General features: G+C 40.4%; 23 protein-coding genes, 2 long non-coding RNA genes and 1 pseudogene across 55 annotated transcripts; 17 read left to right on the top strand and 9 right to left on the bottom strand.

Annotated features, from left to right (window-relative positions):
- Positions 1-23017: 23017 nt before the first annotated feature.
- Positions 23018-36697, bottom strand: LOC133485018 (uncharacterized). The gene is made up of 7 exons (XM_061788321.1): positions 36433-36697; positions 36112-36269; positions 33185-33444; positions 32919-33006; positions 31485-31597; positions 31017-31160; positions 23018-24458 (listed from the first exon to the last, which is right to left on the bottom strand). The coding sequence occupies exons 1-7, from the start codon at positions 36521-36523 to the stop codon at positions 24413-24415; spliced, it is 900 nt and encodes a 299-aa protein (XP_061644305.1). The 5' UTR covers positions 36524-36697; the 3' UTR covers positions 23018-24412.
- A 721-nt stretch (positions 36698-37418) lies between these two features.
- Positions 37419-41826, bottom strand: LOC133484802 (leptin receptor overlapping transcript-like 1). Its single transcript, XM_061787888.1, has 4 exons — positions 41673-41826; positions 40273-40348; positions 39404-39590; positions 37419-39323 (listed from the first exon to the last, which is right to left on the bottom strand). The coding sequence occupies exons 1-4, from the start codon at positions 41686-41688 to the stop codon at positions 39207-39209; spliced, it is 396 nt and encodes a 131-aa protein (XP_061643872.1). The 5' UTR covers positions 41689-41826; the 3' UTR covers positions 37419-39206.
- Positions 41827-42363: 537 nt separating this feature from the next.
- Positions 42364-53537, top strand: srp72 (signal recognition particle 72). Its single transcript, XM_061787886.1, has 19 exons — positions 42364-42522; positions 43011-43131; positions 43255-43375; positions 45215-45358; positions 46373-46484; positions 47047-47078; positions 47708-47832; positions 47956-48013; positions 48622-48753; positions 48847-48975; positions 49058-49130; positions 50282-50346; positions 50460-50555; positions 50656-50759; positions 50881-50958; positions 51065-51202; positions 52142-52179; positions 52266-52425; positions 53068-53537. Exons 1-19 carry the CDS (start codon positions 42423-42425, stop codon positions 53237-53239), a joined length of 1998 nt encoding a protein of 665 aa, XP_061643870.1. The 5' UTR covers positions 42364-42422; the 3' UTR covers positions 53240-53537.
- Positions 53538-54362: 825 nt separating this feature from the next.
- Positions 54363-56601, top strand: LOC133485249 (snRNA-activating protein complex subunit 1-like). The gene is made up of 2 exons (XM_061788671.1): positions 54363-55191; positions 55837-56601. Exons 1-2 carry the CDS (start codon positions 54496-54498, stop codon positions 56194-56196), a joined length of 1056 nt encoding a protein of 351 aa, XP_061644655.1. The 5' UTR covers positions 54363-54495; the 3' UTR covers positions 56197-56601.
- Positions 56602-57293: 692 nt separating this feature from the next.
- Positions 57294-74514, top strand: arl9 (ADP-ribosylation factor-like 9). Of its 4 annotated transcripts, none has more exons than XM_061787377.1 (6): positions 57294-57722; positions 58557-58737; positions 59650-59825; positions 61548-61713; positions 70929-71107; positions 73596-74514. In XM_061787377.1, exons 1-5 carry the CDS (start codon positions 57456-57458, stop codon positions 70937-70939), a joined length of 801 nt encoding a protein of 266 aa, XP_061643361.1. In that variant the 5' UTR covers positions 57294-57455; the 3' UTR covers positions 70940-71107; positions 73596-74514. The 4 variants fall into 4 exon arrangements, with proteins under 4 accessions (XP_061643361.1, XP_061643360.1, XP_061643359.1 ...); XM_061787376.1 differs by lacking the exon at positions 73596-74514 and adding an exon at positions 71397-71933 and having other exon boundaries at positions 70929-71300; XM_061787375.1 differs by lacking the exon at positions 73596-74514 and adding an exon at positions 71380-71933 and having other exon boundaries at positions 70929-71300.
- hopx (HOP homeobox) lies at positions 67558-73206 on the bottom strand. The gene is made up of 2 exons (XM_061787379.1): positions 72957-73206; positions 67558-67842 (listed from the first exon to the last, which is right to left on the bottom strand). The coding sequence occupies exons 1-2, from the start codon at positions 73086-73088 to the stop codon at positions 67765-67767; spliced, it is 210 nt and encodes a 69-aa protein (XP_061643363.1). The 5' UTR covers positions 73089-73206; the 3' UTR covers positions 67558-67764.
- Positions 74515-82797: 8283 nt separating the features above from the next.
- On the bottom strand, positions 82798-102788 carry sec24b (SEC24 homolog B, COPII coat complex component). Of its 4 annotated transcripts, none has more exons than XM_061787951.1 (24): positions 102355-102783; positions 99577-100176; positions 98467-98589; positions 98206-98331; positions 97714-97785; positions 95645-95808; positions 95365-95549; positions 95172-95274; positions 94004-94130; positions 93819-93928; positions 92687-92799; positions 92478-92596; positions 91632-91687; positions 91340-91546; positions 90652-90775; positions 90409-90567; positions 90168-90341; positions 89192-89302; positions 88924-89099; positions 87188-87325; positions 87008-87112; positions 85693-85785; positions 85213-85316; positions 82798-83420 (listed from the first exon to the last, which is right to left on the bottom strand). In XM_061787951.1, the coding sequence occupies exons 1-24, from the start codon at positions 102425-102427 to the stop codon at positions 83309-83311; spliced, it is 3474 nt and encodes a 1157-aa protein (XP_061643935.1). In that variant the 5' UTR covers positions 102428-102783; the 3' UTR covers positions 82798-83308. The 4 variants fall into 4 exon arrangements, 3 of the variants coding, with proteins under 3 accessions (XP_061643935.1, XP_061643934.1, XP_061643936.1); XM_061787950.1 differs by having other exon boundaries at positions 97702-97785; positions 102355-102782; XM_061787952.1 differs by lacking the exon at positions 102355-102783 and adding an exon at positions 100634-100753 and having other exon boundaries at positions 97702-97785.
- Positions 91752-125698, top strand: LOC133484831 (uncharacterized). Of its 3 annotated transcripts, XR_009790506.1 has the most exons (4): positions 91752-92021; positions 95333-95567; positions 117107-117378; positions 125054-125698. It is a non-coding gene; the product is annotated as an uncharacterized LOC133484831 (long non-coding RNA). The 3 variants fall into 3 exon arrangements; XR_009790508.1 differs by lacking the exon at positions 95333-95567; XR_009790507.1 differs by lacking the exons at positions 91752-92021; positions 95333-95567 and adding an exon at positions 100789-100843.
- Positions 125699-140907: 15209 nt separating this feature from the next.
- slit3 (slit homolog 3 (Drosophila)) lies at positions 140908-376263 on the top strand. Of its 3 annotated transcripts, none has more exons than XM_061787697.1 (38): positions 140908-141217; positions 164702-164773; positions 169059-169130; positions 174957-175028; positions 257512-257583; positions 270139-270210; positions 294188-294259; positions 298196-298359; positions 299752-299896; positions 302912-302983; positions 304333-304404; positions 306898-306969; positions 307918-308061; positions 309469-309632; positions 312466-312616; positions 315817-315891; positions 320093-320236; positions 321388-321531; positions 325312-325475; positions 330553-330685; positions 332988-333056; positions 333164-333235; positions 336176-336247; positions 339528-339599; positions 339675-339757; positions 339833-339913; positions 340774-340898; positions 342263-342360; positions 348488-348627; positions 353214-353307; positions 354967-355104; positions 356119-356359; positions 359240-359370; positions 371680-371834; positions 372036-372187; positions 373678-373835; positions 375115-375320; positions 375723-376263. In XM_061787697.1, the coding sequence occupies exons 4-38, from the start codon at positions 174979-174981 to the stop codon at positions 375974-375976; spliced, it is 4251 nt and encodes a 1416-aa protein (XP_061643681.1). In that variant the 5' UTR covers positions 140908-141217; positions 164702-164773; positions 169059-169130; positions 174957-174978; the 3' UTR covers positions 375977-376263. The 3 variants fall into 3 exon arrangements, with proteins under 3 accessions (XP_061643681.1, XP_061643679.1, XP_061643680.1); XM_061787695.1 differs by lacking the exon at positions 140908-141217 and adding an exon at positions 145719-146392; XM_061787696.1 differs by lacking the exons at positions 140908-141217; positions 270139-270210 and adding an exon at positions 145719-146392.
- Positions 376264-380721: 4458 nt separating this feature from the next.
- Positions 380722-384218, top strand: LOC133484653 (uncharacterized). 3 transcript variants are annotated; one of them, XR_009790456.1, is made up of 6 exons: positions 380722-381128; positions 382028-382360; positions 382739-382861; positions 383189-383252; positions 383777-383835; positions 383912-383988. XR_009790456.1 is itself a non-coding variant. In XM_061787566.1 (5 exons), the coding sequence occupies exons 2-5, from the start codon at positions 382036-382038 to the stop codon at positions 384002-384004; spliced, it is 600 nt and encodes a 199-aa protein (XP_061643550.1). In that variant the 5' UTR covers positions 380730-381224; positions 382028-382035; the 3' UTR covers positions 384005-384218. The 3 variants fall into 3 exon arrangements, 2 of the variants coding, with proteins under 2 accessions (XP_061643550.1, XP_061643549.1); XM_061787566.1 differs by lacking the exon at positions 383189-383252 and having other exon boundaries at positions 380730-381224; positions 383912-384218; XM_061787565.1 differs by lacking the exon at positions 383189-383252 and having other exon boundaries at positions 380731-381128; positions 383912-384218.
- Positions 384219-386599: 2381 nt separating this feature from the next.
- On the top strand, positions 386600-390132 carry LOC133485095 (uncharacterized). Of its 2 annotated transcripts, none has more exons than XR_009790598.1 (6): positions 386600-386735; positions 386824-387174; positions 387527-387865; positions 387979-388104; positions 388174-389401; positions 389478-389582. XR_009790598.1 is itself a non-coding variant. In XM_061788445.1 (6 exons), exons 1-6 carry the CDS (start codon positions 386690-386692, stop codon positions 389598-389600), a joined length of 1029 nt encoding a protein of 342 aa, XP_061644429.1. In that variant the 5' UTR covers positions 386600-386689; the 3' UTR covers positions 389601-390132. The 2 variants fall into 2 exon arrangements, 1 of the variants encoding a protein (XP_061644429.1); XM_061788445.1 differs by having other exon boundaries at positions 389358-389401; positions 389478-390132.
- Positions 390133-392366: 2234 nt separating this feature from the next.
- On the top strand, positions 392367-399565 carry LOC133485141 (uncharacterized). The gene is made up of 6 exons (XM_061788525.1): positions 392367-392556; positions 392645-392995; positions 393382-393720; positions 393836-393961; positions 397837-397880; positions 397958-399565. The coding sequence occupies exons 1-6, from the start codon at positions 392511-392513 to the stop codon at positions 398084-398086; spliced, it is 1035 nt and encodes a 344-aa protein (XP_061644509.1). The 5' UTR covers positions 392367-392510; the 3' UTR covers positions 398087-399565.
- A 4136-nt stretch (positions 399566-403701) lies between these two features.
- LOC133484691 (uncharacterized) lies at positions 403702-407059 on the top strand. The gene is made up of 6 exons (XM_061787646.1): positions 403702-404050; positions 404139-404489; positions 404875-405213; positions 405322-405447; positions 406159-406202; positions 406280-407059. Exons 1-6 carry the CDS (start codon positions 404005-404007, stop codon positions 406406-406408), a joined length of 1035 nt encoding a protein of 344 aa, XP_061643630.1. The 5' UTR covers positions 403702-404004; the 3' UTR covers positions 406409-407059.
- A 1688-nt stretch (positions 407060-408747) lies between these two features.
- On the top strand, positions 408748-411727 carry LOC133485081 (uncharacterized). 2 transcript variants are annotated; one of them, XM_061788428.1, is made up of 4 exons: positions 408748-408871; positions 408956-409132; positions 409747-410082; positions 410942-411727. In XM_061788428.1, exons 1-4 carry the CDS (start codon positions 408829-408831, stop codon positions 411022-411024), a joined length of 639 nt encoding a protein of 212 aa, XP_061644412.1. In that variant the 5' UTR covers positions 408748-408828; the 3' UTR covers positions 411025-411727. The 2 variants fall into 2 exon arrangements, with proteins under 2 accessions (XP_061644412.1, XP_061644411.1); XM_061788427.1 differs by having other exon boundaries at positions 408956-409291.
- A 4956-nt stretch (positions 411728-416683) lies between these two features.
- On the top strand, positions 416684-427147 carry LOC133485226 (integrin alpha-6-like; annotated as a pseudogene).
- Positions 427148-427285: 138 nt separating this feature from the next.
- On the bottom strand, positions 427286-439001 carry gpc2 (glypican 2). The gene is made up of 11 exons (XM_061787391.1): positions 438501-439001; positions 435872-436030; positions 434739-434873; positions 433884-434059; positions 433720-433800; positions 433451-433616; positions 433064-433194; positions 431150-431296; positions 430305-430441; positions 429684-429856; positions 427286-428764 (listed from the first exon to the last, which is right to left on the bottom strand). Exons 1-11 carry the CDS (start codon positions 438694-438696, stop codon positions 428493-428495), a joined length of 1773 nt encoding a protein of 590 aa, XP_061643375.1. The 5' UTR covers positions 438697-439001; the 3' UTR covers positions 427286-428492.
- Positions 438253-453774, top strand: LOC133484580 (seipin-like). Of its 3 annotated transcripts, XM_061787394.1 has the most exons (11): positions 438253-438332; positions 443931-444123; positions 444295-444366; positions 444782-445031; positions 445180-445258; positions 448795-448938; positions 449082-449117; positions 451106-451240; positions 451314-451411; positions 452818-452938; positions 453049-453774. In XM_061787394.1, the coding sequence occupies exons 4-11, from the start codon at positions 444787-444789 to the stop codon at positions 453109-453111; spliced, it is 921 nt and encodes a 306-aa protein (XP_061643378.1). In that variant the 5' UTR covers positions 438253-438332; positions 443931-444123; positions 444295-444366; positions 444782-444786; the 3' UTR covers positions 453112-453774. The 3 variants fall into 3 exon arrangements, with proteins under 3 accessions (XP_061643378.1, XP_061643379.1, XP_061643376.1); XM_061787395.1 differs by lacking the exon at positions 444295-444366 and having other exon boundaries at positions 453052-453774; XM_061787392.1 differs by lacking the exon at positions 444295-444366.
- Positions 453775-453915: 141 nt separating this feature from the next.
- nxf1a (nuclear RNA export factor 1a) lies at positions 453916-466237 on the top strand. 2 transcript variants are annotated; one of them, XM_061787389.1, is made up of 23 exons: positions 453916-454129; positions 454301-454394; positions 454938-454988; positions 456246-456462; positions 456655-456787; positions 456870-456953; positions 457088-457192; positions 457342-457422; positions 458167-458236; positions 458423-458511; positions 458608-458715; positions 458806-458915; positions 461499-461535; positions 462446-462514; positions 462625-462680; positions 462763-462870; positions 463810-463868; positions 463974-464089; positions 464170-464212; positions 464624-464702; positions 465526-465708; positions 465785-465845; positions 465935-466237. In XM_061787389.1, exons 2-23 carry the CDS (start codon positions 454334-454336, stop codon positions 465971-465973), a joined length of 1959 nt encoding a protein of 652 aa, XP_061643373.1. In that variant the 5' UTR covers positions 453916-454129; positions 454301-454333; the 3' UTR covers positions 465974-466237. The 2 variants fall into 2 exon arrangements, with proteins under 2 accessions (XP_061643373.1, XP_061643374.1); XM_061787390.1 differs by lacking the exons at positions 453916-454129; positions 454301-454394; positions 454938-454988 and adding an exon at positions 454620-454871.
- Positions 466238-467521: 1284 nt separating this feature from the next.
- si:dkeyp-115e12.6 (centromere protein F) lies at positions 467522-488351 on the top strand. Of its 2 annotated transcripts, XM_061787919.1 has the most exons (18): positions 467522-467757; positions 469591-469776; positions 470504-470700; positions 470774-470877; positions 473249-473310; positions 473416-473662; positions 474871-475064; positions 475470-475595; positions 476091-476219; positions 478044-478166; positions 478615-478750; positions 479812-481085; positions 481602-482303; positions 482719-482972; positions 483927-483987; positions 484580-485066; positions 485243-485374; positions 487316-488351. In XM_061787919.1, the coding sequence occupies exons 2-17, from the start codon at positions 469615-469617 to the stop codon at positions 485359-485361; spliced, it is 4377 nt and encodes a 1458-aa protein (XP_061643903.1). In that variant the 5' UTR covers positions 467522-467757; positions 469591-469614; the 3' UTR covers positions 485362-485374; positions 487316-488351. The 2 variants fall into 2 exon arrangements, with proteins under 2 accessions (XP_061643903.1, XP_061643904.1); XM_061787920.1 differs by lacking the exons at positions 483927-483987; positions 485243-485374; positions 487316-488351 and having other exon boundaries at positions 484580-484874.
- Positions 488352-489845: 1494 nt separating this feature from the next.
- On the top strand, positions 489846-507008 carry kcnk4a (potassium channel, subfamily K, member 4a). 6 transcript variants are annotated; one of them, XM_061788043.1, is made up of 10 exons: positions 489846-490060; positions 491116-491210; positions 492696-492768; positions 498915-498972; positions 499773-500028; positions 501331-501448; positions 501520-501680; positions 503008-503194; positions 503687-503823; positions 505473-507008. In XM_061788043.1, exons 5-10 carry the CDS (start codon positions 499840-499842, stop codon positions 506406-506408), a joined length of 1728 nt encoding a protein of 575 aa, XP_061644027.1. In that variant the 5' UTR covers positions 489846-490060; positions 491116-491210; positions 492696-492768; positions 498915-498972; positions 499773-499839; the 3' UTR covers positions 506409-507008. The 6 variants fall into 6 exon arrangements, with proteins under 6 accessions (XP_061644027.1, XP_061644024.1, XP_061644025.1 ...); XM_061788040.1 differs by lacking the exon at positions 491116-491210; XM_061788041.1 differs by lacking the exon at positions 498915-498972.
- Positions 507009-512191: 5183 nt separating this feature from the next.
- tgfb5 (transforming growth factor, beta 5) lies at positions 512192-526662 on the bottom strand. The gene is made up of 7 exons (XM_061788045.1): positions 524059-526662; positions 518682-518845; positions 516854-516986; positions 516660-516770; positions 514493-514676; positions 512936-513089; positions 512192-512565 (listed from the first exon to the last, which is right to left on the bottom strand). Exons 1-7 carry the CDS (start codon positions 524423-524425, stop codon positions 512407-512409), a joined length of 1272 nt encoding a protein of 423 aa, XP_061644029.1. The 5' UTR covers positions 524426-526662; the 3' UTR covers positions 512192-512406.
- Positions 526663-526800: 138 nt separating this feature from the next.
- On the bottom strand, positions 526801-530122 carry trmt112 (tRNA methyltransferase activator subunit 11-2). The gene is made up of 4 exons (XM_061788055.1): positions 529937-530122; positions 528522-528623; positions 528354-528446; positions 526801-527901 (listed from the first exon to the last, which is right to left on the bottom strand). The coding sequence occupies exons 1-4, from the start codon at positions 530009-530011 to the stop codon at positions 527800-527802; spliced, it is 372 nt and encodes a 123-aa protein (XP_061644039.1). The 5' UTR covers positions 530012-530122; the 3' UTR covers positions 526801-527799.
- A 401-nt stretch (positions 530123-530523) lies between these two features.
- Positions 530524-556863, bottom strand: atg2a (autophagy related 2A). Of its 2 annotated transcripts, none has more exons than XM_061788037.1 (42): positions 556685-556863; positions 555535-555697; positions 553978-554127; positions 553514-553616; positions 551917-552061; positions 551425-551631; positions 550805-550904; positions 550416-550580; positions 549937-550079; positions 548789-548867; positions 548232-548481; positions 546991-547132; positions 546469-546567; positions 545504-545659; positions 545154-545427; positions 544974-545046; positions 543856-544030; positions 543632-543774; positions 543154-543275; positions 542624-542784; positions 541193-541325; positions 540772-540956; positions 540611-540691; positions 540359-540465; positions 539809-539901; positions 539660-539730; positions 538356-538432; positions 537885-538055; positions 537692-537818; positions 537374-537603; positions 536605-536834; positions 536053-536188; positions 535339-535560; positions 535144-535245; positions 534126-534210; positions 533874-534027; positions 533712-533781; positions 533546-533628; positions 533250-533371; positions 533005-533159; positions 532515-532715; positions 530524-531884 (listed from the first exon to the last, which is right to left on the bottom strand). In XM_061788037.1, exons 1-42 carry the CDS (start codon positions 556853-556855, stop codon positions 531648-531650), a joined length of 6093 nt encoding a protein of 2030 aa, XP_061644021.1. In that variant the 5' UTR covers positions 556856-556863; the 3' UTR covers positions 530524-531647. The 2 variants fall into 2 exon arrangements, with proteins under 2 accessions (XP_061644021.1, XP_061644022.1); XM_061788038.1 differs by having other exon boundaries at positions 532515-532673.
- Positions 554134-556760, top strand: LOC133484889 (uncharacterized). Its single transcript, XR_009790522.1, has 2 exons — positions 554134-555338; positions 555526-556760. It is a non-coding gene; the product is annotated as an uncharacterized LOC133484889 (long non-coding RNA).
- A 331-nt stretch (positions 556864-557194) lies between the features above and the next one.
- Positions 557195-562529, top strand: zgc:162144 (RD3 domain-containing protein). 4 transcript variants are annotated; one of them, XM_061788053.1, is made up of 4 exons: positions 557195-557334; positions 559302-559459; positions 561118-561437; positions 561982-562529. In XM_061788053.1, exons 3-4 carry the CDS (start codon positions 561118-561120, stop codon positions 562358-562360), a joined length of 699 nt encoding a protein of 232 aa, XP_061644037.1. In that variant the 5' UTR covers positions 557195-557334; positions 559302-559459; the 3' UTR covers positions 562361-562529. The 4 variants fall into 4 exon arrangements, with proteins under 4 accessions (XP_061644037.1, XP_061644035.1, XP_061644038.1 ...); XM_061788051.1 differs by having other exon boundaries at positions 557202-557339; XM_061788054.1 differs by having other exon boundaries at positions 557202-557339; positions 561106-561437.
- A 504-nt stretch (positions 562530-563033) lies between these two features.
- stx5a (syntaxin 5A) lies at positions 563034-572352 on the bottom strand. Of its 4 annotated transcripts, none has more exons than XM_061788046.1 (12): positions 572242-572352; positions 571586-571743; positions 569714-569784; positions 569421-569476; positions 569240-569310; positions 569044-569160; positions 568450-568506; positions 568282-568363; positions 565839-565925; positions 565593-565696; positions 565208-565329; positions 563034-564106 (listed from the first exon to the last, which is right to left on the bottom strand). In XM_061788046.1, the coding sequence occupies exons 2-12, from the start codon at positions 571646-571648 to the stop codon at positions 563947-563949; spliced, it is 990 nt and encodes a 329-aa protein (XP_061644030.1). In that variant the 5' UTR covers positions 571649-571743; positions 572242-572352; the 3' UTR covers positions 563034-563946. The 4 variants fall into 4 exon arrangements, with proteins under 4 accessions (XP_061644030.1, XP_061644031.1, XP_061644032.1 ...); XM_061788047.1 differs by lacking the exon at positions 572242-572352 and adding an exon at positions 572047-572209; XM_061788048.1 differs by lacking the exon at positions 572242-572352 and adding an exon at positions 571408-571459 and having other exon boundaries at positions 571586-571715.
- Positions 572353-576716: the final 4364 nt, after the last annotated feature.

Genomic DNA, 576716 nt, shown 5'->3' with positions numbered 1-576716 from the left:
TGTCACACTACAGATGCACTCTCACACACACTACTGGGGCCCAATGATTGTGAATCACTGCTATTGATTCTCACTGAACTGACGTTTAGTGAAAAGTGCGAACGTGAAAAATCTCATCGTGATCATTGTCATACATCACATATCACTTGGAAGTCTTTACCACAGTATCCTCCTGGCATGGAAGGTTTCTGCAAGGCATTAGGAATAACGTATTCTCGGGCCTGATTCGAACCATATTGATCTTTCCTCTTTTGGAAATGAACGCGAGGAACAACAACACGGGTTTCAAGGTTATAAACATGAAGAAGATCCGGTCCAGAGATAATTGCGGCAATTTTCCATGATTCATCCACGCCGGAGCGCCGAGCTCTGATAACGTCCGTGAACTGGGTGACATGATTATGACACGCAGGCTGGAGGGGTGGGAGATTGGGGCGCGGGGGGGGGGGGGGGGGGGGGGGGGGGGTTAATCACATACAGTGCAGCCTTTATACCCGGGGTGGGCAAAGTACGGCCCGTGGGCTCGGTTCTTTCATCCAGCTCACCGAGCATTTATATTATCCAGAGTCGTAAAAAAAAGTTTTTCCCTGAAATCGGTTCATTCAGATGTACACAACTGTTTAAAAGTTTGGGCTCACTTAAAAATGCCCTTCTTTTTGAAAGAATATCACTGTTTTTATTAATGAAGATAACGTTAGATGAATCAAATCTATAGTCCAGATATGTTAAAAAAAACAGCAGTTTTTCTTCAAAAATAAGGACATTTATAAATGACCCCCAAATTTTGAACAGTATGTTTTTGTTTTTTGTTTTTTATCAGTTATCGCATTAAATAATTAATTAATTGATTTATTATAAATCATAAAATTATATTGATAAAAATCTACATGTGCATTTAACAATATGTTATTCCATAGTTAGTTAATTATGGTGAACTGCATCATAAAATGAGCATGAATTATTATTATTCTGTTATGGAAAAAAAAGCTGTTCCATATTTCCATACACGTTTTAACTAAAAAGAAAATAACAATTGAACATATTTTGAATATGCAGTAAAACAAAGAAATAACAAAATCCACACTGAAACACTGCATACTGCTAATCTGATAAAAAGAGTACCAGTGGGCATCATCCCGCAAAACACACACACGCAAAAAAAAGACAAAGAAAAAGCTACATTGGCATCACGAAACAAAACATGAAAACTCAAATACACTTTTTGATTCATTCCTTTGAAAACCATGCCACTGGACAGTGAACTTAGAGAGTAAAGTTGTATTTTTCTCAGATGAAGTCATAATATTATGACACTAAAGTCGAAGTTTAACGAGAGAAGAAAGTCATATTTAATAATAATTTAACTTACAATTATAAAGGATTTTAATCTTAATAGTGTGCCTTTTGTTCTGGAATAAAATTTAAAAAAAAGTTCAAAAAATATTCACGTAGTGTTGTCAGAATGGGCCCAAAGCTAAGGTAGGCAAAAGTAATTGATTTATTATGTTTGTTTTATTGGTGCATTGGTACCCATTTGTCCGTATGCACTTTTTTAAATGATACCACATAATAATTTATTGCAAACAATTTTGCGGACCCTGAAGCAACAGCTCGCATAGCCTTCTTAAACACAAACACCTGACGGGATAAAGCAACCTCAGTATGGATAGTATAGTAAGATTAAGAAAACAGATAAACTTGTTCTCCTGAATGAAGATATTCCCAATACAGCTGCTGTGGAGTTGCATGACAAAAACAAAGAAACAAAAACTGTTATAAAAGAATCAAAACAAAAATTGCAGTCTTCAACTCCAAGACAGTAAGCTTCTGTCAGTTCCATCCACCTTCCATCGACTGCGGCAGTATTGTCATTTATCCACACCGCAATGGCTGCAATCTACTTATTATACAATAAACTATGACGGTGAACCATAAAATAAACACACACAGACACACGCACACACACACACACACACACACATATATATACAGTATTTCAAACAGAGACCACACGGAATGGGATTCTGGGGAACCGCAGGATGTCATCTATAATTAAAGCTATATGGAGACCTAAGAATGAGATAAAGATAAAGATTGCTGCTTCCGTTATATCACAGGAACAAGAAGAAGGCCTAGTATGGAGGTTTGGCTTGGAGAAACATCTTAATTGGAGATGCTTAATTACCTAGGGAACTTTTTTTTTTGTTTTTTACTCTAGCACAAAAAAGCAAAACACATTTACGGAATCAAGCTTTCAAATTAAGAAAAGTGTTTGCCAATTGAACAGGAAAATTTGAGTTGGCTAGATTTCTTAAAACAAATTAACATAGCTATCCTAAAAGAAAACCACACACAGATGTCTTAAAACTAGTGTATTATTTATACTACGTACACCTAAATAATTATGGGCCATTCCACCGAATCGTTGCCATTTGCGTCCCAGGAAAAATAAAATACGATAACAATTGAGTGTGAAATATTTTTGGAGCAAGGTGTCCTGCAAATTGATGTGATTGCATATTAAAACATTGTAATTAAAAAATATGACTGTACTTTAAACTACCTTGAACACTGGAATAATAGCATTTGTATTTGTAACCCTAACCTGTCCCTGCTTGCTAAAATATACCACAAAAAATAATAATTTAAATTCTTTGAAATTCTTTCTTATTTTCTTCATTAAAAAAAAATATTACATTTAAATTGTTTAATATACATTTTTAGATGAATCACTGCAATGTGCTTTGTGTCAACATTTTATTAGCATAAATGCTATGTTGCTATATTTCATGAATTTGCAAATTCTATGCTAAAAACTGACTGATGTTACTTTCATTCATTAAATGAGGAGTTAGTACAAATAAAATGAATGAATAAAATGTGTCATATCAGACTAAAATTGATTCTTCTTTATTTTGAGGGTTACAAGTAAATCACATTGATTGGGCATATGGCCCTTATGGTATTTCTTATTTTAAGCTAAAGTTACTCGTAACTAACAAATCTCAACAAGTTATAATGCTTTCTTATTGTTTTTAAGGGGTAGGTGTGCTTGAAGCAAATGAAATGGTCTTACGCAAAAACTGTCTGGGAAGAAAAATATCTTGGGAGGCAAAAAAATAAAAATAAAAATAAATAAAAACATACTTTGCCTTGATTATAGATATTTCATCTTGGTTACACTATAGTGTTTGCAGTGTATAACAATAACCGTTGTATTTCAGTAAATGTATGCCAAATCTAAAAACAAAGTGTTTAATGCTCTCGAAAGTAAAAACCATTGGAGAATCTATGTAAAATAATTTATGCCTGCCTTACTCGAGGTCGGGGGGTAGAGGGGTCTTAATTCAATTTTCAACTGCCCACATGCCTCATAATGGCAACGTTTCCTTTTTGGATTCAAAAGTCGCCGATGTTGCAGAACATGGATTTCTTGGATGGTGAAGCCAGTTTTTCATCCAAACCTCATGTTTATGTATGTGGAGATCTTGAAAACCGTTGTGCCTTCAATGTGAGTAAGTCATGCCAATGTAGATCGTTTAACGTGACTACTTTGCAAAAAAAAAAAATAATTTGATACAGCTCTCATTTGTACCAATTGAAGTGTTTGGCAAGTGAATCGGCTTTAAAATGCAGCCATGGCCAAAAACATCGGCACCCGTGAGGTGCCAATATTTTTAGCCATTAAACAATCCATTACCATTAAACAAGAACTTAAACAGTGTTTGACACATTTTCTACTGCAGTTCAAGTAACAGCCCTTCTGCTATATACAGCTTGGTCACCTGGGGACAGTATAACACAGACATACAGATACTGTATACCTGTACTGTACATCAAGCCGGTCTCAGCTCCTTCATGAACCGCCATACTATTTGTCATTCTTCACAGAGGATAAAGAATATATGCCTGTGATTGTTGTTATACTGCATTATCTGTGTGTGTTGGTTAAATGGTTATCCGCAGATGACCCAAGTGAGTGTTGCTTGCACGTCCCAAACTTGGCTAATAATCCAGTCCAAGACTTCCTTTGTACCACACACATACAATAGAACTATCTATTTCTTTGCCATGTACTGGAGACAAGATGCTTCCTGCTGGTCACTCTCCAACACTCGCTGTCCAGAAACACTCAACAATAGTCTGGAAAGTTTCTGGAAGCAAAAAAAAAAAAAAAAAAGACCCTATGAATGATCATATCCGAGCGTTATTATTTTTTGTGGCTTAGTTTAAGTCATCTTGACGGCGTGCCAGCAGATTGTTCTTTGATTGCAAAATGTCTGGATGACTTTAAACGCAGCAACAAAGGTTCATTCTCACACACACACACACACACACACACAGTATGGGTCATTAACTTTGCATTAATGGATCCAGTAAGCAATACTGAGACACACACTTGCATCTTGTCAGTGGCATCATTCAATGGAGTCCATGTGTGAATGAGGTCAGAACAATGTGTCAGAAATGGTTGTAATACCATACAGCTTGTCGCTATTGTTTTAATGGAGTAAACACCCACCTAGTCCACGGTTCACAAATCCACTTTTTAGTAGTAGATGGGTAACAATTGGTGTCAAGGAAGTATGTTGAAGTGCTACATCTCTTTGCTGCCATGTCAATATAATCTGCCCAGGGCCTTCAGAATCTGGCCCATGTAGCTTCAACTATATTAGCAATAGGATTGTGTCTTTAACCGATCAGATTACAACAGGTTTATACATTTTCTATGGCTGGCCCACAATAACATTTGCATTTTTCCGCGCTCTGATTGGTTGGTCAGAGCAAGTTCGAGTTCGACTAGGAAAACACATGTGTAGCGAACGTCTTCACACATTCCTGTAATACAGTGGTGGCTTGACATCATATGATGTTATTTGGTGTTCACATTTTTTGAGTGCTGACTAACATAGCTTAGATGCCTGGGACACAACCAATGCTGAAGTCATCCATGGAACTTTATCTCATATGGGACACATTGAGTGGTGGCCGCAGCCCGTCACTCTCTATGTTGAAGTAATTTAAGGAGCATCATTCAGACAATAGTAGTGCTTTGCCACCATCTCGTGGCATCTTGGTGTCAAGGAACCATGTTGAAGTGAATTGGGGCGCTTCTTTTATACTAAATTAGTGTTTTTCCACCATCTCCTGGCATATTGGTGTCCAGGAACTATGTTGAAGTGTGTCAAGGAGTTTTATACAGACAAAAGTATTGCTTTGCCACCCTCTTCAGGCATGTCGAGGCAAATATAAACCTCGCTGAATCGAATGACAACTTTGAAATTTTATTGTACATTGTATATACTGCATGTGTCTACTACTTAAGTGTGTGAATACTGCCACAAGTGGCCGTGGATTGGAGCGAGGAGGTTCGGCCATCAAGACCTCACACAACCCCAGTTGCCAGTCACTCTTCACTGTGTCACTCCCGAGAAGAGGCAGCTGCGTCTCATCTTCTCTGCCACTTATTGGAAATATGCACACTTGCGTCAGAAACCCCACGGCTTAACGTCTCCAATTTTTGCTCAACTGAGGAGAAGTTTGGGAGACTGTTTATTAAGAACCATCCCTTCGCTTCCCATCCTTAGATCATATCCTACAAACTGAGCCAAAAAGACATTAGGCGTAATCACCATAATCCAATCCAAGTGTTGCACGTCAGCAAAATTGGATTCCGAAAAGGAGCTTCCTCGTTTGTCATGATGAGCTGATACTGAACTGTGTCGCTGTTACTTTGACATTTTTATAGTGACGGGAAATAGAGGATCTGGTACTTTTTTTAATTCAAACCTTCCTGTTATGTTGCTTGTCCCCATTAGGGTCCAAAGGTCGATGTAGTAGGGATTTTTCTTACGCCAATAAATATATATATATTTATATATATATATATATATATATATATATATATATATATATTATATATTTTATATATATATTTTATATATATATATATATATATATATTAGATATACATACTTGTATTGTAAAATAAATGTTTAATTTAATTATAAAAATACGTTCATTATAAATACAAATTTAAAATGACAATTATTTATTTTTTACTAAAATAATAATAATAATGACCTGGCCCATCTGTTCCTTTAAAGAAATGGCATAATATGTCTTGTTTAAATGTGGGTCTACAGGGTTGGGGGGCAACGACACTGTTGTTGCTTCTGTAGGTTTCAAGTGGCTGACTGACTTGACCTCACGTGAACCCCGCCCCCCGGAGGGGGTAGGCAAATAGTGAAACCAAAGCTTGGCCCTCCCAATGCGGGAGCGGTGTTAACCTTGGTGACGTGGCGAGCTGCACGCTTCCCAAGAACACGGGCAATGATTTATTTGTTTAGAGCTGAACTGGACCCACTATGTTACTGGAGCCACCACTCAAGATTGCCCGTCTTTCTTGGAGTGGCTGGAGTGTGCTTTCTTGTAGCTGGAGAGCCTTGAAAATCCATTCTAAACATCAACGTTTCGGTACCAGGACCTACAGGGGGGACTTAACCAACTTAAGCCAGCGAATCCATGGTGTCAAGCAACTATGTCGAAGTTAGGTGAAGAGTTTCCTATGGAAAAAATAATATGCTTTGTCGCCATCCCAAGGGATCTTGGTGCCAAGGAAGTATATTCAAATGACTTGAGGAACTTGATTTAGAAAAGAATGGTGCTTTGCTGTCATCTTGTGGAATCTTGGTGCCAAGGAACTATATAGCAGTGACTTTACAAGTTTCATTTAGACTAAAATAGAATAATCAAATTATTTGCTGCAATTTTGTAGCAACTTGGTGCCAAGGAACTTTCTTAAAGGAAATTGAGGCGCTTCATTTCGACAATAATCATACTTTGCCTCCATCTTGTGGAATGTTGGTGTTAAGGAACTATGTTGAAAAGATTTGAGGAGATTCATTTAGATAAAAATAGTGCTTTTTCCTTGCCTTCGGCCACCGCCCAGCTTGCACTGCACCCGACCCCTGTGGCCCCTCCCACAGGTGGTGAGCCCATGGGAAGGAGGACCCACGTTACCCTTTTGGGCTGTGCCCAGTCGGGCCCCATGGCCCGGCCACCAGGCGCTCGCCTTCGAGCCCCACCTCCAGGCCTGGCTCCAGAGGGGGGCCCCGGTGACCTGGGTCCAGGCAAGGGAAAACTGAGTCCATCATTTGTCGTCATCATAAGGGGTCTTTGAGCCCTGCTTTGTCTCGGACGCCTCCCTGGTGAGTTGTTTCAGGCACGTCCCTCCGGGAGGAGACCCCGGGGACAACCCAGGACACGCTGGAGAGACTATGTCTTTCGGCCGGCCTGGGAACGCCTTGCGATCGCCCCGGAAGAGCTGGATGAAGTGGCTGGGGAGAGGGAAGTCTGGGCGTCCCTGCTAAAGCTACTGCCCCCGTGACCCGACCTCGGATAAGCGGTAGAAAATGGATGGATGGATAGTGCTTTGTTACCATTTTGTGGCATCTTGGTGCCAAAGAACGATGTTGAAATGGCCTGAGGAGCTTCATTTAGACATAAATAGTGCTCTGTGACAGCTTTTGTGGCATCTTGGTGTCAAGAGACTATGTTGAAGTTAATTGAGGCGTTTCATTTTAACAGAAATATCTGCTTTTCCACCATCTTGTGGCATTTTGGTGTCAAGGAACTATGTTGAAGTGACTTGATGAATTTTAATTAGCACAGTGGTACTCAAATTTTGTCACCCTGTGACCGCATTTTCCTATAATCACAAAGTCATGACTCACTTTCAATAGAAGTTAAAAACAAAAAAGGTTTTTTTTGTTCACAAATTTGTATAAAATTCTAATAATTGTGAAAAAAAAAAACATTCACAGATAGTACCGGAAGCAGTGCAGCCTGGAGAAATATAATGAAATGAAGAATGAATGACTGCTACACAAAGTGGGCAATAAATAGCCAGGTATAAAGGTATGATCCTTGCAGTATATCTGAAATTATCTACTACATAGGAACGCTTTTGATAAATTATCCGATGTGGAGCTCCTCCATAAACCGCTCGCACTCTAATCTATTTGTAGAAGCAACATTCAAAAGGCGGTTTTGGAGTCAGAATCCCTTTGCCGTAATTTGCCCTGCGGATGATATTATACTTTCAAAAATACACACTGGCAATTGATACATGTGGTTGGCTATTTTTTGACATGTGCCGAGGGAGACTAGCTGGCATTTTTTGCCAAAGCAAAGCGAAAGTGCCCATATAAAAAAATGTAAAAAAAAAGAGAGAGAGAAAAAGAGAATCTAGGGGAGCTAAATGTGTGTTTGGAAGATAATGACCACAACCTGACAAGGGAGCATAAATCATTGCAGCATGAATTCAACCACAGGCAGAGCTAAATGCTTGCTAGTTACAATTTTTTGCTAGCTACTGGTAATTATTAAACTACTAAATTAGATGAAAGGAAAAAAAAAATAATAACAAAATAAAATAAATTTGATGAAAGTAGCCTAGCGTTTTAATATCAACTGAAAATGTTGTAATGTGCATGCCCGTCCAGTAGTTGACAATAATCCATTGCTTCTTCTAATGTCTCTTATCAAAAACCATCGTGAATATCCATTGTCGGAGTAAAATTTCATGTAATAAAATATCTTTCTCCAACATATGCCTCATTAAATGTTTAACAGAACCAGAATGCAATAGTCAATATTTATTAAATAAGTCTGTGGACTAGCGGTTGCTGAACTATTTCAATAAGTTTAAGATTTTTCAACATGCTTGGTATTTTCTCCAAAACTTAGCTAGAAGAGTTTAATATTTAAAAATCTTTAGGCCACAAACTGTAGTAAAGACGCCATGCATGAGGCGCGAGCTCACTTAAGTTAAGTTGGAGCCTAACTAGTAGCTACAAATTTTACACTGTAGGCAATAGCGCGATAATAGTCAACTAGAAAGACAATAATATTGAACTATAAGGACAATATCTTTTTGGTATGTTCGTTTTAGAGTGAATGTCCCAGTATAGCAAAAAGGCAGCTGACTGGTACAAAAACAACATTCCCCATAAGACCTTGCTTCTCCGGCGACTGTCTTTGATCATAAAACGTGCAACGTGCTAACAGTAGCTAGCTAGACATAAGCATACGTATTCTCGAATATTTCAACATTCTTTTCATGGACGACAATCGAGACGACAACTTTATGTTCACAATTTGGACATAATGCAATCATTTAACAAACAAACTGAGCTACCACAACTACCTAGCTAATGCCACATTGTGGACTTAGGGGAAAATCCAAATACAAACCAGTTGAAAAGATGGATTTGGACTTCTTGATGGATAATTTATCTTGGGCCATGGTGAAGGAGTAGCATTTCAATTTGACTTGTTCCTATTCCTTTTTGGACCAGCAGTACGCGGTGTGTCAGTACAGGACAATACTTCTTTTGCACATTTTTTATTTGTTTGTGGTTATTTTATTGTATTGTTCAATCAATAAGTGGTCGTAATTTAAAAGTGTTAGCCTAGAGTCGGTGTAGCGAGTAAACTTGAAACTAATGCTGAAACAGTTTGCTCACCAAATGGCAGAAAAAAACTAAACTCATTCACGACAAATTTCAAAAATATACATACAGTAAGATAATATGATTGCTATATCATGTTAGCTTTGCAAATTAACTCAACTAAACAACTACTGCTGGTTATTTTCGCGATAACAGCTGTCATTGTTAAGTCTTTTCAGTAGCTAGTTAAAAAATAAACGTGACAAATTCTCCGGCGAGCAAAACCTCTCGGGCTTATAAACGCATAAAAACTTCTCGAAGATTGCCTCCTTTGTGTGTTTGAAAAAGACAAGGATCTGTTTTGCGCCGTCACGCCCGTGGCAGGGCCTCTCCGGGTGTTTCGTTTCATAGCGAATCGTCCAAAAAAGCATATTGATCTAATTACCATATTATTAGCGAGCCAACCACATCTTAGATAAACTGCCTTCTAAAAGCTTTTACCCACATTGCCGCTGTTTGTCTTGACTAATCAATTTCCCAGGATTACTCCCAAGGCCGATCCACACCGCCGCGAATAACGTCGGTGATTATTTTGCCTTAACCCTGGTGTATTTAGCTCAGTTTGTTGATCTTGGTCATGGCGCTCTGGGTTTGACTTCCTTCGCCTGAGCCAAGGCTCGGGGACGACGAGACAGGCCCTGAACACAAAAGCTTCAGAGGCATCAAATCTGAATTTGGGAAACTTTCCTTGGGACCTTTCCTCTGCAAAAAGGGAAGAGGAAACATTGCGCCAACCTTTATTTTTCCAGCAACTTCCGATAGAACAGGAGGCATTCCAAAACGCTGATTCACAACCGCAGAGGTCGCTTTAGCTAAACACGTGCAAAGAAAGGGTCAGAAGAATGACTGCCGGTGAATAATTTCTTCAACAGGGGAAAAAAAAAAAAAAAAAAAAAAAAGCTATTCTACGACTCCTATGAATTTTTACTACAGTGGCACCATGACTGAAGCATTTAATTCATTCTGAATTGTATTTACTTGATTATCAAATCAGTAACTCCTTTCAAGTGTTTTCATTTTCTATTTGTGTGTTTGACTGTTTTCTTCCCATTCTATTAACAGCTGAAATTACATCAGCGACTGTGGCTATCCTTGCCTACAGGCGAGGACATTACAGTAGCTTAACTGCTCCATATTTTAGTCACTTGAGTGAAGCCTGTCTGAAGCTTGCTCATAGCTAAAATTGTGGCTTGGAACTCACACCAACAAAAATAATTGACAAAGCAATGGCTTGTAACTCGAAAAACTTCGTCGGGGTCCTCGTAAATCAAGCTAGCATTGTGTTCCACTACTTCCATACATTTCTTTCATACTTCTATGCGGAGCGTGAGATTTTAAGTCTTGCCCATTTGAAATGTCCTCCACTCTAATGACTTTGAGCCAACACACTTCACAGAAAAATCACACAGCACACCAACTAAGAAACATGTCACAAAAAGTATACTGTATATTCAAATAATGATGATGTTGTCTCAATTTACTCACAAATTGACTTACTGGTACTCAGTGTTTGATTTAAACACCAAGCTATTATTCTGTTGCATGAAGGACAACCATCTAGTGGAATAGCATTTACTTGTTCTGCCTGTGACACTATGTCACTGATATAGTTAGGTCGCTGATCAGAGACTAGTACATAAATTAAGAGAAATTAAATTAAGAAAAATTTGTATATTGTGGTAACAATTTATTTGTTAACTTTAAAACAGGTCAATTTGACCCATACCATAACAGAGTGTTCAAAGTAAAGAACAAGCTCACTTGGCTATTTTTAGTGTAGCCTCCGAACTTTATACTTGGACACCCGCTTTGTTGACAGATTTTTAATTGCGTCACCAAAGTAGGCTCATCGTAATTACACACCCACTCTCAAGCGCTTGGCGTAGACAACGTGCGGTTCGTTCCGTGGGAACGTTGTCAGTGGCAGCTCATTTTTCTGCTCGGCGCGAAGCGTCTGGAAAAGTAAGTCACATCATTGTTTCTGCGCCGATTCGGTTTGCCAGCGAGAGAACAATAAAAAAAAAATGTGCTCGCTCTATTTAATTTGCTGCTGGTAAATGCCAACTCCTACAAAACTTGTCATAATAACTTCATACATCAGCTGACAGTAAATTCAAACTCGCTGGGCCTGAGTAGAAATTGTTTTTTTGGCGTTCTTACTCGTAGCGTGTGTGGTGTGGACAGGGTGTCCGAAAACTGATCTCAGCGCCGATTGAGTGACACGTTCTTTATGGAGGTCACATCATATTTTGTGGGATGGCAGCTACCTTTCAACCCGCTCCAACCCGTGTTTCATCCTTGCTTGCACTTCGCCAGCGCACTTGCATTTGATGTTCGCTGGCCTCACCTCAAAAACCATCGCAGCGTACCTCCGAAGATTCGCGGAAGATGAGCTGTTGTATGGAAACAGTTTGTTCCTTGGGTAACTGTGCAAACAAATGTACAGAGGGATCAAAGGGACAGATGTGTCGGAGTTTAGTTAGCAGGGAGTGAGGTTTACAAAAGTGTGCATAGTCCGTAACAAGTTCTGTATTGATTGATTAAATGGCAAGAAATCAGAAAGAAGAAGAAGAAAAAAAGTTAGGGATATTTGGCTTTTGGGGAAAATTTTAGGATGACTTGCTGTTCTCTAACAAGGAGCAATGGCAAAATTAACAACAGGTGTTTGATCGATGACTGGACCAACACATTTCTTGGTTCAGTTAGAGCTGGTATTTAAACGGTCCTCTTCAAAATGCTGTTCACCTTTTGACATCATGACACCAAGAGGACACCTAACAATTGATCAACATTACCTCATAATCAAACAGGAAGTGGCCACTGAGCTCTGTCATTAACAGGTTGCATCAGAAATACTAAGGCTAGAAGAGTCACACAAAGCCATTTAAATGGACGGCCCTTGGAAATTTTCACGGAAATTCCTCCAGTCCACATTGGTGTCAGAAATGGGATCAACACTGTGAGACAAAATCATTTTGGGGAGCACGGAAGCCCCCCAGACTCAGCTGTTTCTTGGAAGAATGCACATTCATGGAGTCAGACAGGTGCGCTTGGGGCATTGGTGTCAGAAGTGGGACTGGCAGGTACGTCAGCACCGCAAGCAATTTGGCCCAAAGTGAAGAAAATATAGAACCTGCAACTAGTCATTGGACACATTGAGTCATTCCTCAAGTCTTATAGGACACATTGGTGTCAGAAGTGGGATTAACACTATGAGAGAAACTTGAGCAAGGCGCAGAGCCCCCACCGGACTCAGCTGCTTATTGTATGAATGCACATACAAGGAGTCAGATAGGGCCGCTTGACACGTTGGCGTCAGAAGTGGGATTGGCTGCTATGTCAACACTGTGAGACAAACTCATTTTTGGGTCTGGGAGGACATTACTTTGGACCAGAGTGCCACACTGGTGTCAGAAGTGATATCAACACTCAGCTCTTTCTCGTAAGAATGCACATTGATGGATTCAAACAGGGTCAGTCACTACATTAGCGTCAGATGTAGGATCAAGGCTTTGAGACAAACTCACTTTTTGGGGCGCGCAAGCCTCCCAGACTGCTCCTTTTTTTTCTTTCCATTTACGGCGTCACACAGGGCCGCTTGCTGCATTGGTGTCAGAGGTGGGGGTAACTGTTATACACTCACGAACCAGCCATTCTATTGTACTTAAGCCAAGTTCTTACAGAGATAGCTACCAACTCCCATATTTTTGTGACTAAATGAACACAATGAACCATGCCTGACACTGCATTCGTCCGTAGAAGTATCCCTTATTAGATAGTAGATACCGTGGAAAAAACACCAAAGTGGCTCTTACGTGTTAAACCCAAAGACTCCAGAACCCACACCCACCCATCCGCCTCCCCACAGGCCTAGTCCTGTCTTTCACAGCCAGACATTCTCCAAAAACCCGTCTGCGGTCCAGGACTCAACCGCAAACCACTGACACCGAGCCATACGGGTTAATTGACACTCAAAGTACCTGAATTTGTCTGTGCGGGGTTGTTTTAAAAAAGGAACTAAAAAGCAATGAAAACACCTTCACATGAATAGATGCTCTTTATTCCACCTGAATACATTGTTTTTTTTTTCAGGGAGCTTGTGGTCTTAAAGTGCTTTGGCTCGATGCCTTTTGGCAATTTATTGCAGAAAAAGGTGGAATATTTTGCTTGTTTTTGGGTACGCTAATCATTGGTCTTCAGTGTAAGGCAGTGGTATTTAACCTGTCTGCCACTGCGACTTACAAGGGCGACGTTCTTGGCCTCGGGCCCCCAGGAACGAGCTCCAAGGCAGCACTTGCCCTGGTAATTTTCTGCAAATCGCCAAGGATCGCTTTTGTAGCCAGGAAACATGGCGGCAGATTTATGATGATTGAAGCTGAACCAGATGCTGACTACTGTATGTTCTTACCCGAGAAAATAAGTTGAAAAAGTATGGTGTTGTTAAATAAAGAAACCCCAAAATGAAAGAGACGCTACAACATAGAATTTGGGCTGACTTGTCCGTACAAATTTATGGTCAGCACTCTACCAGAATAACTCCACTAAAATGAGCATTGTCAAACCTTTTGTTTCACACAATATCAATCCGCTGTAAAGCAAAATCAATAAAAATACTTTCACGGCGAGGCTGGACAAAATTATTGGGAAAAGTACTAAAAATAAAAAGTGTTGCTCTCATTTCTTGCTAATAAATGTCGCAAAAAAAAGACAAATATGAAACAAATTCTCCAAGCAGAATGAATCCTTGATGCGTGACATTTACAGGCATAATTTTCTCAAAAACAGTCAAACATTCTGTATTGTTTGCCGTTCGAGGTTCCACTGCACTGCAAAACTAGCAAATTGTGAAATGTTCCTGACAGTTCTGACATGAAGGTATGAAGAGAACCCTGCTTGAGCCTTGTCTGTGGTCTGACCGGGAATTAGGGGTCGAAATGCGAGCTTTTCCTTGATCAATTGAGTCATTCAGCAGTAAGGAGTGGTAGCTCCAACAAAGGACATTTACATCTGCATCAAGTAACGAAAGGAACACAAAGTAACATCTGACATAACGTAACCCAAAACAATGAGGAAAAAAAAGACCTACAGTAAATTAACAAAACAGTGTGACATAACCTGACATAATGTAACCCAATGTAGCATAATATAGTGGGACATTTCATAGCATATGTAACGTTACATAATGTAACATACCTATACCATAACACAACGTAACATAAAGCAATGCAACTTAAAATAACGCAATGATGTATAATGCAACGTAACATAACGCTATGAACGCAGCGCAACATAACATCATGACACTACGTGACATAAAAGAACGTCACAATGTAAAAGAACATAACGTAGCATAACAACATAAGTATATAAATAACAGAAACTAGCATAATTTACAATAGCATAATGCAACGTACTAACATAACGCAACATAAATACAAAACATAACAACATAACATAACGTAACATAAATACATAATATCATAATGCAATGTAACAAAACATAATGTAACATAACTTCATGAAATATAACGTAAGATAACCTAACATTATGTAACATATCGTACCGTGTAACACACCACAATGTAATATAACGTGACAAGATAATTTAAAGTACATTACATAAGATAATATGGTGTAACATAATATAACACTATGTAACATGAGACAATGAAACAATAAAACGTAACATAACGTAACGTACCATAGCACAACTTAACATAACACAGAATCCCAAAACATAAAGTAACATAATACAATGCAACATAACCTAACGTTACATTACATAATACGGTTGTTATATAGCATAACACAACGTAACATAATATGGTTAACATAACACAACATAACATATTATGGTTACTATAACAACATAGCGTAACAAAACATGAGTTAATATTACATCACCTAACATTACGTAACATAACTGTTTAACCTAATGCAGCGTAATGTAACGTAGCGTAACGTAACATGGCATAATGTAGAGTAACCTTTTATAATGCAACTACCATTGTGCACTTAGTATATTTCAGCTGCTTGCTTTACATTCCAAATGATTCTTTACAGGACAGAGTGGTAACTCAAAGAAAGGTACTGACACGTGCATAGGCTAACACAACCTTGACTTTTCCCCCCGTCTTTTATTGTTTTATATGGCCACACATTGGGAGCATCTCTGAACTTTCTTTTCCATCGGGAGGGAAGCAGCTGGAGCAAGTTACTGGCGGACGCCGGAGTAGCGCAGGGAGATGCAGATGGTTCGGTTCCCGTGTCACCTGCGTCTTCTTGGCCCAGACATCAGCCAGCCAGTGGAGAAGGATTTACTCTTGCACAGAACATGTGTACATATACAAAAGGTACATGCTAATAAGATCTCCTTCATACTAAGTCACGCACGTCACGCGTGGAATGTTTTCGTGCACGTTGTTTGCGTTTGCCGTATGGGCTTTGGCGTCACACGCTCATCCACAGACACAGAGGGCAACAACGTATACGTGAACATAGAAGTCGAAATGACATGACTGTTATGACATTTAGAACCAATCCGTTATCGGCGGAACGTCACATGACCAAACCCGGAAAACGGGATAGCTGACTTCCTGTATATGCTACGCTAACGAGCATGACTATGGTTTCATTACATGATCGTTTGAAGCCGAACTGGCAAAAATGTTGTTTTATATTTTATATATTATTATACATAATTTATTTATACAAATATGTAACATGTATTAAAGATCAAGTTAAAATTACAGTAATCCCTCGTTTAACGCAGGAGTTAGGTTCTGGACCACCTGCAACAGGTGAAATCCACGAAGTCGCGAACACATATTTCGGATTTACCCAAAAATCCAAATTGGCCATCATGTCCTGCAGTGTGAACATAGCCATAGATGACATTTTTAACCAAAAATGTTGTCTTTGCAGTTTGATTTTACGAAATGTGTTTTTAATTGAACTTGATCCTGAAGTTAATTTACTGGCGATAAACAAATTTAAATTTCATTGTTGGTTCCAACTCATCGCCCGTGTTTTCACAGTGGCGCTACCAGGCAACGTGCACAAAGCCCATGACAACATCAGCACAAAACACTGACTCACCCGCGCATTAATATTTCTTTAATTGCAAACATATTCCTCGTTGTAGCGCCTGCCGTGAGTGTGCCACGCACCGTGTTTGAGCTTTATTGAAAGCATACTTTTGGATGAGCTGAGACGGCATGGGAGCAGGATTTGGAAAACCCTGGAAATGACTTTGGAGGCAAAAAAAGAAGGCTGTTGTTTCGCTTGAGGGATTCTGTTTTATTGTGTCATAGTGCCATGCCAAAGTTCCAGGAAAGGTTGAAAAGTTGGACGAACAATATGCCCTCGACCCCCCATCGGGAGACCACTTTGTGTGCGTGTGTGTGTGCGTGCACGTGCGTTGTAGAACATGCAGCTGACAGCTGCAGACAGGTGGAAGACCTTACAACACAGTAGTTTTGGAAATATGGCTGGTTTTGCTTGAGCACTTAAATTAACATAGTTTATGTGCATGTGTGTGTAATTCTGACACGTTAAAAATCACTGAGCAAATATTGGACACAGAAACACAATTTGTATTCGCATGTATGGAGAACTAATTAGATTACGTAGATTAGATTACTGCAGCAATAAATTCTCTTGAGTTTTTAAAAGTTGTGTAGTTTTAATTTATTTCAGTTTTATTATACAGTGAAAGCTGCAAAGAATGGACAGGTTCCTAACACCCAGTTGGAGGTGATAGCACACAGTGAACGCTAAGAGTTGCTGAACAGTGGCGAACAGCACCTAACAATAACAATAAAACTATCAGTAAATGCAAAAGAGGTGGAACATTGATTTCTAAATAAATAGAGAGCACTAATATAATGCTAATGTTAGTATTTTTAGCATTCACATTAGCACTGGCTGGTGATACTTAAATAAATTACGGGTTTCCTTGTTTTTAGTGTTAGTTTTTTTGTTACAGTTAGCTTTTGTTAGCCACTGTTAACATTGGGTAGCCTCATTTTGTTGTGTGCTGCCGTGTTTGCCGCTAGATGCGTGTTAGCAGTAAAATGGCCAATGTTAGCAGTTTTTAACATTGACATTAACAATCTCTACTGTTTTTGTTTTGTTTTGTTTTTTTTACATAACGCGTCCGTCTGCTTTGCTTTTGTAGTTATTGTTAGCCACAATTAGCGTTCATTAGCCCCAGTTTGCTGCGTGCTACCTTGTGTTAGCCTCTAAATGTGCGTTAGCAGTGACTTGGCCAGCGTGTGCACTTTGTTAGCGTTTACATTAGCACTCTGCAGTTTTAGACATAAATTGCCCATCTGTTTTGCTTTTACTGCTAGTTTGTATTGCTTTAAGACAAAAGGATGGAAAGAAAAACAATGTTAAAAAAGAAAAAAAAAAAGCTGCTCTCTATTCAAAGAGTGTGGAAAGAAAGCGTAGCTGTTGTCGTTATCGCCATAGGTTCCTTAGAGTGTGAGATAAAATAAAGCTAAGACGTTTATCTTAAAAACCGGGCTGACATTCCAGTTGAGGCAATGCTGTTGACTGGGCTGCCTGCTAATTGAACACACATTTTGGTCCCAGTGTCTCGCAGCACATGCCAAGGGTTGCGTTGCATAGACAAATAGTGGTGCAAGAGCGACATCGAGTGACAACTTAAGGCATTACTGTTGTTTCTCTGAATTCACTTTTTTTTCTACCTTGTTTAAAAAAAATAAAAGCATTAAAAAATTAAAAACACAGTGTTGAATCTGCGTACTGTTTTTAATGCATTCATATAGCTGCATATACACTATTGTTTAAATATTTTCCATGTTAACTTACTCGTTCATTAGGAACAATATTCAGCAATTTTAGTCAATAAAATGGCGGATTAAAAAAAAAAAAAAAAAAACTCATCCAGTGCAATGAAATCAGTTGGAAAGGGAGTGAGATTTTTTTATTTATTTTTTTTAAACAAATATACCTAATTAATCATTTTTAACATGTTTTGAGTACGGTATAATATATGCAGGACAAATGTACATAATGTGTCGTTTACCAAATGTGCTATTTATTTTTAAAATAATAATAATAATAATAATAATTTCATTTGTGTAGCGCTTTTCATGGTACTCAGACACTAACCGTTTTTAGGGAAGACATTTTAAGACATTACATGAATACTTTTTATTGTTTTAATGTACATTTTATGCAGGGACATTTATTGACGAAAAATATGCATAAATTAAGGTATCATTTACCAATTTCGTTATGATTTAATGATAATAAAATTTCATTTGGGAAAATTGCATAAAGTCGTCATTTACCAAATTTGTTTTAGAAATAACAAATGGATAAACAATAACAACAGCAATAATAATAATGACAACTGTATATGTATAGCACTTATCAGGGGTACTCAAAGACACTGGAACCCTTTTCATGGGACTCCTAAATACATCTTACTGTACTGTATTGTATATGAGTACATATAAATGTACATATACTATATATAATTCAAATGTATATTATATAACTTTTTAAACTTTAATTACAATATTTTTTTAATCATTATGAATATATTTCTAACAATTTTTATTTCTTCATTTTTACCTTTTTATTATTATCACTATGTTTCTTCCCAATGTTGGGTGGGGGGAACCCACATTGTTCTACTTTCTCAGTGTGATGCCTGTGGCTTTTGACTTGATGTTACCAAATATGTCCTTGCCCTCTATATAAAAGAGCTATACTGAGAGCGAGGTAAAACAATGGAGTCTTCAGTGTCACCATTCATCGTGCATTCATCTCACTGCCATCAACGGATGGAGATGAAGCCCATAAGGGAGTCTTCAATGTAAAAAAGGGGGAAGGAATATGGCAAAGAAAACCCAGTCTGCATCTCTACTGATGTCAAATCATAAAAGACCACTCAGGACCCCTCACAAAATGTCCGGTGCCAGAGTGTGGCCGTGTGCGGAGAGAAGCTGCATAAAGAAACGCAAGATGAAGAGCGGGGAGGGAGGAAACAATCGTGCCCTGGCACCCGATAGCCATTTCAGGTCTGACAGAAAATAGATTGCAGATGTTTACACACACACACACACACACACACACACAGAACGCACACATGCACACAAAACAGTGGAGGGAATGTTTACAACCTGGTGCACCTTGTATTCCAATACACATGAAATGAGTTGGCAAGTTCTGCCAGGGAGATGTGAATCATTTAAACCTGTGCGATCAACTCATTATCAAGCGTTTCCTCATTTAAAAGCATCAGAAAACCTTTATAAACTATATAGGCAATGTATTCGTTCAGTCATTCCAACCACTGTGTCATGAGAGATCATCAAGTGTGTCGTGGAAAGTTATCCAATTTCACTTAATTGGTCCAAAATTAATATTTATTTACGACAAACAAAGCATCTTTGTTCATCCACGGTATCTATGCCAGCGACATATAGTGACAGGCAGAACAATTAAATGCTCTTCCACTACATGGCAGAAGGTACAATTAGTGTAACCTATGGTATGCATCCTCCCTGTTGCCATTCACACAACAGAAAAATGGCTTTGCGCTCAACTAAATAGGCCCACAATTCACAATAAGAAAGTAAATTGAGTACATTCAGATGACATCATCATTCTTTCAGTATACTGTATGTACTTTCTCTGACGTTGTTGTTTGTTAGTGTGCCGTGAGATGTTTTTCATGTAAAAGGGTTATGTGCCTTTGCACAAAAACGGCGGAGAAACATTACTTCAACTAACATTCTTAACTGTCATACATACGTTTAAAATGAAGTCAACCAGTGTGAAATGTGAAGACAAAAAATGATGTTCCCCTTAAAGCCGGGGTACGTACTGTACATTACCTACGTACCTCAACTGTCTATTAGTAGCCGTTTGTTAGAATTTACATTAGGTTAGCACTCTGCTGTTTTAGACATAAATTGGCCATCTGTTTTGTTTCCTGTCCACAACCTTCCTCCTCTCTGGTAGCATCACAACGACAAACGACAAATTAGCATCTACAGCCTATTCCCTTCTTGATGTTTTGGTCTTCTAAGACTTAAGTCGCTAGTCTGAATGAATTGTAAAAAGACTCTTAGGAACAACTAGCGAGAATACTAGTCATACATTAACTGGAATACTGCAACACGACTGTCATAAGCGGCCAGTGTTAACAGCCCATAGACGGAAAGCTCCACATGGAACACATCTGTCTTGCAGGCCGGTGGCTGATGTTGGTCTCGATACGACAATAACAGATTTTTCTAGCTTAAAAACTGGAACGACCTCCACGCCGCGCATCACCTGTTCACTGGATGGTCTGAGCACCTGTCTGAATATCCCCGCCGTCACCCTTGGATTGAGCCAGTCAGGGTTCACACACGTCCATGTACACGCCATTGTGCTAAGCCAGATGGCAAGGTCCTTATAGGCCTTCTTGAGTGCATGGAACTACTGTTTTTACCAAAGGCGGGGGATTTGAGTTAGATTTGACTTGACTTGACTTTGACCTGAACTACATGACAAGTCTTGCCTGTTTAGATTCCTACTACATCTAACTTCATCCGTCACTGTAAAATCCACAAGGACATTAACTTCACAGTTTACCTAACCGCTAGCTGGTCAAACATGAACTAAGCTTAATGTTGGTTATGCGTTTAATTAAAGGCGTGGTTAAACCCCCCAATTTTTATTTTATTTTTTTGTAAAAATATGTTGCATCTGCCACCACTAATCAAAACGCGGTACTCTGGTAAATATTGCATTGATTCATCAATATCCAGCAATCTCAGGGCGCCGCCATTTTAGGCAATATCACCTTCTGCTGGTGACCAAAATTAACTTCATAATTACCTTTGTGAACGTTGCATGCGTCACGTGACCAAACCCGGAAAAAAAAGGTTTTGGAGACTCCCTGTGTATGCTGCAGGTTGCTGACATGATAGTTTGAACTCCATTTGAGCAAGTTTGGGTTACTGTCATGTCAGCAACCCGCAGCATACAGAAGGATTTTTTTTTAATTTTTTTTTTACAAATGTAGAGGCGCTAAACAAGAAATAACTTTTGGAGGTACATTGTCAGGCGCAATGCTTAATACTTGAGTTTTTGCCGCATTCAACTGAAGCAAGCCATCCAGCATTTTAAAGAAGTAAAAGTCCTTTAGTTTAAGTGTCTAAAGAACCACTACCAAACTGGTGTCAAGTTTTTTTTTTTTCATCATCATGGTGCACTAAAACAGCCATAAACGCCTTTTAATTACAGTATTTCCAAATTTGTAATCCACAAATGTCACAGTTGTCACATGTGAACAACTACACAGACATAAAGTCAGCTGTTTTCCATTATAACAAGTCTCCTTAGATCCTGGCATTAAATCTCTGTGATGTGTTTTGTCTGGCTGTGTATAAACACTACACTATTCTTCCTGCGTCTTTAACGCTGCTATTAATAACACCTCCACTGTCACATGTGTATTTATTGTGTGCAGAGACTGCCTGTTTCCATTCGCCTCACATTGTTAATCCTGGTGCTCGCACCTCGGCCGTGGTACCATAATTGCTCATGTAAAATATGATCTCGAGTATTGATGTTTACTGTCACGTGACGTCACTACATCCGGGTACTGGTCACCACAGGCGCCATACTTGGATGTTGTAACTTTAGACATTACATACAGTATCATATTGGAATGAAAGTATACCTTTTAACACCCCCGAGGAACCGGTATATGTTTTTATGTATACGCGCTATTGACTTTTGATAGATTTTTTAGGAAAAAAATGACGGTAATCACTGCCGCCCCCCAACTCAAAAAGCAAAAAAATAATATTCATCACATAAGTGGGGGGAAGAAGAAAAAAACCAGAACACTTTTATTTGCAGCTCACTTATCTCATAACTGTGAGCCGTATATGCTAACCACTAGGTCATAGTGCTAGCGCATATGGTTTCATTTGTTTGTATTACTAACATCTCAATAACAGGTGCTACATATTTTGTTTGCCACGTATATTTACTTGGCCACAATGAAAAATAAAGAACCTTGACATTTTAAAAAGAGCATTGAGACATGCGAGAAGCAAAGGTAGTAAAGTATACCTTTTTTTTTTCAGAACTTAAACTTTTCCTGACATGTCACAGCGGTATCCTGGCTATGATGGAATTTGCATTCATTACAAAATGAAAACAAAATCTAAGCTATTCCACCTCTGGAGTTCAGAGATGCTCATCCCAAGAGTACCATTGTGACATGGAAGCTTTTTTTTTTTCAGGGCCAAAATATTTGCATCACCTGAGAGTTGTTTTTGGCTATTTCACTGCATGTCCGTCCGTCCGTCCATCCATCTGTCATCTGGATCGCACATGACCGACGCCGTGACTGAATGCTGCCATCTGGACAACATATTTGCTTTCGGGGATGTGGTGAAGGCAGGACACCCACACGTGCTTCAGAATGACATGAATGATACTTTAAGTTGATCCACAAATCCAAATGAATCCAGTGATTTTTTTATTTTTTATTTTATTTGTTTTACTTACTCGACTCACAGAAAGCGGGGACAAATCCACACACGTTCCACAGTTAGTTAGTTAGTTAGTTAGTTAGTTAGTTAGTTAGTAAGGTAATTAAGTAAGTTAGGTAGGTAGATGCGTAGGAACGTTGATAGCTAGATAGGTAGCTAGCTTGATAGGTAAGTAGCTAGCTTGAAAGGTAGGTAAGTAGGGGGCTAATTAGCAGGTAGCTAGCTATATACAGCAGGTCACTAATTAGGAAGGTAGATAATTGGATAAACAAACTCTAAAGATGACTTTTGAGGCAGTATTTGCCAACCTTTATTGAGCCATGGCATCCGTTTTACACAAGAAAAATCTCACCGCACACCACCAAATAAAAATAATGATGATCGCCTCTCAATTTACCCACAAATTGACTTACTCAGTAAAAATGTGTAGTCTGTGTTTTTGAACACAAAGCTCATACACTCGCAGGAAGTCATGACTTACTGTACGTATTCTGTTGTATGAATGGCAACAGGTGAATATCCAGGTATACTATGCCTTCCGCCACCAAATGGAAAAGCATTTCATTGTTCTGCCTTTCACTCTACGTCACTGGCATAGATAGAGATAGAGACAGCGATATATTTGTAATTAAGAAATAATATTTTTCTCACAAATGAGGTGGAACTGGATAATTTCCCATAGCGCCGCCGATGATCACTGGCTGAAGGGGACAATTTAGTGTCCTGGCGTACAAAAGCTTGCAATGTCAGGCCAACTTGGCAGAAAACCTTAATTAAAGTCAACTTCAAAAGATTCCAGTGGAGAAGGGGAAGCGATAACTGAACGGATGGCATCATCAGTTAAGTCGTAACAAATTCTCAGCAGGGGGAAGGATCATTAGAGGCTCTTTCAGGACCACAACAATTTGTTTATGTCCTTCTCTGTGCACCAGGTGCTGCTACCCGGCATGGATTTTCTTACTCAATAACATTCTCAGGTGTCTTCCTGCTCTTGTTAGCAGAGATGATTACAAGGTCAGAATAGTTTACAGGAGCATGTGACCCATGTGAAGAGGCTCGGGCACACGTGATGGGCATGTGCGACTGTTCATAATTTTGTGTTATTTGTTAATGCAGATTATTGTCTTTAAACTATATGAATAGATGCTGTTATAGATATAAAACATTTTTTTCCCAAAAGAAATAATATAATTCACTAATTCACCCTCATAAAATAGAACTATTCACTGTACAGGTAATGTTAATTCCTGCCAAACAATTGTGCTCGAACTACAAAGTGTAATGTTTTTGTTCTTCTTTGCTGCTTCCACTGTATTCCGCAGTGTGCTTTGCAGAAGAGACGTCCTGGTTGCAGACCTTTTAATCCTCAACGAGGTTTTTGGTATCTGTTGATAGGACTCCCTGCCTGAGGGCAGAATAATAAACTGTGAGCGAGGATGATCAAAAACAATAAACAGAAAATATGCGCGTGACGGGAACTCGGAATAGGAATCATGCGTGCATCAGATATGTGCCAATAAGTGCTGAGAAGATGTGCCGACGCGGCCTCTGCTTGCAAATTTACGTGCTCATAAAAGAAAACAGCTTCCTCATTTAGGATTCCAACAAAACATATTTTTCTTCATGTGCAACTTTTCGATAAATAACCAGGGTGAGGTGGACGGAGAAAGTCAGATGGATGACCGGGTTAGGAAAATAGTGCATTTTTACAACCTGGAATCACTGTTCGATCCCTGTTTCCAAAAGGCTTAGATGAACTTTTGTAACAGCTCCTCAACTTCCCAGTAGCCAAAATCAGTTTAATAACTACTACAGAAACTCCCACTATTCGCGGGGGATAGGGACCGAGGCCTGCCACGAACAATCGGGGGTGGGGGAAGGAGGATGGGGTACCCTAGAAATGCCTATATTGGTAGCCTAAATGGTAAACATACCACAAAATATGATCCCAAAATATTTTAATATCCATCCATCTTTAAAAAATGGCTTACAGCTGTTTTTATTTGGAAAAACTGCTCATGTACATGCGGTGAAATAAATTTTGCTCCTTCTTAAACTATAAAATGTATAATATATAAATGGTAGTATCACAGTCGGCATGTATCACTTCAACATTTCTTTGACACCAATTAATAATTTCCGATTACCCAGGGCTTTGGCGCCATCTTGTGGTAACTTAGAGCATTGTAGAAAGGGCATTAAAAGCTTGAATATGAGTTTTTCAGTGGCTTGATGAAGAAATGTGCCACTGACAAAAACACAAATAGGTGAATAGTGAACACCATAGACAGGCTATTTAAAGTAGTATCGATGTTGCGGTGCTACAACCCTTTTAGTAACTGGTATCTGAATACAAACCGTGCAGCAACACATGTAGACAGACAATATAACAACACGCACAGGCTTATATTCTTTATCTTCGTCGTGTGCATACGTATGTATGTATTATATTGCCCATGGTGGCCAAGGCGTGCACACCAGAAGGAGCTGCACTACGAATGTGTGAAATCATAAGGCACAAACTGTTTAATTCTTGATTGATTTAATTATATTATTAGAGTATCTGTTTAAAGTATAATATAGTAGAGTGCATTTAAAAGATACCCTACTTTTCTTTTGTCAGTGTTTTTGGGGACTGGAACGGATTCTGGAAACACTAAGAGACAGTCTTATCAAAGAAAAATGTCCATTATGTCAGACAAACATAACCCCAAAGAAACCAATAAAACGCTAAGACAATGAATACCCAACCCAGAGGTTATCAGTTACGCACGCTATTCAGTATATAGAGTATCTCTGAGATTTACGAATGCCAGCACTGATGTCAGCGAGGACTTTATTGTGGTGAAAACTTCATAAAGTCTAAATGATAGAACGAGCATAAATCGTCCTCAGGAGTTCATGGTCGGGTCGAGGTTGCATGCAGAAGAGGGGCTACAAATGTTTGGCATGTAAACACCTGAATGCGAGACAGTATTTGTGTCAAAGTCAATTTCCCCGTTTCAGAGTTTGAGGCGGCAGGCAGACGCTGGAAGACGATAAAGTCGGTGGGCGGGGGGGAACACGAGCAAACATCCCCCACAGCCATCAATATGTCATAGGGCTTGTGGAGCTATTTTAATGCTGCCTCACTACAACTATTAGAAATATTATCTAGATGTCGATTTAGAAAAAGAACAAAATCGCTAGCATCCCATGACTATCAACACATTTATGTGTCTCAAATATGACCTCCTTTTCAAAAACGACCACCAGAAAATTTAAAGTAAAATATCTCGGAAAACATGGTCCAAAATTGGAAAAATGAATCAAGAACCATAACAAGATTATGCCTGAAAAAAAAAGTAACTTCAAGGTTTTACGATTTCAAAAGTTCAACCCCTTTAGCACATCTCATTAATAATAATGTATTGTTAGTCTTAAAACTTAATGATAACTTTTATACTTCGGTGACTACCAACTATGCTACGATGTTACTTATTGAAGTAGTGAGACTCATGAAAGGTTAAACTTTCTACACACTTTGTTTTTAAGTCTTACTATTAGTAACCAGGACTTTTAGAATGTATTTTTTTGTGCTTAAAAGACTATTAACAATGCAAAAAATATTCACAACACATTTTTGGGGAGTTAATGAATTAGTGTTACTCAAAAGTAATATTTTTTACACTTAATTATTTTTAAGTTTTAATATTAATAACTGGTACTTGTATACATTATTTTTGTTAAACTATTGATTATGCTAAAATGTGTTATTATGTTGAAATTTAATTTAATAGGTTGAAGACAGTTATGAACTGTACTTTTAATACTAAATTTGTCGATTTTTTTTATATTAATAGTAAATGAAAACAGTCCTATTATGTACTATTGCTTTTTTTGGTACTGTTAAACCCCTACAGTAACTATGCTATACTACAACTATAAAACGTGACTTAAACCAGTGTGTTTCCCAACCTTAATCAAGCCAAGACACAAATTTCACATTTGTAAAGAGTGTGTACTTAACAATGATCTCGTCTCAATTTACTCACAAATGAAAAACACAAAGCAACAAAAAATTCTACTTTATGAATTGCAACAGGTTAATTGCACCTTCTGCCATTGAATTGTTCTGCCTGTCACTATATGTCAATGGCATAGAAAGCTGAACCAAGATACGTTATGTGTCGTAAGTAAGTAATTTTTTTTGCACTAATTGAGTTGAAATTGGATAATTTCCTGCGGCACACCTGATGATGTCTCCCGGCACACTAATGAATTAAACAACCCTCAAATGGATTTATCTATTTCCAATCAAAGGTATAAAAAAAAAAAATCCTACTGGAATGGATTGTGTTAGACTTCTGATGATCTACTCTGAATGGTCTCGGAATCATGTGCGCAAGAAGCTAGAATTTTCTTTCATCCTAACATTTTCCCTCCAGCGGTCCCTGTTCCTCCAGTAAGAGTGTCTTTCTCTCTATCATTTAAAAAAAAAAAAGAAAAAAAAGAGAAAAAAATATCATCTGCACTCAATCTAAATAATTATCCCGAGCAAATGCACAGCAGAGCCAGCGTAAGAGGTGCAGTAGAATGGCGCACAGAGGCGAATGAAAAAAATCAGCAGCCTGTGCTTGTTATTAGTCATCTCTGCTGCCTTGGAAAGATGGTTTGGGATTTGGGCCACGAGAAGCTAATGTGGCTCCATTGCCCAAAATTCAAAGCAAAATCTGATGACTTGCTGTTGCGATGTCTATCAAACGTCTTCTTATTTACATATTTCAAACATTGGCTTAAAAAAAATAAAAAAAAACCCGACATACTTCTTTTTAAGTCACTGTCAGTGTGTGTAAATGCTTGCTAGGAGTTTTCGTGCTGCGTTCAAGAGTTTCAATCAAAAGTCGCCCCACATAAACACAGTAAACTAAAAGACTGATTAGACTCCAGGGCCTCGGCTGCGTGACAAATCCACGTGGGAACTCAGAGCCGTCCTCAGATGAATATCTCCGTGTTTTAAATTTCTACTTCACTCTCGAGAATTGCGTGTCGTCGCGTTCCAGACGTCTCCGAAAAGCCCCTTTATAGTTGAAGGATGGCCGCGAAAAAAGAAAATAATCAAAAAGTCCTCCTAGACTCCTCGTCTTTATTTACGTACCGACCTTTAAAGGAACATGGTGTTGTAATGTGACCTTAAGATAACACTTTCAAAAATCATGTTGTCCTGACTTGTAACAATAAGTCTGATGCGACGGTGACCTCGGATCACCTGCTCTAGCGGTCTCGTGTGTTAGCTTTAGCGTCAGTGCTAACGTCCCAGTTCCTACTTGCGTGCCGTGTGTTCGCTAAAATAATAAGTGAATGTTTATTTCCAGACACGATGATATAGCACAGACGCATTCTATTAGCGTTTGGCTCGGGGGTCTAGCTTCTGACTACGTGTTTGTCGGTGATCAAATGCACATTTATCACTGCTGTCTATTTTGTATGTACCACTAATGGAAGTAAATTGCATGACAGCAGTAGGGTGGGGCTATAGGTAGTAGTGGGAGGTAATTGTGTACAAATACTATGTTACTGTACTTAAGTAGATATTTCAGGTATCTGCACTTATTTTTCTGACAACTTTTTAGCTAAACCGATATCTGCACTTACTACTCCTTAGTTTGTCAAAATAGGCTTATGTTTTTCATCCTCGACAATGTTAAAAAAGGCAACATTCACTGTACACGTCCTTTTTGCAGTTTTTGTAAGTGTATCATTCCCTTGCCCATGACTAGCCAGTTGACATTGAGCAGCGTTGCAAAATTGCCACCTGGCAAGAAGTTTGACTGTCCCTGACTGCAGTTCAGTGCCAGTATGAGAAGCTCTATGGCCGTCACAAAGTTCCAACGTGTAGTACAATCAGTGGCGGTAATTGGCATGTGCGAAGCGTGCGACCGCACAGAGCGGCACTGCGCAGGATCAGGGGTTTTTGATATGGTCCATAGTACCGTCATATAGTACCTTTTCCAACTGAGGACCACGGTCTCAGATTTGGAAGCCCTGATTCTCAACCCGACCGCTTCACACTGGGTTGCGAACCGCTCCAACGAGATTAAAGATCGCAGCTTGATGGGACCAACACAACTACAAAAGCAGAGACGCAAGACTGAGGCCACCGAACTGGATCCCTTCAACAACTCAGCTGCACTTGGCAATTTTGTCCATAAAGTTCATGAACAAAATCGTGACAAAGGGCAGCGTTGGCAGAGTCCAACCCTCACTGGAAATGAATCAGATTTACTGCCAGCAATAGAATAAACTGTCAAATGTTGATGGTCTCACAATTGCTTTGACTAAAGATTGATTGCGTCATGCAGGCATCGCCTGCCTGGTAAAGACAGTTTGGACTTCAGAGAGTTGTTTCTTCACTAATATACGCAGCCGTCAGATAAAATAAAATAAAAAACGTCTTGAGTGTTTCTATGCAGCAACAGATGAACTTTTTCCCTCCATATTGTCAACCCACTTTCCCTCTCTGGGTCGGCCCTTGTAAAACCGCGAATATGATGTCCATGTGCTTATACATAAGACTGGGAAAAGTAGTACTGATTTGACTCCTTTACTTAAGTAAAAGTTTAAAAAAACTAAAGATTGAAATGTACTTAAGCTGTTGTTGTCATTGTTTCAACTTTTTTTTTTAATATATAATATATATATATATATATATATCTTTTTTTATATACCATCAGCTAGCTAGCGTTGTCTCTGACTTAATACTCAAGTAAAGTACAGACACCTGGAAAATCTACATAAGTACAGTAAATAAGTATTTGTACTTTGTTACTTCCCATAACTGCTGGCCATATGCTAAGCTAAACCTTAATTAGCATAAAAACTGTGAAGACATTCCAGTGCCCGCAAAGCTTCAAAGAACACGTTTAGGTTAGGAAACACTCTGCCTCAGAATATTAGCTCTATTTTTTTTAAGTCTTCTATTTCAATCCCGCAACCAAACCCAGACATTCTCCACCGGTCTGTTGTCCCTGAAGGCTTTTTTTCTTTAAATATTCTGGAACATTTCTCACTTTGGGTCTTCCAACATGTTTTTAAATGTTTTTTTTTTTCCATGTCTAAACGACAGGCTTGTTTAGATTTTCCAAGTAAAAGTCATTTTATGATCGTAAAAGTCTTCCAAAAGACAATCATCTTCCATTGGGCTCGATGCAGCTCAAGTTTTTGGATTAGTTTTTGGTCTTCAGTGTTAATTGTCCAAGAATCGACCAACTAAATACTTTAACATTTTTTTCTTTGGGTACTCCACCATGTTTTTAGAATGCTTTTTTTTTTTCAATGTCTAAAGGACATGCTTATTTGGATTTTCCAAGTAAAAAGTCCTTTTATGATTGTAAAAAGTCTTCCAAAAGTCAATCATCATCCATTGTGGTAAACCCAGCTCAGTTTTATTTATGTTATTTCTTTTTGTACTGGTCTTCAGCGTTGATTGTCCAATTGACCAGCTAAACGACTATGTTTTTATATGCTGTTTGCATTTTCCACGCGCAAGTCCTTTCATGCTCGTCAGATGTCTTCCCAAAGACAATCATCTTCCTGAAGAGTAGACCAGCTAAAATAATTGAACTGAGTTTATTCTGTGACACTGACCGTGTTTTTCTAATGTCAACATTTCCCATAGCAATTAATGTAAAGTGAATTCTTCCATTGCCTGTTGCCATCATGAAAGCTATATTATCTCTTACATTTGTAAATGTTTTATACAAGTATGAGTAGGGCCACACTGATGGACAATTTAGAGTCTTCAATGAACATAAGATGGATGTTTTTTTTTTGTCTGTTATATTTTTGCGCATAACCTGTGTAGAGTATGAAGTGCACTTTGATAGCTCAATGTCATACGAGTGTCTGCCATCATGTCTAAACTCTGAACGATTAAAATAGTGCAAAAAAACAAAAAAAGTGTTGATGGTGCTTTCCGATAAACCTGTTAGAGCAGTCGTAGTCCTGTAGAAGGCAGTGTGATCGGCGCCTGTGATCGTTTGACTTCTTCCATTGTTTGGCCTTTCTTTCCAGCGTGCGGACTTGCTGAAGCAGATTTTCTCTTTCCCCCATAAAGCAGTCTTTGAAGCTGAAAAACCAAATGAATTGCAATCAAACTAACGTTAATTTTCTGCGTGTTTTTATTATAGTTTGACCAATAATCATAGGAATAATAACACAGCATACATATGTTGTAATTCACACTATATGTCAATAAGTAGTGTGACTAACATGGGCCTTTAATGCGTGGATATAATGCAGCTTTTTGCTTAAATTTGATGCCAAACCTCATTTAAATCAAGTTACACTATAACAACATAGTATTTTAATGCTGTAAAACCCAACGCCTGCTGCATGGAAACGTGTCTTAAGCGTGACCATGTGACCTCGGTGCGTTCAGGCAGCTTCCCACCTCTTGACGCACGCCATCCAGTAGCGCTGTTGCTGACACAGCCATTCAAACTGCTCCAGCGTTTCCTGGAGCTTCCTCGCACCGCTGTCATTCTCCCATCGCAGAGCTCTCACCTCAGAAACAACATCATGCATTATTATTATTGTTATAATATGCACTAATAACCAGGATGTAGTCAACCCCCCCAAAAAAGCAGACAAGGTGTGGGACTCTTTCATACTGTTCTTATTACGTTTTTTTTTTTTTAACACAAGCAACTTGTCTTGTGCACTTGCAGTGAAAGGTAATTGTAGATTTTGGAAGGTTTGTGGTTTGATTGACTGGTTTGGAATTGTCCAAGTCAAGTGTAAATTAAAAAAAAACAAAAAGAAGAAAATCTTGACAGATAGGAATGTTTCATGATTTCCCCGACTGCTAATTTAGCGTTTCATCATTTCTGGAGGAACTTGGCTTCACGCTTGACAAAGACAAATAACCCACACTTGCACTTTAAACCTCCATTAGAATCTCTCTATGAAGACAAGGGCGTTAGTGTTGAGCAAATCTGACACCTGCTGGACAAAAGAGGCAATGCAGAGTAGCCTATTGCTGTATAATTGTTATTCAAAATGTTTCCCTTGTCATTTCGGGTTATTCAATGTGATGTAAAAAACGCATGACATTTTTTAATATAGTTTGTAGAGTTGTATTTGTATTTCTGTGATGGGACACAACACGACATTACATGTACACCAGCACAATCCAAAGAAATCCCCAAATTTTGCCTTCACAAAAACTAATACCCATTTTGTTTGTGGTATAATAGGCCCATAATATATTGGAACAAATGCATACTATGTCTCATATTTGTGTTGTTTTTATTATATATGATGGTTAAAAAAATAAATCCCCAAATTCTTCCTTTATAAAGGTAATAACGCTAATAGTGTTGGCTTCTAGGCTAAAATAATAAAATCAAATCCATGCTAAGGTTTTATTTATATGATGGAAACTATTTTCCTTTATAAACATAATTCTCATTTTGACCGTTATATAGGCCTACAATATTAAATTACTTTAAATGCATGACATATATAGTTTATAATGAAAATAATAATAATAATATCATCGACACTACTAAGTACACCACAATTTGACACCCACAATTTTGCCTTTACATAGATAATGGAAATATTAAGATGTTACAGACCAAAAGTATGTTTGGTACACCTGCACAATCTAATATAATCTAATAATATATATATATATATATATATATATATATATATATATATATACCCTGTACACACTGTTCTAAAGTCTGGGGTCACTTGGAAATTCTAAAGAACTGCACAGTACTTTTACAATGAAGATAACATTTTCTTTTCTATTAAAAAAATGACATTTCTGAGTGACTGAGTTATCATTTTTGCATTATTAGTTGTTATTGTTTACCTGTTCTTCGTGTGCAAAGCGCAAATCCATCAGCTCCGCCGCCATCTTCTTGTTGGCGTCTCGAAGCTGATCCAGCTCTGCAGTCTTACTGTTGGCGACATGAGGAACACATCAGTACATATTTTTCACATTTTTTTCTTTTTTTTCTTTTTTTTACTTGAGAGCTGTTCCTAATATTAAGGTTACCACATTAGAGGGACAAAATATTAAAACAACTCTCCGTATGACGCAGTGGAGAAACAACAACCAAAGGAATAATAGTTTACATTTCCAGGTCCGCCTGGAGGCCATCAGTCAGCGCTTCGCCACGGTGGTCCTCGGGGTGCAGCTCCGCCCCGAGGCTCTCGGCCTCCCTGCGCTGCTGTAGCAGGGCCTTGGCGTGCAGCTCCTCCGCCAGGCCCTCCAGCTGCGCCTCAGAGCTCTGAAGGCACAGCAGCTCTGAGCACACTTGACGCAGCAGCTCGGCATCGCGCTCAGTCTCCCCCGCCAGGAAAACCACACGCTGCTGTAGCCACTCCACCAACTCCTATAAAAAAATATACAACTGATAATGTAGTTGCAAAAGTGTGCACACCCTCTCATAACAAGAGATATGGCTGTGTTCAGATTTAACCTGTCAAATTCAAACTCGTGTTAAATGGGAGTCAGCACACATCTGCCACCATTTAAAGTGCTTCTGACTAACCACAAATAAACTTCGGCTGTTGCAGTACTTCAATGAAGCTGAATGAAGTTCTTGAGTTCTTCAACCTGATTGGTTAATTATAAACGCAGTCTCGTCCCCAGTTATAAGAGGCTGTGCACATTCGTGTTTTATTTCTCCTCTTTAAAATATATATATATTTTCAATTAGGTTGTACAGGTTATAGGTCACATTAATGGTGAAAAAAAGTTTAGAAATTAATGATCTTGGTTTCATTACTCTCAAAAACCTTGCATTTGAACAGTCTGTAGATGGGGATGGTCTGTAGATGGATAATGAGTAGAGATTGATGGACGTATAGATAAATAGAAAGATGCAGTACTCAAATAGATGCAACGCTGTAAATTATTTTGTTGAGCGCATAGCTCAAGACAAGCCTAAACCTGATGCGTGAGTGTCTGTCGTGCCAGCCCAAATTCCTGTCAAATTTATGTGTTTATTAAGAATATCTCCGTAGTGGGGGATAAAGTGCTAAACTGGAAATGGGTTTCAAAAACAACTTATTTCCAATTCAGAAAAACACAAAAACGATCTAAATACATAATGCACTAATTAAAATCAAAGAAATGATTCATTTGTATTAATACTCGCTTGGATGTGTGTCAAAAATATCCTAAAAAAATCCTGGACAATTTACTGCAAAACCTCTGCATTTACAAACTGTTAAACTGTTGTACACTCATTGACACGTAATTAAAGCAAATGCAGCATAGGGTGCTAACTGTTACTGCTCTTGGGTACATTTTCTAAACCTTACTTTACGAGAATGTGAGGTTAAATCCAGCACCGGGTTATTTTGAAATTCTATTTGGACCATTTAAACCTCATTGGCCTCTTTTATGTTATATGGTTCATTTGAATTCAGGGGCAGAGTGCAAAAGAGCCTTTTTCTGGAAGCAATAATTTGCTGATTCACCACTAATCCCACTGAACGGTGCCTAGTGTGCACTGTGTTCTTTGCTCAGTTGAAAACATACAACACAAGAATGAGGCTTCAGTGGATGACGGTTCATATTATACAATGGGCATATAAGACATACACTGTCTTTAATCATATACAAATTTATATAAGATGGTCAAAAAGATCCTAGCACAGTTACAAGTTTTAAAAAAACTATTGAGATTTATGTGCTTGCCATTGAAGGTGAGACTCGTCAGAAATGGGATGCCACACGGATCTGTCTTAGGTCCTCTTCTTCATTTAATACTGTATATTTTCATTTGCAATACCTCAAAGGTCTTCCCTACATCCTCTCCTATTTGTATTTGTACTGTACATTCCAAGTGGAGTAACCAAAGGCTCTGCCCTCTGTAACTTGTTTTGTATTTATAAAGTATATTCCATGTGCACTAGTAGTGTACTGGCTCATCTGTCTTTCATGTAGAGGGCGCGGGTTCTATTCCTGGCCAGCAGCAACAACTGTATATTTCATGTGGAATACTACAAGGCTCTGTTCTATGTCCACTTGTAGTTTCATTTTATGTCTTTCTGCTAAACAAAGAACATATTTGATCAGATAATAATTGCAACAAAAAAAATCCCAATGGGGAAATTACAGTGCTCCCCAAAAAATTATTCCATTTCAGTGTCAACTCAGCCTTTGTTCAAAGCTAAACATGAAAGCTGAATGCATTGGCCAGAGTCCTGTTCAAATACTAAAATCATATCAAAACTTTACTTTAGAACTATAGGACACAGGTTCAAGTCCCACTTTGGACAAAAATGTAAAAATAGCAACTAATTGTTGGAGAGATGCTAGTTTATTTACAGACTACTGTCGACCACCCCAGCTCAAGTGTTGCAGCACTCTTCATGCACCTCTTTCACTATGAATCTCACTTTAAATGCCTCTGTGTGAGTAATCTGGTTCTGTGTGTGGTATGCAACACAAAGTATACATCAGAGTGGGAGTTGAACTTCCCATTGAGGGACATTAATCCATCCATCCATCCATTTTCTGAGCCGCTTCTCCTCACTAGGGTCGCGGGGTGTGCTGGAGCCTATCCCAGCTGTCATCGGGCAGGAGGCGGGGTACACCCTGAACTGGTTGCCAGCCAATCGCAGGGCACATAGAAACAAACAACCATTCGCACTCACAGTCATGCCTACAGGCAATTTAGAGTCTCCAATTAATGCATGTTTTTGGGATGTGGGAGGAAACCGGAGTGCCCGGAGAAAACCCACGCAGGCACGGGGAGAACATGCAAACTCCACACAGGCGGGGCCAGGGATTGAATCCGGGTCCTCAGAAATGTGAGGCCGACGCTCTAACCAGTAGGCCACCGTGCCGCCAGGGACATTAATATAATTTAAAAAATATATACAGTGGGGTGAAGAGGCCAAGGAAGATTACATTTCTCAGTGAATAATGCATGAATCTTCTGGGATAAAATTAGCCCTCTGCAGGAGTTTGATATCTATGAAGGGATTCAACGTGGTGCTGATATGAATTAAAGATATTTGGCCTGTTTCATAAAAGCGATCTGCACCTGCTGCTGTTGGATCGTGCCAATAAGCTGGTCCTGTGTCCTCCTGAGCTCCACGTTGCTCTTCTCCAGGTGGAAAAGTTGAGCAGCCACAGCTTGGAAGTCATTCTGCAGCTTCTTCTCTCTTTCCCTAGACAACAGAAACTCCCTGTCTGACACAGCTGCAAACACGAGAAGGTAGGCTCAACCACAGAATCACTTTAACAGCATGAAAGTGTTCCTGGACTACAGATTAAAACACTAAAATCATGTTCCCGTATTCGCACTTAAATGATGGCGCACTTACTGTATAAACTTTTAAAGGTACATAAAGTGTCCGTCTACCTTTGTCTCGAGCCAAATGCGTGCACTTGGCTGTCAGATACTGGATCTGACTGTAGTCTTCATCCCTCTGCACATGGAAAAACCTCCTCATGGTCGGCCTTTTCCATCTACAACTTCTTCTACTTTCCCATGATCCTACAGTGTAAGCACTCGGTCCGCTCCAACACCTACTGGACGTCTCCCAGAGGAGTATTCAAGCAGCACTGGAGCGTGTGGACTGAGGGCACATTGCAACGTTAATCTGAGTGAGTTGGTTTCAAAACAAAGAGGCCAGGTGGCTGGCACGTGTTTAGGTCCATTGCTTTTTTTCTTTTTTAAATACATTTACCTGAGAGGTGACTAATAACACAGGTATGCAGAAAATGTATAAAATGTTGGGACATGTTGTGTCGAGCATGCAGTTTGGCTAATGGATTTACAGCGAGTCAGCACCTTCCCCTTTGTAAAAACATAAAATTAAAATCCATGCCTGAGGGAAATACAGCTGGCAGGTAATAACACCTTCTGTGTTGAATGAAACATAACACTTATGTTCGGAAACAATACCTTTTAGCCGACCTTAAAAGAAGTGATGGTGTTTGTTTTAAATTGGAAAAAAATGCATACAGTATAGTGTCTCCTTTTAAACAAGAAAATGAGCACTGTGTTCAAGGTGCCTGTCATAATATTCACTGCCAGCAGAGGGAGACAAAAGCCATCTTTGACTCTTGTGACTACTACGCCTCTGAAAGTTTGGTGTGGGGGACTTTTCAAAAACATATATTATAAAATATTGAAAGCATATTATATTATGCAATTATGTATTAATAGTCATACTATTTTTATGAATATATATATATTTTTTAATTCCTCCCAAAATTAAAATAAAACATAAGCTTTATCCATGACAGCAGAACAAGATAAATCATTTGTTTGTTCGTAGCAGATGCTCATTTCTCAGTAGTCAACATTGTAAAATCAACTAAAATGACTGAACGGGTCAGAGAGAATGTCCCAAAATTGAATTTATTTAAAAACAATGACTCGCCATGCTGTCTTCAGCCATAGAATAATTGCATCGAACATGAGCTGTTCTATTAAATAAAATAAAATAAATATGACATGACTGCCAGTGTGGGAGCAAAATGCTAATAACAGTAACAGACAGAGAGAGATGACCAAGCTACAGCTACGCACAGTCAGACCATGTCGGAAACATTAGAAATTCTTAGTTTTTTCTTTCACTCTTTTTTTTTTGTTTGTTTGTTTGTTTTTTTTAGATCACCAACAGTGGCTTCGTCTCATATTCAGGGCGTTCCGACCGACGTCAAAGCATTAGTGTAACGGAACAAAACACACAAATTATGTCAGTAGTTTTTCACAGAGCTGCCTTCATTCCAGAGCTTCTTAGTACAATCAATGCCTTCACTGAGGTGATGATGTCAGGGTGACAAAAAAATTTAAGTCATATGACTCGACGGTCGGGAGTTATATTATTGACAATGAATGTTCAGGGCGACACAACAGAAAACAACCTGCAATGATATGGCACGCCATTTTTGATTAAAAGGTTGCAGAGCAGGAGTGGAACAAAATATCGATATTGCGATATATTCTGATCTTTCACAATACAGTTTCGATACACCGGCATCAGATACTGATAATACCTTAAAGGGTACATATTATTAAAATAGATTTTTTTAATTGACTAAATAAATCGTCATCCATTTGCAGTATGGACGCACCTCGGTGAACATTTCTGAAGGGTGTCTCATAGGTTAATGAGTGGAATATTTTGAGCTAAAAGTTGATAATATCAATTCATATCTGCTGAGCTGAAGCTGATTGATGCGTGTAGGTCAAGTACCTAAAAAGCGCCATTAAAATCTGAATTACACCAATTCAAATGTAAAATGTTGGTGCTTTAATGACATGGTTAGACTTTCTAGACATTATTAAAAGCCGATAAACTCACTGTCCAATGAAGACATGTACAATAACTCCAATTTGTTTTTAAATTAACTAAGAGAAAAACAACAACAAATATTAATTTTCGTGTTCAGGTCATATAAAAAAAAAAAAACTGGACGGTGGCTATTGACTCACAGAAGTGCAAGTCTGCGTAAAAATTTTTTTTTTTAAATGAACATACATGTGGGTTTTTAGGAATAATTTACTTCTTGCTCCGGAAAAAAAATTATTGGACATATCAATGTTTCAGATATTGTTTTCCAATACATTGATTACTGTGTAAGCTGCTGTACAGAAAAATATTGCAATATTGTTTTTCAAGATATTCTGCAATTCCAACCCTTGCTTCTTTCTGTCTTGTGCCAATGATTGAACGTGTGTTAGCAGTTGGCAAATCACCAAAGAGGGAATTTACTCCCTGCCACCTAGTGGACTGGAGCAAATGCAATTGAAATAATACAAAAATAAACTGACATTGTCATGTAGGTCTTCTTAGACATTCAGGTAATGTCCTTATTCATAGCTTTCACAGCAGTCGATGGCAGTTTGGCTCCAAACTCTCAAATATCATAACAGAGGTAACGAAAGATGTCGGACAAGAATTCCCAAAAATGAGCCGGGGGGGAAAAAAACCCCCAAAACAACTCATGTCAGTTCAATGTGAAGCAGGCCAGTCTGAAACAAAAAGTATTGCCCGGCTTCGGAGTGACTTTACTAAAAATAATAATAACAAGGACCAAATGATAAAACCATTAATAATGTGCTAATAATAATAATAATATCAACAATAATAAAAACGGTTGAGATCCCCTCCCTCTGCTGGTTTACCACTGCTGCCAGCTAAAGTCGTCGTTGGATCCGAAGACTAGGAAGAAGCCCAGGATGGTCCCGAAGATGACAATGTTGCCCGTCGAAACGAGCGCACACGCCCCCCAAGCAATCTGCAAACATAAGCACCAATTCCGCCTTCACGCCTCTTCGTCTGGTACTTGAAACAGTTCTTACAACTCCGGTGACTTACGACTTCAGCTCGCGCGAAGACGACGGGCAGGCCGAAGGCTGAGATGACGATGCCCGTCGTGAGGAAGATGGCCAGCTCTTTACAGGCGTTGCTGGCCGAGTCGGTGTCATCCACCACCCGCCGTGAGATGCAGTACGGGATGGGCGAGAGGATGTAGAAGAAGAGGAGGAACAGCGGCCAGTACTTACTGCGCACAGAGAGAGAGAGAGAGAGAGAGAGAGATCAGAGGTGCTGATGTGTTGTTACGGTACACAGGGAGGAAAATGCTGTTCAACACACCGTAATTCCTTAAATAAAGGTCCTGTCTCTAAGGTTGGATTTAGAGAGCAGGTCCAATTCCAATTTAATGGCTTGAGATGGGGCCGCACCTATTGAATATTTTTGGAATCAAGTATTCTATTGATTAAGCCATCAATTAATCGAGTAATTGGATAAGAATATTAAACACAATAAGGTGTGAATGTGATGTGCAGGTATCATTTTTGTCCACTTGGTGTCGCCATCCTCAATGAGAGAGAAGAGTTGACTGACTGACTGCGTGTTGAGTGACTCGGTGTCAGTTGTGGCTATCGTCATCACGTGTATAAATGGGCTTATTTCGTGTTTGTTTTCTTACCGTTTGTTCAATAAAGCGATTGAAAGTGCACCGGTGGTTGCGTCTATCCTTGAAATTTTGTAGGGGCATTACACTACCTTCTAACTAGCAATGGTAGACTATATTAAATTAGCTGACACCGTTATGTTACCATGGACTCATCTCATTTCTATATTCACAACTTTGTTTAAACCGCATGCATTAAAGTTCCGGAGAAAAAAGTTGCGGGCTACTGTTCCGAGTTTTACAGTAATAGATACCCGACGGCACTTACTCATAGACGGGGAGGGCGCATCCCAGCATGAGGAACATGAGGCCGATGGCCCCTCCGAAGGACAGCGTGATGAGAGCTAGATGACAGAAAGGACAATTCAATAGGGATACCTACAAGTAGGTCAATACATTTTACCACTTCTCACAGTATGATCAAAATACAGTCTCTCACACAACTCAGGAAAAACCATCAAAACAATCCAGTCTTACTGGAATGTCTGCCTAAACAAATGTTGTTTTTTAACTGCTTTATAAAAATGTCTACAAAAGAGGCAGTTCTTCGCTCAAACAGAAGTGCATTCCACAATTTGGTCTCCAAGTTTCAAACACATTTAGTCTTTGTTGTGTGAGGTCTGGTATGTAAAAATAAATAAATACCTTATTTCACCCCAATTTACAGTAAGTGTTTTAGCCACAGTATGGTATCAAAGCGGAATTTATAAAATGTTACATTAAAAAATACATTTTTGTTAGCCTAATAGCATAATTGCCTGAAGTAATTTTGGAACGTTTGGAACGAAAAAAAGCAAATTCAAGAAATACGTTGAGTCCAGTTGCTTCAATTCAACCTTTTTGGATTACTATGACCCGGATGACTCAGAATCTACACAGACAGAAGATTCAAACACAATTTTTAGCAAGCAGATTTAAGTTTTTTTTTTTAAATTATTATTGCTATCACGACATTAAGATAAAAATGGACTTGATCAATTATGCTATTAGGGTATCCACTTATTAATTTACCAAATGAAATAACATCTTTATGGAAAAAAAACTCTAATATGTGATTCTAGTAGTTGCACTAAATAGTGAACTTTTTTTCTCCTAAATTTAATTTATGGTTCATTCTTTATTTGTAATTTTTGTGTAATACTGTGTCCAGTGAGTGGATAAGCACAGCCCCAAGCTCCATACCGTGTGACGAATCAGCTGATATCACGTTTGATAATATTAAAGGCAAACAACGCTACCAAGGAGTTTTTTTTTTTTTTTTTTTTTATTTACAATTCGCCGATATTTTATTTCAACACACATTGGGTAACACACACCCAACTTAACGATTTGGTTAGCCTCAACCTATTAGCGATTGCTACAACGCTAAAATATTACCAAAAAAAAAAAAAGAGAAAGAAAGAAAAGGCGACAACGTCATATGAGGTCATGCTTTTTAAGAATTACAACACAATAGCCGATTCATTAGTTGTAAACAGACAGACACGGTGGTGGTGTATTTTAATTTTGGCCCTTCGTGGCTATACTTTTGCCTTGGCTAGCTTATTAACACTAAATGCGTGCGTAAGGTTTACACGCATTGCGTCAAGATAAGGCGGTTGGACGCCGTGGTTTTATTTCTAAATTCTATCGTGGTGGGGGGGAACAAACAACATTCAATTGCCGCACCTTTAATCCCAGCCATTTCCCCTGGACAAAAGGGTCGTCACACCACCGCCGGGCCAGATGACAACAGCTCCCCCCCTCGCTCGCATCCGCTGAGGACTGCGTCGGAAGCCAATACTAAGATGCTTTCAAAGACTAGCATGAACGTCGGAATTATTTGGTAGCCATTGGGAAGGCGCTAGAAGAAAATCCGGTTAAGTTTTTGTTGTTGTTGTTATGGTGTCAGACATTTAATTACGGTCTTTCTGGGGATTTTTAAGGTGTTTTGTTAACGTATGGAACTGAGTAAGGACGACTCTTTGTTTTGATTGGAAATTCTTTCTAATAAAGCGCTTTTCACATTTGTACTTGAACATTTCACAGCTGTGGTTTAAACGTTGAACAAGATCTACGGTGGCCGACAAGTATTATAAAAAAATTTGCAAAATCAATTATTATGCCAATAAGCTTAATTAGCATACAGTGTACTACTTATTGATAAAAGATTCCGAAACACACCAACCTGTGTAAAAGTCTTGTTTCGTCGCCACCGTAGTAACGGAACTGCGTCCAAAAATCGAGTTGATTATGTTTCATGTATATTTACTTTCGTCATATAATTATTTCTATAACGCGTTCACAAATATTTCATTTAAAATATAATCACAGTAAAATACCATTTATTTAAAATACAGTTTAAACTATTTTTACGTTAATCCGGATGTACACATTTTCACTACCGGCTTTCGGCTGGTCGTAGTCCACTCATCAAAGATGGCGAGCGGGGCGCTATCCACGGCGGCGCTGTGGACCGAAGTGAACCGCTGCGGACAGAATGGAGACTACACGAGAGCCTTGAAAGCTCTTCCTAAAAGTAGGTATCCGTGCCGCTGGCGAAGCCGGACATGTCGTCTTGTGGGTTGAGGGAGGCTGGCTTGTGGCTCCAGTCAGCGTTGCTCTGTGGCTAAAGCTACGGTTAACTCCCTTGGGCAGCTGTTAGCATGTGGCTAGGCTACGGGCCGTTTGTCATTTTATGTATCTTTTCCCTCGTCTGACTTGATTTTTTTGATTTATTTTTTTTTGTCCTGTAGCGTAATTAATAATACAATAGTGTAGTTGTTAAATAGGCTGCATGTGTATTTTGAGACGTGGCGTTATGTTGCACTGCCTTCTCGTGGTGTGTGACGTGTCTCTAGAATGACAGCTAGTGGGCTTATTTTACACTTTATTTTTTGACATATATAATCCAATGTCAATATAATCCTCTAGAAAATAAACATGTCGCTTGCTTCTCTGATAAATATATTTAATTTTGTTGCACGGTTGTAAGGTTTGTGCTTCTTTCTCCTTCTTTTGTCACAGTTTTGCAAGCAAACAGGGATGATGCGATGGCCCTTCACTGTAAAATAGTGTGCCTTATCCAGAAGGGCACCTTTAAGGAGGCTTTGAATGTCATGAACATCCAGGCCAAGGTCCTTGGCAGGTAAATTATTATCACCTTGGATGACATTTGTCTGCAAGTCTGAGTCCTGATTATAATTTTCATTTGAACCATGCAGTTTAAATCCAGCACTGGTTTGAAACCTCCTTTTTCTTCCTCCTCCAGTGAGCTTGTGTTCGAGAAAGCATACTGCGAGTATCGCTTGAACAGAGTGGAGAGCGCGCTGAAGACCATCGAAGGTGCACCCGAACAGACGGACAAGCTGAAGGAGCTCTACGGCCAAGTGGTAAGGCTTGTTGATTAAAGCTATTAAAAAAGTAAGCTCATTTGAAAATGGAAGCTCATTTGGATACAGGTGGATAATACTCCCACTTACATCGTGGTTGATGTGATGCTGGTAAAACATGTTTTTTTTTTATGATACAAATTATTAAATGTCATGTTAAATGTGTGTATGTGTATAGAGAGATCGATATAACTGAATTTTCAGCAAACATTGGTGGAATTATCACGTCAGAATATAATAATTTCAGCTGTTAATAGTCATACATTTAGTAAAAAAAAAAACACATAAATGCCCAAGAAACTGTTTCAAGGAGGAATAAAAAAATAATCGTAGAGTCGGACCTCTAATGGTGAACATTTCTTAACTGCGCAGGCGCTGTTTTAAGTAGGATTTTTTTGGGCCGATCAGTGAGTTTAAAAAAAACAATCACCGATCCGATCACAAGATAGAGAAATGTGTTTATTTAAATTACCTGTTCATTTACTGTATATACTTGTGTACTTAATTGCTCAAAAAAATGACAATAAATAATGTATCTTTGTTCCTCTATTTATGCCAGTAAGGCATAGTGACAGACTGAACAAATGAATGGTCTTCTATTAGATGGCAGGAAGTAAATATAGTAATTCATGTATCCACATTTTGTGACATTTTTGTTTGTTGGTGTGCCGTGAGATTTTTCAATTGTAAAATATGTTCCTTGACTCCATAAAGGTTGGAAATCACTGCTCTAGTCAGATCGTGTATTCTAATCAGTCAGGTCAAACCAACATTACATGACAGAAATAATGGGTGCTAACTTACTGTTATAAAATTATTTTTAATTAAATTACTTCACCCTCACCAAAACGTTAGAGCATGATTCGACAGAACGGCGGCATGTTTACGTCCAGCTGTTCGTGCTAGCAGTAGCTTGCAAGGCTACATAACGTTTTTATTGCCTGCTTGCGAGCCGTATCGTATTAAAAGTACGGGAACATACCTCAAGCAAGCCTTAAACGAACGTCCTCTCCTGTCCTGAGCACCAGTGACCACCAACGCATGTTTTTCCACATTTTGTCCTTATAATACAGTCGGCATGATCCACTCTTGTTGTCATCGCCACGGTAACGAGTGCATCCGGTCGCATTTGAGTTGACAAGATAAAGGCCAATGATCGTAAAAAACGGGATGCGGTGGTATCAGAATACAATATTTTATTGCAGTAGTCTGACATTACAATCATGAAACAGCAAATTTGTCTTGTCTGATCCGGGCATTACGTGTTGCCTCTGTCCGACGTGTTGTGTGTTCCACACCGCCGACATGTTTTTAAAAATGTGTGTGTGTGTTTTTTTAAATAACTTCTTTGGCCATCAGATATTTACAGTACTACGTCAAAAGACACACGACAAGGCTAAAAAAAACTAGCTTTTAGATTCAAATATACTGTGCACGCGGCGACACGGAGTTAATGTCTTTTGCGGAGCCGATCAATGACGTCATTGGTCGGATCGGCGAATTATGACATTAAAGCCGATCAGCGTAAAATGCTAAATATCGGCAGATACTGATCAGCCCGATCAAATCGGTGTAAAGTCTACTTTTAAGTCACATTTTTAAATTATTTAGGGTCATAGATATGTAACGGTAAGTTAACCACTGTATAATACAGCTAAAATAAAGTAAAACTACTCGCTGATTGAAGACCCCTAGCAGAGAAGCAGTTGGCGTAAGGTGTTTTTCGTATTTAACTACAATGAATCGGTTCGTAATGTGCTGAGCATTCGGCTGCCGTTCTATGCATATCACACTTTTAAACATATACTTTCAAAATAATTTTGGGCTTTATTTCCGCAGTTGTATAGACTGGAGCGCTACGATGAGTGCAAGTCTGTCTACACAGATCTGATCAGGAACTCCCAGGACGAGTACGAAGAGGAGCGCAAGACCAACCTCGCTGCTGTCGTGGCCACTATGAGCCAGTGGGAGAAGACGCCGTTGGTAACTGTCGCTCCAGTTAGCAGAGGCACTCTTGTGTGGGTTAGCGTGTCACAACGTGAACAGTCAACGCTATGGGCCTGACTTACGAAATGTAATTTTGGAGCTTCTGAATGTTTAACGTGCTGACTCAGAGCCAATCACAATAAGTCATGTCTTCTATAAAAAAAAAAAAACAACTCCTTTCAACTCTGCATTTATTGCTTCAGGGGTCATTTCAGTGCACTGTGACAACCGGTGCTGGCCTCCTCCGGAGCAGTTTTTGGGGTTTGCTGTCCCTAGTATTAAATGCAATGTTTCCCAGAATGGTTGGTCTCATTCAATTTGTCAGGAGCTCGGGGAGTGTTAACTTAAACAAAACATGGCTTTCATGCAGTTGCTGGCTTCCCCAAACTACTGAAGGGTTAGATTTATTTTCTGTAACTAGGTAATTATGCTTGTTTCTCTTTCACTAACATTTCTAAATTCCATCATTTCAAAATTCATTTTTTCATGATTTTTGAGTTGTTCAAAGTGACGCTATATGTCAGCAGCAGCAGCCTGTTACAGCGGCTCCGTTAACGTTCTCCTTTGTGTGTATTTGAATGTTGGGAAAATGCTGAGTTCAGGCCGCCACCGCAGGCAGGGCGAGATGAAGTTGGGGTCTCATGCCATCCTCTGCGTCAAAAAACCTGAATCCAGGCTCTTGGGCTTGAGAGAGGTCACAAAGAATTTAATGGGCAAAACACCGACTTATATACATTAAATGTTGTTGTTTGCGACAACCCCTTTTCTCTGATCAGTCAGTCTTGGATGGGCAGATTTCTAATCGTGTCATAACACGCTGACCATCCCATCTACCAAATTTTCCATTGAGAAAGCAATCAGCGCTACCTTAAGCACAAAAAATACGTCCACCACTTTTACACCTGTTGCCAACAGCGCACACAATCTGTTAGTGAGTGAACACGTAATTTAGCGGTTGCGATTTCAGATCTTCGGCCCTCTGTGTATTATTTCTTTTTTTCTCCTTTTCAGGAAGATTTAGGCCTTCCCGAGACGACGTACGAGCTGTGCTACAACACCGCGTGCATGCTGATTGGCCGAGGTCAGCTGACGGCAGCGTACAATAAGCTTCAACAAGCTGAAGGTCAGGCCCAGTCGCATTCCCAGTCCACCTTTTTTTATATTCTAAACCAGTGTTTACCAACCTTTCTTGAGCGAAGGCATATACAGTCATGGAAAAACTTATTAGACCACCCATTTTTCTTTAGTTTTTTGTTCCTATTTAATGCCTGGTACAACTCAAGATACATTTGTTTGGACATATATAATGATGAGAACAAAAATAGCTCATAAGTGGTTAATTTTAGAGCTGATATCTAGCCATTTTACATGGTTTTCTTAATAATAACCAAAATCTCCAGGCATACGATTAAGTTTAAGCATGTCAAACAGGACAGAAAGTATTACGGAATCACCAAGCTATTATTCTCTTGTGTGACTGCTAACAGTTGGATACACAGGTTGATTGTACCTTCTGCCATCTCGTGGAAGAGCATTTAATTGTTCTGCATCTCACTGTACACTGCTGGCAAAGATGAACAAAGTAGATAAATAATTTAAATACAGAATAATTTCCAGAGCAATTAAGTGAGATTGGACCATTTCCCACAGCGCAAACGCAATGTTTTATTTTTTATGTGTTTCAGCGCTTTGCAGGAGGTCACTGGCTGACGATTCGGTAAGTTTGTTCCTCTACCGTAATCTATATCTATAATCATTGTATCTTTGAATTAAAGGTCCTGTATTTTGGCTATTTAAACCTCCATAGAGTGACTCTCTAGCATGGACTTAGTATAAAAGTGTCAATTTCATAAAAAAAACAAAAAAAAACACCTTGGTTTTGTTATACGAGTGTCCAGAAAAGGCCTATCAAACAGCTACTTCTGTTTGGCCCAGTTTTGTATCCGCTTTGTCCATATTTGGCTAAGACCGCCTCCTTCCTTCTGATTGGCTACCTCTGTGTAGAAGACTGTGTTATGAGAGCGCACGTGTTTGTTATGTTGCTAGCGCTGGTTCAGGAGCAAAGTGGTAGGCCGAGAACTTCGTTACTGATGTAGATAAGCTCGAGAAATTCGAATGACCTGATTTCAGTCCTCTCGACAGAAAGCGTCTGAAATTCAGGAATGCGTGGATGATTTTTCTTCATATTTCATATTTTACTGAGACACTACAGAGACAATATTATATCCCAAATACTCGAAAAATTTGGTTTGTCAAAATATGTCCCATTTATGGTAGTCCAATTCATGATATATATTATCTCGAAGGCCTACTTTTTTTCCTTCATAATTGTGTCGTCTCCTGCAGGACATAACCGAGGAGGACATCGAGTCAGAGCTGGCCGTCATCCATTCCCAGATGGCGTACGTGATGCAGTTGCAGGGTCGGACAGACGAGTCGCTCCAGCTTTACAACCAGGTCATCAAGCTCAAGTAAGAGAAATCTTCTTTGATTTACACGCAGAGGCATAAGATTGTGTTTGTGTGCAGTTTGTTCTTGCTTTCATGGTTAATTTTCATCCATAAAATACTGTTGACTGTTTTTGCTTATTTTAGGCCGTCCGACGTGGGCCTGCTGGCTGTGACTGCCAACAACATCATTACAATAAACAAGGTGAGTCGATGGCAAGCCTGTGTATTTTCATTGATGAAGGTCACAGAGACAGGCGCAACAATAAAGCTGGAAGCAATGATGAACATGCACACCACTTTTCATAGTCAATCCTCAAAATCTCTACGCTGCGCTCCCCACAGATTAAATGGCATATGACAAAAAAAGTGATCGCAATCCCCCATTGCCCATCTGTCGTACTGTAGGTATCTACTTTCGATTGGGGTCTATTGGGGAAAATTCCCTATTAGAATTTAATCGAAGTGCGAGCCCTGGAATCCTGCTCAATTTCGGACATGGGACCTTGAGACTTGTATATGCAATTTTGTGTCACCTGTCGAAACTGGTGAGAGGGGCAATTTTTTTCCAACTTTCCAGGCCTCTTTTTCATGTTTTCTAATTTTGTAGCCCCCTTTGTAATGGAACTCGCCCCCAAAATGGTGGCTGATATCCGGTCCAATTTTTTGCATGGGTCCTTGAGGCTTTTTCGTACTTCCTGTTGTGATAGAAACGTCCACCCAAATTCATGTCAATCAGTGACAGTGGGTTCGGCGGCAAAACATTTTTTAAACTTCTCATTCATTGAAATGATAAAGGCAATGATTCCACAGGACCAAAACGTGTTTGACTCCAAGAAGAAGGTAAAGCTGACAAACACGGAAGGGGTCGAATACAAGCTGGCCAAAAAGCAGCTACAGGCCATCGAACTCAACAAAGCCCTGCTGGCCATGTACACTAACCAGGTGAGTTTCGAGCATACCTAATTATTCAGTACATCTGTGTGCTTTGTTTAAATTGAACAGTATTTGTTTGTTTGTTTTTTTGTTTTCCAACAGGCCGACCAGTGCAGAAAGCTGGCTTCTGGCCTTCAGTCGCAGAACCCGGGTCACCCGCGACCCGTTCTGATCCAGGTGGCTCAACTGTGCAGGGAGAAGCAGCACAGCAAAGCAGTCGAGTTGCTCCAGGTAGGGCAGCGCTCTGGTCACGGGATGAGCTGGAGCCTATGACACCTGTGAGCTAAATAATTGTGCTGTTCATCCCCCCCAGCAATTTTCAGAACAACACCCAGAGAGTGCGTCGGCCATCAAACTGACGATGGCACAACTCTATTTAGTTCAAGGTACAAGCATTTGTGCACATCATTTTGTCCTCTGTTTACAACCCTACCAACATTTGGACGCAACGAATGGCGGGCAACAAACTCCCGTAGTTTCTCATGTATAATACGCTCTTAAGTAAAAGGAGTTCCCCCAAAATCAGGAAAACCCTTCTACCTCTGTATAATGCCCACCATCAATTTGCTGCTATCCATATGCCATAACACGGTGGACGACTGGTTAGAGCGTCAGCCTCACAGTTCTGAGGACCCGGGTTCAATCCCCGGCCCCACCTGTGTGGAGTTTGCATGTTCTCCCCGTGCCTGCGTGGGTTTTCTCCGGGCACTCCGGTTTCCTCCCACATCCCAAAAACATGCATTAATTGAAGACTCTAAATTGCCCGTAGGTGTGACTGTGAGTGTGAATGGTTGTTTGTTTGTATGTGCCCTGCGATTGGCTGGCAACCAGTTCAGGGTGTACCCCGCCTCCTGCCCGATGATAGCTGGAATAGGCTCCAGCATGCCCACGACCCTAGTGAGGAGAAGCGGCTCAGAAAATGGATGGATGGATGGATCCATATGCCACAAGCGTTATCTGTACTTAAGTCTGTTTTCAAAGAAATATTCAGCTGTGTCCATGCGCTGGTGTAATTCTGTTTTTTTTTTTTTTTTTTATTCCAGTCCATGCTTCATTTAAAAAAGCTTAGCGTTGCTTAATGTCACAAAATTGTAGCCAATCATCACCAAAATTTGTGGACATCTCTTAATTATGCTCGCTTCCCCGTCTAAAAATATCAGAACAAAATCATTAATATTTGGCATTTTATATCGATCTGGCGGTACCTACAAGGAAGTATAATGCTCTATCGACTTCTGACTATTTTTTTGGGGGGGAAAATGTGAATTATACATGAGAAATTACAGTGGTTTTTGCAGTGGTGTAAGAATACATAGTCATGTGGCACAAGGAGACACACTCAGTTACCACCATAATTACTGTTTTTCATTTGATTGTTCAATATATATACAGCCTAGAAGAGGTTTTCATACACATTTGCTGTATGACAAATTCCTGTGAATATGGACACACAAACTATGATTCCCAAATACTTTAGTGTAATTAACTTTTCTTTTTTAAGACGATAATTTATAACGAACAGATTTTTGGTCATCAGGTCACGTCACAAAAGCCTGCGATGTCCTGAAGTCCATTGAAGAGTTCAAGCACAAAGCGGGCATGGTACGTGTGGGGCAAAACGATTTAATGATGGACAGCATCTTCTCTACCGTTCCAGTGATTGAGCATTTCAACAAGCTGTCAGCCGAAACTAAACGGTGCTATTGGCTCCTCAGGTGTCCGCTCTGGTGTCCATGTATTCGCACGAAGAAGACATAGACGGGGCTATTGATGTTTTTCGACAAACTATTCAGCACTACCAGTCCGAACAGGTTTCTTTTTTGTCATGTTGTTTTCATCCCTCAGCTGCAGCAAAGGATTGTAATTTGTTACGATAATATTTACCCATGTCCTCTTCTTTCTCTTCCACAGCCGGGATCCGCGGCCCACTTGGCTCTGATGCGAGAAGCTGCCAATTTCAAACTGAAGTACGGGCGGAAAAAGGAAGCCATTTGTGATCTGGAGCAGCTGTGGACGTGAGTTTTATTTTATCAGCGTTTTAACACCAAATTGATGCATGCAAATTGCCGGTATTTTTTCTTTGTGTGTGTGTGTCTTTTGTTACATGTATTAATAAAACCTTATTTCTTTAAACAGGCAAAACCCAAAAGACATTCACACGCTGGCGCAACTCATCTCCGCCTACTCTCTGGTGGACACGGACAAAGCCAAATCGTATCCTTGGAAAAACAAATCACGTCTTCTCTTTCACTTTAACTTGAATGTCTTACAACTTCAGAGCGCAAAAAAATGTTGCGTTTTCCTCAGTGTTCCCCTCCAGCCTGAGCAAGCACCTCCCTTCGGCGGACACCATGTCCTTCAAGGTGGACGTGGACGAGCTGGAGAACTCGCACGGAGCCACGTACGTCAGGAAAAAGGCAGCCAAAGTCACCGGAGAAAACCTTCCCAAAGAAGAAGGGTAACAATTTCTTCTCATCACTTTAATTGGGTTTGTTTGATTTATTTCATCATGCTTTTCCAGTGGAAGTTAAATTGGAATTACTGCATGTTACTAACCTCTCTTTTTCCCCCAGTAGTTCGTGCCTGTGCAGCTAAAAAGACAGCAAAACTTTTACTTCTGCTACAATTCTTCTGCTAGAATTAGAGAAATACCTTAGTGGTACTCACAGTTTTTACACCAAGTACTTCCTAATTTAATATTATTGTAACCCACTGTAACAGACACAGTTTGAATATTAACACTGTGCTTAAATATAGGAAAATGAAAAAAAAAAATCACCACTGAAATAATGAATTTGCACATAAAAAGCACAAAAGTTGAATAAAGCTTCCTGAAGACTAAATGCAAATGTGTTAAAGATAAGATAGATACAACTGATTTGTACTCAGGCAGTGATTCTTTCGTGGAACTCTAGAGTGAGCATGTGTATATATTAAAAGTTGAAACTGGAAATATACCACAAACTATAATCCCAGAATATATCATTTCAAACTCATTTTACATTATCCTTAAAAAGAAATGTGTCACTGATGATTTGATTTCAAAAGGAATGCACATTAAAATCATACACTTGCTGCAAAGACTCTCCGGAGCTTCTAACAGCCCAGGCTGAACTTAGCACCTGCCCGACATACAAAGATCTTACAACAGTCACGATGTATCACTTTAAACTACTTCTTTGCTACGTTCCTATTTGCAAGGGATTTGGCACCATTTTGTGGAATCTTAAGGCGTTTCGGAAAGAGATTTTCAGGGAGGAGCTGAGAATAGGTGTCACGAAAAACATGCAAATTTGTGACCCCCCCCTTCTTGAGACACCTTCCATTTTGAATTAGCAATATATAAATGGAATTTAATTGACTCTGTAATTTATGGGTACATCTGTTGTCTTTACAGACAAGGGGATCTGAAGAAGAAGAAGAAAAAGAAGAAAGGTGTGTTTTGCTCACTAATAAATTGAACGTCCTGGCCTGCCTGGAGGTCCTAAGTGCCCACCTCTTCTTCATCTTCCTCCCTCCAGCTAAACTACCGAAGAACTGCGACCCCAAATCCACCCCCGACCCAGAGAGGTGGCTGCCCATGAGGGAGCGCGCCTACTACCGAGGCAAGAAGAAGGGGAAGAAGAAGGATCAGATCGGGAAAGGCACGCAGGGGGCCACGGCGGGAGCCTCCTCAGAGCTGTGAGTAACTTTATATTCAATGAAATAGAGCTGAAACAATTAATCTGACAACCATATTACAAAAAAGTCAAAACAAAATCTCTGCCTTTAAGCATGACTCATTTTTCTACGTGGGCTAATGTTAGTGTAGACTCACTTAGAAGGTGCGATGATGACGAGCCAGGAGGAAAGAGTCCGTAAAAGAATGAATGTCCGAAGTTTGTTATCATTTCACACAATAAAAAGAAGATAACAAAGTGCAATGGTTTTACTACAAAGCAGAACTTTTGTACCGCAACAGGGAATCGGATCTCAGCAAGTTGGAAATGTGGATCACAATCTACACCTCTCGCAAAAAATTAGGGATACAGGCAACGCCGCATATTGGTGAATTCACCTCTTCACTTTTTTTGGGGGGCGCAGGGAACCTTCCCACTGTTACTTTCTTAAAAAAAAAAAAAACTCACCTATAGTAAAGTAACAGTTCAGTAACGTACATAATCGTTTAGACACAAGTGGTGCTTTGCTGCTATCTTGCAAAACTTTATAACCAACCTGTTTTTGGGGGGACGTCAATTACTCGTGATGTTTCGCTATTTGCGGAAAGACTCGAATTTTAATTAATGAACATTCTCGAGTGCTCTTTCTCCCTCTGTGTGGCAGCGATGCCAGCAAGACTGCCAGCAGCCCACCGACGTCCCCTCGACCGGGGTCCGCGTCCTGCTCGGCGCCCACCAACGTGATCCCTCCGCGGCAGCAGAAACCCGCGTCCTCTGGGGCCACGCGCAAGAAGGCACAACAGAAGAAGAAAAAGGGCGGCAAAGGAGGCTGGTAGCCAGGGGAACTAAGGACCATTCAATTTTTATTTCATTCTCGGGTCCTAACTTTTTTTTTTTTTTTTTTTTTAAATTGACAGACAAAACCCTCCAACTCCCCTCTACTTTTTGTCTTATTTTTACCGGACATGAAACGGCACAAAATGAACTCTCCAAGGCGGTTGCGATAAAAAATTAAAATGTCTCTATGAGTGTTTCTTTTATTTTTGTCTTGTGACCTTCTGTTACCACAAGACAAAACTCATGTTAAGTGTTCCAAAAAATGAAACACATTTTAATTAAAAAGTACAAAATGAACCGCATTGGGCTCATTCTTCTAACGATAGTTCATGTTTTGAAGTATGGCTGACTTTCGTCAGGAGGAAAAATGCTCAAATACGGTCCGATTGATGGTATGCGTGTTCTTTCTCATGTCACAAACGCAGAGTTGGTGGCTTGGCCGAACTCTGCTGATGACACGCATAAAGATTTGTGATTGTAAGTATTGCACAGGTTTAACATGTGACTTGTCAGGTGTCCTCGCAGATCGGGGAGGAAAAGTCACTTCAGGATAATTGTTAAAAAACAATCCAAAAAAATACAACCTCACGGCTTCGATCTTAAATTTAGTTTTTATGCTCTAAAAGATGACTTTCTTCATGAAGATATTGTACTTTTCTCTAATTTTGGACTTTATTCTTATCAAATTTATCTAAAAAAATAAATTAATGAAAAATAAACATTCCTGTAATATGACTAATGTTGAATATATACAACGTTTCTCATGTATACAATTTATTTCTTGAAAATATACAACCTTATTGTAAAAATTATGACTTTGATCTTGGCTTTATGATTTCAATCTCAAATATAAACTTTGTGAAAATATTCTACTTTTTCCTCTGAAACCTTTTCCACATAAATCTAAAACTTCAATCTCGAAAATACAAAACTTTATGAAACTTTGCTCAAATATCCGACTTTATTCTTAAATAATAATAATATGTCACATTACCACTTAAATCTTCAAAATAAGTTTTGTTTTTCCTTAATTATGCATCCTTATTCGCTCCAAAATGTACAAACTTTATTTCCCCAAAATACACACAGTTATTCTACTAAAATTACAACGGTAATCTTGAGAGTGTACAGCTATTTTCCTCGTAAAATATACAGCTTCAGTCTCAGCGTTTTTCTGAAGGTGGCCCTAAAAGTGCTTCTTTCATATTTGTAAAAATGTGTAATCATCGGTAAGAATCCGCAGGTGTTTAATTGGATGGCTTTTCCCTTATCGGTCCGCGGCCATTTTCGGAAATTGCTCCAAAGTCATCTTTCCCTTCCCCACGATCGGTCCACGATGCCTCGCGTGCCTTCCATATACGCCGACACCTTCTACGAGCCTCTGACCGACGACGTGGAGGCTCTCCTCGGCCGCTTCCAACACGGCGACTCGATCCGCCTGGAGCGCTTCACGGCCCTGTGGAGGGACGCCGGCTTCTCGGACGTCTTCCTGGGCATCGCCGGCAGGAGCGAGATGAGGAGATTCTGCCGGGTGACCCTGGCCACGGCCGTCAAGTACTTCCTGCCGCCTTACTGCTACCAGGTTCGGGTCGGGGGGCTGTACCTGATGCACGCCTTCTACCACATGCAGCTCGCCGTTCCCCCGGTGCGGATCCGCCTGGCTCTGCGGGACTGGGACGACGTGGAGAAGTTCTTGCGGGACTCGGTCGCCTACGGCCACTTGGACGTGCTTTATGTCTACCGGAAGCTGGTCTCCGGCAAGGCGGTGGACTACACCGCCATGCCGCATTCGCTCGTCTTCCAGCGGCCGAAGAAGGCCAAGGGGCAGCAGGTGTGCGCCGGCATGCTGGCCAGGGCCACCGCGGTCAAGGAGCTGCTCACGGAGGACTACCTGGAGGAGGTCGCCAACGTCCAGAGCCACTACCGCAAGATGAAGAACGACCTGTCGGAGGTCGGTACGGCTGCCGACAAGGATTTTTGATTGCTTCAATCAACAAAATAAAACATCAATAAAATAGATGAAGAAGAAAGTGGCGATAAATTACATAATTTGGCACAGTTTCCATGTTCAAAAGGACTAGGAGGAAGTACAAAAAAAACTAGTCCTGTTATGTATAGATCTATCCAAATAATGAGCCTGTGAATACATGCAAAATATTTCTATTATTCATTTACATTTGAGTCTTGAAAGGGACGGATGAGAAGGGACAGGTAAAAAAAAAAAAATATATATATATATATGAGCCGGTGAATTTTTAAAATTTTTTTTTTTTTTTCCAAAGCCAAATCATTTGTAAACCATTAATTTTCAAGGGTAACACAATGAGTTTGAAATGGTAAAGTTATTTGTGGTAGAGCGCAGTCCCTATCCCCCATCAGTAGCTAAGATTACAAATGACATATTGATAAAATTATAATTCTGTAGTGTGTATGAAATATCTGTCTATGTATAATAGTTATTATTATTATTATTATTATTTTTCCATTCTCATTTGAGTAAAGAAATGCCACTGGTCACTACTTGCACAAATAGGGTCAATCAATTAGCTTTAAAATGGTACATTTTTGTAATTCTGTCACTTTGTGGTCATTGTAGGTCCGCCTCCAGGCCACCATGACCCATGCAGACTTTGCCTCACGCCTTAAAGACACTTTGAGCGAGTTCCTCACATGGCAGCAGAAGACTTTCAACCCAACCAAAGACGGCCGTAAGGATGAGGAGGAGTCCACTGAAGGGGGGGCCTGCCGTAGCCGGGCCACCCTGCTGGCCTCCATCAAGAAGCGGGGCTATGGCCACGAGCAGGGGGGCTCCAAGTCCAAGAGGTGCCGCCAAGAGGCGGCGGCGGATTCGTCCGGCTCGGGGCCCGAGTGGCAGGGTCCCAACAAGACGGCCAGGCCCCTGTCACTGAGGGCCCGCACCTTGAAGACTCTCGGAAAGAACGCAGAGAAGTCATAGCCGCAGACGTGGCTCCTGAGCGCCCCCGACCAGGAGACGGTGGCGTTGAGGCGGAAGAACCAGCAGGGGCGCTACAAGCAGTAGAAGGTCCACGTGTGCACTTATTTGTTATATTGTTAAGAAATCAAATGTTGTCTTATATTTTTGATAATATGCAATCAATTAAAAATATAAGATGTGATCAACTTATCTGACGACCCGGTGAGAACGGCGACGTCACCGTTGGTTTGTACAGTATGTCGACGCCGGTGAAAATTTCCAAGCCCAGCAATATGCAGCCGTCTGCATTTAGCACACCTCTGTTATATGTAACAAAATGTTCCTTTTGTAAAACGAAGAGAAGACAGTGTTTGGAATAATTGAAAATTAAGTTCTCTCACAGGTTGAATAAAGGATTTATCTATCTATCTATCTATCTATCTATCCATCCATCCATCCAATTTAATGGAACAAATATTAGAATTTAGGTTGTTAATGCACATCGGTGCTTCTGTTGGCGTTTAGGCCAGCAAAGAAAGTGTCTTGGTTACTGAACTGAACATCGAGCAAATTCTCTGAATCTCAGGTATTGAATATCCAGCAATTGGGCTGGATCTTTGGTACAGAACACACAGGTAATAGTCTATCCTGGATTATGATTTGCCAGCAGTTATTCTATGCCTTGGCTTCTGAGAATCCAGCAATTAGTCTGTATATATTTACTGAACGACCAGTAATTAGGCTGTACTGAGTAATCACCACACGAGTGGTACACTTTCATCGCTCAATGACTCTCCATACTCGTGTTTTGTATGTCCAAAATGTTGTCATACTAGAGTGGCTCCAACTACCGTAGACAAATTCCTTGTGTGTCTTGTAACATACTTGACCGATAAAGCTGATTCTGATTGATCACCCAGTTATTAGTCGGTGTTCAAACCGAGTCAACACACGGCAGCTATTTTGTTTGTTCCTGTGCATTCATTAGTTGGGATGAATGTTCGTAATAGAAAATCCAGGAGGTAGTCTGTTTTCAGAGTTGTGATTTTTGTTTTCTTTTCTGCCCCCTCTCGGTCAGACTGAACAATTACATCAAGAAAGAGCTCGGGGCCGGAAGTATGCTGGAGAAGTTCCTCTCGCGCTTCCTGTCTATTAATCCACTTGTTGATGAAGAAGGGGAGTGTGACAAGACGGTTCATTTTCAAGTTAAACGGACACGTTTATGAAACAATTAATTCGGTTTATTAAAGCAGCGGCCGGCCGGGTGTTGAGTGAGCGTCATGTTGGGTTGGAGGGAAGCCGGCGTCCTCGGGTTTTCCGTCGCTCTGGCTGGAGGACTGGCCTATGCCGTCTGGAACTACGCGTTCTTCTCCCGGGAGTCCGATGAAAGTCGCGCAGGGGACGACGGTGCGAGCGGCCGGGGGAAGCTAAGCCCCGACGGAGAGAAACTGAAGAAAACGGAAGACGGGGAAGACGCCGAGCTAACGGTCGCCGTTGCCCGAGTTGAGCCGGTTTGCTCAGCCGAGAGGGCGCCGAAAGTATCCGAGGTAGGCGTCACCACCGGCTGCCACGCTTTCATGCCCACCTCGGTGATGTTTCTTCTAAGCACCGGGGAGTCAACAGAACTTTATTAAATCACAATCAAAGTTTGTTAAGACACTTTCCAATGATTTTTGGCCACAGTCGAGAAGGACAAACGGTCAGTGTGAGCGCAGTTACTGGTTTGGTCAGAAAATAGACAAAAATGTTGATCATTGTTTTCCAAAGTAAACGCAGATGTTTGCAATTGTCTCCTTTTGATTCAACACAAAAAGGTCTGCTTTCATGGAGGAGTTGGGGGACTACACAAATCAGAGGATATTTACTGTTGAGAGGTGGAAATTCAGAGGATTTGGACAATTTTAAGTTAAACAAGGTATCCAAATGATAATTGATTATCAAAATAGTTGTTAATTTGATAGTGGATTGGTTGTCCATTCATCAATTTATTGTTGCGCCGCTATATAGCGTTTAATTTACTTTAATTTAGGGTACTGGCTAATGGTGTGGATGCCAGTAGGTAAAAAAACAAAACAACAAAAAAACATTTCAGTGGTATTACTGCAATTACTTGCTACAGCCTCCACTTCTAATTGAACAACAACAACAACAAACTGCATCTCTGCTATTGAACATCTAGCAATTAGTCTATATTTTAGGTACTTTATCCCCCAGGAGTTAGTCTGTGTCTTACATTATGAGCGTCCAGAAAATATTCTGAATCTCGGGTATAAAACATCCTACAGTCAGTTTGACTCATGAGCACTGAACACGCACAGAATAGTCTGTATCTCAACCTCCACTTTTAATCTCTAACTAAGCCTGTGTGTTTGTGTGTGAAGCAATCCATGTTGGTGAAGCCAGAGGGGACCCAAGTGCTGGTTCTGGGCCTGGATGGAGCCGGTAAGTCCAGTTTGCTGTACTGTTTGGCCATCGGCAGCCTGGACGTTGACATGGTGCCGACGCAGGGCTTCAACGCTGTCTCCATTAACAGAGAAGACCTGCACATTGAGTTCCTTGAGAGTAAGTCTACTTAAAAAGTAGTCTTTTGTCTGATTTACTTGATGAATAATTCTTCAATTTTGTGCTATCAAGTGAATACTCAGGAGTTGGTCTATGTTATAGCAACAATACATCCAACAGTTAGACCGAGTCTTCTTTCGAGCAACCAGTGTTTGGACAACCCTGATTTAAACCATGCCCCAGCTTGCCCCCTAAAATAATCGGAATCTAGAATCTATTTGTTAATTTTCCGAGATTGGAAATTAAGTGAAAGGGTTTGGAAAAGTCATGAAAAACTATTGCTAAAAAAGTGTATGAACACTGGCTAGTTTATTCCTAGCAGTTGGTCACTGTCATGTGATAAACAAACATCAAATTGTCTGAATTGTAGCTACTAAAGACACAGTATTTAGTCTGCACGTAGACTGCAAAACAACCAATAGCGTCGAGCAGTTGGTATGTACCTAAGCAAATGAAGGAACAGTAGCTATTCTGTGTCTTAGATATTGAACAAGCAGCAATTAGTCTGTATCTTGGGTACAAACAGCCAGCCAATAGTTTGTGTCTCGGCTTTTGAACGTTCAGCAATTAGTCTGCATTTTGGGAACTGAATACCCAGCAAATAGTCTATTGGTTACTACTAGACTTTACACGATCAGGATTTTTGGGGCTGATCACCTATCAGCGAGTTTAAAAAAAACGATCACAGATCTGATCACATGATAGAGGAATGTGTCTATTTAAATGACCTGTTAATTTACTGTATATTCTTGTGTACTTAATTTCTAAAAAAAAAAAAAAAAAATATTTACAATAAATAATGTATCTTTGTTCATCTATTTATGCCAGTGAGGCATAATAATAATACGCTCAACCCAGCAACTAGTCCGCCTCTCAGTTGCTTCCAGTGCCTTGTCTTGTGTATGTCGTCAGTCGGCGGCAAGGCAGAGCTGAGGCCTTACTGGCCGAGGTACATGTCCAAGGCGCTGCTGTTGGTGTTCGTGGCGGACTCATCGGCGCCGCAACTCTTCCCCGTCGCCAAGGCCCAACTGCACGAGCTGCTGCACTCCAACCCCCGCCTGCCTCTAATGGTACTGGCCAACAAGCAGGTGAGAATGATAGAAACACTCTAGAAAAGCTACAAAAGGCTTATGTTGTCCCTCACCCCAGAGTATACCACAGCAACAGATGCTGTGATTTTAGCAATTGAAAAACTTCAAGAAAGTCTATTCAAAGCACATGGCAGCAGTAAACTCAACCCACTTCACAACAAGCAGCAGTTCGGGATAGTGAGCAGTTTTTCAAATAACAGGCTTCAAGCTATATAATGCCACTCACAGTTAAAGTTTACTGACAAAGTAAATATAAAAAAATGAAAATTAGATTCTCTGTATTTAAAACAACCACATTGCTTTGTCTTGGTAAAATGTAGCTAAATGCGAAGAAACAATGTAAAATGCCATAGGCTAACAAATCGCGTCCATGTCATGGTGTTATAACCCTTTAAGCGACGGACATTTGAAGACACAGTGGAGCAACATGTAAACAGCTAATCTAACAATACTGACAGGCATCTATTCTTTGTCCTCTGAGTAGAACTATTAATAGTACTGCGGCTTACTGAAGAGCTGTGACCGTCTCAATTTATATTGGTATATTTGTATTATAGTGGCTCCAGGCGTCTTAAGGTGCACACACAGAAGGAGCAGCATAGTGTCTATTGAAATTAAGCAGAAAATGCGGAAAATCTTTATTTACATTGTTTAATTATGTCATTACTCATCGTTTTATAAAGTACAATATCTTAGTGTGCTATTATTCTTATTAAACATTACAATTTCTGGGGGGAGGAGAGGCTGGAACGGCGAATAGGTGGGGCAAGCACCGTATTCTGTTCATTGTTATATGTAGGCTTCCCTCGAAAACGATATCGCATATCTCAAGCGATTACCTGTAATAATTAGGCTTTACATGATCAGGATTTTTGTGGCCGATCACCGATCAGCAAGTTTAACAAAAACGATCACCGATCCGATCACAAGATGGAGCAATGTGTCTATTTACATGACTTGTTCATTTATTGTATATACTTGTGTACTGTATCCACCCATCCATCCATTTTCTGTACAGCTTATCCTCACAAGGGTTGCGGGCGTGCTGTTGCCCGTCCGTCCCAGCTCATATTATTCTCTCGCATTTTAGACAAAAGTTAAAACACCAATGACCTCTAGGGGGCATTCAAAGGTTGGCCACTGACATAAATTTAGGTCAAATCAACATTACATGACAGAAATAATGGGTGCTAACTTACTGTAATTAAATTACTTTATTGCAATTAAATTACTTTAATAAATACTGTTAATGACATGCTTACTCTAACTTTCTCACAGTCCAAGCTATATAGACGGGTGTTGTTGCCCACGATGTACTTCAGATGTGTACAGGCTGCAAATAACTTACATGTTGTTTGTCTGAGACACCGCAAAATAGTCCCACAAAGATGATGTGTTTTTTCAACCACAAGATTGAAAAAACTTTATTGGCCGTCAGATGGTTACTTACAGTACTGCGCAACAAGACGCGTGACAAGGCTAAAAATAAACTAGCTCTTGGATTCATACGCGACGAAGACGCCGAGTTAAATGTCTTGTGCGGAGCCGATCGATGACGTCATTTATCGGATCGGCAACTTATGACATGAAAGCCGATCAGCATCAAATGCTAATTATCGGCCGATACCGATAACACCGATCAGATCGCCGTAAAGTCTAGTAATATTAAACAAAATTACATCCTGGAAAAGGCACAACAACACTAATCTTGTCTTCCAGGACCTTCCGGGCGCCTGCAGCATCACCGACCTGCACGACGCTTTGGAACTTTCCAAGGTCGGAGACCGCAAGTTGTTCCTCATCGGCACGTGCGTCAAGAAGGGCGAACCCGAAGTTAGCTCAGGCGTGCGAGACGCCCGAGAGCTCATCATCCAGTTGACCAGCGGCAAGTAAACGTCGCCAGATCCCAAATTGTTTTATTTTTTTATTTTTTGTAATTTTTTTTTCTTTCCCCGCCCCTCTCTCTCGCCTTCACGCCCGCCGGCGATTGTTAATGTTCTCGTGTTCCTATAGCACCTTGTTCACTGGGGTTCACTAAACCAGTCCGACTGAAACAAAGTTGAAAAATAACCCAAAGAGGTTTTCACTGTTTCTGTAGGAGATCAAGAATAATGTTCAGTCCAATTCAGTGAAATTGGATTATTTCCGACAGTGATTGGGAATCACTGAGGAGTTCAGGCGATCGTGTTAACTTTATTGTTAAGCAAATGTCAATGCATGGGAACAAAAGGACAAACTATGAGGGAAAAAAATGAATCTAATGGGACAAAAACTGCATTACTAACAAAGGAGTATTAGTGCCACACTGGAAAGATTTTTTTTGAACAATTATACCATGGGAATCCATTTGAAATAAGTCGGTATTCTCAAAACAACAAATAAAATAAAAGTGCTTATCTTACAAGAATAAACTACAACTTGGACTATTCTTGTATCATAATGATCTTTTCCATGTAATATTCAGACTTTTTTCCACCCTTTCATAATATTACAAAGTCGTTCTGTAAACACCTTCACTTTTTTTCGGGAGAAATAAGATTTTTTTTTCTTCCTCATTGCGACTTTATTCTCGTCAAATTGGTGCTTTTGTTTTCAGTGTGGTCCTGGTAATCGAGTCCCATTACAATTTGGACCATGACACCTTTGAACCACTAGACGTCGCCAAAGTTCAATGAAAGACTTGCAGGAAACAAACCAAAAAGTATTGAAAGTATTTTTTTGTTCTGAAATGAGAGAGACTATACTGCGTGTCAATTGTTATTTGATCATTTATTGACATTAAGTCACGCAAATAAATGTCAATATTGTTTACTTTAAATATCTTAAGGCCGCAGTAGCCTTCCTAGGTTTTGTTTTGGTTGTTCAATAATGTGATTTATTTTTCAACTTGCAAGTGTTGTCTATACTTTCTAAAAGAGTATTAAGGCCACAACTTAAAAACGTACACTGCAATAATATATTTGTAATATTAAAAGAACAATTGTATTTTTGAGTTAAAATGTAATTTTACGAGAATAAAGTTATGTAAATTCTACACTAAAGTAATAGATTATCAAGAAGAAAATAGGTTTTTGAGATATGTTTATATTTTTTTAGATTAAGCTACAAAATCTACATTGATAAAGTTGTAATTTTACAAGAATAAATTGGTGTATTCTAAATTAAAGTAATATATTTTTGACATATTTTTAAAGATTAAAGTTGTAAATTTTAGTGATTAAAGTTGTAATTTTACAAGAATAAATTTGTGTATGTTCGATATTAAAGTAATACATTTTCAAGATAAAAAATGATGAATATTCAAGATAAAAAAACTCATTTTTGATACCAAACTATTTTTTTTTAAAGGTAAAACAACTTTATTCTTGGAAAATTCTCACTTTAATTTTGTAGTGTAATTATTTTTTTTCTGTGTGGCCCTAATACTCCTTTGTCGCACTTTGAAACGGGATTAAAACGAATGTCAAATGTTTAAGGTCTTTTCTAAAAAATAAAAAATAAAAAAGCAAGAAAAAAAGATAAACGACGATGGTTAAAACTGTTTGACCACTCAAAATTAAAAACCGTTGGGTAATTCATTAGCTGGTCTTGTAGTGAGTTTATTTATTTCTTGAATGTATTGACGTCTTTCTGAAGAAGTCAGGTGAGGTATGAAGAGCATGACTCAGGTTTCAAGTGCGTGGTTGCTCGGGTCGCACGTCTCCACGGCAACAAAGAGAGCTCAGAGTGCCACCTCCCCGTCATCTTACAGTTGAAACAAAGTGAAAACTTGAATACGTCACGGGCTTATCTTTAAATATTGTCACTGTCCTACAATTTATTGCAGGGATCAAACTTGTTCGATATTCATACTTGGCAAGTGGACGCCGCTCTAATAGACGCCATGCCCCAATTAATCCCTAGGCGTGTCATCTACGTCAAAAAATAAAAATAAATCTTGTGTTTCATATACTAACAGTTGGTCTCCCCTCTAAATAGACTCCTAGCCCTCTTTGCAGTTGACTATAGACTTCATAACGTTAAATGACATGTTCAGCTCCTTAGCGGTTCCTTCTGTTAGCGTCCTTTTCAGCTTGATCAATGACTCTTAAAGACATTAAGGGAAAGGGCTGAGTTTGTCTTTATCGTGCACAGCCAAAGCTTTCAATTGACATTTTAGCGAAGATTAATAAGTGCAGCGTGCGCGCGGTGGGATGCCAGTGGACCGATGCCAGACTGGCGGCAGAAGACCTCATCAAAGTCTGTGACATTCACTATGCAACCACAACAATAAACAGTGTTGAGTTGAATAATGAAGTAACATCTGTAGGTTTTTGCAACAGATTTTCAAATTTTGAAAAAGTCAACTAAGACCCACAACAGAACAGGATTTAAAAAATGTGTATTATACAAAAAAAAAAAGATTAGAAAAGTGTATTTATTTGTTTTGATTGATTTTTATTTATGCGAAGCACTTTGTTTCAACTGTGTTTTTTTTAAGGTACACCAAATAAAGTTGTTGAATAATAACTACAATTTTTTTTTAAGTCCAGAACAAGAAGTTTGATGCTAATGTATTGATTTTTCTTTGATTTTTCCACTGGATTTGTAAACTTTAAAACAGTCAATTTGAGCCACCATTGTGGACCAAATGAAGGTTCCCTCCCACCTGCACAATAATATCCCTTAAACATATTTATATCAATATTCTACTGTACACACACAAACATGTATATGTGAACTTTGAGTAAACTCCATGTCTGTGCCATCCCCTCCTCTCTCTTGTCAGCATGTCACATTAACAGCACAGAAGCGCGACGGTCTAATCGGATCAAGAGCCCACACAGGAAGCGCTGGGGACCAATCCTTCCTCACTGTAATCAAACGACACATAAGGTCATTTATTAGCATTATAACTGATGGCTACGCTACGATAAGGCATTGTGGCTTCACAACACGCACAGAAATATTCCAGTTACAGTAGACTAAGTAGTACTGCTTTTCTCTGACGAATTGGCGTTCGTAGATAGGGTTAGCGATATTCTGCTGATCTGTTGAAATGGATTGCAGAGGTTTTGATGCCGCAGCAGACATGAGCGCCGCCATCTTCTTTATCCGCTCCAACTGAATGTTCATAGCAAATATAACAAATACAACTAAATCGAATTTGTGTATGAACAAGCACTTATGGCCTCCTAAAAGAAGATACAGTATGAGATTGAGGGGAAGAAGAAGTCAAAGATGAGCAGCTTCCAAGTGACAAATTCCTCACACGTCCGCTCGCTCCTCTTAGCAACAAACAAAAACAAGGCGCCATTTGCATTCCCTTTGCATTTTAGTGCTCCAAAAACATCACAGCACACTCGCACTTTCTCTGGACATTTTGACCACCCCGTAAGCAGCCGATGCCATTTGTGAACTCGTGCTTTGCTGGAAGAGGAAAACCGCCGCTTACGTACTACTGTCGGCCTTTATTTGCTGCCAATACGAAAAACACACAGGATAAGGAGAAAGGAGTGTGATAAGGGAACTTGCATTGATTTTCTTATTAGGTAGAATTAAGTCGTAAGGGCAATAATTTGTCATTTTAAGAAAACGCTTCCATGGAAATCATCCATTTTCAAATTGGATATTTCATGGACGGCAATCTTAATATTTTGTGCTTTCTAGCCTATAAAAGATGCGCATTTAAATATATTCAAGAAAAAGGCAATACTTAGTCCCTAAACAATGTGAAGTACATCACAAGATTATTTTTAAATATAAATATTCAATAAAAATGATCATATTTCGTGCAATCGTATAGCTGTGTATTATATTATTTCAAGGTATTAAAAATAAGATTAATATTATTAACCACCATTTCGCAGTACTGTATACGCCACATAATAATAATAATATATATATAATATAGTAATAAATAATAAACATTGTTATCTTGCTTGTATAGTTGCCAGTCATTTTTTAAGGTTTTTCAGGAAACAAGAAAAAAAACCAACAAATTCCACAAACGAGTCCACTTCCCTAGATTTTCGTGGAATAGCATGACCTGGGTGATTTGCACAGACGAATAACATAACTTTTAGAATTATTGATAAATGTCTGAAATAAAAATGATCATATTTTCCAGATTATTTTTATGATGTCACTGATAGGTTAAAAGAGGTGTGCAAAGTCCATTTGAAACAGTTTAAAATGTGTTAATAATAATAAGTGTTTAATAAAGTGTTAATAGAACCTGACTGAGATGTGTGTGTACAGTGAACATTTTAAACCAAACTTAGAATTATTATTATTATGACTAACATTAATTTGATCCTGTTCAAAATAATGTTTTGCTCAGTCTAAACATAAAAAGACAACTTAATTAGAGGCTGTACACATTGAATGGCAAGATCGATCAGTTTTCAATTTGGGTTTTATCATGTTTTGGAAAAATAACTTTTCCTAATATGCTTGTTTTGAGGGTGTGACGAGACAGCAACACACCCACATGCTGATCAGTCACACGATTTTACACAAAATTTCAAACGAACTCTGTGCATGTTTATGGCTTAAACACAATACTACTTTGAGCATTATACCAGAAGTACCTGTTAGGTGGTTTCAGTCAAGCAGGTTATGCAGGCACTTTCTCACCACATATTCTTTCAGCAGGAAACCACAACCTCCATCTGACCCTTGCCCTCCTTCCTTTACACTCATTTCAGAAACAGATTTTCAGTGCTTAATAGAGCAAGGAACCATATTTGGCAATGTGTATTTTTACTCACTTTATCACCAAGTCATCACATTACACTTGGTAATTAGTGTGCAGATCCATGCATGTGGCACATGCAGCAGACACATCGCAAAACAAAAACCAAAAAAAACAACCAAACTAAATAATACCGTGAGTGTTATTGGGCAGCTTGGCGATGAAGTGCTGCATCCCTGAGTGAAAATACAATTGACGCTTTTTTCTTGTCATTTATGGCTGAATTCTCATTTTTAAAAACACTAATGGCATCAGAACAGGAAAGGCAGCTGCCTAAGACACTCAAGAGTGCTCATTGTTGTACCTTTTATCATTAGCATCAACAGTGCGCCGAGCGAGCGGGCCAAAGCTAGCGCACGACGATGAGCTCACATCCTTTTTGCAGACAATGGAATTAACAACACCTGTCGTTTGTTTGTCCCGTGATGCTGATCGGCGCGTCCGGCTCGTGTTTCTGTCCGTCCCGTGGGCTGCATGCAGCCTTTGAGTCTGGCTCGTCAGGCAACAAATAATACGTCAGAGGAAACTGTTAAAAAAAAATCTCGTGTCAAAAGTACTAACACAGTACCTAAATAAAAGTACAGAATTTAAAAATAATAATAATAATAAAAAAAAAAAAAAAGGTTCTTGGTGAAGTACTGATTCAACTCCTTTACCGAGGTAGAAGTGGAAAAAGTGCAGTCTGAAATGTACAGTACAAATGTAAAACATGTTTTTTGTTCTTATTTAGTACCTTAGCAAAGCATTTGTACTTGGTTACTTCCCACTACTGGAAAAAAAGTGCCGAGCCCATTTTGACAAAGTAGGGGGTATAAAGTACAAATATTGGTTTTCATATGTAAGGAGTAAAAGTAAAAAGTCTTCAGAAAAATAAATACTCAAGTATAGCGACCTGAAAAATCTACTGAAGTACAGGAACAAAGTATTTGTACTTTCTCACTTCCCACCACTGTCAAAAAGCCCCCAAAATATACTACACAAAGCACAGAGAAGCCATTTTAATTCTTAATTTATTAACAATAATCTGTCATTTCATGTAAACACAGCAGTTATATACTCAACAGCACACAAACACCTTCATTTTCCCTAAATTCAAATATCTTCATACACAAAATAAAAAGAGCTAGGAGGCAGGAAGAAGAGGAAGTTCCAGGAAAAAGGTCCAAAAAGGAGTTGGGGGTGGGCGGGTGTGGATGGGTCTCAATCCAACACAGAGCCCAGTTTAGCCGGAAGACCCTCGGCCTGGCGCCACTGGGCCCTACGCAGCTCGAACCAATTCTGGAGAGAACACAGCAGAAGAAGGGATGTGTTAAAACAATTGGGGCTATTTTTATTTATTTTTATTTTTGGAGAGGGGGTGCCCAAAACCACCTGCAGAAACTGAAAGACAAGAAGCAATGATGTAACAGACCTGGGATGAATAGTCCTTATAATAGGTGCACTTGTGATTCCCTTAAGAAGGGTTTCAAACAAAACAGTGGCTTCTGTAAACACGCTAGGTACTCCACGTAGTAAGGCCTGAATCCGTGGGTCCAAAGTCTTTTTTGTTCGTTGAACTTCATTGCTTGTATAAGGACTAAGTGCCGAGTCAGTTGGTCCCAGTCTCAAGTAGCTTCCCTGCCAGTTGCTTGAAGGCTAAACTGGGTCCTGAGTCATTTGTTCCAAGACTAAAGTAGGATCTAAGTCTGTTCATCCAAGTCTTAAGTAGGTTCTAAGGTATTTGGGAGTCTAAAGTAGGATCCAAGTCAATTGGTCTATACTAGCTTTTGTCTGCTGATCTAAGTCTCAACTAGGTTCTGAGTCAGTTGTTCCAAGTCTTAAGTAGGTTCTAAGTCTGAATTGAATTAAGGTTCTAAGTCTTTTGTAGGTTCTAAGTCAATTGTCTAAAGTAGGATCTTGGTCTTTTCATCCAAGTTTAGATTCCAAGGTACTTAGGAATATAAAGTCAGAGCCAAGTCAGTTGTCTGAGATAGCTTCTAAATTTGCTGCTCCAAGTCTTTAAGTCGTTTCCAAGTCTAAAGAAGGATTTAAGTCTGTTCATCCAAGTCTAAAGAACCATCTATACGTCCAAGTTTTAAGTAGGTTCTAAGTCAGATTGTCTGACTCAAGGTGCTAAATCTGCCAGTAAAACTCTTAGTTTGTCATTCAGTTATTTGAAGTCTAAACTGGATTCTATGTCAGTTCTTCCAAGTCTAAAGTAGGTTCTAGCGCTGTTGATCTAAGTCTAGTAAGTTCTGAGTCATTTGGTTCTAATTTAAAGTACAATCAAAGTTTGTTTGCCCAAGTCTAAAGTAGGTTACAGTGGGAGGAACAAGATGTGAACCCTTTGGAATTTCTTAAATTTCTGCACAAACTGGTAAAAAAAAAAAAGGTCTGATCATCTTAATCACAATTAAATGTTTTTGTATTTTTATTGAACATAACCTAAATATTCACTGGACAGGGAGGAAAACGTAAGTGAACCTCAAGGCTACAGATTCTCCAAGAGCTAATCAGAGTCAGGCCTAAACCAACCTGGGGTCCAATCAATGAGACAAGATTGGAGGTGTGGCTTAAAGCTGCTTTGGCCTCGAGAAAACACGCACCAGTTTACAATTGTCTCATATTAAGAAGCCTTGCCTGATGTGTACCATCCCTCGTTACCTATGAATAAGAATTGTTGACTTGCTGGAAAAGGTTACAAATCAATGAAAGTCTTGAAGTTGATAATGTCCCAGTTAGACAAATTGTCTATAAATGGAGAAAGTTCAGCACTCTTGCGCCTTTTCCACAAGGAGGGCCCGCCCTGTCAAGACGATGACAAGAGCACAATGCAGAATGCTCAATAAGGTAAAAAAAATGTAAAAAAAAAGAACCCTAGCATGTCAGCTCAAGACTTGGAAAAATCACTGGCGCATGCCAACATCACTGTTGGCAAATCTACCATATTGGACAACAGAAGTCCAGTTATTGTTCATGTCCATCCGTCGATCCACACATCCATTCTCTGAACTGCTTATCCTCAAACAATAACAATACAAACATGGATTTCTATGAAGCGCAGTAATGGCCAAATACAGTTTTTGTGAAAGAGTATACATTTTTAGTGCATTAAGTTTGCTCATAAAGACAGAAAAAACGTGTTGGCCCAAGGCTATTTTGGAACAGTACTCTATATGTTTAGAAATACCATAGTGAGGAATAAGCAGTAAGGAAAATGGATGGATGGAGGGAAGTAAATGTCCTCGGCACTAATTCAGCAGCAGTTTATTCTCTGTATATTTTTCTCGAGTGTAGTTTTGATTGGCGACTTGTACGTTGTATTATACGTTGCTGGGCCTCTCGCCGTTACATAACCGAGGCGGAGTTGACTCTGTTTTTTCGGCGTCGTCCACGCAAAACAAACAAGGTGCTCAAACGCATGGCGCACGGAGGCTGCGGCACATTGTAGACGCGGTTTATGTGAAACGGGGAGTGGCACGCAGCCCTGTGTGTTACTGTGTGTGTTTGTGGAGTTGAACCGTCTCCAATGAGGGCTTTGTTAACAATCCAAAAACACTTGAGAGGAAATGAAGTCAAGTCTTTTGATCAGGCGCCACATGTGAACCTTGCACCCCGCCCAGACCAGACCGAGCCCCGCCGCACACAATGAATAGAAACACTCGTAAACACCTGACGTGTGTGTGTGTTTACAGTTGTAGCGCACACATGCACATGTCAAAATATGCAGACACACGAAAGGAAGAAGTAGATGGATGGATGGATGGATGGACACAAGGATAGCTATACGGTGGTGCCCCAAGATAAGAGTTGAATTTGTTCTGTGGCCACGCTCGTAACTCAAAATGCTCCTCACTAAAATGAAGGAAAGTGCCATTAATCCACCCCAGCCCCTTCAAAAATGTTTTTTTTTTTTTAAATACGAAAAAAATTACTGTAGCGCTCTATAATATTGTACTTTATAAAAACATACAGTACTGATGTAATGAAACCGAAAGTAAACAAACAGCTTTTGCCACTTTTCTCCTGTTTGAATTCAGTGGACATTGTACTGATCCTTCTGGTGTGCACGCCTTGGCCACCTGGAGGCAGTACAACAGATATACATAGTCTGTCACAGCTCCTTGGTAAACTGCTGTCCTCGCTGAGGACAAAGACTATATGCCTGTCAGTATTGTTATAATATCTGCCTAAATGTGTTGCTCCACCGTTTGTGTTCAAATATCCGGTCCTTAACTGCCGTGTCAAATTTTTGCTCGCAAGTTAAAGCAAAAAATGGGCCAGATAGCTCGTATCTTAAAAAAAACAAATCGTAAGCTGGCTCAAGGCACCACTGTAGACTGCGTATACATTGCTCAGTTGTGTGAAGAAAGCTACAATTTCAGACCGTGCCTGAAGGCAACACCTGACTGACGGGACGCCTCACCAGGGAGGCGTCCTAACGAGATGCCCGAGCCACCTCGTCTGGCTCCTCGCGATGCGGAGGAGCAGCGGCTCGACTCTGAGCCCCTCCCGGATGAACCCGGACACCCTGCGGAGAAAACTCCCTCCTGCCAATCCAGAGGTACCCATCAGTTGCTTCTGAACTCTCAAGTTTCAAGTTTAAAAGGTTGTTTTCACCTCAAAATAATCACATTTCTGTCCTTACTTGACGTCTCCGTAACTTTGTCATTTTTTTTTTTTTAAACTATTGATTGATCTGGAGGTGTCATTATCACGTGGCTGGTTTAAAGGAGAGGTCCCCAAATGGGCCAAAGGTACATTTTGGATTTGAGTCCTCCGCATTTCATGTCATGACAGTTTTTCATCAAGTCTACTGGATGACTATTTGATTAGGTTTATTTCTGCTGCAGATTCACACTGGTGCTATGCTGTCAAAGCTGGACTAACTGGTTTGTTGGCTTAACGTGCAGAAAAAGGGGATGGATGAAAGTGTTTTAAAAACACGACGTGAAAGCAAAGCTTTGTTTATATGTAAACACGGTTATTTACATGTGAGGGAAATAATGGACGTGCCCGCATCACTTTGGTACCTTTACTTAGAGGACACTGCTTTTTTTTCTTCAGGTTTTATTATTCCGACAGTTCTTTTCAATGGGAAAATAGTTTGTTACACTTTAATATTCAAATATTATTTGCTTTTGAGTTTACTTAGTTCAAACGGGTACATTGGTTGCACATGATTAAAATGTGTTAAATTAACATACATTTGTTTATTTTCGAGTAAAAAGCAGGGAGGGGATTGTACTTTTCTTTTCCAGTGTGGGACAATTTCATCCCAGTGCTACTTTTTGATCTATAACATGGACCACGTTCATTCTCAATTCCAAGACGAACCACAAAGGAGTTCAGAGGGGCCAAGTGGTTGCACAATAAAACTTAAAAGTGAATGGAAGTAATGTGCTGAACTATGTTTTAGATTTATTTCGTGACACTGTATCTCGTATATAACAGTGTTTATGTGTATGTTTATAGTGTCACATTGCAAATGTCACTCAGTATGATGCAGTGCACTTTTATACACAGGGGGAGGAGGGGGGGGGGGGGACACATACCGCTTATTTTGGGTATTTTTTTCTGAAACATAACACTGTTTAGGATGCATAATCCCAAAAAAATAAATGAAAATATAAAATAAAATTAAAATATCTTATTTAATCCAAGAGTGTAAAATGTGAATTATATCAAATCATCAATCTACAATATAACCATAAAAAATATCTCAAATAAATCTATATTTGTAAGATGACATTCAAGTGGTAGTCATGATGACGTATGGGAATATTCGTAGTTTATGCCAAAATAAAAATACAATGACATAAAATAATGTACTTAAGTATATAGTGTATTTTATTTGTATTATACTACTTCATTATTACATTAAAGTGTGTAAAATATTAATATACTTATCAAATAAAATACAAAATACTCTAAACTATAAAAATGTTATATTTACTTATATCAATTATTTTTAATAACAAATTCAAGTGTTCGTCATGATTGAACGGGGATAATTGACACTAATACTGAAATAAAATATTGATGAAATGTTATTACAGTAATAGATTGTATTTTTAAAGTGTAAAAAAAAATGCAAAATTTGATATGTTCATGTGTGTAAAATAATCATGTAAAAATCTAAAATATTATAATTATTAAAAAAATCATTGTAGGGTGTTTAAAATGTTTTCATTATATTCAAGTATGTAAAATATTCATCTAATTATAAAAAAAAAAAACTTATAAAATAATCCAAACTAATATAGTGTTGATTAAAGTGTAGCGAAATAGGCCAATAATCGCAGTAAATGCTTCAATAAAAACATATCAAACGACATATGAGTACATTCTTGTAGAATTCTAATGGCGTGATTCCGCACTTGCATCCATCCGTCGTTGGTGGGAGGACTCACCCGCGTCTCAGCCTCAGAGAGTCCGCACTCGGCGGCCACCAGCATCAGCGTCGTCTCGTCGGGATTCCGGTTCGCTTTAAAATTCTCCTCCAAAACTTTCGCCTGGTACTCGGACAGCTTCATGCGCTCCATGTCGTCTTCGTCTGCTCCGGAGGACGACGTTCGGCTGTACGGAGCGCAGGCTCGGCGGCGTGTTCTCGGAGAACTCCGCCGGCGTGTGAGGGGGCTCCGCCGGCGTCCACGGCGTCAAGAGTCCCGGAGGTCGGAGTACTCCTCCGGTGGAGGCGGGGCTCTGACGTCACGGACTCGTGCTAGTGATGTCATGATTTCAGTGGCAGCTTGGAGAGGTCGCAATAAAGTATTAGCTGTAACTGTAACTCGTGTTCATTTAACTCAATACTAATATAAAAAAACAAAATTGCCGCAGATTAAAATATTACAAGTCTGTTTCTAGGAAAAAATAAATAAATGAAGCTGCAATGTATTGATTGCAATGTACATTGGAAATGACTGGTCCCTCAATAACCTGTATTATAGATATATACATTTTTTATATATATATCCCCCAATAGTCTACATGCACATTATAGCATACGTCATCGATTGGTTGCTAACATTCTTCAAATGTCATTGATTTAGAGAATTCCAAGTGACATAAGCAACCAATCAATGATCCTGCGTGTCCGTGGTGCTGATGCTGACGAGAAACAGTATCGCGGTATAGAGGAATACTACATGCAGACTGAGGTAAGGAAATCATGAATTATTAAATTTTTTTAAAAAAAGTTTTTAAGTTAAATATGACATCTATTCACACAGATTTGACTCAAATGTAAAACAAACTGCACACAAAAAATAAATAAAAATTTTTATTTGAAAAAGATAGACTACATGCAAAGTGTATTGAAACGTGACTCATTCAAGCTACGTTTACAGTTTGTAGAGGCACGTTACTATGACGACAGTTTATTTTTATTGACATAACAGGTAAAAGTGTCAACTTCCAGAATTCACTTGAAGTATATATAGAAAAAATAATAAATTGTGAACCACACCCTAGTCAATCATATACTATTGGTCACCATGGCGACACGCTAGAGGTGCTGATAAGCTGCCAGTTTATGACAGACAAACATTGTATACTTCGTAGAATATTGAGGGTGTGATAAGAAAAGGGATATGCTATTATGATGCTTTGAGCAATGAGGACGCACTTTACAGAATTGTTCAACAGGTAATGTTTAAGAAAAAAATACAAAAAACAAAAGTGAAATAAAAGTAAATCAATGAATAAAAATCAAAGTGAAATTCTATTAAAAATGATTAAAATACAAAGAAATTTCTATATAAAGGGAGGAAAACGACAGTATAAAAGTAAATAAAATTTAAAAAATTGAAACTAATAAATGCAATAAAATTGAAATTAAAATAAGTAAAAATGACAAAATTGAAATGAAATACAGAAAGAACTAAATACAATGGATAAAATTTGAGTGAAACAAAATATGAACATAAATATTAATTGATCTAAAATAAGTGAATAAGAATAATTAAAATGAAGTAAAATAAAAAAACAACATTGAAGGAACATAACATCCAACCCTATTAAGTGAAAAATAAAATAATACAATAAATATGAAACCTGATTAAAAAAATAGACCGCTGACAGATTTTACAGTTACTGTTCAGAAAACTGAATTAATGCATCAATTTAGATTAACATCAAAAGCCACTCTTCAGCTAGCACATGATACATAATCTCTCCTGACTAAAAACTCAAATCAAATCATTTATTTTTAGCCTTTGCGTCACACTGGGGGGGGGGGGGGGGGGGGGGGGGGGGGGGGGGGGGGGGGGGGGGGGGGGGGGGGGGGGGGGGGGGGGGGGGGGCAAGTAGACATATAGACAAAGAACCACCAGTCCATGTTGTCGATGTAGACAATGAGCTCGAAATAGCGAAAGCCTACGAAAAGAGCCGGAATGGGAGAGTCCACAATAGATAGTGCACATGACAGGCCTGTCCGAGCAAAAAATACCACCAGCAGGTTGTGACCCTTTACTTCCTGCCCTGTAAACTCACTTCATTTGGGAGTCAGCACAACCCCAGGAGATATCTTGTTTTAGGGGGAAAATTCCTCTCACGGAATGTGGGAAAAGAAACATCCTAATTCATTTTCTACTGGGAAACAAAACCAACTCCAGTTTGTGTACTGTTAATGTCAATACATAATCCTCCACATCTCATTCATTGACTGTTGTAATCACATGACATCAACTCTCTATTTTTAATACAACTAAACCACGACACTGTAACAAAGCACAAAGTTTGAAAACATTGATTCAGATTACATGTATTAGGATGATAAATATTGAATCCCATGAGCGCTCTTGGTCGCTGAATTCTTGGAAATCGTAAATCTTAATAAAAAAAAAAAAAAAAAATTGTACAAATATAGGAACTTTATTACAAATATTTATTTTAATAACGACAACACTTGAAACAAATATTTTAAATAAAACTGAATACAAGTCAAGCATTAAATAAACGTGCCATTTAAAATAAAATACTTGTACAGGGAAAATCCTCAGATAATTAACGGCCATTAGAATTTCTCTCTCTCGCTTTTTTCTTCTTTTTTTTAACCTCCAAAGATTCTTGAATAAGCGGCGATAAACCACCAATAAGTGCTTTCAGTGTTGGCTCCCCCACCAAAACAGAAAAACGAACAACAACAAAATTAGAAAAAAAATACAATAAAAATCCAAAGATGGATGACTCTGCGGGTACCAACCTGCAAGTATTGGGGGGGGGGTTCGTTGTATTTACAAAAAAACAATGCTTTTAGTATGGTGGCCCCAACTAAGCAAAGACTGATGACTGACTATTTCATTTAGAATTCAATAGACATCATTCATGCGGCACGGTGGCCGACTGGTTAGAGCGTCAGCCTCACAGTTCTGAGGACCGGGGTTCAATCCCCGGCCCCGCCTGTGTGGAGTTTGCATGTTCTCACCGTGCCTGCGTGGGTTTTCTCCGGGCACTCCGGTTTCCTCCCACATGCATGAATTGGAGACTCTAAATTGCCCGTAGGCATGACTGTGAGTGCGAATGGTTGTTTGTTTCTATGTGCCCTGCGATTGGCTGGCAACCAGTTCAGGGTGTACCCCGCCTCCTGCCCGATGACAGCTGGGATAGGCTCCAGCACGCCCGCGACCCTAGTGAGGAGAAGCGGCTCAGAAAATGGATGGATGGATGGATAGACGTCATTCAAATAAGTGAAAAAAAAAACAACCTTTAAAACATGAGAATAAACATACTTTATTCAACTAATCCTAATGGTCTGTTTTTTTTCCTTCATATTTTTAGTATAATTGTTTAAGTACTGCACAATTAGTAGAAAAGTGACATTTTGGGGGAATTTCCTTTAAAATGATTTTTCTTTTAAAGAATTTATTAAATGTCCTTAAAAAAAAAGTGTAAAAAAAAAAAAAAAGTCTATTTCACAGATCCCAGTAGGCTTTTAAGAATTTTGAACCAAAAGCACTGGACATGTAGTAGAAAAGTGCCATTTTAATGATCTTTAAAAAAAGTGTCTTTTTGTTATGTTTAAAACTAAGTTTGATTGTTTGGTGTCCTTGTGTAGGACATGCTGTCAAGATAAGACAAGTATATTTAGAGCAGCGGCATCCTCGCTCATTAGCGTGATAGCAGATAAGAAACTGTGTGTATTGACCCCGCTGTGTTCCTGTTATCAGCTGTGTTTCACTCTTGCACGTTTGGGGGGGGGGGGGGAATTCGCAACGCTTTTGCACGGAAATCAAATCTCTGTTGCACGTTGGTCTGAAATCTGGTCGGAATACTATCGGCGTGAAACACTTTTTGTGTGTGATTGCGAAGTGTTATTCTGCACCAAAAGTCTTTTGTCGTTATGTCTCGCTCGTCCACATTTTAAACACACACACACACAAAACACTCAAGAAAAGTTCCTCATACTTCACATTGCAACTTTAAACTCTTAAACGCATTCAGGACATCATCTGAATTACTTTTCACATTCCCAACATTTCACACTTTTTTAATATTTTAAATATTAGATATTTAATATTCAAACTTTGTTAAAGTGTTTACAAATCATTGTATTCTGTTTTTTTTTTTGGTTTCGTTTTGCACATCCCAACTTCATCGGAATTGGGTTTTGTACATTTCGACAACATTTCGGTTCAGCATCAGCATTCACACACAATTTCTACAGAAATTGCATTCTCGAGTTTATCATTTGTTTTCCCAATCGGCAAATACAACAAACTCTGGAGGTGGTCGTCCTGGCGACAGCCTGAGTGAGTCACAATTCGTCGCTGCACCAAGACATCTCAGGCACGGCTTGTTTTCGCGCGTAATTACACGCGGGACAAGTGTCAACTTCCTCCCAGTGATTGCTTTCGCCATGATGTAAACAGATTATTATGCTCCATCAGAAATTTTGGGTATTAATAAAAGGGTTTCTTCATCTTTTTTTTTTTTTTTTTTTCCTCGACTAAGCCTCAGTTATACATGCCTTTTTGCTCTTCTTTGACCAATTTTGTTCGAACAATAATTTAGTAGTATTTTGTACAAAAATAATGACCCATTAGTAGAATACTGACATATTTATGCGTGATTTATTAAAAGTGTATTTTTTTGGGGGGGAATGGATACTTCCGAGACATTAATTATATAACAAAAGCTTTGTAATGACAAAAATTATAGCATTATACTAACTCTAGCCCTTTGAGAAGGTTTTTGCAGCAGTTTGTATATTTTTAGCTGTAATTAAATACATTTATAATTGAACTTCAAAATCAAGAGTTAAATTAAAATACATTAAAAAGACTAACGCTTTCATTTCGATGAGTTAAGACACAAAAAAAAAAAAAAAAACAACGTAAAAACCCATTTAATTGCAATTTTCTTCATCTCCACTCCAGGTGACATGAACTTTATCATTTTTCATACGAACACTGCTACGCGTCCTTCTTACCTCTTAAAGGGCCAAGCACACTGCACAGTATCTGCCAATTTATTTTCAAATATTTTACATGGTAGAAATTTTACTTTGTATTAAACTGTTTTCTACTCACTTTTACTTTGTTATTAAAAAAAAAAGACATTAGCCTGATGGAAAATGAACTGTTTAAATTTTGTTGTCTAAGCTCACATATATGTATGTCTTGTCCACCAATATGTATTTTAATTAGTCGTACTTATTGAGTTTAATATTTGCATGGAAAATGCGATTATTTACAATATCTCCAACTATTATTGTTTTTCCGCCACTAGTTTTTGTTCCTGCTTGAGAACACATAAAATGCACGGCTAATTTGCATACAAGTGGGCTTGGCAAACAGAAGCAAGTGGACCGAGGCTATTACTGCCTACTGCAATCAATTTGTCACGCAAGCACACGCGGCTGTGGAAGAGAAGGAAACAGTTACTAAATCCAAGACAAACAGTGGATGTGCTCATTGAAAAAAGATTTACCCTCATACAGAATCTGATACGTGCGGGTCTGTCTGTGGTTGCTGTGGGAAATGGGGGAAGCCGTAGGGGCAGCACCCCCCCCCACCCCCCCCCACCCCACACGCATCAGTGACTCATTATGTTCCACGAAGGGAGTCCAGCACATGGACATTACATAATCCCCAAATCCCGGTCATCACTGGTCTCCGTTCCAGGTCGCCCACCCCCCCACTCCCTTCTTGCACAAGCAAAAAATAAAAAATACATCTGGGAGCGACGAGGCAGATTCCAGAAAGTTGGATGGACAATGATATCCAGTGGGGCCTTTCGTACACAGTGTAGCGTATGAAGTGCTGCCTCTAAGAGTGAAAAGACTTATTCCCTCGACGCGCACTCAATTTTCATTCCGCGCACTCGATGCTCTGCCCCTTGTCGTCATGGTAACGAAAGCCATCGGTCCAGCTGTATATGGGGCTTTCCAGTTGCTCACTTGCATGAGACCCCCCTAAACAGTCTGCTTTCAGCAAGACAAGAAAAAGGGTGTAAAGTGACTATATATTTTTTTTCATCCTTGGTGTATTTTGATGAAAGCGGACATGTTACTACGACGTAGGAACGGTTTTAAATTGTGAAAAAGCTGCACAAGATGTCTCCGTTGAGCAAGGCAGTGGCCAGAGTATTTTAGCAGTAGTAGAGTAGTGAAGATTTTTGACTTCCTGTTTGCTAATTTATCAGAGAATATGTCTCTCGTTCGGACCACAGGATGTTCACTTGCCCTCTGAGGAAGCTGTAAAGATGTATGGACCAGCCTGAGAAGGAAACGGAAACTTCCTGACCATATAGTTCCAGGTTCCAAAACAAAACAGATGAAGCCTTCACAAAGTTGCTGTACAAAGACCAGAACCACCCGAACTTGGCCGGACTCAAAAATGTTCCACGTCAGAAAATCAAGGGAGGCCCCCCTCGCTTGTTAACTTGCGCAGGCCGAGTCTCAAAGCTTGTTTTGAGTGGCTGGAAATTGTGTGACCACATTATTGTCTCAGCGGACTTCCAGTGGTGGCGCTGTAGCTCATTTAAAAATGACTCCACATTTTTTACTTGCCGATGATTAATGTCGCTTTTACACTTGCAGTGAAGAATGTTAAAATGTTAATGAAAACATGGCCCGTGCAGTTTATAAAGGGTTTATGATGGCTTGGGACAAATGAAAACACTTGACATTATTTCCTATAGGAATATTTTTCTTGAAATGAGAAGAACTTGGAAGTCAAGCAGTGTGTTTGACAGTAACACACAACAGCCTGTTTTTAGTTTGACACGCTTCTGAATTGAGGGCTCCACTGGTGATTTAGTCGGCGTGAAAGCCCAAGCAGATGTGAGGAAAAGAGCGGGACCAGATGAAAACCTCCGCTGGGGGTTCTGAGGTCTCCGCCAGCGGCGCCATGCTCGCATTTGCTCCCTGTGAAGTGGTTCCCGCATGCGGTTGGTGCGAGGAGGAAGGCGCAGCCAAACAAACCCCGGCCGAGCTTCATCGTGACAAGTCAGAAGGGGGCGGGGTCGCTGTCAGGCCGCAGGGAAGCTGAACAAACAGCAGCGATAAGTAGCAGTGACGAAAAACACGGGTGTAATTATGATACCGGGCCACGAGACAATGATGTTGTGGTGAGATCAAGACAAAACAGTGTAGCACATTTAGAAAAGCTAAACGGGGGGCCTCAGGGATATAAACAAGCCCCAGAGCCGCTTATCTTCCCCTAAAAAAAGATGTTTCTTCTCTATTTAGAAAGCTGCTTGTTTGCACTGAAGACCCCCACAATGCTTTTGAGAGTCACCAACAGACAGAAGTGGCAAAAGTACTCACATTTCAGTAGAAGCACAGATACGCCTCAGATTCGTAAGGAAAACAGGGCGATACGGTGAGCTGCTATCTTTAAATGGAATATTTGCACAAGTCTCTGATGAAAACAGACCCCAACCCAACCGCTGGATTACAACACAAATGGCTTCTTGTTTCTCGTGTATTTCCCACAAACACAGCAGTGGCTGACTGTCTTCAGGGTAAACCGGATGAGCAATATGCAGGATTAGCACATCGGTTCCCGCTGTTCCCGATTTAGACTTTCTTGAAGCAACAGGCGCTGTTGCGCAAGCTAAATCCTAAAGAAACAATTGTCGAGCGCCAAACTTAACACCGCTCCGCTTCAATCACATTTTTCTTTTGTTTTGCTTTGTCGTCTGCCATGAATGATATTGTCAAAGCTATTTGCACACGATTGCAAAAATAATTAATGTTAAAATTTATTGGAAATTGTACTTACAAATGTTAAGCTTTAAAAGGCACCACTAATATTATTGGGCTAGCCTGGAGACCTCTACTAGCATCGATGCTAGCGTTACCATTTCGATATGAGCCATGTTGAATGAGATGCAAATAACTGTACGTAAACAGTTCTAAACACCTCTTTTGTTATGCTAGCACTCGTGTCAATGCAAACATTGTTCGGTTTCGTTAGGTGTATTAGCACAGTGCTTAAACGGTTTAAATTTATTGAGGAATGTCTTTAGCAAAAGCTACCACTGTAATATTGTTCCACCGGCCAGGACACTGTGTTTTGTAAGCGCTAGCGTCAATGCTAACATTATCATTAGGTGTATTAGCATGGTGCTTAGTCTCCAATTATTTTGGGTCTGTCTTTTAAAAAAAAAAAAAAAAAAAAAAAAAAAAAAGGTCCATGCTTTTTCCAGACTGAACAGCTATCAGTTTACATTTTTACAGTGTGGTTTCATGTCAATTTACTTCACACGTTTGGGAAGCGAATACAAAAACCTGATTGTTCTTTTAATTTCTTTATTTTAAACATAGCTTTCTGCATTTTCCAAAATGTACTCAGACGCCACGAAAATATGTTAGCATGTTTTTACTTTCTATGTGAATTTAATTAAAAAGTGAGTCAGTTCCTATTATTGTAAAAGGGGAAAAATAAAAAATAAAAAAAAAAAAAAAAAAGGTACCATGTATGAACACTAATTTCCTGAACATGTCAAAAAAGGGTTTTGTAGGAATGAGACGACGGGCAGCAGAGCGTGTGGAGGGTTGGACCAGTCAGTGCTGGAGGTTAAATATATCTGACAGCACCGCAGGCTGGAAACAATAAGAGAACTTTAATAAATCCAATTTTGGGGTGAAAAGCATGCGAAGTCGAGGCCAGGTTTGAGATTTGCAGGAATTTGCCGACACATTTCCAAATGGATTTGCACATCATCTCCCATTTTCCGTCATGTTTTACTATTTCAAAATGGTTGGCAGCTGTTAGAAGCATGAGATGATGCATATTTGAAAACAAAACAAATTTTGTGTCCCTTGAGAACAGCAGCAGTCAGGCCATGGAGGAGGCACACTCAAATGTAGCAAATGGAGCGTGTTTGTGTGTTTACACGCCATTAGCTTCTTAGCATTCCAGTGACGGCATTTTGTTTCTGAGCTACTGGAAATTATTGTGACAATAGGCGTCAACAATTCAAAATGTGCTTTCATGGTCATTTTCATGCTAGTAGTTTGCATTCTACTAACAACTACATATTATTTACTTTAATTTAGCACCTGCTTGGTAAAATTACTTTAATTTGAAATACATTCGTATTGCTTATATTTTACTGAGCAGCCACACCCTTTCCTGTTTTTTCCTTTTTTTTTTGCCATCACTGTTACCCTTCTGTTGTGGTATCACAAATAAACATAAGACAAAGAAAAACACTAGTAAGAGTTATTGTAATCCTTCCGATGCTCACAGATATGAAGTCTCGTAAGATTTGCCAACCCCATGCGTCTTGATGATATTTTGTTCGATTGCAAGGCATATTAATTGTGCGAAAAGGTCAATTAAAAATGTATATTTCCCCAAGCCCAGAAAATCTAAAATTTAGAAATTCTCCTTGAGCGATTATATTACTATAAATATATATTTTTTAATTTAAGCAAAAATAATAACACATCAGTGACATTTGCCACAGTCTCCACTTTGCTGCAGAGGTCTTGCTGCCCTCAGTCTCCTCATTTTCGTTAGCGTCTGGTTTCAGTTTACTGCTGTACTATTTTGACAGAGAAAAACTGAAAGCCGCAAACAGTGTTTGTTTACAAGCGTTTAAAAGAGATTTTCCACACAAAGAGCATTTTTTTTCTCCAAAGTCAAACATTCTATTAAAATGGCTGCAGAAGTGATGAGGTAATGGTAGGTGTGGTGGATGATGCAAGCAGAGTGGAAACTAGGGGAACGGGGCGACCGTTTGTGATGTAATGACAGCTTTTCGTAGACAAAAATGACCGTGATTAAAAATCTGTCAGTGTTGGGTTTGTCATTTTTTATTTAATAAGCTGTTTCATAAATTATCGTCTGTAAAAGATTTTTTTCAGTAGTTACAAAGAGGATAGTACATTTAGCGACTGGGATGAAAGGGGAGGAAAACAAAAAACAAAAACAAAACAGTTTGACAGGGGGAGGTCTCCCCCCCCCCCCCCTCCTCCTTGATGGGTCAATGAGGGTATCCAACATCCAATCGCTATCAGTTCCTCCCGACAGGAAGCTCTTCCAGGGTGCCAGTGAAACGCTTCCCATCGTCATTGTTTTCAGTAGTCAGTAAAATCTTAAAAAAAACAAAAGGACAGCACTACAGCGCTACGACAAAAGTGGCATCTTCTTGGCTCCATTTTCCCTTCTAGTCCCATTTCAAGGAGAAGCTACAGGGCAGCGGGAGAGGTTCCTTTGTGGTTTATCGTCTTGGCCCCCGCCCCCCGCCACCCCCCCTTCCTGTGCGGTCCAATCACACTAGTGTTCCCACTCCGATCATGTGCCTGTGACTAGGATACCTGCTGCTGGATGTACTGCAGGAACTCACAGTAGGAGGAGCCCGACTCTGGGCGATCCTCCACCAGGTGCTGGAAGAAGGTCGCATTGGCCGAGGTGTCGTCCCTTAAGAAGGAGAAAGAAAGTCAGCATTTAATGCCTGGCCATTAAGAGAACTGGATCAGGTTCTAACTTCAATATATTCCAAAATGTCACACTTCCCGGCGTACTATTTTTCTCATTTCAAAACCACCCCAAAAATTCCCCATTCATTCCCAACGAGACATTCAACAAAATGTCCACATCGTTCCCCTTCCACATTCAAAATATTCAGCTCATTCAGAAGTCCTTGAAAACACATTTCCAAAATTCCCACATTACTCAAATTCTATTTGAGTTTTTTTTTTTTCCCTCACCAAAATTGCCTTTCCCACATTAATATGTATTCTTTTCTACTCTATTATTATTACTCGGGATGGTCATCAACAACAGGTTGTTTTTGTTGCCCGGTGTGGTTGGTCAAACGGCCATCCTGCTGCATACTAATCCGTTAGGGCCACTCTTCTCGTTGGATGAAGCGACCTTTGGAGGGAGAGATCTCGTGGTGGCGACGTAGTTTCCCAATCGAAAGGTAAGCGACGATGAGGGGGGTGGGGGCGTTTAGGTTTGGGGGGGGAGAAAGAGGGTCCCCCCAATCTATCCATGTGACCCGGTACCAAATGACCCGCAGACCGGTATGACGGGTATTTGGGGACCACTGCTCTAAATGTAATGTAATATAATGTTCACATCCATTCCAATCCAGATCAGATTCAGATGGCACATTTGACAGCAAAATGGAAATTTAATGTTCCGACACAGATCAGTGTCAAATCTCATATAATGTGATTTGTTATTGGTTGCTGTTGTTAATGTAGTCTTATTACAGTACCTTTGTATTCAGAGGAAATGATGCAACTTGCCAAAGAGACCAAGTTTAACAAGTAGACTTTAAATCTGCATGGCATATGTTTATCAGTCCAAGTGTTGGACAACAACAGTGCTGAGCAAGACAACAATGGTGCTCAGGAAAGAGAGGGGGGCGGCCCAAACAATGCACTCCCTGAGGAAGAAGACGCCCACGTCACGGAGAAGAACTTCCTCTCAAGAAATTGCTGCGACGGTGACAAAAAGCTGACGACAACGTGTCAGGTCCCCTTTGCGTTAAGTAGGGAATTCTGTATAAAGGAAAGTTATGTTACGTAGTGCTAACGCAAAAGTACTCCTAGCCCGATTGGTTTGGTGTCTGGACAGGCCGAAGAAGCAATGTTCTGTAGCCGTGAGGTTTTAATGGTTTTAAACAAATAGAGACTAAATTGGCTTGGTTCCTATCTTGGCTCCCTCCTTCCTGTGTGGAGTTTGCATGTTCTCCGTGTGCCTGCGTGGACTTTCTCTGGGTACTCCGGCTTCCTCCCACATTCTCAAAACATGCATGTTAGGCTCAATGCAGACTAAATCACAGCTTGTCACAATCAAGGTCCAGCAGCCAGATCCGGTTAGCTGCTTCACTTTATGTGGCTCACTAAAACACAAAGTGTGATTACTTCATGTTTCTTGCTAAATGCATTGGTTCTTATCATTTTCCAAATAAAATGTGTACCAACATTTTCCCCTAGAAAATACTATAAAAATCTATAACTACAATGTGGTGTAAATGCTATCTGTGCCCTGTCCAGGGTGTAACTGTCGCTCACCCAAAGTAGGGTGGGACCCTAATGAGGACAAGTGCTAAAGAAAATGAATGGATGGTATTTCCCCCCCCCAGACAATGTGTTTCTGCAGAACAGTGACAAAAAAAGAAAAGGAAAAAAGGTAGAAAATGCCTGCATTTGCAGGCAGCATAAAAGGGGCTAGTGTGACACAGTGTTTTAGCGCTTACTTGATGACGTGCAAGATGCAGCTGAAGGCTCTGTTGTCCTGCAGCCAGTCGAGGAACGCTCGCACCCTCTCCGACAGCAACGTCTCCAGCTCAGGAATGCAACTCTGCCAGAAACAGCATCACCACAAACGGCAATAAAAAAAAATCAACAACAACAAAAACACGCTTTTCACGGCTACAAATGGGATTCAGCCACACAATGCGGCGCACAGAAAAAAAGGCAGTTTGGAATGTTTGGCACGTAGGTGGTTCTGGGAGGCGTCAACCCGCCTTGTGAAAAAGGGAGGTAAACACGCTGACTGCTGCTGTCAGTCCAGTCGGGCGGAATATTCTAGAGGCGAAAAAAGCAGCAACAGCAGATCTGATTTGCTGCACATGCTTTCCCCCCCACAAACACTGAGCACCTTCCAGTGAAACTCATGTACACCGAACCCACGGCTACTCGTTTAATGTAATGTGTAAAAAGGTCTCCTAACTGACCATGTTGGTGGGGATTGAAGCATAGTTGGGGTAGTCCAGAACATCTCGGATGAACATCTCATTGCAGCATTTGCCAACCCACAGGTAAAACACCTGCACAAATGAGAGCAAAAGAACACATCACCAGGGGTAGGAGTACTACTAAGTGGACTTTAGTAGATGTCCACATAAATGTTGGTGCCGATTGATCGCAGTTTTGTGACATTAAGCTTTTTTTTTATACAGTGAGCTATAGAGAGGAAAATGGTTCATGTCCATAAAATCCAAAATATTGGGGCAATCATTCTAATATTTTCAGAGGTTGATGTGGACATTAAGTAGAGTTGTCCATATAAATATTGTTGAGGATTGATTACAGTTTTGTGACATTAAAAATCATTTACTGCCATTGACGGCTTTTGACGTCAAATATCCATGTTAACGGGGAGGGCTGGCAATGAATGAGTTAAGCCACGTTAAGCTTGCTTGCTTTCTATAGTGAGCGTATAGGAGTCTCCAAAAGGGCTCCAGGGCGACTCCTTGGAGACCCAGCTTGTCTCCAGGAGACTCCATGAGACGTTTACGCAACCAGCGGCGACTCGAGTCAACAACAACTAGTCTCCAGGGCAGATAGGGGGTTCAAGGTATTACTAAAATATTATTGTTAATCTAATTTTTCCTCTGCCCACTTTTTGAGAGCTATAAAAAGTGTCAGTCCGCATGTATTACTCCTCTCTGTGTCACTGTTGATGCATCATTGGACGAAATTGACGTCAACCATTACAGCAGCACCACTGATTGTCTAGTATACGCACATGGAAATAAATTTGTAGTTTTTTTTTTGTTTTTTTTTTTTTAAATTAAAATTTTAATAGACAAAATTCATATTTGTCCAAAATACATCCGAAAACCAACTCATAATAGCTTTTGTTTGATTTAATGAACAAGTACAATTGTGTAACAGAAAGCAGGCCTATTAAGATAATTATATGGCAAACGTTTTGGTGCTGTCATCTTTTTAAAGACCACATGCATATTGGTTAAGCAACATTTTAGAATTCTGCAGTTGTTTGAAAGTAAATCAAAAATAATAAACACGCTACAAAGATAGTATTGTAATATCACTGATTACTTTCAAGACAGTAACTTGTAATACACCATATACAGAATCTCAGGTTACACTGCTGATGACAAAATAAAAGCTAGGCTAATCCAGCTTCAGCAGAAAGCAGGGGGATGTAACTAAAAGCAGAACAACATCTTAAATGAACAACCACAGAAGTCTTTGAACAACTCACAGTTGAATTGTAAGTTTAACTTTAAAATGGAGACATACGCTGCCGCAGTCCATGAGGAAAGCTCCATCTCGGCTCAACCTCTCTGCAGACAAGTGTAGTAGTGGAGGCTGTGGGACCAGCCTGTCGTTGAGGTGGAGCGCCCCCTGCAGGTCAACCACATCAATTGCAATCAACTTAATGAAAAAAAAATATATATTTTTTTTGGTTAGCTTACTCACCTGGTCAGACACGTTGTCCAAGCGGTACAGGTCGGGGTGAACCATCCGCATCAGCTGCTGCAGCGGCTGCGTCTTGAACTCGCACATGGCGAAGACGCGCTCGTCCAGGCGTGTGCTCATTCCTGTACGAAACGCTCTCTGAGAAGCAAATTGCATATAGAGCGGCGTGAATCAAAACGCCGAGAGACAACATTAAAAAAAAAAGCTGTGATACAGTAGGGCTGTGGTAGGTGAGCCGCGATATAGGAAAGGAACACTGCACAACCTACACATATTCACTTCCAGAACAATTTGTCTGAATTTCCATGTTTTTAAAATTATGTCAAGAACATTACAGCGGGACAGTTATCACAGTATGTTATGTAATAGGATAAAAATAATTCCGTATACTGTTCAATTGCACAACATACTCATAGTCTATAATCATAATTGCTCTTAAATTATGGCTCCAATATTTGTTATTTTTATGTATTTATTGCATCAACCTTGTAATGGCGGACACAGTTACAGCCTGAATCAAAGTATATGAGCCAAACAATTCTAAGTTAATGATTATTTGCTAAAAACAGTGTTTATCAGTTTGAAGATTAAATATCGTCTTTGTAGTGTATTCAATTAAATATAGGTTGAACATGATTTGCAAATCATTGTATTCTGTTTTTATTTATGTTTAACACAACGTCCTAACTTCATTGGAATTGGGGTTGTACCATCGTCAAAAATATCTGTACCTTTAGTTTAATTAGCCCGTTAAAACGGACCCCGATATAACGAATATCGGATAAAATGGACCACCTGGACTTAACAATGTGTCCAAAAATAGTTTCCAATTGTGACTTAAAATGCCGTTGACCAAGTCTGTTAGTTCCAGAATTGGCTGCTGTTGTTTACTGGCGCTGTGGTGCAATGCAGGCAAAGAATGGGACTGATGTACTTCCGGTTCACAGATATACGTGGTGGCCATGTTGAATGTGGCGCATTGACGTGGCGGCCATGTGATGAGGGTTATATCTATCTAGCTATCTATTACTGCACATAGAGCAGAGAGAGAGCGACATGCGTTAAGTCGGAGGAGTAAAAACACAACTCTCTGGAATATGGAACATGCTATTTTTGGTCTAGTAACTTTTTGTTTTGTCAAGCGGTTCGCCTTTGGCAACAGATTTGGAACTAGGAAGCACACTAATTCCTCACGTCGCATGAAAGGGACCCTCCTACAATAAGGACTGTACGTCAACAATGTCACCATGACCAAGCACACCGGTATGCTAAGTTTGGATAAAATGGGAAACTTTCAAACATTTAAGCTTTCTTTATATTTACAATAACTTTGTATTGTACTGGCCGTTTTAGGCCATGAAAAAAAAAAAACTACAAAACAATTTTGTACTGTACAGTAATATGGGTGCATAAGGCCTCAAAAAAAAAAAAAAGTGCTTTAATGTAACAATAAGCTATAACGGATTACTCTCCGCCCCCATTAGTCTGTTCTATTGAGGTTCCACTCTATAGTGTTTCTTTCATTTAATTCATTTATAAAATTTGTCCTGGCCATTGTATGAAGCTTCTTGGTGTCCTGGGCCATCTGGATTTCTAAAAATATCCCGAACAATCAGTGTTATGGGCAGAATGAGTTAGCAATCAGTGACTTCCCTAACAAAATACAGATTTTGGATGTTCTGTAACATTTGACAGCTCTGACACTGTAATACCATTTGCATAAAAGGCAGCCACACCTGTTTAAGCAGAGAGAGTATGTAAAGTGGTAAAAGGCGCATGGCGGCTGGCACTACGAGGCCGGAGTGCTGCAGGTTGGAGACGTTGCTCTTGTAGGCGCTCACAAAGTCCACTGCTGCGTTCATCAGAGCGTCCCGGGCATCCGACAGGCTGGACGATACGGAGCGGTCGATCGCTTTTACAAAAAACACAAAATGAAGTATTAACACAAAAACATAAGCTCACAAAAGGTGTGCAGAAGCTGAAAGGCAAATACCGGCAACTCACCCATGTTGGCCAGCAGGCATGTAATGGCCTGGACATCAGCGCCGGCGTACACGTCGCTCAGCTGGTTGACCACAGGCAGGCAAAGAGTGTGGACCCGGATACGCCGCTTCCCTGCAGTAATAAACAGACAGGCACCATTGGAAGCTAAAATGCAGTCATTTGACAACCATAAACATCATCTACCCATTTTCCTTAGCGCTTAACCTCTTTAGGGTTGCGGGTGAACTGGAGCCCAACCCAGGTGACTTTGGGCGAGAAATATGTTTATTTGTCCACAATAAAAGCTGGTAAATGCCTAAAATGAATTTAAGTGTGCAGATCAGCACAGCTTTTGAATAGAAGATAAAGATTAGGGAGTGAAACTCGGCCTGTCATGTCGATTATTGGGGAGAGAAATACCGCCAACTTGTGGAAAGGTAGACAAGTTTAGCCATCTCACTTGGAATAGAGAACATGTATTATTGTATGAACGGAGTATGTGTTGGGGTAGGAAGGAGAAAGTTTGTGTCGCGATCGTGAGAATAGAGGACACAGATCATGGAAAGAATCATGCGGCAAGTCAGCATCACTCACGGCGTGTTTCATAGTTGTATATCTGTAAACTATTATTTTGCCATCAAAACCCTCTTCTCAGCCTTGTTTTTGTTGTTTTCTAGTTTGAGGTGTCACAAAAGCAAACATTAGCACCAAAGTGTCATTTCCTTGTACAAATAGCTTGTTTTCCCAGCTTTTTGGTCAGAATCCGGTGTTTTGGGTGAAAACAACCCACTCTACTGCTGATTACTGATTGGAGAGAGAGCTGTTTTTTTTTCCGGGAAAAGTGTACTCTTTATTTTTGTAGGTTTGGTGCTCATATTGTCACAGAAAGAGATTCTGTGCGTCTTGAAAGATCAGTCAAAAGTGCTAAAACAGCTTGCAATATGGGGAACTCTCCTTTGAAAACAGCTGGCAGCAAATGAGTCAAAGATGATCTTACCTTTACTTGAAGTGTAGAGCAGAGCTGCTTGGAAGCAGGCCAGAGAAGAGTCGACCAGCGAGTCGTCGATCGACATCTGGACAGCGAAAGCAGAGTCCGGGTTGACGTTTGCGAGGGACAGCAGGTCGGTGGAGCGCACAAAGAAGTTGCCGTGGAATGTGTGGATGGATAAACCTGAGGGCAAAAATGGTGGTCAGCAATCTTAACCGGCACAGCAGACAAATCTTTTTAAGAGGGTTACCTTTCGTGCATCGTATTCTCATGACTGCCTCGAAGCCCATCTTTCTGCTGAGGTAGCGTTCAAGATCCTTCTGGAACTTCTCCAACTGGGCTGGGTTGTGGATGTGATGAAAGGAGGGGTAGTAGAAGATGCTGCCTGCAGAGTACTTGGATACACATGCTGGACAGTAAAAGGGAGAGACAACAACAGTGAACATGGTTCCTCGTCACGTAGGAAGCCACTGCGGAAAGTTGAGACCCTTACCCAGTGAGGCGAGGTCAGCGTACTGGGAGCTGAGCAGAAAAAGATCAACACCGATCTGTTGTCCTGAGCAATCCAGTGCAAATTTCTTGTAGAAGTCTGTGGCAGGCCCAAGATGTTGCACTGCCTGCAAACATGTTAGAGGGGGAAAAGACTCTTTACAAACCAGTAGAAAGTAGAACAGCAGCATATCCATTCTTAGAGGAGCCGTGGCACGTCTGTACAGTAACGTGAAAAATGTCATGAACATGGGATAGACTCGAGTATGGTCCGTACCTCGATTCTTGGACCATGGTTCAGTACATTTTCGGTACATGTTTTGTGTCTCAAGAGAACAATTTCTTGATTATTTGTATACATGTGAAAATACAGTAGTATAAACTGTGTACAACAAATGAAAACATAACAAAAATGTAAATAAAAAAAACACTTGGTTGCACCCTACTCTGCAGGCAGGACCAATATACTATTCTTCGTGTATACTGGCTCCCTCTTTAAATTGCCCGTAAGTTGGAATGTGAGTGTGAATGGTTGTTTGTATCTATGTGCCCTGTGATGACTGGCGACCAGTTCAGGGTGTTCTCCGCCAGCTCACCCGCAGCCCTAATGACCGCATACGATATATCAAATTTTGGTTTTAAAAAGAACCTTATTCTTTGACCAGGAAACTTCTCTCACTTTCTTGCTTTACCTTGGCACTGGCGCGCTGGCTGGGGTCCTCCCTGGACTGCAGCAAACCCGCGCCCAGCGTGGGCAGCTGCGTCTGGAACACGCTGACGCGTCCGCCAGTGGGCGACATGAGCTTAAAGGCGGCCTGCAGGGCGGGGCCCAGTGCGCTGTGCGTCTCCCTGCTCTGGGTGAACATGGCGGGGAGGGAGGTCAGCAGGTCCTTGATCAGCTGGATGAAGGGGGAGGACAGGAGAGACATCAATATAATTCGCCCTCAAATGCTATGAAAGATTTTAACAAGGGGGACAGTGTACCTCTTTACTCTCCTTCCAGCTCACCATTAGACTATCATGAGATGGTATGAAGACATCTGCAGTTAAAAAAAAAAGAAAAAAAAAAAAGGTTTAAATACAAATACATATTGTGGAGTAATTTTCTTTAATTGTTTGAATAATTGTTTAATTGCTCACATGAAGTGAAATTCGACAAATAATTTGCAAGCTGCCTATTTCTGAAACTGTGCCTTCAGGTGAGCCATTCTGAAACTTGGTGAACTGTGATGTCACGATTGGGCTAATTTAAATAATACCGCCCCCTTCACCAACTTTATCCACCCATGACTTGGAGGTAGCATGGTGAAAGATCCGTCTTTTTCAAGCCACGGTCGGAATACGCTGCCTGAAACGCTACATCCAAGCCAAATGGTAAGCAGAGCTGCAATACATTTTCTTGGATGCACAGTTTAGCGTTAACTTCTGACGAGCAGCACAAACTCAGTCAATTTGTCGACATGGGAGTTGGGGAGTATTTCGCAATGTGCTTGCTTCATGCGCCGCCACGTGCACAGATCTGCACACTAACTGACAAGGGTAATGCTGGTGCTAAATAACTGAAAATGTCTGTTTTTATGGGGACTTGCATAAGCTTCAACTTGCTTTTTCGAGACTCGGGGCTCAATTAGTAGCCACCCTGCTGCCTCCTCAAAACAGGCGAATTTCAGAGGCTTTAAATAGGAGGTGAAAAGTGACGTATATTTCTTGATCATTGTGGTGTTTTGATGAAAGCAAAAACAAACTCTGACAGTAATAAGTTTCCTTAAATTAGTTCTTATGTTATAAATAAAGAGAAATGCTGATTATGAGAACTCAAACTCCCAGTACCATCAATATCAGTCACCACCAACATCTGTGGCTGGGAAAGTCCCTCCTGAAGGTTGTAGAAGTGGACGTTGCTGTCGAACGTGAGGAATCCCACCTTGGTGCGCGAGTCTCCAGGCAACCTGAGGAACAACACACCTGTTTTTAACCCCTGCTGTCGTTTTTTTAGGCAGAACTCCCCACAACCTTTTTTTGACGACTTTGTTACTCACTTATCCAGGTTCTCCATGAGAGACTCGCAGAAGTATTTCAGGTACCCGCTTTCCACGGCATTGTGGGAAACGTCCAGCATGAATAGGTAGACCGCCGGCTGAGGGGGCCGTAGCTGTCGATGCAAGTTTAGGATTAGCATTGCAGTGAAGTTTGCATAGTAATGTAAGAACATTAGGTACACCCGCACACAATCTTTAAGGACAGCCAATACAAGCGCAGTTTAAAAAATTAAATCTCATGGCACAGAGAGCCAATTATTAGAAGTTTGGTCTTTATTAGCGAAAGAGCTCTTTATTTTATGCACATTTTTACAGTTATCTTAATAATATTTTTACTCACAAGTACATTTAAATACATTTACATTTTGTAGAATTGCTATTTATTTTAGTTTTTGGAATTTAATTCACTGAAATAAGAATTTCTCCAATATTTGAATTACATCTCCAATATTTCATAATTATATTGATGTATACTTAATTATATTTACAATTATGGAATTTAATCATGTTACATATGACAATTATATTATTTATTTATTTTTTCTGAATGAAAACACCACCACTATGTTAGTGGCATTTTCCTGAGGGGAGAAAACAGGAAAGAATTTATTTGAGGTGTGGCATTTATTTATTGTGTGTTGTACTTTGGGGCACTGGCAGTTAATTGGTGCACAATATCTATTAAAGCAGCAGCCACTTGAGGAAATAAGAAACAATTTTTTGGTGTGCGTGTGATTTAGAACTGCACTGCATCATACTGAGTTTTCTTTTATTCACTGAGAAAATAAACAAGAAAATATAGCCTAATAGTGGGATTCAACAGTCAAAATTTGTGACCCCACTATTTTCCTTATGATCAACTTCAACACCCCAAAAACCTTATCCTGCCCTTCTGACATTGGCTCACCTTCATCTGGACAGAAGTAGTCTCAAAAGTGATGCCCCCAGAGCTCACAATACAGTGGCCACAATTAATTAAACAATTCTGCTGTGACAGTATCTATCAAACGTGAACTCATTTTGGATTGGCTCTCATTACAGTAGATTGTGCGCTCAATGAAATGAGGCAGCCATCTGGTGGACTAAAGCACTCAAAGAAAGCTAGAAGTCAAAGCAAGAAAGTGTTCCTCACCATGTAATCTGAGGAGGCGATGAACTCTACGGTGGCGTTTTGGACCTCCGGTCGCTTGTGAGGTTCGCCATATGACCTCGTTACTGGGTTGTACATGAACTCATCTGGTACTGAAATGGAAAAGAGAGAGTAAAAAGATCAACATATGACTAAAAGAAGCAGCGCAAAATAAAACAAAGTTGTACCATCGTTGACCCGATAGCAGAGGTTACACTTCCACCGTCGCTGGTCCAGGAAGGTAACAAAGGGGTTGATGTAGGTGCGGCAGTAGCGACAGCGAACTATGGTGTTGGATGTGATAACTGGCAGTTGCTGCAGAGAGACATTTATTAAGACACCAACGGATATTTGGTGAAACATTAGGTAAATCATCCAGTGCCAAAGACGAGTAAACTTGTCAATTAGAATTCAAATGTTCAGTGCCAAAGATGACTTTTTACGTCTACGTTTTTTTTTTCACGGGGAGGGGTGTGTGAAAGACTGATGCTGCTCGAAAGTGATTTTCAGGCTTTGAAACAATGTTAATGAGGCACAACCGCCAGTACATGGCAGCGATGCACTGTTTTACATTTAAGATCAACCTCCAGTTCGTTCCCACCCACACATTACAATGTATGAGGAGGAAATGGCGCCGCTTGCAGGCTGGAAGTCATACAAGTTGAATCATTTTATACATGAACAGCTAATGTATATTAATAGATTTCGCAGAGTATGTATTATGGTAGTTAGCAGAAGTATGTGTGTCATAAATGTGACAAACTACAACAGAGATCTTAGACGTGTGACGAGGACGCCGTTATCCATGTAAACAGCCACTGCACAATACGAAATGTCATGACTGACGTCACAACCGGTGACTTTGCGTCACTCACAGCATGTTATATCGGTAAACATTATTATTTTGCTATCAAAAGCCGGGGGGATTTGGGTTTGGTGATGTGGCAATTTGCCACATACAGACAGTGAATGTATGAACTGCTGAGTAAAAGTGTTTCTATTGTCTTTATGGGCACTCGATTTGTTTTCTCCCCTGACTCAAGGTTCTGCTCCCGCAAGTTGAACCGTAGCTCAACGCGCAGGCTGTGGCAATTGGTTGTTATAGAAATGGAAGCCGGGCTCATCATTGGCCCACGATATATGGGGTGGGGTTTATAGCCGCTCTCGAGCATTGTGCTATAATGCTAAATTTGCGGTATTACGGCAAAAACATTCAGAGACTTGTTAGTAAGATACTGTTTTGCTGCTGACAATGGTTTGAATTCCAAATTGTACAATTTACGGCGTTTTCGACAATGAAGGTTCTGTACGTGTTTCTTTAGCAGTAGCTTATCTACTTTAGAGCTCAGACCACACCTCTAAGTCTCTGAAGGGGTGAAGCAGGAGGCCAAGTGGCAGTCTGGCCTTGCTGAGCAGAGCCTGCGTTTGAGGGATGCTGGTCAGGGTACACCGGAACGTCCTGTTACAGGAGAGAAAAGGGAAGTTGATTTGCATCCTATTTTTTTTTTCCTCTACAGACTTTAGGAAGCGGTCAAAACCTTTTACATACTGAGGGCTGCAGTTGACCTTCTTTAGCTCTGAGCTCAGGTTGGGTTCAGGGGCCTGCAGGGGTCTTGAGGGGAGCAGGTTCCTCTCCTGCAGAAGGTTGACAGGCCTGAGGGCTTCCACCTCTAGCTCTGGGACCCCGCTAAGCCCCCCTAGTGCCGCAGAAAGCTGGGACAAGCTCGGGAAGGGCTGAACACAAACCAGATAGTGAGTATGGCAATTATTCTGCTGTATAATTGATGTACAGGTTAAATAATTCATTTGACTGAAGGCGGGAGGTGAACCTGTGGGTACTGCTGGTAGCCTGACGGTCCAAGCAGGTCTCGAGAAGCCTGCGAGTCCGTGAGTGGGGTTGGTCCTCCTCCATAGGCTGGCTGCATGGTGGGGTAACCATAGCTACCGTAGGGTGATGCTTGATTGGTCATATTGGCTGAAGGTGGCATGGAATCTACATGGGAGTTTGTTGGCCATAAAATGATTAACTATCTTGATACACACCGAATATGTACAGTACATTATATCGGTTGTTTTAGCAATGCTATTATGACCATATACAACCCCAATTCCAATGAAGTTGGGACGTTGTGTTAAACAAATGAAAACAGAGTACAATTACATTTTACAATTCACATGAATAAATATACAGTGACGGTTTGAGATACGATCCGTCGCTCGACCGATTTTTTGCTTTGACTTGCGAGTGCAGACCAGATGCGAGCACTGTTTGGTGGCAGTCAACTGAAAACACAAGGAGCGGCAGTTTGGCAAATAGTAAACAAATAATAATAAATAAATAAAAAGAGGCTTCAAGCTGCTTAATGCCACTCCCAGTTGAAGTTTATTGGGTAACTAAATATAAAACAGAAAATTACACTTTGTGCATTTAAAACAACCACATAGCTTAGCCTTTCAGTCCGCTAGGCATTATTAGGATTCCCACATAGTTTCTAGGCAGGACACGCCCTGCTCCAGTAGGACTGGCTCCAGGACAGGCGCCGCTGCAGTATGATTGACTGTTGTATCCCTGTAGAACACGCCCTACTGCTTCCAGACAGGAAAAGAAGTGTGTGACGTGTGGCGGCGGTAATGTTTCCCCACCAACTTTAACCCATCATGAACTGTCTTAAGACACAACCCTAGCCCTGAACCTAACCATAACAAACTTATTTGTTTTTATTTTGTACAACTGTGATACATGTGTGGGATTGTCATCTCGTTACATCTGCGTAGCCTCCCCTTCCCGCTACGCAGGAGCCAATCCAGTTGGTGGGCACACCGGTAGGAGTAGCATTCAATTGATACAGCTGACTTCTTTTCAATTCAATTTAATTATGTAATAACTGTAACTTTTTTATGAAGTACAATATTACGGCATGCTACCGGAATTTACATCCTCATTACAATACACATATGGAACCAATTAACAGCATTTCTGTGTGGAGTTTGCATATTCGCTCCGTGCCTGCGTGGGTTTTCTCCGGGCACTCCGGTTTCCTCCCACATCCCAAAAACATGCATGGTAGGTTAATTGACTACTCTAAATTGCCCGTAGGTGTGAATGTGAGTGCAAATGGTTGTTTTTTTTTTTATATGTGCCCTGCGATTGGCTGGCAACCAGTTCAGGGTGTACCCCGCCTCCTGCCCGATGATAGCTGAGATAGGCTCCAGCACGCCCGCGACCCTAGTGAGGAGAAGCGGCTCAGAAAATGGATGTATGGATGGATTATAATTCATTCAAATTTTCAATTGTATTTTTTATAATCATTTTACAGTGTAATATTAATGATTTAATACAAAATGTTAAATACAAACTAAAAGTTCAATAGAATGAATTCTCATTTTAATTGTATTATTCATAATTGATTCATTTACAATTAACCATTTATTAAATATACATATACGTGCTTTATAAATGTATATGTGAAATTGCTTAGTTTACTAATATGTATTAGTTTACAATAAATTAAATAACCAATTAAAATTAGCTACATTATGCAAAAAATATTACAGGACTATCGATAATGTAAAATTGTCATTGAGCCGGATTAAAAGACTCAGCGCGCCATAGTTTGTCGATTCGTGCTAGTATGTGTTCCAAGTATAATGTAGTTGAGCAATGTAATGTGTACTCTCTCAAAACCAAATGGAATGGAACACTAATGAAAGTAATGCAATATAATAAAACGTGAACACCCGCATTTGTCCCACTTTTTGACTGTGGAGATGACAACGTGAACAAAAATGTCAATAAAACAACCAAGCTAGTGGTGGTCATAAACTTTTGGACACTGCCGCATGACTCACAAGGGAATAAAGAGCATGTTAGTGACCCCGTACATACCTGGATAATTACCTTCTTCCAGGGAATCATAGCTGTTGGGCACCGGTGATGCACTGCCTGTGGTGGAAGATGACGTGTCGCCGCCTGAAAAAGCATCACGGTGACATGTCACAGAATCAAGGGGGTACGGATGAAATTAAACAAGGAAATGGGGGGGGGCAGGATGTTGTTACTTCTTATCCTGTCAGGCTGTTAGTATTACTATTATACTACTATAACTCCTGGTTGCAGATGTGTGCTTTGGAATCTACAACATAAAAGGAAGAACGAATGCTTGAAAAGAACAGATGGTTCTGTCCCACACCACACCCAAGTGGGATGCAAGAGAGAGTTAATCAGACCAAGACACTACTGGAATATCTGCTCTGGTACACTTAAAACACCAAGATGGCTCAATCGCTTTATAGGAACATGAACAATGAAGGTCAGTGGAATGAAGCGTGACAGAATGACAGCTACATGAGGTACACGTACAAATATTAAAACGCTAAATCGAAAGCAGACCTGCTTCCTCATCCTCTTCCTCCTCATCGTCATCCTCATCATCCTCCGAGCTAGATGATGAGGGGGCTGCGGTCGGACCAGAGGCCGAGATCGTGCCGCTATTAGCGACATAGCCAAACTGCGTGCCTGATGGAAACGGGAGGCGGGGGAAGAAAACGAGCAGAGGTTTTCAGCAATTTCTTCTTTGTTGTAAACATTTAACTTCAGGACATTACAGTTTGGTTTAAATGTATGTGTTGGTTTAAACAATGTATCATTTACCTTGATGGTGGCCTGGTGAGGAATGTACTGACGTTGTGGGAGTTCCCGAGGGTGGTCGTTCTCCGTTCGCAGTGCCGCCGTAGGAGGCCTGATGGTCGTAGTGTTGGTGGGCTGTGCTTGCAACTGTGATGGGAAAGCAGACAAGAGAAAATCTATCCATCCTTTTCCTGAATCACTTATCCTCACGAGGGTCATGGGTGTCCTGGCGCCAATCTCAGCTAACTCTGGGCGAGAGGCGGGGTACACCCTGAGCTGGTCGCCAGCCAATCGCAGGGCACATATAGACAAACAACCATTCACATTTACATTCATACCTATGGACAATTTAGAGTCTTCAGTTAACTTTCCCTGCATGTTTTTGAAATGTGACAGGAAACCAGAAACCCTACGCAGACACGGGGAGAACATGCAAGATATATTTGATCGATAGGTGAAAGGCTTGTCTTCAGCGGACCAAACACAGTCTCGAGGGTGGGCCTTATATTTTTCATGATTTCCGAGGCATAAAAACACAACGATATAATCCTTTATCGTGATAGTTTTTGGTATAGTCTTTTTTTTTTTAAATTATGACAGGCCTATTTGTGTGGTATTTTTAAAGCAGTGTATTCTTGTGATTTAAATGGTCAGACTCCATTTATTGACCAATTTATGCAGAAATGTAAGAAATTCCAAAACGAGTTCACATACTTTTGCCTCCCACTGTATGTGCCCTGCAATTTGATGGCGACCAGTCCAGGGTATACACCTCCTCTAGCCAAAAGTCAGATGGGATAAACTCCAGTTAATCTATGAAAAGCGCTATAAAAAATTGATTGCCGAATAAGCAAAATGCAGTACAATGGGTGTGTCGCAAGGCTCCATCCTGAGACCACTGTTTTTACATACTAAAATGTAGTTATATCCATAGGTGTGAATGGATGATTTTTTTCCTCTGGATCAAAAAAGTTTGAGAACCCCTGGGAAAAAAGTGCTTTTTAAAGTGGGACAAAGTAAGACTTACAAGTCGCTTCTACGTTTACCTTTCTTCTACTAAGGTAGGCTTAACTGTTACTATTCCAAAACATGTCACATTAGAAATAAGAACCAAAAGATCCAACAAGCACATACTTGTGCTTCCTTGACCATTGACGGCTGATGCCATCTGAGTAGAAGGGGCCACATTGTACCCAGGGTGCATTGCTGCTGTTGTTGTAGAGCCTGGCTGGAGGTTGCTGTACTGGATCGTTCTAGGCGTGGTGCCCATCTGGTTGGAGACGAGCGTGCCGTACTGGCTCGTCCCTGGTGCAGATGGGTAGGAAATGATGGGGTAGAGGGGGGCCCCGGGACCACTAGGTGGTGCCGGCAACAAGGTGGGCTGTTGCTGCTGGGACTGAGCTGGGGATGCGTGGTATGCCATCTGTCCATAATAAGCTCTTGGAGTGGCATAGGGTGGATGTTGCTGCTGGAATTGGGCGTAGTGGGCGCTTGGCGGAGGTGCTGAGGAAGGAACGGCAGCAGCGTGTTGCTGGGGAGGGGGCGCTGAGCTTGGGGGTGCTACCTGACAGTGATTCTGGTAGTAGTTATTCACATGGTGGCCACTGTTTGTGACGGGGGCTTTGCTGGACATGCCCATGCAGTGTGACGGGATGGTGGGGTCGTTCCGTTGCTGAGGTGGGGCCCCATAATAACCCATGGCGGGATACGTGGTGGTATATGTCTGAACTGGACCTGAGAAGTAAAAAGGAGAATCCTTTCAGCGTCAAATCTGGTGGTGCAAATACCTGCTTAAATTATCATTACTTGTAGCAGACATATTAGAAGCATTACAAAACTAATCATAGCAGCAGTTCTATTGAGAGGAGTGTCATGTTTCCCAACCTTTATTGAGCCACGACACATTTTTTAATCTCTCGGCACACCACCAAACTAAAATGTCACAAAAGGTATATACAGTGGGTACGGAAAGTATTCAGACCCCCTTAAATTTTTCACTCTTTGTTATATTGCAGCCATTTGCTAAAAACATTTCAGTTCATTTTTTCCCCTCATTAAATGTACACACAGCACCCCATATTGACAGAAAAAAATGGAATTATTGAAATTTTTGGAGTTTTATTAAAAAAAACTGAAATATCACACAGCCATAAGTATTCCGACCTTTTGCTGTGACACTCATTTAACTCACATGCTGTCAATTTCTTCTGATCATCCTTGAGCTGGTTCTACACCTTCATTGGAGTCCAGCTGTGTTTGATTATACTGAGGGCACTTGATTAGGAAAGCCACACACCTGTCTATATAAGACCTTACAGCTCACAGTGCATGTCAGAAAAAATGAGAATCAAGGTCAAAGGAACTGCCTGAAGAGCTCAGACATGTATAGTGGATTTATGAGGTAATTAGAGCCTTAAATAAGTCATAACAACATATGACAGTTATATTTTAACCAGTGCGGCCTTGCAGGTTGGTCATGTTCTGTTTTTGCTTCACAAGTGTCCTTGTCGAGAAAAAAAAAAAAAAAAGGGGGCTGAATGCAGTCTCAGGCATGGCCGCTGGTGTGAAAGTGAGCTCAATAAACTCATGAGCTTTTAGTGAACTTGAAGGCCCTCAAATGAAAGGAGGAGATGCATTTAAACTGACCAATAAGAGCAAAAATTCAAACATCAATAACAAACATTTTTGAATTTGGGCCAGACCCTACTTTGACCCAGGCATGCATGCACACTGCATAAGGTTCATGAAAGATCATCTTTCGACCAATTGAAGTGCTGGATTTCAAATAACATTTTAATTTTCAGAAGAGCTTAGGCCAGAAATGTTGAATTTCACAGGCACGCAGACACAAAATAATACTCATATCTGCACACAAATACTTAGGAAGTATTTTGGGGAAGTAAAACTTATAAGTAACGTAAAAAACACATTTTGTCAGAATGGTCCCGTTGAACCCGCCGCGCACACAAACATCCACCTCATATAACAATCCCAACTCGCCAACATATTTTTTTGTGGCATAAAATGTGTGAAATCGTAGCCGTACGTGAAGTCATCTGCTGGAGGGATGGGCAAGAAATGTTTACAACGGGAGTCAAAGAACCAAAATATTCCAATTTTGAGTCCTGCGTATGGTCAATTAACAGCTCGTACGTCTAAAAAAATTGCATCATGGTGCCATTTTGAAGTTATACATGTTAAAACTCTCCAGCGAACATTTCAGCCCTCTCGTCTTTGTTGTTAAATGCTTTGTCTTAGATGAAAGATGTCAAATTCAACAAAAAATCCATAATTTGTACAGATGATGCATGAGGATGGTAGTCCTGCACCTGCTCCATATGTAACCCTGCCTTTACATTGCACCCATATTGGGCCAATATAGAAACATGACTGACTTGTTAACCAAAGCTAATCGAGCCAAATAAAAAGTCAAAGCATAGGCTAAAAATCTCTGTTTGGTCTTAGATGCAAACAAGAGCGATAAGAAGATCTTGGCTCAACAGCTTGGTGTACTGCTAATACTGAGATGACAGCATTGTATGTGAAACACTTTACTATACACTCCTGGTTATAACAGTATCCAATTGAGGCAAATGAATTAGAAATTGTGAAATAAAGCTGCGCAATGTGTTGCATAGTTAACAGCTGGCTCGCGAGAGGTCTCATCTACGCTAGGCGAATGTTAGCATCCTCCTTTTGAGTTCTTAGCGTCACGTTGGTGCACGTAGGAGTCTTGTATTATCGAAAACGACAACTTATTACAAATGTTACCCACTGTCGTTGTGGTTCTTATTTCCACAGCACGTTTGTGATTACAATCAGGTTGGAAGCGACAGGCACTCAACTATCCCATTAGCATTAGCATGCTAAACCTCAGGAAGCTTGCTAATCGCATCATCCGGGCCGATTTACCATTCTGTCGGGGGGCAGCAGCTCCACCGTTCGGCGCAGGGGTTTGACCGTAGCCGTTCACCGGCGCCGACATCACTCCGGCGGCCTCCCGTCCTCACAGATACGCTGCTGGGTAGTAATAATATATTTTTAAAAATAAAATAAAATAAAATAAATCACAAGAGTCTCATCTGGCGCCGAGCTGTTTGTATATGTCCCGCTGGAGGAGAGGCCGCAGATGGTAAGAGGAGACCCGGGCAGCCCCTGGTCGGAGCTGGGTCAGCGGCCGAGTTGAGTGAGGATTCCGGGGGCAGGATGTTGAAGAGCCTTCACCTTCAGCCGCCGGTCCTTTCGGTGCGTTCCATGGGAATCGGAATTTAAAGTTCCTCTTGGGGAAGAAGCCACTCGAACGCCCTCTGAATTTGCAAATCCGACTGCGAACGCAACATCAATTTCCAAGATATCAACCCTCACCTGTTAAAAGTGAGCGGAAGTTATATTGAGTAACAACGTTTTTTGTGTGTGAGGCTTTGACAAATGAGTCAACATTTATACTACTGGGACACTCTTTACTCATGTCACGGCCCCTGTCAAAAAGCAAGCGAAAAAAAATGACAATTTAACAGTTTTATTAACTTAACATTTGTCAAAACACTCACATATGTAGTACTGGTCAACATGTGTATGTGTGCTTTTCTTTCTGTCTTTCTTTTTTTAATTGAGGAGAACGTCAGTAAAAATTACAAGTGCTATATTATAATCTTACCGACGCCGTGGAAATAGACTTCATGTTCTCATATGGGAGACCTTTTAGGAAGTAAGAATCAATACAAATGTGTGCTGTAGCTTCAGATTATATGATCAAAGTTGTCTGCATTTTGACCAATGGGTCTGAACAGAAGTGAAGTCACATCATTTGAACCACGGTAGTCCGGTTTAAGGGTTGCTATACTGCCATCTACCGCTGACTAACATGCATTACAATCCCTTTCTCCCCTCACCTTTTTAATTTCTCTAAATTCCATGCCAAAATAGTCATGTACAAATTAAAAGAATAGTAAAAACACAGGCTATCAAGCAGTGTGTTGTAAAGAAATTTTATGTATGATGCTAAAGCATAGGGGTGAAATAACATAAATGATATAAGGATATAATGTCCCGCAAGATCTACTCTTTTTTTATACATGGCTACTAATATGCATGAATTTTATTCATACTTAGTTATTGTATAGTATGTTAATGTTTCATAAAGAAGTTTCATGTACAGTAATTAATTATAATGCTCATTAAATTTCAGGAAAAACGTGAACATCTGCTGGTCAATCTCAGCAGTGATTTGAAAAAGTTTAGGGTACTCTACTACTACTACTACTACTACTACTACTACTGGACCATAACACATTTTCCCACATGTGTTTGGGAGATTTTGTTATGGTCCATTGAAACCAAGGTTGAAAACCTTTTGGCCATAAGTCCCAAAAATATGTTTGGCACAAAAGCAGCACTTCTAATCTCCAAAAGAACAGCATACCTACAGTGAAACATGTTGGTGGCAGCATCATGCTATGGACTGTTTTTCTTCAGCTGGAAATTGAGGCTTCATCAAGGTGCAAGGAATTATGAACGGTTACAAATGGTAGTTAAAACCCTCCAGGCTCCTGCAAGAAAGCAAGAACAAATGTCAGGAAAAGCCTACTAGAACATCCATCCATCCATTTTCTACCGCTTATCTGAGGTCGGGTCGCGGTGGCAGTAGCTTTAGCAGGGATGCCAAGACTTCCCTCTCCCCAGCCACTTCATCCAGCTCTTCTGGGGGGATCCCGAGGCGTTCCCAGGCCAGCCGAAAGACGGTCTCTCCAGCGTGTCCTTGATCGTCCCCGGGGTCTCCTGCCGGACATGCCCGGAACACCTCACCGTCAATGTGGAGGAGCAGCGGCTCTACTCTGAGCCCCTCCCGGATGACCGAGCTTCTCACCCTATCTCTAAGGGAGAGCCCGGACACCCTGCGGAGGAAACTCATTTCGGTCGCTTGTATCCGGGATCTTGTTCTTTCGGTCACGACCCACAGCTCGTGAGCATCGGTGAGGGTAGGAACGTAAATCGACCAGTAAATCGAGAGCTTCGCCTTTCGGCTTAGCTCCTTCTTCACCACAACGGACCGATACAAAGTCTGCATCACTGCAGACGCTGCACCGATCCGCCTGTCGATCTCCCGTTCCATTCTTCTCTCACTCGTGAACAAGACCCCAAGATACTTGAACTCCTCCACTTGGGGCAGGATCTAACCTAAGGCGGCTTTTTTCGAACATGTTGCAGCTAAATGCTCCATAATTGACATATAAAAACAAAGAAAGCTGCATGTCATATAAAAAAAACCAAAAAAAAAAACCCTGCAACGCATGGCAGCTCAGGGACCCGCTGCAGGAGTATAAAGGGCATCGTAGTTAACGGCCCTCTCCGCGTGGGGCTTGCGCATGACCTCATCTTATTCAAACACTTTCACGTGTGTGTGAATTATTGCCAAGTAAGTCCTATACAATGTGCTGAAATTCTTTTAGTCCCCGCAGTGCACACATCCCCGCGCCAAGGCCATTGTAAATGTTTAAGACAATCAACAGTGCAGCCTGGCAGTGCATCATCTACCACAAGGCTGCGCTGCTTGAGGCTATCATAAAAGTAAAAAAAAAAAATCGCCTTTACAGTGCAGGAAGAGTGAGGAAAAAGGGGGCGACATGTAAGGTTAGTGTGTAAAACGCAGTGAGCTCATGAACGTAACATTAATGTTAAGTGCTTGTAAAATGTCTCTTTACTCTGCATTACCTCAAAACCAGGGGCCAATGAGAAATGCGGTAAATAACCGTGCTGTTATTTCGAAGGTTTTTAATGATACAGTCCAGAACGCGGTAACCTGAGAGGAACACCGCACCTCCCGCCGATCAATCACAAACACGATAACGACTCGGTGTTCACAATTTAGCCCACATGCAGACTGGCATGCAAATACTTGAACTTCGCGCATATTTCTGGTTCGACATTTTGAAGTGAGTTCAGTAGCTTCATTTTGACAAAAGTAGGCCGTAGTTTACGTAACACGGCCCCTACAACAAATTTCTCCGCCCGTAACTTGGCAGCTCAGCGGGTTGAAGATTTGTCACTTTGAAGCCATGGCAGGTCTACAATCTCTGAAACACAATGTCAAAACGCAAAGGTCAGCAGAGCTGCAATGAGTTTTATTGGATGCGCAGATTAGCGTTAGTTAAAAATGTTAGCTCTTGATAGACAACACATACTTGATTGCTTGGAGTTGTCAAAGCGTCGGGGGTCGACTTGTGTTTGGTGACGTGCCCGCTGCATTGCGCCGCATGTATGGATCGGCACAATGGGGGTGGGGTGGCTGAGGGGGGGATAATACAAATTTACATAATTATGAGTTGGTATCCCGTTGTATTTCTGTCTGATCTATGTGCTTGTACAGCTGCCTCCATTACCCTTTTTTATGTCCGCAGTCTGGGGACGGAATACCTGTCGTTAATTTAATGGCCTCCTTGGCCACTTTAAACTGTGTGTGTGTGTGTGTCTGTGTGTGTGTGTGTGTGTGTGTGTGTGTGTGTGTGTACGGGGGGTTGAACTACCTGGCATCCAGCTGTGAAGTTCCTCTGGTCACCCAGCTATTGCTTCTGTCCAACGTCACAGAACTAACGTTTTTGTTAGTTTTCCGACTAAATACTCCTTAATTTAGTGGGCAATAAATATTTGGCTACTGCAATTAGAAAGGTAACAATTACAGTATCACAAAAAATAGGAGTTATTGCGACTTTAGAAGTAGTAGGATTGCCTAAATACCAGCGGCATAGTAGAACAAAGAGCTGTGGAGAGGGAAGTTGGAGGTAAATAGAGGTGTACATGATGAGAGAAGACTTTTCAAAAAAGTCATAAATCAAAAGAAACCTTTAAAGAGATTTTAAAGGTTTTTTTTTTTTTTTTCCAATTTTAAAATCAGGTGTCTTAAAACATGTTTGTGTCTTGCTTTTGTCAAACCCTTGGGGTTTGTGGATGTTTCTGCACGATATTATCATTATGATCATGTCATAGGCAGAGAAACGCAGTTATTATGTATATTAGCCCCACCGTTACATAAAAGTGGCACAGAATGTCTTCCTCTCGGACATATTTTTAGAACGAGGGAGATTTACTTGGTTTAGTTTCAAACTTGACGGGTGGGCAGGAACTCCACAGACCTAACTGTTTGTATACAAGCTGTTAAAAAAGTTCATCCAGCCATCCATCCATCAACTCCTGTTGGCTTCATAGGACCTCCTCTGTATCTCTATCTGCATTTGCATTAACACACTATGCTGATGACATTTTGCACGCAGGCCAAAAACATATAAAGGAATAATAACAAAAGGGAAAAACAGCAGTTTGGAAAAATAATTTCTGCTTCGATGGGAAGGCCATTAGTCATCCAGACATCAGTGAATGTTAAATCTTTCCCTGGAGAGGCGGGTGGAAGCGGCATCACTCCTAGAAACATTTTCCTCCACAAATGTTATGACAACCATGTCATTTTTCAGCTTGTTTTTAATACCACAAAGTCTTAAATATTTTTTTCTTGGGGAGGGAGGGGGGTCTGTCTGTGTAGCTTTTACCATTCCTCTGCTTTTGTCTCCGATAACTTTCCCTTCCATAAATACCTGCTATTCCTCCCGTTGTCCATTTACACTCCCCACAAACATTAGCAACACCCTCAGACAGTTCAGATGAGGCATTTTTGGAATAGCGTTAAACAAATTTGCTGGTAATTTGAAATCTATCTCAAGTTAGGTTTAAAACAAAATAAAAAGGATTGTGACAGAGAAATGATGGCAGGAACAATCCGTGTAGCTTCTTGGAACATAACACAACGCAACACTGTGGAACGATCACTCTTTATGTCTACACACTTTCATTCATCTGAGAGACTTGTTTTCGTGCCTTGGTAGGTGCTGCCGTTTTTGTAAGCAACAGAGTTCAAAAGTCCATATGAATTGCGTCTATGAATTGAGATAATTACAGTTGCTGTTTTTTTCCTCCTGATGGCAAAAGGAGGAGTTTATTTGTCTTTAAAGAAATGTATGCTTTGTTCCATCCATCCATCCATTTTCTGTCCCGCTTATTCTCACAAGGGTCGTGGCCGTGCTGGAGCCTATCCCAGCTATCTTCGGGCGAGAGGCGGGGTACACCCTGAACTGGTCACCAGCCAATCGCAGCGCACATATAAACAAACAACCATTCGCACTCACATTCACACCTACGGGTAATTTCGAGTCTTCAACCAACATACCACATATGTTTTTGGGATGTGGGAGAAAACCCACGCAGGCACGGAGCGGGGCCGGAATGTGGTAATAATGCTTACTTTGAATTGACTTGTATTAATTTGACAAGTTGATCTGTTTATTTTAGTACAGAATTGTACTGCCTCATACTGAGTACACTTCGCTTATCTGATTGAGCACGGTACTCAAATCCATCTATCAATTTTCAAGTGTTTATCATCCTTGCGATTGTGGCTCACCTAATTTTGACTACATTCTAGTATGTAAAAAAGGTGGTCTGAGAATTGGGCCTTGTGGCACACCCAAATTACTGTATGTTTTATCCACCTATCCATTTTCTGCAGTCCTTGTCACGGGTGAACTAGAGCTCATCCCAGCCTACTTTGGATGAGAGGTGAGATTGGGACCCAGAATCTCAGAGCTGTGAGGCCAATGTGCTAACCACGAGGCCCACCATACTGCCTGGGACACAAATCACAAGATGGAAAAAGAGATGCGTGGGATGAGGAATTAGGGGGAATGAAAGTCAATAAACGGATGTAATATGCTGGCTGCATGAAGATGAAGCTCAATTAGTAAGCACTTACACAAGCAGAAAAATACAAAGGATAAGTTATGAAGGGGAAGAAAAGCGGAAACAACGCTATTCTGCCCCTGTGCCATTTCTCTCGGAAATCCGAACACTCGACTGGGAGCACTCCGTGTGATTGGTGTAACGTTAGCCCAAGCGACCTCCCCGAGCACTTAACAGGGGAAATGACCACCACACTCTGGTTAATTTGCGCCAGTTAGCCGTCATGGCAACCACTGATGTCGTCGTATCGGGTGTTCTTTAATCAGGCTGTGGGCATGCTCTCAGGTAATGCCGGGAAACATGAGGAGGTGTGCGCATGCATGCGGTGTATTGGAAATTACCGTTGGCATTCTTATGATTTATTCTAACATAACCTCACTGAAGCAGAGTGAAAAAGCAGGATTCTGCAGTACATGTAATAATTCACAATAATTAAGTAGAATTTTGTAGAAAAGGTAATGTAATCAGTAGTACATTTCTATATTTTTGTGTGTACTTAAAATATGCTGTCCTAACTGCTTACCGTAATTTCTCATCCATAATGCGTGCCCATGTATAATGCGGACCCCAAAAGTTGACCCTTCTACCTATGTATAATGCCTTTTTTACAATGCATAATTTTGCTTCCACCCATATGATCAAAACATGAAGTATTATCGGTATTTTGATATTTTTTTTTCAAATAATTATTCTAAAGTTAAGCACGTTATATAAACACATTTTTTTTATTTACTTGCTCTTATTTTGAAATTCACAGCCCTACATTTATTTAGTAAATGAGAAAGGACACAGTTGTGCTCATATGTTTGATTACCCAGGCAGAATTTGTAAGATGTGTGCAATTCTTTTAAGAAAACATGAAGGACCAGGTGAAAGACATTTAATTTTAAAGAAATTAATGATGGTTGTTGTTCAGTCATCATTCATATTTAAAAAAAACAAAACAAAACAATATTTCACAAATTCATCCTGGGTATGTAAACTTATGAGCAGAATTGTACATATATGCAGTCATATGTACCCCTGACATATTGGAATGAAAGTGTGGTCTACAGCTTTTTCATAACATCGAGGTGGCATACTAGAATGAAAATGTACAACTTTTTCATAACCTCTAGGGGGCGGTGGCATAGTGGAATGAAAGTGTACAGCTTTTTCATAACCTCTAGATGGCGGCATACATTTATAAAATGTGAAAGTCTTGTTCATTTTCTCCTACACTTATGTATAATGCGCACTATTGACTTTTGACCATTTTTGGTTTATTTTGCATTATACACGAGAAATTACGGTAATTGTGTCCACCGTGTTTGTCGAGTGTGTTGTTCTTTTCCACATAATTTGGTTTTCCAGTTATGAATGTGAAATAGTTTTCCACTATATGTAAAATTTCCCACAGAAATACATAGATTTTTTTTCTCGTGTCCACCTTTGAACGGAAATGTTTTTATAGGCTTCTGATTTCAAAACTGGTTATTCATCAATGTGTTGTGTATACTGTATGTAATTACAGTAAATGAGGTAATCTTTCATTTATATGGGTTCACAGTCATAGCGGCGCTGCGTGGGAAGTCATAACTACGATGTGACAAAATGAGTTTGACTCCCCTGCTTTAGGGGGTGCGGTGAGCTGGGTGGAGTGACCAAGGAAGCGCACCTGGGAGCAATTGGTAAACAGCTCCCAGTCTTAAGCGCAGCATGCACACTACAATGATGTCAGACCTTTCCTCTTGTTATTTTGTTTTTAGCCATTTGTATCCTGTCTCGTCCCAGCAATATTGTGTCAAGTTTACTCTTAGTTTTTGTGGTCCCTTTTCCTATGAGTTTTGGTGTCTTTCTGGCGACTATCCTTGCTCCCTTTTCCCATCACCGTAAGCCCTGTTTTTCTGGTCTTTGCTTTTTGTTTGGGTGCTTTTGTTTGCTTTTGCCTTGCACCACAGTTTTTTCCTAAGTGTTTGGTAGCACCTTTTGCTCCCCAGTTTTAAATCTTTTTGTATTTAACCGTTTTATTTGTTACTTTAGTTTATTAATATTATTTATTTTAATAAACACTTGAATTATACATGCTCTGGTCCACAAAGGGAAAACAAACAAAAACAAGGTCCGGAGATGTTTCATGATGACACAAAGCAAATTGCCTTTTGCAAGACAAAACGCCACACATGAAATACTCACAAATTGTCAGTCTAATTGGCCAAATAAGCTTCCCATTTGTTCCACTGTTTTTCACCCAAATGTTTTTGGAAGCATATGGAGTAAGTCATTTGCTACAGACCATGTAGATTTGTTTAACAATGTTGATTAAAAATGCTAACAGTGGGTCAGTTTCTCTGGAGCCAAGGTTTTTAGAAGATAAATGTTGTTTTTGCATAGTCCTTCTGGATAATTTCCAAGATAAAGGGTTGTGAATGATCCAAAGATATTGAAACACAAAACATTTGAAACAATGTTTGATGCTTCCCAGTGTGTTTAGTTTCTGAATTATACAAGCTTTTGCGCACTGCATTACAATTTTGTTTCACTCTACCAAGGGTGTCCATCTTGTTTTCATTGTTAGCTGCAACATATTTATAACTGGCAGTGAACTCAACTCACTTCACAACAAGCAGTAGTTTAGCAGCGAGTGAACAATTTATTAAAAACAAAACAAACAAAAAAAAACAAACCCCAAAAGTCTTAAATCTGGTTAGTCACTCCCAGTTGAGGTTTACTGTTAAGCTAAACATAAAACGAAGAGTTTAATACTTGCACATATTGGGAAACGCCATAGATGAGCTAATGAATAGCATCTTTGTGGCAGTCTTATAAAGTTTAAAGCAATGTATATTTGAACACAAACTGTGCAGCATCACATGAAGACAGGCAATATAACAATACTCACAGGCATACATTCTTTAGCCTTTGCAGTAGTTGTGAAACTTATTAATTTGTCTTCATTTTAATGTGTAAAGATAATTTGAGATGCAAGTGTTTTTGTGTTACGAGCATGTTCACGGAACAAATTAAACTCCTATCTCAAGGCACCGCTGTACATGTATAATTGGTCAGGGTTTAACTCTACGACAAAATAAATCACAGTTTGGTACATGGTTTTAAGTTTGTGGTTCAGTTCACATCGGGTACAGTAAGGGAACAAAATGAAAAACCACTTATGTTTTGTACAAACAAGTAAAGATTTAATGACAAACTGAAATATCAACAGCTCTTTTCTTATTGAAACAATAGTTTGTCTTCTTTTTAGGAAGCAGACAATTGAAGCTGTAACAGTATGAATTATGCATTAAAAACTAGGAGAGATGCTGTTTATTAAGTTGTGTTTGTACTGCCCTATTTTTTTATATGTGTCTAGTCATCATGTCTTCTCGCCAGAAGCTGAGGTGCATTGTATTTGTTTACGAACTGGGTGTGTAACCGCACCCATCATACTGTATTACATAATTGCCCATGCATTTGATTATCATTTTTCTGACTAATTTTGAACAGAAAGAAAAATACTTTCTCAGGCCACATAAAATGACACGGAGGGACGGATCTGGCCCTTGGGTCACGAGCTTGACACCAGTGCACTTTCCGTCAGTTTGACACTTGTGCGCTTTACGTCAGCTTGCTTAAATCTTTTAGTGTTAATCACTAGCGCAAATGTGTCAGATTTGACAAATGTTATTAACTTTTCCTTTGCACTCAATTGAAGGCGAATCGAGATGCGCCAAAAGTTCCCTCTCGCCCAAAAAGTGTCCGATGGAGATCATAAAAATGCTGTCGCCGCCACTGCCATGGTTCCAAATGAAAACCTCTTGGTGTGGCTTTCTGCTCTTGTCAGAGGCTCACTGCTGGCTCTTGCGAGCTGTCATTATTTTTCAAAAACACATTCGCATGCCACAGGAAGCAACCGCTTTATGGGGAAACATGGTCTCAATTTTGAAAACCCAAATGATACAAGTACCGTGGCACCACTATGGTTCAGTATGTGTGGCCAACTTGAAAACCATTGTTCTGACGCAGTAAAAGCTACCCATGTGGTTTGTACCTGGATGCATGCCGGCGAAAAATCCCCGTCCCCGCAATGGACGTCTGGCTCGGGGAAAGAATGAGTAATGCTCTCACTTCTCTTAGCATTGTTATGATATTAAGACGTACATGTTTACCTCAGCAAATAATCGCACAATCGCCGCTAATTTGACAGCTCGGCTTAATGGGTGTACGCTGGGCTTCGCCTCATGTTGGAGAGAGTGACAGAAAATGGGGAGAAGAGAAGCTGGAAGGTAGCCTGTTTCTGAACCGTGGAACACTTTGGACCTGACTCGTCTGGATCAATGATATTTTTTTCCTCGGAAAGGCTATCCCAACACGACCAAACCGCACATTTACGGGTCGATTAGTGCCTCACTTGTTGCTTGAAGCTTGGAACCAGATGTTGGATTCAGGCAATGGCAAAAACTAATACATTTTAGGAAGTATGTAATTGAGAAAAAGTTTTACATTCGTACTTTTTTTGCTTCGTAGGAATGAGTAAAACCGAACGATTCATACTGTACATAGACCAGATACTAGGAAAATATCACACTTGGGCGATCTTTTATCTATTTTTGTGTCTGGGCTGACTATTTGTCATTCGCTGTGTAAATAATTTGGTTCGTCTCTGTTTTATATCAAGAGGAACCACCCAATTGCAACCCTGTTAACCCGGTCTAGTCTCCACTCTGCTCTATTAATGGTGAGTCACATTAAGTATACCTTGGCCAAATCCCAATTGTCTGGATTTAAGTGGGCCATCATGGACTCGGAACCACCCTCATTCAAAAAAAACCTCCTGCTTAGAATGACCACTTTCAAAAGCGACATGAGAATGCTAACGGTTTGGTTGTATCTCGGCCCAGAGTCAGTACCCAACGGTACTGTTAGAAGCTTGCTAGGAAGTTATTAAGACGCGTTACAATTAAGCCCTTTAGTGTGGTATGGTTGGGCTCAAACCAAGCAACACAAATGGCAAATTCGTCAGAGCGCTGTGTCTAGCTACACGCTAGGCAAGTGAACCGTACTGTACCACTGCAACTGGTGGTCTTGCTTTAGGGTGCCGAAAAGTGGGACGGTTATGGTCGGATATTTTGGGACCTATTTACGATGGAAACAATGGCACACTGAATCCAACTGTACACTGCTTTCACCACACTTTCACCAGGGTTTCTCCCCTTAGCTTGCATTCCAAACTGACAATCCTGACTGGCATGTCACGAGTTGAACACGCGAGTACAGTATGCTGCCATGTTGATTGAACACTTGTAAGGAATGTAGAAATGGGACGGGACGATTCTCTATTTCGAGTCTCTGACGCTGTAGTGGTTCACTCGCGTAACTTCCGTGCCGGCAGATTGGGTTCAGATCCCACTTAGTGACAGTGGGAATGTGAGTATGAATTGTTGTCCCTCTCGAGATGTACGCTGTGATTGACTGGCGACCAGTCCAGGGTGTCGTTTACCATTTTGGCAATAGTCAGCTGGGTTAGGTTCCAGCTCAGTGCAATCCTGAACAGGATAACCGGTATTGAACGAAGCTAAACGTGCTCACATTATGAACTTAAGATACTTGCATTGTGTTGTCATCCATGAAGGCTGAAAACAGTAACCTATGGCAAGTGGATTCAACATTTGATTTCAAAGGTATTTTTTTATTTTTTATTTATTTTTCGTAAATACATTTTCATTCAAGATATCTGTAACAGAATTATGACTCGTCAAAACAACAGATAGGGATGTCTGTAAGTCAGTCTTGCATAGTCAAAAAGAATATTTCAGATATCCACAACTATGGGTACATTTCGCCTCGGACAAGTGACGTCACTTTTGCCATTCATGTGTGGGGTTTCTCATTACAGATGCTGTATCTACAGTTCACCTGCAGATATCCTCCAGTGAATTACGAATATCTGCAACTGAATTGTAGAGTTCTGTAACTCCAGTTGGAGATATACAACCCCATTTTGACTAAGCTGTAATTTGAATTATGACACCTCGTTCGGTTATAATTGAATTTAAAATATCTGAAAAAGGGACATGTAGATATCTTGAATGGAACTGAAATTATGACTAGTCAGAATCAAATGTTAGATATCTTTAAATGGGGTTACAGATATCTATAATTCCGTTGCAGATATCCGTAATTCACATATTAGTTGATATCTGCATTTGCGCGTTGAAACGTAGTTGCGGATATCTGAAATGTTCTTTTTGACTTGGCAAGACTAAATTACAGGTATTCACAAAACATTTCCGGTCTAGCTGTGAAATGTTAAGAGGGCTTGCCATAGTAACCACCCTATTAAGATAAAATACGGAGTAAAACACATAGGTATCTCTTTTCAAATGTAGGGAGTAAAAGTAAAAAGCCATCAGAAAAATAAATTCTTAAGTAAATTACAGATTCCTGAAAAATCTACTTAATTCCAGTAACAAAGTAGGCCTACTACCCACCACTGAGAAAATGTATGGATGGAATTCTGTATTTCAGTTCTCTGGCTATAAAAAAAAGTAAAAGTATAGTCACAATTCACCATGGGGAATCCTGAGGCTCCAGTGATCCTGTTCTGCCCTTACAACCCGTCATGAACTTTTGGGGCTATGTAGATTCCACGGCATTCCAGATATATACTTTACATTAAATATAGATCTGCCCCACAAGGCAAAGAAAACTGTGGGCATTCCATCACCGCCCACAGGATTCTTGACATATCACAGTTTTTAATACAGGCCAGATATGAGAACCGCTGCACATGTATTTCACTGGGTACGATCAAGCTGACACATCCCACTTACTGATATATCGCCGATGATGAATGAATGTGCCTGACTTTATTTTTAAGAACAGAATTGTGGGAAATGCTCGACGTCCACGGATGACGCGAGTACGTCGCCTGACCCACGCCGCATCTGGTGCCGACACGTTTAGATTGATGACAATGTGACCGCATCCTTGATTACGCGCGCAACAAACCGGCATCCTAAAATTGCTCGGTGTAAGTAACCCAGGTCGCTTTACACCACAGCGGAGCTTGTGAGACTGAAAGGGACATGGTTCATCTTGGCGGGGAACAAAGTCAAAACATTTCGCCCGTTGCACTATACAGTATATGGATTTAAATTGAGGATTACACGGAGATAGTCTGTGGAAATTTTAAATTAAAAGGGACAGAGGCCAAGAGTGGGTGATGGTTACAAATTGCTTAAGTTACACAAGGGGATCGCAGTGAGGCATCATGTGATGACCACAGTACGCCAACAAGGCTTATCAGTATTAATGCATTGTATCATATTTGCGTAGTTAAGCGACTCCTCAGTCCAGCTGGCATCTTCCTCCCTCCTGACTACTTCATTGTGTCTGCTGTTCGGCACAATGAGAACATGAGAGCTTTGATGCAGAGCAACACTGCGATCAACTAACTGCTCGGCATCTGCCAAACATTTGAGCAGCGTCTCAAATTCACTCAGGCATAAAGGCTCCCACTCGCAAAGAGTGGAGATGTAACTACTTTCTGGAGAAATTGACCCTTATTTTTTTTTTTTTTTTTTTTTTCTGTAAAAAAATTCCCCTCGAAGTCCACAAGAAAACCAAAATATGTTTTTAAAAAGTGGCTTTCTTCAGTGCAGACACAGTCGCTCCAGTTTTTCTTTCTTTTTATTTTTAAACTGTTTAAATGTCTTTGGGAACAAAATAGAAACCCCACAGCGTTGAGTCAAGATTTACTGAGTGAGAAACTGTCCCGCTGTATTTACTTAATTCATAATTTGGAGTTTAAGCACGCAAAAATATGAAAATCAATTGAACTCTGCATGACAAGGGGCAAGCTAAACTGCCACCCACACTCACTTTGGCACACTTTTCTAACATCGTTAAGTCAAAGTCAGATCCCATCCATCATTAACATGGTGTTTTCTTCCCTTGCACACTTCATTGCTACCACTAATAGCTCCATGACACTCTAATAAAGAATACATAACTGAACACAACACACAAACCCTCAAAGTCTCACTCACAAAGCATATATATTGTAACAATAATTGGATTGAGTGGTGATACAAAAAAAAAGGGAGCTAAGCAGGGTCATGTAACTACCGATGAAGACTCAGCAAGCTAAAGGAAATACAGTATTTCCTCAAATAGTAGATGTAATAGATGCGTTATTTTGCTGTAATCAGAGTGTCTTATCCACTTAATAAAAATGTGCGCCTTACTCCAAATAGAAGCTTCTGTTTTTCCAGGAAGAAAAAGTAAACTGTAATTACCTCAGTTCATAGATGCTGTCCTTCACACGCGGACATTAAAGCTTTAACTGCTGATTTAACAATTGAGCTTTGTTAAAACGGTTCGAATCTCGGCTGCTGCCTTCTTGTACTTGTGTAACCTTTCTCTGGCTACACTGGCTTTCTCCCACATTCCCAAAACATATTTGGTTGGTTCATCGAAAACTCAAATTGTCCATAGGGGTGAAAGTGAGTGAATGGTTTTGTTTATATTTGCTCTGCAATTTGCCCTTTTTTTCCCCCGTGCACTTTCTGTAACGCTCTAAAATGTGACATGGCACTAAAGCAATGGCTAATAGGAAAGAAGTAATTGGTGTCAAGGAAGTATGTTGAAGTGATGCATCTCGACTGAGAGACTGCTGGTTTTGTATGTTGGGTAGGAGCCAAGTTTAGACTGGGTTGTTAGTGGAAGTTACGGAGAAATTTCACCGCATGCACATGCACATTTCTGGTGCATAAAAAAATAAATCTGCAAGCCCTGTACCTCATTCATGTATATTGTAATTTTTCATCCATTTATAATTGAATTCATTTTCCTACATTTGTAACTATCTATCCATCCATTCATCCTCTTCTGCTTATCTGAGGTCGGGTCGCAGGGACGCCCAGACTTCCCTCTCCCTAGCCACCTTTTCTAGCTCTTTCGGGGGGTCCTGAGACGTAGGCTCTCCAGTGTGTCCTTGGTCATCCCCGGAGCCTCCTCCCGTTGGACCGTGTCCGGAACACCTCACCGTGGAGGCGTCCATGGGGCATCCTAACCAGACGAACAAGCCACCTCATCTGGCTCCTTTCAATGCGGAGGAGAAGCGGCTCGACTCTGAGCCCCTCCCGGACGACTGAGCTTCTCATCCTATAATCTGTAAGTCATTTATTTTTAAGAGCAAAGTTCTAATATGAGTTTGATGATATGACAAGATGAAATGTAATGATATTAAAGTGTTTTGGGATTGGCAATTATAAAGATTTTTGGGGTGTGAATTACTCACATTTTTTTGGGGAGGGGGGGTTATTCGCAGAAGGTTTCATTTCCTATCCCCCAGAAATACATAATAATAATTATTAAAATAAGAATAAAATGCAAACATAGGCCTAGAGTGCAAACAATGTTTAATAATTCACGTTGGGCAAGCCACAACATGCTCATTAATTCCAAAACAAATAAATATTCCAGATCAAACGAATAAAGAAAAAGTCCAGATTTTATTTGTGTCAGGTTGGTCTTATATATTCCACTAGATGTCACTGATTCCCATTTACAAGGCCTTGTTGTGTTCAAACCTCAAGCAATACACCCCACCAGCTCAACAATTAGTTTTTCATTTTTCATATTTATTAAAACTGACACTGGAAATAATAGACTTTGACTATTATGTAATCAAACACCGACTCTGATTGACACAGGCCCTGTTTCAAGTGGCGTACCCAAGTCATGGTTTGGACGCTCTTTGCCCAATTCATGTGCTATGTAGGGCACTGGCAGAGCTTATCTCTCTTATTTATCCTGCACTGATCCACTGTAGCTTTGCCTGGAAGCTGTAGCCTAGGCAGGAATTCAGAGTTGTGACAAGGTTTATGTTGGCTCAACCGCCTGAAACTGGAGCCGAGCCCTGCAATGCAGTCAAATAAATCACGTAAAGAGCGGAACGGCGTGTAGAAACACAAACAAATAGCTTTGTGCAAAACAGTCTTTCCAATAATGTGTTATTTCTTGCCAAGAGAAAGGCCGGACACCCAGTTAAAGAGAGCTAGCTCTATGCAACGACACATTCAACGAAGCCTGTGTCCCCCAATTCCAAATACATGTCAGATACATTTAAAGTCAATTTATAGTTTAAAAAAACGCACACCGATTTGAAGACTGTGTTGTTTGGTGTCATTATGCGCTCAAAAAATTTCATTCAAACAATTGAAGCACCGTCATACGAGACGTCCAAGTCCTTCCCTCCAGTGTTTGAACAATAGCTGCTTTTCGAGGGCTAGTATGATGAAGGACGGCAAAATCTAAGACAGACGAGATGGCAGACAGCTGGAAATGTTGATGAAGCTCCATGAAGACTTTGCCAACATTTTTTGCTTGTCTATCACATGTGGCAAGATACAATTGAGGAGGGAGGGTGATGGACATTGTGGCTTAAAAACGTTTGATGGTTTCAGTTTCACTTATGTCAAAGTTGTACAGAAACACTCTACAATACTGGGTATTGGTTATGCTTACGTAAGACAGGCAGCACAGTGACCAAGTGGTAACCACGCCGACCTCACAGTTTGATGTCGTGGGTTAGAATCTGTGTGGAGTTTGCATGTTCTCCCAGTACTAGTGTGGTTTTCTCCGGCTTCCTGTCACCTTCCAAAAACATGCACGTTTGGTGCATTGAAGATTAAAAATTGTCCTTAGGTGTGAATGTGAGTATGAATGGGTGTTTCTCTATATGTGCAACCAGTTTGGGATGAACCCTGTCTCTCGTCCAAAGTCAGCTGGGAGCCTCCAGTTCCTTCAAGACAAGCGCGACAGAAAATTCATGGATGGATAAACCATATACTGCACAATGGGTGTGGAACAAGGCTCAATCTTCAGACCACTATTTTTACATACTAGATAGAATGTTGTCGAAACTATCAGTGATGTCGTTTGTAAGTATGTAATAATGATAATGTAATAATGATACATTCAAACGGGTCCACAGTCATAACAGCCCTCTCAGGGAAACCATAACAACAGTATGGTCTGTGACAAAAATGAATTTGACACCCCTGAGGTAGAATAACATGGTTTATTAGGTGTTAATGTCAGTAAATTCTTGCTTGTCTAAATGTGCCTTACAATTGGCCGGCGATCAGCCCAGGGCGTACCACGTTTCATGCCAAGTCAGCTATGACAGGCTCCAGTTCATCTGTGACAAGCTCTATAGAATGGAATGGATGGATGGATAAACGATACACACTACAATGGGTGTGCCACAAGGCTCAATCCTTAGGCCACTGTTTTTACATACTGGAATGTGATCAAAACTATCATGGATGTAATTTGTGCAATCAGATTTTACATTTACAAACCTCAATTTTTGGAATATACATTTCGGGAGATTCCCATGTTATTCTGACTTTCATACAGTGTAAATTAAGATAAGATGGACTAACATTGTTGATTAGGTGTGAATGTAAATATGAATGGTTCTTCGTCTGGCTGGCGACAGGAGTATATGGACCATGAGCCAGCCCGTAAAATCAAATATAGTAGCGACTTAGGTTTATATACTGTAGCTTTCAAGGGACTAGTCTGTTAAGCAATTACACATTATACAGTATAAAAAGGAAAGACAAAGATTTGTGTTTTTACGCTCCAAAATGTCATACACATTGTATTTTCAGAGGCATAAAACACCATAACGAACACTGGCCAATGTTAATCATTTATAAATGCTGTTGAACCGTATTGAGGACAAATGGAAAATGGATGGACGGATTGACATTTCAAAGAGTTAAAATTTTGCTATTTTTATTGTTAGGGCAAAAAAAACCCATCAATTTCAAGTCAACCTTGTCAATATTCTCATTGGAGACACTCACAAATCAGTCAGTTGGTGTTGAAATATACAAGGCGGTACAGAAAATATGTGAAAATATGTGCTTTTGTGGAATATTTTTGTCCCGCAAGATGGTCGCCACTTGGACGGATTGACATTTCAAAGAGTTCAAATTGAGCTATTTTTATTGTTAGGGCAAAATAACATCAAATTCAAGTCAACCTTGTCCATATTCTCATTGGAGACACTCACAAATCAGTCAGTTGGTGTTGAAATATACAAGGCGGTACAGAAAATATATGAAAATATGTGCTTTTGTGGAATATTTTTGTCCCGCAAGATGGTCGCCACTTCATAGCTGGAATTTTTGGGTTTGGGTTGGGAAGGGCCATTTTTGAGTCCTTACACACATTCTTCATACCCCCACTGCTGTGACACACCAGCCGGCTAGGTCTCATTTTTACCTTCCGACGAATATTCCACCCCCTGAACTTCCAGGGAGACGAATAGGCTGGCGAAGACAAATTCAGTTCTCTCCACTTGACCTGGAAGGTAACTTGCATTCAAGTGGGTGATGCAACCCAGCTGTGATAAACAATGACACCGTTCCGACACAAAGCATAAGGCTGGAACCAGTTATGAGGTCACATCGTTGAAATGCATTCAGAGGAAACAGGTGGTCTGCGGCCACAAGTGTGTCCGCATTCATTAGTATGCACTGTGAAACACTCCCAGGAAGAACCGATTCACATTTTTAGCCAGAATACAACACAGCCTCCTCCTTTGTTTCTCCTCATTTATCTTGACTTTCACCATCAAATTGGCCTCTGTTCTGTCCCGTTCTCCTATGTTTTTATTATTTGCTTCGTCTCCCCTGCTCTTCTGCCCACCTTCTCAACATACCAGCGATTAAGTATGACGAATAAAAAAACAAGCTCAAATTGCATTGTTGATTTTCATGCTGTAAGGACGCAAATAGCAAACTTTTCTTTTGGTTTCAGCATAAAATTCCTTTTTAAAAATAATTCAGAGTCCTACCAAACGTCTTTAAATTTTATGCATTTGCCTCGTTTAACTACCGTCATTTGTGTGTGGCCAATAAAAGTTAATAGAGAGAGTTTAAATGTTTTTTCGCTGTTGTAAACTCCATCCATTATCTGAGCCGTTTATCCTCACAAGGGTCGCTGGAGCGCTGGAGCCTATCCCAGCGATCATCGAGCAGGAGGCGGGGTACACCCTGAACTGGTTGCCAGCCAATCGCAGTGCGACATATAAACAAACAACCATTCACACCTACGGGCAATTTAGAGTCTTCAATTATCCTACCACGCATGTTTTTGGGATGTGGGAGGAAAGTGTGCCGGAGTGCCCGCAGAAAACCCACGCAGGCACGGGGAGAACATGCAAACGCCACATAGGCGGGGCCGGGGATTGAACCCAGGTCCTCAGAACTGTGAGGCAGACGCCCTAACCAGTTGGTCGCCGTGCCGCTGTTGTGAACTCAGTTGTGTAAATGATTTGTAGGCAGTGCTTGGCGTATCAGGATGTACAGTAGGTTTAGTGAGAAGGAAGAATGGAGGCACAATACTAGAGACCGCAGGCATACTATCTGTAATATAAAATTAAACATATAGGTATCAATAAACAAATATTCGTATGTATTGTGGCTTTATTGGTGGTGTTGTTTTATTGAGTTGCATATTAGCTGATCTTCTTAGGCCATGTTAGAATTTTCATTTTATCAGTTTAATTCAAAATAATATATTTTTAAATGATAATACATTATTTAATTAGTAAAATAAACAATTTCCCTTTTCTATTCAACATTATTTACTTTTGATTAATTTTAGCCATGACTGTATAAAAATCAACATAGCGCTCTGACGGTCTGACAAAATCAGATTAAACCTTTCCTGCTTTAGGTCAATTAGGATTACCAAAATTATTTCTATTTGCTAAATGCCAGAATAACGAAAGATGGATTTTTTTTTTTTCTTGATAGGCCCGCGACCCGAGTGAGGATAACCAGTGTAGAAAATGAATGGATGGACATATATATATATAATAGACAATACAGTCACGGCTAAAAACATTGGCACCCCTGGAGTGTTTTCGAGAGGTGGCTGTATTAACCCCAATCTGCAGTATAGCCAATCGGAAGCCTGAAGAAAGTCATTTCTGGAAAAGGGCCGATAACAACACTGGTGAAATCATTTGTGTGGACTAATAGTGAAACATAGTTACCCCCAAACCCCCCCCCCCCCCCCCCCCCCGATCTATGTACCCCATCATAGAGGTATTGTAGATGCTGGAAAGTTTTTTTCTTTCACCCCGGCCAGAGATTTTTTTTTTTAATTATTGAAGCATATATAAATATATTATAGTTTTACAATGAAAAGACGAACCGACAATGATTCTATGAAAAGATGGCAATTGAAATTTTTCTTTTTTATGAGCTTTGCCAAATTGGCTACAAATATTGCAACACTGACTGTGCATAGAGCAGGAGTGAGTCTTACCATGCTTATTGGGATGCTCTGAAACCTTTAAATGAAAATGTTGAGGTATCATAGTGTGTATATCTGTGCTTCTATGAAGTGGTTATTTTGTCATATAATCTCACACAAGCACCGCTAATAGCAACATTTATATTTTTAATCCCTTGAATTCACCTTTACAGAGTCTCCCATTGTGTTTAAATTGTTACCCTGTTATTGTGCACATGTGCTACAGTTACATACTGCACAACAGCGCTCGCTGGAGTCATTAATGGTTTCTGGGCTTCTTATGGGCGAGCAAATCAAAAATTGCATAAGCGAGTCTTTGAATGCAGTTTGTAAGTGGGGGGAGGGGGTGGAATTGAGGCTTAAACAAGAGTCCTGTGGCTTCTGCTGTCATAGACACTAGCGCCGACTTTTTGTTCTCTTCTAGTTCTCGGTTCACGCCATTTCTCTCACTCTAACTCAAACCATTCCCTCATTCGCTGCCGGCTACCAGAAAACATAATGGTGGCCTAGATTGTTGCAACTCACTGTAGAAGCGCACAAATGGACACACACACACACACACACACGTATATGCAGAGCAGAGTCAAAGTTATTGAACTTGTAGGTGTTGGGTATCCAGGAGTGAGAGCAGAAAGAAAGTCTGTAAATTCTTCTCTTGAGAGGGTCTTAAGACTTTTATTAACTTTCATTATGCACAGAAGAGTTCCAGAAGCGTTTGGCGGTTAAACAACTCGTAATTTGTCCTAAAATTAAGTGTGAATATGGTGTAAATTTGCAATACAAAAAAAACGACCCATCAAAAAAACAGGACGAGGCAAAGGCCTCATTTACACCAGGCGATAGGGATTGAAAAAAAAATCAGTCGACTAAGTAGATGTGTCGACTTTATTCCTCAGCGACATTTAAAAGTTTTATCGTTTTATCGATTAATCCCTAATCACGTTTTTTGGGATCTCGTCTTCCAATCGGCCAGTTTACAGAGGACCTTTGACTTGTCCGTCTGCTGTTGATGCCGGACTCGAATCCCTCGCAGGCAAGTGAGAGTGTACACACATAGTTGGCAATGTTACACTTATAAAACCCATCAGGTTATCAAATAGTGTGGCTCCACCAATCACAGCATAGCAGCGTTTAACTCTCACAAGGGAGCCGCGCCAATTAGAGAGGCTGCTAATGAAGTCCGTGTGAAATGTGGGGTTTCTGGGTAAGCCCAGCGGGTGTCGTCTTGATTATGACTTAACACTAACGGGACGCATACCTAATGTGAGATGTGATGCATTTTTCATAGTCTGGAAACAGTAGACTGTGGATATGTTGAACCTTGTGAAACCTTTATTCATTAAAGGAGCAAAGTCAAATGAGACATGTTTAAAAATGTTTTGTATACAAATAGATGGATTTGGACGGCCTGCCCAAGTGTGAAATCAAACAACCAAGTAAATCTTTTGTTTTCTGCCTATTTCTGAAAATGCCTTTGAGCAAGGCGTTTTGCACTTCTGCCCAGCTGTGACTTAATAGGTAGGTTAATTTGCATAATAACCACCAACCACACAGTTTTCTGCGTACAAGATCCAATCAGCTAGCCTGTCGGAAGATCCTGAGCCACTTTTAATTCTTTTACTGCCAGCCATTTTCAAACCAGTGTTCCTCATATTTCCAGCCGGTTTAGAGCATTTCGACTGATCTTTCAAGACCCAGTGACAATATAAGCACTGAACCTATCAAAAGAAAACTTTTTTCACCAGACAAATATTTGTTTCTGGCTTTCTCCGTTCTTCAGTAACAACAGTAGAATATGGCTTGGTTGCACCCAAAAAAAAAAAAAAAAAACAATTTTCTGACCAAAAATCTAAGAAGATTATCTTTTCTTGTGAAAAGCAGAACAGTGACTTTGACGCTAGTATTTTATAATTTTGTGAGGTCTCAAGCTATAAAACAACAAAAATTAGACTGAGAAAGGGCTTCTGATGGGAAAATAATTATTCAGAGACATACAACTAAGAAACACGCAATAAGCGATGCTGACTCTCACCGCTCACAATCTCACTAGTGTACCGTATTGTGCGGGAGTTTGCTCATGACACTGGAAAATAGTCTGAATAATAGCAAATAGCACAAAAAACAGCATTTTATATTCTCACAGGAACATGTTTCCCATTTCTGGCGTTGGGAAAAAAATGCTCAGCTCGGTCTCCACCCATCCCGCAACATTATCTGGAATGTCTATCTTAACATCAAGCAATATGCTACACTCATAACACTTTTCCTTCCCAGTTCTCCTCTGATCTATGTTTGGAATGTGATCTTCAACGTTTTGTAGCAGATGATATCGCCCTCCCAAAAGGCTCAGATAACAACCTGCGGTTACGACGCTCCAAGAAATACAAAAATCAAGCGGAATGTTGACGAATGTTGAGTGTTTGCAGTACTTTATCATGTGAGAAAGTTGTGTCGTACCTTTTCGACTCCAACAATTTTTATTTTTTTTTTTCTTCTTCAACAGCAGCCTGTTGCACATCTTTTTAGAGCCATCAAATGGTCCTAACGAAGACCATGCGACGGTACACCAGGGGGTACATCTCCGTCGCGTGCTGGTGTCATCTGAAGGAGGTTTGCAAAAGTCATCTATCCAGAATGTGAAATCAAACACCCACATCTTATCTCCCCCTGGAGGACCCCCTGCCCCTCTTCTGTTTGATCTGAAGGGAAAGCAACACAACGTCACCTTTGACCTAAGAAGAGCGGACCCATGGATATTGATAGCCTGTCTAGCCCATCTTGATGTTGCGTTGGGTTTATCTTTTTGAAAAACAGATTTATTGGATGATAATTTATCTCACAAATTATCACCAGCTTCTGAAGGCATTGAGCAAGGCCTTCTCTGCTGGCCTAAAAACTGTCAGAAGCACTCACTTACATTTACAACTTAAATTCTAATGTGTTCATTACAATTCCTGAATTATCTGTACTCTGGTGGTGAAAAAAATTAATCACTCCATTTACTGTGGTGCGTTTTAGCTGGATCATATCCCAGCTGACTTTGGGAAAGAGGCACGGGGCATTGAAATCTCATTGTTCAAACAATGTCTTTGTAATTTTGACTACATTGTAGTCTGTAAAAAACAGTGGTCTGAGGATGGAGCCTTGTGGCACACACATTAAACTGTATATGGTTTGTCCATCCGTCCATTTTCTATAGCGCTTGTTACGGATGAACTGTGTACTATTCCAGTTGACTAGGGGGAGAGGGGTATAACCTGGAGTGGTAACCAGCGAATCGCAGAGCTCATACAAACAACCATTCACATTCACACTTATGGACCATTTACTAAGTAATCTAGTCTTCATTTAAGCAAACATGCATGCCTTTTGAAATGTGTGAGGAAGCCAGTGTATCTGGGGAAAAAAAACTACGCACGCACAGGGAGAACATGCACATTATACACGGGAAGACCGGAGAGTCAAACTCAAACCGCAGAACTGTGAGGCAGAGGTGCGAACTACTTCCACTATGCTGCCAGTCCAAGAAAATACTACAACGCAGAAACTCCAAAGTCGCACATCCCAAACGTCAAACCACTGGGAGTTCGACCAAATGTTTCAGGGAGAATATGTCCCAAAATGCATGAACTAACGCATGAACTATTATCATGTGAGACTTCTAAGACTATCAGTAGATCAATGTGGAAATCAACCAGCATCACGGAACATTCATTGGCCAAATTATCTTTAGGGATTTATAGTAAGGAGGTGCTCCATCTTTTCACTTTTCACTTCCATTTAGTAGGTTGAACAAATGAAAGAATGTTACAAATGTGATACACGCTTACTCCTTCACCCTGACCACTTTAAAATGATGTCACAGTATAGAATTTCTGTGGCAAAATTTTACATTCGTATGCCATGTTTGCGAATTGCCGTATGTTGTGGTCGTACACCGTTTTTTCCTAGTTACGTGAATAGTAGTGTTATAAAGTGCTAAACATCCCACAAAAAGACTTAATATCTAAGCTGGTACCAATCGGAATGCCTGTTCAAAGCAAACTGTTGGGCAATGTAAAATACCTTACCGCTAATAATAGTGTACACTAAACCTCTTCTTAAACAGATTGGACCAACAGTGGAGCTTTGAGCTGATCCAGTTAACTGCTGGCTGAATTGAAACTATACTTCACTTTTATTTGTTGGGGGCTAAGTCTGAGGACCCCCTAATGGGTCCCTTGGCTGCTGTTTGACAGTCGCTCCATCTCAGGGATAAAACATGTCCAACAGACGTGGCGGGATAACTCTCCCCTGGCACTCGAAGCCATAAAACAGCGAATCGGAGCACCGTAAACGGGCGCGAGGGCTTGTGTCAGGTTATCAACACATCGAGCGGGGGCGGGCGCTGTTTTTCTCCAGAGAGATCCTGGATTAGACGCTAAGTGGACACAGGTGGGGATCTTGTATGTGCACACACATACCGTATTTCCTCGAATAGTGGCTGCCGTGCCCTGATTAATCCTTAGGTGTGTAGTTCACTTGAGTAAATAAAGGCCTCACCTAAAATACACAATCTTGATGCGCACGTTATCCATATTTGCTCAAATATTGCCCCAAATGCCCTAACCCAATTAATTAACAGATGCATTATCTACTTGGAAAAAATAAATGCGTTGCCTAAATTCGACTGTCTTGATCCACATATAGATTGTATTCCTTCAAATACTGGGCTGCGCTTTAAAAAAGACGTGCGCTAATTAATTGTAGCGTGTCATCCATTTGTTTGAATAAATAAACACATCGGCTAAAAGAGCACACATACTGTATACATAATTTCTTCAAATAATAGTCACCACTCAAAAAGACACAATACCCCAGGTTAAACTTCGGGTGTGTCATCCACTGGAATAAAGAAACACCGCACCTAAAAGACACAATCCTGATGCAAACATTTAACAGTTTTCTTCAAAGGCGGTCTCTGGTCAAATGGAAGCCGTACCCAGATGAATTGGCACATTATTATTATTTCTTCACAAGTAGCCTTACCTTACAATAGAAGCCATACCTCGATGAATTGCCGGGTGTCAAGTCCACTTGAAATTTTTTTTTTTTAAAAAGATCACATCAAAAATACACAATCTGCATGTACACGTGTAACATAGTTCTTTAAAACTGGTCTCCACTCGAATACAAATGACACCTTGATTATTTATCGGGTACCTGGTCTGCTTTTTTGAATGAATAAACGGTGCTTAAAATAGATCTTGATGCACACACATATAATCTAATTCCTCAAATAATTGTCCTCTCTCTAATAGACACCATGCTCCAATTATTGGTTGCGTTGTCACTTGAATAAAGAAAACACTGTGCCTAAAATAGATCTTGTAAAATAGATCTTGACGCACACACATATATTCGACACCGTGCTCCAATTAATCGTCAGGTGTGTCGTCCACTTAAATAAACACTGCAAATAGGATACTCTTATCTTGACGCACACCATGTTTCCTCTAGTAGTTATGAATTAGCAGGTCTACTTGAATAAATAAACGCCACACCTCAAATAGACACCCCTTTTTTCCTTCTCAGGATACATTTTTACCAAGACTGAAACCACCATGTGCTGCAGTCAAAGTCATAGCAACAACCCACAAATATTAATTAATTGTTTGTATTAAAAAAATCTCCTCTTAAAAGAACACCTGGCTCTTAAAGATGGCTGTCGTTGAGTAAATTCAATAAATAACACTGGTATCACAGTATGTCGAAATTCAGGAATAAGGACAACGCAAATGAGATTTCACGGTGATTTTAAGACCATGCATAGACACCTATAGCATTGCTCTTCACTCCACATCTGAAAGTAATTTTAGGTGTGTGTGTGTGTGTACGTGAGGCCTGCTGGATTCCATTGGAGCCCCCCTCAACAACAACAACCAGGAAGCTGGGAGCATGAAGGTAGGTAAGCGTTTTGGGAAACGTGGAAGGAGAGGGGTTCGGCAATTAAAATCCCCTTCCCTCCCCCCCTCTCTCCTTTTGATGGCATTCCCAGCGGAGTTGACTCTTTGCGGGATTAATCATCGGCCCTTGTCCCCCAGAAACCTCCATCGCTCATTCCCTCTTTTCTTTGTGTGCGTCATTTCCTCATTAATATCCTGGGAGAGGAAAAGCCGACAAGGCCTTTATAAACTTCTTTTCTTTTTTTTTTCTTTTTTTTTTTTTTTTTTTTGTCGTGCTCGGCTCTGCGAACATGTTTGGACTATTTGATTTAAATGTTGAGTTTGAAACGTACATGTGACCTCGCTGCAAAAGAGTTATTTTAAACTATGGAGTGTCACTACTCGTTGCCTGAAGAATGCCGTTGTGTCACAGCCGCTAATTGTTATAGTTATAGCAATAGTTGGTCAGAACAAAACTTGCTACAGCCAACTTCGACAAGCAAAACACGTCTGTAGCGATCTGCACATATGAATACAGACTTCAGTACCTCCAGGAGCAGATGGTCAGCTGACCTGGGGAGCAGGACTGTCGGGACGCAGCAACTCAGAGAGTTAAGGCGGGGATGAAATTTGGAAACAAAATAGCAAAATGAACTCGAAAGTACACAGGCAGCCAGTGGAGGTAGGCCAGTGTAGAAATGATATGCTCCCTCTTACATGTTCCAGTTATCTGCTGCAGATGATGTACTGTATGTGGCACAGTTGCGTGCTGTGATAATGTGTTTTTTATATAGCATTATTATAGTATTGTAATATCTCCGTAAGGGCGGGTCTGGTGATTGGTGGTTGTGAAGTCGGCAAAGAAGAAAGAGCAAAGGAACAATGAAACATTTCAGATGAAACTCAGGTTCCTACTGAAGGCTCAGGGACCAAAGGCCCGGCTTGCCGATTGGTAATGAGCCACTTACCAAAACAGCATTCTGCTTCAAATGCTTTTTATTTGGGAACAATTTGTAAGTTATCCCTCTCTATCTGTCTTTCACTTTTTGCGCTAAAAAGCCAACAGAGCAACAAGCTGACGGCGGAAAAGAATTTGGATGTGCGCATGTTCATTTCATCGCCTCCATTAGTTAAGGCGCTGACTCATGGGCTCGCATTGATGTGCGACGCTATCAGTCATCTCCTCTTGGCTACGCCAAGGACAAACTCTCCTGTTCCACAGCTGTAGTTGCCTAATAAGACCACTTCTGTGGGGGGGGGGAAACAATTTTAATTCCGGGAACACGGTGGAGGGTTTCATCTCATATTAATCCTCGTCTTTTTCCCTGCCGCACTGCTTTTTCCCTAAACGTTGACACTTTTTGAAACGCTAAAGCACTTTTAGGTGTCTTGACATGACTAATGGATGTCTTAATGTTTATCGTTAAATACTTACCGATCTGATTTAGATTTATTTTCCGCATTTTCATGCCTTAAAATACATGTTTGGGTTATATAGTGGATGTATTAGGAAAAAAATAGTGGGCCTCGCTTTTTTGGATGCCATAAATCATCGGGAGCCTCGTCCACTTGAATAAAAAAACGCTGCGCCGAAATAGACAATCTTGATGCATGCAAAACATATTTTTGGCCTGCATTCTAATAGATGCAATGACTCAGTTAATCGTTAAATGCTTTAAATGCTCCTTATGCTTCCATTTTAGAGGTAATGACTTGGGTTAGAGTTTCTAAAGCCTGACACATGACTGCGAATGACAACTTTTCTATCTTAAAATGTTGTCAAAGGGTTCCAGAAACACCTTTTAAACCTCCAGTCTTGACTTTGAGTTGAGTTCCCCTCCACTGCTTCCTCCTCACCCTCGCTTCCATCTCCTTCATCCCTTCCCGCCCGACACCTAAAATCCCCTCTTCCTTATTTCCACTCAACGTGCTCAGTGTTTGTACTTTGACTTGGCTTTATCTGATCCCTCCTCGAAAAATATTTGATCCCTTCCTCGCCAAGATTCCGTTCTTACCCCTGGACTTTTCCTAAAATCGCGCTCAATCCCGTTCATCTTCTGGTCTGATCCCGAGGACGTTCCCCACGTCCGGAGGCGGTGTTCCCGCCTCGAGTGCATCCAGTCGAGCGCCAGGTATTCGCAAAGTTTTACTCAGGAGAAGTGCTCGGAATAACAAACGCCACATTCCAATTTGTCCTTTCCTATAATCTCCATGACCAACCAAGAAATCAACTTTTGCCTCATGCGTTCTTGTTTTAATTCATTGGGCCTATTTTTTTTTAGTGGGTATGGTAAGGTACTATGTTTATTTATTTATTTTTCAAAATCAGTGCTTGTTATTATATTTAAAACAAAATATAACAACAAAAAAACAAAAAGCCTTTTGTGTTTTTGATTCAAAAAGTGTTTCCACTACTGGCAGATGTTGTAGTTTTTGTTCACAGCCTGACTGACAATTACAGACAGAGAGTGGTATCGTATTCAACAGGGTCACATCCTTTCTAACCAATTGCAAGTCATGTGCTGGAGACTCAATAGCCTGATGGAAGTCGTTTAAAGGACACGTGAAAATATTTAGCTTTCAAAACTTTTCACTCAGACCAAAACCGCTGGAGAAGTTTTTGACTGCTGGAGACTTGAATGTTTTTGCTGTGACAGAGAGGTCCAAATTTGACATCTAACGTGTCTGAAGTGATGACAGTCAAGAATCATTGCAGTCCAGGCTTAACTGAAGTTTAAGCTCCCGTAATTGTTGCACGCTTGCATATTTGGTTTGCTTCCCAAATCCTCCGTGTTCTTCCCAACAGCGAATGTTAATGTGGAATTTGCGAAAAATACTGACAGGCCAAGTAGATGGATACTAAGAATGGGCCCTAGGATAGACCCCTGGGGAATGCCGGAGGTAATGGGAAATGTGTGGAATTCAAAAGATTGGCTGTTAAATGAGACGATACTGTCACACAATTTAAAACTCTTCAATCCATCCATCAATTTTCTTTCGTACTTATCCTCATCGGGGTCGCAGGTGAGCCGAAGCCTATCACAGCTAACAGTGAAAACATCAATTGTATTTTCACTCATGAAGGCAGCACTTCATCACCAAGCCACTGAGTGTACACTTGTCGATTAGTGAGGCGGATCCATGCATGTGGCACATGCAGCGGATATGTCAACAAACTCCAAATTACAGGGGTGCCTTGACTTACGATTTTAATTCATTCCGTGACCACGCTCCAAACTCAAAACACTTATCTCAAATCATCTTTCCCCATTGAAATGAATGGAAATATCATTAATCCGTTCCAGCCCCACAAAAGATGCTAACAAAATGTTTGTAACATGACAAACGCAACTCTATGTCTACAGTATTTTACTTTACAGAAACGCAGTGTTAATTAAATAGAATGTAAAGAATGAAACAGTTTTTGCATCATGATTATAAAACAGGCATTGATATAATACACTTAAATTTAAAGGTGTTACACAAAGAACAATGTCGAAACTAAACTGCTGTTATATTAGTCTTTTTTTTTTGCAGAGGATAAAGAATAAATGCCTGTAAGTATTGTTGTATTCTACATCCGCATTTGGTGTTGTTGCACCATTGAAATATCCATTGCTAAGAGGGTTATACCGGTAACTACCGCAACGTCGACGCAAGTTTCCTTAGCGCATCCATGGCGTTTTGCATTACGTGTTCACATTAAGCTGACTTTCATAAGGCTTTCCTTTTTCCTTTCTTGACTCCCCCAATTATTTCCCTCCCGAGCAGCCTAAACAAATTAAAACAACCTTCTCCCCACAGCGTCTGCGCCTGACTTTGTGTCTGTTTAGTTCGTCTTGACATCGGTGTAAGTTTTAGCCAAGGGAACATTTCCCATCCAATGTGCGTGCATTTGATACAAAACAGGATACTTGGGAATTTTTGCTTGTGCCACACGGGAAAATAAGAACTTTGCTCTCGAGAGAATTCCTACCATATTTTGAATTAATTCTAATAGATAAAAATGTTTTATACAAACTTCATCCATCATCTTGTTTTTTTAAATGTTTTTCATTGACCTCCTTTTTTTTCCACTTATCCCCTCATCCCCCTTTTCTCTCCTCTCTCCATTTGTACTGTGAACTTTAACCTTCCCTTGTTAGGGAGGAAAGAAAGGAGTTTAACCCCCTCTCACACTCACTCCCACACACACTGTAAGCATTTTTAACATTCTGAAGTCTTGGCAAGGGGTTCCCCTGCTGCACACTTATACTAATCTACAGCTAAATAATTAGCGTTAACTTGAAGTGACCTGCACTCAACTACCAAACAAATGAAGCATCTCTTGGTTGAATTACGTGGGGGTTCATTGGGGAAAATGCATTAAAATGATGACAAATATACAGTACAGTATTCAAAGACACTGCATCAGAGGGACAGCCAAGGTTTGATGTTTTGGAGACAAAGTTAGAGGGAGCAGACTTTGATGGTTTGGACACGTCCAGAGGAGAAATAGTGAGTATATTGGTAGAAGAATGATGAGGATGGAGCTGCCAGGCAAGAGAGCGAGAGGAAGACCAAAGAGAAGGTTGATGGATGTCGTGAGGGAAGACATGAGGGCAGTTGGTGTTCGAGAGGAGGATGCAGGAGATAGGCTCTCATGGAAAAGGATGACGCGCTGTGGCGACCCCTAAAGGGACAAGCCCAAAGGAAAAGAAGAAGAAGAAGATTCTAAGACACTGACCCACTCAGCCCTGATTGGGCAAAGTATGTCAGTGCCCAATTAAAGTGCGGTAATATTTTCTAATGATTTATTTGGTAAATAAATGTGGCTAATACACATCTAAAGCATTTAAAAAGTATATATATTTTTCTCTTGCAGACACTCACGTCAGTGTGAGTGTCTCAAATGTCTTTCGTTTTGTTCCAGTCGATTATTATTCTCTGTTCTGTGGTGCGCATTTTTCCCATAATACGATTGTATTGCACGAATTCTGCCTAGCAACAAGTGGCTGGACAAAAATATATTTCTTGTCAAATTATATAAACTCAATCAATCAATCAATCAATCTACTAAATATATTTTTTTTATGTAATAGTTCTTGGTAGCAATGACATGATCAACAGTCCTGTAATATTTGTTACAATATTTTAACCCTTTTTTGGCTAGTCAAATTATATTTATTTATTTTATTAGTATTCATTTATTGCATTACATGTTTGATTAATTGATTTACTGTAAATAACAAAACTTAAACATGTTTACTTAAATTAATTATACTTCAATAGGGTTGTAATGATACACAAATCTGAGACCGTGGTCCTCAGTCGGAAAAGGGTGGCGTGCCCTCTCCAGGACGGGGATGAGATCCTGCCCAAGTGGAGGAGTTCAAGTATCTTGGGGTCTTGTTCACGAGTGAGGGAAGAATGGAACGGGAGATTGACAGGCGGATCGGTGCATCGTCTGCAGTGATGCGGACTTTGTATCGATCCATTGTGGTAAAGAAGGAGCTAAGCCAAAAGGCGAAGCTCTCGATTTACCGGTCGATCTACGTTCTTACCCTCACCTATGGTCACGAGCTGTGGGTCGTGACCGGAAGAACAAGATCCGGGATACAAGCGGCCAAAATGAGTTTCCTCCACAGGGTGTCCGGGCTCTCCCTTAGAGATAGGGTGAGAAGCTCGGAGTAGAGCCGCTGCTCCTCCACATCGAGAGGAGCCAAATTTTAAAAAGTACAATGTATGTGAATAAATCCATAAACAAGTACAATCTAAAGAGTTGAAAAAATCCACGGAAAATGTTTTATTTATTAATAATTACAATAACTATTCACCTTAGTTTTCCCGATGTAATGTCATTGTGCATGTAAGGAAATAATGTACACCATTTGTTGGAAAGAAATGGAAAGTAAAATGATGACATGGTATATACATTAAAAAACACAGTTATAGATAAAAACCTTCACCCTGAATAAATTAAGCGTAAAAGAAAAACATAGAATGTAGTTTTCCTGGTATGCTTTACTACAGTGGTTGTGACCTCGTCATCAATGTGCCACTGCACACTCTCAACTGTCACACATCATTTGCATTCAACAAGTCAGCATATTAGCCTGTCTTTCCCGTCACTGTAGGCCACAAACTCTTGTTTATTTTCCGTCTCTATGAGTACATTATAATTTCCCTCGTAAGAAAGCGTGTACTTTATGTGTGTGTCTGTGTGTCTTTTTGCGTAGGAGCTGACTGTGCCAACGCGAACAGAAATATTGTTCTTGGATACGTGCCACTCAATGAGCTCTAAATATCACACCGTGGCTGTTTGTCTCACACTTTTTTTCTGTTTTAGTCCATGTGCAACATGAATAGTAATGAGTTGCACTACAAATGTTCATCTTCTTAACCCGCCACACAACGAGCGGGTCGATGCAGATGTGCCATTGCACAATCAGTTGTTGAATCACCGAGAGGTCAGAGTTTAATAAGCACTAATTCCTGAGCATTATGTCATGCAAACATGCGGATCGTCGAACATTAGTCAATGTGGACACATGCGCACAAATAACACAAATATTTCACAGGACTCTTAAGTGCTTGCAGGCCTTCACTGTGAAGGAAAGACGGTGCTGAATTGCACAATACAGTAAAAGTTTGCTATATTAATAGTTTAAACTGCAAATTTCCCACAGACTGTGATCCCAAAACACATCAATATCATTTCCAACTCATCTTGCAACATTATTCTTACAAATGTCTTCCAGTTGATTTGATTTAAAAAACACGCACAAGAAGTGCACATGTACATGCGTTAACCACTAACAACCCTGGCTAAACTTAGCTTTAGGATATTAGTCTCTCAGTCGATATGTATCACTGTCACTATCCTATTAGCCAAGGCTTTGGCACCCTATTGACCCATCTTGCTTCACCATGACAACGGGCCTGCTCACAAAGCCCTGAGCATCTGACACTTCCTGGCCGAGGAGTACATTGCCGTGCAGGAGCAACCTCCCAACTCACACTTAATGTGATTATATTCCCTCTTTCCCAAGCTCATGAGGGTCATCAAGGGGACCCATTTTGAGGAAGCCGACCACATCAAGATGATCGTGACGATGGAGCTGCAGAGGATCCCGGAACAATCCTTTCGGGAGAGAATGAAGGTGTAGAATAATGAGTTGAACTCCAGGGGGATTATTTGGAAGGGGAAACACTTTTTGTAATTTGTAGTTTGGATTTGAAAATAAATCTTTTCTGACACACGGCGTATTTGTTGCCCTAATCTAGCCATTTGTTCCTCCTAAAATTGGTTAGTTAAAATAATGTTACTATTCATTGACATATCTAATTAAATAGTTGATTTATTGTAAAAAAAAAAAAAAAAAAAAAAAAAAAGATAGTGGGAGATTTTATACATCACTAGCCATCCAAAACCATCACTTTTCAAGAAACCAAAAAAACATTAACATTGTACCTTCAAATGGAGAAAGAAAATGTTCAACACTCTTGATTGGTCAATAATTTGTAAAATCGGTACTGACCAATGGTATAGATTTGAGAAAAAATATGAAATTGACATAGGAGTATTCAACCTGACAGTGACGATATACAGTTAAAAATTTTATTAGTGTTTCATTAAATCAATTATAGGTAACTTAATTATGGAAACCTGAATTAAAAATGACCTGGCGCATCTGTCTGTTTTAAAACTCAGATTTGACCCTAAAGTTTACCCACCCATGTTCCACAGTAGTGTTTCTCAACATTTATTGAGCCAAGGCAGTATATCTTACATCATAAAAAGTTCATGGAACACCACTAAACAAAAGCATCCGCAAATGTACTTATATATACTAAAATAATGATGATGTCATCTCAATTATTTTTAAATGTGTGAAATGCGGTTAGTTGAACACGAAGCTATTATTCTGTATAAATGACAACATCGAGTGGAAGAATATTAAGTTGTTCTGGCTGTCACTATACGTCGCTGGCATCGATGAAGAAAAATGGGCGTAGCCATCATTTCAGAAGGGGCGGGGCACATTGTTGAACAAACATCATCAAATCATCAACTACACCCATGAACAAAGATGCATTATTTGTAGTAAATAAAAAATTGTTTTGGTTAGTATAAAGATTTTCAAAGAAGCATATCATCTCTATTCAAATTCCATGATGAAATCGCAAACGAATGAAAAAAATTGAAAAGCAATATTATTAGCTGAGCCTGTTCGCAGACGCGGTTATAATCAGCATGTCGACTTGACGAGTGTGTAATATTCTTCTAAATGAGGCTATTAATCAAACAGTGCACCAGGAAGCGGCGAAGAGAGAAAAATAATATCCTTTTAATAAAACAGCGGCACAGCAGACGCATATGGCATTATTTAACTTGCCCTCCTAACATAAAAGTCTGCATGTGTGTGGTTCTACCAAGTCGACTGGTCAAAATGTTCTACATTACCACAAAAAGAAAAAAATGGACTTGTACAACATGGATTACAAGATGAGCTGTTCTTTGTACCCACACAGATTAGGGATGGGGGAAACATACAGCTAATCATAGCAAATGTCAACATTGATTGCTGCATAAACTACAATGGCAATCAGCTAATAGAGCTCAGAAATCCGCCGAGGCTAAACAATCCCCATCCGGATTAACACCTTCATAAACTGCTAAATAGGCCTGGATTTTATAATTTGGATTGATAAATTAGAAAATGAAATGTCATACAAAAACCAAACAAACAAAAAAAAGACATGAGGATCTGTACACTCTTCAGAGCTGCACTGAAATTCAGGAGTGTTACCTTGAATAGTCACAGTAATTTGAATTTTAATAAATAATATTATTCTTTATTTTAGGTTTAAATTTATGCAAAGTTGCACTTTTAGGATTTGCGCCAAATTTTGTAATTTCTATTATTATTTGGGAACCCAAAAAGGTGGAGTTATTTGTATTTTGTTATATTGATATAATTTCTTTTAATTTTTGATTTACCTATGTTTATTGCTTTGTCGATTATATTTATTTTTTACATTTTTGTCTTTGTTTACATTCACAATTATTGGTCTGATGCCTTTCTTTATATTTAAATTGTATTATTTGTGTCATTGTCTATTTTTTCATTAATAATATATAAAATACATACTGTATATAATGTTATTCAAAAAATGTTTGTATTTTAATTGTATTCAGAAAGCCTAGGTTTTTCCATCCCTACCATACACACTCAAAGTCACAGATACTACACTAGTATGAGAGGATGGCGAGCCAAAGTGGATAAAAATCTTCCGTGCACCTCACATGCACAGTGTGTTTAATCATGCAAAATCTATTTTTGTCCAATTGCTCGATTAATCAATTGCATAATTGGTACAGTACAATACTCGATTCTAAAAATGTTCGATAGCTGCAGCCTTTGTAGGACTAACTTTTGTATAATAATAAAAATATATATATAATATATAATTGATATGCGGTCAGGTGGTTCCTTTTGGTTCTGGGTGACTCTTACTAAAAAGCTCAAAGATGTGGACCCTCTGAAGATACTGATATTTTCGAGACTTAAGGACAACTTTAGTGTAACTTGTCATGACCAACAGGAATCAAAAATGGACTATTTTCAAATGGGACAATGACAGATTCATTGGCTTCCAGACTTTGGAAGCCAAACCCAGCAAATACACCACACCACTCGGGCCGGACGTCATCTCGATGGAAACGCCACCCTCCTTTAGACGTGTCCTCCGGCCCGAGCTTACATTGGACCAACGTCCTGGATGAGACTCCATTTGGACTTGGAGCCAACATTAAGAGAGGACTTGGAAGAAAAACCTCACAAGTGGACGCTACGCTTAACGCATAATTATGTGTGTGTGTGTGTGTGTTTGTGTGTGTGTGCGCAAAGTGACATGTTGTAATGGCCCACTCTAAACGCACACTTAAAAGGCCTACACTCTACTTCAGGGCCAAAAAGTTGTCTCACATACATACATGCAAGGACACACACTTCCAGAAGAACCTCAGGAAAGACACGCACAAAGAAGTGTAGCACATCATCAAGGTGCCATTGGATGCGCAGTCTAAAAGGAAGTGAGAGTTCCACATGATCCAACTTTTCTTCCCAGTTTCCACAGCGAGGGAGTAAAGAAAAAAAATATGTAATAATAGTCCATTAATTGTAACCAAATGTTGGTTTGTAGTGACTTTTTATTTGAAGCAAGAACAGTATTGATTTTGAAAGGTTAGAGACACGAGTAGGGCTGTCACGATCAAATCTTTTTAGAATCCTATAGATATTTCGTCGAGTAATTACTCGAGTAATCGCCGCCCCTTTTTATTTTTGTTTTACTACTAACATGCATGTTATTCTCATTTATGAGGGCTGGAGTTTTATCCTTAAACTGCATATGTTGGTACTGAGTGGATGGTATAAACTGATGCGCAGAATTTGAGACAACAAAGTAAGCCTTTGCTAAACGGTTAGCCTTCGCAATTAGCATTAGCGATTAACATTTTTGGTACAACACAAAATGCCGATTTGTGAGTCATGGACGACGGCCACCAATCAGGGAGAAGCAGTTGGAGAGTCTCAGCAGAGTCCAGCACACACAGATTAAACAAACACAATGGCACTACAGGTTGAGGGCCAGAAATTACTCGGGGCCGTAACACACACTTCAATATCTGTTGAATGAGCGATTTCTTTCCGAATGTTATGAGTGGATTTTGAGTGTGCTGTAATTCTTGATCCTTTGTGTATTTTGACCCGAGACCTGAAGCAATGCTATCTGATCCAAGATACTCGGGGTATTATGTTGGGTTTTTTTCACCGCAAATCAAGTATGTAAGAAGAAGACAGAAGAGGAGGAGTCCAACGTCACAAATGATTGCTTGTGTAATCCGGTGAAGAACTCGACATGTTTTTGGTTTCGGCAGGCCAAAGTGCACATGAGGGGATCGTGAATCAAAAAGTCGTGAGCGAATATTTTACAAAGTTAATGACATGTGTGTTAAAGCCAGCGGTTTCATGCACACATAACACAGCGGTCAGGAGAAAGAATGACGGTTGATGTCCACTTATTTTGGTGATTGTTACTATCGGTTTTAAGCCTTTCATTCCTTGTTTGCTTTCAAAGACTGCTTTTATGTAATATCATCTTTGGCCTCGTGGATGGGAATATTAGCCACAGTTCTTGCCTCCATTTTAATTTATATTTTTCATTTAAAGGTAAATTCCGTGCCTTGAAGGGAGACAAACATTATTATTAAAGGATATTGGTTCAAACCTGATAAATTGCACCACTAACTAAAAGTAACCTTTGAATTTGATTGCATTTTATCATTAATGTTTTTCTCTAAAGGTTCAAATTCATTTTTTTGTTTTTATCTTTTATTGTGCATTATTTTTTATTATTTCATGTACAGAAATATATAGTTTTAGATGTGATATATCTTATAAAGTTAAAATATTACTTAAAACAAAATTATTTGTGACTGGTTAAAGCAATGCTGTAAGATTGCTTGTATTTAATTTTATTTAACTTATGTTTGAACTAATATTTAATAATTACAATTTAATCAAGTTGTATTTATGAATTTCAAATATTTAAGTTAATATTTCTTAATTATTTTTAAAAATAATATTAACTAATCTCGCTGTTTTGTTAAAACTACTCATTTTACTAATTCAAACTAATTTCATTTAGCAGTTGTTAATTATTAATTAATTTCATCTGCCTATTTAAAAAAAAAAACATATTTTTTTGCTAAATTTCAGTGATTCAATTCAATCTTAAAAGGAATAGGAAGGGTAAATTTGCGATATTATCTATTCATGAGAAAAGGGTTGTAATTTTCAAAAAATAATATCACAGTAATACATAGAAAAATACAAGAATAAAGCTGCAGTATTACAAAAAATGTGTTGTCAATTTATGAGAATATATTTACAATATGGGAAAAAGTTTCAATTTTATTTGAATAAAGTTACAATATAATTGGAATAACTATTTAAATTGTAATTATTTTATTTAAATATTACACATTTAACCTGTATTTAAAATATATTTGTATACACTTTATTGTATTTTTTAACTAATTTAAGTAATGTAATTAGTGTTTATTATTATTATTATTATTATTATTTTAACAAATATTATCTAAATTAATGTAACTTTTTTAAATGTTTTACGTATTTTTAATATTTCAATTTAGTGATTCTCATTATTTTTTTAATGTAATATTGAGCTTAAAAATCATCTTTATTTAAATGTATCTTTTTTTTTGGAGGGGGGGGGGGGGGGGGGCTTAACTATCTCCAACTAATTGAATAACTACCTTTGAATGATATTAGCTTTGCGTTGTCACTGATTGGACCTTTTGTGCCGCGCCCCCTTCCAAGACCCAGTCAGCTCTTCGCCCAACTTGTCCAATTCAAATCTTCCACCTGCACGTCATAGCCTCGTTATTAGGAATCCCACACGTGTCCTCGGCACAGGACACGCCCAGCCGATGAGCTCTGATTTCTGACTGTGACTATGTGAATTATACATTATATTAAATAATCATCACTCCCGCTCTTGTTAAGAAAAGCCCGTTGTGTTTATAGAAGAAGCAACTCGGGCTTAATTGGAGTAATTGCAGGTTAAATGAGCTAAATGAAAGCAAAGTGCAGAGTGACTGGCGTTAACAAACATGAGGGGGACTAATTTTTGAGGGATCTTTGAGTATGCGGACCACCATGCAGGCCTGTAAAGTAAGTGGACTTTCATGTTGTGTTAAACCTCATCAGTTGCACAATTCCTCACTGTTACATCCTCCGGCTAGTTTGCCGGGAATGAGCCTGATATGTTTGTTTGTAATAGCACTGACTGATGCCATAGAACTTTCTTTGCAGAGGTGTTTTGCATGTTTTATAAAATTACCAGGGGCAGTTTTGCATTGACCTGTTGGATTTTTGCTTAGTTTCAGGTTGCTTTAGGCCTTAAGGATGATTGGCCTTTTATCTTCATGTTTGAGGGGTATTTTAGTGACGTGACACTCAAACATTGGTGTTAATGCTAAACATGAACATGAAAAATAAAAATCTACAAATTGTATATATTTTGGCCTGGGTCATTTGTTTAAAGTCCCTGTAAAGTGAATATGAATGCTGCTTATGTTCCAAATTTGACTTTTTTTTTTTTTTTTTTTTTTTTGTACCACCAACATTGTTCACTTAAATACTATTTATTAGATAACTCAATTTGGATGACAACAGGATGTTGTCGCATAGAGGTCCTTCTGAGATCCTCCTGCTCGTTCAGTGACACGCTAACGTTTGAATTTTTGACACACTGTTAAAAATCCAAACGTTGACGGCGTATCACAGGCACCGATGCGTGCTGTCGCGCTTATGAAAGAAGCGGTGGGCACGTCATCAGAAATGCGACGACGATTAACTTCTGTATCCGCTACAGAGGTTGATTTCACATTTGGAGTGTGACATGTTTTCAATGGCATTCGCACATCTCAGGAAAACTCCTCATTCTGGGAATTCCACCCTCCCGCAGACTTCAATGTCGCTACGCATTCGCCTGCTAACCGGAAGTTAACACGCAACCGTGCCTCAAACGTGTCAAAATGGTTACATTGTTTAGAAACGATCAGATATCAACGTGTCATTCAGCATATTAACAGGCCGTGCTACATGCTGAGATGCCAAGTTGTGAGATTCGCACACCTTGACAAGCTTTGCCTCTGAACGACTTTAATTTCCCATCATGCCAGAAGTGAACTGCTTCTGCCGTCCCGCTGCTGTGGAGCTCCTACTAAATTTTCACATAAGCCTGAAAGAATAAAAGGGACTGTGGCACAAAGGGCAAATTTTAATAAAATGGTGGCGGGACAACACGGAGTTAAGAAAATAGTAGCATGTTTTGTGGGTAAAAGGGTATGTGTATGATCTTTATCAAGAAAGCGGCCTTTAAGAGCAAAATACTTGTTTTTGATCGACACCGTCAGACAGGTCTTTAAGAATATAGTGGAACACTCAAAAAGAAATTAATTTGAAATTTAACCTTTAACATAAATTTGGAGTTTAATTAGTCATAGTGCATGACATCAACATATCCCTTGAGAGTTTTTTTTTCTTTCTTTTCTTTTGTGATGCCACAATAGAGGGGTACCACAGACTGCAATTATAGTACTTCCTCTGCAAACAAGTTCCTGTTTTGTTACATGTCTTCAAAACGTGAGTAATTTAAAGCTATAATGCGTAAATTCTGTTGTCCCCTTGCCTGGAATTATGGTATTACAGAAACCGTCAATATAATGTAGGGAGCCTTTTGTATGTTTGTATGTGCGATTTTCATTCTGTTTTCAAGAACAGCCAGTGGGGGGGAAAAAAAGATGGATTCTTCAGAAGAGGCAATAGTTGTAAATTCACTATTATTGCTGCGTTTTATGCGTGCATTGCTCGGACATTGCTGAACCTCATTTGTTTTATGTCAGGCACCTTGTCGGGCAGCTAAGGGGTCCTTTTCTGCTACAGAAATGTAAAATGTGTTAAGCAAGCTTTTTATAAAAAAAATTTGTTTTCTTTGCTTGGCAAAATGCGTCATTTCTGTAACGTCATTTCCGCTACGTCGTTCTCGACGCGCCACCAAGTGGACCAGCGCGGGAAATGAATTGGGCATTCACCAAATACTGTATAAAACAATCAAATACTGAAAAATATAGCAAGATGTTGAAGGCGCGAATAGCCTTAATCGACATTGTGTTATCTTCTCGAGTAGTGGATTGGGTGTGGTCCACCTTTTTGTCCCGAGTCAGCTGGGATAGGCTCCAGCTCCCCACGACCCTGAACAGGATAAACATTATAGAAAATACATACAGATTACGGATGGATGGATGGAGTTTGAATTATACAGCAGTTAACGCTCTTTGTACGTGCATAACAAATGTTACTCAAAGGGGGGGCGGGATAGACATACCAATAATGCATTGACAACGAATATTGTGGCCTTGAAATTTTTTATTTTTTTTTAAGAAAAGGCACAGCTTTATAAAAAGTTGTACTTAATCAATTGTGTGTTGTGTAATCTCTTATTGAAGCAATTTAACTAGTAGCGTAACGGGGCAGACTGACTTTGTTCCTTGCGGGCTCGGCTGTAATTATGAACCTTCATTGGACAATTTAGGATTTCCATTTCAACCCGCTTTGAACTGAATCAAACTGTCACAGTGATGTGAATAAGCTGGACATCTTTGAGTGTGCATGTGGAGGATTGGCCAATAGGGGGCAGCAGGATTTTAACAAGCTGAAGAGGGAGACTTTTCACTGTCAAGTCTTTTGATAAAGTGTGTGGCTACAGAGATGGTTTTTTTGGGGGCATTTAATAGAAAATAATGATAGTTTAATACTAGAACCTAGTTTAATATTGCAAACTGACACTTTAAGCCCTTAAAGTTGTCTAGAAGACATCTTTCTAAAGCTTCAGTAGCAATCAACTTGTCGTTAAGACACTTAAAACACTTTTTTTGTAACGCATGTCATTAAATTTTGCTTTCAATGGTAATAAATGCACTTTGTGCTTACTAGCAGTGACACAGTGATTAGCTTTTCCAGAGTTACAGGCCACATTTGTAGCACTTTTTAAAAAAAGAAAATAACCATATTTATGTACAGAAGGATGCCGAAAGTCTCACGATAAGGCAGAAGTCTTAGCCAATCAAGAAAGTTAATTTGAATGAAAAGGTTATGTATAAATATGAGTAAATGTTATTATGGTGTTGCATATATATATTTTAAAATGTTTTTCAATGTAGAATAACTGGCATGACTATTTAATACTTGTAGTGCCCTATAAAGGGCTGACCATTTGCCGAAAGTCGACATTACGAGACATTTTGTTCATAAATCCAAATCTCAGACTGCAGACCTCTGCCACGGCTGAACATTAATGTAAACTACAGTAAAGGTAATTTTTTTTTTTTTAGTGTTGTTCTATTTAGAATGTTTTCAAAAGAATAAGAATGAAGCGAGGAAAAAGTCAGCTCCTGTGGAGTGACATTTTGGTCTATATGTCACACTTGTTTTTTGTTTTTAGGACTATTAGTAACAAAAACTTACCCAGTCAAAAACAATGTTATGTTAAGATTTAAAAGTTTGACATTTGTTCTTGCAGTTTTCTGTTGTTGTGGTATTCTTTGGAGCCTCGTTTACTTTAACCAAGTAAATCTTTTTAAAACTAATTCAGCAGTATAAAATACTAATTATATGTTCACCCCCTAAGGTATAGCTAGATGATCTCGAACAAAAAAATTGAAGAAGTACTGTAGTCTAAATTGAAAGCTTACCATAAAAGCACCACATTAGTTTAGGATGCACCAGTAGCAAAGCACCCTTGGAGAAAATAAGGTGACATTTTGCTGAATCCTTGAACATTTTAGTCCTTGGATTATGTTAAGGCACAACATTCTCCAGCATCTAAGAATTTAACGTTTCAGTCGCTAGGCATTCTTGGGTCAATGAGTGCTACATGGTGGAAAAAGCCAAATATAATGCAGTCTTGATATTTGTGTGGTCCAGTTTTCCTAATGTTTTTTTATTTTATTTTTTTTGTTCGTATTTCTTAGTGTCTGGAACAGATTAATTGGAATTGCATCATTTCCTACGGGAAATATTGCTTTGGTTTTTCTACGATTTTGTTTTAGTCAGAACTTTGGGAATGGATTATCATGAAAACCAAGAGTCTACTAAATTAAAAATGGAACGCGAGTAGTCCAAGCTAAATTGGTAACAAAGGACTGCATCGATTTATTTTTAAGACGCACCTTTAACCAACATCATATCCCTTAAAGTGCGCTTGAAATTCTGCTGCATGCTTTGAATGCGGGAAAAAATGAGCGCTATCTGGTGGACAAAATGGAAAGGAAGTCTTAACATACAGGATCAGCATTAGTTTGGTTGTGATAAATGTGGGATGAAAATTGACACGTTCAATGGTTTTCAATACCAATGTCTCAATTTGTATTGAAATATCCTCCGGTGCATTTGACCTGTAGTCATTCAACACAGCCAAAATTGCTTGGAAAAACAAAAATGAATGGCACAAAATTCCCCTAAGAATCGCATGAGGGCTAGTAAAAGTTTGAATGGTGTTGTGGTGACATTTAGAGAGAGAGAGAGAGAGAGAGAGAGAGAGAGAAGGGGGGAGGAGATGATTTTGGGGGGCAGGAATGAGGAGGAGGGGGCTCTCCTCACTCCAAACCCTCAGAGCGCACCAGTCTGCTCTGCACCACTTCCCTCACAACTTCACTGCTGCATGGTGACGCCTTCTTTTTTTTCTTCTCATTCTTTTATTTTATTTTATTTTTTTTTGTAATGACATCGCTTCTTTTACTGCCCGGCCGTGGATGGGATGCTACTGGTTCTCTTTCCCCCCTCTCCGACTAAATATTTCACTTCCCCCGAAGCAGCAGTTTTGGATGTGCTGACTTACCGGATTGAATGGGGGGAACCACTTTTGGAGACTTTACGCATCGACTTGAGGGATGAATGTTAACTTTTTCTTACTTTTTGCCTCTTTTTTAAATGTGATTTAACTTTTAGGGAGTGTTTGTTCCACACATTTAAATCTTTAGGGAAACTTTTTTTTTTTGTTTGTTTGTTTTTTTTTTTTTAACATTTATTTATTACCCTGGAGATCCAACTTTCAATTGCACCAGCGTGGATTTCTTTCTTTAATTCAATCTCGGTGGATATCATCATGGCTCAGGGGGCCGAACCGAGCAGGTTTTGGGCTCTCTGCTTGGTCCTGGTTCTGTGCACCGTGTCCAGCACGAACGCATGCCCGCACAAGTGCAGCTGCTCCGGATCCCATGTGGACTGTCAGGGTCTGGGGCTCAAGACCGTACCGAAGGGGATCCCACGCGGAGCTGAGCGTCTGTAAGTGTCCACAGAACTATTGCATCTTTTGGTCAATGTTTTATGTGCGCACTCTAAACTGTTTACTTTATTATGCTGTGCAACTGAGAGGACTCCTGGCATTCAACATTTGAGAATTGCCACTTAGGTTCAGTTGAATGTGACTTTTTTCCAACTTTACCTAAAATAATGAACCTAGTATGTGGAAGATGAAGAATTTTCTTGGCAAAACTACAAGTACAAAAGTTCTTAAACAGTGATTTTTAGTATTGAATTTCTTTTTTTAAGAGAGAAAAATAGTAAGGCAGATCACATCATTGTTTAAAATTGAATGATGGTCATATCAAAAGTTCTCAAATTATCTTTTATCAAGATTTTCAGTAAATGAAACGGTCTTAGCTCTTAAGGAATTTTGGCTTTTTTGAAGGAGGGAAAAAATTAAATTTGCCAATTAGAAGTTAAGTTAAAGGCAACTTTATCCACAAAGAACCTAACGTGGAAGATGAGAAATTTTCTCATAAAAAAAAAAAAAAAAAAATCCTTTTGTCGTGATTTAGAGTTAACGAAACAGACCTTAGTTCTTTTTTTTTTTTCTTTAAATGAAAATTTGCAGATTCAAAAGAGGTATTCGCCACTTAGAAGTTAAACTATTCCAACAATAAATTTAACTAGTTGTAGTTTTTTTTTGAAGTTCTCAAAGAATGCTGTAACATCATTTTAAAGTTAATGAAATATTTTTCTGCTTTTTAACTTGGATTTAAAGATTTGCCACTAACAAGTTGAGTTAAATGGAACTTTTTACAATTACAATTGAACTAGTCCTGACTTTTTTTTAAGATGGAGAAAAAAACAAAAAAAAGATACGTTATGTCACAATTTTGTCTTTAAACTTAACTTCAGGGGTCCCCAAACTCAAAACCTAATGGTCACAATCATCAGAATTACATTTTTAATTGAGTTATTCTTGTCACTCTTAATTAGGGGCACAATTTTTGACAGTTTGTGTCAGTAAATGAATGACTATGTAGTTCTTACTACTTGTAATGTTTTGCTGTATTTTCGTCCAATTGGGTTTACGAGTTGAAGAAGTTGGAAGCTTTCCCAACATGTTGAGCACAGTGATGATGATACCACACACACAATGTACACACACAAAACACAACACAAACACACACTCTTATGCTGCAAAGCTATATGGAAGTGATTATGCGTGGTAATGGTGAAGCCCCCCCCCCCACCCCCAAAAAAAGCCCCTCCGGGCGATCCACAACACAGCAGAGCCAGAGACAACAAACGCAATCAGTGCAAAGGTTTAAAGTGGGGCACTGATATGATTTGCATGCTGTGGAGCGGGTGTGATACATGTACAAACACTGGACACTTAATTAGGAACAGCCAATGGCATTCAGTACAAGAGCTGGGTTAAAAAAAATAAGTGCCCTTACAAAGATGATACATCAACAGGTTTGTTATTGAAAGAGCCATTATAAACATCGCAACTTAGACGCTCATTTGGATAAATCCCACAGTAGGAATTGTCAAAAATCGAGTTTTGAAATTCACCCAAAGTGGCTGCTTAAAAAAAATAATAAAATAAATTGCCGACTTCCTGTTCAATTTGGGCCATGGGTCCTTGAGTTATTTTCATGCGTGCTATTACTATCGAAATCCACCCAATTTCGTGTTGTTCGTTGAAATTGGAGTCCAGGGACTAATTTTCTAACTTTCAAGGAATCCACGAAAAGATGATTAAACTTTGACGCCATGTTACGCCCACATTAGATGGATGGATGTATATCGCTGTCTTCGGGCGAAAATCTCAACTCTACAAAGCAATCACTTTTCAGGAAACCAAGAAAAATGCAATCAATGCATGTTTGTTGCGCCATTAACGTTGCATCACCAAAGAGAGCAAGCCATTTTCAACACCTTATATTGGTCAATAATTAGTTAAAAAAAAATAACATACCCACGTGGGCACTGACCAATAGTATCGATTAAAAAAAAAAAAAATGTATACAAAATTTACCAAATTTTGACTTAGCAGGTTTTGGCCCAACGCTAGTGAAATGCAGAATATATATATTTTTTCATAAATTCAGTATACGGCCCTTACATTATGCAGGTGTCCCTAATAAAGTGGCCAGCATTGAACTACACGCACACACTTCTTCCAGCCTGGGGGCCCTCTTCCTTTTTGTTTGGTGACCTTCCGGGACCTGTTGGCTTTTACACAGCAATCCCCTGAAGACATTTACACTCTAAGATAATAAATAATTAGAGCAGGCTGCGATGGAAGGGGGGGATTCGAGGGTTCCCCCCCCCCCCTCCGGGGGCAGAATATTTAGGGGGATACAGCAGCATTGATGGAATGAAACTTTTACACTGCTGTTTTGTCCAAGGGTGCGTTTGTTCCCAACGACTCCCTAGCCACTATATGCAGTAGTAGAGTGCCATATAAAGTGAACCCCTGCATTATTTTCCTGTTTGACATTTGCAAAGTTACCTATTTGCGGAGTTTTTGGAATAACAATATTGTTTTGGCGCCATCTGGTGGCTAAGGAACTGTCAACGTGAGTTGAGGAACTTTATTCAGACAAGTCATTGGATGCTATTAGATGACAACGTTTGTCACATTTGCTCAGGTCCTGGCAGAAAATCCTGCTTAAACACAAGTTCTGTTGTGGTTTTGGTCCCCCAGCAGCTATTTATTTGCGGATAGTGAATGGAAAACAAAGCGAGACGTTGGATCATTGTCACTCGATGCGATTCCAGAAACACTTTTCTAATTTAGTGCATATTTCAATCAATAAATTAATCCATTAGACCCTTTCGTTGCCATATTCAATGAAGTGCGTCATAAGTGCAGCACTCGCATACCGATTTTGAACATCTTAACTGAGTTAAATGGCTTCAATAATAGATTACACAAGACATAATTGATTGGGTACAACTTTCTATGACACAGCAACGTTTCTTGTTGCTTGTAGTGCAGATTTCAAGGACAAAAGGGACAATTGTGAGTCTGCTCATCCAAACCAGATGTCTGTTGTAGTTTGAAGACTGACCTGTGAGAGGCAGTGTGGTGCCAAAGGCCAGAACTGTGCTGACCACACACAAGGATCTGTGATCGAAAATATTGAACAGATTTAACATTTACAATTGTCAGTCCATGACTGTTTTCCGAGTAGATCGTGAAGGAAAAATCTCTCTTAACACATCTCAATCTTTCAGAGATGTTTGATAATCAGGCTATTGATCGCAATGCTTAAAATTTGGCCTGGTATGCGTGTACACCGCCAAACGGCAAGAAGGCAGTTTAAATCGTAAATGTTGAAAAGATTTAACTTTTACGTTTGTTTTCAGAGTAGTGTGAGAGGCAGCGAGCTGCCAGGAGGCATCAAGACTATCTGGATATGTTGATCAGGTTTAACATTTACAATTTTCTGTTCCGACCGTTTTCCGGGAAGATCTGGGAAGAATAATCTCTTAACCCACCCAATACCACAGGATAATCTCCCATAATAATCTTCTCAGAGATCTGTTTTTTTGCTGCCGTTGATCGGAAGGAGTGACTCTGGCTCAAATGAGAACGGATTATCTGTAAATGTGTACCCCGCTCATGGTTGTGTGTGTGTGTCTTTGTGCTGTGTAGTGAAATGAATCTCATTGTACGCCATAGGATAATTGGTCTGGATAATCGTTAGAGACATTTGACAATCGAATATCTTGTAGAAGGTGTAAATGAACTCCACATTGTCACTTCCTGTATACCCATATGTCCCAATACTTATGTCCACATAATGCACTCCCAATTTAATGTTGCAATAGGACATTTGAGGAGGGCTCATTTATCCCCAAGTGTAAAATCTTTTTTGGGGGGCTACTACTACTTTTAATCTCCTTTTTAATGCTCGCTTAAACCATATGTATGCACTTGGAGAATACAAACGTAAAAAAGTCCCAGAAGTGGTTACAAATACAAGACATAGGTTGATGAGGGGAAGGGAAGTGGGAATAAAAGTCAATGGTGGTGAAAATAACCTGCCGTGGAATATTGAAAACTACGGGGGACCGACCACCTCGGCTGCCTGGAGAGGGGGGAGTCCGTCAAAATGAAAAATAGAGGCCCAGAAAATGCCTGAGAATTGAAGTTGCGCTATACCCACACATCTGAAAGGCAGACTAACCAATCACAGCACAGAACACGCCGCGGAACGTGCAATCATGCATATATTTTAGTTTTTCCACTACTCTCAAATTCACCTATTTGCGTTTTTCAGTGTGGAACCTATTTGCTGAAAAATGACTCACAGTAACGCTGGCTAGCTTAGCCAGTTAAGCAAACGAAGCTTGGGACTTGGGAAAGCTTACTTAGCTCTTCTAACAAGACTAGCTATGTGCTGCATTCAGCTTTTGATTTATTGTCACAGCTATTGTAGCCACCGTAGTTCTTTAAAGAACATGCTAATTTTGTGCAACTAACCCATAGGCAACTTAACACTCAGTGCAGGCTAGCTTAGCCAGTTAAGCTAACAATACTAGCGATGGGTTCCTGGCTAGAACGTTTTTATGGGCCTATTGTTTATGAATTATTGTCAGAGTAAACGGAGAGCTGGCCAGCTTTACAGGAACACTTTTGTGTTTTACTTCATTTGCTTTGTGAGCGTTATGTTAGCTTATTAGCGCCATTATTTGTTTTGCATTACTGTATTTCTTTGTGTCTCTTTGCTATGGTGGATGTAAAGTTCAAATTTAAGTTGAGGCGTCATAAGTTTTAAGTCATAACTTTTAAATTTCAAGAAAGTTCCAAGAATCAAGCTAGTCGAGTCCCCCCCCCGCCCCCCTTAAATTTAAAGCAAGTCAAGTCATAATGTAAGAAAGTCATAAGTCCTGCAATCTTGTGCAGTCACATTAGCCACTTTGCACTTGAACTTGGTTTTTAAAGCATCACATTCACTTTGCACCTTTTGCCAGCGGGAGAAAATCTTTTCTTCTTGCCCGTTAATAGAAGAATTGGAAGGTTAACAAGACACCCTCACCTCTTCTTTCTTCCCCATTGAGGCTCACATGAATGTTTTTCCCTCAGGCGCTTCACTTCTCTCAGGTTCACTCCCTGGGAAGCCACTTGAGACCTCATTTGCATCTAATTAAGAGAAGGGAGGATGCGATGGAGGGGTATGGGGCTCAACAGGCTGAGGAAAATGAATCGGAGTGCTCATGGGTCCAATTCACAACTGCTTAAGTGCGAACGCTAACGCACACTCAGGAGTGTTGTTATTATTATTTCATTAGGGATCTGCAAGTTTCACATTATTGCTGTGCTGGTAAAATGAGATATAGTACAAGCAATGGACTACATTTGTTTGATCGATTAATCGACTAATTGTTCTTTTGTTTCAATTTTGAGACAGCAGTGGTACACAATTTGACAGGAAGACCGCTTCAGTCATGCTTTTCATCAAATTGAGAAGATTTTTCTAAGAAATGATATCCTTAATTAGTACAAAATAGCTTTTGTAATACTAGAGTGTAGCTAATAGAAAATACACTCCTGGTCAAAAGTTTGGGGTCACTTAGAAGTGTCCGCATATGTGAAACAAAAGCACTGTTAAAAATGTCCAGACATTATTACTGGTTGTCTTCATTGAACAACCAAGTTCCTTTTCTCCAGAAATAAACCACAATGCATGTTTATTCCTCTTCTTTTTTCCATCCTCACCTTTGCCCCCACTATAACTCCTCCCCCAATAACGCACGCATACATGTGCGCACATACACACTCCCTTCAGTTTGCTACAAGCACCTCTGCTGGAGTTTTCACAGCTCCCATTTCCCCTCGCCTTGCCAACGTCACGCTGTGAACAGCCCAGCAGAATGGTTCTGTTTGTGTGTATGTGTGCACATGCGTGTGTGTGCATTTTTTTTTTTTTTTTTTTGTGTGCGTGCGTGTTTGTGTGTGGGTGTGACAAACTCAGCCTCCTCTCCATCCTCTAATGAAAACTGTCTTCTAATTGGTTGCTAGCCTTTTGAAGCGCCATGCACGCCGTCCGGCGAGCTAGCAAGAGGCAACATTCCACGGTCGCGACCGGAATCTGCGGGAGGCTTGATTAAGCCGAAGAACCAACACGGACTGTTTTGAGTTTTTAGTCATGAGCATCAATCTCATCCAACCGCAATGTGTTCACTTTTTAGTATTGGAAGCTTTTGCGATGTTTTTGTTTGTGCTGCACTTCTGCGTTTTTGCGGGACGCCTCAGCGAGAACGTTTGGTGGAACATGCGAGCAAGATGGTAGTGATGTCATCACAGGGCCTTATTGCTATTGCAGACTTCCCCCCCCCTCTTTTTTTTATTTTTTTTTAGGGTTACTACTACTAAGTACTACGACATAAAAAGCCACAAGCAGCTCGCTGTTCTCACACAGCTTTTTATTATCCCGCTGATCATCCTGCGGTCGCAAACTGTTTGATTCACTTCAGCCAAGTGGCGTGAGGGAGGGAAACCAAAGTTTGGGTTTGTGCTTATAGGTCAGTCGCTGATGCTCCAACTGACCTTCTCTATAACTTGTTGTGCCACTCCGGCCGCCAGTTGGCTAAAGGACGTTTTGTTTTTTCTGGCCTTCTGGGAAACTACGTACACATGCACCCCACCCCCCCACACACACAGGATTTTTTTTTTTTCCACAATTTATTTAATGTATTTTAATCTTTTTTTTTTTTTTTTTTATCTACACTGACGTGGATCACATGTACCACCCTTCCACCAAGTTTTATATTTGGTTGCATTTGCCAAAACAACAATATATCAGTCAGTAGTAGTAAGAGGTATACATTTGATCAATGTTGTTTCATTGGTTAGTTTATCAGGATTATGCAAAAACTAAACAAGTATCCGCAAAACTCGATGAATGGATGGCACATGTACCAAAGTAGAAGCCTGGAAATTTTGACGAGTATCTGGATAAAAGTGCCAATACAAGAATTTTTATGTTTTTTTTCCCCTGCTCTCTAAGTCACTCTGCCATTAATAGAATCGTCCACAGAAGTCAGGAGTCATCCTCCATAACTAACTACTGGACAAATAAACCAACTTTGTTGATCTGTTCTGTAATCCAGAACATGACAAATTGTAATAACAAACCCTTTCTTCCTCAATCGGGCCTGAAAATACTAAAAAAAAATTTCCCTTGTTTTGACCGAAGTGCTGTTTTTAAAGTGCCCTTTTTTTCTGTGACCACATTGTGAGATCACATCCCATCGTTTTGTGTAGGCGTCATTAACAGTGCAAATACTGTATGTAAGAATGGGCCAAAAATATCTCCCACAAGGCACATGCTCTGTATGGACACATATTATCGTGGGTCAAACATGCAATTGTTTGATGGAAAAATTGACATAAAATGCAATTATCCTCTTTGTCTGAATGGTGGAAACGATCAGATGGTGTGTACAGTATTATTCACTAAAATAACCATGTCAATGTTTGGATTCATTTGACATTAACAAGCTGGGCCACTGTTTTGTTAGGGGGCTATCACCAAAGCAACACGTTCTCTTGCCCCCTCTGCTTGTGTGCTTTCATTTTCAACAGCTGACAATCCCTCCGGTATTAATGTTCTGTGTCAGAGCAAGAGATTTTGAAAGATATTTAGGTTAGCTGAGGTTAAGGGTCAGATCCGATCAGGAAATGTTTCTTGTCAACACTCTGTGCAAGGCAGCCTTATTTTGGGGAATAATCTGTTAATTTTAACTTAATTTAGTTTGTGTATTTTTTTTTAATTCATGATGCAGGTAAATGTCCATTTTAAAACCAAACCAGAATCCAGATTGACTTGATTTTATTTTATAAAAGAGGAAAGCAGACGCATTTACATGAAAACTTCATCCATCCATTTTCTACCGCTTATCCGAGGTCGGGTTACGGGGACAGTAGCTTTAGAAGGGACGCCCAGACTTCACTCTCCCCAGCCACTTCATCCAGCTCTTCCGGGGCGGTCCTGAGGCATTCCCAGGCCAGCCGAAGGACGTAGTCTCTCCTGCGTGTCCGGTCTCCTCCCGGTGGGACGCGCCTGGAACACCTCACCGGGGAGGCGTCCGGGAGGCATCAGACTCAGATGCCCCGGCCACCTCATCTGGCTCCTCTCGATGTGGAGGAGCAGTGACTATACTCTGAGATCCTTCCGGATGACCGAGCTTCTCACCCTATCTCTAAGGGAGAGCCCGGACACCCAGAGGGGGAAACTCATTTCGGCCGCTTGTATCCGGGATCTTGTTCTTTCGGCTCGTGACCATCGGTGAGGGTAAGAACATGGATCGACCGGTAAATCGAGAGCTTCGCCTTTCGGCTTAGCTCCTTCTTTACCACAACGGATCGATACCAAGTCCGCATCACTGCAGACGGTGCAGTTCCTCCCAATCACGCCCTTCCAGGTCTCACTGTCATTGCCCACGTGAGCATTGAAATCCCCCAGCAGAACGATGGAGTCCCCAGCCGGAGCGCTCTCCAAAAAGGGTGGTTAGTCTGAACTGCAGTTTGGTGCATTGGCACAAACAACAGTCAGGACCCGTCTCCTACCCGAAGGCGGAGGGAGGCTAACCTCTTGTCCACCAGGGTGAACCCCAATGTACAGGCGCCAATAAGTATACCCACACCTGCTCGGCGCCTCTCACCGTGGGCAACTCCAGAGTGGAAAAGTGTCCAACCCCTCTCGAGAGGACTGGTACCAGATCCCGAGCTGTGTGTAGAGGCTCATCCGACTATATCTAGTCGGAACTTCTCGACCTCACACACCAGCTCGGGCTCCTTCCCTGCCATAGAGGTGACATTCCACGTCCCTAGAGCCAGCTTCTGTAGCCGGGGATCGGATCGCCCAGCCCCCTGCCTTCGGCCACCGCCCAGCTCGCACTGCACCCGATCCTTATGGCCCCTCCCACAGGTGGTGAGCACATGGAAAGACATGAAAACACAAATCTTATATTTACGGCCCCTTTTTACAGTAACTATTTATATTTCACATTTAAATTTCCCTTCTAGCATATCTATTCAACCTTTGTCGCAGACCCCTATCTTAATTAATCATTTTACAATTATTCAATTCACTTGACTAAAACGAAAAGTTTAAAAAAAATAAATACTGTTCACCTAATTCTTTTTTTATTTCATTAGATATAATTTGTATTTTATTACCCATGTACAGTGTCATTGTTTTTTATTTTTTTTAAATCATGAAATTAGAATCCAGATTGAGTGTAAATTTATTAAAATTTTGTATATTTGATTGTCATATCAGACTCCAGACTGACTGCATTTTATTTTATTGAATCAAAAATAGGCTACAGATTGACTTTTAGCTTGATTTTAATATTATTTGTATTTTAACTTTTATTATAATAGCTATATATTTTTTATATTTTATGTAATGTATGCATGTATATATTTATACATTTTCAAATCATAGTCAGACTCCAGACCGACATTATTTCATTCGATGAAACAAGGCATCACTCCAGATTGACTGCTTGCCTATTTTAATTTTCTTTTTTTTTTTTTTAAACACTATAGCTATATTTTTTCGCTTTTATTAGGAAAATCAGTTAATTATTTGTTTATTAAATTTTTTAAATTATGAAATTTATTATTATTATTTTTTTTATTGAATAATAATGACTGTCATCTTAGGGTTTGCCGTCCGCAAACTAGTGAAATGGGAATCAGCTGCGCCTCTGCTCGTTGCAGCAAAGCAGTGAAGTCCATTTTGCCTCAAACGCTTCAATACATCATCAATCGACATTAAGTTTCTCACAATTATATTTATCGATGAATAAATTATGGCCTTCCCAAGTCATCAGTAATCATTGTCTTGCTTGATTCTTGCTGCTGTCATTGTTCTCGTTGAGTGGCCTCCCACCAGTCAAAACACCCCCACCTCAGTGTCTTGCATGAGTAAATCAAGACAGAAACAAGTAGCCCAATAAACCCCTGCGGCGCTAACCAAACACAGTGATGCTTTACGAGCTAGTTTAGCTCGCCACCCTCAAATATAGGGACGCTCACCGGTCCGGCTCTCTTTTCATGTGGTCGAGTCGTTGTTCTTGTCACCAAACAATAACGTTTTTCTTCAGGCTGAGTGGGTTGAGCGTTGGCAAAAGGGACGGCGCTTTGTGGCAAGGACAATAAAAAAATAAATAACTAAATAATACATCGTAAATCACATAAAGCACGCATGTGATCAAGCATAGACGCTGAATTTGCAAGATGCGTTAATGTGACAGACAGGCAAGAAGATGGAAACTAAACACTAACTGGAAATTGGGCAGTGAAGTCGTGTTTCCACCAAGCAGTTCAGTTAAGGATTGATATGGAATACTAAATCCTGGTCAGGCTTCCAGTAAGGAATGTGTAGGCGGGACGGCGATATCGTGACATTGTGTCGTGGTGACACAAGCTGTCAATTCATTTGACAACAATCATGATGACGCAATATTTGTTTGTGACAAGTCAGGTTTTGTGTTCTTCCCATTTCGGTTGCCTTATGGAGATGAACAGTCTCTCTCTAGCTTGCTTTAGGTGCCCTATCATTGCGTTTGGTACCCTGATGGTAGAAAAAAGTTGGTATGGCGTGAAAAGGTTGTCTGTACGCCCCTACCTACCCTTGAGGTCTTGGACGCTGCCAGAACTAATACAAGAGCATGCAAAATCCTCTTTGACACCTCCTCATCCTGGTCACCACCTCTTCCAGCTCCTTCCCTCAGGTCGGCGCTATCGAACAATGCAAACTAAAACTACCAGACATTCCAACAGTTTCTTCCCTCTCGCCATTAACATCTTAAACGGTCTACTTACAATTCCATTGTAACATGCTTCCAATTTTCTCTTGAGATTGTTGTCACATCTCTGTCGGGCCAATTATACATTATTCGTGCACTCACTGTAGTAGTCTCGCCACTCTGCACTATTTGCATATCTGTTATTGACCAATCCTGGGTACTCGTGCTTGAAGTATCTGCACCATTTGCACAATTGACATTGTTCCAGATTATCTCACTGCCAGTCACTTTAAACCGCTAAAATTTCTTGAAGTCTCTACGACATTTGCACAATGGTCATTGTACCAGACTATTGCTCTATTGGTCGTTTCAAACTGCTGTAAATTGCCTCTGTGGCTGGAGGACATCATTTGCAAAAATTGTCCAAAAAAAAAAAAAAAAGTCTCGGCATTGCGACATTACTGGTAACCTTTTATTGCTCAGTGACTCTCTGTACTGTGTTTTTATGTCTCAAAAGTATTTTCTGTCAAATGGCTGTGTGTTGTCATACTAGAGCGGCTCCAACTACCGCAGACAAATTTCTTGTTTTTGACATACAGTACTTTGTAAATAAAGACGATTCTGATGCTGAAGTGATTCGTTTTCTGTCAACAAGAATAACAAGTCCGAGCCCGACTAGCAACACAATCACACTAACGTTTGTTTTAACGAAACCAAGATTGAAGACAGCCCAAAACTGGATTGTACCTTTCAGGAAGTACAACTTAGTGGCCTTCGGACTGCAGTCAAAAAAATGTGACCGACTTCTGACTTCTTTTCTTGTCCCGTCTCCTCTTTCATCTGTTTTTGGACGCAAGGTCAGATTTGGTTTGTGTTAGTTTCCTTTGGCATCATCTGCATTCCGGCCTGTGACAAAGCACCAAGACCGTCCAGCTGAAAGGGTCCATGCCAGACCTCTTCTGGGAAATGTTCAAAGACGACGCGAGGAACAATCTCGCCATCGTGCTGTGACGGCAATAAACCGCGAAGGCCGACCAGATTCCTCTGTGGTGTTTGCAAATGTTTGCTCGCGCTCTGTACATTTTGCCAGGCCAAATGACGGCGGTCGCTCAGCATGTTGAATTATCTGTATGACAAAATCTCTTTGATAAATTAATCTCCATTGGCATACAGGGATGAGTAGGCCATGATCGTGTTTGATGAGAAAGCAACTGAACCTTGCATCAATTTATTTATTATTCTTTAAAGCCACACACGTGTACCTTCGCCCATCATTCAAGTATGAGTCTGTTATCAGAAGCTAACGCTTCAGCTCTGCTTACCTTTTGGCTTTGACATAGTCTTCTTCCCCTACACTAGACTACTCATTCTTGCACAACAGGCTCGCTCCAACATATGCTTAACTTTGGGATTCCTAACCCACGACCCAATTTTCTTATGGATATCTTTGCGGATCAGATAAGCAATCCCACCAGTTGTTCTTCTCTTGTCGGGCTGTTGGACATCGAGTACTTCCAGATCATTGCCGATGGACGTCTCGAACCATTCCATCGGCTTCAAACTTATCTCTGAGGCGGGCACTGGTCCATTTGAAATGATCTTCTATATTGTCTTTGCACATTCATGTTGACGTTTGCAGACTTCCAGTAGCAGTATGTGACTTTTTTTTTTTATTTATTTTTTTTTTCTTAAGGTTTTTTGCACGTTTGCCTTTTTTTTTGGTATATTATTTTATTACATGATGCGATTAACTACAATTAAAATACGAAGTTATTTACGCAAACTACAATACGATACGATTCACTCAGAATACGATGCGATTCATTGCTGTAATGCAATTTTATTTGCTCAAATTATGATACGATTCACTCCGATTAAACATGCAAAGTGATTCACTCTATGCTACGATGTGATTTACTCCAATTACAATATAATCAACTCAAATTCTGTTATTCACTCAAACTATGATTCAATTCATGTTAAGATACAATGTGATTCACTCCAATTAAGCTACAATGTGATTTATTCCATTTACAATAAGATACAATGAACTCAAATGTCAGTGCAATTCACTCCAACTTTGATATTGTGATACAAAATATGATGCGATGTGATTTACTTCTATTACAATGCATTATGATTCACTACAATTGCAATGCAACATGATGCGATCCGCTCCAATTATGATTCGATGCGATTCACTCAAAGTATAGGATGTGATTGACAACAGTTACAATTAGATGATGTTTGCTTCAATTACAATACGATATGATTCACTTTGATTCCAATGTGATTCACTCCAGTAATGGTGTGAGTCACTGAAATTATGATACGATTCAGTTAAGATGCAATGGGATTCACTCCAATTACGATGTGACAATTTGATTCACTCCAGTCAGAATTCTGACGTTTTCGTACCGCTATTAGTGATTTTTAATCTTAAGGTTCTCATTATTTAGGGTTATCTGCACCTGAAACCAAAACAAACAGTCAAAGAGGGAGGAGATGATTTTAGGACACCCTGTATTAAGCTGCTCTCTTCTCCTCAGGCTGCTTTAAAAGATCAGGTTTAGCATAAGCAGCTAACATTATGTCCAGTAACCCGACAGTTGTACTTTTACGCCCCTTTCTTCTCCTTCCTTCGTTGCCGGACACGGCGGAGAACTGGTCAAAGGGATGGTGGGGAAAAAGGAAGCAGGCAATTAGGATTCCTTTCGCGTGGCTGCAAGTTGTACAGGGCGAAATTGAGCATCCCTATCTGGGTGCAAGAAAAGGAGGAACGATTAAAAGTGCTTTGTGGAATAATAAGAGATTAGCGCAGGAAGTCAAGTGCCACTTTTTTTTTTTCTTTTTTGTGCTCCTCAGAAGAGTGAAATAACTGAGAGAGGGGAACCTTGTTCCAGACAGAGAGGAAATAAAAAGAAGCGCAAAGGTCAAGAAAAGGCAAACAAGACGTGTTGTAGATAAGACGGACGAAGAGCCAAAGAGCATTTGAAGTCAGGATTCCCGTTTTGGCTTCATTTCAGTGGGGCCCTTTGACAGAGGTGGCATAAGTATTCTCACGCTGCACTTAAATAAAAGTAGATACTTGTTTAAAAAAAAAAAAAAAAAAAAAAAAAAAAGACTGGAGATAGTAGTTACTGATTCAAGTTTTTTTAAGATAGTCAAAACAAACAAATGTACTATAGAACGTAAAAACACCTTTTTACTGTCAATTATCTACGCAGACTGGTCCCCAGACCTCAGTCTTAAGGGAGGCAATTATTATCATTACCCTACAGACAGTACATACTTTGCTACATATTTTTGAGGATCCTATAGCTACTCTATTTGTGCAGCACTGCATGAAGGCCACATTACCTGCTTTTTTTCCCAGATTAGATGGAGAATTTTTGAACATCAGAAGCTGGCACAAGAAACAACGCATTCGTCACAAATTAGTCTTACAGCTGACAACATCAAACCTCTTAAATAAGGCCATGGACAGGGAATATCTTGCCTCTCTAAATCAGTTTCATCATTGTCGTTTATGCTTCCTGGTTCACTTTTGTCCATGTCACTGCTGTCACTGTTTTTTTTTCAAATCAATCAGTCAAGATCGCAACTGCGGTTGAGATTACTTTTCGATGTTTAGTCACTTTTTTCAACTTCCACAGATGACGACTCGACATAAAAAAAGATGTAGTCTGTTTTGACAAAGTAACAAGTAGAGAGTACAGATATATGTTTTACAATGTAGGGGGTAAAAGTAAAAAATCGTCAGGAAAAATAAATAAAGTATAGATACAGTACCCGGAAAAACTGATTTAAGTGCGCTGGGTCTTTGACTTTGTCAACTGAGCTGTCATTTCTTGAACATTCCTTCTTTCCTAATCATTTTCCATGTTTGCAACACTCAGCTTGTGGTTGGGTCATGAAGTTGGCCATTCCCAAGAACACCTGCTGTTTGACTCCCACTCCTTATGAACTCACACACACACACGAATGTGAACAAGTAGTTGTTAGTGCTGTCAGACTACCAGCTGTTTAATTAAAGTGAGAGTAAAGCTTTACTGCTGGGCGGGGTCACAAACAAAAGCAACCACACTACCAACACATTCGTCGGCTATACTGTACAGTGAAACCTGATTTCTTCTAATTTATAAACTATTTTCCACAAAAGGAAGTAATACAATCGTTTCCAATCGGTTTGGGTCAATCTGTCCCCAGCATAAAGCCTTTATTAATTGTACAGGCAATGTTTAAAGTAGCATTTTATCATTCTTAACTAAGGTAGTCAGCCTTTGTATTAAAAGATAAACAATTTGAATTTTTTCAAATTGTACTGAGCAGCCAGAACAATGAAAGCTCTATGGTTGTCATTTTTATATTCTGTAAATGTTTTTTATATCTTTTTTTTGTGATTCATAAAATCCTTTATATATATGTTTTAAGTTAGTTTTCAAACAATTATTAATAATACATTATGAAATACGGGCAATGTTTTAAGTAGCATTTTAACATTCTTAACTAATATTCTCAAAGATTCAAGGTCAGATACTGGCTTTGCCCTACTCGGCTACTTCTTATGCAGCTGTCCACCTGGTCTTGTGTGTTTGTTTGAATGCAGAGAGGCAGCGGAGCACAAGTTTCCACAGCAAACGACATGGCGATAAGGGATGGAGTGATGTGAAAGAGAGAGAGGGGAGAAAATGTAGCCAACTGTAAAAGGAGTGAGATTGAGATAAAAGAGGAGAGATTAGAAAGAAAGCAAAGCAGATTAGAGGGATCGGAAAAAGCATAAAGTGTATAGTCAACTGAGGAAGAGAGAAAGATAAGGCGAGAGAGAGGTGATACTAAAGGGAGGGAAAAATAAAATCATGGAAGCGGAAATCATATTATTATTATAACACAAGTTCTTCCTGGGGTAAAATGTATGAAGGAAAGAGAAAATGGTGCAATTTTATCTATAGAGCAGAGGTGGGAAATTTATTGTCCCGATGACATTCCTGTGGAGGTATGGAAGCATCTGGGAGGGGTGGCTGTGGAGTTTTTGAACAGCTTGTTCAATAGAATTCTAGCGTGTGAGAAGATGCCTGAGGAATGGAGGAAAAGTGTGCTGGTGCACATTTTTAAGAACAAGGGTGATGTGCAGATCTGTGGGAACTACAGAGGAATAAAGTTGATGACCCACACAATGAAGTTATGGGAAAGAGTAGTGGAGGCTAGACTCAGGACAAAAGTGAGTATTTGCGAGCAACGGTATGGTTTCATGCCTAGAAAGAGTACCACAGATGCATTATTTGCCATGAGGATGTTGATGGAAAAGTACAGAGAAGGACAGACGGAGCTACATTGTGTCTTTGTAGATCTAGAGAAAGTCTATGACAGAGTACCCAGAGAGGAACTGTGGTACTGCATGCGGAAGTCTGGAGTGGCAGAGAAGTATGTTAGAATAATACAGGACATGTACGAGGGCAGCAGAACAGTGGTGGGGTGTGCTGTTGGTGTGACAGACGAATTTAAAGTGGAGGTGGGACTGCATCAGGGATCAGCCCTGAGCCCCTTCCTGTTTGCAGTGGTGATGGATAGGCTGACAGATGAGGTTAGACTGGAATCCCCGTGGACCATGATGTTTGCAGATGACATTGTGATCTGCAGTGAAAGCAGGGACCAGGTGGAGGAACAGTTCGAAAGATGTAGGCATGCACTGGAAAGCATAGGAATGAAGATTAGCCGAAGTAAAACAGAATATATGTGCATGAATGAGAGGGGTGGTGGGGGAAGAGTGAGGCTACACAGTGAAGAGATAGCAAAGGTGGAGGACTTTAAATACTTGTGGTCAACCGTCCAGAGCAATGGTGAGTGTGGTCAGGAAGTGAAGAAACGGGTCCAAGGAGGTTGGAACTGGTGGAGGAAGGTGTGTTATGTGACAGAAGAGTCTCTGCTAGTATGAATGGCAAAGTTTATAAAACAGTGGTGAAGTCAGCCATGAGGTACGGATTAGAGACAGTGGCACTGAAGAGACGACAGGAAGCAGAGCTGGAGGTGGCGGAAATGAAGATGTTGTGGTTCCCTCTCGGAGTGACCAGGTTGGATAAATTAGAAATGAGCTCATCAGAGGGACAGCCGAGGTTTGATATTTTGGAGACAAACTTAGAGCGAGCAGACTTCGATGGTTTGGATATGTCAAGAGGAGAAATAGTGAGTATATTGGTAGAAGGATGATGAGGATGGAGCTGCCAGGCAAGAGAGTGAGAGGAAGACCAAAGAGAAGGTTGATGGATGTCGTGAGGGAAGACATGATGGCAGTTGGTGTTCGAGAGGAGGATGCAGGAGATAAGCCTACATGGAAAAGGATGACGCGCTGTGACGACCCGTAAAGGGACAAGCCCAAAGGAAAAGAAGAGGGTCTGCTGACTTTGATTGCAAATAGAGGGACATTTTCAAATTGGGCCCGATTGTTTGAATGTGTGGACGGTGCTTTATACAGAACAGAAACCTTGGAAAAGAGCCGCATAAATCCCAGTTGAATCAGGCAGTGTGATAGGGGCTTTTGTTATTGCCTTGTAACCAACAGCAAGAACAAACGTTTGGAAGGGGAAAAATCTGTTGAAAGTTGTCATGCTTTCAGCTTTACCGCATTTGACCTTTTTCTGAAGAGTGATGCTCCTTCGGTCTCACCTTCAACCTCCTCCTCCCTTTCTTTCGAATTAATTTGTATCTCAAGGCACCACTGTATCTAGTTTTTGTGATGTTTTTGTTTGGCGTTGTGCTTTTTTTTTTTTTTTTTTTTTTAAATAATGGAAAATATGTGCCTTGGCTCAATACAGGTTGGGAGACCTCTCCTCCACCTCCCATTGCGTTCCGCCTATATCGAGTGGGAACATTTGTGCCGCAAACCCACGGCGGACCCCTCGGACCCCGCTTTGGCCCACGTCTGAGGCTGCAGTATGGCTCCTATTAGCTCCCTTGAAACCTAATACTGGGCTTAAATCAGATGTTATAAATGTTTAGGTGTGTTATGAAAAACACACATGTGGGGGGCTGGATGGGCCAAACCCAAACTGTTTATATGTCGATATATACATGTGTGTGAAACAAGAGGGAAAATTGTTTGTTGTCTGTGTTGTGCCCGAATTCCTTCTGTGCGACGGCGTTTCAATAAACAGTCGGCCGTGGAAAAGGGAACCAGTCAACACACACACACGCACACACTTCATGCTGCACGATGTATACATCGTAACGTGATTGAATGACAGGCAGGAAACATGAGCAGCTTTTAAATTACGCTACGAAGAAGCCTATTTCTTTCTTTCACTTTTGTGTTTAATGCACATTATTTTTTTTTTTGTGTTGGCGCTTGAGTTTGTTTGCACGTGTGATGGTATGCATGTGTGTGGGCGCCACAGCTGCCGGGCATTCTCATGCTCCAGCGTACATTTTTTATTTAAGACTCATACTGTTTGTTGGTGCTCATTGAACCTAATCAACTTTTTTTTCCCCTGAATTTTTAATGTATTTTTGAGGTTTGCTGTTTAATGGCTGTTTTGTTTTTCTTTTTCTTTCTTTGCTGCTCTGCAGGGACCTGAACAGAAACAACATCACACGGATCACCAAAGTGGACTTCTCTGGCATCAAGAACCTCCGAATTCTGTGAGTTTGTTGCGGGGGAAAAGTATAGTATGTGAGAATTTCTGTTGTGAAAAGCTGTTTTTGTTGTAATCAAACCTAAGACAACATTTCAAGTATGTGGGGACAATGCAACAAATTCCCGCAAATTACTTTCTCATGGCCTAGACAACCACTACTTTTATTTATTTATTTTAATGTTTATTTGCAAGCATCCTCATTAAAAAGTCATAATGGAGCAAATCTTGTCTTAGCAGGCCTCTCTATCTAGCTAGCTATTTAGCTATCAGTGTTTTTATATCTCCTTAGGATTCTTTATTTTTTTCCCCCATCCACACATTTAAATATGATTTATAACATAGTATGATCGTGATTCTCAAACTTGGCCATTCATAGTGTCGTTTGATCATGAAAGTTGGTAGTCGTGATCAATAGTCACAGAGAACGCTGTCCACATTTAACAAAATAGCACCACTACCAATACTAAGCTAGCATTAGCGTTGTAAACAAGCTGACGTTAGCCACGGGTGCTACATTGGTGGCATGACTTTTTTGTAATGGATTGTTATGATAACATTAAATGTTAGTTTTATTTTTTAAGAATGTATAATCAATGAAAAATCAAAAAGAGCTGATGAGCGTAGCTGTTAAGACGAAAGCGTTGCTAATTTTGCGTTGCTTCTAAATAGTCTCAACTCGCTGAAGCCCCTTCGCTCTGCTTCTGTTTCCTCATCTTATATTCGGTTATTGAAAAACAAGGGATGGGATTTATTTTTATTTTCCAGAGTTGGATATTACGCCCTAATTTCAGCAAAGCTCCTGAAGCCCAAGTTGACACCTCATCAGTCACGCCCTCGGTCTCTGATTGGTTGCTTTTCTCCGGTGTGGTGGTTTCTTAAAAATCAACATGGATGTACAAGGTGGGGCCAGAGAGGGCAGATTTCACCAATCGTTCCACCTATGTCAGCTTAAACTGACAGTTTTCAAAAATATGTGATGAGTATTTTGTATATTTTTAAATTGAAGAAATACTACATTACTATAATGATCGTTTAGGGTTAAAATTGGTCATATTGAATATTTCAAATTTTTCAATTCGTGCTTCATACAGAGATGGAGACTATACTGTTAAATATATTTTTGTGCGAGTGTACTTGTCGTTCTCTATTCATGTGTCACAACGCTTGCTATCCAACCTTTTTATTTCAAGGACATTTGTTCCGTACGAGGACATATCGCTTGTTCCACCAAAGACAAATGCTTGGACGAACTTCTTTTACTCTATTAGTGTGTGTGTCTCTGTGTGCGCGTGTGTGTGTGTGTGTGTGTGTGGACTCATAATAACTATAATCACACAGGCGCACTACTCAGGGTGGCAGATAAAAATACACCCGCTGAACAAGCTGGGCTGGGAAGTAGAAATAAGTTGATGCATGTGTGTGTTTTCATTTGTAAGCACATTTGTTGACCACTGCGGCTTTTGGCGCTCGCGTCGGCCAATGTGACAACTTGTGTGGGAGCGCGAGCCATTTTTGTGCGCCCCCGTATATCTGCAACGAATGGAGAGACTCGATGCGGACGAGCCTGAGTGTGAGTGAGCGAGGGAGATCGAGAGAGCGAGAGTTTGTTTCATGTGGTTGGTGAGAAACTGCTGTGACATTTCCCCACTGTAAATCTCTGCAAATTGGCCAGGAGATGGTTTGTGGAAGTGAAGATAGTCTGAGAAAAGTACTAGCTGGAAAACACACACACACACTACACACTTAATGTACGCTTTACCATTTGTACGCAATGGAGAGATAAAACCAACGTGGCTTTTGCCCCGAGCCCACTTTGATGTAATCGTTGTGTAATCACTACCATTTATAATGCCTGGTGATGGCAGATATTTTATCCCGTTTCTTCCCTGACTAGAATACCAGAATCCCTGGAGTGCACTACTCCATGTGCACCCCCCCCACCCCCCACCACAAGATTCACTGTATGGCCGTTTGCCCACCTTGCCATTGCTAAAATAATCCCCAATGTCAAAGCCTCAAATTCGTTGCGTCGTATAATTCGCGCGGTACCAGTCGGGCGCTGCTTTCTCGTGCAAATGAACACCTGTTCGCTCCACCTCCATACACTGCGGAGTCGGCTTTTGTTCCAATGACAACCGGGGTGGAGCTCGGGAATTCAGAATAGGCAAGTGGGGCTACTAATTAATGAAGTGATGAATAAATTGATGAAAACAACTGAGCCCTCATAGACAGTAAAAGCACAGATTGTACTGTATTTTCACTCGTGGAGGCGGCACTTCATAGCCAAGCTGTCGATTTACACTGATTGCCCATTAGTGTACTGCGCATAAAGTAGACACATCCAAATAAAAATGCCTGAAGAGTTTTGACAAAACTACAAACATTCCCCCGAATTTTAAGAGACGAAAAAGAAATAAAGGTTCTGTGTCAGGCATGCAGCACTTGGCACCCTCACAGCCAGCAGATTTGCTCCAGATTGTGCTGGAAATGACTAATTCCAAAGCGTGTTCGATGTTTAGGTGAAAACGTGTGCTTCATATTGAACCTATTGAGTGAAACAAGGTGAACGTTCCCTAAAGTATTCGTCAAGTTCTGTCTGGAGCGAAGTGTTTCTGGAGTGTGACATCACTGCATTTTTTTTTTTTTCTTTCAGCGCTGCTCACAGTTGGTTTATGAGATCTTGGAGAATAGTATTTCTTTATTTATTTTTGGAGAAGTCATTTCTTAGGTCCGTGAGCTGTAACTTGGGGGTCCGCAAAACCATGTCGTATCGGCAAAATATTTGCGGCTTGGAATCTGTGGATCTAAAAAGTCTCCACACCCCTGTTTTTATGATATAAACAAATGAGACAAAGCTAAATCATTTCAAAACATTTTACAACTGCAGAATCTCTCCCACTGAAAAATATTTCCAAAGGCATAGTGCCCATTTATATGTTGCAAAAGCAGTGTGACATCTAACCTGTACAACACATTTTTGAAAAGAAATATTTGTCGAAAGGGGAAGAAAAAAAAAAATCAACAACAGAGGTAATGTGATTGCAAAAGTGTACACACTCATTTATAACGGGGGATGTGGCTGTGTTCAGAATGACCCAAACACACTCACTCATGTTAAATGGAAGTCGCACACCTGCCGCTGTTTCAGGTGCCTGCAATTAATCTCAAAGAGCTGTTCTCGTAGGCTTCTAAACGCTCGCTGTAAAGGTTTTCAGGTTTTTGTTTTCTTCAAGTGAGAGTGGTACAGGTTTTGAAAAGGTTTGGAAATGAGTTATCTTCGTCTCATCTTATCTTTTAATATATCACATTAATTTGATCAGGGGTGTGCAGACTTGGGCCGTTTGTCGCCGTCTCAGCTAGCTGTTCAACCGCCAAGTTTTATTTAACTTCTGAGTCTTGTTTTCCACCAAATTCTTCTTGAACTCCAAATTGCACAACTGTACTCCAAATCCAACCTGTATATCTAATCCAAATGAGTCCACAACAGTTCTCATCACACTGAGGGTTTACGATACGTTTTAATTTCGTTCTGCTCGGGTAGAGAGAATCCAGCTGTACGCCTCTTTAAACACACGACGAGTTTATGACGACAGTTTGGTAAATGATGTTGATGAGACGAAATTGGAAACTGATTGGTGTTTGTCCTAGTGTCCTCTGAATGTAAAGTATTTGGGTTTGTCACACAACGTGGGAAAAGAAGTGTGTATCCGTTTCCTTTTCAGGAAAAATGATGGGACTACACGCGAACGGCAATTGGGTTGAAAGATGGATCAAAGATGGGCGTTGGAGGGATAGGATAGAAACAAGGGATGAGTTGATCTTTGCTTGTTTTGGCCAACCGCATCGTGAGATTGAACACGGTCGACCTTTGCGTCATGTCAGATTCATTTTTCAATCACTCCGACACCTTGTTTTTGTTTTTACAAGCATTCTTTGGTAATAAAAGTGCAATCCCCTCCTTGGAAATGTCTCTCTTTCAATCTGGCAAATGGTCGACTTTTCTATTTGTGTTGGCAGGAGGAGGAAAGTCAACCTGTTTCTCTCCTTCTCGGGTCAGCTGAAAACATTTATCAATGAATGAAATCCTTCCAAACTACTAAGTGGGAATAAATTGAATTAATGAGTTGTAATGGAGATGTAAGATTTTTCTTCATTTAATACCTTTTTTTTTTTTTTTTTTTTTTATGTCACGACAGTGTTTACTCGGGCTGTTTTTGTGCGCCAACAACGATAATCTTACCAATTTTTTTATGTCGTTCACTGTGTGTTTGATTTGTGTGTTACTACAGTCACCTGGAGGACAACCAAATCAGTGTCGTCGAGAGAGGAGCCTTCCAAGACCTTCGGCTGCTGGAGAGACTGTAAGGAGCCCGATATCACTCATATAGTCTATACAGTAGACCCCCACTATTAGTGTATAGTTAGTTCGATGGCGGCGACGCTCCTGGGGTGGTCGGTGCTGGTGGGGGAAATGCCATCGATTCGTAGCCCGAGGTTGCGTAGAATCGTTAGCCCTTCGGTGTTTACGGACCTGAAAGTGCTGGTGAAGCGAAAAACGAGTTGGATTTTATTTTGGTCTGTTTAAGGCCAATAGTAACCATTAGTTGCTAATACAGTAGAACATACATACTGTAGACAGTATTTACCCCCAAAAAATAGTGTATATTAGGGGTGGACAATGTATCTCCCTCAGGCCACATACAGCATTATCAAGAGTCTTCTAATATTAGTTGCATTAATTTTTAAGTTTTGTTTCTCGTAAAATTCTCGATAATGGAAATGTATAACAATTTTGTATTTATTTTTTTTTTATTCATTTGTCTCATTAAATATTTGATTTGTTTTTTGAATAGACTAAAATGTTTTAGTAAAATGAAGAATTTTACAAATACAGTACACATGAAATTTGTAATTTATTTGATTAAACAATTGGTTGATTAAGTCCAATTAATTACAAATAATGTGTGTAAAATGTATTTTAGTAAAATTATTCATTTTCATGTTTAACTGCATTTTTTTACCTCATTTACAAAGGATTTTTCTGTTTGTTCGCGTTTTCGCCCGTGTGTGTTTGTGTGCGTGTGTGTGTGTGCGTGCGTGCGTGCGTGCGTGTGTGTGTGTGCGTGTGTGCGTGTTCCTTCACACTGAGCCTCAAGTCAAGTGGGATCATTCCTTCTCCGACCAGCACACACACCTACACCTACTTGTTTGAGTTGACGGAATGGCGATGATTCTGACACTTGTCGCAAGGCAATGACTTTAAAGATTCTGTTACGTGTGCTTGTGATGGATGATTTACGGGTGTTTTGCAAATGGGCTAAGGGAATACAGTTTGCTGTTCCAGCATAAAATGTATTGAAATGTTATTTTTAATTAAACAAATTGTGCCTCATATGCACTTGAACTACCCAGCAAATGTATCCAATTTATAAAAAAAAAAAAAAAAAAAAAAATCTATAATAGCTATAAAGCAATAACAAAATTCACTTTGGTCCACCAAAACTTTCCATTTCGCTACCTTGGTGACCTTATTTTTTTAAGAAAACTACTTACTGCCTTGGAAAAATAACTAATTGCGGCCGGCTCCTTTTTCAGCAATGTTACAAAAACACATGTAATGGGCCAATTGGTTACGTTAGCTCATTGACCCTATTACTCAGGATTGGTTTTAAAATTTGCCTCTGAGTCATAGCAAGTTAAAAATAACCTCCTTGCTGCAGAGTTGGTTAGTTGATTAAGTCACGCAGCTTCTCGCAGATGTTCTGTTCTGAATTGTGCACACCTAAAAACCGCCATCTTGGACCGTATCCCAATGAGGAAATGACAAAGACAATAAGTATAGGATTTGATTGACATCTCCATGGAATCTCCAGCTCTAAAGAGGAGGAAAAAGCGCAGCTACTGCATACCACTTGAGTGGTAGCAACATGTGTACTTCGATGGAGATGGCAGGTCGTGATAGTGTTTATGTGGGGGAGCTGGAAGTGACTCACTTTAAAAGGTTCCCTTAATGTGCTGGGTCACCACGGGGTCGGAGTTCATGGAGAGAAGAGGCCAGGGGGGCAAAGCTCTTGACTTGAAACATAAATATATATATATATATATATTTTTTTTTTTTGTTTGTTTGTTTTAACTTGGAAACAGTTTAGTTTATTGTCCAAAGTCTTGAAACTCTCAACTTATTACTAGAGATGATTTTTGATTTTACAGCAGCAAAGTGTACTATAGCAAAGATGTGGCGACTGTACATGAATAATAAATGGAATTTATATAGTCCGACAAAGTAGCATGAAACCTCAGCTTTGTGTTGATAACTATACATTAATAATATATAAAAAGAATACCGGTACTATATGAAGCATTCGACAGTATATACATGTGTAAGTGGATGTGGAGAGCAGTAAGAGTAGTCAGCGGTGTCATATGTAGCAAAAGCTATAATATCAGCAGTGTATTGACAACCAGACATGAATAATAATTTACACACAGAATGCATACATTACAGATATGAATGAAGGCGTGAAACACTGCAAGAATAGTCATCGGCATTGTATATAGCAAAAAGTCTACAATCAGCTCTATATTGATAATTATACATGAATAATAGTGTATAGCTTACATACACCACGGATACGAGTATATATGACAAAGTGAGCAGAAAATACAAACCCCCCCCAAAAAAAACAAAAAACTGTTTTGGTCGGAACCAACCCTCTTATATGAGAATAAAATGCATGTTGGCAGTAAAATAAATAAATATATATGTATGCATGTAATTTTAATTTTATTTTTACTTTTTGGGGGGGGGGGGGGCGGGGGTGAGTACTCAACGAAATAGCTATAGGATAATGAATTCTAAAAAGAGTAAACCGTGACAGCCCTAATAGCAGCATCGCATCTCGCGAAAAACTATACGTGTCAATGAATAAGCACTTTCAAATGAAATCAGCAATACGAATGAAAAGCAGTCGAATGACAACACCAAGAATAGTCAATCCCTGAGATAAGTCTTTACCGAAAATCCCATGGAAACTGTAATCAAAATACCTCGCTGACAGCCGCTCTGATGTGATGACCAGCGGGGGTGAAAGGTGACCGTCGTGACAAGGATGGGTGATTTATGGGGGGGGGGGGGGGGGGAAAGAATGGTATCTTGTCTTCACCGCGGGTGAGCGCATCCGTCTTTGGCCACACGTGAAAGTAACATAAATCACGCACATCAGAGTCAGCAGCGGCTTAAAAAAGTCACGGTGTGCCTAACAGAGTTGTAACACAGTGCAAGTACTTCCAGATTGTGAGAAGACTGTTGCTTGGGGATATGCAAAATAGTTTGCAGTGAATCATATTATTATTTAAGAGAGTGCAAAGCTACTTGTAGCGCATGCCAATAAAACAAACATAATAAAACAATTACGGCTGAAACGATTAATCGAATAACAGATAAAAGCTGAAATAATAATTGTACCCCAGCAGCACATCTACGATCGTCAACACAAGATTCCAATCTTAGCTAATTTTATATAGCCTACCACCACTCGTTACAACATACTGTAATGCCCCCAACAAGGGGAAAAGGATAGATAGTTGTCGTTGCACTTTCAATTGTTTTATTGGACAAATAAATACACAATTAGCATATTAATTCACAAGCTGCTTTAGCCACAATTGAGGGCCAGGCACTCAACAGTACGCAGAATGGGTAACGGTTAGCCAGTCGCTTACCAGAGTTCACAACACCAACTCTACGTTCTCATTCGCTGACTCCCATGTCAATCACCAAGCCATGCCCCACCTTTTAAATGTAATTATTATTCAATGGTTGCAGCCCTAAATGGTTGCAGTCTGATAACACTGTGACATATCACATAAATATGATACATGTGCATAAGTAGTCATTTTTTGTATTTTATTTGTTTAGTTTTTATTCAGAACAAAAGGTGTATCTTAGGACTTGAAAGTCTTTTTCTGAATAAAAGAAATATTACGAGAATGTAATATATTATCACTTGTTAATACTGAATTACGACCATCTAGGAAAATTCCGACTTTATTCCCTTAAAGATTGCGACTTTTTATCCCGACAAAATATGTTTTTGTAACAAATACGACTTTATTGAAAAAATACAACTTTTTCTCTTTTTCCTTCCATCGTAACATTACGAATTTTCCCCCAAAATAGGCAACTTTTGATCTTACGTAAGAGCGATGCACATGGATAAAGAGAGAGCTACACTGTGTAGTTTGTACATTTAAAAGGCATTACGATTATGAGGGACGTCTTTGGCAAAAAACCCAGTTGGACTGCAACTCTCAACGTGGAGGTGACAGTCAGGGTCTTGTTATGAGGATGACACAGGTTCAAAGGTCTGTGTCTGTGTCTTCTCTAGTGCGGATTCTACTTTGTGACCTTGCGCCCTTTGACATCCTCCTTCATACGCCAAACGCTTTGGTGCCTAAATAACGCTTGCACCGCATCTCCCAGTCGAGAATAATGAGAAGCTGTTGTTGGTAAACAACGGTGGCCTTTGATGTTGACACGGTTAGCAGTTTGAACAGAACACGATAGTTTGGAACATCCTGGGATGCTGAACTTCTCACCTGTGTGCTGTGAGATTTACAAACATGTAAAATATGAGCCAAGTGATATATCGCTGTTCTTCAAATATACTGTCAAATACACTTATTACATTTTCAACTTAATCAATTCAGTCGACCACTTGTTGTGAATGGACCATGCAGCATCATCTACTTTCAATCTAAACAAGATTCAATCAAAGATTTTTAAGCCCCATCAGTGATAACTGCATGCAAAGGGTGAACAGTGATTGATAGATTATTCAGTTTTATGAGGGAAATGTAGTTTTTCACAGAAGTGATATTAACTCTTATACAATTGTTAATACTATAATATATAATCATATAATATAGAAACAACACACAAGGTAAAAACAAATACAAGGAACAACAATGAGGTGGAATTTAAAGAAGTGTCAATCTAAATAATAATAATAAAGAACCTCCCAGAGAAGATTAAAATGGTGCATATTGGTTTGTGGTAAGTAATAAATATAATCTAATTAATGCCAAAGTAATATTTGTGCAACGTGGGAAAGAAAATATTATTGACAGATATATATAGATAGAGAGAGAGAGAGAGAGAGAGAGAGAGAGAGAGACCAATGCGTAGAGTGTTTGAAACTGTTATGCATTGCATGTATGCATAATATTGGAGATTAAAAGTCATATTTGAACAATAAGTACATATTTAGAGGTATGAATTTGTGCTGTCACTATCAAATCTTTTTAGACTCTATTCTCCTTCTGATTATTGATCGAATAATAATGCACCCACCACCATTACATTTTTTTTTACTACTAACATACATTTTATTCTCATTTATGACGTATGGACTTTGATCCTTAAACTGCATACTGTATGTTGGTACTAAGTGTATGGTATAAATTTGGTGTACAGAAATTGAGTCCGCTAAATGCTAAACGGTTAGCAATTGTGATTAGCATTAGCGCTCTAGCGATTACCATTTTAGGTTAAAAAAAAACAAAAACAAAGAAACACAACAACAACAAAACCGCTAACTACCATTCAGTTCAGTCATACATCATATTATATGTACATTACACATCTAACAATGTCTTAAAAATCACTTACAGATGGTCCTCTGTGGTTTCTGGCGATGTTTATTACCAGCCCAACACTGCGTAGGTCTGCAATAAATGTGTGTGAGAAACATGGGTTTGGCGGTGCAAACAAGTTTCTGGGCATAACATTTTTTGGGGGGGGGTTGCAGCGGAACTTCGAGGAAGAAATTTTGCAATGACTTTTTTTTTTTTTTTTACATCGACTTAGCATTAAATCGACTTAGCAGAGTTATTAGATTTCTTTTTTTTTTTTTTAAATGTGATGTTTTTACTTTTATTGTATTTAAAAAAATAAATAAATATTGTTTTTTTCCAGCCCTAGTATGAATATCCGCTGTAAATACTGTGATAACCTACACGCGCACAATAGCCTGTGGGCTAGTTTCACAGAAAACCAGCCAGACTGACCTTTAAACCACAACGAGCAGGTATCCCAATGATTTATTCACATGCTGCTTCCACTGAATTCATTTCTTCATTACCTTGTTTATCCATTATTCATTTGTCCATTTTCTTTCTCTCCACAGCCGTCTAAACAGGAACAGACTCATGCTGCTGCCGGAACTTCTCTTCCAGTCCAATCCCAAACTGGGCCGACTGTGAGTACACCTGTTCAAACTCTGCCGTCTTCTCTTGCGTTCCCGCTGGTTGATGGTTAGAATGTTGGATCGTGTCGTGGAATGTGCTTTTTGTTTGGTTGGAGAATATGGAGTGCCGGGAGTGGACGCTCGGGTCAGACTGTGCCATATCTTCCCTGCACTTCATCCCGTAGGTGCACTTCCTCCCCTCTGCTCTAGATCCATCTTTCCTTCCACTCAGGAATTCTATGTTTGATTCCCCATCCTGGGAATGATGCTGACTTTTTTTTTGGTGCTGCTTTTGATTGTGCGTCTGCAATTCTCTGAGATTACAGGCGTGTGTGCGCGTGCATGAATACATGGTGATATATACTGTCTATATATGCATGTAGGGAGTGGTCGGGAAAGGAAATACCACCACTGGGATGTTGAACTTCTCACCTCGGTTATTTGCTTTGAAATATTTCCAGGAGACAAGATACATTTTATTATACAGGACAACTTCAACTTGACAGTTAGTCATTACATCATTAAAATAAATCTGGAGAAACCTCTGCAGCTGTGACATGTTTGTGGATTTCCATTGTAAAAGCCAATTTGGATATAAAACTCAAAGCTGTACTATGCAGAATGTAATAGTCAACTTCACAAAGGTTGTTGGGGGCAGGAGGAAGTCATTTTTAATGTAATCAAAAACTATATATTTCCATGTGTTTGGGTGCAACTGTATTTTTTTTCAAGTCAATATAATTTATTTCATTTTGTTTTAGTTTTAAAAAATATTTGTTTGTTTAAAAAATATACAGGATATTTCTTCGTTTTTAAACCATATTTTTAAAGAATTTTCAATTTTAAAATATTTTTCAAAGCTTTCTGATTATTTGAAGATATTTTAATTTTTTAATTTTGAAACCACTGTAAAATGTCCATTTGTTTGAAATATGTTTTTAAAGGTCATATTTGGAGATAGTTTTTAAAAACCTTTTAAATATACATGGAAATAATTGAACTTTTTATTTTGGAAAATTGTCACATATTAAAATTTTTTAATATTAAAAATTATATTTTGCAATATTCTCCAAATGTTTAAAAAATATTTCTTGCGTAAAATATTTTTCAAAGATAATTTTTCTCAGAGAAAAGCGGTACAGAAAATGGGTGGGTGGGTGGCTGGGTAAAGTAAAACAAACAGCATAGCTGACGTCATTTTTCTTCAGAAAAAACACATTTAGACTGACTCAGCAGCACCTCCACAGGTCACAGGCAGTAGTGCACCCCATTTAGCCTCAATTGCTCCCAGATACAAATTCCGAACAATAAATTAATCAACTCTCTTTATTCATAGTGTTGGCCATTTTTTAATTATTTTTTTTAAATCTAGTAGAGGTTATTCCAGTCTTATTCAGACTTTCAGGGAAGACTTCTGCTGATTTTGACTGGTAACTGCAGTTTTTCACTTTAAATATGCAGACTTGGTGGACTTTTAGTTTGAGTTCCACCCAAACAAAGTACCATAAGTCTCCTTGAGGAGACTTTTATTCCGAAAATGCTAATTCTCCTACCGTATTTATGATGCCGAGCAGTGCACAAAGCTGTAAATTCAAATTCATGGAAGAACTGCTTTCGTTCAAAGATTTATACCCATCTCTGCGCTTCATCCAAGTAATCCCCGGTGTGTGCAGGAAGGCCCCAGAAAGACGAAAACTCTGGTTTCGCCGATACCGCGTGTCGTAGATTTGCGGTGAGGTGTGATGTATTGCCCGGGGCGGCAAACCTGAGCGTTACAGCGGCGGGAAACTGTCATTTACGTCAATTGTGGCTTCCGCATAAACACACGCTCGCTCACTCTCACTCTCACGTGCACTCGCTGTGTTGACTTTTCGGGCCTTCTTGTTCTTCATGAGTGACAGTCTGATTTTCCCGCGCCGCCTGGCTTAGCGTAAACCCTAAAAGCTTTAATTGAAGTGGAAAGGCCTCCATTTGTCACTGGTCAAACATGGACGCCTGCAAGAGTGGGAAATGGGTAGGGAGAGCACACTTCCAAACTTAACATTACAAATTTTATGTTCTTTATATCCTGACATTGCCATCAGCACAAAGTAAATTACAGTGTCTGGACTGCTTCTACTGCTCTTTATTTTCTTTCTCTCCGCTTTTCTCCATCTTTCTCTGCCATTTGACCGAGCCTTTTATCTGGCCGATGCTGTTTTGTCTTTGAGCCAGAATTTTGCAACTACTGCATAACAGTTGAATTGGAATTGTCTTATGATCTGTGATTAGGGCCCGAGTACCAGGACAGTGCCAAAGTCCTCTTGGAATCCAAAATGATTACAGTGAACCCCCACCTATTTGCGTTTTTGTCTGTAGAACCAATCCTCAAAGACCTGAAAGTAGTAATTGGTGTCAAAGAAGTACAGTGGTGCCTTGACTTATGAAGTTATTTTTTTCCTGTAACTGAAAAATTTTACAGTCAACTTTTTCAGGTTGAAAAGAACGGAAATGTTTTTTTTTCACGAGAAAAATAGCACTCTAATATGCAAACATACAGTCGTGACAAAATTTGGTAGGATGTAAAGATTTAAATAGTTTATGCATCGTGATAATTCAACGGGCATTGTGCTGCTCATTCTGGTGAATACACTGGATAAAGAATATGCCTGTGAGTCAAGCTGTATGCTCCCACTTGTGTTCATATAGAAATTGTTCAACGGTTTACAATTGCCGTCACATTGGCGCTAGTTTGGTAAGCCCGTCCATCGAGTTTTAAGTTGTGTGTTTGCGTTAGGCTAGCAGACATTCATAAGACAAAGTTAATTTGATTTATTACACAACGTGTAATACTCCTCAAATGTTGTCTTATGAACAGACAAATTACATCAAAAGAAATGGTCTTAACTTTTTGTGAATGCTCGTGCAACAGGCTCGCCAGGCAGACATTACATACAAAACCATTTCTCAAGTTCAAAGTGGAGTTATTGTAGGCTGAAATGTAGACATTTCGAAGCAGACACAGATGCTTAGCAGTTGTTTGCGCTGTTGTTTCTTCGTTAGTGTTTACGTTGGATTGGTGGAAGAGAGTCACGTGACGTATTAATTTATTCCAACACTGATTTTGCTGCTTCCAAAATTTCAAGACAAATTTTTAGGCCTTTTCCAGTTTAGGGTTTGGGTTCAAATAACTACAGTATATTTTCCGGTTACAACAATATTGAAGCCATAAATGTGAAAAATGAGGCAGCAATGATAATGAAACACCAAAAATGTAAGTCACTTATTTGCCGTTTCGACATAGTCTAGTGGTCAGGTAATCTCCGCCCTCAGCTATTAGTCAAAATAAATAAGTGATTGTTATGTAATGAAGAAGACGGGTTGAGAGCTTCAACCACAACCACACTTTGTCGCAAAAGAGGAAACATTGTTCGATTTGTGGAAGGTCAGGAAGGTGAAGCAGGAGCCCAGCAGGAGTTTTGGAAGAAGGAGACGAAAAAAGAGGCACACTGGTGGCTTTCTGGTTTGGATGTTAAACGACAGCAGCGTGATGGGATTTACCTCTCAATCCTCCTGTTGAAGCCCTGCGGTCTGAGGTTTGGAGACAGCGGGGAAGGACCAATGGAGGGAAAATTCTGCCTTTGCTCTCCAGCTATCAGGCCAGATTAATACCAGAGTCCGGTCTTGGAGATAAACCAAGCGTTGGGGGATTGATGGAAAGAAGCAAAAAAGTTAGTCATGTCCATTTATAGGACAGCGTGGCTTACTGCGGTGATGATTGATGGTAAAATTCGGGGGAGGTCATCTTTGAATTGGGGTGGGGGCAGTGGGTGATGGCGTGTTGATGGATGGCGAGGGGATCAGATGGCCCGCGAGGTCCTCAGCAGGGGGGTTCGACCTAAGATGGAAATGGTGATAAAGATGAATGGTGGACTGGAGTCTGTGGTTTTGACTGCGTGATTTCACCCAACATTTGCAAAGAGTGGTGGGCTGCTATTATGAAACACACACACACACACACACACTGATGCACTAGAGTCATATGAATTCGTGGATGTTACGGAGGCTCCAATGGGAGCAAAATGGCCGGTACGAGGGTCCATGCTTCACAAAAAAGACTCTCATTGAGCTTGCATCGGCTTTACGCTGTTGTTTAGAAACCGTCGAGCGGGTGTCGACTTTTTATTTTATCTTTTAAATGGATGCTAGGACTTGTTTCATTTTCTATACAATACTTTCAATAATTGCAATGCAATCCTTTTGTACTAAATCATATTCAATTATTTACTTTTGAATGGTATTAACGGAGTCCTGTGGCTCAATGAATGCTCACCTTGGAGGTTGCCAGTCTAAATCCCAGAGCTCAGCATGTTTTTCCACAATTACTCTTGAGCAAGGCACTGACCTGACTTCAGCTGAGCCTCCAGATGTGAACGGGGGGGAACCTAGTGTAAACACAAGAGCTTGGCTTGAGGAAAGAGTCAAGCGGAGAGAGGAGCGAGAGCGTGAGGGAAGCATGTCGGGGTCACTTGAGATGTCTTTTCCTCCTAATTAACTTAATGGGGAAAGACGAGGAGGCTGCCTTTAATCTGGCCGAGATGTCCTTTTAGAGGCCACCGCTGCAGTTTACCTACTGGAATGTTTCGGTTAGTGTTACAGGAAGTGGGTGTAATGTGCTCATCCCGTGATTGGCCGTGACAGATGGAGCCTTCGTAGCGACTGGGTGAGAGGGAATACACCCCCTTAATTCACATTTGCTTACGTTGCTCTCCTTACTTCCCCCTTTTTATGTTCGTATGCACTCTGTTAGAGCCACACAATGACAACAGGAATCTTTTTACGTTGCCATTGTGCGATTGTTTTCTCGTGGCCTCTTGCATTTGTTGTTCACGCCGTGCTCGCCACTCACAGGAAACAAATCAGAGACGCACACACACACACACACGTGACATCACGACACCAAGACGACCTGACAGACTAACAGAAGTGGCCACTGAGCTTGGTGTCACACTGTCTTGCAACGGAGATCCAAGGAGACTGGAAGAGTCACAGAAAGGCATAGAAGTGGGCATTCTTACAAATGTATTGGTCACTTTTTATGAGCTGTTTATAACAAGCATGATATTGTACGACCGTAGCATTGTCATGGAAGGACACCTATAGGACACAACTAGGTCCTCGGCTCAGACGCCGGAGCAGCGTCACAGGGCCCAAACACGCTTTCTGAATTAATTGCGATTCATTGTTGTGGTTTAACGGCTTGCTATGGCACACATAATTATAAACCTCCCCCTCCAAAAACAAAACATTTGGGTCATTTTCATATTGAACATTTTGCATGCATCCCTGAAATTGCTGTCATTATGGGGTAAATGCCCCTTTAAGAAACCCTCTGGTGGTTTCAGTGACATCACGACCAGCATTTTTCTTTCTTAGTTGCACTTTTGTCATTTGCGTCATATGTGTTGTCAAGGTTAACATGTCCACTCTGTCCTAGTGAAATATCAATTGCAAGAAAATCTTTTCAGATATATGAAATGTATTTGTTGAACAGTACACAGTCAGCTTGCTAACACAATCATGTTAAGTGAGAGTCCACAATGTTCATAAAATGCTAACATTAGCCAAAAATGTCCACCCTGTCAGCAAGCGCACGTTTCTGTTTGCGTGTACATTTTCTGCTTGCAGTTAAGTTGACCAAAATGCATTTCTATCAGCAAAATATCTACATACTACAACGGATATGAAGTTGGATGGAAAATTCTTTTCAGGGTGAACCGGGGAAGTCTCATGGGTACCTTGCCTGGTAAAATTGGCTCAAGTGCCGTGTTTGTGTTTGCATTGATAAGAGTGTTTAATGCAATCCTTGCAAGAAGGTCTTCAGGTCCATTGAGCTCAGACTTGGCGATCTTATGTTTGTAAGATGGTGCCAGGCGAATTTAAATGAAATTTGGTAAAGTGGCGGAGCGCGAGCCAAAGGAGAACTTCATCTTTTGGCCAGTCGGCAGCATGTTTGCGAGCTCCAGTGCATCTGCTACTTTTTCCACATTTACAGGCAAAATGTACCTTTGTTTTCCTTCTTCACGCACCTTCTTCCTCTCTCTCGAGAGCCGATCAGTTTTGTGTCCGTGCTTTATTCATTGTTTGCCAATAGCGAGGCATGACGTTTGTTACAAAGTAGCCCCAAGGCCAAAAAGTTAAACGGTATGTGTGTCACTTGTGAATTTGCCTTTTTCCATGCGGGACGTGCGACTAAATCAAGCCGGCTTGTCTCCTCTCGGGGTGACGTTACGCTAGAGAGGGTCTGTACGTTTTTTTTTTTTTTGTTTTTTTTGTTCCCCCCACCTTTCCATTTTAATGTCCAAAACCTTTTGTTTGTTGTGAAATACCGGAGAGGCTGCATGTGGTTGTAATTCAAACGCACACATATAGGGGAGCAGATGGGTTGAGGGAGGTGAGAGGTGGGCATTTTTATTTTTGTATTTTTTGGAATAAAAACTCATTGAGGTTCAAATGAATCTGTTTACCAGCGCGTGTGTGTTCAGTGTGTATTTTTAGGCTATGCACTGATCCTCCATCCATGTACATAATTTGTGTCTGGGCCCGGTCTGTGCACATTTGCTTATATTTGCACGTGTCATGCTGTCATTTCAACACATAATGTATCCTAATGTACATACAGTCCATGTTTTGCTGTGGTTTGTGTGCGCCTGTGTGTGTGTGTCTGTCTGTAACCGAGAGAGGCGAATTTGATACGAGGCCAAACGCACTCACATAGCGTTTGTTTAATCACAATTTAGGTTTACACGAGAAGCTAATCCAAAGCAGACACAGCTGCCTGGAAAAGCAAAGGAAGAGAGAGGGAAGATGAATGGCGAGGGATCGTGTATGAAGGGGAAAAAGACAGGAGGAGGAAGAAAAGGAGACGGAGACGAGGGGAAAGAACACAGCAGAAAACCTTTGATAAAATGTTGCTTAAAAGACTAATGATATGACTTACTGGAGGATGATTGAATATGACCTGAAGGCTCCTAGATGCATACTGATCTTTCAACACAGCAGACAATTTAATAAGAATTTAGTAGGAAATGATACAACATTGGACTGTTATCCAGGAACATGAGCATCATTGGGTCAGGCAAATAACTAGTAGGAAAAAAAAAAAAAAAAATCAAATTAGAAATGTTATAAAATCAAGATAATGTATAATTAAGAAAAAATAAAGATGAAATAAATAAAGATAATATATAAAGAAATAAAATCCAAACAATAACGTTTTATTAAAATAAGTGGATAAAGATGATAGATAAAAACAATAATAATAATATTAAACTAATAAATAGATTGAAGGCCATAAGTGGACATTTTTGGATACAAAAAAATGCTATAGTTTGCCTTAAGAAAATGTTGTTGGACTTGCCCTTGATTTGCATTGCTTTTTTAAAAAAAACATTTTTTATGAATGAAATAAAGGTCACTTTAAACATTTACTGTACAAAATAGACATGCTAGACATTTAATCATAAACACTGAACTTTTTGCACTAAAAATGCTTAAATGCTCCTTTTTTTGGGGGGATCAGCTGGCCCTTGATTTGGCCTTTTTAATGAATAAAATAAATGAATGATAATTACAAAGAAAATGTATATATATTTGTAGGAAATTGTACACAGAGTAAGTGAATATCACTGTGCCACTGCAAGCAAAGAATGAATACAAAATAAATAAAACATAAAAGAAACTTTTCCACAAGTGACTCTGTGTAATTCTCTGCCATTGTGACTTACAGAGAAGGATGCCACTGCACTTGCACATTGCCAGACGGAAGAAAAAGTACTTCCCACCAACCACGTATCATTTACTCTTAATAGGTTAGTTACTTTCCATTGTGTTGCTGTTCATGGTAAATATTACTTCAAATAACTGAAGCAACACAAATATACAGTCGATATTTTGATCAGCGAATCGATTATTACAGCAAAACGATCTGGTATCTGACGTATCGGTATTTCATTATCGATCCGCAGGTCACTAATATCAAGTGTCAGAGCTTAATTTCTAGTGGTCACTACTTGTTTAAAGTCCCACCCAAGTTCTTTCCTGCCTCATTTTTGTTTTTTTTAAATTTGTTTTATTTTAAGTCAACGTTGATTGGCACTGTAAACTGTGTTAGCAATGAAATACGAATTCCAAGAAAGCACCAGGAATTTTCATTTTGCTTGTGTCGTGATGTTTTCAAGGCATTCATGACAAATTTTTATGCGGCGAGACACGTTGCATGAAAATTTTTGCTTTGCCAAGACTGCAATAATAATGTAATGATGACATCGGAGGCTGTCAGACGTTACGCTCCTTTCCTGGAAACTGTCTGCGTGAGTAGAAATTGTCTCTTAAGTGGCTGCAAAAGTGGACGCCGAAACCTCCGTGTCTTGTTTCTCACTTTACTGACTGATGCATTGCGTGTTGTCATTTTGTTATTTTCAGTCAGTCAGGATTGTTTTGGGAGGTCGTCCGGCATGGTTACGGCTGTAGACCATCAATCAGCATTCCACATCCATCCATCCATTACAAATGTATCAAAACAATAATAAAGAGAGGCCAAAATCTCTTTGCTGGGACTTTTCTGACGCATTTTGATTCATTACGTCAACGTGTTTTGTTTTTGACACCCAATGTTGTTATGCATTTGTTTTCACCATTCAAAACATTTCCCAGATGTCTTAATAACACATCTGGGATATGTTTTCATCTAAATACCCCAAGGATCAAGAATTATAGTAGGCTTTACACTCTGTTTTTAGCCTAGTTGAACTCGGCCCGTTTTGATGGGGCGGTCCTGTCTTGAAATGAACCATTGCTCACCCTGACCGGGAGCGAGCGAGCGAGCGCCTATAAACATTTTCACTCATGGAGACAGCACTTCAACACCAAGTGCCACAATCACGACGAAAATTAAAACACAGTAGTGTCGTAGGCCTATGTGTACATCGTCATTTGAAGGGCAGGTTAACTTCACTCATTCTTTAACTACATCGCTGAAGTAAACAAATACATAAAAATACCCAAAATATTTTTTTAAAATAACATATTTATTTATGTGCTAGGTACAAGAAAGCACCCTCATTTATTCCTGTATTTACGGTTTTGAATTGAAATGTTTATCTCTCGCCTAGAAGTGTTTTCCTGACTTTACTTTGTCTTTAGCGTATGTTTGTGATCGACTATGACATGATCCGACTTGCATTCAAATTGAAAGTATTTGTGATACATCTCAGGTCGGATTTGCCTTTCATTTTGAAAATAAAGCAAATTTAAAGGCATGTGTCAGACGCATGATTACGTGTAGCATTTAAACATTTGAAAAATGCCATTGGTGTCATTCAGACAGTTAAAACTCTTACGGTTTGGTTTGCATCCTTAATTTCCTTAAAAAAAAACAAACAAACAAACAAAAATGACAGAATATTGATGTTACAATTTCCTAAAAAGTGTTTAGTGTCAGGATTTTCATATTGGTACATGCAGTTACAGTACAGTACATGCAATATTCACGCTCAGTTTCTAATTAGGTGCTCAGAAAGGCACTTTGACATTTAAGCAATTAATATACTAAAACGGAACTTAAACTTCCACCAAATTTTCTGTTAATGTACTTGTACTTTTTACGCAAGTTTCACGTTCACAAGAATGCCTACTGGTGGGTTGCCAGGTTCACTACCTCAAAATTAACTGATTTCGAAAACAGAATAAATGGCACACGATCAAATGTACGATTTTCAAATGTAATCGGTCAATCTAAGCCAAGTCGAGTCTTTCATATCGCCGCCGTCGGGCAAAACCCCATATGGCCAAATATGATCAATATCACACACATTTCAACATATACACTGATATTCATGTTAACCAATTAAAATTGTTGAAAATAGCTTGATAGCACAGCGGACGAGTCACCAGAATCCCCGAGGCTGTCGTAAACGTCGTATTACATGAATCAAAAAGGCCGTGATGAGCCGTAGGTGGAAGCTATGACATTGAAAGATGGGCAAAAAGCGAACGAGCGAGAGCGAGCCACATGAATGGAGCGAGAAAGCGGCTCTAACCTCTAAATACAGAGCACCGCAAAGCCACTTTAAGACCTGACGAGATGTATTTATACACACGCTGGCAAACACACAGTGGAAGCGTGTACTGCGGACTTCGCCGACACATAAACACGCAGGAGCCCACATTGCCGCAAACACAACTTTGACTTTTTGGAGGATTTTATTTTGTTAGTTATGGGGGCGACTCCACCTGCTCAACCTATCCAAACAGGATGATTTTTTTTTTGTAAACATTTACCGTTTCAAATCGGTCAAAAGTGAAAATAGTTCAATTCAATCGTGTTGTGTTTGAAACTGTTTGTTATAGTTTTAGTTTTTGCACCCAAGCCGAGTAGACGTATACAGTACAAGCATTCCGCGCCAGCCACATCATTTTGTTGAGCTAAAGGTGGAGAGAGATCATTAAAGATGCTAAAAGTTGTCGGTTTGTGTACGTTGTTCAAATCAAGCTTCCAAACACGAGGCTTCAACCTCTTAGGCTTGCAATTTCTTCTCTAAATGAGTCACTGCTCCACATCGTCTCAGGGAAGACTTGAAAGCAGATTAAAGCACAGTAGGGACCCGTTGCTTTTGTTTTGGATGTGATGACTTCTGCAATGTTGATAAATAATGGGTTCGTTTATTTATGTAAAATTTTAACAATTACAAACGTACGTTTATTTTTTCATTTAATCAAAGAATTATGTATTTTACTGTTAAAAAAAATAAGACTCAAATACTGGCAATATATAAATGATTAATTTTATTGTAAATTAAATGAACATTTTCATATTAAATATCGATGCATTTTATTTAATTGTTTAATTTAGTAACCTTTAAATGTGAAAAAATTATTCCTAAAATTAAAAAAGTAACATAAATGTAATCTTTTATAAAATTTATTGAATCGGTTAATTTAGTATAATAATAAAATACATTTTAGTACAAGAAACACTTTTACATAAATATTTAACTTTTTCAAACTTAATTCTATCAAATAATTGGTTAATTTACTGTAAAAGACTGACTAAAATAAGAAATTGACTCTTTTAAACTTATTTATTTTATTAAATTGGTAGATTTATTGAAAGAATTGTAAAGACTAAGATTTGTCTATAATAAACACTTTTACATACCTGTGTGTGTGTGTGTATATATATATATATTTACAAAATAAAATGTATTTACTGTAAAAATATTCATATTCATTTTATTAAATTTGTTAATTTTTATAAATACTGTAATAAAATAAAAATTAAATGGGAAAAATAATACTGCAATTAAATTGAAAATTATTACTCATTTTTACTGCTGTATATTAGAATTATTTATTTTTATTTATTGAATGTTATTATTTTTATTTTAATATATAAGGTAGAAAAAAGTTATACAAATATGTAATTATTTAAAATATACCGTATTACATATTTTAATACACATCTTGCGTATATATTATTTATTCATTTATTTGTATACCTTTTCTACAAATGACCTGGCCCATCTGTCCATTTAAAATATCAAACGCAAGCCCACCTGTGTGTTAAATACTGAAACGTTGAGGAAATAGGAACCCAGTGAGACACTCAGACACTTTGTAAAAAAAACAAAAGCAAGAGAATGCGTAAAATTGTCACCGTCCGAATTGAGACTCTTTTACTAGCATGCGGTGTCACGCTTGTGCACTTTAAAGGCTTCCAGGCTGTGTAAGACAATGGACTCCACTTTTCAGTTTGTCGCTTGGCTGCACACGTCTACTCTCTCCAGTAAAGTCAACGCCATTATCTTGTCGTTCGTGCATACGCCCTCCTCCCAATAAATAAGTCTAAGATGAATATTTTTAGCTCGTGCAGTGGAGAAATGTTTTTTTTTTTTTTTTCGACCACAAAACAGCATTCGCTTGTTTTTTTTGTGGGGGGGTTGGTAGCTAATTACCGCATCTCGTGAGGGCTTATTTGCGCTGTTTGTTTTCATCACGGCGACAAACATCACGATCATGTTCATCACCATTGACGAGTTGAATGTGCCGGAATAAAAAAAAGAGTGAAAAAACACCATCTGGGACGGAGAGTGCTCGTTTGTCAGCTCGAGACCAATTAGCATGTTTGTGGAAGAACCCTCATTGTCTATTTTGAGGGGGCATAAACATAAAAGTCATGTCCAACACTTATTTATTAGAACTAACTATAAAGCATGATGGGTATGATTATTTTTGAAAACATGAATAAAAATTTATTAATTTGGTAGTCATTCTATGCATACAGACATGAATAAATAAAGTAGTAGTTTGACAGATACTAGCGAACAATTTTTCAAAGAGGCTTCAACTTTTTATTGCCACTCCCAGTTGAATTTAATTTCAAAGTGAACTAAACAAAGCGAATTACATGTCGTGCATTTAAAACAACCACGTAACTTTGCCTTAAAAGTCCGCTAGCTTAATGCTAACTCATGGGGAATGCCATCGACGGGCTAACGAATAGCATCAGTGTCGCGGTGTTTTAACACACTAAGCATTGAATGTTTGAACATAAATGGTAGACAGACATATTCTTTATCATCCGCGAAGAATGCCTCTGTCTTAATGTGTATCCACGTGTCTGTATTACTGCCCCAGGTGGCCATGGCGTACACAGCGTACGCAGCAGGAGAATGAACAGTGAATTGAAGCAAGAAGTGTGAAAAAGTTAATTTTATGTAATTGTCATTACTGTATATATTTTTTTATGAAGTACAAGACAGTCCTCATTAAGACGCACTTTTTTTTGGGGGGCGGCTGTGGAACGGATTAACGACATTACCATTCACTTCCATGGGGAAAGATGATTTTAGTTATGGGTCTTGCGTGAATTTCACACCAAGGCACCACGATATGCTCTTTATCCATTTTTTATTTATTTTTTTATAAGAGAAAAAGTTCTTTCAGCTTCAGGAAATGCCACAAACTGCCGTACGCAAGTTGATAGCATTTAATACTCTCTCATTTTGCTTGTTCTTTGGCTTTTCTGTGATTTAATTCTTTATTTAGGTGCTTAGGAACACTTTTAATGAGTTTGGCCTGACTTTTGTGAGGCAAAGACAATGTTGGGGAGGCGGCGGCGGGCGGGAAATGTCCTCTGTGCCAACAGACAACACGTGTGTGCTCTTTACAAGGTGCGGCGCTGGCTTTGGAGGGCGTGTTGGCAGATGAGGACACGGAGACGTCTGAACACACGCACGCACGACGAGATGTATGCATGTAAACGCTTGCGCCACACCTCGGTGACAAGGTGCCGGCTGATGCTGCTGTCGTTGTGCGTGGACGTGTGTGTGTGTGTCTTAATGTGCATGTGTGTTTTTCATTTCAATATGTGTGCCTTTCTCTCAATGTGCATTTGTCTCTTACAATGTGTGTGTGTGTATCTCTCAATGCCCTTTTTTTTTTTTTTTTCTTCCCTCAATGTTTGTTTGTGTATGTGCCAATCTATGTGTGTGTGTGTGTCTCACTGTGTGTCACAGTCTCTCCCCCAATGTATGTGTGGGCATGTTTCAATGTGTGTGTCTCACAATATGTTTGCGTGAGTATACATTTATGCGTCTCTGTGTGTGTCAATGTGTTTTTGTGTCTGTCAGTGTGTATCTCACTGTGTGTGTGTGCGTGCGTGTGTGTGTGAAAGAGAGAGAGTCCCTGTACGTTTGGCTCAATGTGTGTGAGGGTGCGTCTAAATCTATTTTTGTGTGTCACAATGCAGATAAAATGTGTCAGGTTAACTCGTCGGGTTGCACACACACACACACACACACACACAGACGCGGTCATAGTGGCTGTTTCATTTGAACGGATGTTAACTGACTGAGACGCAGATCTGATTATAACGTATGATGATTGCTAGTCAGTGAAATCTGCAGCCTTTCCGAGGCATATTCTCATTTCTCCCATATTTGCCGTGATTGACTCAAGTATGAGAGAGACACAGACATGGGGGGAATAGGATTTTGGAACTGGGAGGATGGGGACAAAGCTTATAAAAAATAATAGACAATATTAAACAAATTACATACAGTATATACACCAAATATAATTGAGTTCTTGCAAAAAAAAAAAAAAAAAAGATTTTGAGCACACAAAACACGTTCTTGTGCGTAGGAGGAAGTTGATGCTGGAATACCCAGCATGCCGAGCAGCATTGTGTAAATAGTTTTTAAGAATGTTTTTATTGTTAATGTTAAATGTCATTACCTAGTCGTAATAGTTGACGTGTTCATCCACCCCTTTATTTGTATTTTTTTTTACTGTTTACTCACTGTTGGTATATTTAACCAGGCACAGTGAGTGATTGTCATGTTGTCACTCAGTTGTATGAATTATTGGGCAGCTACTACTACTTACTACTTTGAAGTAAGGGTATTCTTCGCCACACGTTATGGTGCTCACCATTTGCCCATACACACTCATACTAGAACAGCGCCATTATGAATCTGGGAGGCACGTGTCCCACCCATTTCCACTACAATCTGCGCCCATGCACACAAATATTCAAACACTCACGTGGCTCTAATTAGCTCAGCTGTGGGAATGCGCGACTGAGACATCCTCAGGAATCTGCAGCACATGCGCTTGTTTCGCTTTTCACGAGAGATGACCAGGCAGCTTGATGGGGCAGGCCAGTGTGCTATGTGAGCATGAATAAGCAATAATAATATTAATAATAAGTAATAATATGCTACCATACGCATTTCTATTGTTCATTTAATTTGGTTATAAAATGAAAAACCAAAAACAAACAAAAAAAATGTGGTTATACTGTGTGATTAAGTGATAAAGACAGACATTTCACACTGGAAAAGTTCCGACTTGAGTCTCTAGGAAAAAAAAAAAAACTTTTTAAGTAGTTTTTGGAGAACGTTTAACATTTTATTTTACATGTAAATCTTTCTCATTTTTATAAAATCTGGAAAGGACACCTGGTCACGATTAAGAACAACTATTTGCATGTAAAATGCCAATCATGAGGTAATTGTTGTTTGTTGTACTGACTTTATATAATATTATATAGTATAATGCCTTTTTCCATTAGTCAGCATTGTTGTTGTAGTGCCGTTTCCGCTAATATGACATATTTGTTCCGTAGCATTTACTGCAAATGGATACATTTTTGGGACACAAATATGGATTCAAAAAATGGGGGCTATGGCATTGACAGTCTTTACATGTAGAGTGTCTGTATTCTTTTTGTTTTACTAAATTCATATACAGTGGAGCCTTGACTTTCAAGTTTAATTCATTCTGTGACCACGCTTGTAACTGAATGGAAATGGAATTAATCCGTTCAAACAACCCCAAAACCACTCGCATGTTTTTACTGTAATTTCTTGTGTATAATCCGCACCCCCAAAGTTGACCTCAAAAAGAATTATTCTGAAATTAAGCACGTTATTTGAACAGGTAATACTTTTTTATTTACTCGCTCTTATTTTGAAATTCACAGCCCTACTTTTGAGTACATTAGAAAAAAACACATTTGTTTGATTACCCATGCAGAATATTTAAGATGGGTACAATTATTTAAAGAAAACATAAAGAACCAGGCGAAACACACTTAATTTTATTTTAATGGGATTCAAATGAAACAGTCAAGCATTTCAGAAACAGTCAAGCATTTCAGAAAACAGAAGATAAAAAAATATGCTTGTATTGTGTCTGCATGTGTCGCTAACGCTTGTGTTCATATACAAGTTGTTTCAATGTTTATAATTACCACCACATCAATGATAGCTTTGTTCGCCTTTCTAAAGTGTTTTGCATTGTGTGTTAGGCTTCGTACACTTTCACAAAGCCAAGTTAATGTGCTTTGGTTAAATACATAATGGGTAATTGTCCTTGTTTTCAACTTGAACTGGGAGTGGCTAAAATAAGTCCATAATTAAATCCACATAGTGAACAGAGTATATTGAACATTACACTAATGGGATCCAATTCACAAGTCAAGCAGTTGACTTGTGAAAATTAGAAGTGTTCATTGTTATCTCAAAGAGGATTAGATGATCGCTTAAAGAGGCATCGCTGATGTCACAACACTGCAGACGCAAAGGACCCGTGGGAGGAAAAGTCGCGGGAGGAATCTTGGAACGTGTGTGTGTGTGTGTGTGTGCGTGCGTGTGTGCGTGCGTTTGCTTTGTAACGAGTTTAATCTGACAACGTGTGAGTGTATAAGAAATGCAATAATGTTATGGATGGCTAACACCGCCGCATTCTTCGGCGGCTCTGATTTTAATTAAGACCGTCTTGTTAAGACACACACACACACACACACACATATACACGCTCACACTAATACACAAACTTATTCCTGGCACATTGTGGAACGACCACACGTTTATATGGATCATGTTAGAAATTACGGGAATGATGCTTTTTGTGGACACTGATACACACCTGTCCCAACTTACTTTGAATAATTTTCCAAGTCAGGTGTGTGTGTGTTTGAAAATGTGTTGTGTAGTTTACTGTGTACAAGATTGTGTGGTAAAGGAGTTTGTGTGTGTGTGTTTGTGTTTGCAAGTGTGTGCATGTGAGTGTGTGTGCTGGTTTGTGTAAGCGTCTTTTCAAGTTGGTGTACGTGTATTTAGCGGTGCATGCATTTAAACTGATGTTTGTAAATGTGTGTAGGTCTGTATAGGGTTCCTTTTGTGGTTATAGACTGTATATGTACATACAGTATGTTGGTGTGTTGGTGTGCGCGTGTTGGTGTGTATACCATTAAAGTTATCGTTATAATTCACTTGACCTTCTGCCAGCATTTTAGGATTAAATTAGCATTTTCTAGGTTTTCCTTCTTGGCTTTTTTGGTGACTGATTAACCTATTTTAACAGGTTTGGCAGTTAAAATAGTTAAAATGTTACTTAAAATCATGCCTGCGCAGTTAATAAGGGTTTTAGGTCGGATGGGGAAAAGTTGGTTTGGTTTTCGACCTCAGATACTCCACTGTTCTTCTTTGTCACTCTTCGTTCTCACATTCCAGAAGAGAGCGTGAGTGAGTCTGAAATTGGAAATAATGCGCTCGTAGATATATAGCTGCGGTTTGTCGTGGCCTTTCGCAACGTCTGGCTCGCAGCGAAGTCATGAGGAAGCTTGGAAATGTCCCGGAAGAATGCGAGTGGCGGCCAAGATAAGATGTGTTTGAATGTTTTCATGTGGCCCGTGTCCTCCCAAAATGGCTTTAAAAAAAATAAAATAAAAAAATAAAATAAATGTTGACTGTGTTCTGCCTTTTAGATCAGCCTATGTTTGGTAATAGATCAACACACATGTGCCTTTTTGGTTACTATGAAAGGGGAGCAATATTAGAACCAGCTTTCGGTGTGATGCCGTGGAGTTCTACACAACTGAAAACCACAATAAACATATTGTTACTATAAATGACAATTTGAGGTTAGCTTTGTGTAGGGTTGTGTGAGTGTAGACGTATGGTTGTATTGGTTTTTATGAGTGTGGGAGCGCTTAAGTGTAGGTTTGTGTGACACGTTCTGCGTTCGAATCCCGACTCAGGCCCACCTGTGTGGACTTTGCAGGTTCTCTCTTACGTGGGTTTTTGCCAGGTTTCCTCCCACTTTCCAAAACCGTGCATATGACGTTCATTGAAGCTCTGCGATTGGCTGCCGACCGGTCCAGGTTGTTTGAGATTTACAGTACATACAGCACTGCATCATGCACATATAGGGTGTCCTCACTTTGTGAAGACATTCCCAAATGTCAGTTTTTCAGGAATAGACCCGGGCAATAGCATCTGATTGTTCCATTGTCTTTCCTGTCTCCCACGTGGAGACTTACTGATATATGACACAAACAAGCGTGTTGTCATGCAGCCTGCAGGAGGCTACAATCCTCTCATTTGTCTCCTCTGCAGATTTTTGGAATGACTCGAGTTCCCGCCGGTGCAGTCTTGACAAAAGAGCGCGATATTTGTGGGGGCCTTGTCTCGCCTGCCCCCCACGTTTGGATGCGCAAGCTGGACTTTAACGTCCCAGCATGAGCTCTCGGAACGATACCCTCGCTGGGAGCCGAGTTACAATCACACTGCCGGGTTTGAGCATAAAACTAGTCAGTGACATTGAAATACTCCTGCAGCACGTCTACTGTGTCTTTAAACCAAACTGTCCTTATGTTGACCACCTGCTGTTCCATCAGCAGCCTGTTGGTGGTCTCAAGGTCGATCAGATTGTGGTCAGATTCTGAGTTTAGTTTGAGCTGACTTCTTATTGGACCATAATAGTTTAGTTTTAAACAGCTTTTTTTTAATGATCATTTATTTATGTACTGATTTATTTTTGCCTAAGTCATATCGTGGGCGTAGCATGATGTCAGAGTTCGGGGTAAGTGGAAGGTTCGCCCCCAGTTTCACCGATCAACATGAAATTTGGTGGATGCGTCTATCATAAGACAACGCGCGAAAAAGTTCCAAGGACCCATGCTCCAAATGAAACAGGAAGTTGACCATTTTGGTTCGAAGCAGCCATTTTGGGAGACTTGCATGCGAATTCCCATACTTTGAACTCCTCCAAGGGAATTTGTCCAAATGAGACCAAATTTTAAGTACCGATAGGTATCCTACATACAGTGGGTACGGAAAGTATTCAAACCCCCTTAAATTTGTCACTTTTTTATATTGCACCCATTTGCTAAAATCATTAGTTCTTACCCCCCCCCCCCGACCCTCAAAATTCATGCACACACAGCTCCCCATATTGACAGAAAGAAAATTGACTTGTTGAAATTTTTGCAGATTTATTAAAAAAGAAAACCTGAAATATCACACAGCCATAAGTATTCAGACCCTTTGCTCAATATTTAGTAGAAGCACCCTTTTGAGCTAATACAGCCATGAGACTTTTGCGGAATCATGCAACAAGTTTTTCACACCTGGATTTGGGGATCCTCTGCCATTCCTCCTTGCAGATCCACTCCAGTTCTATCAGGTTGGATGGTGAACATTGGTGGGCAGCCATTTTCAGGTCTTTCCAGAGATGCTCAATTGTGTTTAAGTCAGGGCTCTGTCTGGGCCATTCATAAACAGTCACAGAGTTCTTCTGAAGCCACTCCTTTGGTATTTTAGCTGTGTGCGTAGGGTCATTGTCTTTTTTGAAGCTGAACCTTCGGCCCAGTCTGAGGTTCTGAGCACTCTGGAGTGGTTTTCCTCCAGGATTTCCCTGTACTTGGCCGCATTCATCTTTCCTTCGATTGCAACCAGTCTCCCTGTCCCTGCAGCTGAAAAAGGCACACACAGCATGATGCTGCCACCACTATGCTTCACTGTTGAGACTGTATTGGACAGGTGATGAGTGGTGCCTGGTTTTCTCCACATATGCCACTTAGAATTAAGGCCAATAATTTCGATCTTGGTCTCATCAGACCAGATAATCTTATTTCTCACCATCTTGGAGTCCTTCAGGTGTTTGTTTTTAGCGGGCTTTCATATGTCTTGCACTGAGGAGAGGCTTCCGTCGGGCTACTCTGCCATGAAGCCCCGACTGGTGGAGGGCTGCAGTGATGGTTGACTTTCTAGAACTTTTGCCCATCTCCCGATTGCATCTCTGGAGCTCAGCCGCAGTATCTGTGGGTTCGTCTTTACCTCTCTCGCCGAGCCTCTTCTCCCCCAATTACTCAGTTTGGCCAGACGGCCAGCTCTAGGAAGAGTTCTGATCGTCCCAAACGTCTTCCATTTCAGTATTATTGAGGCCACTGTGCTCTTAGGAACCTTAAGTGCAGCAGAATTATTTTTTTTAAATTTAATTTATTTTTTTTTTTTTTTTTGTAACCTTGGCCAGATCTGTGCCTTGCCACAATTCTCTCTCTGAGCTCTTCAGGCAGTTCCTTTGACCTCACTATTCTCATTTGCTCTGACATGCACTGCGAGCTGTAAGGTCTTATATAGACAGGTGTGTGGCTTTCCTAATCAAGTCCAATCAGTATAATCAAACACAGCTGGACTCCAATGAAGGTGTAGAACCATTTTAAGGATGATGAGAAGAAATGGACAGCACCCGAGTTAAATGAGTATCAGAGCAAAGGGTCTGAATACTTATGGCTGTGTGATATTTCAGTTTTTCTTTTTTAATAAATCAGCAAAAAAAAAAAATTCTGTCTATCAGAATCAGAATCATCTTTATTTGCCAAGTATGTCCAAAAAACACACAAGGAATTTGTTTCCGGTAGTTGGAGCCCCTCCAGTACCACAACAGACAGTCAATTGACAGAGAACACTTTTGCGACATAAAGACATTGACAAAAAAAAAACAGTCACTGAGCAATAAAGGGTGTATTAAAGGGTGTAATAAAGCAATAATGGGGTGCTGTGTGAACATTAATGAGGGGAAAAACTGAACTTAAATGATTTTAACAAATGGCTGCAATATAACAAAGAGTGACAAATTTAAGGGGGTCTGAAAACTTTCCGTACCCACTGTAAATCAGTGGCACTAAATTGGAACGCTTTTTTGAGTATGCCAAGTATTTTTGGCGGAGCATGACGTAAACATACGATAATCATTTTGAGCATTTGCCATAAAAAGGGGGCGGTGAGGGCGGGTAGAAAACCTTTATTTAAAAAATAAATAAATACAAATTTCCCCCGACATGAGTTTTACTGATCGACCCGAAATTTGGTGAATGTGTCAATAATGACAGGACGTGAGAAAAAGTTCCAAGGACCCATGCCCTAAATTGAACAAGAAGTTAGACATTTTGGCTTGAAGCAGCCACTTTGGGCGCATTCCATGTCTCATACTTTGAAGAACTCCAACAAGGGAAGTTTTAACAAGACAAATGGGTGCCGCTGAATTGTGAATATTTTTGCCTATGCTAGCTAATGTAGGCAGAGCATATCGTCAAAATCTGATGATCACTTTGAGGGTTCGTCATGAAAAAGTGGGTGCGAGGGTCCCGTTAATCGCTACTTGTAGTTTTAATTTGTTATTGTGACTTTCTCCTGTCTTCTAATCAGCTAAATTGTCTCAGGATTACGGTTTATCAGGTCAGTCGGTTGCTTTAGCATTCACTTGCCAACCTACAAATCCATTTTGTGGGGGCCACTGGACAAAAGTTATTTTTATTTGTAATGCCGAAAAATTTGTTTAAAAAAAAAAAAAAAAAAAAAGTGTATGACATAGTCTGACCATTGGTGGCCTTGGTGTGGAAAGAATCAGTAAATCAGGATTTGTTGCTTTTAACTCGGCACTTAATGGCTCACTTTGGGATGAGACTTAATGGACTATAAAAAAAAAAAAAGTCTTGCGTCCTTTCCAGTAATCCTCCTTAAGTGTTTCCTCGTCTTTGTACTACTTTAAATCACTTCCGCGGCATATCGGCACTCTATTAATCACTTGTTTAATTCCTGAGGAAGACCTAAGTAATAAGTAGGGGCTTCGCCTGGTAAAGAGCCCCGCTCAGAACGTTCCGGAATAGGAAACAAAAAAAAAAGTCCTTTGAGATGAAAGAGTGCTCGGAGGAGGTGCTTTAATGAAATGTGCTGAGTGAAAGCTGAACTGGTAGGAAAGGTCTAATACCTTCAAACACGCGCACATGGAAGCGGGGCAGACCTGTTTTAATTTAGATATGTATCACGCACGCACGCACGCACGCACATGTTGTGGAGCATTGGACTTGAATGGGTCAATGAACAGCAGCAATGCAAAGACAAATATGGGCTTCCTGTGTGTGTGTGTGTGTGTGTGTGTGCATGCATGTGTGTTAGAAGAACAAGTACGTTTGTAACAGAGCCACTCGTTGTTCCCCATTGCATCCCATAATAAGCCACAGGGGCAAAATCACAACCTCGACTCTGTTGATGCAAACCGCTCACGTGGTAAGACGGTCAATAATTTAGGCCGATCATTCCTGTATTAAGCAATATTATGAGTCATAATAATGACTATTCTATAAAAAGTATATTTGGATAATAAAACGAGTACCATGTTAAAGTCAAGTCAGTTGCTATGGTTACATAAGAATACGTTAATTTACTGTCAACGTTGCATGTTAGGGAGGAGCTAAGTTTAACCTGGGTTGTTAGTGGAAGGGATGGATAGTCTTTGCCACATGTGCATGTCATGTTAAAAAAAAAAAAAAAAATCTGTAAGCTATTTATTTTTAAAGTTCTAAGGTGAGTTTGAAATGCTATTTTAATTTTAGGTTGGTGCCCATTACACATGTTTTTGTTGCTTTTTACAGCAGGGATTGGTCCCCATTAACTGAAGTTCAATGTCATAGCACCGACCTTCACACTCGTCTTTAATTCTTGTGCTTCGAGCTGACGTCATGACAATTGGTTTGTGTGGGGATCAGAGGTCAAGAGCAGGCAGCAGATGCCAGAGAGGTACTAGCGTCTGACTCTCATGATGCTTTGCTTTAAGTGCTGGCGGCATGTGACACGATGTATAGGTGCAGCTCGCATGCCGCGGGATGGGTCAAGGCCGCACTGAGTGCTCCTCCAGACATGTTGGCTTGTTTATCTTTGACGCGGATGTGTGTGAGTGCGAGTGTGTGCGCAAGTACTTGGCACAGCGCCTTGCGCTGATGACGCGCCGCAACGGCTGAGTTGTCCCCCCCCCACGGCACATAACAGGAATCAGTTTCATGGCCTTTGAGGCTGGGGCCACAAAAAAATTATCATCATTTGTGCTCCAGTCACTCATCAGCTGACCTGTCTCGCTTCATGCTTGACAGTGCTGCGTTTGTACATGTTTGTTGAAGACATACCTTCCTGTTCTTCTCCCACCAGAGATCAACTTGTCATTCCTTCAAGTCCTTAACGGCACTTTGCAAGCACGTAAGCACTTTTCACGGTGGCTGACCCGTGCATTAACAGCACCGCAGGAAACCTCTCAACGGGACCCGTCTGCTAAGATCATCCCGGCCGCTATTAGCAATGATGCACACGGCGTATTGAGCGCGAAAGCAGATGCATTTTTGACGGTTAATCGAGGTCAAGATGGGATTTGAAGCGTTTAACCATATGAAGTGTGTTTTCTTTTGAATATAAGAAAACAGGCGATAATTGAGCGAGACAGCGCTCTCGTGGGATTTTTGTTGCATTTTTGGAAAAAAGCAATTCTACAGTTTGTACAGTCTCCCCAGAAAGTAGTCACAGTGCTTGACTTTCTCCACATGGAATTTTTTTGTTTTTACCACACAATTCTTCACACAACACCCGACAACGACAACATGAAAGTAAAAAAAGTTACCAAATGTATTCTAGTCTAGTCTACATGAATGTAGGGCTAAAGCAAGGTATACCTTTTTTTAACATCACATGAACAGGTTTTTAAAACAGGAGACGCTGAGCTAATTGTTAGCTTATGTGATAACCTCTCCACTTTAGGGTTCAGTCTCAGGTTTGTTAAGTGTAGAGTAAGCTTACAGGTTCGGATAAGAGTTCATTTTTAGAAACTTCGGATAATCTGGCCTTTGCGGACATTAACTTTGAAAAATGCTCAAATTATGCCCGATTATTGTTGTGCGGATACCCATTGTGCTTCTTTAGACCTGGAAACGACTCTAGAGAGAATCAACAGCTGTCTGTAGCCAGGTTGTGTGTTTTATTTTGCCTAAATTGCTTCCAAATAAAACTGCTCAAGTCCAGTGTTAGCCTATAGAGCAGAAACATTGGAACTAGGTTAACTGTGAGTGCTTTTGGGCCTTCTTTACACTTGGTTGCTTGGGAACAATCAAACAACCACTACTATAAGACGTCACTTTTCGGCTCATTGCGCTTCACGGTCAGAGACTTTGGGGAAACCCCAAAAAAAAAAAAAAAAAAAAAAAACTGATTAAAAGCATCTCGTGTATTATGCGCGTGCCTGTTTCCCCATGAATACGTATTGCCCTTTTTGCTGCTCCCCTTCCATTGTAACCGCAATTACAGCATTGCTTTGTTTAGTTTTGTTTATTTAGTCCAATTGCCACCGGTGTGTTTTGCAATATGAAACAAATAAAACTGGCTAATGGGTAACGCATGAAACTGGATCCTATTTAAGGACGTTTAATAAGACAATATGGGCGCACTTAAGAGTTGCAGCCACTGCCAGATTGTGTTGACAAATGAAGCCGGGCAAAATGTCAGTGAGTCGACCCTTTTTTTTAATTTTTTTTTAATATAAATATAACCATAAAAGTGGGTGACGCTGGGGGGGGGGGGGGGGTCTGGGTTTCAATTTAAAAGACCCTGTTGTGGCGACGCCGTCAATGCAAGTCTCTTTTCCACTAATGGACTCTTTTGTGGTTGACAGTGTTCCACCCGAGCAGCATTTTATGTCTGTGCTCAAATGCATATCGACGAGTACGTGGTGTGCATGTGTGAGGTATTGTTGTTCACTACTTGGAATGAGACGAGAACATAACAAAAGTAATGACACAGTTTGTGCGTGTGTGTGCATGTGTTGATGCATGCTTACCACCGGGTCACATCTCGCTGGCTCTCTTTAATCATAGTTTTCCTTTAGCTGTAAATAGGCCGGTCAGGAGATACACAAACACACACATGCACACGCACACACCAAAGAAGAGCCGCTCGGTCGTCAGCTTGCCCCTTCGCGAACCCATGGTCAGAACAAGACACATACTCTCAAAACTAAACCGCGTTGAGAGTCCAGCGAGGAGCCGGTCGCCCACAGCTTCCTTTTCTTTTTAGACTGTCTGCTACGCTGAACTTGATCACACTTTAATGCACTCAGAGACACACAGATTTCGACATGCTCAACAATAGCAAATTGAAATAATCCCCAAAAAAAAAAAAAAAAAAACCATGACAGTAAAGGTTTTCTGATTCACATTCTAAGCAAAAAAAAAAAAAAGTATCACTATCACAGAAAAACACCCCAACACACAAAAGGTGCAACCACGAGTATTGCTTGAAGGCAATTCATCAGCAATCACGTGTTTTGACAATTAACTCCACGGACGCCACACTGAAGTCAACAGGTGGTCAGTAGGCGCAGCAAACGAGCAGCGGTGTCTCAAGCATGTGGAAATATTTGACTAAAAATAAGAACGATAGCACGGTCACTTGCAAAATATGCAAGTCTGCCCTCAAATATAACAAAAGTGCTATGAACGCCTATCTGAAAAGCTGACGAATAGCCTAAACTCTCATGTCAGCCGTCAGCGAAGTCACTCAACTGGACGGATGAGGATATTCACCAAAAGCAGTGAAAAGAACAATACACTGCAATGTCTGCTTAGGTGAAAAAACGAAGACAAGCAAGGGTGATGAATAAACCTATTGTGAAAATGAACGGTTAAAGTCGCTCAAGCCTTCGTCCCGGCAGAGATACGGCAAGTTCTTCATCAGGTTTGCTACAATACATTATTGCGGCGCATTCCCTCCTACTGTGATGTTATTTTTAATTATTGCACTATAGCGAGTAGTGTCTTACAGTTGTGTTAAGTGGAATTGTGTTAAGAGTTTTGCAAATTCTGATTGTCTGCATTGCAATGAAGGTATCTGAATGTGGCTGGATGAACGTGGCGTCGGTGCAAACGGGGAGGCGAAAACCCACACAGTGAGCTGATGACTGTAGATGGCTCACTCTAATAAAGAGTTATTGGGGGGGGGAAAAAATGGATTGATGGATGAAACATAGCGAGGGAACCCGTTTATGGCCTCCAATGCAAAATAACCACTTTTCCCTTAAAACCAGCTCTCGTCTTTGTCCTCCCTTAACGAGTTTTGCAATTAAGTGCGCAAAAACAGCACGCCTTTAATCACCTAATGGATGTAGTCTTTCTAAAGTCTTTCTCTTCTCAAACTGACCATTAACATTCCCGCCCCAGTGGTTAATGGCACAGTACCTCCGTTTGACGCGATGCCTTTGACTCCACTTATCGTAATGGCTGGCTGGGCCCCGTTTGGCCCGCCTCGGCTCGGGTCGGCAGCCCGAGATCAAACCTAATAGCGCGTCATCAGGCCAATTGTGCCGCCGCGCTTTCAAGTTAAAACGTCACGCTAATGAAAGTTAGCTGCTTTAGCTGTCGTCTAGCGAGAGGGAGGTGGGGGAAAAGCTCATAAATCTTTATTTGGGGATTTGTGAGTCGGTCTGAGCCCAACACTGACACGTCACGTCAGTTTGTTTAAAAGCTTTTGGCCCGTCAGAGTTCATTTTGTTTGGGCCTGCAGGGCCCCCGCATGTCTGTGGACACAAACGTCTTTTCAGGCCACTTTCTAGACTGCACACCCTTCTTCATCCTCACCTCCTCCTCCTCATTCTTCTGCCTAACTACGATTTCATCCAACATTATGTAGTAAAATTAATTTGAGACATTTTACAAGTTTGTCTGACTTTTAATTGCCACTTGATAGTCTATAGTAATCTGGCCGCCATTGGTCAACTTCAACCCATCTTTGCCTTGTAGCAAAATTGCTTGAATTAGCTTAATGTGGGTTAGAAGGTACAGTAAATGCACTCATTTTTTTTTATCCAGAAAAATAGCACTCAATTGTATTAAAAGATGATAAAGAGAATGTACATAAACAGTTTTTAATAAAGTGTAAATTTATTTGAACCTTTATTTCTCCAGGTAAGGCAATAGAGAACCGATTCTCTTTTGCAATGCCAACCTGGCAACAGACAGTTGAGTAAAGCAAAGCAAAAATAAAAGCAAATGCAAATGCATAGATAACACACTGTACACTGTGATATAGCAATCATGGACAGTATCCCTCCTGACCTTTGGAACAATGATATTGGGGTGAATGAGGTGAGTTTTATTTGCTGCCGAGTGTTCTTGTCGTTTGCGGGAGAAAACTGAAAACATCGTCCAAACGTAGTGCGGATTTGGGGAACGAAGAGGTTAATAAAACTGCTGTAACAGAGAGTGCGGGTGGTGGTGTGCATGGTGAGCAGAGAGCGAAGATCAGGTGGGTTAAGTACTGTATGTACTGTAGTATTTCTGTGCTACGTGTGCGTCTTTAAGGGGCGTGGCCTAGAGAATGCTGTCAGGAGCTGGAGTCGAGTTGGCCGATTGTCTGGATGTGAGCATCTGGGCGTGAGTTGTATGTGACAGCAGGTGTTCTCATTTTGCATGAGAGTGTTTGTCCTAGTCAATAAACGGCTAAAAGTGCATTGCACACTAATTGGCAAGTATATGAAGTTCTGCCTCAATGAGTGAAAATGCCTAGCCCCCCCCCCCCCCCCCCCCCCCCCCCCACACACACACACACTGGGCTCTGCTTCCTCAAATAGAAGCTGCTCGCCTCGTCACAACCCCGTAACTCCGTCCCAGGTCGTCAAAGTAACAAAAGCTGTACTAGACACGAGTGCCCCCTCAAAACGGACTAAATTACGGGAGGCTTAAAAAAAAATAAAAAAAAAGACGTTTAAAGCGTGTTGTCATTCTTGATCTTTGGGGTATTTTGATGAAAGTGTGTCATTAGCCAGAGAACTGTTTTAAGTTGTGAAAATAAATGCAGGATATGTCTCCTTTGAAACAAAACAAGGGACTGAAGTCTAATTATTTTTGTATCTAGATTGCTGTGCTTTAGTGGACCCAATTCTTGGCCCATTGTCTTGATACTACCAGGCATTATTGTTTGTGTATCAAAGCAAGGAGAGACCTATTAATTTTGAATGATACCCAGCAAAAGATGGCTGAGAATTGTCTGCCCATCCTAATTTTCAACAAAGGAGAATATATTCCATGTCGACACAATAACTCTATTGAATCAAGAGGTCACGGTGCTCTAAAGTCCAAATCTATAAGTGTTGCTTTTCAGTGTAGCATAAGGTCAGATCACTATGTTGTCTTAGGGCCAGTCTCAACTTTCAATTTTCAGCACCCTATAGATTTTTCAAGACACTGGATCTATACTATTTGAGGTACTCTAGCTGTGCATCTGTATGTTTTTCCTGTGTTCTCCTGGCTGCAACTTTCAATTGATTTTTTTCTCCACTTTCCCCACTCACTTTCAGTTTTAGAACTTGAGTTTTTAGTATTTTTATGCAAATCCCGTGGGTGTCCAGCCACCCGGCGATGACTGCCCCTCCTCTTTAGTCCGACAACAACCCAAGCGGGAAAAGTCACCGTGTTTATTTTGTGTCACGGCGTCGCTGTTTGGTTTCCCGCCGAAAGAGCACAAGCTGCCACCAGCTCTGTTTGACTTGCTTCAACTTTTAATGAGCAGCCAGGGAGGCCGCATTTTTCTTCTTTTCCCCTTTTAAACTGACCGGATCCACATTCTCACTTTCTTTTTACTGCCTGCCTTTGTCACGTTCTTTCTTCTCATCTTTGACTGCCAGCTGAAAGCCTCGCTGTATTTGCTGTCTTAGCTCCCTAATCCTTGGACAAACTACTATCACTAATGACTTTCTCACTGCATGGAGCTCTGGATGGATGTGTGTGGAATGGGGGATTGGGGGGGGGGGGGGGGGGGGGGGGGTGGCTGGTACACACATACAGGGGAGCGGAGAAGAAATTGAAAGGGAATAAGGCTATGTTTAACTTTTGTAAAAACAAGGTTTCTGTTCACATGGATGTGCAAAAATGACAAACGCCGGACTATACATGCCAGGCCTTAAGTGTGTCATTTGTCCTATGGTTATTATAGCTGTCTGATGTCCAAAAATATTTTGTGATTTGAATGTCACTACAGTATTCCCCTCGTTGTAGTGTCTTTGTGACCAATGAAAACCAGTGACAACCAATGAAAAATGTATTGTTTCGTAGTCTTTGCCTACCATCTAAGTCTTACATTATGCAAAGATATTCTGTTACACCGGAATTATACAGTAAGTAGTAGGGCAAGTTTCTAATACTAGTGTTTACTGTTCAATAATGTCTGGAGATACTCTAATGCGCATGCCAAGCCAATAGCTGGCAGTGTCAATTACCTGTCAAAAATACAATAGGCCAATACAATATCAGATAAGCGAAAGAAAATGGATGGATGGATGGAAGTATATTTACTGAAATAATAATGACCTCATCTCACTGTACTCACAACGTACTTTAGTTGAACAGAAAGCTGTTATTCTGTGGCATGAATTGCAACAGGTGGATATACAGGTTCAGTGAAACTTCTGCCATCTCGTGGAAAATTAATGAATTCTTCTACTTGTCACTATACGTCCCTGGCATAGGTGAACAAAGATAAATTATTCGTAACAAATAATAATACTTTTCAGACTGTTTAAATGTAAGTGGATACAGTATTTTAATCTCATGACACACTTATGTGCACATTGCCTGGGAATGACTGCTGTAATGTAACCTAGATGGTTCTCCATATTTTGCACACTTGCTGTATAGCGATATTATTGTGATTCGTTCTATGACTCCCACCCCTGCTGTTCTCATGTATATGAAGGCCAAAACAACATTTTAACAAGGCCACAAGAAATGATGTTTACATAAGAATAAACGAACACTCACTATATAGGGTGTATTTAATACGCCAGGCAGGTAGAAGATAAAGACTCAGACAGCAACAGGTAGTTGGTGCCCAGTCATGCGTGTGTGTGTGTGTGTGTGTATAAAACATTCCTGCCTGCTGTTCTGTAGGGTTGCACACCTGCAGGGTACCTGAGGTCACGGGGTCACACACACGACATTCTTAGTGGTGCAGACGGGGGAGGGACACACGGAGACAATGAGTTGGTGTGTACAAAGAAAGAAAGACTTTGTTAAACCGGCTCAGTCCATTTGGGTCACATTTGAGCTACTTATTTTCATTTGCTTGTCTTGTGTTTACTAGGACTGCTGGATTTGGTTGGCAGCGTTTTAACACGTATTTGTTTAAAATTTCTAATGCAAAGCACTGGCAATGTTTTAACCTTTTAGAAGGCACTTATTGGTGGAAAAAAAAAAAGTTCCATATAATAATATGCCTCTTAAATTGGCATACTTCAATATACTAAAAGTTACCAAATACGGTTTCTTGCTCTCGAAAGGAAACACAAAGGATGCATGCAATGTTTTCACCCTCCTGCATTGTATTCACGTTCGAAGCTGACGGTCGTCTGCGTACCTGCGAGGTGTCACCGAATGGCGTGCAGGTGCGAGCGCATCACCGCGGCCCCTCGCACATTCCGTCCCGCATGAGCGAGCGCTGAGTCCTGTTTGCTCTGCCATGTTTGGAGGAATGTATTGTATTTTGCCGTGTGCTTCCTGCCTGTATGTTTTTGGACTATAAATCTGTCAGGGGGGACGCAGGCGAGAGGAAACGTGGGAATTTGTGGATTGTGCACATACATGCACGTTTGTCCATTTGTCGTAGCGGGAATTTAATCAGCGCTGTCCAGCCAATACTAAGCAAATTTGCCGCAAAATTGAGTGACTGTGACCAAGATGAGACGACCCACAATCTGATTGGCTGCTTATTACTTTTTTTTCAGAATCCTGACTTTGTATCTCATAGCATTTTATCTTGTCTAGGTTACACATCGTCCTTTTAAAACTGGAGAAAAGATGGAAAAAAAATAAAAAGACAAAACAAAAAAATTTGTACAGCGGATAACATAATACAGTAAGTACGTTGTTAGCTATAGCATAGTTGCCCATATGTTTACTAAATATGCCTGATAAAAAAACATTTTTTTTTGTTTTCCAAAAATGTAAAAATATGACTCAGGCTATTTTCACACTGCTGGTGAATTCAAATATTTTTTTTTTCACAATGTGACATGTATCTGATTTTTGTTTTCCAATGTGAGCAGTACAATTCTTTTAATTTTTATTTATTTATTTATTTATTTTTCTTTTCTCATATCCGACCCAAATCTCTTGTATGTGGATATAAATCAGATAAGGATCCGATCCGAGTGCAGTCTGGGCGCTCGGGTCACGCTCATTCGACCTATAAGTCATCAAAAGGTGACAAACGTCACAATTGTTTGACAAAACAAAGCCGCAGCAAAATCAACGGCAGACGGAGGAGCAGTAGGTAGTGAAAAGATGCTTTATAAATAAATATATGATAAGAAAATGTTGATTCTAGAAAATGCTTCAGGACTGAGATCTACACGCAGGGTCATATTTACTTTTGTAAACACACGGTGCATTCCCATTCACATAATTCACATTTGTTTTTGTAATGCAAATGACTACTTAAAAATCAGATTGAACAAAAAAATCTGAATTGGACATCATGCGCTGCAGTGTGAACGTAGCCTTAGGCAACTATGCTTTTATGCTAACAAAAACCAAAATGAATGTTTTTTTTTCAGGCGGTTACATGCGTCAGGATAATACAAGGAAAATGGAAAAAAATCTGACTTGTAAAAAATAGTTGACTGTGAAATATTTTGCTGTTAATATATTTTGTGCCATGTACCAAAGTTGTCTGTGTTTTAAATGGCTTGGCTCAATATAAAACCATATAACTTACATCTCCCTCCACAAAGCGCTACCACACATCTGAACAATCGCAGCGTGGCGTGCGCTCGTTGTGAGTTTTATCATCACCAAACTAGGTTGGACCCCCTCCAAGCCGGTGTCGGCAAGCAGTGTCCCGACCCATTTAAGCAGTCTGACTGTGTGAACTAATGAACTCTGGTTTCTGAACACTCAGACTGGCAGGCGGGCATGAGGCTCTCACGTGACGGCAATTTGACTCTGACTAATTGACTTTCTTATCCAACCAACAACTGCTTTATAGATCCAAATCATTGCATTGTTTTATGTACACACACTTATACACACATACTGTATATTCACGAAACACACACTCACATACGCACTGTCACTCACACACAAATATATATGCACACTTTACTCACTCTCTCACACACACGCGCACATGCACGCTCTCATGCACGCACACTCCATACTCTCAGAAGTTAAGGGTTTTAATTGATTGAAAACCCCAGGAGCTTTTAATTAAACCAACAATAAATCATTGTCTCAGGTAATGAGAAGTGTCACAGACACACACATGCACACACACTGACCAGTGGCGATGACCCCGGCCGGTCCCGCAGAGCTAGTGAGATTCCGTCGCCGGGCGGATGTCTGGGCCTTTTAATAACAGCCTGCCGTGGCTAATTTATGATTGGTTGATTGGGCAGTTAAAGCTCCAATGGGGCCAAAGCATCGGGTCAGGTATTTGACTCTTTTTAAACGGCCTCTCCTCCATGGGGACATGTTTGTGACTATGACTACTACTACTACTACTACAAGTAGCCTACTTAAGACATAGTGGAAGACATTTTGTTCGGAAATAAATGACATGGTCAGAATAATCATGTCAATTCAAGATGTTAAATTCTAGAATAGTGGAAACTTTAAGTGGGAGAATATGTGGGAAAGGAATTCAGAGTAGCAGGGTGCAAAAGGCCGTTCGTTTCCAGTGAATGACGAACAAGCCCTGCCTTTCCGCAACCATTCCATGAGAACATTTGAGCCAAGCCACTTGAGCGTCATTGTGCCGCACAAGTGGACTCAATCCACGGGCCTGAAAGAAGTCTTAAGCTCACAAAAGCCTCCTTAAATGACTCGTGGAGACACACGCTAACCTGGGACGGACAGACGAGGCCATTCAGACAGAGGAAATGTCACTCAGCGCCAGGATTTACACTTGAACAAAGATTAAGTTCTCTCCTCTTTGTCTTTCCATTGCACTTTTGTCCTTACCGTCGCCAAGGAGGTAACAACTTTTTTTATTGGCGTTATAAGGTTATCCTGCCACCCAAAATATTCAGTATGCAAGACACATGGATAACTCGGCTGTGAACAAGATTAGATGGATCGATTAATTAGCTAGCCAAATAGTCCAAAATTGACTACGACAAATGGACGGATTGACTAATGCGAGCCAATATCGTAGCACGTTGGCTAGATAGAAGATACCTAACTAGAAGCATAGCTAGCTAGCTTAGGAAATGGAAGGTTACAGATAAAGGGTAAAGCTGGCCAATATTGTAGTAAGTTAGCTAAGCGTAATTAGAATGTTAGCTTGCTATTTAAAAAAAAAAAAATGTAGGTAACTTACCAATATAGTAGCACGTTAGCACTAAGACAGCTAGCCAGCCTGCTCGTAAAATGGATAGAGGGGTAGCTAGAAAGCTAGAAAATAGAAAGTTAAAGCTAGCAAAAAAAATAAAAAATAGCTAAGAGTTAGCCCACTAGTAATCAAATGATTGATAGTTGGGTAGCTAGCTGGAGATGAACTAACGAGCCAGCCAAGATAGTAGGAAGTTGTCTAAGATAGAGATGAAAGTTGGCGCTCAAACATTTAAACCTTGACAGAGGTCTGCGATTTAATTTCTTCCTCGTTCCGATCACCATTCTCCATCCTTTTCTGTATTTCCTTTTCCTGTCAAATATTTGTCCACTCCTGGGCTTGCTTCCTGCTCGCTCACTTTCTTTCCTGTCTTTCTCTCGCTGGAGATTTCACTTTTCCTCCTTTTGGGCCCGGCGAGACGTTGTTGATGTTGGCCCCGGCCGGCCGAGTCCTGCTGCCTGTCAACAGATGAGTAATGACTGTGTGTTGCACTGGCGATAGACAGCGAGGAGCATGAGCGTGCTAACTGAGCAGTAGCGTCGCTCCTACAAGGTTCACACAAGGTTTTGTCGGCCAAGGAAATCGCTGTCAACGTTCGTCCGGCCAATCTTGTTTGTTGCCTGTGTAGGTCATCGTCAGTATAAACATGCCTGACATGATTGGTCATATTCATATCCGAGCCGCAGTCAACTTCAACAGTCGGACTGACTTAACAGTTTTTTTTTTTTTGCTCTTGCTTTTTTTCCTTCTTTATCTTAAAGATTCCTTTGCAGTTTCATAACTTAATAATAATTTTTATGCGATCGCTGACTTCTGTCAGTGTGATTTAATCACATTTTCTACTAAAATACATTTTCTCTTCTTGTGAGTCGTAACCAAGATCTTTTTTTGTTTAGCTTGTAAATGTCCAAGGTTTGAAAATCCAATTTATTATTGGCATTGAATATTGTAGTAGTTTGACAGACACCATCTGACTGTGTAACCTCTGCTCTTCATCCCCTCCTCTTTTATATCCCCATGCGTTTTTTTTTGCCCTGTTCATACAAAGATAAAGAGTTTGACCTGAGACCCCTGTGTTGTACTAATATGTCAGCCCTGAGGAAACGACGAGACAGAAGACAGAAAGCAGAGAGAGACGGAGGTGGAGATGACTTCGCTTGATAAAAGCGACACTTTGGGGGAAGAGGGATTCTTCACATTCCTCTGTGCCCCCGTCTCACACACACACACGCTTCTAAAATGACCAGAACAGACGTTCCAACCAGAGCACTTCCCCTCACTCCTGTTGCTTTTGGGCTGTTTTGGCCCTTCTTATTATTCCTTCTGTTACTTCTTTATACACTTATATACTGCCACTTTTATTTTTTTTTAACTAATCCACTTCTGGCGGTGTCAATCAAAAGCATTATCGTACTATTAATACAATTCTTGGAGGGAGTTTATTACACTAGGACAGTGGTTCTCAAACTGGGGTCCCGCAAGCCAAAGCTCATGGGTCGTCGAAAACAAAAATGTAGTTGGCAATAAATCATATTGTGTCATTAAAAAAAAATATGTTAGTGACCTAGCATTAGTGGCCGTGTCTGGTATGTACAACATGTGGGGCTGCACAGGGGTGGCATTTCCCCAAAATGCAATATGAAACGCTTTACTGTTGGCATCATGAATAGTTAAATCATTGCTGTTTGTTTGGGGAATTTGCGCCGACTTGTGGACTCACTGTCGAGACGAGATGCAGGAATAGATGCTGGGTGCGGGGTGCGCCAAAAGAGGGCGTCGCGCAGGACGCCATTCAAGCTAGGGACATCCCGGCATGAATAAAGTTGACAAAAAGCGTTTAGTTTTTTTTTGAGACAAACAAGACGTAATACTACGAGAATAAAGTTGTAATTTGGATGTTAAAATGTATTTCTTCCCTCGTTGAACTTTAATATAATATAACTTTGTCTTGGAAAAATACGATGAAAATCCTGACAAAATACTTCTTCTTGGAATCTTTAAAAAAAGAAAATCAGACTTCATTCGACCGTACAAGATATGAATTTATAATCATATTTAACAATACAACCTTTCCCCCGAAAATAGGAACTTTTTAGTTCCTAAGGCATCTAGGGGTACACGTGGTAATTGTTTAGTTGATGTTAGGATTAGGAGGGAGTCTCCATGAAAATTTCTTCTCCTGTAGCCTAATTCCTGAACCCAGACAGTTGAAGAACCATTGTGCCAGAAATTACACAGTGCCCAATTTCCGCCTGCTAATAGCATCCATCCAGTGTGTTCAGCTAATAATCATTGACGGTGATGGAGAGAGTAATTAAAGAACCTTTTTTTTTTTTTTTTTTTTTTTTTAAATATAGTATTTTTATTTAGAACTTTGGCCATGAGGTTTCAATAGCTGCAGGCTTCTCAATTACTCTCCCTCACATGCAAGACATGGAACAAATAACAAATAAAGGAACTCGTAAGGAAAGTCACACTCTCTATGTTGCTATTTATATACTGCAATATGGGCTTTGTAAAACGGCAAGTATGGCTGCAACACACTCCACAAATATGGCAGAAAAGTGTGCTTAAAATGCTATATTTTCCCACAACATCAGTACAAACTTACAGTACACACATCCTGCTCTAATTGTACGTTATGTGCAGTGAAAAGAATATATTTCTCAAGTACAGTACAGTCGTTATGCTCTCTTACTCTTTTCTCTAACAAATCAATTTCTAACATCTTTGCCAAAAATTGAACTCAAAACAACATTTACATTGATTAAAAATGAATAAATTTTGTTTTACTAAAAAAATATGATTCTGTTAAAATAAACAACCAAGTAAATGCTTTATCTGCCTTTTTCCGAGAAGCCATGATGCCATAATTCGGCTAATTTACATACAATTCCAATGACTTGGCGCTAGGCTGGGTGAATGTCCCCCATTTTCAAGCAATGGCCAGACTACACTTAAACACTATCATGTCAAAGCTACAAGGTAAACAGAGCTGCAAGTGTTCACATTGATCTGATCTTTCAACTAGATAGATAGATAGATAAATAATGCATCATTGGTTTTGTGTTGCCCGTCATGTACATGAAATTCTACCGGTAATTCCTTTAATTCATTCCTATTTAATGTTGGCTCTCTCTCTGTTTCCTATTCATTTGAATGTCTCTCGCACTTATGCTGTACCTGCTTTTTTCCCCCCTTCCAAACACCATGTCAGCTCACATTTTACCAGTTGCTGCTTGTTGACACTTTGTGATCAACACACACACATGCACTGTTGCAATACGGGACGCTTACACGTAGCATATTCACGTGACAAGTAGCTGATTTGTTGCCTGTTGCAGCTTAGTATAGAAATTTACTATGTGCACGCACGAGCATATACAGTAGCCTACTGTATACTCATTTCACTGATTCCCAACTGGTGGGTTGGGATTCAAAAGTGGGTAGTGGACCCTTTTTGCTTGGGTCGCAGACAGCTAGTAAAAACAATTGTATGTACAGTGGAAACTCGATAAAACTGACCCTGATATAACAACAGACCGTCGGGACTGAACAATGTGTCCAAAAATAGTTTCCATTTGTCACTTAAAATGTTGTTGACAAAGTCTGCTAGTTCCAGAATTGGCTGCTGCTGTTTACTGGCACTGTGGCGCAGTGCATGTAGAGAATGAGACTGATGTATTTCCGGGTCACAGCTATACAATATGACTAAAGCCAATTCCGAAAGATGTGCCTATCTGGCAGCCATGTTGAATGTGGGGCATTGACGTGGTGGCCTTGTGATGTTGGTTATATCTATTGTCGATTGTACTTGGAGCGCTCTGTAGAGAGAGCGGCATTGCTGCGGTGTTGTCGGACACACAATGATGGTAAGATCCCGCATAGAAGGATCCAAACGCGACATTGCTATGAATGCTTGACTGCCACAAGACTCTGGGATATCACCAAGGACAAATCAGAGTAAAGCCATTTACCATATTTAAATTAATAACAACGAGCCATTCAGAGCAAAGCTTATTTACATAGCAAATATTCAATGCGAAATCCGTCTCAGTTGCAAGGCGTAAATCACCAACTAGAATAGGTTGAAAAAGGGCATCTTGGGCATTTCCAGCCCAAATTTCCTTGCAAACCCAATAAGCGAACATCCAAAATATAAAAAAAAACTTTAAAACAAAATAACAGCACTTCATACTTCACTTTATAAAAGCATACAGTAATGACGTAATAATTAAATGGAATGGAAAGAATGAAACAGTTTTTGTCACACTTTTTGCTGCAATTCAGTGGTCATTATGCTGCTCCTTATGGTGTGTGTACATTGGCCACCTGGTGGCAGTATAATACAGACACCTGGATATACATGGAGACAGAGGAGATGTCACAACTCAGCAGTAATATTAGAAAGCTACTTGGTTGTTTTAAGTACACAACATGCAATTCCTTTTGTTTTATGTTAAGGTTGACAGTATGAGTAAACTTCAACTGGGAGTGGCAATAAACAGCTTGAAAACATGCAACAAAATGGTCAAATCTTGTTTGGTATTCCCCTCCAAAGTTTTACAGAACATTCTTCTCTTTATTTCTTTTTTTTTTGCCTCTCTTTTGTTCTTCAACATATGGTTTTCATTTTCATGCCCTGTCCTTGGGGCATCCGAGTCCACGGCGGGCTTGTGTGCGGTCTGCTTTTTTTTTTTTTTTTTTTTTTTTTTTTTTTTTTGCACGCTTCTTCGCAAGTGTGACACGTTCTCTCGTTCACAGCCATGCAATGTTAGTCTTTTTTTTTGGCAGCGAATAAAGAATATATGGCTGTGATTATTGTTATCTGTCTACTCGTGTTGCTTCGACTATTGTGTTCTAATTTCTGTTGTTACAGGGTTCTAAATTGGGACTATTGATGGTATGGTATTGTTGTGTTAGCATTAAACTTTCCTAAGGCAAGGTGGTGTGGTAGTTTTAAGTACACAATGTTCAATTTTCTTTGTTTAAATAATTAACTGGAAGCCTCTTTTTAAAGCATTGCTCACTGTCTGTCATCTTGTGAAGTTCACTTCCACCTTATGACATGTTTAAAAAAAAAAGGTTGTAGATCTTTTTTGTTAAGCCAGGGTTGTTAGCAGAAGTTAGGAAGAGTCTCTGCCAGATGTGCATGTTGTTGCTCTGCTGAGTGGCTATGAAGAAGCTCAAGCTAACAAACGATGGAAGTCTCGTCATTGCTTGAAAATGTGTATTTTGACGGGTTGCGAAGGTGAAATCAAATCATATGTAAGCTGTTCATGATGGCACATTTGCAAGGTGCCAGGGGATTTCTTTGTATGCCGTGATGGCGAAACTAGTCCGTTTTTTTCACTAGAGCGGCAGCATCTTTTTAACATTCACACATTTCCAACAGGCTTTTTTTTTTTTTTTAAAGCCCAAGCAAAAACAAGAGGAAATTTGAAAAGAGAGAGCAAATAGCACCCACGCGTGCTGCGTCTGTGTGTGTGTGTTTGTGTGCACGTTCCAGAAGCCAAACGTTTTTAGTGTCTTGCTTTAGAAGTCGGACGGCAGTTTTGACAATCCAGACACCTAGAACATTCTCGGCTCTTTGATGAGGGATTCCTGCCGACCAGCGGGGCAACTATCGCCGGAGGGGGGAAACAACATGCACACACACATGCACGTATACACACATTTAAACAGTAACATACACGCCAGCACACACACGGTGTGCTGGACACAGAGAAATTGATGGCTGTAGGCAGAAAATATACACACGTGCGCGCACACACACGCACGAACAGGACGTGTCGAGGCGAGGAGCAGATGGAAGCTGGCTTTGATTGCTCTGTTGAACTATGACCTCAAGGTGAAAAGGTACCACAGGGTTCAGGGAGACAAAAACACACACGCAGTCACACACAAACTGCATCCATATTTTTTACACCCGCCCTACAGCACTTTGCAGGAAAGTGTAGTTATCTATTGTGTGTATATATATGTGTGTGTGTCAGTGTCGCGTCCCGCTGCATGGAAGGTTAGGATCACTACCAGCTGCATTCACTTTGATCCATGAGCGGTGAAAGGGGCTGGGTGGGTGTGATGGGAATGTGTTTTATTTCTACCTACTTGTTTAGCTTAGTTTCATTTGTCATGGACTGACCGACTTATACCTTTGTAGCTCATTGTTTCCATCTGAAATCTCTGTGGCAGTATGAGAGAAAAAATGAGAGAGTGGGCAAACTCCATTTTTGGCATTTAAGTGCAGAAATGAATAGAGAAAAGGCATATCTTGTGAAGACTGGTCTATAGCAAGGTTGAGTTCCAATTTAGACATATAGGGCGCAGTCCTTTATTGTGTTGAACACTTTCATTGCAGCCATAGCATTTTAAATCATTCTTTAAAAATGACAAAAATGGAGTTACTGCACTCTGGTTCCCGGTGGTTCATTAAGAAAGGAGTAGAATGCCACGGATAGCAAAAATATGCAAGTAATTGACATCTGCCCTAAAAAGGGTTTATAATTTCCTATAGATGCCAAACAATATCAAGTTTTCACAGGCCCACAGTTGACACAGATCGGCGACATTCTCTGATCTATAACCTCCAACATACAAAACATGGTGGCAAAATACTAGTTTTGTCTAAATGAAACTCCTCAACTCACTTCGTTGTTTCTTGGCACCAATATGATGCCAAAGTAATACTTTCATTGCTTTGACCTGAGCACAAAAACAGTCAATGGATGAGATTTGCACTTGTGCTAATGTCCATGTTCATTGTACATACATCATGTAAGATCGTATGTATGTAAATGTTTTTTCAAATTTTGTCATCGACTTAGTGCTTCAAAAGGAGACTGAGGGCTGGACAGTATGGCCTCAAATTCCTATGATTGTATGAATGAAATAAGTTCCTCGTCCTGGCTGACGTAACCGGTAACCAATTCGTTTCTGGTTTTCGGGCTTGTGGGTAGCGTGTAGCTGTTTTATGTTCTCTCTTGATAACTTGTTAATTTCTGTTAAAAGTGTACCGAGGCGAGGATTAATTACTACGAAGAGAGGCACCGCACCGCACCGCGGAAGGCTACTGTTGAGCTATGCCAGCTCGCAAGCACTCTTCATAGCTTGTATCTGTCAACATCATCCTGTTGAATCTTGTTGTACCATTTTGTGTTTTGAAAGTACGAAGACTAGTAGAGTACTGCGTCTTCTTCTTTTCCTTTCGGCGATGTCTAAAATGTCTAAAATGTCTAAATGCTAATGAATGTCTTAATTATATTGTAATTCATTCACCTGACTCACATTCAAAATGCATGTGCGACAGGTTGTGTCTATTTCTTTACGCCCACTCCCAAACTCCCCACTTGTCCACCTGGCAACAGACAGCATACAAATGAAGACGAGTGACTCGAGTAACTTTTGGCCTGACCTTCATTGCCTGAATATCGGGAGCCTTTTCTAGAAGTGAGATGCAAGATTGCAAGATGCATTTTGTCGTTAATTGATGGGGATATCCCTCCATAAATACATTTCCAAAGCACTTTTTTTTTTCTTCACACAAAGTGGAAGCGAATTTGGTCGAAAGTAACAGGATTGAGTTTAGCCCCCTTTTGAGGTTCCATGACAGCTTCTGTGACTAAATGCTGCATGCTAAAATACCCAATACATCACAAGCGCATATTTTAATACAGAAAATAATGCTAAAATAAGAAATGACTGTCCTCTACTTGACTTCTAATGGACTTTCCTCCAGTTGCTTAAGCTCTTTATCTTTACGTGCAACCTGTCTGGAACTGCAAATATCAGACATTACAAGTCATTACTATTCCGTGTGTATGTTTGTGCGCGCATGTGTACCCTACAGCCATGCACGCCTGATGAGGCTTTTTATTTTCTTTCTCCCCTTTGAAATGAAACGCTGTCATTAGTGTCATTTCACTAATGTTTGACCAAAAATATCCGTCCATAGTAGCGCTCCATTAACACACGCACACACACACACACAGCGGGGGCAATGTTTATCATCTTGAAACACAATCCCACACACACACTCGTACGCACCCACACACTGTCGCCCTCTCGCTCACTCTGTGATACTTCCCCTCTTGTTCGCCATCATGTCGCACAGACGTTTTATTCTTAAAACGTCGGCCCGCCCTCGTCTCCTGAGTCCGATTAGCAGATGCTATCGAGCGCCCGCTGAACGCGTCTCTCTCCTCCCTAATGGGTGGCTTATTAGGGATGAAGACATGAGTGTACAGATTATTGCTATGGGAGGAGGATGGGCAGATTTCTTTATGAAAGACTTGCCTGATGCAATCACTGTTCACGTTGCTAGTTGCAAATTCACCTATTGACAATGTTTAGTTCAATTTTCCTGTATGCTCTGTTTGTATGTGTTGCTGCTCTGTGCATGTTAAAGAAATAGTTGTTTGAGGGTTTATGATTACCGAACATTTATGCAAATTTTTATCGCCCATCTATGATATTTCACATATGTTAGCATTATGCTAGCAGAATTGTGTTAAATGAAATTGGTTTGGTTGAACATTTTGGTGTTTACATACAGTTTGATTCTGTCTTGTTGCTGCACCGTGTATGTAAAACTAGCATTTGAAGGTTTTACAGTTAATATAACATCCATGCTATTTTCAGCTAGCCTGTCTATGGCATTTTGCGTTAAATATTAGCATTAAACTAGTGAACTTTTGTCACAATGCAGAAACTGTGCGAACGAGAGAGACATTGTTTGCTGAAAGTGATATTATACTGGAGTCTCCCACTTCTTGAAAGCGAGAGCGTGAGAACAGGCGCTAAGGAATAGTTTAAAAAGTGTGTTTTAATTATTTTTGTTTAAAGTGTGTTGTTAGGTGTCAAAATATTTGCTTTTATATGGTTTGTCTATATCACAGATTTTCACTTGGGTTTGGAATGTTTCCACAATGATAAACGTGGGTTCACCGGAACAAAATATTGACATTTTTAATGTTGGGATTGAAAATAGAACAACTGAGACATTGAAAGTAGACTGAAACAGAGATTTCTGTATTCCGAGTATATGCAGTTGTGCAAAGGTATTGTAGTTTGAAGGACTTGCAATGACACACGGAGCATTGGGGCAGCTGCGCTCCAGATGTCGGCGTCCGACCCAGTCACGTCTGAGTCCCATTTGTTGCCTTCACGGACACCGAGATGTCAGGTTCGGCCTTAACCGAAGAACTCGGCGACCTCGGCGTTCGCTGATCAATCAGCACGTTGACCGTGGACTCACTGGAAACGCGACAGCGGCGGCGAGGTGCCGGCCTCTCATATGGGATGCAGTCATAATTAAAAAAGAAAAACAAAAAAAAACACTGATTTGTCAAACAGCGCCAGCTCTTCATGCAGCCCGCATCGGAATGGCAGCGCGCAGCAATATATCACAGAAGGATCTAGACATTATTGCTTATGGTGTTAGAGAACGCCATCTGCGGTGATACAGGGAGCCATATATTAAAACAGGATGGCACAATAAAAAGAAAGTATAATATCAGACAAATGAGTGTGGTACGAATGACAAGAGGTTACGTATACAGTCATAATCTCGCAGGTATGTTTTAAAAACCCGTTTTTAAAGCGGTCATACCAACCACTGTCATCCGGAAATGATAAATTTCACTAATTGGTTGAAAAATAATTTATTCATGACAAATGATGTATATATATTTTTTTCATCTACTTATAGACCAGCAACGTATAGTGACAGCAGAACAACTGAAGAGTTCCAACGCAAAATTCGACAAGTGCCAGTTAGACAAAAAATAAACCCATGACTACGAGCAGCTCGCATCAACTCCATTAAAGCCAATCACAAACCTGTACGTATTTACAAACATGTCTGCGTCCTTTATTTCTCGTTAACTCTTTGCTAGTATAGCTTCGATTGTGCTTGAAAGTGAGCGTAAACACATTTTCCCTCTCCTCAATTCACCATTGTGATGCCTTTTTCTGAAATGGCTTTCTTCAGGCTTTCGATTGGCTAAAATGGCATAGCGTGTTCTAGCACCACTGGCAGCTTTCGCATGTTCATAATAGTCTTTCGATGCATTTTTATTTGGGCATACTTTTTAAAAGTAAAGGTTCACAGAGAAAACAGCCCTAGTGATGTATTATGGCGCAACTTGCTGCTTTGGCGTATTTAACAGCCTTCTCATTAACACATTCACTGCCATTGACAGCTTTAGATGTCAAATAGCCATGGTAACTGGAAGGCCTGGCAGTGTTTTAAAAAATAAAATAAGTCCTTGGACACCAAAGCAGTCATTGGAAGTTTTCGGCAGATGTTTTCTCAAGTCACTCCAATTTTTCTGTCCACTAGCACACCGGACCACCTGCTAAATCTGTCCGTCTGTCCGTCTTGCCTTCCCTTTCGTGTCTATGTTTGACTGATTGAGCTGTAAGCGTAAGCCGACGCTCTGCTGCCTTGTGTAGTTTGTTAAAAAACAGTATGTTCCAAATGACGCTGCGTCACGCATGTACAATGTACTAAATTGAACCATCACGAATCTTAATTGTCAATATTAAATTAAAGCTAAACAGATGGAACCTTTTGGGAAGATTTTCAATTTGCATTCCTTATGTATACTGTAATGTCATTCAAACTTGCCTTTCTGACTTTCTATGGCTAGTTTTGCACGATAAAGGGAAAATGGGCTTGCTTATAATATCAGTGAGGCACTGATTTTTTTGTCCATGCAACATTCATGAGAACAACTGATTATTATCGTGGCGGAATATTAGCAACAGTAAAACCACTTACTGTTGGTAAGTTCAAGGAAAAAACTGATTTTCTGAATGGATTTTTTTTTTTTTTAAACTTCCAATTTATTCCGATAATTATACAGCATTCGCCCGCATATTTGCAGCAAGCGAATTCACCTATTCTTTCATTAGTTTGGGAACCTATCCTCTATTAATCGCTGAAAAACTCACCTCCCCATTGAGTTGCGCTTCATTTAGACAAAAGTAGTGCATTTCCCCCATCTTGTGGCATCTTGTTGCCAAGGAAATACGGTGAAGTTGAGGTTTCGTTTAGAAAAAAAGTATTGCTGCTTTCTCGGCATCTATAGGAAATCCTATACTTTTGGGGAGTGTGTCAATTGTAGATTTTCACTATTCGAGGCAGGTTACATTTGTGATTGACAGTCAGCAGGAGTGGATGCCTAAAATGGTGATGTCATGATAGTTTTGTCAAACTAGGACTGAACACAGCATCAAAACCAGTCTAATCAATGTGTGCTTAGCTGTAAGCTGTTTACTGAATTTTTAAGGGTGCAGCAATGTTTGCAGATGTTCGTAAGCATGTGAATCGGTTCATTATTGCTTTATTACTCATCCTCACTTTCTGTGGGTCTGCCCCACTAATATGCTTCCTCCCGAGGTCGTGGTTCTGGAAGTGATCACTGTGAAGCTGGTGGCATCAAAACCAGCAGAACTAATGCTCAGCAGAGCGAGCGAGCCTTGTGTTGCCGACAGCACACCCGGGGAAGAGACGCGGAAGCGGGTGGTTCGGCATCCGGCGGTTTACAGGAAGCGGGGAGCCGCAGTAAATATACGGTGACACCCCCGGCAGTAGAGTAGAGAGACCATTTAATTAGGGTTAAATGATGATTGAATTAAAAAAAAAAAAAAAAGCTTAGACTAATTGCAAATGTGTTGGAGACTAAAGTTAAATACAACTGAATAGTTCTGAAGCAGCGATTCTTTCAACACTTTGAGAATCACTGGTTTAGCCTTCCACATGCTTTAATCACAAAACTTATTTAAGCATACTTATTAAACACATTTTAACACAAAAAAATCTGGGATATACAGTAGGATGGGATTACTATAATTAGAAAATTAGTCCGCTCATATCCTGATTGTGTTCTTATTTCCCAGCTGGTTGGCGTCAACTGGGAATGACATCGCGCAGATTGTCGCGTCCTTTCCATGTTCAACCTTCATCTCCTCCTCCATCGCTACCTCCATTTATCAGCAGATTAATAAAACATGCTCCTCTGTTGGTCTTTGGATGCATTGTTTTACCGCCATCTATCATTGGTGCACATCATCTGTCAGTCACTCAACTCGTTGTCGTCCTTCGTCCTGTCTTAGGTCCCCATATCGGCCTTTGGAAAGCTTGAGTATGGCTTTAAAAATGTCTCATAGACCAATATTCATCTGAAAGATGTCTTTCCTCCATTAATTTCTGCACAAAAATGGGGTCGGCCCTCTACATATTGGAGGACGCCCTGTGGGAAGTATTGCGGTCATCTATAGCCATACATTTCTAGTTTTATTATGTTGGAAGCATAGAAACATGATTGAATTACACAGCAATGCAATGCAGATATGAGTGATTTTATTTTTGGTACAATCAATCAAAACATGCTCAGTATCTGAATATTAAAAAATAATAAAATCCTTAAATGTGGACCCACCCTTGCGGTAAATTGAATGGAAATCCACTCATAAGTGTTCGAGATGTCTTGGGGGTGGTAATGATGACATTTAAAAAGAATGCTGACATTAGGAAGAGGAGGAAATGAATTTTTAACACATTTCTGGAGAGAATTGTTTCCTTACAAGATGCTCTTACAGTAATTCATCACATTTTGGCTACTATTGGGTGCGAGTGGTGATGTGACTTTTTTTTATTTATTTATTTTTTTTGTCTTTGACAAGCATAATAAAGGTAGATGGAAGAGACCTGGTATCCGGCTGAACAAATGAAAGAGCGGGTTTACATGACTCATTTCATTCTTTACCGTGTCACATCGCTGTTTCTGCTCATGACTTCTTCTGTTGTTTTGATACGTATATGGTGCATATGTAGTTTGGCGTCTCTTTCCATCTGGGTTTTGTTCTCGACCCGTCAAGACAAGCGCTTGGACAAAAATATTAGCAGGTTTCGCTGATGGTGATTATTAGCATGTGTTGGCTCGGAATACGACACAAAGTACAATGATAGGTGTGATTTATGGGAATGGGACCAATGGATGACCAGAACAATACATTGTCAACCCGAGGAGATAACAAATGCAAGCCCACACGCGCACATCACATATTTTGTTGATTTTTAATGTCAATGGAAAACCCCCAAAGAGAAGATTGGCCTTTTTTTCTTTTTTTTGTGTTCATCTCTGGTTTTTCTCTTTTGTTTCATCGACCATTATGCACTTTGCTGAGGGTGAGACACTGATTTTGTTTCCTGACCAAAAAAAAAGTCTGGAAAATGTGAATTTGCTTTTTACTAAAAAAAAATATATATATAATAATAAAGGTGAGGATTTCCTTGAGATACAATTTCATTTCGTTGCACGGTGAAGCTTGTATCTCAAAACACTATCTCAAATTATTATTCCCCATTGAAATGAATGCAAATGTCATGAATCTGTTACAGCACCCCCCAGAAAGAAAAGAAAATTGGGAAAAATAGCACTGTATTATGTTGTACTTTACAAACACATCCAACAACGATGCAATTAAATGTAAAAAAATAAAATAAAATAAACATTTTTACCACTTTTTTTTTTTTTTGCTTCAATTCAATGAGCGTTCTGCTGCTCCATCTGGTGTATACGCCTTGGCCACCTGGGGGCAGTACAATACAAACATACTGATATTCATGAAGATGGGCACAATTGCTCAGTAAGCCGCAGTAACATTTGTCGTTCTTGACAGAAAACAATATTTGCCAGTGAGTACTGTTTTATTATGTCTACATGTGTTGCTCCACTGTTTGTGTTCAAATAATTATTGCTTAAAGGGATACAACACCGCAACAGTGATGCTATTCCTTAACCCGTCTTTGGCTTCTTACATTGTTTGTTAGCATTAAGCTAAACTGATTTAGCTAAAGCAAAGCTATGTGCAATATGGGCTAAACTTGGCTCCTACCCGACATACGAAGATTTCAGTCTTCCAGTCGAGCTGAATCACTTCAACATACATCCTTGGCACTAATTACTACTATCCTATTAGTCAGGTCTTTGGCACCATCTTGTGACATTTTAGGTCATTATTACAGAGAGCACAAAAAATATGAGAATAGGTGACTTTCAGAAAATAGCAGCGGATAGCGTCCAGAACAGCAAATATTTCGTCAATAACAAATTGAAAATTAGCAGGGGGTTCACTGTATTACTAACACAGATGACTGGTATCTGATTTATTGTACTGTGAGTAATTGTAGTGTTTTGTCAATAATTAAGTTGACCGCGTAGCTTGAACTTTGGCTTCCAAATAGTTTGAGGCCAAATTCCTGGCAACCGCATGTTTATCACTTCCTCAAAGCTTTCTCGCGCTCTGGCCAACGGCGCATATTCCGTCGCCAGCCACCCAGAAAGCACCGCTTGGCTCGCTTCAGCACCAAACAAAGCGCTCGCCTCATTACATGCGCTAATTGTTAACTTTCCACTCGTGTTGTGTAACTTTCTCTCGCCCTCTTCTTTTCTATTCTTCTTTTTTTGCACTTTTTGCTCACTGCAAACACCTCATAATTGAATGTAAAATACAACAAATATGCAAGACATAAGTGTCATTTTAGCTGATGTTTCCTCTTGCTTTCTATGTCCTTCCGGTTTCCCCCCCCCCCCCCCCCCCCCCCCCCCTCAGTGCAGCTACTTCCATTAGGGTAATTGTTTCTGCTTCGCGGGACTTAATTTGAATATAGCGATGTTATTGGGGTGGGGGGAGATGATAAATGGATGTCATTAATGTAGCTTATTAGAATAAGGCAGCCGTGGACGAGGACTTGTTCTGCATATCAGTCTTTAGATAAACCTTGCTTTTTTTTCTTTTCCAAACGAGGGAGCGTGCCCATCGTGCAGACTATGATTTATATAAAAACTTGCAATCTCATTAGAGTGTTTCAAAACACAGACATGCCACGGTACATTTACGTCGCTTTAGCTAAACGGCAGCAATCTTTGGGTCATTGCAGATGTGCAAGAATTAGTATTGTGATGTACTAATGAGATGTTCCGTTTTGGTGGTGGAATGGTGGAAGAAACAAAACAACTTCTCCACACACTAAAAACACAAACATACAGCCACACACAGATTCAGACAGAAAACAAGCCGTCCGATGGTGTTGGCTCACACCAACCAATTTTTCATGACTACTTTATATCGAGGGGAAATGCTCAAATTGGCCCCGGTTTTCACGACCCCGTTTCACAAAGTCCATTAAATATACACAAAAAAAACCCCACAAAAGAACAAATTAAGTCTTCAGATGAGGATGTTTTGAAGCCTTGCGAAAGAGCTCCAGTTAGAAAGTAGCAGCGGGAGAGCAATAACTACAAAAACCGCGGTTAAGCAAAAAAAAAAAAAAAAAAAAAAAAAAACGGCCAAGCGAGGAGTGTGACGTCTCCCGGGAGTAATAAGAACTGACAGCAGTATTTCGGGTAGGCCTGTCGCTTGACGGACTGGAACTCGGCTCAGAGAACTTGTTTTCTTGTCCTCTTTCACTCTCTCGCTCTCTCTCGCTCGCGTGCTCTCATTAGGTTTCAATTCTAATGTTGGAAGACAAACGCTGACTCACACCGCGAAACATGGAACGTAATTGAGCCCATTATGTTCCCGTGAAGTCCTAAAATAACAAGTCTTTACAGTCAGGGAGCCACCTAATGGCTCAGTCAGGGCGTTGAGTCTCTTCTGTACCCTGGACTGCTTACAGATCCATCTCATAAGGATTTAAAGGAGACATTTGATGCACTTTTGTTTTGCCATCATGCTTCTTCCTGGTTTGGTTGGTCACTTTTTCTTTTTATGCTGTAGATAAAGTTAATAGTTTTTTTTAATAGTGTTCGACAGAAATCTGCTGCGGTATTAATGTGGCGGCTAATCTGCGCATCTGACAACAATGCAGCTCTGTTTATCTGTCGGCTTTGACATTATTCCCTGTAGTCTGAACGTCGCTTGTGAGACAATGAAAAACAAAAAGGTTGTCCAAGTAAAATGGGGGGCGGGGGGAAGTCTGTGCGAGGTCTGTATTATGTAATTAGTGTGTTATGTACATGAAATGAACTGTGTACGTAGCCACTGAGGTTTTTTACATCACTATCAACAAAACAAAATGATTTTATATAAAGGAGGCCAATTTTTCTAAGATTTAAAATAGCTCCAAGATGTCTTAGAAAGGTCTTAGACATCCGTTGGCCAAAATAAGAAAAGTATAACAAATCATTTGAATGGTTTTGAGTTACGAAGGAAAGAAATGAAACTTGTATCTCAAGGCCCCGCCGTATACGTTTTATCTCTACGTTTTAGCTGTCTTGAGGCAGAGTGTTGTTTTTTGCATGATGTATTATATGGGAAATACGGCTCCTACTTGACCCAATTTTCATTTAAATTGCAAAGCGTGATAGGATGTAAAACATTGATCCAATGATGATGGGAAGTACTGTTTTTGAAACGTGTTCGTTCCGATGATTATTGTGAGTCTAAATTCACTCTTCATAAATACATCAGCATACGTCTTCCAGTTGGAACAAAAGAGTTGTTTTGTTTTTCTTTTTTCTTTTTCACCATCATGCGATTCAGATGGATTACCGCGGATAACACAGTCACACACAGTTCATCAGGAGTGGGAAAGTCCAGTGGGGAGGATGGAAAAATCCGGAATACGGGTTGGACATATCTGTCCTTGCCAGGCTCGTTGTGGGCTGTCCAACAAACCACCTGTCGTCCCTAAAGCCCCGCCCCCCTCAGGCTGTCAGAAGCTTGCTGTGCACTTCCTGTTTCTGTCATCCAGTGGTGCCTTGAGATACGAGTTTGATTCGTTCTCTGAGCACGCTTGCAACTCAAAACACTCAGCTCTCAAATCATCTTTCCCCAGTGAAAGAAAATGGAAATGCTGTTAAACTGTACCAGCCCCTGCCCCCCCCCCCCCCCCCCCCCCGCTTCAATTCATTGGATACTGTACTGCTCCTTCTGGTGTGTGTGCCTTGGCCACCTGGGGGCAGTATAATACAGACAATGATGGAGACGTCAGCTCCCCAGTAAGCCCGTTATTAGTCGTACATGGAGGAAAAATTCTTCTTCTTCTTCTTCTCCTCCACACACAGATGTCCCTTTCATTCATCACCATGAGCCTTCATGCTCATAGGAGCTTCCTGACGTATGACTCGCTTTGATCGCCTCGCTGCTACTACACACATGCATTCATGTGTGTGATTGTGCGTGGATATGCTGAGAGGAGCCAGTGTCGCCAGTGTGCCCAGTAATGCTTAATTGGTGCAATTAACCTGTTGCCATGATAATTAACCTGGCCAGCAGTCCTGTCAACATTATAATGACAAACAGATGGGAAGAGCTACTGCCAGCCCTGACACCAGGACACGCGCCCGCAGACACACACACACACACACACACAGGTTTGGAAAAAACTGACATCTGAATCTGTTTTGGCAGCAAGGTGAGCGAGTGGTTAGCATGTCTTCCTCACAATTTAGAGGATCACCGTTCAAATCTCAGCTCTAAAGATTGCATGTTCCCTGCTTTCTTGACCAAAGTCAGCTAGATTAGGCGACAAATCACCAGGACACACATTTTTCCCCGATGTTTCTGAACACATCAAATATGTTCAGTTGAGGTTTTGGATTTTTTTCAATGGGTAGGTGTGTCAGATTGTCTCGGCCGGTGAGTTTCGTAGTCGTATATCTGTACATAAGTTATTTTTCCATTAAAAGACCTTTCTCAATCTTTTATAGGCCAAGGTGTGGCAAAAAAAATGGAATCAAAGTCACAGTTCAACCAGAGACTGATGTTTTTGGTGAAATCAAGCAATGTTCTATTGCTGATTATTAAAGAACGGAAAGCATAGAAAAACTTTTTTTTTTTTTCCTGGGGGCTTCCGTGCTTCTATATTGTCCCAGAACACAATCATTTGTAGGTTTTGAAAGATCAGTTAAAAATGTTCTAAAAGAGCTAGCAATATGGAGAATTTGCATGTGCGATGATAATAGCGTTGGTTGAAATTTCCACTTGTTGTGTAAACAAATGTAACAAAATGATGACAGTTTCATCTGTTGGTGTAAATTCCTACATTGTTGAATTTACATAATGCTATCCATGTTGCCATGCCAACACAAAGCTTTCTAATTGGGAACACTATAGGTTAAATGAACCAAAACATAATCAGGAGTCCCTTTACATCCTAGCAATCAAAGCTGATATTTTCCACCTTTTTGGGCTCCCTGTTCCGTGCTGACATTCCCATCTAATTATCTCAATGCGCATAGCCGCAGCGGCTGTATAAATGTCCCAGGTTAGTCAATTCTGTCTGAAATAGGTGAATACAGGTCATGGCTCTGTGCCCATTTATTGGTTAGTGTTACTTCTTCTTTTTAAGAGTTAAACAGAGTTGTTGGTACTGCGGAGGAATGCGTCAGCGTAGATAGTTGAGGGGAGAGGTGGCGACTAAAAAGGGAAATCCTCCAAATAGAGCAAGAGGTTTATCTTGATGAAAAGCAGAAGTGCATTAGTGTCCCACTGTTTTTCTCCCACGCGCTTGTTCAAGTGCGAGTGTGCGATAAGTCCACTGACGGAATAGCTGATAGGGCGTCCCCACTACGGCAGAACCGATCGGATCTGTTCACCCTAACAGAAAGCTGAATTTTCAATATTACACTTAAAAAAATAAAAATAATGAAATACTGTATATGATACGATTTTACTACTTTAACGTGCAACTCTGTCGCTTGAACAGCGGTGCCTTGAGATACAAGTGACTTGACTTTTTACGAGATAAAAGCCGTCGTTTGGACGATTTTCTTGCTTTGACTCTCGAACAAAACATTTTTGATACGACCGCTGTACGGTGGAAGTGAACGCAGCTCGACTTCATAACGAGCAATTTGGCGGGTAGTGAACAATTCTTCAGCGAAAAAAATAAAAAGGCTTCAAGCTGTTTGTTGTCACTCCGAGTTGAAGTCGTGCTTGCCCATGTTTGGAAGTGGTTGCTTAGCGGCCTCATGTCGCGCCCTCTCAGAACAAACGCAATGAATGATTTGCGCCGTGCGCAGTGCAGTGTGAAAAGGCCTTAACACTTGTGCTTTGCTATACATGCGGAAATGTCACACGTCCAACAGGATACATTGTGGCCGTCTACCCATGTTTTCCTAATTCGATGACAATTCTCGAAATGGAACATGAAGAATTTTGATGAGAGGGGTCATGTGTTTGTTTGATAACCCTCATTCTCTCTCTCTCACACACACACACACACACACACACACACACACACGTACGCTCGCACGCCCGAACACACACGCACGCGCACTGGATGAGCTTTGAGGTGGTCGAAAGTGTCAGTCTGGGTCGCCAAGTGTCCCACCGGGACCGCTAGTCAAGATGGGAAACAGACTCTTTTTGAGATAAACATTGTCGGCCCAGTTGTCAAGGTCACGATGAGTGTATTGCTGCTTGTGTGCATGCGCGTGCGCGTATGTTACAGAATCATCATCTGTGCTGTCCTTGGCTTGTTTTTTTTTGGGTTATTTTTTATATATTTAACATCGTCCTTATCTCCAGAAAACGATCAAAGTCTGCTTTAACATTGGAAGTTTGGAAATTCATATCAACATCTTGTCACCATGTAAAAGTTATTTTTTCTTCTCAGTGTTCCAGGAACAGTCAACCCGGAACAACACGGCTCGGTCAACGACGGTAATTCCAAATAAGGCAGAAAGCATTAGTGTGGTTCCGTATTTGCACGAGTGATTTGTGTCCCATCAGTTGGGCTTACAGGAGACAACTTTCCCCCCCCCCCCCCTCCTCATCTTCCTCCAGGATTGTTTATGGTAATCGTGGGGGGTCGGGCATGTGCTTCTTGTTTTTTTCCACTTGGGGGAGCTGAGCTGTAGCGTTGACATGGGCGGACACAGGTGGAGAAAAGATCGACTTGGATGGCATTTACGTAATAGGCTGCTCCTTGGTTTGCCATTTAAAATAATGATGCGCAAGTTTAATAGTGTCATTGTGTTGAATTATAGGCTGTCATTTTCTTTCTTTGCCGATTGGCTGTGAGGCGTCCGGCGTCGACAAAAAATGTAAATTACCAAGTATACAGTATTCATACATACAGAGTACAGAGTACAGTATAAAGGGCTACCCTGGAAAAAAAATAAATACAAGCAATAAATAAATAAATTGTAAAAATTTATTTTAGAAATTATATTTAAATAATGACAAATTTACAAGTATTTCTAAAAATGTCGAATGTTTTTTTCTTTTTTTAATGGAAATTATCTGGAAAAATAAAAAGATAAAACATTAATAACTTACAAAACAATTAAATATTTTAAAATAGCAAAACAAGAATACTGCATGAATATAAAAACTTAACGTTAAAAATCATCATTTTAATTTAACAAAGAATAAATAAGTTATAATAACCAATGAATATCTTATTTAAAGCATTATGAAATAGAAAAACATGAAATAAAATAAAGTTAAGTGTCTAAAAATTAAGTTATAATAACCAATAAATATCTTATTTAAAGCATTATGAAATAGAAAAACATGAAATAAAATAAAGTAAGTTAAGAGTGTCTAAAAATGTACCTCTTTTAGAAATTGTATTAAAATAAAATGAAAAATATAGTTGTCTAAAAACGTCATTGTTAGAAAGCATATATAAATTAAAAAAATGCATTTTTTCTATTATCACATTTTATTACAAGAAAATGAATGCAAATACACAAGTTCCAAAATAATTATAATTACTGCATGAGTATAAATACATAATAGATCATTCTAAATGTCTACATAATTATGAAATAGAAAAACAAGAAATAAAATAATGCATAAGTAAAAAAAAAGGGATTAAATCTTATTTTTAGTAGTACATTAAAAAAAGAATACAAATTTGAATAAAATAGCATGAAAATAATGGAAACTATATTAAAAATATAAATGTATAATATAATCTATAAATTCCACCCACATGCTCCGATGTGGTCATGTGACTTGCTCCCCCCCACCCATAATTTTAATAAATATTTCTTTATACTATTAACATTTAGTAATTGTGCCCAAGTTGTACATAACTAAAAACTGTTTCAATCATAAAATATCTTTGTAAAGGGACCATTTTTGACAGCGCTCTTGTAATTAGCCTGCTGAGGAAATAAAGGGAAAATGTGGAGCAAGAGAAAAGCATCACGAAGAAAAGGAGGAATAAAAAAGAAGACAAAGGAGCGTTTGTTGAGGAGCGGGGGGGGGGGGGGGGGGAATTTCCAGCGTCAATTCTTGCCCTCGACGAGGGATGTGAAGGCAAATAAAAATTATTAGATCAAGGTGACACATAGTCCACTGCAAGACATCACACGCAGTCAGTTTTACAACTTTATGGATCATAATGGCTGGAATGTGTTTTGATTTGAACTTTTTTTTTTTTTTTTCCACTTTCAAAGATGGAAACATACAGTAAGTGTAAGTTATGACCTACATTCCCGATTTGAAATGCGAAAAAAACAGTTCCTGACTTGAAAATCCAAAGCTTTTCTGTTGGTCCAGCTAATCAAAGGGTGGTCAGGGGGTCACTGTGACCTCATAAAAGTAAAACTGATGAAGTGACGATGTTATACATCCAGGGGTGTGCTTTTGGTGTGGACCTACAACCACATGGAAGTCATCCACGCTGCCCACAAGTGGAGAGTTTAATAAAATAGTTGATGAAAAGCAAGTTTCAAAGACAAAACCCATTTTTGCAATTTATTTTTTAATGAGAAAAATAGCGCTCTGTAATATTGTACTTTATTAAAAACGTTCAGTGATGACATAATAAATAGAATGTAAATAGCTTTCGTCGCACTTTTTGGTTCAGTTTAATGGACATTGTGGTGCTCCTTTTGATGTGACCACTTAGGTGCAGTGTAATACATGTAATAAGGACATACACAGACTCCTCATTCCTCAAAAAGTCACACGAATATTAGTTGTTCTTCGCAGAGGATAAATAATACATGCCTGTGAGTATTGTTATATTATCTGTATACAGTATGTGTTGCTTCACCGTTTGTGTTCAAATATCTGTTATTAAAAGCTTATACCACCTCAATGTAGATACTACTGGTTAGCCTGCCCATGGCGCTTCCTATTATGTGTTAGCAATAAGATAGCAGAGGCTACGTAGTTGTTTTAAATATAGAATTTGTAAATCTGGATTTTTAGTTTGACAGTAAGCTTTCATTGGGAGTGCAATTAATTATTTGTAATTTTTTTTGAGTTGTTGACAAATTCTATCTGCCCATCTGCTGATTTTTGTCAAGTGAGAAGTCATTCAGCGCTTGTATCTGAAGTTTTTGCTCGCAAGCCAAAGCAAAAAAATTGGCCGTTTTTTTTTTTTTTTTGCGCATGTCAAAAAACTCATAACTAGTGTCACTTGGACCACTGCATATTGTTTTTGAGAAACAAAGGTTTTTTGTGGCAATGGATATAAGCCTGGTGTACTGTATGTGTGCCTTCTATGTTGTTGTTATATATCTTTTTTTAAACTGAAGCAGACGTGTGAATCAATGTTTCCCGTGCGCGTCACTTTGTAGTTTGTTTCTGCACACGGTCTAGTTCCACTGTGGCGAGTAGGAATGTAAACGTAGTCTAGTGCGGTGCTTTTTCTTCCTGGTACGCACTTCGGGACATATAATTAGGTACAGCGAGATCCAATACAAGAGTTGAATCAAATTTTGGATTGATCCTCTAAAAAGGGCATATACTCCCAAACAGTTGGGGTTATTGGGCTGGATGAACCTCGATGCGTTCCAACCTTTAACAGGTGAACTTAATTTGACCTCTGACTTCAAGCACAATTTTGTTTTTGTCTTGATAGAGAACAAACAGCAAGCCGTATTAAGCTTCTTTCAACCTTTAAGATTGGTGAATTTGTCAAAATAACAGACCCACGTGATGACTGACCAATCGTATTTATTTGGGAAAAAAATATGAAATTGACCAAGTTTACCTGGTTTCCGCCCAACAGCGGCAATATACTTTTACGTGGCAGAATCAGTCCATTGTCTTTTTCATAGTCAACATATGTTTTCCCTGGGAAACATTGTTCAAAGTCAATGGGGCATAAATACAGACCAAAATTACCACAATGGAACAGACGAGACAGCAGGGGTGCAACTAAATAGACAAGGGGAGGCAGTGGGGGACGTCATGCTGTGTGACTGACAAGCGGTCCGTGAGCAATGCGTCTGAAGAACGCTCCGACTTTGATTATTTGTCCTGGCTCAGGTCAAGATGGCGAACGCGGAGACGCCTATTTAAGGAGGCTCTGTGACGTCGTGGCACCACTGTTGGTGGTCGCGAAGATGAAAAAACACACACACGCGCCCCCAAACATCTGAACAAGAAAGCAGTGGCATGGCAGAGAGAGAAATATTTAATGTTCCTTTTCAGCACCTGGTTGACGGGAAAAAGAGACAAAAGGGGGAGAATGAGGGTTGGAAATTGCGCACGCACACACACATGCATGCCAATGGGAGGAGTATGTGTGATCGTGTACTGTATGTATGAATACAGAACACAAGTGTGTGTCCGTTTGCATATTTGTGTGTGTGCTTTTCAAAGGTCTGACGGTCAATTGACAAGTGAGGAAGATTGATGGGATGACCAAAATGGACTGCGGGGGGAGGTTAAGATGGGGTTGCTTGATACTTCTGTAACTGTGCGCGCTGTGGTGTGTGTGTGTGTGTGTGTGTGTGTGTGTGTGTGTGTGTGTGTGTGTAAGAGAGAGAGCATATCAGAGCGTCCGAACATGTTTGGGCGAGCGTGTGTCTGTGTGTGCGTGCGAGTGTGTGTGTCTGGCTAATAGAAATTGGTGTAAAGGAAGTAAATTGAAGCGATGCATCTCGACTGAGAAAACTAACATATCAGTATGTCACGACGGAGCTGATTTTAGCCTGGATTGTTAGTGGAAGTTACGGAGAGTCTCCCCCACGTATGCATGTACTTTTCCAATTCTTTTATTTATTTATTTTTTAAATCCAATAATCTGGAAGCCATTTTTTTTCAGGGGTAATGTTGTAGATTGTGTTTGAAATATTTTTATGTTTTAGGATCAAAGTTTGTTGTAAGGTTTAAACAGTGGCTGTCAAACTCAGGGCCCGGGGGCCACTTTCAGCCCGCCATATCATTTCATGTGGCCCCGTTTTAGTAAATCATGTGCGTCTACTTTGTTTTTCTGGACCAAAATTTCAAATCGTCATCACTTTTAATAGCATTGAAAATTGAAGGCATTGAAAAATAAAGTTAGGGGTGACGCGGGCAGGCGGATGCATTTATAGTTCGGACCATTTTCAACTGTACAAAAACAAAGCAGCTGTTAAAAAACTGTGACAAAATGTCAAAACCCGAATCATACAAAAACTACGGCATATGAAAACCAAGTTTTAACTGTATATGTAATATAATAAGGCGATTATACATTTATATGGTTCCACAGTCAGAACGGACCTCTGATGGAAGCCGTAACTACGTTTCCTGCGATAGAAATGAGTTTGACACCCCTGATTTCAACTATTAACATAGGCAATTATAAATATTTCGATGGGGTGCCTCTTGTGATAAAGCGGGAAGGTGTACCTAATGTTGTGTCCAGCGCCACATGCTGAGCTGGGGTCCACATTCTTTGCGTAACACCATGCGGAATACTCTTAACTTCCTCACCTGACAAAGTCAAATCACACCCACACACACAAACAATTATTCATCATTATTTGTGGAGCTTGTCGACAATTCACGCCTCCCCGCGGCAAGCAGGCGGGTGTCGACAACGTGTCAGCGAGGAGCGGGACGCGGCTAAAATAAAGCAGCCGTGGGGGACTCCACAAATCGCAGTTTGCATGTTGTTACAATTACTTCGGGGAGGCAAACGGAGGCGGCGTTCGCTCGACAGGCCTTCCACTTCTTATTTTCTCATCACCTGTTAGCAGTTCGGCCCATTTACACAAGTCGCAAGGTTATACAGTCGGCGGACGCTTCATTAGGGACACCCGCCGATGATGTGCTGTGGTTGTCGCAATTTTCCACATTGAAATGAATAGCTTGAAAAAGGCCATCCTGGGTAATCCCAGCCTAAATTATCTTGCAAACCCGATTAAATGGAAACAAAGATGATTAAAAAATAAATAAATAAATAAATAATAATAAATAATAGCTGTGGCATGGGACCTTTTAATATATTTTTGTCTGGTTAAGGGGTCGGCATTAGTGGCGGCTTTGTCGTTTACGGCTGGAGACTGCGACGTGTCCGTAACATTCTAATCAATGACAGCAAAATAATTAAATGATTTATATATTTATTTTTTGGGGGACAAATTGATTGAACACGATTTTGGGGTTGTGTTGTTGTTGGTTCGCAATGTTGTATGATAGCAATATAAGATATACTAACTTGAACGATGCGGTGTTTGGAAACTCAAGCAAGCTGGTGCGTTTTTGATTTCATGAAGTTATGATATTGGAGATGCAAAGCTTCTGCCCAATCGCGACAGTATTCACAATCACTGTTTTTAATAGCTCCAAAGCCAGTTTCTGTATTGACAATTATTTTGTCAATTAAAGGCAAAACCGTCACGGAGCTTAGTGAGCGTTTGACCAGCGAGCTGGTTTCGTTAAACTTAGAAGTTTTGTTGAATTTACAGTATCTTAGCTCTCCTTGTGGATTTTATAGTGCCAGCTGCTTAGATGTCGTAGTTGTCTCTGTTTCTCTTTCAGTCGCAAACCTCGTATGTGTCCATTCTCCCCACCCCCCCTCCGATTTTCAAGATTTGTCAAGACTTGTATTTCAAGTCAAAGTCCAGTCTAGTCTTACATAAGCCCAGCAAGTCCCAAATCCTAAAAATTGTTGACTTAAGTCTGACTTGAGTCCCCGACGTCTGGGTTCCCTTGCATTAAATTGGCTTGCTGGTGTTTCTCTCTGTTCCCATTTAATGCAGAGTCATGCACGATGATGTAGCGCAGCGCTCATTTCGATGTTCCTTTCAGCCGAGGGGGGACAGGTGAGAGGTTAATCATTGCTGACGACTTGTATTGGAGCTTTTTGGTAGGCTATGAAAGCCATTTTACTGCAGCTTGAAAGAAATGTAATCCATCATACTGCTGACATTATTTGTCATCTTTATGCTGGGGGCAGCAGGGCGGAAATCCAGGAGAGAGTATTTGTGGTTACCAAAGAAACGGAAAAATGTTCAATATGACCTGTGATGATTCATGTCAACACTGAACATCAAATCTATATAAGCACATGCCCTATAATATTTGATTCTGGGGCAGCTTGTGCCTCAGTAGACGTGCTATCGTGCTAAAGGCTACTAGAACGCTAACATGCTAACAGTCGGTTTGCTAACATGTAGCAAGGTATGTCAACTTAAATGTCATAGTCGGGAGCAAAAAAGGAAAAAAAATGTGCTCGCTCTGTGACATTAATTGACTTTTAATACGAAAACAAGTTAAAAACACAGTTGCTCCATTTAATAACCATCCATATTTAATAACTCTGTGCTGCCGCAAAGATTTTGTTTTTGAAGGCGTCGTGTGGTTATGTTGATGTTTTTGGACGTGGTTTCTGTCTTTTGCTTCTTTGCCTCCACGCCGTTTTGTGATTCTGCAGCCATATGTGTCCCGTAAAGGTGTCAAGAGCAATGCAACTCACTTACAACCACCACCACAAAAAAAGAAAAACAAATGTCTTATTGTTGTTGTTTTAAGAAGGCTCAGATAGTGATTTTGTGAATGGCTTTTCTCTTTTTTTTCACACAACATAAACACAACTCTTACTAGTCCTTAAAGTAGTCCCACTTTTATCTCCCGAATTTTGCTTTTTTTCCTTTCAATCCTCTTAAAAATCCTAACAACGAGGGATTGCATTCAACAAACGCTACATGCAGATTGTCTGTGCTCAAGGATGAAAAAAACCTAAACTGGCAGGATAATAGCAAATGAGAATAAAAAGAGGACACAAAGGGAATTATTTTATTTCATTTTTATTTTTTATTTTTTAAAGATTTTGTATAGATTTTATTTCATCTTTTTTATTGGGTATATTTTTATTGTATTTAAATTCTCATTTTCTAAATGTAAATAGTAAATATCGTATACTTTAAACATGTCTAGTCTTAAAAGCACTGTACAAACTTGATGAAAAAATATGATGTAACAACAAAACCAAATGTTTTTTGTAGACTATTAAGAGAATTTGGGTTTTTTATGAAATCACCGGATCCATCATTAAAAGTAAGGTCTTATGAAAACGCAACTAAGTACATGAAGAACTGGCCTGCGCATATGCTGGATGAAGACAAGCCGCATTTTAAATAAATTCATAAAAAAATGTGGGAGGAGATTGCGGCTATGTTGCATTTTTCCACATTTATTTATCAGCTGTCAAAAAGCCACCCCCGCATTGCAGCCTCCAACTGGAATCGACCCCAAACTGGAACCAGATTTTTTTTTTTTTGGCCAACACAGGCCTGGAGGTGCTCTGTGTTATTGTGGAGGAAAGATTGGATCAAGAAGGGCTGGTTTTAGTGCTTTTTATTTTTTTATTTTATTTTATTTTTTTAATCCCCCTTTTAACTGAAGGCCTTCAGTATGTATGACTGATTGACATGGCGTTCAATGAACTAATGCAGCAAAGAAAATATTTTCCATAAAGGTCCTAAACGTTTATTGGCCAAGTACAATATAACTAACGTCCAGTGGACTTTCCCCCAGCTAAAAGTATATTAGCTTTTAAGTGTACACAATCATTAAAAAGAGCACCAACCATGTGCAGGGTGGAGGGGAAATAGAGCTCGGCTTTTGTACATTTGAAATCACATCAAAACACAAGTTTAACAAATAAAATTTAAATAATAAACCTTCAAGAATAGGACAGTAAGGAAATATATTTCCAACATCCAAGCGATAACACATTTTTTTTTAAGGCAAATAAAATAAAATTCCCAAGCCCAATAATAAAAAGCTGCCCACACGAAAGTCAGGCAAATGAACCATTACACCATCAGTGAGGAAAGTAAAAACAATGTATATAAAAACAAATTCACCAAATAAAAAAAATTACGTAAAAATTAAACATTTACAAAAATAGTAATGTAATATTTCGCAAAAATGTAAAATAGTAAAAACCCATCAAATAATTTAATAATTTGTAAAATAAAATTAAAAATAATAATTACGAATCAAAAGATTCTGGTGAATGAAATATTATTATTACACCAACAGTGACAAAGTAAAAACAATAGCTATAAAATCCAATATACAAAAGAAAATTTCTAAAAGTGAAAGTTAATTTACAAGATAAAAAATTAATTTACAAAAGTAAAACCCCATTTACAATTATTATTATAATTTTTTTGTATGTCAAAACCTGGACAAATGCAATCTATCGATCTATTGTCCGTGTCTCAGATGTCTATCAAGGAAAAGTTATTTTGAGATATGTGTTTTTATCATTCTAATATTGCCCAGCCATAATTAAGACATATTTTAATGGGCAAATTTTTGATGCATCCCTAATAAATATGCTTGTGTGCAGTACATTTAAAAAAATAATTGTTAGTTACTAAATGTCCATGAAAAGTAACCATATTATCACATTCATTACAACAAAATTATGAATTTCTCACTGCTGCAAAGAAAAAAAAAGTAAATGGAAAAAAAAGTGCAGTATCGCTTTAAAAATATGCATCTTTATTATGCAATGTGCTCTTATCCCAACACACATATTTAATTCATTCAATTGTACATCTTCAAATGTATTTTTTTCCGATTAAAGCACATCGGCACACGCACCTAACAGTAGTCTTAATTTAATGGAAATGTTTAAAAAGAAATAAAGTAAAGAAGGTCCGATATTAAAAGTTAATCGTCAGTAATAATAATACAAAAAAAAAGGCCTCTGGAATAAAAGCCAAATAAAATGATTATATTAGCAGAACGCAGACTAAATCACACTGGGACATGTTAATGTGCGAGTGTGTATGTGCGTGTGTGATCATACAGTGTGTGTATGCAAGCTGAGGGTGAGTGAAATGAGCCGTTTTAATGAGTTGTGTGTAAGACTGCATAGCTCAGCACAAACAAGTAATGTAAACACCCACAAGTCACTAGACAATAGAGAAAATGATCATAGTTTATTTCCATCTGCATTCAAGGATTTATTTGCTCTTTATGGGAACGCCTTGAGCACATTCTATTGAGGAGTTGTCTTTTAACGTGAAAATACAAGCAACGGCGGAATGTCCAAAGATGTTAGTGTTCCGTAAAATCGTACACTTTGCGCAGGGTGACGACATTTGAAGACGTAAGATTGGCTTATTTCGGAGCGTTTGGCGGCTTGTTGCCGGGCTCGTGTGGATTTGTCGTGTTTTGAAGGAAAATGTGACCGCGCCATTGGCAAACTGCACATCCAAAAACGCCTTTCGGTTTTCCAAGTGTCGACGTGTGGTTCAACTGGGGAATCCATTAAACACACACAGTGTGGAGTCATAACGTGCATGTTGGACACGACATTAGACACACCTGCATCATGCAATTATGTGATGACATCCAATATCCAACACTGCTTAAGTCACATCAAAACTGACATGAAATGGGCATTTTTCCTGTTAATTCCCCCCCCCCCCCCCCCCCCCCCCCCACAGTTGTGACAGTTATTCGAATGTTAATTAAAACATATTACCGCCATGTATGCTTCATAAAAGTTTAATCATAGACAGTCTAACTCCCATGAAGAAATGTGAGTCAAAAATCTGACACTTGCAATCGCTCAACGTTATTAAAAGTGAAGGCAATTTGCCATTTTGGAACAGATTTTTAGCAAGAAACATCAAGTAGACTCATATGATTTGCTATAGTGGGCCACATAAAATGATGTGGCGGGCCACATCTGGAACCTGGGCCTTGAGTTTGACACCGGTGATCTAGTACCTTCAATATACCCGCAACGTATGGTAATTTGACAAACAGAACAATTAAATGCTCTACCACTAGATGGCGGAAGGTACCACCTGTTGTCATTACAAGAGAGAATTTTATGCTGATAACATTTTTGACTAAATTGAGATCAGGTACAGTAATCAGTTTAATTATTCATACTTTTTGTGACATTTTTGTACCGCTGTGATTTTTATTTATTATTGTATTTTATTGAATTGTTTTCTCTGTCAGATACTATGTTTCTTGGCTCAAAGGTTGGGAAACTCTGCTGCATATTACATATAGTAAAGGAACAGAAAGAAATGTTTTGTTTGTGCCATGTTGAGCTTTCCCACGCTGCTCCAGTGCAGTGCAATGATGTGAAAATGAGGCTGGTAGTTTTTAGAATCCTGCTGACAGAGCGGGTACAACTGCCAAGTCATTGTAGGAAAGAAAAGAAAAAAAAAAAATAACATGCCAAAAGTTCAGGATGGAGTAAGGGCTGCCATGCAAATGTATATCCTTGATGATGCTGTGATGTCATCGGGAATCAGGATATGGGGTCGGCCCGATAGGCGCGTTTGGAAGAATAATAAGAGGTGACCGCGGTGTGTTCACAGCCAGAGCGAACGGCGGGAAATCAAAGCTTCGCCGCAGATTCCCGACAGGACTGTATTTTTTCCGAAGCCGCCGGCCAATGCGCCCCGCAGCTATTTTTACACGCGCCTCAATGGGTAGAGTCGCTGGTTTGAGGCACTGAACGTGAACGTGGTGTTTTTTTAATGGAAATGTTTAAAAAGGTGGGTAGTTTTAGTCTGAATATATGACTTTGTTTTTCTCCAAGTTATCATGTTCCTCTGAAAAAGGTTCGTTTGACCAGAGCTAATAATACAAAATGCATCTGTTTACGATATGAATGGAAGGTATATACAGTGGTGCCTGGACATGAGTTTAAAATACTTGTATCTCAAATCATCTTTCACCAATAAAATGAGTGGAAATGCCATTAATCCTTTCTAGCCCCCCACCCCAAAAAAATAAAATTGAAAAAAAGCAGTCTAAAATATTGTACCTTTTATAAAAACATACAGTAATGACATAATTAAATAGAATGTAGAGAATAAAAAAAAAATTCTGCTTCAGATTAATGGACATTGCTCCTTCTGGTGTACGTGGCTTGGCCTCCTGAGAGTGTTCATCTGTTTGTATTATACTGATAGAAACAAATAAACATAAAACTGCTGCAGTAATAGTCACTTTTCACAAAGGATAAATCGGTTACACCTGTGAGTGCTGTTATATATGTATGTCTTCGTGGCGCTCCTCCATTTGGGCTTTTACATGATAACGCCAATGCTATTCGTTAGGCCGTCTATGGCATTTCCCATGATGTGTTAGCGGTAAGCTAACGGACTTGAGGGCAAAATTGTGTGGTTGTTTCCAGTTTGTTCTCTTTAGTTTGACAGTGAACTTCAACTGGGAGTGGCAATAAAGAGTTTGAAGTTTATTTTTTGAAGAATTATTCACTATCTGGCAAACTACTGATGGTTGTGAAGTGAGTTGAGAACACTGCCACCATGCAGCACTCATATCTTAAAGCAAAAAATGGACCGAACTCGTAAGTTGATTAAAATGCATACTGAAATAGTAACGATCTTGTCCCAATTTACACACAAATGAACTTTGTGTGAAATATAGGCCTGTTTAGTTGAACAAAAAACTGTTATTCTGTTGTATGAAGGGTAACTGGTTAATTGGACCTTCTGCCGTCTAGTGTCACGATACGTCGCTGGCAAAAATAGATGAGCAAAAATACATAATTTGTAGTCAATAATACATTTCAAACAAATTAAGGGAAATTTCCTGCAGCACACCTGATGATCTCTCACAGTACAGTGGGTGGAAATCACTGTTCTATAGTGCTTCTCATCATTACGGTCACTGGTGAGCGTAATCAGACTTCGATGACATAAATCGCTTGTCATTGCGCTCAGCTCCTTCTGGAAGCTCCTCTCGCTGGCGCAATGAATACATGTTTAAGTCTGTCAACCATGAAAATGCAATGCAAAACCCTGCTTTAATGAATTTAATTAACTTAACGGCCATGTTTTTGGAATGTGTAAGCACGGGGAGCACATTCAAGATTCAAACCCTGAACCTTAGAAGTGTGAGGCAGACCTGCTATACACCGCTACACCGTGCCACAATGGTTTTTCAGTAATTTCTTTTAAGTTCTAGAACATTCCATTTTCCCTTTTTTTTTTTTTTTTTTTTTTTTTTTTTCCCCCTGCTGAAATTGACAATCAAACAATTGGAGAACGTCCAGTGGGATACATCTGTATTCTACGACCATGGAATTTTCTTCTTTTGATTATTTTTTTTAATAAAGGCAGAACCTGTAGGTGTTCCTAATGTTGTGGCCTGTGACCGTATAGTATAAGCATATGTTTTCCTTGGTTTCATATATTTCTCTCAAATGCGCACACACACACACACACACACACTCACTCACTCACTCACCACTGGTGGCCTGTTAGCGTGTCGGCTTCAGAGGCTGGCTGAGGCGAGGATAATAATTCACAGATCCTTTCAAGTGTGTGCCAGACGTCTTTGTAGGGGGTTTGGGGATTTGAGAGGGGAAAAAAAAGAAAATTGAAGAGCGACATGATGGACAGACAGACAGACAGGAGGCAGAGAGCATGCTGGGAGAGGACACGTAACAGGTGTGGAAGAGGCCAGACAGCAGACATCCTCCAGACGTCTTTGTCCCAGGGATAATGAAGCGGGGAGAATCGTATCAATGCATTCTCTGTAGTCATATTGTTACAATAATATACCTGTCTGAGAGTGTCAAAATTGAGCATTATTAGATTTTGTTAAAGACATATTGTTGCATTCTTGGATTTCATTTCATTGTGAATGTTTAGCTAATGCCAATGTTCCGCACCAAGAGGTGACCCGGTGAAGCATCACAGCGCCATCTACTGCTTGTGCATCACTTCTGGATGCCATTTGCCATGCAGAGTGTCGCGAGGCAGCCCACCTGCTGGGTGCACTCAGAATGTGCAGCTCTGCCATTTATTTGTCCAACATCTTACATGAGCTCATAAACTCAAGGGCCACAGTTTCAGTCTTATTTGAATGATTGCCCAAATCATAATCCTAATGCCAAATTAGCATTACTACGAATGTGTACACTAAATGCTAGGAGTTACAAAGTGGCCTATTTTCGAAAAAACAATTATTGTAAGAATAAAAAAAATCTTTATAATTTAAGTTTCTTAATCATATCAATGTAGTAGGTGCATTTAGTAAGTACAGTGGTGCCTTGAGATAAACGTTTTATCCGATTTATGAGATTTTCAAGACACGAGCCTTCTTGTTGTGCATTTAAAACAACCACATAACTTTGCCTTATGCTAACACATAATAGCTAGGCTAACAAATATTATTGATGTCGTAGTGTAATAACTCTCCAAGCAACGGTGGTGGACCAACACATGTAGACAGACAATAGAACAATACGAACTGGCATATATTTTGTCTCCTCTGTGAAGAATGACTATCACCACTGTGGCTTACTGAGGAGCCGACGTCATTGTCTGTATTATACTGCCTCCAAGTGGCCAAGACGATCACACCAGGAGCAACACAATGTCAATTGAAATGAAGCAAAAATGAGGCAAAAACTGTTTCATGTCTTTCATTCTATTTATGTCATCACTTTGTTTTTAAGTACAAAATCATAGTGCTCTTTTTCTTATTAAAAACACTATACAAACTTTTTTGGGGGGGGGTCGGGGGGGAGCATTTCAAATAATTTAATAGGGAAAGACAATTTCAGATACAAGTGTTTTGAGTCACGAGCGTGGTCATATTAAACTCGTATCCCAAGGCACCACTGTAGATAATGTTCTGTTGCATTACCTCGTTGATGGCGTCGCTTGGAAAGTGTAAACTGTTCTTGTTGTTTTCAGGACCATGTGGTTTGAACACTTTTTTTGTGGAGGGGACGGGTTCTCTCCACCTTTTCACGGGCCATCTGGATCTCATAGGAGTTTGTCGTAGCGGCCCGAGGTTCGACTTTCAGCCGAAAGACTGTGTTTACAAACTGACGTGATCACATCCATGTCGAGTCATGGGGCCGATTAGCAACAATGCGAGCGAGACACGATGCAATGTGACAAATGTTTCCCGAGGAGTGAGCGGCCCACCCGGCTGCGAGGACGTGAGTTCACCCCAGTCAAGTGGAGGACAATGTGCTTCGAGTTGACGGCCGCGTTGTTGCCGTGAACTCCTCACTAGCTAAATACAGACTTCCCGTGCTAGTCGCGAGGAATAAGGGCAAAGTCCGCAAATAGTTTTATAGTTGCCTATTAGAGTCACGAGGCGGTGGGAAAGCACTACTATACAGTGCTGTGACCAGTATGAATGAAGCTGCTCCCCTTACTACAACATAGTTCCTTGGCACCAAGATGCCACAAGATGGTGCCAGAGCACTACATTTACATCAGACAGGGCTATGGCTTGTGCAAATTAAAATAAATCAACCGAGCAACACCGCGTACCTCTAGAAAGCTGTAAGAGAGGGCAATTGTGAGTCAAGCTGCCATTGGTGATACATTTATTCAACAACAAACTCAATAGTTTTCAGTTGAATATTGTGACCGGAAGTGAGCTGTCCAATGAAACCCACAATCAATATGCTGCTTCCCTTAAAGCCAACAGGTTTTTGGCCAAGACTCTATTTTCTATGATAAAAAGTACATACATGGAGGAAGAGGGTTCGCATTCTTGCACATGGCTCGACTTTGGGTGTGTGTTTGTTTGTTTTTTTTCTGGACATGCAGGTCTCTTTGGGATGCTTGCGACTGGGTTGTCGGGCAAGTGGATGATGTCATCAGATAAAAGTTGGGCTTGTGAAGAAAGAGCAGTGCCGTTTTATGCTGGGAAACATTAACATTTTCCAGCAATTATGTCTCTGTGGCTGACCTTTGTGTGTGACCATGCATATTTATGTATGTTTGCGTGTGCGTGTGTGTGTACGTGATAACAAATGTGCTGATTTTGCGCTTCTGGGCCCCCTGCCAGACATATTCCTCACATTTTCCCTCATCGTATCAGCTTGTCGGTCATTCCAGAATTGGAGGACAATTTGGGCACCAAAATCAACTATTTATTTTAGTTATAAATTTTTGTTAGGTATACAGGAAAACTTGGTAATAAACCATGTTATTTCATCCGTCCAGCGCAACCATTAATAATCACCTGTTACAGACACTGTCACCTACATATATTACGAAAAATATTGATGAATAAATCCTGTAGAATAAAATAAAAAATACAAAAAAAGGTAATGTTATTTGAATACAACTCAATTTTAGTATCACCCTAATTATAGTAACAAGTTTCCAAATAATCAAGTTGTAACTCAATGTTATGTTAGTTTTTACTCAAGAGTACCGGTACATGCTGGCTTGGTTAGCTGCTATGCCAACTGGTCTAGAACAAACTTTTTTAAACTTTATTTATTTATCTTTTTAACCCCTGTTCGGAGCAATTCGCATGATGATGTCATTTCTGCTGAGTCAAGTACAGGTTGCCCACTCAACCCCCCCCCCCACGCTCCCCCCCTCTTCCTCCAGATGGTTAAAAAGATTTTAGTAACCAGTTTGCATGTTGAGATAAATGTTTTAACGATTACAGGTAGGACATATCAATAAAATCATAAAAAAAAAGAAAATCTGATTAGCAATTTATTTAATCTGCCATAGTTGACATTTTTCACACATGCGTCTACAATGCGTACGCTAGGAAAGCCCTTTATACGCTATTATAAATCCTTCACTATTCAAGACGATTTTTACGACTGTTTCATGTGCGTGAAGCCCCGGAGGTGAAATAAAGTGATCGTGATGGCTGCCAACCTGCCTGCTCGTGGAGCAGACGGCTAATTCCACTTTCACTCTTCTTCTCCCTCCACTACTACTACTACTACTACTTCGAGCACGGCCGACAATCATTCTGCTTGAATGAGAGCCGGACGCGAGCGAGGGATGCGGACGGATTTGAAACGGCAGGATGGAGGAAGAGAATGGAATTAAGAGAGGGAGAGAGATAGTATCCGTGTGTGTGTCTGTGACTGTGTGTGTGTGTGCGTACGTGCATGTGCGGTTGCTATGCTGTCTCCAGGTCCTAATCTCTTTAGTGAGCTCCATGATCCAGTTAGGAACACTGAGTGGCTAATGTCAGGGCTAACTGGATGAGAGGGTTTTGTGTGTGTGTGTGTCTATACGTCTGCGTGTGTGTACATCCATATCCTATATTAAAACTTCTGCTATGCTCTGATGAATGGGAGGAAATTTGTGATCTAATTTGGGTGCTCGTGTGTGTAAAGCAGCGGTGGCCGTTAAGGTGGATGGATTAGATTGAGTGCATCCAGATTGCGCACGTGTGTGTGTGTGTGTGTGTGTGTGTGTGTGTGTGTGTGTGTGTGTGTGTGTTTGTGACAGTAGTGTGTGTCACCCCCACCCACCCCAGCCTGCTCTGTTTATTATGTGTGGTCCAAGATAAGCAGACAGGTGCAGGAAACACATCCTTAATTCATTAGACAGGTCGAGTCTGGTTTAACTGGGAGGAGGGAGGGCTGGTGCTGGTTCAGCCTATATGGCGTCACGACAACCTATAACATCGATGGAGAAATACGCTTCGTACCTAAGGTATCACGCGGGGAATAAAATACATTTACCGTTTGATTGTCTTATCATTTACGCAAGATATTGCAAATGAAGCAGTAAATTGTGGGCATGTCTCGACCTAGGCAGTCGTATTATCATTCTCCTCCTACGACTCGTGGACTGCTTATTGTGTGAATTCTGGAATATTGTGAAATTTAACATTTCAGCCCTTTACAACGTGACGATGATAGACCTGCTGTCGTCAAACCTAATCAGTTCCCATTGGAAATAATAGAAAGCTGTCTCTAAAACCCGCTCTGTGGTTACAAGCTGAATTTGTTTTGTGACCCCGTTTGTGCCGGCACTGTGCTCAACTGGTTAGCACGTCTGACTCACAGTTCTGGGGACCGGGGTTCAAATCCCGGCCCCGCCTGTGTGGAGTTTGCATGTTCTCCCCGTGCCTGGGTGGGTTTTCTCCTGGGTACTCCGGTTTCCTCCCACATCCCCAAAACATGCGTGGTAGGTTGATAGACGACTCCAACTTGCCCGTAGGTGTGAATGTGAGTGCGAGTGTTGTTTGTTTGTATGTGCCCTGCGATTGGCTGGCGACCGGTTCAGGGTGCGCCCCGCCTCCTGCCCGAAGATAGCTGGGATAGGCTCCAGCAGCCCGCGACCCTAGTGAGGAGAAGCGGTAAAGAAAATGGATGGATGGATGGATGGACCCCATTTGTAACCTGAAATGTTCATAAACTAAGGTAATGTTTCCCATTGAAATGAATGGAAAAACAATTTATACATTCCAGCCCTCAAACTAAGCCCTACCCTAGTTTTAATCAGCGTGTGGTGTGTGCTAACCAATTTGTTACGTGACTACACATGAAGATTATAATAAGCCCCAAATATGCTTCAATGATAAGGCTAAGTTAATTTAAAAAAAAAAAAAAAAGTCCTAAATATATGTCAGTCCTAAAATATTGGAATTTCATGCAAGATTTAAGCATTACTGACAAAGCATTCCTATAGTACTCACATTCACTACAGGGTAAATGTGCATTCTATCCAGGGAATACTACAAAATTCTGTTTTAGCATTATAGACCTCAGCGTAACTTTTTTTTTTATTTTCTTTTTTTAAATTAATTTATTTGACATTTTGGAGAATCGCGTTTTTAAAGTTACTGGCTTATGATACCTTGTCTTTGTAAGATAAACACAAACTGACATATACACAGTATTGAATGAAAAATACCTGTTTCTCCTCTGATTTATGACAATATGTATACTAATGCATATCTTGGAATGACGAGTAATTCCGCGATGCACGGCCATGAAATATATGACATATGCGGTAACCGCGTGTCAATTTATGTTGGCAAATGTGCTCCAAGCTGTCGCAACGTGATGAAAATGGACTTTGCCATCAGCACTTTTGTCACTGAGGGTAAAAGTACAACAAAACCCCCTTATACCCCCCCCCCCCCCCCCCCCATGCTGTAATAAATGATGAGGCGCTGACACGAGGCGAATGAGGAGTACTCACAAGTAATGGCCCCCAGCTCGTAAGCGTTCATAAACATGAGCGACTCCTGCGTTTGTCTCCTCGACTCATTCACATCCGTCTTTCTCGTGTCCAGGTAAGACATGACAGGAAAATAAATAAGTCCTTCACCAAAGAAGGGGGGACGGGGGTGAGGGACAACAACAACAACAACAACAAAAACACTACACAAATTCTGTTCCAGAACACCTCATCTAGAGCGTCTCCCTCCGATATTGAAATATGAAAATCCTTCACGCCTGAGGCGAGGGTGGGAATAAAAGGATGGATGTGGACGGAATGAAATTGAACCCAATTCTGTCGTCCCATTCAATCACACTAGATCGTGGTGTCTGCTTCTAGGCCTCGACATATAGCACGTGTGTGTGTGTAGCATGTATAGAAGCTTTGTGTTATGGTTAGATGATGTGTGCAGGTTGCGATGATTTAGGAGTAATGGGAGCCAGTAAAAATCAGGGTGCCCAGCGGCATTAGGACAAAATCTAATCTGCTAATGGAGAGAGTGGGGAAGGAGGGAGGGAAGATGAAGTAAAACGGGGAGCAAACGCAAGGATGAAGGGAGGAGAAGAATGATGGAAGGGCGGGTTAAATGGAGAGAGCATTTTGTGGAAACCCCAATATTTATTTATTTATTTTTAGGGGGGCTGAACATCAGTTTTAGGGAAGCTAAGACAATAGGAATTCGGCATTAAAAGATAATACCAAATAATTTAGGGGGGCTTGAAGTTTTTAGGTGGTCTCCAGCCCTCGTAAAATATTCCTAGCGACGTCATTGAGGTAATGTATGTTGAGACGCAATTTTAAATGTACTGTGTCTGTGATAAAAGAAAATATTTAACAATTACAAGGAAAAAATATTGACCAAATCATACCAAAAAAATGTATTTTATCTGTTATTGTTGTTCTGCTATTGTGACAGAAAATGTGCTCCATTTCTGGAATGGCCCTAGTAATTATTCTTTCCCTTCATTTACTGTACGTGTAGATGGAAAGCAAACAGAAACTCTACCGTCTATGTCTAACTTGCATGCAACGCTGGGACAACCTGCACTGTTATATGCGTTTTCTGTGCAATAAAATAAAATAAAATAAAATAAAATAAAGGTTAATTGGCCCACTAGTGAAATGGTCCCCGGTAACCTTGACAACCCGAGACCTGCTGAGAGATGCATCAGAACTCTGATAAACACCGAGTCGGTTTCAAAGGTGAGCGTGGCTGTAGTCAACCTGCAGAACACGTCGTCTAATAAGTATACACCCAACGTGCGCGTTTCATTTGTTTTCACCGCCATGCACAGTGTACAATATATGCTCATAAAGACACACACATAAATATAAGACCCTCCCACCCTTCCTGATGTCTCCTCCTCCTGTGCAATATGCTAATTTGCCCGGGGTTATTTATGGTCGCTGAGGTGCTCCCCAGATGCTTATAAAGCTAAAACACCTCACTCAGCTTCTTTATTCACACACGTGCACACATACACACGCTCTTTAAGCCCCGCTAGCACATCTCAATCACCCCACATCCTGTTGCCCTGTACTCTCACGCCGCTCCTTTGTCCACTGAATTTAATTTTTTACATTTATTTATTTATTTTTCCTACTTCTTCTTTCTCTACAGTGAATCCCTGCTTTTTTTCGGCTCGCTAGTCACAAATTTCGAGTCTGTGAAGCCTTAGCTGTTAGTTAAGAAACTCACAATTTTGCTTTTTTTGGTGCTCTTTCTATAACACTATGATTGCAAAAGCCCTGGCTAATAGGAAAAGTAGTAATCGGTGTCAAGGAAGTACATTGAAGTTTGATCATTTCAAGGTTTAGCCATGAAACACTAGGCCCTGTTAATTGCTGTTTACAGTTTTAATTATTATTTGAAAGAAAGGGGAGGAAAAAAGAGAAATCTGAAAAAAAGTAAAATATGCTCCTAAAACTGACTGTGTCCAATTCCAAATTTTTGTACAGCGGTAACTTGACTTTCAAGAGCTCCAATTTGAGTTTTTCTAGCTTAGAGCTGTCGCTTGGTTGATTTATTTTGCTTGGTGTCACAAGCCTACATTTTAAGTTATGAGCCAGCTTTAGTTACGTTCCCACTCAGATGAAGTGGAAAAATCAAACGGAGCAATTGGAAAAGAGAGCCACAGTCACCGAAAAAAAGTTCAGGACAAACAGTCAAACATGCAAATTACCAAAGGAGAACACTTGCAAGGAGCTGCTGTAAGCCACAGCTCGCGTCCAGATGCTCACACACAGAAAATAAGCTCCTGATGTAACTCATTAAGCCACACCTCTTAAAGGCACACATCCAACACACGAATACAACAGGACATACAGCAATTACACTTTAGAAAAGTAATTTATTTTTTCACATTCTCTTTTTTTGTTTGATTGTTTTTATCCCATAGAGTGCTATTCTTTATTTAAAAATGGCTCTGTTTTTTGGTGGCTAGAAAATATTAATGGAAATTCAATTAATTTCAATGGGGAAAAATGTATGCACCATACATATATGTATTTGTGTGTGGTTAGTTTAAGATGCTTTAGTCAGGTGCTTAAGAACAGACTATTACATTGATTCATGACCTTATTAAGTACATGTTGGCTAACAGGACTATTTTGTTCCAAATGAGACTAATCAAATGTCCCTCAGAGACTACAGTATCATTAAGCTAAAGCACTCCAAGCAAAGGGAGCACGGCAATATCGTTTAGTACCACGGACGACAAAAGTATCGCAACAAAATAGCGTTAGGTACGTCCAAGCGAATTAAGCAATCACGACCGACGGCGTGTGCACCTCTGCTGCCTTAACCCCCGCCAATAATTTTGATTTTTTTTTTTTTTTCGGTCCCGGCTTGTAAGTCATCTACATTTGTTCGGCGTCCCGTTTCGGGCACGGGGCCAGAAAAGCTTTTATATCCATAAAGGCCTATGGATCACAGAGAATTGCATTAAGCTGTCCAATTTAATTACAGCATTGACAGAACATAATAGATACTTACAGCCTTACACAGAGCGAAGGGCCCGGAGACGCGTGCAGGCAAGGGAAAAGTGCAGACAATGTCTATTTAGAATTCTGACATGGGGTGTGTATCAAAGAAATGTGTGTGTGTGTGAGAGATTGTCTATCCAGGAAGGTGTGTGTGTGTGTGTGTGTGTGAGAGCATCTAATGAGGGATTTGCAGGAGCCCAGGAGAGCTTTTGAAAATGCTTAGTTTGATTTAGATGCGACAGCTCCAGGATGATCCATACAACAGCACAAGTTAGGAAAGTGGCCGTCCGGTACCGGCTCGGCCAGCCCGGCCTGTCAGCTTCCATCCGCCGTGATCAATAGAGGGAGCCATATTTTCATTCCTAAAGCTGCCACTTAATTAAATCACTGTGGGCGGGAGTGGTTATGTGTGTGTGTGTGTGTGGGGGGGGGTCGTTACAAGATGAAGCAAGGGCACATGTTCAAGAGATTGATGAAAATTGTGGAGAACTGAAACAAGCAGAAGAAGGCAGGCTATTCAGTGTGTCCTACATAACATAGAGGACAAGCTTTATGGCAAACTGTTACTGACAGGAAGTGATTTTTCTTTTCTTTTTTACTCTAGTGTGGCACAAAGTATTCCAGTGTATTATCTCGTATGTTGCAATATCTACATATGAGCAGCCCATTTCGATATTGACGCCTTCCGATGACAGCTGACCCCGCAAAACCCAAAACGTCTCCAATGTAAAAACTCTGACAAGCGGCGTATGTGTTTTCCGGCAGCTAGCGTCACCTCCATCGAAGCAAATCACGAGCCCGTACGTATTACGTCGTCCGCACTTGTCGCTTGTCACGTACGCCCTCAAACATGTTTGCGTCCATGACTTCTGGTTAACAGGCTACTATTATAGCTTTGATTGTGCTTGAAAGTTAGCGTAAACGATTGCCGTTATCAAGGTGTCCAAAAATTCTACGAATAATTCTTCACCGAAGTTGGTTGGAATCAAGTGGGTCGACACTGGAAAAAAATAATAATAATAAAAATGAGACGTCTGCTTTTGCATTTGAACTCTTCAAATATATTCTTCACAGGCAGAAACCCAAATCTGAAACCGATCGCTGTGCATCCAATCCAGATGTCGATACCTGGAAGTAAAAGATGAAATGTTAATCTCTCGTCTCACATTCACTTTTTTTTATGTCAAGTCCAAATGTTTTCAGTACACAGCAAAAACTGTTCCGATATTTTTGGAGGGGGAGTGCAATTCCTGGAACTAAGAGATTCCTGGGGCCCACTGTGTCTACCTTTTGGCATAGTGCACCCCATGCAAAAATGTCAAATAAAAACAGCAGTGAGTTAGAGAACAGCTTGTCAAACAAAAGTGGCGACTAGTAATCCAATCTGATATGTTCAACGCAGAAGATCCCGCCATAAAAGCTTCTTGGAACTCTCCAGAGTACTGCCCCCCACCATCCCTGAAAGACTTCCCAGGAATTTAATTTAGTTCCCGCAGTCCTTGTTCCTCCAGTAGTTACTAGCCAACAGTGACGTTTGAGTTGTTTCTATAGAAAATTATTGGCAAAGACATTGTAACAGTGGGACTAATTAAGTTGACACTGATGAATATTTGCATTGTGCTGTTTTGCAGTTTTATCACACATCACTAACGCAATAACAAAAGGATCCCACCCTCAGTATATTAGGCTGAGGTGACAGATGACAGAAAGATCAAAATTCAAGATTGTCCTCATATTCTCAACTCAGTGTAGCTGGGTTTGGTTTTGCATCATAATGCGATAGCCGGACTTAAATATGTATTCATCGTTGTCAGCCAGAGGAGCTAGGGGTATTTATTCATTGATGCAGAATCATTTAATTATGTGACAGAGACTTGATTATTGAAAATCGAAATGTCTTTTAATTGGTCTAAAAATTATGTAAGATTGCCATGTGTGCTTTTCTTATTCCAGCATGTATACTGTATCTATTTTATGGTGAACTACAGTAAACAAGCCCAGATTTCTCACTAAATTTGTGAAGACATTTGAGACAAGAGCATCACTATTTCATGATGTATACCTTTTGTGACATTTATGTAGTGAGATTTTTCAAATGTAATTTATGTGCCTTGGCTCAGTAAAGCGTATACACAGCATTTGCGTCGTCGTATGTACCTGCTGCACCACTCTTAGCTTACATCAGACAGCTTCGAAAGTAAGGGCCGCTATGAGCTGGCCAGCAGTCAATATTTATTACTGTCTTTACGGGAGAGTATTAAATGCAGTTACAGCCCCCCAGGGAGGGAAGGAGAGACTGAAGGAAGATGAAGGGAGGACATGACGGGCAAGGCTTGCATTTGAAAGTAGCTCAGGTTTCAGAGGAGACGTTCCCAGAGTTCCCTTGCCTTTCTTCTTCCCTTCTTTGTGACTCCCCCCGGAGTGGAGCCAAGGGTCGCCTCTGTCTTTCCCGTTAAACTCTACTTTAACACACGCACAGTATACACACACAACTTACCTTTCTTGTCATCTCGAGACCTTTGTGATGCCTTTAGATGTATGGAATCAAACAGGTTAATAGGTCCTATGTCAAAAAGCCTGAGGGGGTGTCCACTTTATATCTCAAGCCCACTTTGTGAGTATATGAACACAAATGGACTAATATTGATGCGCCCAGATGCACGCACGCACGGGGTTAAACATGTATAATGTGTGTGTGGGTTTGCGGTTTGTCACTGTCTGCAGGGGGTTAACAATAATATCCGAAGCGGCGAAGGGTCGACCTGCCGGCTGTTATTATTCTCTTCACATGAATAATGGAAGTTAATATGGATGTGTTAGCTGGGAGCTAATACACACACACGCACGCATGCACACGCCAAATCTTTGCACCTGTCTGACACTGATCCTGTAAAAATACCCGAAGAATACGGAAGGTCCAAAATACTAGCTGGACAGCGACAATTGCTTTCAACACAATAGGGAGGGAGTGTCAGTAATGGGAAGTAACAAAGTATAAATGAAGAGTTCAAAACCATAAGCAGACGTCTTCCTTTTTTTGTTAATTTAGTAATTTTTTTGCTTGTTTCCAGGTTAAAGCTCATAATTGTTATTTTCAGTATTCTAAGATGGTATAAATTAAGCAATGAAGAGGCTAATTGTGCAAAAAAAAAAAAAAAAAAAAAGCTGATTGCACCTACACCTTTTTCATAACCTATAGGTGGCAGTGGCATATTGTAATGAAAGTCTACAGCTTTTTCATAACCTCTAGTTAGCGGCATACATTTATAACATGGGAAAGTGTTTTTAATTTTCACCTATACCTATGAATAATCCGCATCTTGACTTTTGACATTTTTTTCGGGGGAAAAATGCGCATTATACACGATAAATTACGGTATATTGGGAGCGGCTTAACGAGAAGACATGGGAGCAGATGTGCGTGGACGTATTGGCCGACTTTGTGATGATGTAATATATATGGGACGGAGCTGACGCTAGCAGCAGTAAATGCAAATGTTACTCGAAAGATGCTGCGATAGTCAGTTGGTAGGACAACGGGTCTGATGCTGCCTCCCACGGCGGAACATTGCTCGGTCGACTTTGGTGTGAGTGCAGAAGAGCAAATTGAAACACTGCAGTAGATTGCAGGTGAAGCCACTTTGTCTTCTTTCTCCACACATACAGTACGCCAAACAATCCCTGTATGTGTGTGTTTGTGTGTCTGTAGTCAATCAGCCGGTGTCCTTTTCAGGGTTCAGGGTTCAGCCTTTTGTTGCAGATGGCCTTCGTTGTGCTCAAAGGTCAGCAGGTATGAGTCACAATGAGATGAGAGGACGCGGTACACATCTAAGTGTTCAAACAGGGCGCTGTTGGCAATATGGGGTAAACACTAGAGCTCCTGAACATGCATATATCTTATATTATACATCTCTTTTAACGTGGACACCAAATGAATCGCTTTTTTGGGAGCCTCATCATGTCCGCAAAATTGACTTTTTTCGTGTATCCTGGTAAAAATGTGTGTATTTTAGGGGGTCAGGAACGTCTCGAACTCGTAGCTACTTGGACTCTGTAATACTACGACACCTGTCATACACTGTGCGGAGAACGACACAAACCTTTAGTTAGTTTAGTTGTTTAGTTTGACACTGTTTGAAGGTTACTATTAAACTAAACACAGAGAATTATACACATTTTGTATTTAACCAAACACACTTTGCTTAACAAGCACATAGCTTCTTCTCTGCTAGCTTAATGCAAACACATCATGCAAAACGCCATAGACGGGCTAATGAATAGGATCAATGTCACAGTATAAACCTTTAAATAATGACTTCAAACACAAATGTCACAGCAAACGTACAGAAATATGTTATAAGAATCCTCACAGGCAGTTATATTAGAGAACCTCAATCGCTACTCTCTTCTTTAGGTCTTTTCATCAAATCTATGTAGGTTATATGCATGTGAGCAACACACTGCCCCCCACAGGCCAAGGGAACCACAACAGAAACAGCAAATGGAATAGGATTATTTAGTGTATAAGAACAGACAAAACTTGACTTTGTTTATAGGGCACAAAAAATAGCCACAGCAGTAACAAAGTACTGTATGTAGTAAAGTTCAAAAGTGAAACATGTCCAATAAAAGTTAGTTTTTTATTATTTTTGTTTGTATTTTATTTTTTATTTTTCATTTTATTAAAATGAAAGACGTTTTCATCAAAATTGCAAGACATAATGGCATTATCAAGTATAGGTACTCTGTATGCATTCAAATGTAATTGTAATCGTTTGGTTTCGGGAAAAAAAGTCAGATCGGTGCATCTCTACTTATTAGTTTGTTGCTGCTGCTGTTGTTTGAAAGTTGCAGTTTGGAAAATGTCTGCGTCCCCAAAAGAGAGTTTTCTAGGCCTCGGCAATCTCGGATCATCCATCATTCAGAATCGATAGGGTACCCGGCACGGTGCCATGCAATCTGAACATTTGAAGGATATTGGGTTGAAAAGGCGTTGCATTCTTCTCTGCAATAACTATATGAGCACATGTTGAAATCAATAGAGTTCTTGGCATTGCACATTGAAATCAAACAGATAGCAGATCAGATAGCAGCGTACTGTAGCGGCTACAGTACCAGGCATCTGCTAACTTTTAAAATTACTTGAGATTTTGGCAGAGCAAAATATACATCCTGAGAGTTTGAAGGTGTGGTATTAGATGTGATTTACACACGAAAACGGTTTTATGAATCTATTAGTAGTAGTCGTAGTGTCGTAGTAGTGGCTGTGGTAGTAGTATGTTATCATTCGATTATTTTGATTGAAGATAAAGTGCCTTCTGTTATTAGTGTCATTAAAAGAACACACCATCTGATCATTATTTCCTTTGACACTTAATCTACTCTTGAAAATACAAAACATGATGGATTAAAAACAAAGCTTTTAATTATTATACGTGGAAATCCTACGAGCAGCAACTGATGCCTGTTTCTTTCTCGTGATTGTATTTTGTTCCACAGAGGGATGCAAATGTCAGAAAAAACAACAACCATGATAGATATGTACGTATAGTTAGCAAAGCAGATAAACAATCCCTGTGACTGATAATAGAAAGCGACAGACCACGGAATGCATGTTTCTCTGTCCAAATGTCAGGCAGAAGAAGAGAGAAAACCGCCTCACTGTAAATCACTCAAGTAAAAAAACAAATAGAATGAATATGAACTGTATATTCAGGCATTAAAACAACACGATTCAATTCCGTCTTGTCAAACCTCATTCATGCCGCCTGCACTCACGCAAACATGCAGCGCAAGCGCGTAGGGACCGACACATTACAGACGTTGATGCACCGCACATTCGTTTCACTCATCAGCCAAGTGGGAAGTGTCAAAAAAAGAAGCAGTCACAGAGGGAAACATCCAAAACCATGAAAAACGAAACAAAAAACTCAATTTGTTGTACCTAATTCTATCCCAGCTCCGCCATTAACATGCAGTAGGCCAGTTGTAGTAATGGAGGAATACACAACTCAAAATTACATAGTTTTAAGAGCACGACCGCAGCTGAAACAAAGTGCTATACATACAGGTACATAAAAATCAAAGACAATTGAGCACAACATGGATTAAAAAATAACAAAATACAGTAAGACAATTAAAACAAAACCAAATAAGTCACTAAAATAAGTCCTCAAGTCTCATGCTGTGAGGCAGCCAGTGGATGGAGGCCAGAATAAGAGTTTGATGCTCCCTCTTATGTGTTCCAGTTAAGAGGCATGCAGTAGCATTTTGAAGAACCTAGAGACGCTTGAGGGAGGACTGGCTGACTCCAAAGTAAAGCAAAGATTTACTTGGTTGTTTCATTTCACACTTGATTGGTGGGCATCCGCTCCAGAGAATGAACTATTTGTATACAAGCCATGAAACAAAATACATGCCATAATGTATCCCCTTTATTTTACATGCATGATTAAAATGGATTTACTCCAAAATTTATTCAATATTTTTTTCCCCACACAAAATTCTAAAAGTCTCTAAAAGTGAAGCACTGTGAATACTTTCCAGACTCACTCAGTGCAGCCGTAAAATAGTCAGTGCTTCAATATTTCCACATTTTCAACCTTATTTCAAAATGGAATTGTTGTTTTCTACACACAACAAAATGACAATTTTTTTAAAAAAGATTTAAAACAAATGTAAATAAAAGATTATTAATACTGACAACATTGACTGCTTTGTGCTCTGCTTCCCTTCTTATGCAATGCACTAGCCCATCGTCAGACTGTACATGTGCAGACTTGATTCAGGAAGAGTATAGTAAATGGAAAAACAAACTTGTTGGGGAAAATACAGCAGACTTATCACAGTGAAGAGGAGAAGGTGAGAGAAAAATGTTTTATTTATTTATTTTTTTTAAAATCAAAACTACCAAAGGTTTCAACCTTCTCCATGGGGAACTGTGAACGTGCGGAACTGACAGCTCTTGCTTGGATTAGTAGTACTACTGTCAGTGTCCGCTTGGTTTGTGCTCTCATATAGACAGGAGTGTGCCTTTCCAAATCATGTCCAATCAATTCATTTTATGTGAACTACAATTAAGTTGTAAAAACATCTCAAGGATAAGCAGTGGAAACGGTACAGTTCCATTTTAACTTCATGGCAAAGGCTGTGAATTTTTTAAGTCAAGTCTTCTAATGTGTTCTAATTATTGTTTAGGGCTAAAAGCGTTGAATTACCAGATTTTTCTATGGGTACCTGAAGTGTTTTTCCAAGATTTAGAGTCCCATCTGAATCATTGGATTGGAATGGAGTTTATGTGAAGTTTGATTTTTATCCCACGTCACATAACGTGCTAGCATACAGTACGTATACATTTCATACAGATCTGCTTTAAAACCAATAGGTGGAAAATGATGACTTGGAGAGCATTTAGAAGGGACATATAGATATATAGTACCTCAAAATCAATACAACAGCAGCAAATAATAGAGTTCAGGCAACAAATACAATAAAAACAATAAAAATCTTATTATGCACAAATTAAAAAATTTTTTTTTAAATGGGCGGAACATAATAATGCACAAATACCGTAATTTATCGTGTATAATGCGATTTCCCCCCCCCCTAAAATTGGCAAAAGTCAATCGTGCACATTATACATAGGTGTAGGAGAAAATGAAAAAGACTTTCACATTTTATAAATGAATGCTGCCATCTAGCGGTTATGCTGTACACTTTCATTCTGGGATGCCAATGCCGCCCTGTGTGGCCGCACGTCGCACATGCCAGGAACAACCACTGGTTCTTACTTTTTATAGGGGAACCAAATATCTGAGACTGTCAAAAATACATTTCCTGAGGTCTGACTACAGTAGTATGCCAATCAGCTCATTTAATGTATTTCTTTTTCCCTTTTTTTTGTCTCACTGGCGTCACCGTGAAGCATTTAACGGCCGCCCGTTGCTTCATGTCGCATATGTTCTGGCTCATATAGTTACACGTCATAAGTCTGACACGTGGAGCCAGAGTCAATGTGGGATATAAAAATCAGTGAGGGCTTGAAAAAATGGCGGTGGAATGTGTGTTGTGTGTGTTTTAAACCAAGAATATCACACACACATACGCCAGGATCAATTCCAATCGATTCTTTGGTCTTTGAGGCTATTTGCATGTAATCATAAATGTCATACCATCCATCTGTTACTTGGTTCTGTTGGCTTTGTGTCGCCAACTGCTTGTGGTTTTGTTCATCATTGGATCTTATACCCTTTATCTCTCTCTTTTTCTCGCCCCCCCCCCCCCCCCACCCCCCCCCCCACCCCCAAGAGACCTGAGCGAGAACCAGATCCAGGCGGTGCCGAGGAAAGCCTTCAGAGGAATCACCAACGTCAAGAACCTGTAAGCGCAAATATTCCCTACACTTCCCGCCATGTCATTTTTATTATTTCACAAAACCCACCAGTGGACGGGCGCGCCAGGACAAACACTGGCGACTTTATAGCTTGATGTATGCTGACATCAAATGTGACATTCTCAGCGTGTGGAAAATGGGTCGAGTGTGTTTTTAATGCAACGCAAATATTTTCACTCCAACTGAATGGTACATTGATTTTGGGGATTAAATATTTCTATATAGCTTCTATAAACAGCTCTTTATGACAAGAACGATGATGTCGAACATCATAAAGGTACAATGAAACATCTGAGGTTCAACATTATCTGTTTTGGCGCATTTGTTGCCCCCTGGAAAATAATGGAAATGCAAATAATCCATTTTACAGTCAAACCTTTACTACGATAAATCCTTTTCTAACTGTTCATGCAATGTTATAAGTAACATTTTTGCAGGCTGTGTGTAAAATACATTAACCACTGATGTTTGTATAACAAAAAAAGCTATCTTTAAACACCATCTTGACTTAAGTACAAATATTTTGACTTCTTACAGATGTAAATCACGCATCTCATTTTTAAAAACATTCTTAATAGTCAAAACTAAACCAATAAATCTGTGCATTCAGCTACCTAACATTTCCCACAATAAATACCGTACAGTATACCGTATACGAATAACAGATTCTGTGCATTCTCCCAATCATCAGGTAACATCCGTGTGTTGCATATGTGAATGCTTTTCAACACATTTTCCAGCTCTGCATTGTTTTTTGTTCATTATCAACAATATTGGCCATCAACTCTTTCTTAATCACCTTTTTGGTATTCTTCTTGTCTCCTCTTGTGTTCCTCATCTCAAGATATTTTGGTCCTTGCGTTAAAAAAAATAAATAAATAAAATAAATTAAAAAAAAAAAAAAAAAACAATAGCCTCTTGTCTTTTATTCATGACAGTCTAATCACCAATAGCCTGATCGATACGCTGCCCGATCCATGCCACAAATCAATAACAACTGATCGATCACACCTAATGCAGAGAGGGGTATTGGAATATGTGCGCGTGTATGTGTGTCCGCCATAAAAAAAAATAAAAACAAATGATTAAAAATACAACTGACCATTACGCTGAATGTAGTTATAATTAGCTGGCGGCTGTGCTTTTTTTCTATTTATCATTACCATCTTGGGGTAATGGGAGACAATGAAACTCGAAGTGTCTTACTTATGTCAAGTCGACTATAATTTTGTCTCAGTCGCCGTCATTGCAGAAAATCCAGCTTCACAAAGATGTGATTTTGGGAATGCAAGCAAAGAATTGTTTGTTCACATTTTATAAATATATACCGTCATCTAGAGGTTATGAAAAAGGTGTACATTTTCATTCCAATAAGACAGGGGTATTCCAGTAAAATTTTAAAAGGTCCAGATCAAGAACATTTCTTGAAGCAAAGGTCTGGAAGATCATCTAATGTCTATTTATCGTCATTTATATTTAAGTAGCCTGCCTAGTCATCTACATCACGTGTATGTGTAATGTAGTGGATAGACTGCACCATTGTTTTGTTGTTGTTTTTATCGGTATGTTAAACAGTGTGACTGTTAAATTGTTTATTGGTATGTACCAAGATTGTACTACGTATTAGCAACAGTAGTATTAATTAAAATGTTATACCATCATTGAGCATTTATAACTTCTGATAATTGATGAAAAAAAAAAAGATAAGCCAGCACATGGACAGAGAGCAGAATAATTATTTAAAAAAATAAAAATAAAAAATACAGATATGGGTAGCAGCAAATCAATGGTGCACATTATACATGGGTAGAAACGTTATCCAGAACTTTGAGGTCAACTTTGGAGGTGCATATTAAACACGAGAAACTATGGTATTTGCGGTTCGGCATTTGCAAATTTGAGAATATTTATTTATTTTTGAGCCTGTCCCCCGTTATACTGTTAAAGTATTGCTTATTTGTGTGTTTTTGATGCAATGCATTCGCTTAGTCACTGAAACTCCCGCTCTGTTTTTTGTTTGTGCCAGGGCGTCAATTATTTACATATTTTCGCTATTCGCAGTCAGGCTCGGTCCCTATGCCCCTCAAATAGTATTCCGTAATTAAATTTTGGTTCCCGTCATTGCAGAATATCCTGCTTCACAAACATTGGATGTTTGATATGAAGGCAAGGTATTCAGCGTTCCCCCCCCCCCCCCCCCCCCCTTTCCTTCTTTTCTTCATTGCTGTATTTGGCACACCACCAAACAAAAATGTCAGAAAATGTACTGAAATAAAAATAATGTGTGGTGGCAATGGAAGAGCATTTCATTGTTATGCCTGTCAATGTACATTGCTGCTGGCATATATAGATAAAGATACATTATTCGCAGTAAATAATAATTTTCGGATAAAATTATAATGATGATCTCTTACGAAACACTGTCACTGGTCTAGAAAGAGAGCGCACTACCAAGTCTATATAGGCGAGTTTAGATCTTTGCGTTGTTTTAATATTGTTCCCAAAATGTGTTTTTACAAATGAAGTCCTCATTTCATTTGCAATTGAATTTATTTCTGCATATGAAAGAGTAGATTGTCATCCAGCTGTACGCAAATGACACGGTTGATGATGCTGTGATCTTACAAGCCCATGCAAGAAATGTGACCTTGGCTTGTGAGGCAATATATATGCATGTATATAAAATACACAGAATATTGATCAATTTAAACAGGATGAAGGGATGTAAATAAGAATGGATGGTAGTATGCTGGTGAATAAATCATCATTGTATTTGTCAGAGCAAAGACGTAAATGTCATTGTGCGCAGTCTTTTTTTTTTTTTTTTTTTTTTTTTACCTGACGTAAGACACGTCCTCATTAGTTTTATTTGTTCAATGTAGAATTCTATCTTGTGGTGTCATCACAAAAGGACGCGAGCGCTGTGTTAGAGTGACGTTCAAACAGAATGTAGGCGTCCATCTGCTTATTATCAGTATCTTAACTGTGTTCAAATGAAGATTTACGATGGCCTATAAAGCATCAGCTCTCTTAGGATTATTAAGATGTATAAAAGCTCCATCGCGACGACATGGAGGAGTTCATGTGCATCCCCGCCGCATGTGCCGTCTTTCCCCAAGACTGCTATAAATTCTTGACTTGGGGGGGGGGGGACTTTTCCAAGTACCCCTAAAAGTCTTCACAGCGTATTACTTCAAATGCAAACTGACTGTAAGACTGCATGTCACCTTTGTATTATTGAACATCCATTTTGCATCTCAGCAATGTAAAGGTGCCAATCAAGTATGTGCATCACCCCTATTGATGCTTTAAGAGTCTCGCTGCCCATTAAAATGACTTGATCTGTAAAAAAAAATCTTATGTCCCTTTTGTACATTTCTTTCTTTTTCTATCATCTTGCATCTCATTCTGCCATCCCTTCACGCCCCTTAAATTCTGCTTCGTTAGGATTCTCCCTCCATCCCGCCATCCCTCGATTAGACAAGGTGACTCCGGCCATAAAAAAGGCTCCAGTCCTCCATTACACCAGCGAATGGGGAGGAGTGGAAGGAGAAAAAAAAACATCCATGACATTCTGTCCCTGGTGGACACTGCATTGATTTTCTCCCGTGTCTCTTTCTCACTTTGTTTCTGGCTGTGGGTTGCGCTGGCCGCCACTTCTTTCCCGTTAATACGTATACTCTCGCTCTCTCTCTCGTTTTGCCTCCATCCTGCTGCCCAATGGCTATGTTCCCATTTGATTCTGTTTACTGCTCTTCGACCCTTTTGACCCGTCTCAAATCGACTGCTTTGTTGTGGAGCTGCCAACGACCTGGCAGATATGTTTGTGAAACTAAGGAGATGTGTGACGTGCAGCAATTTAGATCAAGGGTTTCAAAATAGTATTTTTTTTTTAATCACAATTTTTTAGTCGGTGCTCTAGACGTGGCTAATCTCAAACTGTTTTTTTCATCGGCACTCTAGATGTGACTGATCTCAAACGCTGTTCTATTCGGCGCTCTAAACTTGGCTAATCTCAAACAGTTTTCTATTCATCACTCTTAATGTGACTGATCTCAGGACAAGATTTCACTGATTATCTTCCATCTATCTTTTCAATGCTTTGCCGCCCTCACATTCACACCTACGGGCAATTAAAAGTCTTCAATCAACCTACCACACATGTTTTTGGGATATGGGAGGAAACCGGAGTGCATGGAGAAAACCCACCCAGGCACAGGGAGAACATGGAAACTCCATACAAGTGGGGCCGGGATTTGAACCCCGCTCCCCAGACTGTGAGGTGGATGTGCTAATCAGTCACTCACCGTGCCGGCTTGTTCGGGGCTAATTAACATAATTTGTTACAACTTCAATGTCTTGAATTGAAGCGAAAACGTGCCAAATACTCAGTCATGACTGTATGTTTTTATAAAATACAGTATTATGGTCTGTGGTCTCCCTTATTAAAAAAAATAAATAATTAAAATTACAAACAGTTTTGTTTTTATTTTATTTTTATTTATTTTTTGTGGCGAGGAGTGGGACTGGAACGGATTATTGGCATTTCCATTCATTTCAATGGGGTAAGATGATTTGAGGTAGGGGTGCTTTGCGAACTCGTAACCCAAGACATCTGTGTATTTATGTAAAAATAGCTTGATGATGATGATTTATTATTATTATTATTGAATTTTAGACTAGAATACCGTGTATGATGCTCCTTGTGTAGGTGACCGAGATGAACCAAAGGTATTTGACAACAGCAGCCACTCCAATCGAGAGGCATACAGTCATGGGCACATCGGATAAGCTGCCAGTGTTTCATATACCTCACATTACACATCAGTACACACACACACACACACACACACACACACACACACGCTATCTTGTGCACCATCTTGCTGTCATAGCGTTCCTTGTTTTCCATTTGCCTGCCTCTTCTTCCTGATGTGTAATTTTTTGTTGTTGTTGTCATTGGATCACATTTAATTCATTCCCCCCTGCGCTGTGTTCACCCATGCTCGACATTACAGTACAAGCGCACCATTTGGCTGCATAACCACAACACAATATGGCATTTCTTCAAACAATACAACTGTCGGCTGTTCTTATTTACTTTTCTCCTCCTTCACATTACCGTGGGCTATCTCTTCCTGCACACTTCACGCTCCCCTACCCACAATGCAGTGCAGGACGGCCGTTTGTTTGACTTATGAACACGGCGCCTTAGAGGGGAATGCGCACACAAACGCACAACTTTCTCACCTGGGCTGTTGTATAGTGCTCCTTTTGTTGTTTTTGCAAAATGTCAAGGGGAAAATATGGGATATTTTGTACAAAACAACATAAAATATACATAATTAGCACTAAATTTGAAATCCAATGCCCATGAAATGCCAAGTTTGTCATTTTGAGGAAAAATGCATCCCCAACATTTTTCATGAAGTGCTCCTTTTGTTGTTCAAAAGCAACACTTTACTGTGCTTTCTCCCCCACAAAAATAAGTGAGAATGTTCCAATGTACATGTATGTTCTAGCCACTGCTCTAGACATACTATAGCTAGTCTGAAGCCATTTTCTATTCGGAATTGTGTTCAGTTTTAGGAGTCCCACTGTGCTCGATGGGACGTTTCATTTTGCGAGTTTCCACAACTTCTGTAGTTTGGCGACAATGCCCGAGTGAAACGTGAGTTTGACTGTCTCGCTCCACTGTTCATTCTCTTCGTTTTGAGTTGTAAAAAGATACCGCCATCCAGAATCACTTCACATGTTCCTCGTTGTGTGTAACACTAGAAAAAGCAGTCCCATTATTTGCAAGCCAATAGCTCCTGTGACCGCATTAAAGCCCCAAGCAGTTAAAATCACAGCCCAAAAAAAAAAAAGTCTTATCAAGGCTTATAGCCGTTTGGTCGTGCTTCTTGCAGTGTGGTACTGACGCACTTTGCATTGGCCTCCGCTTTAAACCCATCCGCTGTTCGCGCGGGTGCACAGCGATGATTTTATTGCAGATGAGGCTCGTTTGGCCTGAGAGGCAAGTGCTGACTTAGCAGGTGGCGGGGGAGGGGACCGGCCCGCAGAGCTCCGACGCAACAATGTCTGCATTAGCTGGAAGTTCATGGAGTCTGAAATGTGAAATGAGCGGATGACAATGACATTTTAAATATCACTTTCCTGGAGAAAAGTCTTGTGCATGATTTTAAAAAAATATATGTGAAATGGACAAGCAGACGTCTTTTTAAAAAAAAAATAATAATAATTGAACTTTTATTTAGGGTCTTCTTAGTTAATATAAATTAGGCAATTAAGAGGCTAATTAGGAAAAAAAATCAGTTGATTGGAAAATGTTTTTCAAAGAGGTCATTGATGTCATTTCATTGAAAAACCAGACAACTCAAAGATATTATTTTTATTCAAAAACGGACGTCAACTTTTACGCTTGAACTCGTCACATGGATCTTTCAGTGCACCTTCCCTGCTACTGGATGAGTTATCCACGAACTTTTATGATGGGAAAATTAAAACAATGGAAGCTGATACTGAAGGTTGTTCTGTTTTGGTAAAACTGCTCCAATGTCAACGACATAACTCTTAATTCACCAGATCGTACGATTTATCAGAGATGGGGACGAGTCGACTCCAGCCACCCACCGTTTGGATGACTTGACAAAAAAATAAAAATAAAGAACAAAAAGACTTGAGACTCGGGAGTTAAAGACTCAGGACTTGAGTTGAGGCAAGATGTGTTGCACATACATAAAGGTTAGATGAATATGATTATTTTAGCTAACTGGGCTTCTCTCTTTATGAAGACCAAATACTGCAACTACAGGAAACTGCGTTGTTATTATTATATATGATTTATCACTAGACTGGACTTGAGGTAACCTGTGTCTTGACTTGTGCGAGACAAAATGACTTGGGATTTGCAGAAGACTTGAAAGTTAAGACTTGAGATTTACTTGAGACTCGATCCCATAGCTGGGATTTACACTGAAGAGCTAATCGGATTTTACATTCTTTGAATTACATGTACAGTTTTTTTTATTTTATTTGACCACATATAAATGAGAAAAAGGGCACCCCACATATGAAGTTCTTAAATGATTTTTTTCAGTCTCACCATTTTGAACAAGAACGAGGAATTTCAAACCGAATTCGCTTTTTCATACTGAAAGTTTAACGGTCCCAGCAATTTTGTGTGAACATGTTCTCGATGAGCACATTTCAATGACGTCAGGCTTGCATTGGGTAGGTCGCAACTGTTCACTTTCACTGCAATCCCGTTGGCAGGTATCATATTTCAATTACATTTATATTTCCCCCCCCCCCCCCCCCCCCCCCCCCCCCTCCCATACTCTGGGCTCTGCTCCCACATGAAGAAGCAACTTGCTTGCCTGTTCCGAGGATCAATGGATTAATGCTCTTTCTTTGGCTTTTGTAGCACTTTGGATTTGGACACTCGAACTATCCATGTATCCATTTTCTATACCGCCTCCCCTCATTAGGGTCCCTGGTGAGCCAGCTGATTTTGGGGAACGATCTTCGCAACCCTTCACATTCACACCTACAGTATGGGCAATTCAGTCTTCAATGGACTTAACATGATGTGCAAACCACTCGACCGATGTGCTGCCCAACAATTGAAATCCTGTGATGGAATTTCAGTCTAACGATTGCCAAGTAAACAAAGTCAATTTCCTACTAATTAATAGAATTTAATTAATAGCGTGAATCATAAATCATACTTTATTATAATCAAAGTGGGCTCCCTGAATAACTATAACAACTTCCATTTTTGCTCTGCATTAAAGTTGCTCCCATTTATCATAGATGGGCAATGCAAACAGTCCTAAATCAGTCTGCGGCGGTTGCAGATGGAGTAGCAAGATTCTGCGGACGTGTGTGTGTGTTAGTGTGTGTGTATGCCAGATGGTAGCTAAGGGAAGGACTGAATCAGTCTGCCAATAGCCTTCGTCATAGACATGATTAAAGACACTAATTATATGGAAAGATATTAAATTTTGGTCCCCCGGTCTTTGCTCTGTGACAAACATGCAACACACACACACACACGCACACGCACAGTCCTCCACAAAGAAGCATCTCATTGCGAACTGATAGCAATCATGTCGCTACTAATCAGGGTGCTTGCTGAACAAAGTTGTCAGAGGAATTCAATCATATCGCAGATGATGAAAGCTTTTTCCATCAGTGAGGATGCAGGAGGAGGAACGTGGCCTCTGACGCGAATCTTCAACTTGCTCGTCGTTTCCCGGAGAAAATGCCGACGTGAGGTTTCTGGAGAGCCGTGTGATCCCACGCGTCGGCGACATGAGGAAGACGCTCTGCCGCTGTCCTGATAAGATTTTGTTAGTCCTCCTGTTTCTCCGTAGGTGATCCGCATCTTGAGAGGATCATGAGGAGAGCTTTGTCCTCATCACCCCCAAAACGTAACCCGACTTGCAAGCGCATACTGTAGATACTCTAGATTGGACCAAAAGATCCAGTGGATGAAAAGTACGGGCAGCGCACTCTTCCCTAACTTCTAGTTCAAGTTTTCCCCGTCAACATAATTGCCCTAGAGTAAATCAATGTGACTTCAACTCTCTACAGCCATTAAACTTTTTATCTTATCCATATCCAGGGTTAGGTTGTCAAGCATGGCAGATTGAGCGATGATGAGACCAGACTTGGCAGGGAGAGTTATGACTGGTGATGAGTCACGAATCTTCGGGTACGACCCAAAGACCGAACGCCAGAGCCTTCGGTGGAAGAGTCGGACGTAGCCAAAGCAAGACAATAGAAATCCGAAGTTGAAGTCGTGTCGATCGCATTCTTCGACGTAACACGCATCGTCCAATGCGAGCTCTTGCCACAGGGACATACAATCATCCAGCACGTCGGCAAAGAGTTCCTGCGAGAGTTTTTGCCAGGACAACTCATGGCTGCTTCACCATGACAACGAGCTGCTCACAAAGACCCGCGCATCGGACAATTCCTGGCCGAGAAGAAAATCACTGTGCTGGAGCAACCTCCCTACTCGCCCCATCGGGCTCTATGGGATTTTTTTGCAAGGCACTTTACACATTGAGAGAATCAGCAACCACAGTCATCATACATTTACTGTATGCATGTAAAAAAAAAAATACTGAACAGTACAATGCATTAAATTATACTGTACTAGTAGTCACGTGACGTGCAATAATACACAACACTGTTTTACGTGACACTACCCCACACGATGCATTACACGTACACATTCGGTGCTAACGCTGCAGGGATGCAAATGTTGCAAGTCCAATCTTAGCCTGAAGGCACCAATTTGTATTCTTTTAAGTTTCCATCTGGGTCCAAAGTGAATCGGCAAGTGTTAACCGCCAGCAGCTGGCGAGTGGATGGACGGACTGTATGTGAAAAATGTACTTTGCTGTAAATCAAATCTTTTTATGGCCCTGATGCGCACGCTAAAAGTTGAGCGTGTACCTCCACCAAAGCCATTGAAAACACAATGTTGTTGTTTTTTTTAAATATGTTCAGCAGATGCTTGGCACATGCGGCAAACATTCTTCAAGGTTTGCATTTGTATAATCCTACTAATGGACAACCAAGCCAAGTAGTAGTATTTTTATATCTATATAATGTACAGAGATTAGTTCATTTGATGTGGTGTTTTGCCGTTAGTACAGCTTTAAATTGATTTGCAAAGCATATAACTCTTTGAATTCACATCCCATCTTCACACCAACATGTATATTGTCTTTGTTCAGCTTGCAAATTTTAATGTTCAGTTTTTCATTTTCTACTGTAGTCCTCCCCCAAACTAAAAGAGGGAAAAATATTCTATTGTTTTTGTGTTACAGATAAACTAAAAATGTAAAACTCATAACATCTTAAATGTTTTGTTGGACGGCAACAACAACAAAAATGTACAAACACAAAAGAAATATTTAATAAAAAAGATAGGGTTTCAAAAATTCTAAAGTTCAAAAATAAGTAAATAAAATCTAATGAAAATATCTGAGAAACATATTTGTTGGTGTCATACCAAAGTGCTATAATCCCGGCAAATTTTCCTAGATTATTAAAGACTATTTGGGCCAATCACAAACCTGAAGAAAGTCTTCCACGCAAAAGGCACGAAAACAAATAAAATAAAATAAACACAATCTAGTACATGTGCATAATAGCATGATAGCCTGTTGACCCAATGACACGTGCACAATTTAGACAGTATCACCTCATATGAAAAAAAACAGTTTAATGTTCCATTAAAAACAGTCCATAATTATAAACATGAAACTTTTCAATAGTTGATGTTCTAACTATGAGTCTAACCTTTTTAAAATCTCACACAATCTAACCAATTGCGCCACAAAGTGGCGCTTCAAGGTCATTTTTGGAAAAATGTCATGTTTAAGACCACGGCAAAATGGCACATAACCAGAGAGAGCCAATCAAAAGTATTATTTCAGTGTATGTGTGTGTGTATATATATATATATATATATAATATACTTTTTTGTTGTTGATTGTGACTTTTTTTTTTAATTTGGCACAATAAACGTTGTAAAACATTGATGTAATTTACCCTTTAATAGAAGAAAAACAAACCAAAAATATATTAGCAATCCTACATAAGATGCTCAAAGAAGACCAATCTTCAAAAATTAAATGATAATCCCCAGATGACCGCTTTTGTTAGCCTGACTTGTCCCAAATATCATAAAATACCCTCCATCCTGTGTGAAAAGCCAGTCCACCTGTTGCCCTGACGACCTGCCGATAAGGCGAGAGCTTCTTTTGTCGCACACTTGCTCCAGAGAGTGGGAGGAGGAAAAAGGTGAAGGTGAAGAGCAGGCAAATGGACAAGAAGAGCTGACTAAACTTAAAAAGAGAGTGGATGTGAGTGGTTATTTTAGTATTTTGATTTGTGCCCATCTGCTTGCCACATACAAGCAACTTCAGTTCAAATAGGAAGATAATGCTAAATAGAGTGGTGGGAGGGGAAAATGTACAAATACTTTTAGTGTACTAAAGTATAAGTAAATTGTTCAGGTTATTTTTCTGATTACTTTTACTCCCTATATGTAAAAACTGGTATCTGCAGTTTTTATTTATTTATTTTTTTTTTAGACTCGTTACTTTTTTCAATCTCAGTGAATGACAACACGATGTAAGAAAGGCATAAATAGAAGAGGGGTAAAGTCATCATTTCAATGAAATGCTACTACTTCGACCTTCCACGAGGATTTTTCTTATGCCTCGGCATGACTACATATTCGAGCTGTGGAAATATGTTGGCTTAAAGCCTGCGGTGACTGGAATATATATCCCACCGGGTCCTCGCAGGACTTTTCCACGCCGTGACAACGAGGCGCTCTAAAGCAGCCGCACCAGCAAGTAGCCCTAGTCCACGCTGGTTGTCAAGTTAAACTTTTTTTTTTTTTTTTCCCCCGGCGATTGGCTGGCGACCAGTTGAGGGGGTACCCCGCCTCTCGCCCGAAGACGACCCTAGTGAGGATAAAGCGGAACAGAAAATGGATGGATTTTCTGTACTTCTACATAAGTACACAGTGTGAATGCTTTTACCACCTGTGGTTCAATGGAAGGAGTATAGTGGAGTTTTTGGGGGGTTGTTGGGTTCGTGGATGGAGTGATGGATGCAGAAGGAAAGAAAGCGGGGTTGGGGGCGGTCTGGACCGACAGCGTCTAACACGAGCAAATTAAAATAAAAGCCAAGGATGGATGACAGCGGGCACGCGGGGTGAAGATGGCGTTGTCGGGAGGTGGGAGGGAGTTTAGCCAATGAGGCGTGGACAGGGGCTAGTGGAGCTGTGTTTTTTTTTTGGGGGGGGGGGGGGGGGGGGTTGGGGGAGTCGTGACTGCCGGTTGATTTACGGCGGCTTTGCTTTTAATGAAATTGTTTCAGTGACAGAGCCGGTAAAAGGCCCTTAATGGATTGGCCGGCCTAATGTAATGAAATTACTCCCTCTTTCACTACGCAGAGGAAAGAGAAAGAAAGAGAAAGAATAAAAGATGACATTGTCAGGAGGAGGAGTAAAATGCAATTAATATTTACAGAAGAGACAAGAAGGGAGGGCACTTCCTCTCCTCTCGCTCTTTCTCTCTATGGGCGTCTCCCTCTCTCTCACCCCTCTGGCGGGCGAGTGAGCTGGCAGGTGATAGGCTGCCGCCACGCCGGCCGTTTGGCCACTTCTATTCCTCCTTGCCGGCTCTCCTTTTTCCTCTCCTCCTCTTCCTCGGGGCGGCTCACACATCACAGCGCTGAGGTGAGAGCGGCCATCCCCTCCACCGTGTGTGTGTGTGTGTGTGTGTGTGTGTGTGTGTGTGTGTGTGTAGGGTCTCCTACTTTGGGCTCACTACTGAGGTATCACCTCCCCCGCCTCTCCTCCTCCTCCTCACACACTCATTCACGTCTTTTTTTTTTTTTTTTTTTGTGTAAGTCCCTCCTCCCCCTTCAGCTGATCGGACCTTGACTCTCTCTCGCGCGTGTGTGTGTGTGTGTGTGTGTGTGTGTGTGTGTGTGTGTGTGTGTAGGCAACTGGACAGCAACCACATCAGCTGCATTGAAGATGGAGCTTTCCGAGCCCTACGCGATCTGGAGATTCTGTAAGTGGAGAAGAAAAAAAATTTTTTTAAATCTTCCTCCTCCTTCTCCATCCTTTCATCTAACAGGTCTCATCCTTCATCCTGTCTTCATTTTTTTTTTTTTCATCCCCTCTTCTTCCTCACTTTAATGAGTGTCTCGGTGTACTAGCCGGTAAATGTTGCATGCCAAAGTGTCTTTTTCTTGCAAAATGTGCATGGAAAGGAGAGTGTCCTTGATCCACATCACACACACACACATACACGCAGAAACACACTCTTAAATATTCCTGCATGCTGTTGCTACTACTAAAAATGTGCTCATTAGGCACTCAAGATGCTGGATTATGCGTCTATCTTTTATTGTGTCGCATTTTTATGTTCCTGGTGACATTTTAAGAGAAAGTTGTTGCTCTTGTGTGTGCGTGTTGCACAACTGTGGGCTCATTTGTCTGCAGGGGTTGTTGGCAGTGTGTTGCCGTGTACGAGGAAAAGTTCTAGCGCGAGCGTGCTGCTGCTGATAAAACTTGTAAATTAGAGAAGGCGAGGATGCAGAGGAGGAGAGGATGTCAGGGCATGAGTGGGAGGGGAAAAAACAAAAAACAAAAAAACTCTCCAAATTGGCCACTCTGAAAACACATGGTTGTATTCTAGTGGTTGGTATGAATATCCTCAAGGTCACTATGCCATACTAGTGGATTACTAGTGCACTTTTACAATGAATTCAAGTTGGAAGTAATTGATTTGAATGTTTTCCATCCGGCAGAATCAGGTGCTTTCCACTTCCAGATTTAAATTGCCACAAACCCCAAGAAGACCAATGGCTAATAGGAAAATAGTAATTGGTATCAAGGAAGTATGGTGACATGATACATCTTGACTGTTCTAAAATATTCAGGGCAGAGCTAAGTTTAGCCTGGGTTGTTAATGGAAGTTACAGAGAGTCTTTTGCTGTGGTAAGTAGCTATTAAAAAGCTCAAGCTAACTAACGACAGCAGAGTCTTTATTGCTTGACAATTGCTATTTTTATGAGTTGTAAAGGTGACATGCATTTCCCCCCCCCCCCCCCCCCCCCTAAATCTATCAGCCATTTATTTTTAAGGTTACTGCTGTAAGATGAGTTTTAAATAATAATTGTGATCTTATTTTGTGGTGTATTTATGGTTAAAACTCGCAATGAAGGCAAAATAAAGGCAAAAAATATTCAGGCCAAGTGTCAGTTAAAATCATTTTTTTCCTGCTATTAGTTCGCTGTGTCATTGTTACATTTGAGGTCACATGATTGGAAATAAACATGCTAACATTAGCTGTCCTTGTTGTTTAAGGGTTTTATTCCACAGTCTCCACTTTGCTGCTGCGGTCCATTTTTTGTCTCGCTAGCTCTCAGTCTCCACCCAAATAAAAATTGTCTTTAACTAAATACTGGAATAGCCTTCACTGACTGTTGCGTTAAATGTGACGCATTTTTCATAGTTTCCTGTGCAAAAATAAACTTCCCCAAAATAAGCTGAGACGAGGTGGTACTTTGCAGTGGAAAAGCAGCATTCGTTAAACCGACAATTGGGAATAACTATTGCTGAAGATCCTTGGCTCCCCCTGCAGTCCTGGAATGAAATTGTCTTCCGTGGAAGCAAAATCTAAAGTCAAATGGGCAATTATGCTAATTGTTTTAAGTGGCAAAGACAAGCCCATAGATGGTAAGACCTAACAGAATGTTATAACATCGTCTTGAAATTAAAAGCATTTTTTGGTAGTCTGCCACACATTAGTGCAATTGGCACGTGTGCTGACTCATCCGTCGATATTTTAGACTGCTAAATTTGTTGTCTCGTTGCTATGGTAACGACAGAAATGTTCCACATTGCTGTTTTGCATGAATATGCTGTCCGATTAAAAGCAAATTTTGTGTATTAAAAAAAATGGCACGAATTCATTTAAATATTGTAATTTTTACATAATGCTAAACAATCATTAAATTAAAACAAATGGAGAGGGGGAGAGCGACACAGTGATCCAGTGTTTCGGAAAATTTGAAATATGGAGAGACCATTTCAAAAATATATATTTTGTTTTTATAAGTCAAGCCTTAAAATTCCCTCCCACATGCTCCAAACATATTAAAACACCCTTTTAAAGACATTTTAAAGTAATTTTAATCCAAAAAATTGATAAGAAATCAGTGATATAGCCAGGTTGCCACAGTGAAGATATGTGCTATTTCCCCATGTGTTTGAATTAAATTAAGATGTGACAATTTGTAAGATATTATGTTAATTTCATTCATAAAAATAATTGTTTAATTAATTATAGCTGTAGTTGGACATTAAATCCAATATACTGTAATTAAAAGTTAAATACAATTGAGCTGTACTTGAAAGGTGAAAAGTAAAAAAATGTATAGTAGTGGATTGGAAAAAGAAATTAAAAAGGGTGTATGCAAAGCTTCAAGCTTCATGATAATATGCCTGATTGTGTTTTAATTTTAAATGTATGTTTGATTTGTATTGAATTGGCATACCACTAGAGGGAGGCGACGTACCACAAGTGATACTCATACCACACTTTGTCACAGCTGACTTAAAAAACAAAGTATCTTGACAACATTCAATCTTTCAATTTCAAACACAAAACAATGTTTTTCTCGTGATTGTGTACATTTGTTGCGATGGCTCCACATGAGTTATTTATGCGGCACACGGCGGTGCGTCGTTAATCGGTGTCATCCATCCCTTGCTGCTGTGGCGCTGATGGTGCGGTGTGGCGCTGCCTAATGTGCTCACATGAATGATTCAAGAGAGTCGCGGCTTCCGGTGGAAACGGTTCGATATGTGGGTGCGCGAGAGCCAGATGAGAACTGAGCCACGATGATGTCGAGAAGAAGTAGTCGCGTCCACCTTTTTGGTTCCTGACATTTCCCCCCGGAGGGGAGTGTTGATGGTTGATGCGGGACATTAGCAATTCATAAGAGGGTTGACGTCAGCGATTTACAATGCACTGTAAATACACACCAGACGGCAGGGCACACACTTTATTCACCCCGGTGTGACGTTTTAGTAAAGCCAGGTGCACAAACACACACACACGTGTAGTGTTTGTTCATGCGTCGCCATACTCACACACACACACACACACACACACACACAATCTGTCCAGGCCAAGGGGTCGAATCTGTGAGCATGATACAAAATAATACAAGGTCATGCGATTACACTCTTGGGTTGGCAGCCGTTTTATTTCCTTGGGTGCACTTTTCCAACCACTTGTCATTTTTTTTAGAATAACAGTACACTAATCCCCCCAATATTCATGGGGGCTCGAGACCGAGCCCTGTCGTGAATTGCAAAAAAAAATATACAATTGACGCTGTCCCCATTTTTTGTTTAAGTACTGTATTTGAAATGTTACTTTAAATTTTGATTCATGATTATTTTAGTTATTTTTTTAATTTATTTTTTAAAATGATTTAGTATTTCATTTATAATTATTACTGCATTTTTATTTATTATGGCGCTGCTGCAAAGCCAAGCAACCCATATTAGTATCCTTCATACTTATTCAATTTGTTTTCTTCTTCTTTCTTATTCTGCTGTTTTTATTTACTTATTTTTGTTGTGCCTGAATTTTGCATGTACCATTTAACGTGTCCGCACAAATGAGGTATCAAAAGATGCATGTCGGCCGGACTCTGATTGGAATTATCTGCCATAGCAACAGCTCGAGGCACTCGTATCTCAAGGCTGTATCACTGTATTAATAGTTTAAATTGTAAATACTGTACACCACTGCCTATGATCCCAAAACAATTTCAAACGGATGTTACAATATTACCCTTAAAAATGAATGTCTTACAGAACGGAAGTTCATACACATGTTGCGCAAATCTCTAACTTCCACTAACAACCCAGGCTAAACTTGGCTCCTCCCTGAACATACAAAGCTTGTTTTATTGCTTCAACTTACTTCCTTGACACCCACACACATTCCTTTTGCGATAGATTTAGTTTTTCTGATTATTACTATTACTATTATTACTATTAGGTGAATAGTGAAACGTGTTTTTGTAGCTCATTAGCTCTGCTTTAAAGTCATTTTTACAGTTGTGAAATGTGAACGCCACAATGGACCATGTAAAAAGCCAACTCAAACCCACATTTTTGCTGTTTTGTGTTTGTTTAGCGCCAGGCCTATCAAATTGTCTGTGTTGAATATCATTGGCAATTAGCTGTCCCATGGGAGCTTGAGCTCACAAAATTTAGTAGGATTTTGTACAAAAAGTAAATGGGACGATACCATTTTGAATCCGGCCCACTGAGCATTTTCATTATCAAGATTGCTGTAATATGTGTTGCATTAATTCAGCTATTATATATATTTTTTAACCAATTATTCAATTAAATACATTTCAATAACCAATATTAGGACATATTTTAATTAATTTATTTATTTTATCATGTACAAATCACATTGGCCCAACTTTAAAAAAAATCCAATGTGGCCCTCAAGCCCCACCCTATTATAAAAAGGCTCTCAAAAGACAGTGGGATGATTAATTGGCCAGCAGGATTTCACCGTCGCTGTTAACTAACTTTAAAACTGTTAATTAAAAGCCATGTTAAGCGTTAAAGTAATTTGAGTCATCCGCAGATTGCAAAGCATGAAAAAGACTGACGCTGCCCATCGTCACTGGAAGTCAATGTGACACCTTTGTGGTGTGGAAACAGCCAAGCCCCAAATTGAGTCAGTCAGTCAGACATTTGTTCCGTGAATAATTAATGCGCGCCTGCCTCCTTCCCTGTGATCTTCTACCTCTTCCGTCACCACGCTAACGCTTTTTCTTTCCTTTTTTGATATCCGTTATCACACAGCTTTCTTTTTTGTCATCTTTTGATCCTTCTCTCACTCTCTCATCTTTGAGACCTTTACTCATCTAGCATCTTTTCTTGTTTATTTTTGTATTTATAAAGGTGTTCTCTCATCCAATCACATCGCTACATACTACATTGCATATTCATTTCTCTCTCAAGTCCTCTTTTCAGATAAATAAATGATATCCGGGGAATCTGGCCGCCCTTCTCCTTCCTTCTGCTCCTTTTTACTTGCCGACAACATGCCAAACCCCACCATTTTTTCCCCAAAATGTGTTGAAAAACAATACAGCGTAACAGCAACCATTCAGAGCCTTAATAAATTATAAGCTTGCTTTTAGAAGGACGAGCCTCGCTGCGTTCATCAAAACAGCATGTGAGGAGGAGGAAGAAGAAGAGAAAAGAGAGACATTAAGGGAGATGTCAAAGATGTCGTTATCGATCAATGGAAGCAAAGCTCTTCCATAACCTGGGGCTGCATAAATAGTTTGGATTTATTTAATGGAATTTAATATTAAGCTATATTGGTAATCTTAATCCCCTCCCCCCCCCCCAAAAAAAAAAATCCTTAGTAAGCTTGGAAATGCAAATGTGCACAATTTTAACCCAATGACGAATATTTCGTCTTCTAAGAGTTGATTATACATTTTTTTTAATTTTGAGGAAATTTAACGAATACTTCAAATCTTTAATTTTGTCATTTATATTTACTTCAGTTATTTCAATTAATTTTATTTTATTCATGATATGCAATCCCAGCACTACATATAATGTAACCTACTACATATAATGTAATCTAATACAGTAATTGTAAACAATTATATTTTTGTCATTAGATATTGGCAGAAGTGTGCACAATTTCAACATAATACCAAATATTTGAGCTTTTACACAGTTGGTTATGGATTTCTTTAAAGGAAATTCCAGTTAAAATTTGTATTTTTTGTATTAGTTTTTTTATTACTTTCAGTTTCATTTTATTTTCTTACCAATTTAAATTCATTTTATAATTCCAGCACTACATATTGATACAGTATAATTCATATATCATAAAAATATGTACAAAAAACAAAATACTTTCAATTTTTTAATATTTTTATTTTTTATAATTGTATTTTTTTTATTTTGTATTTTACTTTTTTCTTGTGGTCTGAGCATACAACACAAGAGAGGAAATCCCAACACCACATATTGCTTTGTTTGTTTGTTTTTAATGATTACAATTTGAATTTCCTACTGTCCCCCTGAATTTTAGGATAGGAGGTCTTAATTGTATATTTATATTTGTATGTATTGGTTGGCGGAACTCCCCATTAAATCTTCCTTATTGTGACACCTGCTTTAGTAACCAAGTGCAAATTTAAGACAAAAGAAATTAATTTCCAAACATTTAATATTTCACAAGATTGGATTCCACTTATACTACGCGCTTGCCAATTAAATGGTTAACATCCGAGGCGTGAGGATTTTTAATAACACATATTAATAAAAGTAGCCGAACTATAATTCTTTTTCATGTCCGACAGGACAGCATTAAACTCTGACTCGTGTGCGCGATAAAGGTCTGGTCGGAAAAACAGCGGCTAATTATGATTAAAAAAAAAAAAAAAAAACTTGATTAATTTACGAGGGAGGTTCATTAGCGGCCCACGCCATTATCATGACTCACACAACTGCATGTTGTTATGGATGTGGCTTGACTGATTATTCAAGACGTTTCCATAAAATATAATGCACTGTTACAAACATTTTGTGGAAATGGCCAGAGTGACCTCCTGCTTCCCAAATAGTGAGTTCAAGGTTCATACATCATTTTTTTTAAATGGTTGTTCATAGACTTTTCTTTTAATACTACTTAATAACTTACTTAAGCAGGTTTGTCCCATTGAGATTAAAAAGCTCTTTCTCAAAAGAGACCCGGCCAAGTCAGGCAGCAGAAAAAAACAAACAAAATAACAAGACATAGTACAATTTACAAAGCACAACACTCAAGCCACAATTGCCTCCTGCTTTGCAAATAGTGAGTTTATACGATATCACTCTACAGTAAAAGTACCATGTTGTAGGTTTATACATGATTATTAAAAATGGTCCTTTTTTCCCCCAACACTTAGACTGCTGTAAATCATGAGATAACAGGCAGAGTGACCGACTGCTTGCCAAATAGTGAGCCCCACATTTAGCTTGTACTGCTTTGCCCCTTTTTCTCATTATAAACAGTAGTATCTTCTTAATGTCTTGTGCGTTATAATAAGAACGAGAATATATACACTGTTACGAGCAACAGTAGCCTGCCAAATAGTGAGCCCACACAGTTCATAACCAGTGTATACTGTAGTCATTACTAATTTATGACATTTCTTTTTTTTTTTTTTTTATAAGGAGCACTTGTTGTAAAATATTTTCTGACGGTTTTTCAGGTTATATTGTTTTTTATTTAAATTTTTTACATTTTTTTTATTTCTTTCTTTTTATTTCCAGCCTTCTTCCGTTTCAATCAACAGTCCACCGGAGTTTAAATGTTGGCCTCACTATCAATTCAATTGAGATGCGATTAGTGCATTTGACCCTAGCAGAAGGGTCATCCTTTCCCGGGTGTTCATATCCGCACCGAGCCGCTTTGGTGATGAAGATCGACTCTGATGCTGCCACGGTGAAAAATTACAAGAGGAAATTTGCATGCGGCGATGACTTTTGGTCGCATGCCCGATGATTAAACGGCCCCAGTTTGTGGGCGGCAAAGTCAGTTTATGGAATTAATCGTTGGATTGTTATAGCGTCCGTATCCGTAAAACCTGCCAGCAAGGATGAAGAATTTTGGCTAAAATATGTAATAATTACAAGATGCCAGTTGGGCTCGATTCTATGGTTTGTGATCAAACTTATTTCTTGCGCAGAACATAAATAATCACTCCGCTGGGCTGATGAAAATAGGATCCGATATTCAAGATCAAAATCTTGTGCAGCGAAAAGAAAATGTATTGTTTTCATTACCTAATAGTAAAATTTGGCCAGAAATAACAAAAACTTCAGCACAATGTCTTATAATAAAATTTGAAGTCATTTTTAAGTATTTCATTATAACTTAATCTACTTAAAATGTCTACTTGTCGAAAATCCAAGGCACAATGCTACAAGTAGCTTAGAAGTATGTCAAGTTGCTACTACTTACTAATTTGTACAAAATCCTACATAAATCCCAAGAAAGCAAGCACAATGCTATAAATTTGTTCATATAAAAAATATTTTATGTATATCATTTTAAAGTAGCTGGATTTTAATTACAAAATCCTGGTATAGAAATGAATTAACTACTATTTACTAATTCGTACAAAATTCTACTAAATTCTTAAGCAGACACAATGCTACAAGTTTCCTAGAAATAAATCGGTTTGCTACTACTTACTAAATTTGTTTGAACGCTTACTACTCGTTGCGTCTTATTAAAAGTGGGACAAGTGCCCTGGAATTGTGTCAGGTGGCTACTATTTACCAATTTGTATAGAATTCTACTAAATTCTCATGGAAACTATGGAGTTTTGCATTATTTTGTTAGCAATTGGCTAAATGGACTTGATTAAGGCTAAAGCTGTGAGGTTGTTTTAAATACACAAAGTGTAATTGCCTTTGGTTTGATGTTTAGTTTCGCGGTAAACAGTCCAAGCATCTTTGAAGATTTTTTCACTATGTGCCAAACTGCTGTTTGGTGTGAAAGTAGTTGAGATATCCACTGTCACTCGAATTGTGTTTTTTTTTTTTTTTTTTTTGGGTTTGCTTCGTAAGCCTTGTTTCTTGCTATGACACGTATTTCCATTGTAGCCCTTTTTGTTTAGTTTCAAACACATATATCACTTGACATATGTTGTCATATACCAGTAAGATTGTTGAATAATTCCAAAAATGTGTTAATAGATTCCTCCCCCCATCTGAGCTTGAGTAAATAAACGTCCCTGTCCTCTATTTGGGGCATCGTCGTGCACTAAACACAATATTTGGCGGCAGATGCCTTGTGTTAGTTGAACTTGTTCATCTTTTTGTAGTCGTGTCCGTGCAGATGGAAGTGCTTGATGCGGGACTGTTTGTCTTTCCATGTGTTGCCGTCATTTCACGCTCGATTACGCCCCCGAGCACGCCAACACGGTGGAAACAAGCGTTTACACGCACGCCACGATGAAGCGTTTCCCGTATTCTGTTCACGCTCAAACGCAAAACGGTGACCGGGGATCGCACGCTCCGAGGATCCCCGACTACATCCTGCGTGCTTTGTGACAAGATTTGTCATAGTATGATTTGTACACGTCTGCTTACATTTGGTACCTGCGCCTTCAGTGGGGACTTTGCCAACCTTTAAGTGTAAAAACAGCATTTTATGATATTGCGCTTAAAAATATTCAGTAATGACAGAAATAGAATGGAAAGACAAAACAGTTTTTGCCCCATTATTATTTTTTTTGCTTCATTTCATTTGACATTGTACTACTGCTTCTGGTGTGCACGTCTTGGCCACCCGGGGGCAGTATACTACCGACATGTTGTTATACAGTACATGGAGATGTCAGCTCCTCAGTACAACACAGTAATATTTGTCGTTCGTTGCAGATGATAAAAAATATATGCCTTTGAGTATATTATGTTTGACAGGTAAATAGCACCGTATTGTAAATAATATAATGAAAGAGAATGTAAACAAATGAACTGTTTTTATAAAGTGTAATTCACAAACACACACACACTGTAGTAGTCGTGATCTAAGAGGGCGTGGCCTACTGAGTGACATCAGAAGCTTTGACTTTAGCTCAGCTAGCCAGTGAATGTTTATATTATTTGAAAAGTTTGTTTACAGACCTGACAAAAATGTAAGTGCCGTACATGCCGAGGGTGTATTTGAATAGGGTATTTCTACATCATAGGTTATTTATTGGGGGGACAAAAAACGCAATATATCAGAACGCAACTGTGCAGCTACAATATTTGGAGCAGATCATCAATATTGATCTATTAACAAGACAAAAAAATGTAAATAAAATACATTGTACTTAGCAGAGTATTAATGTGTGCAGATCGCTACAGACATGTTTCGCTCGTTGAAGTTGGCTGCAACAAGTTTTGCCCTGACCAACCAATCAGAGGACAGAAAAATGCTGACATCATGGTAGGTGAATTTGAAATCCGATTGGCTGAAGAAACAGTCCCATTGCTCATGTAGTTGAGCACTGCTGATTGTGAAGCTTCTGGGCAGATTAGATTGACATGGCAACACAATAAAGGCTGACATCTGATTGGACAAAAAATAAAAATCCAATGTCCACATGTGCGTATTGGAAGCAATGCAGCAAAGACACAAAAATGAAGAGAATAGACTGTTGGGAGTAAATTAATACAATTTCTTGGAACAAATAGTGTTATCTTGACATACTCGTGCCTAAACTCACAGGTAACCAGCGTTTGCTTTTTTTTGCAGCGTCATTTTTTTTTTCTTTGTGTTGTGAGCCAAAATTTGAGTTAACACAAACAAGCTTTAGATACACTGCCGCTCGAGCAAATCGGGGGGGGGCAAAAGTCGCCAATACACTTTCAGCCGTTTATTGAAGGGGACAAACAGTCAAAGACACATATAAAATGAAAACACGCTCAAGGAGCATGACACAGACACTAACACTGAACAAACCGCGTGATCCAGAACCTGACGTCGCTCACTTGCCCACGCCCATTATTGGCACACAACAACGGACAAATTTGTGACTTTCAGCTTAACTAAACTTTATTTAACCAGTTTATTTCTTTACATTCTCTTCAAGTATGTTTTTATCTATAGTTTACCATGCAGTGCTATTGGTATTATTCTATTCTGGTGTTTTCTGTGGTTCTGGAACCGATGAATAATATTTCAATACATTTCAATCAGAAATATCAATTTGAAATTCAAGTAAATGGACAAATTTACAAATTAAACGCCACTCTGTACGAGGGCCAAGCAATCATTGCTAATGTCTGCCAATCAACCGCGCGCAATCCACGCTAAAACACGTTAGCCGCCCGCTAACGCCCGATTTGTGATTCTGCCGCGGCACGGCGAGCGCGTTCGAAATGTCCAGCGTTCGGTTAATCCATTTAGCGCTGCCCGTAAGTGATGGCTCCCCGTGTGATGATGAATGGTAATTTAGATTTAACATAACTGGACTAACGAGCGCGCTAATGAGTCCGACGCGAGGCCGGACAGCTCACGCTCGGCGGGCCGGCGCCACGCATGCCAATGAGGCCCCTGGCACACATGAGACATGCAGTGTTTTAATACATGCGCGCACACACTCAAATAGGCACAGTGTGTGGGGGTGTGCGTGTGTTTGTGTGTGCACGTGTGTACCTAATGAGCGGTGGAGAGCAGCCTCATCGTCCTAATATGAAACTGATTAATTAATCATTATTCAAATGTCCTAAGCAGTTGGATTAGATGGTTTTTCCCCTTCATTGATCTTTCAACTTCTTTTTCCATTTCCCCCCCCCCTCTCTGCTGACAACAACGATTAATGGGAGCAGCCGATAATCTTTTCTTCCTAAGTAGATAGTCTCTCATTTTTCATAAGCATCTTTAATTTGTGTGTAAATGCTCTCAGATGAAAGCAGGTGGGACAAATGTTTCATGCAAATGTATAGGTGGTCATTTGTTAATAAGGTGCAAAAGGAAAAAATACTTGTCAGACGTGATTCATCAAATATGCAACTTGTCACTGGTTTATTAATAATAGTTTTCTGAATATATGATTCTTAATTAAGCTCACAGAATTAGTAGGGAAGAATCGTATGGAAAAGTACTGCAGCCACAGTGGAACTTGATCAAATGCGACAAGATTATTATTATTGGTCGTTAGTCATGTTAGTATAACAATTAAGTAAAAGTATTATTAGCACAACATTTTAATTTTATTGAAAGAAAATCAGAATATTAGAACAGTATTCAGTAATATTTTTTCAAGAATAAACTCATCATCATAACAAAAACAATGTTTTACTAAATTAAGTTGTACATTTTCAAGATTAAAATAATAAAACTAACTAAAACAAAAAGGTACATTCTAACCCTAACCCAATTATGAGAATTTACAAGAATAAATTAATTTTTCAAGATTAAAATACAATTGCAAAAAAAATTCTTGACCTACAATGTAACAGTTTTGTGAATAAAACCAATGAGTTTAAAATCATAGTTGTATGAGAATAAATTAGTCTTTTTAAGAAAAAATAAAACTAACCATTTATAGCATTAAAAATGTATACTTGTAAAATAAAGTAGTAATTTTTGGTGACGAAAATCACAATTATATGAGTATAAAAGTTTAATTTTTCAGGAATAAATGACTAATGTACCCTTGTTTATCCACAATCTTTGAACGCCCCCCCCCCCCCTATTTTGGTTACTTTTTTTCCATGTAGCTACTTGACAAGATTAACAAATTGATGCCAAAATCACATAGAACAGCAAAGGATATTGTAGTAATTTTAAATACAGCCACCTTGAGGTCAGACGAAATTATTATTTTTTTCTTCTTCTTCCCTCCCTCAACTTGTCGCCGAATGCGACAGGAACCAGCGATGTGACACGTTGATGGATGGAGGAAGTAGCGACATGACATTTGGCCAAAGTAGCACAAGTACGCACGCATTTTATGAACACTCTCAAAGACTCCACGGAGCCTAAAAAGGGAAAGAGCCACGGCTGCATAATTTATGATCACTTTCCTCCACAAGCACCAGAGAGATGATGTACAGGTCGTGCGTGTCTGTATGTGTGTGTGTTTGTCTTAGCAGAGTAACTTTAGCCAAGCAGCAACTGTCATAATTCATAAGGAGAGAGTTGCACGGTGCACTGTGCAAGGTGACTTTCAGTCAGTTTGTCACACAAACGCACATGCATGCATACACGCGTGCATCAATTTTATGCCCTATTAACTCGAAATCATATCAACCAATGCTTGTCGTTTTTAGACCGTCCTCCTTTGTTGTTCATCCTTTGTAACAATGTTTCCACCAAAAATACAGCAAGTGGGTTGGGTTTATGCTCACATGAGCTTTAAGCCAGCTTTTCTGCTCATGTATGCCCTTTAGATGAAATAAGCTATGTACCATTTGAAGTATAATGTGAATTATTGCATAATATTTGCAAAGAAAGAAATTGTATGAATTGGACATTTCTGCCCCCTTTTTAGCCCACTCTTTTGCTGGGAGGGCAATATATTTAATATACAACGTATGGAGAAGTGATTGTAAATTCAAGAACAGGTTTAATTAAAAACAAAAAAAAGTTATTTTTTAAAATTTTAAAAATAAGTTTCTAGTTTATTTTAAATGGTGAAATTTGACCAATAGGAGTGTTTATCTATCTATCTATCTATCTATCTATCTATCTATCTATCTATCTATCTATCTATCTATCTATCTATCTATCTATCTATCTATCTATCTATCCATCTTACTTTTGAATTATTTTATTTAAAATACATGTAAAATATTTTTATCAGCCTCCATCCATAATGTTGGAATTCTATAGAATTGGAGATTCGGTTGGTGACTGCTTCGCTACATTGTCCTGCACTAGCTAGTTAATATTTAATAACCATATTACACGTTCTGCTTCTATTTTAAACCAGACGTGTGACGTCATCCCGCGAGGAGGTAACATGACGAGAGGAACAGATGCTTGCTAAAATAAGCTGTCCGTGGAGTAATGCTACTAAAATAGGCCATTAGAATGAAGAGTTGGGATGCGAATGTGCTGATTAGCATTACACTTTAATGACGTTACAGGGAAATCAATGCACAATTGCTCCCGAAAGTTGTGATGCGGTTTCCGCCCGCACAGCTGCTCGCTCTACACGGATGTCAAATTTAGTGATGGATGAATACAGGTTGCGTCGCCCAGAAGGAGGCAAATTAAATGAAGTATTACAGAAAATATAATTACAGTAAACCTCTGCCCATTTGCGGTTGGCTGTTCACCAATTCACCTATTCATGTTTTTATTTCTGTGGAATCTATTATATATAATGCATTCATATGTTTATTTTAATTGATGTAAAGTGCTTTGTGTTGCGTTTATCTGTATGAAAAGCACTTACAAGTAAAGATTGATTGATTGAATAGGGTGCCAAAGCCCAATATAAATAAGAAAGTAGGAATTGGTGTCACAAAAGTACTCTGAAGGGAACATCTTGATTGTTCTAAGATCGTTGCAAAGGAGCTAAGTTTAGCCAGGATCGTTGGTGGGAAATTACAGATTTTAAAATGATATTAAACTGTTTTGGTAACGATGTTTGTGCCATATTAATGGTTTAAATTATTAACATTTATCGAAGAATTAATAGGTTGGCAACCAGTCCTGGGTATTCCCCGCTTCTCGCCCAATAGGCTCCAGCTCATCCGACACCCTAATGTGGATACATAAAACACATGAATGGACATTTAATATGACGTTTACTTGGTGACAACATGGTTGATATCCGCTATTAAAAACTATTGTTCCATAAAGGCAGTGTAAATGAAAGGTAGTCAGTCAGATGCTTGATGGTCGTCAATGTCGAAACAATGGCTAGCGGCAGTGCAAAGGAACAAGTAGTTTTTTTTGTGTTTGACCACAAAACGTCAAGCGACCAGTGTGTCCGGTAATGATTTTATCATTTAGTGGTTGCGTGGTGACTCCGACGTGCCTCCAGCTCTTCGGTCTATAGTTATATATTTAAAAGGCTGTGTTTGACTCTCCAGTTCAGTTGTATTGATGGTGTTGTGGTTGAGCGTACGAATCAGTTTAACAGTGAGCAATTGTTTGTCGGGTCAGGGTGGTGCAGATTTCTGGTGTCGAGTCATTTGGGTTCGCCGCCCCGTTTTTGGCTTTTGTGTGAGTCTGAGGGCTCAAGGTCAGTGTAAAGGTTAAGGCTTTGGGGAGTTGGAGGGTGGAAGGGTTGATTGTGATCTAAAGTCACTATGGTGTAGTTTAGGAGCTGTTTTACTTCGGCCGGAACAGGGGCCTTAGTGTTCCAAATGCCAATCAGTGTTGGCAAAAAAAACTTTAGGCTTCTGCTTGGAAGCAACAATAATGTCAGGAAAAGCCTACGTGGACAGCTGAACTTTATTTGTGGTTAGAGACATTACATTTTCAGTTGTGTGCTGACTCTAGGGCTGTCACAATCGAATCGTTTTACAATGGATTATCCTTCCTCTCTTGCTTCCTCACTTCCTTCATCAATCAGTTCCTTCCTTACTACCTCAATTCATGCTTCTGCACCTTTAATTCTTTTCTTTCTTCCTTCCCATGTCTGTGTAGATTGTCTGTCATCCAGGTAATCATGTTAATACACAACAGTTGAATCAAAACAACAGGACTCTTTTGTTGAAGACGTTTCACCTTGAATTCAAAATTCTTCTTCAGTTCTAAATCTTAGGGGTGGAGTCTCCCTTATTTCTGCCTTGTTGGGTGTTGTGCCTTGTCCTGTCGAATGAGGCCATTTTCTTGGGGAGAGACATCCACAGGTGTCAAATTCATTTTTGTCACTGGCCACATTGTAGTTGTGGCTTCCCTCGAAGGGCCGTTACGACTGTGAACCCAAATAAATAATTATCGCTTGGTGATCAAATATACACAATAAATTGACGGATAGCTAGTTTTGAAATCAGAAGCCAATACAAAAATGTTTCTTCAACTATTATTACATTTCTTATAAAAGGGGGATAGGTAACAAAAAATGCTTGCAATATCTCAACGTTGTTACAAGTGAAGGCAATTTGCAGTTTTGGTATTTTCACAAGAAACATGAAGTCGACGCACATGATTTGCTTTCGCGGGCTACATCAAATGATGTGGCGGGCTGAATCTGGCTCCCGGACCACAAGTTTGACACCTGTGTTACAGGCAGGCGATTTGTGATGCCTCATACTTCCTGCTAACGTTTAGAGACGTTTTTTTTTTTTGTAATTTGTTGAACTAGATGCTTTAAGTCAGCTATTAGCAGTTTGGCAAAAATACCACCGCTAAAATCTTCGGAGCGAAGAAGCCTTTTGGATTCAAGGTGAAACGTCTTCAACAAACAAGAAGAGTCCTCCACTTGCCTTCATGAAGCCTTTGCGGTTCTTCCTTCTTTTCTTTTCTTCCTTTCATCTTTCTCCTTTATTTGCTACCTCAATTCATCCTTCTTGAACGTCAACGTCTCAGTTTCCTTCTTCCTTTCCTTGCGTCTGTAGTATTCCTTTGTTCCTTCCTTCCTTTCTGTTTTTAAATGATATTTGATCCCTGCCTTCATTTTAATCCTTTCTCTCCTTCTTTGGGCTCCTCCTTCAACTTTTCCTTTTCTACCTTCCATCCCTCACTTTCTCCATTCCTTTATTTCCTTGTCTTTGTTCATTTTTGCATCCTCCTGTCCTTCCTTCTACCTCAATGTCTTCCTTCTTTGTACCTTTTTTGCTTCCTCCTTTTTGTCTTTCATCTGTCTTACCTCCTTCCCTTCCATACTCCCTCAACTCATACCTTCCTACCTTCAATTTCTCACTTCCATTTTGTCCCTTTGTTCCTTCGTTACCTCCCTATCTTTCTTTCTTCCTCCATTTCTTACTGCTTTAAAGTATCCTCCGCTACCTTGAATTCCTCAAAATCATCCCTTTTGTCCTCCTTCCTTCTTACCTCCTTCCCCTTCGTATTTCCTCTACTCATACGTCCCTACCTTCAGTTCCTCACGTCTCTTCTTTCCTTCGCTATCTTTCTTGCTTCTCTCCCCCGCCCCTCACACTCCATTCTTTTGATCCATCCACCTGCTTTATTTCCTTTCTTCCCTTTTACTCCTTCCTTTCTTCATTTCACTATAATCTGTCCATTCATCCATCCAAATATCTGTGCTGCCATTCCTCTCTACCCTCTTGACTTCGCTCGCCCTCCCTCCCTCCCTCCCTCCCTCCAAACCACACGGGATTGCAAAATGACCACCATCCAGCATCTCCCCCTGTGTACTCCATGTCAGCTAATAAGGAAGCAAATCTCCATGTGGTTTTGAGCGCTAACATTTGTCAGTTGGCCGCGCACACAAACTATCATTTACGCCCCGCGTCAAGCGGGCTCATACTCGGAAATGAGTCGTTCTTCCAAGAACCTTTCATTTGTGGATAACACTTGGTTCTTTAGACCTTGTGTCAGTCTAACCGCTGTTTTTGCTGCAATATTTTCAGAGTAAAAATGGACTCAAAAAGGAAATTCTGCACAGATACGGTTTTACTGAGTTTCCAAACCGACAACTGTTTGCGCGTCTGATGTGAACTTAAAAGCGCGGTAAAGACGCCGCCGTAAATATCTTGGCCGCTAATGATCTTGGCCCCTGGGGTGCTTTTTAGCCTTCAAACATTTGCAGCTTTCCCAGGGGGGTTTCCAATGGCAACCTTTTCGGACCGTCAATTCACTTTATTGAACTTGCATATGCATTAGGTGTGGACGCATCTACACAAATGCTAACGTTTAACAAAAAGGTGGTGGTAAAAAGGTACTAGTAAAGTGGACGTTAAGCCCCGTGGGAACATTCAAATGAAACAAGTTAACCACTAAAAGCACTTAACTCCTCAACCGAAAGGTCCTTAAAGGCTGTTTGTAGACCTTTGTGGACATTTGAATAGCAATAGAAATGTCAATGGGGAAACCAAGTTTCTTGTCAAAAGAGATGAATGGTGAATGAGATTGCTTTTTAACAATTTAAGTAATTTGTGCTTGTCTAGAAGTCAGAAGTATATGGTTTGTTCTGTGTATTGTTTTTAAGACTGAATCGTTGGATTTACTTAGTTTTTAAATATTCTCTATAAGAAACACGTTCTTGAGGGGAAAAAAAGACACAAACCATTCATGTTTTATCAATTAAATCAGAATCAATTAATTTGTAATCTAATTTAAAGAATAAAAATCATAAGCAATGAATAAATGGATAATTGTGATTGTAAAAGAAAATAAATCATTTAGATCAAAATAGTTTCATGAAAGTTTAATTTGCAGTAATAAATACAGTACTTGAAATTACAATTATCCAATTGAGTTACTTGCATGTTAAATTGTCTATTTTTAAATAAAAAAATATTAACTAAAATACTGTATGTGTGACATTCTAAAATGTATTTCAATATATTTGTATTGGACCATACAACCTATTTTAATGTGATCAGCTTTTTTTATATATATTAAAAAGAAAAAAACAATTTAAAAGTGCTTGGAAAGTGCACTAATTTGACTTTGAAAGGTGTGAGAACCCCGCTATCCTTCCCGAACAGCAGTTTTATCGACTGATTCAGCAAGAAAAAGGTCACAAATGTCCAAATGTTATTTGTTTCCTCCTCACAAACAATGCGTATGTAAGCACAAAAGAAACACATTAATATTTATATTTTGTCTGATACCTTCCCACCATGTCGCTCTCTCCTCTCGAGGAGGTTAAGTCATCACGCCATTCACTTGGTGAGCGGAGATGGCGAGTGACACGCGTCAGGAGGTCGCGGAGGGGGTTAAAGCAATGTGGGATGAAAGCAGTCAAGTGTGTGTGCGTGCGTGTGTGTGTGTGTGTGTGCGCGCGTGTGCGCGCGTGTGGGCGTGCCGCCCCACCTTGTCATGCTCCTCATCTTCAGGCTCGAATGCGGGCCAAGATGCTGAGAGCTCTTCATCAAACGGCAAAGAGCTTTTTAAGCTCTTGATAGTCGGAGCCTTTTTCAGCGCTAGTGTGGGAAAACACTTGACAGACATAAATTCCAGTCGGCTTTCCGATCAGCGTCGTTGCGGTTTTATAGTTAAAATTCAATTTTATGATATATCAAATTTATGTCATATATATTTCTTAGTTGTCTCCTGTAGAGCACTGACTAATTGCAGCATGATTAAATCTGAACCCCGAACTCCATGACCTCGGCCAGCTTAGTTTTAAGTAATTTTACAACTGTAATTGAAGTAGAACGGTCTTTCATATTAACACATTCACCGCCATTGATGGCTTTAGCCGTCAAATATCCACGTTAACTGGGAAGGCTGGCAGTGAATGAGTAAATTCATGGTTCATTTGCCTTAGCGCAAGCCTAGCCTATGAGCCCAAACAATTTATGTATAATATGTAAATATGATTTTTTTTGTTAATAGTAATACAGATTCATTTATTGCTTGTTTGTTAAAAAAATCAAATCAAATACATGAGAGAATACCAAATAATCGCATATTAAATTGTAATGGTGAGGGTGGAAAAAAATCGCAGTTAGGATATTTTCCAAAATCATTCCGTCTTACTCTGTTGTTACTAGTGTAGCATCCGTGATGGTCGCGCAACAACAGTTGCTTTTCTATTAATTACATCATCCTTGTGCCTCCTTCTCCAGGCATTAAACAACCATTTATTGGCAATTCCGATGTAGGAGTTTGTGAGGATTTTTTTTTTTTTTTTTTGTGACGTGTTACTTTAAGACGTTCTAAACCTGGGATGCTACGCTAATATTGTCCGAACAATGAATAAAATGTTACTATTTTTGCCACTACACTGTACAGCAGACCGTCATGACGTCGCACAGAACTATGTTGTACACTACACGACCTTATCCTGCATTAAACAAGACACTGCATTCTACTATACTACCTCATACAATGCCATTTTAATTCACCACTGATCTAATGTACAGTAAAACCACTGAACCACATGTTGCGAAAGTATTTAAGCAGTTTATTACGCGGTTATATTGCGGAAGCATCTGCTCACAGATGAGAACTGAACTGAAGTGAGAGTGATCGTATCGAATGCGGAGTCGATGTTGCTCATCAGTGCGATCATAAAGTCACGTTGTTGTATTTGGCCTCTAATTCAGACGCTTGCCGTTTGTATCGACCTGTGTCTGACTAACCTGATTGAGCGTGATAGAGACTAATAGGAAATTGTCTTTATTACACACGCGCACACTCATTTTAATAGACAGCACTCACGTCGTCTGTTTATTGGCAGACCTTGTGGAGCCTGAAATTTAAATGAATTAAAATATCAATAGCACAGAAAGACACATCACAGATAAATGGTGCAATATTTTAAATTATTGAATTCTACTACATATATATTACTTGAGTATGCTGTAACTACAAAAAAAAAAAAAAAAAAAAAGAAAAAAGATTTTTGTTTGTATTCTCAGAGGATGACGTCAGTATGCATCAGGAGGTTTCAGGGAGTTGACAGCGTATTACTGCGGGAGCCCGTTGTTCGATCCCCGTTTCCAGACAAAAAGGCAGACTGCACTCGACAGGCTTCGCAGTGGCTGACCAGAGGTTTTTCCGATGCCATTGCCATCCAACCGCGTTTTGAAACACCCTGTAATAGAGCGTGTGCCTTTGTGTGCGGGAAAGCGGAATTTGACGTGCAAGCCTTCGACCTCCGTGTGTAGGCTGCGGTAAAGAAACACATGATAACATCGCTCTCCTGCACCCGCCCTCCCTTTCTTGTTGAAATACGCACACATATGTGGTTGGTTGCTTCTGAAGAATCTCCTCCATCAATGACTGCAGAGGCAATTTTACTGCGTCGGATGGACCACTACGTAGACGAGATCGTTCAGTGAAGGAACACACACACAGGTCTTTACAACAGCCATTGGCCTTGCACCGCCTTTCAACTTTTAAAAGACATTTACAATTTTAGCTGCACTTTGAGTATTACAAGCGTGTCCCTTTTAAGTCTGGATGATGATGATGATGACGACGCAGTGATAGGCCAATGATAAACTATGCCAAAAACGACAAAGGAGCGTCTGGAAGTGATTTTAAAGACACAGTTGGATGTGTAATGTACATATAACATGATAAGTATGAGTGTGCTGAATGGTAGTTAACTCAAATGTTGTTATTCGATCAATAGGAGAATCGATTGTAAAAAGATTGGATAGTGACAGCTCTAGCTAACAATGATAATAAGTCTTTGTTGATTGTTAGTCAGCCAGGTCAAGTTGGAATCCAGGCAACTGGACTCTTCTTGTTTGTTGAATTGTTTTTTTTTTTTTGGTTTTGTTTTTTAAATTTTTTTTAAATGTTGAAATATTCCAGTTATGCTTTTAGGCTAACAATATGTTTTAATGGTATCTGATCCGAGATGGTTGGGGTCGAGGGGCCTATTGGTGTCGTGTTTCCTAATGCTAATCACATTGGCCCGCACCCTGGAAGTTTGCGGGCAAACTGCAACATGACACAAATATTCAACCTTATTATTATATTTTCAGTTAGTATTGTCAATTTTAAACAAAGCCAGCGGTTCAAATGTGCTCGTGTACACAAAATATGAGCTCCGCTCAGCATTATCCACACAAACAATTCACCAGTAATTTAATTTCCACCACGAAATCTTTGTATTTTTCACCAACCGCACGTACCACTCGCACTCATTGCTTTTTGCGACAACACAAACAGTATGTGAGCCAGTCAGAATAAAGCGTAGGCCGAAGTGAAACTCAATATATAAATGATCTTTGCTGTTTATTTTTGACTAATTCAGACCAGTCACAACTGTATTAAGGCAGAAATGTTTAAGTGTAGTGGTGGCGGGAGAAACTGAGTGGGAGGAAACTTGACAGGGAAATTGTAGTGGGGGGATGATTGTTATTCCACAATTAAATTATATAGACTGGGTGGAATCACCCCTGGCAGGGCCGACCAGTGTGTGTGTGTGTATTTGTGTGCGTGTATTTGGAAGTGACCGAGTGTGAAACTCAATCCCTCCACCAAGGCCAAGGAGGCTACGCCGGCCGAGAGAATGTGGAAACCGAGTCGGAAGGACGGGGGAATTAAAGAGAAAGACAAGTAGTAAGATCAACAGTGCGGCGCGCATGGTGTATTTTGAGGATGAGTGGATGTTAGCATAAACACGGAAACTCCTGCGTAATGAGTCCATTTGGACCACTTGTGACAACATTAGCTTCAAACAAACCATAGCCAGCGCTGACTGTGGTGGGTTTGTGTGTTTGGGTGCTACCTTTGGGCTGCTTTCAATTATTTAAAATTTGTTGATGGTAGAAATTGGATTGTTTTTGTCCTCGTCTCTGTGCCAATATTTGTCACGGAAAATTGTAAATTTTGGGGTAAAACCAATGCATCACTTTTTTTATAAAGTAGCTTATTTTAAGATGAAGTGAACATCCATCTTACATAGATATTTATTCATAGATATGGCTAGATATACAATGCCATTTCATAAATTAACAAGCAGTGTCATTTTATGGTATGTATGCTTTTATTGTAAAATCCTCAATGTGTGAAGACACAGAGGGCTGAAATGTCTTTTTCAGAATCCACAGTCCCAAACAATAAATATAAAACAATAACAGTAATTCAGTCATTTCTTCTCCATTCATGCAGTCTTTGTAGTTTGTAGTTATAGCTGAAGGAGAGATATGAGGTCTCCCTTCACCAATGACCCTGTTTGAACACATGAATCACCCAATCACTGTATAACACATTTCTGGCATAATTACCCTGTTATAATGCAATAATTACACAAATACTTTGTTAAAAGTTTTTACTTATTGACCATTTAATACATTTATCACACATCTGCAATGTTATTACCTTGAGGGGTTCAATGTAACACATTTATTGCATAATTCCCTTTAAAAAATAGTGCCATTAGACTATGACCATTTTGACATTACACTTTATTACACCTATAATCACACATTATCACACAATAACCCTCTTAACTCTCTTAAAACATTTATTACACAATAAGAATACTACAATACATACAATACAATGACCATGTTATAACACATTTAGTACACATTGACCATGTTGTGACACATTTACTACGCAATGTTATAACACATAACAAAGATGCAATACAACATTTATTTTATTATTACACTGACTATGACTGGGATAAATAAAAGTTAAAAACAAAAGCTGGCTATGCCTATTTTGTTACGTACAGTGGTACGAAAAATTTAGTTTTTAATAGAAACAAAAATAACACAGATACTCTTTGGATGGTATGTTCTTGTAGCAGTCGTTAGACAGTATATCTTTGTCCGTTGTGTTTTGCTGCAGTATAATTTTCACGAGCGTGTATACATGAGTTGCTTTTTGGATGCATTTGGCCGTCCCGTGAGTGTAGTATTGTAAAAGGCCGTCGTCGTATGAGCTTTCAAGGGCCTTTTAAAAAAAAAAAAAAAAAAAAAAAAAAAAAAAGCCTTTTGGTCCCCGCTGAGCTGACTTGATGGAGCAGCTTTATGTCTGCATCTTTTCCTCCATAGTCTCTTGTTGTCTGACTTTATTTTCAAGTATAAAAACTCATGAAAATTAATAGTGTTTGTGGAGCTGCTATTGTGTGTACATTACATCTTTGGTCGTGATGACCTGGTGGGGTTATAACAGCTTATAATGAGAAAATATCATAGTGTTTTTATGTATTCATTCGAAGACAGTTGCATATATATTTCTCAAGTTTATATGTTTTGGTTCCATTTGAGCTACTAGTCAGTCAGCTGCTTTTGTGCACAAATGAAAATAGAGACCTAAACTATATGGAAAAAATGGATCAAGTATGCACCGCTCATCAAGAGCTAAAACTGTTAGCTAATGATAATCAAGGAAACACAATGCAGCTGATCGTTTCAGACAGTGTAGTTTGCTTGAAAGTGGCTCTGGATCTATTTTCAAGCTTCAAGCTGACTTCAATGTCATAGTTTTTCTTTTCAGTGCGACCCTCACACGCCACTCTAGACATCTCCATGCATATTAGGAAGAAAAAAAAAGTTTAGATTGATTATTACAACTTACAGTACAATTTGAGCAACAGGATAAACTATAAAGTTTGTACAACTGGCAGCTGTTGTGATATTTGATGAAATTTTGGCCACTAAACTAAAACACTACTGTAATTTCCAGTAATAAAAATATTGCTAGGATTTCACTACAAAGTCAATAATGTTATTGAAATTGCTGGTTTTGTGGGGAAAAATGCAGTACGCTGCAAAGATTTTTATGTTTTCTCTCCATCGGGTCATTGTGGATTGGAGAGACATTTACTGTATTGTGATGTGCGTCAGCGCACGCTTCCTGGAACTGCGCTAATGAATCTTTTTTTCCTCCTCTGTCTCTCGCTCTCTCTTTCTGTGCGTAGCACTCTCAACAACAACAACATCACCCTCATCCCGCTGTCCAGCTTCAACCACATGCCCAAGTTGCGGACGCTGTGAGTACAACGCGCACGCACGCATGCTCATCAGGTGCATGCACTAGTCATGGAAACCTTGGTAAAAATGCAGAAAAATCCTATTTCGTCACTGATTTGAGTTTAGACATGAAGGTGTGTACTTAAACATGGACTGAAAATTGTATTTTTTTTCATCAATTTTAAAAAGATATGACGTGTTTATCTGTTCATAGATTGAATGTTATTAAAAAGACAACACTTTCATCGTAGGTAAACTTAATATTGATTTGTTGAACAACTTTTATGGATGTAGAAACAGTATACCTTGTGGTCGTCTGTGATCGTGCATTTCATTTGCCTAATAGCAGAATTGCTTAAGAAAACAAGAAAAAGAAAAATGACAAAAAATTCAACAAACAAGAAGGCTAGTTGCCTTAACTCAACCTCCTCCGCAACAAAATAATTGTTCAAGGTTGTTGGCTGTGACAGGTTTAAGGCCTGAAGACTGAATAGGCCGCTCTATTGCGTTAATATGCTTCTTCAGCCGCTCCTTTGTTGCCCTGGCATACATTTTACCTCATTTTCGAATCGGAAAAACAATCCATGGCCCACCTTCAGTTTTCCTTCTGAAGAAACGAGGTTTTCGTCCAGGAAGTTACAACAGTATATAACTCTGTCCATTGGGCCCTCAATGTAATAAAGTTGCCCTGTGTGCTTTGCAGAAAAACTGCCCAAGAAAAATGTGCACCAGCCAATATGTGTGTGGCTGAGTTGTACTTCATCAAATACTTACTTGATTCGCTAAAATGCAAAACCTTTTGACAAAAACAGTTACAGAAGTTGATTTTTGTTCCAACATACCTGTTGAGTGTAGCTAAACCCACTGAACACAATATAGAGTCACGAAAGCCACTTCTGTTTTATGACTATTTTTCTCCTCAAATTTGAATGGCAGCTCCCATCTCCCAGCCTATCACTGAAGGCTTGTATGTGTGTGTGTGTGTGCGTGCGCAAGCTCACGCTCATACCGCCACTCCAAATCAGCCGGACAAAATTGGATTTCGGGCGGCGGCAGGGCGACAAGTTGGCGGCAGATTGAGTGCCGAATCGCCAATATCCAATATCATTTCATCAGACGGCCTCGCCTGCTGCCTCTGTTGTCTGTCAAAGCGGACTGAGTGACTGACTGACTGCCTCCCGGCTCACGTTGCTTTGCTTCCTTAGTCAGCGTCTTCTTCTCCCACTGTTTGCATATCAATGCTACTTCACATTGGGTAATGCAAACATGACGCAACACAATATTGTTCAATGCCAAGAGTCTTTCATATCGTTACAATCAACTGACAACATGATTTTGAAGCAATTTTATTGATTTAATTTCTCATGTATAATGTGCATTTTTTCCCCCTAAAAAATTGTCAAGTCAATAGTGCGCATTGTACATGGGTATAGGGGAAATGAAAAAGATGTTCCCATTTTATAAATGTATGCCGCCATCTAGAGGTTATGAAAAAGCTGTACACTTTAATTCCAATATGCCACCGCCCCCTAGAGGTTATGAAAAAATTGTACACTTTCATTCTAATATACCACCGCCACCTAGTGGTTATACAAAATGTGTAGCCTACACTTTAATTCCAATATTACAAGGGTACATATGACTGCATATATGTACAATTGTGCTCATAAGTTTACATACCCAGGCAGAATTTGTGAAATATTGTTTTTTTTTAAATACGACTGATGACTGAAAAACAACCATCATGAATTTATTCATGGTTAGGTTTTGTTTAATGATAATACTTTTCTGAAATGCTTGACAGTTTAATTTGAATCCCATTAAAATAAAATTTAATGTTTCGCCTGGTCCTTATGTTTTCTTTAAAGAATTGTACCCATCTTACAAATTCTGCCTGGGTAATCAAACATCTGAGCACAACTGAGTGTTGTCTCATTTACTAAATAAAAGTAGGGCTGTTAATTTCAAAATAAAAGTAGAGCTGTTAATTTAAAAATAAAAGCAGTTATTTTGAAATTTACGGCCCTTTTTATTTAAGTAAATAGAAGGTATTTTAAATAATAAATTGTTTAAATAAAGTGCTTAACTTCAGAATAATACTTTGAAAAAAACTAACAAAATACAGATAATACTTCCTTTTGACCATATGGGTAGAAGCAAAATCATGCATTGTAAAAATGCATTATACATAGGTTGAAGGGTTTTCCAGAATGTTTAGGTCAACTTTGGGGGTGCGTATTACACATTGGTGAGCATTATACACGAGAATTTACGGTAACGTGCATTTTGAAGAATTTGACTGTTTTATAATGTCTGATTTTGCTGTCGAAGCATTACCCATAACTGAACAGTGGAGTTAGCGCTAGTGGTGTACTGGCTGGTCCAGTATACTGTTATTATCATTGTAGATGGCCAAAGTTGGCAAAAGATATCACTCTCTTTGTTATGACCCGATGACGATTTGAATTTGTAGCTGTGAAGGCTTTAAGTCACATCTTTATCTTTTTGCTGTCACCTCTTGACTTGGCATCTCATTCTATAATTCTAATAAACGACTCTCGCTAAATTTGTATTTAACGGTGATAAAAATGTGCCCCTGTGGCTTGAGGTTGTGCCTGTCACACACGTGCACACGCACACACACACAGACGCACATCTTTGGATGCATTAAGACCTTGGTTACCACAAACACTGAGCACAATAAAGCCAATCAAGTGCACACAAGTCCAGTGGGCACCACACGAGCTCAGCACTCATTGCACACATACACACACATACACTATTGTGCCCCGTGTTTTAATCCTACTTGTCAGTAATTAAGGCTCAAGCCGAGGGTGGGCCGAGACGTGGCAACCTCCAGGCGGGGGTTTGACTATAAACTGGATTTATAATTGGAGAGTGGTATTAAAACCCACGACCCCCGGTGCTAGCATCAATGAGCCCATCTCTGTTCCATAACAGGATTTGTCCTCGGTTTTATTACAAAGGGAGGCCTGTCTTGTGAAAGGCTTGATACTGTATCCCGACCGGCGTATAATACGCTGACAAGACATCCTGCCATTTTTCTGCCCTCCTCCTCCCTCGTGTGACTCTTAAGGTGTCCGCCTCAGAGTCTCTCAGCTTTGTGGGTTAAAAATCCCTTAATGCACCCAACACTGAACATTACCTCACTGGGAGATCGTTTTTCGACAGGATTTAGTGGGTTTGAATGCCTCTTAAATGATAGACACGTGATTGTCTCATAGGAACATTAGTTGCACATGATGTGAAGTGTTAATTAGAAAATTATACATCGCGTTGATTTTTGTCACTGTGTTTAGTCTCATTTATTCCAGTGTTCAGGAGATTCTCCTTTCAAGCGTATGGTTGATTTTAACCAAGAAGTACTTTATTAATTTAACATTATTATTTTTGTTGTGGTTGCTGTAGAACTGCACTGCATTGTAATTACAGCTGTTTGTAGTCTTCTGACCTACTGTGCTGTAGCTATCAGTAACAAAGTTGGGTTTTAACTGATAGGAAAGAAAAAAAAAAAAAATATATATATATATATATATATATATATATCTTCTCATAGGAATGAATGGAGATTGATGATGAAATTAATCTGTTACAGGGCACCAATTTTGCCAATTTTCAAATAACTGTCAATATAAAAATTGGTTTATCACTGTTACTATATTATCTGATTGGGTCACTAGGTCAGCAACAAATTCATCTAAAAAGCCAGAGTAGGGGCCGGGGGGTCGGTAGATAACTGTTTGCTAAAACAGCAGTGGTGCTAGGGATCGCATTTGAAGTCATTGTTAAATCAAGGATTCAGTTTAAGATTACATTCAAACATGAGGGCAAAACATTTCTTGGATGGGCACACAGCTCACAATTGTGTGGTTTAAAAAAATAAAAAATAAAAAAAATAAATAAAAAAATATATTCTTTTAATTCCTCATCCTCAGTCGCCTGCACTCCAACAACCTTCACTGTGACTGTCACCTGTCCTGGCTCTCTGATTGGCTGCGAGCAAGGCGAGGCCTGGCGCCCTTCACCCAATGCATGGCCCCCGCCCACATGAGGGGCCTGAATGTCCCCGACGTACAGAAGAAGGATTTTCTCTGCAGCGGTGAGTTCATATGTGCGGCTTTGTGTGTGACCTATGCTGTCAGCGTTATCACAACGACCATAGCATTAGGAACACCTGCATCCTCTACAAGAGCTCTATAGAAAAAAAATCTATCGTTGTATAGAATGGTGTTGAATATATCTTGGAAGCATTCCTAAAGTATCTTTAAAGCTAATTGTGGCCCAATAATTTTGTATAGTACAAAATACCCCCAAATGCATCATCTTCAGTCAGTTAAATGCAACTCAACTCTGACTTTAATACCGCGTATTAAGACATCCTTGTCTCCTTATTACGAGCCATGTTATCATGCAGAGCTCAGACAGCTCAGCATAAAGGTGTCTATTCTAACGGTGACACCATGCAAAAAAGAGTGTGTTCAGCCAAAAGGCTGACATAAGAGAGGCTTTTCCTATCACTGTTTATAGGCGTCTGATTCAGCTCTCTGCTAATCGACCGTCAGGCGCATTTCTCTTTATTAGCCTTTAGCCTCATCGCTTATACCTACACAGTCCCCATCAGGAGTCCGCATACTGGGTTTGAACCGTTGGACCTATGCTTCCCCCCCCCCCCCCCCCACTTTTTCTTCCCCCTTTGAAATCACATGAATTTTCCTTGCAAGCCAGCTTTTATTTCCTGTCCTTCCTTCATTTGTTTTTTATATTTGCTGACACTAAAGATATTATGGTTGTATCCAAATTGGGCCAGATGGGATACAAACGTTTTCTTTTGCAATTGGATTTTGTTGGTCAGAGATCTATAGCTTGCAACTGCTTTACTTTTTTATCAATTCTATCCCTTAATTCGATTTTATTTATTGAATCCAAACTGGCCGAGCTGGGAGAAAAACATCAGAACTGTATTTTGCAATTTGCTTTGTTAGTCAGTGCGCAACATCTTGCACCTGCCTTACTTCTTATCATTTCCATTCCTTAATGTGATTGTATACTTATGTGTATGTATTCAAATTGGGCCACATGGAAGAAAAATTGCATCTTGCACTTGCATTTTTAATTGGTCATTGCGCTCTATCTTGCAACGGCTTTACTTCTTACCATTTCCATCCCTTAATACAATTGTATCCTATATGTATGTATTTAAATAGGGCAACATGGAAGAAAAACGTCTGAATTGCAACTTGCAATGGCATTTTAATTGGGCATTGCGCTATATCTTGCAATTGCTTTACTTCTTACCATTTCCATCTCTTGATGCAATTGTATGTTTATATCCAAATTGAGCCACATGGGTAAAAAAAAATATCTGAATTGCAGCTTTCAAATGCATTTTATCGGCCAGTACGCAATGTCTTGCATCTGATTTGCTTCGTATCATTTCCATCCCTTCATATCGTTTCCTTCACTTATTGTGATTGTATCTATTTATCCAAAGGCCCCGCCCACGTCGAGTCGAGGACGTGTGCGCCCCTGGTGGCGGTGTGCCCACCCAGCTGCACCTGCAACAACAACATCGTGGACTGTCGCCGCAAAAGCCTGACCGAAATACCCGCCAACCTCCCGGACGGCATCGTAGAGATGTAAGGCTGCTGTTCATTTCAGTAGACATTTACTTAATAGTCATATTTTGACTTCTACACTTCTACACTGTGGGCTTGCGTGCGTGCGTCCGGGTAGTCGACTGGGGGGTGTACTCAACTCGATTTGAACTGTAGTCGTGGGAAAAAAAAATACTTTTAAGTTAAAGTGAAAGTCAGAATTTTAGTTGACTGTATACAGTACACACACTCACATAACATGAAAATGCATACTGTCCTCATGTGTATTGCATCTTTTACAATTCCAAACACCTGCCCAATCCAGCAAAGAGGCTCCTTGAAAAAAATAAAAATAAATGCAATACATAAATATTGCTTTGTTTTGTTAAAAATTCTCTGAGAGCTGTTTTCTACTGTAGAATTTTGCTGATGATCTAGGGCAGTCGTACACCACTGCAAACTACAATAATAAACATTGTGAAATGATAAGCATGAAAGTTCAGCATTGTTTTCTTTATAAAGAAACAATTTTTGATACAGCTCTTTTATTGGATTTCAATTATAAAGTTCCACAATTCTGGGGATTTAAAAAAAACACCAAAAAAACGTGCAATGGAAATTAATGGGGAGGTTTGAGCAAACCAGCTTGCAAGAGAAACAAACAATGAATGTGATTTGTGTTAAGTAATTAATATAAATATTTGGGTTATTGTTGCAAATATCCATGAATTATCAGGAATGGTGAAAATTTCCCCAAATGTATTTATTTTTTCTAAATTGTACAGTGGACTTGAATATACAGTAGTTGGGAAAATATATTCTGTATTGCTGCAGCATCTTGAATAAAACAACTACTGTAAATGTATTGCTAATTCCCATTCAATCAGAGAAAAAATATTTGTTCCAAAATATTTCCCAAATGTGTCATTGAAACTTCCTTTATAAAATCATATATTTCCACGCATTTACTGTATATGCTCAACCACTTTGGAAACCTCATTCATTATGTGTGTACCCAGTATTGTGGCCGGTTAACATGTATCAAATGTCGACAGTGGAATTTGATTAACTTGCATATCTATTCCAATACATCAGTTGGGTCAATGTCAAAATTCTACCTGCTGGTGTTATGGATCGCTGCCAAATGCGGGTGAACCGTAAGTGTGTGTGCACTGTCAAGTCAATGTCCTCCATGTTTCAATCATCATCTAATCGTCACCTCAGCCTTATAGATTTTTTTTTCCTCGTGCCTCTAAAGTGACTTCCCTTTAATGCGTCCTATTGTGTTAAGCCTCTAAGTGCCTTTGTCTCAACCTTGTGTCGTCTCCCGCAAGGAGGATTTAGTTTCATAACTAGCGCTTGTACATTGTCCTTATCGACAGCTGTACTTCTTTCATAATGTCGGCACCCTTGTGTGAATTAGTTGTTGTTGTTGGTTCGCAGTGAAAACTCATGTACGAGGGGAGACGTAGAAAGCAGGACACGAGCCAATAAACAAGTAAGGTTGTGTTTAGGGTTGCAATACGAGCAGGGAATTCTAGAATTTTAAGGTCCTTCAAACTTAAATTCTATAGAATGCAACATTTCTGCCATAAATTAAATCCCTTGTTTGATGGAAACTCAATGCCTGTATATAAAATAGCAAAATCCAGCATACACACACAAAAAACATGATTTTACTTTACATTTCTATGTCATCTGGTTTCATGTTTCATCAACAAGTCTGCACACCCCACTTCAAATGTAGACGGAATTATGAACAGTTCCAAATAGCAGTCAGTATTGGCACAAAACTTCCCAGCTTCTGGAATGGATCGAGGGCATTTCCATTCAGTGGGGAAAAAATGATTTGGGTTACGAGCGTGGTCAATTACCCTCGTATCTCAATGCACCACTGTATTCAACATAAGGAGCATGTAGGCACTTCTAAAACAGGTTCACATCCCAAACGGCTTTTAATCCTGGCCAACATGTCCACATGGATGGATGGATAAATGCGAAAAGCACAGAGGTCAAGAACAGACCACAGTGTGGGTTAAAGAGTAGGAGGATAAGAGGGTCTGGTTAGATCCCATTCATCATCCTGACAGCTGACCCTGGTACTCGCCTTGGCTCCACTCCTCTCACATCCACAGGGTTTTCCTCCTTCATCTTCCATTGTCATGTCCTCCAAACGAGCAAACATTAAGAATACATGAACTGGATGCGACTAGTCAACCGCAGTGCATTTTTCCAAATGAACCAATGCAGTAATGCTGCCAGTGTAATCAGTCTTGTAGCGAGACAGCCCTTGGCTTGCGAAAGTAGCGTGCAAAATGTTTTGTTTTCGCAAAAAAATTATTTGTAAAAAAAAAAGAATATTAGCAGTGCACCGCCGCCAATGACAGATGAATTATCCCGCGTGCCAGCGTTTGCATCATTATGGTTGACTCCAATACACGGGCTCTACAAAGTAATGTGCGCATGATGGTCTGCTTCCTGGGTTTGGATCACTGTGACGACAATAAATGATCCATCCATCCGTCCTCTTCCTCATTAGGGTGGCGCCTGTCCCAGCTGATTTTAGAATGAGATGGCGGTACACCCTGGACTGGACGCCAGCCAATGACGGGGCCCGTATAGACAAACAAGCATTCACATTTTTATCAATGGAAAATTTTGTTTTCAATGAACTTCACATGCATGTTTTGTGAAGCTGGAGAAAACCCACACATGCTCTGTGAAAAGCGGTGGTGAGGCAAGATTCAAACCCAGAACTTCTTAATGCTGAGGCAGATATGTTAACCAGTACTTCACTGTGCTGCCTCACGCGTTTTATTTCATTTCTTCAACATTTACTACAAATTCGGTTACTGAGCAACAAAATACTCTTAGTCATTCAATGGAAAATTTACATTAAATATACAGTAGTTGTAAGTGCACTGTTATAGTCATATCTACAATTTTGCAATTTCAAGTATTCTCTGTAATTCCTTTATATTTCCAGCAGTACACAATAAATGATTTATGATTATCTAACCTTCACTTCATATCTCCCTTCTTTGTGTATCTTTTCAGTCGTTTGGAGCAGAACTTGATCAAAAGTGTCCCGCCAGGAGCCTTTTCTTCCTACAAGAAGCTTAAGAGGATGTAAGTCTGTCCAATCCAGATTGGGAAATCTTTGTCTACAGTCGACATTTCCACACAAATTACAACATGCATGAATACATTCACATTACCATGGATTACATCAATGTAACACACACACGCACTTGATTAAGATGTCATCTAAAAATGCACCAAAAATACTCTTACTGTACTTCAGGAACAAAATTCAAAATCCATTTAAATTCATTTGATCTGATGCCTTATCAACAAATGTTCACTGCAGGTTCCTCAAGCATCTGAGTTCTGTTGAATACTATTGAATATATATATATATATATATATATATATATATATATATATATATATATATATATATAAAATATTGAATAATAATGTGATTGCTTCGAGGCCTTTTAAAAATCCCAAAATTGGAAAAGTTGACTTGATGTAATGTGCTCAAGTCCTCTGTTTAAACACTATAGCATTTTAGTACCAAAAAAAATGGATTTAAGGTAACTAAAACATATGAGTAACTGTACTCATCTAGAACAAAGATTGAAGCGCTTCCATTTATACTTCCTGTCCCAAAACTTTTGTCCACATATGGTCTCCTCCTTCATCGTGCTAATAGGTGCCTGACATCGCGACTTACCCTCGCAAGCAGACACGTGCACAGATTTACCCCTAGTGGTGCTCCAGCACCAGCCCCTTTCCCCTGGATGGAAAAAAAGTGCCCTTTCCGTTGAAGCCCTTTTTTTTTTTTCATTCATCAATTAAAAAATATATATAATTACCCTCTCTGTCATCAATTCCCCCTCAAAGTGTTTTGATATCTGATGGGCATTTAGTTGACCTTGTAAGAATTGTGCACCTCACTGCTCTCTGGTGCACGTATGGTTCCCTTCACCTCCTTTGTTAAAGGTTTTATTAACTTGATTTACTCTGTTGATTGTGTTAAAATACTATCTACAATACATAAGTTAAATATATACTATTGTTTTTACTAATAGTTTGAATAAAAAAAAATGTCTCTGCACGTGCCTGCTCGCAAGGACGTGAGGTCATTGCTCAGCCCCCCAATCATCCCCCATCATCGGGAGTGTTCAATAATAAATCCTGCTTCCTGGATGTGAACGACGCGCACTTAACACGCCTCTCGCTCTTTCTCCTTTTGCCTCCCTCACTCCGCACGTCCGTCGCATTTCATCCAATCTGCCTGTCCATCATCCGCCAGCTCCTTTACTTACACCCACTTCCTCGTTTTCTCCTGACTAGCACGCCTTCCCTTGACCTCTGCTGATGTATGCTGTGGCCGACAGTTCTAGGACATCTGTATCGCTAATGCACTAACTCCCCCCCCCCCCCCCCCCCTCCCTCTTTTCCTCCAACAGAGACTTGAGTAAGAACCAGATTTCCGACATCGCCGCCGATGCCTTCAGTGGCCTCCGCTCGCTCACCTCCCTGTAAGTGTCCCGCACGAGCATGAACACAAGCGGCGAAGTCGAGGCCAAAGCTCTTCTCTGCTGGCCTAAACACTATCAGACGCACTGACCTATATTTACAACCGAAATTCTAATATTTAGGGATAGTGAGGACGACCGCAACCCAGCTTGTCGTGGTGTTTCAAACAAAACATCTTGACAGCTCATTTCCAGTATTTAGAAAAAAAGGTTTTGCGCTTTGTTATTGGAAGAGGCAAACAAAACATATTACTGAGGTACAGAAAATAAATTGTTAAGTCCAATGGTTTAGGGGAAGCCATCAACCATATAAAAGCAATGTTGTTGTTTTTTTGAGTCACTCCGAGTGCGTAAGTGCAAAACCAAAAAAGCGTGCAGAGTGTGCTGAACCCAGCTCTAATCCCTCATCTTTGGTGGACATGATGTGTAGTGTTATCGTTGCCATTTTGAAGTCGCCTATTTGCAGATTTGTTTTTCAGGGGGTTGGAACCTATCCCTTGTTATTCACGGAAACTATTCATCGTCAACGTCATTCACTGTTTCTGTGCTCAGGCCAAAGCCCAATGTAATTTAAAATTATTACATTGGCACCCATTTGTGGCATCTTGGTGCCAAGTAACAATAATGAAGTGAGGGAAGGAGTTTCCTTTAGTCTGGCCATAGCCTTGTCTAATATAGAAAAGTGCTTTGCCAAAATATGGCATCAATAGATGGTTATAAACCTTTTTATAGGGGGCACGTCAATTACTCTTTTTAATCGTTTTTTTTTTTTTTTAATTCAATTTTTACATTGTTGTCATATTATTAGATAAATGTTCATTGTGAACTGCTCCAGATGACGTACGTGGCAAATTTGTGGTGGTATTAAGAGGTAGATTAAGTCGGGAACGTCCCCACCAAAGGCCCAGGTACCAAATGTGTGGCCCATCACTGGGTAAAGTAATTGCATTTCCAGTCATTTAGAAAATCCAAATATTGTGGCTGACACCCAAAGGGGGGAGGGATACACATGCGCGCGCATGCGCGCACACACACACATACCGTACATTGATTTGTGTGGCCCGGTTTGTGTATGTAATCACCCAGCGTGTATGATGTTTGCGTGTCTGTAAGAGGGCCAAGTGCGATAAGAACATGAAGGACAGTTTAATTTGAATCAATCTGGAGCGTGAAAACGAGACGGACAGACGGACAAGAAAGGGCAGGCAAAGTGCATTCTCTGCTGGGTGTTAAGAGTGAGACACACACACGCACACAAACACACACACTTTAAGATGTGGCCTCTGTCAGTGCAGGAGAGCTGAGGCGTGATGAGGCAAAAAATGAAATCACCTGAGTGAAGTGAATAGTCGCGTGTGCGGCAGGAATAGAGCATGGCACATCAACCTCAGATTTGGATACGCCACAGTGAGAAAATATTACACATTTTTAAGTCTAAGTAGGGTTTTTTTTCCTAAAAATGAAAAAAAAAAAAGTATTATTTTACAATTTAGCTCATTATTGTGATTGTAATTTGCGTCATTATGTATTGGAATGCATTCAGACTATGTCTGATAAGTTACATTGTGGTCATTTAACTTTGTGGTTGTACTGCACTATGATAGCGTCAGACCAAGAGCTGCTTCAAATGTTTTGACATTCTTATGTGACGTAATGAGATGGTCTTGACATCAGGAATACATCTCGATGCAAATTGCCCCTACAGTGTTATAACAATCTATGTTAACGATTACCTTTCTACGAGCATCAATCACAACTAAGCTCGTTTGTTGACTCTGTTGTAGAAAAGAATACTTGTTCTGATAGAGAATACCTAAAACAAGCACTTGAAGACAAAGTTAACCGCACAGTTAATTACTTTGCAGATGCAATTCAACATGCAACATCTCGAATTTCTGGCCAAGAGGGGGTCTTAAAGCTAAATCTTTATACATCCCTACATGCAAACGATCCGATCAAAATACATGTTACAAACGGGCACAGCCAGGTGGTCAAAGAAAAAAAGAAACAGCATGTGGCCAAACAGGAAGGTCTCAAAGGAGGGGAGCGGGTGTCTTCCTCTAATTGAAATGCATGCAGTCGGCTCGACACATCCGCCTGTTGCTATTGTTCATGAGGCAGACTGTAATCACTCGTGTATTCTAATGACACCAACTGCTGTGATTCAAAATTGATGGTACAAAAACACACGTAAAATGTTCAATTATAACTCATTACATTGTGCAAGTGTTCCCAATGTTTTGGCTGATTCGTGTTTCCACTGTGTGTACTGTATGTACATGGTGGGTCAACATCAACGAATATATTGTTTCAGAATGGTGGACATAGAAAACATATAACCACAGATGCCAATCATAGCACCGTATCAATTTATACTACAGTATACAGTATGTTGGTTTTCCATGAGGGCACTCAACTGGTCTAATTCCAACAGCAAAATTCGGAATTTATTTACCTTGTGTGCTAAATGATGTCATTGTTGACTGTTCCATGCAGGGTGCTTTATGGCAACAAGATCACAGAGCTACCAAAGGGATTGTTGGACGGCCTGGTGTCCCTGCAGCTACTGTAAGTACTGTACTCTAGTCAATAATATCCTAAAATATAGCCTATGACTTGACCATCGAATACACAACTTATGAGCCAAAACAGATATGTAAAAATATTTTTTTTTATAGGGAAATATAAAAAGGTGGCACGCGTCTGCCTCACAGTTCTGAGGACCTGGGTTCAATCCCCGGCCCCGCCTTTGTGGAGTTTGCATGTTCTCCCCGTGCCTGCGTGGGTTTTCTCCGGGCACTCCGGTTTCCTCCCACATCCCAAAAACATGCATGGTAGGTTAATTGAAGACTCTAAATTGCCCGTAGGTGTGAATGTGAGTGCGGATGGTTGTTTGTTACTATGTGCCCTGCGATTGGCTGGCAACCAGTTCAGGGTGTACCCCGCCTCCTGCCCGAAGATAGCTGGGATAGGCTCCAGCACTCCCGCAACCCTTGTGAGGATAAAGCGGCTCAGAAAATGTATGGATGGATGAAAATGTAAAAAGACTTTAACCTATCCCTTGGATCTGTCCTTCATTGTGTGTGTCACAATGAACAATAATAACGATACAGTCTGATAAAATAACTAAGTGTGTTTATCATAAATTCTTGCCAGATGACATTCAAAACTGTGGCACCGTTACAGGATGTGGTCAAAATAAATAATTCAATGCAAGTGTGACATATGGTCCTTGCAAACATTGCAATCTACCAGCAGAAATTGCTCATGTTCCTGGCTTTTTCCCCTCGTAAAGTGAAGTCAAGCAAAGACAATAAGGATGAGCTAATCCAGCCAGTAAATTTTCTGCACATTTGGATGGATGATTGGGGTAGAGACAAAGGTTATATCCCTCGTTATTCCATCTCCTACCTACTTTTAAGACCCTAACAATGTGTTTATGCCGTTAAAATGTCAACTCTCACCATGTAAGCATACAGGACAATGTGAAAGTTCTTAAATCCTTGCCTGTTTCAGCCTCCTGAACGCCAACAAGATCAATTGTCTTCGGGTCAACACCTTCCAGGACTTGCACAACCTCAACCTGCTGTCGCTGTACGACAACAAGTTACAAACCATCAGCAAAGGACTTTTCACACCACTGCGCTCCATCAAAACTCTGTAAGTACTTACCAAGTCTCTGATTAAAAAATGTATATCGCTGTATCCTTTTTCGTCAGGGGTTGACAATTTACATTAGTTCCCTGAGAACATTTCATCTGGTCGACCCGCCGTGCAATTCTCAAACTACAATAAATCTGCAGAGGAACTTTTATAAAAAGCCTAAAAACGTCTAACCCCCAAATGCTCATCATATACATCGCCAAGGATCTAGTTATCTGACTGTGTGATGCAGCAACAGCTATGTGAACGTGCACTCTGAGGTCTGTTTGAAAGGGACAAGCGAGTAAATCTGTAATTTGATGGGAAGGCAGTGTGAAACCGTCTTGAGACCAATCAGTGGTCCTGCTACTGTACATTGACATGTGAGACAATCTGAGTGTGCGAGCAGTGCTTGAAATACTAGCCAGTCACTGTAAACTCCCGCAATGTAGGAAGGCAGGCTTGGGTTGTTTGGTTGTTTGTTGTTTGGGTGTCCATCCATCCATTCATCCGTCCATCCATTTTCTGAGCCGCTTCTCCTCACTAGGGTCGCGGGCGCGCTGGAGCCTATCCCAGCTGTCATCGGGCAGGAGGCGGGGTACACCCTGAACATACAAACAAACAACCATTCGCACTCACATTCACACCTACGGGCAATTTAGAGTTGTCAATGAACCTACCACGAATGTTTTTGGGAGGTGGGAGGAAACCAGAGTGCCCGGAGAAAACCCACACAGGCACGGGGAGAACATGCAAACTCCACACAGGCGGGGCCGGGGATTGAACCCCGGTCCTCAGAACTGTGAGGCAGACGCTCTAAACAGCCGCCTGTTTGGGTGTCCATTTATTAAAAATATGCAAATAACGATCAGGAATTCCCAGATTCCCAGTTTCACCTATAATCCAAAAGGCTTCTGATTACTGTAGTTTGTTTAATAACGCGTTTGAAAGAGCCACAGCAGCTGTTTCCATCCCTTTATCTATATCACCTGTTGGATTATGGAATACATTCATGTAGAGGAGGGCCCATCGGGAAATCAAATCTCAGACTCAGGAGGAGCAGTGTCCTAAACCTGATTAAGTGTGGGAAAAAAAATGGATGGATAGACGATGGATGGATGGAGTTTTACTTTTATGGAGACATGCAGTTGAGTAACTATATTGTGCTTAATAAAAAACTCGGTGATGCGCTGAACCCGCAATAAGTGGACTGTGATATAGCGAGGGACGACTGTATACTTAATGAAATGTCTAAAATGAAAGTAAATAAAGCCAGACACAAAGTCGTGTTCTACTGCAGTGTTTAGCAGTTTCTCACAAACTGGCTACTGACTACTGTAGTAGTCCTGGAGGTGGCTGAAGCAGTGTCACCGGGCAGCCACATAAAGAAACCACATAGTGACAAATGCACTCTTTCCCTTACAGTCATCTGGCCCAGAATCCCTTTATGTGCGACTGTCACCTGAAGTGGCTGGCCGACTTCCTGTTCGACAACCCCATTGAGACCAGCGGGGCGCGCTGCAGCCACCCCAGAAGACTGGCTAACAAGCGCATCAGCCAAGTCAAAGGCAAGAAGTTCCGCTGCACAGGTAAGGCCACGCTATAATAATATCTACTTTTTAGGAATATTTTCGCTACTGTATTTCAATTTTGGTCATGCTGGTGGTACCTGTAGAGCTAAGAATTTCTTTGGTGGTACTTGGTGTAAAAAAAATTAATAATAATAATCATAAAAACTACTGATTTGATGTAGATGTTGGAGCCCTTTAATCACTCCTCAAACTGGTTCTGGCTGCCCTCTCCTTGCACCTCCTCTTTCTCCTTGGACATTTCTGGACCTTACCGCCATCTTGTCTTCCCACTCTCTGTTTGCCGCCCCCCCCAATTCCTTTGCCTCCTGTGTGGACCTGCCCTCTGATTGGCTCGTGCAGCTGTCTCTTGTGCTTGATCTAACCATGTGGCCCCGCCTGCTGTGGCATCACATGGTTCCGTCAAGCGCCAGGGACCGCCCGGCACACGCTCTCCTGCGTCTACTGGCCAATCACATGACTTGGAGTCTTAACTGATGAACAATGTTGCAATAAAACATACATTTCAGAAATATGAAAGACTGTTACATGAATGCCCTTTTTCCATTGCATGGTACATACTGGGCTCCATACACAGCTCTACTTGCTTTAGATGCTTTTCCATTGGCATAACCAGGTACTACACTGCAAAAACTCAAATCTAACCAAGATTGAATGTCAAATCAAGGCAAGATTTTACCAATCAAGAATTAAGCATTTTTTTACATAAAAATCTTTAAGCCCATGTAAAGTGAATTTAAGATTTCTTTCTAAAAAAAAATGTATACATTTGAAGATGACTGCGGAAAACATACAAATACATTGGGAACTATGTAGTACTCACTTGTGAAGATATCCCATTAAACAGGTTTTCCCCATTTTTTTTTTTGTTTTTTTTTGTTTTTTTTTGTTTTTTTGGGCCATGGCTAAAATGAAAGAACTTGAGCGCCTTCATTCGCATCACTGGTTATCCAGTGCAATCGCAGTTAGCTACTGTATTTAGTAGGGCTCAACAATATATCTTATCGTATCAAGATAAGATCATTCAAGATATTATTATCTCAAAATCAACAATATCAATGGCATACAGTAGATTTTCCCCGCTCGCAACTGCATGGACAGCTCATTTTTACGCTTGTCCATGATTGCAGCGCTAAGGTCAGTGAATTACAAACCTTATTTCATGCTTCCCGTGGATCGCCAGCCAATGACAAACATCTGAGGGCAGGAGCAAGGAGCCAGACACATGTACACAAGCAGGTACTTTCTACACAGAGCGTGGAATTTATAAAGAAGGTTGTTGCGGCTTTAATTAAATTGAGTAATATATTCCAAATTTCATAATTTTTGGAAGTTATTTTTAAGATGTGTTTTTGCAGTGTACAAAGGTACTTTGAGTACTTTGGGTCCAAAGTGTGCTGAGCGAACATAAAGCACTACTGATTCATTTGTCAATCGTTGAAAAACACAAAGATAGACACACGTGGTTACATTAGCTTAACCTGTTGCTATGCTTAAATCTCAGATGTCCTCTCAAATGTGTTCAATTGTGCGTTATTTGTCAGCGCGTCTCGTTTCTGATGCGTTCAGTGTGGTGTGGATTTCGTACTTTCCCACTGTAGGAAATCCAAGAAGTAGAGCCAGTTCAGTACATCTCAATAAATTAGAATACTCTAGGAGAGTACACGGTACTTCAGCTTTGTAATTCCAAAAGTGAAAATCATAAATTATACAGATATATTCAACACAAGAAAATACTTTACAGAAGGCCAATTCCAACCTCATTTCCATATAAAAATCTTATGTAACATTCTAACTTCTCGGAATGTTGGTTTTCATTAGCTGTAAGCTAAAATCATTAAAATAACAAATAAAATGATAATATAGTTTACTTTGTCTAGTGAATTATTTGTTTGAATTGAACTACTGATATGCATGATGTTTTCTGATCCATTTTTAATGAGATGCACCTGTACTGGGCAATGGCAAAGTAGCATAATTCAGTTTCATTGCAATGGGAATTATCAGTATTTTAAAATTAGATTTTTGATCATATCTGTTTGTATGTACTGGAATGAATACATATTTATTGTGTTTAAGGCCAATACGTGAAAATGCTTAAGTTAATTCTGTGTTTTCCTTCCATTTGTGAGTTTGTGGGTCTTTAAATGCCTGCATTGTGTCTTAAATAAAGAAATGGCAAACAAAAATGTAACTAACCTGAGAACCTTGACCCAAGGAATAAACGGATCGATAGTAGGAATAGTATTGCTAAAAGCCACTTTGCGTCTTTAATTATTGCACAACAAGACCGCTGAGATTTGGCATCCCCCTGTCACACCTGCTCCAGCTGCAAAATGGTTGTAAGGCAATACTTCAGTGGCTAGCATGGCTTATCCCAGTGCACCTTTTAAAACCTCCGAACCCCGCATCTTTTGCCACTAAAGTAACAACTAATGAGCTTTCTGTATTCTAAAAATAAAAATACCTCATCTGTTTCTTTACTTTCTCCCTTACAACAACCAGCATGGTTTGCGGCAACCCAGAGACATTATTAAAGAGAAATTATTTGGCTCAAGAGAGGCGCAAACTTTACTACAATGACAGAAACAGTAACATAAAGTTTGGAATTCAGGTTGTTAATTGCAAAGTAGAAATTACATGGGAATATAGACATTCCAAGGAAAGAAATTACTTAACGATGACGCTGGTTAATACCATGCAAATGTGCCCTCTGTAATTAGCATAAGAGTAACATTGGAACAATCTGATCTGATCCTACATTTTTGTTTGTTATATTGAATTCAATTAAAACCTTTCCCTAAGTGACTTTTTGTCGCTCCCTTCACGACAGGTCAAGAGGACTATCGCAGTCGACTGAGCGGCGAATGTTTCCAGGACCTGGTTTGTCCCGAGAAATGTCGCTGCGAGGGCACCGTGGTCGACTGCTCCAACCTGAAACTGACCCGCATTCCCGCACACATCCCAGAACACACTACCGACCTGTAAGTCACACAAAAATATCAGCGAATGTACGAGTATGTTAATGTCTTGCGTGCAGACAATAATGTAGCATATGACCTAATAATGACCTGTAGTTGGCGATGTCAAGAACAAACACAACCGCACATCTCGGCTTTTATCGTAAACCGTCTTTCTTTATCGCAATGAGATGGTCTGTCAACAAATTACAGTACAAACAGACAAAGCATGAATGTGACTCTTGTCCAGTCTATTACAATCTATCTCCTACATACATTAAGGTGTAACAATTTTCAATAATTGGCATCTAACCTTTAGCCGTAATTATCATGAGAATATCCCTATCCCATGAGTACTGTACACTGTTATACTGACAACATGACTAAGCAATTTGATTGTCTTAGCGTACACAATGGCACAAGGACTTGACATCCTGATGGCACTGACATGTTCATTGACACAGATAATTTCTTTGGAGAGATGAACTACGCATTTTGAGCAAGAGACTGGCTTTTGCTGGTAATCCATGGTGTTTGGCTATTTGTGATATGCACTTACTGTTTTGCAAATGCTGTTGATTCAACAAATGTACCAAAGTGACTGAGAAAAACTGTAAGAGCCATGGCAAACCCTCACGAAAAGCACACCTCGCATCTCCCGTAAGAACACGCCAACCTTCCCCCATCTTGCATCGTCGCTATTTCATTATTTTTTTAGCGACCATGTTTAAAATGGAAAAAAAAAAAAGACAAGCTTCTCATTGATATTTTCCATCTCCCTTCAAGACCCCAAAGGAGCCATCATGATATCCAGTCTCTCACACTAGCATACTGAAGAGTCCCTTATATCCTTTTATAGCAGTGACAAATGTGGTTGCACATAGAGAGCAATATGCAACAGGGATATTCTGATTACATTGTGAGCAGGTTTAAAGTATTTTGGCTCTGTGTTCATCTTCTACTGAGGGCTGATAGGGGATTATTATAATAAGAAAGAACCAAGACGGGGACCTGCTCAGTATTCACCGGAGCTCTTAAACACAAAGAATGACATGAAATGTAAGGACGTCGATGCAATGTGTGATGAAGTCGAGTCCTTAGAGGTGCACATAAAGAGAACTGGTTGCCACAAAGCACAGTGATGCAGAGAAAGTAAAATATTCATAAAAATATATATACAGAAAAAGATGTAGGAAATCAGACAAAAGCAAAAACGTTTGAGTGGACCCCATGTTGGTTTAAGAATAAAAATGAATACTAATTCAAAGACCCTTAATGACATATTGCAGTCTCTCTCATTCAGATGCAAGTACCTCTTCACAAATATCGTTATGAATAAATTCCATCCATCCATCCCATCCATTTTCTGAGCCGCTTCTCCTCACTAGGGTCGCGGGCGTGCTGGAGCCTCTCCCAGCTATCATCGGGCAGGAGGCGGGGTACACCCTGAACTGGTTGCCAGCCAATCGCAGGGCACATACAAACAAACAACATTCGCACTCACATTCACACCTACGGGCAATTTAGAGTCCCCAATTAATGCATGTTTTTTGGGATGTGGGAGGAAACCGGAGTGCCCGGAGAAAACCCACGCAGGCACGGGGAGAACATGCAAACTCCACACAGGCGGGGCCGGGGATTGAACCCCGCTCCTCAGAACTGTGAGGCTGACGCTCTAACCAGTCGGCCACCGTGCCGCATGAATAAATTCAAGCAGGGAAATTTTCTGTCATACTGAAAAGGGCAGCACGATGGACGACTGGTTAGCACATCTGCCTCACATTTCTGAGGACCTGGGTTCAAATCTGGCCTCGCCTGTGTGGAGTTTGCATATTCGCTCCGTGCCTGCGTGGTTTTCTACGGCAACTCCAGTTTCCTCCCACATCCCAAAAAACATGCATGGTAGGTTAAGTGGAGACTCTAAATTGCCCGTAGGTGTGAATGTGAGTGCGGATGGTGGTTTGTTTGTATGTGCCCTGCGACTGGCTGTGGACCAGTTCAGGGTGTACCCCACCTCTCGCCCGAAGATAGCTGGGATAGGCTCCAGCACGCCCGTGACCCGAGTGAGGAGAAGCGGTGTGGAAAATGAATGAATGAATACATTTGAAAAGAGGAATTGCCAAACAATGTAAAAGTCATAAATATATGAATAAATAACTGATCTACAAAAAATAGAAGATGAGTAAGAGGAATGCCAAATGGTGGAACAGCGGGGATTCGATGCAAACTGAATGAAATAGCAGAGTTTGGAGGCAAAAACCGTTGTTCAAGCACAGTCGATGCAGAATCCTTACAGCAACAGCCTCATTTCGATCATCGCCGCCTAGCGTCCTCTCCGGGCAGAAGAGGAGTGGGGGGGTGCAGCAGTAAAACAGGTCAAAATCCAGATGTCAGGGGGTAAGACTGGGCAAGAGGCAAGTTGCATACTTGGTGTGGTTTAACTAAATGCAAGTTTAAAAGTGAGTCTTAAGTCGAGATTTAAACAATTTATGCAGTGTTTTTTTCCTTCTCAGCTCTTTTTTTTCTGTGCATGTTTTGAGGTCATTTAATTTTTTATTAACAATATTATGTTGTCTGTTTCAGATAAAGATTAGGAAAGTTAAAGTTTGAAAAATCTTGACTCCTGTTGTCTTTGTATTAAGAAGTATCTGAAACTGATTGTTCATGTGAAGCGTTAATCTTTTAAACATTGTCTTTGTATAACATAACTTTTCATACTTCAAATCAGTCACAAAAAGCAATGGGCTTTATAAGCTGCCTCATTAGAGCATTATTGTCGATTCGTCTTCCCTCCTGCTATAATATAAATTTATTGGTGAGAATATTTTCTCTTTAAATGCACTCTCTGAGATCACATACTTTATAGTGTGATTACGTCTTTTCATACGTATATACAGCAATTTATGAGCTCAATTGTTTTCAACGGAACAGAAAGGCCTACACAAAGTTAATTCTCTTAATAGCCTTTTAGTAAAAATGGCCTCAATAAAACATGTTTTGTGTTTTGCCAGGGCTTTGGGCGTTGTGGATATTGATGACCCCAGAGAAGTGTTTCATTGTTGTCTCTTCTTTTTTCACCCTCTTCTCTAAGTTAGCAACCTCACTTCTCTTGTTAACATTTGAAACATTCATTCGCTAAAGGCTTTTTAACTTTATCTCCGAAAGATCGAGTTTGTGACAGAATTCACCGTTTGACCACCTCAATGTGTCTTTTGGTTGTGCAGGCGGCTGAACGACAACGAGATCGCCTTACTGGAGGGAACCGGGATGTTCAAGAAGCTGCCAAATTTGAGGAAAATGTACGTACGCTTTGTGTCAAATACTGTATTTTAATTTTGGTTTCGTCCGACCACAGCACTTTCTCCCATGGCTTCTCCGAGTCATTTAGATATACACTGACAAGCTTACGGCGGACCTGTACATGTGCCTTCTTTAGCAGGGGGCACTGCAAAATTTCTGTCCAATATGGCGCTGGCCGAGGGCGACCGATGGTTATTTTGTGTGTTTTCTACTTTGGAATAAAGGAGCCAGTAGTTTTGTCTTTTGCTGGTGTTTTTGTAATCCATTCCAGCCTTGTGCAGCTCTACAATCTCTATTACTGAGATCTTTTGACAGCTTTTTTAGTCTTGCCCATGTTGGTTTAGGGGCCTCTTCGGAAAGTCAAATCTCCTAACCTTTATGCAGAAAATGCCATCAAGTCAAAGAGAGGTAAAAATGTGCTTCCTTTTGGACATAGGAAAGGGCAGCACTGGTCAAAATGAATTTGACACCATTTTTCCCAAATCATCATGCGACGCCGAGTATTGCTAATGTAAATTTCTGCCGTGAAACTACTATTTTCCAAAGAACGACTACAAAAAAGAACCTGTCCATGGTTGTTGTATTTATTTCAATCAGTTTGTCGCCAACACTGAAAATCACTTAAGTGGCTAATATTATGTTGATGTGAAAATTAATTGCACTGAGGAGTCTTTCTTAAATGTGAAGTTGGCATTGTATTGGTGTAAAATATATGCTACAAAAATAACTTATGATGTTTTCTACTATTAACACTGAAAGTTATATAAAAGTAAATTACTCAAGATTAGTAGCTTCTTCTCCATAAGTGTTTTCTTTTGGTTCTGTACTCTCCAGAGTCTATTGCTGCCATAAAGGATTATGAAATGTTCGTCAAGCATAAACTATGCTAAAGATGGGTTGGTGGTTGCATTGTGACACCTTTCCTAAGCATTTTTTTTTTTTATTCGATTAACCTTTCCTCCAAGTTGTTTTGAGTCATCTCGCTTCGGATAGAAAAGGAAAGTATCTAAGCAAAAACGAGAATCTGACGAGGTCCAAGAGATTGAAAGGTAAAACGACTGATATTCTGTCTGTTACCATAATCCAAATCAATTATCTACCATCAAAATTTGAAACTGTTCATCTGTCTGTAAGCGAGCAAACTTATACATTCAACAGGGGATCAAATCAGTATTCCCTCCCACTGCAAAGGTCGACTGCTTTTCTTCTCTGGTCCGCTAACGCCTTGACGCACGCAGTGACAGCAGTGTGATAATTCTCGAGGTCCCTACAACACGCACTTTATATGTTTGTTAAGGCAGCTACACACACACGGACCAATGTTATCTGTCTAGTTCAGGGGATGTCTCATTATTATGTAAATTAGGTGGCTGTTCCCTGTCGACCATTTCAGCATTTGTTCCGCCCGTGTTCCTCTATATGGAACTCGCATACGCTGATCTCTTTCAGTGTCTTCTCACAAGAATGTAGTGGGGATTTGTATTGCAATATTGCGCACGGGCAAAACGTAAAACATTATTCACAGCGGCCATACCATTAGGTACTGTCAATATAAACATTCCGTTTTGATTAACACTTTCAGAGATGTATTAATTTAACAATATCCTTGAGATAAAAGTGACCCAACTTATGAGTTTTTCCAGATCCGAGCCATCGTTCGGGCAATATTTTGCAGAGACTTGCGAGCAGATTTTTTGGATACGAGTGCTATATGGTGGCAGTGAACTCAACTGAACATAACAAGCAGCAGTACGGCAAAGAGTGAACAATCCTGCAAAAACGAAGATTCAAGCTGAATTACATGATGTGTATTTAAAACAACCACATACTTTGCCTTAAAGTCTGTTAGATCACATATTGGGAAACGCCATAGACAGGGTAACAAATAAGGCTTCCAGGAACGGATATTTGAACATAAACCATGTGGCAGCACATGAAGAGAGACAGTATAATGATACTCACAGGCATATATTCTTCATCCTCTATGTAAAACGAATAACATAACGGCAGCTTAGTGAGCCCTTTAAAGTAGTTGTGAAACTGTTCTTTTGTGTCTGTATTACTGCCCCCAGGTCGCAAAGTCGCACACACAGAAAAGCTGCAATGAATTAATCATGATGCACAAAGTGTTTACATTCTATTTGATTATATAAATAACTTGTTTTTATAAAGCACAATATTATAGAGTACATTTTCCTTATGTACTTTCCTTAAGAAAAAAAAAAAACACATTATTATTTTTTTGAGAGGCCGAAACAAGTAAATGGGATTTGCATTCATATCAATGCGGAATGATGATGTGAGATACAAGTATTTTTGAGTTACGAGCGTGGACACGGAAATAATTCAACTCGTATCGCAAGGCACCACAGTATATTTATTATTGTGGTTGTAATTTGCTGTGATGTCGACAAAATATTAAAATCTTTGAGGCTATTGTGTATTTTGAATGGAAGTACGACATTTTATCATACTACTTTTAGAATCACACCAAAAAAAAAAAAAACTAACACAATGCATAGTTTTTTGTATAAAATCCTACTAAATTCCCATTTGAACAGGTCCTCTATGTCTGTACATTTGGCGAGTCACTTCAATGTAAATCCTATGCAACCATATGTGGATTTTATTTTTCCTTTGTCTTATGGCGGTGCACTATTACTGTATGCAAATTTTAACATAGAGGCACGTCAATCAGAAATGTATTTTATTCTTTTCTATTTTTTTTTTTAAGAAAAATAATCTGTGCTTTCCGTCACATTAGCCTTGCTCTCCCAAGCGACATATTGGATTTGAACACATATAGAGGCGGTCCTAACTGCTCATTATGTCCGCCAGCCACAAAGACTATATAGCCAATGTGGATTATATTAATTTATGTATAGCCCACCTCGCTGCCTTATTGGGCAGGTTAGCATTGGAATAATTGAACGACAAAATAGATACTCAGGAGAACACATGGGGAGGGAAATGGAGATGGAAAAGCTGGAAGAAAACATGTTGAGGGTGAGGAATTAAAAAAGGGAAATATGTGGGGAAGTCACTAGCGCGAAGTGGACGAGAGGCGTTAAAACAAGCCAGGAAGATATGGAGAGGAGGAAGCCAATATTTAGTGGAAATAGCGGATCGGTCTTCGATTCAGATTTACAGCTGTGCTTTATGTACAACCTGCTCGCGTGTGTGTGTGTGTGTGTGTATGTGTGTGTGATAGAAGCGGGTTGGTGAGGAAAAAAAACACCAACAGTTGATTTATTGGAGAGGAAATTGCTATCCATCTAGCATCGTCACTGACTATATAGATTGGGTGCGCTCTCATTTCCATTTTGCTCCTCTCAATTCCTTCCATCTGTTCTTCATCCTCTCATCGTCTTCCTCTCCCCCGGCGCCAATAAGAGGCGGCACGCACGGCATCCCCCGAGGTTCCGGAGGCCGTGATAGGCATCATCTCGACTTATTGTCTCTGTGGCTTTTCGCTTTTCATATTTTGTGGGGAGATAGATTGTCGTCACTTGTCAGATGAATGTGTGGATGCAACAGGAAATCCTCAGCTTGTCAAGATGCAACGTTAGGTACTCCTGCACAATCTGAGTCAGAATACAAGAACCCCCCACACTCATGGACAAGTGAAATAAGGCAGCTCGAAGTGCTGCCCCCATGAGTGAAAATGCAATCGATGCTGGCAAGAACTCTCTTTTATAGACTCTGCGCCCCTAAAACCTTTGATTGTCACTATACAAAGATTTGCTGCGTGGTGTCTACTCATTGAGCCTACAGTGTATGTTACGTTTTTTTTTTCTTTTTTATCCTTCTTTATTGGAAAACCACACAACTACTGTAAACATGTAAACATGAAGAGACAGGAATTGTATTCAAGGGAAAAAAACTGAAGGACAAAAAGTCACAAATTTTGAATTGGCAAGTATTTTCACGAGTGCCCTATAAAGGGTTAATCGATTAAATTTGGGTACCTTGAGCATTTTTTTAGTTTCGTTTTCATTTGTGTGATATTGTTATTTGAGCGGTCTGGTTCACGTTTGCGCATGGGTGGCAACGTCATAGTGGCTGGAGGAGCGAAGCTTGCGATGAAGTCGATGGAAGATAGATACAGGATTTTAAGCTTGTTCGTCTGTGTGCTTTAATGACATTGACATAATATTTAAAGCAAAAAAAAAAACTGTTTTTGTGACTTTTTTTTTGTAGCAACCTGAGCAACAACAAACTGCGGGACATCCGCGAGGGAACTTTCGATGGAGGGTCTGGGGTTCTGGAGCTTCTCCTGACCGGCAACAAGCTCACAGGACTGCAGGGACGAATGTTCCGAGGCCTCACTGGCTTGAAAACTCTGTAAGTGTTCAGCGTTTCCCCCCCACAGTCGCAGTTTTTTCTTTTTTTTTTTTTTATTTGTTTTTGTTTAAATTCGGTTAGGCCAAAGTAATTATGATTTTTGCGTCATTTTGTGGAATCCTTGGTACTAAAACTTGGTTGACGTATGTGCGCCAATATAGTGGAAGAATGCCCGTAAACAAGATAAACAGCACATCTGAAGAAGGACTGGACATTTTTATGTAGCATTGAGAATTTTGTATTTTTTTTCCTGAATAAACATCAGCACTGGATGTTGTTAAATGTGCGCTAATTGTTGCCTTTTTGATTTGTGTTAGTAACTGATACCGTGGGAGTGTTTATTCAACCACCCTGAAATCAAAGCTAATGATGGCCTCATTTAGCCACCCACGCTAAACTGGCTAGCGTCCAATTAGATGGTTATACGATAGCGTACCAAATCATGAGCCAAGATAATGTCGTCTCTGGATGCGCGGTAATGATGAGCTAAAGATATATATATATATGCTGGCAAATGACTCTAATGGCATCAAGACCGTCTCTGTCTTATGTTAAGCGGCTCCACGCTACAGTAATAGCCATGCTAACTTGGTTAACTTCCCCGCAGTTTGCTAACTAACTCAATTAGCTGCAACCCATGTGACTCGAAGACCACGGCTGATGTCTCGGGACAGACTCTGTTGCGGTTGCCCTTTAGGGAGCGCTCAGATCATATTATGCTATTCAATCCTTTTTATTTTTATTTTTATTTTTATCCACTCAAGTAGACGTTTTGTGTCCAAGACACACATCGCTAAAGCCCAGTTTATAACTTTTGTTTGGTTTTGACTGAGGGGTATAAACATGAGAATGTTTGGCATTAGTTTAGTGTTTGAAAAGGAACACCTGCCACATGCTACATTGATACAAGTATTGTCTGAGTAACCAAAGCCTCCAATTGACAGCTGTTTGTTGCTATAAATTCTTTATAATGAGTCTGTGACGGTAATAATCTTCCAGAGCAAATATTTTCCCAACAAATGAAATTTTTTCAGTGCAAGCCATGTTGTATTTGTAGAGAAGTGTATTTGCATTCTGCTTTCCCTATACAATTGAGAGATGAGTGACAAGGACTTATGATTTATTTGTACGATTTATAACCTGTTTTCCAGAATGCTGCGGAGCAACCAGATCAGCTGCATTGACAACACAACATTTACGGGCCTGAGCTCGGTGCGTCTGTTGTCGCTGTACGACAATCGGATCTCCAGCATCGCTCCGGGAGCCTTTGCCACCCTGCACTCCCTCTCTACCATGTGAGTTGTTTATTTTTTCCTCCCATAGCTTAAGGCAGTGTTTCTCTCTGGTTTCACTTTTTTTGAGCCAAGGCACAAATTCTACATTGGAAAAATCTCACAGCACATCACCAAACAAAATTGTCACAAAAAGTGGATAGACAGGTTAGTTATGTACTTTCTGAACCTCTAACGATTTGTTACGCCTGTCACAATTTGTCACTGGCATAAATAGATGAACAATGATTAACATTAGAATGTTATTTATAGTAAATATTTTTCGGACCAGTAAGTGAAATTGGGTAATTTCTCAGGGCACAGTGGTTGAGAATCAAAAAATAGTGGGGGCCCGGGTAAGCAGTGGTTCGCTTTCATAAAACAAGATTTTGGAGACAGCATATCACAGACGTTTTATGCTTACAAACTGTTTTGCCTCCTTTAATTTGTCCAACTGACATCACATACATTCAATTCTCAAACCGTACATAAGCAAAGGGAAGGGATTCAAGGATATTATTTTTAGCCCTGTACCGAACTGTAAAACAATTGGTTTTGATTTTTTGCAGTGTTTTGTCAAGTACTGGCCTTGCATGCATACTGCATTCTTCTGTTCAGTTGTTTGCAGGTCCGAGTGAACTGAGATTTTTTTACATGATCACCTTTATGAGAGCCTAAAATGTACTGAAATTGATTCCCCCAATTTTTACTAGGTTGTTCTCATGGAAACTTACCCAAAGGCGAGTTGTTTTATCAGCCACATTCCATGTTGCGATTATGAGCAAATGAGATGCCAGCGCTGCTGCTTCAATCGTCTGACCAGCAGAAGTACTTCGAAACGGTATAGGATGTAAATCGATTACTTGAACCAGTGTTTCTCAACTTGCCAAGACACATATTATTACATGAGAAAACCTTCACGGTACACCATCAAACAAAAATGTATATGCAGTATATTGAAATCATGATCATCTTGTCTTATCCTCACAAATTTAATTCTAGGCCTGTTTAGTCGAGCACAAAGCTCTTATTGTGTTGTATTAACGTAAATGGGTGGATATACAGTACAGGTTAATGGGACTTTCTGCCATCTAGTGTAAGCGCATTTAATTGTCGCTATAGGTCGCTAGCATAGATGAATGAGCAAAGATACATAGTTTGTAGTAAATAGTAATTTTCAGACCAATTAAGTGAAATTGGATCATGATTTCTCTCGCCACAGTGGTTTGGAATCACTGACTTAACAGTACAAACCTGTTGCTAACTAAAACAGCAGCACCTACGCACGCACATAACCGTAATTGTGTGTCCAGTCTGTCTTGTTTTGCGTGCTTTCTGTTTCTTTGCATGTCTAAATTGTTTTTGCACTATATTATAATACTGTAAAAAAATGAGCTTGCAGTTGAGTAAATGAACACCCCGCACCACTATTTATGAAAAAGATTTTTTTGTTTTATCCTTGCATCAATCTTTGCAATTACTTTTAATTGGCATACATCGGGCGCCATAAAAGAAACAAGGGTAATTCTTGTAGAAAGCCTGTTTGCTCATTTCCTTATCTGCCTTTTGTTGTTTTTTTTTTTTTAAGCTCCCTTCCCCCCCACCCGCACACCCTTTAACGCCTACCTCTTGTTTCCCAGTAGAGTGTGTGAGTTTAATTAAAAGATTAACACGTGGAAAGGGGGAAGGAAGGGATTTTGCTGAGGTTGGGTCACCACACACCGAGGTCAATTCATCGCGAGGAAATGAGGAAATCACTGGCCTTCCCGAGCTATAGCAGGAACCTTTTAACATTGTGTCACACAATGCGTTATTACGTGTGTTGCTTAATTGCCCTTGAAGAATTGTAAAACCTGTTTGTGGCTTTAGTTATTTGAAATAGTGTTTTTAAACAATACAATGAAATGAATGGAAAAGCTATGAATCTGTTCTTGTCTATTTGTTAGTCCGTCAATGGAATGTTGCATTTTTGTTAGCATTAAGCCAAACAGACTTTATTAAGGCAAGCTATGTGGTTGTTTTAAATACACAACGTGTAATTGTGGGTTTTTTTCTGCCAAACTGCTGCTTGTTGTGAAGTGAGTTCAGCTTAACTGCCACCATACAGCACTCGTATCTCCAGTGTTTGCTTACAAGTCCAAAGCAAAACATCAGCCAAAGGACAGCTCTTATCTCGAAAACGTTTGTCAGCTCACTCGTATCTCAAGTTACAGTATTGATTTTCCGTCTATAGAGGAGTCTGACTTTAGGGCATGACAAAAACGGTCAAACTATATATAATACGAAGCCACTGAAAACATAAATATGCGTCTAAAAGCTGTTGTCAGTAACATTAAAGAGCAAAGACTTGAGGTACAGTAGTTGCGATCGTATTGGAGCAACAGACTTCTATTGGCTGGAGGAGTTAAGGAGCAATGGTAAAAATTGTACTGGCATTACCAGATAACTATTAACCCTTTATTGCTCAGTGACTGTTTTTTGTCAATGTCATTATGTCTCAAAAGTGTTCTCTGTCAATTGACTGTCTGTTGTCGTACTAGAGCGGCTCCAACTACCGGAGACAAATTCCTTGTGTGTTTTTTGGACATACTTGGCAAATAAAGATGATTCTGATTCTGAGAAAGTCAGTGTGTTGTTTATTACTGTAACTATGGCAACAAAGGTCCCCGAAGCCGAATCACAAACGGAGCCAGAGCAAAAACAGTAGCTCTGACCCATCATTCCCTTTTCAAGATGAACTTTTGTCTTGGAAGATTATGCCAGCTGCCAAACACTTCCTCCTCACCCCACCTCAGGTTTAATATGTCTCACCATAAATATCACATGAGCTGTCGGAAAGGCAACAAAACACTATGAGAAGTCACCAAAAAAGAAGAATATGATGAATATGATAACCTTCCTTTCTTTCGTTTGCTTCTTCGACTGTTTGGCTCGCCAGGCCTGCTTATCGCTGCCTCACTGTATCTCATTTAGTTCACAAAATGAATTTTAAAAGAAAAAGAATAACCTTTTTTTTATCCTGGCCTCTTTTATTTTATCTTTGCCCCCCCCCCCCCCCCGCCCCCCACCATGCTCTTCCATCTAAATGTATTTGAATTTATGACCATTAGTGCCTAAGTAGTTTGTAGTGTTGTTAAGTAACCAGCGAAATTCTGCTGTTCTTAGTAACTGGCAAACGCTTGCTCTTTCTTGCTTGTGGATGGTGATCCTTTTGATAGGCTTTATCAGGTCTCGTCATCTTACCAAAGGGTTGTTTTAAATGCAGAAATACTGTATGCATATCGCAGTCACCGACAGTGCGCTGGTTCACCCGCCTAACTTCCGTGCAGGCAGCTAGGGGTCCGTTCCCATTTAGTCAAGTGTGAATGTACGTAAATGGTCGTCAATCTCTCTTTAAGTGCCCTGTGATTGAGTGGAGTCCGTCTTTTGAGCTGATGCTGTCTAATAGGTAGAAGTTAATCTGCAAGATCACTTCACCTTCATGGCTGACGGGCAGTACAACCTTTCCATTTTTAACAGAACAAGCCTAATACAAAGTTTCTGCCCGACAGTGATGCTATGTCGCTTTTGGTGCTTTTCCCATTGGCAAGTAGTACCAGGAACTTGGCAATGAGGGCAGCCTCTTCAGGCCCAGAGTCAGCAGTTGATTTGCATGTCAAAAAGAAGGGACATTCCTTGTAGGACAAAATTGTCTTGACAGAAAGGATAGTGAAGTGGGAAAATAGCATTATTGTGCAAATACTTGCCAAACACAGTCTATGTTCTACTTATGTTCCATTTGTTTTTTGTTTTGTTTTTTTGCAGTAATCTCCTGTCGAACCCGTACATATGTGACTGTCACTTGGCCTGGCTTGGTCAGTGGCTGAAGAAGACCAGGGTGGTGAGTGGAAACCCTCGCTGTCAAAGGCCCGCCTTCCTCAAGGAGATCCCCATCCAAGACGTGGCTAACCCTGACTTTACGTGTGATGGTGAGGCGCCTTGCTCTGAAATGTACATGTTTTGTTTTTGGCCCATTAAAACATAATTCCGAGTCTTCTAGCACAATGGTTCACTGATCGTCTCACATCTTCTCTAATATTCAGGGATTATTGTTTTTGTTCTTTATCAAACCAAGTTAAACCCCAAATCATCGTATCCATTTCAAGCTGCCTAAAAGTAGCGGTGTTCGAAAGTAAGTCATACGGGGTTCAACTGTGGTTCTGCTCTTCCACATCTTGCACGGACGTTTGAGCGGTTGTAGCTATGGATAAATTAAAACAAATACAACAGACGAATGGTACATGAGAAGTTGGCTTTTTCCCAACAAAACGACTTGGAAAAATAGATTGGAATGTCGCTCAAGTCAGAGTTCCTAATGGATTAGATGAAGTAATATGACGTCAAACAACGTTAGTGGCCGCAGAGACATACTAAAAGACGACAGAGAAACTATATCTTCATTTATTTATACTTGATATTTCCATTTTGCACAATCAGTTCTGCTTTGAGATGAGTAAATTAAAATATCACCAGTACATGCAAGTTTTCAGTAATCATTTAAAAAAAATAAGTTAAGGCTGCCACGAAAAAGGAGTGCTGACAGTCAAACTAATTCACAAACAAAACAAATACCATATCGTGGTTGTCACTGTTTACTTTACACTGGAACATTTTGAGGTTGGGCATTGTAATCCCTAAGCAGGATATTTCTGACTTCCCAGCAATGTTGAGTGCATCATAAAAAAGATCATGTTCTCATAAAAAGAAAGGAAATTGAAATGATCAGGATGTAATTGTTCAAATTATGTCATGATGTGCCGATGGGTCTCTGGGTGAGTACTCAACTTGAACAAACTGGGCATCGGTTCAGTGCACATTATGTCAACGTTTAACCAACTGTCCAGATGCTCACGTCCGTCTTTTGAGTCCCGCGTCTTACTCAATCCGCTTTGTCAGTCGAGTTGTAATTTTGGAGACACGGCGGCTCATATTCACGGCCCACATCCTCGAGAGGGTATTGCGAGGACAGCGTGATCGCCTAACCGCTGGCCAGCAGCAGCCTCCAATGACATCATGACATCACTTTGCGGTTCCCGCTCTGACGCTGCTGTTACCACGACAATACCTTGCCATCGCCACCAAGGCTGCTCGCTTTGGTCACCAAGGTTAATGCTATGGTGCTGCAGTTCTCTTCAACCAGAATTACTCTGATTTAATTTTCACTCCTCTGATAATTTCCTGCGCTGCTAACTTTATTGAAGTTCAGCTTGGAAAGTCATTAGCTGGTTTGGCTCCAGTAAAAGGTTAGTGAAATATTTGAATATATATGAAGTCATGTAAACGCTATTGAAGTGGTTTAATACACATTTGAACAGTTGCATTTCAGTCATTGGGTGGACTTGATGTGTAAATCAGACCTGAGAAGTGCAGTTGCTTTTACGGATGGCGTGACTAAATGGGTAGAGGAGGCGTTCAGCAGCTAAAAGTTTGCTGGTTTGAGTCCCGATTCGGCATGGGCCTGTTAAAATTTTCATGGTATACCACGAGGCCCCCACTTCCCAACCCCCGCTGTTGGTGCAAGCAGTCAGTGAGCCCTACGACTTTTCTCTTGTCAAAAAAGTCGGCTCGTTTGCGAATTTTTGTAGCTGAAGGATATGCAATACCTGCTAACTAAGAGTGGCTGTTAGAAGAGGCAATACAGTGGACCCCCGCATATTTGCAGTTAAGCCTTCACGATCACCTACTTGCAATTTGTTTTTTTAGTGGGAGGTAACTATCGCCCAACTATCGGCCATTTTCCAATATATGCATTTTTTCTTACCCAATCTCCAGCTTATACGTGTCATTATGGCCCCAAAGAAGAAAGCTGGGTCTTCTAGCGATTTTATTTTCATGTATTTTAGTTTCTTTATACGAAGTATTTCGACGTAAATTTCGACTTTAACGGTGAAATCGGACTTACGCGGAAATTCAGGTTACGTCGCCAGCGTAGGAACGGAACTCGTTTGTAAATCGAGGACTTCCTGTATTGAACACACATTGTCAATGGGAATGCATCCACTGTGAGACTGCTCTTCCAAAGGAAAAACTACAACAGCCTTCTTAACCTTTTAATGGGGTGAAGCTCTCATTGAATTCAAACATTCAACCATTATCTGAGTAGTTTACAAGATTGTTTTCACTGTATTGGACTCTCATATCTCTGTAAATGGACAATTAGCTTGTGTTCCTAACCCAACAGTCAGTTTCTGTCCAAGGTTTGTGCAAATTAAGGAGGCACGCTGCTTGAATTTCACTCAAAGCTGCAAAATCTTGCCTGGCAGTGACATCACCATACACAAAAAGCATGACCACTAAATATAAACCTATTTCGAGTGTCTCTTACACACATATACAGAAACTGGAGTTGCGTTATTATTGGCTCAGTGGCTCCTCCTCATTATCCTCCATTATGGTTTTAAGTCTGTTGGTTTTCACTCTATTCGAAGCACAGTTCAAGTGTTCCCATAATGCAACAAGCAGCACGACGTGAGCGAATGTGCGATTGTGTGTGTGTGTCATAGGAGGAAATGGAAGCCTCTCTCAGCCAAGAACAGCGCTCGCTTTTTGGCTCTGATCCTTCCTAACTCATGAGTGTTGGAGGCCCGTACTGTCCACCATGTGTTTTTGGTTGCGACCATGTGTTTGTAAGCAAGCTTAGGTTGGGTTTTCATTTGTTACATCTGTGCTAGTTAGCACGCGTCTGAAGTGCTTTTATTTGTGTGCGTGTTGGGTGTGTGATGTGGTGGGTGGGTGTTAGGGAAGTTGAAGACGTCCTTGTCACAATCCTTGTTTGTTGCCCGCAAGTGTTGAGCTATCTTATCAGCTTCTGTTCGTCTGAGATTAGATAATAAGACTTTATTGATCCCACTGTGCGGGATTACCTTGTTGCAGCAGCATGAAGAGAAGGCACAAAGCACATAACAAAATCAGAGACTATAACGACAACAAATGCACAGATGAACTACCGGCGCAACTATAAACCCTCAAATAGCCACTTCCACTCCAATTCAGTGAAGAACAAAACAAGAAACGCAAACATATTTAAATCCTCTCTGTGTATTGTTTACCAGAGTTCCCAAGTAGCACACAGAGCCGGAGGCAATAGTCTTACGGCAAATCAACTCATGAGAACTGGGTTGAAAAAGAAACCATGCATGGTCTTACAGCTGTGCTACAAGTGTAAACCTGAATAGACGTATCAAAATTTACGTCTTATCTGATACCTTACAAAACAAGAAACAAAAACATCTTTAACTCCTCTTCCGCTTTAACCAAGTACAAATCGGCATGGTCTTCCAGCTGTCCAGCAAGTGCAAACCAAGATATACAACACAGTGAAGCTTGTGTCTTCGTCAACCTAATTCCTATTAGGGGTGTAATGATTCATTTTGAACAAAGATTTTATTCGTATCACGAGTCATAGTTGCCGATTCTATTGAAAGACGATATTTGTTCATTTAAAACGATACTATCCGAAGCGATTCATTGAGTTGAAATTGATTCCGTAACTTTTTAGCCCGAACTTCAACCAATTTGACTGTGAAATAAATACCAGACAAATATAATATTACATAAACATGGGGAACAACAGCAACTTGTTGTTGTTTATAATATTTCAGCTCTGATTTTACTGCTTCGTCCATTTTTTTCCTCGACAAAGAGATGTTTAAATAACGTTCGAATTATGAGGAGGTCCTTGGGAATAAGATATCTCAACTGTCAGGGATATCTGAACTCAAAAAGTTTGAGAATCCCTGTTATAACCAGTCACATACTACACATGCATCTGTATTCATAATTTCTCACTCAACACCTTCTCATCGGCCATCCACCAGACAGGCCGGCGCCTTTAATAAAAAATAAATTAAAAAAAAGTGTATAAAAAAATGCGCACACACACACACATACTGTGGTGTCTCGGTCCATCCACTAGGGGCACTTCGGAAAGGAGTGTTTAGATGGTTGGACATAGATGGGATACAACAAAGAAAAAAGACAAACGAAGAATGTAGCATTGGAGAAGAATGTGTGTTGGTGGAAGCTGACTGCGGTGTGCTAACTGAAAGATAAAAGCTAAGTAAAAGGAATTACAAGCGTGTTTCTTGGAAATACGACACATGCACACTTCCATATAAAGTCTGCCTTGTGTAAATCCAATGCGTTTTTATCCTGGTATTTATACAATCGATTGATTAGCTTTTAAAGTGATTTAAATGAATATACAGTATTTTCGTCCAGAAGCCTATCTTGCTGAGCACAAATTGATGCAGTGTCACTGCAAATTTCTGAAATTATTTGACAGGCTCTTCAAGTTGTCCTTATGCAAGCATTTCTATAGGAAAGGCCTCCACTTAAATAGATGCTTCGTTCAGATAAGCACTCGTACGATATATGCAATATGTACATGACGTGTAAAAAGACAAAGCTGTATTGCGCTGGTGAAGGTTTAGTCTAAAGTCTAAAGTAAGGTTTTATAAATATACACTCCACATGGGCTACATGGTCAATACTAATCTTTAAATGGGGAAAAACTCCCCTTCTTTCTTTCAGTGCCTTTAGCCTGTCTAAGATAAGATAATCTTTTATTTATAGTTCATCCTTTTTTTTTAAAGCGCTGGAGTTAAATTATGGCTGCAAGAATTGTCAAGATAATACCAGCTCAAGTAGTCCAAAGAAAGCACTAATGTTGCACATTTATCTACGTGCTAAGGATGCACAATTAGCCTTAAATGCTATCATCCTACCATAGTAGATAAAGTCAGTTTTAGACCAAAATGAGGCAACAGTAGCTAAAACTGATTCTGTTTTTTGGAGGGATTATTGTTTAGCAGTGCACTATATTCCAGAATTGCATGTAGACTGATTCCATGGGAGCTTGAAATAGAACAATGAATTAAAAATGAATGAAAAACAATTGCTTCTCATCTCAGTCCGGGTTTGATTCCGCCATCTCTTTTTCTCTCTCTCTCTCTCTCTCTCTCTCTCTCTCTCTCTGGCCAACGTGTCCCCCGCTCCATCTTTCAGGTGGCGAGGATAACGGCTGTCTTCCTGCATCTGGCTGTCCTGACATCTGCACATGCTCAGACAGCGTGGTGCGATGCAGCAACAGAGGGCTGCACTCGCTGCCCAAGGGCATTCCCAAGGACGCCACGGAACTGTGAGCCTGGTGCACTCCCTCCTGCCGAACACGCATGCACGCAAGCGCGCGCACACACACACACACACACTGTCCAAACACAAAATATACACATCAATACCATTCTTATATTAAATTAAATGGTAAAAAACATAATTTGTGAGTCACTATAAAGCTTACAATTTTTAACTCCCAGCATAGAATAACACTAAATATTGTTTTATGCTTGTTGCTAGGCAGACTCAGTGATACATGCCCCATCTGCCAATGGGAAAACTGCCATATGCCAGTCACACCCACTAGGTCGTTTAAATGGACAGTAGTAAAGGAAAATGAAAAAAAAAACTTTAAAGTGTATTCATACGCATTATTGAATCCAAGCTTTGTGTTCAATATAAACTATAGTGATCCCCTTTCATTGCAGGAGTTTTGTTCCAGAACCACCCAGAAAAAAAAATCCACCATATACCGAAACCATATAACATGATTAAACTTAATATTTGAAAGAATGAACAAAATATATCAAATACACTTCCCACACACTTTAATCATATTTACACCTATCAAAACACAGTTTTAAAACACTTTGTAAACACGATTGAACTCTTAAAAACATTTGCAAGCATAAAATATATAGAAAATAAATAATAATGGAATGAAAATGTCAAGAAATGTTTAATAGGAGGGGTCACCAACATGGGTGAGTCACCTGTGGGGCTTTTCTAAAAATAGGTCACCAGTGATTTCCAAGGAATCTTGTAGAAGTGATCATTTAAAACATTGAGAAACAATTGCAGAGCTTTATAGAGCGTTTCATATTGATATTTACCTACCTTCCAATCATTGCCAATTATTGTGAGAAATCATCAGTGTGATGAGTGTCTTCACATCTATGAATATCCATCCATCCAGTTTCTATATTGCTTATCTTTACCAGCGTTGCGAGCAACATTTAATGTATTAATTAATCAATAATAACATGTCATTAAAGCAAATTTGTTATTTCAGAAGTGTGTATCAAACTGGTAGCCCAAGTTTCCTAAAGGTTTGTGAACCCTGTTTTATAGTTGAAGCCTTAAAATACCCGTTCCACATGCTACAATCACAAAATGTCAACATATTTCAACACACACAAAAAAATGTTTAATAGAAAAATCTGCCCTTGGTGAACCGAGATTGATCTAGTTGGGGGACTGACCCCTACTGATTAAAAGGTTTCCAGATTTGGCAGATAAATTTAAGAGTATATTTAGCATCAGCAAGACAATTATTTTCACTTTAAATGTAACCGAGAGCGCTGTTGTATGTGAAAATAATGCTTACCAGGACCAAATGATGTGTGATCAGCATCGTGCAAGGGGTGATTGGTTTTGAAATGTTTTGTGCATATCACACATTTACGGGGATGTTCGCAAGGAAGGGGAACGGGAAAGCCCCCGAGCACACTCACAGAAAGCTGGACAGCCAAACCAGAAAGTGTCCATTTTTTAAAATTGCTTTCTAAACATCGTTCATGGTTTGCAATGTTACCACGCCAAACACAGACAAATGTGAAGAAGCCAAGGTCAGCTTTGTGTGTGTGTAGAAAAACTTTGCCAAAACCCTGCAAATTCGATTTAGTTTTTCTCACTAGCCCACTACATGAGCGACCTTTATTCATTTATTTTTAATTAAAAGTAGCAGTGAGTGCAATAATGGAGTAGTAATGTTGGCAGCGAAGGGTAGAGTAGATGGTATGAAAGATGTTTATTTTTTTGAAATGGAGAGACTATCCCTCGTACAAAAGGTGAACGATGATATGCCCACGTACATTGTCGCCGCTCCCCGAACTCTGAAATGACTCCCACTCCTCGGGGTCAATAACAGTGATTAGGTATTGATCAGACCCAAGAAGACACTCCATCATAGTGTCTCCTCAACCTACTTATGACCCGAGAGAAAGGGAGCAGGACGAGTGTGTCATAAAGCACGTGTGCGTGTGCGTGTGTGTGTGTGTGTGTGTGAGAGACATTTTCCAAGATACCATGCATGTTGTGAATGTGTTCAAGTGCAGTTTTTTTTTAGCATTGCTTCTCAAGCTATATATCCCAAACCCGAATTTTCTCTTTAAATTGTTTCTCTCATTTGTAAATACAGTAAGCCCCACCTACCACTTTTTTTTTTTTTTTTTTTTTTTTTTTTTTTTTTTTTAATAATATGGTCTCTCTATATTATGGATTATCACAGATTCTGTGAATTATAGGCTGCAATCTCCTATTTTCTGTTGTGGTGTTTCCTTTAAAATGTATACTGAATAATACTGCATACTGTACTTTCGTTGCAGTTATCTGGAGGGTAATATGCTGACTTCTGTGCCCAAGGAGCTGGCGGCCCTGAAGCATCTGTCACTGATGTATGTACACGTCATTGCTCACCCCCGTCTGCTAATTCCTCGTGCGGTTGACAAAGCACATGTGTCCTGCGTGTGTATGTAGTAACCACGTATGTTTGCCTCTACAGAGATCTGAGCAACAACAGCATCAGCACAGTGGCGGCGTATACTTTCAGCAACATGACTCAACTGTCCACACTGTGAGTTATTACCATGGTGGCACAGTCACAAATGCATTATATATAATAAATGATTAGTGGAGGGAGGGGATCAGATTGCTTTGTCAAATTTCCATTTTCGACTACGTATCTCCATAATAGCTTTTGATGTGTTTTAAACTCCACTTTCATAATAGACTGACATTTGGTCACTCCACATTGTTGATTCCAATTTGTTTTGCCGTAATAGTCGCTTGACTATGTTGTGTTTTAGGTTTCAGGTACCGATGCCACTTCTGTGGTCTGCCCAGTCGAACTTCTTTCTTGTCATTTCTCTATATTTCTCCGTAATAGTCCATTATTATTGTACAGTAAACCCTCGCTATTTGCAATGATATAGATACTGAGCCCTGCTGTAAATAGCAATTGACGCCCCCTCTAATAATGTTTATAAATTGACATTTATTTTAAAAGAAAAAACTCATCTTACAATATGACGCTTTTTTTAAAAAAAAGCTTATAGATGATTCGATTTTGAAAAAAATGCACTTTATAACAGCAGCTCAGCAAAGCAAACACATATACATTTTCCAAAGACTTTCATAGCTTTTAATAACAACTCAGGCTAAACTTGGGTCCTCCCCGACTCACAAAGATTTTAGTGTATAAAGATGTACCACTTCAAAATACTTCCTTGACACCAATGACTGCTTTCCCATTAGTTGCCGTTATTATTTTTGATTTCTAAACTTTTTTTTATGGGATTATGTGTATCCAGAATATGTCGACTATGCACTTTTAGCTGTTTCCAAGCAGCGAAAGGTTTCCTATTTTGTGCAGTCATGCTCGCTGACGCCAGGGAGTCATCCAGTGCAAACAACTGCATCAGTTAGCCCCCAGAAAAACATCAACGGAACAGACTGTGATTTAAGTGCGCGGCTCAAGGGTGTCTTTACTGCACTGCAGGGGAAGAGATAGCCCACTGCTTCCTTTGCCTTCTCACAAGAATTAAGTTGACAATTCTACGAAACGTTATGGACCATGATGTGTCGGACGTGAGTGCCAATGTGCCGTTGCACATGAGCAAACCTGCAGCAAAGCGTATAAAAAATTGCAACACAAGTACAAAATATGGAGGACATGCGCCATTGAAGTGTCGTATTTTAGCCCTAAAGTGGTTTGTGTTGGGAGGTTTGGGTTTCAGGCGTGTAATTTCATATAAAAATTCATTTTCTGGAATACTTTTTCCGAGTATCACTGAAAATAAGCCAGTTTTCTACTAATGATAGGGCGTTGCTTTTTGCACGAAATCATACTAAAATGATGATTAGGACAGGCTGTACTTTTACATTTCTCTGTGAGAAGCCTGTTTTTACACTAAAAAGACACAATAGTAGCTACATTAAACCAAAGAGTCTACAACACCGGTGTCAAACTGGTGGCCCGGGAGCCAGATCCGGCCCGCCACGTCATTTTATGTGGCCCGCGAGAGTGTGCATCGACTTTGTGTTACTTGCTAAAATACCAAAATTGCAAATTGTCTTCACTTATAAAATAAAATAAATATAATAAATATAAAATTGATTCACACTGTAGTTGAACAGTTTTTACTGGCTTCTGATTTCAAAAGTAATTATCCATGAATTGGTGTATATGTAATAATATGAGGCAATCATACATTCATACGGGTTTGCAGCCATAACGGGCCACCGAGTGGAACCATAACTGTGATGTGGCCCGTGACAAAAATGAGTTCGACACCCCTGGTCTACAGGGAAAAAAAAAAGACACCTACATCGGTTTCACCCAAAAAAACTGGGTGGATATATCAGGACGCGTTAAAATCTCAAGGATTAATGCACAACATTGAAGAGGAAGCCAGATATTTTGGTTTGAAGCAGCCATTTAGGGTGAGTTCCAGGGTTTGTATTTTTACAAAATCCTCAAACAGTCTCCATTGGAAAAAGATGTATTGTAATAGAGAGGCAGTCCATGTTATCATTCTCTGTTAATTGTTTAAACCGTAAATATACACAGTCTAATCCTTGAATATCATTTCAAACTCATTTTACAACATTACCCTTAAAAATCAATTGCTGACAAGAGCTGCAAAGACTCGCCATAATTTCTACTAACAGCCCAGGCTAAACTTAGCTCCTCCCCGACACGCAAAGCTTGTCTCTCGGTCGAGATGTATCACTTCAATATAATTCCTCGACATGGGCATTTGTGACTACTTGTGGCATCTTAGGACGTTTCAGAAAGAGCACAAAAAATGTGGACAAGTAGCTGGGTAAAGCAGAAACAGCAGAAAGCCAACGCTAAATTGCAAAGCACTTTTGCCTATGCCCTCAAGATTCCAATAATAACCTCAGATGAATCTGCTTTACAGGGCCCATATTTGGGCTATTTAGACCTCCTCAGAGTGACTCTCTAACATAGTATAAAAAATGTCAATTTCATTTCAAAAAGCATCTTGGTGTTGTCATACGAGTGTCCAGAAAAAGGCCCCTCTGAAAGCTACTTCTGTTTGACCCAGCTTTGTAGCCGCTTTGTCCATATTTGACTTTCCCCTGATTGGTTGCGTGTGTGTAGAAGACCCACTTGGGAGATCACACGTGTTTATGTTGACAGCGCTGGCTCGGGAGCGGAAAGGGAAGGTGGAGGTCTTCGCTAGTGGCGTAGATAAGCTCGAGAAATTCAAATGACCTGATTTCAGGCCTCTCTGGAGAAAAACATCTGGAGCTCAGGAATGCGTGGACGATTTTAATTTCACGTTTACTGAGGCACCATAGAGACAATATTACATCCCAAATACTAGAAAAAGTTGGTTTGGCAAAATACGGGACCTTTAAGTCACATTCATAAGATAAAATAAGAGATAGCATTATGGCATATGATCCAAATAAACAACACATGAATGAGAACTCTCATATATTTTAACTAACTCCTATGACCTTCTGTATGTTCTCTCTCCAACAGCATCCTCAGTTACAACCAGATTCGCTGCATCCCGGTCCATGCTTTCGACGGTCTCAAGTCGCTCCGCCTTCTGTGAGTCACAAGCTTGGCCCTCGTGTGTCGCAGTGCTCTTCGCCGCGCTGGTTCTGAGCTAAATCAAAATTTAATCAGCCCCCCTTGGCGCCGTGCCATGTGCAAAGTATGTCGCAGCCGCCCGCTCGTTTGTTGTGCCGACATACCCGAAGAGAACAGTGATGAGCTCTCATCATCTACATGATCTGGCCACTCGATTCCTAATATGTCCCTCCGTCATCCATTCATCCATCCCTCCATCCTTCCTTCCTTCTGTCCTCTCCTGCTTTCCCGCCGCCCACCCAGTCTTGGGCTTGATGAATGGACCTTCAGTGTGTGTTTCTCTCTCTCATCCATCAGCTTGTCCACCCTCTGTCTCGCAACCAGAATGCACACTGCGCCTTCCTTTTACCGCCGTACCGCCATCATCGCCTCTGTGCTGTTCATTGACAGCTAATTTGAATGTAATTGTTACATCTTCCAGCTAGCCTAAACAATACCAATGACTGTTCCAGATAACACAATTTCAGTGGTAGAGGTTTGTAGTCTCTCGGTTTATTAGCAATATTCTTTCACCTCTAATTGATATTAAAGACCTTCTGGCTTCATTACATTGAAAAGTGGCAGTAATTTGTGTCTGATAATAATAATGATAATATTAATAACAATAATAAGACTTCTAAAAGCATAGACCCCTTTTCGACACCCCTCTCCGTTTCAGTCGCTTCAGATTTTTCACTCTTTTTATTTCCTTTCTCCTCCATCGTGACTCATAAAATAAATGTTATGTGTCACAACTACAATTATTTTGCCCATCTTCTGGCAGTTTTGGGCTGTTAAGGTGTGATTATTACACCAGGCCGCCGTTACACTTTTAATCACGTTGCCCCTGGAGCTCATTTTGTGTAGCAAAATGCACAAGTTTCATTGTGCAGGTAGAGCTATCTGTCCCGGATGACTGCTGTAATTCTTGTTGTTTAAGAAAGAAGGCTGCCAATTTGAACAAGAATCATGCAATTTGCAAAATATGGCATGCTGCTACAAACTACAGTACTAACCTAAAAGAGACATACTGTACTTTTTTTCCACAATTTAAATCTCTGAAATTATTCAGCCCAAATACACAAAGCATAAACAATTACAACTCAACCATTTTTAATACTACTCCGTTTTGATGCAAATGTGCCACTGCTCAACCTGCCTAAGTGTTAAATGCCAAGAACAGCAATTATTACCAGCATGGGGTGGAGGGGGGGTGGGGGGGGGTATGGTGTTGTGACTAGGCGAGCAGCCACTTGTCGTCAAGCATCCAAGAGCGTGAAGAGAAAAGCAAGCCCCCACAAAGACGACATAAAAGCATCATTTGTATTTTAACTCGTGCATGCAGCACTTAATCACCAAGCCTCTAAATTACACTTGTCATTTAGTGTTCGCATCTGTGCAGCTCTGCTAACATTTTATATTTGACAGGATAGCGCGTCCATGGAGTCCGGCGCCCGGACTCTGGCCATTGCTTGAATGTATAGGATCTTCACCCAGCCTAGCTGTAGGTCATGGGCAGAGAAACTCCATATAGGAGCACTTCCAGACATATTTTTGGATATAGTTCACCAAAGATTTACATTGGTACCCTGACTTAAGAGTGCCCCCAACTTCATTTGCAAGTATAAACAGATGTAACACAAAAATATAAAAGCAAGGTCTCTGTGCAGGACTTTATTCTGTATTTTTTTTTTTTTTCATATTGTACTGATGTTGTATCCAATTCCATCAGGGCAATTTTGTTGTTGTTACTTTCTGTCCCTCCAAGCTCTCACCTGGCGGACGTTCGCAGATTGTTTTTTCCTTTTCCAACCTGCCTTCCTGTCCTCCTTTCATTTCCGTTCATGTTGCCTTGGGGACTGCCCCCGCTTGACAACCTGTTGCCAGGCAGTCATCAGAGTCACTCCCTTATTACCCACAGCACCCCTCTGGACTGGCCTGTGTAGCAAGAGCTATTTGTAACTGACACCTAAACATGTACTAGTGAAGGTTTTGGCAGACACACATTTGTATATACGCTCATGGCTCACGTGTATGTACTGTAATGACAAACAGATATGTCTCTGCACAAAGTATACATACATACAGTATACATTTACAGTACATTTGTGTTCATCGGCAGCTTCAGATTTTTTGAAACAGACAGAAAAGTTCAAATGTGTATGTAAAATCTGTCAAATTATTTATTTTAATATATGAAATAATTCAAAATGGTACTTTTTATTATGAAAGAATTAACGGAGGCGCAGGTGCAGTGTTACCAACTTGCCAACTTTCTCGCTAAATCCGCCGGCATTCTGATACCTCTTAGCGACCTTTTCTTCCCAAAAGCGACAATTCTAGCAACGTTTTCGTATGTTGTGGAGACATGAAATCACGTACCACTCTGCGCTTAATGTCCTCAATGAGCCCGTGAACTTCTCCGCCAGCGAAAAGCACTCACAGGAGGTCATGTTCACAGTAGCCTCGCGCTGCAGTCTTAGCAGAGAGGACAGCCACAACCCTCCACGTCCAGACTGCAAATGAAATGCGCATATGCGAAGCTGCCGCTGTTTCCGTCTTGGTTTACAGAGCGAGATGTAAATGTTTCTTTACTGTCACACTAGAATACAGTAGATCACTGCATTTAACTCAAACACCGTTCTTCGGTCTTCTCCAGTCAAATTTGACACAGAGAACAAAATATATTTTAATTAAAGAAAACAAACAAAAGAATCAACAAAGTTCATTTGCAGTTCTAATCATACTCAGCATATTTTTTTTAGCTCAGAGCTGGGAACACTGCATATGTGAAATATATGTTTAACATACACGCTACACTTAAATAGCTACAAATACTATATACACAAAGTCCTACAGTATATCCCGTACCGGCAGCAGCACCAGCTTCATTTCTGTGAACACAAGCTTTCTGTTTACTTTCTTTTATCTATAAATATTTTAGTTATGTTCCATTATAGACACGGGAGGTGGTCTTGTGCCGCAGATAATTTGAATAATTTATCGTGCTGTACAAGGCCGTCTGGCAGTGCGATTTACCTCACATGACGTCTCTGACTCAGTGTTTTTCCCATGAATTTTAACACTTTAATGGGATAAATCAAAAGCAGTTTTAGATCAACTTAATCTACAGGTAGCTTCATATTATTCCTGAGGTGGCTATCACAACTCTCCACTGCCCCCTCACTGTTGCATGTGCTGTTGCAAAAATCATAATTCAATCGACATTGTTTAATATTCTCACATGTTCTTTTCTCAGCACTCTCCATGGAAACGACCTCTCAACTATCCCGGATGGCGCGTTCAACCACCTCACCGCTTTGTCCCACCTGTGAGTACATCACCAAATGTGTCGGCGATCCCAACGAAATATTGGAAAGCTTTTAATTTTCTTAAACATGTGCAGGGCTCTGGGTGCCAACCCCTTATACTGCAACTGCGACCTCCGCTGGCTCTCCCAGTGGGTGAAGGCTGGCTTCAAAGAGCCCGGTAGGAAAATGCATACAACGGTTAAAAGCTGTTTATGTGGAATATGTTTTTAAATAACGGAGTGACTGTTGACAGGCATTGCTCGCTGCACCGGACCCCCTGATATGGCTGAGAGGTTGCTGCTGACCACACCGCTCAACAAATTCCAGTGTAAAGGTGAAAAAAGCGGTTTTAAATGTGTTGTTGTTCTTATGCTTGTAGACCATTATGATATGTATCCCTGTGCATGTAAGCACTTCGTTTCAAGGCTCAATTACCTCCGATAGGTAGGGGTTAGTTACATTTGTGACAATTCTTTCCACTGATATTACTTAATTTGGGCAATACAAAAAATGACCAGTGCTTCCATGTTTACACTTCTGCTGAAGACAACCTAATAGACTAGCTGAGCCATTTCCATCTCATGCCCACACAAATGTTTTTAAAATAATTTTTATTATTACAAAATTAAAATTGGCAATATAAAAACTCTGGCGGCACGGTGGCCGACTGGTTAGAGCGTCAGCCTCACAGTTCTGAGGACCCGGGTTCAATCCCCGGTCCCGCCTGTGTGGAGTTTGCATGTTCTCCCCGTGCCTGCGTGGGTTTTCTCCGGGCACTCCGGTTTCCTCCCACATCCCAAAAACATGCATGAATTGGAGACTCTAAATTGCCCGTAGGTGTGAATGTGAGTACGGATGGTTGTTTGTTCCTATGTGCCCTGCGATTGGCTGGCAACCAGTTCAGGGTGTACCCCGCCTCCTGCCCGATGACAGCTGGGATAGGCTCCAGCACGCCCGCGACCCTAGTGAGGAGAAGCGGCTCAGAAAATGGATGGATGGAATATAAAAACTCTATGACTGGGTGTCATTTGCATGCCAAAGTAGCAGGTGGCGATGTAACCCTCAATTGTTTTAGCCAATTGCAAGGCCCACCAACAAAAAGGCAAATATGTGAAACATTATTGAAGTTCTCTCTTATTGTTATCCTTCATCTCTTTGTTACCAAGTCTGTGTCCTCCTCTTTATCTGGATCAGGTCCCGTGGATATTAGCCTTGTGTCAAAGTGCGCCCCCTGCCTGGCGGAGCCCTGCCAGAATAACGGCACCTGTGTGTCCGACGCATCTGGATCCTACCACTGCACCTGTCCGTTTGGATTTAAGGTGAGATGCACTGTTCGAAGCACTTTAAGACCTATTATCAACATACAGTGAATGGACCAGGGATAGGGACTGAGCCTTGCCTCAAATAGTGAAAAAAAAAATGCAAGTACTTACCCATATTAATAGTTTCAACCGTAAATGTACCACATGCAATGATCTCAAAACATGTTAGTAGAGTTTCAAACTTATCTTACAACATTTCCCTTAAAAATAAATGGCTTAGAGATGATTTGATATCGTGAAAAATGCACCGGAAGTGCATGGGTACATGCACATGTAGCAAATACTCTCTGCAACTTCCTGTAACATGCAAACTAACCTTAGGTCCTCCCCAACATACAAAGATGTATCACTTCAGCAAACTTCCTTGACGTAACTGCTACTTTCCTATAAATCAGGGTTTTAGCACCATCTCATGCCATCTTAGATGGTTATAGAAAGCGCACAAAATATGGAAGTAAGTCAGCTTTTCAGAAAATAGCTGACACTAGGTAGAGCTACACAGGAAAAAATGTGAATTGGTGAATTTGTAAAAAGCGAAACGGGAATAGGTGGGCGTTTCCTATAAAATGGTTGGATAGCTAAGCCCCACCTGAATATCTAACTCCGCTACCACAGTTGACTTTAATCCTAAAATATAGATATCCTGTGAATCATGTAATTCACAGAATTGGCTGTACGTGTAGCCAATGCCCAGATCCTCGATGGACAACCGCGCCGCATAAGCCCGTGGTATTAGCAGTATTATCCAGCTTAGCTCCCTCCGTGCATGCATAATGAATCGAGCCGTTCATCAGCAAAGACATGATGACTGCACCGGAGGTTCTGACCGACCCTAAGACAAAGGGGCTGTGCCTATTCTCCTGAGTCTTGTAACTGCAAAGACATGCAAATCTGCTACTGATCTAAATTGGAAGAGTGTGTCCGTGTGAATGCGTTGAAAATCGTACTGTATAATTAAAACTGCAAGTAGCGATGAACGGGCCCCGAGGCGAATTGCAGTGGTTCTTAAACTGGGGTCTGTGGACCCATGGGGGTCTGCCATTTCACTACATGCCCTTATAACTAGTATACTTTTCAGAGGAGGACAAAGGCACTTGTCAGAGTCACAGACTGAAAAATTGTATGTTTAAATGCATGTGAGTGCGCTTCGGGTATGAATTGTAGCAATGCTAATTAAAACTTGTCAGACACGTCCATCCATGTGAGAAAAGAATAGGAAATAATGATGACAAAATGGAGGGACATGATGCTGTGATGTTAGATATCATTGAAGTGGCCTGCAGAAGATGGGGGCGGGGGGAATACATTTCACTCATAACATGTTTGCTTCATTATATGCCATTTTTGTTTTTCTCGCTCAGGGTCAGGACTGTGAAACGGCCATTAACGCCTGCATTAGCTTCCCCTGCCTGAATGGAGGGACATGTCACCTCCAGCCGGGCCTTGAGGACCACTTCAGGTACCAGCATGATCCCAAGACATTTCTTTGCACGTGTATGTTGATTTGTGTAAAGATGAATATATCGTCACATCATATCAGTGCCCAAAAACCACGGGAGTGCTAGAGCCTATCCCAGCTATCATCGGGCAGGAGGCGGGGTACACTCAGAACTGGTTGCCAGCCAATCACACGGCACATACAAACAAACAACCATTCGCACTCACGTTCACACCTACGGGCAATTTAGCGTCGTCAATTAACCTACCACGCATGTTTTTGGGATGTGGTAGGAAACCGAGTGCCCGGAGAAAACCCACGCAGGCACGGGGAGAACATGCAAACTCCACACAGGTGGGGCCGGGGATTGAACCCCGGTCCTCAGAACTGTGAGGCAGACAGTCTAACCAGTTGTAAAAAAAATACATTGTTTGTTTTGGTTTCTCGCTGAGCTTTATTTACTTATTAATAATGTAATTATTTATTCATATCCAGTCAAATAAGACCAATTATATTGCAAAATTATTTTTAATAGGTCCTTTAAATAGCAGCCTCATTTTGTATTGACAGAAACTATTACCTTTCTGGTTGTTTTTTTCTCAAAAACCTTTAGAGTTTAAATCCCTGAAATATAACATTTAATGTTTATTTTTCCGACTGAAGGTGTGAAGGTGAAGATAATATACTGATTAAAATTAATAGTAAATTGGTATATCATATTATACAAAAAAAGAGAATACATAAACACTTTGAAAATGATCCTATTTTTAAAAAGCTTAAGTTTTAAAATTACAGCATTGCTTCCAGGCTAGTGAGAAAATGTTATGAAGTAAACCGAAATAAGTATTAGATAAGCACGAAGAACGTTGGAAGTAAAATACACTTCATGCCATCATTTAGTGGTGAACTAAAAGAAGCGATTTCCCATAAATCAAAAACAATCCATACTTTAAAAAAATAATATATGTATTCTGATATCTTTTGGCTTCACTAAGCAGTGCATCACTCCAGATGACAACTTACTTTGACCTTATGATGTGTTTTATTGTCTGTGTGTGGGAGGTGGGTGCTGGGGGTAGATAGAGGGGCGGGATGGTGAAGAAACAGATGAGAAAACCTTCTACTGAGCTGCTCTCTACCTCAACGACGCCTCAGAAATGTCCTCGACTTCTGTCAGTCGTCATCATCAGTCTGCACCCCCCCCCCCCTCCAACCCCCCTCGAACGCTTTGACGTAAATCCGTCGACGCCGCTTTTCCAAATGGTTATTTATCACTTGCTGCAGACGTCATTGCCTTTGTCTTTTTGCTGGTAAATCGAGTAAAGGTAACGTGAGTATAACAACAGCTACCCTGGCTTGCATCAATGTCCAATGAAGGGCTTTGTTGGCAGCAAGCGCCGTGGTCACTAACTTGAAGAATGCATGTGTAAATAGTTTTTTTAAGATATCGTGTAAATCAAATGTGGAATAACGGTCTCACGGCCGCAACAATTTTGGCATTTTTAACGGATATGTAACACGATCCAGCAATCATCAATCGCCATATATCGGGAGGAGGTGCACTTGATGGCTTTCCAACATTCCCTCGGAATGTATCGTCACTGGACACTTCATTAGGAACACCGGCTCAATCGCATGAGACAGTACGAGAACTGTAAAAGAAATGGTCTTTTCCAAAGATGATAATGCATCATATGGATGCAGATACAAACTTTAACAATATTTTTATTATTGTGGTTCTATTTTACAGGAAGCACAGTGAGTTAGTGCTTATTAGCATGTCGGCCTCCCACTTCTGAGGTTTGATGTTCGACTCTCAGGTTTGGCCTTCCTATGTGAGGTTTTGCATGTTGCCCTCGTGCTCGAGTGAGTTTACCCCCGGGTACTTCGATTTCTCTCTTGTTGCCCGGAAACGTATTTTTTTGTTGTGAAAGATTTTTTTTTTTTTTTTCCGTTGCATCTGTAACGTTGCGACGCTGTTCACCTGCGATTCAAGTTCCGAGTCGGTGGCTGTCGGTCAGCTACACATGAAAACTAGTTACAGAACCCCGCACCATGGGCGACAGTTCATTCGCATTCTACCAAATCGCCTGGTGTGCTGCAGGCCTTAGGTTCACTGAAGAATCTACAGTAGAGTCTCCATACGTGTGAATGTGATTGTCTATACAGTATACGTCTATATGACCAGTCAAGGGCGTACCCCGCCTCCCAACCAAAGTCAGCTTAGGTAAGCTCCAGCCTGCGCATGACCCCAAGTAAAAATGTAAGAATCCATAGAAACAAACTAAGGTGAATGAACAGAGCCACAACAGGTACAAGTATTTACACAAGAGCGAACCATAACTAGATCAACTAAAGACTTTAAGCGAGTGCCAATCAGGAAAGAGAGAGACGCGACACAAATGACACGAGGCAGACTAGCAAACGACAATCATAAACAGGATGCAGGCAAACGGTGGCAAGGAGGCAACAGTGTTGTATGGCGTTGTTCTCCTGCTCTTAAGAAAGTGGCTAAAAAATAAAAACAAATAAAAAAACACAGCAAACGGACAGATTTTGGATGGATTGATCGATGGCTGTAGATTGCAGTGGCATCGACTCCGGGGTTTCTGTGTGGAGTTTGCATGTGCGGGTACTCCGGCTTTCTTCCACATGCCAAAAACATGCATGTTAGGTACATTGAAGACTCTAAATTGTCCTTCTGTTTGAATTTTAGTGTGAATTTGCAGTTGTCTGGCCCCGCCTCTGGAGGATATATGGATGGTTTGCAGTGGTGTGCAACTGCACTGCACCATCCTGAGAGCTGTCTCCTATGGTGCTCTCTCTCTCACACACACACACACACGCGCGCGTGTCGTACACGCATGACAAACAACAAGAAGAAGACAAGTGTCTTTTTGGCGAGCCCTTTGGCCTTAGAAAGGTTTCAATATGCATGTGTCTTTTAGCGGCCCGTCACTAATGATAGCCTTGCTCCTTTTACAGACGCTCTCTTAATGTTGATAGCGGCTCAGGTAGAGACCCCTTTGTCCTCCATGGTGCACCTGTTCGACATTCTGACATGTTTTATAATCCTTTGGGGATATTCGATAAATCCAATTAGGTGCAGAACTTTGGAGGCAGAGGAAGTCGTTTAAATGTCGGCACTGGGATCTGATCGGTGCACCTCGCTCTGTGGCCCATCCTACAGATGTTTTATTTTTCCTCTCTTAATGTTCTTTTTTGACGATTACTCTTGGTTTAAGTGTCTCATAAATAATCTTTTATTCACCTCCTCCTCCAGGAGAGTAATTGTTCTTACAAACTTGAACTTCATACCAAATCCATACTCGTATTTACTTTCTGCAGTCGTTTTTGTTCATTCTTGCAAAACAATATATAATACTTAGGAAAATAATATAGGAAATAACTTTTCCGGGTTTAAACTGTCACCATAAAAAATGTAATCGGCATGGTGAGATTTAAGTAGCATTTAGCAATGTTAAGTGTGACCACTGTTAACATTAAAACAAACAAAACAAAAATCAAACACTGTCCTTCTTTTGGAATAACATAAGAATATTGTAAAGCCAAAGATCGAGCTCACCTATGTTGACATCCCCAAGATTTGCTCACATCTGAATGATGGTGGTTCCAATTCCAGTTTATTTTGCAACATTTCATTCTTATTTTGGTTCAGTTCCAAACTGTCCGGAATTTTCATAGTCCTATTAGTTTTTCTCATGCGAGAGACTCTTAAAGTAGTATTTTATGCATTTTTCACAATTAAAACCACCTACCAAGCGTCTTAATTACATCTGTGACATGCTTTTGTCAAAACACCAGAGATTTAAAAAAAGAATCCTACACTTTACACACTATTTTTATCTCGCTGAAAATAGCCCGTTTGAGAAAGGCTGTCTCAAGCGAGCAAGACAGCCCTCACCCCGTCTTGTACAATGCTGGGCCAATGCTGAGTTCCGATTCTTTCACCATGACCATTGCGAACTGCAAAACATACGAGACAGACAACAAAGTCCGGCCTCGCTTGAAAGTGACTCTGGATCCTCAGCCAGCCTTGTTTGTTTGCTGTTGTTTGTTGAAGACGTTGCACCTTTAAGCCAAAAGGCTTTTTTGGTTCTAAATTTCCAGTGTGGAGTCCCTCTATTTATACATGGCTGGGTGTATCCCCGAGGGTGGTCAACAACATCGGGGGCTGTTGTTGTTGCCCAGCGTGGTTAGTAAAAGACCGACATTGAATACTATACCTGCATGTATCGATTAGATATTTCATTTTTATATTTTTAATTTTATAATTCAAAATTTTGAATGTTCATTTATATTTCAAATTGTTTGAAATGTTTATATATATATATATATATATATATATATATATATATATATATATATTAAAGACAACCTTCCTGCTCTTACATGGAGTTTAAAGTGTCAAACCCTGCTCGTATTTTCAACTTAATTGTGGTGTTGGATGCTGGAGAAAAAGCAAGTTGCATGAGAAAGTAGCGAGCGGGAGAGAAAGTTTTTAAAGAGTGAAAATGGGTGAAAAAGGAGCAAGTATGAGTACAGCAGCAGAACCCGGGAAGTGTCTGTCGCTGAAAGGCAGCGGTGTGCAAGTGTGTGTGTGTGTGTGTGTGTGTGCGCGCGCGCGTCTGTGCGTGTGGGTTGTGAAGTGCCACTCACTCACTTCGGGATGACCTTGCTTGTAAAAGTCCTTTTCATCTAATAAAAAAAAAAAAGTATGTCGTATGAACTGTGAGAGACAAATGCAAGAATGGAGATTGAAGATGGTGGGCGAGCTGCTTAGTGCATTTGTAGTCAGGAAAAAACGTGTGTGTGTGTGTGTGTGTGTGTGTGTACTGTGTACGTGGGGGGGTGGGATTAAAAGTGTGTGAGATATAAGGGGGTGGAATACAAGTTTCCGCCATCAAAAGAGTAAAGCTGGGTGAAATGAAGGTGAGGATGTTAGAAGAAAGCACGAAGGAGGATGTGAGGGAAGAGAAAGCTAACTTGCTGCCCCTGAGTGGCCAGGGCACAACAGCGGTGGCATCGAATTAGAATCACATAATTATCTCTGCTTTTGATTGGTCAATTTACTTACGTGCTGATGTCTGATGTTCCTCATAGAAACACCACTCAGCAAGTAAACATTCAATTTGATCTTATTTGATATAGAATTTACTATACAGTGGGGATATCTACAGATAAATGAATGATAAATAAAAAAACATAACAGATATGGATTTATTACAATGAAAAAGCAAAAGCCCTTTGCCAAGAAACTGTGCGCCTGCTTGATGATCAATAAAAATAGCTTTCAGCTTTTTTGCTCTGATTAAAATGAAAACTTTTAGGAAAGGCTTGGCATTGAGTAGAATAAAATTTGGTTTTATTTGACCTTAAATTGGGAAATTCTGGTTTTATAGCAGCACTTAAGAACTAACCTTAAGAAATGGATTAAAAAAAATAATAATAATAAGTTCTCGGGCAATGAGACTGAATGAGAGCAATGGTGTATCTGGAAACTGTTTTTTGTAGTTGGGGTTGAACACCAAAACATTTTTTGCAGTTGACTATACTGTGATGAAAATCAAGTTGAAGTCGATTAATCAATGTATTCATTGATATAATTTCAGCAGATAACAGCAGTAACCAAACATTTTTGCGCCACGGACCGGTTTCACGTAAAGATATGTTTTGTCGGGCTGGCATAGAAACAAATGATTTCAAATACAAAACATCATTACACTATCAGCAGTGACTATGACTATGCTTTACTACTCAGAGGTTTAGTAGTGTGCCCTTACGTCGAGTTTTGGCTTTAAAATTAGGTAAGAAATCGTGGTCTTGTTCTTCATCTTTTGATTATAAAGATCCATTCAATAGGTTAGCAAGAGTTGTTGCAAATATTTTGGTTACCTTATGTAGCTACATGAGAGGGACAAAATGGGAACATTTTATTTTTGAGTTATTACCTTTGTAAAAGCTGAGTTTTTCTATTCGATAAAAATACATTGTGCTGGTATCCTTTTTTTGTTTTATTTAATTGACCATATGTTTGGTTTCACCCCAGGGTAGTGACTGATTTTTTATTTCCAGTTATACAACCTGACTCAATTTAGCCCAGTCTAATAAAAATTTTGGTGTGCAGCTGCGTGTGCCCACCGGGCTTCGAAGGCCAGCGCTGCGAGGTGAACCCGGACGACTGCGAAGACAACGACTGTGAGAACAACGCCACCTGCGTTGACGGGGTCAACAACTACACTTGTGTCTGTCCACCCAACTACACAGGTAGGAGGACACACACCAGCCTATCCTCTTGTTGCGTTAAGCTGTGGTACAAACATAGCAATGACTGGGCCTAATTTGAGCAGTTTTCTCCCCTTGCGATCAAAATCAACAATTTTGTATGTGTGATTCAGACAACCTTGTACACACATCAATGTACACTGACTTCAAAACGATTCCTAATAGGCTATAGTTCCGTTTCACATCACAATCAAGGAGACCGTGGCTCGGCCCTGGCTACGCGTTTACACTATCTTCCACGGCAGCTCTGTTTACTCGAAACGCAGTGTACCATGGGATTTTGGCTATTTCTTTCTTCATACACAGGTCTTGCTAAGCTTTCTCACGGTCTATCACGGTATCCGTGATGGGCTGTGGGTAGGGAGGGGCTGCTGAGTCCCGGAGACTCAAAGGCGCACTCATTTCGGCCTGCGGTTTACCACGGTTCTGATGGGGTCCCTCGCGTTTCTCAGGTTCTGTCAAGGCATTCTACTGCAGAAACGTGGATGTCTGGCAGTTTTTGACCCCAGCAGAGTCGATTGAAGTGCCCCCGCCGGGCCCAGCTCCAGAGTCGACGTCAGCGCAGGGGTGTACATACTGCCAATCAATAAATGTTTATTAGTTTCCTGTCAACAATGAATTAACTCATCCATTTCTTGTACCAAAACATGCAAAAGAGCCTGTTATTTACATGCACACCACACAGTGTGCTTGCGTTGCCAGAAAATGCTCCGTCCAATAGTCAACAGGTTTGGTTAATAATTAATAATCTGATTGGTTAGTTAGTTGATTGAGAGGTGTCAAATTTGGACCCATTGATGGGATGTGGATAAACCTGTCTAGAGGCTAAGAGGTGTAGTCCAATTGCTTTGGTAATTTATAGATTAAAAAGTCAAATTTATACAGATTATTGGTATGTGTGTCCCCTTCTTTTTGGGGCCAATTTAGGAGTGTAGTTGGTTTGATTTTTGGTATTGTGTATCCTACTTAAGCACAACTATGCCTATGTTTTTTCTCATGTGTAGGCTCTTTCACATTTAAAGATTTAAGATGTTAACCCACATACTATGTACATAGCTGATGCACCTATCACCCTTCAGCCTACTCACCCCGTGCAAGAAAGAAAACCCATGTCAGGAAATCCCCACCCACAGCATAGATTGCGTTGACCCTAACTAAAATGCACTCCTTGGTGGAAATGTGACGAAAGTGAGTGAGTGACTTTCAGGTCACTTAAACTGTTTCCCGCTGATGCTCCCTGCACAACTGCTTACTCGCACAAAAATGGCCATTTCCACTTTTTCCAGCTGGCGAGTCCGTTATGGACAGCCAGTCTGCAGTGACCCCGACGCTGCTTCTGAAGGAAGTTCGGGGCAGCAGACGAGGGAGCATGAGAGAGAGAAAGAGAGAGAGAGAGCGTGTGTGTGTGTGAAGAAAACATAAAAATGTCATCAAATGAAAAGAGGTCAAGAAGGGGGTTGATAATGTGAGGAGGAAAGATGTGTGGGAGAGGTGCTGAAAGTGGGAGGGAGAGTCAAGCGACACCAGCTGCTGAGTAAGGAGTTAAGTTTTTTCTTTGTTAGCTTGACACTGTCCTCTAAACTAAAGTACACACACACAATCCAATAATGCTGGACCTCATTCAAGATACACACACAGTGTCATTACATTTATTGGCATGCAGAAGCCTCTCACGCTGCCAGCCTCCTTTTTTGCGCACGCACGCACACACACACACACACACAGGGCTGGCTCATGGTTCAGTGGCCTGTGGTCCAATCATCCGGTGTCACTTTAAGAGTACACTTACCGTGTTTTCGCGATCATAAGGCGCACCGTATTAAAAGGTGCAGTCTCAGTTACGGGGTCTATTTCTGTATTTAACACATACATAAGGCACAGGCATGGTAACTCTTTTGGAACTCTGCACTCATAAGGTGCGCTGTATTATAAGGCGCCCTGTCCATTTTGGAGAAAATTTAAGACTTTTAAGTATGCCTTATGGTCGTGAAAATACGGTACTCACTCAGCCTTCTCCAGCCCAGCCAAAGCAGCTTTTACATTACTACCGCAATGCTGGTTGGCTGTGAAACTTTTTTTCCCCATAGGAAATAATGGAAATAGAAATGATCAGGTCCGTGGTCACTATCATGAAACATTAACTATACAGGGGGTCCTTGGTTCCGTTCCTATGGCGGCGATGTAATCGGAATGTGTACGTAAGTCGGAATGCAGTTGTGTAAACCTCCGATATTTGTGCAGGATAAGGACTGAGCCCAAATAGAGAAAAAACACGTGATTAATTGACACTCTCCCAAAAATCTTTAGAATTTTTTTGAAACCCTAAATATACCAGCAATTATGATCCGAAAACATTTGAATATCCTTTTAAACACCTTTGAGAATGTTACCCTAAAAAAATAAATGGCTTACAGATTAGATTTTTGTTTTAAATAAACTAAAAAAGGCACTAAAATGCAGTGAAGATGCTGTCACTTCCATTAACAACCCAGGCTAAACTGAGCTCCTCCCCAACATACAAAGCATGTCTCTCAGTCGAGTGTATCCCATCAACATAATTCCTTGACACTAATTACTACTTTCCCATTAGCCAGGGCTTTGCCGCCGTCTTGTGGCATCTTTGAGTGTTATAGAAAGACCACAAAAACTGTGAATAGCTGAGGATAGGTTCCATACAAAATAAAGAAAACAAATTAAAAAACTGAACTCAGCGTGCCTTTTTGTGCCACGTGACCACATGTTTTTATGCCACTGCGAAAACTAATTCTTTGCAGGCTGTTTGTAACTTCGAAACTGACATAAACCAAGAACTCCCTGTAATAATCTCTCATCTACTGTAACTATCTTACTGGAATGGCAAGTAATAGTGACATTTATTTAGAGTGGACTTGGTATCAGCGGCACGGTGGACCACTGATTAGCAGGGTTCCTCATAGTTCTGAGGACCCTGGTTCAAATCCGGCTTCGGCTGTGTGGAGTTTGCATGTTCTTCTGTGCCTGTGTGGGTGTTCTCCGGGTACTCCGGTTTCCTCCCACATCCCAAAAACATGTATGGTAGGTTAATTGAAGACTCAAACTTGCCTGTAGGTGTGAATGTGAGTGCAGATGGTTGTTGTTTATATGTGCCCTGCGATTGGCTGGGAAGCAGTTCAGGTTGTACACCGCCTCTCGCCCAGAGTCAGCTGGGATAGGCTCCAGCATGCCCGCAACCCTAGTGAGGATAAGCGGTATGGAAAATGGATGGATGGCTGCATCTGGTATCAAGAATGTGGAACACCACTAGTTTTTGACTGTAATGCAAGACAATTTTGATATTAATATGGAGTATTATGTAAAAATCAGTAGGCTTAGTAAAGAGCCTTGTAGAACACTGTTACTATCTGTCTACAGGGTGTCTTCAGTTTACAACAGAGTTCCATTTCTATGACGGGGATGTCACCCAAGTTTTTATGTAATTTTGGACGCACTATAGTCTAATCATTAAGCTACCTGCTTTACCTTCTCATTCTCTATCATTTGGGGAAGAAAGCTTCCCTCTCTCATATAAAGTGGACATGTACAACAAAACAAAACTGTCTCACTCTTTTTGGGTGATGTCAAATGTTGGACAAAAAGGTCAAATGGTCAGTGAGAGTTAAGGTCCTCTGAAGATGTTAAGCACCTGAAGATCAGCATGTCTTTTGTGAGCTGGACACTTGAAAGTGGAGGCTTAACAGAAAGGTCAGGGGGGCTATTATACTTGGAGAGGAAGATCCCACTGGGACTGTGAAATACAGGCTAAAATTCCTGTGGACTTTGGTCCTAGTGTGGTTTTCGTTTCACATTCTATTAAAAGAATATGGTTCGATCTTTACAAGTAACATTTTTCATTTGATCTATAATTAATCAGAAGGATAATGTACTTAATGCATGCTTTATTGAGTAACTCTTCATCTCATCTATAGAACCATTTAATTGTTATTTAGTGGCTATATATAGACTTATGTTGTGAATTATTGGTGACTATAGGAAAATAAAGCACTCCGCTAAGCGGTAGCAAAGCACTAAATCCGAATTATGTTCATCTGAGGAAAGGATGAACATGTTCCTTTGGTTTTCTTCTCCTGCATAGTTATTTTGTCAAGATGCTGCTGTTAGAACACATTTCTAACTGTGTAATACAGCCTTACTCGGATTCATGTTGATAAGATAACCTGAAATCACTTTTTTTCTGTTGTTTCCAGCTGATTCCACGGTGTAATTTACCAGCAAGGCTATAAAGGTCTTGGGAAAAGGCTAGTAGAGACAGACATGGTGGGAGTTTGGGGGGGCATCAGGATTAGATTAAAGCAAGCACAGAATGAAGACGTGTTTTAATGCCGTCAGAATGACGTAGAGGCACATAAATTAGACCTTTTTCCCACCCTTTTCTGACTATTAATGTCTCCTTTGATTTATGCCCTGCTTTTATGTTAACATATGTTGTAAAGCTTAGACTGACCTGACGGGCCTTAATCACTTACATCACATTGCAAATGTTTGTCTGTGCCATATTCTTTCTCATTATTTCTGCCTCTCGCTGACACCAGGTGACCTGTGTGAGGAAGTGCTGGATCCCTGTCTCCCCGGTTTCGACCCCTGTGAGCATGATTCCAAGTGCGTCCACGTCGGTCGCAGTTATAGGTGAGTGGCGGTGTAGGAAGAGGGGTGGAAAAAAAGCCCAGCGGGTGAATCAGAAAGCCATAAAAAATCCTTTAGAGGTCACCTTTGATCATCCAAAAATATCAGATCAGTTCATCCTTGAGTCAAAGTCGGTACTGAAATTGAAGAAGGTCCCTTGATGATATATGGGAATGGGGTGGACGGATAGAGAATGGGAAACTATCTAAATAGTTTTATATTAACATACTAGCAAATGGCCTCAGCAGATAGCACTTACAATTGATATACAAATTCTACACACAAATGTTTGAATGCCAGGTTTTGTGACATAAAAAAAAATTGCTCAAGATCACCAAAAGAACACGATACATAGCATACGTAGCATCACACCTTTGGGTTGTTTGTCTTCAACTGGAACTTCGGTATTAATGAATGTGGAAGGAACAGTGAACAGTTCCAAAAAGTAGCCAGTGTTAGCCCAAAACTATTAAGCTTATGCTACAAAGACAATGTGAGAAAACACCTACTAGAACAGCTGGTTTATCAAAGGTATTTTAAATGGTGGCTCATGTGTGCTGACTACCATGTTACATTATATTGCATGTAATTAGTTAATTCTGAACACAGCCACATCCCTATTATAAGAGGGTGTGCACACTTGTGCAACCACCTTATCTCCATTTTTAAAAGCTGTTACACTTTACACGGTAGAATACGAAACACGAAGGGAATATGAACACCTAATTATCAGCTATTCTGGACCATCAAAGAAACATGACTCACCACACACGGGCGACGGGGCATGAGAAACGTCATCCATTTTCCAAAGCATACTATGCAGTTGCCTAAAAGTGTTGTCATCAGTGTCCTTTAACACACACGGCTGACATGGTTTATACCTGGAATATATATAGTTTGTCAGGCTGATGTTAATGATGTTGTTTTGGTGTGTACAGTATCTGAGACTATTTACAAGTACTGATACTGTGCAGAGGTAAAGTATCGACACCAATAATGGTACCGGTATTGGTGCATCCCCAACTGAAATTGAACAGGAAACTGGTCCTTTTGGTTCAAAGCAGCTATAGGCATGCGCTGGTCAAAAGTCACCGTTTCAAAACCGCTAAAGCCTTCCATCAGCAATATGAGCTATTGTTTTGTTTTTGTTTTTTTCACGACCCCTCCCTCTTCCCGTTGTTGGTGCGAGCAGTCAGTAAGCCTTGTGACTTTTCCCCTTATCGAGCAACTTTTTCTTTTGGGAATTTTTTGGGGACCACAGCTTGGTCGAGCAACAATGTGCAAAATGTGCTCACGAAGCGCGGCTGATAACTGAGGCAATACGATATCACATTTACAAGAGCACCACACATCAGCCTTTGACAAATTCAAGGTACCCTTGATATAATAATGTCTGAAATGAATGTTTGCAGCCAGCTACGAGAGTTAGCATGTCTACAATTGGTGAAATACGAATACTAATACTAAATGTGTTACAGATGCCGATAACTACCTAACGAGAATGACAAAAATTAACTCATTTCCACTCTGACGTTACTTCACAAAGCCAAGAGGAGATTGACATATTCACCACAACTTGACTATAAATGACACAAAAGACTACCGATTTAAGCCGACAATTATGCCTATCCAGCAATAATAATGCTGGCCATATTTCTGCAGGTGTGAGTGTTTGCCTGGCTACGTGGGCCATTTCTGTGAGCAGGACTACGACGACTGTCTGGAGAACAAGTGTCAACATGGCGCCGAGTGCGTGGACGCCGTCAACGGCTACACGTGTGTCTGCAAGGAGGGCTTCAGGTGAGAGTCACAACTCATTTCGAAAGACGAGAGCTACACACGCGCAAGTGTCACATACACACTAGACTGCCTTTATACAGTGTTTGTGTGCATGTGACATATGCAAGAAAAAGCTTGTGAAAGTCCTGTAATGTTCAAAGTTGTCAACGTTTCTAGCAACAGGAACGTTTTTTTTTTTTGTTTGTTTGTTTGCTGGAATGAAAGGGTGGAACATAAATGCAGCATAATTCTGGCTCCAAAAACAGTTTTGTGAATTCTGTCCCTGCACTCACTCATGTTGTTAAACTCGAGTATAACATCATAGTTTTTTTTTTAATAATGTTGTACAGTGTATGATTTTGTTATTTATAGATTGTATATTATTCCCGTTTTAGACTTGTAGCCCATATGGTACCAACCATAAAAAGAAATACACTGGTTCCTTGAGATTAAAGTGATCCAACTTAAAGGTTTTTCAAGATACGAGCCATGATTCTGCCAATTTTTAAAATTTCATTTGCGAGCAAAAATTTGAGATACGAGCACTGTATGTGTGCGGTGAACTCCTCCCACATGACAATAGCAGCAGTTTTTCTTCAAAAAAGAGGGTTTAAGCTGCACAATACCACTCCAAATTGAAGCTTGAAAACGAGAATCACGCATGTATTTAAAACAACCATGTAACTTTGCCTTAAAGTTCACTGATCTAATGAAAACAATGGAATATGCCATAGACGGGCTAAGGAGTAGCATCTATGTGGCAGTGTTAGAACACGCAACGCAACGGATATTTGAACACAAACAGTGCATCTACACGTGTAGACAGACAATATACCAATACTCACAGGCAGGCATCTATTCTTTGTCCTCTGCAAAAAAATAAATGATTATTACTGCAGCTTACTGTGTCACTTACAGTCGTCGTGAAATTCTTCATCATTTGTGTTCGGAAGACTGTATTATACTGCCCCACACTGCCCCATCACAATCTCAAGATTTCAAAACATCCCTTTAACGACGTACTTGTCCTTCCAGCGGGCTGTTCTGCGAGAATCCCCCACCCATGATTTTGCTGCAGACCAGCCCCTGTGACCAGACCGACTGCCAAAACGGCGCCCAGTGCCTGCTGGTGGCCGGCGAGCCCGTCTGCCGCTGCATGCCCGGTTTCTACGGCAACAAATGTGACAAGATGGCCACCGTCCATTTCCTGGGACGCGAGGCATACATAGAGCTCCCGGGCGCGAAGCTCCGCCCCAATGCTCACATTGCGTTCCAGGTATGCTTGCATTTATTTGGGGGAGGGGGGGGGGGGGGGGGGGGGGGGGGGCGGCACATATGCACACATAATTGTCCATCCCATCCATCCATTTTCTGAACCGCTTCTCCTCACTAGGGTCGCGGGCTCGCTGGAACCTATCCCAGCTATCATCGGGCCGGAGGCGGGGTACACCCTGAACTGGTTGCCAGCCAATCGCAGGGCACATAGAAACAAACAACCATTCACACTCACAGTCACACCTACGGGCAATTTAGAGTCTCCAATTAATGCATGTTTTTGGGATGTGGGAGGATACCGGAGTGCCCGGAGAAAACCCACGCAGGCACGGGGAGAACATGCAAACTCCACACAGGCGGGGCTGGGGATTGAACCCCGGTCCTCAGAACTGTGAGGCTGACGCTCTAACCAGTCGTCCACCGTGCCGCCCATATAATTGTCATGAACATGAATTTGAGTGGTGATAGCCAAACTTTGAAAGTCCAGGATTTTTTTGTATAGAAATTGTACAAAACCTCTTATTTCTTCTTTTCAATTTTAACAGTAATTTAAAAAAAATACATCTTTATTGACACATTAACTATTTATTTAAGAGTTTTTAATTTTTATTGTTTTTTATTTTTTGTTTTGTTTCTAATAATCTAATAATAAACCATGGCTAACATTATTAACTGCATTATCTGATTATTTAGAAACATATATTTTTAGATCTAATTGTTTTTTTCATATTTCAAAATTGGAAAAATATTATGGATGATTATATATTTATTTATTAAGCATCGTATTATGTTGTGGGTTGAATTGACTGTTTTAAAGTTACAATACAAATCCCAAAAATGCATATTATTTTTTTAAATATACAAAATTTGTATGGAGCTTCTTCTGCTGGCATTATTTTTTATTTTATTTTAAATGAATAAAATGAATAGCACACACTGTATACTGTACTTACATTATATCTAATTATTAAAAAGTAATACATTTTTTCCATTAATGTATTTAAAATACGGTTCAAATGTATATTTTAAATGGCCTTTTTTTTCCTTTTTACATTTTTTTGTTGAACCCTGAGCATTGCTGGTGTACTGTACCTAAGAAACGAACATAGGAAGGTTAAAATGTAGCTTTGAAACTCTTAAATTGAATCTACATCCGCAACAAGCTGCATCCAAGACATGCTGTCCACTCACACACACGCACACACACATTACACTACAATTTTCACTGTGGATTATTCTGGACTTCTGAAAGTCAAATCCCAATTGAGGTGTATTTTCATGGTCCTTTTTTTTTTTAAAGACATAGCGTGCAACGAAACAGACTGAAACCATAAAAGTAGAACACTTATGTTCAACACCAGTGCGAATGTGAACGTGTGCTTCCACCTTCCCGCGAGCAGCTTTTCACTTTTCAATGCCAAAGCTGTTAAATCAGCACCGAGTCCTCTACTTCTTGGGGGGTGTGGGGGGTTGCATTGACAGCCCTTCATAAATCACTCTATACTTGTTCCCTTTTTAACACATTCTCTCATCCAACCTTTGTTCATATCTCTATCTTTTCTCTCTCTCTCTCGGTCTTCTCTCCGGCAGCTTGTTAGCAGCTGTGGACTTGGCAGAGTTCCACGGTAAAGCTGCAGTGTTAAGTGTTTGGCCCCCTGCAGCCACATGGCCACCTGTTAGGCTGCGTTCAAACTATGTTCCCAGCGGTCACGACAGCCCCGTTCGAGCAAAACGTAGTGTGCTTTTGGCTTTTATGCTTCTGTATACAAGTCTTGTTAAGTTTTCTCATGGTCTATCACGGTATCTGTAACAGGCTGTGGGTAGGGGAGGAGCTTCTGAGACCAACAGGCTCAAAGGAACACTAGGGTTAGGGCTATGCTTTACCACGGATGCCAGTACGTTCCCTACCGGGCAATTACATTCTGATGGGGTCCCTCAAGTTTCTCATATTCTTTCGAGGCTTTCAATTGGGGAAACATGGATGCTAAGCAGCTTTGTAGCACGTTTGTTGCCCCGTCAGAATTAAATTAAGCTCCCCTGCCGAGTCCCGCTCCAGAGTCGGCGTCAGCAAAGGGGGGCACATGTATTCTGGCCCTCAATAAACATTTGATATTAGTTTTCTATCAAAAACAAAATAAACAAGTAATAAGCAGATTCATACACAAACTGCTCTGGCCACAAGTCACGGCAAGGCACTAACATAGCTTAAATGTAGCCTGAGTTTGGTAGTGCTCAGCCAGTCCAATGTGGATTTTCAGGTGAGTTCTTTTAGAATTAAGTGGTTAGGGTTAGGGTCATCACTTATCCGTTTCTTTCGCAGTGCTCTTCTTCTTTCATTTCTGCAGTGTTTGAAAAAGTCTCTTTTAGGTACATTTCGACAGCATTGGAAAGAAGCCGCCGCTTGCCAGCCTGGTGCTACTCGAACGCCAGCGAACATCAGCGTTGAACAGACAGAATAGATCAACAGAGCTTAGTGCTTTCAGCTTTTAAAACACGCTGCAAATGTTATTTCTGTTCGATATGAAAGACTTATTATCATAGCTCCTGGGTCTGGGATTTAGCCAACAGTGTAAATGTACTTGTTTTTAACTCTTCCTACAACTCCCAACTAAATTCTCACGAGAGCATGTCCAGAAATTAGAGACACACTTGTTATCTCCATGTGAGAAGTTTTCGAAGCTTTTTATCTGCTAGGCGGCCGTGTAATTTGGAGTGTTTTTGTGCACACTGAACTATTATTGATCAAAATTATCTCAGTGGCTGTACATTATCGAGCGGTTTGTCCTGCCACACGTGGCAGATTTTGCGCGGTGCGCTGATAGAATAATGCATGAGATACCGGAATGATGTGTAAATCGTGTCATGCGTATCTCCCCCTCAGGTGGCCACCGACAAAGACAACGGTATTTTGTTGTATAAGGAGGATCACGACCCCCTGGCTCTGGAACTGTACCAAGGACACATACGACTCATCTACGACATGGCCAGCTATCCTCCCACTACAGTGTACAGGTATGACATACGCACACATAAAATTTTTTATTAAATTAAAGTTGTCTCCCCTCTTAAACGCTGTGGGCATGTCTGCTGAATGTGTGAAACCACCTGTTGTGAAGTCATTAGAGGTTTATCTTTCCAGAAAATTGTGGATGAAGCCCAAATTGTACCGGTTCCACCTTAGTGGTTAAAGTATCCACTTTAATTAAAGGAAAAGGAGCTCTAGACAACTTTTTATTTTTTATTTATTTATTTATTTTTAATGTTCGGTCAACTACAAAAAGTAGTGTATACCCATATACTCAAGGTTACATTTTCAATCGGGCTTTGACATTGTGAGCTTTTCAGTAGTGAGTTGGCCGAGCACGCTAATCCACAGACTGATTCTTCCCAGCACTCACTGACTCACAGATCCATATCGGAGTGCTTCCCTCTATAAACAAACACCAATTTCCCAAAATTCCACCGTAATCCCGACGAGATGGTTGCAGACCCAAGAGAAAGGCAACAAAACTCTTTGGAGGTGAGACTTCAAACAGCTGTCACAAGAGACCGCATTCAAGTGCGTTAGCCAGCCTTAAGCCTTTGGATTTTGTATAAAAGATTTGTTCACATTTTCATAGGAATTGATATTCCATGCTAAATTGCAGTAAAGGGGATGATAATCTGAGATAATACCTCTACACTTACTAAGGCAACTGGAACATATAAAAAAAAACAAAAAAAACAGCTGAAATAGTTTTGGAGACATTCAACAAACTTCAAGGGGAGAGGGGGTGATGGCCGAAGGATGAAAATGCGTACATTTGGAGACTCTCCCTACAGAAAAAAATGCAGTCTTTGGTGGCATTCCCATTGCCAAGTTTAAATTGAGACTGTCAAGTTGAGACCTTCATTTCGCAATGATTAGCAGGCATAGACTATGAAATTAGCCAGAGGGATGTCAACAATTGATTTTGAACTTTGCTAATCATGCAGCCTTGTAAAAAAAGAAGAAAAAAAAGACGTGAAACCAGAAACCGAATAGAAATCAAGTGAGATGTCTAGTCATACATTTATATAATCAGACATCTTTTTGGAAACCACCGAAGGCCGTCAGGAATTTTTCATTTCTCTTGCACAAACCACGATTGTACGTTAACAAAAATGCTCGGTTCAAAACAAACCATTCTGACCGACCGCGCATTTTTCACTCAGACTTTAACCATAAGGCGTCATAAAACATTTGAATTGTTCCCTGTTGATTGTTTAACTGATAAAACTTGCTTACGTGTGGTTTCAGCATTTCAAAACCAATACACAGTTTTAACTAGAGGACACATTTTTTTCCAGAGGGGGGTCCTATTTTGTAGAGCAAGCGATTACAGCGTTAGCATAAATGAATACACTCTGTGTACCGAGTTTTATTGAACATTTATTTTTATAGACGTAAAAGTGCAGTCACCTTACATTAATAGGATGAGGATTTATTCCTCAAAGACATTAGTGTGTGCTCTTTTTTTGGGAGCGCCACATGCTTAAATCATCCATTTCCTACACAGCTTATCCTGTTCGGGGCTAGAGAAGGGGGTTGGAGCCAATCAAAGCGGAGTTTGCGCAACAAGTATAAAGTCATTCAATCACTTTGTTAAAACGAAGTTAAACATTTTTGGGGTTATTGGCGAACTCATTGAAAACCAATAAACCAGATGTCCAGGAATAGTTTGTAGTTTGGTGTCCCATATACGACATTCATTGTAACACAGTGAACGTGGAAGCTGTTTTTACAACCATAAGAATGGGGAAGCAGACGTGCAACCACAAGAATCGGTTTGTGTTTATGGTGAACCCCCACATATTTGCAGTTCAGCATTCGCAAATTCACCTATTTGCGGATTTTATGTTTTCAGGCCAAAACCATGTCTAATGTAAAATTGTTGCTTTGGTAGCCTCTTGTGGCCAAAGAACTATATTGAATTGAGGGAAGAAGTTTAATTTAGTAAGATCATAGTCTTACTTAGCCTAGTGGGGGGGGGGGGGGGAGTGATTTGCCACCATTTTGTGGCATCTATAGGTAATTACAAAGCTGTTTGGGTGTCAATTACGCTTGGATTTTCACAGTTTTTTGTATTAAGGAACCATAAAGGCCTCACACTGTAAAAACCCATATTGTATCTCTGATAAGACTTGTAACCAGATGTACAGTTGATGCATGTCTTGGGCCACCATTAGATCTGTCCTTTTAGCAATGCTATATATAGTAACTAGGATTTCATTCATGCAGGCCTCCAACAAGACTCAATTCTTGATAAAAGGGGAAAAATGTGCAATGTTGTAAAGTGTTTATTTTTAAAGGACCTCTCTAATGCTATCAACATTGGCATTTATTCCATAGTTCTGGACCTAGAAACGATCAATGCAGAAAAGAAATTCCCCACAAAATATACTCAGTAGTAATTTTGGACTTATTTTCTGATGGCAGACTTTGAAATTGAGCCAGATTTTGGCCTGCCCACATTTAGGTAAAAAACATCAGCCTCTGGACATTTCTTCTACAAACTGTTGTCGCCTATATTGAAAGTCCAGATGTTTTTTTTGTTTTGTTTGTTTTTTGTTTTTTTTACAACGAATAAATATAGTGATAGTAATATATTTTATTAGGCTTGTTTGATTAAAATCGATCAATGAAATCATTCAAGAAAGAAGGCAGTTACATGAGGTAAGTGCTTGCAGATTCATTTCCGCATAATAACTTTCATCAACTCAATTTTGTATTGATTGCATCTCACTCATGGCTCTATGACTTTGAAAATCGTTAGAATGGATGATGACACATGCGTTTGATTTTGAAGGCTTTTTTGCACGTAAATGTGCAAGGTGCTTTTTATCCACTAAGAGAATAGCAGCAGGTCCATTTGCATTTCTAGAGCATTGAGATACTGGATAGATTGACTAAAGTCTGAGACTATGACAGACACAAGTTTGTGTGAAATAGGTGGTCCAGCAGAGGAGCGTGTTGGAAGCAGATGATTAAGTGCGGAGATGACGGCGGGATGGAGCGCCCCACGGAGGGCGGGGGAGTCAACCACAGACCCAGTCCGAGAATTATCCTTGTCAACTCTCGTTATCGTGACAGGGGCCACTCCTGCCCGGTCGAGAGACAGATGAGTGATGCTAAAGGAAGCAGGGATTGGGAGTGGAAATGGACACACAAAAACTAAGACTACACAAAGTACTAAAAATTGCATAAATAGTAAGACATTGAACCTACAGGAAGTGAAAAGCAGAAGAAGATATAGAAGTGGTACACTGTTTCTCCTCCTCTGGGAAGACCTTTGACAAATTGTCAGAATGTTTCCGTGGGGATTTGGCTCCATTTGCACAGTCAGAGATCACTGATACCACTGCCTTTGCTCTAACCTCACTGCTCAACATGTTTAACTGCGATTTTTCAAATGTGAGCGAGACCCCACACACAACGATGAAGAATCAACAAGTTTGTTCTTCCTGCTCTTATAACGTGGTGTACTCCAGCTGACCAATAAAGCACACCACACACATAACGTTAACACTGACATCCGTGAGTCTCCTTTCCCAAACCAGATATCTGTTGTAGTACCAAGATTGACCTGTGAAAGGCAGTATAGTGCCACAGGGCAAACAGGCTGCTGGAAAATAAAAGGAAGAATAAATGGTTGTCAGAGCAGAAATAGAAGCTAGAAGCCAGGCTATGCTTCATAACTGGCTATCGTTCCGTTTCACATCACAATCAGTCCGTAGCTTGGCCCAACTCACTGTTGACAGCACGCGTTAGGATTTGCTATTTTAAATATTGAACAAGTTTAACACTTTAGGAGTGTCAGCCCCAAAACGTTTCCCTAGCAGATCAGGGAGGAAAAATCCCTCTTAACATATCCCACACCACAAGATAATCGCTCAGGATAATCTTTTCGAGACATCTGACAATCAGACCTTTGTTGACTTTCATCATAATGTGGAGATATTGCTAAAATTTGGCCTGATTATCAGTATGTGTGTACCCTACTCTGGAGGAACTAAGAGGTGTAGCACAACCAATCAGAGTGATTGTTTAATTCATCGATTCAGAGGGGTCAATATTTAGTTTTTCCATATTTAGCCAAGTTAAGGCAGGAAACAGATTCTTTGAGTTGAACACACTGTTTCCACAATACTCACTATTCAGCAGTTTGGAGGTAGATCGAACGCGGCCCAACTCTTCCACCGCAATCCACTATGCATTTCTAACTGTGTGCCATTTTTTGATTACATGAGTCTGATCAGCTCAAATCCTATCGACCCCGATTTGGACAAAAAAATGACTGCATGAACCAAAGTCAAAACCTCAACGCGACACTGAGCGCCACAACTTTTGCTGCCGCCGCAATCTGAGCGCAGCACTTTGGGATCAAGAGAAGAAAAAAAACAAAAACAAAAGTGCCATTTTTGAGGCACTTCGACGTTGGGCTCAATTGCAGCGTTTTGGCTGCCAAAAACCAAGCGAGACTAACTTGGAGTGAGTCATCTCACTTGTAAACGGATGTAAACAAACACTTTGTTTTTTGCATGCAAAATGAGCAACTACGTCATGAAAATGAAACTGTTAGGTCTCGGGAGGAGTTTGGCAAATGTGACAGGATGTTACTGTTACACTCATTGGGTCACCCGCTACTGATATACCACAGATTTTTTTTGTGCCGCTTAAATCTTAGTTATATCATGGAAATCTGCAGTTTGTGGCTACCATTTTTTGATGGTTTTTTTACACTTTACTTACTGTAATGCCCTCGTGTGTGGGAAAGGAGCGCCTCAGTCGCAGATGCACATTGTAGCTGTTTATTGAACGCTCGGAAGAACAGTGAAAACATAAACACAATGAGCACACTCATGCAGGAGCTGCTGACAGCCACAGCTCACACCCGGACAGTCACGCAGGCTCGCTGGCATTGCACTTCACCCCAACGGGCCCCGCCTCTTAAAGCCACATATCTAACACACAGGCAATACAATGCAGACTGTACTTGCTATTCATTTCATGCTTTTTTAATGTTCAAATACATTTAGGATGTGTTTAAAAAATATGTTTTAATAAGCTTTGTGTTAAAAGTGTGTGGGAGCGGTAAAAGTATTTTTCAAAAAATGTAATGGTCGAACGATGGACAGAGGTTCAATGTAGATTGATTGAAAGCATGAAAACAAAAAAGTGATGCATGATAAGGGTCAAGACAATGGAGGAAATCCTTCCACTCTGTTTGTATGAGATGGTAATCCATTTGTGTGTGTGTGTGTGTGTGTGTGAAAGAGAATGCATTTGTTGTTTTAATGCGCTGGCCTTTACTAAATGCCACGTTAATCTCCCATCAGGTCAGACACAATGAGTCTACCTGTACTGTTACTCAACAGCCGGCAACAGAAGGTTGAAGGGAGGATGGGGACGGAGTTTAGGACAGTATGATAGACAGCGGTGGGGCAAGAGTTGTTGATGGGACGCAGGAAGAACTCGGGGCGGGGAGCAAGAAAATAGATGCCAGCGAATGAGGGAATTGTACTACTTGGGGGAGGTGAAATGTACTGTAAAGTCCATTCAAGTACAGTAAGTCGTACCCCAGCATGTTGGCAGCTCTTTAAAAAGTCTTAAAATTGATTGTCCTTACAAATAATTGCCACAGATGCAATCAACAAATACTACAGTATATCTTCTTTGGAAAGAATTTGACAGATTTATCAGTCTGCTTGATGAAATGTATTAAAAAAAAAAAAAAAACGAACTTTTTTTATTCTATTGGCCATAATTAGTGATTGTGAGGTCTTAAATTGAATTGGCCTTAAAAGGCCTTAAATATGGCTTCCTTACAACAACTCTGTTTCCATTGAAAGAAAACTTAAGAATCCGTTGGGATAAAGCGCCCCCCCCCCCCCCCCCCATTATCCAACAGATGGTGCTGTTTCTTCCACCAGGATGTATTTTAGATTTAATTACAAAATAGGTATATTTTCGTACACACGTTCCATAATACTTATGGTGTTGTTTTTGGGGAATAATTCTCTTATTGAAATTATTGTTATTGAAAAAGAGTCCAAAGAATTCTGTTGCTTTATCTCGCATTTCCTGCTAGATTGTAAAAAATGTCTTTCACTCATCATATCAAATGGAAATTTGAAATGTTTACAGTAACAGATAATACTGGAGATGAGCAAATATGCATTTAGTTGGTTTTTCATTTAAAAAAATGCTAGGAACGGTATCGGTGCTGATACTGTACATGTGTTCCGTACTCATACTCGTAAAAAAACCACCGCTACTACACACCAATACAACTTCAGCAGCCTGGTGTATACATTCCGGATAGGAGCCATGTTAGCCGTGTGGAGATACTTCCATGTAAACACAGGTGACAACACTTTTAGCCGACTGCAAATTATGCTCTGCACAGGTGGCGACAACCACACTCTACTTTCTTCTTCGTCTCTTATTTCTTCTTCTCTTATCTACTGTAGGTACAACGTTTACATAGTGCCCCCTAGTGTTCGTACTAAGACAGATAACTGAACTACCTTGTGTTACAGGCTACATTTAAGTGAAATACGTAACAAGAGTGTTCGAAAAACATGTTCAAATGTCAGTAATGAAAATGTGATTACTCAAAGAAAGTGTTATTTCATCCATCCATTTTCTGAGCCGCTTATCCTCACAAGGGTCGCGGGAGAGCTGGAGCCCATCCCAACCATAATCGGGCAGGAGGCGGCCAATCGCAGGGCACACATAAACAAGCAACCATTCGCACTCACATTCACACCTACGGGCAATTTAGAGTCTTCAATTAACCTACCGTGCATGTTTTTGGAATGTGGGAGAAAACCGGAGTGCCCGGAGAAAACCCACGCAGGCACGGGGAGAACATTATTTCAATCAAACATATTCCATGTTTAATAAAAGTGTTTTTTTTTTAAGAATTTGGTTAAAAAGGCAGTTGCATGACTATCAGTACCTCTAAGTACTTGTACTCATACTCTGTCTGAAACAAAGTTGTATTGATGCATCCCTAAAGAAGGCCATTGATAATGATAAGATATATAGACAAGATAATATAGCATTGAGCTATGGTTTCTTTTCCCTGCAATGTCACCTCTTGTTCGAGTATGACATGCATTCTGAATGACACTGGTTGCACAAGTATAATCTGATAACTCACGCACAATGTGTATGGAAGTGCTACAGCTATACCAAGTAATGCTTATGACAAGCCTACAGTATTTCGATGGCGCTCTTGATTTTTTTATTTATTTTTTTTTTTGTGGTCGAAGCGTCTGAACTGAATTTTGGCCCCAAGACACGGACATTCCATGAACATTATAGGTTTAAAACGCTCAAAGGCAATTCAAATATTCAGATGGCGAAACCTTAGAGTAGAGGCCTCGGAAAACAGGGCGCAGCTCATTCCTGGAACGCTGCATCAAACGGCGACCAGTGCGACTTTTATAAGAAAGCGGCTTTAATGAAAAGTGGAGTGAAAAAAAATAGAAAAGAAAAGCAAAGAGCAAAGCAGCTGCCGTCTCAGCGACGACTAATTGAGGTTACCACCATAATACAGGAGTGGCTAGCAGTCTGCTCCATGTCACTTTAATCAGCTCGGGCTGCTCACAGACCCACACACACACACACACTGATACACGATGACTTGCTTGTGTGTACAGATGATACAAACAAGCATTGCACGAACACCAGTTCATAAATAATCAACAAATCAGGTCCGGGAAAACGACATCGGCACCTAAATAGGTTTAACAGTATAAGTGGTGCTATTCCAAATTTATATTTTTTGAGGATGTTTGAGATGTAGTCAATTACTTGTAATTACATCTGGGTTGCGCGTAATTTGTTTATGATTTTTGAGGTGCTTTTTTTTTTTTTCTCCCCCTCCCTCATCCAATTAAGTCTATTTGTGTGTTTGTCTATTTCCTACTGTGTGCGTGTTTACTAACTTGTCTAAAAACCTGCTTTTAATTGACTTACACAGCCAACACAGTTACCCGAGGTCTAAATATACACACACGCACACACGCGAAGGATTTACATTGTGCCAGCCCGGTTGGAAATTCACTTGTGCTCTACTGCCATCTGGTGGCGTTTTGATTTTTAAACTCGAGAGCGGCTTCAAAAACAGAAATTAGCAAGACTTCTGCAATACTTGTGGCATTAATTCAGCATTTTTTCCCCCCTAAAATTGGTGAATTAAAATGATTGCAAGAAGTATAGTGAACATTTTTATTTCTATTTTTTTTATTGACTCATCTATTAAAGAAAACTGATTGATTTATTGTAAATAAGAACATTGTTAAAATGAACAATTTTACTCGTTTTAAAAATATATTAATAAATATTTTGTTGATGATGCCACATTAATTGATTACAAATATCAAAATTAGAATGAATTATCATTGTATTAGCAAAATAAACTATTTCCTTAACTAATTGATTTATAATTAAATGATTAAAAATGACAAATTTTAAAATGAGAAATATTTTATTGCTAAAGTAAAATATTTTACTGCTCCATTAAACGTTTTTTATTTTTACTTAAATCAATCGTAATGAATTATAATTAATTTAATCATTTTATTATTACAATAAACTCTTTTACCATAACATTTAATATAACATCAATATCATTTTTTAATTAATTAATTTTAAGTGAATTATAAGTCAAATATAAACATGATAATTCACTTTGTTCTTTATTTTAAAAAACAATTGTACATCGGTTTCAATTGTCACAGATTTTTAAAATAAAAAAAATAATAAAAAATATATATATATATGTATATGTATATATATATATATGTATATGTATATGTATGTGTGTATATATATGTGTGTATGTATATATATATATGTATGTATGTATGTATATATATATGTATGTATGTGTATATATATATATATATATATATATATATATATATATAGAAAACCTCATCTAAAAATGACCATACCCATCTGTTTGTTTTAAAAAATAAATGTGGCCCTTGAGCACAAATGTCTGCCCACCCCTGTTCTAAAAGGAATTATGGGTGGACAAAAAGTAAAATAAAGGCTTTTAAGGCAATTGGATTGGAAAGAAGAGCGCATCAATTCTGATTGATAAAGAGGGCAAAAGTCGAAGAGATGAGCGAGGTCTTTGGGGCCATCGCGGTGCCTGGATGCTGATCGTTATTAAATTACATGGCAGCTAATAGAAAGCATGTATACATCTGGTTTGGCTCTCAGCAAATCAACAAAATCTTCAACTAGTTTGATGTAGAACATTATTTAAAAAAAAAGTAAAAAAGAAAAAGCAGGAAGTCATCTGTCATTGTTGATGTAACGCATGAATGTCTCCATAATCCAAGTAACACCTTGAACCAATTATCAGAGCTTTATATACGAGGATAAATTGGGGAAAATGGGTCTAAACGTGTGTTTGCATTGCGGTTAACGCGGGTCGAGATGGTGATGTGTACATGGGTGTGTCGGAGTGTTGGAGAGGAAGAAAAAAAAAAAGAATAACATAGTCCGTGTCGGGACTATTCTTGCCCAACTTTGTAGTGTGGTTGACTTTTCCAACACTGACACAAGCATGTACTTTATGCGTGCTTTCACGCCAGGAACCCTTTAGAGTCCGCCAGTTTGTTTGGTTGGGTGCAAACGCAGTCATCCAACACAGATGTGGACACAAGCACCTAAAGAGGTTCCTGACTGACATCTTTGAGCCTGGCACACCGGGGACTGGTCACCAGCCAATCTCAGGACACATGCAGTGCTTTGAGTTTTGCAACTAGTGAACAATTCTTCAAAAAAATGCCACTCCCAGGAGAAGTTTACTATCAAACTAAACTTAAAACAAAGAGAATTCCACCTTGTGCACTTAAAACAGCCACAAAGCTTAGCCTTTCAGTCTGCTAACTTAATGGTTAAAATAGCCATAGTTATATATTCTTTATCCTCTGCGAAAAACGACTAATATTAGTGCTGTAGTGATGAGCTGTGAGGAGTAGAGACGCCGCACTGAACATTATGTCCGTATGTCTTTGGCCAAGGCGGGCATACCAGAAAGAGCAGCACAATGGCCATTCAATTGAAGCAGTGTGATAAAATTCTTTTTAATTGTCATTACTTTGATTTTATAAAGTACAATAAAATAGTACTTTTTTTTTCTCAAAATGCACATTAGGAAAATTTAGGTTTTTTTTTTTGTTGGAAAGGCTGGAACGGATTAATGGCATTTCCATTCTTTTCCATGGAAAAACGTGATTTGTAATACAAGTGTTTTGCGTTACGACCGTGGTCACATAATGAATTAAATTGGTATTTCAAGGCTGTAGAGCCTCACTTCATTAATTCCCACCCCCATCCCGAGTCTCTGACCTAATCTGCGCCCCTCACTGATGTGCATGAGTGTGATTCCCAAACATGAAAGCGCGCAGTCATGATAAATAGTCACAGAGAACGCTGTCCAGTTTCAACAAAATAGCAGAGCTAATAATGCTAAACTGGCATTAGCAGTGTAACCAATGTGACGTTAGCCACAGCTGCTATGCTGCTAGCATAGCATTGTAGACTTATTTAGAGGGAGACTGTCACTATAGCGCTACATTGATCAGTTTGTAGTTTTATTCTTTGGAATGTACAATTGATTAAAAATCAATTGATTAAAAATCAAGTGATAAACATTGCCCGGCGAGGAGAAATGTTGCTAATTCCGCCTCGCTTCTGAGTACTCTCGGCTGCCTGATATCCCTTCTTCGCTCTGCTTCTGTTTGATGGTCTTCGCAAGTCTTCTTTTCAGGAATTGAGCGATGCGGACAAGTGCAACTGCGTAATGTCATATAAAAAATATTTACAATGTGGTATCAAAAAGTTGATTTATTTACTTTAATCTTGAGGAATATTTTACCTCAGGTCATGGTGAAGAGCTAGGACTTACTCCTTTTTGGACGAGGCACACTCATTGGTAACGCCTTGTGCTTTTCATGATTAAAAGCATTTAGAAACAAAGACCAAAAGACAGCAAAGTACTAAATTCGAACTACCAGTCCAAGGTGTTGCATTTGTTTAGTTTTTTTTCAATTCTTGTTTTGTTCCATCAATCATTTTACCATTTTTGCATTGTTTGCCTCTGTGATGCTAATTGAATCCTTTATCCTAGCATTTTGCATTGTCATTTACATTTGTAATACTTTTTATTGATCCATTTATTTTCTGCGATTCTGCACATAGACAAACACAATCAATGGCTTTAAACATCATTTTAATCTGAACGCTCTATAAACCTCTGTCAATCAAAGCTAACGTGAGGCTACCGAGCTACTTAGCTAACACAGCAAGAGTGCTATCGTCTTTATTTGAAGTTGCGTGGAGGCTGCAGCAGAACCCCGGCTTTTCTTGCTACTTCGTCCGCCTGTTTTGTTTTTCATTTTTTTAAGGTTTTTCAGGGTAAAACTGAGGCCCCAGTGGACTTTCTACCCACCCCTCATTTTCTTTCAACACCCCCCCCCCCGCCCTCTTGTCTTCCTCTCAGCTGTGCCAAACCACTGTCTCTCTGGCTGGCTGTCACCCCTCCAGCTAAAACCACTTAGCACAGTAAACCTCAACTCTAACACAGACGGAGTGTAAAAGGTCATCAACTTTATTCAATACAGTGCCTGTACGTCATTCAAAATCGTTCGGGTCCTTATTCAGATAGACAATGTAATATTCCTGCGATTGGCTGGCAACCGGTTTAGGGTTTACCCCGCCTCCTGCCCGTTGATACCTGGGATAGGCTCCAGCACTCCCGCGACCCTTGTGAGGATAAGCGGCTCAGAAAATGGATGGATGGACAATGTAATATTGCTTTGGTGCCATCTGGTGGCATCTTGATGCCAAGCAACTGTGTTGAACTGAGGGACGAACTTCATTTAGCGAGCCTGTAGCCTTGTCTAGTAGGAAAAAAGTGTTTTGCCACTATCTTGTGGTATTGCTAAGCAAATACAAACCTTTTGGGGTGGGGTTTGATTACTATTCGCGGAGAATAGGGACAGAGCCCTACCTAGGTTCACCATACTTTATATGCTGGCCTTATTTTTTTTCTATCAGTCATTGTTTTTTTGCCTTTCACTTATTGGTTTATTCGCAAACAAAGAGTAAACTTGGACTAAGAGTTGAATGTTTAACGTATTTTTTATGTCTGTCAATTTCCTCCTCTCTGGTGTAGAATTCAGCAGTAATTCATCATAATCACAACCCCATACTGAACACTCCCAACCCCCACACTCTTTTTTTTTTTTTTTCTTCTGTGTGTGTAACAGTGTGGAGTCTGTCAACGACGGGCTTTTCCACACCGTGGAGCTGTTGATTCAGAACCATTCGCTCAGCCTGGTGGTGGACAATGGCGCCCCCAAGAGCCTGGGCAAGCTGGCGCGCCAACCTTCTGTAGACCACAACACGCAGCTTTACATAGGAGGTACACACGCACACATTTGCATAAAGCCACATCTGCATGGGTTTTTGCGGTTGTGCTGAGACGTCTGCCTTTCGTGCACTGAGCCACAAACGCAGCCACTGAGGATGTGGTGAGGACAAGCTCATGTCCTCAAAAAAAAAACAACTCCTGGGTTATTCTTCACTCAGTCTGTCTCGCTCCGCTGTGTCTTCCCTCGTCCAGGCGTGCCCTACCAGGTGGTGGCCTCGGGGTTGCGGCCCAGCCCAGAACGCTCGCCTCAGGCCTTCAATGGTTGCATCCACGATGTCCAGATCAACGGGGAAGCGCAGGACCTGAGTTACCGAGCCACAGGAGGGCGACCGGTAGAGGGCAAGGTATTACTATAAAGTGGTTTATTGTTATTCGCTCGCTTTATCAATCAGATTTTTTAAGATGTTTAATCATTTCAATGTAATACAGTACCACATTTCACCATTTTTATATTCATTGTTCCCACAGAGCAGAGAGAATACAGTGGATATAAAAATTCTACACTCACTGCTTCAAATGACAGGTTTTTGTGCTATAAAAAAATAAAAATGTGCAGAGACGTAAAAGTTTTGTGCTCGCACCGACTGGTATTTCGAACTGTTCATAATTCCTTCAACCTCGACGAAGGCCTCCGTTCCATCTGAAAATAATCCCAACGTGTCATGCTGCCACCGCTATGCTTCACAGTAGGTATGGTGTACTTTTGGTGATCAGTGTTGTGTTTGCACCAAACATACATGTTTGGAATTATGGCCAAAAATCCCAACCTCGGTTTCATCGGTACGATAACACATTTGTCCACATGCGTTTGGAACATTTTGTTATGGTCAGTGAAAGGTGCTTTGGGGCTGGTTTTCTTCAGCTACGGCCTTAGGCCAGGTGGAGGAAAATATGAACACTTTTTAAAATAACAGTCAGTGTGAGCATAAAACCTTCAAACCTCGACTAGAAAGCAAACAAATCTCAGGAAAAGGCTACTAGAACCTCTAAACATTATTTGGGGTTAATCAGAGGCACTTTAAATGGTGGCAGGTGTGTGCCGGCACACAGACAAATACAAGTTTTACGTGGGTGTGCACACTTGTGCAACCACATTTGCACTGTTTATTTTTACTTGCCCTCTCAAAAAGAATGAGTTGTACCGGTTACAGCTCACAATGGTGAAAAAGGTTTATTCTCTTTTTATATCACACATATCCAGCGTTTGTACAGGGGTGTGTCGACTTATAATATCCACTGCATATACTTTTGAGTATTGTTGTATGCGTCGTCTGTATGTCTTGCTGCTTCCTCTGTGTTTAAGTATCAGTTGTTTGAAGGTTGTTAATTACCGTAACGTCTATGCTAATTTCCCTTAGCCTGTCTATGGGATTTTATATTTGTTACCATTAAGCTAGTGCACTTGTATCAGATGAAATATGGTATGGTTTAACCTTATTTGGTGCTTAATCCATGTGGGGGTTGGCGGTGGGGTAAAAGTATACAAAATTAAATATGATCTCTGTATTGTTGAAATAGATGCTTATAATTTAAAATTGACTTCCCGTGAAATGAGGTCCTGTTTGGTTGAATCCAAAGCTATTATTTTCTTATGAATGGCAACAGGTGGACGCAGGTTAATTGTAACTCCTGACATCTTGTGGAAGAGCAATTAATTGCTGCTGCTACCGTACGTCTCTGGCTTGAATAGATGAACAATGACACATTATTTGTAGTAAATAAACAATCATGTTCAGTCCAATTAAGTGAAATTGGATCATTTCCCAGAGCACACATGATGGTCTCACTGGTGTTAATACACACTGACAGTATATCTTCTTCCTGCAATGCACAGGGTGATGGTGTTCTAGTGGGCTGTCACTCATGCAGCGTGTGCGCTCAGGGAACATGCAGAGAGGGCGGCGAGATGGGCGTCACCTGCCAGTGCCCGCACGGGCGCAGCGGGACCTTGTGCGAACGGGTCACGCCGCCAAACCCCTGCCAAGCCAGCAGGTGGGTGTACAAAACATGCAGTCCGTCCATTTTCTGTATTCCAGCTGACAAAGTGTACACACCCTGGACTGTCCACCAGCAATTTACGTATTAAGTTACTGCGATGTGATACAATTCATTTTCTATAGTGCTTATCTTGATTAGGGTAAACTCCACACAGGAAGGCCCTGAGATTCAAACCCAGAACCTCTTGACTGTGAGGCGGACATGCTAACCACTAGTCGGTTATGCTGCTTTAAAAACTCTACAATGAATTATCAATACCTTGGGGCAGGGTGACCATGTTTCATTTCCATATTCCCTTGAGGTTAGATTCAAACCCAGAACTTCTCCATTGTGAGGCAGATGTGCTTACCACCAATCCCCCTCCCCTCAACACCCCCTCCCGGGCTTCCTAGTGTTGCAGATGAAATCGATTTTGAGTTTGACTTTGAATGATGTGCTGCTCTTGACGACGACAGCATGGACTTTGAAATTTGTCAACCACACATTTTGGTGTAGTATCCCCTTGCTATATTGCGGTTCACCTATTGTGGATTCAATGCATTGCAGATTTTCATTTTTCATATTCATATCACACATAATTCATCATATGGAAGGATTTTGAGAGTATGCTGTAATTTGTTGTGGTAACATCAACATTTCTTAGTCTAAAACATCAAAACTGTAAAAAAAAAAAAAAAAAAAAAAAGAGAACGAGAAAAGGGAAAAAAATTCATTAGAACACACATTACAAGGAATAAAATGTAAATAGTGTACAATACTAGTGTGCCTTACTGTACGTTTAGAAGTTTAAAAGGTGTTTAATAAAGGTTTGAGTATGGTAAAGGTTAATAGGAGTGTCGGGAAGAATAATAAGAGTCTGGGGAGGTTCATACAGCTTTAAAATATGTATAAATAATCCCCAAAAATATGTGGTCACTACTTTGTAGATGTCACCTATTGCGGGGGTGGTCCGTAACCTAACCCTCGCAATAAACGAGGGATTACTGTATTAGGTGCAGCCTCTTTTCTTGTTTTATACATTTTGCATTAAATGCCTCATCACCACTTTTTTTTTTTTTTTACATTTACAGTATTCTTATAATAAAGGGTAAGTGGGGAAAAATCAGGCAGAGGAGTTTAATTAGTTGTCACCAACTGTGTGGGCACAGTCTTCAACTCATTCACTGCCAGCCTTCCCAGTTAACATTGATATTTGACTTCTAAAGCCGTCAATGGCAGTGAATGTGTTAATTATACTCAGCTAACCATCTTTTCTCTCTTTCTTCCTCCACAGATGTGTTCATGGTTTATGTGTGCCCAAGGGGACGGCGTACAACTGCAAGTGCAGCGAGGGTTACCAGGGACAGTTCTGCGAGCGCCAGCAGGAGCCCGCGCCCTGCAGGGGGCAGCGGTGCGGGCACGGCGAGTGCAGAGTGTCCGAGGGCGGGGAGCCCGTCTGCAACTGTCTGCCTGGCTACGCCGGGGCCACCTGTGACACCGGTAAGCCTCAGCGCATCCAAAGGGTGATGGACAGTGGCCATTTTGCATGAGATGTAGTTCCCTACCATATCCAGCAGATGGCACTGTGGTAAATAACACTACTGTGTCATTTGCCAAATTGCCAAATTCCCCTATTTGCATTTTTTGTGCTCTTTCTGAAATACCCTAGGATCTAAATGTCTAAATAGAAAAGTCGTACAGTCATTGGTCCCAACATGTATGTTGAAGCAATACAGCTCGACTGATAGACAAGCTTTGTATGTCGCGGAAGAGTTAGGATTAGGCTCATGTTGTTGATAATTTCCAAGCTTTCAAATTGTTCTGGTTTTCACTTTACAGACTCAAAAAGACTGTATGAATGGATTTGGACCCATGATCCACCATGTCTGTCCTCCGTTTCAGAGTTGACGTGTGAAGGCGAGATGGTGCGAGAGCAGCTGAAGCGCCACCAAGCCATGCGCACGTGCACGTCCACCAGCAAGATCCCGCGCATGGACTGCCTCCGATCGTGTCAGGCGCCGGCACCCGCCGGCGTCTGCTGCGGCGTCACCAAGACCCGCAGGAGGAAGGCGGTGTTCCGCTGCACCGACGGCACCTCCTACTCCGAGGAGATGGAGACGGCCCTGGAGTGCGGCTGCGCTAGGTGCCCGTTGTAATGGTGCCCCTCCTCCCGCCGCGTCTTGTGAATTTGGCACCGCCATCAACACATTCTGCGTTTTGTTTACACATATCCCGTTCGACGGCCGCCAGTTTGCTGCAGGAGAAACCACAAAGGGGACACGCGTGTGTGTGTGCGTGTGTGTGTGAGTGTGTGTGTGTGTGAGTGTGTAACTGTGTGTGCGTGCAGAGAGAAATATATTGTAAGATACAAGTGAGGAGGAGAAAAAAAAGCATAGAACTTATTTTTATTATGAATTTTCTTCTTCTAAAAGATGATAAAGGACTGATGAGTTGTTTGTTTAAATATGTTGATTATACAACGTGCTACATAGGATGATTTTATTTTGTACCTTGTAAGAATGAAAAGCTACACCACCGGATAGATTAACATTCCTTAAAAAAAAGTATAAGAAATTATATGTATGTATAAATCAATATAGAAATTATACCCTAATCCAATTAATTGTATATTAAGTGTATTTGCATGATCTTATCGTGTGGGAGGCTTTGGACACTTTGAAAGTTCACTCACTCCTTTTTGGCCTAAAAGGGGAACCGTACGTGCCTAGCGAGGGGGGGGGGAAAAAAAAAAAAAAAAAAAGCATAGACATCAGCCTTTGAGGCTATTTTCCACACAGACGTATTTTTTTAACATTTTCTAGCAAAGTTTTTCTATAAATCTAGTGTTTGTACACCCAACTATAACAGGGGTGGACAACATACAGTCACGGAATTATAAAACTGAATAAAAAAAACAACCCAAAACCCTGTTGTAAATTATCATTTACAATATTAACAAGTTATTAGTGCACTGACTACGATTGGAAAGTGCACTGACTACGATTTGTGCGTCTCAGAGCAAGTCACTAATGTTCAACCTAAAGCTATTCCGATTTTTTGTTTGTTTTGCACAAAACTCCAAACATTGAAGTGTATAACTATGCGTGAGCGATTCAATATTTGGAAATAAATTCATGGAATAGGTTATTTACACCTCAATGTAAATATGTTGTTTTAGGATGTTTCAGTAGATGCAAAAGCTGCAGGTTAGCCAACTGTAGTCAACTTGGATTCTTACATTAGGTCTAAAAGCATCCCAAATTAAGGGATCACATCGAAAGAGTGTCGCGTAATGCAGATGGCCCCACACACGACCGTAATCTCCACTCGCAATTGCCGGTTTCCGAGACTCCAATAGTAGTACCAACACTGACCTGTGAGAGGCAGCATGGTGCCACAGGGCATCCAGACTGCCGGAAAATACAAAGATGAAGAAATAGAAGTAGCTCGGCTTGTAAATAGATTGCAGTCGCCTTCTAGTCATGTCACAATCACGGCCGAACAGGGAAAAAGGATTTGCTATCGGAAATGTTGAACTTGTTGAACGTTTGCAATTGTTGGCAGATCGGGGAGGAAAAAATCCCTCTTAACGTATCCCACACCACAGGATAATCTTTGAGAGACATCCCAAAATCGCTCAAATTCTGATTTCCGATTGTCTGTATGCGTGTACCCTGCTTAAGTGTGGCCTTAAAAAAAACTTGAGTTGGAGGTAATTTAATTGATTTTTCGGTCTCACGACTATCTTTGTTTCATCGGGCATTGCCCAAAAAATTAGTAGAGGGCTTGGAAGTGTGCTTAAACTGCAAAAACTGCTTTAAAAAAATAATAAATGAGCAAAAGAGTAATGAAATTAGGACTATTCAATTACTTAATTTAAGCAAAAGTTACTGGCTCTAGAACAGTTAAATTTAAATTGGCAATATTTCTTCAAACATCCAAGTAAACAGATGCATCAAAATTAGCGTATTTATTCTACCAACACGTAGAATTACAGTATTATTTCTTATTTTAAGGTAAACGTACTCATAACTAGTAATACATGTTCAATAAGAATATTTTATGACAATTTTTCCTGTGATGTTCTTACTCAAACTGACTGGTAAATGTATATCTTGGCATACCAAAAAACTAGCATATTTTTGCCTTGATTTGTGAGATTTATCTTAGAGTTTGGTTTTTGCAGTATAGGTGCACCAGCTGAAAATGTTTTTTTTCCCCCCAGCTCTCGCTTCTGTTGTGTGTTTACTTTTGAGTAAGTAAATGCAACCAAACTGCAGTAAACAATGTTGAATATTTCTGCTCGACAAACAGAACAGGAGTGTTCGCACCAGTGATAGCGTTAACGTCATTAAAGCTTTGCAGCCTGGTCCACAAAGCATATTACAGACCACATAAAAAAAAAAAACTTTTTTTTAAAGCAGGTGATCTGGGGTCACCATGGCAACGACAAGGCTCGTCATCTCCTGAGCCAATGCACCAAATGTTCATGTTTTTATGCTATGCTAGTCTAAGCTCAGTTGTCACATACGACTGCTTTAAACTGCAGCCGTCGTCCCAAAGTTTGCTAAGTGCGCCTTTGAATATAAAAAGAAAAAAAGAAAAAAATTGTTGGTGTGTTCAGAATACTAATTGCTGCTGCGACCCAGTGTTGGAAGGAGGCAACAACGGGGTTGCGAAAGGATAAAGTGTAGTGCCTTTATTTTCAAAGATGTCATGAAAAAAAAGTTTTTGTTGTCCCAAAGCAATTCATTAAGTAAACTCTGAAAGAAAAAAAGTCATTGTCATGCAGCAACAGCCACACAGTGCAGAAAAGGAAACTGCAGCCGCAACAAAAACAAGTCGCTTCCTGTTCTTCGCGTGTGACGCATTCAGTGACTCCTCATGTAACCGCTCATAGAGGGCTATTAAAAGTAAAGGAAGGGACTATAAAGTAAACACTACGAGGGTTGCAAAGGGATGGCAAATTTTTTGTACATTTCCCTGGGAAGTTAAGCAGGGGAATTTTGGAAAAGGTGTCGTATTCACGCATAAATACAAACTTTGTTTTTGATATGAAAAAAATCTTATTGGAACAATCAATTCTTTCATTGAAGACTGGTTTGATATAAGTCATGAAACAAAAAGAATTGTGTTGTGTGCTTAAAACAACCACACAACTCTGCCTTCGGAATCTCCTGTAGCGTCATGTTAACGCACAATGCAAAACGCCAGAGACGGGCTAACGAAACTTGCATCGATGTAGCGCTAGTTGAAACGCCGTGGGCAACGGATATTTATCCTCTGCAGAAAACGACTATTATTACTGGAGCTTACCGAGGCATTTGTGTGAAATTCTTTGTATGTGTGCATTATACTGCCACCTGGTAGCCATAGCACACACAAACACCAGCACAATGTGGAGATGCCACAGATTAATGGTAATTCTGTTCATTTCAAAGGGTGAAGATGATTTGAGATGCACGTGTTTTCAGAAACGAGCGTGGTCACAGAGCGAATTAGTTTCCTATTAAGAGCCAACTTTCAATTTTGTAAATTTCTTGTTTATTCATTTTGAATCCCATAAATTCCGCTTGCTCCCCATGGAAAGGTTCCAACTTTGAAAATTCCCAGAATTTTACAACCCTAAAGACTACTGTACTCTACTTTATTGTACTCTGTTTACAACACATGCAAAAGCGTCGACCCGCTTTGAACTTGCAGTATTATCCGCAGTTTAGCATTTCATTTTTTTTTCTGCATCACGCAAATGCCTCATGCCTTTGCGCGACAATTCAAGCTTTTCATTTTCTTTCCCGCACCTATCCCCCACTCCGCCTCGAAGGTTTAACTCGTCAATGTGAAGACGGAAGACAAAATCATTTCAATCCAAACACTTCAATGTTCTCCAGGTTGAAAACACAAAAGTGATTGATGATGCAGATACTTATGTTGAATGTTCAAAATTAAACTACCATTAAAACAACATGGACTTTCTGTCTGATTTCCTTGATGAATGCATCACCACCTTTTTGTGTTAGTTTTCTTACTGTTAGTCCTAAACTTTGTTTAGTCATTGATAAAACAGTTTGTAGTTGCCTCTATTAATACCACAAACAAAGACCCCAAAACATGTTTTATATCATTTCACTCATCTTACGTTACCCTTAAAAATCAAAATAATTTGATTTTGGAAAATAAGCACCGTAAAGCTTATGCGGCAAAGACTCTCCATACTTTCCACTAACAACCCAGGCTAAACTTAGCTCCTCCCTGACATACAAAGATTGAAGTTCCTCAATTGAGATGCATCACTTCAACATACTTCCTTGACAACAAATACTACTTCGCTATTAGCTTTGCTGCCATCTTTTGGCCTTTCAGGGCATTGCAGAAAGAGCACAGAAAACGCAAAGCGGTGACTTCACGAATATGTGGAGGATGACTGTTAATAAAAATTCCCCAAAATTGGTGGGAGTATGAAATTTAGATATTGTATTTTTGGGCTCCGAAACACAATATAACACACAAGAATGACAAGACGCACTGCAAGTCTGTAGAACTGTTTTAAAATGCACAGGAAGTCTGCCATATTTCTTTGTAGCAGCCATGTCAGGGTCTGGAGATTTCCTCCGATTGCCACCAAATTTAAACGACATATACTAGACAGATGAACACGTCAAAATTCTTGTTTTTGTAATAACGTGGTCTGAGGCTTGGCGGTGGATTTTGTTGACTCGCCCAAAAAACCCACAAAATTCGAATTGTGATCAAACCCTGTTTTGTATGATGAACGTCTCGTCCTGCACGTGAACCGTCAGGCAATGAAATCGTTTCTTGTTTCGATCAGTGAATGTGGGAGGAGCATGGTAGCGGATTTGTACCTTCACAGTAGAGCCTCAAAATATTGTAATTGACAGTACATTATGGTTCAGTCCGCTTTAGATGCACGTTAATCTAAACCTGACTGACTTCAAATGGGATCTTCGAATTAGGAATGTAGATGTTGGGTTTTAGTCCTTTAAATTTCCCTTTCCCAAGATCAATTGTGAAGAAATGAAATTGGACTTACAAAGCAAGTCCAACCCACTTAATAAAACTTAAAAGGAAACCTCCAGAGATTGGCTTAGACTTTTTCATTCAAACCGACCTGAAAATTTTGACGACTTTGCACAAGAACGACGTGACAGGAAATGTTGGTTCAAAGGCAGGCGACGACACGTTGGTGTACTCTTCACGACCTCTTCTCTTGACTCGTTGAGTGAATATCTGCCAAACAAATGATCCAGAGGATTCTTTTCTGGATGACGCTGACACTTCTTCAAGGGCGTAAGCTCTGTTCTAACTCAACTGAACCTTTTTTGGGGGGAAGTTCCTATCATTGAATCGTTGCACTTTTGGCAAATGTAGCTACGGCGTTTAAATGTATGTAAAAGATGTCGAACTAAAGTGTCAGCATTCACACTACTGCTGCTATGTCAACTCTCTAACATTTCTGAAATATTACAATATTCCGAAATATACTTTTTACAAGTAGCATGGTCGATGAAGAAATTATGCGACAATTTTACATCACTACTATAGTATAGCCTGGGTTGTAAGGGGAAATGAGGGAGAGTCTTTGCTGCATGTAACAGTACATGTGCACTTCTGGTGCATTTTACAAAATCAAGTAATCTGTAAGCCATTTATTTGTATGGTTATATATTATACTATATTGTTTTAATGATATATCCAGGCAATTAGATTTTTAGGGGGTGCGTCAATGTCTGTTATTTACCAATTGTGACTGAGCTCGGACCTTATTTACTGTAGTGTTACAAGACATGGACACTCCACAGTCTCCACATTTCTGCTGCAAATCAGAACACGCTATACTAAGGCAGTAGTACAGTCATAATTACAGTAAATCATTTCTGCTTTAATTTGCATTATTTTTCAGTCGGGATTAAATATTCTTCAGCCTATGCAAACCCAACTTTATCGATAGGAAACATTTTGACTCCAAATAGAATCTATGAAGAATCTACATGTGACATTTCCCTTTGATTTCTCTACAAAATCATGATTTTTAGATTTCTTCTAAAAAAATTAAAAAAAGATTACCCAGGTCATTTTTTTAACGTTTTTGGAAAACAGGAAAATACCCAACAAATTCAACACACAAGAGTTACGCAATTGTGCACTCATTTCTTTCTAACTGTAAATAAGCATTTGTGATTCCACAGGTGCCAAAATGTCGAACTACACTCTTAAGCAGTGGCCGGCCGAGTTGGGCCCGCTGCGTCGAGGTGACCAGGTCCACCTCTTGTGCTCGGTGCTGTTTGACCCGAACGACGACACGTGTACGGGGCAGCGCAGCGTGCGCTGGCTGCGAGTCGGATCGCGTTCGGGTATCGTCCAAGTCCGTGGGAAGTCAAATGAAGAATGCGAGAGTCCCAAACGTTGCCTCTACAAGCTCTCCATCAATGTCAGCGAGTCGGATAGCGGCGCCTACTTCTGCGCTCTGGAGGCTTGTGGGAACCTCATATTTGGAAATGGAACAAAACTGGACTTTCATGGTAACTACTTTATACCGAGATGTGCGATTGTTGGACAGTAAAGTTGTAAATTCAAAACAATTGTAAGAAGAATAAGGTTCTGGTTCAAATCATGAGCAAAAACCTTGTAATATTAAGTGTAAAAAGTTGCCAAAAAAAAGGAATTAAATCATAAAAAATAATGTGAAAAAAGAAAAACAAAATGCAGTGACGTAGAACCAAAGTGCTAAAGTTGCGAGAATTAGTCCAAGTCAAACAAAAACAACATCATTTGAGTAAGTACCTGTGCACGGTAACATTACTTGGGATCTGCCAAGTTTAGTTCTCATCAAAATGATCAGACATGTTTATTTCACGACACGTCGTCCGTCACGGGTTTGTCTCCTTTACTTTCTTTAGAAAACGAGATGTCGCCAGCCGACGGTTCACACAGCGACACTCTTGTGATTTTGTCTGCCATCTTGGCCTTAAGTCTGCTGGTCATCGTCTTTCTGCTACACGTCATCGTCAAAACCAACGCAGGTACAGTAAATGCAAGATTGTGTTTCCCAACATTATCAAGCAAAGGCACATTTTGGAGGAAAATCTCACGGCACGCTACCAAACAAAAATGTCACAAAGTATATGCAGTGGTACCCTGACGTGACCAAAGTTTGTAACTCAATTTACTTGTGTATTAAGTCTATTTTGAAATAAATTCAAATGCCATTAATCTGTTCCGGCGCCCCAAAAAGTTTTTTTGTTTTACATTTAAAAAAAAAAAAAAAAAAAAAAAAAGTGCTGTATTCCGTTAAGTAATATAAGGTATAATACCTGCACGTATTTGTGTGTTGGATGTGTACCTTTAAGGGGCGTGGCCTAATGAGTGACGTGAGGAGTTGGCATCAGCTTGGCTGCGTGTGAATGTCTGAACGTGAGTGGTGGTCTACTGCAGCTCCATACGAGGGTTCTCATTTTGTATTTTCCATTTTGTTTGACCTTTTTTTCCCGCTCAACGAAAGGCTACAAAAAAAGCACATTGGCGACTGTGGCTCATTAGCGTACCTTAGTGCTTCATTTTCTTTCTTTTTTTTTCTTTCACTCGATGCTTCCTGCTATTTATTACCCACACTGCCTTGCACTCCAACATACGGCGGTAGCCGGGACAACACAATAATCACACCGCAAAAAAACTCTTCAGTTGGGAACCTCGTAAATTAAGGTCGTACTTTATCCTGTACTTTCTCAGTGTGGTTGTTCAGTCGCTATACGATGCTGGCATAGCTAGATTAACAAATAGACATTTTTGTAGTTAATGGCAAAAAAATTGGGAACCAATAAGGGGAATTGGATAATTTCCCACACTAGTTGGGAATCGTTGGGTAATGTAAGCCACTGATGCCACGTCCCCTTTTTCACACCACATTCTAATTAATTCTGACTTTTTTTCTCCTACAGCCTCTGTTTCAACGGAAAGCAAGAAGTCGGGTGACTTTCAAGGACATCCAACATTAAATGTTTGTGCTCTTTGATTAGATTGCATTGGCCTTATTGTTTCGAGTCATTAATTTGTTGGGTTTTTTTCCCCCGCAGAGAAACGAAGACTCCTGTCTTAACTCTGCTGTGATCTTCACCATGGTAGAAAACAAAACGGTGGACGCGATAGAGAGACGGCGCGTTCGCTAACGACTCGGGCCGGCCGCTCCGACGCACTGAAAGCTAGCTCACTAGCAGGCTAAATGCTAGTTAGCTACAGTATTGTCATTTGTTATTTTTCAGCAATTTGAGTCAAAGAAGAATAACTGTTCTATTTTCATTACTTAGAGTACAAAGTTTGCAGGTGGAATGCCTCCATGGGGGGGGAATGTAACATGAATAAAAGAATATCTGAAAATCGCAATGTTAATGAAGAAAATATTCTTTCATCACCGCATTAGAAAACCACAACACAGGAAACCTTGACATTTACTCAGTTTGTCATCACATCACAAAAAAAAGTTTTTGTTTTAAAAAAATATTTATTAAACCTCAGATATATATACTTTTATATTTATTAAGCCTTAATATATATTAAGCCTTGTGTGTGTGTGTGTGTGTGTGTATATATATATATATATATATATATATATATACACACACACAGAGAGAGAGATATAAACAAAAATTGCATGACAAAATGTTTACCCCAAAAATGTTTTATTAATTTCAATAAGTGATCTTAATTATTATTTTTATTTAACATTGATATTTCTGTTTTTTGTCTTTAATTGATATAAAATATTTATTAGACATCCTCTAAAAGTCTTTATATAGTGTAAATCCCAATATTAATTTTTTTTCAGAAGACAAAGGGAATGACCTTTTAACAGTTTTTGACCCCTTATTTACTTATGCAACGTACAGTGGAATCCGGCTGACGAGCACGACACGACAAAAACTTCATGCGTTCACATTGTGTTAGTGAGCTGCGGTGGGCTTTTGACCGCCAACCCAGAATCGTGTTCAAGGTGACTACTGACATGAAATGTGAGGGCAAGCTAAAGCTGGGAAGAAACCAGCAAAGACATCAAAAATGGTCTTTTGGTCTCATTTGCTACGTAGAAAATACATCTGAGCACTTTGTCACCAAGCCAATGAATTAATTCCACAAGTGAGAACAAAACTACGTTGTTCGTATTTGACAATGCAGTTAGACCACACTGACATTTTCGTACATGGAGCCAGTCAGGAAATGCAAGTTGCATCATCAAGGGTCATACGCACACTACACATACATCATACTTCTCCACCCCCATCACTTCCTCACTGTTACTTTAAATGTGCACTTGTCATTTTATCTATTACTGCAAACTTCACAGTAAACAGTACTTATTTTGTTGGAACCCTATTTAGGTGGGTTTTCAAAATAGACCACAAACCGTGCAAATGTATATTTTTTTTAAAAACACTTGTAATGAAGGTGCGACTGGAATATAAAAAAAATTTGAAGGAGATTTTTACAGTCTACAGAAACATTTTGTCTACCAATTAAACAAACAAAGATGCAACCAAACTGAGAGCCTTCATCATGGATCAAGATAATGCACTCATTAAACACCAAAGGGGAACAAAGTGCAAGGTTTTAGCCTGGTCAAGATGACATCTCCTGAATTAAACCCTATCGAGTATTCATTTGTAGCATGGTCTCCCTTGGTGTCCTGAGAAGACCGCTAATGCTAAAAGAAGATGCATAACGTGGAGCCTGAACATAGCAACTAAATATTCAGTCTTATTCCCTATTTTAAGTCGGTTCCAACACGTTTGCTCAAGGGAAGGAAGTCAAAGTTTTGAGAATGGCCAAGACCATCCGCTGACTTAAACACTATAGAGGATGTATATTACCTACGAAGGAGGAGCTTGAAGGATGTGTGGGTCATAGGCTCAATGTAATTGTTGCAAGCAAACGATTTGCAACTAAAGGTTTTATCACAAACTATTTTACGTCTGTCAGTTCCAATACTTTTGCTCACGTAAAAATGTGGTGGCTTGTTACAAAATAATGCTATTATTATATAGCAGTTCCAGATATATATATTTTTTTTTTTTTGAAAGAAATTGACCCTGTTTCAAGTCAAGTGTGTGTTTTTGCGCCAAAAATTTTCAGAGTATGACTAAAATAAATAAATCTGAAGCACAAAGACAGAAAAATTTGGAAAACATACTGTTGTTCGACAGTAATCATATGTAATAATGACTCACATTTATTGCAAAATGTATCAGCAATGCTACACAACCAGCATAGAAATACGGATGGTATTTGCTGCCTAAATTTACTACTTTGTTCCTTCAGTGTTGTGAGCAAACTGTATTAACGAAGATTTTTTTAATCAGGCATAAAAAGTAAAAATGGGATCGTAGAATTTCAATGCTGATTTGAATCCAATGTACTCAAAAACTACAAAACTATGTAATCTGTGTAACAATGTAACCAAACTGTAATATGGCAATACAAGAAATAAAACTCAAGTCAAGTTCATTTGTACAGCCCTGAATCACAAAAAACCAATTTCAGCGGGCTTCAGAGGCCCACAGTTAAGTGATGAGCATGTGCATGAATTTCATTTCGCATAGAAATTCTGCATAGTGAACAGAATAGTTGTTTTGTATGTTACACGTACAGTATAGAATTCATTCAGAGACTGTGAGAACATAAAGCCAACACACTGGAAAGTTTTGGAGGCCGTATTTCCACTGGTTTGTGCCGACACAGGAAACGGCCAATCAGATGCGTGTGAAATAGTCCCCTCCCCTTTGGTGTGGTTCGATTCAAGTCAATAAAACGTATGATGCTGTCTTGATGGACTGCTGCTCACTTGCTGAAACAGCGACAAAATGCGGAAGGCGCTTCATCTGCTGCTCCTGCTCATCCCAAATGGAGGCGAGTCCATGATCAGGGAAAATGGAGTCATGTTCATGTTGTCCATCACTTTTGTTGACATCTCTTCTTTGTTCTTCATTCTGCTCAGGATGCACAGCTGGTCCCACCTTTACGACAAAGACCGTTGCAGTTGGACAAAATGTCTCTATGGATTGTCCCCGGGACGAATCCAGATTTCAGGCTCATCTTTTTTGGATCCGACTTGTTTCTGTAAGCTTTCCTGAACGTTTAGCTCAGACGACAGCCTTCGATATGACGGAACCTCATCTTGGGCCATCAAACAGTGGACGTCGCATCACAGCCAAAAAAGAGCCAGGAATGTTTGTTCTGCAAATTGATCAAGTGCAGAAAAGTGACATGGGCGTCTACTACTGTTTCAATTCGACAACATGGGGTTATAACGTAACATTTGTTCAGGGAATATTTCTGCAGGTCAAAGGTAAATATGACGATATTTCATTTGGCTTTGAGAGAACAATGAAAGACAGAAATTTGCCATACATTAGTAATATTTCAATATACAGTACACGGTATTTTAATATTTATGTTCACTGATAATTAATTAGTTTACTTGTCCAATATGTTCCCAAACTTTTTATTGAGCCGAGGCACATATTTTACATTTGAAAAAAAAAACCTCATGGCACATCACCCAACAATAATGTCACAAAAATTAAAAATGTATATACGTACCGGATTTACTCGCACATAAAATCGATTTTCTCAGTTGAAATGCCATTCACTCAATTTCCCAGCGCTCTGAAAGACTTAAAAGTGAATTTCCGTTTCAGATTTCCTAGAAACAGAACCGTCTGTCTCTCTGGACTTGCGGTCTGATGCGGGCCCACCGGGATCACCTGTGACCTTACGGTGCTCGGTCGTCTCCCACCCGGGGAATAAAATGTGTACTGATGGACACGTTTACTGGTTCAGAGCTGGAACAGATGCCGCGCATCCCAGCTTCGTTTCCACTCATAAACAATGCGGAGAGATCAAAGGTGGCTCGATGCGGAAATGCGATCACGTTTTCTCAAAGAACGTCACCTCCTCCGATGCCGGAACTTACTTCTGTGCTGTGGACACGTGTGGGGAGAGTTTCATGAGATCCGCAAAAAAAGTCATCATTGAAGGTACATATTTCATCTTCAATATTCCAAACTGTGTTTCAAAAAGTGCAAACCCCTTGAATGACAGTAAATGTTTTTTTTTTTTTTTTTTTTTTTTTTTTATCATCACGCTCCAGTGTCCAGCACGAGTGATTTACCAAAGTCCGTTATTTTCATCTTGGGTGCTGCTTCGGCCTTAATCTTCATCCTGTCAGCCTTCCTCATATTCAAGATCAAGACAAAAAGATGTTTTTGCTGCAAAGGTAAGAAAAAGCGCACATCATTAATCAGAATTAGTTCTTTATGCAAGGGTTCTCAAAATCTCTTCACAGGTCAAACATTTTTCCAGGGACCTCCTTATAATTCGAGTGCCGGTTCAAGATAATTACCATCATCATCATCATCATACCATGTATCCATCTGAGCCACAAGCATTAACCATTTGAAACATAAGAATTTATTTTTTTTCGGGGAAAAGAAAAAAATCAATCTTTACGAGAGCAAAATCGAATTTTGTAGGGAATACGTAAAGTTGCAAGAAAAAGTTGTAATACTGCATTATAATTTCAAAGCCAAAGTTGATCGAGGGAAAAATGTTAGTGTTTAAGAAAATCGAGCAATTTCAAAACAATTTACTTTATTACTATAAAGGCTTTTATTCTCTAAAAACAATAGAAAAAAATCGAAACGCGAAATTTATGCCAAGAAATTTGACTTTATTCCTGTTATAATAAGCCTTTTGTTCTTTAAAAAAAAAAAGATTAATATTCATGCAGACATGTCAATTTCTTTTCTGCTGATACATCATAACACTGGGTTACAAAAAAACATTATTTTTATTTTTTTTTGGTAAGTTGTCTATGTGGCGGCACGGTGGACGACTGGTTAGAGCGTCAGCCTCACAGTTCTGAGGACCCGGGTTCAATCCCCGGCCCCGCCTGTGTGTAGTCTGCATGTTCTCCCCGTGCCTGCGTGGGTTTTCTCCGGGCACTCCGGTTTCCTCCCACATCCCAAAAACATGCATTAATTGGAGACTCTAATTTGCCCGTAGGTGTGAATGTGAGTGCGAATGGTTGTTTGTTTGTATGTGCCCTGCGATTGGCTGGCAACCAGTGCAGGGTGTACCCCGCCTCCTGCCCGATGATAGGCTCCAGCAGGCCCTCGACCCTTGTGAGGAGAAGCGGCTCAGAAAATAGATGGATGGATGGAAGTTGTCTATGTTTTTTCAACATTGTCAAGATTGTCCTAGATCAGTTAATAAATATTACACAATACATTTGTTGTTGACTAGTGCAATCATATCAGTGCTTCAAGTGGACCCAAACATCAGGAAGAGCCCACTAATTGGTTTTGTTTGTCTTATGTTCCCATGTGTTTATATATAGATATATCTATATATATATTTTAGATGTTAGCATAGAATTTATTCCAGTCATTTTGTGAGCCCCCAAGCTGTGGCCCGTGGAGCCCACTTTGAGAAGCACTGCTTGACGCCTTTTCTTTGTCCAATCTTCAGCCCGTCCGCAAAGCCGTGACGAAACGTCCGGTGGTGTGCAGCAGGTCAGGACAAAAGTTCTGCGCATGTTTGCTACCTTCTCACCTTCTTCTGGTGACACACGTGACTTTGTTTTCTCAGGGAAGAGACGAGGACCCTTTGGCTTATTGCGCGCCGACCGTCGTCGCCAGGAAAAGTGGCAAAGTGACGCAGACAAATGCGGAATTTAGCACGTATACCGACGTCTGTCTCCTTGAATCCTAACGAGGTGAAATTAATACGATGCTCATAACCTTCAGGGTCCCGGCCTTTTGTGTACAGACCTTTGATTTCAAAGTAGGCCCTTACAGTGCAATGAACCATATTTTGTATCTCGCTGAACTGAACTAAGACTGTACAAGCATGTGATATCGCTCAGTCAATCGGAGACGAAAGAACTTTTGACTTGGACCCAATGTAAAGAAAACTAAATTATACGGGTCGTCAGATTGTAAATATGATAGTAACGATGAATAGTTTTTTTAAAAGTGAACAAGTTTAAAAAGTACCACAATCATGTTAAAATAATTCAATGATTTATGATGGTGGCGATCATTTTTTCTTCATGAAACATCATGTGAATATGTTGCATAGAGGTTGTAGCCGCAAATGGAACGCAGTGAAAGCTTCAACATGGGCTTGGACTTGACATGAAAACGACTCCAAACATACATTACGGCTTTTATTTTGTGTCTTTGCAACATGTATTTTGTGATGTTAATTATCACCGCAAACAATAAAGAAGTCAAGAAATAGATGTGTTGTGTTGTTTTGATTTCAACAATGGAAGAAGAAATCCACTACGACTCGTCGGTCACTAATGAAGTCATTGAAAATCAAATACATCTGTGAAATGAAAAGCGCGAACTAAAACTTACCTCAAAACGAGAAAGGCACTCACAGACCTCCACACTTCAAAGCTACTTGTCTCTGTTTGAAATTACGAGGGGTTCTCACTCGACCCGTCTGGGGACTATTTTTCCCCAAAATAAATAAATAAATAAATCAATAAAAAGGGACCAACAAGCAATCTCACCACTTTTCTGTGGTTGTTGTGGAGACGTCTGGAGATTCTGACTGCAAATGACTGCCGCTTGCCCAAAGCCACTACTGGCTGATTCAACCCTATTCCCACCCATAAAGATTCAACCGTATTTTAACTTGTGGAGGCAGCACTTCACTGCCAGACTGATGACTTTCCCCCTCAAGTGGGGAAAGAACAACAACATGATTTATGTGATTTTGCAGTCAGACCACACTGTGACATTTATGTAGCTACAACCAGTCAGGAAATGCGTGTTGCAATCATACAGAAACTACCTCGTGTATTCTTCACACTTGTCCCTCACTCATCGCTTCCTCACTGTTACGTTTTTGTGAAAATGTCATTTTGTCTATTAGCGCAAACCTTAAACTGTACTAACTCTAAACCAATGTCATGGCCTGGGCTGGCATGGCTTCTTCTTCTCCTTCAATAATCTTTATTGATGAACAACATGACGTCAACAGCCAAATAAACTCGAGAGAAGAAGTCAACAGAAACATTTTGTCCGCCAGATTAAAGAAATATGCAACCAAACTTTGATCCTTCAACATGCAGCAAGACCTAAACCACAATGACAAAACAAAAGAGATCATCGGGGGGAGAGGTGGAAGATTTGAGACTGGCTAAGTCATTCTCCTGACTTAAACCATATAGAGCATGCCTATTCGCAGCTGAAGAGGAGCCCGAAGGGTCAGTAGGTCATCGGCTTGATGTAGTTATTGCAAGAAAGGATTTTTTTTAAACTAAATATCAACTTTTATACACTAAACTATTTGAAGTCTGTCGAATCCAATCCTTTTACCCAGCTAAAAATGTCGCGCCTTGTTACAACCAATGCTATCATTGCGTATCCAATCCAGATGTCCATCCATCCATCCATTTTCTGAGCCGCTTATCCTCACAAGGGTCGCGGGCCTGCTGGAGCCTATCCCAGCTATCATCGGGGAGGAGGCGGGGTACACCCTGCACTGGTTGCCAGCCAATCGCAGGGCACACACAAACAAACAACCATTCGCACTCACATTCACGCCTACGGGCAATTGAGAGTGTCCAATGAATGCATGTTTTTGGGATGTGGGAGGAAACCGCAGTGCCCGGAGAAAACCCACGCAGGCACGGGGAGAACATGCAAACTCCACACAGGCGGGGCTGGGAGTTGAACCCCAGTCCTCAGAACTGTGAGGCAGATGTGCTAACCAGTAGGGCACCGTGCCGCCTGTTTCATGTTCATTTTTCAAATGTCAAACAATTTTTGGGGGGGGTCAAAAACTTCCTTTTAAAGGGGAGTGCAAACATGCTAATGCTAAAACTGTATATCCAAATGTTCTGAACTTTTACATCCGAAAGACAAAAAAAAAAAAAAGTTATTTTCCTGATTAAAGTTAAACAAAAACACACAATTGAAAAACGCTTTTGTTCGATAATGATATGTAGTACGTAACAAGGCATACATTTCCTGTTTATTGCGCATTGCATCTGCAATTTTGAATTTAAAATACTGTATATGAAGGGTATTTGCTCCCCAAATTACTACATTGTTCCATCAGGCTTGTGTTTTAACTGTATCAATAACATTTTAAAACATATCAAAATAAAACTTGGGATACTCCAATTTCAATGCTAATTTTCATCCAAAGTACGTTTTGGATTTGGTCAAAACATTAAAAACCAGATCATGTTTTTATGATGTGCAGTATAGCCACTGTATAACCAAAATGCAATATGGAATTTAAAAAATAATAATAATAAAGATCACATGAATCCATTTCAGTACATATACTTCATGGTTTATTCGTTAAGTGATGTATTTCATTTGGCAGAGAAATACTGTGTAGCAAACAAATGTTATTTGTGCTATATTTTATACATGCAGTATAGAGTTCATCAAGAAGATTCACTGTGAGAACGTAAAGCCAACACACTGGAAAGTTTTGGAGGCCGTGTTTCTACTGGTTTGTGCCGACACAGGAAACGGCCAATCAGATGCTTGTGAAATAGTCTCCTCCCCTTTGGTGTGGTTCGATTCAAGCCAATAAAACGTATGATGCTGTCTTGATGGACTGCTGCTCACTTGCTGAAACGGCTACAAAATGCGGACGGCGCTTCATCTGCTGCTCCTGCTCATCCCAAATGGAGGCGAGTCCATGATCAGGGAAAATGGAGTCATGTTCATGTTGTCCATCACTTTTGTTAACATCTCTTCTTTGTTCTTCATTCTGCTCAGGATGCACAGCTGGTCCCACCTTTACGACAAAGACCGTTGCAGTTGGACAAAATGTCTCTATGGATTGTCCCCGGGACGAATCCAGATTTCAGGCTCATCTTTTTTGGATCCGACTTGTTTCTGTAAGCTTTCCTGAACGTTTAGCTCAGACGACAGCCTTCGATATGACGGAACCTCATCTTGGGCCATCAAACAGTGGACGTCGCATCACAGCCAAAAAAGAGCCAGGAATGTTTGTTCTGCAAATTGATCAAGTGCAGAAAAGTGACATGGGCGTCTACTACTGTTTCAATTCGACAACATGGGGTTATAACGTGACATTTGTTCAGGGAATATTTCTGCAGGTCAAAGGTAAATATGTCGATATTTCATTTGGCTTTGAGAGAACAATGAAAGACAGAAATTTGCCATACATTAGTAATATTTCAATATACAGTACAGGGTATTTTAATATTTATGTTCACTGATAATTAATTAGTTTACTTGTCCAATATGTTCCCAAACTTTTGATTGAGCCAAGGCACATATTTTACATTTGAAAAAAAAAACCTCATGGCACATCGCCCAACAATAATGTCACAAAAATTAAAAATGTATATACGTACCGGATTTATTATGATCCATGAGCAAACTTGTTACTCGATTTACTCGCACATAAAATCGATTTTCTCAGTTGAAATGCCATTCACTCAATTTCCCAGCGCTCTGAAAGACTTAAAAGTGAATTTCCGTTTCAGATTTCCCAGAAACAGAACCGTCTGTCTCTCTGGACTTGCGGTCTGATGCGGGCCCACCGGGATCACCTGTGACCTTACGGTGCTCGGTCGTCTCCCACCCGGGGAATAAAATGTGTACTGATGGACACGTTTACTGGTTCAGAGCTGGAACAGATGCCGCGCATCCCAGCTTCGTTTCCACTCATAAACAATGCGGAGAGATCAAAGGTGGCTCGATGCGGAAATGCGATCACGTTTTCTCAACGGACGTCACCTCCTCCGATGCCGGAACTTACTTCTGTGCTGTGGACACGTGTGGGGAGATTTTCATGAGATCCGCAAAAATAGCCATCATTGAAGGTACATATTTCATCTTCAATATTCCAAACTGTGTTTCAAAAAGTGCAAACCCCTTGAATGACAGTAAATGTTTTTTTTTTTTTTTATTTTATTTTTTTTTATCATCACGCTCCAGTGTCCAGCACGAGTGATTTACCAAAGTCCGTTATTTTCATCTTGGGTGCTGCTTCGGCCTTAATCTTCATCCTGTCAGCCTTCCTCATATTCAAGATCAAGACAAAAAGATGTTTTTGCTGCAAAGGTAAGAGAAAGTGCACATGATATGATATGGAAAACTCTGCGGAAATCAAGGTTCAACTGCAGAAACCGTCAAGCGCCATCCGCATTTTGCTGCTGCTACCATCATCTGATTTGTAAGCTTCTTCTCTTCTTCTTTTCCTTTCGGCTTGTCCCGTTAGGGGTCGCCACAGCGTGTCATCCTTTTCCATGAGAGCCTATCTCCTGCATCCTCCTCTCGAACACCAACTGCCATCATGTCTTCCCTCACGACATCCATCAACCTTCTCTTTGGTCTTCCTCTAGCTCTCTTGCCTGGCAGCTCCATCCTCATCATCCTTCTACCAATATACTCACTCTCTCTCCTCTGGACGTGTCCAAACCATTGAAGTCTGCTCTCTCTAACTTTGTCTCCAAAACATCGAACCTTGGCTGTCCCTCTGATGAGCTCATTTCTAATTTTATCCAACCTGGTCACTCCGAGAGCGAACCTCAACATCTTCATTTCCGCCACCTCCAGCTCTGCTTCCTGTTGTCTCTTCAGTGCCACTGTCTCTAATCCGTACATCATGGCTGGCCTCACCACTGTTTTATAAACTTTGCCCTTCATCCTAGCAGAGACTCTTCTGTCACATAACACACCTGACACCTTCCTCCACCCGTTCCAACCTGCTTGGACCCGTTTCTTCACTTCCTGACCACACTCACCATTGCTCTGGACGGTTGACCCCAAGTATTTAAAGTCCCCTACCCTTGCCATCTCTTCTCCCTGTAGCCTCATTCTTCCCCCACCACCCCTCTCATTCATGCACATATATTCTGTTTTACTTCGGCTAATCTTCATTCCTCTTCTTTCCAGTGCATGCCTCCATCTTTCTAACTGTTCCTCCAGCTGCTCCCTGCTTTCACTGCAGATCACAATGTCATCTGCAAACATCATGGTCCACGGGGATTCCAGTCTAACCTCATCTGTCAGCCTATCCATCACCACTGCAAAAAGGAAGGGGCTCAGGGCTGATCCCTGATGCAGTCCCACGTCCACCTTAAATTCTTCTGTCACACCGACAGCACACCTCACCGCTGTTCTGCTGCCCTCGTACATGTCCTGTATTATTCTAACATACTTCTCTGCCACTCCAGACTTCCGCATGCAGTACCACAGTTCCTCTCTGGGTACTCTGTCATAGGCTTTCTCTAGATCTACAAAGACACAATGTAGCTCCTTCTGACCTTCTCTGTACTTTTCCATCAACATCCTCAAGGCAAATAATGCATCTGTGGTACTCTTTCTAGGCATGAAACCATACTGTTGCTCGCAAATACTCACTTCTGTCCTGAGTCTAGCCTCCACTACTCTTTCCCATAACTTCATTGTGTGGCTCATCAACTTTATTCCTCTATAGCTGCCACAGCTCTGCACATCACCTTTGTTCTTAAAAATGGGCACCAGTACACTTTTCCTCCATTCCTCAGGCATCTTCTCACGCACTAGAATTCTATTGAACAAGCTGGTCAAAAACTCCACAGCCACCTCTCCTAGATGCTTCCATACCTCCACAGGAATGTCATCAGGACCAACTGCCTTTCCATTTTTCATTCTCTTTAATGCCTTTCTAACTTCCCCCTTACTAATCATTGCCACTTCCTGGTCCACCACACTTGCCTCTTCTACTCTCCCTTCTCTATCATTTTCCTCATTCATCAACTCCTCGTAGTATTCTTTCCATCTACCTAGCACACTGCTGGCACCAGTCAACATATTTCCATCTCTATCCTTAATCACCCTAACCTGCTGCACATCCTTCCCATCTCTATCCCTCTGTCTGGCCAGCCTGTATAGATCCTTTTCTCCTTCTTTAGTGTCCAACCTGCCATACATGTCATCATATGCCTCTTGTTTTTCCTTTGCCACCTCTACCTTTGCCCTGTGTCGCATCTCAATGTATTCCTTTCGCCTCTCCTCGGTCCTCTCAGTGTCCCACTTCTTCTTAGCTAACCGTTTTCCTTGTATGATTTCCTGTACTGTGAGGTTCCACCACCAAGTCTCCTTCTCTCCTTTCCTGCCAGAAGATACACCTAGTACTCTCCTGCCTGCTTCTCTGATCACCTTGGCTGCAGTGGTCCAGTCTTCTGGAAGCTCTTCCCGTCCACCGAGAGCCTGTCTCACCTCTTCCCGAAAAGCTGCACAACACTCGTCCTGTCTCAGCTTCCACCACATGGTTCTCTTCTCTGCCTTTGTCTTCCTAATTTTCCTCCCCACCACCAGAGTCATCTTACAAACCACCATCCTATGCTGTCTAGCCACACTCTCCCCTACCACTACCTTACAGTTGGTAACCTCCTTCAGATTACATCGTCTGCACAAGATGTAATCCACCTGTGTGCTTCTACCTCCGCTCTTGTAGGTCACCCTATGTTCGTGCCTCTTCTGGAAAAAAGTGTTCACTACAGCCATTTGCATCCTTGTTGCAAAGTCTACCACCATCTGTCCCTCCAAGTTCCTTTCCTGGATACCGTACTTACCCATCACTTCTTCATCACCCTTATTACCTTCACCAACATGTCCATTACAATCTGCACCAATTACGACTCTCTCTCTGTCTGGGATGCTCAGAACTACATCATCTAGCTCCTTCCAGAATTTCTCTTTCACCTCTAGGTCACATCCTACCTGTGGGGCATAGCCACTAATCACATTACACATAACACCCTCAATTTCAAATTTCAGCCTCATCACTCGATCTGATACTCTTTTCACCTCCAAGACATTCTTAGCCAACTCTTCTTTTAAAATAACCCCGACTCCATTTCTCTTCCCATCTACACCATGGTAAAATAATTTAAACCCTGCCCCTAAACTTCTAGCCTTACTGCCTTTCCACCTGGTCTCCTGGACACACAATATATCAACCTTTCTCCTAATCATCATGTCAACCAACTCCCGAGATTTTCCTGTCATAGTCCCAACATTCAAAGTCCCCACATTCAGTTCTAGGCTCTGTGTTTTCCTCTTCTCTTTCTGCCGAAGAACCCGCTTTCCACCTCTTCTTCTTCTTCTTCTTTGACTTCGACTTCGACCCACAGTAGCTGAATTTCCAACAGCGCCCTGCAGGTTGACGGCGCCGGTGGCGGACGTTGTTAACCCGGGCCACGACCGATCCGGTATGGAATTCTTTGGATGAACGCTCATATTTGTTTGGCAAGGTTTTAAGCCGGATGCCCTTCCTGACGCAACCCTCTGCATTTATCCGGGCTTGGGACCAGCCTACAGTTTGCACTGACTTGTGCCCCCCATAGGGCTGCAAGCTTAATATTTATTAATGTCAATACCCGAAATAAAAATGATTAGCTTTGACCAGAAACAAAGAAAAAAAACATTTTATTCTATTTAGGAAAAATGGAGGTTTCTGCTTTTGTATTTGAACTCTTCACATTAGTCATCATAAGTACCGGTAGGTCTTCCTGCCAAGGGTTCTCAAATTTTTCCAAAGACCTCCTCATAATTCTTATGGAAATTAAGCAAACAATGTATGTGTGCATGTACAATTTGTAACCCTCAATGCTAAAAGAATTCAAATGTAATGTCCTGCAAATCAAGTCATTTTTTGTAAAAATTGTTTTTCAACGACAAAGAAGTAATACTGTATTACAATGGAATAAAAGGACTTAGTTCATGTTGGGATGCCAGAGTCATTGTGATGACCTGTCACAATGATATCAAAGCTTTAAATTGACCCGAGCTAATGTCGGGAGAAGAAATAGTTTCATTATGTTTGTTTAATTTGCAAGACACTTTTTATAAGACTAATTTGATTTCAAGTTATTTTGTGGAAGCTCAAAAGATGTGGCTTGTCGACCCCCATTTGACGCTCATTACTTTACGTATTTTCTTTCCTTCAGCTTGTCCGCAAAGCCATGACGAAAGGCCCAATGGTGTGCAGCAGGTCAGTCGAAAAAGATCTGCGCACGTTTGCTCCCTTTTCACCTTCTCCTGGTGACACCCGTGAATTTGTTTTCTCAGAGAGACGAGGACGCTGTGGTTTATTCCTTGCCGACCATCGTCACCAGGAAACGCGGCAAAACTGGTCAGACCAATGCGAGACCCACCGAGGAATTTAGCACGTACACCGACGTCTGCCTCCGTAACTGAATCCTTAAGACGCAAAATTAATACAATGATCATTTCCTTTAGCATCCCAGCCTAGTGTGTTGAGACCTTTGATTTACTCTGATTTCAAAAGTACTGTTGGACAGTGCAAAACATATTTAGGAGCTCAATGACTTCTCTCGGCGGCACGGTGGGCGACTGGTTAGAGCGTCAGCCTCACAGTTCTGAGGACCCGGGTTCAATCCCCGGCCCCGCCTGTGTGGAGTTTGCATGTTCTCCCCGTGTCTACGTGGGTTTTCTCCGGGCACTCCGGTTTCCTCCCACATCCCAAAAACATGCATGCATTGGAGACTCTAAATTGCCCGTAGGCATGACTGTTAGTGCGAATGGTTGTTTGTTTGTATGTGCCCTGCGATTGGCTGGCAACCAGTTCAGGGTGTACCGCGCCTCCTGCCCGATGACAGCTGTTAGTTTGTGTGATTTTGAACCCTATAAGCAATGGATATTTCAACACAACTGGTGAAGCAAAACATATAGACAGACAATATCACTATTCTCACAGCCATATATAATTTATCCTCGATAAAAAATTATAATAATAATGTCGCAATTTACTGAATCACTGAGAATAGTGACAATGAGCCACTCTATTCTTTGCTCTTGTGGCCAAGGCAGGCTATTAAATATCAGGTCAACTTTTCGTTACAAAACAGCATTAAATGTACTATTTTCAATTTTTTATGTGATGTTATTTAGGTCTCAAGCACATGTTTCAGTATTATTAAGAGTACAAGCTGTACGAACCCATTGAGGGTTCTTTGCATTAACCAGGTCAATTCTAAAGAGATCACTGGTGAATAAATTGGAACGTGGACATCAAATTAGATTGATAGATGATAGATAGATAACGATGTCAACAAAAATTGATTGTTAAGAGTTCAATGTCAGAGCTAATATGTAGCCATTTTCCATGGTTTTCTTGATAATAACCAAAATCACCGGGAATACAATTAAGCATGTCAAATAGAATAAAGTATTATGGAACCAGCTGCATTTTTGTCGTGTTCATTGTATTCTTCAGGTAATACACCTTTAGTGGTACCAAGCATTCAAATGAACAAAACACTGAAGAAACAAGGGCGGTCAAATAATTTATTGCACGGCTGTATTTTTTGGGGAATGTGGGAGGAAGCTGGAGAAAGCACAGACACATATACACACGGCTACCGGTACTTGTTTACTCAAACACTTCAGGCCTCCTGCCACAAATGCTGCATGGAAAGTCGAAGCCTTGTTGTGGGTGAAAGGAAGAACAAAAAAAGGTGTGACCTGAGATGTTATCTTCTTCCTGTCCAAGTGATTCTTCAACTTGAAGCAAGGCTGAACACTGCCGTTTCACTGTAACTGAAATAAGCATACACCATTGTTAAAATCAAAAGAGCACTACATATTTATTTTATGACGTCTTCTTTATTGTTTGCAGCATTAACATCAGCATATACATGTTGAAAATAAACACAAAGCAAGCAATAGATTTGCCATCGGTTTTTATGTAGAGCCCTCGCACATGTGGAGCTTGCACTGCATTACAATTTGCTGATGCGACCTCGATGGAGGTGAGCCATAAACGAAAAATTCTATTCATCAATCATTGAAATATTTGAAAATGATTGTCGTATGTCACTTATTATTTTTTACTACAGCAACATTTTCAAAACTATTCATCAGTATCATCAGATTTACAGTGACTACCCGTATAATATAGTTTTTTGTCACAAGTTGATGTTTTTGTGGGGGCGAAGGGCGGAGCCAAAAACTTGACTTGACTTGGGAAACTTGACTAAACACACACAGAGTGAAAGAAACTCGGGGGCTAAATACAAGCAAACTGTCGAGACAACGAGGCACGTACAGGCAAGGCACGAGTGGCTGGAGGGAACTGATTGGTAGACACAAGGAACAGGGCTGACGAGAACAGTTGGAAGTCTAACGAATAGACACGGGAAATGTGACAAAACATGAAAGTCAACTAAATCTCATCAAAACAAAGTCAACAAAAATGCAGCTCATGACATGTTCTAATCATTAGATCTAAGTAAATATTTTGGAGGATTATTGTAATAACCTTTCTTTTCCGATTGATTTAGAGAAATCAAATGGTTGTGCAGTGTGAAGGTAGTTCAGCCTTAAAAATCAGAAGAAATCAAAGAAAAAAGCAAACAAAAAAAGCCGGGTTTCTAAAGGTTAGAAGCCTAGCATATTACAGACCACATAAAACATTTTTTTTTTTTTAAAAAGCAGGTGATCTGGGGTCACCATGGCAACGACAGAGCTCATCATCTCCTGAGCCAATGCACCAAATGTTAATGTTTTTATGCTATGCTATTCTAAGCTCAGTTGTCACATACGACTGCTTTAAACTGCAGCCGTCGTCCCAAAGTTTGCTAAGTGCGCCTTTGAATATAAAAAAAAAATAATAATAGTTGGTGTGTTCAGAATACTAATTGCTGCTGCGACCCAGTGTTGGAAGGAGGCAACAACGGGGTCACACAACTCTGCCTTCGGAATCTCCTGTAGCGTAATGTTAACGCACAATGCAAAACGCCAGAGACGGGCTAACGAAACTTGCATCTATGTAGCGGTAGTTGAAACACCGTGGGCAACGGATATTTGAACACAGACGGTTAAGCAACACATTTAGACAGAGAATGTAACAAGACTCACAGGCTTAGTTTCTTTATCCTCTGCAGAAAACGACTATTATTACTGGAGCTTACCGAGGCAGTTGTGAAATTCTTTGTATGTGTGCATTATACTGCCACCTGGTAGCCATAGCACACACAAACACCAGCACAATGTGGAGATGCCACAGATTAATGGTAATTCTGTTCATTTCAAAGGGTGAAGATGATTTGAGATGCACGTGTTTTCAGTAACGAGCGTGGTCACAGAACGAATTAGTTTCCTATTAAGAGCCAACTTTCAATTTTGTAAATTTCTTGTTTATTCATTTTGAATCCCATAAATTCCACTTGCTCCCCATGAAAAGGTTCCAACTTTGAAAATTCCCAGAATTTTACAACCCTAAAGACTACTGTACTCTACTTTATTGTACTCTGTTTAAAACACATGCAAAAGCGTCGACCCGCTTTGAACTTGCAGTATTATCCGCAGTTTAGCATTTCATTTTAACCATAACCCGCAAATCCCTCATGCCTTATATATACACACAGAGAGAGAGAGGGAGAGAGATATAAACAAAAATTGCATGACAAAATGTTTACCCCAAAAATGTTTTATTAATTTCAATAAGTGATCTTAATTATTATTTATATTTAACATTGATATTTCTGTTTTTTGTCTTTAATTGATATAAAATATTTATTAGACATCCTCTAAAAGTCATTATATAGTGTAAATCCCAATATTAATTTTTTTTCAGAAGACAAAGGGAATGAATGACCTTTTAACAGTTTTTGACCCCTTATTTACTTATGCAACGTACAGTGGACCCCGTACATAAACAAAACGTAAACAAAAGCCATTCCAGGTTTTGTATTTGGAAGTAAGAATGAATATTGAAATGCTGAACTATACAATTGGATTTTGCATGCGACCCATGATACACTGCGGCTGTAGATGGATGTGGTTCATCCCCAATTGAAGCGTCTTTTATGTTCTAACATGTGGCTGTGTTGTATGTTCAAAAGAAGGAACGCTACGTGTGAAATGTGTTAGGCTGACGAGCATGACACGACAAAAACTTCATGCGTTCACATTGTGTTAGTGAGCTGCGGTGGGCTTTTGACCGCCAACCCAGAATCGTGTTCAAGGTGACTACTGACATGAAATGTGAGGGCAAGCTAAAGCTGGGAAGAAACCAGCAAAGACATCAAAAATGGTCTTTTGGTCTCATTTGCTACGTAGAAAATACATCTGAGCACTTTGTCACCAAGCCAATGAATTACTTCCACAAGTGAGAACAAAACTACGTTGTTCGTATTTGACAATGCAGTTAGACCACACTGACATTTTCGTACATGGAGCCAGTCAGGAAATGCAAGTTGCATCATCAAGGGTCAGACGCACACTACACATACATCATACTTCTCCACCCCCATCACTTCCTCACTGTTACTTTAAATGTGCACTTGTCATTTTATCTATTACTGCAAACTTCACAGTAAACAGTACTTATTTTGTTGGAACCCTATTTAGGTGGGTTTTCAAAATAGACCACAAACCGTGCAAATGTGTATTTTTTAAAAACCACTTGTAATGAAGGTGCGACTGGAATATAACAAAAATTTGAAGGAGATTTTGTATTTTTTTTTTGTATGAACTGACAACATTAGGATTAACCTTTGCCAAAGTGATTGTAAGGCTAAAGCTTTGAAAACTAAAGGATCTTCTCATGAACCCAAACAAACAAGCTCATCTGTTGAAACTCAGCCAAGGTCATGACCTGGACCTGCATGGGTTCTCCTCAATAATCTGCAGTGATGTACAACATGACAGCAACAACAAAATGAAACTCAAAAGTCTACAGAAACATTTTGTCTACCAATTAAACAAACAAAGATGCAACCAAACTGAGAGCCTTCATCATGGATCAAGATAATGCACTCATTAAACACCAAAGGGGAACAAAGTGCAAGGTTTTAGCCTGGTCAAGATGACATCTCCTGAATTAAACCCTATCGAGTATTCATTTGTAGCATGGTCTCCCTTGGTGTCCTGAGAAGACCGCTAATGCTAAAAGAAGATGCATAACGTGGAGCCTGAACATAGCAACTAAATATTCAGTCTTATTCACTATTTTAAGTCGGTTCCAACACGTTTGCTCAAGGGAAGGAAGTCAAAGTTTTGAGAATGGCCAAGACCATCCGCTGACTTAAACACTATCGAGGATGTATATTACCTACGAAGGAGGAGCTTGAAGGATGTGTGGGTCATAGGCTCAATGTAATTGTTGCAAGCAAACGATTTGCAACTAAAGGTTTTATCACAAACTATTTTACGTCTGTCAGTTCCAATACTTTTCCTCACGTAAAAATGTGGTGGCTTGTTACAAAATAATGCTATTATTATATAGCAGTTCCAGATATATATATTTTTTTTTTTTTTAAAGAAATTGACCCTGTTTCAAGTCAAGTGTGTCTTTTTCGCGACAAAAATTTTCAGAGTATGACTAAAATAAAGGAATTCGGATCATTGTTGCAATACGTTTGAATCTCCAAATTTTGTGACTTTTTAAAATCTGAAGCACAAAGACAGAAACATTTGGAAAACATACTTTTGTTCGACAGTAATCATATGTAATAATGACTCACATTTATTGCAAAATGTATCAGCAATGCTACACAACCAGCATAGAAATACGGATGGTATTTGCTGCCTAAATTTACTACTTTGTTCCTTCAGTGTTGTGAGCAAACTGTATTAACGAAGATTTTTTTAATCAGGCATAAAAAGTAAAAATGGGATCGTAGAATTTCAATGCTGATTTTAATCCAATGTACTCAAAAACTACAAACTTATGTAATCTGTGTAACAATGTAACCAAACTGTAATATGGCAATACAAGAAATAAAACTCAAGTCAAGTTCATTTGTACAGCCCTGAATCACAAAAAAACCAATTTCAGCGGGCTTCAGAGGCCCACAGTTAAGTGATGAGCATGTGCATGAATTTCATTTCGCATAGAAATTCTGCATAGTGAACAGAATAGTTGTTTTGTATGTTACACGTACAGTATAGAATTCATTCAGAGACTGTGAGAACATAAAGCCAACACACTGGAAAGTTTTGGAGGCCGTATTTCCACTGGTTTGTGCCGACACAGGAAACGGCCAATCAGATGCGTGTGAAATAGTCCCCTCCCCTTTGGTGTGGTTCGATGCAAGTCAATAAAACGTATGATGCTGTCTTGATGGACTGCTTGCTGAAACGGCGACAAAATGCGGACGGCGCTTCATCTGCTGCTCCTGCTCATCCCAAATGGAGGCGAGTCCATGATCAGAGAAAATGGAGTCATGTTCATGTTGTCCATCACTTTTGTTGACATCTCTTCTTTGTTCTTCATTCTGCTCAGGATGCACAGGTGGTCCCACCTTTACGACAAAGACCGTTGCAGTTGGACAAAATGTCTCTATGGAATGTCCCCGGGACACATCCACATTTCAGGATCATCTTTTTTGGATCCGACTTGTTTCTGGAAGCTTTCCTGAACGTTTAGCTGAGACGACAGCCTTCGATTTGACGGAACCTCATCTTTGGCCATCAAACAGTGGACATCGCATCACAGCCAAAAAAGAGCCAGGAATGTTTGTTCTGCAAATTGATCAAGTGCAGAAAAGTGACATGGGCGTCTACTACTGTTTCAATTCGACAACATGGGGTTATAACGTAACATTTGTTCAGGGAATATTTCTGCAGGTCAAAGGTAAATATGACGATATTTCATTTGGCTTTGAGAGAACAATGAAAGACAGAAATTTGCCATACATTAGTAATATTTCAATATACAGTACACGGTATTTTAATATTTATGTTCACTGATAATTAATTAGTTTACTTGTCCAATATGTTCCCAAACTTTTTATTGAGCCGAGGCACATATTTTACATTTGAAAAAAAAACCTCATGGCACATCACCCAACAATAATGTCACAAAAATTAAAAATGTATATACGTACCGGATTTATTATGATCCATGAGCAAACTTGTTACTCGATTTACTCGCACATAAAATCGATTTTCTCAGTTGAAATGCCATTCACTCAATTTCCCAGCGCTCTGAAAGACTTAAAAGTGAATTTCCGTTTCAGATTTCCCAGAAACAGAACCGTCTGTCTCTCTAGACTTGCCGTCTGATGCGGGCCCACCGGGATCACCTGTGACCTTACGGTGCTCGGTCGTCTCCCACCCGGGGAATAAAATGTGTACTGATGGACACGTTTACTGGTTCAGAGCTGGAACAGATGCCGCGCATCCCAGCTTCGTTTACGCTCATAAACAATGCGGAGAGGTCGTAGGTGGCTCGATGCAGAAATGCGATCACGTTTTCTCAACGGACGTCACCTCCTCCGATGCCGGAACTTACTTCTGTGCTGTGGCCAGGTGTGGGGAGATTTTCATGAGATCCGCAAAAATAGCCATCATTGAAGGTACATATTTCATCTTCAATATTCCAAACTGTGTTTCAAAAAGTGCAAACCCCTTGAATGACAGTAAATGTTTTTTTTTTTTTTTTTTTTTTTATCATCACGCTCCAGTGTGCAGCACGAGTGATTTACTAAAGTCCGTTATTTTCATCTTGGGTGCTGCTTCGGCCTTAATCTTCATCCTGTCAGCCTTCCTCATATTCAAGATCAAGACAAAAAGATGTTTTTGCTGCAAAGGTAAGAGAAAGTGCACATGATATGATATGGAAAACTCTGCGGAAATCAAGGTTCAACTGCAGAAACCGTCAAGCGCCATCCGCATTTTGCTGCTGCTACCATCATCTGATTTGTAAGCTTAATATTTATTAATGTCAATACCCGAAATAAAAATGATTAGCTTTGACCAGAAACAAAGAAAAAAAACATTTTATTCTATTTAGGAAAAATGGAGGTTTCTGCTTTTGTATTTGAACTCTTCACATTAGTCATCATAAGTACCGGTACGTCTTCCTGCCAAGGGTTCTCAAATTTTTCCAAAGACCTCCTCATAATTCTTACGGAAATTAAGCAAACAATGTATGTGTGCATGTACAATTTGTAACCCTCAATGCTAAAAGAATTCAAATGTAATGTCCTGCAAATCAAGTCATTTTTTGTAAAAATTGTTTTTCAACGACAAAGAAGTAATACTGTATTACAATGGAATAAAAGGACTTAGTTCATGTTGGGATGCCAGAGTCATTGTGATGACCTGTCGCAATGATATCAAAGCTTTAAATTGACCCGAGCTAATGTCGGGAGAAGGAATAGTTTCATTATGTTTGTTTAATTTGCAAGACACTTTTTATAAGACTAATTTGATTTCAAGTTATTTTGTGGAAGCTCAAAAGATGTGGCTTGTCGACCCCCATTTGACGCTCATTACTTTACGTATTTTCTTTCCTTCAGCTTGTCCGCAAAGCCATGACGAAAGGCCCAATGGTGTGCAGCAGGTCAGTCGAAAAAGATCTGCGCACGTTTGCTCCCTTTTCACCTTCTCCTGGTGACACACGTGAATTTGTTTTCTCAGAGAGACGAGGACGCTGTGGTTTATTCCTTGCCGACCATCGTCGCCAGGAAACGCGGCAAAACTGGTCAGACCAATGCGAGACCCACCGAGGAATTTAGCACGTACACCGACGTCTGCCTCCGTAACTGAATCCTTAAGACGCAAAATTAATACAATGATCATTTCCTTTAGCATCCCAGCCTAGTGTGTTGAGACCTTTGATTTACTCTGATTTCAAAAGTACTGTTGGACTTTACAGTGCAAAACATATTTAGGAGCTCAATGACTTCTCTCGGCGGCACGGTGGCCGACTGGTTAGAGTGTCAGCCTCACAGTTCTGAGGACCCGGGTTCAATCCCCGGCCCCGCCTGTGTGGAGTTTGCATGTTCTCCCCGTGCCTGCGTGGGTTTTCTCCGGGCACTCCGGTTTCCTCCCACATCCCAAAAACATGCATGCATTGGAGACTCTAAATTGCCCGTAGGCATGACTGTGAGTGCGAATGGTTGTTTGTTTGTATGTGCCCTGCGATTGGCTGGCAACCAGTTCAGGGTGTACCCCGCCTCCTGCCCGATGACAGCTGGGATAGGCTCCAGCACGCCCGCGACCCTAGTTAGGAGAAGCGGCTCAGAAAATGGATGGATGGATGACTTCTCTCAATCTATCAGAATAGAAAGATAAATACACTCATCAAAAAGTGGTCTAAGGATAGGAATTCTATATAATAATAGGTAGTCACTTTGTAAATGTGATGAATAGATGTGATGAATAGTTTTGAAAAAGTTACTAAAGCAAAAAAAAATACCAACGGATGATGACCGTAAAGAATTGGGCTTACCTGCATATCTTTTGTAACACAGTGAAAGCTTCAACATGTGCTTCGGCTTTATGTGAAAACTATCACAAATGTATTACTTCTGTTGTGTTTATATTCAACATATTGTGTCACTTATTACTGCAAACAATAAAAAAACAAGTCTTGAAATGAATGTAAATAGTGTCATCATTTCGGCAATGGCGGGTATGCCTGTTCTCCTCTGGCCAAAGTCAAAGTGAAGCTGCACTGTTCAGTCTTGCTTCATTTTGACGAATCGCTTGGACGGGAAGCAGAAATCTACTGAGGTCAACCACAACAAGGCTTCAACTTTCCATGCAGCGTTCGTGTTAGGAGGCCCGAACAGTTTGTGGTTGTGAGTGAACAAGTGTGTGTGTGTATGTGTGTGCGTGTGTGTGTGTGTGTGTGTGTGTGTGTGTGAGGTATGCAGCATTTTTTATTTGTAGGCCTGAAATGTGTTTGTGTCTGTGGGTTAAATTAGGTTCACTGAAAGCTCTAAGTTGTTCATAGGTGTGCGTATGTGTGTGAGTTGTTGGTGAGCCCTGTGATTGGCTGGCAACCAGTCCAGGGTGTGCGTACCCCACCTTTTGGTCAAAGGTGCCAAAGAAAATGGAAGGATGGACTTTTAGGCATTCCTTTGCATGATGGACAAAGCAAAGTTGTTACTTTGTTAATGACTATAATTTCCCATGTATAACACGCAGCTGAATTTTACTTCGACTTATGTATAATACGCACCCCAGAAATTGAAGTATTATCTGGAGGGTAATTTGTGTTTTATTGGGTTTTTCAAAGAAATGTTAAAGTTCTCTGAAGTAAACCAGAAATTCCTACCTTTGTGCATGTGCCAAACAAAACAAAAAAGCAGAAAACGCTTGCCTTGCTCTGCGCACGTGGGCTGACGACACTGATCCTTCATTCTACAGAAGCAGTTACTTCGTCTAAAATGTCTATATTATTCGAGGAATTAAAATTAGACGCTTGCACAAGGTATATTACAAATTCAACAGTGAGCGTTTCTGCCGTCTAATAAACTAAGACGCTAAATCCAATGCCGTGTATCATCAAACATCCCTTGGTACCGGCATTCATCTAAGAGGAAGAAGAAAGAAAGTTCATTGCATTGATTTGCGGCATCTTAAGGCTGACTAATTTGGTAGTTTTTCTTACACCTATGTACAATACGCACCCTCGGTTTTTAAAGACATTTTAAACAAAAAATATGCTTATTATCCATGAAAAATTAAGGTAATTACTGGCACGTTTCTATTTATGAAGTGGCATTCAAGCCTGTTGAAGTTGCACCCCTCTGAAGGGAATGTACTAAAACAAAAGAAAATTAAACAGACGTTTGTGATCAATTCAGAGGTAAATAAGAAGGGTGTGTAACATGACTGTAAATTCTTAAGGTGAACTTTGCAAGATTCTGGATGAGGCCCATACCCGTCATCCATCACACGATATGAAAAGTCGGAAAAATAAAAATTGTGGAAAAGCCTCTGAAAGTCATAATTTTTTTTTTTTCATTGAACAAGAACTGAAGCGAACAAGATCCGTTTTAAGACTCACCGATGAGCTTATGTGATGCTCAGAAAAAAATGGGTCACTAGTTTGCTCAGAAAAAAATGCAGCGGAAGTCAATTTTCTGCATTTCAGCCTCGCAACGCTTTGCAACCCGTAAACCTCCTCGTGACTGAGTGCAAAGGCGACAGTCGTGCAAGGACGACGACCTGTCACGATGACGGCCAGGCTGACTGCTCTCCTGCTCCTCAGCACGTCGCGTGAGTGCCACATTGGTGTATGTGTGAGTGCCCATTATTTTGCATTTTCCACGTTTGAAAAACAAATTTCCACTTCATTTTCAGATCTGATCCAAGCGTTGCAACCAGTGTCTCTGGTCACGGCGGAAGTTGGGGTTAACGTCACTTTCGTATGCCCACGCTCCGAGAATATGGGAGACATATTTTACTGGTACAAGATGAAGGTCGGATATATGATCCAAACAATCGTGGAGGGCTACTTTGGAGAACTGTCCCTTCGAGGTCAGTTTAAGAACGGCAGATTCGCAAGCACGCGTGTGGGTAACGCTTACATTTTAAACATCGCAAACGTGAGCAAAGAAGACGAAGCGACGTACACCTGCCAAGCTGGGACATCGTACAACATGAAGTTTATTGACAGCGCGCATTTGCTTGTGAAAGGTAAAATCTGCAAAGACAAAAACATCCGTCATGTGTTTTCGTAGACCTTCTCACGCTGATGTCGCACGTACAGCGGTACTCGAATCTTACATGACATTTGGCCAAGGCGGATGGAATCCCAGCACCCCTAAAATTTGAAAGATCAAAACAAACATTTTTCATTTTCAGCTAGCTATTCACTAAAACTCATATTCATAAAGCGTTGTTTGTGTGTCCCTTCGGTAGTGGCTACTCCGCCACTAGGCAGTCTTGCGATCTTCTCAGGGCAACTATGTTTGACATCCACTTGATTTATCCTCCTCACCAAAAGGTTCTTTTGGAGGGGAAAAAAAAGTATCTGGTGGCACAACCCCAAAGCCAAAAAAAAAAAAAAAACATGTTGTCATCCTTTTCAATTCTGTACCCTTGCACCTATTGATTACAAACATTCTGAAAAGGTCCATTGCCTCCCGCAGATCCCACACACAAGACCTTCTATGTAAAGCAAATCCCGCGAGAAAAGTCCGTCGACGCAGGCCAATCGGTGACGCTCCAGTGTTCGATTCTCTCGGAGAGCAAGGGGAACGTCAGCCAGTGTCCAAACGAATGCAGCGTCTACTGGTTCAAATCCGGATCAGGAGACGCTTACCCGCACATCATTTACACAGACAGAGATAAAGAAAAGGCCAAAGGGAGTTGTGTCTACCATCTGTCCAAACTCATACAGAACTCTTCTGATACTGGGATATACTACTGTGCTGTGGCAACATGTGGACAGATCCTGTTTGGCCAAGGAACAAATGTGGAGACGCGTATGTATTCTAAATTCTAAACCCAACTTGATTCATCTATTGCTTTCAATTATTTATCGGGCACTCTTATACCTCTAAACGTGTGTTTATAAAGTTCCTAGCGACAACAATTGGTTCATGATCTCAATCTAGAAAGATAGTGACAAATTGTAAATTGTAATCGCTCGCATTGAATGTTGTTTTGGGATTTTCATCAATTTTATATACTCAAAAAATACAAATAAAAAACTAGGTCCCTTAATTGGTTAACCCTGAGTTAGGGTTAGTTAGAGACCTAAAAATAGCGTGCAGATGGGATTTGAAAATTATCTGAGATTTTTATCATCTCAATCTGGACACAGTTAATTAATTGTTTTTAGATTGAATGCATTGTCAACTCATAATAACCACCCCACCCAACCCACACCCACAATCTAACCAAACTAAATCAAAAGTCTTGACAACACCACTGGTAGAAACCACTGAAATATGACAAAAAGGTGAAAATAACATTCATAAAAAAAGTATACATTCACCAATAGGCAAAGAGCACCTGACATTGATGCAAAAAAAAAAAAAAGTTAAAAAATAAAACATGGTGGACAAAGAAGTGTTATTTGTCTGGTTAATTTCCTCACATTCCTCTCAGAAGGGTTCTTGTCACTTCCTGTTGTGCTCTGAATTTCTGCCGTCATCTCGTGGTCTTCAATTTGCCTCTTGCTGATGCAATAAAAACACAGGATAACTCACAAACAAAACACAGTAGAAAACAGCATAGACACCTCCAGTAATGTGTCTTGGGGGAAAATAAATTAAAAAACTGTAAATCATGGACAGCTGTGGCATATCTAATATGGTTTTATGTGTTCTTGTACTCCAGGACAAGATCTGAAACCAGTAGGCATCGTGCTCGGGGCTCTGCTCGCCTCCTCCGTGATTGTGGTCGCGGTTGTCATGGTCTAAGCTCCTTGGATTTATATTTTCATATTCGTGTTATTTTATATTTCAGTAAAAGCTTGAAAATGGTAAATTCAAGACGTAATGAGTTCAACTGTCCTCATTCAGCTCACATTTGTTTTTCTAATGTGGGTTTTCATTCCTGGGTCCCTACATGTGACTAATGGCGGATCTAATTCGGCCACAAATTCAATATTCAGTGGTGCCTTGAGATGCGAGTGACCTAACTTATGAGTTCTTCATTGGAGTTTTTGCTTTAACTTACAGCCGCTGTATGGTGGCAGTGATCTCAACTCGACTCACAATAATACTTTGGCAAATAATGAACAATTCTTCTTCAAAAAAAAAAAAAAAGTCTTCATGCTGTTTAAGGGTACCAACAGTTGAATTTAATCTCAAACTAAACATAAAACAAAGAGAATTACACATGTTTCAGTATTATTAAGAGTACAAGCTGTACGAACCCATTGAGGGTTCTTTGCATTAACCAGGTCAATTCTAAAGAGATCACTGGTGAATAAATTGGAACGTGGACATCAAATTAGATTGATAGATGATAGATAGATAACGATGTCAACAAAAATTGATTGTTAAGAGTTCAATGTCAGAGCTAATATGTAGCCATTTTCCATGGTTTTCTTGATAATAACCAAAATCACCGGGAATACAATTAAGCATGTCAAATAGAATAAAGTATTATGGAACCAGCTGCATTTTTGTCGTGTTCATTGTATTCTTCAGGTAATACACCTTTAGTGGTACCAAGCATTCAAATGAACAAAACACTGAAGAAACAAGGGCGGTCAAATCATTTATTGCACGGCTGTATTTTTTGGGGAATGTGGGAGGAAGCTGGAGAAAGCACAGACACATATACACACGGCTACCGGTACTTGTTTACTCAAACACTTCAGGCCTCCTGCCACAAATGCTGCATGGAAAGTCGAAGCCTTGTTGTGGGTGAAAGGAAGAACAAAAAAAGGTGTGACCTGAGATGTTATCTTCTTCCTGTCCAAGTGATTCTTCAACTTGAAGCAAGGCTGAACACTGCCGTTTCACTGTAACTGAAATAAGCATACACCATTGTTAAAATCAAAAGAGCACTACATATTTATTTTATGACGTCTTCTTTATTGTTTGCAGCATTAACATCAGCATATACATGTTGAAAATAAACACAAAGCAAGCAATAGATGTGCCATCGTTTTTATGGTATGCCCTCGCACATGTGGGAGCTTCCACTGCATTACAATTTGCTGATGCGACCTCGATGGAGGTGAGCCATAAACGAAAAATTCTATTCATCAATCATTGAAATATTTGAAAATGATTGTCGTATGTCACTTATTATTTTTTACTACAGCAACATTTTCAAAACTATTCATCAGTATCATCAGATTTACAGTGACTACCCGTATAATATAGTTTTTTGTCACAAGTTGATGTTTTTGTGGGGGCGAAGGGCGGAGCCAAAAACTTGACTTGACTTGGGAAACTTGACTAAACACACACAGAGTGAAAGAAACTCGGGGGCTAAATACAAGCAAACTGTCGAGACAACGAGGCACGTACAGGCAAGGCACGAGTGGCTGGAGGGAACTGATTGGTAGACACAAGGAACAGGGCTGACGAGAACAGTTGGAAGTCTAACGAATAGACACGGGAAATGTGACAAAACATGAAAGTCAACTAAATCTCATCAAAACAAAGTCAACAAAAATGCAGCTCATGACATGTTCTAATCATTAGATCTAAGTAAATATTTTGGAGGATTATTGTAATAACCTTTCTTTTCCGATTGATTTAGAGAAATCAAATGGTTGTGCAGTGTGAAGGTAGTTCAGCCTTAAAAATCAGAAGAAATCAAAGAAAAAAGCAAACAAAAAAAGCCGGGTTTCTAAAGGTTAGAAGCCTTGCATTAATGTCCCCTCGTGACGATTCAGTTACGACGACAGACGAGTTAAATTCCTCGGGGGGTCTCGCATTCGTCCGCCTGGCTTTGCCACTTTTCCTGGCGACAAAGGTCGGCACGGAATAAACCAAAGAGTCGTTATCTCTCTGAGAAAACAAAATCAAGTTTGTCTCCAGCAGAAGAAGGCGAAAAGGGAGAAAACAGGAGGAGAATTTTTCGACTGACCTTCAGCACGCGACTGGATGTTCCTTCATGGCTTTGTGGAGAAAGAAAAGGCATCGAGCAACGGTCCGTTAGATGTAGCTAGGTGGGCCGCGGAATCACTTTAACTTATCATTTAAAAAAATGCATAGCTAAAAATGAGGCATCGCTGCCGATAAAACAAACAAAGTAAACCAATTGCTTCTCCCTACCTTAGCTTTGGGCCAATTTTGCTATGACAAATAGAATTGGTTGAAGGACTTTTTAGCCAATCATAATCCTTTAAGATCATGAAAATGAGCGAGCTGCTCCGTGGACTGTCGTTAGAGAATATTTGAACAAAAGCTCAATAACCTGATTTGAATAAGTGTCTGTTCCAAATTTTTGAGTGTGAACTGTAATGTTAGAAAGAATATTATTGAAGGTGAAGCTTGTTGAGTGTGACGATGCGAGAGTGGCAGGATAACGATAACAGATCAGTTGTTGGCGATTCCAGCAAGCAGGTTCAACATACTCTTAATCTAAACCTGAGTTCTGAGGGGGAAAAAAAGAGAGAAACATGTCAACTTACTTCCTTAATTTTTACTTAACACAATTTTATTTACATATTTGCGTCACTGATTTGTACACCAAACGGTAACAGAATGAAAAGAAATATAAAAAAGATGAACATTTGATTTGAAGTTGTTGTTTCATTTTCACCTGCAATAAATCAATTAACCATTTCTTTAATTATATCAATGAATAAAAGCAAAATTAGAAGTGAATTAACATGACCAAATTTTAACCAATAAAATAATTCATTGCCATTTTAAATGTTATTTCTAATTATTTTAATGATAAATAATTAAGCAATTATAGCAATGTTTTAATTTCAAATGTATATTTAAAATTATTTCAGCAATGTTAATTTATTTTACTGACAATAGATCAATTACTCAATTATTTAATTTCATAAAATAATAATGATTACAAATATAATTTTTACATTTTAGATTTAGTTGTGCCTCATTAAATGGACAAGCCATGTTTGTTTCAAGTGGAATGAGACTGGTAGAAAGTCAAGATTTCGCATACAAAACCTGCGAGCTCGTTACCGCGGCGGCTGAGTCAGGATTCCTCCTACGCTTTCTCTTTGAAACAGATTAAGCAGGCTTTCCCTCATTTTAGAGTCAACTTCCTCCGAGTAACTTCACATAAATTATAACTTCTCCAAAATGTATTTGTACCATTCCCCTTATTTTGTCCTGTCTTCATTTGTGTGTCATTGTAATATAAATTTTCATATGCTGTGAATGCTGGCTGTCATTGTCATTTGTCATTTGTTGTACTGCAACAGTCTTTGTTGTAAAGTTAGGAACAGCTGCGCATCCTGAGCAGAAGAAAACACAAAATAGAGATGTTAACAACGCCAAATATGGGCATCACTCCATTGTCCCAGATCATAGACTTGCCTCCATATGGGATCACCAGAAGCGGCAGACGAAGCGCCGTCGGCATTTTGTCGCCGTTTCAGCAAGTGAGCAGCAGTCCGTCCAGACACCATCACTATTTCACACGCATCTGATTGCCCGTTTCCTGTGTCAGCCCAACCCAGTGGAAATTTACAGAATGTTGGCGTTACGTTCTTACAGCGGTTTCTCTCCATATACTCTATTTAACTAAACATTTATTCTTTTCAGCATGCAGTATTTCTCTGCTAAATGAAATCCATCCACATGCTCATCACTTAACCAATAAACCACGAGTGCTGCATTGTCTTTACTATTTATTTTAAGGTCATACTAGAGCTTGGTTACACAGTTTCTCTACTGTACATTAAACCACAGTTTGGTTTTGAGTGTTTTGACAAAATCCAAATTATAGCATTTAAATTGGATGAAAATCAGCCCATTTTTAATTTGATCACTTCTAAGATGTTCTTAGTTAAAAACAGTTAGCACACGTCACTGATGGTACAATGGAGCAATTTGGGTAGCGAATACCCTCCAATATTGCTGATACAGAGCAAGATACATTACCCATTAAATTATACAAAATGATAAATGTCACCTATTGTTCCTGTCTGACAAAGAGTGTATTTTTCCAAGGTTTTTTTTTTTTGTTTGTTTATCAGATTTTAAGGTTTTTACACTCTGGATCTGGTACCTCACGATAACCTTATTTCCTACATTGCGCCAAATTTTCAGCTGACCAGAAGAACTCAAACCGACCTAAAATAGCGAATATGTAATGATATGCAACTGGTCTGATCCCAGTGGAGGTAACTCAAAATATTTATTCAAATAAAGTCCAAATAAAAGCACAGTAGATGAGTTCATATCATATTGTTCCACAAAGTACAAGAAACTGCGAAACATAAAGCGCTACTGTAGTGCAGGGAGAAACGCAATCAATGAAATACAAACTAAACGTGACGAAATGAGGACGGAGGAGCTGAAAGAGGAATAACAAGAAAATGCCAGATGATTTATGGACACCGCCATAGTATGTGTCTATAATGTGTTTGGTACTTTTTCCGCTGCATTACCCTTACCTTACATTTCCTGTTAAGAGCCACTTTGAATGTTATTCTGAGTAAACAAGCTTAGTGGTCGGTCAAAAGCCCACCACAGCTTCGAAGTGTAGGTGCTGCACACGGCGCTTTGCAAAGATTTGCGGCGTGCAGTCGCAAATGCGAAAGCACCAAGATGCTGACTGGCATAGGAATTTGTGGCCTGAGAGGGAGAAAAAAACAAAACATGCGCTTTAACATTAAAGATCAGTTCCACACAGCACGTGTCATTTGGGCAACATTTTAGTGTATAAAACACGCTTCACCTGGGGAGGTCTTGTATATTTTAAGTAGGAAAGAATATTCTTTTGTTTGGTTGTTTGTTTATGATCTTAATCCTTATCTTTTATGTTTTATGTAAAGCACTTTGTGACAGATGTGGTTGTTAAAGTGTTCTGGCTCCAACTCTTGACATCACTCACTAGGCCCCGCCCCTTAAAGGCACACATTCAACACACAAATATTACAGTATGTATGTACAGTAAATACACTGTTTAAGACCAGTTTATTTCTTTAGTTCTTTACATTCTCTTTTTGTATGTTACAGTTTTATATGATAAAGTGAAATTTTTGTTTATCAAAAAAATGATGGTGTTTTTGGAGCGCCTGGAACAGATTAATGGCATTTCAATTAATTTCAGTGGGGAAATTTTATTTGATCAATCGAAGTCCAAACTTGGTCAGCTTTGGTAAATTTGTAAATCAAATTACCACTGTAGTTTAATCTCTGTATTTCCATCAGTGCAAAAATAATAACCAATAACAAAAACATATAGTAGAGAGGAAGATGCAAATGTTTTGTATACTTTGGACAGCCAAGATCAACAGATTAGTTTCCTCATGAGTGGCCAATATACCAGCCGTGGTCAAACACCCACCCACCGACTGCACTCCAAGCAGACATTTCCAGGGAAAGGTGCGTCTCACGTTTGACTTCCGTCATAACATAAATGGGTTTATAATTAACTGCATTTATCAAGTCATAAAGAAGTGCAAGTATGACTTGTGTGCTCAATTGTTCCTCTGCAGCAATCAGCTTCTCAATCGAGGCTGATGCAACGAGGAGGAAATCCAGGCTTCCCCCTCGTGTGGACTTTCTGGGTTCGTCTCAGGGGACACTGGAGTTGCCTGGCCAGAGGAGGAAAATCTGTGCTAATACTAAGCTCCGACTTCTGGTACTGTCCTACTATATGTATTGTTTTTGTTTTTTTGCAACCTTGAAAGTACTTCTTGTTTTTACAGTAACAGCTCTTCTGCCATCATCCTCATGGTCTGTCGTGGCTTTCATATAGTCGCTTTGGTGTACTTTGTGGTCTTCCTCTTGTCGTGTTTTTTCTGGTTGTACCTTCTACACACCCCACTCTAGAATCGTCTTGGTTGATCTGACCTTCAAAGACACATAACAACCTGATTTTTGGCCTTAAGTCCGCCACAGGTTTCTTGTCAGAATGCAGTTTGTCTCAGTTCTTTACCATCCATCCATCCATTTTCCCTACCGCTTGTCCTCATTAGATTTAAAGGTGAGCCGGAGCCAATCCAAGCGGAATTTGGAGCCTGGCAATCACAGGGCAAGTTCTTTATCAATTTACTGTATAGAATTTAAATGGTTATTCCTTTATGTTGTCATAAGAACACATTAAGGGAATAGAGGGGTATTTGCTCTAGTCAAAGTGCAGATCATTAAGTTAGCAATATTCACTCTTGCCTGTTACATTTGAAAATCTACATTTTCAAGACAGTGCGATAATTTGTTATGCTTTTGCAAGAAAATTTGGTTTTGTGTCGTGTGAGCGTACCTGGCAATGCTAATTAAGCTACATTTAACTTCACAGTCGAGCTCATGTCGGTTATGCGTTTAATTGAGATCACAAAGTAAGAGACGGTACCGAGACTGGTTTTGGGACCATCACAAAACTATATGATTGTGAATGTGGTAGTACAGCAAACTAATGCAAAGTGCTAATGCACGATTATATGTTGTGACTGAGCAAGACTGTATGACTTGACTTATGACTTGCTTAACCCAAGTAAGTCATAAGTGGCTGGCTTGATTTTTGCTACAGTAACTTGGGACTTGCTTGAAACTGACTTATGACTTGCACATCTTACTTAACTCCCAATTCTAATGACCTCGCACACAAACATGGCAAAGTCCCGCTTTGCTGGGTGCTCTGATTCACCAGTTTTCCAAAAAGGATCTTGTTCTTCTCTGAGACACATTAATTTTGAAGTCGAGTCCTGGTAGGCATTAAGCAAAACTCTTTGGTTACAGCGGGACACTACAGATAGGCTGCACAGCATCCCTGTATCCGTCACCTGGTCTCTGCCAAGCTCTGGTCCAACTGCGAGGACGAACGTTGGACTTCCCGACGTCACCCCTGTGCTCAACCTCTACCAGGAACAAAGCACAGTGTCAGAGGTTGGCTACAAATAACTTTGTGGGAACCCCAAGCTAAGTTTCATAGTCCATAAAGACTATTTTGCTATTCGGTTGTCCCAGATAACCTTCATCCACGAGGGCTGCGGCACTGACAACGTTTGCCACAGTAACCTGGAGCTACTGTACAAGTTCTGTGCCAGGAAAACCCAAAATCATCGGGATGTTTTCCAGTCACTGATCAGGTGAGGAGATGATGGTAACAGAAAACTAATCCAAGCAATGTCCTTCTCCTAAACAGTTTGTGTCCTTTTCTTTAGAGAGGACGGTGTCGCGGTCATCACTCCCTCCGGTGAGGACGTGGCCTTGGAGATCACCGTAACCAATACGGACGGGGAAGACGCGCACCAGAGCCATGTGGTCGTCAAGCTCCCAGATCTTCTTCGCAACTCCTCTGTTGTTTATGCCTCAACATCGGTTAGTGAATCATACATTCTGAACAATTTTCCAGTTCAGAGCTAACATTCGGACCCAATTTACACACGACCAATTCCCATGTAAACATAAGTACCGTAAGTAACTCGTTTATTTGTATAGCACTTGACGCTGTGCCGAGTAACAGGGTTGAAAGTCAATGCTAATGTTAGCGTTTGGCTCCAGCGTACATGCTAGCTTTGTAAGCTGCTATGCAAACTAGTCAAAAACAAACTGAGCTAGATAATTAAAAAAAGAAAAACTTTGATATTAATGTCTTTTTTATGAAAAATAACACGCTTGCGTTGGTTTGATTGACATACTGCATTACGACTGGAAACACTGAAAAATGATGAAAAATAGAATAATTAGCTTGATGATGTTATTTCTGCTGAGTCATGTAGCTCACTTTTTTTTCTTCCTCTTGATGGCTAAAAAGGTTTTAGTAACTTCATAGCATAATTACTACTATTTGAAATACTGTATGCCTGTGATATACTGTAACAAAATTATTTAACAATACAGTGAGGACATAAACAGAATAATATCCCAAAAAAAAGGCTGATTTAAAACTTTATCACCTTTAGTTTGTAATCTAGTGAGGGACAGACAGTAATGACACCAGATCTACCAAGTACGCTTTACCATTGAGATAAGTGACTTTTAAAAATGGACTGAATCCTATCATTAACAGGAAGCCACTGCAAGGAGAAATTGTCCCTATTTGCGATTTTCTTCTTTTTATATTTGTCTCAAGAGTTCTGCGTTTCCAGGTGTCACAAGTGACATGCTCAAGCAACGACAAGGGAACGGTGATAGACTGTGAGCTGGGAAATCCTCTCCAAAGAGATGCTCAAGTGAGTGTTTCGTTTGACGGAGTGATTGTCAAAGTGATGAGCGTACCACTAGTGGTAAGCAGACTCACTTTGTGGTGGCAAGCGAAAGAATCACTGAATTATATATTCAAACTGTGTTTAATGTTACAGTGGTGTGATCATTTTTGTACTCGCGAACAGTATATGTATCAAGTAAAGTTCAGTTGTATTTAACTTTTAAGTACAAAACATTTGCCTTTCATTTTTAAGAATTTTTTAATTTAACTGTGCAAAACATTTTAAACGACTCTTTATTTGTTTCTAATAAGAGTTTAGACATATCAACGTGGATTTTTATGATTGGCATGATATTTTTAATTGATAGGTTGTTGCCAAATACATTTTGATTGCTAATGTCATAAAATATGAACTTTTTTAATGCCTCTAGCAAAATTTCAAAGATCAAATGTCTTTCAAATATTATACCATTTTTACAAAACATACGCAGGTTCAGAAGCTATAATAATCTCAAACAAAGTCTCATTCCGATGTGATATATTAAAAAATGTTTGATGCCTATACAGTATTTTGTCTCTGCATATGTTAAAGTCTCGGGCTGCAACTAACAATTATTTTAATAATCGATTCATCGCTCAGTTATTTTTTCAAATACATAATGATTCGGATTAAAATAATTTTTTTTTTTACATTTCCATCGCTTTATTGAAAAACATCACATGGTTTCAAATTGGCAGTACAGAAAATACCGAAAATAAATTGATTATGACTCAGTTGCTGTTCCGTCCCTAACATGTCAGAAAAATATCCAAAAATGTTGATGACTGTTTTCCAAAGTAAAAGCGGATGTTTTCATTTTTTTTTATTTTGATTGAACACAAAGAAAATCTTTGCTTTCATGGAGGACTACAGAAATCGGACAATATTTACTGTTGAGAGGTTGAAGTTCAGGGTATTGAGACAGTTTTGAGTTAAACATCTCTAAACGATTAACTGATTATCAAAATAGTTGTAAATTAATCGATTAATTGTTACACCTCTAGTCAAGTCCATTTTAAACACAAAAACTTTGTGACCAAATGTGGTTCTTTGCGACTTCTATAGTTCAAGTATTCTATTTATCGCTACTTTCCCTTTCAGGTTTCATTTTATGTTATGCTGACCACAAACGGCATCTCACTGAGTACAAAATCTGTCAACATCACATTGCAACTTCAGACTTAAGTACAGTATTTCTGTGGATCACTGTGCTCTATGTGACTAAATAATTTTGTCATTTTACACTCTCGTGATATAGGACAAGTGTGCAGACCTTAGAAGCTGTCCAAGCTACAGCCAAAGTGGTTTTTGAACTGGGGCTGCAAATCTATGGGTAATCTATGCATCTACAGTATATACAGTATACGGTACAAAAGGTGCCTTGACTTTAGAGTTTATTTCGTTCCGTGACCATTCTCGTAACTCAAAAACACTCAAATCATTTTTCCACATTGAAATAAATGGAAATTCCATTCATCTGTTGCAGTGCCCCCAAAAACTAAATAAAAAACAAAATAGCACTCTGCAGTATTATATGTATAAAACATACAGTAATTACAAAATTAAATTAAATGCAGTAATTGCAATATTAAAGAGTGTGTTCATCATGATAATTCAACGGACATTGTGCTGCTCCTTCTGGTGTGTGTGCCTTGGCCACCAGGGGGCAGTTTAATACATATGTACATACTACACATAGATTTGATGATGAAACACAGAAGAAGACTGTTTTTTGCAGAGGATAAACAATATATGCTGGTGAGTATTGTTTTATGTTCTGTGTACATTTGCTGCTACCACTTGTGTTCATTAGAATAAATAGATGCGAGTTTCGTTAGCCCGTCTATGGCGTTTTGCATTGTATGTTAGCATTAATCTAGCAGAGTTTCATAAGACAAAGTGAATGTGGTTTGGTGAAATATACAATGTGTAATTCTCAGTTTTTTGTTTCGTTTTAAATTAAACTTCAACTGTGGGTGGCAATAAACAGCTTGAAGCCTCTTTTTTGAAGAATTGTTCATTATCTGCCAAACTGTTGCTTGTTGTGTTCGCTAGCACTTGCAACTCAAATTTTTGCTTGCAACGCAGAACAAAAAAATTGGCCGAGCAATGACTCATATCTTGAAAAACTTGTCTGTCAGGTCACTCGTAAGTCAAGTTACCGATGTTTACTGTATATATACACACAGCACAGTACATTAGGTACAGACACAGATTTCAATTATATCCAACACACTACACACTATAGTGTATTTTTTTAAATTTTAAAAATGAGATATTTAATGTGATCTGGGTATATTGTTTGGCAGGCTAGCCAGGCCGTCTCAAGTATCACTTAGTAGAAGCTTAATTGGCCAACGAGCCGTAAAAACAGCGGACGATATCGGATCCCCGATTCAGTTTGAATTTAAGGTAAGATTCTTTTATTGTCCTTTTATGTACTGCTTTTCATTGTGTTTTTCTATCTTGTGTCCAGGTCTAAATGAACTCTCTTGTCCTTGCAAACAGATAACAAACCAGGGCAGGTCTCTGAAATCCTTCGCCAATGCCTCGCTGGACATCCACTGGCCAAAGGGGAACTCCGACGGAAAACGGCTGCTCTACCTGACTCAGGTCACTAGCGCAGGAGTGCATTTTGTCTCCTGCTCACCCGCTGACCAAATTAATCCTCTGAAACTGAAGGTAATCAATAATTATGCAATTTTCGACTTTGTTCATTGTTTGCACATGTAACCTTGATACATTGGCTGTCAAGGGTCAGCGTGGAACCTCTAGGGAGAGACGCGAGGCCGAATACGAGGGCCACTACGATGCCCTCTCCGCTGCTGGATTCTCGTTTCTTCCATCAAAAAGGAAACATAAAACACTGGTGAGGCTTGATCAATTTTGTGTTTTAATTCCTGAAAATGATAAGAATTGCACTTCAGCAGAAGCTCCAGAGTCTGGAGTCTGGAACATTACGCATAGTTTGAACATTGCAACACTGCAGTTAAATATAGTAGAGAATAGATAACATCCATCCATTTTCCATACCGCTTAATTTAATGAAAATGTATTGCAAAGAAAAGTTCATCAAACAGTTTGAAATGCAAGAATAAATGCAAATTTTTCAAATTTTTTTTTTTCATTTTTTCACGTTCAATACAACTAAACTGTACTGAGACAGTGATTTACATACCACAAGATGGCGCTGTCTTTGAGAATCACTGTATTCAATAATTGGTTATCCATCCATCCATCCATCCATTTTCTGTACCGATGATCATCACGAGGGTCGCGGGCTGCTGGAGCCTATCGCAGCTATCTTCCGGCGAGAGGCGGAGTACACCCTGAACTGGTCGCCAGCCAATCGCAGGACACATATAAACAAACAACCATTCGCACTCACATTCACACCTATAGGCAATTTAGAGTCTTCAGTTAACCTACCATGCATGTTTTAGGGATGTGGGAGGAAACTGGAGTGCCCAGAGAAAATCCGCGCAGGCAGGGGGAGAACATGCAAACTCCACACACATGGGCCGGGATTTGAACCCCGGTCCTCAGAACTGTGAGGCAGATGTGCTAACCAGTCACTCAACGTGCCGCCAATAATTGATTAATTTATTGTCAATAATATGTTAAATATATTCTAGAAGTTATCATTTATTTGCTTAGCTTGCATTAGTATTATGGCCGATTTTAGATGTCTCGCCTTCAAAAAGATGACTCAGCATCATCCGATGGAAGGGCGCCTGGACCAAGGACGTGATCGGATGTGGTCGGGGACGTGACAGGTGTTGGTCCAATGTTTTGTGTTGTGTCTTATTGTTTAGAACATTATGTCTGGGAAAAACCCTCCTATTTTCAAATAAATGCAGGAGCGACGGGAGAGATTGTTTAGAGGGTGTTGAGAGGCTGTGATCTGAACAATCTCCCATACGCCCTCCTCATGAGAAAAAGAAACCAGTGTCTTCATTCCTTTTGTGTCTATTTTTTATAATGTTGGGTAAGATAAATCCAACATAATACAATGGAAAATCTGACATTATTTATTTATTTAAATAATTGGTGTTACAAATAATAACATGACAATGAATTATAATTATTATTAAAGTAAACGATTTTACATATTTATTCAACCTTTACTTATGCAGGTAAGGCAATGCATTTCAACGTTTTTTTTTTCCTCCTTCACTAATTACCTGGACCATCTGTCCGTTTTAAAAATCGAAAAGGTTTGCACACCCTTACTTTCCCCCAAGATTTGCTGACATATGACACGACGATATCGTCGCTGATGACCTTTTTGTCGTCCTCAGACGTGCTCCGACGGACTCAATTGCGCAGAGCTACGCTGTCCTCTAGTGGGACTGGACAACACTGCGCTGATCGTTCTCCATGCACGCCTTTGGAATTCTACTTTAGTGCAGGTAGGAATCTTTCTGATCATATATTTTTTTCAAATGCATCGTACTGCTAAAATCAACTTACGATGTTTCCTGTGTAGGATTACAGCTCTTTGAATTAGCTGGACATCGCCGTGGACGCTACTCTCACCCTCACAAACTCTCCAGTGAACATTGGACTCAAAGAGAAAGAGCCTCGCACCAAGGTCAAGATATTTCCTGTATTTACTTCTAATCGTCCAACTCTTCAGGCCCCTCCCACAATGAATCCCCCCTTTTTTTGACAACCTGTTATACGCTCTTGTGGCCGGTCATTCTTTTGGTATCTGGGCCTTCAGTGGGGATTTACCGAACTTAATCCACCTCTTAATACCACCGCTATCACGTCGCAGTCATAGAAACTGTTAATACTGTACAAAACAGCAGTATAACAGCACACCGTTACCTACATTATTATTTAATAACATGACAAAAAATGTAAACTTTTAAATAAAATACATCATACCCACCAGAGATGCTGATTAGCAAATGTAGAAATGTGTGTGTAGATCGCCGCAGACATGTTTTGCTCATCGAATTTGGTATCCGGCCAACCAATCAGAAGACAGAAAAATGCCGAGCTCATCGAGGCCCAGCACTCTGGCTCTGTGAGGATGAATTTGAAATGTGATTGGTTGAAGAAACAGTCCCATTGCTAATATAGTTTACATTGGCTAGCACTACTGATCGTGAAGGCCCTGGGCAGATGAGAGTTACCTGTACATGGCAACACACAGAGGCTGAAATCTGATTGGACCAAAAAAAAAATATATAACAAATTGAATTAAATTAAATGTGTAATGCACAGAAATAAAGACAATAGACTGTTGGAAATAAATGAATACAATTTCATGGAACCTATATTAGCACTGGAACTAACAGCCCAGCGCTGTGCTGCTCATATTCAGGCATTGTTGCGTGCAGGTAAAGGTGACAGTGTTCCTGGAGAGAGAAAATAAATTCTTCACTAAAGTGGCCTGGTGGATCATCTTCCTGACAGTCACCGCAGGCCTGCTGCTCCTGGCTGTCCTCTGCTTCTTCTTATGGAAGGTAACAAGAGCGCACCATTCCATCCAGCCAGCCATTTTCCAGAACGCATGACCTCACTGGGGACAAGGGTCAGAGCCTGACAGCAATACGACTTTCGCCCACGTTCCAATACCATGCATGTTAGGTTCAATGGAGTCTCTCAAAATTGTCCATAGGTGTGAATGTGGGTTTCAATGGTTGTTCATCTCCATTTGTCCTGTGATTGGCTGGTGTGTACGTCACTTCTTGCACAAAGTTAGCTCACCCGCCACCCAAAGGAGGACAAGAATTTGTTGGAAATGATTTGTAGTATTTTAGTATAATAATATCATTATTATGTAACATTTTATGTACAACAGTAATGTCAATTATGATGGGGTTTTTTTTTGTTTGTTTTCTGTCTAGCGTGGTTGCTTCCAGTGTGCGACGTGTAACGAGTCCTCACACGTGAAGATTGGAACGCCAAAAGCCTGAAGGAAGAATGCGGGGTGAGCGAATTATATTCAAAAATCTAACTTTTAACTGTTCTGAAGCGTATGACAAAGAACTCAACTCACATGCTGCAGATGACAAACGTTACTTTGTTCATTGAATGATGCGGAAAATATCGCTTGTGTGTTTGTTTACAACAACACGAAGACAATTGTGCTCTGAAGGACCATTTTATTGAACATTTGTGTCGCTATGACATCATTGTCGGAATGGTGAAAGGACAACAACACTGCTGCTCTCTGGAATGCTATGGAACCTCCAAAGTCAAATAAAATCTGTGCTGCTTGTGACTTCTCACAAAAAAATTGTTCCAACTTTCCAATTTTCCCCTTTAAACACTGTTCTTTACAAATATTGCATCTCCACATGTTTGGTGGCATTTTGGAAGGGGGAAGAAATTACCTTGTAAATAAATTTTTTAAAAAATGCTTGTGTGTTTTTTTTTGGGACATACTTGGCAAATAAAGATGATTCTGATTCTGATTATAACCAGACATTTGCTTCAAAGTGTGCTTCTTCAAGTTTACATTATGTTCCCGGGGGTCACGCCAGCCCCCGTTTCAGGCCCCCGTGGACAAAATGGAAATGCTGTGAAACAGTGCAGTGGGGACAACATGAGCAAGCGTGACAGGCCATGATTGCCCGGCGAAATGTTTCAACTCAGAACATTTTCCATGGCAGCCACAGTGCGGATGAGAAACCTAGTTGGTAGTAAAACGGAATGCACGCAACTAAACCTAACAGTACGTGATATTTCTTCCCAGAGATCTCACGTCTCTTCTAAAGCTCTAAACTAAGCCATGTGTTTGTTTTACTTAAAATGCCTGTTTATAATGCTTAATGTTGAGTGTGTGTGTGTGTGTGTGTGTGTGTGTGTGTGTGTGTGTGAGATATATACATTACCCAGAGAGAGAGAGAGACATTACCAATACCTTATTTTCTCGATTGCTATGTTTGGTTTAAAGATTGTGCTGTTCACTTATAGTTTACTTTGAATTCCATTAAAAACTAAATGTGTTTTGCCTGATCACACATTCTTGTAAATTCTGCAAATGTAATGTAGCTGTTGACAGAAAACTAATATCATCAAACATTTATTGAGCGGCATTATACGTGTCCCCTGTGCTGACGCCGACTCTGGAGCCGGGCCAGCCAAGGGAGCTTCATTTGAGTGGCTGGGAGAAAAAAAAAAATGGCTGCATACTTTGTTTCATGCATACATGGCTGCCGCGGCCGCCGGGCACATAGTGTAGACGTGCTCTTAACAAGACAGTTACGAAGTGTCACTTCGCATCATTTATAGCAGGGGTGTGGAACCTATTTCCTATCAAGGGCCTTTTCGGTATTAGGAGTCATCTAAATAGTATGAAAAAGTATGAAGTGAGCAAATGCTTATTTGTATATACAGTATTATTCGCATTTGTGGGTTGAATGTTTTGGGGCGTTTTAGAATTGCATGGCAGTCTGGATTAAATGCGCTCATATACGGCCCATGAGCCGTAGGTTCCCCATCCCTCACCTATATATTATTGTTTTTGTCCTGTCATTTATGTTCTCCTTTGGAATTATCACATGTGCATTCGTCTTTGTAGCACAGACAACACTTTCCACCTTCTTCCCTTCATCAAAATACATTCAGCATTGTATGGAAATTAGGAGTCACTCAGGGACGGAATTTGTACCTCACTCACTATCTACACGTTTTGTTGCTTTCAGGAAAAAATACGTAGAAAAGCACACTACTTTACCCAAAAAATAATAATAATAATATCCCAACATCTGCTCCACATGACCTCAGAAATAAATAAAATAAATAGCACATGCAGCACACAAAATAATTATACAAAAACTTTCACTCTGCTGATAATTTCAATTATTAGCTTTCTTGTTGGAATTGGTTGGCAGCAATTATTAACTTATACCAGAGGATTAACACAAACACTTTTTATTTTAGAAGATTGAAAACACTTGACCCTTGTCTTGAAGAGAAATAGATAGAAATAAATAGATAAATAACTTCAAAAGTATCACTATTTTACATGAACTTGATGTCAAATGTCATTTTACACAACCCCAAAAGGCATTTCTGTACATTCTAAGAAAACCCCTTTGGTGTTTTTTAAAGAAAGCCTGACCACAAAACATTTAAACAGGTCAAATACAGTGGTGCCTTGACTTATGAGTGACCTCTTTTGCTTTTTTTGCTCGATGTGGGCAGTAAACTACTGAACAATTCTTCTTCTTCCAGCTGGTTATTACCACTCTGAGTTGGCGTTTACTGTCAAACTAAATATGACACAAAGACAATTAAACATTGTGTGCTTAAAGCAACCACACAACATGAATGCTAACGCACAATGCAATACACTAACAGATATTTGAACACAAACGGTGAGGCAACACACTTCAGTGGGGAAAGACAATTTGAGATACGAGTGTTTTGAGTTGCGAGTGATGTCACGGAAGGAATTAAACTCGTATATTAAGGCACCACTTAAGTTATTTCAGTGGTTCAATTCAAAAGTGAAAGTCAAACATAGATTCACTATAATATTTCTTGATTTATTTTTTTATTATTTTGATGATTATAGCTTACAGCTAACCAAAACCCCCAATTCACCATCTCAGAAAAAAAAAATATTACATCAACTACCAAAATGATTTTGTATATAGACACTAGATTGGTAATGGGTTTGTGAAAAGTATTTCCAATCTGTACACAGTAATGTATGAGTTTCACTTTTTGAATTGAACTACTGAAATAAATCAACTTTTCTACACTATTCCAATTTGTTGTGATGCACCATTTTAACAACGCTATAGCCGAATTCATCCATCCATTTTCTGGACCGCTTTATCCCCACTAGGGTCGCGGGCGTGCTGGAGCCCATCCCAGCTACTAAAATAAATTATTCTCGCAATTCATCAAGACATGACTAATCTGACCATTTCAACAATAGCACTATAGGATTTTGTTTTGCTGTAAAGTTAATTTAATGATAGTTGGTGACTTGTGCAGGTTTCTTTTAAAATTAATCATGATGAGCCTTTTTGTGCCATTAAAATTTTTTGCGCTGGTGTAACCGAATGAAATATTTGTCTCGGCCATCGTGATGTAAACAATTGCAATGAGCAGCTATCTCCACCAGGGGGCCACAATGAGCACAAAAGGTGGCAAGAACAAAAGAAGCAGGGAGGAAGTGAGCTGACTTGTTGCAGAAGGGACTCTGCCGTGGTTCCGGTTGCCCTTGGGCCCGTTTCTCTCTCGGACCCGAGGAGGCTTGACGGGGTTGGACGAGGGGTTACGAGGGGGCTGTCTGAAAGGAGGGGACTGAGGCCCGTATCCCGGCCAGTCGTCGTTGTAGCGCTCGCTGGCATCGCCGCCCCCTGAACCGCTGCCTTCCTCACCTGGAAGGAACACGTAGAAATAATATTGATAATCATGAAAATTATTTAACATGTTTGTCCATTTTACACCATTGGGACAGTAAAGACAATTTCAATTGATTGACACTGTCAGAAAGGTAATAATTAATAATACTATATTTGATCTTCATACACCAGGAATCTCTTAGGGGCAGGCCTTTATTTTATTTTATTTTTATTTTATTTTAAACAACAGTAAAATATATTTCTCTTTTTATTTGGATGTCATAATCTAAAAGAAATCTATACATAATAATAATAGTTTTTAAAATTTATTCTTATTTACTTATTTGTAGAAATATAAGAAACTATAAGAAATTATAATACCGCATATTTTATTCGAGTATATTATTCTAATTGTATCGTATATTTTGTTCTTATCACTGAGAATATAATCTAAATAATATGTATGACATAATTAAATAATAATAATAAATAATAATATAATATGTATTATATATAGTGGCCAGGAGTGTTTATTTTACTTAGATGCAGAGAATACCGGGTATCAATTAGGCGTATGGCATCGGCGAATACATGCATTAGTATTAAGAAAATATATATATATATTAATTGTTTTTAAAAAATACTAATAATATTAAGTATATTTATGTTACTTTAACTTCAACGAATTATTTATCATTTTCCACAAAGTTATAAAGCCGCACCTAGAGAGCAATTTGAACTCCAGCATAAACTGCAGCTTTACAGATGCCACGTTGGCTCTGCGTGTTGTGTTAAAGATGATATGCTATCAGTCGTAGTACAGGTAATTACTCCGCTGTGGTGCCACTTAATCACAAGTAATTAGGGCATGACGCCTAATTGAGCAGAGGCCGCTTTCTGAGAAAATAGGGTGCAGTATGTGACGACTCGCGCAAGTGTGCGAAGTACTACTGACTGTCCATGAAGTCCATGTCCTGTCCACTCTGTGCGTGTCTCAGTTTGTTGGTGGCCACCCTCAGCTCCATGATCAGCTGTCTGGTCTTCACGTCGGGCCGCCCGATGTCCACCTCCACTTCGGGGTTATTGAGCTGGCTCGCCAGCCCGTCGCCGGTCACCTCCGCCAGATATCTGAATATATTTGTTCACGCACACAAGCGACAAATAAAATACACTTCTAACAGGTTTGACAGAAACGGACAGAGATGCACAGTGACCCCCCCTCGCCCCGCCCCTCTTTAATATTAAAGCTTATCTACGATAGACCAGGAACATCATTACCCACTATTAATGTGAACTATAACCTGTACACAATTGCAGCTGGTCAATAGAGGGCATTAGGATGGTGCCCTACCACTGATGGTGGTCACCAAATTACTTTCCTTGAAGACCATTTTTTTTTTTTTTTTTTAATGAAAATACTGATAATCAAATACAAATATTTCTAACGAGTATGTTATCCTGTATTTTTTTTCACATTGCATTATATATGACAGGGTAGCTAAAACGTCGCAACGTCATTTTTTTTTTCCCAGTATCGTGCAGCCCTAATCGAACTCTCCGAAAAAACATGACTAACCTCCCCCTGGTCTGCCCGTTCCAGCAGCGGTCCTCATTAGTGACGTCGGCAGCCATCTTTTCATCGTTGCAGATGGTGTGTGGGAGGGACACCCAGAAACTCCCCATGGGCCGAAGGCGCTGTTTCAGTTCCGTAACCTGTATGGAGGCAGCTCGTGAGTCATCGCTTGTCTATCTTGAAAGTGTTCTGGTGTCTAGCTGCCTAGGGGGGACGGGTGGGGGGGAGCTTAGGTGACCCATGGTGCATGGCATCACTTCCAAACATCCATCATAGTTTTGTGCATTAGCAGTGGGAACATATAATGCAATAGTAACAACGTACTGTGAACGTTGTTCGTGTATGTACAGGACCTACATTTCCCCATACTCACTTGAACAGAAGTAAAACTGAGAAATGTATTTTTCAAATAATAACATTCATAAACACAAGTCAACTTTTTAGCATACGACCGGATTACGACCTACGGATTACGACCTTGATTTACGACTATTTTGTTCAGTCGAAACTGAATTTACTTGTTTACCAAATCAATATTACCCGTTGAAAATAATTGAAGTTCCATTTTACCGTTCCAGCCCCAAAACTCCAGCACCATTTGTTTACACTTTTTTTAACAAATAATAATTGTATAGAAACATTATAAAACATAATAGAAATGAAAATCTAAAGAAATAAACGGGTTTTATAAAGTGTAATTACTGTAAAATGATGCATGCCAGAAGTCACATCGACAAATGTGCCCCTCTATGGCAAGCGCTATTAACATCTGACAGCAAAACGGGATATGTGTGTGTGTATATGTTTTTATCCACAGTTGTAAATTCCGATTTCGTTATCATTCTTACTAGTCGGTCCAGGTTGGTGCCTGCAGCCGTGGTCGGTTTTTCCTCGGGAGTGTAAGTGCGGAAAGGCCTCCTGTTGCCCCCTGACTCTTTGAGTGAGCGCTTGGAGCGTGCTTGAGCAGGTCTAGGGTTTCCACAACCCTGGAACACCTACAAGGAGAACATGGAATTACACGCACGTGGCATACTAACGGTAGGAACTTGTCTTGGTCCTCCGCAGCAAACTTCAACTTTTGGGCCAGAGGAAAACCCGTTCAAATTTCAAATGACGACACGAGTTGGGATCAAAGGGCGAAGAAATGACAGTGAATGCCCGCATATTTGCAGTTCGGCATTCACAAATTTGCCTTATTCCCTGTTTTTGTGCTCAAGCCAAAGCAATACATTTCTTGGACGCCATCTTGCGGCATTAGGCTCCACGGAGCTATGTTGAGGTGAACCGAGGAGCTTCATTTAGACAATTGTAGTACTTTACCTCCATCTTGTGGCATCCTAGTGCCAAAGAACTATGTTGAAGTGAGTTGAGAGTTTTGTTTTGACCAAAACAGTGCATTGATGCCACGTTGATGGACCCCCAAAATGTTTACATTGATTTGATTTTGAAAAGAATGTGCCAAAAACTCTATGTATTTCCACTAACTTCCAGTAGAGATGTATCACTTGAACATACCTCTTTGACACCAATTACTGCTTGCCTATTAGACACCTTGACATCTTGTGTTGGTGTCTTACAGTATTATTAACAAAAAAATAATAATTGTTTTTTTCAAAAAGTACAAAAACCTTGAAGAGGTGAGTTTTTCACTGAATAACTGAGGATTTGTTCCACTGAAAAATAAAAGCGAATATGTTTTTCTTCTTCTTTATTCTTCCAGTGGAATAATACAATTGCAACACTTCCGTTGAGCTCAGAATATTATTGGTCAATATCAGGGAAAGAATTGTTTTTATTTTGACAAAATAGCCTACCTTGTTGACAACGAAGGATTTTAATATTTGGATCTAAATTGGCATAATAGTCCACGAGCGTATTATTGCTCATGTCATTACATATGGTTTTCAACCAATTGTCCTCCTGGCGAATTCATTATCACCATGACAACGCAATGTCGTACACAAAGGTTTTCTTGTTAAACCACCCCAATCTTGGATGCGCATTCGTCATGTACAGTAAACGGAGTGCACTTATAATTGCTTTATGTACAGCATCGCGGTTTACAGAGGCTCACAATAACAGATTGACGCACACATTCATCCACTAATGGCCGTCTGCTGCCTTGCAAGGCACTGCCAGGCCCGGTGAGGGCAATGGAGGGTTCGATGTCTTGCCCAAAGACACTTCGACAGCCGACATTCTGAGCCGGGATTCGGAAGCCTGCCATGTAATCTAAAGACTGAAGGAGTCAAGCTTTGGATCGGCAATATATTATATCCTAGGCAAAAGTTTCACTGCGCTCACTCACTCTCTCTACCCGCCGCGGAGGGGAAAACAAGCCAAGCTGTGAAGCAAAGAACTCGCAGTTCCTTGAAGCGCGGCCACACATTGAAGCGAGACGTGGGTGCCTCTCAGGTGGATTCGCTCCCGGGAGGCTCGCCACGCTTCACTCACATGGTGCGACATTACTGTTCTGCATGTGTGGGAATGCTCCATTTTTGTCTCAGGGACAACATGAGACAATAATTAAGACGATACTGAAGCCGAAGAACCCAGAGCAACCCACGCAAGCGCGAGGAGAGCATGCAAACTCCACACAGGAAGGCTCAAGCCAAGATTCGAACCCAAAACTTCAGTGACGTGCTAACCACTTGATTTTTCGTGTTAAATTTAAATATAGAATTAAGAACCTCTGTTTCTCCCTGGTGGATTCTCTTCAGTATCATATATCAATATATTGGTCCATAACGGGTCATCCTTGCCTTGGTGGAGATGCTGACGCTGTTTTCTTGCATGTGCATGATGGCTTCGGACACTTTGACGGAAATGGAGTCCGCCGCCAGCTCCATGTTGAACGGCCCCTCCAGTTTCTCCGCCACCTGGTAGAGGGCGTCTGATGTGGGCGATACATGTGGAGAAATGGAGGTTACACGTGAAGGCGAATGAATGTCGAAGTGGATTTAAAATGAGCAGCACGGAAGCGTAAATGTATTCACTTTGCTTATCATTATTTACAGTAGATCTTCACATAAATGACTTGAAACAAGGATGATTAAAGCAACTACGGGTATATTTTAAGACTTTCGAATGTTACATCTCAGAGGGGAAAAAAATGTGAATACAATCTGCCCACGCCTCCTTTCACCCACCAATGAAATAGTCCCATTCAGTGTCCAGATCAGCCTGATTGGCTAAGCAGCCTTTCATCACGTTCAAGCAGAAGGCACGGCACGGACGCAGGGAGGGCATTCCTCGACACAGCGGGCAGTACCACTGACGCATCAGGCCACGCACGCACGCAGAGGCTGGCGTCATCTAGAGGAATTGGAATTGGAAACGCCCGGGAACCAACTGTGCTCAACCTTTGAATTTCCACCGTACAAAGCCTAATGGCAAAAAATAGATATACTTTATTTACCTTTGTGGCTTTGTTGACAATATCTCGACCAAGGGCCAAGCCCTGAGATAGCGCCCTTGCAGCAATGAATGCCCTGGATACCTTGATTGAAAAAAAAAAAAAAAAAGAGATATTTTACAAAACTTCTTATTTTATACTTCATTTTACGAGCAAGGACGGTCCACCTGTACGCGCAGTTTGCGGGGCACGTCTCCAAACGGCTGCAGCTGTTCGGCGTGCTTACTGACGCACTCCAGGTAATCGTCGCTAAACTGATATTGAGGGTTGACCAGCGTGAAGACCCGCTCCACCAGCGTGGACCAAAAGTCCGACAGAACCTCTGTCAGACTGACACTGCCCCCTGTGGATGAAAAAAGGACAACTGAGGAAATAAGTCTTAATGTAAAAGTATTAGGTACTGTATGTGCAGTATGTCCAAAAGAGAATGTAAAGAAATAAAGTCGTTTTATAAAGTGTCATTACTGTGCATACTGTAGTAATGTGTTGCGCGAGGGAGGCCTAGTGACTGACGTCAGGAGCTGGAGTCGGGTTGGCTTAGTTGGTTGGGTTATTCTGCAAGTAAGCGTCCTGGCATGACTTGTGGCCTCATAGGAGCTCCTTGAGAGTGTTCTCAGTTGGCATCTGAGGCTTTCCTTGCCCTCATGTGAAGGCATACAGTAGCTAACAGTAGCTCCGTTAAGCAGTGGTCTTCCCACCTTCACGTAGATGGCCATCTAATTGCAAACGTCTCGTCATGATTTAGCCCTTGAAGAGCCTTGTTTTGCTTGTCACTGTCACGTTGTCGTCATTAAAAAAAAAAAAAAAAAAAAAAAAGGAGTGTCAATCATGGCTGAAAACAACACTATCGGTCCCTTAACAGATGGCCAGAAAGATGGTTGGATGAACAATTGGTAGCAGTCATCATTCAGCAGCAATTTTAAGATAATTCATACATTCATCTGGTACCATCTCACATCTAAATATACAGTATGATTGTGTCCCAATTCTCGTCTATGTAGACAAGGTGTGCGTGAACTGACCTGAATAATATCTGCGCAGCTCCACAAACAGCTCCTGGAAGACGTGCGAGTTCTGCGTGAAGAGGCGTCCGTAGGTCTTGGTGAACATCTGGTTCATGGACTTCTCAGACAAGTCTATCAGCTCCCTGAAGAACTCTGTGAGGACAACGATGCAAGTCTGACACACGAAACCTGGCGCCAAGGCCTCGCCAGCTCACTGTTACATCACACGCCGTTTATTAGCAAATATGCGCGAGAGAGCGTGGCGTCTATAAAAATAGCCTTTAAGGCTCATATTTGCAGTTTCCCACTTCTGATTCATCTTTTACGTTATATAAAAGAACGAGGAGGGGAGAAAAGAGGTGAGAGCGTGTAGGCGGTGAAAATGTCAACTCAGCTCCGTGCTGCGTCTGGCTGGACTCTGGGAGAAATCTTTACTTCAGCTCAGGTATACGAAAGACAGACCCACTAAAGCTGTCAGGGGCCCTTTAGTTCCCCCAATGCTTAGTTCTTCATCTTGACAGTATGTTTTGAACAATTGCTTCCACCTTAAACGGAGTACACAGATGTCGAGTCACACCTATGGACAATTTAGTCTTCAATGAACCTTACACGCACGGAGGAAGCCACAGTACCTACATTTAAATTAAAAGAGATTTTGGACGATTGTAGGCTTCCAACTTATGCAAGGTACAGACAAATATTACACATATTACAGTTACAATTTTGTTTTCTTCTATCCATGCATGCGACGTATATTGACAGGCAGAACAATCAACTTCACCTCTATTACATGGAAGATGTTACAATAAATCTACATTATGTGTCATTCATACGAACTACTGAATCATTGCAGTGATGGCTTCCTGTAAGTATTTTAGCTTTGTGTCCAAATAAACAGCAAAGCTTTCACACTGAGTAAGTTAATTTGTGAGTAATTTGAGACGAGATCATCATTATTTCAGTTTTCAAAACTTTTTTTTGGGTGGTGCTCGGTGAGATTTTCCTCATGTAAACTAGTGTGCCTTGGCTCAATAAAGATGGGGAAACACTGCTTTGCACCAACATATATAGAACACGCGGAAAACATAACCAAGGTGGCAGTAATGATCATAATAATAATACTGTATGAACAAAAGTGTCAATTGTCTTACCGTCAAACCGCCGCTGTCTCTGGGTGAACGTGGTCAACAGGAACTGGCTATGGTCCTCCACGGATTTCAGGAAGTCCCGTTCGCTCTGAAGCGCCAGTGTTTCCTCCATCTGACTGGAGCAGCAGGTGTAGTCCTGAGGACAGAGCCTCAAGTGCTCGCCTGTGCTCACAAGAAGAAACAGTGACAGACAACCTGAACACTCCAGCTGCGATCGATTCAAAAATGAGACTATTCACAGGCAAGTAGGAACAGTGCGTCGTTTTGACCAGTGATTCCCAACCGGTGCTCTGTGGCACATCAGTGTGCTGCGAGAGATCGTTGGCTGTGCCGCTGAAAACTTTATAATTTTACCGTAATGGTCCAAAAAAAATAATGTCTTTCTGTTGAACTATCTATGCCTGTGGCATATCGTGATAGGCAGAACAATTACGTTGTCTTCCACAAGATGGCAGAAGGTGCAATTAACCTTCGTATCCGCTTTTTCGTGACATTTTTGTTTTTCGTGACATTTTTGTTTAGTGGTGAGTGACGGGATTTTTTTTCCTGATGTAAAATGTGTGCCTAGGCTCAGAAAAGGGTTGTTGCTGTGGAACCGAAGGCTTGGGAGAGCATTTGATCCAGTCAGCCATACAATTCTGAAAACAAGAAAAACCTCAGAGGAACTGTTGTAAAACATTGAAACCACAAATACTTATCATACAGCATATAAAAAAAACTTTAAAAGCAAGGTGAGTTGGAGTTTATCCCTGCTGACTTTGGGTGAGCGGAGGAGTAAAACCTGGACTGGTCACCAGCCATTCGCAGGGCACATATAGACAAAAAAGAAAAAAAAACATTCACACTAAAAGAAAGACAAATATAAATATATTACTTCATTTAAGGAAATCCTTTGCCAATAGAAAAGGAAGATTGGATTTAGTAAGTATTACATCTAGCCTGAAAATCCCCCAATGATGTCTATTTGTAGCACCTTTACCTATAGAATAATGGCCTTTCTTATTTTAGGTTATAATACCTTGTTACGATTTTTAAGGAAAACAAGCAAAATGCTCTTCCACAAAAAGTGCCTGATAAGAAAAAATATCTTGGCATACAAAGAATAAGCATATTTTGCCTTAATTTGACACATTAATTTTGGTTAGTCTTGAGTTTTTTGAGTCTTTATTGTATGGAACGTGGAAGGACGCCAGAGCACACAGTGCAAAGCCACACAATCTCGAGGAGAACATGCAAACGCCTCACGTTTGCACCGTTCCAAGACGCTCCCAATACGTGATCGGCGATATTTTATTATATCTTAAATCCATTCTTCAACGGGGGGGGGGGGGGGGGGTCTGCCCTTTGCACTGTCACATGACAATTTCTGCCACTGAATACACCTGTCAGTCTGTTGTTACCCCAGCCAAGTGTTCTCAAAGATAACGAAAGGGTGTGATATGAAATTGTCCTTCGGCACCATGAATTATTCAGCTCCAATCTGTCTCGCTTTGTCAACTCAGGTCGTGGCTTTGATATGTAAGAGGTAAAAGATATGCAAATGATAAGCGAGGGAGGAAAGCGCCTCAGTTCTTTGTTTCGGTCAATGTTACACCTGACACAAATAGTACGTCTGGCTTCCACCTCCTCGCTGGTGTACCACTCTTGTCTCTTTTGTTCCGCTCTCGCTATTAGTCCTCTCTCATCGTTTGCATTTCCATCGCTAGGCGGCCTCTCGTCGTCATTCTCTCTCCCGGGCCATCTGCTCCCCCCGTGGCCCACGGGACAGCCGGCCGAGGCTCACAAGACACACACACGCATTTATCGAAAATCAATCAATACCGCATCTGTCTGTTTGACTCAATCACAAAGCTAAATGAAATCAGAAAGCATTTTGTGTACAACGGGGGTGAGGATTCTTGGGAACATTTGACCTTTCAGGGTTATTATAAAAGTCCACTGTGGGCCATTGAATTATTTTATATGACAATTTGTTTTGGGCTTTGCCATAACAGTTCCCATCTTTTTATTTTCTCTAGTCGCAGGTTGTATATCTTGTGACTTCCCACCCACAATTATATCAGTCTTGGCCAATTGACATGCAAAGTTCAGCCTCCAAGAAGTGGGCAGCCTTGCAATGCATTTTCTTTCATTTGTGCCCTCCCAACAAGTCCAACCCTTTCCCCAATCCCCTCGCTGAAACTTGATTCAAAATCCACACATTGGTCTCATTCAGCAGATAAGATTATCGCCAATGAACAGAGCCCATGGGGCACATGCAGGGATTTACCAGTACAGGAGAAGTCTAATTAGGGGCGAGGTTCTTTGTTGCGCTGGTGTTGGCAATTTGCTCCTCACGCTTAATCAGCCTATTTAAACAGCACATCGGGGAGGGGGCGGGGGGCTGTAATTTGTTTTAAAACCACTCTGCGTTGTTTTGATCCTGAGGGGAAAGGACAATGATATTGCCACATGGCGCTCATTGGTGAGTTTCCCACTTTTCCAAGCACAGTTCAGTGCATAAGATGTGTGGGTTGTTTTTTTTTTGTTGTTTTTTTTTGCTCTCATAAGTGGCACCGGTTCTGGTGAATAGACCAAAATGTAAACCATTGTGTTTAATTGGGAGATAACCTGCATTGATGACGCTGCTTACCGGAGATTTGAGTCACCGGTGCGGTGCTGGTGCTGTAGCCCTTCTCCGCGTACACCTGCCGGGTGTCGGCGCAGCTCCTCCCCGCGAGAGCCACGGAGCTCCGGGACCCCGACAGGACGGCTGCAGTGCAAAGCAAGCCCAGGAGCGGGTAGTTGGCTGATGTGAGCCGGCTATCCATCCTCACCACAAAAGGCATCAGGAGGCAGAAATAGAGCTATAATGAACGGTCGGAATTGATGGGGTGTAAAACTGTCCTCAGATGGTCAGTCGTCTGAAAAAAAAAGTCATAGTTTTCCCAAAGACATGCAATGGATAAGTCCAGGCTGTGTTTTTACACAGTTTATCTCCATCGACCGTGTCCAGTAAAACTTGTGGACAGGAGGAAAGAGGTACAACCAACCAATCCTCTCCGCATCAGCAATGTAAAGCTATTCGTATTATAATGGGGGGGGGGGAAAGAATAGTTGATTGTGAAAATAAAATCAAGAGAAAACGTCTCCATTCGTGTTCGTCAGTCATGTGCATGTTTCAAATGTATTTTGAAGGCGAAAAGCGGAAGTTACGCTATGAACGCACGACACCTTGACGCTGAGTCAAAGTGGAAGCAGCCGAAGAACAATGGACCGTGCCGGGAGGGACTCACCGTGGGACCGGCATGGAGGGGGCAGATGGGCGGGGAGCCTCCGCTACCTTGTTACGAAGCAGCTGGGAAAATCTTAAAACAGCACATCACTCGAAAAAAATCGCCAAAGAAACAATACAGCCAACATATTGTATTTATACAGCAATCCCTTCACTTATTGCAGATTTAGTGCATCGCATTTTTTTTGATAGGTCAGGGAATTTCAGTTACTCGTCTGCAGATCGATACAGTTAGCCTTATTGGCGATATGATTTTAATGTGGCAGCATAAGTTCAATTGGGCTCTTTTTGCTTAACAGGACAAGACACCTTAATGAGTGTTCGTCTTAAGGCCTGGGACACGCAAGGATTTTTCAAACACATGAAGAGTGTTGGTCGTAAATATGGAACACGTTCATTATTTAAGATGGTCGGCCCCAACATGTTTCAGACCCTAAAACCAGGACAAATCAACTCTTAACACACCTCAGATTTAAGGATAATCTTATCAGATGTAAGATTGTCGGGCATTTGATGTACATGGTGGGGAAGGAGCAAAATCGGGACAAAAACAGCCCAATTGTCTTTGTGTGTGCCGGATGTTAGTAACCAAATTGCTTAAGGATACAAAATACATGACCAAAAAGTCTCTGTTTAAAACACAAGCAGCCACAGTCAGAGTTTAATGAAATAAATTCACGAATAGCTAATGCACACACATAACAATATTGACAGGAACAAATGCAAGTAAAAAGCAACGTTTAGCTTGATTTTCTACAACTATAGTACTGTAGACAAAAACATCACCGCGATGAATTCTAGATTTCCATAATGCTTCTAGGTGACTGCATTGTCAGGAACGTCAGTGTGAGCAGTGGTGCCAATGCTTAAGGCAGCATATCGTCTGCTCACACCATGTCCACATGGGTTGTTGTCCACGTAACTGAAGCAGAACACAAAGCCTTGTGTAAAGTGTGGATGGTGACCTCAAGTGGACAAAAATCCAGTGTCGTCCGTGAGCACAAAAAGTTTTCTCACCTGAATTCAGTGTCATATTGACTGCCAATGTGATGTGAATGGGACACAAATGTATATATTTAGAATAATTTTTGGGGATTACATTTTTTTATTATTATTTGTATTATTATTATTCCATGTTAGTGTTGATTTGGACTTGTCAGATTTAGATGAAGACTTGCAGCGAAAAGCACCAAACGGAAAAACAGGAAGTGCCGAGCTCGGTTGTGAATGTCCTCAACTCTCGGTTCCCTGCAATTATCAGGTCTAGGTGGCAAGTGCAGTAAGTGCAGCGGTAAAATCTTGAATGTCAAGCCTCGTCCTGCCCTGCACAGCTACTGCTAATTCAACTGATGGCATCAATTCATTCAAGCCCCCCTGCTGAGCGGCCCTTCTGTCTCTCTTTCATCACGAGTCACCCAAGAGGCCGAGGCGTAAAGCCACACTGGGAGCGACACCCAGCCCGGCCCGTGGCTCCATCCCTTCCCCGCCAGATGCTTCTCAGCAGGAGCAGTCCCCCCCCCCCAAGGGACCCACCCCCAAGCAGTACTTGCGCCCGAGCCTGACACACGAGTAGTGCGCAGGGGGCAGTAGAAAGAATATCTACAAAGTTGTCAGTTCTGGAGAGAGCAACCTGGCGGCGAGCAAACTATCGGTGGAAGGGAATGGAAGGGAGGGGGAAATAGGGATAAAGCCTTGAATGGAAGTGGGCGGTTTTTAATTAGAGGGATTATCATGTTGTCAGAGGCTGACGGATGAGAGCCTGCAGAATCACCTGCAAAGAGCAGGAAGAAGGAGGGCTTTGCACTCAGTCGCTTTGTCACTTATTGACAGTGAAACCCACCCATCTTGACCATTGTTGTGATGTACTTTAGATGTAAAGAAGAAGTGTCAGGGCCAGCGAAGCATTTTCTGCTGGTCTTAACACTAGAAGCAGAAGCAGTGACCTATGTTTACAACCTAAATTCAGATATTTGTTCCATGAAATTGGATTCATTTATTCCCAATAGTCTATTCTCTTCATTTTGTAGCGTTTCTCTTCCCTGCATTGCTGTCGGTATGCAGATGTTCTATTTATTTATTTTTTTGCCCAATCAGATTTCGGCCTCAGTGTGTTGCCGTGTCAATCAAATCTGCCCAGGGCCTTCAGAATCAGCCGATGTAACTTAAACTACACGTACAGTATTAGCAATGGGACTATTTCTTTAACTAATACAAATTCAAGTTCCCCTCACAGGCAAGGTACCACAATAACGTCAGTATTCTTCTGTTCCCTGATTGGTTGGTCAGAGCAAAACTTGTTGCAGCCAAGTTCGACGAGTAAAATACTTGAGGAGCGTACATGCTAGGTGTTACAGTTCCACTCCACTCCTGTGGGCGGCGATAATGCTCTTTTATAACGTGGATGCCAACTACCGCACCCCAAATGTTTTTGGTTTTTTTTTCACTTCTGGATTTGGTGGCTCACTTTAACTACCCCAAGTGGACTTTAAGGCCAGAAGGTCAAGATAAATTCTTGACTAAGCATCTTTTTACGGATTTGCACAGAAATGTAATGTAATGTGCGGTTTGGCAAATCAGGTATCTGGTTTTTGGGTAATACTGGTAACTTAACAACAACCACAATAACCTCAAAGCTGAGCATTATTGTTTTTGTTAAGGCTGAATTTTTGATCAGCTTTTACATTGGGCTCTGCAGGTTCGCCTATGATGGACTGTGGAGTGTATTTTGACCCGAGGTAACAAATTTTTAATTAGCTCTCCTCCACGCTAATTACTGACATGGTGGGCATCGTCCAAATAACTGGTCTCACAACAGGCTCTATTCAGCTAACATCTGTTTTCATCGCTGGAGGACCTCCTGTTGTTATTCACGATGCACTTCTAGCCGTCTTGAATCTCTTTTGTAGCATCTGCTCCCCTCCACTGACATCTTTTCTTTCTTTCACTCAGTCGAAAACCACAGAAGATATCCCACAATGCCTGTAGGCTGCATAGGCAACATCTCCACACAACCCTCAGTGGATCCTGCAAACAAAGGCAATCTTTAACATATGAAATTATTACTTTTTCGTCCCGTGGTTGCACAAGAGACTGTGAATCTGAATTAATTCATTTTTAGCTAGAAATATTGCACATAAGGCATATTCAGGGGCTTATATCTGATGAGTCTAGAGTGTAAGCACCTGAACATAGTTTGTCATATAAAATGTTATGTTTAGTTACTGAGTTGAAATTGAATCAAAATGCTAAAAGGCAGTACAAGCCAGTGATTTACCCTAGCCAATCATTGAGGTGTTGATAATGAAAACGTATAATTTAAACTAGATTCGTGGATCATTTTTAGAATGATGAATTGTTGAAGTTATTCAAAAAGAACCAAAAGTAAAAAATAAATTAATTAATTAATTAAAAACTCAAGCGATGTACTACAAGAATGTCCCAAGGGTAACCTTTTGCGTTTCTATGTATTTCAAAGATTTATTTATCATTGCAGTGTACAAATCAAATATAGGCAAATTTTTCTTTAAACTCGAGGCCTTGGCGGTTGTTTAGATATTAACACCTTTTTGGTTGTATTTTTCACTGAACGAGATTGTTTTCTGACCCCACATTTTGCTTGGTTAAAATAACATTTCAATGTTTCATTAGCCCACGGGCTCTGATTGGATGAGGAGCTCTTCTGCCCATGATATTTTGGCGGAAATGAAAAGTATAGTTTTGTTGAGTGGTGAAATGTCTCCCTCTTTCGACAACTGATCAAATTGCAGTATTGTTAAATTATGTCACTTGTCAATGTGCTTTGCAGCTTTTATGACGCAGGTGTCTTTTATTTGGGTTTTGGATATATGATATATGTTTATTTTTTTTTTACATTTATTTAACTCAAAATGACATCTGAAAATAAACAACACAACCAGTAAAGAATAAAACAAAGACAATCACAATGCACAAAACAATAAACAATCAGCATAACAGCCACACAAAATAAATAATAATGGCAGCACAACAACAACAAAATGCAACAATGCAAATGTCTTAACGTCAAAACCCAGGATGTCCATGTTGTTCTTATTCCGGACCTTCTTCTTTAATCATTTTTGACTTCATGGTTTGTTTCAAACATGTACCCCCCATGTTCTGTATCACCTCATATATGCTTTAAAGCTTGATATACTGAGTAAAAATCCATTCATAGGTTTAAAAATGCATCTTTTCCCTCGCAATATAAAGATTTTCCCATAAAGTGTTAATGATTTTCCTCTCCATAATTGTAAAATTTTGTTTTTTTATTGTAATTTTCTGAACATACTGTTGGCCTTCCAGTCTCTCTGGGATAACAATACCTTGTACATTAACAGATCCACGCCACTGGTGCTTTACGATCCATTTTAAAATCTATTCCTTTCAGACCACCAATCCTAAGTAGTTTACATTTATCGTAATTAAGCTTTAGTCCAGATTGTTGTGAAAAGTTATCTTACTTAGTTACTTAGTATTTATGTAGCCTGTGAGGTTAGTTATGAGTAGTTTAAGAGAATTGTCTTAAAAGACAGAATTGGGGCTACTGGACGGTCGAACAGTAAAACTAAACATTGTGCAATTTAGTATATTTGTCTACTTTAGTATGTTTGTCTTCTTCACAATATCTTTTTTAGTCAGAGCACTTCTGTCTTTGGAATCTACAGATTGCATACAAGAACATATAAGTGCAATATACATTCGCATATCAAAATGGTGTCAGACAAAAATAGTAACAGTGTGTTTGCCGCTCTGTCTTGTTCTCTGTAGAACTCTGTTCCAGTTGGCAGTAGCAGCAACTTTGTAGACAGGGGGCCGGACTAAACCTTTTTGTTCGACTTCTACGAGCCCGGTATTGGTGAGGCTACAGTCCTGTTCGCAACATTTCATCTAGACAGTGTTGAGCTGTACAGTAAGTAGACCAAGACTTTGCTGACTGTCCCTGGGGCATCAGAATACAAAGGTAAGACAGAACACATTGTTACACATATCACATATTGGGCTGCATTGATATAACACTTTTTATACCGCTATGTCACACACTTGCAAGGTTGCCTCATTTACACAGTGATTAAACAGCATAAATTGCAACTGGAGATGTACTGTAGAATCTTGCTTAAGGGTACTTTGGTAGGGCCATGGATCAAACCAGCAGCCTTCCAGTTGCAAGACCGCAGCAATAACACCTGTGCCAACCTGTACAAAGGTATTTAAAATAGAAAGTATGTCTATGTTTTCCTCGAATTATCGATTTGAAGGGCAAGATGTCCCAAGGCTTGTTGTTTAATTTGTATTCCCCAATTTGGTAAGTGGTGAGCACCTTAATACCATCGGCTTGCCTAAAGTAGTAAATATAATACGTGATACAAAAGGCAGTGAAGGTTTATTGTCAGACTTTGCTTCCAAATGCAACAGCACAGCTTCTGGTGCATATAAAGTCATCTGATGTAAGACTTCTACTTGTGACCTGAAATTAGACTCGCTGATTTCACACTTCTCAGGCTAATGAATGTGTGAGTTTGTTTGGCGCTCAGATGATTTTGCATCTTTATTAGGTCAGGGAAATGATTTTTATCTGCACTGTGATATAAACTGATTGCTTTTTACCTAATTTTCTCTAGATTTAATGGATCGAGCAAATCACGAGCAGTCCGGAGATGAACCGTTCATCCTTTTTCGTGCAATACTGACAAGATTGAACGATGCCGCCTTTACGGCGATGTCCCGTCTTCAACAGCGGGCCATGCAGGGTGTCATTGTGTTCTCCGTGCTGGTGCTGCTCCTCTGGATCTCCGCCTTTTTGTACGGGAGCTTCTACTACTCCTACATGCCCTTGGCTACTTATTCGACACCAGTGCACTATCACTACAGGTATGTTGCGTTCAAGGGCATTGAGAAATGACACATTTGCCCTGATTCACCAGCGAGTCTATATGAATGAGGCCCATTGTCCACACCTCTCAAATCTCATCCATCTGTCTCGTAGCTATTGTTTAAATTCATATTTTTGCTTTTGCAGGACAGACTGTGACTCTTCAAACTTATTCACGTGCTCGTATCCTGTGGCCAATGTCTCACTGATGAAAAACAACAAACCTGTATGTACAATTACGGAGTGTGAGCACATGTATCACTTACAGTTGAAAGCAGAATTTACATGCACTATACAAAAAGACTGTCTGACATGAAATCAGACGAAACCTTTCCTGTTTTAGGTCAATTAGGATTTAAAAAGAAAACTCCTATTTTCTAAATGCAACAATAATGAGAGGGTTTTTTGGGGGGACAATTTTTCATTACTTTCTTCAAAGTCAGAAGTTGACATACACTGCCTTTCAACTGCATGACTTGGGTCAAAGGATTTGGATATCCTTCCACAAGCTTCTCTGACTAGTTGGCAGGAATTTTGGTCCAGTCCTCTGACAGAACTGGTGTAACTGAGCCAGGTTTGTAGGCCATCTTGCTCGCACATGCCTTTTCAGGCAGGGTTGAGAGCAGGGCTTAGCGATGGCCACTCCAAAATACTGACTTTGTTATCCTTAAGCCATTTTGTAACCAGTTTGACCATATTCTTCGGTTCATTCCTTCCTGGCTGTCTTGAGATGTTGCTTCAATATTTCCACATAATGTTCTTTCCTCATGATGCCGTCTATTTTGTGAAGTGCACCAGTCCCTTCTGCAGCAAAATAACTCCACAATATGATGTTGCCACCCTTGTATTTCAGTTGGGATAGTGTTCTCAGGCTTGCAAGCTTTAAGTTCAATTTTAGTTTTGTCAGACCACAGAACATGTCTCCAAAATGTAAAATCCTTGTCAAATCCCTGTGGGCATTTGCAAACTGTAATCTGTCTTTTTTTTTTTTTTTTTTTTATGTTTCTTTTGGAGTAATGTCTTCTTCCTGGCAAAGTGGCTTTTCAGCCCATGTCGGTACAGCACTCGTTTTCACAGTGGATAATGAAACACTCTTACCAACTTCAGCCAGCATCTTCACGAGGTCTATTCCTTTTGTTCTTTCCTTCACCTCCATCCCTGTGACATAGAACCAGTCTCCTTCCAGGGTGGTATGATGGCTGGACATTCCCATGGTGTTTATACTTGAGTATAATTGATCGAACCAATGAGCGTGGCACCTTTAGGCATCTGGAAGTTCCACCCAAGTATGAGCCAGACTTGTGTAAGTCCACAATTCTTTTCCTGATATCTTGGCTCATTTCTTTAGAATTTCCCATGATGTTACACAAAGAAACAGTGTTTCAGGTGTGCTTTCAAATACATCCACAGGTTATGTATCTAATTAACCCAAATGTAGTCGATAAACATATCAGAAGCTTCAAAGACATGACATCATCGTTGGGGGTTTTCCAAATTGTTCAAAGGCATGGCAAGCTTATTATTAGCCAGAGGTTTACATTGTTAAGCAGTTTATTTGAAAGGGGACAATGCAACTTCATAAAACACATGAAGTACACATGGTTAAAAAAGCCAGAATTAGCCAGAAGGCTAGTTTTCATCTGTAGTCCCCTGGCCATGATGTAAAAAAGCAGTAAAATACATCTACAAGACAATATAATACAGGATACATAATCAAAAACTTACTATACTATTAAGAGAGAACAAAACCACAAATCATTTGATCATAACATGAAAACATCATAACATACTTGTCTTTTGGTGTTGGCAGCTCTAGGTGATAACTAGCCACATTTTCAGTTTTTTTGTGAAGGCCTTGTATGTTTAACCTCCTCAGGTACTGAGTTCCACTCAGCAGCGCTCCTCACTGACCAGGCTGACTTACTAAAAGCGCTCCTGCGCAGATGAATGAGACAGTCACCGATAGCCTCGAGTGACACGCTCAGAGCTGTTTCTTTTGGCTGATGAACTCAGCCAGAGGAGCTGGAGCCAAATCATGCAATACTTTATAAATAAAATTTTAATCTGGAAATATATGAAGACTGTCCCAGTTTAAAAGACTGTATTTTTTTTTTTTAATTGCACAGTGATGATAGTGCCTTGGTTTTTTTATCCATCACTTTAATTACTTGTTTGTACAAAACTTCCAATGTTTTTTTTTTTTGCATTCTGACCAGCCTGGGACCAACTGGTTATGCAATAGTTTAAGTGACTAAGAATAATTATATGCAAGTAATTTTTTTTGCAGCTTCAGTTGATATTTCATTTCGAATTGCACGAAAATTAATTTCGTTTTAATTCGTTTTTACACAATTTGTCAATATGGGGCTTGAAAGGAAAGCTGTGAATCTATTATAAACCCAAGATATTTGTATTGGCTGACAATTTGCATTTTTCTCCATTAACAAGTATGTCGGGGTCAGGTGATACTCTGTTTGTTTTAGTGAAATACATGCCGACACTTTTAGAAGCGTTTAGCTGTAGACAGCACTCCTGCAACCAAGTTGTGACACAGGACATTGTATTAGTGAGTTTAGCAGCAACATAACTTCTGACTATGAAGAAAATATTTTTTTAAATCCTTCTATCGTTATTCTGGCATTTAGCAAATAGAAACTAATTTTGGTTATCCCAATTGACCTAAAACAGGAAAGGTTTAGTCTAATTTCATGTCAGACAGTGAGGGAGGAAAAAGGTGTGTCTTACATGCTTTTTGGTTTAAATGCTTGATCATGGAGACTAAACTCTTTAGTTGCATGAGTAATCGGCCTCTATATTTAAGATTAGGATTAGAGCTAGATTTAAAGTTTAGTTTAAATTGTAATTTTGTGATAGTGAAGATTAAGATCAGTGTATATAGAGGGCGGGGTTATTCATATACTGTACATACAGTACATTTGTTAGTATAGGTCCATTTCAGTAAATTAGAATATCTTGGAAACCTTAATTTAGTTAAGTACTTCAAAAAGTGAAACCCATCACTACAAAATATTTCATTATTTTATTTATTTTTAAAACTATTTTTATTACAGTTTCCAGTTAAAAAAAAAAAAAACACTTCTCTTGCTTGAAAATTTAGAATATTACATGCGACAAGACGGCACGGTGGTCGACTGGTTAGAGGGTCAGCCTCACAGTTCTGAGGACCCGGGTTCAATCCCTGGCCCCGCCTGTGTGGAGTTTGCATGTTCTCCCCGTGCCTGCGTGGGTTTCCTGCGGGCACTCCGGTTTCCTCCCACATCCCAAAAACATGCATGAATTGGAGACTCTAAATTGCCCGTAGGCATGACTGTGAGTGCGAATGGTTGTTTGTTTCTATCTGCCCTGCGATTGGCTGGCAACCAGTTCAGGGTGTACCCCGCCTCCTGCCCGATGACAGCTGGGATAGGCTCCAGCACGCCCGCGACCCTAGTGAGGAGAAGCGGCTCAGAAAATGGATGGATGGATGACATGCGACAATCCAAATACTTTTTGTATAATATTAGGAATTGGCCTATTGAAGTATTTTCCTGTTTTTAATTAATCAATACACAGTAATTTGAGTTTCACTTTATGAATTGAACGATTTTTTTTTTTTATGATATTCAAATTTATTTAGATGCACCTGTATTTTGTATCAAATATGAAATGCAAATTGGAATATACATGTGTGTCTTATGATCCGTTTCCATTTATAAAAACGCACGTACAGTATCTGCCATTTTAAAGGCTTATGTTGTTTAGGTGTTGACATTCGGCCAGGCCTATCATATAACTCTTCAACTGGACATGCCTGATTCCGAGATCAACCAGGAGCTCGGCATGTTCATGATCAGGACAACCTGCTTCTCTCGTGATGGAGGCCAAGTGGCGACGTCTGCTCGTTCAGTGAGTGCCCCCCCCCCCCCCCCCCCCCCCCGAGTCCTCCGTTAATCTCCCACCAAGCAGCGTCCAGTTAATAAATTTGTTAGTAGCCATGTTTGTGCTGACTCCGCTGATCCACTGCTTTTTTTCCCCTGTGCATTTCTCAGGCAAGGCAGCTGCTATCCGCCTCCAGCTCTCGCTTTGTGAGTATAGCACAAATAATCTGCTCAGACAGAGCCTGCTGCTTTTAGGTGAGGGCCATGTCAGTAATGTGGCTGAATTCTAGGTATTGCTACGTTGTTGCTGTTTTTATGCAGTTTTGCTCATTTTCTCCTCTGCTGATTGTATGTGCAGTACAGTGTTGTGTCGCTATTCAGGGGGGATAGGGACAGAGCGAAAACATAAGCATTTGACACGCCTCCAAGCCCCCAAATAAAGGATTATAATTGCCTATAAATGCCAAAAGATGGCTCAAAGAACTACATGATCCTCAACTCACTTCAACATAGTTCTTTGGCAATAAGATGCCACAAGATGGTGGCAAAGCACTACATGAAGCTCCTCAACTCACTTCAGCGTAGTTCTTGGGCACCAAGATGCCCATTAATGCCAAAGCAATCTTTTTACATTTGACAGTGCCTTTGGCCTGAGCACAAAAACGGATGGGTTCCAAAAAATAAATAAACAAGGATCAGCAAATATGTGAATCTACGAGTACCGAATCATGCATATGCAGGGAAACACTGTACAATGAAAAGATCCTAAAGGAGACATATGATGCAATTTTTCATAGTTTGAAACAGTGACCAGGTGTCTTAATGAAGGTCTCTTGACATGATTCTGAAAAGATACATAAAGGATAAAGAAGTTCACACATTTAATATCCTCTTGTCACACTTTGGTTCAAATCACTCTTTTTATTTGAGGGGATTGGGAAGGGGGACTCTATCTCATGCAAATGCTGACTGCTGCTTTGTTACCATGACAACCAGGTGCGGGAGCTCAGGCATGCGACGAAGCAAGCGGCTGCTCAATGTTGCATGACATCTCCAAACACAAATACCCCCCAGCCCTACGTCGACAACTCAGCCGAACATTAACGTCATAAGACTGTTTGCTAATGTTTGTCTATGCTAACACTGCAGCTCTGCTTACCTTTTGGTTTTGACATGATAAAAGGGTACTTCCATGCAGTCCAGGTGGCTGGACTCCAAACTCCAGGATGGATCGCTCACACACACATTTCTCTTAAATAAGTGGATAACAAAAGACTGGCTTGGTTTTTTTTTTTTTGGTTTTTGTTTTTTTCACATTGGATGGGTGGGTAGGCACTCCAGAGACCCAACTATTTAGGAGACTTTATCACAGCAGTCCTTTTTCCAGATTGTAACAGTAGGACACAAACAGACACACACAAAAATATAAAACTGATTTCCACAAAACTTTGTAGAGGTCTGGAGGAAGCATTAACTTTTGGGTGAGGATCTGGATCAATGACAGTGCCCACTCAGCGGAATCTTCATTCTCCAATAACGACTTTGGTTGTCAGCTTTGGGTTTGTGCACTCTACTGAGTGACATTCTAAGCTTATTGCTAAAACAGCAATGAGCCTACGTGAGCCAGGCTCAGTGAACCTCCTCACAGCTGCTGCTGTGCAACTCAAAAGTCAACAAATGTCAACAAATGACAAGTCTTCAATCGAAGCAAAAAAAGTGGCATTTATTTTTTATTCTTCACATTGTATTTGTTTATGTCATTACTGTATGTTTTTTAAGTACAATATAGAGTGCTATTTTTATTTGGAAAACACATTACAAAAAGTTCTGTTTGTTTGGGAGGCTAGAACAGATTAATGACATTTTCATTCATTTGAATGGGGAAAGATCATTTGAAATACAAGAATTAGCGTGTTATGAGTTACGAGCATGGTCACGGAACAAATTAAACTTGAATCTCAAGGCACCACTGCAACCTAATCTGCAGCAGCAGGCATATAGTAACTCCACTGGGAAAAACTACTTGAAATACAGTATCGATAGCTGGGATCAAATCCCAATCACTGAGATTTTGTTCATTTTTAATTTCATTGATCACAGAGCTACATCTCACACCCAGGTCCTAAATGTTCATTGTGACTATGCTGGAGTATTTACTGAAATGTAACAACGGTGATGTGACACGCCTATATCAGAGTATGCTGCGGTACCAGTCCAACCTTCTGAGGACCATGTCAACGCTGCTGTTCTTCCCAATGCTGATGAGTGGAGTTGCTGAGCAGAAACAAGTGTTGGCGGTGGAACTCTTCTCAGAATACACAGACGACCCAGTGAGTGTGTCCGTGTGTATACAGTCAATTATTATGCCAACCCTCTTATTTGTCATTCCTTCCTCAAAAATAGTACTCCCCCTCGGCCACAGCCGTCCTTGAGATCCTATCCAGCAAGGTGCAGATCTACTCGTCCCAGCTCTACATCCATGCTCATTTCACTGGTGTAAGGTGAGAGGGCAACATCGTAATTGTTTTTATTTGGCGAACAGGTAACTTTTAACTGAAAATGATACAAAGTGGCAAAAAAAAATTAAAAAAAAGTGTCTCACAGTTTTTTACAGTTTTGACAACAAAAGTTTTACACACTCCACAGAGAAAAGGTTCAAGCTTTTTTTTTTAGGTTAAAAACAGTACTCATTCACTAACAAGAAAATTCAAAGTTGTCAGCCATTTTAGAGCATTTTGACTGATCTTTCAAGACCCACAGAATATTGTGTTCTGTGACAATGTTAGCACCAACCCTACCAAAGGAAAGAGCAGACTCTCTTCTTTCACCAGGAAAACTAAGTTTGTTTCTAGTGTTTCCGTCCTTTTATAATGAGCAGTAGAACATTGGTTTGTTACACCAAAAACACCTGTTTATAACCAAGAGAGGATAAAAAATAAAAAGAAAGAAAAAAAACATCAAGCAGAACAGTGTCTTTGACGCTATTCCTTTTTGCGTTTGTGACACCTCAAACTATAAAACAACAAAAACAAGACCGAGAAATGGCTTTTGATAGCAGAATAATTGATTCACAGATATACAACTATGAAACGCAATGTGAGCCACACCGACTCACCATATGGCTCGAGTTGAACGTCAGACTTCCCACGTGTTGGCGTTTCTCTCCCTCAAAACTGATGAGATAAAATGAGATTCACCCCCTAATCTTTATCTTCTCCTCAAAAGCTGTCTGAGCTCTAATCCAAAGCTATTTACAGGGATATGATAGTCATTACAATGGTTTAAAAACCTGAATTTCACAGGCAAGGAGACCCTCTTCCACGCCAACCCTGTTGAAAAATAGACTTCACGAATACATACGCAGGGGTGTCAAACTCATTTTTGTCACGGCCCACATCGTAGTTATGACTTCCCTCGGAGGGCCGCTATGACTGTCAACCCATATGAAGGAAGGATCACCTCATATAATTAGATATCAGAATCAGAATCATCTTTATTTTGCCAAGTATGTCCAAAAAACACACAAGGAATTTGTCTCCGGTAGTTGGAGCCCCTCTAGTACGACAACAGACAGCCACAACAAATCTATAAATAACCAGTTGTAAAATGAGAAGCCTATAAAGACATGTTTTTAACTACTACATTTCTTTTCAAACCGGGATTGGTATTTTAAAAAAAATGCTTGCATTATCTCAACGTTATTACATGGGAACACAATTAGCAATTTTTATTTGCTTTTCGCAGGCCACATCAAATGATGTGGCAAGCCGGATCTGGCCCCCGGGCCGCCGGTTTGACACCTGTGACATACAGTGTACGTCGGTGACAGTGTCAGATTCTAGTTGACGAATATAAATGTCCATAGCAGTGAATGGGGTGTTTGATAGAAGCTGTTTCCCTTCTTCAGGTACTTGCTGTTCAACTTCCCAGTCCTGTCAGCTGTCGTGGGCGTGTCCAGTAACTTTATGCTCCTCGCCGTCCTCTTGGTCTTCAGCTACATGCGGCTGCTGTTGGGCAGCCCAGTGCAGGTGAGCCACATTCCTCATGAGTAACCGCTGTTGATGCAAGTTTTGGTTCATACCTGACTGCTAGTTTTTGTTTTGTTTTTTACAAATTTTAAATTGCTTTTGTGTGTCAGCAGGCCCAAATCAATACAGCAGGCAGGGTGGGAAATGGTGACAACCGCAATACGCCTACATGAGACATTTCAGCTGTGAGCTCTGCGTGAACAAACGACCAGCCCTCTCCTTGGCATGAAAAGACAATTTAGTATGCATAAATTGAAAGTAGTAATGTATTCCTCCTCTATTATGCTGTCACATTCTATGGGCGCTTCCACTTGAGCTGGACAAAGAAGTTCCAATGGTGTCTCGTTTCCTCACACCAGTCTGTTTTGCTTTGTATGAAGAAAGATTCTGTTATATGGGAAATTTCTGGAACTGGCGGAACACATCACTTATAACAACACTATCAGAATCACAGACCCGCATAGTCAACCTACATTCTAATATTTGTTCTGTGAAATTGTATCCATTTATTCTCAACAGTATATTATCTTCATTTTGTAGTTTCTTTTTGCTGCACTGCTTCCATTATGTTTATTCTATGTGTATGTTAGATGGTTGTTTTTTTGCCCAATCAGATTTCAGACTACTACCATGTCAATTTCATAATAATGTTCAGAGACTATATATACAGTTTTGCACCTGTTGCTAGGCATATAAAAGAATCATTTTTGTTCAATTGTCAAATTTATTATTATTGCAGTATACATACCTTTTGTGACATTTAGTTTTGGGGGTGCGTGAGATTTGTATAATGTAAACAATGCTCCTAAGGGCAATAAAAGTTGTATTGAGCCTTATTGCATTAGATGACAAATTAAGTTTAAAATAAGCATTTTTATTTTACAAATAAAAATGGTGTCTATATGGTTGCATTTATGCAGGAATCCAATATTTTAAAAAAAATACTAATACAATGTGTCACGATTATTCTTTACACATTTGAATGATACACGAATATGGTTTGAGTAACCATGACGTCACAAGGTGGCGCCATTAGGAAGTTCGCCGAAACGGAAAAGTGGGACTACGTGAGTGACACGAACGTGAGCAGTGGAATACAACGACTTTATCCTAGTTTTGGCGTATCGTCGCGTCATAAAGGCTTGAAGAATAAAAAACTATAATTACTGATGGGCGTTGAAAATATTATTGGTGAGTCCACGTGCAGCTAACTTAATGGGCCAATGGCGGAGGTTAGCTAATGCTACATTAGCGAAATGAAGCCAGCGTTTTGCCCCATCGCGGTCTCCGAGTTTTTTTTTGTTCATTTTCTTTACAGAACCGACAATTTTGCTTTCTTGTTTTGTTTTCTTCCCAATTTAGGTAAACCAGGCATGTGAATGTGTACGATACGACATGGAAACGCGTTGGAGACCTGTGCCCAACCTGCAGGTGACACGCGCGCTAAACAGCAGCAGTAAGTTTATGTACACCATTTTCGGAAATAGCGGAATGCCAACCCATTATTATATTATAATGTAATACTATTAGAATGTTAGTGTTTCTGTATTATGGATGGTCACGTTTTATCAACGTATCGGGCCATTATTAATCTTGTGGAGTAATGGTTTACATTTTCAACGCATACGCAAATGTGAAATGACGTAATGCCAAGCCGTCACAACGTAACCCGGAAGCTAAAGATGTACACATTCGCCATTTTAGCGTCGGAACAGAAGGGGGTGAAGCTAAGCTAGGCTAAACTAAACTGTTTGCGTGGCAATGGTCCACTGTACCGTTTCTTCTTTGTTCCATTGCGATTTTAATTTGAAATAAGTGAACTCAACCCGCGTTTCCAGCCAGCCTTAAAACAGCGCGAATCACCTTGGCTGTTTTTGGTGTAATATTTGGTGAAGCCTTCGCAGAAATATGGCGGAAGGTGCACATTACTTTGGTAAGTAATGTGTTTCAGTGCATTTATCTTACACCGCCTTTCCCTTTTGGTGCCTTGTTTATACAGGCTCTATGCTGACAAGGGAGGTTAGATGCACTGGTTTCATGTCATCAGAAGGTAAACCTTTTCATCTTTGAGTCGTTTCATCTTTAAGGAGCGCGTGTTAAAGCAGTACTCGTCTGCTTTGTCACTATAACTCATACTTGATTTTTTTAGATGCACATTTGCATATATATATATATATATATATATATACACACACACACACACACACACACATATGTAGTGTTAGGTGCATATTTGCATATATACACACACCCATATGTAGTGTAGATAACTAAATCACAGGGGTGAAACTCAGGGCCCACCACATTTTATGTGGCCTGCTAAAGCTAATCGTGTGCATCTACTGAATGTTCTTACTAAAATCTGTACCAAACCTGCAAGTTATCCTCACTTTATAATAACTTTACGATATTGAAAATTTCTTTTTGGGACCAAAGTCCTTTTGAAATGAATTGAGTAATAGTTGAACTACGGCCCCTATTTGTAGTTGTGGTTTCCCTTGGAGGCCAGCTATGACTGAAACCATATGAATGTGTAATGGCCTCATTGTATTATCTATAGACTGTAGGTGACCTGGAGCCTATCCCAGCTGACGATGGGCGAGACCAGGGTACAATCTGGACTGGTCGCCAGCCAGTCGTAGGGCAATTATTATTATATATATATATATATATATATATATATATACACACACACACACTATAAAACAAATGGATGGATAACTAGTTTTGAAACCAGATGTAAAGATAAAAAGTTCAAGTATTCAGTATGTAGTTGGTTGGGTAACAAGTCAAGTTTATTTGTATAGCCTTTAATCACAAAAGAGTCTCAAAGGGCTTCACAGCCTGACAGTTGGCAATTATTGATAACATCACCTAATCTAAACTCCCCAGTGAGTGAGGAAAAACGCAAAACTCCATTTGGGGGGAATGGGCCTTGAAGGGACCGCAGATGGGGGGGGTGGGAGGGGATCCCTCTTCCAGGATGACCAGGCTCCAATGAATGTTGAGTAGGCAACATTTATCACAGACAAGCAAAAAAAAATAGAAATTGGCTTGCTATCTCAATGTTATTAAATGGAAAGATAATTTGCAATTTTGGTACAGATTGTTAACAAGAAATGGAAAGTAGACAATGCCCATGGGCCTTGAGTTTGACACCCAATGGTTATTTCTAAAATTAATTAATAATAAAATTAATCTCTCATTCACTTAACTATACTGTCTTGTCTTGACAGTTGATAAAGTACACAGGTGGTTATATTTAAGGCTGTCAGCTAATTTGACTTACATTATATTTATCTTTCAGAGCATGACAACCGCACTGGACCGAGCAATCGCAACCGTAAAGGCAGAAGTTCCAATAAAGGTCGCTCTCACGACCGCTTCCGGAGAGACCGCCAACGTGGCGGAGGAGGAGGAGGAGGAGACTTAGGGGGTCCTGGACCACGGTCCAGACTTGAAAACGCTGATGGAGATGTGACAATGAATGACAGCAGTCAAGACAACAGCAATCAGAACAGATTGTGAGTGTGGTTGATTCATAGTTAGTTTACCAGCAAGACTGATTTGTTACATAGTCCCCAAAGCAATCCTTATAGTGTATTGTAAAATGTCAAATTGACATTCATGGATGTTTTTTAAGAGAAAAGACATCATCTTGAGTTGGTAACAAAAGCACGTTGTTTGAACTAATACCTTTGTTGTTGTTTTCCCAGCACCCCGTATGGAAGGGCCTTGCGAAAAGATGGCCGAGACAGGCGCCAAGGCAAAGGAGGAGGTGATAGAGGAGCCTTTAGAGGAGACCGAGGTGGTGGAGGCCGAAACCGTGCCAGCTGGTACAAAGTGACCGTACGTAGCACTTCTGTTAGCACATCAGTACCATTGTTTTGTTCTCTTAATCTTCATGTCTCTGTCAATTATGTTTCCCTAGATTCCTCATGGAAAAAAATACGACAAGAAATGGTTATTGACCGCACTTCAGAACATCTGCTCTGTAACCTACACACCTATTCAGGTGAGGTGCAGCACCCTTTGTTTTGTACCTTTTGTGAAATGTTAGATTTGGTAACATCTCAAGTCACTGGTGTAATGCAGAAAGTTTCTTTTGTTTTGAGTTGTATTTAATTGCATTATGCTTTGCTCTTCCAGTACCACGTCGACCATAACAGAGTCCATTTCTATTTGGACGATCCCACTGCAGCCAGCGCTCTGCAGAAATGCTCCCACAAGATTACTGACTCAGACGGTTACAAGGTGTGTTGGTGTAAACCTGCAATTAATTAACCTCATTATGGTTTTTTTTAGAACAGTCACCTATCAATAAACAAGTCAATGCTCAAATATTGTGAATTTAACAGATGTTCATGGGGCTTCTTTTTTTATGTGATGTTTGTTTCCTTAAGGTGGAAGTGCACGTCAATCGCAGCATTCCACCTAACTTCCTCCTGTCTGACCTGAAGCCTGAAGATATCGAGCATTTGAAAGTAAGTTCGAAGAATTTAAAAATAAATTGTCTCGTTTTCCAACAAGATGATATCATTCCCCTCTGAACTTCCTCATAAGCAAAACTGTTTGCTTTCACCAAGAACTAGGAATGCCCCTACAGTGGGAGGAAAAAGTATGTGAAGTCTTTGGAGTTTCTAAAATTTCTGCAAAAATGTGTCATAAAATGTAGTCTGATCTTCAAGAATCTCAAGGATAAAAAGTCTGCTTAAACTAATGCATTTTAAACTAATGCAACACAAACAGTTATGCTTTCTTGTATTTATAGCGCATAACGTAAAAATTCACAGGACAGGGAGGGAAAAGTAAGTGAGCCCGATCAGAGTAATTTGCAGTCTCCCTGCAAATGGATGTTCAAGTCTGCTCAGGCGGCGACGAAAGGGCTGTCCAGCAAGCACAGCGTTTCCAAAGCAACGTGCTGCTCGGCATCGGGGGCAGCTAGTGTTGTCATGCGTGTTGACAGTTGACATTGCTTCTACTCCACCTGCCCAGAGGGGTGTGTGTGTGTCTGTGTCTGTGTCTGTGTGTGTGTGTGTGTTTGGCTGGTAAAATTTTATCAGGTTCATAGTATCTGAGCATTTTTTTTTTTTTTCCAAGTGCAAGGACAAGTACAGAGATGTTACAGTATTGGTACCGATGCTCGTATCTGTGCATCACTACTAAGAACAGATTCACCTGGATTTTGAAAATTCATTTTTCATCTTCTCCATTGGATTCTCTAACAGCAATGTATGGCAAAACGTTTTGATGGCTCACAACAAGCTCTGGACTTGAACAACATCCGCACAGACCCTGGTAAGTACACATTCTCAATACTTTTGCTGCAACAGTTTTAGATCATAGTATATTATTCATCGCATCATTGTGTATTCTAATTTTAAATTTTTGTACTAAACAAAGGACTGCTTTTGACACACGTAGCTGAGTATATACTGTATTGTTCTGTTGTCTGAAATGTGAAATCGCATTTTATCATGACAGATCTGGTCTCCCAGAATGTCGAAGTCATCCTGAATAGGAAGAAAAGTATGGAAGCAGTTATCAAGATTATTGAAGAGAACATTCCAGAGGTGTGGAGGAAGATGCATGTAATCGTCGTTAAATTTCATGGTCCGCCTGCTTGTCTAATATTAATACTTGTCTATCTGCTTGTCTCCTCTTGCTAGCTGAGCAGCCTGAACCTGAGCAACAACCGTATCCATAAGATGGATGATCTTAGTGAATTGGTTACAAAAATGCCTAATTTGAAGAGCCTCAATCTTTCCCACAATGAGGTGAGTGTGGAAATTGTTAACCTTTCATCAACATAGTTGTGTTTGTTGTCATTGCGTTTTCACACCGACTGTCACATTGTTGCTGTTTAGCTGAAGTTGGAAAGGGACCTGGACAAAATAAAAGGCCTGAAACTGGTTGAACTGTGGCTGCTCAGGAACCCCTTGTGTGACCTCTTCAAAGATCAGGCCTCATACATTAGGTGAGTTGATCATTCGGGGGGGTGCGATCAGTTGTTGTGCGGGGAGTGCAAAAGTATAAATTTCTCCGCCCGACACACATCCAGAAGTGCGTGCAAAGACCAATAGAAGCGTATGTTTGATAGCCCAGCAGGGAAGGATGTCTTGGATTGAGTAGAGCCAACTGACTCAGTTAATTCCCTGTTTGTGTGTAAGGAGCTCAATGTGTTTGCAGGATCTCAGTTGGTTCCGGATTTACTATTTAACCAAGTCTATATTTCTTTATAGGGTATTTCTTGTCACCTGGCGGTTAACATTTTCAACTTCAACTGCAGATGTTTGTCTTACTGTTCTAAATGTGAATGAAAATTCGCCGCCACACTTTTCTTCCAGCTTCTCAATTTGGACAGCTGTCTTTTCCAACTGTGTCTCTGGGCACACTTTTGCCAGCTATGTTCTAAGGTCTCAGTGGCGCTGTGCCCAGCACTCTCTGTTGAAATCCTCTGCAGTCACCCCATAAATGGCAGTGAAAACCAACATACTATAGACTCGTACTCCTAGATTAGACAGAAGGTCATGTAACATTATGGACTGCTATGACAAAATGGCAAGGAAGGTCTTGAGCAGCGCACCACAACTGTGTTGTGGTTCTGTATACAAGAGAGGGGTATAAACATGTCCTAACTTGCGTATGGATGAAGTAACAAAAACGCACCGCCGGTGACTACCCCTCGACTCCTAACACCCTTGCCCATTTGGCTTCCTGTATCAGGCGAGTATGGAAGGCTGGTTCGCCCATGACGGGTAAGATCCCTCCTCCAAAACTTTGGGACAACCTAAGGCAGGCACAGTCACGATTACTCAGCCTCAGTCCTTGCGTGCGCGGCATCATGCCGGCAGTGGAAACGGAGGAGCAGGACTGGACAGGAGAAGCCGATGGGTGGAGGGGGGACGCGCCGACATCAGCGAGTGGTGATGTGCCAACCAGCTGGCTCATCAGATGAATTTGCTTGAAAGAGCCTCTGATGGGAACATTCTCAACTGGATATTGAAGTTTTACCTGGTCACATGAAGTAAAACACTCCCTCTTCTATGCTGTTGGTGGTCGTGACTAGAGCAACAAAACAAAATCAAGTCCCGCATGGCAGGATATCACTAGTCTGATCTCCTCAAAGGCTTTGGCATTAGACTTTTCAAACTCGATGTAGCATTTTGCTAATGATAAGATTGCTGAGTCGAATACTTATTTGCCTTTAGCAGCTGCTGGGGGGCTAATGCTAAGGGATGAGCAGTGGGGGTTGGGTCCAGCTAACACTGAAACCATTGTCTTAAGTTATTTTCTCTTGCGGATAATCACAGAGTGAGTGACAAGCTTCCTCTCATACTGAGTTCTGCTCTGTGCATTTCCTCACTCTTCAGCCTCTTGATTTACTCGCAGGTCTTCGTGATGTACATGCATTTTTCTGCATGTCTCTTTTCAATGTCTGTCATCATTTAGTGTGCGTGCAAATAACAACCTTGATTTTACTACGACAGAGCGAGCACGCCTGCTGATTTCCAGTACAGTCTTGTAGTAGGCTGGCTCTTTGTGTCTTTTGAGTGTGTTTGTGTGTGTGTGCTTCTAGAAAAGTGTGGTTGTGGCTTCCCCATGTCCGTATTGGGGGAGAGGGTGAGTATACCTGCGGGTAAGTGCACATGGGGCTGGGAGCTGCATTAGTCTTAAAGGGAATAATTGTTTGCTGGGCTATATTGTTGTGGAAATTTCTGATATGTACGTATGAGATGAAGAAATGTATCTGATCTTGACACGTGTGTTGAAGAATATTTATTATCGATTTATTTATTACAAAGAGAAAAATGAGTCAGAAAGTGTGTGTTCAGCAAGCAGCCGTCTCATACCAAAAGAGAGCTCAAGCAAGCATGGATTCTACTCTGAAACCTAACAAGCAAGGCATTTACTAGGCACCTTGCTATCTTGATGTTTTAGTGGAGCAACTTGAGAGTTCGACTAGTTCCACCCCAGAGGAGGGAGAGTTTGCGGTTATCAGTCGTGGACAGCTTCATAATTGCCTATTAAGAAGACACACTTTACATGGTTATTTTTCCATTAATGTTCATCCTTTTTCTACCGCTTATCTATCGTTCAGGGTCATGACTCACGGGTGAGCCGGTGTCTATCCCAGCTGACATGCCAGTCAGTAACAGGGCCCGTAGACAACTATTCACACTCATATTCTGACTCATGGGTAAAGTTCAATATACCAACCAAGCATATTTTTGGGATGCGGGAGGATACCCAAGTATCCAAAGAGAACCTACGCAAGCACAGGGAGAATGTGCAAACTCCACACAAAGGCCTGAGCTGAGATTCGAACCGAGAACCTCTGGCCAGTTTATACACTTACCGTTTCAAATATTACGTAACGTTTCATCCTATTTCATTCATTAAGAGTATTTCTGCAACAGTGTGTAAGCTTTAAATTTGATTTGCTGAAGGCACAATGATATAAAATAGGCCAACAGGAGACCTGCAGCAATAAATACTTTGTCGTTGTTCACTTTATGATGATGATCTAAGACCTTTTGGATTTTTGTTCCCGTACCAGTGCTGTGCGGCAGAGGTTTCCTCGCCTACTTAAGCTTGTGAGTCATTTCAATTCATTTTAATCTTCAGTATAACTGTTTTCACAGAATGTGTTGCTTAAATGACACAATATACATTGGTGCTTTGCGATGCAAGTGACTTTGAAGACAGGAGATGTCGTTCAGCCGATTATTTTTTTTTATCATTTGACATGCAAGCAAAGATTTGAGATATGAGCACTGTATGGTGGAACTAAACTAAACTTAATTCACCTCACAAGAAGCAGCAGTTTGGCAGACAATAAACAATGCTTACATCATATACATTGTGTATTTATAACCACTACATAACTTTGCCTTAAAAGTCTGTTAGCTTACTGCTAACACATAATGGGAAACACCATAGGAAATAGCATCGGCGTCGCAGACTATTCCTTTAAGCAACAGTTATTTGAACACATGGTGAAGCAAAACATGTATATAGACAATATAATAATATGACTAAACTACAATTTACGGAAGCACTGCGACACTGACTCCATGCACTGTATACATGTATCTATGTATTATACTGCCTCTCAGGTGGACAAGGTGCACACATCAGAAGTAGCAGCACAATGTCCATTGAATTGAAGCAAAAATGAGGCATGTTAAATTTCTTTACATTTGATATAAGTGTAATCACTGTAAGTGTTTATAAAGTACACTATTACGCTACAAACATTTTTGGGGAGGTGGAGGCTAAATGCCATTAATCCATTGCAGCCACACAACCCCCAAAACAAATTCAGGGGAAAGCTTATTTTAGATGAAGTGTTTTGAGTTACTAGTGTGGTTACTAATTACACATGTATTTCATGGCACCACTGTAAATTGGAAGAATGTGAGTGCGCGTGCTACTTGATCTTTTTGAGAACTATAAAATAAGTTGAATCCCTATAACAATTTTTTGCTTTTTTTTTTTTTTTAGGATGGTAATGATCTGCCTCCGCCAATTGGATTTGATGTGGAAACACCCACCACTATCCCCCCCTGCAAGGTTACATGTTTTATCTCATGCAAAGTACTCGGTTTAAGTTGTCCAGGCAGGTGACAATATCTTGGAATTGGAAGTCTGACTGATGTGTTCATATTCGTTTGACAATTCAGGGAAGTTACTTCGGCTCGGATGAAATCAAGGGCCTCATCCTTCGATTCTTGCAACAGTGAGTTCTGTCAGAAAAATCTGAAAACGGCAACCGTGACGCATGACAACGCTGTAACGTGTGTTTCATGTGACTGTGTCAGGTACTACAGCATATATGACTCTGGGGACAGACAGCCTCTACTGGATGCTTACCATGATGGCGCATCGTTGTCCCTCACAATACCTTTCTCCAGCCAGAACCCCTCCAGGTAAAATGCCAACCTGAAACGCATTTCATGTACTGCAATTTTGTATCCTTAATCCTATTTAAGACACTCTCAGTGTTCCCCTGCTATACACGTTCAAACCCCAGCAATATCAGAATTTTTTTTTTTAGTGACTTTTGTATTGGTTTTACTGTACAGCAATCCGTTCATCGCAGGGGTTACTTACCAGACCACCTCCGCAAAAGATGAAATCTGTGAAGTAGCAACCATATTAATTTTATTTTATATAGATTTTAAAACTTTATACATAATAGCAATACAATATGCATGTGAGGTGCAAGTATTTGCCCCCTTGGGATTACCAGCTTCACATTTTGTAGTACTGTATTTGCGCATAATGCGTGTGACTTTAAAGCCGGGGCTTGGACCTTTTGAGGGACAAGGCTCAAAATAACTTCTTCTTTGAGGAGTTTTGCTAATCGATAACTTAATTTGAGGTGCAACTTTCTAATTTTGAGGAGCAATTTGTTTTGCCGGTTAATCGCACAGGGACCTGAAGCAAGGGTTTTATAAACAATAAAAATATTAATGGTCAAACTTAAATGAAGAGACCTCATGAGGAAACACATTTTCTTCATTTTACTTCACCAAAACCCTCCTCTCGTTGGGTACATTAAAATACAATGAGCATAATCACGCAGGAGCTGCTGTCGACCACAGCTAACTTCCAAGATATTCATGTAGACCGCCAACATCACATGCCACCCCACCAGGCCCCGCCTCTTAAAGGAATGTCCAGTATCTAACATAGACATACAGTACTTTGTGTGTTTCAGTCTATTTAAATTTAAAGTGTTGGAGTGGTCTCTATATGGCAGATTTTCACCTATTACATGTGGGTCTGGACTATACCCCTCGCTAAAAATGGGGATTCACTTTCTATTTATTTAGTCTTTTTTTCCACTTTATTACTGTTTTTAGGTCAAGTCTGGGAGAGTACCACAAAGACAGTCGAAACCTGAAGCGGATCAGAGACTCCAGTGAGTTCTTATTTCATTTAAATGGGACTTTGGCCGTAGCTTTGTACTTGTCTGTCATGTAGTGCCTTCCCATATTCTCAATCTGTGTAACTCTGCTGCTTTCAGCGATCCGCTTCAGACTGCTGAAGCACACACGTCTCAATGTGGTGGCTTTCATTAACGAATTGCCCAAAACTCAGCATGACATCGCCTCTTTTACCATCGATGTGAACACCTACACTGTGAGTTCTTTTTCTGGGCGGCTGTTATGATTATAATAAATTTTTTTGTTGTAATGACTAATTTATCATTTTTTCTACAGAACACACTACTCTCATTCACTGTTAGCGGAGTCTTTAAAGAGGGTGAGTCTGTCAATGTTGTTAATTTTCCCAAACTTGATATTTTTATTGAGAAAATAAAAGAATATCATAATTAAGTACTATTTTTTTTCTTTGCTTATTAAAATACATTGTCTTGGAAAACTATGACTTGGTAGTATTAGGATTTCGACTGTTTCTCGCAACAAAATACGTTTGTCTGTCTTTGTTTTTGTAAATATTAAAACTTTTTTTTTTTTTAACCTACTTTAGTTTCATAACTTTACATTTTCTTAAAAAAGGCAACTTTTGAGTTCTTGTGGCATTTCTGGTCTAGGATTATTAGGGTGTCCTTGGAAAAAAATTCTCCCCTGTTAGGGGTCCCTGGGCCCAAAAGGTTAGAGAACCCATGATGTAATGGGTGCTGCTGTTATATAAAAATATTCATTTTTTTAGTTGCTGTCAATGGGAAATCCCGAGACTCCACGATGGCCTTCTCTCGAATTTTCATCACAGTCCCTGCAGGGAATTCAGGGTAAGCGCCATTGTCTACTTTATTTTCTTGTGACTATATACAGTGGTGCCTTGATACTAGTGATCCAACTTGAAAGTTTTTCTAGATACAAGCTGTCGTTGGGCTGTTTTTTTATTTTTCCCTTAATTTTGAGCGCTTTATGATGGCAATGATCTTAACTCAAGCAGCGGTTTGGCAGTGAGTGAACCATTCTTCAAATCAAGCTGTATATTGCCACTCCCAGTTGAAGTTTACTGTCAAACTAAACCTAAAATAGAGAATTGATTACACACTGTGTTTTTAAAAAAATCACATAGCTTACCCTTAAAAAAAATCTGGTTTGCTTAATGCTACCAAACAATGCAAAAAAAACTCATTTAATCCAATAAAAATAATTATTTAAAATAATTTTAGTGCTAAATAACCAATATGTTTATCTTAAACATAAGCATATTCTACTATTGAATAGAAGTAAAAAAAAAAATAGATTGATAATAACCTTAATTTAAAAGAATTATACCCAAAACTATTGTCAATCGAGTATGCACAATTGTATACAGAATGACATTTTATTGCATTTGGATCAGTGCAGCATTTGGAATGTACATTTAAAAATGTATATAAAATAAAATTGCACAGATGTAGTTTATATTCTCACGCAGCAGATTTTGAGAACTGCAGTCATGTACAGCATAATGTGGGAAGATGGATGGGAGCGGCGTTCTGTCTTAGAGATGAGTGATTTGAGTTACGAGTGTGGTCACAGAATGAATTCAGCTCTTTAGCTCAAGGCACCACCGAAGTCGAATGAACTTTGAACAGCAAAACCAAATATGTTCTGCAGCCTGTGCATCGTCAACGACCAGCTCTTCATCCGAATGGCCACAACGGAAGAGATCCGCAAGGCCTTTGTGGCGCCCGCTCCGACGCCATCTTCCAGCCCTGTGCCCACTCTTACCGCACCTCAGCAGGAGATGCTCACGGCCTTCTCGCAGAAGTCGGGCATGAACCTGGAATGGTCCCAAAAGTCAGTCTTTTCAGCTTGAGTGTGCAAGTATTTCTTGATGGATTTTGAGTGTCTAAACATTTCTTCTTCATCACAGGTGTCTACAAGACAATGAGTGGGACTTTAACAAAGCGGCACAAATCTTCACACAGTTACAAGTAACGAGTTGCTTTTGCTCCATCTGCATTAGCCAACATTTTTTTTATTGGACGACACTAAAATACTGTTTTGTTTTTTCTCATTCCAGACGGAAGGAAAAATCCCTGATGTTGCATTCATCAAATAAACCATTGTTTTGTACCTCCTGTGAAAGTGAAAAATGATTCATTGGTTTGTTTACTAATGTTGTCTTATTTTGTTTTATATTTTTGCCTCTTGTTGGATAAGTGGCAGAAAATGGATGGGTGTATGAGTTCCATTGGCGTGGTTTTGTTTTAGCAGCCAAAGATGTCCGCAACTATTTGGAATTCAGACTTGTGTTATGATGTTTTTGTTTTACAGTCACTCTGTATAGAAATAATGTTTTCATTGTAATAAAGACATGACAGTATTTGATCAGTTCTTGTTTAATATGTAGCTAGCTCTTAAATACATGTGCCCTACAATGTCTTGCTCTTTTCTAACTCATGGAAGTTAACCTGGCAGTCTTATGAGTTATCATAATGCTTTTTGTTTTTTGTTTTATTTATTTATTTTTAAATGACTTACCAGTCGGGCATGGCTGTTAATCCTGGATAAAGAGCAGCAGGTTGGTGCAGGTAGGTTTGTGGGTCAGTTTTAAAGCAAAGGAGAGACATTGTTTATCTACGCCAATTTGTACTCTTACAAACGACTGCCGGCATGCCTGGTAGAGTTCATGTAAAATCGAAGCGAGGTAGCATGACATCAAATATTTTGTCTTAATTGACTTGCTTAGTGTGGAATCTTGAGTGTTATATAAATGGCAACAGCACATACAAAGGTTATAACAAGCACTTAACATTTAACTGCTAGGCGAGTGTTGCAGGTATCTAATTCACTTTACCTAGTAAAAAAAAAAAAATCGTATCTCTCCACTGACATTATTCATCGGCCAAATGTTATTTTTCGTTCATGTGTATGGGGTTTCTCATTACAGATACCTACAATTCAGTCGTACATATCTGCTACATGAATTACAGATATCTGCACCTGAATTGTAGATATGAGTAATTGCAGTTTGAGATATCTACAACTTGATTCTGACTAGCCGGAATTCCAGTTCAAGATATCTTTGGGGTTAGGTTAGGTAAGGCCTTGACATAGGCTTTACCTAATCTTAAGGTCTCTTGACATTGTACCTTCTGCCATCGAGTGAAGAGCATTTAAATGGTCGGCCTTGTCACGATACGTCATTGGCATAGATAGATGAACATTATTAGGCTTTATTTGAAGGTAATAATTTTGGGACCAATTAAGTAAAATTAGATAATTTCTCATGGCACATTGTGATTGGGATTCACTTTATAGGTTTATATTGTAATCCCCTCGTTATGTGGTCATGGATGACAGTCGCTGATGCACTTCTGTTGTTTAAGTCCCACTACCGGTAACAATGCACATTCATACGAGAGATGCTAAGAGCAAAACAAACAAAAGTCATTTATATCGCTAAAATTAGGCCATTGGGTTCACTCTGTCACAGCTCATCCAATCCGGGCCACACCTGTTGACATACAAGTAGTCACGGAACACCTCCACATCTGTCCACTAGAGGCCACCCGAGCTTGTTGCGTGAGATCAACGAGGACCCCCCCCCCCCCCCCCCCCTTCCCAAAAGAACTTTCCTGCTACGTCACTTAAGCCCCGCCCCGCCTCGTGCCACAACCTCTCTTGTCGGCTTGTCAACGGCACGCGACGCGCCGCATCCATCTGCTATTTATCTGCTGTCTGGCGAGGGCAAACAACAACAACAACAACAACAAACAAACGGACGATATCAACCTCCAACTCGGGGACACGAAAGTGGGGAGTCTGTCTCGGCCGAAACGCGGCGAAGAGTGAGGCTGACTTCGGGTCGGCGCCCTTTTCTCAACTCTTACAAAGTGAATGGTAAGTTAGTAGCTTCTTTTTGTGTGTGTTTTCGTAGCTTTTAGCATATGGCAGCTCGTACCACAGTGTCACTTGATTGACAGACTGCCAGTGGTGACTTGAACATACCCTTAACACTATAATAATATATAATAATTGTAGGCAATAATGAATGGCCGTCACTCAGCTTGTTTTGTCACCCAGACCGTCACCGACTGAAGCTCGTGATCAGATACGGAGTTAAAAAAATAATAATAAGGTCGATGTCCAACTGCTTATCTCTGCCTACTCCCTTCACACACATTCAGAATTAAACTTTTTAAATTTACTTTTTGATGGGAAGGGAGGGAAGGAAGGAAGGAAGCTTTTAAGGAAGAAGGGAGGGAGGAAAGGAAGGTAGGATAGACGGAAGTCGGGATGCATGGCAGGAAGGAGAAAAGGTTTGGCAGGAAGGAAAGAAAGAAGGATGTATGGATGAAGGACAAATGAATGAAGAAAGATAGAAGGAAGGATGTATGGATGGAGGAACCTAGGAAGGACAAGTTAATGAAGAAAGAGAAGGGAGGGAGTATGGATGTATGAAAGGAACAAGGGATTGTATGAAATGATGAAAGGAAAGAGAAGGATTGGTAAAGGAAGGAAGGAAGGCTGAATGAAGAATGTAAAGATAGAAGGAAGGGTGGATGGATGATGGAAGGAAGGAAAGAAAGAACGGATGCAGGAAGGAAGCAAGGAAAGAGAAATGGAGAAGCAAAGAAGAACAAATAAGTGAAGGAAGGAAAGAGAAGGAAGGGAGGGAGGGAGGGTGGATGGATTTATGGAAGGAAGGAGAGATGGAAGGAAGGCAGTTAGGGTGATTAATGGAAGGAAGGAGGAATGGCCCGAAGGGATGGATGGAAGAAAAGAAAGAATGGAGGAAGGACAAAGGATTGAATGAGGGAAGAAAAGAAGGGAGGAAGGAATGTAGAATGTTAGAGGAATGTATGAAAGGAAGGACAGAAGGAAGCTTAAAGGGAGGACGATGGAAGGAAGGAGAAGGTCTCAGCTCAGGGCATGCGTGTCTCTTGTGTCGCGCGCACCAAAATCTCCACTTGAGGATTAAAAAACTAACACAAAAATCAATTATTATTAGATGCTTTATTCCAGTCTCTTTCAATTGAAGGTTTTTACTGTCACATGTCATCTTTCCTGAGTTGTGTGTGCATTGCCTTGAGACTGAAGGACAAATTAAAACCGTGTTGACAATTATTCCCCTAACAGGTTTGGTCAGGGTTCCGTTTTTAAATCAAGCATTTCTTCATTCCCGATTTTGCGTTGGATCAACCTTGTTGTTTGCATGCGCGTGAATGTCCTTTTAACTGTGAGAAAACCGATTTGTAAAATGTCAAACATGTTGAAAAGGGGGATTTTATTTTCATTCCTCGAGTGCTGGCAAAACATTGAGTCACAGCTGCCCCAGCGGTGACAACAGCGTCTTCCTTGGAGATCAGTTCCATAACAACATAACATATATACACACACACACACACACACACATAGAGAGGCACAGTGACAAGAATTCCCTCTCGTGACACACACAACCATAAGTGGCTTATTCAACAGGCGTGTTCATCCTGGTTTTGTGTCTCTTTTTTTCCTTCAACTCCAAGTCCAACAGCTGACTGTCAGGACTCTGAGGACAGGCTAATTCCTGGTCCTTGTGAGGGAGGGAGGGACTACAATAGACTAAGCCAGTGGTTCTCAAACTGGGGATGCGCAATAAATTATTACGCGTTATCCCCTGGACTAAACAAATAGTCGTGCATGTACAGTACACAAGGCTAAAAAGTACGGTTCTTTATTGCTCCCGGTTAGGCCTAAGCAGAGAGAGACACGGAGATGAGCTGGGCCGAGGAGGACTGGACCGCGGGCCTGTCGGGACGGGTTCTGCAAAAAGTGAAGGAGCTGCAGGCCCACCAGGAGCGTCTGTCCAGAGAGAACAAGCAGAAGCAGCTGAAGCTGGACAACATCCACGTTAGCCACAACAAGCAAAGTGTGAAGGTACAAGCAGCCGTTGTGTAGAACGGTGTTTCCCAATGTTTATTGAGCCAATGCACATATTTTACATGAGAGCAGTGATTCTCAAAATGTGTTACGAGAACCACTAAACATACATGACAGAATTACCGAATTAAATACAAATTAAATTGACAACATTTAAAACATGAAAACTGAAATACAACCAAACGTATTAGAATGGTGTACAGACTACAGTGTTTACACATCCCATTAAATTGTATTAATTTTTTTCATCCAGTAGGCTACAATACATTCTGTTGCTTTGAGTGGTATATTTTTTTACTTTTCATGAAAAGTAGTAGCAGTGGTAATTTTTTTTAGTTTCCAAGTAATGTAAATTTTCTCACTTTACAAGTTTAGTAGATTTTTTTAAGTACAGTTCAGTTGGATTTAACTTAAGTAACTGCAATACATTTGCAATAACTATTTGTCATCGGTCTTTATTTAGGTCTTTTACTAATATACAGCAGCAGCCTATTATGCTTTGTGCTGATTACAGGGTTCCCACAATCAAACACTTGATTTTTAAGCTTTGAAAAAAAGTTCAGTGCCAATACTTCACAATAATTAGCAGAATACAGTCTTGATCTTGAAATATCATTCTCACAAGGACAGATATTAAAAGAATGTAGCCTCAGTTTGCAACGGAATTTGGAATTTGATGTCAGAACGCTATCACAGTTTATCATCTCTTCTGGTCACTTCTAAGTACGAGGATGTGCGTGGGGAGCTCCAGGCGGTGCGCAGGGAGCTCCAGAGTGTCCAGGAGGCTGCCCAGCTGGCCGAAACTGGCGGTCAGCGCCTCACCCAAGAGCTTCAGACCAAACAGGCCCAAGTGTGCTCCTTGGAGGGCCAGCTCGATGCCGCCCGGACACTCAACAACAAGCTCACCCAGGAAGTTAAACGGTACAGTGGATCAAGTTAATGAGGTGGCATGACTACATCTGCTTTCATTGATTAATATTGCCCCTCCTTGCAGACTGGAGGCAGAACTAGAGAAGTTGCAGAACAGCAACAGGTCTGCAGACAACACTCCTTTCTCCACACCCTGCTGGAGTACAAGCTCACCGAAGGAACACCATGGTACACCCCGAAAACAGATCCTGAGCCCTGTGATGTAGGGTAGAGCCCGACCGATAAATCGTCAGGCCGATTAATCGGGCCGGTTATAGCGTAGTACCGATAACTCTGCATCGGTCATACAGTATGTAACCGATGTATTAACTAAACCGTTTTGCTGGGCAGCGATTCTGTCGCGCTACTTCTGTGTGTCTGTGTTCTACTCTGCCTCTGTGAGTGCCTGGCCCCTCCCCCTAACACGCACACAAACACACACACATACACAGCCGAAATACAACCAAACATAGAATGACACTTTTAGCCAGTTGTGTAATGTTGGTTCAAAAGGTGGGGGAGCAAATATGTTTTGTGGTTACCCCGATCCCCCCTGGATTATTTATGTATTTAATTTGCTTATTTATTTATTTACCTACCTACCTACTTTAAATGCATCAATTTGGTATACTTTGAGGGTCACGTTGAGAACATTCCTTCATTTTCCGTACCGCTTAGCCTCATTAAGGTCGAGGGCATGCTGGAGCCTATCCCAGCTATCTTCGGGCGAGAGGCGGGGTACACCCTGAACTGGTCGCCAGCCAATCGCAGGGCACATATGAACAAACAACAATTTTCACTCACATTCACACCTACAGCCAATTTAGAGTGTTCAATCAACCTACCACACATGTTTTTGGGATGTGGGAGGAAACCGGAGTACCTGGAAAAAAGCCACGCAGGCGCGGGCAGAACATGCAAACTCCACACAGGCGAGGCCAGATTTTGAACCCGGGTCCTCAGAACTCTGAAGCAGCTGTGCCGCCACGTGGAGAACAATTATGCACAAAACAAGAGCCTGGAGCAGTGGTTCTCAAAGTGTGGTATGGTGCAGGCTCCCTCTAGTGCAGGGGTGTCAATCTTATTTTTGTCGCAGACCAAGTTAGTTATGGTTTTCCTCATTGGGCCCTTAAGACAATGAAAACCATATAAATGTGTAGTCACCTCACCATGTTATTTCATATCCACAATTACCCCGGGAATAGATTGTTACATATATTACTATATTTAAAGGAATTTAAGTTGAAATCAAAAGTTATGGAAAATTGTGGCACACAAATATTAAGTGTACATTTATTGTTCAATTTATGTTAAAGTGGCAGTAGACCCCCTTTTTTTTTTTTTTTTTTTTTTTGCAAGAATAAATCATATGTGCCACCACTCACTATTCAACACACAGTATTCTCGTTAATATTGTGTTCGTGGAATAAAAATTAAACGGAATAATTCCTCAATCTCAGGGGGCTGCCACTTTGGGCAACATCACGCTCTTCTGGAGATCGAGATTAACATCACAACTGCCCCCGCGAACGTAGCCAAACCCGCAAAACAGGTTAGCAGACTCCCTGTGTATGCTGTGTGATGAAGACATAGTTTGAACAACATTTTAGCAATTTTATGTTCTAGTTCCCTTTTAAAAAGGGATTTTGTGAAAGAAAATGCTTGTAATATCTGTTAAAAGTGAAGAAAAAACTACAAACGTAGCAAGAAACATGACGTACACAGACTTTAATTGCTTTAGTGGGCCACATAAAGCGGTGCAGTGGGCCGGATCTGACGCGCAGGTCTTGAATTTGACACGGGTGCTTTAGTGGTACTTGAAAGAATCACAGAATTAAATGCAATTTTTTTTTTAATCCAGTGCAATACTTTTAAGTGCAGTTGTATTTCACTGCTATGTGCAATACGTTTGAATTGAATCACTCACGTCCCGAAGCAGTTTTGAAGGCTTCGTTGCCTCCTTTTGCGAGCCTGTCGCCACATGAGATCGGGCTTGGTGCATGAGAATCACCTGCACCAATAAACCTGTATTGAAGCCGGGCAGCTGATATTGTCTCTTAAATGTAGCTTTCTTTTTCTTGGAAATAGAAGGTACTTCTTTTTTCTCATCATTTGGCCTTTTCCACCTTTCTGAAGAACCGTTTACAAAATCTTATTTTAAATTTTTTTTTTTTAACTCATTTTGGGTAGCTTTTGGGCTTCCGTTTTTTTTTTTTTATATTGTATGAGGTTTGAACTTGATTTTCTATGTAAAACTCCTTTCAGATTCTGCCAAACAGTCAAATACTTATTGTTCAGTCTCTGTGAGCGACGCGGTACCCCAGTGGTTGGGGGTCGCAGCTATAATGCATTCATAATGCGATGTGAGGTCCCATAAAAACAGAGGTTATAAGTAAAATCCCAGAGCTCCCATTCTTTCCCAGGCTTTCTCTCCCCACGGCCTGAGATGTCTTTCCTCTTCTGTCCTGAGACCACTTCACTGTCTTCATTCCGCTTCGGCTTAAACGACTCATTCGTTCCTCACAGGATCTGTTCCAAATGCTGTGTTTTTGTCCTTCAGGGAGCCGAAAGGATGAGAGGACGGGGCAGAGAGAGGAATCGCAGCGCTCACTACACACCCAAGTAAGTAGGAGCGTGATATATTGTTGAATTGAATTGTTCATGTTTTTCCATTGTGGTGAAACTTGAGTTACTTTGGGTGTAAAATCTGTGTCTTCGTTTCATCAGCGGCTCCAGTTCTCAGACGCCTCCAGTCCCTCGTTGCCGCGGCAACTCAAGACCCCGCCCCGCAGCCACCCGTCCGACCAATCGGACTCTTTCGCCGCTCCCTCGGCTGTTTTTCCGTGGGAGCGGGACGACCCCAGGCCAGCGGCCAGGAGGCCATCTCCGTCTTCTCCCCTGACACCCGGTGCTGACCACCAGTCAAAGCAGGAGGCGCCTGAGAGGGAGAAAGAACTCTGCACACAAGCAGACAGTGAGTGCGGATTCAAAATGATTAGCAAAGCCCTTGCAAGACTCAATTGTTTCCCGATGGCACGCCGTACTTAGTTTTGATTGATTTGCGATGAAAAATACACCCAATAATGTTTTGAAGGAGACATACAGTGGTCCCTTGAGATGCAATTAACCACATTTTTTTTTTCTATACAAATTTTTTTTACCCCGAGTGAGGATAACCGGTTCACAAAATGGATGGGTGGATGGACATGCAAGCAAAACTGTTCGATACAAGCACTGTATGGTGGCAGTGAAATAAATTCAACTCATTTCACAACAAGCAGCAGTTTGGCAGATAGTGAGCAATTAAAAAAAAAAAGAATCTTCAAGACTCCCAGTTGAAGTTTACTGTCAAACTAAACATAAAACAAAGAGAATTGAATTGATGGCTCTCTAGAGACCCAGCTATTTATATACAAGACCTCAAAAGTAAATTGTCCGTTATAAAGTATCTTCTGACCCTCATTTGTTGTCAAGTGTGGAAGCAAGGATTATTTTATGGCATAGCGACTGTAAAATATGTCCAGTGGATTGTGAAGTTACAATACACGCCATTTATGAAATATCTGCCACAGCGCTTTCATTCTACATTATGAAGAAATCAGAGACTTTGCCACAGATTCCTGCATGCTACCTTCTCTGCACACACAAGGTCTGGTTCAGTGTTGACCTACGGTGTGTGTGAGAGTCTTTTTATTATGTTCCCAGCAAGATACTGGTAAGATAAAACCTGCTGCTTGTTTTCTCAGATCAGAAACATAACCTCTTTCTACGTCATGCCAGGAATGTTTCGCTACTGTTACACCTGCATGATAAATTAACTGCAGACGTTGTAACAAAGACCTATTGATATCTGTGTACATGGGACAGAACACAATGGTGAACGAGTAGGTCATTCACAAGGCCATTAGGCCAACATATACATTTGCATGCTGGTACACTGTTGGCACTCTTTGACGATAGTTCCTGTTTAACACATTCAGTGGACACTTTACTATTTGATGCAGAAACACATCCCCCATTTCTTTTTTTTTTTTTTTTTTGGGCAATGCAGTGAGGACTTTTTAATAACCAGCAAATAGCTGAAAAACTGACAATATTGGAAATTATGATGTCACACTGTTCGGCACTGGCCGTATCGCAAGACACCGCTGTGTTAAGTAGTGTCTCTGTTCTGTCCACCAGCGTCGTCGTTACAAATGAGGCATCATGCGGCGTCTCTGGAGGAACAGTTGAGTGTGAAGACGGAGACGCTGAAGTCACTTCAGTTTGAAATGGCGCAGGGCAAGAAGAAGATGGCCGCCACAGAGCTCAGCCTGCAGAGGGCGCACAACGAACTTAGCGTGGCGCACACGCGAATCACTCAGGAGAGCGAACGGGTAACAACACACATACTAATAATGCTAGTAGTGGTGCGACTTACTCCATTTAGTTTGTCATTCACAAGTTGTCCTTTCATTTGTTAAGTCCAGTCTGTTCCCACTGAAAAAGGAACATTTCCCTCTGTACTATTGTCCTAAGACATCAAGACATTTTGTTGAGAAAAACATCCCCTTTGTCCCGTTAGGGGCCGTAGAAGAATTCAGAGGATGTGTGTTTGCGTATGTGTCGGAATAAGATGCGATTAACACAATGCTTTGCTCTTTTCAAAATATTCTGTAGAGAACCCTTGTCAAAGTTATTGTTTGACTACAGTATACATACTGCATGTGCCCTGCGATTGACTTGTTAACAATCACTGGGCTCAAGCACTACAGAAAATGGGTACTTTGTGTCCCTCGCAGGCGTTGGGAGCTGAGCAGAGGCTCAAGCAGCTTCAAGAGGAGCTCAAGTGTCAGCGGCAGAATGCAGAGAGCAGTCGACTGCATCACCAACAGCGCACGAAGGAGCTGGACCAGCAACATCAGAGGGTAAGGTGGGACTAGGCCATCGCTCTTATTGTGTCATTACATCTTAAGACAGGGGTGCCCAAGGTCCGGCCTATTACGACTACTACTACTAATATATTGCTTTTTGTATAGAGCTTTTCGAGGTCTAAAAAGATGCAAATAACTATTCATAATTAAACTAGTAACAAAATGTCTCTTCATGACGCCCTGTGAATTCTGCTCTGTGTCAAAGGTCCGATTTGTGAACATGTCATTGCAAGGAACCGAAAATTATGTTCTCGGAGGCAAGTGAGCACTGAGCTTTACGTGTCACATCCAGTCATCAGAAGGTCGGAACAGAGATACAGAGACTGAAAGAGTCACAGAAAGGCATAGAAGTGGCCATGCTTGGAAATGTATCGCTCGATTTCTGGAATATGTAAATTTTGCCATTGAGCTCCTTGTTTGTGAACAGGACACTGAACACCATTGACTTAAGACGTTACCTCACACATTTGCTTGTTTGCTCGCATTCAGGACCTGCTGGAGCTTCAGAAGGAGAAGCAGTGCGTGGAAAAGCAGCATCAACAGGAAGTAAATCAACTCAACCGGGAGCTGCAGCAGGCCAGGACACTTCACAATGCCCTGCAGGCCCAGGCGGACAAGGTGAGTGCAGTCAGTCCAATACAAGCGCACAAATGTTCCTGCATCGACAGCCGGTTGTCCGCTGCTGCTGTTTTCTGCGTATCTTTTTTTCCCCTTCACACCACCTCGCTTATCTTTGCCAAAGGTCAATAAACTTATCTCATTTCTTCAGCCATGCTTGCGTCTTTCCTTTGTGCTCGCCCTCTTATTCACTGTGGCTCGCTCTCATTTTCTCGGTGTTTTCCTCCTACCTCCTCTAATCACTGCCCGTTCCTTTTCCTCTTCTCACGGTTTCTTCTGCCCAGTGGAGATGTTGATCAGCAAAGGTAAAGGCGCAGAAAGCATTGTGTATGGCAGCGTGACGTCAAACCATAACTCATTATCGTTCTCAGTCGGAGAGGTATGAAGGCATGCCCGGGGTGGAGATGCAAGATGTTTGTTCAAGCGTATTGCATGAACATTTGTTGTGATATTTGTTGTTGTTACTCACACATTTGAAGGAACTCTGAGTGCAGGTGAAACTCATGATTTGGATGCAAAGAATCATAATGAGCATTATTCATGCACTTTTATTCTTGCCATAGCAAGTTAGGTCTGCATGTGTTTGGTTTCACTCATCGCTAATCCCTTTTTTATTAGTTTTTTTTTTTTTTTGGTAAAAAGAAATAGTTGGAAACGCAGGGAATTAACACATATTTTGTCTTGCTTCAAAGAACATTGCAGTGGTGCTTTGAGATGCAAGTAACTCGACTTATGAGGTTTTGAGATAGGAGCCGTCATTCGGTTGATTTTTTTCATTTTATTTTTTATTGTATGTTTTTGCTTTGACTGTCGAGTGCAAACTTGATACACGAGCGTTGTATGGCAGTTGCAGTGACTCAACTCACTTTGCAAACAGAAGCAGTTTGGCAGAGAGAATTAGTCAACAATGCTTAAAAAAAGAGGCCATTTTGTGCCACTCCCAATTGTTTACTGTCAAACTAACCATTAAAACAAAGAGAATGACATGTTGTGTATTTTCACAACACTTTGCCTTAAAGGCTACTAAATTAATGCTACACAAACAGTGCGGCAAAACACGTAGACAGACAATATAACAATACTCACAGGCATATATTCTTTATCCCCTGCTAAGAACGACTAATATTACTGCCGTACTGAGGACCTGGGACCGTCTCCATTTGCAGTATATCCGTATGTCTGTTTTATACCTTCCCCAGGTGGCCAAGGCGTCCTCACTGTTCTATGTAATTATGTCATTACTGTATTTAAAAAAAAAAAAAAAAGAAAATACAATATTATAGAGTGGGCGGCATGGTGGACGACTGGTTAGAGCGTCACCCTCACAGTTCTGAGGACCCGGGTTCAATCCCCGGCCCCGCCTGTATGGAGTTTGCATGTTCTCCCCGTGCCTGCGTGGGTTTTCTCCGGGCACTCCGGTTTCCTCCCACATCCCAAAAACATGCATTAATTGGAGACTCTAAATTGCCCGTAGGTGTGAATGTGAGTGCGAATGGTTGTTTGTTTCTATGTGCCCTGCGATTGGCTGGCAACCAGTTCAGGGTGTACCCCGCCTCCTGCCCGATGACAGCTGGAATTGGCTCCACCACGCCCGCGACCCTAGTGAGGAGAAGCGGCTAGATGAGATTAATGACATTTTCATTCATTTCAATAAGGAAAGATGATTTGAGAGGAGTGTTTTGCGTTTCAGGCGTGTTCAGTCTTGTCTCCAACAAGTCATTCATTATTGAGCTCTCTTTTAGTGAAGCCTTTTTCCCATTGTTTTTACCCCTTCTCCTTGGTTGTTTGTATTCAAGTACCTGATGCCTATTTTCCCCATGTCAGCTGTCTCAGCAGAAGCAAGTGCTGGACAAAGAGTTGGAGTCTTTCAAGGAAAAAGTCAAATTCACAGAAGGACAGCTGCAGGAGAGTCAGAAGAAAGAGACACAAATACAAGCAAAACTGAAGGTAAAAGACAATAACGCAGATCCGAACTGGCCTGCGTGCATCAATTATGCATTAACTGGACAGAGAGAACTTGGTAAATTTTTAAACATTGTCTTAATGTATCATATGTGCATCTAGGAGGCGCATTAAGTGCATATTAAATAAATTATAGCAGGCAATTTACGATAACGTTCAAGAATGATTAGGCTGAATTTTTGTACTTGTTAGGCATCAAAAATCCACAAATCACTTTGACTGAATAAAAACGGGTGTAATACTAAAGGACAATAAATATGAAATACAGTACAAGAGTTGTGTCCAAAATTCAACCCTAAGACTGTTAAATTTGTTTCCATACTATGCATTGTGTAGGTTAACTGCATTCTGCTCCAAGAACATAATACCCACTTAGAGTTCGGCTCGGTCGCTAAACAGGCTTTAGTTCCGTTTTGTTTATATTTGCCATCAGGAGGTGACGCTCGGTGCGGAGGGCGTGGCAGTTAGTCTGGAGCAGAGCAAGAAGAGAGAGCGAGCAGTGGAGGAAGAGATGAGCAGACTGGCAGGGGAACGAGCGGATGCCATTCGTCTTCTCAAAGAACTGCAAGGTGTGCCAACTACACATGAGTATCAGAGAATACTGTACATAATCCAACAAAACGCTGACTACTAATAATGACTCCAGGGATTTTTCTCCCTGCAATGGGATGTAACATTTTTAGTATCATTTAATGTACTTTGGCAGAATCCACTCACCCAATCCACTTGTGTTATCTGTATTATTTAAATTGAAATTAATTTAAGTCGTAAATGCATGTTTGACTGTACATAGAAAGAAAAACATCATCTCGCCCATTCTGCCACCTGCTGGTCAATAATATACAGCGTGTCCCCCAAAGATTTACTCACTCTTGACTTGGGGAGAAGACTGTTTTCTTTTATGCCATTATCTTGAATTTAATGTTATTTTATTTAATTAAACTTAACAAAATATCGGAATAATTGATTTTGGCGATCACCCTGTTAGTATACAGTAACGCAAACTAAAATTTTGGATTTTAAAAATTATATTTAAAAAAGAATACATATATATATAATTTTTTGTGAATACAACCAATGACCAATATTACATTTAAATCAATTAGTTTTGAATTTTAATTAATTCAATTAAATTCAATATTATTCAATTATTGCTTTGATTTATAAGATAAAATTCCTAAGTGTTTCTGGTAATGTTTCTGATGATAAGTTATGAAAGGACTAGGCAGTATAATGTCATTTGGACAAAGTGACTCCAATTGTTTTTATTATTGTTGTTGTTTTTGAGAAAAGAAAACACATACAAACAATAATAGAAGAAACAGCATGGGATGATCCATCACACAACAAACATTCAGTCCACACTTACATACATCATTATGCTCATATTTCCATATTAATTCTCTGTCTTGTGATGAAGTTTTGAATATCTGCCCCCCGTAGAGGAGCGTTATTATTATTATACACAATCAGCCCTGGCAGTTAATTTGCAACACAGCTATCAATTTTATATACAATAGGGCCCCATTTTATTAATTAACTGTTCTTAGTCATTTTTATGTTTACTCTATTTATTAACTAAAAGCTATTTTAAAAAAATCACATGTGCAATATTTGTTTTCTCCTATAGAACAAAAAGCTGCTCCTCTACCAGAATGCACACAGCTTGTCACGGTTTCTCCCGTCGGACAGAGTTTCTCGTCTCAAGCCTCCTCTCATCACACTCTCTCGTCCACGTGCACCAAGCGGCCTTCTGCCCTCCGGGCTGAGCCGAGGGGGCTGAAGCAAGAGGAAGAGGTCCAGGAAAAAGCCGCTATTTCCATATCTTACCCGCCTGACAGAGAGCCTGGAGAGGGCATTGATTCTGAGCACATCACTGCAGACACTGAGTGTTCCCACCGACGAGGAAACTGTGAGGAGAAGGAGTCCTGCGTATGCAACAATGCCCCCGGTGAGGGCGAGAATGGCACAATAATTCTCGATACTCTGAAGTCTGAGCAGACGATACACACCGAGGACCTCCAGAGGGAGAACGGCGCATTGCGTTTGGAGCTGCGCGACGTGCGCGAAGAACTCCAGAAACGACTGGACGACCTGGAGGTTCAGCGACGCGCCGAAGCGGAGGCCAGGACGCGTCTGAAACAGCTGAGCCGTAAACACGCCTGCCAAGGGGTGGGGAAAGAGGAGCAGGACAAGCAATGGAAGGCTGAGTTGGAGAGGGAGAAGACCGAGAACGACAGGTTGAGGAAGACTTTGGAGGAAAGAGAGGAGCAGGACAGGACGAAGCAGACACAAGACGACCGGGAGGCAGAAATGATGCAACTCAACTTCCAGCTGAAGAAGCAACTTGGGGAAGTGAAACTCCAACTGGCTTTAGAACGAGACGGCAGAGAGAGAGAGAAAGAGGAGCTGACTCAAATCACCAACGTGGAGAGAGAAGGAAAGCGAGAACTGAGCATCAAATTGGAAGAACTTACAGCTCAGCTTGCTGAGCTGAAGAACGCTGGAGCTCAAGAGTCTCAATGCGAGGAGAAACCGCTAACCAACGGCCCGCTGACATACTTGCCGCTCCACGCTGACCAGCTCAAGTCCAACGTCATGATCTCGGATGAAGAAGTGCCGTCACTGGAGCAGTACGCCGTCTTCTGCCAATCTACCAACCAGCGCAACACGCTAGTTTCCCAGCAAACGACAATGGGGCCACAACACTCACAACTGTCACATGAGGGACAAACGGTGCCAGTGGGCTCTGATTTGAGAGACACCTCTTCAGAACATCTCCAGAAGGACAAGTCTGTGTCCACCAACTTCACCAAGGAGATTGAACGACTGAGGAGACAAAATGCACAGGAGACGGAACGTGCTAACCAGCTCCAAGTTAAACTGACTGCCCTTCAAAACCAGGTAAACGGAAATGTACTCAATTAGAACATGCGACACTGCTACTTGGTCAGTTGTAACTTTTATGTCAGTGGTGGGAAGTAATGATGTACAAATACTTCATGACTGTACTTAAGTAGATTTTTCTGGTATCTGTAATTGAGTATTTACAGTGTATATGAAGAGTCTACACACCCCTTTTCAATGCGTCTGTGATGGAAAAATGAGACCGAAATGGAAAAAATAATTCAATCATTTAGGGATGGGAAGTAAAACGAAACTGAAATAATGTTTACACAATTTTTAGTATCACTTACTAAAAATTGTGTGTGCCTTTTCCTTTTAATTAAGTAACAAGAGTTGAATCAGTAGCTCTACTTTTACTAGTCTTTTTTAATACTACTTTTTAAAGTATTTATACCACTACCTAAATGCAAAGTGTTTTGTGTACTTTCTTCATTGTCTCTTATTGGTATGAAAATCTTCATGCCTTTTTAAAAACACTCATTCTGCTTCTTCATCAACCTTTCCCCGTCTCAGTTGACCAGTCAGACCAAACAGCTGACCGTGGGCTTTGAGAAGCAGAGCCAGTACATCTCGGGACTTCTCGCTGAAGTGGAGGAGAAGGAGGGCGCCCTCCTCAGCCAGGGAGAGGAACTGCGTCGCTGCACACGAGAGCTGGACGCACTCAAGTCCGAGAGAACGAGAGAGGAGGGAACGGGAAGAAAAAAGGGAAACATTTGCAAGGTGGAGCATGAAGGCCAAATGGAGGATGTTCTTGACTCACTGGGTTCCTTAAATCTTAAATCTTTCACTTCAATTGCACTTAGCTCACAAAATGACTCGGTTCAACAAACACACGATCCAACTGATGTCGGTGCGACTGATGCTGAAAAAACAATTCCCAATCAGGTGGACAATTCAGCGGTATCGACTCATCCACATGGCTTGGGAGGCTCTGATAAGACTCAAAGCATCAATGGCTGTGCTTTGGCAAACACCGAGGCTGTGTGCGGGCCAGATAAGGGACAAGTACTGGTGGCTGCATCCCGACTCGCTCCCCAGCACAAGGATCAAGTTCTCAAACGAAGTATGACTTGCATCCTCTCTGAAGCAAGCAAACTGGTACCAAAGCAAGAGTTGGAACGTGACGCCCTGCCGACCGCACCCAGTGTGTCACTTGACATCACCTCAGAGACGAGAGGAAGTGCTGATGAGATGATCGACTATCTGCAGACACAGGTATCCATAGCTTTAGTGTTGAAGTTTCAGAGCCCCAGACCTGAAATGTGTGAATGTGTGTGGCTAACGGGTTAGCGGCCAGCCATCTTCGCTTACTCCCACATCACTCGACAGGTCAGGCCCCTCCTTTCAAAGCCACACACATTCAGAGTTACAAATACTATTGTGTAGAACACGAGGATGGTGGCCCCAAGTGGACAAAAAAAAAAATATATACATGTACCTCACATGCATATTTTGTGTTGGTATTATGCATAAAGCTTGAAAAATATATGGTTGCTACTTCCGGGAGGGGTGGGCGGGGGGGGGGGTACTAGAACATACCACCACGTTAAACGAAGGGACTACTGTACTGTATATTGATTTGGTCGTAACAAATAGCAAGTGTCTGTTAAAGGCATCCCTCCATGTCCAGGTGGTGGCACTGCAGAGGGAGCTACAGGAGCACTCGAAGGTGGCCCAGCAGCAGGCTGAAGAGTTGGCCATCTGGAGATTGGCTTCTCAACCCTCCTCCATGTTGGATCAGGGCCTTCCCAGCCAAGGGGCGCAATCTGAAACGCAAACGCAGCACGGCGCTAAGGACCAGAACGCAGCGCTGGTCGTCAGAAAGGATGTGGTGTTGCTCTCTTGCGTCTCCAACAGGCTGCAAGGTCGCATGCTCTCCGCCAGGTACAACAGATAGCTTGAGTGAAGTGAATTTTTTAAAAAATGGAGCAAATTTTAAGTTTTTGGATTAAATGTATTATACGCATTATAATGCCTCAAGGGTCCTGTAATGCCCTCGCAAGTGGGCAAGGAGAGCCGCGGTCGCCGACGTAGCCGTGGATTGAACGAGACAAACAAATACAAAAATAAGAACACTCGCAAGGAGTGACTTCTGTCTAGCCCCTGATGTCGCTCACTAGGCCACACCCCTTAAAGGCACACATCCAACACACAAATACTACAGCACGTACGGTAATTGCACAGTTTTATAAAATACAGTACTTGTTTTTTAAAACGCGTAACAAAAAAAAATGCTCTAGTCTTTTGGGGGCTGGAAAAGATTAATAATTTATTATCATTATCCATCCATCCATTTTCTGAACCGCTTCTCCTCACTAGGGTCGCGGGCTCGCTGGAGCCTATCCCAGCTATCATCGGGCAGGAGGTGGGGTACACCCTGAACTGGTTGCCAGCCAATCGCAGGGCACATACAAACAAACAACCATTCGCAGTCACACCTACGGGCAATTTAGAGTCTCCAATTAATGCATGTTTTTGGGATGTGGGAGGAAACCGGTGTGCCCGGAGAAAACCCACGCAGGCAGGGGGAGAACATGCAAACTCCACACAGGCGGGGCCGGGGATTGAACCCGGGTCCTCAGAACTGTGCGGCTGATGCTCTTACCAGTCGTCCAACGTGCCGCCTATTATCATTACTTCCTTAATTAAGTACATCAATTAATGAGATAAAATGCATGCTGTATCAAAAATTGAGGTAAATTAATACTACTCCGACTCAACTCGAAAACAGAGCTGTCGGTTTCGATTATACAAATAAATGTTTTCGTATACGGTATCTTATGAAGTTTTGTCCGGCAGCTTTTAAATAAAATGTATTATTGGTGTTTACACTTGAAGCATGCAGCAGCCGAACCTGCCTGAGAGGAGCATCCAACAGCCCCCGGCTGACGTAAACGAGGTAAGCTACTTAGGTTATCACTCATACGAACACGCGTGTCGCTCACTTCCGAGACTCCTCGTAGTTTACTTGAGGGGATGATTTGAAGGTTTTGTTTTTTCCTGTTAAAATAATTTACAGGACTGTAAATTCCCAAGGATTTGAAAAGACAATACAGATATTTAATTGCATAGAGAGACCCCGCCTCTCGCCCGAAGTCAGCTGGGATAGGCTCCAGCACGCCCGCGACCCTGGTGAGGAGAAGCGGTTCGGAAAATGAATGAATGAAATACATTTTATTAAATAATTGGTTAATTCATTATAATTATATTCCTTCATTATAATTATCATAATTATATTAATTATAAGTGACTATATATAACTGCAAAATGAGAATGTATTGCTGTTTTGTTATTAAAATTAACTATTTTACGTACACAAATCCACTGGCCCGTTTGTCCATTTAAAAAAAAACCTAGTGTGTCCCTTGAGCACAAAAGTTTACCCACCACTGTTATTAAATTTGCTCTCCTATAAAACCGGTATGTGATTTATCTTACCTTCATCTGAATTAAAAAATTTTTTTTATTGCCATCATTTTTTTGTGATTCAGCCATCAGAAAAGGAAACGCAGCCTTCAGGAACATGTTCAAGCCCACATAAGGAGGCTGAACATCAAATGGGTCAGGAACATGTCAGCAAATCTTCCGCACAAAATTCTGATGGCGACTCGAGCGGCTGGAGAGCGATCAAAGACTTGAGCGCAAGCACCAACATGGCCAGAAGTGTCAGCACTCAAACACGGGAGCAGTTGTGCCTCGGTGGCACTGAGGCGGCCCCTGAGCGCCACTGTGTGCACACGCAGACTGACGCTGAGACCGAGAAGAAAGAGTTAGACGACGCTTCCCCTCACATAACTAAAACTCTGCCATCTGCGAGACCAGCGACGGGAGACAAAATGCTCTTTTCCTCTTCCTTCCCCATCCCGGCTGACCCGGTGCGTCTGGCAGAACGGATACGACGAAACAGGACGCAGCTGTCTGCCGCTTTTGACGACACTGAATATGAACCTTACGGTCTCCCGGAAGTTGTCATGAAAGGTACTTTCTGTCCATTAATAATCTGCGGTTCGGGGAGGGAGTGGTGGGGGGGACATGGCTACAGTAGATGAAATAAACAAAACAAAAAAAAAGCATTTTACCGTCTTGAATTGGACCGTTTAACATCCCATTTCCTCTCCTCATTTTACTATTTATCCTTTGTTTGCGTCCCGCAGGTTTTGCCGACATCCCCACTGGGCCCTCGTGCCCCTACATTGTTAGGCGGGGCTTGTTAGGGACCGTCGTCGTCCCCGTCACTCAGAAGGAGGTCAACCCGGAGGACGAGACGGATTGATAGGTGACCGCAGGTATGTAACATCTGACGTATCGGACGCTGAGCAAAATACTTTTCATGTTGGAAAAAAAAGACAAATCCCCTAGAGCAGAACCAAAACTACTACAATATATAATTAATTAATGGAAACTTAAGGCAACATCGCCTTTTCCCATCTGATTCAATCGCGCTCTATTTATTTTTCAGCACGTTTACAGCGGATGCCGATACTTTGACAAGCAGCTTGTCTCTGTAAAGTGCTTAGAAATATGGTGGTGCCTTGACATATGAGTGCTATTCATTCTGGGACCACGCTTGTAACTCAAACACTGATATTGCAAATCATCTTTCCCCAGTGAAATGAATGGAAATGGCATTTGCCATTGCCATGCTGGCAATTTTTTTCATGAGTTTTTTTAATAAGAAAAATAGCACTCTACTGTATTAATTCAATAGAATGTAAAAAAAAAAAAAAACAGTTTGTGCATCATGATAATTCAATGGGCATCGTGCTGCTTGATATGATGTGTGCATGATTGCCACCAGGGGGCAGTATAATGCATAGACATACTTCATGTAGATGGACAGAAGAAGACCGTCGTAGCTGCACTGCAATATTTTGGCATAGGATAAATAATATATGCCTGTGAGTATTGTTGTATGCGTATGTTCCGATATAAGTTGTTTAGGGTTTATTTTTAATAATTGATTAATCGGTTTATTGTTGGTTTTTTTTCATTAATTGGGTGAAAAAACATTTCTTATTTTCCATCACTTTATTCAAAAACAGCACATTATTTCAAATTGGCAGTGTACAAAAGTGGACAAGCAGGTTGCTTCAAGAAATTCCCAGAGCTCTTAAAGTAATAAATTATGAATAATTAAAAAAATAATAATACAAATAAATGTTGACTCGTCGGCTGATTGGTATGCGAGATGGTCGTTTCACTAACCACACCGAGCAACAACAGAAACACGCTATTGTTGACCACCCAAGGGAACACAGCCACCAAGGCATTAAGATAGGGACTTGAGCAAAATCCTATTGACAAGCTAACAGAGCTAGCGCCGAAGTAACGATACTACTATATCTTCAAATGACGTATATTCACACACAAACACATACATATAATATAGCAATATTTACAGGCGTATATTCTTCCTATTCTCTGAAAAACAAGTTATTTTTGATCCAGTTCAATCATGACTTTCTTCTTCTGGTCTGATGCATTCTGATGAAGTTGTTTATCTGCATGCGTGCACCACGCTGCCCCCACGAGGTCAAGGTGCGCACAGCAGGAATAGGACACGCTCCAATACACGGCACACACACAGCGGCAGCACAGACTGGTGTAATAATCGTACGACGCAGCGGCTGACTGACATGACACTACGTATCGATGATGAAAGTCATTGCCAACACTTTTAATCATCGATTTTTTTTAAATATTTTTTTTATTTTATCAATTCATTTTTGCAGCCTTAAAGTTGTTTAATCATTTATAATTACGCCGACCTAGACTGCAGTTTCGTCATTCCGTGTGTGGTGTTTTTCATTGCGAGTTAGCGCTAAGATAGTGGACTTTGGTTTTACAAAGTTTATGGTTTTGGTTTAATTCTCTTTTTACTGTAAACCAGCTGTGAGTGGCAATAAACAGCTTGAAGCACGCTTTTACCATCTAGCTCATAACTCAAATTTTTGCTCTCAACTCAAGACAAAGAAATCATCCGAGTGACGGCTCGTTATCTCTTAAAAATCATAAGTCGAGGTACCACTGTATGTGAAACTAGACATTCGCTTCGTAGAACATAGACGAAACATAGATTGACTCACAAATTAAGGATTGTGTTTAAAAAGAAAAAAGTGGGGGGCATGGGGGCGCTTTGCCGTGTTCATTCTAAAGGGGGGGGGGGGGGAATTTTCCTGGATCCTACCTTGAAACCGTAACCTCCTTGGCGGTCTCGTGCTTTTCAGACCCCTTCCATGGTCACACGTGCATACAGTGGTGGAAGTGATCGGCAGTGAAGGACAGCCTGGGCTTTTCAGGGACATTCTGTACGCCGGTTGTCTTCCGCACAAACCTCCACTGTGCATCTGATGCTTTCATCATCGCTATATTAGCCACAAATAACTTCACGGTCATGATTTACTGCATGTTTAGCAATGCACCACAGGTCGTTAAGTGATGATTTGTTACTGTTTCCACACCACAACTTTTTTTTTTTCCCCGCACCAAAGAGACTATTTATGCTTCGTTAACTGTATGAACTTGTGGTGTGGAGCCCTGGTGTAACAGAGTTTTATTTGTTATTGATATTATTATTGTTTTTTTTTTTTAAGGCCAAGGGAGCCTGTTATAAAATGTGACATTTCTCCCGTTTATTTCCTCATTCAGCTTTATTTATGGACATGTGAATGTTTTTTAGTGAAGGGCAGGTGTTTAGGTAAACGCCTTATGTGAAAGTGTAGCGCGTGTGTGTAGGTTAGCTATGTTTTTAAACATGTCTCCTTGTGGATGGTGTGTGGGTGCGCGTGTGTGTGTGGGAGTAGTAGCGGGCCGATCGCCGGCTAACCTGCTTTCCGCTCCATTTATGGTGATGTGCAGCAAGCCAGCTCTCCTCTCGCGCTTTGCTTTTGATGTGCTTGTTGTTCCAGAAAACCAACTCTGTTTTATTAGCACGAGCTGCTTAATATAATCAGATAATGTTGTGTTGGAAGGGTTTAGATTTTGTCCAAGTTTAGGGGGCTGGCCTAAAAGACTTGAACACCACCCAAGATTCACTGCTGTAATTGAAGTTTAAAAAAAGGGATTTTTTTTTTCTTTTGTATTTAGATTTGAAAAAGTAGATTGGACTGTTACTACACTACACACACATTTCTCCCTTCATCTCTGTGGCATGCATAGTTATTTATTAGCGATTGTGAACATGGCATCTGTTTGTGTATGTTGCTAACGCTTAATGTGAACATATCCCTGTTGTGTCGGCTCCAAATTAAAAGATTCAACGTCTGCCAGCTGCCCTCATTCTTTGTATGTAGTCTGATTACTCAGAATTACATTGGATTCCACCGTCCGGGATGCATTGTGAATTTCTAGTCGTTCGTCCACAGGGTTTTTCCATAGTGTAGCCACATTTTGTGTGTTTGATTTTGAAGACCCGTCATAGCTCAATTTGGAACATTTAATTTTCCTTTTTTTTTAATGTTTTTTTTTTATTATGTTTGTTTTTGTTTTAATTAAATTGTATCTTTTAATTTCAACTCTTCTGTTAATTTTGTGTGTCAAATTAACCCATTTTGAAGGTTATGGAAAGTCTAAAAAACATGTTTAAAATGTTAAAGAAGAAAACAAAAACTTTGTCAATGTCTTAATTTGATTAAACAAAAATCAGCTTGTTTTCATGGGGGACTGCAAAAATCAGAAAATATTTACTGTTGAGAGGCTGAAATCATATGATTTAGACAATTTTAAGTTAAACAATGGCTCTAAACCACAGGTGTCAAACTCAATGCCCGCGGGCCAGATGTGGCCTGTGAAAGCAAGTTGTGTGTCTCCATGTGTAAAAAATTGTTTTCCTTGACTTTGTATTTCAAAACTAGTTATCAAATAATTTTTGGGGGTATATTTTATGTAATAATATGATCAGGCTATTGTACATTTATATGGTCATAACGGCCCTCTAAGGGAAACCATAACTGCAGTGTGGCTCACGACAAAAATTTGTTTGACATCCATGCTCTAAACGATTAATCGATTATCAAAATATTTGTTGCTTAATTTGATGATCGATTAGTTGACGATGAATCGGTTGTGATATCTCTAAAATAAACATTCAATTTTGTTATCATCACAATATAGTATTTTTTTTCAACAGCTAAAAAATGATATAGCGTAATGTAATTTTAAGTCACAGACATTTTCTTAATAGCCTAAATTTATTAATACTAAAAAAAAAAAATAATTATTATTATTAAATTATATTTTTCTATTATAGATTTAACAGTATTTGTATTACCTCGCTGAACTTTTTCTTCTGGGTTTGGGTCGCTTGCGTCCAAAAATGGCAGGAGTGAGATATTTTATTCTATTGGCAACTCACTTAAAAATATGCATAGATCGTAAACAATTCAGACATGCCCATCAGCATACATTGTGGCCGTCTATGATGGCGCATTTGAAGTTTTATCCGACTGCATTCGAACGACTCCCGTGTGGTGACTCCTCCAAAGTATTTAACCGGAATATCTTGATGAAACGACTCATTTCCGCCATTGCTGACCGTCCTCTCTCCCTTTTGCCTCCCTTGCTCTCGTCAACATTTTGCACATTTGGCCTTTAATATTCCCATTGTTACGAAATTCACTTCACTCGCTGTTTTATTTAATCGTCCATGAGTCTGCCTCAAAAGAGTCAAGTGTCATTTTTTTGTTTGTTTGTCAGCCCCTTTCGCCACCCCTCCCAACAAACACACACACACGCACGTACACACACACATATCCATCTCAGGAAATTGCGGACCCTGTAATGTCCCCCTCTTCCTCCTCCTCCTCCCTTGTCGGAGTGATGTAGGATCACAAGTATGGGGCAACACCTTCCAAGGAGAAAACACATGCACTTTGACAACACACACAGTTTCCTAGTGCTGAGTGCTGCGGGGCCGGAGAACGACACACGTGTTGCGTTGGACCAAGCTGAGTTGAAGTTTCACCAAAGTCAAGGTAAGAAAGTTGTTTCTTGATGGAAGTTTTTTTTTTTGGATTGTTTTTTTAATGTTTTGAGAAAAGTTGGCTTCTACTCTGTCATTCATTCACTCACATATGTGGTCAGTGATGTTCGTTTTCAAATTCACATTTCTCACTTCGCATTATCGCAGATGAATGAATGCTATGCGACCCCAAAACAAAGCAGAAGTCTTTTAATGCCTTAAGGTGTCGTATTATCGTACAGATAATCGTATTCATCGCTGAAGTATTTTAAGCATGTGAGTTACACAGCGCATTACAACATATTGCCGTTTTCGATAGTGAGCATTTTTAAAATGATTTCCTCACTTCGTTACACCTGCGCAATGTAATGTGTTTTATCAAAAATGTTGCCTTTGCATATGCCAATTAACAAGCAACATTATTGTCTTTGTAAAATCACCTTTTTTTTATGCAGCTCTTGTATTGGATAAAAGATTGTGCACGTGTACCTAATGAAGAAAAATTCTTTGCATGAAGATTGAGGTTTATATAGTTTACCCTCCACCAAACAAATACTTTTCAAACTTAAGGCCTTAATTATTATTATTATTATTATTATTATTTTCTGAGTAATTCTTTTGAGGGCTTTTTTTTTTTTTTTTATATATATTTTTTAAATATTTTTTCCAATAAATGTTTCCACCTGTTTTTCTGACAAATTATTTTCCACCAGTTTTTCTGACAAATCTTTTTCTGAGTTATCGGGACACATCAAACTCACGCGAGAACCTGCGAACTGCAAGTGACCCTTTGCGGACTCCGTAGTAAGCAACATGACCGGCTTATTTAGTTTGATCAAGTTTTATTTTGATATGGGTTTAAGACACTGGGAGATACTCCTGTCTTTGAGTCACATAGATGGCATTGTTATTAGTTTGTCGACATTACGCAGGCACATGCGGACTTTGCGTTTGTTCAGGAGGAAAGCCCTTTCAGATCTGCTAGATACAGCAATGTTTGTCCAGAATCAGTTGGACAGATATGGTATGCTCCATGAATACAAGATGATGCATTTAATATGCATTCAGGCTGGCTGCGTGGTGACTCAAGAGACGATCAGGAGACTGATGAAAATACTGGACACGTGGTGTGCAACTGAGGCGCCGGAATCTGCTTCGCCGGCGTATGTACCACAATCCTGGCCCAGCAGTAATCCGCCATTAGTGAGTCCGCAAAGAGTCACTTGCAGTTCGCAGGTTCTCACGTGAGTTCGATGTGACCCGATAACTCAGAAAAGAATTAGTCAGAAAAACTGGTGGAAAAAAATTAGTCAGAAAAACAGGTGGAAACATTTTTTGTCAGAAAAAGCAGGTGGGAAAGAAATTCATCAGAAAAACAGAAAAAAAATTCCAAAAAACAAAGCCCTCAAAAAAATTACTCAGAAAAACAGGATTTATTTATTTTTTTTTTATCCAAGTGAATGCAATACGCTTCCGTACGTAATTATCCTTTAAAAATGACTCATCCTAAAATCTATCAAATTCATTTTTATTTTTTTTTTAAAACACATTTTCTTGTTAATTCACCACCATGATAGATCGATGACGAGAGTAGATACTTTTTTCATCCCGTGAGAAAACAACAAAGTAATAACAAATACAAAAAGCAGCAAAATTTTGAAACTCAAGAAAAAACAGATTTAAAATGTTGCACGTAAATATAGTCTGTGCTGTAGTAGTGTTTGTACAATTAGTGCAAAGTGCGTAGTATGATATCCTTGATAGTAATACATGATACAATAATTCTAATACAGCCAGTATGTACAATGTATGAAACTGTTGATATGCATGTTATGCATGCGTACAGTTAATAGGGCTCTGGCACATTGAAACTTGAAACAAATTATAAACATTCAAATACAGTGGTAAAATGTAAATGTGCTAATATAGTAACATTCTTGATTCATATTTGAAAAAATGTTAAATTATCCCTCTACATTTTTTAAAAATGTGGAAATCAGTTATAGATTTCTTGCTAAAAAGGCAAGAAACAACAATCAAAAATCATAAATTATTGAACGGTGAAAGGCAATAAAATCCAAATTAAGCAAAATATCAATATTGCAATGTGTCGTGAACCTTCAGAGCTCCGAAAAATTCTCAACTTTGTCTCCCTTAAGCCGTGTACATCCGTCTCACGTGCACGTCTTCCCTCAGTCCCGTGCTTCTTTCATGATTTAGCGTGGCGCCCCACCTGCTCCGTTGTTTATCTTCACATGAGCTCACCCGCTGCTGTTCCAACAAAGAACAACGGCAAACTCTGCCACCCGGTGCACGTTTGGGACAGCGATTAGTGTTGGACAAGCAAAGGCGGCCCGCTCCATTAGCGCTGAATGCTAACAGTGTGCGAGACTCTGGCAAATGTCAGGTCATTATCAAAGTTCCATGTGGGAGACTGAGAAAGAAGGGAGTTCCAGTGGTGAGGTAAACAGTTCAAAGTGGCGATAAGGTTGAAACACTTTTTTTTTTTGTATTCATAACATCACAGCGTGCAGTCTGTTGCGGCTCACTACTTTTTTCAAAACTGTGGCAAACGTCTTGTGTTTGTCATGTGCAGGAAGTCTTTGAATGTGCGTGTGAACGTTCAATACAATCTTCTTTGGTTGAAGGACTCCAGCGAAGCCTGAGAGATCTCATCAGCTGACCTAACATGGGATGAACTCCTGACTTCGGAGCCCCAAGGTACTTTCTTCAGTGACGTCTGTAGGCCTCTTCGGTCAATGTATCGCAACATTTATCCATCCAAGGCATATTTTACTTTGGGGGAGAAATCTCACACCAAAAATGTCATTAAAGTGGATACACAGGTGTACCTTGTCCCATCTAGTGGAAGAGATGGTTTTAGATGGAAGATGATTTAATTGTTCTGCCTGTCACTACAGTATATGTCACTGGCGTAGATAGAGCAACAAAGAATTCCCCGTTTATAGCGAAGGATACGTTCCGGACCCACAAGCAGTAGGTGAAAATCTGTGATATAGAGAGACCATATACAAGAAAAATAAAATTTGATTTGATAGTTTTATCCATCCCACACAATTTAAACACTTAATGTTTTTAAAATTAAAACACAGAGAAGGTGGAAGAGCGAGGGGAATTTTTTTTTTTTTAATTTATTTTTTAAATGTTTTTATTTAGTATCACTTGACAGCCAGCATATTGACTGGGGTTTTAGGCTGGCGTGGCCGCATTAGAACGCCTCGTTGTCAGCCGTGAGTGCCCACACATCACAGAGAGAAAGCGGAAGAGCGAGGGGGGATTCAGACATGACAGCCAGCGTGTGGACAGGAGCTTAGTGCTGGTTTAGAGCGCCTCGTTGTTGCAGTGTGGAAAAGCCACCGCAGGCTTTGAGAGGATATATTTTCATAGCTCAAACATGTAATTATGGGCATAAGAAAGATGCTAAATAAAGTAGCTTCCATTTTTCCAGGTTTGATTGAAATGTTTGTTTGATTGACCGTTGAGTGGTCTGCGCTTTCAGTGCTAAGCTGACGCGCTCACAGCGTTTTTCACGATTTGAAGACTCATTTTAAATAGTTATTATATTTAAATTTGGCAGGGTTGTTAACAACACTTCTGTGGTGTGGCAAATTTAGAAGACATTTATTTTCACTTGACAGGAACCTTAAATTTCTGAAGACACTTTTTACACATTGTAAATGAATTTGAACAAAAAACATAATTGCAAGAAAATGTACAGAACATATTGTATGGAGCGCAATATAGCGGGTGAACTCCGTAAATGAAGATTAAAGTGAAACGATTGAGTGATCGTATCCAGCAGCACACTGGTTGGGAATCACTCTCTTACATGACCTACACGTCACAATGGCTTCCTCTCACTGTTTATACTATTTCACTATTCAGTTGGCTCCTGCGTTGTTTTCATTGTCGCACAGTGTGAGAAACGAGCGCTCCCATGGAGGCTTGAACGTGAATTGGCCACCTGCAAAATGAATCAACGGGCAATGACGGCGCATGTTGCCGCTTGAAAGGAAGTTTCATAGAAATCCAGAGTTTCCTCTCCAAGGAAACCAAAACAAAACGTGATTGGCACTCATCCATTTTCTATAGATCTTATCCTCATCAGGCTCACGGTTGACCTAGAGCCCATCCCAGCTGACTGGGAAAGTCACCTATTAGGCTTCAGCTTACTCGCAACCCTAGAGAAGACAAGCTCTGTACAAAATGAATGGAAGTCCATTTCATCATAAGATGCAGTTGACGGAATTAAATATGTATTCATTGTCTTAGCGAGAGGGACTACAAAGAGGAGATGAAAGCACAGGGAAGTTTTTTAAGTAACTTGTCGAAGGAGGATGGATTACACGTCAAGAAAGAACAGCTGCGCTTAATTTTAAAAGAACTTGACCCAAGAGGTGTTGAACTCAGCAGAAGGCGACGCCTCCATCGCCGAAGCTATTTCGCAAAAGGTCCCAATTACATTCGGCATTTCGACTCATACGACAAACTGAAAGCATTTGGTATATGTATTAACAGCTGCATTGACGGTTTTCCCGGAAAATCATCTGGATGAATGCGTTCGCAACCAGCAGTGACCCAAAAATCGTTGGAGGCTACTACATGGAGGCAGTCCACAGATTAGGTGGTAGTCCAAGGATTGCGAGAGGCCACCGGGGCACAGAGAATGTTAACGTCAGAGACTTTCAGCGATATCTCCGTCGCAACATTCACGACGGTAGCGGTGTTGACAATGACATCGAAGGCGCAAGCACAGTGAATCAGCGCATCGAGAGTTGGTGGGGCTTCCTCAGAAGGGGAATCAATTGAATTCTACATCTCTCTCTTTACTGACCTGAAGGACCGTGGTTTGTTCGAGGGGACGTATTTGAACAGAAATCTCATTCAGTTCTGCTTCCTGGGCATAATTCAGGTAAGATGTGTAATTTAATGTTCAATTTTCATCTTAAATTTTTATGCCAATGTGCGCCAAATTATTTTTCACATTCTCCAATGAGAAGACTGAAAAATGTCGTAATTGTCGTCATCCACGGAGTCCCTCACAATAATAAATCTTTTTTTTTTTATTATTTCTTTTTTTTGCATATGCCACATAGTTCTGCCTGTTACTGTGTCAAAAATACACTACACCCAAATTTTCAATATTAGAAGGAAACCAACAAAGCTATGATCTCCTACTAAATAGCAATCATAAAAACAGATCATGAAAATGCTTACGGTGTAGGCCTATTTATCGAGGATCCACAACAACAAGAGGTTGCATTAACATAATAGTCGCTTTTGTATGTATCTATTTAAAGTAGAAATCAGATGCACTTGCAATCAATTCATTGATTTTGACCTCTTGTGTTCCCCAAATAAAGGGTGCAGCAATGTATTTTTAGCACAATACTGGTCCGTTTTCACGTCAGGTCCGGAGCTGTACATGGTACTGAAATGTCAAAAGCCGTACATTTAATTCTCTGCTCTTGGACACTTTATTTCATGTGATTTCCCCCCCCCCCCCCCCCCCCCCATTACTTAATAATTAAAAAAAACAGCAACCTTTAAAATTAATTAGTTCAAAATGTTCCACATAACATGAATAATAAGTTGTTCTCTTACTATCTATAATGCAGCCTATCATTTCCCCCCCTTCCCCAGCATGAATTAGATGAGACCATCCGTGTGTGGGATGCACACATCATCAGACCGTCGAAGAATGCCAGGGTAACCAGTGGCCGTCCCCAAATCATGTACACGTTCCCAGAACTCTACTCAACTTCTGACTGCATATCCCCAGTTGACAGTGCTGATGTAAAGTAGTGTTGGAGTGACTGCAGATTGCCCCCAGCAGTGCCATGTGACACAGACATCTACAACATCTGCAATATTATGATGGTGGAGTCACAGATGCATCTTCCAACTGATGCTTATCAAGCATTGGATCTGTACCTCCACTTGAAGCACGAGATAATAACTGCCCTCTAATTTGAGAGATAACTACATTTGGAGTCCTTAAATGAACATTTGTTTAGACCGTTATTCACAGTCCACCATGGTGTACTGCAGGGGGGTCAATTCTTTTTTTGTTGCGGGCCACACTGTAGTTGTGGTTTCTCTCAAAAGGCCATTGTGGTTGTGAATCCCCATTAATGTAAAATTGCCTAATATTAGTAGTTTTGAAATCAGAAGTCAGTAAAAATTGTTCAAATAATATTCAATTTATTTTGAAAGGAGCATTGGTAACAAAAAAATGCATGCGATATCTCAAAGTTATAAAGGCAATTTTTTCGTATTTTAGTAAGAAAGATGAAGTCGACGTACATGATTTGTTTTCGTGGGCCACAAAAAAATGATGTGGAAGGCCGGATCTGGTCCCCAGGCCTTGAGTTTGACACATGATGTGTAACGCAAATGTAATAAATTCTTCTGATTAAATTTGTAGAAGCTTGGTTTGGAACTTTGAGCTGATTCTTACTATGTGCACACTGACTATAAAACTTAAGAGTACTTGGCAGATAAGTTACATCTAGGACAGTAGAAGCCATATAGCTTCAATGAACATTTTCAATTTGTTGTACAATATTTGTATTTGCATATACAGTACGAACAGCATTGTCATGGATGTTTTGCTTTACCTTGGTCATGAACAGCAAATGAACAAAACCCTAACAAAGCATAACACCAAGGCAGGACAGGAGAGAGAATCTGAAACTTTATTTAATACTTTTCTCTTGACAATAACTGCTAGTACTGCATAATTAACATATTGTTAGCCTAGTAGCATCATTGCCCAAGTGATTTTTTTTTTTTTAAACTTACCTTAACAATATCTATTTAAAAATATATATACTTGCCCCAAAAATTGTTTTTGCTTTGCCTGTGTAGATTCTCAGTCATCCACGTCATGATAATCCACAAAAGGTTTAATTGAGACAACTGCATTCTTCTGGTTTTCCGAAAATATTTAATGACTCGGACCAATATTCTATTTGGCTAACAACTATGTGAGGCTCTCACAAAAACAGCTATCAATAGCATTTTGGAAGAAAAAAAAATTGCTACCTTTGTATTTGTATCAAACAGATATTTTTTTTGAACTAACTGCTGTTAAACCAAGTAAACAATTGCATAAAAGGAGCAATAAAAACATGCTAAATGTGCTTGAAAGAAGTGAACATCACTTTTTGAAAGGCTTTCACTGTCTTTTGGATCTGCGCAAATTGTCAATTATTGTGTTGACGCATATTACGGCACACGTAATTAACAATGAAAAAAAACAAAACCAAGACCTGTTGTCATATATGAATGAACAAATAAACAGTCATTCACAAGCAAAGATGGGGCGAGGTTCACCTCTTTGTGAACAAGTGCGTGAGAAAAGAGTCGAACAGTTTAAGGACAATGTTCCTCAACGTACAATTGCAAGGAATTTAGGGATTTCATCATCTACGGTCCATAATATCATCCAAAGGTTCAGAGAATCTGGAGAAATCACTGCATGTAAGCGGAAAGGCCGAAAACCAACATTGAACGCCCGTGACCTTCGATCCCTCAGTCGACACTGCATCAAAAACCGACATCAATGTGTAAAGGATATCACCACATGGGCTCAGGAACACTTCAGAAAACCAATGTCAGTAAATACAGTTCAGCGCTACATCCGTAAGTGCAATTTGAAACTCTACTATGCAGATCAAAAGCCATTTATCAACAACACCCAGAAACGCCGCCGGCTTCTCTGGGCCCGAGCTCATCTAAGATGGACGGATGCAAAGTGGAAAAGTGTTCTGTGGTCCGACGAGTCCACATTTCAAATTGTTTTTGGAAATTGTGGACATCGTGTCCTCCGGGCCAAAGAGGAAAAGAAGTGCAAAGTTCAAAAGACAGCATCTGTGATGGTATGGGGCTGTGTTAGTGCCAATGGCATGGGTAACTTACACATCTGTGAAGGCACCATTAATGCTGAAAGGTACATACAGGTTTTGGAGAAACATATGCTGCCATCCAAGCAACGTCTTTTTCATGGACACCCCTGCTTATTTCAGCAAAATAATGCCAAACCACATTCTGCACGTGTTACAACAGTGTGGCTTCAGAGTAAAAGAGTGCGGGTACTAGACTGGCCTGCCTGCAGTCCAGACCTGTCTCCCATTGAAAATGTGTGGCGCAATATGAAACGTAAAATACGACTACGGAGACCCCAGACTGTTGAACAGCTGAAGCTGTACATTAAGCAAGAATGGGAAATAATTCCACCTACAAAGCTTCAACAATTCGTGTCCTCACTTCCCAAACGTTTATTGAATGTTGTTAAAAGAAAAGGTGATGTAACACAGTGGTAAACGAGACCCTGTCCCAGCTTTTTTGGAACAGGTTGCAGCCATAAAATTTTAAGTTAATGATTATTTGCTAAAAAAAAAAAAAATCAAAACAGGAAACTGAAACTTTTGATCGATTAATTTTTGTTTGAATTTTAAAAAGTATTGTTCAAACATGTTGGCAAGAATTCTTACAATACTTCCATACTCAGTATATTACAGACTATTCCAAGGTTTACCTGGAACTAGGTGCTGGATCTAGATCAAAGGAGCTCTCTGGGTGAGCCACTTGATTGTTTCTAGTCCTCTAGTGATGTCTCCAAGATCGTCGCCTCAAAGATTGTCTCTGCATTGCCAATAATAAAGAAAGGTCTTAGCAGATCAGCAAATTGTAGGTTTATATAGTCATGCTACCCAATTGTTCAATGATTTTTTTTTCTAAATAGTGTTGAAAGAAGTTGAGCAAAAGAGTTCAGAATGTGAGTTTGCATAGCTTGAGTAATTGCAACTCAACGACAACCCCTGACTTAGATGTTTTTGCAGGCTTCAAATAAATTGGACTTATCCCGCAAAACCACAGATGACATCAGTGACTGGACAGGTACAACTAATATCTAATATCTCCAACTGAGAATCTGATGTGTGCCTTGGTTTAAATTGCAGGATCAGCTGGATTTGATCTGTGCTCTACTGTAGAAATATACAGGCCAGTTGTTACACACAATCAGAGCCCCATGACATTTGCTATTCAACAATCTGGAATATGCCTATACATAACAAGCTACACTTGTAACCTATACTGTAACTCCTGCCCGAGATTTCAAACTTAAAAGATATCTATACTATTTTACTATGTGCGGTAACCTATGTATTAAAACCACACGTAACACTACATTACCTTCATTACCTTCACGTTCTCATTGTAACAAGAAGGTTTCTCATTCTAAAGAGAAACGTTCTCCTTGTAACGAGAAAAGTTTCTCATTCTAATGAGAAAAGTTTCTCATTCTAACGAGAAACGTTTCTCATTCTAACGAGAAACGTTTCTCATTCTAACGAGAAACGTTCTCATTGTAACGAGAAGCTTTCTCATTAGAATGATGGATGTTTTTTTGTTTTTTTTTCCATGTCCCTTTAGGGGCCCCGTACAAATTTGTCATGAGTATGCTGCAAATAGGCAGAGGGTTCACTGTCAGTGAAATGTTCATATCGGTATGACATCATCAATGTGTGACTTCTCACCTAGCGTTCAGGGGAACATCCTTATGGGACTTAGCTTCCTGCCAGTGCAGCGCTGGGGTGACGCACGTGTGCATAAATAAAAATCAGCCCGCCAAAAACGGGTGTTGCTTGTTTACACGTAGAGCGGTCCTCTAAAAGGAACTTCCTGTTTATGACCAGCAAGTGTATCCTGACTGCGAGCGCCGCCACATCCCCTGACCTTTAACCCCGGAGAGGGGTGGACACCATGCGCTGCACCACGGTCCTGGCCCTCTTGTTCGGGGTGGTGCTGTACCTGGGCATGGGAGCGCTGGTCTTCCAGAATCTGGAGGCTTCTGAGGAGAACGACAAGTTCCAGGAGCTGCTGGTCGCCAAGAACAACTTCCTGAACAATCACTCCTGCGTGAGCGAGGGGGAATTCTACAAGCTGGTGAAGGTATCAGAGGACTCGTTAACGCACCGTCCTTACGTAACGCCAATTAAGCGCACACAAACATAAGCAATAAATGTCCACACAAATGTGAGTATTTGATTCATTTTCAGTCTTTTTATATACATTCCCAGATGCATGAAGATTTTGATTTGGCAGTTTTCAAGATTTGAATAAATGGTTGCAATGAATGCACTATATATATATATATATATATATATAATGTTTTTATTTTATTTTATATTGTATATTGTTATATTTTTTGTTTTTAGAATATTTTTTATTTATGCATTTTATATTTATTATACATATAATTACATTTAAATTATATATTTTTATTTACAAATACTATTCAAAGCATGGTTTGAATGTATACTTTTTGTTTTCTATATTTTTTCTTTTTATATATATATATTTTTTTGTGTGTATTTATATTTATACTTTTTATTTATAGATTTTATTAAACATAGACATTTAATTATCTATTTTATATTTAAGCTTACTATATAAATTAGGTTTTTGATTTTTTTTAAATAATTCTTTTATTTTATTACACAGTATATTCTTAAAATATATATGGATTGTGCATATTTCAATTAAAATTCTATGTTATGCTTTTTTAACTTAAATGTTATGTTTAAATTGGGCTTCTGGAGGTAAATTATTTTTAGTATTTCATTTTTAAAAATTGTTTTTATCTACATTTTTTAATTTAACTTTATCAACTGCAATATTAAAATGTACAGAATCAAAATATTTCCACTTCATTATTGGTTTCGTTATTTGATTGACAAAGTATAGGACTAACATTACTAACTAACTAACAGTAAAAAAAAAAAAAAAAGTGGAATTGCATTACGTTCAAATTATTTGTAAAAGAAAATGATCAAATGTATTTTAATAGATTTATTCCATGTTTCCCTTAATCAGTGCTTTTTTTCTATTCCTGCACCTATACAAAATGATTCAAATATTCTTATAACCCCTTAAAATTTGACATTTAAATAATACTTTTACTTAAATAAAAACTTTTAAAAAACATCAATATAATTAAACAAAAAAAATGTGCATTAATTAGGATGCTCATTGTGATTATTGTGTCCTTTCCAAGAAAGGCCCTTCCTCACATTTCTGGTAGACAGAATGACTTATGCGAGTTATAGCGCCACCTCCTGCCGTGGAATGCACTTGACAGCTGGAAAATGGTATCATTGTATTTTTGTGTTGGTTTTTTAAAAAGTATGTACACACAGCCTAACAGACTTATGTCTTGTTACGCATCTGACATGTTTGGTGGACGTCGCCCAGGAAGTCTCATCTGCCGTGGAAGCAGGCTTGGAGGTGGGCAGCCTCTCCGCCAACTTCACCACCCGCTGGGACGTGGCCTCCGCCTTTTTCTTCTGCGGCGCCATCATCACCACCATAGGTTCGCCAAACGTCTTACCCACCACCTCAGCCGTGATGCGCTCCTGACTTCCGCCGTCTTCTCTCCTCCAGGTTTCGGGAACCTGTCTCCTCGGACGTGGTACGGCCAGCTGTTCTGCGTGTGCTACGCCCTGGTGGGCATCCCCATGTTCGGCATCCTGCTGGCCGGAGTGGGCGACCACATGGGCACCGTGCTGCGCAGGGCGGTGGCCAAGATTGAGGACCTCTTCCTGGTGAGAATATTCCAGTGACCCCTGCAGGTGGAGAAAGATCTTACGCTCACCGTTCTCCACTTTAGCTAAAACTGACTGAAGATTTTTTTTTTTTTTTTAAACTTGTCAAAAGAAGCCAATTTCACGATCACATCCCTTGTAATACGGACTCTTTCAATTTCAGTGACCGCTCCTTACTTTAGCATTTTGAGCAACACTGACTATTTGAAACTGTTATCAATTATACCAAAATTTGAGGCATAAACCTTACATTGGTTGTTGAACTAATGTGTAATGTACAACAACATTTAAGCAGCATAAAACCAGAAATAAGTTGACAATCATGTCATGTGATCATTGTGATCTGGAATGTACTTGTTTGATTTTGACACAATTTGAACTGTGTTATACAGTTGTTGTTTTTTTTTTATTCAGTTTTATCAGCAATGACAGTAACTGGGACACAGCCCTTACGCAAATAGCTTAAAAAAAAGTATTTTATGCCTTGCTCTAAAAATCTTTTATAATTGCTTATATTAATCATTTAATCTTTAGCTATTCCACAAACTATAATCCCAAAGTTTAACCCTTAAAAATAGATTGCTTACAAATGATTTGATTTACAAAAAAATGTCCCGGAAATATGCATGCACATTGCGGTGTCGAGTCTCTGTAACTTTCACTAACAACCCAGGCTCAACTTCGCTCCTCACCAACATTCAAAGCTTGTCTCTGAGTCAAGATGTATCACTTCAGCATTTCGGAAAGAGTGTAAAAAAACATGCTTAGGTATTTTTTTCAGCGAATATCTGTATATACTCTAGGTTCCACACAAAAAAAAAAAGAAAAAATTGCGAATGGGTGAATTTGTGAATACAGTAGTGACTGCACCAATGCGGGGGATTATTCCATAAGTAGAAAACTGCTGGAGATGATAGACCAACAAAATTGAACGGTTTTAGAAATTAAATATTAGTCAGTATTAGAAAACAAATTCAACAAATAAAGAGTGCAGGTGCCTCGATTCAACTTTTGCGGGTTAACTTGTTGATGACTGAGAATCTACACAGACATAAAGAAAAAGACCATTTTTAGCAAGCACATTGATTTTTTTGTATTGATATTGTGACAGTAAGTTAAAAATGACTTCGGCGATGACAGTTATGCTATTAGGCTAATGAAATCCTTCCATTTCATACATCCAAATCAATTTTTAAAAATCGAGGATTAGTTGCGTTGTTTGCAGCTTCTTCACTAGAATGGCGACGCCGGCACTTACGATCACTTGTGTGTATTTGCTGCCATGTTTGTGTGCGTGTTTGCCTGCGTGTGTGTCTGTGTGTGTTAGAAGCGTCAAGTGCGACCCACCACGGTGCGAGTGATCTCAGCCGTGCTCTCCATCCTCATCGGCTGCCTCATCTTCCTGGCCGTGCCCACTGTTGTCTTTCAGAAGTCCGAGGAGTGGTCCTTCCTGGAGTCGTTCTACTTTGTGGTCATCACGCTCACCACCGTGGGCTTCGGAGACTACGTACCGAGTGGGAACACGCACACACACACACGTCAGACTGTGGATGTTGCGGTGTAAATTTTCATGATGAAACAGATTTTCATCTGCATTAGATAAAACCAATCATGGACTTTTAAGCCTTTATTTGTCACTCATTAAAAGACTTATATCTTTTCAGCTCAGAAAATTATATATTACTATAATTAGCCTATACACAACTTAGTTACTACAACAAACATGGATCAAAAAGCCCTTTGAGCACCTGCTAGGTGTTAATCGGATCAAAAAAAAAAAAAAAAAAAAAAAAAGGGCAGAAAGTCCCATGACCCAAAATGGGAAATTTGGGAAAGGCTGCCTTAGAGAATAATATGAATAGACGTTTGAGTTTGTTTGTGGGAGTGCGTGCGTGTGCATAGGTGTGTCGTCGTTGGTCCGTGTGTGCTTTCGCATTTGTCCATCCATGTGTATATCTGTCTGTGTGTGTATCCATTCGTGTGTGTGTGTGTGTGTGTGTGTCCAGATGGTAGTCACGCTGGCAGGCTGTTCTTCAAACCTCTGGTGTGGTTGTGGATCGTGTTTGGTCTGGCCTACTTTGCCTCCATTCTCACCATGATTGGCAACTGGCTGCGTGTGCTCTCCAAGAGGACCCGCGCAGAGGCGAGAGACACACGCTCGCGCACACACACATTTGGATGATGCATTTGCATGCATGAGCAATTAACTTTTCATTCTCAAGAATATTAAACACTGGCATTGAAATGTAGAACAATAAATAAAATATTTTAGATACAAAATATGAATAAAACAGCCTCAGGGTCTGTTCACAAAAAATGCACCAAATATTAAACATTTGGCACAGAGGTTTAAAGAGGCAATATACTGACAATCAAGTTTCCTGTTAGTTAAGAAAAGGTGCAAAGTAACAACATTAATAACAGGACAACAAGTCGATCAAAGCAACCTGTTTTGCATCAAGATTCATACTGCCTATCAAAGGTCTGCAGCATTTCTTTAAACGCTGCTTTCGCAATATGTTGGATGGCTGCATATTTGCATTGTTGAGCTACGGCTTTGTTCACTCATTCAGTGCCAAAAACGTATTCATATATTTTCTTTTGAAATCTGAACGTTCAGTGTCAAGAACATACTGGTATTTTTTTTGTTTTTCTTTTTTTAAATCTGAACGTTCAGTGCCAAGAACGTATTTTTATGAATACAACCAGGAAATGCCTGGCGGTCTTCTGCTGTCACAGTCGAACTAGTTGAAGCATTTTACACTCGAACAGATAATGTATATTTATAGATTTTGCAACGTACAGTACATGTTGTGGTGGTAAGCAGACGTATGTGTGTATTATAAATGTGACTGAGTACAACAGAGATCTTGGACGTATGAAGAAGACCAAGTTCTCCATATATGGAATGCCTCTGAACAACAGAATCCATGTGTGACGTGATAGCTGTTGAGGTGCGTCACTCGCAGCGAGTGTATATCGGTAAATACATTATTATTTTGAACTCAAAAGCCATGTCCAAATATTGTTTTAGCTGGTTCATGAAATAAAAAACACGAAAGCAAAAAGTATGCATAAGTGACTTTGTGCTTCATATTGTTCCATTTTTTTAAAAAAAATTAAAAATTCTAAGGTTTCTGAGAGAAATGGCTGAATTTAGTAAAACCTACCTTGGTTCTACTGCTGATTACTAAAGAATGGAAAAAGGAAGAAACAAACTTTTTTTCTGTTAAAAGAAGGAAGTCTATTCTTTCATTTGGTAGATACAGTGTACATATAATTGTAGAACACAACACTGTGCACACACAACAGCTCGCTCTGTCTGACTCCAGCATACGCATTTCAAACATTGACATGCACACAAAAATGTAGACCACGGCCAATCAGAGGCCGCCGTTCACTATCTCTGATTGGTTTAGACCACAATGGGTGTGTCGGCTTTCAAAGTCGCTGAGATTTTTTTTTTCCCTCCAATAGCTGGGCACATTTTTTTTAGGCGCACTGTTGAAAATTGTGGTCGCCCGTGCAACAAACAGGCTTACTCAAATGTAACTATTTTCATTTATTTAAAAAAAAAAAAAAAAAAAACATTCCGACTTTCAATCTTGAGGCGCCAAAATGCTGCACAGCTCCCGCAGAGTGAGGGAAGAGGCGGAGTTTTGCAACACTTTTCAGACAGTTGAGCGGTCGAGAGTTAATAGATATGTTCTTAATCTAGTTGCAACACTTTAAATTAGTTAATAATACTTGTTAGTGATTTATTGTCACTGCTGATGCTTCTTTTCATGTCAGATGGAGGAGTTGCGCGCCCACGCCACCGACTGGACGCAGCACATGTCCAAGGACTTCCGCATCCCCAATCCCTTGGAGTTCAACGACCCGTTCCTCCTGCAGCGCCGGCGCTGGAAGCGAAGCGAGCGTCGCCGCATCCGCCGCGGGGCCCAAGTCACGTTGGGTTACTGGGCCCAGGGCGGCTCCGGGAACGGACACCTCCGCGGCCGCTGGGGCGGCCCGTCCGGCTCCGTGAGCCACCTGGAGGGGCTCTGCTCCTCCCTGGAGAGGACGATGATGACCAAGCCGAGGGGGAGGCTCGGCGGCGGCGGCGGGACGATGCCGAGGACGAAGCCCTCCGAGCCGTCTGCGGTTTTGCGCCAACAGGCGCTGCGTCGCTCCTTACCTCACCTGCTCATGCGTTCCTTCTCCCTTCCCGCCGCTCCGTCCGCATTGGAGTTGGACTCCCCTGAAGGCGGGATGCAGGATGGCTCCCTCTCAGGATCTGATTTTGACTCCAGATCCGACGTCTCCTCCACGTCTTCGTCTTTCTCGGTTCTCCGGAAGCTCGGGGCTCACCGTGCGCTCGAAGCTGGAGGAGACAAAATGAACTCAGAAGAGGAAGACAGACGCGTTGAAAACAAACCCTCACTTGACCCAAGTTCCCTCCCCCCGTCGGCTTCCCTCCCTCCCTACTCCACGGGCCTCCTGGACTTCTTCGGCGAGAACCTGGCATACATCGACGAGTCGTCGGACGCGCTTAGCGAGCGCGGCGACGAGACAAGGCGGCACCTGCGGAAGCCCAAGAGGAAGAGCCTGAGGAGCGTGAAGAAAGAACAAGAGCGGAGCCCCCCGCAGACCAGGAGGCCCAGCGGGGACATGCAGCCACCGTCCAATCCGCCCACGCCGCCTCCGGACTCGCCGCTGACTCACACGGACTCGCCACAGACACTCTGACATTTCTCTCCTCGTGCCTTTTGTGAAGAAAAACCTTTCAGGTTTACAATGTCTCACCAACGATTTTTGAATGTCTGCGCAGGTTCTCAGTCATCCAGGTCACGTAATCTCAAGGGGTTGATTGGATGCGACTGGATTCTTCCTGGTTGTTGAAGACGATTCACCTTTAATCCAAAAGGATTCTTCAGTTGTAAATGTTAGCTGTATTAATTCCTTTGGATGGAGTTTCCCCGTGGGGTGGTCCCAATAGGGCTGTTATTATTCTTGCCAGGCGTGGCTAGTGAATGACCGTCCTTGCGTCCTGCATACCAACCGGTCGTTCACCTGTCCGGCAGCAAAAGAGCTCCTTCGTAGACAATTTACCCATGGAATGAGACCATCTTTTTGTGGGAACACACCCACCAGAGATAGGAACAAGGAGACGTCGAATATAAAATTTCCACAAACCAAAAGAGTCCAGTTGCCTCCATTCAACCTTCGTGGACGTGTGAATATTTGAAGTGAAAGCACTGCAGCTTACACCCACATGTCTTTGTGATGTCACCTTTTTGTGTGCGTGTACTTTTATTTGTGTAAATTAAATGAGACATATCATGGGCAGCATGGTGAATGCGTGATTAGCATGTGTGCCTCGCAGTTCTGAGGCGTGTAAAGTTCACTATACTGTAATTTTTTAGAGTTTTTCAAATTGTAAAAAACAAAACAAAACAAAAACATGTCGCCTTTAAATATGAATGATTGACTCAGCATTCGCACAATGACGCACTGAGCCACAAAAAGCCGCTTCCTTCCACAGACGTCCTTGTGTGTCGAACACAAGCGTGCGTGTGTGCAGACGCGCTGACCTCGGCGAGTCCTCGGTGACCTCGCCGCCGCTGCGGTCTGGACCGGAGTGTCTCGCTTACACGCGGCCCCGAACACGCTAACAAGAACAACAACGCTTGGGTCCGAGGCAGCCGCACATTTCATCATCCGCTGACAGCGGCATGGAAGTCACCAGGGCCTTACACTTGATGAATGTTTTAGCGTTATCATTGTCGTATTTTGTTGTGCGTGCCGACGATAAAATGAAACACCAGCTTGCCACGACTCAATACTAACTGGTGTTTTACAACATATATGTAGGCCTTTTTTTAATTTTACGAGCTGCAATAAAGTGCTGCCTTTAACCTCCGTGCCAGCACGCCCTCAAGTGTTTAAAAAGGGAACTTGTGTGGCTTTGGGCCTCCGCCGGTCAGGCCTCCTCTGCAGGCTGCAATAATGCTGAGGCCACAGAATGGACCTCCTCACCCTCCCATTCTCCTCCCTCAGTGTGTTTTCTGCTTGTATAACTTTTACATTTTGTCTTTATTGAGTTGGTGTTTTAAATTACTCCCTTGGAATAAACAGTGGGCAGCACTGTGGACTTTTTTTCTGGGGCTTTAACATGCAAATTCCAATGAAGTTGGGATGTTCTTTAAAATGTAAAAAAAAAAAAAAAAAAAAAAACAGAATATAATCATTTGCAAATCCTTCAGTCATTTAATATTCAAACTGATGAACATTTTATTTTTTTTGGGAAATATTCTCTCATGTTGAATTTGATGCCTGCAACACCTTACCAAAACGTTGGGACAGGGGTAACAAAAGACTTGTAAAGTTGAGGAATGTTTATATATATAAAAAAAAAAAAAAACACCTGTCTGGAACATTCCACAGGTCAACAGGTTAATTGGAAAGAGGTGAGTGTCATGATTGGGTGTAAAAGGAGCATCCCCGAGAGGCTCAGTTGTTCACAAGCAAGGATGGGGTGAGGTTCACCTGGACTGTTGAGCAGCTGAAGTTGTAATTCATTGAAGAATTGGAAAGAATTCCACCTAAAAAACTTCAATTAGTGTCCTCACTCCTCAGTTCCCAAAGACTATGGGAACTAACCCAGACAGAAAACCAAGAGTGGAACCCCTACACGTGTCAAGCATCATGACACGTTCTGGCAACTCCGGCAGCTACGTTGACACCGGCTGCCTCGCTTTTCCATCGGACCCTGTCAGTAAGGCCAAGAGGGAGTTCCTGGGAAATGAGCACACCAGGAAGGTCATTCCAGTGCTACTATTCCAGCGACAAAGCAATACAGGAGACCCTTCCACATCGGGCTCTTCACCCAAAGCAAGTGGTTCAACTCAACCAGGAACTGACCAAGATACATTCTCTCCTGAGACAAATGGATGCCACACAATGAGTGTTGTTCAAAGGACAGGTGATTTAAAAACAGTGGTAAACATGACCCTGTCCCAGCTTTGTTTGGAACGTTGCAGTCATCTAATTCAAAATGAGTGAATATTTAAAAAAAAAATGTAAATCTTTATTTCAACATTAAATATTGTGTCTTTGTAGTGTATTCAATTGATATTCAATTGAATACACTACAAAGTTGAAAAATGTTTGCAAGTTATTGTTTTTATTTACATTTTACACAATGTCCCAACTTCACTAAAATTGGGGTTTGTATAGTGGACTGACTTAAAAATATATTCATTGTGCTATCAAGTGGAGGTTCGAGGAGGAGCTGCACGCCAAACGAGCAAGTGATTTACGTGTCATTGAAGACTAGATTGTGCATTGCGTAAATAGGAGCATGAATCTTTTATGTGCCCTGTTACTGGCTGGTGACCAGTCCAGTCCTTGTCCCGCCTCTCACTTAAAAGTCTGCTGGGATGGGCTCCAGCTCACTTGTGGCCTGAATGAAGAAAATGGAGGGATGGATGCAAATGTGTGGCGCTGACCCATGTATATCACACGCAATATGAGGTGCAAGTGGCACGTCAATGCCTTTTTATCATCCTCTGAAGTGGGAAAGGGCAGTGACACGGTTTTCTCCAGTCAATGCGTAGACTGGAGGGGGTCCGCGTCCAGGGCCCACGTCCCTCCCTCCGTCCTCAAGGCCAGCGGCACGGAGCACAGCGGGCCGCAGTGGGATAAGTACAGGTTGGATATAGCAAGAGGTAGTTAAGTGGAAAAGACAAACAGATGCCGGGGCCAGTTTACTCAGGGAGGAGGGCTGAGGTGGCGGGAGGGGAAGGGGGGACCTCACCACACACACACACACACACACACACAGTGAGGCTGTGGCTTAAAAAAGGACAAGAAAAAACAATTTACTGCAATGACTACAGAAGTAAATCTCTTTTTTTTAGTTTAGTTTTTAGTTGTTGTTGTTGGGGGGGTAGGCTGGACATTTGTTAGTTTTATTGCATCATGGGGGAAAAAAAAACAAAACATTTTTCAGTCAATACATCTATCCATCAATTGTCAACACGGCTTATCCTGTTCAGTGTCGTGGTGTGGTGGAGCCTATCCCAGCTGACTTTGGGCAAAAGACAGACTACACCCTGAACTGGTCGCCAGTCAGTCATTCACACAGTCACTGAGTGGGAACTGAACCCATGCTGCCCGTACCATAGTCAGGCGAGTGTACCACTATACCATCAGTGACTCAGTCAGTACATAATACACTAAAATGTGCCAAGGAGAACAAGAATCTACCAATTTCAGCAAGAATAAAAAGCAGAAACTTGCCTTTGGTTGCTTTTACAAGTAAAAGTGTAAAATAAATGTAGAAAGATATCTCTGTTTTTTAGGTGTTAAAAACTTAAAAGTATGTACTGTGTGAAGATGAACTCAGAAAAATAATTATTATACATTTTCCACATACTTGCCATCCTATTTCGTAATTCGTGTAAAATAAATCACATAATTTGGAGACATGCTTTTCATTGTATATCAATTTATCCAATTTAGACTATTCAAATTTAGAAAGGAGTACTTGTTAAATCAGAATCAAAATCCTCTTTATTGCAAAGTATGTCAAAAACACACAATTCTAATAGTTTAGTGTGTCAATTTAAAAACTTGTAATATTGTGACAATCTACACGTTTTAATACTTTTTCAAGTTTTTTTTTGTTTTCAATATTTTATATGAGAATATGGATTTTAAGCAAGTGAAATTTAGACGTTATTTTTTTTATATGATCATCTACACAGCATATTAAATTTAATATTTAAATTTAAATTTTTCTTTTTGCTAAAAGACATTGGTCATTTTTAGCTATTAATTTTAGCACTGAATAACCTTTTCTATATTGAAGGTGAACGAGGCTAGCATTAGCGTTAGCAAGTTGCTCGTGTTTTCTGATCCAAGACGGCCCCAGTAGAAGCAAGGCATTGTGGGAAATGATAGCAGTGAAACGTTATTACGGCGCCATTTTTGCGCTGCCGCTATCAAACATTTTTAGAATAGATTATTCTATCGATTATTCCATTGATGAATCAAATAATTGCATTATTTTATTGCAAAATTATTTTGTCAGATTATTGTTTTATTTAGTATTGTTTAATAATTAAACAAAACCAAACAATTAATCATTATCACAAGAGGGAGTGATGCGTATTGATTAATGCGGAGGGCTACTAGTTTGATACTGTATAAATTTCTGAGGCAGCTTCAGGTTCAACTACACGTCAATCACAGGTTATTCATACAATGGCTGCAAAATGCCGCGTCATTGGCCACCATTCTGGTAAAATATGGGTTAAAAAAAAGACATTTGCGCTTAAAAGAACATCCAGGTAATTTGATTATTCTTTTTGTTTGTTTGTATAAAAAATATAGTTTATAATATAGACAATAATGTCTTTTTGTCCCCATGTTCTTAGCGCTAACCATATAGACCAAATGGATGGAAATGGATAGTTGACTTTTGTGCTCTTAGCTACTGAAGCAATGTAAAGTGTGTTGCTAGCCTAAGCGTCTTTACTTCAGTTTGGGAGCTAAAAATATAGTAAATAAACATGGGGACTGGCTAAGTTTTGGGGTAAATATAGAAATAAATGCAATCCCTCGGGGGTTCTGTTTAACAAATATGTGACAAACATTTAATGAGGCTATGAATATATTAAGCAGTGAGTAATATTTAGCACGCTTTAAATCAAACATGTTTCTTATGTAATTTTGATGAGACATTTTTAGACGTGCGGTTTGTTCAAAGCGGATGTGTCTATTTCACGCAGAGTTGAAAAAGCGCTTTTCCAGTCGCATAACTCTTCTAAACGCTCCTGCCCACTGCTGAGTGTCTTCATACTTCCATGAGTGGATGGCGGAACAGCAGCCATCGCAATACAATCACGCATGACCTCACAACAGCGAAACCACTGGCATACCAGAGTCTATATTTAAAAGTCAACCCTGGCGATGTTTTTCTTTATTTGTACAATTTCAAGTGTGGTCAATGAGTAGAGAATAGTTTGCATGAGTGTGTGCGCGACATAGAGAAGGTAAACACACAGCAAGCGTGAGATAATGCAGAAGAAGAGACGCACGTCAGCGTCATTAGACTCCCAGACCCCAAAAACGTTCGGAAATGCGCCGGGGCTTGCAAACCGCCACCTTCCAGACAAATTCCGACCGTTCGTCCGTCCCACGTCTGGCTTTCAAAAGGCCGTCTCTCGCTCTCTCCTCCCACCACAAATCCCAGAAGCAGCAACGGAGGAGGCGTTTTAAATGGATGCCTTTTTGTGAAAAAAAGCGAAAAGCGCATCCTGTTTTCACCGGGGCACATTTTGGGGCCCGGACCACAGCGAGCTGGCAGGGCCTCGGCTTGCTTGCTCACTTCAACACGGCTCCTCTCTTTCTTTCTCTTCCTCTTGTCTAGCTACAGTACAAACAATCCAATGCGAAGGACAGCAAACATCACAAGGAACACAGTGGAGATAAAAGAATCCTTTGCTAAGAGACACACATAGAAGTACTGTATTGTACTGTTTAATACACAGCATGTTTACTGTATATAAAGTGCAACCGTAAATTATTCACAGGGCTTCACTTTTTGAATTATGAGGGGAAAAAAACAAATATAAAATGTGGAAAAAGTGAAGTGCAGTGAATACTTTCCGGATCCACTGTATGCATGTGGACTTATTTACAGTCTCAAATAGAGAGTTCGGGGGGTCGGGGGGGGTCTCTAGCGACACTTGCAGGACTTGACCACCATGTTAGAGAGCTGCTCGACACGGGGGCTGCGCCCGATGAAGTACATGATGGTGAGCGGCTCCAGGTCCTGGGGGACGCAGCAGGGCGACGCTGATGCTTCGGGGTTCAGCTTGTTGTACAGGGGCAGGATCTGACACGCGCAAACAAACACACACACATTATCGCGCACAATTTCAGCATTTTGCTTCCAGTCAAAGTCAGCAAAAGGTTAGTTAGGTGGGTATATAAAATCATTCCTAGTTCTAGTTTGTGTAAGATGTGGGTCAGTCATTTAATGTACAAGCCTGAGGGAAGCTTTTCATGTCTGTACATTACTGCCTGTACATGCTGACACATAAACATAAACACATTAAGCAGACAGTACATGAATTGTTTAGTGTTGATGTCGAGCAGCTGCCTCACATGATGCCTTCACTGACATTTTGAAGCCAATGTTGTTTGTCACGCATTTCCACCTCAAATAGGTGTTGCCTTACTGAAAACAACAAGCAGAAGCCCACCATGTTGTAGTGGTTGTTGGCGCTCCAGAGGTAAGGACAGTTGCCGGCACAGAAGTTGGCCTTGTAACCTTTGGGCTCGTGGATCCACTTCCAGTTGAGGTCGCGCCGGAAGTCGATGTAGAGCGAACGCAGGCAGCAGCCCGACTCGGAACCACTAACACACGCACGCACACATAGAAAAGGGGTGTTTAAAGTTGGGTCATGGGAAAATGACAAAGGAAAAGTGTAATGACAACGCAAGGCTGCCAGAGGGTTTGAGCTAGACTAAATCAAACATGGAGTAGTCTAAACTGAGACACCAGTCTTCACAAACAATCGTCACAAAAGTCACTTTGTAGTCCGTTTCAACATGACGTACACTACTGTTCAAATGTCTGGGGTCAGCCAGATTTTATGTTTTTGCTCGGTGAAAACGCACCGTTGTATATGAAATACACTACAGTTTACAAATTTCGGGGTTACTTAGAAATGATTACGTCGTATCAATTTAAAAATAATGCATAATCACATGTGAAGACTGCCGCACCAGTAAAACAAACCTAATACACAACTACCATAGCTTTGGGCCAATTAAAAGCGCTGATATGATGTGACAGATCACATAAATCTGACATCCCTGCATAAATAAAGTCATATTTTTCCCAAGAACAGAAGGCATTTTTTGGGAGGAGGGGGGAATATACTGTACCATAATGTATAATGTGCATTTTTCCCCAAACAAATCGGCAAAAGTCGATAGAGCACATAATACATTGGTATACGGAAAAGGAAAACAATTCCTTTACATTGTATAAACGTATACCAGTACCTAGGGGTTGTGAAAAAGGTGTACTTTCATTCCAGTTTGATATGTCTAATGTTACAAATATATTAGGGCTGCAACTTATGATTATTTTAGTCATCAATTAATCTCGATTATTTTTTTCGATTAATTGATGAAACGGATAAAAAAACATTTTTTAATTACCATCCATTTATTCAAAAACAGGACATTATTTCAAATTGACAGTGCAGAAAATGCACAAACATAAATTGATTAAGATTCAGTGTAGTCCATAATATCTCAGAAAATAATCTAAAATTTTGATCATTGTTTTCCAAAGTAAAAGCAAATGTCTAAAGATACCTTATTTTGATTAAACACAAAGATAATCAGCCTGCTTTCATGGAGGACAACAGAAATCTGAGAATATTTACTGTTGAGCGGCAAATTACAAGGATTCTGAATATTTTAAGTTAAACAAGTCTCTAAACAATTAATCGACTATCAAAATAGTTTAATTTAGATGAATTTGATAATTGATTCGTAGTCGATTTTCGCAGCTCACCCGAGAATCAGCAGGAGCCAGTGGATGGACGTCATCGCAACGTCACACTAGCTACCTTTTTTCCCATATACAGTGTTCCCTCGCCGTTTTGCGGCTTCAGTGCTTCGCGGGTTTTTCCAAAATATTCATTAAAAAAAAAAACACATTATCTTAAAAATACAACTATTCTCATAACATTCCAACATTTTTTTCCCTAAAAAATATGACCTCATTATTGTAACAGTCATACCGCGAGCAGGTGGCCGCGTCGGTGGCCGCCGCCCTCTTCTTGCGGTTCCTCTTGGCCGGGTTGTCCACCCGGTCACTGGGCAGCAGGGTGAGGATGAGGTGAGGAGTCTTGCTGCTGAAATCAGCCTGCTGACCTTTCACCTGGCTCTGCTTCTTTAGCTGTCGCAGCTGTTCGTCGTCCACGCCTATGCAAAAAACATGACCTTTTTTGAGTCCAGTTTGTCTCTAAAGAAGACAGCGCCACTTGAACTGAAAACAATCAGAATGTTGGGGAGCGGATGAGTGGTTACCACGGTTCTGCTTTGGAATCTCGGCTTTCCATATGGAGTTTGCATGTTCTCCACGTGCTTTCGTGGGTTTTCTCTGGGTTCTCCGGCTTAATCACACTATCCACACTTAAACATATATTCATTGTGCTTCCGTGACGAACGTTAAGGGAGAGCTGCGCGCCAAGATACGAGCAAGTGTTGTGTTTGGAGTGCCTTCCCACACATCAACTGTGAAACTAACCAAGTAAATCTTTTCTTAGCTGCGTATTTCTCAAAATATGTCTGTGAGCTGTTTTGCACGATTATGAAACAGTGGGGCTAATTTACATAATATCCGTGCACACACTGAGTTTCTGTACCCACAACGTGATCAACTAGAAGCCATTGTAGTTGTAATATATTTACCTCTCCATAATCACATCCATTTTATTACTGTTAGTGTCTAAACAATTGTGTTAATTTTCCCTGTGATTACACAACTGGTTTTATTAATCCCAAAACATGTACAGAATCATGGTGTTAAATATGATTTTCATGTTGAGTTCACAATGTTCTCCTACTGGATGTCTTCAAACATGTCCAGGCAGTTCTCTTAAAGGTGTCAAATATTTTACTTAATAACTCCCTGCAGGACCGACAACACCCTAGTCATCCTGTCATTTGGCTAATGAGCAGGTGTTAGCATGCTAACATGTTAGACCACGTCACGACCTATTTCAAATGTTTATTCGTGCGTGTGTAGCCAGTGAGGGGGGAGCCCATTAATACAAGACCCTTGCTTGTTTTACAGCAGAATCAAACATTGATATTTTTGTTGACATAAAGAGGGCGGGGGGGAACATTGGAGCCGGGTGTAAATTGGGAGGACAGGGCAGTCATTTGGAGCCCCGTCGAAGCTGCGCACGCACGTGTGTTGGGCAATACTATCACAGTGTGTGTTGGAGAACAGTGTGGCCATTATTTAGCAGGGTAGTGTGACACTGAATCATTAATCATCTGGTGACTGGCACATTTCTTGTGTTAACACTCACCTGACGTTTGGAACTTCATGCTGTGTTGAACACATTTTACGGTTCATATATAATACACAGACATAAAGACCACTTTCTCAATATACGTTTTGATTGCCTGTCATTTAACAACCTGTTTATTATTGTGGTTTGCAGTAGTGTAGAAATGTACCGCAGTGTATTGAGAGCTGTGTAATATTTCGGTTAGTTATGTGATGGAGTCAAATATAAGGAACAAATTTCAGTATGAAGCAGTACAATAATGTAGTGATTGCCAACCACTGTGCCATGAGCTATCATCAGGTGGGCCACTCCAATTTAAATTATTATTTATGTACAAATAATCTATCTTGATTGATCTAACTATTCCAGTGACGTATAGTGACAGGCAGAACAATTAAATGATCTCCCACTGTTGTCATTCATACAAGAAAACAATAGCTTTCTGTTCAACTAAACAGGCCCATATTTCACACTGAGGAAGTACATTTGCGAGTAAATTGATACATGATCGTCATTATTTCAGTATATATACTTTACTTACATTTTTGTTTGTTGGTGAGCCGTGAGAGTTTTCCAATGTAAAATAAAGTATGTGCATTGGCTCAATAAAGGTGAGAAAAACTGCAATAATGATCATATTGTTAAATTAATACGATCAAAACTGAACATTAATATCTTTGTAAAGTCAGAATATTTTAGATAGATAGATAGATAGTACAGTATGGCTATGCACTTTACTAGCTTGTTTACAAGGGACATGCAGTAAATATACATGTGTGTGTGTGTTTGGAGAGAGAGAGAGAGAGAGAGAGAGAGACACACACAAAGGCAGATTTGTGTTGTTCAGCTTGCCCAGCCATAAAATAGAATCAAAATTGCAGCAAACCTGCAAAGAGAGCCTCCAGTTCTTCACTCTTGTTGGGAACAATGTTGTTGGTGGAGGGGACAAAGGTGCAGCAGGGACAGTGGACCCCCAGTTTCAAGCCCAGATTGTTCTCTGCCAGCAGAGGCGAACGAAAGGACAGGTGTGAGAAGAACAGCACAAGAATGTTTGAACGTGAGGATAGATGTGACGCTGACCTGGCTCCGACACCCAGTCCTTGACGGTTTCGGTGACGTCCACGGAGAGCCAGGCTCCCTTCGCCCGCGGCTGCACGGTGCGAGAGTCAATGTAGCGCTGTGTGGATGTGCTCTTCTCATCTGGTTTCAGCAGCTGACGCAACAGACACATACATTCAAATCCCAGAAAGGTTGCTTTTGTATCTCAAATTATCTTTCACAATTGAAATGAATGGAAATGCCGTTCATTTTTTCCAGCTCTACAAAACATGCCAACAAAAATTTTTGTATTGTGTTTTATAATCACAAAAATAGCCCAGTTGGATGAATATCCACCGTTACTATCATTTTAAAGCACAATTTACCAAGCGCTGGACTGTTGTTCCACTAAAAGGGGAAGGTGACATTGATGAAAATAAAAAGAGAGGGAGGATATTTGAAGGTTTAGACTTGTCATCGGCTCGTCATCCGCTCCCATTCACTGGAATTGAACCTGCTGCAATGACCATCTCTGGCGACAATGAATGCAAGCTTCGCTATTTCATCCACTGTTACTTCATAAATTATGACTACCGTTAAGTATTGTTGCAAAACACCACATATGTGTACTTTATAGACTATATGTATGACTCCGCAGCGGCTGAGACTCGCTCGCTTAAAACCCTTAAAATGTCATGTTGCCATTTATCTGATTTGAGAAAGTGGGCAGGTACCTGAACATTAAGTGACAAAACTACGTCACATCAGCGATTTCAAAATCCTCCGTTTTGTTTATTGACTTTTGCAATCGACAAACAGACTTAAACCATGTCACAGACCATTGTTATGCATAAAACAACAGAAAAAAAATAGCTCAGATAGCAGAGTGGTCGTTTCACAACCCAAAGGTTGTGGGTTTGATCCTAGGCCCCCATAACCATGTCCAACTGTCCGTGAGCAAGATACTGAACCTCTGATTGCTCCTGATGCTGTGTCATCACTAGATGAATGAGACGATGTGAAAGCGCTTTGAGTACCTCGAAGGTGGAAAAGAGCTATACAAGTGAAAGCCCATGTTAAATTGTCAAATGCTTAAAATGTATTGTGTGTTGTGTTTTGCCATTCTCTCCAAACTTTGGATAATGTTATTGTAATTTGCTTTTCTTTTGGGGAAAAAAAAGTATTAATACAAATCGGAAATCACATTTTTCAGGATTTTATTTTAAGGCCATATCGCTCAGCCACACCATAGAACTGGAAATGGAGCAGAGTGCGACAAAAGTGGCCTATTTTAGTTTTGTTTTTATTTTTTTGATAGACAGACAGACAAATAGAACCTGTTGAAAGTAAAATTTAATTTCCACTACTTCCTATGACTCCTGATTTATATGCCTGTTAGTAGTGTGCAGGATAATGCAAAAACTACTTGACTAATGGATTTCCACAACACTTTGGGGAGGTGTCAAGAAGGAGCCATTAAATGTTGGTGCAGTTCCTGGATTCTTAGTGTTCAGTGTTTGTCATTGGCACAGGTTTGCGCTCCCTTTGAGTGCTCATTTCCACTGCGGCCAAGGAGGCTCATTTACTCAACTGGACCTAACTAACACATGCCAACCCTCTATGGTCATAACATTAAAACAAAAAAAAACAGGCGGCATGCAAATGAAGGTGACTCGCTTTCATAGGAATTCTGTGAGTGGTGTGAAATACTTGCCAGCAGCCAGAAAACATTTCACACAGTCGACTGTTGACATATTCACTACTTTTAGACAAAATAAACAACATAGCACAAAAGTAGTCTTGTTTCTTTTACAACACATGTGGGTCCCCTTTAAAACCATATTAAAAATGTCTGTTTTGAGTGTCTTACCTGATAGATCTCCACTCTCTGCTCGGAGGCCTGGGCCTGCGGGTTGGGGGCTCGGAAGATCCTGAACTCAGCCTTGACCAGCGTGCTGTTTGTCAGGTCCACACTGCTCACGTCAAACTGGACACTTCTGTAATGTGGGTCCAGCGGCAGTGGCTGCACCGCGTCTGCAGGAAGAAAAAGAAAAAAAAAAAGACAAAATGACGATGCTAAACTCCTATCTTCTCAAACACGGTGTTTGTGCTATTGTTCAAGTCGACATACAGTACATGATGAGCGGTGATGAAAAACAAATGAAAAGTTTGGACAGTAAGCCCGTGAATACCCTGTGTGGCTTTGACCGTTGTGGCAGTAGATGGATTGATTGCAGGGGTTACATAACCAGTGTATTCCTGCGATGCCAGTGTGTGTGTTTCTTTTATTCATACCCTAACATTTAGTGGCCTTTCAGTAGCACTTCCACCATTGACGTGATGTCTGGAGAAGCAGACGGCACAGTCAGTGACTTTTCAACCTTGATGCCCCACTTCTGCCTAAGTCAGGGGTACGAAGACAGCTTAAATATCCATCCATCCATTTTCCAAGCCGCTTATCCTCACAAGGGTCACGGGTGTGCTGGAGCCTATCCCAGCTATCTTCGGGCAGGAGGTGGGGTACACCCTGAACTGGTTGCCAGCCAATTGCAGGGCACACATAAACAAACAACCATTCGCACTCACATTCACACCTAGGGGCAATTTAGAGACTTCAATTAACCTACCATGGATGTTTTTGGGATGTGGGAGGAAACCGGAGTGCCCAGAGAAAACCCACGCAGGCATGGGGAGAACATGCAAACTCCACAAAGGCGGGGCCGGGGATTGAACCCTGGTCCTCAAAACTGTGAGGCAGACGGTGCCGTGAAAAAGTATGTGCCTCTTTTTTTTTTTTGCATAGTTTCCCTACTTTAAGATCGTCAAACAAATGTAAATATCAGAAAAAAGATAACCTATGTAATCATAAAATGAAGTTGTTAAATGGTGATTATATTTATTAGGGGAAAGAAACTATTCAAAACTACCTGGCCCTGTGTGGAAAAAGTAACTGACCCCCTTGTTAAATCATGAATTAACTGTGGCTAATCACATTTTTGGGGAAAGCTGAGTTCATTTTCACTGACCACACATAAGCCTGATTACCTCCAGGCCTGTTCAAGAAATCACTTAGAAAGCTGCAACAAAATGCCATGAGCCAAAGAAATTCAAGAACAGTTGAGAAATAAAGTAATTGACATCTATCAGTCTGGAAAGAGTTACAAAGTCAATTCTAAAGCTTTAGGACCTCCGTGAACCACCACGAGAGCAGTTATCCACAAATGGAGAAAGCAAGAACAGTGGTGAACCTTCCCAGAGGTGGCCGGCCTACAAAAATTACTGCTAGAGCACAGCAACGACTAATCTAAGAGGTCACAAAAGACCCCACAACAACATCCAAAGAACTGAAGGCCTCCATTGCCTTAGTTAAGGTCAGTGTTCATAACTCAACAATAAGGAAGATACGGGCCAAATATGGCATCCATGGCAGAGTTCCAAGGTGAAAACCACTGCTGACATAAAGGCTTGTCTTACTTTTGGAAAAAAAAATCTGAATGATGCCCAAGACTTTTGAGAGGATATTCTATGGATTGAGACGAAAGTTGAACTTTTTAGGTGTGCGTCTCGTTACATCTGCCATTAATGTATTTCAGAAAAAGAACAACATACCAACAGTCAAACAGGGTGGTGGTCGTGTGATGGTCAGGGGTGCTTTTCTCCTTCAGGACCTGGATGACTTGCTGTGATTGATGGAACCATTTTATATTTACCTGGGTAATATTTATCTGATATATACATTTTTATGATCTTAAACAAAGTGGGGAAACTATGCAAAAAATATAAAAATAAAAAAAAATGTTTAAGAAGAATGAGAAGGGGGCAAATACTTTTACAGTGTACTGTACATAGGGAATACTACACTCTCTTTGTATGTTTTTAGCTCAGCCATATATAGAATGAAATGATACGTTGCTAAATTATACATTGGAAGATGTAGATCTTATGTGTCTGCCATGTCCTTGAGAGATTATTTTTTACATTAGTGATATTTTTGTTGGATTGTGTTTACATTACGAGTGTATTGGAATATCCAGGAGATATCCAGTGGGATATATAGTCCCTGCAACCATGCATTGCCCGTTTTAAAATGATTACCCCAAATCAAAAGTGAAACTAGCAATGGAAGTACAGTGGTGCCTTGACTTAGGAGCTGAATGTTTGCCTTGACCACACTTGTACATTAAATTATCTTTCCTCATTGAAATGAATTAATAAGTTCCAGTGGACAAAAAGCACCAAAACATGTTTTTAAACATAAACAAATAGTACTCTTTTGTATTGTACTTCATAAAAACATACAGAAATTTGAACAGAATTCAACAGTTTAAAGAACAACAGTTTGTGCATCACGATAATTCACTGGGTATTGTGCCGCTCGCTCTGGTGTGTGGGCCTTGGCCACCAGGGGGTAGTATAATACATCCAGACATGCTTCACATAGATTTGATGATGAAACACAGTAGACTGACACATCTAAGCTACAATAATATTAGTTGTTTTTCCCACAGAGGCCAAAAAATATACGCCTGAGTATTATATGTTCTCTCTGCATGTGTTGCTACTACTTGTGTTCAAATATAAGTTATTTAAATGTTGTTGTTTTTTTAAGTGCTGCAACATCAATGCTAGTTTTGTGAGCCCATCTACACTATTTTGCATTGTGTGTTAGCATTAATGTAGTGGACTTTTGTAAGACAAAATAAATGTGCTTTAGTTAAATACACAATGTGTAATTCTCTCGGTTTTATGTTTAGTTTTAAAGTAAACTTCAACTGGGAGGGGCAATTAACAGCTTGAAGTGAGCACTTGGAATCTTTTTTGAAGAATTGTTTACCGCCTGTCAAACTGTTGCTTGTTGTGAAGTTTGCTGCCACTATAGCTAGCGCTCATAACTCAAGTGGAAAGGAAAGAAAAAAAAAGCAAAGGCCAAGCAATGAAACCGGTCACTTATAAGTCGAGGCCGAACTATATTTTTGTTGAACAAAAGTACGACAGTATATATTAGCGATGTGACAAGAGTTCCCAAAAATGACTGACAGTCTACAAAATGCGAACTTGCGAAGTCTGGATGGAATGGCCACGTCAACCCGAGTACAACACACCGAGAATTTTTAAACTCGGATGATGGGTTGCGGAGAAATGTTTTTGTTTTTGGGGAACGTTGTGTGATATCACCTATAGAAAATCTGGTTAAAAAAAACAAAACAAAACAGTATAACTTCATTATTTCTCAACATATCTCCTCGACCCTTTGGTTTTGTCTGCAATTGGGTAAGGCCTTTCTCCAATTGGCTGACAAGTACAATTAGAATTATCCACCTGTAAGATTGTACGGGCTGAAATTCCGAGGGGTTCTCCAAGTCGACATGTCAAAATGACCATCACTTGCCCTCGAAACTCGACTTAAATAGCGCAAATGGAACATTATTCCTGAAAAGCGCAGTGTTGGCAGGAGAATAGGTCATGTGTTTTAGTAATGGCCACTTTTCTATATGTACAGGGACTGTCTTCTTTCAAGTGTCTTAATCATACTATTTATGAGAGCCACTTCTTTTTACTTTGCTTTTACACAACAAAGAAGCAAATGACAAAATGATCAACAATATATGAAATATTTAGTCATTTCTTATTGAAAGGGGACAGATGGAGAATGTCCTTTTGCATTTAATTGCTTGTACTGTGTACAAATAGTTGGATCCACTACGCTAATTGACTAATCTAATGTATTTCAGTGAATTGGTGATGAAGTGCATGCAGGTGAAAATACATTCAATGCTGCGGCTGATGATGATGCTGCTTGTGTGCACTTCGCACTTGTCATTCGCTTTTTTTTTTTTTTTTTTTTAGACGTGATGCGCAACAAGTAGCCACCCACGAAAGCTGTACTTCACTTGGCATTGGTCCAACAGTTGAGGGCGCAAGGTGACCAGTGTATGGCTTATTTGCATGGAGTTTCAACTAGGATCCAAATGGAGGGTGTAAAGTCTGATGTTATTCTTGATGCTTGGGGTATTTTGACAGAAGCATTTTACAGTCGGACACTTGAGAACTGATTTAAATTGTGAATAATTGTACGGCAAGCAATTCCAAGTGTATGAGGTTCCACGAGTCGATGTCACATCACAGATGTTTACGGCCAATCAAAATGCAAAGTCAAATCAGGTGATGTTTCACATCACAATCATAATTATGATAAAGTTATGATTATGTTGTGCAATTGAACAGTATGCTGAATTCTTGTTAACCTATTACACAATATACTGCAATAACTGTCCTGCGGTAATGTTCTTGACATAAATTTAAAAATATGGAAATGCAGACAAATATTCAGGAAGTGAATTTCTATAGGTTGGCACCTCTGAAGTCATAGCCATAAATGCAATCTTACTTATAATTGGGATAATAATTTATTTTAGTGTTTTGGTTTTCAGCCATGGCTTCCTCATTTTAGGCCAAGAATATTAATTTTAGGGCATCGCTACATATGATCAGTGTCTTCACATCGATGAATATCAATAATTGTTAATAACAAATAATGAAAGGTAATTACAGCAAATGTGTTATTTCCAATGTGTTTATCAAATTGGTAGCCGTTTGCATTAATCAGTACCCATTACAATTACATGTTGTGTATTTAGCCTAAGTATATAAATGATTTGCAAATGCAAAAAGCCATAGACGGACGAACAAAACTATAGTACCAATGCTGTGGGACTTTTAACCCCTTTAAACAGTGGATATTAAAACACTAATGGGGCAACAACACGTCGACAGACAATATAACAATACTCACAGGCATATATTCTTTATCCTCTGTGAAAAACAACTAAGATTACTGCTGCTTAGTGAGACACTTGCACACCAGAAAGAGCACGTCAAGGGGCATTGAAGCAAGAAATTATGATGCGCAAACTGTTTATTTACTGTATATTATATTTATGTTATTACTGTATGTTTATATTAAACAACACCGTAGAGTCCTATCAAAAATCTCATTACAAAATATTTTGCCGTTTTCGTGGTGCGAGAACGTACTAATGACAATTGCATTCATTTCAATTCAACTCAAGGCGACACTGCCATCTAGCGGAAGAACCTTTCATTGTTCTGCTTGTCACTATATGTCACTGGCATGGATAGATGAACAAAGATACATTATTTGAAGGACCAATTACGTGAAATTTTAATGTTTCCCTCTGCACAGTGGATGCATTTGTGCTGGAAAAAAGACGCACGAATGGACTCACTGGTTTGCGTGCGCGAGGGCAGCATGTCAATCCTCTGCACTTCTTTAGCGTAGTAGTCCTCCTCGCTGCTCTCTCGTTCGCACGTCGAATCCGTCAGTCGCGCTCTCTCCTTCAGCAGCTCCCGAGTGCTGTTGTACAGCAAAATGACCTCCGCGGGCACCGCACCTCCGGCCGCCGCAACCGCCGCCTCGTCGTCGTCGTCCGGCGGGCTCTGGATGCGCAGCTTGCTGAGGATCTGGCCGCGCACCGCCTCGATGCGCCGCGACTTCTGTTCGTCCAGGTTGATGAAGGCGCAAGTGTTGATGCCCTTGACCAGCGCGACGGACAGCCGGAGAAGGAGCAGCAGAGCCAGGCGAGACAGCCACATTGTCCGAGCAGAGGATGGGACAGAGAGTCGCGGAACGGCCGCGGGGCAGTCAGACTTTTTTTTTTGGGGGGGGGGGGGGGGGGGGGGGGGGGAGAGACTCCTTAAGGGAAGGGAGACTGCAACTAAAAGCCAAAACTTAAACACCGAGCGTGAACGCGTGCGTCAGAGTTAAAGTCACCACGATAAACAACTACTACTCCCAAAAAGCACATTAAAAAAAAAAAAAAAAAAAAAGAGGAGGCTGATATCAGGCTAGACTCAACTGTAAACCACCGACTGCTCCTCAACTTCACTTTATAACGAAACTTTGAAAAAGTTAAAATATCATTTTAAAAGTAACTGTATAAATGGTGGACGACATAACTCAACTCCAGTGGGGTTTTTTTTCTTTAAAAAGACAAAATTTGCAACTTGTCTCGAGCGAGCTAATCTAGGCTACCCAGCACCTGCGCGAGCTACTCCAAAATAACTAGTCCCACACTTAAAAGATAATTAAACGTAATTAGTCCGAAAATGTGTATACTTCTCCAGTGCCCGTCCTGCGGATAACAAAAAAAAAACAAAAACAAAAAAACTCAGCCCATGATAAGCTTCACCTCACTTGGGTGCTCACGTCTCCTCACCGCCGACAAGCACATCGGCGGGGCCAAAGGGGACACATAGCCGACTCCGAATGAACCTACCACAGGCTTGGTGAAAGACCCCAAAAGCTCCTTTTACCCTCCAAGAAGCTCTTAGTAGCCCCTAAAAAAGCTCGTATTACTCCCCCCAAAAAAGACTATTACGCTCCAAAAAGCTCCTTTTATCCTTGCTACAGGTAAACAAAACCTAGCTAAACCGGGGGGGGGGTTATTGTTATTGAACAATAACCGTTATGTTGTAAAGTAGTGCCCCCTCGCATAAACATTAAAACACGGGTAGAAAAATAAAAGGAGCTCAAAGATGGATGAAAGAAGTCCTTGTGGTGGAGGGGCCGCTTTTAGGGAAGATGAAGCGGGGTCTGCTGGGTTGTGTGCAGACCTGCTGCGGGGTAGGGCTCCATCACGAGCTGCGCCGACTAAGCCACGCAGCCCCCCGAGAAATGGAGAGCCGGAGGCGAGGCGAGGCGGGGCGGGGCTGGGAGCAGCGGCCCGTGTGTGGGAGGTTGGGAGGCGGGCTGCTACCGAATGGGGAAGGGAGTGTGACTTGTGGATAAGAGCCATTTCACTCTCTCGCCGAAGTGGGAACACACAGAGAGGGACATATTTAATTTATTCTAAAAATAACAATCCTCAAGTGGCCAGTAAATGGAGACAGAAGCTGACAGCTAGCAGCTTGTTAGCTTAGCATGTAGAGAGGAGGGCAAAACGGAAGTCCTGTTAGCTATGGGTCAGTCTTGTTTTCATTTTTAAAAAACACTAACAAATAACTACCAACTAAACTAACAGATGCATTTTACATATTCACCAAGTAATAATCCAGTGGCCTTTAAAGAGAAACATAAGTTAACTGACAGCTAACAGCTAGTTAGCATCTGATGTGAGGGGGAAAAACAGATAGCTTTGTTACTCATGGTTTAATTAAAAAAAAAAAAACAGAAACAACGTGTGATTAATGCAGTACTTTTACATTTTTGCCACACAAAATTCTACAAATAACACCAAATACACAAAGAGAAATAGAAGCTAATTGGCCACTAAGGATTATTTTACGATAGCGATGAGAGTGCAGAACTCCTCATTTAATTCACTCGTTTAGGAAAAACAAAAGTACATTGAGGAACCTAACTGGTAAAAACAAACACACTCAAGTGACATCAAAACAGAGACAGAAGCTGACAGCTAGTGGCTAGTTAGCTTAGCATCTGCATGAGAAGCTTTGTGTCCGTCGTGTTTTAGTAAACAAAATATACACACACACACACAAACTAAAATATTTCCAGGATAAGATTACCAGAGGCCTTTGACATTTGTGCCACAGAACATTTTACAAGTGACACCAAATCTTAAGTAATAATAAAGGGTTATCTGTGCCAACCAGCAGAACAGTTAGTGGCTAATATTAGCGAAAAATATGTCACAAAATTTTTCACACTTACTTATATATGAAAAAAAAAAAATCAAGAATATTGATGCATATCTTTAAGAATGTAATATAAATAATATGGCACAACCAATGAAGTACAGCTAAAAATGAAGACCGGCATGGGGGATTAATAGAAATGTAAATATTTGAATTTAATCAAAACAAGACCTTAAGTGATTATGACATTGTTGAATTAGAACACACCCAATATTTATGAAACATTTGTTGATCGTGTAAGTGGATTGCGTCTGCATCGGCAGTACGTGGCTGGTTGCCTCCAGACTATAGTGCAGGCTAAAAAAAAATTATAAAAAATCTCATTCCTCAGAAAATGCTGAACTAAATAGAAGCTGTAGAATTAAACAGCATTAGTTGATTGCAGCCATTTCAAAGCCACAGCTCTAAGTGCCTCTCTGCATTTAACATCAGTCAGCAGGCCACTTTATCTTCCAGCCATCTCATTGTTAATTACAGTTCAGGATTTGCACGGCACTGTTAATCTGTCATGTGTGGCTTTTATTGGTGCTATGCGGCAATCCCATCATACTGTCATTATAGTTGTGGGCACAGGCCTGTAATTGCTTTAAGTAGAAGGAAAGAAAGGTAGGACTCGTCCTGCCTCCGGGTTTTGGGTCAAGGCACACACACCCACTCCCACTTTTGAAAATGATAATGTTGTTTACGTGCTCGTTTCAACTTGCCTTACTAAAGACGGATAGCACTTGATGGGTTTTTGTGCTCAAAGGGACCCCAAGCAGATGCGGGTGGGGGCGGGGGGGGGTCCGCTGGTTTTGCTTGCTGTGATTGTGTGGCTTCAAAATGGAGAGAAAAAAAAAGGGGGGGGGGGGAATGGTGAAAAACAACTTCCAGCCTGTCTGCTGCTCTTTTCCTCCGAGCCAAATATAGACGAGCCACTGCCACGTCATCTGGACCTCTGTGCTCTCTACAATAACGCACACGCACTCTCACATTGTCACATTGGCTCACGCTCTTAAGGCAACTCACACCACGCACGCATTCTTGCATTCATTCACTCACTCGCACACACAAACAATTGCAACAAAAATCTAACAGCACTTCTGGCTGACAAGGGAATATCAGCAGGGTTTTATTAAGAAACGGGGAAAAAAAAGATGACAGAAATAAATACAGATAAAACAACACGGGGTTCAATGTCCAATTGGGGCCATTTTTGATGGCAAAAAGTAAAAATTAACGAGCCGATTATCTCTCATCGTGAACCCGATCCACACTCAAACCTCCTTTTTCGGAACACGCACTCACAGTCCAGTCTGTCAGAGTGTATGTGTCTACACCTCATCTTCATTGAGCAGCATGTTGGGGATCCCTTTGGAGATGGGGAACTCTCGTCCTGACTCGGGACACTGCAGACAGCCCTCAATCACCTCCACCTGTAGCAGTACACGTATGAGTCGCACTGCCGCCACTCGAGGTCACCAGAAGTCAATATGACAGCAACAGTAACAATCGGGAGATGAAGTCGTTGTGATGGCAGCGCGTCCGCCATATTAGATGTGGCACATTGTCAGTAAACGGACTGTACTTCATAAGCTACCAACACTGCACAAAGTTAGTGCACAAAGTTAATGTCTGAGTCGCACGCACACACAAACGTAACTATTACTCCCATATATATTTCAATAATATCACAGTAAAAGTGGGAAACTCAGTATGGGAAAACAATCAGAGTAGTTAAGCCAAATTTAGTATAATACAGCACTGAAGGCGGTGTCGGTTTATATGATGTCTATGGGTTTCACCCTTGTCTTGCTTCATTTAAAAATAGAGGCCTTAAAGCAATCACATACAATACTATAGACACTAGTAATAAGCGGCTACACACCTCCAAGAGAACTCTATGCACGTTCTTGAGGAACTCCTCATTGCTCTCAAAGTCAGTCATCAGTTCACTGGGCAGGTCTTGTCGCTGACCCAACTACAGTGACAAAGATTAACGCAAATTATGTGTATAGTTTTCATAGTATATATCAAATTCATGACTTGTCGTCACCTCGTCCGCAGCTTGGAGCAAAGCGCTCCAATCAAGTTTGGGGATCATGCGGCTGACGAACTGAGCGTTGAAGTCCACCTCGTTCACCTTCACCTCAGTCGCCTGCAATGGGAAAAGATGAGCTCCTTAAGGGGACATAATCAAGAAAAGTGGCTTTTTAATTGGTTCACATTCAAATAAATAGTACAGTTTCTGGAGCAGCGATTCAGGGAACATCGCTGCATTTCCAGAAGTGTCTGCTCGTCTTTGTTTTTTGTGAGATCACGTGTGATCACGCGAGACTTTCAGATCGGCGGCGGAACATAATCTTTGTGTGTGGTGTCCTCTGTTGAGATTATCTCAGCACACCACACACAATACAACCAAAACTGTTCAATGCTTGATTTTCTTAAATTTGTGTGGGGTCTTGTCACAGATTTAAAAAACTAATAATAATCTTGTAAGATTTGAAAATTTTTTGTGTGTATATCAGGCCTTAGTTGTTTTTCACAGAGGACTAAGAATGTTTCGCTGGTATTCATAATCTTTCTTTCTTCAAAACAGTAACTTTTCAGGAAAATAACAAAATGGCATTTGCTGAGCCGTTAACATTGCATCGTCAAAGAGAGCATGCCGTTTTTAACACTTTAGATTGGTCAAGTGGACTGACCAAAAGCACTGATTTGTGGAAAAAAATATGAAATTGCACAAATCTGGACAGGTTTCTGCCCGACAGTGACGATTGTGAGTATTGTTATATACTCTATCTGAATGTGTTGCTACTGCTTGTGTGCAAATATAAGTTGTTTAAACGATTTTTAGAACTTCCGCAATATCGATGTTAGGCTTGTTAGCCCATCTATGGTGTTTCCCATTGTCTTAGCATAAAGCTAGGGGACTTTCATAAGATAAAGTTATGTGGTTTGGTTATATACATAATGTGCAATTCTGTTTGATGTTTAGTTTAACTGTTAACTTGAATTGGGAATGTCAATAAACAGCTGTGGCGTGAGATTTTTCAAATGCAGTAAGGGTTGGGGACAAACAGCTTGAATGTAACTCCACTTGTTATTCTCCAGTGCAGCGTGTCATCTGGTAACGCCTCCAAATTTCAGTTAGTTAAGTTATACTTTTGGAATGTGCGAGGAAGCAAAGGCACCCGGAGAAAATGCAAACTCCACACAGGAAAGGCCAGAGCAAAGATTCGACCCGGAATCTCAGAATTGTGGGGCAGGCGTGCAAACCACTTCCTTGCTGTTAAGAATGAAAAGTCATGATTTGTTTTTCAACCCAGTCACATACATTTCTTACGCTATCAGGCTAAGAGCGTGCATCCCCGTTTTGATTCAAACAGCAGCATATAAAACAAATGAACAAGAGCCGTTTAACGTGGTGGACCTCATCTTTCTTTTCAGTTATTATTATTATTTTTTTACCTTGATAAGCAGCGGATACCCTTTCGTTACGCCCTTGACGTGAGACGTCAGCATGTTATGCGTAAGAAGCTTCATGTTTACAAAAAAAGAGATTATTTTAATAAAACAATGTCGGCAAAAGCTAATGTCACGGGAACATGTGGAACGGAAGTTGCGTCGCTTAAATGTTTCCCGGCGGAAACATTTGCTCGTATGAAGGCTACGGGAAAAAAAGGGAAAAAAAGAAAAGAAATGAAATTTAAAAAGACGCATTCATTAAGATGCAATGCCAGCCTACACATACATTTACATGAATAGCTCGTTAAAAAAACCCGAGTGTAATTACAACAAATATTTCATGTTAAATCGTGATGTGGTACACGTCTGACGTTACGGACGGTGAGCAGTAGTTACGGTTTTCATTCGATTGATTTATACACTATACAAAAACTGGGATCGAAAACTTTCTCTACGTCCAAAAAGGCCTATTTCTTTCAAATATTATTCACAAAAACGTTCAAATCCGTGTTAGTGTTCTCCTTTGCCAAAATAATATATCCACCTCACATGTGTGGCATATTAAGATGCTGATTAGGCACAACAGAAGGTAATATATATTTTTAAATTTATTATATACCCATTGCTTTGTTATATACAGGTCATTCATACTGTTGATGATATAGTAAATAGCAATTACAAGCATACCCTCATTACAAGCCAACCACCCCCTCAGACATGCAATCAGGCAACGCACGCAAGCACACGCTCTGTCACGCACTCATAGTCATAGGTACATCATAACAAAAGATACAAATGTAAAACTTTTTTTTTTTTTTTTTTTTAGAACCACAAACTTCATATCCTCAGTGGTTACTACATTCACATCCCATCATTGCTTGAAAAAAAAATAATGAATATAACAAACTGAATTAAATGGAAAAAAAACAAAATGCAGAAAGGCAACTTAAAAAAGTGGGAAAGTTACAAAGTTCCGAACTAACCCTTGTCTCCAAATCTCTATTTAAAGAAAAAAATAAAAAATCAATAAAAGTGGAAGAACCACAGGATGACTTTACGACAAAATTGAGCGAGACAGTTGGGGGTCTCGTGATTTTGTCAAGTTTGTGATTAGATTTAGAGTTCAAGTGTTTCTATTCAGTCAAGCAAATTAAAGATGAGCTTTTCAGTTTGAAAGGGTGTAGAATTGAGCAAGGCAACACAAGCCAGTGTTGTTAAAAAAAAAAGGATACTCTGCTCACTTTATGGCACACGTCCAAAAATAAAAAAACATAAAAATGTAGATGCGACATGAAGTCTCTTGTGTTCTTTTGAGTTCTGTCTCCCATTTCCCTTCCCTGTACACTGGGCGATGCCACTGAACTAGAAAATAGAGGGGACCATGATGGCGATATGTTTGCACACTAAACCAAACAGTGAGGAGAATGTGACTGTGAGCGTAATACTGAGCGGGAGGTGAAACTCACAGAGTTCCTGCTGCATACATGAATCAGTGATACAACCCATGGATACAACAATGGGCGTCACAGTAGGTGTTAGTCATTGTGGTGGTGTTGTTTTTTTTTTTTTTTGCACACTTGGACCACACACTTGTTAGTCTACACGCAAATGCAAAAAAAATGACACACACACACACATACGCACACACATTTGAACCCTGCTTTCACTCTTAGGTCTCACATCTACACACACACACACACACGCAACAAAGCAGTCATTCTTGGCAGTCCTCTGTGCGCCACTTTAAGAAGTCCTCCTTCCTTGCATCCGGTTTGATCTGGTTGCGCATGCCTCCGAGCAGACTGGAGGTGGCTTCCGAGGCCACTATGAGCGGGCGCACCACGGTGGGCGGGATCTGCCGCAGGACGCCACCTACCGCGCCAGGCAGACCTTTCTGTTCGTGCCCACGGGATGCTACATCGCAAAGCGTCTGAGCTGTGTCAATTACTCCCTGGAGAGGAAAACAAGCAGATGTATAAGAATAAAACTACTATTAGTCCATTTTATAATATTGGTAAACCATTACCATAACCTAGGTGACTGAAAATCTGCACATACATGTACAAAAAAAAATAATTTTAGCAAGCACATTAGTATTTTCTATTGCTACTGTGACAATTAAGTCAAAAATGACTGAGGCAATTATGCTAATGAAATGGAAAAGGGGCTTTAACTCGCGTAGTGCTTTTCTACCTTCAAGACACTCTAAGTGCTTTAACACTGTCTCGATAAATCCGAGGAATGGAAAACTTCAATTAGCCAATCCTCAGTGATCATGTTAGCTATGTTTGAATTTCCACCACATCTATTTATTAAATCACCTTACCTGTTGAAATCTAAATTACAGCCAGTGTTACATTTCCCTTTACCCAAAATCTACCTCACACCTCTTTTCAACTGACACGTCACACATTTAAAGTACGGCGGTAGAAAAGAAGACTAAAATCAAATGTTTTCTCAATCACTCCACCTTGGTCAAATGACATGTTCAGTGTTTATTTATTAGTGTTGCCATCAGAGAAAGCTCCGCCCGGAAGACCGTGCGACATCATGGTGAAATGTACTTTTTTGTACTACTCACCTCTCTGACGGTGTCGTACGCCTTGGCGACGCCCTCTCGGAGGTCGGCGGGCTGGGCAAAGCGGCGCGGCCGACTGGAAGGGGCCCGGCCCTCTGTGATGGCGTAGCGGTTCAACGGAGGCGTCGGAGACAGGATGTCGTACACCGTCTCAGCGGTAGCCTGCAACATGGAGCACGCTGCAGCCGACTTCAAAAGGCCAGACTTTATTGAGCCAGAGGCAGAGTGGAAGCATATGTAAGATGGTGGCTGTGATATGCTGTTCACGAATGACCATGGTTATATTTGTCAACATAAGGGCTGGTGTATGGTTAATTTGCCTTGTGAGAAACTATAACACAGGAAGCATAGTGCTGAGCATGTCTGCCTTGCAGTCGAGAGATCCCTAAATCTATCTAAGCCCTGCGATTGGCTGTCGACCAGTCCAGAGTGTATCCCGCCGCTCTAATGAGGACCGGCCTTATAGAAATGGACATATGAGCTGCTCAGGTACCTGAATGGCCTGCACCAGCCTGTTGCTAAGCTCCAGTGCAGCAGACGCCGTGGATGTGCCGAAGGACGCGGCCCCTCTCTGGAGACCCCGGATAATCCGCCCGTCTTTCCTGTACTGCTCAATGGGCAACCAGAAGAGATCTCTCACCCCGTGGACTAGAGAAAAAACACCAAATAATCAACCGTGAGAAGACGGGTAAATAAATTTAAATCTAAATCTAAATCAATCTAAAGGTGTGCACTCACACAGCTGAACAACAGAGTGCATGGGGCCGACGCCTCCCAGAATGCCAGGCAGCTGATTCTTCCGGATGTCAGTCAGCCATTCTGTGACGGCGTACTGGATGACTTTGTCAACACCGAGCAGGCTGGTAGGGGGCAAAGTGATTGAGGCCATAGGGAATATTTACATTCTGATCAAAATGCATGTGCTACTGAAAGAATTTGACGGAAGCCCTAAATACACATACCTCTCTGAACAAAAAGACCATTTGAACTATAACTTTTCCCATTACACTAAAATATTGACTATTAAAATGTACCCGTGTCGACAGCAGAGCCTCTTCAGCTTCAGCTCAGAACAATTCAACTGAGCCAAACCGATCAAAATCCCTGCAAAGGTTCCCTGTGAAAGCAGAACAGGTTTACTGTGAATACTATTAGACTTATTAATAGATGGTAAAAGTTGAAACTGTGGGTGGGAAAAACCTGTTCAATGACCACGTGTTTGCCTTGATAGTCCAACCAGATAGGCACTTCAGAGGTGAAACGAAACTCGCTGAGAGACAGGGGGAGAAAGTAGGAAACAGCCCGTTCACAGAAAGTTGGGGATAAAATTGAGGCATGGATCTATAATGCACTTGTTAATACCGGAAGTAGATGGGCTGTTCCGAGGAGGAGGTAGAGCCGGCTGAGGAGGAACTCTGCTCGCTGTGAGTAGTTTCTACTGAAGCTGAGAGATCCAGTCCCAGAGCGCCGCCTGCCTCCGCCTCTTCGGACGCTTTCTGGGAGGGGTCCGCTTTCACTGTAAGGACAAATAACAATAAGAGACCAGTCACTGTAACAAATTGTCTCTGACCCTGACTGTGGAAGACATTTGTGCACTCGATGGATGGCGTGTACCTTCAGAAGCAGGGTCCACAGGCAGGTAGGGGTTCACAGAATAGGCTAGACTGCTGAAAAAGTCCTTCAAGAAGAACAACGCATCCTAGACAACAGACGGACAAAACAAAACGGCTCTTTTAGATATGCTGGAAAAAAGGTGGAACCAAAAAAATAAATAAATCCATCCAGGCGGCACGGTGGACAACTGGTTAGAGCGTCTGCCTCACAGTTCTGAGCTCCGGGGTTTAAACCCTTGACCCCGAATAAATAAATAATAATTAAAAAAACATTTTCAAAATATCCCATAAAGCGGAAGTGATTTCCGGCGTACACATACACTGTAAAAATTGGCTAGGGTACCATGAGCACGACCCACCTCTGGCAAAACAAGAAAAAAGTAATGAATTGAGGAATATATTATATTATTTAATCGAAGCTAAATTATTTGCCAAAAGAAGAGGAAATTTTGACTTGAAGATTTCTTAAAACATAGCCAGCCTAAAAAAAAAACAGATGTCTTAAAACTACTGTATTTATAATAGGTACCCTATAGAATTATGGTGCGTCTTACTTTAAGCTAAAGTTACTCATAACCAGTAATGAACTCTCAATAACTAGTTCCAAACCTTATTAAGATTTACACAAAAAAATGCCTGGTAAGATGAACAAGCATATTTTTTTCAAAACTTAAGTGTGGGTACAAGTGTGAACTCAGCAGACGTTGTATTGGTCTGTCACGATGAAGAAGGAGCCGAGCCAAAAGGCAAAGCTCTCAATTTACCGATCGATCCACCAGGAGGAGGCCCCGGAATGACACCGGACACGCTGGAAAGTCTATATCTCCCAGTTGGCCTGGGAACAACCCCGATCTCCCCAGAAGAGCTGGATGAAGTGGCTGGGGAGAGGGAAGGCCGGTCTTCCCTGCTTAAACTGCTGCTCCCGCGACCCGACCCCGGATAAGTGGAAGAAAATGGATGGATGGATGGAAGTGTGGCTAAAACTGTTGGTACAGAAACAAGTTTGCCTGTAGAGGTACCTGGTCAATGTTAAGTCTGAGTGGCAGCAAGCTGACTCGTAGGCAACACTCTGGCCCACCAAGACCGGACTCAGGACACAGCTGTAGGGCCTTTATGGTCAACTAGTTATCAAGTAAAACATGTTCTGGGTTATCAGATGGCATATTGGAGATGGAAACATTTGATAGGTAATAAGATGTGGTTTTGCAAGTCACCATGTTGGAATGGGCTCTTCGGGGCATGCTCTCGCTTGTATAGAGGTACAAGAACTTGTTGATTTGCGAGGAGGCCAGGCGGTCGCGGACCTCCAGCTCCTGGACAATGAAAACCTGCCTAGAAATGGGCTGCTCCCCTGCCGGACCGACCCCGACGGACGGTGAGCTCTCCCCGTCTTGTCCTGCCGCTGCCACCGGGTAGGACTCGTGCTGGAAAGACACCTGAGGACCGGAAAGGGGACCAGTATGATGGATGTCAGGTTCTTAGCCTAGAGTTACACTGCAGGTCCAAGTACTAGATTCTAACTTGATGATTTCCGGGTGCAGCGTTCCCCTGCTATATCACAGTTCATACCTGTAGTTCATGCCCCCGTGCAATCGCATAGTTCTTTTGTGTGGAATCTATTACAGCCAATCTATGCATTTACGCTGCTGTTGAACTGTCAAGACATCCAATATTGTATGGAGTTATGATCCACATTTGGGAAGAGGCCTAATTTAGATCTTTCGCTACGATGATCCATATGCGAATTGCACCACTTGAGAGTCCCAAAAATCAGATCAGCATCCCTTGAACCATGCACCGTAAAACCAGCAAGATTTTAGCATAAAAAACTAGCATTCTTCACCATATTCCTTTCTGACATTTATTGGTATCTCAGACATGTCTTCTGTGTAATGGTCCAAAAACATTTGGACGTAAAGTACACTCACTTTGGTGAGTTGGATCTCCATGAGGAGGCTGTGCTGACGGCCGCTGCCTCCGGCCCACCTCCACGAGTTCTGAGGACGAGAGGAACCGGCAGAGCGGGATGGCGAGCTTCGGGCGCCGGCTGGGAAGGAACGACCCCTGGTGAGAGAAGAAATGTCATGGTATGAAATGCTAAATCAAAATCTCGGTAATCATCTGTGTGATTGTGTCCTTTTTTTCTTGTTTAGAGTAGATTCAAATATTTTTAGAATTTTTTAGTCTACCGATTATCATATCAATTAATGGAGTAATCTGATAAAATTAATTTTGCATTATAAAACAACAATACTTGGGGTTGCCATCCTCATGTTCTTCAGTGTGTTATCTGCGACTCTGAATGTGTGTGGCCTGGTGAGTGACGTGTGCATCAGGGAATGAGAGTGCAGTTGGCTCAGGTCAGCCAGTCTGCACGTTGAGTGCCTGGGCGTCAGTTGTGGCCATGGCAACACGTCTATGAATGTATTCAATTTCCTCATCATTACTTAAATACCTACCTACTGAGCTAGCTAGCTTACCTATTTGCATGTTGGCCATGTAGCGACGAGGGCTTAGCACCAAAGTCCTTGCCGCCGTAGAGATGCCACACGACAGAGATCTCCCGCAGCACCACTCGACTTTGGGGCACCGGGAAGTGACTGGGAGCGCGGAGAAGGTCGGAGCTCCCTCGCGGCCTGGAGAAGTGGCTGTCTTTCACATGGATGGGACCCTCGGCCAACACCGTCACCACGGGCTCGCCGTCCCTCGGCTGGGGGACGGCACCATAATAGACATTTCAAGGTGGAAAAGTATCATCTCACATTATTGATACAATAAAATAGAATACCAATGTTTTTGTTCAATATGTGGGCGCTCAACACTGGCTCATTGATTCCTTTATAGGTCAATACTTCAGCGTTCCTGGAGGTGGTGCTCGTCACGTATAAGAATATTAAATCTGAGATTTTCTTTTAATAAGGCCAATAAATAGAAACATAAAATAAAACAAAACAAAATGGGTTCATTTTTACACATGTACCTTTGGGGATATTCCACAAGTCCATGTGTAAACATGGGTCATTTTTGTACGAATTTATTGTGTGACTGTCTCTTTGTCATTTTCTTTCACTCTGAGATTTTTTGTGTTTGTTTTGTTTTTATTTTTTTTTGGTACCCTTCATAACTTTTGACAAAGCAATCGCCACAATTGTGGAAATGCGGAATAAGATGATAGATAGTAGAGTACTACAGTGACTTTATATTCCAAACTTAGCTATGAGGGAGAAAATCACTGCCTCAGGGACTCACAGGAATGCCCATGCCAGGAGCCTCCAGGATGCAGAAATCATCATTGTCAGTGGAGCCCTGGGAGCTTTCTTCGTCCATCATCATGTCTGCCTGTGCTTCGGTTGCTGTGCCGACCAGACCGTCCAGCTCAGAGTTCTCCTCTTCCTCCAGCACAGAGAGGTCGTGCCTGGAGGCCTCGCCGGGGAACAGGTAGATCGAGACGGGCGAGCCCCTCGGCATGGAAGGCGAGCCTGCACGAAGGACACACAATCCGGGGGCCCATCAGCATATGTATGCTCAACTATGAAACAGCGACATGATAAAATATCGCTGCAAAACCTGGCTCTATCCTGTCTTCCTGGTGGCTCTTGTCGGTGTCTATTAAGGCATCAGTCAGATCACACTGGTTGATCTCAGCAGTTTCAGCAGCAGGGCAGGGAAGCACAGACGCGGGGCTCTCAGACAGCTAAAGACAAAGACAAAATAATATCTTGTAACATCAATTGTTCTCCAGTAAACAACTAGGCCTTACTGGTAGCTTCTGGCCGGCTATTTCCGTGGGCGAGGTGTGCCGAGGTGGGGGATGCAGGTCACCCTGGGACACGAGGTACTGCAGCACATTGACCAAGGCGGCGCACGAATCAGCACACGCGTGGATGTGAACTACATTGTTGGAGCAGCGGAGTTCAAACAGAGGTTGGGCCTGGAGAACAGTGGACATTGGGGATTAGAGTAGCACAAAATTACGCATGTCACTGGCTCAAAGATAAGGGAAGGGGAGTAATTGGTTTAATATGATAGTTTTATTGGTGCGGGTGCCCTTATGTTGGTATGCTTTTTTTTTTTTTTTTTTAAATGATACAGCATAATTTACTGCAAACTATTTTGCGGACCCTAGTTTTGGAAACCACTGCATTACAGCTCGTAGACTATTCAATATAACTACTACTATTTTGCAGCTACATGGAAAAACAAGGTATGTTATCAGAGTAAAGGCTCTTACCATCTTTCCTGTGTCGCTGCCTTTCCACGTCGTGATGGCAAGCTCCAGCAGGTCAATGTCCAGAACACAAATATAGTCTATGACACAAAGAAACATTGTGGTTTCTATGTCACAGGTCCTTACTCAAGGTTAATTTTCATTCATTTCGGTACACCTATACAATTGACTGAGATTCAATGTACAAAAAAAATGCAATAACCATATAGGCATGGGCCGGTTACCGGTTGAAGGTACACCGTGGTTTTAAAAAGTCACTGTTTCTAAACAGCTAAAATAGTGGTGTGCTGTTTTTTTGTTTTTTTTTTTTTTTTTTTTTTTGAGTCGTCAGTGCAGGCATAGTAACACAAGCAGTCAGTGATCCCGACGACTTTTTCCCTCATCCAAAAAGTCAGCTATTTTGGGAATTTTCCAGGTGCCGCGGCTTGGTAGAGGAAGGACAGGCAAAACGTGGTTCCGAAGAGTGGCTGATAATGGTTGTTTGTGTATTTAGGCCCTGCGATTGGCGGGCAACCAGTTGAGGGTGTAGCCCGCCTTTCGCCCAAAGTCACCTCCAGCACACCCGCGACCCTCATGAGGATAAGCGGTACAGAGAATGGATGTATAGAAAAATTCAATTGTTTATTTTGTTTTTACTTTTACTAATCTACCTATGGAGCATGTTCAATGGAAAAGTTATTTAACATTTAAAAATAATACATTTGAGAGCTGTAATTGCAACTATTTGTTAGCACAATATTTTTGCATATAGTTGGTGAACTGTCAGAATGTGATACCTATATACTAAGAAAATAAACATGCTGAGCATTAGCATCTTAATAAAGTCAGAAGTGTTAGTACAGCTTTTGCATCGGATTCCATTGCAAGTGTACCCAATGCTGTGGCTGGTTAGTGTACAGTGCATCTGCAAAGTATTAACAGCGCTTCACTTTTTCCATTTTGTAACAACCTTATTCCCAAATGGATTTTAAAAAGAATTCTAGCGAATTCTACACACAGGAACCCATGATAACAATGTAACAAAAGTTTTTTTTTTTTAAATGTATTTTGTATTAAAATTCAAAAACAAATACCAAATACTTTTGTACATGTGATATCTTAATTTCTTATTTTTAATACATTTGCAACACAGTTTAAAAAAAATGTTTTCAATGTTGTCATCATAGGGAGTTGCGTGTAGAATTTTGAGGGCAACATTTTTTTTTTTATTCCATTTTGGAATAAGACTGTACCATTGGTAAATATGGAAAAAAATGAAGTGCTCTGCATACTTTCCAGATGCACTGCGTGTGTATTGTGTGACGCACCCCTCCTCAGGTCCACTACGTCAGTATCACATTTGTCCGAGAGGTAGAGGGCGGAGTCATCCAGGATGAATCTAGATGAGATGTAATGAAAACTTCACAACAAGTTTGGAATGCGATGCCATGTCAAGACAACAGAGGCCAAGTTTTACCTGAGGTGGAAGGTGGCTGTGTCTACAATGATATTACTGGACAGAGAGAAGGATTCTGCTGTGAGCAACATTCGCAGTGGCAGATACAGCGGCCTGGCAGACAGAGAGCAGCAAGGCGGTTGGTTGGTTTAAGGTTGGATTTAACTGCAGGTTAAGTGTCCAATTCCAACTTAATCCCTTTACAGTGAACCCGTGCTCATATGGGGCATGATCTGAAGATACACTATGTTAAGTATTTCCTCACCTGCCATAACACGCGTCTGAATTTAAGTGACATCCCATTCGTAAGCCATAGGGTTTAATATGTCTTTGGTCCACCGTTTGCAGTTATATACCCACGTCAACTCTTCTGGGAAGTTTATATTCTTCTTAAGTTCATATGTGAGTCAAGACAGGTGAGTGAATACTTTTGGCAATATAGTATATCTGACGCCTATCAAATTTTGCCACTTTCGAACAAAAAAATCTAAATTTCGTCAGTTGGACCAAGTCCAAATCCACCCTAATATGCATTATGATTTTAGCCCAATAAAAAAATCACAGTGAATACCTGTAGTCGACGGCACATGTAGCCAGGTGCGTGTGGAGGACGGTGATGACAGCGGGTGCAGTGTATCCCAAAATAGGGTCGTCGATGACATCCAGGAAATCAACCAGCTGGAACACATACAAGACTGAATTTACACCTAAACATTTTTCATAGCCTTTTTAAGCCTTAAAATACCCCTCCCACACGCACAACTAGGATATAGCAGGGGATTACTTTTACCATTTTCTATTGTTCCCCTGCAATAAGGGTTACCTGCTCATGCCAGCTGAGACTGGTCTGCGTCACGTAATGCCGCATGGTGGCGCCCTGAAGTCGAAGGGCGACAAGGAATTCCTAGCAGGAGACAAAGAGCATTTAATTTTATCGTTCTGACAAGCGGGTGACGATAATTAGGGGGCGCCGGGAGGACGTACCTTGACGTTTCGCTGTGCATCCAGAGTGATTTTGATGGCTGTGGACAACATCTGTGGCTCCGCCTCCCTGCCTCTCACGCTGCTGACTCCCACCTCAGTGGGGTAGATGGTCGGGTCCAAGCACTTTAGGGAAGCGAAGTTGGGCATTTCTATCCGTGGCGGAATCGCCGTGTCTTTCACGACAGCTGAAACAAAGGAAAACAAAATATTTCTCTCCATTGCATGATTTACCTGGCTGTGAACATTTTACTTCCTATGGCTTTTAGGGCAGCACGTGGTAGTTATGTTTAATTGGGGATAAGATTATCAGGGGATCATTGGAGAAAAAAAATCTCCTCTTTAAGTGATCCATGGACCCCGAAATTATGAGAACCCCTGATTTAGAGTCTTGTGATCAACATTTATAATGATGTGTGCGTACCCTTATGGTAGAGCTCCACTCGTCGACTCTCCAGACACAAGAAACTGAGATTTGGGTCATTCTGGTGATGTGTTACACTGAATATCTTCCCTCCTTCCAGGTCAAGCACAAGTTCTCCTTGGCTCTGGTCCTCCTGTGTTCATTGCATCAATTATATGGGACAATTAGTGAAGTGCATTCGAGCTTTGACTTACAAGTTTAATTTGTTCCGTGACCACGCTCATAACTCCAAACACTCGTATCGCAAATCATTTTTACGCAGTAAAATGAATGGAAATGCCGTTATTCCATCTCAGCCCCACAACCACACCAACAACTTTTTGGGGTTGTGTTTTTAATATGAAAAAATAGCACTCTACAGTATTGTACAGACATTAGTGACATAATTATATACAAATGTAAATAAAGAAACCATTAGTGCACCATAATTTCATGCTTTATGTCCCCTCATTAGGTGCAGGATAATACAAAGCTATAGATGAAGAAAACAGTCACAACTACTCAGTTATCTGCAGTAATTCGTTTTTTTTCGTCTCAGAGGATAAAGAATATATGCCTGTCAGTATTATTATATCTGTCTAGATGTGTTGCTGCACTGTTCATGTTCAAATATACGTTGCTAAAAGGGTTATAAAACCACAGCTTTGATGCCTTTAGTTAGTGCCTCTGGCGCACAGGTGTCAAACTCAAGGCCCGGGAGCCAGATCCGGCCCGCCACATCATTTTATGTGCCCTGCGAAAGCAAATTATGTGTCCACTTCCATGATTCTTGCTAAAATCTGTTCCAAATTTTTGTATAATATTCATCTGTAATAAGTAGTAATGAATTATTGTAAGCATGTTTTGCCTCCAAACCCCTTTTGCAGTTACTTGAACAATAGTTGAAGAAACCATTATCCTTGATTTCTGATTTCAAAACTAGTTATCCATCAATTTCTTGTCTTTGTGTAATAATATGATGAGGCGATTAAACATTCATATGGTTTTACAATCATAATGGCCCTCTGAGGAAAACCATATCTACAATGTGGCCCGCGACAAAAATGAGTTTGACACCCCTGCTCTATGGTGTTCTGCTGTGTGTGTTAGCATTAAGCTAGCGGAATTTCGTAAGGCAAAGTTATGTGTAACTGCCTTTGTTTTATGTTTAATTTAATCATAAACTTGACTGAAAATGGCAATAAACAGCTTGAAGCAAGGACATTCTTTAAAGAATTGCTCACTCTCTACTAAACTGCTGCTTTTTGAGAAATTCAGCGAACTACCATGTAGCGCTCGTATCTCAAATTTATGCTCGCAATTCAAAGCAAATAAAATCGGCCAAGCAACAGCTTGTATCTCGAAAAACTTGTAATTTTTCCTCACTCGTGAGTCAAGGTACCAGTGTATTTATATACCCTGTGATAGAAACTTTGCAGCCACCGGACTTACCTTCTTGTCTGTCCTGGCTTGAAGGCGACCTTTACCAATGACGACAGTCAGGGAGAGAAGGCTGAGGTTGTGGTTGGGGTTGTGTTGGAGTGCCGACTTAGTCCGTCCTGATGGTTCACTGGCCATGTAGAACTGAGGTTCATCCTCCTCCGAGTCGGAGTCTGTAGCACCAGGAGGAGACGGGAGAATGCAGGTATTTGTATTTGTACTACTTGAGCCTAATGTTAAGTCTGGCGGGACTATGCAGATGCTCACTGCTACGCCACAGTGCACTAATGTAAACTTCACACCAATAACTCAATACATTTTGCTTCATCAGGAGGAACCACATACAATAACTAATATTCTTTGAATTAATAAAAATACGACTTTTAAGATGTATTTTTTTTTTTTGCCATGGTACAGTTGTCGAAGTGGGAATTTTGGTATCCTGACAAAACTACTTCAGGTTGGGCACGTTGCACAATTTCATAAGATGGTACCTAATGTGGCCGTGGAATGTATGCTTTATTGTGAAACGTATAACTCACCGAGTCTAAAGGCTGACTTGCAGAGTTGGAACTCGTCATGCTGTTGGCGCCCGTGCGTGGGGCTGTGGGCTGAGGAGGGTGCAGAGGGGGGCGGCTCCCACATCAACAGGTCATTATTGATCCTGCGGGGGGGGGGGGTTCAGGCTTACTAATGATGGTAGAGACCAAAAGCCGCGACAACTTCCACAGCATGAAAAAAAATGTCAATAGGATGAAATGCAATGTTTTAGCACAGAAACCCATTTTTGTCACAGGCCACGTGGTAGTTATGGTTTCCATAAGAACGCCGTTATGACTGTGAAAACTATATACGGTAGATAATCAGCATCATATTATAACATATACTACAGTATACTCTGATTGAACTTTTTCCCTTTTATTTGCCTTAATGGGCCACATAAAACGATGTGGCCTGATGGATATGGCCGCCGGACCTTAAGTTTGACGCTTCAGCAGATGATGGATACAACCACAATACCTGTTGTAGATGCTTTGGAAAGCCTGCTTGCTGGGCAGAAGAATGTAGGCGAGTGGAAATCTGATATCCACAGCACATTGACACTGAGCCACGCACTGGGCCTGAAACTGACTCATCTCCTCGGGGTCGGCAGGGATCACCATCTACATAATCAGGTGTGAAGGAGCCAGTCAGAGTTTCAGATCAGAAGGTTTCACAGGGAAGTTTACGGGGGTGTGACGCACCTCTTCTGTCTCAAACATGGTGCGGTTGGAGGAGAATGGGGAGCTGGTTTTGTCGTTGAGCTCACAGTGGCTTTCGAAGAAGGCGGCCCCAAGGTCTTGGGCGAGGCCCAGGTTCAAGCCCGCGAGACCTGCGGCGGGGCCTTGCGTCTCACCTCCCCTCACTCGCACTGATAGCCTGGAGATGGATGTTTGAAGGTGAGACTCAATAACACGATTTGATTAACAGGAATGATTTGGAAAATGGGGATCTGCCATCGTGAGGACCCAGCGCAAGTCACAGACTGGCAGAAGAATGTGGGCACCCCCAACCTCCCCTGGACCCACGGCTATGTCCTTGAGCAAGACACTGATACCCTGAACTGCTCCAGTTTGTGCCACGAACAGTGTGTGTTTGCTGTATCCACGACTGTCATGGGTCATATGGAGGGGGAAACATTTTCAGTGCATGCATGTTCACAACAATTAAAGATTATTGTAGTCTATTCTATTCTCTAAAATATATATTTTTTAAATAATTAAAAAAATCTATATAAAATCACCACTTATTCTGCAATTCAGAAGATACCGTACACCCTTTACAAGGTTTCAAAAACAGCACAATCCCCATCGTTTAAGGTTGATTGATGAATATACCTGACGCTGTGTGAGAGAAAGCACAAGTCAGCGTTACGTGTGGATGTCAGGAAGCATAGTTTGTGAACCCAAGCAATATTTGTCCCAAAAATTTGTTTGTAAACCAGTTTGTTGGTAAATCAATGTTCCACCTTAATTTTTCAATTTTTCACTTTACTAGGGCGGCGAAGAGCATGAAACTTACTCGTAACTAGCCATTTCTTGCAAGGTAAATAAGGAAAAAATAAAAAAAATCGGCCTGGCGACGGCTTGTATCTCTAAAAATTCATAAGTCGGGCCACTCATAAGTCAAAGCAGCACAGTAATTTCATCTATCTCTTGCTGGAGTTGCCTCTGCATCCTTCTCAAAACCAAAACACATAACTAGCAACTGTAGTCGACGTCGCCATTTAAGCATCATTGTGGACCAGTAATGTCGACTAGTCTGTACAACCTCTAGTGTGAACCTTTACCCACTTTGCAAAGCAAAGATGATCACCACTCACCGGGGCAGAGAGTCAAGGTTTTTTTTCACTTTGATGCAGGGGAAGGAGCCTCCCTCCCAGCCCTCGTACGAACCTGGTGGAAAAAAAAGACAAGAGTATGAGCAGCTTTGCCAAATGTTATGGCCAGTGAGAGTATGTAGAGCGACTGATCAATTCATCGACAAGGTCACGTGCTCTCACCATGCAGGTCAGTAAAGGAGGCTTCCAAGAGCTGGGTGAGACAGGGGGCCGAGAGCTGACCCTGGCAGGGCTGCCCGCTCTGAAGGTCCGGCGCTTCTTGGTGCCTGAGCTCCAGCTCGGTCAGTTCCAACACCAACGTCTCCTCCCTCACCGCCCTTTGGCTCAGAAGCTGGCGCTCAGAGGGGGGCCGCAGGTCCGGGATGGGAAAACGGAGCCTGAGGACGGCGTGCGGGGCGAGGAGGGAGAAAGAGGTGTACAGCTCACTGCTCTGCGTCTGAGAGAGGACAACACAAAAAAGTCAAAGGGGAATTCTGATCGCACAGGCAGAATCAACGAGGGTCTTATCGTACCTGCAGGTTGTTGGGGCCAGCAGGCTCTGCAGGACTGTGGCTGAAGGCCTTGCTCAGGTTCCCCAGCCGACTGAGGATGTCCAGGTCCAACTCGGCACTGAGATCTTCCAGCTCCACCCGCACCACGCTGTCACGCCGCACCACGCGCTGTTTACCCTGCAATCATTTACCAATACCATACTGTAACATTAACTACAGTATGTGGTTTCCAATATACCACTAGTTGAGTGTTTCCCAACCTTTGTTGAACCAATATATTTTACATTTGAAAAATCTCACGGCATGTCATCAAACAAAAATTTCACGAAAAAAAAAATATATATAGTAGTTCCCTGCTACACAGTCCCGCTGTAACACGAATTTCCCTGTTAAACAGATTTTTTTTGTGTTGAAATATGTTTACAATGTGTTTAATTTTTTCTTGTGATAACAGGGTGTGGGAGGTGTTTTTTAAGGCCTTAACAATTAAAAAACTTCCAGTTTAGTAGAGTTGTTATTTACAATTTAGTTGTGTTTAACTTTTTTGTACAATACATTTATATTTAATATTTTATAACTGTTTGCGTTCAAACTTTTATGTGCAATACATTTCAATTGAATCATTGTTTAAGTGTTTTTTTTAAAGCAGATTTTATGTTCAAACTGTGCATAATCCTGCTGAAATAATGATGATCTCATCTAAATTTACTTACAAATCTAAATACCCACTGTTTAGTTGAACACAAATCTATTATTCTGTCGTATGACTGGCAACAGGTTGATATGCAGGTTAATTGTACCTCCTGCCAACTAGTGGAAGAGCATTGAATTCAATTAATTGTTATGCGTCGCTATATGTCGCTGGCACAGGTAGATGAGCAAAAGTACATTATGATAATATGATCTCTCATGGCACACGATAGTGCCGCGACAAAGTGCTGAGGAATCACTGTATTTTGTGTGTGTGTGTGTGTTTGTCTAAATACCTTCCTCAGGTGCTTCTCACTGAGGCTATAGTGTAGCTGGGCACACGGTCTGGCTGAGACTCCCACTGTGAACATGCTGGCTTTCTGGAATTGGAGCAACTACAAAAGAGATGCACAAAATGTTACTTCCAAGATTATCCTTAAAACTACCTTGGCTAAACATATTTCCTACCCAGCATACAAAGATTTTAGTCTCTCAGTCGAGATCTACCTCTTTAACATCCTTTCTTGACACCAATTGCTACCTTCCTGTTAGCCGTGGTTTTGGCAGCATCTTGTGGCATTTTAAGGCATTACAGAAAGAACAAAATAAAAGTAAATAGGTGAATGGCAAACTGCGGTTAATTGTACTGCTATTTTGAAGTTGTAACGTGACAATTTTTTGCCATAAATGTATGACTTTATTCCTGCAACATTACGACTTTTTTGTCACACCATTACATTTTTTTCCAAAAAACTTTTGTCTGATTACAGAATTACTACTTTGACCCTGTGTATTGTTTTTATTGAATATTATTTTACCTCGCAGTATTGAGGCTTGGCGTTCTCCCAGAGGCACTCCAACATTTCTAGTCTGCTGAAGGAGATGTCGGAGGTCACCGCGCGACTGTGGCGTCTCCCGCTTCGCATCTCACAGGAAACCTGCACCGCAGCCCCCATCACTCTGAGGGGAGGCGTACAGTTCAGACCACGACAATCGCCAGAATCTTAATACAGTTAACCCTGCTTGATTGCAGGGGATATGATCCAGACCCTCCCACAATTGGTGTAAATCATCACAACAGAGACAATACAAAAAACAAAACAAAAATAGGTTTTACCCCTCCCATACACTATACACACACATTTAAACTTACCAATATATACTTTTTTTTTTTTTTAAATATATTGCAAATGTATTCTAACATTATTTTTTTTTGAAAGCTTAAAATGTTTAGAAAATACAGGTTGTGTAGTGTGAATACCGCAAGATGGTGTGATTCTTTAAGTGTGGTACAAGTACTACTCCTAGTACGGTGGCTCTCTTTAGTGGTATGAAAAAGAATCACTGAACTAATTGTTCAGACTGTGCATAATGTAACAGTGACTTCAACTTTTAGTTTTTAATCCAGTACATTTGCTAAGCTTCCATTGTATTGAACTTCTTTTTTTTTTTTTTTTTTGTATTTGTTTTAGAACTGTTTGTTGTCAAACCTTTATTCACGTACAATTTTTATTTAACTTTTACAGCCAGTGCATTTTAATTGCATCATTGTTTAAGGACATTTTTTTATTTTATTTGCTACATTAAAGGCAGTGATAATGTTCAAACTGTGCATAGTATTATGGTGTCTTACAATATTATTACATATACCTTTTAGGAATAAAACCTCTGCCTCGGTTTTGATAAACAATTGGAGTTCCACAGCAGTACGGTCATTATGTTGAGCGTGGAACCGGAACTAAAGCATTCTCAATACAACAGCCGCGTGACTCTGTCATTCCCGAAGCATATCCAGGAGGTTTATTTTCTAACGGGAATGAAAATCCTGCAAGATTGTTTTTTCTTTAATAAACACAGTAACTTTTTACTGCATTTTAATCATTGTTTATGTTTTTCAACCATATATTATATTGATGAAAAAGCTGTAAAAATCCATTAAAAAAAATACAAATCACTATAAACTGCAGATTTCTGCGATATAGCGGGGCCGCGGTAGGTGAAGAGTGATATAGCAGGGAAACAGTGTAATTGCGGTGTGGATGCATCTGCATTTTCCTACCTGAGGTGCGAGTGAGGGCAGGCCTTGGCGAACCCACTTCTCAAGTGGTGAAAGTCTCTCTCTCCAAACATGCTGTCCTTAAAGGAGGAGAGTTCTCGGAAGAACACCCGAGACACTTGAGCCAATGAGTAGGCACCGTCCAGCTTAGAGGGCGGGTCCTCCTGCAGCATGGTTAGGGTGAGGCCGCCCAGAGTCAGACGCAGCAACGCGTCTGGCTTCAGCTGCTCCGCGTTGCCACTTTGAGAGCGACCTAAACGAGGGTTTGGACCAAGGGGACATCTTCATTTGGAGGAAAACAACAGAACACACTGCACTCACTGAGTTGGGAATGTATAAATACTTTGATACTGTACTTAAGACCATTTTTCAGGTAGCTGTACTTGAGTATTTATTTCCTTGACGCCTTTTTACTTTTACGCCACGGATGGCGAGACCACATCCAATCAGTGATTCTACTTTTGCCACCCAGTCTTTTTCTTTTTTTTTTTTTAAATCTGTAATTCTACTTAAATACCGTGAGTGAGTACTTTTCCCACCCCTGGTTGTAGTGATATTACCTCTGATTCGATGGCTGGCCTGTGGTAGACTGGAGAGACAACCTGCTACTGGGTAACGTCTGGGACAGCTCATGAGGCCCTAAGAGAGGGGGGGAAACAACTGGCTGTGAATATCAAAACAATTGTGATGCAAATGCGTTTAGATTTTCAGTGTTATGATTTGGTCATTAAGAGAATTATATTATTAGTATCATTATTACTAGTATTATTTATCAAATTAAAATGGATGATCTGTATATTTCTGAATCCACCTGTTGAACTAAAGTCTTTTCTCTGTCAACAGTTGCGCTACTATGTGAGAGCCACTAACGTAAACACACATGACTAGGATTGGGTATCGTCAGTTTTTTTTTTTTTTTCTTGGCCGATACCAGTGCCAACAGAGTATTTTTAAAACTGGTACTTGATGCCTGAACCAATAGTGTAACTTAAAAAAAAAAGAATAGGGAAAATAGCAAACAGATACTGAAATTCACAGACTTGAATTGCCAAGAAAAATTATCACTCAGGGTACAATACTATCAAAAAGTAAAGAGCCTTACATTATTAAACTAAACTACAATTTGCAATAAATAAGTCCACAAAGCAGGACTATCAGAAAAATGTTGTCTACACACACAAGTTGGAAAATCTCAACAGTTTTGGAAAGGTCACCCATGTAAGATAAACACAGATTGCTGGCCTAACAGCATAGTTGCCTAAGTCATATATAAACATTTTCAGGAAACAAAAAAAACAAAAAACAACACAAATTTCAAAAAACAAGAACAGTCCAGTTGCCTCGCTACAACCTTTGTGGATTTTTATGACCTAGATGACTGAGAAGCTACACAGACAAAGTAAACCCACAAATTTTAGCAAGCACATTGGTATTTTTATTATTAAAAATGGCATAGGCAGTTATACTATTAGGTTAACGATATGCGCAAAATATAACCAAAAAAAAAAAAAAAAAAACCTCAAATTAGCAAAAACATTTGGCTCTCTTTCACACCAGTTTCAGGCAATTCAGAGGAAAAATTGTTGGTGGCAGCGAAATGAGAAAACAAAATTTGTGCTGTTATTTGAACCGGTAGGTACTGGATGTTTAAGAACATTGGTTCTCTAGTGATATTGCATTGTGGCGCCCAACCGCACACACGACAAACCTGTGCGGCGAGTGCTCCAGGTTGAGTGAGGCTTGCCAGACTATGTGTGGAAGAGTCCATATCGCTGTCTGACAGCTCGCTGCCCGACCGCACCGATGTCACGCTGCTGCTCATCCCCGCGGGGCCCATGGAATAGAACATTTCTGCAAGGACACACACAATTGTACAACAATTGCTACACCATGAGGCTGCAACACTATCTTAGCGGGGTTTTAACTTATCTGTAAAATTAACAGAGGTGGGGTACGCGAGTTACATGACTTAACTTAAATCAGACTTATGTCGCCAATTTTAGGATCAGGAGGAATTTGGGACTTGTTTGGCTAAAACTTTTGAAAGGCTCAACTTGATTTTGACCTACCACAGTAATTTGGCACTTGAACTTGAAAGGTGAGATTTACTTGACTTTCTCCCATCTCTACCAATTAATCAAGCTGGAAGTGTACAGTAAGTGAGAGTTTGTTGTCAATATCCCGTACCCCCGTTTTCCAACGTGGTGACATAAGGCTCCAGGTCGCATTCGGCATCCCACTCTTGGTCTCTGGGGCTGGAGCCCAACTGCTTGCTGAGGTCTTCTTCGATCATACGTAGGTCATCAGAGTCTAGCGGGCGACTACGCACCCCGCCAAGCTTTGTCTCGGACTCTAGAGGGAAGAGAGGAATATGCCAAATGTGACGTAAATCAAAATGGGTGCAATTTGAGCTTCTGCACATAATGCGGGTGGTTGCATGTGTTCTCTCAGTGTAAACAGAGCCATGTGACTCATGTCATGTGTCACTTGAAATGTACAATAGTTTAAAAAAAAATCTGATAAAATGAATTTGCAGTAAATCCAGTTATTGCGATAGAGTTATATGAATCCCATACCTGTTTCTATACAAAGAGCTGCCAACAAGTCAGTCAGGTGAGTTATCTGAGCCGGAGACAACAGCATGTGGACACAGCCCACCTTACCATCCAACTCAAACTGGTCAGCAGACAGAACCCATGTGAATGTCCCAGGCAAAAGAAAAAAGAAAACAAACAAGTATTACAATAAAGCAGTGATTCCCAACCACTGTGCTGTGGAAAATTGTCAATTTTTACTTATCTTCTATTCCTGCAAGTATCAGCTTATCAGCTTTGTGTTGCACTAAACAGGCCAAGATTACACACTGAGTGAGTTGTGAGTAGCGCATCTGTACTTTTTGTAACATTTGGGCCACTCAAAATGACAGTGGGCTCACTCCGTTTTTGTCACTTTTCAGGAGAGGGACTCTTGCGCATTGATGAATCAGGAAAAGTGCTGAGTGCAATAATGGACTGCCCCCTACATGTCAAAATTAGAACTAAACCTTGATTCAGTAAACCCAGTATTAATCTGAAGCATGTCTTTTCTCTATTAATTTCTGCAATTAAAAATGACCAAAATGGAGTTAGGCCATTCTTGTTTTCAATATGTGCCTTGTCTTAGTAAAAGTTGGGAAACACTACACTAAACACACCACCTTTGGTCCGGGTAGCATGTCGTTCTGTTTAATCTTGACCGTGGTCTCGATGAAACCGGAGCAGCTGCCTATGAGTAGAGGCTGAGACAGGGGAACCTCCAGGGGCTTCCTCCTTTCGTCCTCCTTCTCATCATCGTCGCTTTCCTCCTCCACCTCATCTCCCTCACTAGCAGTGGTTGACTCTGGCTGTTTCGCCTCAGGAATTTCCTTGAGGTGAGGAAAAACAGCACTTCTGAGCATGAAAATATATATATTTTTTAAAATAAATAAATAATGTTTTGTGTCATCTCATAAAAGTTTTTTTCCCCAACCATTATTATTACTAATTTGTGTTCATGTCCCCTGGGGGGCTCCTTACAGCCCTAACTTTTAGGCCATTAATACAGTATAAAACAATGCAATGAAAATCACTTAATATGGCGGTAACTGAGTTAACAGATATTTTTACTCCGCCCAGCTAACTAGTTCACTGCGCAGTACAGCCTCTGTCACCTGATCCACGCCAATGGTGTCATAGAGTAGCTGGACTCCACTCAGCTGGAGGATCTTGTGCAGGAAGGCAGGCGGCTGGTGGATGTCGACAGGCACGGCAGTCTGGCCGGATGGGTCGCGGACCGCCTCGTCGAAGTACTCCAACCTGGAAAAGGTCATCGACAAGACAATCGATAAGAGTTTGTCTAGCAGAGATCCAGGGTCTCAGGTGAGTGTAGGTGCTTGTTTGTTTATAAGTGTCCTGTGATTGACTGGTGACCAGTCCAGGGTGTACCTGACCTCTCGCCCAAAGTCCAGCTCACAGTCAACCACTAATGAGGATAAGTAGTGTAGAAAATGGATAAATGTATGGAAAATACGGTGTTTGTGCTCTATAGTGACTGGCCCTGAATTCACACAGAGACACTGAAGGACTTTGTCAACATGCCAAAACAACAAGAAAGGCTCAACAGAGTCAAAGAAGGGCTTGTTCAAAAATGTAAATGTGACTATCAGACCATTTTAGATTATTAGAAACACAGTAAGACGCTTTCAGTTCAAACACAAGAATGTTAAAGTAACAAGGTGTGAAATCCTCAAGGATAATTGTCCATTTATCAGTCAAATTGAGTACTTTAGCCATAGTTAAGTCATACACCGTGGCGACATTCCACCTTTGAACACTGTCTGCCCTCACAATCTTAGTACAGTAGAAACCCTATTTGCATTCTCTGAGCAGGGGTAGACAAGTGGAGGTTGGACTGTTGACTGTTTCACCACACACACGCAGGGATGAAGAGCAAACAACAACTGACGGCAGCGGCCATAAAAGTGCGTACAAAAAAGAAAACGATAAACTTGTTCATCGCACAGCAGCCTTTTGACGATTTTGCATTTTAATTTGTGTGCCACACTCCGAGTGTGTTTACAGTTTCCCTTTTATTGAGTAACTACAGCCGGCGGCCGTGATATTGAAAGTGAGTTGCGTGAAGTGAAATCACATAAAACGGATGCACTTTTGTTCTCGCAGACAATATAATATTACAAGATTGTCACACCAAAGAAAACAAATCAAAGAAAGAAAAAATTTAAATCAAAGAGGGGGATTTGCATCCTCTGAAGTGAAACTGTTGCGCTTTTTATTGCTCTTTATAGGAACATTGGGGATAGCGCAATAAATTAAAATACCACTGAACAGTTCATTCAGACCAGTAGTTCAATTCAAATAATGTAACTCATATTATACAGATTCATTAAACACATAGGGACATAGTTATCAGAGGGCTAATTCTGACCTAATTTCTCTATTAAAAATCATTGTGATAGCTTCTTATGAAATTATGTTGACACGGTGAATTTGGGTTTTTTGTTAGCTGAAAGCTATAATCATTAAAATTATTCAAAATTAAATCGTGAAAGGAGGATGGGTTTTTTGTTTTTGTTGTTTTTGTTATGTAGCATTTTACAGGCGTTTGAAGTGCTGTTTTTTAGATAATTCCACAAAGACGTCGGCTATTTGTCATGTTGCTACTGTAATCATCAAAATTTTATATATATTCAAAAAAAAAACGAATTCAATTTTCCACAAGCCATCAAACAACACATGAAAGCAGTTTACCGTTTGATGTGCACCTCTAAGGCAACGCCTGTTTCCTGGTCCAGGGGTTGATGCTCAATGCGTACGATAGTGTCCAGGAGGGTGACTTTAATACGACGAAGGACTGCGCACACACAAACAAACGAGATGAGTAGTCATACAGCGGCGTGAAAAAGTATTGGCCACCTTCTCAAATTCTTATTTTTTAGCATAGCTTACCCATAATTGAGTGAGCGAGGCCATTACTTTTTCACTTAGGGGCAGGGAGCTTTGAATATATATTTTTTTAACTTAATAAATGAAATCAGCATTTCATGTGTAATAGGGCAATGTCTGTCTGATATTTACATTTGTCTGATGATGTTAAACAGAGTGGGGAAACTATGCAAAAATGTAAGAATTTCAGAAGGAGGTCAATACTGTTTCACGCCAGTGTATGTATCTAGACAGGGACTGGCATTAAAGCTTACACACTTGGAACTCACCTGTCTCTATGGTTTGTGCAAACATCTCCAACCCCTCCAGTGGGGCCGGCGGCTCCTCGGACGCCTCCGGAGGGTCTTTCAGGCACTCCTGAGCCAGCTGCATGCTGGAGGTCATGCTGGATGACCAGCTTTGGGAGTCCCAGCCACCTCCTGCATAGAAAAGTGAGCATGTGGCCATAACACATTACTTTTGCACAATTTGAAGAACTATGTGGTGAAGCTCCCACCTATTCATAGTTCTCTATTCAGAAATTCTATTATTCACTTATTTTTCAAACGCCTTCTCCATGTCCACACAGCCCATGTAGACTGGTTGGGAAATCTCCCATGCACCCTCCAGAAACCTGCTGAAGGTGAACAGCTGGTCCATTGTTCCAGGGCCAGGACGAAAACAACACTGCTCCTCCTGAATCTGACATTCGACGTGTCGACAGACCCTCTCCAGCGACCGCAAATAGACCGAACCAGGGAGGCTGAGGAGTGTGATCCCCCTGTAGTTGAAACACATCCTCCGGTCTCCCTTCTTAAAAAGGGGGACCACCACTCCGATCTGCTAATCCAGAAACACTGTCCCTGATGTCCGAGACGGGTCAACCAGGACACGTGCATTCAGACCTTCGTCAGTTGAAATGGACATTACTGCTTGATGTCCTGTTTTGATGGATGATGCTTGCATAAATACTGTACATATATTTATGGCATGATTGAATTGGTAGAGCATTTATAGCTTTTATAGTTGTAGAAGAATTGAACAATTCCAATGCCATGTTAGGGTTCCAATGTCTTTGAACCATCAGGATTTGTTTTTTTTAAGATGGTGTCATGAAGTAGGCGTCCGTCTATCAAGGCTCTGCTTTTTGTCTGTTGTTTTTTGTCATTTGGTGTATGTTGTCCCTCGCGTGGACCCATTGTGGACTGTTTACAGCAGCAGCGTGACAATCATTGATGGAGAATGTCGGTACTCGACGGTTGCGCCCCTTTTGGCAGCATGCCTGAAGCAGCACCGTCTGCGCTTTTCTTACTGTCGCCGTTGTTGTGTCTGAGCCGGATAGGCAGCAGTTTTCCAATAGCCACGGAAATGTCGGCCCTGCTGGACTACCCGCGATTGGATGGATGGCTGGGGGAGCTGAACGAGGTGCGTCGGCAATGTGGAGCCCAGACGAGATGTGGACAGGAGAGACAGAGGTGGCTCTGGATAGGACTGGAGAATGGAGCTAATCTTCCTTTTCTTTTACTCGCAAACGGACGCTAAAGTTTTTTTGTTCACGTTAAATTGTGTTTGTTGCAGCCGTGAGGTACGTCATACTCGCTGTGATTCTAACATCTATGATCCACTGATGAAGGGAGACTACAAACCAAGAGTATGTATGAATGAAGACGTTTGTTATAGTTTTATGTTTTTTGTATTGCTTTAGAGATTGTGGCCCCTGAGAAACTAATTCCAGCCCTCCGGATGTTCCGCATATAAAAGCATACCATACCATGAAAACACCTGAGAGCTGTTTTAAATTATGAAAAACATACATATCTCCTTTTTGGACTTTCAAGATGACTTACCAATTCGATACTTGGGTCTGCATGTTATCTGGAGACCGGACACTTCCAAAGTGCAGTGGTCGGTGAGCAGAGCTTGCCAGGGGATGGTCACAGTGATGCTGCTCACAAAGCCGTCCACTATCTCCAGGGGAGCGCCCAGGGACTCCAGAAGCTCGTTGACGGCCTAAAGTAAAGAGATGAGACACACATGACATGCTGAGTGACACAAATGGAAAAACATGTTGACTCATTTCCATAAAAAAAAAAAACAAGTGACGATGTCTATAGATAGCTTGGTTACGATATTTGTTTTTGTATTTCTTTGTTTGTGTGTCCAGGAAAACAAACATTACATTTGTAAAGAAAAGTGTGTAAAGAAAAATACACAATACCTAACCTAATGTAAATATGTTACTGCAAACCAGATATTAATGATTTTATGCCATTTGCTCTTTCATGAACATCCATTCATTCGTTTGGGGTGATAAATAAATGTAATACAGCAATATCGACCTGTACGGCTGTCCTGTTGCATCGTAATCTGTTATTGATTATTAAATATAGCTAGATAGACGGCGATACAGATAGACATACAGTCAGACAGATCATGTCGATATCAAAACAACCTGGCAACACAAGAGTGTGTAATACAGCTCCTCTTTTTGTGTATGACTTTACTATAGATAGATAGATAGATAGATAGATAGATAGATAGATAGATAGATAGATAGATAGATAGATAGATAGATAGATAGATAGATAGATAGATAGATAGATAGATAGATAGATAGATAGATAGATAGATAGATAGATAGATAGATAGATAGATAGATAGATAGAACCTGGCAACACAAAAGTAATACAGTTCGTTCTAGTTGTATGACTTACACGTTGCCAGGTTGGTTAGAAATCCACCTAGCGAGGCAGATAAGACAGTTGGCCACAAAGACGGAAAGATCGAAAGATAAGAAGTGAGCAGTGGTGGTGAACATTTCCCACAAGTGTTTCCGCGAAGAAAAGCGAGCTGTGCATGACGTTGGAGGATGTTGTTGTCGAACACCGGCGGTGGCGTTGCGAAACAGTCACATCAGAGTGGGTGAAACAAAAACAATAAAACACACAGCACACAGCACACGGTGATGGTTGCTGGCCACTTTTCCGAAACACTCACCCACACGTCGAGGTTGATCTCCTTGATGACGCCGCTGCCATTGTACAGGTCCAAACCCAGTTGCTCCAAGCTCAGGCGCTCCTGCAAAAAGTGGCCGAGGTAGTGCTGGAGGAGGTACCGACAGGCCCGCTTCTTGATGGAGCCCGACCAGGGGAAGAGCCAGCGAGACATGGGCCCAGCGAGAGCGGGGGAGAGGGAGCGAGAAGAGGCGGCGGAGGAGAACGTGTACGACCGCAGTCCTCGGGAAACTGCATAACAGGCGAACGCGAGAGGGAGCAGAAGCAGGAATGAGCCACAGCTAGCGGCGGGGGGCTAAGGAAGGGGCGAGCCGTAATTCCACTTCTCCCAGGCTGGACATAAAAACTCGAGTAGGGGGGGGGGGATTCTTTGTGCGCGACGAGACCTCCCCGAGACTACGACTGGCTCGCTAGGCCACCGGTCCGTCGCCGCGTCGGCTCATATTTTCGACGTCTTTGGGGTCGAAATGGAGCGACATGTCCTGGTGGTTGGTGCCTTTCTCTTGTTTCGGGGGTTGTTTATTATTATCATAAGCCAACTGACGGTATGGCGAAGACGTCTTGCGTCATCGTGACGCAACCCGGAATCAGGAAGTGTAAAAAGACGTGCGACTTGTGTACGACTCCATCTTTGTAAGGTCAGTTTTTATTTTTTTTAAATTTATTATTATTTTTTTTTAAAGAAATTACATCATTATGTGGGTTTTCCCAAATTGTTTTAAAATCTTAATCTTATTACATGTAAACTTCAGCCTTTGTAGAAAGTAATTGAAAAAACATTTAAAGAAAACATCCCAAAAAAATAATTCATATGCCATATTTCTGCTATAATTCTGGCATATCGTAAATAGAAATAATTTGGTAATCCCAATTGATTTAAAACAGGAAAAGATTCTGATTTCATATCAGATGGTGAGGGGAACAAACTATTGTATGTGTACGCAAATGTATGATTTCGACAGTAAAAAAAACAAATACACCAATAATCAAGTAAGGGCATCAATAAGTATGATAGGTGTGGTGGAGTCTCTATATTGATATACAGAATGCATTTACAGAATTGCACTCATTACATCCACCATTGCCACCCCAACAACAACAATAGAGCAGCAGACACTGTGGGCTCCTTTAATTGGATAATAATCACCGTGACACACAGTGTATGCTGTAGTATTCCAGGTAGGCTGTGGATTGCAATGTAATCTGGGATTTGGTGGCTCAGTGCTGAGTGGTGTGGAAAACCAGGGGACGACCCTGGTATGTGTAGGAGGGCTGATTGCATAGGGGGAGTGTTATGTAATACTCCATGATTACAGTGTCTACCAATTAGAGATGTGTATGATTAGGGCTGTGACTCAGTTATTAGAGCGGGTCGTCCGCTAATGGAAGGGTCGGCGGTTTGAATCCCGGCTCCGACTGTCTGCTGTCCAAGGGTCCTCGGGCAAGACACTGAAATCTAAATTGCCTCCAGGGTCGACATTGTAAGTGAGAAACTGTTCTCATTTGCCTTACCTGCTTAAACAAAGGCAAAGGAAGGGTTTCCATTCTGTGGGTTGGGCCCACTCTGTCGCCTTCTTTATCATTCATTTATAATTCAGCGTTTTGAGAATGAAATAAAAAAGTTTAGTAAGTTTGGGTCCACCAAAGGGGCAAACATGTTTATTAGAAAAAGCTTAGGAAAGCTTATTGTACTATAGAAGACTGTTGCTTTCTCTTCAGTGAGACAAAAAAAAGTTGTTCTTGTCTACTTGCAGTATATTATTTCATGCAAAAAAAAAAATCCCCCAACCTACTGGCTTCATAAAAGTTTAAAATCATCAGTCAACAGTGACGAAAACATTAATGTAGCTATGCATTTAAAATACCTTACACAGTGGTGCTTTTCTTCAGTTCAATTTGTTCAGTGACCTTGCTTGTAACTTAAAACACCCGTATCTCAAATCATCTTTCCCCATTGAAATGAATGGCAATATCATTTATCCGTTCCAGCCTCCGCAAAAATGCTGGCTTTTTTTACGTTATTTAATAAGGAAAATAGTACGATAAAATATTTTACGTCATAAAAACATATAGTAATAATGTAACAGTTTGTGCATTATGATGAATTCATTGTGGTGCCCCGTGTTGTGCACGACTTGGCCAGTATAATACAGTCGTGCAAACACAAATGAAGAAGACTTTCACAACTACTGTAAGTAACTCAGTAACCACAGTAATATTTGTCACTTTTCGAAAGGTATAAAGAAAATATGCCTGAAAGTATTGTTATATTGTCTACATGTGTTGCTCCACCGTTTGTCTTCAAATATATGTTGCTACAAGGGTTATAACACAGCGACTATTGATGCAATTCATTCGAATGTGAACAAGCAGTATGGAAAATGGATGGATGGATGGACATTTTCCGAATTCTCCTGACCTTTGCTGGCTGAGAACCAACTTCTTATTGTCTTACAGCGGCGGCCATTCAAAGTCAAGTTTCAGTGGGCAAATACGGAGAGAGCACTCCTCCAAAAGTGTCAACTCCCTCATCGCACACCTCAAGCTGTTGTGCACTCCTCTCCTAAGGTCATCTCATCCTCTTCTCTTTCTCGTGGCAGGATTACCATTCTGTTCATTATCAACGCCCAAACTCGCACACTGACAGCGGGAACAAAGCAGGGAGGATCTTTATGGAGCCCCAAAGGCCATCAGGCTACTAACAAGTGGAGTTCTGTCAGGAATACTGTGGAGTGATTGGCAGGCTGGTGAATGCAAGGTAAGAGGGGAGAAATGAATTCATTTAAGTTTATTTTCTGCTGTCTTATGGTACAGAAAACTCATAAGAGTAGCCCATTCGTATGCCCTCGATATACTGCGGATCAGCTACTGCAGATTTAGTCCATTGCAAAAAAATTTCCTGTATTAATATTGCGCATAATTCACCATATTGCGGGATTTTGAGTGTATGCTGTCATTTGTTTGTGGTAAAATAAATGCTTCCTAGCCTCAAACATTAAAACTGTAAAATAATAATAATAATAATAAATTAAAACACATATTACAAGGAATAAAGTGTACAGTGTAGAATAGTACTGTGCATTACTTTATGCTGAAGAGTACAGAAGTATTTATAAGATTATTGTAGAGATTAATAGGCGTGTGGGATGGATTAATAAGACTCTGGGGACGTTCATACTGCTTTAAAATATGTATAAATAATTTTTAAAAACAAAAAACGTGGTCACTAATTTGTGGATTTCACCTATTGCTGGGGTGAACCGGAACCTAACTCCCGCGATAAACGAGGGATTACTGCATTATTATTATTATTATTTATATGCCTTAATGTCAAATGTGTCACATGTTTGCGTCGCTTGTTGCTAGGCAGATTCCAGAGGGTTCAAGGGAAGGAAATATCCATCCATCCATTTTCCACATTCCGAAAACATGGAGGCTCCAGATCACCCGTTACCCTAATGAGGACCTAAAAGGTGCTACGTAAAATGAATGTATGAGTGGATTTTTCCTGGTCACAACCTGATTTTCTGTGGTCACTTGTTGCTAGGCAGAATTCAGAGGGCTCTATCATAACTTCCCCACAGCCAAGGGAAAAAACTTGTCACCACGAGGCTGTTTGAATGACAAATTTGGGGACACAGTGCTAACATTTCACAATCACTGCTCTGTATTGAATATAAAATACAGTGGTACCTCGACTTATAAGTTGAAGAAAAAAATCAAACAAGTAACAGCTCGTAAGATGAAAAACTCAAAAAAGTTGAGGACTCGTAAAACAATTTACCACCGTACCTATCAGGAAGAAGCCCTGTGATTGACTGGCGAGTCATCCGGGGTGTATCCTCCCTCTCGCCCAAAGTCAACTGGGATAGGCTCCAGTTCACAGAAAGACCCTAATGTGGATAAATGCTATGGAAAATGGATGGATCTTTTTTTTTTTGGGGGGGGGGGGGAGGGAGGACAATCCCATCTGGTGGGGCACTGCCCCTGAAGTAGGGGTGTCAAACTAATTTTTGTCACGGGCCACATCGTTTTCATTTCTCTTGGAGGGCCGTTATGGCTGTGAACCCATATGAATGAATGTATGATCGCCTCATATTATTACATATACACAAATTGATGGATAACTACTTTTGAAATCAGAAGCCAGTAAAAACTTTGTTCGACTACAGTATTATTTAAATTATTTTAGAAAGCGGATCAGTAACAAACAAAATGCTTGCAATATCTCAACAATTTTAAAGGTGAAGACAATTTGCAATTTTGGTATTTATGCAAGAAACATAAAGTGGATGCGCATGAGTTGGTTTCGCGGGCCACATAAAATGATGTGGCGGGCCGAATGTGGCCCCCGGGCCACCAGTTTGACACTAGTGCCCTAAAGGGACCTTTCCATTGAAACAGTTTCTTTCCCAGATGTTTCCGTGGTCAGCCGTATTCTCTCTGGAACCCAAAGTGCCAGGCCAGCGCACCAGTGAGGAGTTGGTCACCAACACGCTGATGCTGGAGCTGGGCGCCATGGTCAAGCGTACCGAGCGCATCCGCCTGGAACGGGCCGCGGAGGGCCAGCGCCGCCGCCGGAGTAGTAGTTGTAGTTCTTCCTCCACGGCAAACTACAGCTGGTTGGCCAACGCGCCCAACTCGCAACCCTACCAGCTGATGCCCAATGACCTGCTGGAGCTGCAGGAGCTCTGCGCCAAGGTGCCACCCAGCCAGTGCGGCCCTGTCATTGTCAGGTGAGAGAAAGAGGGGTCCAGTATTAGCTAGTCGCGGGGGATCGGAACTGAGCTCTGCCACAAACAGTGAAAAAATGCAAGTAGTTGACACCCAGCTAATTAAAAAAAATAATTGCTATAGTTGAAACCATAAATGCAGTCAACTCCCACTATTTGCGGGTGATAGTGGGGGCCGACCACGAATAGCAAAAATCCATGAATAAGCAGCATGACTTTGAAGAGCACATTGATCCTGATGGTCATCAAAGTGAGAATCAAACTGTGGATTGCAGCTCACATAAAGGCATCAACAGGATACTTTTCACTCATTCATTTCAATAGCAGGAGCCTCTCTTAATATTTTTGCTAGAATCAAAGACCACCCACAACAGATTAAGTTCATATTTACTGTTGTGGCAATCTCAGAGACATGGCTATGTGACACAAACACAAATACTGAGATTTAATGTAATGTTTTAGAAGGGGTTGTCAGCATGAGTTTAGTAGGGGGATTTCCAAGATCTTCTTGCTTGGATGACTTGGAGAGTCTTCCTTCCCGCTTCAGGTTCAGGAGGCTGGTGTCTCAGATGGAACCGGAGGTCTACGAGGTCCCGCGTCTGTTTCGCTCGGTGCTCCGCGACTGCCTGGAGGAGATGACAGGAGGTGTGCAACACAGCATGCTGATGAAGCAGGAGCGCAGCAAGAGCCTCTCCTTCGTCACATTCCGCAGCAAGTTCCGAACGGGCTACTTCTTCGGGGGAAGCGGCCCCAGGGGGTCCAGGGGCGACCTGGAGCAGCAGGTGGATTGGTCGGATGAGGAGGGGGCAGAGGAGGACGACGACGGAGGAGAAGGAGAGGAAGAGGCCATCAGGGCCCGCATCAGGAAAGGGAGGAGCAGGAGCATGCCGGACATCACACCTTTGGAGCAAAGTGCACACGGATGAACGAGATGAGGAGGAGGAGGAAGAGGTGGTGCTATAGGATGGAGGAGGGTAGGGCCAGAGAATTTTACAGTAAATGCATGAGTTTATGTACTGTATATTGAACTCTAGACATTTGTGAGGAAATAGACATACTGACTGTACTATTTGAATAAAGACTGCATGTTTTATATTTGGTCGTTTTAAATGTCTCCTCAATCAGAAAGATTTTGATTGAATTACAGAAATGCGTGGATTAAAACATAACAAAAAATAGCTATAATAGAAATGTAGTATAAAATATGCACTTACAATAAGATGTAATGAAATATGAGGAAATATATTGATTTTATACGGAAAAAAATTAATATAAATGTATATAATTACAATACTGTATATATTACTCTAACTGCGCTGCATACTGAGAGGTCTTAATATTAGTTATGGCCAACTTAGTGCTGTTAACATCACTGGCAACAAATGTAATATAACAACTAATTATCACTACAATAGTGTATTTGAAAAGTCTGTTGTGGCCCATGAATATTTTTATAATAAATGAGATATTTCTGAGTTATCTTTGCTAGAATTCAGTGTCATCACTACGGTGTGAAAGAACCAGCTTTTTTGTTTTAAATAGAATACAATTTCTCATACTTGGCCAATAAGTTCTAGTACTAATAAAATGACAGTCATGTGATAATTAGACATGTTTTATTACTAGTAAAATACACTTTGTCATATGTGATATAATTAGACAGGCCTTGTGTCTAACTATATCACTGCTGGCTAATCCTCTTATCCCCAAAGAAAATCCCATGAATGCCAGCCCCCAGTTTTTGTTTTATTAATATGCCATTTCTGATCAATACACCGTTCGTCACTATTTGCTCTTTGTACACGGAAGGCAAGGCAGTCAGCAAAAAAAAAAAAGATTGTTTCTTAAAATTTGGTCATTTAAATAATATCCTGTACATTGTGATGATTCAGCGAGGGTTTTGTGAGTGTGCAAATGGACGTCAAAACAGACACTTCTGGGGCAAAACCCCTTCATAAGCACTGATGTCCAAGAGGGAAACCAATTAGGGAGAAGTTCACAAAGTCCATTATGAATGCTCTTTTTGTTACATAATCCGTCTTGAGCACTTCGGACTAGCTCAAGCTTCTGTCGGCAAAGTTTCGCTGGGGTCGGTTCACGTGCACCACAGATGCTCTCACTTACATTTGGCGGAAAAAAATGGCTGGAAATCGGCGATGAAAAAATATCTTTGAAGCAACGAAGTCCAACGGTAAGCTTGCAGTTTGGCTGAGAAAATTTCACATATGAACAAAAATCTAAATTAAGAGTTTGCAGAATCAAACCATTAGATTATAGCTATAAACATTTATGAATCATTGGTCAAAATACAATTCAGAACAACTTTCAATCCAATCGCTACAAAATGGGGCTTTAAGATAACTTCTTTTTTCTCCCACATGGAAAAAGTTCTCCACTCCTTCGTAGGATTAAGTCAGTATTCCTTCTGTGGGATTCCCAAGCTTCCGTATGAAGGTCTGTCCTTCAAAAAAAAAAAAAAAAAAAAGTCCACCTTTTGTTGCTGTGATCCTTCTCACGCGAAGAAGACAACAAAAATGATGAAGAAGACGACGAGGACGAGGAAGATCTTGATCATCAGCCAGCGGTTGGACGACACCGACTGGAAGTACTTGAGGATCTCCGAATGGGCCGCCTCCACGTTCAGCTGCGTGTCCTCCACGTTAGAGTCGATCCTGAGAAAAAGGAGGAACAAAAACGCCCTTAAATCACACTGTAAATTACAAAACTAAGCCAATTATTTACATTGGAAAAATCATATGATCAAACTTAACATGATGGTTTTTGTGCACAAATCGATATGAATATTTATGTCTCTGGTGGGAGAAGCATGGTGCACTTGTATGGTTATTATAGCTGCCTCACAGTCGAGAGTTTCTGTGCTCAAATCTTGGCTCAATTTGTTTTTTTATCTAACTAAAAAAATTAATAAATAAATAAAATAATTTTAAAAGTCTGATTTACCCTTAAAATCTTTTAAAAATAAAAAGGAATACACATTTTCCTAATTTCTGAAAAAACATTTTTTATAAATTGAAATCTAATTATCCTCAATTGGTGGGTAGATAATGGTAAAATGGCATGAAAATATTTAATGTGCAGCTGATATCAGACGGTGGAACGTGGTTAACACATCTGTCTCATAGGCGGCAGGTTCTGACTTCAAATCTTGGCTCAATAAAAAAAAATAAAAAAATAAAGCAACCTAAAATCGATATAAGGAAAAAAGTACTTTCCCTACTATTTTCTGGAAATGTTAATATTAAAGTGAACAAAAATAGGACTGGTGAGTGGGGACCCTGTCTGGGTAGGAAAAATGACAAAATATTTATGTGCATCTGATGCCATACATTTTAAGTGGTTAGCAGGTCTGCAAAATAGGTGATAGAATCAGGTAATTGTCAATTATTATTATTTTTTTAATCTGTCGAGAAAAAATACACCTCTCCTGGTGGGTGTGGTCCCAATTTGGGTAGCTCATGAGGAAAAAAAAAAATGCCATTAAAATATTTAATATGTGTGGTGGGGGTTAGCTAGTCAGCCTCGCAGTGAGGAGATCCCGGTTCGAATCGCTATTGTAACATCTCTGTGCGGCGTTTGTATGGTCTCCCTGTGCTTGCGTGGGCTTTCTCTTGGTATTCCGGGTTCCTCCCAGTGAGAGTGTGAATGCGTGTTTGTCTGCACATGCAAAGTACGATTGACTGGCAACCGGTCAAGAGTGTACCCCACCTCTCACCCGACGCGCTAGAGGAAATGTATGGCTGTCTTTGACAAACCTCTGGATGGTCTCCTCCTGCTCTTTGACCATGTGTGCCAGCTGCTGGAATATGGAGCCCAGTTCCACGATGGTGCTCTCGATGTTCTGCATGGTGTCTGCGCGGCTCTGGATGTACGAGTCCTGTACAAACACGCATGGTCTTTTTTGTTAACAAGCACGACTCACAAGGTCTACTGGTCAACATTATGGCACAGAATCTTCAGCTTTAAGCTTCAAGTGAAGGTGGTTTGTTTTGAGTAATTTAACTACCGAATACATTTATGTAACATGGGTTCATATGATATTGTGTCCACGCTAGAAGCGTGTCTGTTTTGAGTGCTTTTCCGCCATCTTGTGGCACCTATACGCAATTACATAGCCATTTTGTTGTGTAGTAAACCAACCTGCTCATCAATGAGCTGGAGCTGGAGGGGGTTGGCTTGAGAGTCCATGTCAATGGCCACGTCGCCCAGACTCCGGGACTCGTCCTGCATCAGGACCGAGCTCTCTGCAGGTTGAGAGCACAAAGAAGACGCGCGTTCAAAGCGCTTACACGCACACGCACACACAGGCAGGCAAGCAAAGCAGAATGAAGGGGCGGGCTTGTTATGATATACACGCTGAGAGAGGCAAGCGGTCCAGGGAAATACCTTTTACATTTGAGGTTGTAAAGCCCTGGTAGTCATTGCGCGGCTCGCGAGCTGCATGCGGCTCCTGGGCCCCTTTTTTGCGGCTCCCTAAAATATGTTTTCATTTTTGCATTACTAGAGTACCAAATACAGGGAGAGTCATTCACAGCTCGGTTTTCCCAAAAGCACACTGGTATTCAAATATGATGCAACTAAGTCCTTTTGGCATTTCAAGGAAAATGCATCATTCTTAATGCAGTAAGTCTTAGAAATTGCTTACAGCTGTCCCTTTTGTAAAAATATGTGCATTAAAATAAAGGCTCAGACTGTTACATCACATACAGTGGTTGACAATATATTAGATCAGCAGCCAATGCAAGGCTTTTAGGTACCATAGGTAAGTGACAATAATGGAAATGATAAGACTTCAACAGCTCACAGAAATGGAAAGATCCGCATAAAAGCACTCCATGATGCTGGATGCTCTGGTCCAAAATATTTGTTAAACACTGTATCGTGCCTACAAAAATCAAATCACTTGCTTTTAAAATTGCTTCCAGTACAAATCCTCCTTTTCACATGTTCTTGACCTTCTAAGGGAAGTTAATTATAGCAAGCATATCGTTTGAGAATCGGAAAAAAATGTAAGTGAAGGCTGCGAGCATTCCACTGGCAGGGTCAAACAAAGTTCTTTCTCCAACAGCAAAAAAAGTTTGTCTATGAATAATGGAAAATATCTAATAAAGACGGGTGGCCTCTCCAGGTCGGGGATGAGATCCTGCCCCAAGAGGAGGAGTTCAAGTATCTTGGGGTCTTGTTCACGAGTGAGGGAAGAATGGAACGGGAGATCGACAGGCGGATCGGTGCAGCGTCTGCAGTGATGCGGACTTTGTATCGATCCATTGTGGTAAAGAAGGAGTTAAGCCGAAGGGCAAAGCTCTCGATTTACCGGTCGATCTACCCTCACCTATGGTCACGAGCTGCGGGTCGTGACCGAAAGAAAGAGATCCCGGATACAAGCGGCCGAAATTAGTTTCCTCCGCAAGGTGTCCGGACTCTCCCTTAGAGATAGGGTGAGAAGCTCAGTCACCCGGGAGGATCTCAGAGTAGAGCCGCTGCTCCTCCACATCGAGAGGAGCCAGATGAGGTGGCTGGGGCATCTGATTCGGATGCCTCCCAGATACCTCCCTGGTGAGGTGTTCCGGGCACGTCCCACCGGGAGGAGACCCCGGGGACGACCCAGGACACGCTGGAGAGACTACATCCTTCGGCTGGCCTTGGAACGCCTCGGGATCCCCCCAGAAGAATTGAATGAAGTGGCTGGGGAGAGGGAAGTCTGGGCGTCCCTGCTAAAGCTATTGCCCCCGCGACCAGACCTCGGATAAGCGGTAGAAAATGGATGGATGGATCTAATAAAGACACTTTGGGAAAACTGATAAAGCTCGGCGGTGTTTTAAATTTAGTTAAAAATGTCTTGTTTAGTGGAATGCATGTGAAGGCAGCACATCTTTGAGAGGAGTTGCACAGTACACAGAAACAACAAACAACATTTTTTTGCGGTCATGTGACACAACTGGGTCGGATGTACGTTGTCAGTAGCGGTTTCCTGTATGTGCAATATGTGTGGCAGCACAGGACGCCTTTTCGGTGGGAGTGAATGGGCGGGGATGTGACGACCCAGAGGAAAAAACCGTGAAATTATTTTCTAATTGCATCATGACATGTAAATCTTGGGGCTCTGTATGGGGCATTTACGCCCCCTTGAGGAGAGATAAGGTGTCTTCAAGGGTTTGTGTTAATAAACACTGAATTGAGATGTTGTCAATGTCAAGGAAATATGTGTTTGAAAATCCCTGTATTTGGGGAAGCAGCTATGGTTAGCTTGTTGTAGGTAAAAAGTGACAGTGCCATGGCGACGTGTGTGTTCTTGCTTTGCTGAGTGGTAAATTAAAAACACAAGCTAACCAGCGACGCAAGTCTCATTATTGCTTGACAATCAGTAATTGCACATTGTGATCTTCCCTCCGTTTCTTGGTTCAAATGAATTGACATTACGCTGTACAAACAAGTTAGTATTTTCAGAAAGAAAATGTATGTGTATGTATATTAAAGTAAATTATTGATTCATCAATTACCACTAAACTAATTATGAATAATACAATATAAACTGAATTATTACTCTCTTATAATAAACTTTTTACACATACACATTTGAACTATTTTCTTTTACTGCATCTACCTACGACCTGGCCCGCCTGTCCATTTTAAAACTCAAATGTTGCTCGAGCACAGGTTCCCCCACCCCTGACAGAGTAAACAGGAGCACGTCATCCTTACACCTGTTGTGCCACAACTTCACTGGTGAATGTTATTTGGAAGCAGTCACGCACTCTCACTCACACACGCACGCAACACACTGTGTTAGTACTAGTGTGGGAGGGAGGGGGGACGGGAGCGAACTTACTGAAATTATTAGCATTGAGTGGAGAGGTGGTGGCAGGAGGTTGGGAGAACTGCTCTCTCCTGCTGCGCTGCTGCTTCAGGTTCTGCGCACAAACCACAAGGAATGCAATAAATATGCCTCACATTGCTTCGGACGCCACATTGTATCGTAGCACGCGCCTCTACAAACCTCAGTTCTGACTTCCAGGACTGACTTGAAGTCATTGGACATTGAGGCTAGTTTGGACTGGTGGGGGGAGAAAACAAAGACGTTAGACAAAGAGCAAATTCTGTGCATCCTCTTTCAACTGTGGCTATTCTAAGTGAAATACTTCAAGGACAAAAAATGGTGATCAACACCATCGATAAAAAGGACAAGCAGATAATAGAAGTTAAGCAAGAGCGTGCAATTGATCGATTGAATAAACTGGAAAGAAGATTTTAATTATTAACAAAATAAAACTCACACCCAATACTATAAGATGTTTTATTTTCTACTATAAATTATCTCGCTTACTTGAGAATATTTTATTTATTGGAGAATTACCTTTTTTTAACTTCATCATTAAAATGTCTTCCCATTTACACAAAGTAGAAGGAATTGTTATATGTTTTGCATTTTGTTTCCCTACTATAACAAATGTGAACCTAACACAAATAGTGTGTATGTACATATGCATCTATGTAAATATGTGTATGATCGGTATTTATGTATGTAATATTAAAGTATGTGTGTTAGTGTATTTATCAGTGTGTGTGTGCGTGTGTGTGTATATGTATTTACCTGTAAGGACACCACAATGGTGTTCGAGTGGGTTTGGATGTGTTTGCCCCCCGGAGCTCCACGTGACTTGATCAAGTCTTGCAGCTGTGCTATCTGTTTGTTTAGGCTGTTAATGTCCTACAAAACGCAACAAACATGTAATTTAAAAAAAAATAATACTTACAAGTGTATTTTGCAAGTGTTGCTGTTCCCTCACCTGTTTAATGATATACGTTAGCTCCTCAATCTCCACCGCCTTGTCATCAAATAGAGATTTTCTTTTGGCCACTGTAAACAAAAACAAAACAAAACAAGAAAAAAAATGGTAAAAAGTGTCAGCAAATAGATATTGATAAATAACTAATAATTAGGCAGGAATTACAACGCAGGTATCTTACAAATTGTGAGCTTTTCCAGCTTGGCAAATGTATTGCTCAGGTCTTTTCCAATTCTCCTGCAAGGACAAAGACAAAGAAACAAATCTGTTTTTATATTGTTATGAAGGAGATTTAAGGGACACAAAAAATAGAAAATGAGAATAATGTCACAACAAAAAGTTATTTTTTAAAAGGAAATAATACTATGAGAATAAAGTAGGAAGCTTTTCTTGTAATACTGCGAATATACAGCAAAATATAAAACTTTTTTCCTCGAGGGTTTCATCCAAACATCCAAAAGAGACAACACTTACTTGGCCATGACTGTAAAGTCACTGCGCTGCCTGAGAGCACTGAGAGCTGGTTTACTGGGCTGCACTCCATTCTGTGGAGAACACAAAGCAAAAAAAAATTTCTGGGCAGAAAATTTTAGGAAATTTTCCACACATAAAGTGGCCTAAAATCCTTAATCTGTGTCCGATTCTTACACGCTATGGGTCATTTTGTTCGTGTAACACTCCGCTATCCAATATTTATTTTGATACAAAGGTATTTTGACATTATTTGTAACATACTTAAAGATACCGGTTTATTCCTGTAATACAGCGGTACCTTGCCCGAAGAGTGAAACGACTTTCAAAATACGAACTGTCACTGAGTAAATTTTTGTTGTTGTTGTCTTGCTTTGCGGGCAAAAATTAAGATTTATAACTGCTAGATGGTGGCAGTGAACTTCACATAACACAGAATTTTGGCAGATAGTGAAAAATTCTTACAAAGAGAGGCTAGAAGTGCTCACTCCAAGCGGTTTACTTTATTGCCACTCCCAGTTGAAGTTTACTAAACTGAAAACAAATAGAATTAAACATTGTGTATTTAACCAAACTTACAAAAGTCCCCAAGCATTTTTTATTTAATTTTATGGCAACAACAACAAATCTATAAAATTGATAATTAAAAGTGTTAGCAACGAATTTCAATTTGTTGTATCGTGCAGTTATTCCCTGGTGTGTGTGTGCGCCGTTCATGCTGTGCACGCCTTGGCCTCTTTGGGGAAGTGTGGCGATAACATAAATTCATTAAAAAGACCAGAAGAAGGTAGCGATTCAACTGCATTAAAATGTAGCTCATTTTCACAGAGTAGGAAGAATATATGCCTGTGAGTATTGCTATATTTTCCTTGTATGTCGCTGCAGTGTTTGTGTGTGAATATTCATTATTTGGAGCTATATCAGTACAGTTTCTTCAGCGGTAGCGCTGCTAGCCTGTCAATGGGATTTTCCATTAAGTTGTTAGCATTAACATGGCGATGTTTCTATAACAAACTATCCATTGTATTAAAATATACGTGTGTAATTCTTATTTTGTTTTAGAGTCAACTTCAACTGGAGTGTCAATAAAGAGCTGCCTTAAAGCAAGCAAAATTGGACTCATTATGAGGAAATGCTCTGGCGGGGCAGAATGAGGAACACTCAGGGAGGGGGGCTGCGTCACCCGATGCCGTAAAATTATCGATACGGAAAATGGATGGAAAAAGGTAAGTGTTGGGAATGTGCAAATGGCTGTATGTACTACACTATAACTGGGGATGAAAATAAATGATTTGTAGTTGAAGTACACAGGTCAACCTGCTCAATACCAGGTAGACTTGTCTGTGTAGATTATATTATTATAGCTCTATTTATGCCTTGGTGGGTGTGTTCCCCAGGGGTGGCCAACAATAGGGTGTTGTTAGTGTTGCCCAGTGTGGTCAGTGAAACGACTGCCCTGCGTACCAATCAGTCGACGAATCAACATTTAATTATTTTCTTTTTTAATTATTCATAATTCATTACTTCAAGAGCTCTGGGATTTTCACACAGCAACCTGTTTGTGCACTACCAATTTGAAATAATATCCTGGATTTTAATAAAGGCAGGCCAAAAATGTTTTCATCTGATTCATCGAGAAAAAAAATTGGCTGACAAATAAGCATCTTTATTCCTGGAGAATTTTGACTTTATCGTACCATGTAATGATTATGTTTTTCTTCTTTTCAGAGTGGCCCTGACATTCCAAATCTTAAACGTGAACGTGGAAAAGAGAAGTAAACAAGGAACCAAACAGAGTAGTGACAGTGAAAACACACACTTTGGGGTAAAACTCCAGGCGTACTGTAAATATTAAAATGAATCTCGTGGACAAACCTGTCTGCCTTGGAGAGATTTGCAGGCCGACTGGAACTCGATGGTCCGGTCGCGGCAAGTCATCCTGTCGCCGGTAAAACGCTCAGCACCGGCCCGCTTCTAGGTCGGCGGCTTAACGGCCCCCAGGGAGCAGCAACGTCCTCGTCGTTGGAGTGGGACTAATGGCGAACACACACAAACCAAGAACAAACGTCGATATGAGGGGAGAGGGGAGGGGTGGAATAAAATAAAATCACATGCCCCAAACACACTTTCTGTATCAATAAGAGACGTGTCCAAGCGTCATTGAGAAACTCAAAACAAAAGCTGATTACATACGCTGAGCTGTAGCCTTTAGCTCGCGGTAGGCTGTGTGAGCTTGTCAAAATTAAAAACATGAATAATATACGAACCAGCTCATGTTGGAATTTAAAATAAACAACAATACTTTGGTGAGTTCTAAGGGATAATCTGTGTCTTACTCTCGACTCGAAGGCCGTCGTTGACGTCACAGCCCATCGCTGCCTAGCCGGCTAAGGCTAACGTTAGCATCAAAATGCTAACAGGTCGTTTCGTATAGTCCATCCGGCTTTACCTCGCTCTAATTCGACCAAACGTGTCCCGCAGAGCTTAAACAACACGCGTGGAATAATAAACACACATAAATTGTGACTTACTTGTGTTCAAAGCTACACCATTTTCCTCTCAATGTTACTGGTAAGGGGGGCGCGAGGGGGGGGGGGGGGAAACAACAAGAAGGCAATCACTCTGTTAAAGTGCCGATCCGGGGCATTTCCGGCTTTTACGTCACTGCCACGTTGACTTAAAATCCTGTAAAAATCCCACGTAGTGGCACCTTTTTACCATCAGAGGCCGCCACATTCTCATTACCTATTTGTGGCGTGGTGAGAAGAAGGTAACGATTGACAAAAAGACTTACGGCACGGGTGCTGAGGCAGGTGATTTGACGTCACATGATGAAAGTAAAAGCACACAATATTTTATATTTTTAATATTTTATAATGACAAAAATATTTTTTTTAAATAAAAGGTATCAAGTGAATGCCTTTATAGTCATGACGTTCTGGAAATATCTTAAACAATTAATAACTGCCACCAAAGCCCATGTCAAAAGCATTTCTAATTGTGTGATGTATTTAAAAAATCGAATTATGTTGATACACTTGACACAGGAATTTTAGCATGTCGGAACTTTATGACAAATACATAATAAATAATAACATCAGACAAATGAATAGTCAATAAAAAATGCTTGTTGCATAAACGTCTGGTTATTTATATCAAGTTGTGATACACATTTAAAAACATTCTACAAATATTAAATTAATATAATACAGTCATTAGTATCTGGAATCACACCGACCCTTAATTAGACTATATTATATAGAATGAATGAATGGATTCTAATGGGTTGTGTGATTGAAATCATTGAATTGAAATCAGTGAATTTAAATCAGTGATTTCATGTTGAGTAAAACACTAAAAAAAAATTTTTAAATTGAAAAGAAAATATCCGATTTTTAATTACATTTTTTTAAATCAATGGTGGAATATCAGAATGTTGGAATGTTTTGACAAATACATCATAATCCGAATGACATTAAGCCTCCGTTAAGGAAGGTTGTTGCAAACAAACCAAATTTACAACTGAATGAGAAATATTTGCATTTTCAAAAGATGGAGGAGGAATTAGTCGACCGATAATTGTGATTGGCTGCTGCCTTTGACCTACAGGAACTATGCATGTACAGTACATCTAGTCATGTATATAAAGAGCGATAACAGCCAGTAGGCTCTCTGATGTCTTCTACTGGTACCAGCATCCTCTGTTTGACACGAGCGAACATGCCCAGACCACAAATATGCCCTCACCTATTTACCCCCCCCCCCCCCCCCATACCTCACTATACAACCCCAAAAAACATTATGTTTCCACCTCCCTGCTTGACTGTGGTGTTCTTTGAGTCACATTCTTTTTCTTCAACGCAGCGAGTTGAGGTGATGCCAAATAGCTCAGCTTCGGTTTTATCTGACCGCAGCACTTTCTTTCTTCTCTTGAGTCATTTAGATGTTTACTGGCAAACTTAAACCGGGGCCTGTACATTATTTGGCTTGCGGACCTGGCAGGGATTGCAGGATTTCAGTCTTTACTGTTTTGGTGGTGCTTGAAGGTCTTTCCGTGTACTTTGAAGCTCCCTTAACTTTCTCATGACCTCGAAATAAAGGCGGCAATAGTTGTCACCAAACCTTTTGCCATTGGTTTTGTAACCCATTCAGCCTTCCTCACATCTTTTACATTCTGTGTTTTTTGGATTTTTTTGGACTGACACTCTGACCATAATCATTAAACAAGTATGAAAAATTGGAGACTGCTCATTTTTTATAGTGTCGTAGCCCCAGCATCAGGGGGAATATTGTATCACTTTGTGTTCTGCTGCAAGGCTCTTTCCTCTGCTTTGGGTTTTGTTCATCTCTTGGCCCTCTCTTGTCTTCCTGCCTGTATTTTTCCACCTTGCTCTGCACAGCGCCCGCTCGTGTTTTGCTAACATACTCCAGCCATGCTTTTCCTCCCCTGCTTTGTAGCAGCAGCTGTGTTGAAGCAGGTACCAAGCCTTGTTATCTGGCCTGCAAGTGTGTGTTATCTGATGCTATCGGTGCTCCCGTGTGTGCGTGCACATGTGTGTGTGAAAGAGCCACATAGAGAGAGAAATTAAGCTTCTGATGTAATGATAACAGCGAGCAGAAGCTCCGTGTGCGTACGTAGTGCTGATTGAGCAAACAGGAAACGTCGAATGTGAGCACAAAGGACATTTTTTTTGTAAATGACAGAACAAACTAACATCATTATCTCCAAAACAAACACGGGCCTCATCTGTCACGGTCCGGCGAAGGACGTCGACCTTGAATTCTCGTAGATGGGCAGCGAGGATGGGAAATGAGATTTCACCCTTTTCACAGATTAAAACAACAACAACAATCTAATGGTATTCTTTCTATACATATACAGTAAGTCGACTAAAAACTGGCGACACACCGGCGCCTCCATCCATCTCTTTTCTATACCACCTCTATAAATAATTTTCCCACGTTTCTTATTGTCCGATGAAGCCAATGTTGAATTCCAAAATATACGATTGGCGTAAACGCAAAACTGCTCATCACTAAAAGAACACCATACCAACAGTGAAGCACTGTGGTGGCAGCATCATGCTTTGGGGCTGTTTTTCTTCAGATGAAAGCGAGGCCTTAGTCAAGGTGCAAGAAATGATGAACAGTTCCAAACAGCACTCATTGTTTCACCACCACATTATTTCAGTTGTCTATTTATATTCCCTTCTCGAAATTAGCGATTTATAAAACAAAAAAAATCAGTTGAGTTGTACACGTTATATGTCACAATAATGGTGAAAAAAGTTTGAAATGACTTATCTTGGTCACATTTCTTTTTTATATCACAAACCGCTAGCATTTGAACAGGGGCGTGTAGACGTTTTACATCCGCTGTATATAATTTTTGGTGGTGTGTCGTGAGATTGTTTTTATGTAAAATATATCCCTTGGCTCATTGAAGGTTGGGAAACACTGCAATAAACAACCATACAGACTGTGAACTTCTTACAAAGTCGACAAGGGATCATTATTTCCCACATTGTATGCCATGATTACAGTACAGGTATCTAATTGGTTAACGTTGGTTTTAGAACAGCACAAGGTTAGGAAAAGAGATTTGGAGACATCTTTTTTCTCTACGCTGACGCATGACTCACTCTGTCCCTTCCACTCTCCGTCTCCCTCATCCAGTAGCTATATTTAGTACTGGAATGATGCCCTTCTATGCAGACAGATAGGTTGGCAGAAGTGCTCCTATCCTCTCTCCTACGTCACCCGTCTACTTCATCATTAATGATAATAACAAGCAAGTCATACATGCTCATCAGTTTTACCACCGCGCCCGCACTGCACCGAACATCTGAGGCCTGACCTGTTTAGATAAGGAAACTTAAATATTACATTGGAGTTTCAACCACAATAATAATCATATGATATAAATGTAAACCAGAAAATGGAATTTCTGTAGAAATTGGGGATGAACACTGAAAAGATGATGTTGAACTGAAAACTCTGCGGAATTAATCGAGATGCTGGAATGTCGATCGTGAGACTCCAAGTTGAATCAGTCGTGAAACAAGTAAATATGTAAACTGTGTCTTAATTTGGGAACTTCATCTGAGAATTCTAATAAATAGTACTGTGTTTGTCATGAATGAGCTGAACAGTTTGAAGTCGGAATAGTTTGAATTGGTTGAGAAATGTGGAAGGAAGAGGTAAATGTGAGAAATATTTCTTAATTTGGGAATTTTATTGTGAAACTGTGTCCATTCGGGGAATGTGATAAATAGCTTTGTGGATGTCATGAACGAGCTGAACGTTTCAAAGTTGGAACAATTTGAATCGGTAAAGAAATCTGGAAGAAGGTCAATATGCAAACTGTCTGCATTCTCGTGGGAAATGTGAAATAATGAAAAATGTGGGAATTTGCGCAACGTTCCCAAGATGTCCTGAATGAGCTGAACAGTTTGAAGTTTGAATCAATTGAGTAATTTGTAAAATTTGGAAGTATGAGTTAAATTTAGAACATGACTTCAATTCATTTCAGTGCGATGATTTTCACGGAAAATGCGCAATTGTGGCAATTTTGCGAATGTGGAAAATAGTTGGTAAGTTTTGCAAAAATGCTGCTCTTCAACTTTCATTCAACGAGAAAATGCAATCTCTGTAGAAATTGCACGTGGAATACTTAAGCGCTGACGTTGAACTCAAATTCTGTGAAATTAATTGAATTGTTGCAATGTAGAATGTGAGAACCTGGAAGGGTTCGAATCTGTCAAGAAATGTGGAACAAGGTGGTAGTCTCTAATTTGGGAATTTTATTGTGGAAATATGGGAATTTTGTCATTATGGATGATGAATGGATCTCTACTTCAACATCAGTACTTAGTGGTTAACACAGTCAGGCGATCAGGGTTTGAATCTGCTTTGGAAGATCTTTGTGTAGAGTCACTGATGCTGTAGTAGTTCACTTGCCTGACTTCAGTTTCCACTCAGAGGCGGTGTGAATGGGAGTGTGAAT

Source organism: Phyllopteryx taeniolatus, chromosome 10, assembly GCF_024500385.1.
Source record: "Phyllopteryx taeniolatus isolate TA_2022b chromosome 10, UOR_Ptae_1.2, whole genome shotgun sequence".
Classification (NCBI taxonomy): domain Eukaryota; kingdom Metazoa; phylum Chordata; class Actinopteri; order Syngnathiformes; family Syngnathidae; genus Phyllopteryx; species Phyllopteryx taeniolatus.
This window is presented reverse-complemented; position numbering and strand designations above follow the sequence as displayed.

Coding starts and splice junctions, on each gene's coding strand:
- stx5a (XM_061788046.1), bottom strand. CDS start 571,648: ATGACTTGCCGCGACCGGACCATCGAGTTCCAGTCGGCCTGCAAATCT. Junction 569,785..571,585: donor AATCTCTCCAAGGCAGACAG/GTTTGTCCACGA, acceptor TGTTCTCCACAG/AATGGAGTGCAGCCCAGTAA. Junction 568,364..568,449: donor TCCTGGAAGTCAGAACTGAG/GTTTGTAGAGGC, acceptor GTTTGTGCGCAG/AACCTGAAGCAGCAGCGCAG.
- tgfb5 (XM_061788045.1), bottom strand. CDS start 524,425: ATGTGGCTGTCTCGCCTGGCTCTGCTGCTCCTTCTCCGGCTGTCCGTC. Junction 516,987..518,681: donor AGAGAGTGGAGATCTATCAG/GTAAGACACTCA, acceptor CTGTTGCGTCAG/CTGCTGAAACCAGATGAGAA. Junction 512,566..512,935: donor CCAACAACCACTACAACATG/GTGGGCTTCTGC, acceptor TGCGCGTGTCAG/ATCCTGCCCCTGTACAACAA.
- srp72 (XM_061787886.1), top strand. CDS start 42,423: ATGGCGAGCGGGGCGCTATCCACGGCGGCGCTGTGGACCGAAGTGAAC. Junction 42,523..43,010: donor CTTGAAAGCTCTTCCTAAAA/GTAGGTATCCGT, acceptor CTTTTGTCACAG/TTTTGCAAGCAAACAGGGAT. Junction 46,485..47,046: donor TAAGCTTCAACAAGCTGAAG/GTCAGGCCCAGT, acceptor TATGTGTTTCAG/CGCTTTGCAGGAGGTCACTG.
- slit3 (XM_061787695.1), top strand. CDS start 146,214: ATGGCTCAGGGGGCCGAACCGAGCAGGTTTTGGGCTCTCTGCTTGGTC. Junction 325,476..330,552: donor CCCTGACTTTACGTGTGATG/GTGAGGCGCCTT, acceptor TCCATCTTTCAG/GTGGCGAGGATAACGGCTGT. Junction 333,057..333,163: donor CTGAAGCATCTGTCACTGAT/GTATGTACACGT, acceptor TTGCCTCTACAG/AGATCTGAGCAACAACAGCA.
- gpc2 (XM_061787391.1), bottom strand. CDS start 438,696: ATGCCTTTTGTGGTGAGGATGGATAGCCGGCTCACATCAGCCAACTAC. Junction 433,801..433,883: donor CCCGCAAACTGCGCGTACAG/GTGGACCGTCCT, acceptor TTTTCAATCAAG/GTATCCAGGGCATTCATTGC. Junction 429,857..430,304: donor AACGGGCAGACCAGGGGGAG/GTTAGTCATGTT, acceptor AAATATATTCAG/ATATCTGGCGGAGGTGACCG.
- LOC133484802 (XM_061787888.1), bottom strand. Junction 39,591..40,272: donor TGCGCCCTCCCCGTCTATGA/GTAAGTGCCGTC, acceptor CTCTGTGCGCAG/TAAGTACTGGCCGCTGTTCC. Junction 39,324..39,403: donor TCTTCGCGCGAGCTGAAGTC/GTAAGTCACCGG, acceptor TTATGTTTGCAG/ATTGCTTGGGGGGCGTGTGC.
- LOC133485081 (XM_061788427.1), top strand. CDS start 408,829: ATGACGGCCAGGCTGACTGCTCTCCTGCTCCTCAGCACGTCGC. Junction 408,872..408,955: donor CCTGCTCCTCAGCACGTCGC/GTGAGTGCCACA, acceptor CTTCATTTTCAG/ATCTGATCCAAGCGTTGCAA. Junction 410,083..410,941: donor AGGAACAAATGTGGAGACGC/GTATGTATTCTA, acceptor CTTGTACTCCAG/GACAAGATCTGAAACCAGTA.
- LOC133485141 (XM_061788525.1), top strand. CDS start 392,511: ATGCGGACGGCGCTTCATCTGCTGCTCCTGCTCATCCCAAATGGAG. Junction 393,721..393,835: donor AAAAATAGCCATCATTGAAG/GTACATATTTCA, acceptor ATCACGCTCCAG/TGTCCAGCACGAGTGATTTA. Junction 393,962..397,836: donor AAGATGTTTTTGCTGCAAAG/GTAAGAGAAAGT, acceptor TCTTTCCTTCAG/CTTGTCCGCAAAGCCATGAC.
- trmt112 (XM_061788055.1), bottom strand. CDS start 530,011: ATGAAGCTTCTTACGCATAACATGCTGACGTCTCACGTCAAGGGCGTA. Junction 528,624..529,936: donor GGTATCCGCTGCTTATCAAG/GTAAAAAAATAA, acceptor TTCCCATTGCAG/GCGACTGAGGTGAAGGTGAA. Junction 528,447..528,521: donor TGCTCCAAGCTGCGGACGAG/GTGACGACAAGT, acceptor TTGTCACTGTAG/TTGGGTCAGCGACAAGACCT.
- nxf1a (XM_061787389.1), top strand. CDS start 454,334: ATGGAAACGCGTTGGAGACCTGTGCCCAACCTGCAGGTGACACGCGCG. Junction 456,788..456,869: donor CCAGCTGGTACAAAGTGACC/GTACGTAGCACT, acceptor ATGTTTCCCTAG/ATTCCTCATGGAAAAAAATA. Junction 458,512..458,607: donor TTGAAGAGAACATTCCAGAG/GTGTGGAGGAAG, acceptor TCCTCTTGCTAG/CTGAGCAGCCTGAACCTGAG.
- LOC133485018 (XM_061788321.1), bottom strand. CDS start 36,523: ATGAGGAGGTTTTTCCATGTGCAGAGGGATGAAGACTACAGTCAGATC. Junction 31,161..31,484: donor TGGATGGCGTGCGTCAAGAG/GTGGGAAGCTGC, acceptor TTGGTTTTTCAG/CTTCAAAGACTGCTTTATGG. Junction 24,459..31,016: donor GACTACGACTGCTCTAACAG/GTTTATCGGAAA, acceptor TTCTGCCCTCAG/GCAGGGAGTCCTATCAACAG.
- atg2a (XM_061788037.1), bottom strand. CDS start 556,855: ATGTCTCGCTGGCTCTTCCCCTGGTCGGGCTCCATCAAGAAGCGGGCC. Junction 540,466..540,610: donor GTCTCAGCTGGCATGAGCAG/GTAACCCTTATT, acceptor TATGTGTTCCAG/CTGGTTGATTTCCTGGATGT. Junction 539,731..539,808: donor ACAGCCACCTTCCACCTCAG/GTAAAACTTGGC, acceptor CATCTCATCTAG/ATTCATCCTGGATGACTCCG.
- LOC133484580 (XM_061787392.1), top strand. CDS start 444,787: ATGGATCGAGCAAATCACGAGCAGTCCGGAGATGAACCGTTCATCCTT. Junction 451,241..451,313: donor CAGAATACACAGACGACCCA/GTGAGTGTGTCC, acceptor CCTCAAAAATAG/TACTCCCCCTCGGCCACAGC. Junction 452,939..453,048: donor TGTTGGGCAGCCCAGTGCAG/GTGAGCCACATT, acceptor TTTGTGTGTCAG/CAGGCCCAAATCAATACAGC.
- zgc:162144 (XM_061788053.1), top strand. CDS start 561,118: ATGTTTCCGTGGTCAGCCGTATTCTCTCTGGAACCCAAAGTGCCAGGC. Junction 561,438..561,981: donor TGCGGCCCTGTCATTGTCAG/GTGAGAGAAAGA, acceptor TTCCCGCTTCAG/GTTCAGGAGGCTGGTGTCTC.
- LOC133485095 (XM_061788445.1), top strand. CDS start 386,690: ATGCGGAAGGCGCTTCATCTGCTGCTCCTGCTCATCCCAAATGGAG. Junction 386,736..386,823: donor CCTGCTCATCCCAAATGGAG/GCGAGTCCATGA, acceptor CATTCTGCTCAG/GATGCACAGCTGGTCCCACC. Junction 387,866..387,978: donor AAAAAAAGTCATCATTGAAG/GTACATATTTCA, acceptor ATCACGCTCCAG/TGTCCAGCACGAGTGATTTA.
- si:dkeyp-115e12.6 (XM_061787919.1), top strand. CDS start 469,615: ATGAGCTGGGCCGAGGAGGACTGGACCGCGGGCCTGTCGGGACGGGTT. Junction 469,777..470,503: donor ACAACAAGCAAAGTGTGAAG/GTACAAGCAGCC, acceptor GTCACTTCTAAG/TACGAGGATGTGCGTGGGGA. Junction 485,067..485,242: donor CCCGGAAGTTGTCATGAAAG/GTACTTTCTGTC, acceptor TGCGTCCCGCAG/GTTTTGCCGACATCCCCACT.
- arl9 (XM_061787377.1), top strand. CDS start 57,456: ATGTTGGGTTGGAGGGAAGCCGGCGTCCTCGGGTTTTCCGTCGCTCTG. Junction 58,738..59,649: donor GCACATTGAGTTCCTTGAGA/GTAAGTCTACTT, acceptor GTATGTCGTCAG/TCGGCGGCAAGGCAGAGCTG. Junction 59,826..61,547: donor TGGTACTGGCCAACAAGCAG/GTGAGAATGATA, acceptor CTTGTCTTCCAG/GACCTTCCGGGCGCCTGCAG.
- hopx (XM_061787379.1), bottom strand. CDS start 73,088: ATGGAGCGCATGAAGCTGTCCGAGTACCAGGCGAAAGTTTTGGAGGAG. Junction 67,843..72,956: donor TCTCTGAGGCTGAGACGCGG/GTGAGTCCTCCC, acceptor TGTTCTCTCCAG/AATTGGTTCGAGCTGCGTAG.
- LOC133484653 (XM_061787565.1), top strand. CDS start 381,080: ATGATCCAGAGGATTCTTTTCTGGATGACGCTGACACTTCTTCAAGGG. Junction 381,129..382,027: donor GCTGACACTTCTTCAAGGGC/GTAAGCTCTGTT, acceptor GTGATTCCACAG/GTGCCAAAATGTCGAACTAC. Junction 382,862..383,776: donor CATCGTCAAAACCAACGCAG/GTACAGTAAATG, acceptor TTTCTCCTACAG/CCTCTGTTTCAACGGAAAGC.
- sec24b (XM_061787950.1), bottom strand. CDS start 102,427: ATGTCGGCGCCGGTGAACGGCTACGGTCAAACCCCTGCGCCGAACGGT. Junction 92,597..92,686: donor CTCATGGAGAACCTGGATAA/GTGAGTAACAAA, acceptor GTTGTTCCTCAG/GTTGCCTGGAGACTCGCGCA. Junction 87,113..87,187: donor TGGACAACGTGTCTGACCAG/GTGAGTAAGCTA, acceptor GTTGACCTGCAG/GGGGCGCTCCACCTCAACGA.
- kcnk4a (XM_061788040.1), top strand. CDS start 499,840: ATGCGCTGCACCACGGTCCTGGCCCTCTTGTTCGGGGTGGTGCTGTAC. Junction 500,029..501,330: donor AATTCTACAAGCTGGTGAAG/GTATCAGAGGAC, acceptor GACGTCGCCCAG/GAAGTCTCATCTGCCGTGGA. Junction 503,824..505,472: donor CCAAGAGGACCCGCGCAGAG/GCGAGAGACACA, acceptor TTTTCATGTCAG/ATGGAGGAGTTGCGCGCCCA.
- LOC133485249 (XM_061788671.1), top strand. CDS start 54,496: ATGGCTTTTCCCTTATCGGTCCGCGGCCATTTTCGGAAATTGCTCCAA. Junction 55,192..55,836: donor TGAAGAACGACCTGTCGGAG/GTCGGTACGGCT, acceptor TGGTCATTGTAG/GTCCGCCTCCAGGCCACCAT.
- LOC133484691 (XM_061787646.1), top strand. CDS start 404,005: ATGCGGACGGCGCTTCATCTGCTGCTCCTGCTCATCCCAAATGGAG. Junction 404,051..404,138: donor CCTGCTCATCCCAAATGGAG/GCGAGTCCATGA, acceptor CATTCTGCTCAG/GATGCACAGGTGGTCCCACC. Junction 405,214..405,321: donor AAAAATAGCCATCATTGAAG/GTACATATTTCA, acceptor ATCACGCTCCAG/TGTGCAGCACGAGTGATTTA.